Below are 454,623 nucleotides of genomic sequence, written 5' to 3'. Positions count from 1 at the left end.
TGCAGTAGCCTTGGCCGGGTGTGAGCATCCGCGGGTGTGTGGTGATGTACTTTGAGTCCAGTTGCCGCGATGGTGGCTGTGGACAGAGGAGGGGTGTGGTGGTGAGCTCATCCCCTGTTGTTGATGTGGGGCCGGAACTGGACCGGGGGAGGGGGGCGTCTGATGTTGGTGATCCGAAGGGTCTCCGCTTTTCCTATCAAGCCAGTTTTTGAGCCCTTGTTCACTGTCGGGGTTTATCATTGTTTTGAAGCACTGAATGGGTGAGGAGGCGACATAGACATGAGCCGCCAATGACCCGGAAGCCATTAGGCGAATGATGAGCAGCAAGCATCATTAGCGAATGTCCCAATTGGCTAGCTGGTTTGGCCAAAAAAAAAAAAAAATACAGCTTTGCTAGAAAGATGTTATTATGCACCATTTCACTCAATGGTTTTCCCTCGTTCTTGGCTTTCGCCATCTCGTTCACTTGGGGGGAAAAAAAAAAGACCTATGAGTTCGCTTCAGAGTTGAATAGATGACTTTCGACATTGAGTCTTCCAACTCAACCTCTGTGTATCCTTATCCCTTCCTAACACTCTATCATTACCAATGACTCTCACTCTCTCACACATTCCGGTTCTCCTACTTGTTCCGTCCTTCTGCAGTTCTAGTCTCCTCTGCCTTCTCATCCGTCTCCTCAGAACTGCTCAACCTTTGCTTTTTGCACATCTCTCGTGTGCATCTCCTGTCTCAGCGCCTCATTTTTTTTATGTGAGAAGTTTAGCCACTTAGCTCTCTTATCCAGTGAGATGTGCATGTCATACGTCAGGCACTGCACTTCCATATTTTTTATTCCGTTCTCACTGTGCGGGCTTCTGACGGAGCTAATGGAGCGGAGGGTAACCAGGATTCAGCGCCAGCTTGTGATTTTTTTGCTTTTCCCTTGCCAGGCTCTTCACAGCTTTCGTCATTTCTCACATTTTACACTGTGTCTCATGCGCAAATCATTCATCCGTGCGTTGGGAAGACGAGATTGTGTCTACCTTTTGCCGAACCTGCATTGAGGCCTGTGTCCATGTCTCAAACCTCACTACAGCTGGCACAAAATCTCGACCCACCGAATATCGATCGTTTGTACCGTTTCATCAACTCTCATTCCATAGATGGCGTGCTTCCATTCTTGAGGGTTACACACATTCACGGTGCCCTCTTACACGCAAAAAAGAGAGACACACGCGCAGAGAGACACCCACGGCAGCCCAGTATGTCTGGGGCGTCTTACTCTCCATATGCTCAATCAAGTCACTTTACCTCATTCTGGCTTCTGTCCTGTCCCTTTCCTGTCAGGCACAATGTCTCCAACCCCACCACCACCATTACTACGGTTTTCTGTCCCACGCCTGTCCAGTTTTGCCGCACATGTAAGGCATTTGCTTTGGTACGCTATTATCCACGCGTTTTTCTTGTCCCTCACGAATGTGGTGATGGAGCCAGCCGGCCTCCCTGCTGCTTGTTAGGTGTTCACCAGTAGGAGCCTACTGTCTGTCTCGCCTGTTTGGGCTTCCTAATTTGGTAGAAGAGAGAGATCGAGAGGACAGAGTCAGAAAGTGGATGTTCAAACCCTTGTCACTCATGACCCTCACCTTTCGCCTACCCAAGATTCACGAACAAGCCAAAGCGGTTCATGCAGGTGCTCTTTCTTCTTTCTCCTCCCCCGGCCTGAAAATCTCCAGTTGCCTGGCAGTTCCTCGGCCGTCGTTCGACCCCAGTCAATGTCGACTCGGCCACTTTACTCCCCCGGACCAGGGTCCTTCACCCCCAAAATGCAACCTAAGCTAGAGTAGACCGGGTTGACCTGGCTCGCTGGCTGGCTTGACGAATGAGAACAAGAACGTTCATCTTTTTCTTTTCTCGCCAGTGTCCAAACTTGAACCTAGCTGTGCTCCCATGTCGAATCCAAATTCGGAATCTCTCTCTCTCTCTGTGTGCGTGTACCAGGGCCAGGCCTCTTGCATGGCCTGTTTCCTCGCATCGAGAGCTTGACAAAGCTGGCTCGAGCGTTGGATCGCCAGGTAGAGCCGACGGCTAGCCATAGAGAGCACTGTGCCTGGTTCAGCTTATCTTCTCATTCTGACACATATATGTACCTAGTCGCGTTCATGGACAGGGCGATCGTCTCATTGTTTCTCAGGGACGACGAAACATACTGGCTAAACTGGGCCACCCAAGATACACTCTCCCACACTCCTGCTTCTCTGGGCTTTCGTACATTTTGCACATAGATCAGTGGATCCCCCCATATGAAATTAGAGTCTTTCGCCTCCCTCCGCCTAGTTCTCATTCGTGTCTTTCCACACACCCCCTTCTACCTGCCCTTTACCCCCCTTCCACACTCCACTCCTCCTCTCCACTATCACGTCCTTAGACCTCGATACATTCCTATCTGGGGCTCTCTGTCTCTCGACTGGGGGTATTGATGACACTATTTCCCCATTCTGTGAGGATTGTCCTGTCCTTCACTCTTTGGAGGCGCCATCTTCATCTCCGCCGCCATCCGTTCCACGATATAACTTTGGTCGAGCCGCTCATCCTGTGGAACGCTCATCTATCCCATCATTCTTGATTATCTATTCCACCTGCCAACTCGCTCCCTCTTCAGTCGACCACGCCCTCAACTGATTTCATATCGAAGAGAGCAATAACAGCAACCGCCAGGCAACACATACAGACAGACACAATGATGTCGCACCTCTGGCAACAGGAGCAGGACCACTCCATTGATGGTATCATGGAGTCCTTCGCTCCGGAAAGCAGCTTTACCTTTGATGGTTCCATGTCCGTTGGGACCACAACACCAAGCTTCTCTGCTGCATCATCCGTCTACGACCCTACCGGTCCCTTTACACCTCGCTCTGGCCGTTCTACACCTCATGACCAGAGCTCATCGCAGTCCACCATCGACTTTGACGGGTCCTTCTCCTCTCATGGCTCTTTCAACTTCGACCATGGCTCAACACCAGACAAGAGCTACTTCCCCAAGCCCGAGAAGGTGGAGATGGGGATGCCTATGCAATATGCGCAGTCTACTATTCCCCTGACGCCTTCGAGGCGACAGAGCTCAGGTTACGGTATGGAGCACCTTGACTACAACACTATGCTTCACGTCACACTCAACTCGCACTGCGTGCCGGGCATGTCCTCTCCCCATCACCACAACCACCACCAGCCTCAGACAGAGCAATATTCCCTGCCGCAGGACCTCAACTCATCCCCCTTTGTGATGCCAACGCCTAACCGCGCCCTCCCTAACTCCACGCCGAGCAACATCCAGAGCATCTGGAGCTGCAGCAGCGAGAGCCCTATCATGATGTTTGGCAGCGAGACTACACCATCAACCTCCCCCCTTCACCCTATGGCTGTTAAGCGCGAGACCACCAACTCCCCTTCACCCCTCCGCTCTCCTAACAGCGGTTCTGCCGCGTACCGACACGGCGTACGACGCCACATCTTTGCTGAGGCTCAGCGCAAGACTCTTGCTCTCCAGAAGAACCAGAATGACATGGAGGCACTGAGGCAACTGCGATCCATCCAGGTTAACCAGGACGGATCCGTCCTTGACTGCGGCGCCGTGAAGGTGCGCCACGTTGCGCCGAGGCGGGAGAGATGCACCTACCCAGAGTGCACAAAGACTTTCAAGCGCAAGGAACACCTCAAGAGACATTTCAAGGCGTGAGTTTTCATACATCACAATCTGCCACAATTGCAAATCTAACATTACATCTTCAGAACTCATGAGAAGGAAGTCGAGTTGTACACTTGCCCCGCGACAAACTGCAACCATGTTTTTAAGGAGCGCCGTGACAACTTCGTATCTCACCTTCTCCTACACAAGCAGGGCAAGTCCAGCAGGACACCCTACAACGAGAAAGCCGCCAAGCTCTACGACGAGATGTGCCTGCAGAGCAAGAGCCGCAAGCGTGTCAAAACCGGCAGCTCGAGCAGCAGCAGCTCCAGCAGCTCATCCAGCGGCAAAAACTGATTGCCCTGTAAACTCTGAGACACGCAGGTCGAAATAGACTGCAAAGTTACCAGTTTTTTTTTTTCAGCCCGCGTCGTTATACTGCGCTTCGGCCGAGAAAGAGGGGGCCCCCCCAACCGCCAAGCCGGAGACACCCATCCAGAAGCTGAAGCGCATGGCTGATCGCCTCGTGTGTCTTTTGATTTTTTTTATTTAATCTTTTTTTTTTCTTTCTATTTGCTCCTTTTTTTGCGAGACAAGCCTGCAGGCCATATGGATGGTGAGACCTCGCTTTATGCTTGCACGGCAATGGGAAGTGGCCCGGCACGCTACACCAAACCGACAAACTGTCAAGCAAGCCGAATTTACAGAAAAATCTTTACCTGTAATAACTTTTTTTGTTGCTACCAAAAACTCTTGAAGGGCGGGGGGCGTATATTGACAAACTGTTTGTATGCATATGTTCTTCTGTTTCTTGTTTTATCTGAAAGAAGGCTAGGGTGTTTTTTGATTATTCTTTTCTATTATTTGGTGGCATCGAGTCTGCACAACGACGTTACACGCATTCTTTTCTACGAGTTACTCGGAAAAACAAAACCCACACACAAAACGAGAGATATATTTCTATGATCACACGCGAACTCTTTTTCCATTTTTACTCTTTTTTGGCTCTCGGCTTTCCTTTCTGTTTCTTGGGCGGAAAAGATTCTTGTATGTGCGGAGGGAGAGTTGACTTGGGAATTGGGGGGTTGATCAAAAAACCCGGAATACCAAAGGGGGCAAAGGCGCGAAACAACTGGGAGGTGAGGCCATCTTGTCTTAGTCTAACCATGGGATCGTGTGGTCAACGGCGAAAAAAAGGGAATCTGGTGGGCGGACGGCGATTGTTGCCGATGTGTGTTCATTGGAGTTCGCACAACATTTACTCTTGTACTCTGTACTAGCGGAGATTAAACAAAAAGAGTTATTTTTTTTTTCACAGCTTGGAAAGAAAGATAGATTGCTACTACAGAGACAGCATCAAAATGGGGACATTAAGATGCGTGGCTGCTTTCGCCATCGCAATCACAATTTCACAAGAGAAGCGTTATTTGTCACTGTTCTCATGCATGTTAATCTGCAGCTTTATTGGGGGAGAGGCTTGATCTAACCCGAGATTACATTGAACCTGCATTTCTCTTCAGTACGCTTCACGAGGCATGATTGGAGGATCTCAAAGTGAGTCGGTACCAACCTGGAATCCTTTGAGTAGTATCGTTACGTAGCATTCTTGAGGATCACAGATGAGTACCGCAGGTGAAGCTAACCTCATTCTCCTTCTCGTTTCTCATTTCGGTAGGTTCCTATGCTGATCTCTTGCAGTGCTTTGGGGGTTGAACATCGACCTCGACCACGCACGTAAGGCAAAGTGTGATTGATTGCTTGTCTCAGATCCGGTGCAATCGCCACGGGATTCATCCCATGCTGTCAAGTCAGGGGTCGTGAGCAGCTGCAGCAGCAAATCGAGTGGGTTTGATACGATTAATCTGTCATGCTTCGGCTAGGGGACGCGGTAAGGCGGAAGGGGACGGTTGAAGCCGTCAAGGTGTGGCAATGGGATAAGGCGGATTCCGTCACGATGATCTGTCTGCACGAATCGGGGAGGATGGACTGGATCTTGAGACGGGCGGGAGGGGAACAGGATGACAGGGGCGATGCCTCTGGAATCTAGGGGTTCTGCGGAAGACGTCGACGATGATGGCATGACAGGGGACTTTGTGCAACAAGGACATGGGGGCAAAGTTCTACTCGGTGCAGTATGCATGCAAGAGCAATCAAAGCCAGCCTGATATCGGAGCAAAGTAAAAAATCTCCGTTTGGCATGTCTTGGGCGTCTTGTATCCATGGAGAGTGGCGGCCGTACGTATGTCGTGTAACCGTAGATGATGAAGTATTGCAAGATCATGAGCAACAAGGGGAATTGGCGACTACCCCAACACTATTGTCGTACTACTCTGGGGTTCACAGTTTCTTGATCCTCCGAGATTCGTCTAGAAGGTTTTGATTGCGATGACTTATCTGTGAGATTATTCAATGTCAACAACACAATGGCTAGAGACAAGCAAATATCATGACAAGTGCAGGTTGAAATGATTGCATTGGTCCTCAATATCGTGCTACGCAGCGTTGTGATTGTGTCGTCTTTCTCTTTCTCAAACATCTGATTTCGTTGATGTTACGACATGCCATGAAATTGTTTCTTTATTTGCTGAACTATGTGTGTCCATCACCCTTCCGATTGTCTTGACCAACCTTTCAGAAGTTTATTTCACCATTGCGTCTATTTGTCCAGCCCTCTTCGACTCTTCTTTGTCTTCGTCCTGGCCATTCTCTATCTACTGATTCATGGAGTCAAGCATAGGAGAGTCAGACACAGAGTGTAGCCTCGACGAAGAAGGTGCTATTGGATTGATGTTTTGCTTGAGTACGACCTTGCGTACGAGTCTCAGGTAACGGCCGCGTGTAGTGCGTCAATCAAGATGCAGGCGATCGGTTGCGGAGAGCTGCGGCATCTGGCGTGCTGCAGCTAACCATGCTGCCATGCTGCAAGTCATTGCAGCGTCCAAGGATGTCCAGGATTAGAAATTTGCCGATCACCAAGGCAACAATCTGCTGCTGCTGGCTTGGCGAGGAAATCCGGCTTTCCGCAGAACAGGCCAACTTCTCGGACTGCAAAAGTCGATACGACACTTCTGTCCAGCTTTTACCAACCTGCACGTTGCTTCTGATAATAGATGAAAATGGCACCCTTGGTGTGATGAGAATGAACGAGCCAGACTAGTGCTGTGATATCGACAAATTCTGCATTCGAGAAAGAAAGTCCCGAAGAGCTGAACCTCGGCACTTGGTTCTCGTGTTTGCACTTTTGGTGTTGGTCCGTCCATCCGGTTGTTGTTTGCTTTTCCAGCAGTCCAGTGGACGAATTAAGGTGTGGTGGTGACAAGTGTGACAAATTGTAAAGGCAATCAAGGAGGGAGGGTGAAATAAAAATAAAAAAAAAATAAAAAAAAAGAAAGAAAGAAAGAAAGGAAGGTACGAAGCCATGCCTCCGCAAGCCGTTGGATACGCCGTGCATGGCTCTGGGGAGGTCCGGGCGCCGGCCGGCCTTCTCCATGACCTCGACCACGCGGGTAACGGAGCGATTGGTCGGGGTCGACCGGTATGTGGGGCGGATGCGGGTCCCGGGCGCAGTTAGCGTGCAAGTGGCTTGCTGATCGTAGCTGATTATTTCTTTCCTACCGTGCTACCACACCACTGTTTGTCTGCATAGTGTAGACCTTGGTGTGCCTGACAAGGAAATACAGAACCATCTAGATTGAACTGTCAGAGGTAGCTGGTGTGCTGCTAGTCTTACAAGTTGGTCTCAAAACTTCACATGCTTTGTGGTGTCGGTTCAGCGCCCCCGAATTCAGGCGGCAGGGTTCGTTGATCGTACGTATCGTTAATATGCCTATGATTGATATACGTACATAAATAGCATAACTTATGTAATCAGACCGAAACAATTGGCCGAGGTCATCTTCCAAATCATTTCCCCTCACTTTCTGTTTTGTTCCTTTTCACTACTATGTACGTACGGATGAGAAAGCGCTTCGGCATGCATACACCACCAGCCAGCCAATTCAGCCGGATCCACTGACGTCAAGAATTAATGCAGGTGATCCCATGAACATGAGGCAAGCGTCAGAAGCACCTAGGCAGCCTTACCCGATAATCTTTCACCCTGCCAATCTGCAACTCCACTAGCCCGTGCGCCTTTTTGTCATTGCTTTCCACCATGGCCGGGCAATCCCACGCTTGGCCACGTGCAAACCCGTCTGATCCCCCCAAGGAGTTTGTAGGATCCATTGACAATCTCATTGCGACGATCATCAGGCTGCGAGGCCTCTCCTATCTCATTCTTTCATAACGGGGTTCCTTCGTCATCATCATTCGCACAGCTCATTGCCTGTTCCATCCCACATCTCCCCTTTTCTTGCTTGCTTGCTTGCTTGCTTCTTCTGCACCTACTTGACAGCGCCACGCAGACTCGCTGTTCCTTTGGGTGCCAGTACGTATGTCGCCGGCTATCTAAAAGCGTTCGGAAGGAGCCGAAGGATCATCCGCTGTCGCATATGGCCAGACTTATTGCGGCGACTCAGTGTGACATTTCGGAAACAAACATACGTCCGTATGTCGTTTGTTCAATGATTGTTTTCATCTCAAGTCGATAACACAAGTCAATCTCGGTGAAAGACTACAATTGTTTCATCAGGCGATAGCGATACATGATCACAGTGTGAAGCCTCCATTCGCCTGCAGCGGAAGACCTAAATCATGGCTGAATTGCCATCGTATCAGGATGCTATCAGCAGGCTCGACTGGCTCGAGCTGGTAGCCCCATACGTTCAATGCAAAGACTTCGCCAATCTTTGTTCTGTGAATAGACGTTTTTACGCCACCTTCGCACCCCGCCTCTGGAGTGACCCGTTGGTTACCGTTCGCCGGTTGGGACTAGATCCTAGTGACGGTGCGTTTGTCTCAGTCCACAACACCACACTTGTCATTACTGACAGGATAACTCAATTTGGCGGGGTCCAGATCTTGAATGGTACCTCACGTTTGCTTTCGACCGGACGAAACGTCTGAGGGAGTCTACGAGGGCTCTCGTCAATACCCTCGATTTCCGTGACTTCGCCAAAGACACTGCTCATTTCTCATCCGACAATAGCACCAGGACACTACCGGAGTCGTTACGCTGGCTCCCCAGGATATTTCCCGACCTCCGGTCTGTCCTCCTGGATGGTCACGCCGAAGCCGATCCTGCCTTCCTAATCGCCAGCCCGCCTTCGGAGGTGGTGGCTGCACCCCCTGACCACCACCACCACCACCAGCAGCACTTGTTGGTGCTCAGCATGGCACACTGCGAAACACAGCTGCCGTCAGCCTTTTTCACGTCCTACAAGCTTCAACGCCTGACCTACCTTGACGTTTCTGGGCTTCCAGGCTCCCTGCAGCCGCTACTGGTGGCAGCCCACGGACGTCGCCACTTGGCCCACCTAAAGGTCCTCAAAGTAGGGCGTCGGGAGATCAACGACGGGCTTGCCATGCAGCTCTTCCAGACCTTCAAAGGCGCATTGTGGAGCCTGGACATGAGCGGGAACAACATCACCGACGCCATTCTCGACAGTTTTGCTGCGTTGTGCTTCAATAGTCCTTCCTTACGGTCTCACTCCAGGTTCATGACAGAAGGCAAGCTCACGTTTGATGGACACGGGAATGACTCTCATGGGCGGTTCATGTCTATCCAAGAGTCCGAATGGAGCGCAACCTTTAGCCATCCGGAACGATACTTTGTGGATGCCCCCATCTATTCTGCTGATGCGACCCGGGACCTGCAGGAGTACGAGGCAGTTCGGGCCAATGGCAAGACCCCCTTGAGGCGAGACACTGTGGATCATGTTAAGGCCGCAGTCGCGGGAAGCATGGATCGGCGAGCACCTGCTTGGTCCGATGTGCCGCATCTAGACGTCTGTAATGCGCCCGCGGGGATCACACATCTGCACCTCTCAGACACACAGATCACGTCTGCGGGCGTGGACAGACTGGTTCGGATCTCTCAGGGCCAGCTAGAAGAGTTTTCCTGCGATGGTTCATTGTTCCAGCCGGTCCAATGCTCTGATTTGAAGCACCAGCTTCCTTGGCTCAAGAGCGTTAGACTTTACGGCGTAATGGGCTGTGCTCACGTATTCAGACCTGTCTTATCATCTAATCTCAGGGTCCTGCGCATACATCATTCGCTAGTGACTCAAATCCCGACGCTCGAGACTGACGGCCTCTCGACAATGGCGCGCCTTTGGATTGCAGAGACCGTCATCAGAGACCGGTCCGAGATGGCCTTCCCCCAGGCATTTGAGCCTGATATGAACCCCCGATTGACATCACTGACCTTGAGGAACATACCTCGTCGCTCCGCCGGGCCCCTGATACAGAAGATTCTGCGATTTCTCAAGCTGATGGGCATTCAGGAACACGCGATAAGAGAAGCGTCGCAATCGACATCTCGCCGAAGCCCTGCGCTACTTCACGGTCTGCGTCATCTCCGCCTGGAATTCGAAGCTGATCCGATCGAGGACCCTGCAGGGTTTTCGGTCGCGGACGACCTTGACGCCGAGGGGCTCATGAGTATGGGCGAAGGTGAGGGTTTCAGCTTCTTTGGCAATGAGCAGTCTCAGCCCCGCTCTCAAAACCCCCCGAAAAAGCAAGCGGAAGGCCGCGAGGCTGTTGTCACGCATCTGGCCGATCTGTCAACAGGTCGACTGAATCGTTTCCCGTACGACGAGATCGAGGGCGATTACATGGGCTATCGAGATACCTGGTCCGGGCAGCCCTTTGACCGAAAGGTCTGGATCGGACCGGGCGTTCTGGGCCCCAGCCATGCAATCAATGAATACATGAAGTTAGTGACCAATTCATCCTTGCGAACAAGAGTCGGGCCCGCGACCCCCGCACACATCAAGGCAGGCGTTCCTGTGGGGGCGTTACTGTTCCATGCAGCGTGGGATGCCATGATCATGCCATCTGAGCTGAAGCCGCCAACGACGGTAGAACTTCATGGAATGCGGGATGTACTAGAAGCGGTAAAGACATTTCGTCTTGAGAGCAGGGCTGGGCACGAAGCTGCCAAAAAGGCGGCTGTTGGGGGCACGTCAAGACCCGGCGGACCTCCACAGCATGGCTTCTGGTCTGGGAGGCTTGAAGTCTTTGCTCAGCAGAGCATGGCACACTATCGAACGCCTAATTATTGGCGGTAAAAGGTTTCAGTGTCTCTGCAGAGAAAAGTTTAACTCTGGGTTATCATGCTATGTACACAGACACAAAGTCTTAAGTCGTTGTGAATAATCCAGAAAAAGAATATGAACATAGAAATAAGGGGGGGGTTGGCTAAGACATTATATCCGTATCCAGATATCGGTCTCAGTGGGAGGGGGCTAAAGGAAACCAACAACCAAGTACGTTAACCAACAGGTCGGCTGACCTAAGCCACCTAGGCAAGAGAAGCTGTGTAGGCAGTGGTGGTGAACTTGGCATTGGAGCCGACGAAGGGCTCGGTGCCAGCACCGATGCTCTGCAGGATCTGGGAGGACGGGAGGCCCTGGCTGTTGATGAGGTATGTGACAAACTGCTTGAGATCGCCGCTGAAGCTCTGGACATTGCTGGGCGCGACGAAGCTAAAGACAGTCATCTGGCCGTTGGTGCCCTTGTACAGGTTCCAGGTGCGGCCACCAACGTTGGGGGTGGCGATGGTGCTGCCGGTGGCACTGATGGGGCCGGCGCCGCCGAGAGAGCCGAGCCAGATCATGATCTCGTACTGAGCGGACCCGGAGGCTGTTGATGAGGTGAACAGGTCGTAGGCAACGTTTGCGACGAGGCCGCTTCCGGAGTAGCTATGGCATGTTAGTATCCCAATATATTCGGTACGATTTGGAGATAGAGCAAAACATAGGAACAAAAAGAGACTCACCTCCAGTTCCAGGTCGTAGGGATTCTGCTGATAGCACTAAGTGCCTTCTTGCTGACGTTGACAACAGCGTTGGCGTACGACTTGACGTTGTACTGGCCGCCAGACCATGACCATGTAGTAGACCATTGCAGGTTGCTGCCAGACAGTCCGGTCAAGGTGGTGCATTGGCTGCCGGTGCCGGAGGAGGCACCCCAGAGGTTGTTGTAGACGATGTAGGTACCCGTGGTAGCAGAGCCCCACTGGTCACAGAAGGTAGTCGCTCGCTTCTCGATGGTAGGTGTTGGCGTCGCAAGGACAGCCAGGGGCATGAGAGCGAAAATAGCAGAGAACTTCATGATGACGGACTACCGTGTAAAGCAGGGTTGTAGAACTATGCGGGGCCAGAACCAGGAACCGTGATGAGGCAGATCAGATAAGCGTATTCGATAACTTTGGGGCTACAGATTTTGATGATCGATGGCGATCAACGTTTATATATTGCTCGTTTTTGACCTCATGGGTTTACAAGTTCATGCTCTTACCCCGCCGACGAATAACTATCCATTTTTACTGTTCGTCTATTTCCCCGTGGGGTCATTCATTCGCATTCTAGTTTGCCCGTGTGGAGTTTGACGATACATCCGCACGAATAGTCAAAAGAATCAAAAACTCTCTTTGGCGAGACGGCCGACCTTCCGCAATTGCTACGGAAGGGGACGTCACGAGAGCTTTATGGCTTCGTGGGGCATCCAGGTTCTTTTACCCGTTACGACGATGATCATACCCTCTCCTGATCTAACGTCACTGTTAGGTACAGTTTGGTGCCGTGGTTACATCAGAAATATCGCGGATATGGTCTGCCATTGGCGGCACTTGGAGACCAAGCTCTCCATGCTGTTGTCGGTAATCGCAAGCCGGGGGGTGTATTACCTCGGGGGGTTATGGAAACCACGAATCAGGTAAACCCGGTTACGTGGAAGAGACCAGGACCCATGAACAAAATGACGACTAGACGGTGCTTCATTGTGACTGCCAGTGATTAACCTGGTCGGGATTAAGAAGCCAATTTCAACACAATTTCAAAAAAATTCAGTCAGCATTGGATGTTGATAGTGAGCACACTATGAGGAATAGGAACCTCGCCTCCCATGAAGTCAAGATAGCATGCTTGGTTCGGACACTGCATAGGAACTTTAAACTGTGCAGCATACTGCCGAGATTGCCCAGCTTCCGACCCCCGAAAAAGGCCTTGTGTGGGAGTTTTGTTGCCCTGGTACTGGAAATAAGACTACCGGTAAATGCGGGGTTTACTGCCGCATCCGCCCCCGGATCTCCGAGGTAGCGGCGGGATCAACGGGTCGCGATTGGCGGGAATGAAGGCGGCCGTTAATCTAAGAGAAACGCGAAGGGGTCAATGCTCCCATTGGGGTTTGGTTAAGTCCCATCTCTCTTCTGCTGTTTTGTCACCTAAGGGAATGACATACTCATTCACAGAATACGTGCGTGAGAATCGTCTCATAACAATGGCAATGGGAGAGCATGAGCAGCGCTAACTGATGTGGATCGGCAGAAGTTCTAGGACGGAGTGCACGGTGCACCGATGCGTGAGCTAAAGATACGTCCGTAGCCGTAGATGCATACTCCCACTTGTGCAGATGGTCGTTTAACCGACCTTCTTTGGCTACACTCTTTTGCTGGATGTTGCTGCTGGTTGTTCTCCACATCTCAGCTTGCCCCCAGCGACAATCAGAAACAGTAATGCGTCTCGGTGGCGAGTTTTGGCGGCATGGGCCTAATTGTTCTCAATGTTACATAAACCTGCTTTTCATAAATTATACTTGGAAAGTGGCATCCATATCATTCTCGTTGATCCGGGCAAAATGTGAGGCTGTCTTCGAGCTGTTCAATTCTGTCCAACGAGTCGAAATCCCTGCCTAGGTCATTTCTCAGCACTAAATGTTTTCGACTTCAGCTGAAGAACAAGCAAAACGTGGCATCGGATTCTTTGACAACAAAAATTGCCAAACGAGCTAAATGAACAAAGTTAAAACGGTTCGATGTCGGCATCCTAACGCCATGGCTGGCTTTCAGCTCACCTCAGCCGCGTCTAGCACGAAGCCTCCGCGGGGAAAGAAGGCCTGAATACTAGCCAAGTCTTCCGCTTAGCCCCGTTTGAACAGGAAAAACCAAGAACTCTTGACAGAAAACTGTTCAACGGGTTGTGAGAATGTGAGAATTGAGCATTGCTGAGAATTTTGGTTTTTCCTCTCCCCTCCCCTTCCCCCACGCTTCCACAGCCCCAGCTGGCGCACTCGCGAGATTTGAGAACTGAGCAGCTTTGTGTTATTTGGTTTTTCCACACGCTATCACCCGCGTCTGGCCCCCCTAAAAGTGATAGATAGTTTTGCCATTCTGTTTCTTCGTTTTTCCTCCTCCTCCTCCCGCTCTTTTTTCTTCGTATCTGCAATGTTGCCTCGCGTGGTCAGCGGTTTTCCCACATGAGATTTTGAATGTGCATGATTTAACAGATGTGTTAGATTGTGCCACTTGGAGGGCTTCCAACGAACATTGACCCCTCTCGGGGGCCATGAAGGCAGAACGGAGGGCATCTGGTACCTTTTCCACACTACGGGACGATCGGTCCTGAACCTGGCAGCTGTCTCAGTTACGTGCCTAGCCTTCTCCTTCGTCCTTTCTGACCCTGAACTGCTGGCATGCTCTGTGCCTGGCACCCCAGTGGGGTAACGTGAACGCGTCGCAAAAAAGGGCCCAAGGTGCCAAGAGGCGACGGTGGTGATGGTTGGGAGTAAGGTGGACTGACACGTACTAGGGGTCTGAATAACTAGCGCAGCCGAGAAAACTGGCTCAACTTAAATCCGAATACATTGCTTTTGATGGTAACGGGGCGTGTGAAACGACTACCCTTGCTTGTCTCGTTTATCGACACTTGGAGGGTTGTTGTAGTTCGGAGGTGGACTCAAGTTCCCGAGGAATGGAATTTGAGTTGTTGTGAATCCCTGAGAGCAACTCAACACTGCGCTGTCTCATCTGGCGTGCGCTCCCGATCAGCGTTGGACAGGGGTTCTAGTAGTAAAGAGGTTCCACGTGTTTGGGACCATACAATGTGCAGTAGAAAAACCAGATTGAGTGGGAAAGGTTGAGAAGGCTATGAGGAAAGATAAGGGTGGTGTAAGTGAAGTCGCACTGTGACAGGGGTTGAGAAAAGACAAGCTGAGACACTTGATGCATACCGGCCGGGACGGATTTTGCGGCATGTCTAGGCCAGGCTTAGATTGGACAAGTCGAGGAACGAGCTTAACAGGGAATGGAGCGGGTAGAAACGCATTGGCGGGAACGAGGAGAAGACCAACAACGAGTGTGAAGCTAGGTTGCTTGGCTTTCCAATCGAGCTAGGCTTGGTTGAGTTTCTCTATCTTGACAATCCTGCTGTGAGTGATTTGGGCTCATTACAGACTGGGGTCGAGACAGCATGGCCCCATGTGTGTCGGAAGAGGCACTTGCAAAGTTTTACTAGTTTTCTTGTCCAGCTTGTTCCCATTGTTTTCCACGGGGCTAGGCGTTGTTATGAGAGCTTTAGACCACGCGTCTACCTTGTGGGAAGAATGTACTGTCTAACAACGCCTCCAGGGGGAGTTTCATGAAAGACTTTGTCCAGTTGAATGGCAAATATGAATGAACAACGGATAGGTAATGCTTGTTCACCTGACATGTATCTAATGCCGATCTTTGAACTTTCCTAGCTGCTTTTCCTTCGGATAGGACACAAAATGAGGCTTGGTACCTGTATATCGAAGGGTCCCCTCCATGCAAGTTATCTTCCTCTAATCTTCACGTCAGGTTTGCATAATGGCTTAACTGACGGACTCATTGTCTAGACGAGCGCCACATGCATGTCTCTGTCGCGACTGCAGGTGGACGCATTGGGACAGGAACGACTACGTCTGGTGGTTAGGTTCATTGCCCCCAGGGACGAGGCAAAGAGGGCGGCGCTAGGGTATGCAGGCAGATGTGATCCGGGGAATGTTGCACATGTGTGTGTGTCAATGGTGTGCATCTTGTTTTGGGAATGGAAAGAATTTTCAACCCCCCCCCCCCCCTTCCTCTGTCTTGGATTTTGCGACAACTTGGTTTTCCTCAGTGGTTACTGGTTTTCAGCCCCCACATGAGCTGAGATCTTCGTGTTTCTTCGCGGATTCCCCAAAAGGTTAACGGCCTTGTTCTCGTTTTAGAATCTCTGGTGAAAAGTTTTTGCGATTGGTGCATTAGCGCCCCATAGCTGGAAGACGACACAGGATAACCCCCTGGATCGAGATCTCTATCATGGCGGATGAGTGCACTGATATCAAGGCGGGTACCTGAGTTTGTGGACCAGCTGAACTACTTAGACCTAAACCTCTCGTTGGGGTTCAGCCCAAACTCATTGATCAGGGGGAAGACCCAGACTCCTTTCCTACTAGTATATTTTATGGCAGCCTAGAAGCGTAGTGGACCGCGGATTTCCTAGTTGTTGCTTGTGGGTATTTCTAAGTCGATTTGTAGATGCGTATTGGCGGACTTCGCCGCTCCCCACTCCCCGTCTCTGTAGCTGTAGAAGTTGTAAAGTTTGTACAGGAATGTCAGTGGAGACCTTGAAACGCCATTGAGGCACTTTCAATAGGCTTAGACTGGTAACAAAAACCTCGTGTCAAGCCTCTCGTTTGACAGGTGCTGGGCTGAGACTTGAGGGGAACCAGCCACCTGCAAAAGTGAAGACCTCTGCTCTTCGCTTGCGCCTCCTGCGTCATAATCGTACGGAAAACTTAGACAAAAGACTTAAGATTATGAAAAACATGATATTAATTATCTGGTTTATTTTCTCTTATATTAGGTGGACTAAATGAGGTATAGTGGTTTACGACAGCTCGACGCTTATGAAAAATCAGAAGGACGGAACAAGATCGTGAGAATGGCGTACCTCCGTAAATAGCCTAATAAAATAGATTTAACTAGAAGAATTCAGTGGAATTTAGTAGATATTTAGAACAAAGTATTGTTACACAGGCTTTGTGAGATAGAGATAGCATACCTCAAAGTGGCGAGTGGACTAATCGCTCCGTTACATGACCTGTTGGCACATTCAGGATTACAAACCCATTACCGTATGGTTCCTTGTTCCTTTTCTACCGTATGTCAGTCTGAGAAACCGCTTGACTTCAAGTATTTGAAATGGACATTGCCGTTAGCAAAAAGCTTTCACTAGGTTTTTGGCGTATAGCTAAATCATACGTTTCGTACACTTCGTTCCGTCTAAAGGCTTCAGGAGGGTAAAAATGAATGGTTGTGCAAAAGAACATCGGCAAATTTAAGAACGAGCCCTTCGTCCCAGATTTCCCGGCTACTATCACTGTCAAAGTAGTAGAGCCATCAACAACGTTTTTTAAGTGAATGATACAACTAACTGCCATTTCACACATTGTCGAGTTTATTGCAAGTTAAAATTTTAAACTAGAATGAATTTCAGGTGCTATTATACGGAAACCGTTCAACGTGGACCTTATAGTGTTACAAGCAAATATGTTCTGTATGCAGAGACTATCCTTCATCATAGATATGTGAAGTCCTGGCGACATTTCACCACAGACGCTCTTGATGATGCTATTTTATGGCTTCTCACCAGCACCTAAGACTCTCTGCCTTCAGGAACGGTGATCGTTGTTTTTGTTGTCTCGATTCAATCACAGCACACTTTCCCAGTTGGGGGCAAAAGGTTGATACTATGACCACTACCATCCGCGACCCTTCAATGTGTTCTTAACATTACGACAGATAAAACTTATACATATAGCAGAACTAAATTTAAATGTTGTTTGGCTATGTAAGTTGCTGGAACTCTAACATGAAGCTGTTCCGGGTTTCAAGAGCAAAGTTACCTAAGGACAAACATGGACAAGCGATGAATCCTGTATGTCCAAACAAAAACTTTTACGGTCACTTGGTAAAATGTGACATAAGCCTTACTATCGTTCATTTACTATGACGAAGGCAGATTCCATCATTGAACGCGTAAATGAGAAACAAAAGTTACATTGAAATTTGCGTCTCTTTCTTTCTCATCTGCCTTCACCTATTTGAAAGCCTCTGAATCCTGGACCTTACTTGACATAGTCCAACAAGCCTTCTTCACCATGGAATCTTCTGGCCATCAAAGTTGAGAAAAGTACCACCGACGTCTTTTCTAGTAGCAGACTGAACTCTCTCCATCAGCCCCTTGGCACTCTCTTCTACCGTGATGGCACCCAGGTCCTGGGGGTTCACTGGATAATCCTTCATAGTCTCCATAACCATATCGGTCATGACAAAGCCTGGATTGAGGACAAAGCTAGTGAGCCAGTCCTCATCAAAATGGATTCTTCTCATGAACCAATTCAATGCCGCTTTGCTACCACCATAAGGACTGGTGTCAGAAAGGCCGGCCATTATATCCATACCGGCAATACTGCCTGTGTTGGATGAGATGGCAATGAACTTTGGACAGCCACTGGTGCTCGTCTTAAGAAGTGGTGCGGTGGCTTGGTAGAGCAGCAACGGGCCGAGGGTATTCACGGCAAAATGTTCTTTGACCGTGTCTATGAGGTTGTCCACGACAGGCTTTCCCGAGTGTTTAATCCCGGCGTTCGCAATGACCACGTCCAAGGAATTAATGGAGTGTTTATTTTGAAGAATTTCAACGGCAGCAGAAGCTCCCGACTCATCAGCCGAATCGAGTTGAATAACTATGACGCGAGATGTTGAAGATGCGGGAAGATCCAGGAGCTGTGTTGAAGATATATGGGTTGGATCACGAACAGCGGCAATTACAGTCGTATCGGGTTGCTGGAGAAATACAGCGACAAGGCCGTTGCCAATGCCACGGTTTGCACCAGTGATCAGAATTATCTGTTTGGACATGTTGCCAGGCAGTTTTGAATGACTATTGAGAGGAAAGAAAAGGTAATGAGATAAGGACTCGAGGAACTCTGATAAGCAACACAGAGTGTCGGCCCAGCTTAAATAGAATGTTTGTTGGGCAGGTAGACAAACTGCCACGAGGAGCCGTCAAGCAAATCGACAGCCAACCCTCGTATACAGCTATCATTGTTACAAATACACGGGAAGATTATCATCCCGAGTCTTAGCGAGTCGGCGTGTCTACAAGTGCCGTTTGCGATGAACAAAATGGGGGGGAAAAACGGGGGAGTTGAGTTAAGTCGGGTATACTTTACTCTCAATGTACTACCTACCGACGCATGCACTTAAGCCATACTTTATCTAGAATATTGGCAATCACGGCTAGATAAAAAAGGGCTAGCATTGAGTAGCGAAGCTCTTATAATTAGGAAACAAGAGGAGACGCGATCCATCAGACTTTGTCGCACTTAATAGACAAACTCCGACCAATAGGCTAGTAATTAAGTCTTGAATGAGATGAGACTAGGTTTTGTCTTTGTCTAATGATTCGCTGTCAGCTCGGGACTGCCCCACAACACGTCCCACCTTAAAGGAAACCTCAAACTCTTGAGCCTTTGACTGACCTGGTTCGGGACGACACGTCTTCCGTAGGATAGTGATAAAATCCGCATCCAAAGTTGTTGCCATTAAAAAAAGAAAGATTCCATTTTCTTCAAGTATCATCGATCTATGCAGCCGCTTCGGAACTGCCCCACGTAAACTTACGCAAGGAAACTCTGTTCAAGAGATGTTATCAATTGGTAGTGCACATGTTCGGACTGGATGCCGGACTTGCAAGTAAGAGCCTGAAAACCACCCCAGTGTATGGGGTTTGCCGACTAGTACACTGTGATAACATTATTCTTACCTTTACAGGACTCGGAAGATTAAGTGTGACGAGGCCAAGCCCTCTTGCAGGCGATGTGTTGCCGCACAACGGGTGTGTGATTATGAGAACCCAAACATATCAAGATACCGACCTACTCAACTGGTTGCTCGTGACCCCAAGGAAGGACAGGCCTTCCATTACTTCAGAGCTGTTGTTGGCCCAGAACTGTCAGGCTTAGTGTATTCACACTTCTGGACAGACTTGGTTATGCAATTCAGTCATTTTCAGCCTGTGGTGCGCCATGCAGTCCTCGCTATTGGCGCTCTTTATGAGGACTATTGTCGGGACCCTCGGAAAATACCGCAAAACGTTTTCGCCCTTCGTCATTACAATGCTGCAGTCAAAGAAATAGCAACTGTGAACGACAAGCAATCGGTTCTGCTTCTTTGCGTCCTGTTTATTTGCATCGAGTACTTGCAAGGAAACGTGGACACTGCCGTCTGTCACATTCGACATGGGATTGAGATCCTCAACCATTCGAGTTACCCATCCTGGGTGGAGAAACATCTTGTGCCAATATATCGTCGGCTGAGTCTTATTCCTCTGTATGGCGGTGCTAAGTCAATGTGTATGCCTACACTAATTGGGTTCGATGCGTCGACAACTTCAACAGTTGATTGCATAGCTGCGGCTGAAGCTATGCTGGATAGTCTCATGTCCCGCGTGTTGAATAACATGTTCAGCGATAATCATGTTCAACGGCACCAACTCGAAATTATGTTGGAGAAGTGGTATCATCAAGCCAATACATTGGAAAGCAACTATTCCATAACCATTGCAGACAGCTATGCCATTTCCACTATGCGTATAAAGTGGGAAGTCACAAAGATCAATTTCGGGTATAGCCATCAATATAGCGAGGCTTGGTTTGATTCACGTATTCCCGCCTTCCAGCGTGTTGTAGACTTGACTAGGAAGGCAATACAGCTACGAGCTATGATGCGACGGCCAGATGGATCCCGGTACAACTTCAGTTTCTTTAAATTCGACAATGGTTTGCTGCCGGATCTATTTTACGTTGTTTCCAAGTGTCGCAAACTCGATATACGATTACAGGGCTTGGAGTGCATGACGCAGCTAGGCACTTGGAAGGAGGGGTTGTTCGAGTCTGCGACATTGTATCAAGTTGCGAAACGTATCATTGAGATCGAGCATGGAATTTTGTTAGAGGAAAGAGGGCAAACCTTTACCAACAGTTTGAAATTTCTTAACTATGGGCGTAAAAGCGAAGCGTTTCCACTAGGAAGCAGTCGCATAAGTACTGTTTTGATCAACCACAGGCTTGAAATTAGTGGCGATAAGGGCCGTGAGTGTAGAAGACACATCACCTTTGGAGGAAAAGACCAAGAGGGACGGTTATATACTCGCACGGAATATGTTACTGTTTATAGCTAGCAGACTTGATTTATAAATCAATACATCATTGCTCAATTGATTTGCGAAGGTCTGGCAGCATGTAACTCTATTACCTCAGTTATTTCTTTTAGCCTACAATTCTCTGCTCGGACTCGATCAACAGTGGCTATGCGTCCTGATCAGCATTGAAGACAACTGACTGAAGTTGTTTCTTAAATCTTCATCGGAAACTTTATTGACAATTATCCCACAGGTCAGTTGCTTCCAGCTAGATAGCGACACTGCTATGCTAAGATTCAAGTACAGCCTAGCGGATGAGAACACACAGTGAGCTCTTGATTTCTTTTTTCCAGATGACGGTCAATCATATCTTGTGAAACAGGCTGGAATCACGGCTGTCTACGAACAACAACACACCCAAATTACACAACCACCCAGCTCATTGGTAGCCATGGGGGGGCGAACCGTCAACTCGCAACCGCGGGCCCAAAAACAAAAGAAACATTGTCTTTCGATAGAGGTTGGTATTCGCAGACCCAGCCTGAAGAAACAGACGAAAAAGCTTTGAAGTTGAATTCTCATTTGATGGTCTAAAAGCAAGAGTGTACGAGTTGTGTTGATGCTATCTGCGGTGTTTTTGCTGCTAATTAAAAGACAGCCTTCTGCGCACCGGCTTGGGGCTTCACATTAACAGACCTGCTATGCCCTCGAACCCTTCTGCTGCCACTTTTCCTATGCCCTTCCTCATTAGGTGTTGTACTGAGCCTTGACAACTACTCCAGCAATCCAGCATAGAAGCCTGCAGCGATGATGAGCATAGACCATACTACTAGTGCTACGATCCAATCTGCTGGGTGCTGGCCGACGTGGCTACACAGTGCAGAACAGGAATAACGATGCAGGCGCATCATTGCCGAAGTTATTGCTTTGTGCCGCAGTGAGTTGTCCTGACTCTGCGCTACAACTACGGGTCAACTCTCCAGCGCGTTTCTTAGATGTTCGGTCTGCGGGTCTTCTTTGGAGACACGCGGCCGTTACAGGCCTGTAAACCATATGTTCAGTGGTCAGAAGGCCGGGGCACACACGAGCAGGATCCAGGCGATTGGGACGGTATGGGAGCCATGGTTCACCCTACTTATCTTCCTCGCCGTTTCACTCGTTAGCCTGCTCCTCAGCAATGCGCTCCTGGACAGCAAGATACTAGAAGACCAAGATCAGCAAACGAGCCGCTAGTGAGAATATTAGCAATCAAAACATACAGAGACCACTGCGCGAGACATGGCCTCGAACGCTGAGACGAAGCGTTCCGCGTGAGCGGGGCCGAGCAACGTAACCTGCACGGGGGCAGTAGTGGAGTCAGCGGTAGGCGAGGGCGCGGACGCAGGCCCTGGGGGCTCCGGTGGTTGAGAAGGGGTCGCGGGAACATTGGACGCGGGCGGAGCACGCGGGGGAACAGCAGAGGCACCGGACCCGTAAGTCCGCAAGACACGCCCTGCATTACCGGCGGCGATGCGGTAGGCGGCCTCGAGCTATAACCAATCAGCAACAGCGCAGCGCATGAGCAGCTAGCGAGCAGGTGAAATGCGCTCACAGCATCAGCCTCCTCTATAGCAGTGCTGGTAGTCACGTTGTTATAGGCCGCAGCAGTAGCTACAAGCTCATAGTAGTATGGCATGATATTATCGTCAATCTAGATTGTATGAGCAACACGCGAACAGTGAGGTGCTAATGAACAGGATTCATACAGGCCCAGGACAAGAGTGGCTGCTGTCGGCGCACTGGGCACAGCGAGTGCCTGAGCCTGGTATGCGGGTTAGCAGGTCGCGCAAGCGGCTGGTAGGTGTCGTACTCAGCTGGTCGGCGCATAACTCAGCGTCAGGATCGCGGGCGAGGCGCCGGACGCAAGTGGGACAAGGTGCCGGGCGTGTCTCGCCGCGGTCGACCCTGGATTTGGTCTTGAGCTTCTTGTTCTTGGGGGCCTAATAGCGAGTGAGCTTGTGGCGTAGGGTTCAAAAAAACCAGTGAGCATATACAGTGGAATACGAAGCAGGGCGCTTGCGGCCCATAGAGGCGGAGGCGGCAGCAGTCGGCATTTGCAAGATTTCTTTCTTGGTTCATAAGCGGAGGGGATGCGAAGCGTACGCCAGCGCAGATTTGACAAAGGAACTTAGTAATACGTTCCACCATGGAATTAAGTGAAGCCGATGATGTTGTGGGTGGCAGGCCTCGCCGGCCCGTCACGTGGGCTGACGGCCGCCACCACTGGTCTTAGCCAGCCTCCACAGCCCTCTAGCCAGTTAGTTAGTTCTTCCACCAACAACACTACTTTTCCCATTCTGAGCGTTCTGTGCCGGTTCTCGCCTATAGGTTATGAGCCTAGCGTTATTCTTTCGGAATAACGTCGTTTTACCTATTATTCTACTTGTCTATTAATTTTCTATTGATTTACGAATTTTTGCGATTTTATTCGCTTTATTTACCTTTCTATGCGATTTTTTTGCTTTCTTTCCTCTTTGCTAACGAATTTTACTTTCTAACGCGATATTAGCTACCTAGCGCGTACGAATATCACGTAGCATACGACCGACTACTATAACCTACTAGTTTTTATAAATACTACGGAATTCTACTAAAACAATAGACCTTTTAGTTATAACTATACTTTTACTTTGATTTCCTTATTCTTACGAGAATTTAACTATTTTAGCTTTAGTTTTTTAAACTAGCTTATTAGTTTCTTATATCTTTTATAAGTATTTATTCTTCCTTTCGATTTACTATATTTCTATAGTTAGATCTTATAATTCTACTTATTTCTTATATTCTTACGTAAGATTCTCCCTCCTATATAATATTTATACTTCTTTAGTATTATTTACTTATTAATACTTTCCTTTTCTAATAGTATATATAGGTAGTAGCAAAGGTAAGCTATCTAATATATAGATATGCTTTTAAAGCTATGGCTTTAGAGAAATACTTATAATCAAGGTATAACTATAAGTCTATTCCGTATTATTATAATACCCTTACTTTTACTTTAAGATATCTTAAAACGACTTTAAGACTATTTTTACGCTTCTTCCTTACTTAAAAGGTAAATCTAACTAGAATATATAGCATATACTTATTATAACAACCTTACAAAGATACGACTTCGAGATATTCCTCGAGACTAACGTCTTTCGCCTTGCTAACCTTATCGCTATAGAGGAATAGAGAAAGAACTATAACGTTATATATAGTCTTTTTATAAATGCTAGCGAATCGGTTCTTAATAGACTCTATATAGTAGGTTAGGTTAATGATAAAAACCTTTACGAATTATAATAAACGCTTAAGAAGTATATTCTAAGAATCTTATAAGACGCTATAGCTACCTTTATTAATAAGTTTACTAAGACTAACGTACATGATAAGCGAGTGAGACAGACAAGCGAGTGAGACAGTAAACCAGACCTTCGCGACAATAATATCGAAATCTATAACAAGAAATCTTAGATTGATTAATACTACTCGGATTCCTGTTCTTCGGATGTTTCCTCAATAAATTGACATGTTCTCGCGTTGTGGCCTGTATTCCCGCATACGCCACACCGACGATGAGTCGTCTCAGACCTCACTTTGCGACCACTACTCCGTCGCGTTTCCTCTTGTAGTTGCGTGTCTGCCTCTCTTTGCGACTGTATATCCTCTCCAGTAGATATAGTAAGACTTCCTCCTTTCTGTAGACGTGTTTTCTTAGCCCTTCGACGCCGACTTAATATTGCATTCTCCTCTCGAAGGATTTGAACCTCTGACTCTAGTAATGCTACCCGATGCCCTAGTCCTTCTGTCCCTCTGGCTAGCTTACTCACAGCACTATAAATTGATGCTGGAGAGCTGCTTCGGTGGCGTGAGATTCGACTCTTAATAAAAGTAGACTGTGATCTTGCTTCGCTTGGGTTGCTCGGCGTCCTAGAGATCCAAGGGTCTGGTGTCTGAGGGACCCCCTCCTCAGGCGTTGGCGTTCGGAACTTTACATCCAGCTTTGAGAGAACACTTTCTGCATTCAAAGGGACAAGTCCAGCTCCTCGGAAACCTCCCTGGATATTTTTCCTCGTAAAAGACTGCTTAAAAGCTTCGTGAAATGCTGCAAAGAAATCTTCCTTCGAGATATGGGTTGTGCCTCGCCGCATCTTATTCTCAATTTGCCGACCGTAGGCATTCTTTAACGGCTGAAAACAACCAACATCTAAGGGTTGAAGTAGATGAGACGAGTGAGCCGGCATGCACAGTGTAATAATGTTGTTTTCTTGACAAAAGAGCTCGAAGGCTGCGGAGTGGTGACTTTCATGACCATCAACAACGAGGAGGCGATATTTCCCAGACGTACGTGGTTTTGTATAAATGTCGAAGTGTCTGATCCAGTCAATACCTCTCTCGTTTGTTGTCCATCCATTTTCAGACGTTGCAATAGCCCAATCGCCCGGAAGAGAGGTTTCTGTATACCAGCTTGAGAGGTGATACTGGCCTGCAACGATGATGTATGGCGGGATGCTCTCCCCTTGGGAATTAATAGCCTGGATAACTGTAACCCATTCCCTATTGCCAGGCTGTGTCATCTTCGTATTTGAACGCCTTTCAGCACTTGTAACAACCATTCCAGAAGCAATAACGCCCATCATAAAGCCGGTCTCATCAAAGTTGTAGATATCAGCATCAGCAATACCATACTTCGCAATTGTATTCTTCACAAGCGAAAACCAGCCACGAATCACCTCTGGATCTTCGCATTGAGCTCTCTTATAGTCATACTTGCGAAAGAAACGCGTCCTAAGCTATGGTTGTCGCTTGACGAAATTAGAAGCCCAGCGCTTCCCAACTGGAGGCGCGTCGCGCTCTGCGAGAAGTCGATTGGCCATTTCTTCCACACCACTCAGCCGGGGAGGAAATGATCGCGCATCTAGGTCGAGAATATACTCAACTATTGTCTTCTCTTCTAAATCTGATAAATTCCGTGAATTAGGCATGCTGTCGCGTCGTGAGACTATTCCCTTTAGTCGCCGGCTTAATGTTGCGTGACTGACTGTATAGAGTGCACCTGCGGCCCGAGCACTAAGTTTTGGGTCATTTCTCATTGCTTGAAGGGCAATTTGTAACCTTCTTTCAATACTAGCTGATTCCATGATTTATTGTAGAGGAAAAGGTGCCGGTCGCGTCAAGGTGCGACGGTCGCGGTTTACTGTCTCACTCGCTTGTCTGTCTCACTCGCTTATCATGTACGTTATTATTAATAATTATAAGACTTTTTATAATGCCTTTAATCGCTATTACTACCTTAGAAAGCGTATTAAGACTATTTATAATCGTCTACTAGACTTTTTCCTTACTATTTTCCTTTTTAACTTTTTTAAAGACTAACTTCCTAATACGTATAAGTATTTTATATCGAAAGGCGCTACCTATCCTATATAGAATAAGGTAGCTAATACGATTTATATACTTACCTAAGATAAGGATTAAAAGCATAGTTATACTACTATTTATAATATACTTAGAAGCAAGTCTACTTGTCACAGTTCTATAAACAGTCATCAGGGGTACGTGATATCTCACGTACTAGCCGTACCCGTATAAGAGACGCCCTCGACAGCATCATCGTTAGTAGACTAACTTAATACAAGACTAACTGCTTATACCTACGTTTATCAATTTATCGTTATTTATTACCTTGTAACCGTTTATTTGACTTCTATACTATTCTATTTATATCTTTATTCTTATTACGGTTCCGACCTCTGCCTATTATAGCTACGTGCTAGTAGGAAGAACTATAATAAGTAGTAGCATAACTTAATTTCGATTAATTTTTTTCTCTTGATTTAACCGCGATATATCGCGGAGAATCTCGAAGGAAATACCCTACAAGCCTACTTGCTTAAAATCATAACCTATACCTCGACGTAGCTAACATAGACTTATACGATAAGTTACGTAAATAACCCGAGGTTAAATAACGGTTATCGCAAGATAGCAAAACGTCTCCTACGATATTAGGAGATATATCTTGATAATCCTAAAATAATAAGAATTTCAGACTCCTTCCGAGTATATATAAGTATTATAGCGTTTATTACGTAGAATATAAATATTAGCCAAATCGACGTTAGATACGACGATAGAACTTAGACTTAGGTAACGCAACTCGAAGATAGCTAAAGGATAGAGAATTACGACTATAACAAAGTAGTAAATAGCATTGCTAAGGCGATTATCTATGCTTAAAAACTCTAGGACCTTTAAGGATAATTCGGAGAACCAAGCTTAGAAGAGTTAGATATTACGAAAAGCAAGTAACCTATAAGAAATAACGAAACTACCGAACTAACGCTAATAACGCTACTAACATAGCTTTAATAGCAAGGGTAATAACCTCCTAAGGTACTACTTAAGCATAGCTAATACAAGGGGAATTACGAAGACCTTTAAAAGCTATAGTTAGTAGTATCGGATATAACCGTAAGCTAACCTTAACAAACTTTTTAGTAAGCAAGACTATTAAATTAATAATAATATACGAAACCGTTATAAGCCGAGGTTATTCTTCTAAAAACGGAGGCATAAGTTATAAAGACCTTATCGGAGGGAATATAATTTATACTAAGCTAGGGATAGAATCCTTAATAGCAATATATACCCCCCGGCATAGGAGGATACCTTCCCCCTTAGGGGTAGATACTATACCTAATAGTAATAGGATTTCTATCCTTCTAGACTTTACTACCCCCTTAAATATAGTAGTAGTTTGAGGTAATGCTAATAAACGCGTTCGGAAGGCTGTTAGGCATAGTAACGCTAGGATCGGAACTACTAAACCTAGGGAGGAGATTCGTAGCTATAACGAACATTTAGTAACGATACGGAGTATTCTAGCCTGACGCCGATAGTAAGTATAGTAAGGAGCTTATATTCTACGACCGAGAGATACTATACTACCGAGACGTAGACCTATAGCTTTTAGCAATCGAAGCTAAGATCGTTAATCCTTACGCTCGAGACAAGGTCTTTAGAAAATAGCAAAGCCTACTTAAAGACAAAGCATTTAGCTAGTAGGAATATTACCTTAGGCTTATAGAAAGGAACTAGTATAAAGCCTAGGGATAGTTCGGCTTATAGAAGGGATTAAAAGCCTAATTCAGGCTAACCTAGATAGAAGTAATCTAATAAGTAGTATCTAATAAGTTTACTATAGAAAAGATCGGTAGTAATAAGGATATCCGATTATTCGCCTAAGACTACTTTAAATATAGTAGAGTATAGTTAGGATCGTTAACGCCTTAGTAGTAACTACTTACGATATTCTATAACGCTTTAGACCTATCTTTATAACGATTTCTTTACAAACTAACGCTTAATAATATAGTCGAGAGCTATCTTAGACTTGCCGAGGAAAAACGCAAAGTTATTCGAAGATACTTATAAACCCTAATCAAGGTTCTTTATATAACCGCCTTAGATAGTAAGGATAACGCTTTATAAGGAGAACTACGCCTAGCCTAGAATAATAAAAACTAAGAGAAATACGATTTTCCCTAGCTATAACGTAACTAGCCTTAATAGTAATAAAAGAAAACGTAACCTAACTAGAAATAATAAAACTAGAAAGACTATAAACCTTAAAACGCATAGTAGAAGTTCCTAAACTTAAGGCGATTTACTTAGTATAACCGTCCGGGTTAACTATTTAACAATGCTAAGTTCGTATAAGAAGACGAATTAGATAAAGATATAATTAATTACCTCGTCGATTACGGGTATATCCTCAAAGACGTCGTAAAAGTTTTAATAATATAACTATAAGAGGAAGAGGTAGCCTATATAGGATAGACTAGTAACGTTGCCTTCCGCGCCCACGAGGCAACTACTTCTAAAGCAGAAATCCCTCCCCTATCTCCTTAAATATAAGAGGAAGTAATAGTAGTTACGATAGCGTATTAAACAAAGCCTTAGACGGAGCCGCGTAGCGACTTTGCTGGAGTAGCTATGAAAAACTACGAAATCAGAGAGTTACTAAAGTTAGTACTAGGCTAAATTATCGACGCTTAGACAAAACCGAATAAGCGCGGTATACCTTTGAAAAGAATATACCTTCGACTCTACGTCAAAGCCGACGATAATAGCAAACTAGACAAAGTATATATCGATATAGGAGCTTTAACTATACTAGTTAAAAAGTCCTAGGTTATACGATTTGCTTACAAATCGTCTTTTTAAGCGATCGAACTAAGGAAAATAAACGCCGTAGATTTTACTTTCTAAGTTATAAAAGAAGTAATATTTAACTTCTACGTCCTTAGTAAAATAAGCGAGATAGACGTAAACGTATACGTTATTATTATAGCAAAGGTTATTAATATGCTTAAAGCAAACCTATTGCTCGGTACCCCCTTCTATAAGGAATACGGTCTTGTCGTAGACTTTAATAAGTCTGTTATTAAGTTTCGATCCGTATTTAATATAAAGGCGCTTGTTAAGTATCGACGGCAGACGCTACCTGCTAGGCGCGTAGAAAACGCCTACGTAGTAATAATTCTACGGAAAAGTTAAGTCTTCGTCCCGGGACGATATAGCCTTCTACTAAGGGATAGTAACGACGGGAGCAAAACCTAGTACTTCTACCTAATATATAAGGGAGCGATCTATAGCATAGTAGATCTCGCAACCCTAGCGCTATTTCTTATCTATAATAAAGGAAATTTAGAAATATAAATCCCTAAAGGCTACCGTATCGGTTACCTTACGAAACAACTACTAAGGGATACGAGTATCTTGCTTAGCAACCTCGAAGCTAAAAATAAGCAAGATAACGTAATATTTAACATAACTAACGAGGAAAGTACCTTAGAAGGAAGTACTAAACTATAGATAGACAAGATACTAGACTACGGAATCTCTAAACTAGACGACATGCTAGTAATTCTTAGCAAGCATAGCGTCGAGATATATAACTTCGATAAGGAATTCGTATAACAACTATAGAAAATCCTCGATAGGTATAATATCTATTATAATAAAGGTATTATACTACTCCCCGACGAGGAATATATACGAATCGACCTTATTAACGGATAGTAGAACTAAAAAACTAATATAAAGGTATATCTACTTAGTTTCGAAGACTTCGTAGTTTTAGACGAAACCTATAAGCAACTTTACGCTAAGGGAAAGATAGATTAGGCTAACGGCAAGCTAATTCCGATTGCCTATCCTCTTTTTATTATATAGCGATAAACAGAGACTGTAAGAAAACCTAGAATAGTTATAGACTTACGCCTACTTAACCGCCTAGCAGTCCTAGACGTTTACCCCTTACTAGACTAAGATAATATAATAAACGCGATTCGTAGTAAGAAAAGAATAACCTTCTTCGACGCTACTAGGTTTTTTTACTAACTACCTATCTATTCGAAATACCGTAATAAGATAGTAGTAATAAGTCCCCGTAGCATCAAGATTTCGAACGTAGTATTTATAAGATTTAAGAACTTGCTAGCCTATGCTTAACAATTTATAAATTATATCTTCTAAGACTATAAATACTTTGTTTAAGCGTATATCGACGATATCGTTATCTTTAGTAATACCGACGAAAGCTACCTAAAGCATATTAAAATAATCCTTAATATTATTAATAATAACAGACTTAATATAGTAGCAAAGAAATTGTTCGCTAGCTTCTCCTTAGTAAAACTCCTCGGCTATATCGTAGACGGATAAGGGATATATAGAACGGACGATCGAATCGCCGTATTTAAAAACCTTAGTTTCTTAAAAAACCTTAGTAATCTCGAGAGATACCTCGGAATAGCAGGATAGCTTCGAAAAGATATTCTATAGTACGACGTAATCGCAGCCCCCCTTAACAAAAGGAAAACTAAGCTAGCTGCAATCCTATATAAGGAAGACTAGTTGCTAATAGGCCTTAATAAGGCTATAAGAACTAAACGGTTCTAACATACGACTTTTAAGCTAACGCTAGAAGAAACGGAAGTATAGGAAACGTTATAAAAAAATCTCTACGACTAGGTTGTAAGATACTATTATAACCTAGAAAAACCTTTATTCTTTAAGATCGACGCTTATAAGGGAGGATTTAGGCTTATAGTATTCTAGATAGATATTACCTAGGACGGCGTAGGAATTCCTAGAAAAGACATCCTATAAAAGCATATCTAACTAGTACTATTTCTCTTAAAAGTAATATCCTTAATAAAGAAGTAATACTTTGCAACTAAAGTAGAGGTAATAGTAATAGTATAGGTAGTAAGGAAACTTAGGAAACTAGTATAATTAAATAGGAACCTAGTATAGATCCTTATAGACTATATAGCTATAAAAGGAATTCTTACTTATATATCGTTAAGAATAATAGATCTTAATAAAGCAAATCTTCGGTTAGTAAGTATTACTAACTACTTCTCTTAATTTAACCTTAACGTTACCTACGTCTTAAGGAAACTTAACGTTATACCTAATGCTTTCTCGCGTCTACCGTTACTAGTAGCAATAGGTAGAGCAGACTTATTCGAAGAAAGCGATATACTTATAAATATCTACGACGATAAGAATATCGTAGCTTTTAACTTAGAAGACGATAAACGGCTAAGAGAACTAGGCGGGTTTATAATTAAGATAAGCAAAGACTTTGCTAAGACTATCGTTAAAAATTACGAAGCCGACCTAAAGTATAGAAAACTTATCTAGTAACTTACGAGATAATAAGAAAGTAGTAATAAGTAGTAGCTACCTAAGGAGGTAGACGACGAGGAAAATCGCGCTTAGAACGAAGGGCGTATGCTAATTCGTCGTCGAATCTCCCTATAGTAACTATTAAAAATAGGCTTCCTATTCTACCATACGTATAATAAGATAAAAAGGCTATATATCCTATATAAAGCCGTTATAGAAGTTCTTAGCCTTGCCTACGATTAAAAGCATTATTTCGGCGTAAACTATATACTAGCAAAGCTAGCTAGCTTCTAGATACGAAATAAGCAATCGGTAGTAAAGCGATATATCGCCTACTACCTAAGATATAAGGAAAACTAAGTCGACTAGTAGAGACTGCTAGGTAGCCTATAGCCGATTTTAGTCGTAAGAATCCCTTTCGATATCATAATAATCGACTTTATTACTAATTTACTAAAAGTAGAAGTATAAAAAAGTCTATAAGCATTACTTAGATTTAAGTAGTTTAATATACTTACGCTTATAATAGATAAATTCTTAAAGAAAGTTATACTTCTACTAAGCTATACTATATATAGAGCTAAGGAGTAAGTAATAGTCTTTATTAAAGCCTTCTAACTAGCTAACTAGGGACTTCTACGTCATATTATTAGTAATAGAGACCTTAAGTTTATCTTAGCTATCTAGACTGCGATATTCCGTACTTTCGGAGTAAAACTATTCTTATCGATAGCCTACTACTTATAGACTAACGGCTAGAGTAAGAGAATAAACTAAATAGCGGAAATTACGATCCGATTCTAGCTTTCAAAGTACTTAGAAACCTTATAGCTAGAGATTCTCCTAGCGCTATAATATAACCTTAACAACTCGTATACCGTAACGATCGGGAGATCTCCTAATAAGGTCGTATACGGATTTAAGCCTCGAAGTACTCTCGACGTTATCGCGGAAAAAAACGTTTTAACTAAGTCTATCGACGTTATAAGAAAGATATACTAAGACAAGGCAACGGCTTTAATCGATATAGCGAACTTGCTAAGAAAGGAACGCTATAATAAAAAGCACTTAGACGTTAGATTCTCTATTAGCGATAAGGTTTAGATAAGACTAAAGAAAGGCTTCTACTTACTTAGCTAACGCTATAATAAGTAAACGTTACGACGTATAGGCTTTTTTCGAATCGTTCGAATTATAAGCCTAACAGCTTACGAAGTCGACCTCCCGGCTTATTAGTAAATTTTTCTAATCTTATTAATAGCATAGCTATACAAGCTAGCCTAGGGAGACGACCTATTTAACTATAAATAACAGCCGCCTTAACTTATCGAGGTTAATAATAGCGAAGAATAGGAAATCGACTATATTATAAGCTATAGAATTAACCGGAGAAAACGCAAGCTAAGGATCGAATATCTCGTTTACTAGAAGGGATTTACTATAAGGTTTAATACTTAGGAACTTTGCAAATCGCTTAAGACTAACATAGTAAAGCTTGTTAATAAGTATAAAGCAAGATATCCTGTCGACGCGGAGGTTATACTAACCTACCGCTCTAAGCGATACTAATAACGAAATAACTAGAATAACGTCGCTATTCTATAATAAAATAGCTAATTCCTAATAAAGCGATATTAGTAAGATTATTCCCTTTATTAATATAATAGAATTTCGTATAAAATACTTATTCTTTCCCTTCGTAAGTACTTGCCTTATAAGTAGTAAAAAACTTTACTTTTTTACTTTTACTATTATTATTATAAAAGTAAACTTTTCCTACTAACGTACATGATAAGCGAGTGAGACAGACAAGCGAGTGAGACAGTAAACCGCGACCGTCGCACCTTGACGCGACCGGCACCTTTTCCTCTACAATAAATCATGGAATCAGCTAGTATTGAAAGAAGGTTACAAATTGCCCTTCAAGCAATGAGAAATGACCCAAAACTTAGTGCTCGGGCCGCAGGTGCACTCTATACAGTCAGTCACGCAACATTAAGCCGGCGACTAAAGGGAATAGTCTCACGACGCGACAGCATGCCTAATTCACGGAATTTATCAGATTTAGAAGAGAAGACAATAGTTGAGTATATTCTCGACCTAGATGCGCGATCATTTCCTCCCCGGCTGAGTGGTGTAGAAGAAATGGCCAATCGACTTCTCGCAGAGCGCGACGCGCCTCCAGTTGGGAAGCGCTGGGCTTCTAATTTCGTCAAGCGACAACCATAGCTTAGGACGCGTTTCTTTCGCAAGTATGACTATAAGAGAGCTCAATGCGAAGATCCAGAGGTGATTCGTGGCTGGTTTTCGCTTGTGAAGAATACAATTGCGAAGTATGGTATTGCTGATGCTGATATCTACAACTTTGATGAGACCGGCTTTATGATGGGCGTTATTGCTTCTGGAATGGTTGTTACAAGTGCTGAAAGGCGTTCAAATACGAAGATGACACAGCCTGGCAATAGGGAATGGGTTACAGTTATCCAGGCTATTAATTCCCAAGGGGAGAGCATCCCGCCATACATCATCGTTGCAGGCCAGTATCACCTCTCAAGCTGGTATACAGAAACCTCTCTTCCGGGCGATTGGGCTATTGCAACGTCTGAAAATGGATAGACAACAAACGAGAGAGGTATTGACTGGATCAGATACTTCGACATTTATACAAAACCACGTACGTCTGGGAAATATCGCCTCCTCGTTGTTGATGGTCATGAAAGTCACCACTCCGCAGCCTTCGAGCTCTTTTGTCAAGAAAACAACATTATTACACTGTGCATGCCGGCTCACTCGTCTCATCTACTTCAACCCTTAGATGTTGGTTGTTTTCAGCTGTTAAAGAATGCCTACGGTCGGCAAATTGAGAATAAGATGCGGCGAGGCACAACCCATATCTCGAAGGAAGATTTCTTTGCAGCATTTTACGAAGCTTTTAAGCAGTCTTTTACGAGGAAAAATATCCAGGGAGGTTTCCAAGGAGCTGGACTTGTCCCTTTGAATGCAGAAAGTGTTCTCTCAAAGCTGGATGTAAAGTTCCGAACGCCAACGCCTGAGGAGGGGGTCCCTCAGACACCAGACCCTTGGATCTCTAGGACGCCGAGCAACCCAAGCGAAGCAAGATCACAGTCTACTTTTATTAAGAGTCGAATCTCACGCCACCGAAGCAGCTCTCCAGCATCAATTTATAGTGCTGTGAGTAAGCTAGCCAGAGGGACAGAAGGACTAGGGCATCGGGTAGCATTACTAGAGTCAGAGGTTCAAATCCTTCGAGAGGAGAATGCAATATTAAGTCGGCGTCGAAGGGCTAAGAAAACACGTCTACAGAAAGGAGGAAGTCTTACTATATCTACTGGAGAGGATATACAGTCGCAAAGAGAGGCAGACACGCAACTACAAGAGGAAACGCGACGGAGTAGTGGTCGCAAAGTGAGGTCTGAGACGACTCATCGTCGGTGTGGCGTATGCGGGAATACAGGCCACAACGCGAGAACATGTCAATTTATTGAGGAAACATCCGAAGAACAGGAATCCGAGTAGTATTAATCAATCTAAGATTTCTTGTTATAGATTTCGATATTATTGTCGCGAAGGTCTGGTTTACTGTCTCACTCGCTTGTCTGTCTCACTCGCTTATCATGTACGTTATATAAATCTTACTTCTACCTATATAATAGAAAATTAATAAATCTCTTACTTTATAATATATTATAAACCCTTTCTATTCTTATTAAGACTTTTAACTTACTATTATTATACGTCTTAATTACGAGATTCGATATTAAGAACGTAAAGATATCTTCTTAACATACTTACTTAGATACCGACGAGATCGCCGAAACCCTTACCGGCTCCGTCGCAGCCCCCGGAAGCGACATAGGCAATAACAAGACCTAGACCGACAACGAAAACCTTAGAAATAACTTTAGCCTAGCCGACGAAGAACTTTACGTCGTTAGCAAAAGCGCTACCGAGGAAATTACTATAGCTACTACTAAACATACTAATAACTAGCAAGATACTACTATATTCGACGCTAACAAAGCTAACAAAGCTTATAAGGCTTATGCTAAACCTACTAAGACGGTCGAGGAAGACTAGCCTAAAAAGACTAGCAAAGGCAAGGCTAAGAAGAAAGCTAAGAAGAGTAACCCCGAGCTAGTTAACAAATCTAGCAAGGAGGAAGAGTCTAACGCCTTAGCCGTCGAGGCTACTCCTACCCCTAAGGCTAAGAAGGCTAAGGCTAGTAAGAAGTCTAGCACCCTTAAGAAGAAGAAGCATACCGCTACTAAGGTTAATAATACCTAGGTTCGAGACGCTAAAAAGCATGCCTAGGACGCGTTCGCTTCCTACCTAGACGATATATTACTTAAGGAGATCAAGGCTTGTCTCGATAACTTTACTAGCCTAGCTACCCTTTCTTCTAACCTATTTATTTATCGCGTTTAGGATATTTATAAATACGCTTATACTATATATAATAATAACGCTTTATATATAAAATACTTACTATCTTACGCCTAGGTTTTTATAACCGTCTTTTATATTAATAATAGTTAGGTTAATAATACTATCGCAAGCTACCTTATTACTATTTACTAAGCTAACCTTTTCTTAGTTCCCTTGCTTATAAATATTAGCTATATAACTACTACCGATATAACTACTTATAAGCAACTTAAGAATATAGAAAAAGCGCTTTAGGCTTTCGAAGGTAACGTTTATAGAATAAACAAAATAGTTACTAAGAATATAAAGAAAATCGTTAACAGCGTTAACAAGGAGATTATCCCTCGCTTTAATAAACTCGACGAGAAAGCCTAGTCTACCGTCGACGTCGTAAGCGTTAACGATCGCCTTAAAGCACTCGAAGCAACTGCTACTAGCAAGGAAATAATTGCTATAAAGGTTAACCGCGTCATCGCTACTAAGGATAACGAAATTATAGTCCTCCGCGGTAAGATCGTAGAACTATGTTAGAAGTATAAGTATATTATACTTCTATTTTACTTATTTATCCTATTTAGTCTTATCTAAGACTTAGTAGGACTTACAAAAGTAACTAGCTAAGAATGGCTGCTTGCTAGTTTAAACATATGATATTCAGATCCCTATGGAATACTCTCTTTAACCTTATCTAAAAGTCTATTTAGTTAAAGAAGATTCTAGTCTGATTTATAAGCTGCTTTATAAGCTAGTTGATGTATATACTTACGTATACTAAACCTAGCTTATAGCTTCCTATATTAGCTATTATAGGCGACGTTATACTACTATATAACTAGCCTAATTCTCTCCCTTAGCTAGCTATTAGTTCCTCAACCAACTCAGCTTCAATATAAGCCTATACATTCTTTACTATTAAAGCCCTACTTCATAAGTACAAGTTCCCTTACTCTAATACCCTGTTATAAGGATATCGTACTATCTACGAGATTCCTACCTACCGTTCCAACAGGTTATGAGCCCAGCGGAGTAATAACTTTACTTATTCTTTTATCCTCAACTCTTCGGTTATTAAATATCTTAAACTCTATTTTATTCCTATAAACAATATAAGTTTTAGGAATTTATATTTATTAATCTTTTAAACCGTATATTATTATAACGGTTATTATTATAACGGCTATATTCCCCTAAGACGAAAAGTCTAAAACTTTAACTCTATTCTAGTACTATTAAGGCAGACGAAGTGTAAGTCCTTAGTACTACTAAATACGAGACTATTAAGGGGATTACGTCTTAGAAACTATTATTCTAAGATATTACTTGCTGCTTTTAGTGCTTATATACCCTATTATAAAGGCATATCCTAGGGCTTAGCACTTAATAACAAGGCAAAATACCTGTTATTTACTCAAGGCATAGCTCCTTAGTATCTTCAGCAGCCTATTAAGGGATAAATTCCCTATATTATAAGCAGTTTTTTGGCTATAAGTCCCCTATCTCAAGGGCAATAAGTACCCAAGGGCTATAAGTCCCTATATTTAAGGGCAATAAGCACCCTATTAAAAGTCAATATGTCTTCGACTACTACGACTACTACTACTGCTATAAGAGCCGTTACAGGCTGTTTAATGCCTGAAAATCAACGATTAAAGGGTATAGATAACTGGAATACCTGGATTACTACCCTTCAAATCTATTTTAAATTGCTGAATTTATCCCAATACTTTGAGGATCAAGAGAAATATTCAGCTATAACCGAAGAGCAAAAATCACAAGCCTTACTAGTTATAAGGCAAAATTTACAGCCAGAACCTCTTAGCCTGGTTTTTAATAATAAAGACCCAGCAGAAGCCCTAAAGTTACTAAAGGATACCTATGAAGGTTCCGGGCCGGTTCTAAGGCAACAGCTATATCTCGAATTCCACGCTATTAAATTCGAGGATTATAGCTCTTTAAATCTATTTATTAGCTCTTTTAAGGCTTATTTATCTAAATTAGCCTCTGTAGGAGCAAAAATCGAGACTATAGACCAAAATACGGTCTTTATAGCTGCCTTATCAAAATCATTTCCTATTTGGGCTGAAAGGCAAAGGGCTGCCTTACGTTCTAAAGAGATACCTACTTTAGAAGCCCTTATTACGGATATATTAGATGAAAATAGGCGTGATGAGGACACCCCTATGTCTAATTCCTATATCCATAGGCAACAGTCTCAACAACGGTCTAAAAAGACTAAGAGGTCTAACTATAGACCTAATGCCTCTAAAGGCAATAATAAAAGGGAAAACCAACAGCCTCCTAGCAACTCCTACTCTTTCTATAATTTAGAATATTATAGTGGGATTGATGCTAGTTACTTTAATAAGAGGCCTAATAGCCCTAGTTCTAGTTCTAGTCCTAAGAACTGGTGGCTGTATGATTCCGGTTCTACTGTTCACATAGCTAACAGTAGAGAATTCTTTACAGCCTATACTTCTAAAGACAACCTCCCAGAAGTCAAAACAGGCGCTGGACCTATAAAACCTAAGGGCCAAGGTACTATAGACCTACCGCTCTACTTTAAAGGTCAAAGGTCAACTATTAGGCTTGAACAAGCCTTATATATACCGGATTTCCCTATAAATATTATTTCAGGTCTAAGGCACTATCTCTCAGGAGGCTATATTAACGGGAATTATTTATATACCCCGTCTCACAAAGCCTTTGCTGCCTTGAATATCCCTAAAAGGGGATTTTTCCTATCTATATATGGGAAATTAGAACCTGATATTCATAGTTTGAGGAATAAGAAGACAAATAAGTCCTCCTCAACTAATAAGACTAAAAAGTCTACTACCTCTAATTATAACGAGGTTGATTTATCCTCTAGAATCGATGAACTTTCCGATTCTGAAGCCTCTAACTATATGGCTTTTGAGGAATTACAAGGTAACCCTAACCCTAAGGGTCTAAAGGGTCAAAATAACCCTAATCTTAAGGGTAATAACCCTACTAATCCTATTATGGATTGGCATAACAAATTAGGACATCCTAGTTACTCTTACCTATATAAGACAGCTAAGATAACTAAGGGGATTCCTATCAACCAGCTTAAAAAGGACGATTTACAGTGCCCTAGCTGTGAGAAAGCTAAGTTAACTAGACAACAGTCTATAGTTAACTATAACAGGGCTACTAAACCTCTCGATCGACTATGTATCGATACGATTAAGATTACGCCTTCTACTATAGCTGGGAATATCTACGCTATCCCATATACTGACGATTATACTAGCTATAGAGATATAGATTTCAGTCCTACTAAGGATAAAATCTTATCTCTTATACAAAATAAGCTAGAATATTATTATACGCAGTATAACCAGTACCCTAAGTCATTACGAATTGATAATGGTACTGAATTCGCTATAAGCGAATTAGAAGCCTATACTAAACCTAAAGGGATAGTTATAGAGCTTACTACTGCATACACGCCAGAACAAAACGGTATAGCTGAACGAGCAAATCGAATCATAGTTGAAAAGGCTAGAACTATATTACTAGCTTTAAAACTACCTCTATTTCTATGGGATGAAGTCTTTAAAGCTGTTATTAAGTTATTAAACTATACAGCTACTTCAAGACTCCCTATTACACCATACGAGGCATTTTTCAACTATATATTTCCTAATAAGGATAATCGACCTGATTTATCTTCCTTATATAACATAGGAGATTCGGTCTATATATATTATCCTAAGGAAAAACAAGTCAAATCGAATAAGGTTTATACCTATACTCAAGAGGGCATATACCTCTATACAGAGGCAACGAATATTCATATTATATGCTGCCCTACTAAGCCTTATAAATCACGAATCATAAGGGTTACTCATATTCGTTTTATACGAAATACTATAAGAGAGGGGGAACAAGAGGCTCAAGATTCCTCTAAATCCATTACTTCTAGTATTTCTAAAGACGTCTCTAGAGACGTTAAAGAAGCTAAAGAAGTTATACCCTCTAAAGACGTCTCTAAAGACGTTATAGTCTCTAAAGACTTTAAAAACAAAATCGAAATCAGGCTTCCTTCTATTAAGAACAAGGAGGAATATATAACTATTAAAGAGAATAACTATATTATTCACTATCTCTTTTCTAGTTACTATACTAAGGAACCGTCTACTATTAAACAGGTTCTTAAAAGCCCTGAAAAAGACAAATGGCTTAAAGCTATATATCAAGAGATTTCCCAACTTATCTCTAAAGGCACCTTTAAGGCTATAAATTCTAAGTTAGCCTCAACCCAGCCTATAACGGCTAGATGGGTATTTAAGCGGAAATTATTACCTAATGGAAAAATCGATAAATATAAAGCCCGCCTTGTGGCTAGAGGCTTTGAACAACGTTACGGAATCGATTATTTCCAGACTTTCGCTATAGGGTCTAACCCTACAACTTATAGGGTTTTATTTGCCCTTGCCGCCTATTACGATTGGGAAATTCATCATATCGATATCATAGGAGCTTTTTTAAACGGCGAATTAGAGGAAGATATCTATTTAGATCCCTCTAATATTCCTCTAGCTGAATTCTTTAAACAGAACCCTAAACAAAACACTATAGGATATAATCCTACTAGTAATCAGGTTCTAAAGCTAGAAAAAGCCCTATACGGCCTAAAACAGAGCCCTCGACAGTGGCAACTTAAGGTTAAGGCTATATTTAAACAACTAGGCCTACAACCTCTTAAATCCGACGAGGCAACCTACTATAATAATAATAAGGACAATCCTATTATCATAGTAACCCACGTCGACGATTTTATTATATTCGCTAAGAATCTTAACGAAATAAAGAAGCTTAAGTTATTGGTTTCTAAATTCGTTGAAATTAAGGATCTAGGCGAAATCAGCTATTTTCTAGGTCTCAAGATCACTAGAGATAGACCTAATGGGTCTTTACAAATCTCTCAAAGCCACTATATTCAACAAATCCTAGAAAACAACAACTTTAAACACCTCAAAGGCTCAGATATCCCTATATCTCCCGGAATTCTAAAGCAAGACTTAGGGCAGAATAACCCTAACTATCAACCCTCTAAAGAGCTATTAAAACTATATCAACATCTAGTTGGCTCTTTGATTTACACTATGTATATGACTAGGGTTGATTTAGCCTTTAGTGTTTCCTTTATTAGCCGGTTTCTTCATAATCCTACTCAACCGCTATTAAAGGCAGTTATAGGTATAATTCAGTACCTTTCAACTACAAAAGACTTTAGTATTAACTATAAGTCTAAATCGAATATTCAACAGCCTGAATTAATAGGCTATACGGATTCCAGCTGGGCTAATTGCCCTACTACTAGGAAATCAACTAGCGGCTACTTATTTACTTTAAACGGTGGCCCTATTAGCTGGAAATCTAAGAAACAATCAACTATAGCCCTCTCTACAACTGAGGCTGAATTTAACGGCATTCAAGAGGCTATACGAGAGGCTATTTGGCTTCAAGGTCTCCTATCTGAACTAGGCTTTAACTATAAGCCAATACCAATCAAAACCAATAATAACGGAGCCCTAAACCTAGCCTATAACCCAGAATATCATAATCGAACAAAACACACGGCGATATACTATTATTATACTAGGCAAGAAGTAGAAAAAGGAAATATCTCTATATCCTATATTCCTTCTACTAGTATGCCGGCTGACGGGTTAACTAAGCCTCTATCTAGACCTAACTTTATTAAGTTTATTAAACTTATAGGTTTAGATCCTTCTTCTAGTATTAACTAGAATTACCCTTTTATCTTTTCTACTAAATAGTATAAAAGAGGGGGTGTTAGAAGTATAAGTATATTATACTTCTATTTTACTTATTTATCCTATTTAGTCTTATCTAAGACTTAGTAGGACTTACAAAAGTAACTAGCTAAGAATGGCTGCTTGCTAGTTTAAACATATGATATTCAGATCCCTATGGAATACTCTCTTTAACCTTATCTAAAAGTCTATTTAGTTAAAGAAGATTCTAGTCTGATTTATAAGCTGCTTTATAAGCTAGTTGATGTATATACTTACGTATACTAAACCTAGCTTATAGCTTCCTATATTAGCTATTATAGGCGACGTTATACTACTATATAACTAGCCTAATTCTCTCCCTTAGCTAGCTATTAGTTCCTCAACCAACTCAGCTTCAATATAAGCCTATACATTCTTTACTATTAAAGCCCTACTTCATAAGTACAAGTTCCCTTACTCTAATACCCTGTTATAAGGATATCGTACTATCTACGAGATTCCTACCTACCGTTCCAACAAACTATGTAAAGCTATTGCTAAGTTATAGAAAGGCGACAAGCGCGTCGCTACCGAGAATATCGCAAGCCCGACTAAGTAAAGCTGCTTTAGTAACATGCTAGACCGCGATTAGGATAGGATTTTATCGTTAAAGTCGTAATTCTTCGCGATAGATAGGTAATAGAAAGAATAAATTTATATAATTAGTTTTTATTTTACTATCGATTGGGACGATCGTCTTTTTTCAAGAAGGGTACTTATTATAATTCTATAAATAGTTATCAAGGGTATATAATATCTTACATGCTAGCCGTACCTATATAAGAGACGCCCTCGATAGTATTATTATTAGTAGACTAACTTAATATAAGACTAACTGCTTATACCTACGTTTATTAATTTATCGTTATTTATTACCTTGTAACCATTTGTTTAACTTCTATACTATTCTATTTATATCTCTATTCTTATTACGGTTCCGACCTCTACCTATTATAACTACGTACTAGCAGGAAGAACTATAACACTACTAGTAATAAGGGTCTTACTTTTCTAACTATTACTACTACTATTACCTTTATTATTACTACTTTTAAAGAAAAGAAGAAGTATAACTATTATAACTATAATTACGAGACTACGAAGTATTATATTACCTACCTTAATTTTATCCTTCTATACTATATTAACTAGGATAAGTTAATTAAAAAAGTAAGAAAGCATATATATAGCGATCGCTATTACTAAGATTAGCCTACTTCTATTAATAATACTTACTAGACTATTATCAAAGCGTTACCTACTATCTTAGGTTAGTCTACCTTTACCTCTATCGCTAGCTTAATAGTTTTTACTACTACTTACGATAACCTTATTATCCGAGACAATATTATTCTTGATTCTAGTTATACTACTTTAACTTTTAATAACTTATAATATTTCGTTAAGTATATTAAAAAAAGCGATTTAATACCTTCTATTTCTACTTCTAACGCCTTAGTCTAGTTACTTAGCATAAGCACCGTCTTCTTCTAAACCCTAAACCCTACTAACCTTAACGTTATTTACGATTAGATACTTTATAACGTTAAGTATAACCTTTCTAGCCTAGCTAACTTACTAAGCCTTAGAAAACTTCATCGTAATTACGTAGAATATAATTAGCAAACCTTAAGCCTTATATATATAATATAGCATACTTCCCTTACTAAAGTTTATTAGGTTTCTAACGTCTATATTATTAAGACTTATAATACTAGAAATTATATACCTCGAGATATTACTATTAGCCTTGCCGCCTTCTAAGCTACCTAGCAACCGTCTCTTAAACTAATATACTACTAGCTAGTTTACGCCTACCTATTACGTATTATAAAGGCTTACCGCTATGTTAGCATTTAGTTTATAACGTCGGAAATTAACGCTTTCTTCTATAAGTCTTACTATCTTAGCAAATCTACTAAACAGATTAGTCAAGACTACCTACTTCTACTTATAAGTATTAATAATAAAATTTACTTTAATCTCGTTAGTATTCTTCCCTTATTAATAAAAAGGAACCGTTAGGTTCTATACCTTATAGATAAGTATAATAGTTACTACTAAGTTATTTTTCTACCTAACTATAAGTTTGCTATTATCCTAGCAGTTATTAAGAAATAGGATACTAAATTCTATAGTCTTACTAGCCTTAAGCCTAAGGTTTAGGTTTCTAATAATACTTTTAAGCTAATTAAGGTTTTTAATAACCCCTACTTCGAAGATACTTGCTATAATATAACTATTACCTATACGCCTTTTATAAATAGTATTATTAAGCATACTAATTATACTATCGTTGAAGGCGCCTAGATATAGCTAATTAATATATTCTTTCTAAAAGAACTATAGGATTATAGTATTAATTCGGTAACTTAGATTCTTAACCTCTTGCCTATACCTTCTAAAGGTAACTTAAGCCTTTACGAGATCATAGTAAAAAAACTAAACTTAGCTGCTAAACGTAAAGCACTTTATATTAAATATCTCTAAACGTTTAGCTATACTACCTATATATATAAGAAAGGCTTTCGACGCTTTATACGCTTTACTAAGATAGAATTATAAGCAATTAAGGGATTCCTTATTAGTTACGGTTCTCTTCGTAGCTATATTTACTATGTTTACCTACCTAATCGAAAAGAGGTTATTCGCTATAGAGATATTCGATTTCGTAAGGAACTATATAAGACAATATTATTTCTAACTACTAGCATACCTAATATTAATAAAATTAAATATAATACTATATTTATTAAACTAGATTGTTGGAATAACGATAATCACATGACCGTACGACAAGGCTGTCACAGGCAAAGGGGTGTATAGGTGGCATGACTAGCACCTGTAACACCTAAATGTCTGAGGAAGGGATCATGGTTTATTACCTGTCATGCACGACTCGTGTCTAGGTATGGACAGAGATATATCTGTTCGTACGGAAGGCAACATCTAGTTAGGAAAGGTAATCACGGAAAATAGAATCTTTGGTTCACCCTACATTTATGACAGTACGATCGTACAGAGAGCCCATTCAACACTGATCAGTGATTGCTTGGCAGTCACGAGTGATTGCATCGTGCGATCACAGATTAGCAAGAGTGAAGAGACAAGATCGAGGTTTTACGGCCGGGCTACCGGGTAGTCTCGTACGCAAGTACGAGGCGAGAAATTCGAAAGAATACCTAAGGGGTCACGCTAGGAAATCTCTTGTGCTAAGAGCCTTAGCCTAGTTGTTGTCGCTGCGGTGAGTCGTAACCGGACAACTAGCCTGAGAAGACGGTTTGTTATAATATCGTACGAGACAGATTCTTGTTGTCGCTGCGGTGAGTCGTAACCGGACAAGAATCCTATCGTGCAATACTTTAGCAAATAGTGTGCGCAACGGCACATTTCAACAACCATCCAACTAGATACCGTACGATACGAAACGGTTGCCAACATGACGACATCAGGAGAACCTGATATCGTACAGCAAGACCTCCTCCAGGAGGAGGAAAATGACTATGAGGTCACGTACGAAGACATGAGTGCAAAGAGTACTATTCCTATTAGTATATGGAAGAAGTCTACAGATCCGAAATACTGGGGAGACTTAGTCGATATCGAAACAGGACCTTCGGAGAAACAATTAACAACATACGTCGGCTACGTAATGATGGAAATCATACACCTAGACCCTCCACAGGAAGTACTTACTACGAAATTGTACGAGGACTTCCATCAATGGTCGCCATACCAATGGGACTTAGTTAACCGGACGTACAAAACCGAGTTCGCACGACTACTTAAACTAAAAGGCTTTCAACTACCTAAATCAAGGACGGTTTCAGAACAATTAGTCGATATAGTCTCAGACATAGCAAAAGGATTCGATTCTACGGACGACCGGGATAATTCCCAGACAAGAACATCAAGCCGTACGAACATTATTACACGCACACCGGTCCGAACCCCAGAGACAACTACACGTCAGACTTTAGCTGAACCAGCGATAGAGTCAATCGAACCTTCGTACGATACCGAACGAGCAAGCAGGAAGTCAAATACTCGAGATCAATCAAGCACACAGAATCTACCCCCAGGGGCAAGATATACCCAGGAGATCGAGAGCTTCCCACAGATACAGGATCGTACAACAAGTATCTATACAGCAAACAGTATTTACGATCTTCCACCACGACGCATAGTCCAGAATGGACCGTGCGAACCAAGCACGATTGCGGTCTTTCAGAAGGGATGGAAGAAAGAGAGGAACTATACTGGCAAACCGTACGATATCCTGTATGACAAGGCCAAGATTTTCATCAGCTTCTGCAGACGATTGCGAATAACAGAGGACCAATACCATGCCGTGTTTCCAGACATCTTAGCCGATCGTGCGGAGGAATTCTACCTCCACCATATCGGGCCAACAAAGAGGTGGGACGAGATTTACAAGATGCTAGATGCACATTTCAATACAGACATCAACCACAATCTCTACTATACAGATTGGACAACATTATCTTTCGTACGAGTTAAACGTGAGGAACCAGACAAGAAACCGATCGAGGTCCTCGAAGCATTATTTGATAAGTTATCTCTCGTACAACGAGCACTAGGTACAGGATTCCAAGGAGAAATTATGCTTCGCACGCAAGTTATCCAGGCATGCCGAGGCGTACCAGAGCTAGAGAACGCCCTCAGTAATCACAAGTCTGACCAGACATGTGAGGAGCTATTCTCTAACTTACGAGCCTCGCTACAAGTTGCAATCGATAGGAAGACAATATCGTACGACATTAACTTTGTCGATAGGCGGTATAATTCCAACCAGAGAAGCAGACATAAGCAACAACCCTACCGAAGACCTCAAGGACAGACGTACGAAAGACAAGACCAAGGGAACATATCCCAAGGAAAACCTACCCGTACGAACACAAGCAAAAGATGCTTCATCTGTAAGAAGACAGGCTGTTGGTCGACAAACCATTCTGATGAGGAACGCAAATATGCAAGAGACCAATACCTACAAGCATGTTATACACTCCACCAGGAGCCGTACGATGATTTTACAGCATATCTACAAGAAGTAGAGGGAGATAACCCTGTTGAAAATATTTCTGATGGTGACGATGATGATACTGGAGACGAGGAGGTTTCAATTTTCCTTACTTCAGCAGCATTCTTCCACCGTACGACAGGGGAAGACATTTTCTCAGCTCCAAAGACAGTAGAAGCAACTCAATTCGTACTACAAGACCCATATACATCAGTTTACCAAGGGGAACTTTGGGACACAGGTGCAGCGAAAGTTTCTACAGTCGGCAAGTCACAGGTCATAGCATACCTCAGGGAAAACCCACAAGCAAAAGTATCCTGGAAACCAGGGTCGGTCTACGTACGATTCGGAGACGGACGCTTAAACACATCAATCGGGACTATCATCATGGAGAATCCAATCGGACGAGTGAAGTACCATATCTTCGAGTCAGCTACGCCATTCTTATTCTCTTTAAAAGATGCAGATAGACTAAAGGCATACTTCAACAACATTGCGAATGTTATCGTACGACGAGATGGGAAACATATTCCAGTCGTACGCAAATGGGGCCATGCTTTTTTCAATCTCAGCAAAAGAGAGTCAAGTATTTTCTTTACGGAGGTACAACTAAGGCGTTTACATAGACGATTTGGACATCCTCGTACGGAACGACTATACCAACTTCTGAAAAACGCTGGACACGACGATATTAGCCAGTCGATTTTAGAAAAGGTCCAGAAGTTCTGTCACAACTGCCAGTCGCACGATCCAGCTCCAAGGAGATTTAAGTTCTCCCTTAAGGACGAGAGCTATTTCAATTACGAAATCGTGGTAGATGTCGTACGACTGAAGGACAAAAATGCCTTACATGTGATCGATACGGAAACAAGCTTTCAAGGAGCAACATTCCTAAAATCCCTTTCCGCACGAGACACATGGAATGCGTTAACCAAATGTTGGATTAACACCTATGTCGGTCCACCAGACCATATCGTACACGATCCGGGGACAAACTTCGCATCTACTGAATTCCGCAAACATGCCGAAATTATGGGTATTACGTGCGATGAGATGCCAGTAGAAGCACACTGGGCAGTCGGCAAAGTCGAGAGAGCTCACGCTCCCTTAAGGCGAGCGTACGATATCCTTCATACCGAACTCAGTCATAATACAGACGATGAGACAATCCTACAGATGGCTATCAAAGCGTTAAACGATACAGCTGGACCGTACGGAATCGTACCAACACTTCTGGTATTCGGTACTTATCCACGTATTAACAAGGATTCACCACCATCACCAGAAATCGTACAACGGGCAGAAGCCGCCCAGAAGGCAAGGAAGTTACTTCAAGGCATCCGCGCAGAGGTTGAGATCAACCGTGCGATCAATACAAGGAACGGTCCTAATATTCAACAAGTCTTATCCCTCCCTATCCAGAGCGAAGTCATGGTATGGAGAGAAAACAAGGGATGGACCGGACCGTACGAAGTACAGGGGATTGAGGGACATAATGTAACTGTGAACATGATAAACGGACCTACACAGTTTCGGGCGACACACGTCAAACCATACTATAGGGACGATACACAACCCCAGGAAGAGTCTGAACCAGACGTCGCACGGCAAATCCCTCAACCACAACCAAGGAAAAGAGGACGGCCAAAGAAGGGTCAAAGAAGGGCCGTACGACAATCCCCAAGACATTTTCTCACTCAGAAAGAGAAAGACAACTACGAGTTAGCAGTAAAACTCCGACTTGACAACATAATCACAACACCAGGATTACCGTACGAAGAGTCGGATAGGATTGAGATCGACGCGTTAATCAACCAGGGAGTCTTTACCTTTATTCGGTACGACCCAGACAAACACTCCAACATACGGATCTTTCGTACACGAATGGTTAGAGAAATCAAAAACAAAACCACGAAGCCGTACGAAAAGTCAAGACTAGTAATCCAAGGATATGGTGACCAGGAAAAGGAGGAAATCCTTACACAGGCACCAACGATCCAGAGGATGAGTCAGAGACTACTCCTCGCCCTTGGACCTACCCTCGTACGAGACTTCAAGTGTCAAGGAGAACTCAGGGATATTACGCAGGCATATACCCAATCGGACGATCCATTAAAAAGAACAATTATCGCACGACTTCCCAGGGAACTCGAGGGTAAATACCCAGAAAGAACACTCCTACATATCGTGAAGCCGCTCTACGGATTAGCAGAATCAGGTCTTTACTGGTATAAGACGTACGCTACACACCACAAGGAGGACCTTGGAATGATAGAGTCAACGTACGACCCATGCCTCCTTTATACTACGACAGGAGCAGACGACTTTGGTATCACGGCAATGCAAACAGACGATACAATGAGTTTCGCAACAGCAAGTTTCTCCGTACGGGAAGAGGAACAATTGGAGAAGAAGGGCCTTCGTGCGAAGCCGAAAACAATCCTATCACATAACCAAGAAGTAGATTTCAATGGCGGCAGGATTCAGTCGTACGAAGACTACTTTACTTTCTTACAGAAAGGACAAGTTAAGCAGCTCAATACTATAGAGATAGATGCACTTGATGCACGACAACAGTACGTTTCGCAGCGGGCAAGGGGCGCATACCTTGCTTCAATATGCCAGCCAGAGGCATCGTACGATTTAGCAGTCGCAGCTCAGATCAAAGAACCAAGTAAAGAGGACATTGAAGCTCTGAACGTACGACTTCAATGGCAAATAGACAACCCTGATCGAGGTCTTAAATATATTCCACTCGACTTCGTACGAACAAAGATGTATATCTTCACAGACGGATCATTTGCAAATAATACAGACCTTTCATCACAGCTTGGATTTGTTATCGTACTTGCAGAGGAAACAGCTCGTACGACGACAGACTTTGAGATCAATGGAAATATTATCCACTGGAGCTCAACGAAATGCAAACGAGTGACTCGAAGCGTACTAGCTAGCGAACTATACGGAATGACTACAGGCTTTGACAGTGGCATATCGTTAAGCAGTACCTTGAACCGGATTCTTCGTACGCTCAACCTCCCAGGAATTCCAGTCGTGATTTGTACAGACTCAAGATCTCTGTATGAATGCCTCGTACGACTAGGAACTACTGATGAGAAAAGACTTATGATCGATATCATGAGCCTGAGGGAGTCGTACGAGAAGAAAGAAATCTCAGAAGTGAGATGGATCGATGGCAAAGACAATCCAGCAGATGCTTTCACAAAGAAGTCACCAAATTCAGCGCTCGAGCAGTTAATTACGACAAGCAAGCTCAGGATAAGAATCGAAGCGTACGTGGATAGACTTGGGGGAAAAGACGAATGACAATCAACTCGTGCGATTTTACTATCGTACGAAAACCCCAATACCAAGATCCACCACCAGATGTTAGTCTATGAGAGCCGGACCCTTGAGATCATAGATAACCACCGTACGAATGAACCAATCCCCCAATTACTCCTTCTCAATCAGCTGCGGGTTGTGAGAAGAGCCAAGGAAGCTGCCAGAGGTGCCGACACCACGACCAAGCTTGCGACCAGGCGTACGGTCGGGCTGGCGAGCGCCACGGGCGTACGGCTTCCGATAGTTAGAGCGACGGGGAGACTCATCATCATCATCGTTGTCGGAATGGTTGCTACCACCAGACGAATCGGACGAACCATCCTCCTGACCACGGTGAGAGCAACGAGCGCCGTGCGACTGCTAGACGCATTCCGCACACGAGCCATCAGAGAGGGTCCTGAGACGAACACACTCCCGGAATCGAGGAGAGCCAGAGGTCGCACACTTGCTGGCGCAAGCAGGCATCGTACGACCTCGAGACTGAATGATGATCGCGATGAAGTAACTAGAGCGTCGTATGATAGAGGCGACGAACTCTTGAACGCTCATGTTGCTAGTCATACGCACTTCAATGTCGTGCGACGGCAGGGCAAGAGCATTACGTTCATCGTTCTAGACCATGGTTAGAAAACATAAAAGGAAAAAAAAAAAAAAAAGCGTTGAATGAGAATGATTGTTCAACGTACGAAGAGAAGAGAGAAGAAGTGGTGTACGAAGAGGAGAAAAGGTAAGTAAGAGGAAAAGAAGAAAAGACGCGTTTTTATCATTTCAATACGGAAAGCTCTGCCTAAGTAGGCAAAAAAAAAAAAAAAAAAAAAAAAACAAGAAAAAGTGAGGTGAAGCAATAGAGGAAGGCACGTAGGACACGCGACTTACTCAACCGACAAGAGAGGAAGGCGTACGAGACGACTTCCTACATTCACCCTTACGACACATATTAATCAAGTAAAGCTATTACGAACTGGAATAGCGCAACCTAATTGGACAAAGGATAGGCACGTACGGTCATAAAAAGAAAAGTTGTGAGTGTTGGAATAACGATAATCACATGACCGTACGACAAGGCTGTCACAGGCAAAGGGGTGTATAGGTGGCATGACTAGCACCTGTAACACCTAAATGTCTGAGGAAGGGATCATGGTTTATTACCTGTCATGCACGACTCGTGTCTAGGTATGGACAGAGATATATCTGTTCGTACGGAAGGCAACATCTAGTTAGGAAAGGTAATCACGGAAAATAGAATCTTTGGTTCACCCTACATTTATGACAGTACGATCGTACAGAGAGCCCATTCAACATAGATATTATTATTTAGTATACTATCCGTTAAAAGCTTATTAAAAGTAAAAAACCTATAACTAGTAATCCTAAACTAGATAAGACTATTATTAAAAAAGCGATAATACTTATTAATATATATCTTATATCTCCGCTACTAGAAAACCTATTAGAGACTATTACTATACTTCGTAATAGTATTGCTAACGAATTAAATAACGACGAATTTATCGCCTCCGTAGAAATAATAGAAACTAATTACTAAGACCTTAATTCCCTTTCTACGATTATTAAGGAAATAATAAGTTAACTAGTAAAGTCTTCTTAACCTCGCCGCGCCTTAGCCTAGCAACTACCTAGTTACTACTAAGCTACTAGTAGCATATACTTTTATACTAAAAAAACCTTCCTATCTACTAATATTCTAGCTTTACTAACTTCTCGTTAATTTTCTCTTAGCATACTTTCTACTACTACCTTTTCGAAAGTCCTACCTAATAGCATAGTAATCCCGAAGTCTTACCGTAAAGCGTAAAAAAGCCTATAATAACCTTAGTAGGAATAAGCCTTCGAACGAGAGATAACTTAATTTATAAAAAAGGGGGTTTATAAAGTCGTTTACTTACTATATAACGCTAAAATCCTACTTAGTAAGTAAGTATATAATATTAAAACTAATAAAAATAATGAAATCGTATGCTATAAGGCTTAATATATAGTTTATAAAAACTATAAGAAAGGTAACTAGTTATTATAAAAGGTTTATACTATAATTACCTTTACTATTATAACCTACTTTTTCTTCGTAGTTATTATACTTCTTAATCTTAAATATAAAGTATATAATTTCGATACTGCTTTCCTAGCTGCCTCGATTTTAAAAAGGGTTAAGGTATACGTCTAGCCTCCTACTAGCTATACTACTATAGATAATAAGGTTTAGCTACTTTATAAAGTACTTTATAAATTAAGAAAATTACTATTTTAATAGTTTCGACTTATTAAAAGTAAAATAGAACGAATTAGCTTTACTATTATTAATAAGGAGGTTTATCTCTTCGTTAATTATAAGATTAAAGCGTATATTCTTATATACGTCGACGATAACGCTATCGCTACTCTTAATAAGCAAGTTATAATAGAAGTTTATCATCTTTTTAAAAAGGTTTATTTTCTTAAAAACCTTAGTAAGGCTATCGATTTTCTCGGTTTCTAAATTAAACGCGATAAGGCTGCTAGTAAGATTTTCGTCTCTTAAGCTAAGTATATAAAAGCAATACTTTAACGATTCGACTTTAATAGTTTAAACGCTATTAAGACGCTTATAACGACTATTAACGATCTACTTATTACCTAGGATAAGAATAAATACTTACTTAATAAATAATAACTTTATATCGAATAGACCGGCTGCCTTAACTTCTTAGTAGCTAGTACTTGCGTTGATATAGCTTATATTGTTAGTAAATTATTATAAGTAAGTTTAAGGCTTTCTAAAGCTTATCTTTATATTATTAAGTACTTATTTCGATACCTTAAAAGTATTATTTATCTTAGTATTATACTTAGAAGTATCTTTATAATTAATAAGTTAAGGCTTTATATTACTATAGATACCTTTTTTATTAATAACAAGCTATTATAAGTCTTAATAGGTAGTTATATCGTCTTCCTTACTAGTATGCTAATTACTTAGAAGTCGAAGAAATAGACTTTCGTAACTTTAAGTATTACGAAGGCTAAATTTATTAATCTTATACCTATAGTAATTACTATAAAATAGATTAGACGTTATCTCTCCTAACTACTTAGCAAACCTATTACTATGCTTATTATTATATTTATTAATAATACTAATAGCTATAATAACGTTATAAACCTACTTAATAAGGTATAAACCTATTATATCGACGTCTGATATAAATAGATTATATAGGAGGTTTATATTGCGAAAAGCATCAAACTCCGGCTTATCAAGGGCGTTAATATAGCTGCCGATAGACTTACGAAGCTACTAGTTACGGTTAAACATAAGAAATTCGTTCGTTTATTAGGCATAGCAGAGGGATTAAATTAAGAAGGGGGTTTAGAAACTATAAGACTATTAACATTAAGACTTCGGGATTCGGAGGATTTCATAGCCTCCTATTAGCTAGGTCTAACTAGTAATTAACCGAGTTTTCTAATAGTTGAGAACTCCTCGGATTTGGAGGAATTAGGACTTTTCCTATATTTTCCTATTATTCTTTTTCGCTGAGGAGTCTGAGAGGGGGTGTGGGTGGCAGGCCTCGCCGGCCCGTCACGTGGGCTGACGGCCGCCACCACTGGTCTTAGCCAGCCTCTACAGCCCTCTAGCTAGTTAGTTAGTTCTTCCACCAACAACACCACTTTTCCCATTCTGAGCGTTCTGTGCCGGTTCTCGCCCACAGATGTTGCGTTGACGATGCTTAGCTCGGGATTCGTGAAAAGGTGATATTATACTTAATTAACTTATATTATAGGTTTTTATTAGCATCTAATTATCTACTCATTTAGATTTCTTTGATCTTGGGAGAGTTGTAAGACTTTGAAAGAAATATTATAAGCCTTGTAGTAGTTTAAGTGGCAACCTAAGCTGTAACCATCATAGGGCATGAAATCACTGCAAAGAGGCAATCTGCTTAATAAGCAACGACCCGCCTTGCTAGCTCAATCGGTAGAGCGTGAGACTCTTAATCTCAAGGTTGCGGGTTCGACCCCCGCGTGAGGCTCAAATCCTCACCACGATTGAATTATTCCAATCCTCCGGGTTCATTTTTTTTCCACAGTCATCATTTCTACTGTTTTAGTAACCGTGTTGCTACTTTTCCTTTTCTATACCTGCTCACGATCATTCTACACGGTCCATTCTAGGCCATAGCATGCTGTTACCTTCGGTTGAGTTGTAGCTCATATACCTAGCTGGCTGTATTCCACACAGGATTTCAGTTTAAGTGATTCATTCCCCTGGCTTCTCAATAGAAACATCCCATGATCATTGGTGCCCAAATGCTGAGTTCCACTACCCTCTCGATGTTGTCCATAATTCAAGTTCTGCGTTGCCACACGCTACAACAAGCTAGGGATGATACACAAGTTTCCATCATGAAATGTTAGGGGCGCAAAGCCCCAGACAGATTCCATGACCCGCCAGTATCTCACATCAAGAATTTTCACTAGCGTATCCTCACTGAACTGCTTCTGATGCATCTTCCCAGGACCTCGCACGCAGACGCTTCATCCAGGAAACACCAGAAGCCAAATCCCTCGACACTGCGCCCCCCCAACAACCAACCCTCATCCCACCTCGACATCCTCTAGGAACCCTCAACAGCACACATCGCAGTCCTGGTTTCGATCTAAACTGCTGGGTATCCCCAAAGTCACGCAAAACGTACAAGCGGATCCTCGCTGGAATCCCCGTCCGGGAAATGAACCCACGCCAAGAAGCTTTCCGGTCACCGCGTGCCGGTGCGGTGGTCTAAGCCGAGCGGGTCCCGCAGCGCCGAGACTCTGGTCTGGGTTCGAACCAGAAACCCCCCCCTCTCCCAAAGTTCGTTTTCGTTTTTTTTTTTTATTCTTCAACCACGCTAACAATATCGGAGTATCTCGGTTCATCTCTCTAACATGTCTAACTACCTTAGTGAGTGTGTACCCACCAAGAGGAAAGCCCACTTTCGGGCACTGACACTATGTGACATGACAGTCTCTAAAACAACCTTCTCGATACCACAGACGTGGCAGAAAAAAAGAAAAAAAATGGGGAGGGGTTTTGATCTCAGCGGGAAGATTTCTGGGGAAATGTATGGCATCGATAAGCTTGTGTCAACCCTTGACGAGGCTGTGTTGTGTTTCTGTCTGTGTCCCGTGTCGTCTTGTCTGTCATACTAGTTGTAAGTAAGTATGCCATGTAATACTCTGCCCACAAAAAAAAAAAAAAAAAAAAAGCTTCAAGGTTTTCCCAACCGCTATCCATCCTTGCAAGAAGTGTGTAACACGCATCTTTCTCGTTCCGTAGGCTTTTGAGACTATTCATTAGTCAGGAATGGACGATGTGAGGGGAGGGGGGGCCGCAGTTCGCAGTGCGGGTACAGAAGTAGCAAGTTAGGTTTCCAGGCCTCCCCCCCCCCCATCTCTCTCTCTCTCTGGGGACCTTCCTGGGACGACTACGACCATCTCCCGGGTGACAGGGAGACAGGGAGGCAGCTTCTAATTCTAAACTTGCGTCCGAAAGCTCTCGTAACGTCACGGAAGCTTGGAGCTCAGGTAAGAACCATGATGCTCATCCCTAATCCACCTAATAACCCATGTCCCCTAGACAGGCGGGCCAACCAAGTAGTTAAACTGACGAGAAACACTACACCAAACGTTGGTCCGTGTTGGCGTCTGGTCAGATCAGGTTTACTGATCAACACCTGCGTCAAATGAATTCTTGTCAATCCTTACGCTGTTGTCAAACGAGACTTTGGAAGCCATCACAAAGTAGGCAAGGTAAGGCGCAGCACGTCTCCCTCGAGTGACAGAGCAGCTTCAGCGATCTCAGTCAGCAAAACAGGCTCTCGTGGTAGAGATAGCGTCCGGTATTTGCTGGCCTGGGGCTGGTGTGACGGGCTCTGTGTCAGCGGGGCCTCCCAACACCCACGAGCCCGAGGGCAGTCTTTCCGTCGAGTCCTTGTCCTGGGCAATGGGGCAGACTTAGTGAGCACCTGGATGCCAAGCCCCTCCCCTAATGAGCTGATCAACAAACGGCAAGGTTTGGCTTTAGGTTGTGCGAAGTCGTGAGAAGTAGCTGGCTCTTAGTCACCGCGTTACCTACGAGAGTTTGTGACTTTTTACCGTAGTGAATAGTAAAGGAGGCCTCATAATAACTGATTTTAGGACTACAGTGGTATGTATTGTCATCATCGATGTCACTAGATAAAATTTATCGCGAGATTTTGGCCCAAAAAAGGTCGTCGTCTGGCGCGAGTTCCTTGCCTCGCAGCCATACTCAACTCCGCTTCGTTTGTACATAACCTATGTGCATGTAGGTATGCGTATCTCTTCGTTTCGTACAGTTCCATAGCGTGGCCAAAAAAAAGAAAAAAAAAAGTACGAAAAAAAATAGAAACCCAGTAACAAAGAAAACAAAATGGTGTGCAGTTAGCCTACATGGGCGCAGAAGTTCCAAAAAGGCAAGAAAAACTCTGGAAATACCCCCGTTCCCTCTCCAGCCAAATCCACCGTCACTCTCTTCACTGATGCTCCGAGTAAAAGGCCCTGCCTCTTCTCTCCCTCCTCTTCCCTATTAACTGCCCAGATCGATAAGAGTGAAGAAAAAGCTTCTGAAAAAGTAGAAAGCAATTCTACTTGGAAGCAATGAAAACTCCTCGCTTCCCCTTTCGCCGGGGCCACCCCAGCTTCCACTGCGTCGACCTAGCCTCTTGTGTTTTCAACTCCTTTTACCCAGATCCGGTCTTCCAGCGAACCGTATCAAGAGAACAGAGGAAATCAAACACAACTTTACGCCCCAATCCCCCTTGTATCCATTGCCCGCCCGGTATTTTAGTGCAGACATTAAGGTGTTAACGAAAGGTTTGAGGGGGCCTGTATGGCTACACCCGCTCGAGTTCGAATAGATAGGAAAAGAAAAGTGATGTAAAAGATCGAAAAAAAGTATGAACGGCAAAGATAGAGTCTATAGCCTTGTCGATACATTATTGTACAAGAGAGCCGACGTTTGATTCGGGGAATTTGATAGTCTTCAAGAAGCCATCTAAAAACCATCGCATCGTATAAGCGGCTCGCATTTGTCGTTTCCGTGATTTCGTGAACAGTCATGATTTGTTGCCTAGGTTATGTTGCTGCGAGGCACATCGAATGCTCGTACATAGCTCCCCAGCCGCGAATCTGACGATTTTGATCCACTGATAACAGGTCTAGTTGCTGGAACCCGGCTCCTCATCTAGATGATGTTTGCAATACTCAGCCTGTCCTGAGGCCGTCCCTTAGCGCTCGATGTCGGGCTGTTGCCGGTGCTTCCCTCGCCACCAGGTACTATGCTCGGCAGCATCGGGGCAGGTGTGCCTTCGGGCTTGATTCCAGCAGGCAAGGCGGAGGACCAAGTCGCAGACGTTGGTGTAGGAGTCGAGTTACCTGATGCCAATCCGCGAATGGCTGTTTCGAGACGTTCCCAACCGCCCCACTCCTTAATTTCCTCCTCACTCAGACCAGTCCGCTGCTCCATACTAAAGAGACCGCTACTCGCACCGCCAGAAGCCGTTATGGATACAGGCGAGGTCGGAGAGAGAATCGCCTCTCTCTCGCCACCGGTCCAGATCCAGGCAGCGTCTGGGGCTGCCTGCAAATCAGCGCTGACATATGCGAGAAGCTCCTCATCGTGAAGGAGAGCCTCTTGCAACGGGGTGGGGCCAGTGCGGTTCTGAGGCAGAGGAGGCGGAGCAAACGGTTTTGGTGGTGTTGTGCGAGCAACAAACGACGCATATTCGCTGCGTTTGGTGCTCAGTGCCGAGACGAAGAAGGCGAGAAACCGACCACAAGGGATAGCGACATCGCGTCTTGCATCGATGGAAGCAAGGGCACGTAGGCAAGTAGTCGCATGATCCCAGTAGCCTGCGAGCAAGAGGAAGAGGGCACAGCGGAATGTGTGCGTCGTAAGAAGAGCTGTAGCGCCATCCGCAAGGCTGGGGGTAGCGCGTGAGAGGAGGGAGGCTGTTTCAAGAGCTGTGTGAGTGCACTGCTCCATGGCAGCAAGTCGTACATCGGGTGGGCTCGTTGGTGCAAGATTGTGGCGGTGCAACACGAGACGGGCATGCAGCAGATAGGTGATGGGGTTCAGAAGATGAGGAGCGATCTGCCCTGTGCTGGAAGTGTCACAAACCGGTGGGAAGGCTCGAAGACAGGCCACAAAGTGTTGGTCGAACGTTGCGAGTCTGGTCGGGGCAACAGCCGGGGCGGCCAATGTTTTGATCAGGGACGAATATGACCGGATAACATTGATCAGGGCCAATAGGGAATGGTTGAGAGGTTCTCGACCAGGGGGCACCATTATGCCGCCTTCGTGGATGTAGTGATCATCGACACCTGCTGGGAGCGATACATCGCAGTCAGAATCGTCAATCAATACAGGGCGCCCAAGGTCGAGTGCCAGGCTCCGGTCCAAAATGTAAACGGTCCACCAAAGTCTTCGGCGCATTTCGCCCTCGATAACGGGCCAGGGTCCAGACTCCGAGTACAGGCCAAGGTCCTGACCGGCCCGCACCGCGGTTCCCAGCCAGGTCCACGCGGCCGACTTTTGGTTCAGTTCGTTCAAGCACAACGTAACAAGCACCATGGCCCGTACATTGTCCAGTACATAATCGTTGTTCCACGGGTCGATCATGTTTCTGGCAACCTCCAGCAATTCGGCTGCTCGGTACGAGCGATGAGAATGGGGGTCTTGGCTGAAGAGGCTCCCTAAGGCAAGAGCTGCGAAGAAGGCAGAGAGCCATGCCGGCTGTACTGACTTGGTATTGCCGATTCGGTAGAGATCGTCGACTCCCGTCTGGAATGTTGGCCAGTGTAGGATGGGAAACATGGTGTGCGCAGAGCCGTAGTAGGCGTGCAAAAGCTTGTCGGTTGTCTGCCTTGGGGGTAGATCTGGCCTCGGTGGATCGAATAACGGCGTCGAAGGCGTTTGGCGATATTGCGCAGGAGGCTTCCAGATCCCCCGGGAAAAGATGCGCATGTTTGACCTTGCTCTTGCCAAATCGTGCATCGGTGCAGGCCGCTTCCTCCGCTTTGGGTCGGTACCAATTTCTGGAAGCTGAAGAGGTAGCTGATCAAGACCATCGTGATCAACGTCCATTGCTCCATCCCTCTCCTGGAGCATTCTTCTCATGCTGCCATTCTCCCTTCTGAGACGCTCCAACTGTTTCTCCAGGTCTTGAACCTGCTTGATCGATGACATCCTCCTGTTCGTCTCCTTTGTGAACTGGCACTTGACGTTACGGCTCGAACATTCTGAGCAGCTAGTCGTTTCCGTAGCGTCGCATTTGACCTTTCTTTCCCTACATGCGTCGCAGCTAGGATCTTTCCGCCTTTGCCTGTACGCTCTTTTTTGTGCTTGGGAAATGGGGGGCAGCGAGGCAGCTGAAGGGCCTGGAGTGCTTGCCACGGACTCAGTTGAAGGCAATGAATCACGCCCCATCATTGAGCCCCCAGTTACCGGCGTGTACGGCGTGAAAGCGCTCTGGTTGACTGGCGGTAAAGGCGGAATGCCTATCGGTTGAGGAGGGGGGGCCGCCGTCGTCCTTGGCCCTGTGTTCATCAAGCCTCGGGGGATGTACTGGGCTGGCTGCTTCGGAGAGGTGGCAGAAGAGACGGAAGATGAATCATATGACCTGGTGGAGGGATTAGGAGACCTTGGATACGGGTTGTGCGACGATGCAGCCATGGCTGAGCGCTGTTCGAAGGACCAGTACTCGCGCGTTGGGTTCAAAGGAGTATCCGCGGGCTCCCCAAGACGATGAGCAAGGGGAAGGCGACGCTCCACAAACATACAGACGGATATTTCGGTTTGTGTGCGACGACAGGACTGATGTGGTTCTAGGTGAACCCGAAATATGGTCCGGGGCGGAACGCGAGATCCGGAACCACCTTTGGGATACGAAAGTGACGTTCGCTGGTCAAAGGCTGCTGAGCACTTGACAGCTTTGCTTGTTCAGTTCCAAGTCCCTTCTAGCAACCGGGGGTCAGGTGAACTGCAGTCCTTTTCGACAATGTGGGCGGGAACCCGGGTTTCTGCCGATATCTCGTGGATCTCGAAATAGATGACTTGTTTATCCAACTTCTGCCGCAGGATTAAACGACTGCAGAGATAAAGGAAGAAGAAGTAGTAGAAGAAGAAGAAGAAGAAGAAGCAGCAGCAGCAAGGTTGTAGTATACGAAACCGCCGTTGATGTGGTGGTCAGCTAACGAAGATCTGTTATACAGCACCTGGATTAGCGAGATGCTCTTCAATGTCCGTCAAGATTTGTCGTTGATGTGATTTGCATTGCCCAGAACCAAGTTATGAACCAAGCATAAGGTAGCGAGACTGGAAGCTGACAGTCTCGTTTATGGGCAAAAGGCGTTTAAGAAATCGAGCGGCAAGTCGAGTTGGGCGTGGGGATGAGAAGGGTAAAGAATGACAAGATGTGGCTGCGAGCGATGGAGACACAAATGGGGAGTGCGTCTGGACGGAGTAAAGAAAAAGCAGGTAGGGTAGAAGGACAAGGGAGGCTAAGGCAAGGCAAGGCAAGGTACAGCAGTCTTGTTTGGGTCGTCATGTCACTCAACGGGTACTGTACTAGTGCCGGGGGTTTTTAAGTGACGATAGAGGGTTTGCGGTGCCATCGAAGCATCAGGTCTGGATCCGGGGCTCTCCGCGCGTGGAAGCAGAATCGGAAATATTATCTGGAGTGGTGGAGGGCTTGACGACATCCCTGCAACTACTAGCCCAGGAAGCAAGGAGGACGAACAGGGCTGTGGAAGATGCTCATCAACCAAAGTAACTAACGTGTTTCGACCGGAGAGTGGGCGCAACCGGGGTGCCAGGGTCCTGGTTCAAGAGGGTAAGGAACCCAGGAACCTCGGACAAGTCACCAGGAAGCCCCATGATCCCTGTGCTGAAGCGTCGACACCCAGGATTTGATGATGGCGAATCGGCAACAGCTTCGAGAATAAGGTCGCCGTGCCGCGACTCACTGACATTTCCCGTCAACAAGCCCACTTGGACTCGACCAGGGTGTGCGCTCTCAACTTTTTGTGCAGAAAACAGGGGAGGCAATATGGCCACTACTGCTGCTCCCCCCCTCTGTAAAAGGCAAGGATTACCTTAAGGGGGCTTGACAGGTTGGCTTGACTTGATCGATGTTACTTGTGTTCTGTGGTCAAAGTGACTGCGCAGTTGTGCCCTTCTTCCTTTCCACCCATCGGGGACTTTGTGCAAATAGTGGGCGTAATTACAGAGAGAGATAGAGAGAGCATCATAGTCGACCTAAGCTCTTAGGCCCCCTTGATTGTAGAGAGGAGGGAATAATGCGCCTCTACTTGTAGGAGGAACTCACTCACATGCAGCTTGAGTTCCCAGGCCTGGGGTAAGGGGGCTTGCTTGAAATGGATATTGAGTGAAAGCGCAGGAAAGAGTTCAGGTATGTACAGCAGATGGTGTGGTAGAGGATGCAAGTGTGTGTGGATGGATGGATGGAAGGATGGATGGATGGATGGGCGAATGTACCATTGTACTACTCTGTAGTGCAAAATGTGTGGATGGGTGTCGCGCGCCCGTCGTTGGTTCGGTTGTCTTTGCTAGAGAAAAGCCTGCAGACTCCGCACATGAAGCTCTTCCACTTCTGCATTTGGTTGCAGGAGACTTGTTGCTGTTGGGAGTCGGCCGGCATTCTCTCGGGTTGTGCCATCAACATCTAGTGGGCTGAGGGCCTATTTTAGGACATGATGTGCATCTGGAGCCTTTCTAGCAACCTTTGCAGTACGTTGCAGATGGGCCAACTTTGGTCCAGGTCGGTCGCTTCAATTTTCCTCTTTCTCTTGTGTCATTTCGTTTCTTCCCTCGCCTCGTCGGGTTACAGTCTACTAAACAGCCGACCGATAGAGGAGGCGACAGCCCACCAAGGCGGTGTACGTGCGCTTGGTGAGAAGGAGCCGCTAGGCCGTTCGCCGGGAGCCATCGTGCCATCGAACATTGATCTTCGGGGCTTTTTTTTTTTTTTTTTTTCTTCCCTTGCTGCCACCTGCCGCAGCGAATGGATTGGCGTCAACGACGACAGGCATGGCTCTGACCATGTAATCGTGACCCGATCTTGTCATAAAATCTGGCCTAAGGGTTCTCCGTGATGTCCATGGTATTGCTAGCGAGCTATATCAAATAACACTTGTACATTATCTGGGAATAGATGAATAGACCAACGATTGTGTTGGGAAGCATGGCGTACGTGTTTTGGTGTAGAATACAAAAGGATTGAGAAAGGAAACTGAGCCATTTTACGTACCAACCCCCAAAGACGTCTTGACGTGTCTTTTGGGCCTCTTTCTTAAGTTTTGTAGTGGGAAGGGGCAATTCCGTTCCCGCAATCGGATTTGTCTTGGTTACCAAGCTCTGTTCGATACGTTTGTCGCGTGCGTTCCGCCCGGTTGACGGCTGGTTCTTGACCGTTCTGCAACTGCTAAACTTGTGTAGCGTTTATTGTTGAGACCAACATGCAATAAGCATATTTCGGTGGCAGAACCGAAAGCCCGATTGACGTTTTATCTCTCCGAGAGCTGTCAAAGGACTGGCGCAGACAGGGCTTCAGCTACGGAAGAGCAGCCGTAGCTCCCTCAAACGCGTGGCGTAGGATGATGTCGGCGAAGCCCTGTGTTGGGGAAGAGCGAGAGGGGGAGTCAGCAACCAGGCCAGGGGTTCTCACAGCGTGCTATTCAGCACCTGTTGACCGATTCGAGGCTGCTCTCCGGGCTGTTGGCTAGGGGTTGATATTGGTGGGGAGCGACGTTGCAGGGGCGGGAATCTGCAAGTTGCCGCAAAAGAACACGACCGGCCGGTCCACTGGCCACGCAAGAGACGTGATGCCGCAAGGATCTGTCGAGCCCACTACTAGAAATAGCAGGGTGAAATGTGACGGCTTTGGCAGGCCTAGAGCCGACGGAACCGCAAAATGGCGAAAAACGAGCTCCCTTCCAACGTACGCCACAACGTTCCGTGACAAGGGTTCAATAGGTCGGCGTGTTGCTGGTATCCAAGGATTGTGAAGGTGTGCGTGCTGCAGTGGAAAGACCAGGGAAAAGGAAAAGGACCCAGATTTGAGGCGCAATTCTCGCTCAAAACGTCTTGATTCGTGACTCGTCAGGTCTTTGCAAAAATGAGTTTCATTAGCGTGACACCAGCTGTCTTCTTGACTTGCTTGTGTTGATATTGGTTTGGAAGGAAAAGGTAAATGTCGTTGTCGATTTAGAAAACCCTTTTGGTGTGAAGAGAAACAAAAAGGCTATAGTCGTGGACCACCTTCGGTACTCTCAGCAACGATAACTTGGGCCAATCTCCAATTATTGGGCATAGATTTGTCTCGTCTTGGCATTGGCCGAGAATGGAACTCAGCTGGCTCCAGGTAACAAAGATCGCGACTCGTATATGGAAACTAGCCAGGATTACATAGGGGTGGATAAGGAGCATGAAGTTGAATATGATATGATGGTCGTGTTAAGGTGGGCGGCAATTCTGATCTTCAAGCCAATAAGGCAGGACAGATATTACACGTAAGGAGGTCTCTATAGTTGACGAACAATAGTTGTAGAAGCCAATGCACAAGAAGTGTGTAATGGGGCCGTACACCAGGCTGGCTGGCTGGACAAGTGGCTATGGTATCTAAGCACAAGCAAGGGGACGGAAAACTACGTGGTCAGAAGGGAACACCTTCCCAGTAATAACAAAGGAGGGCCCCAATTCTGATCAGCAAATCAATGTGTGTCTGGTCCCTATGCTGCGCCGTTATGTAAGATGAGCTGGGACAATGGCAGTGATGGTGTAAGAGAGATGGCAGTTCGGTGACCCCACACACCAGTATAGGTCGGGGCGGGACGGATCAGCATCGCGCAGAGCCAAAGTATCCTTGAAAGGGTGTGTGTACGAGAGTTTGAATTGCAGATGGTATGTCGTCGTCCTGTCTTCCTCCCATCAAGGAGTTGATCAAACGCACCAACAGGCTCGGAAGAGGAAGGTCAGAGAAGACGGGTACTAAGAATAAGCCACGGCTGGCGAGGGGAAGCTGGTAAAGTGAATTGACACAACCTTCCTCTTGCTGTGGGTGTCAAGTGGCAGATGGAGGTCAGTGTAAGAACGACAACCCCACAAGCGCAGACTTGAGTTGGACTCAACGGGGTTAGGAGGTGGGCGATTTTTCAGTTCCCGGTTCCAGAGATCCAGATCTAAAGCACGCCAAACATAGTGACTACCAGTAGACGCCGGGGCCTCTCGTAGGTACGGACAAATAGCGTCAAACCTGCTTGGTTGAGCACCCCGGCGTGAGCCTGTCGGAGACTGTCCGATGTGTAAGATGAGGCGCCGTGAGGAAGAGGTAAATGGCGGTGGGCTGCAGGTGTGCGGCGATGGTAGCATGCGTGTGTCGTCGAGAATGGCGTTTGGGGCGCACACTAATGGCATCTAACGCACACACAACTCGTCGTAGCGTGCCATTTTTTTTTTTTTTTCCTTCCATGCGGTACCCAGTGCTGAGCTGTGTACTATGCCCAACGGCCTTGAAGAGCCGATTAAACGAGACTGAATTGCCAACCCACCAAAGAGGTGGTCTGGCCCACACACTGGGGATATTGGGGCCATGAAGCAAGGCGGTGCTAGGACTTGGAGCAAGACTCCAAAAGATGAAGGGACTCGAGTCAAGATGGTAACTGTGTTGTCCAGGGTCCTGGCCCTTGGCCACTCTACTCCTGCCCACGTCTGTTCCCAAAGGAAAACATCAGTGGGGACTTGGGGCCAGCTAGGGCAGGGGTATGTGGTTTGTGTGTCTCGAGCGCAAAGCCTGAGGTTTCCACAACTGTCAGTGATTGATGCTGTACTAGTAGACAGAGCCACGTCCCGCGGCTGGTTACTACAAGACAGAGCAGCCGGGTGGCGCCCCCTCACTCCATCCAGCCTTGTACTGATGGCGTTTTTTGCGTCTACTAATTTGCCTGGGATAAGAAGTACAGCGTGCCTCTCGCGGGTATTGTCAAGATAGGCAAGGTACCAGAATACAGATGCACATGTCATGGCGGCGCTAGTCGTTAGGCATGCAGTCAGTGTGGCAGCTCAGGACTCAAGCGTGAGGCCCCCGGGCCGTGAGACAGTCTCGGTTCGCCCTCAATGAAAGATTGAGCGGCGGCCATCCATGGCGGGAGGGGGAAGCTCAGCCGCTCAACCGGCGAAGTCGGCCGGGGGGAGTAACGGCAAACTAAACGGACCTCCACAGCGGGCTTGTTGAGTTCCGCCCGTATTTGCGTGGAGAAGGGGGACAAGCTGGGATGTGCGGAGTCGCAAAATGAGCGTCTATAGTGAGAATATAGCCGAGGGGCTGTCTTGAGGAGCACTAATTAACCGAGTGCAAACTTTCCTTTCTTAGAGGTTTGGCCAGCTATTGGTTGGATTGTACTGTTCCATCGATGGACGATGCGTGCTCGACAGTATTGACAAACGAAGGTGGGCATTGACCGCAGTGGCGGGAGTGACGTACATTTCCATGGAGTTGGAAAAGCAAGCAACGAGTTGACATCAAGATGGACCAAGGGGGTAAGAGACGAGACAGGCAGAGAAGAAAAAAAAAAAAAAGAGAGAGGTCAGCGTCAGTGCCAGAGTCAACGAGCGTTCAGAAAAGACAGAGACGAGGGGTAAGGGCTGGAGCCGGGGCCAGGGCCAGGTTTCGACTCCGAGTTCCGAGTTGGTGCGTGGGAGGGTGCTAATCCGTGGCGTCGTCGTGGGTTAGATCTGTAGCGTATCCATTGGCCGTGCCTCTGTACCAGATTATGAGTCCAGCGGGAGCTCCTCTCTGGCAAGGCGGCGGTAGCGAGGACGGTTGTCTCCTCTCTTGCTGAAGGGTTGGAAAGCTTGAGCAAAGCTACGACTACACAGGCACAAGTTAGTCCATCCACGGTTGTTTCAGAGGCGTCTCCAACAGGCTGCTTTCCTCCTTGAGGAAGTGGTCAGTATATTGTGGAATTGACGATTCAGGGTAGGGGAAGGCGGAGAGAGAGCGAGAATTCATCAGCGTTCATCTGGATGAAGAAAGTTGAGAGTCTGAGTGTCCCACATCTGCAGAGCAAAAAACCCAAGCTCGTCCGACTCGCGCCCATTTCCCCGTGCATTGCTGGATGGATTGAGAGCATTTCAAGAATAGCAACAGGTAGAAAGTCATTTGATATTATCTGTTTTGATTAATCGGGCGAAATCGGACCATGCGCCCCCTTCTGTTTTGAAGCAAGTTGGGATTGGGAGGGGAAAGGTGCTGCAGCATTTCTTGATCTGAAGTTGGACTTCGCTGCCTCAACGGCGTCTCTGCTTTGCCATATTCCGTTTCGCTTTAGCTTTCTTCGCTTGCGGTTAAGAGAGTGATTACTTTTGCGCATCTGACCCAAGTGCAAGGAAGTAGGCGGCGATGAAAGGAGGAGGCATCCCTGTGTAAAACAGAGTTTGGCGGACCATATTCGGCCCCAAGCGGCGGCGGTACTGATGATGGAATTGCTGGTAATGGTGGTAGCTAGAAATAGATCATCAAGAACGGCAACGGTGGATTCCGAAGGGGACGTGAAAAACTGTCGGCCCCTACGTAGACTTGCTAGAGTAGAGTGATACCTCTCAAGGCGAAAAGAAAAACCGAATAGGATCGCCTGCATTTGCCGTGAAAATATGGGAATGGAACTCGGCATTAGCTTGATTGTGGAGCAGGGAGCTCTGCTGCAGGTGTGATGAAGATGGGCATGATCGGCCAGTAGAAAAACTGAGAGGAGATGAGGAGTTCGAGACCAGACTCCAGCTCAAGGCAACGCGAGGCAGGGCCAGAGGAGGGGGCCATGACAAAGGAGATTGGAGAATTTAGCCTGGGTTGCAGTTGCTAGCACTGAGAGGCACATGACGATAGAGGCCATCAAGTGTAGAGAAGGACCAAAGGCCCAGGGAAGGTACTACGTACAGGGGACTCTAGTGTAAGGAAGGTGATGAGGTCGTGTCCTCATAAAGGCTCAGGGTCTCGCCTGATTCTAGTGCCTGATACCCAAGGCATGATTTGTACTGGGTGGGGCTAATGCGTGCTGGGCTGAGTGAGGAAGGCATGGTGGAGGTACGTATCTCTCCGGGCCTGGTTCGTACCTGTCATGTTCGCAGCACTTTTCCCAGGGACTCTCTCCACATCTTAATGTTCCTCGCGAAACGAGGTGAAAGATGCTGACACTGACATTGACACCAGTCTATGGGGCAACCTCTCAGGGCTATTCTGTTACGTGTGAATCCGTAAATGCAAGCCTTTTCTGAAGTTTTGTGTCTAAGGTGCATGCTGGCTACTCGCAGATAAAACCGTAAGATCGGCAGCCGGCGTTGGATCCAATGGAGTTCGGCAGACGGCACTTGCCTAATATCTAAAGCCTTATGCACTACTCTCTCCATCTCCGCAAGAGGAACATTGCAGAAAAAAGAAATATGTTGTGATGTGTGCTTCATACTTCCTTCTATATTGTGAATGCACTCGCTCTGCTCTTGCCTGCCCATGAGTCTAGACTTTCCTTGGTAAAATGATAAACATCTGTCAACTCCTTCCAATCGAGATGATTCCTCATCATCCCCTCCCTCCCCTCCCTCCCCCGGGTGTGGTTTCCTTGCTAGTTTAACTCGCCTTTCCTTATGTACTGAGCTAGTCTTCATTTGGATTAGTGCATCTTCTTGTACCTCCACAACTCCGTGGCATCCCGAGCTGTCGTTGTTTCCATGTTCGGTAGCACCCTGAAGCCTACTAGTAGAGCCTGGCCCTTGGAGTCCCGACCCAGAATACATTGGGCCTTCAGCCACGAGTACGGCTTATTTTCCGTTCAACGACACGGCAGGGAAATCCGGACAAGTCATTTTCCAAAGGCTTTTTTTTTTTTTCCCTTCTCCCCTGTTCGACTCTCTCCCTGTCCACCTCCACCTACAGAGACAGGGTATAGACTCGCCGAAGCAGTAGAACCAAGGCATTCAGAAACTCTCGGGTCTATCTCGTCACCTTAACCTTTGACCCAGCAAGGCTTCCTGGCGTCTGGTGCCCGCAATCTATGTGCTACGCTATGCCGGCAGGTCAGCCGAGCATCGAGCCATGAGCCTTGCGCTCGGGGCCATCGTTCGGATAACATCTCCACTGCGGATTTTGCCATTTTCTGACTGCTCCGGCGGCAATTGAGGGAAACTATCCATTTATTACTACTTTCTGCCGTCTGTATATGAATCGTTGAGCTTTTGACACGGACCGCTCTCTCTCAACGAGATCTTCTCCCACCGAGGTTTGAGGCAGCCCAAGCAAGTTAGACGTTGAGACACCAAGCCTTCTGCTCGCCGACAAACGTGACATTCGATCCATCACGGCGTTGAAATACATCCCCTATCTTTGGAGGAGACGGAGTGCATACCTTCGCTCCATGGATGATGCCTCAAGAAGCTGCAATTGTTTGTGCTGGGCGATTCAACGAATCTCCGAGAAATCACAATCAATATTTCCCAATCGCCTTGCCTGCCGAAGCCTACATGCACAGCTGCCAAGCATGGGCCTTCAACAGCTTCATCCGCTGAGTCGCCTGTTGCATATCAATATTGCACCTCAATACCCAATGCGGATAGCTCGTTACAGCCCACCAGCTGGCTGGAGATCGTCAACGGGCTGCTCTAGTCCCGAATGCCGCCTCAAGCCCGATGCCGTCAACCCGTCAACCCGTCAATCCGTCAACGCCTCAACATCAATTACGTCCGCGGCCCACAAAGCCATACACCCTCTTGTAAGGAGTACTGCTTCTGCCGATCCAGGAGCCATCGGCCCCACGCCGCCGGCGAATACCGTCCTGGAAATACGTTTCCTTTAAGCCCTCAATGCTGCCCACAATGGATATCTCCTTGAGCTCCTGCGACTCCCTTGTCCATCTATCTGTTGGTGGGGAAGTTGAGCAGCAGACATACTATTATGTATTTATGTACACCTCCAAGGTTCAAGGCTCGGCACGGCAGTTGTCCATATTCCCACTCCCTGAACAAGTTCATGCTAAATACGTCGTATGGACCACCTGCAATTACATCGAAACTCTCTTAGTCTTTCTGAGAGTGTTCCACAAACCGGGAATTTGATGACGACCGCCTCCTTGACTAATGACAGCGCTGTCAAGCCCACACACGTTGACAGGTTCACTGCCCACTGGGAGATCCTGCCCCAACCAAACTGATCAGTCGGCATCATCCGGACGCCCCCAAAAAGCTCATAAAGTGGCTCCATACGACACTATATCCTGAAAGGACACGACCATCTAATTTCCCCGAATCATGTCCCACAAGCTCCGTCTTCCTTTGGGGGTCACGCACGGATGCCACTGACCAGGGCCCAGGGCGCGCTGCTTTGGGGGGGGCTGCGAGACTAGCAGCCGGAATGACAGGCCAGTAGAGGGCCAGGCCAGGCCTTGGAACCGTTGATATTGAACGTGCGAACAGGGAGGCTCGCAATTTCATACCACATTACCAGCTGTTAATGGTCATTCGTCAACATCTTTGGTCTCGGTCAGATGTCCGGCAACACACGGCTGCAACAGCGGAGTTCACACCCTTGAAATGTACTCACTTGAGTTACACCAGCCAAGCCGCCCACAATTTCTTTGCAATGAAATTGTACGATTTCAGCACCTCTGGACTAGATCTGGCAACCCGGTCAAGGCACCGCGGCCACGTTGTTTGCCCGACCTCAACCCCTACAGCCATTGCCGTCTACCGCCGAGCGCTATGTAGTTGCAGAGTAACCAAAAAGGCGGCCGCGGCGGCTACCCCGTAACCCCAGCAAAGACATCGAAATCGCTGCCGATGGCCCGAAATTTCCTCCGACACACTCGCTAGGACTCCCACGCTTGTCGTATCTTTTCCGGATATCCTCCACGCTGCCACGCACTTGGCGTACCATTTAGACCCCTCGCAGCGAAGTAACCCAGGAGGCATCAAACATCAATTTGTGCCTGATCCCACTGCAAGCTCCTGCTACATAGTGCTGTTCCCAACCCGCCCTGATATTTCATGCACCATTACATATGGTCAATCGTTCGGTCGGTTAGCCGAGGGCAAGCAAGCGAGTCCAGTAGCGTGGGTCTAATTCCCTCAACACCGGGAGACTAAGTATCATCTTGGTTGTGCAAGATTTGATCTCGCAAACCATGTCTTCCCGTCCTGGAACATCCCGTGTCCACTGTCGTGTGTTGAGAGCCGATCAGCAGTCACTGAGCCCATAAAGCCCTGACCTTGTCAACTCGTCTCCTGCAGCGTGCAGGACCTCAGGCAGGGGGGAAAACACTACAGTGGTAAACAGCAAGATGTAAGAGAAACTAGCGCCAGCTGATTCTCGTAAGAGAGGCTGGCCGAGCCCGGTCGCAAAATTATCTTTCCCTTCAAATTGTTCTTTTCTCGCCTAAGGGCTGAATAGGTATGCATGCATGCATGCATGCATACAAGCATGCATCACACAGCATCCCACTTCCCGATAACCAAGTATCTGACGATGTTGCACACACACTCCCATAACGTACCGTCCCACCGCACACAAACGGCCAGCCACGTTAATCACCTTTCACGTTAAACACAAAATGGATTGTTGTATCGGTAATGAAGTCCTGCTTCCAACCCGCTTGGCTTCCTTGGCTCCTTGTCTACCTACCTTGCGCTAAGCTAGGAGGTTAAGTACGCTACTGCGTAGCTACCATTGGCACACAGGCCATCATCGGTCGAATCCTCCGATATGGAGACGTCCCTTGTCAGATTTGGAGGGGTTCACACCATCCTTCTTTGAACAGGGCCCGTCCGCCATGGGGTTGGGACGTTTTCCGCATGGAACGGATATTTGGTTCGGCTGCCACAGTAATCTGTAGTCGGGGCGTCTTGCCCCGCTGGTCTGCATCGTCCATTGCAGGCATCGGCATTCCTTCGATCAGCAGCCATGTCCGGGTTCAGTGTTTGAACCGACGCCAATGGTCGGTTAGTACCAGTGAGAGGGAAAAAAAAAAAAAAAGGGGTGGGTGAGATGGCGAGCAATGCGTGCTGTCACAGCCTTGAGCAATTCAGAGATCTTCACACCAAATAACAGCTAGCCGTTCCGAAGCTTGGAGGCAGACGTAGCACCTGTTAATCTAACGACACCTTCGGTTTCTCCCAAGCGAGGAGCTGTGTGCTCATCGTGGCGGTTCAGCAGACAATATACTCCAGCGACACTGGCATGCAAATTTGTCTTTGGGGCTCGGATTTTTCTTCCTCGATCTTCAAAGGCCCAGCAAACGCCAGCCGTACTGTTTCAATCCAAGTTCAATAATTCCCTACCTGGCGCGCGATTTGGCTAGCTTTTCAAACCGAGATAGACTGCCGCATGCCTCGGGCGGTGGCCAGTGGCGGATTAAAAGCATGACAGGCACTCACTAGAAAGAGCATGGCCTTGCTCAACATGGACCCATCACACGATTCATTCCGACCAGCACATCAAGCGTGTTGGATTGAATGTAACGCGGTCCCCGACTCGTAGAGTACCTCAAGATCATCGACGTTTGTTCTCCCCGGAACATGGCGGCAGCAAACCCACTACACTATAAGCAAGGTCAACTATGACGACGATGCCGGGAGGCGGGGGGAGCTGCACAGAGTTTGGCAGTCCGATGGATCAGTGCAGGCCCGAATACTTAGTGCCATGTGGAATGGGGACAAGATGGAGAAGCTGACGTTGCCGCATGTCCGCATCTGTGCACAAGACCCGCGGCGGCCACTTTAGCTTGGAACTGCTTGCAAGTACAACTCCGTGGTAGTAACGCTCATTAACGGCGCCATTCCGCCCCCGCCCCCTTGGCCAACAGCAACGGCTCTTCTGCCGCAGATTAACAGCATGAGGCTATAGGCACGAGTCCGCAGCCGCAGGAGATTTGCCCTAAAGGAGATGTGGAGCCGGCGCATCGTATCTCGTCCTAACCGAATGCCGAATCTGTTGATAGGTGAGATCTGCTCCGCACTTGCATTGTGTTGTTGGTAGCTAAATGAACCACCAAAAAATGATGCAGCCGCGCTGCTGTCCCGCGCAACGGTAGCTACGCCCGCCTTCAGCGGCAAAGCGTTAGTTGCCCTATCTTTTGAGGCCCCCAAGGCCATGTCCTTCTACTATGTAATAAGTCCTAACTACACTACTCTTCACAACAGACCAAAGACAGTGCTCTTTGTGGCCGTCTCGTAAAGCGGGCAAAGCTGGCTCGTGCTTTAGAGCTAGTAATCTGTATGAAACATGACAGCCTCGAGCAGTACTGGTATCTTGTCCAGAACCATCTATAGACGCTACCTCGAAGCAGATAGTTGGTCTGTCAGGTTCGTTATGATATAGATATTGAGGGCGATCACTCACTTAGGTCGAGCCTGGGCCTCACAGCGTCCCGTCAACATACGGCCTATAGTATCAAAACTGGCACAACCTCCGTTCCCCTCAAATACCCCCTCTTGGAACACCGAAATGAACCAAGCACAACACACGTTACACTGAGGGCGTCTCGAGTTGCAAAAGAGTCCGAACTTGGTCAATCATGGCACCACGGAGACGCCATCAACCACCCTTGGGACCATAGGTTCCATTCGGTATTCCCGCCGGGAGGGAACAATGTCCTGAGTAGTGTGGCCACCGGCAGCCAGGCATCCTAAAGAGGGTGTGCGACCCCGCATACACCGCGGCAGCGGTGATGGTGACCACCCTGCCATCAGCATTGAGCCCAGAGTCTGTCCCCCCCCCCCCCCCCCCAACCACCAATTGACTGGTAAGGTACACTTGACATTCCACCAATCCAGCCAATTCCAGGTAGTAAGTAGGCCTCACTGAGTTTTAGTGTCTTCACAGCAATCATACAACGAGCCGAAGGGTGCGGACCGTGGGCTCCTCGGGTATTGGCACGCACCGTGTTGCACTGCCGCCGCAACCTGCGAGGGACACATAAGAGCGGGTGCTGACCATATCGTATCGGATAGCTTAAATTGAGTACCACGGGTCTCGATGCTATGCAATGTGACATTAACAACCGTCCTACAAACCCATGCCTGCCACCTGCTAGCCGGACAGGAGGTCGGCAACATGATGTGACGCTTGGCTTTCCAGTCTCTGATTCGTACAAACAAACCATAAGTACCCCAGTCAGTTTGCAGGAAACCATATCGAGAGCTCTGGGGCTCGCATTTGTTACCAAAAGCGAGTTCGGAAACATTCGGCCAGCACTACTAATAGTTGGAGATTTAGCTCTGTTCGTTTCCTTAGCGAACCTCAACTTGTCGCAAGTAGACCAGACAAAAGACAGAGACAAAAACTCCGTCTCCATAACAGTAGTGCCGACAGGCGGTCAGCAAGTTGAATGAAACAGTCACGGTCAAATATGCCCTTGGCCGGCTTGCATGAAGCTGGGACCGGTTTTTCTTAATGGCTCTTAACTTCCTGACAGCGGGGTATACAGGGATACCAGTCAAGGACATCCTCGTCTGCAGGTTAGATCCAGACGCGGCGGGAGGACGCCGGCCGGGTTCAAAAAGGAGTACGACAGTGTCGGTATGAAATCCGAATCCCTCGTGGCCTGAAGGCATGCAGTGTATCTCTGAGGAGATTGGAGAGAAAGATTTGCAGTCACCTCCCATAGCCGTATGTAAGATGGAAGGATGCAAAGTCTGACAAAATTGTGGTGGTCAACTTCAAACGGACAGAATTAGAACACAGGGCTCGACACGATCTCGGGCGATGTTTGACTGGCTACGCGCACAAACACTGCGCACAGAAACAGCCATGACAAGCTTAAATAAAACACACACACACAAGGGATGAATGGACGAAAGACGGCATAACCCATCCGCCCATTCATCCGTCCAACACGGTCTTGGGAGCTATTTCTGGCAATAAGCTTTCGCAGGTATAGAGGGTGGAGGTTGCTTCTTCGGTTGGAGATCGGTGGTTGCGACGGCTCACGTCACAGGCACCATGGGATTGCCCGTGCCAGCGCGCGGTGGCTAGCCATCAAGCGTGTCACGGGCTGAGGGGAGCCCCTTCAAGGGGGCTCAGACCGAACCAGGATCCTACTCCTTGGCTGAACACTTCGGAGCAACAGCCTAGGAAGCGCGTTCGGCCGCCATCTGACAAGTGAAGAGCGGCTTGGGAACCTCACCCACTTGGTTTAACTGATGCGAGCAGAACCTGCCTTCTCCTAGCTTTCAAGACCGCAACCAAGCCACCCGCCGGACGCCATGCCTCGTCCATCAACGACCCGACGGATCTGCCCACCAAACCCTGGTCATATGCGGTTTTTTCTTCTTGTCTTCTTCCATATCCCGCAGGGCCCACGGCATCCCCCTGCAGTCGAAACACTGGGATAACTGATCGTCCCTCACGACAGCCAGTGACCTTGGGCAGGCCCTGGGATCATCCCTACAAAAGACTTGACTAGTGGTCTTGGGGAACAGCCGCGCCATCTCCCGCCAGCACGTCAGTCCCTGATGAGAAGTAACCGGGGAGTCGGCAGGTTCTTGAGACCTCTGCCCTCTGCGACATGGAAAAGCAATGTGAAAAAAAAAAGGTCTGGACTCTGGAGGAGCGACAAGCCCCTTCCGCTCATGGTAGCGAATCCTGCATGGGATGATCCGCGAGACACCCGGACACTAGTCTAGAGACGACCAGGCACAGACAGTGCAGCTGAAGGTCTAGATGAGACACGCTGGAGTTGGGTACGCCACTCAGCCCGACCGTTGCCAGGCTGCTGAAGACAGACAATTAATCACTGCCGTCCGACTTCGTGTAGTATCCCTTGAAGAACCTTGTCACGACGTAGTGAAAAGAAGATGGAATTGCACCGCTGAACCCACATGCAACCCAAGCCGTCTCGCCACTTACTCGGCCAACTTTTCACGGTGGTCCATCCGGAAAGGAACCGCCCGTGAAGTCCCATACCCATCAACGAGGCTTTCGCGGACCATGCACGTCATTGTTGCTGTCCACGATGCTTAGCACTCGCCCTATCTTCTGTGACATGCCATGTCGGCTCGAGGGTTCCCGGCATCGAGGTTTAGCCACTTGGGAATAAACGGAAGCTATGCCTATCAGTCTATAAGGTGCGTCGCCGTCCCGTTGCGAGTCAATGTGACATGACCGTTGCAGCGCAAGGGCGAAGATGCTCGACTGTGCGGAGCTTGTTTCGTCGTAGGTCACATTTCATCTCATGTTTCCCATGTCGATGCAACTCTTGGTTCGCTTCACATGGGTATTTTCAAACCGTCTTGTCGTTCGACAGCTTCGCTGGTCGTGCGTTTAATGCCGCAGGCCGTCGCGGGCCTGGAAAAGACGGCCCACTCGCAAAGATAAGGTGATGGTTGAATGTGCTACGGATTCTGCCGCTGACGCTCGCCTCCGGATCCGTGGCACAGGAAGTTTCCTAGCCAGGGAAACCTCATGTTACGGTATCTCGTTCTCGTGTTTTCTTACGCCTACACAGTACCGAGCTTAACTTGTTTGATGTCTTGTTTCTCCGGGCCGAGATGGACATTCTACTCCTGCCCCAAGAATATGGCTTTTTTTTTTTTTTCTCCGATGCTAATGCACATGGACCCATCGAGGCGCCGGAGGACACACTCAACACGTCGACTTGCTGCTGGCATTCCTCCTTGAAATTTTGGGACCCATAAGGGTCAGTCAGATGCCGTCCAAGAGAATCAGTTAGCAATGGAATTCTCTCGACGAGACACCCTTCTTTCGCTGGCCTCCGCCGCTCACAAAGACACGGCGGTTGCCGAACAATGAGGGGCAAGCCGTCTGATAACGTAAAGATGGCTAAATGGAGACGGCAGTTGTGCTTCATCAAATCATGACGCAAGATTGTGAGAAGGAAAAAAAAACTTTCAAAAGGCCGAAAAAGTCGTACCAAGCCGTGCGTTCGGATTCAATACTTCTAGAAATTCTACGAAATCTATTTTCGTCGTGAACGACAGAAGCAGGCCCGTCGAAACTTGAGCAAACTTTACAGGCTGAAACATCTCTGTCCTACACCACCCATCTTTCATATCGACGACGTTTTGAGCACGTCGTCTCCGCCCGCACCTGTTCGCGAGCCCACCGTCCACCCCCTCCCATCCAACCATACAATTCTCTCCGAGGGTGACACTGCCAAAGATGTGCAAGGACAGACTCCACGATTTCCTTGTCGATCTGCCCAAATGCGAGCATCACATACACATCGAGGGCTCTTTGGGGCCCGAGCTGCTGTTCCATCTTGCCGCACAGAATAGCATCTCCCTGCCCTCCGACAAGGATCCGGCTTTTGCAAGCGTCGAAGCGCTGTACGAACGATATCGTAACTTTAGCTCACTCGATGACTTTTTGCACTATTATTTTATCGGATTCTCCGTGCTCCTTACCGTCACAGACTTTGAGGAGTTGGGATACGCCTACTTTGCAAAGGCACACTCGCAGAACGTTCGACATGCTGAAGTCTTTTTCGACCCCCAGGCACACACCAGCCGCGGGGTCGCGTACGAGACCGTCATCGAGGGTCTCCAGCGCGCGCGACGTCGCGCCGAGGCCGATTTTGGCATGACCGTTGAGTACATTGTCTGCTTCCTGCGTCACTGCCCCGTCGAGGACGGCCTGCGCATGTTCCTCGAGGCTAAGGAGAAGGGCCACTTTGTGGATGGGACGATTGCGGGCGTGGGCATGTCGAGCAGCGAGGCGCCGTACCCGCCCAAAATGTTTAAGCCCATCTACGACGCCGTCCGGGAGGCGGGGATCCGGCGCACAGCGCACGCTGGAGAGGAGGGGCCCGCTGGGTTTGTCATCTCAGCGCTGGATGACTTGGACGTGGAGCGTATCGACCACGGGCGGCGGTCGACGGAAGATGAGGCTCTGATGAGGAGACTGTCTGAGAACAAGACGCTACTCAGTCTCTGCCCCATCTCAAACGTGGTTCTGAGGGGCGTTGGCGAGATCAAGGAGCTGCCTATCCGGACGTTCTTGGACGCAGGAGTACGGTTCAGCATCAACAGCGACGACCCGGCGTACTTTGGAGGTTACATTTTGGAGAACTATCTCGCCGTGCAGGAGGCTTTCAAGCTTAGCATCGCAGAGTGGCAGACAATTGCTGTCGGTGCCGTAGAGGGCAGTTGGTGCTCTACCGAGAGGAAGGACCAGTTGAAGAAGGAGATCGAGGGCGTTGTCGCCAAGTACAAGGGACTCGAGGCCTGAGACATTCTCTAATAATTGATGATTATTTCTGTGGCGGAAAGCCTAGTCAAGCCAGTCTTGATTGAACCCGTGTACATCACCTATCGCCCGTGAGCCAACACGGCAAGCAAACACACTGGGATGGCATACCCTGTCTACGTAGACATTTGCTTAACCCAGCCATGCGGAAACAAACATGAATCCATTGAGTCATGGTGGCGCTCTGTAGCGGATATATCTTGTGAGACTTCAGTATGATGATGTCTGTTGAGATTGTGCCCGCCCGCCGCTGCGCCTCGCCTACAGCTCCGTGCGTCGACAGTGAAAACTCCTCAGCTCTCCAAACCAACAACCTCGTTCGTCGTTGCTTGTTGTGAGTCTCTCTCCACACCGTCCAAAAGGTCTTTTAACTCCGCACTCTTTTTCAACTATCGAGATCCTGAGACGGGGCTCCCACATGATACGTGTGTGTGTGTGTGTGTGTGTGTGTGTGTGTCCGGAGTGACACGCCACATAGCCACCGCCGTCCCGGATTTTCTCCTCCAGCCCCCCCGTTTTCCGCCTGTGGGGGGCACGGGATACATGCCTCTGATAATGGGACAAACACCCGGGTATCTGAGGACGCGAGGGGCTGTGGGTGGCGTATGAGAAGGGTAACCCCTGGGACCCGGGGGGGGGGGGGGGGGGGGGGGGGGGGGGGGATCCAGGCCGGCGTGCCTCATCTGTAAGACGTCTCGGGATCGCCCAGCGGGGGAGCGGCTGTGTGTGTTCTCGTCAACGACGGATCAACGACCGGTTGGTGCGAGGAGTGAATGATGATTATCCTGGTGAACGGGAGCGGGATGTGTTTGGAATGATGGAGAACTGGACAATTTGCTACATCATATCTCGTTTGGGGGGCTTTGAGTACGAGAACTGCGAACTGTTCGGTTGACATCACTTGCGTCTCGGAGAAGAGGAGCGGTTTACGGACAGCAGGCGGTCGAGATGGTCGTGGTATGTTTTGCTTTGTGCAGAGTATGGCTTCTCGGAGAGGAGCCGGTGCAGCGTTTTGTGTGAATGGGAATATGGGGTAAGGTGGTGATAGCTGTTTGTTCTGGCGACTGAGGTTCTGTTTTGCTAGCTATGAGATAGTATTACATACTTTGAACAGGTTCACTGGGAGATTGAGAGCTGCGGTAGCTCTTTATACTCTGTTGAATATGCTATAACCATACATAAGCTGGAAAGTAGGATACCTGATGTGAAGTTTCTAGCTCCAACCTCGCCCGTGGTTGTCCCATGCCGTGATACTAATACAGAGGTTATGTTCATGCTTGGTAAATGAGATTGCTTGTGGGAGAATCCAGAGGGTACAACGACCATGAATTACTTGAATGGCTAGTAAGTGGTGCTATGGATGACGTGGAAGAGGCCTCAAAGGCGAGATACAGGTGGTGAGTATCTCATGGCTGTGACATAAGACGTTGGCAGATATTAGTCCACGTCAGGTAATTCACTGTAACATCTTATTACGGCCCTCGAAGCATTCATTTGACGCAATCCTCAAAGAGCCTTCAATATGCTTACCTATAGTAACCGCAGAGTTACGGGCGACCCTCGTCGCTCGAAGTTGTCAACGAAGTCGTGGAACACGGTGCGGAGGGTATGCTCGCAGCTTCTTCATTGAAAAAGACTAAAGCCCTACCTCTTAGTAGCATACAGACTCATCAACTCAGTCGGGACGGTAATTCCTACCGACCATAATCTCCCCAAGACCTCAAGACGGCGAAGGTCGGTATCTGTCTCGAAGCTCTCGAAGGAAGACTCGAGTTTAATGACAAAGAACTATCCTTTTCAAGATATTATCAATAGTCCTTCTAACCCCCAACCCCCTAGCTTTCAATATCCGTCGAATCAATGGTTTTTCTTCTGCAGGATAGTAATTCCTGGTTTAGAATCTGAACCAGCATTAAACTGCAAACGCTACAGGCGAAAGTGTGATTCGCTGCAAGGAGTTACATTCGCCGCCTCGATGAGATAACTCACAATACAAAAGAAGTCGAAATAAGTAGATAAGCGATCGCATACGGTATACACTTTGACTTGAACATATGAAGTATCTATAAGAGTCGGTGTTACCCGGACATGTGTACGTGTAGCTTCGTTGGCGAGTTCTGGCGAGTTCAATCTACAGACATTCTAGACCTCCCAGTGTTTCTCCATAAAGAAATCACTGCCAGATACTGGCCGTGATCCAAAATACTGTGCGTTCTGTTGTACAACTACAAGTGTGTTCAATCATGTTCATTACCAACGCCTGTCAGTCCACCAGCTAGCCCATGCATACGCCTGCCGAGTAGGTCATCTGTACTCTTGAGCTTGACCAGGCTTGTGCCCGCGCTCTTGCTCGCGCCCCTCGCTCTTCCGTTCTTCTTCTTCCCATTCCCGGCCTCGACCTTCTCCACCAGTGACTCGCCCTCCGCCATAGGTTGTGGCTCCTTCGTCAGAGTTTTGCTTCGGTTGGCCCGCGTCATGCTGATCTCGAGAGGCCGGTCTTCGTCACCGCTCGACTCAGTCCGCATGTGATGTCTTCCCTGACTGTTGCCGTTCGTAGCGGGTCCGCCAACACGCCGACGTCCACGACTCTCACGTTCGCGGACTGCGTCTGCGTAAGCAAACGTCTCCATGATCCAATCAGCGGATCTATCAATAAGCTTCCAAGCTGGCGGATACACGGTTGGAAACTGTAAAAAGCCATGGGAGATGCCGGGAATGAGTATCACCTCAGCAACGTCCCTGGCGTCGAAAACTGGCTCCTGACCGTCACCCAGGTCAGAGCGCTCAGAGCGTGCTTGGTCGAACATGGCCTCCTTAACTTTTCGCAGCCGAGCAGAGAAAATCACTGTGTCGTCAACCAATGGGTCCCGTTCGCCGGTAAGGAAGTAAACCTTGGGGAAACGGGCCAGGAGAGAATCAGGTGCCAGAACAGGGGACAGTAGGTAATCTTGGCTGAAGTCAGGCCGGTTGTGGGGGCCAATGTAAAGGATAATCATGGCGCGCATCATTTCGGGTGTAAGGACGCGGTCATTAAAGTAAGAAATCATTGAAGACATAGCAAGCCGGGTCCGCAGAGGCTCCGAGTGGTGGGAGGTGCTCTTTTGGCGCTTGATATCCTGCGACGCCAGCTGTGTATTTGACAGGACCTGCGGACCACTGTGCGAGTACTCAGGGTGCGGGCTTGCGAGGACTTGTGATGATGCGATCTCAGCCTCTTTATCTGTTAGTTCTGTGAGATTTTTAGGAGTTCTTTCCTCCTCATCATCAGTCTGGTGTGGTGTGCCGACCAGGTCATTGTACTGCATGCTCTTGCGCCTGATAATTGACTTGTTCGTGCTCCTCATTCTTCTGTCCTTCATCAATGACATTTGCTCGTCCGACATCCAGTTTCCGATATTCATGTCTAGTCCAGGGTAGAATAGAACAAGTCCATCAGGCAAGGGAAGATCTCCGGTGTTTACGTAGTGCCGCAAAGGAGCTGACGTCCGTTCAATAATCATAAGGGCCGTCGACGTCGCCAAGTTTCCTCCAGCGCTGTCTCCCGTTAGAACCACCCTGGGCGTCTCCCTCCCAGACATGCCAATGCACCTTCCCTTGCTTCTGATGATGGTGGTATAGACGTCGAAGCACTCGTTTAGTGCATAGGGGTATGGGAACTCCGGAGCTTTCTTGTAATCCAAGCTCAGCACCGGCATTCCGGTCTTTGCAGCCCAGGCGAACAGCTTGTCGTCATTGCATCGAGGGTCCATGGCCACAAACCCTCCTCCAGGAATGTCCACAATGATTCTGTTGTGCCGCGCGAGGTCGGTGAGCGGGCCGTCAAAGTACAGCCAAGCAGATACCGGTTCTTTGTAGTCACTGCCACTTGGTCGCGGGATGCGAATTGCACGCGGTGGCCAACGGGAGAAGCGAGGGCGCAAAAGACCCTGGAAGAAACGTAGGTAAGGGGTCGTCCCCTTGTTCCAAGACACTCGCAGGTGTTCGACCGTCAACATTCCGCGAACCTTTCGCACCTTTTCATCGGCCTTTTCAGCGGCAAACATGTAGAAGACTGAGAAGACGATACTGGCGAGGTCGCGTAGCCATTTGGCCCGTATTTTCATGGCGGTCCAGAATCCGGCGTCCAGGGCGGTCAATACCCAAGTGGCACGGAAATAAGTGGCATCGTACATATTGCACATGGGCTCAGGGCTTGCAAGCCCGACGAGTGTGCTAAAGTTGCGAGCAGCGTAAAGATAGAGCATAGTGGCAACGACAGTCTGCCATGTTGTGAGACGTTTCGTGGTGAGCTTGGAGAAGAATCGCATGACAGGAGGACCATGGGGATCGCCTCTGCAAACAAACTATGGTCAGCCAAACGATCGCGACGGGCAGAATTGGGCACCCTGGGTATTTTCTCGTACCTGAAGATGTATGCTGACCAGAAGGCCAGAACAGCCAGCACCTGGAGTCGGCGCGACTTGACCGAAGGTCGTCCAAGGACGTGGTCAATCATTGCGGCTTGACGATATTATGTGTCGGCAGCGGCAACTATGGCAGAGAAGAAGCAAGGCGTCAGGAAAGGATGTCGTCGGATGTTTGTAGGATCCTGCCGCAACCTCTTGGGTCTAGAACACCAATGGCAGCCAAGGGCTGACCAAACAACAGGCACACAGCAGACCACGAGGTTGTGGCTGGTAAAAGAGCTGGTGGTGGACGAGTCAACGGGACGGCGTAGCGCGAGTAATGCGATAGTCCGGACTAAAAGGCCATGGCAAGGTAACCGGGCTCGGGAGGTTGCTTGGCGACAACTGCAGCGACGGACGGCTTGAGGCCACGGACCGCCACCCGAAGGACGATTGACTCGAAACAGAAAGCGGTGTTTATCTGGAAGCCTTTGGCGGCTATCTAGACGACGGAAATTGGATGGTCGCGAGGAATGATGATGATGTCGTTGCGGATCTCGCGGAGACGGAAGCTCTCTTTCTCAGGGAGATTTGCTGTGAGAGGAAGGATGGTAGTCAAAGAGCCTCATGGCAAAAAAGTCTTGGTCCAGGGTAGCGGCGGCACATGTTTCAACAGAGAAGGGACAACTGCGGTCGCTCGGTTCAACTGCTGGACCAAAGCGAGATGGTGACGTCCGTTTGGGGGCGGGCATCTGACATGTGAAAGGGCCCATGTTCAACCCTGGAAACGCTGAATTCATGGGGAAATGCACCTTTGGAGGGGCACGCGGGCACGACGGTTCCGGGCCTAGTCCATTTTTGGTCGCCCCCCGGATCCGACGACCAGGGTAGCCAATCAGAGCTTGTCGGTTGCTCCCTCTAGCGCTCTTTGCTCGCCAGCTTCACCGCTGATAAGCCCTCTTCCCCCGCCATTAACCTCCACTGAAGATTACAGATGCAGGGCCTGGTGGTCTGGTGGCTTGGGGCTGGCTGTGTCTGTCCAGGAACGCCTCCAAACCGGTCACGAGCGGCATGAGAGACCGATGTCACCCGGGGCCTGGGACGAAGCCGGGCTCCGAGACAGCTGCCAAGCTCTCACGACGTCGACTGCCGCGGGTCATAATAGCGGGTCCATTCGAAATAATGGTTTCTTTCCACCTATAAGGCAAAAAAATGCAGCTGGTCATTCCTGCACGTCGTGTCAGACGTCTCCGCTCGACATTGAGCATCTGATCTTTTGGACCCAAACCTGGTACCCAATGTAGTTGACGATTGTAGCACCGACAGCTTCTGCTGACTCAGATTTGAAGATGGTTTTCCCAAAGATAAGTAAACACTTTCGAAATGGATTGATTGTGAGCACCAAAGACTTTTGCTACCCTCAAAATTCCCTTGCGCTCAATGCTTGCACTGTCTGCTGCCCCAGAGACGTGGGAGAACTCTCGTATGGTAAAATGGTTCGTGGGAATAACGCTGTTGAGTTGATGAGGCTCAAAGCTAGATGTTGCCGATGGCTGCAAGGGCCATGGTAAGATAATGACTGTTTTCAAGTTGTACGTCGGTGTTTGATGGCATTTTCCTGGTCATGGTGGAATCTTTGGAGATAATGTCGCGTTAGCTTCTCCGTCTTTGATTGCCCAGTTTTCAAAAGACGGATACTGACGCCCGACACCACGTGAAGGTGCGACATGTCGGGCTGATTTTTTATAGAGGTTGACTCCTCTTTCCAATGAGGTAAGTAGATGGGCGGAAAATCACCACTAGTGGTGTAATAATTATTGCTTAACCGGGGCAGCTGCGGTGTTCTTGTCAAAGTTGAACGGCGGCGAGAGACAGACCAAGCTGAAACAATAGAAATAGGTGACCGGAGACCATTGAGTGAGAGACCAAGAACAGACGTGAGAATAGATGCCAGCGGGGGCAGCCGCAACGGTGATCAACCGAGGGCCTACTGATCTGTCGACGAGAACTGATGGCGATTGCGAAGCGCACGGGGCAGCTCTCGAAGCTCAATTCCTTGCGGAATGGTACTATTCACCTGCACTTCTTCGATCCACCGAGACGAGAAGGTCAGGTCTGCGTCTTCGTTCATACCATATTCTCGCACCCGGCGAGGGACAACCCAAGGGAAGGGCCATTGCCACAAGTGGTCGCCCAAGGCTTCTCGAAGGTTGCCCATCGTTCCGAGATCCCAAGGATTGTAGGTTGCCGTATAATACTGGAAACTGCCGTCTTCAACACGGATGTACATTGGCCATTCTGATCGTGGCGTGCGGCCCCTTGACTTGACAAACAGGAGCCATTCCCGGTTCGTGCTGTTCATCATTCCTAGGTGCTTCCACTGGCCAGTGAGTGGTGCCTTCTCCACCCAGTTGAGCATCGCAGGAAAAGCAGCAACAAGAATGGCATAAAGAAAGCCAGGCCAGCTCCAGGAGTAGGAAATAAGTGACCACGTCAGTATCCCAAGCGTCAAAGCATGAAACATACAAATGTACACCATGAAGAGAAGGTAGGACTTGATCGTGGTTAGGCAAACTGGCACCCAGAGCCACCAGCAGTAGTGATCGAAGACGGGCAAGCAGCCCAGGTTTCTCCCTCCTCTGGTCATCCCATGGTACATGCGGTCCAGCCGGTTTTGGCCGTTGTCCCCGAGAGTGGTTCCCTCCGGAACACACTCCGTACAGGCGTTGGGACGGAGTCCCCGGCGGACGAAGGAGGCGGCGGTGGCGGGGGAGGTGACGGACTGTACCGAGTTCTTCATGCCAAAGATCGCGCCCGAAGGCGGACAGTACCCGGAGTTTAGAATCCGGAAACTCCGGTACTACATGTCGGCGAGACAGCCCCCGGTCAGGGCAAGGACCACAAGAAATACCCCAAGAAGGGCCAGGGCAACCGCACGGTAATACAAGCTCGGAGCCGTTAAGAAACCATTTTGCTTAAAGCTAAGCATAAGGATATCGCTAACTGTTACAGTTAGAATAACTAAAAAGAAGCAGAGGAGACAGAGGAGATAAGGCCTACCGAGGAACTCTAAAACCAACCAGGAAGAGGCCACCAGGTCGATAATCAGAAGAATAGGAATCCAAGCCGAGATTCCGTAGAAGAGGTCTCTGGCATAACGCCAGAGGGAAGAAAGCCAACGTTGCCAGAAGGGAAGGCAGGCGTCAGCGGAGGCGGCTGTGGCAGGGCCGGGAAGAACGAAGACGTTGTCCATAGCGACGGCGGCGGCGACGACGAGGACGGCGACAAGGACGGCGAAAAGAGAAAAAATCAGGCTAGTAGCCGGGCGAATAGAGTGTTTCGAGAGAAAAAAAAAAGCAAACCGAAAAAAAAGAACCGATTGCAGCTGTTGCTTCGTTAGTAAGAAAGGTCAGGCAAATGGCCGTGGGATCTAATGGGGGCTTTACAAACCGTCTCGAAAGCACGAAGAAGAAAAAAAGAAAAGAAGAAAAACAAAGGCTCCAACAGGAATTCGGGGAGATATACTCAGCCAAGGGGACTAGCTGGCCGGACAGACAGCCTCCTTCCCTCTGATCAGCTTGGGCAAGAGGGTGCAGGAGGAAGGCACCTCCTTCGCCTTGCCCTCAAATCAAGGAAAGCACATGATTGGGAGGAAGAGGCTTCCTCCAAGGAAGAAGAACCGAGCCAGAGCTCCTTCCACAAGTTGTCTGATTACCAATACACCTAATGCTGCATCATATTACAGACGGCAAGACTGAACGCTTCGCATGGAGCAGTGTAAAAGTTGTGACATCGACTAGAGGTTGAATCTGTAGTGTCAACTTCATGGATGAAGTAACCCATAGAAAGGTCAATTTTATGACCCGTCTTTCTGCTCCTGCCTGTTATTAACATCGGGACTCATCGCTGGTTGAATATTTTCTTAACCATTAAGCGTCTTGTACTTAGAATTAAAAGTCTACGCCTTTCCAAGTACAATACCTACTTTCAAGCCCGTGAATATGGTCAAGATGAAGTGGCTATTTGGAATATCAACAGTGCTGTTGACATAGGCAATGTGTTACTTGGAAGTGCTACGCTTTCACAGTTACCTCCCTCGTATTTGTAGAATTTTTTTCGTGCCATCAAAAACTTGTTGACCTCGCTTCTACCGTCTAATATTGCAAGAAGTCACCACCCAAAAGTACGAAATGGTCATGTGCAGGGGGCTTTCCAACAAAACCAACAAAATCAAAAATGCAAGAAAGGAACGACGCTAGCATGGCCGGATTTTGCACACTATTGTTCCAAGAAGGTGGCTTCTTAGAATGCACTATGGCCATTGAAGTTCGTATAAGCTTTGATTACATAACTACACGCACCTTCACCTTACCCATACACATCCATCTCCGGTAGATAAGCAAAGGGCAAAACTAGGGCGAGCCAAACTCAATGGAAGTTTCCGGGTCTTTTACTTATAGAAATGTAAATGCAAAACGATGATTGGGCGATTGTCCATCAAGTACCAAGGTCGAACGAGAGGCTTGCTCTTGATCTTAATCCGTACAGCGCCGGATGATTCTCTCCCCACGACAAATCGGAGAAACCACAAGACAACGAATCTTGAGGGACCACGAATCCTGGAGCTCAAAATTGACACTCAAATCTCTCTCAGCACACAGAACGTCAAGAAGAAAGGAAACCACCGAATTGTCAACCGCAACATATCCGACTGGGCCCTGCCAAAAACAAAGCTTTCCATCCAAGAACAGCAAAACAAGGCACCCACACAACTACCCAAAATGAAAGCCATCATGGTACTTTCCCCCATTATCCTCGCCACCAGCGCGTTGGGCAGTCAATTGGACGCACCGACGGGGTGGGAAAAAATCCCCAAAGACAAGCCGCTCCCCCTTCACACTGCGCCCATATGCTGGCAAGAATGCCTGCAGTGGGAGAACAAAAACTACGTGGGGAACGATATCAACACCGTCAGCCAGTACGACTTTTGCGAGGACAAGTTTCTTGCCATGCGGACGTGGCACCATTTCTGGCTCACGCGCTGCACATCCCGCAATTGCCACGACCGCGCAGACCATGAGAAGGCTAGGACGTGGTTCAGTTCTGTTTGCCGAAGAGGCTAACTGGGAAGATTGCTATTACGATAAATTCCAACATACACTGGTTCTGTCTGCAGAGAACGAAAGACACAACACTGCAGGGTTTCTCGTCAAATTAAACAGCACTAATACAAACTGGAAAATTTCAAAATAAAGTGTCTACGCTCCATTTGACCCAAGATAAATCCAAAGGTCGGAAGGCGGAAGTCGACTACCAAGTCAATGGGAAAGTCAACCGGCACCAAAGACTACACGCATCGAAAGGCCCAGGAAACACGAATGGAACAGACCATGGATCTTTCAGGCATTGATTCTGATTCATAAAACAGACATAATTCAGACCATGTGACCTCAATGAGACATATACACTTTGTAATCATAATGATTTGTTTCAGTGTACAAACGCTGATATGATTGTAGTTGCATGGTACTTTTACTGAAATTTCCGACGTTCTCCAAACATGCAAGACACCACGAAATTCCCTGCTAGCCTGGGTCAGGTTATGAAAGGTAAAACAAATTCAATTTAAACCTGGACGCCAGTCCATAGTCTGACATGTCACAGAAGTTCGTTAAGAATCACTCGCAGAGTGCGATGCAGTTCTCCAGTCTCAATATATCATACTCAATGTATTGACCTCTGTGTCTCTTCTTGCATCTAAACTGGCTCTTCAAACTCGCCAACTTCTGGCAACATTGTATCCGGCAACTTGCGATCCTGGAAGGCACCTCAGGTGCTGAGATGCTCAGCAAAAATACAGTTCAAGAATGATAGTAATTCGAACGATTCCACCTCTTTGTACACCCGTTTCCTAGTTCCGACCAACAAGCCGACCTATCTTAACCAGCCCTAGGCCAACTGTCCCACCGACCCAACCCGTCGTGATCGTCGTGTCAGTCATTTATCTCGTGCCTTAGAGTACTGTCTTTGTAACAGCATGCGGTAAGGGATTTAGCAGATGGCATGCGTTTTGCCAGTTTTACCCTGCAGTGAATGTTTTTCCTTCTATAGGCAATGGTCAGCGATACCACGTTCTCGGTGCGTCTTCCGCGGGGGTGTGGACAAACTCTGAACTTTGGGTGGTTATGGGACGCCTTGGTGCTGGCGAGGTGGTGCTTGTGGATAAAGTCTTGCTGCCGCTTGATGCTTTCTTGGTCCATTTGTTCCAACAAGCCCATGCAGAGCTTGATGTCGGTGATGAGGCTGTCGCAGCGGGATTTGCTAAAGTCCTCGCGAACAACAACCCGTAGCATTTTGAGGTCGTTAGTCTTGGGCGCCATGGTGTAGGCTGGGACTACCCAGCCGCGGACGCGGAGCTGGTGGGCCAGGGCAAACTCGTCGTAGTTACGTTCCTCGTTTTCTGGGAGGCGGAAGGCGACGAGAGGGAGGCCTTCGCCGGAGCGCTTGGACATGATGATAAAGCCAAGAAACTCGAGAGACTGGCTCAAGTAGTCGGCGGTGCGGGTCAGGTTGGACATGATGGCGCGGTAGCCCTTCTTTCCCAGGCGGATGAGCTGGTAGTACTGGCCAATAACTTGAGAAGCTCCCTTGGAGAAGTTGAGGGTGAAGGATGCCTGGTCGGCGCCAAGGTAGTTGATGTTGAAAACGAGTTCTTGGGGGAGGTATTCAGCCGAGCGCCAGACAACCCAGCCAACACCAGGGTACACGAGGCCGTACTGAAGTTCTTAGCAATGTTGGATTTTTCTTTCAGAGGGGATGCTCACCTTATGGCCAGAGACGTTGATGGAGACAACTCTCTCCAGACGGAAATCCCACTCCAGATCCGGGACGACAAAAGGGGCGACGAATCCTCCACTGGCAGCATCGACATGAATGGGAACATCGATATTCCTCTCCACAAGCAGATCGTTAACAGCCTTGACGTCCTCATACTCACCCGTGTAAGTGGTGCCCAAGATGGCACAGATGCCGATGGTGTTCTCGTCGATGAGACTGACCGTCTCTTCGGGGTCAATGACGTAGCGGTCGTGCGTGCAGTATACGAGCTTCTCCTCCACTTCAAAATAGCGGGCAGCCTTCTCCCAGCAGACCTGAACAGCACTGGACATGACGATGTTGGGGCGGTCCGTGCTCTTGCCCTCGGCCTGACGCTTGTTCTTCCAGCGCTTCTTCATGGCAAGTACAGCGAGCATGATAGCCTCGGAGCTGCCAACGCAGGAGGTGCCGACGGCGCCCACACCTTCACCGGCGCCAACGGGGGCATGGAAGAGCTTGCCAATCATGCTAACACAGCGGTTCTGGATGTCAGCCGACTGGGGGTACTCCTCATAGTCAATAAAGTTCTTGGAGAAGGACTCGGCCATGAGCTTCTCAGCTTCCTCTTCCTAGAGTGGGGGTCAGCGAGGGTGCAACATTGCGGGGGACAAGGGTGGTTATGCGAGTGCGGCTCGTCACTTGTCAAGTACAGACGTACCATATAGGTTGTCACAAAGGAGGCAAGGCTAGGTTATCATAATGTCAGAACTACAAGTGTACGAAAAATTACAAGTCTTCAAGGCTTACTTGAGCATAGGGTTGCCGTCAAGACTTAGCTCGTCCTTGATCATACGGTAGGCGACTTCCTTGGGCATCTCGTTCTCAGGCATCTCCCTCTTGGGGAGATCCTGGTTGGCGAAGCGAGAGCCGTAGACGCTAGTAGTATAGCAGTCATCATGGTCGGCAAGTTGCAGTTGGACGTTCTTGAGCGTCTTCATAACCTTGGAAAGGCTGGCGTTGGAGGAGTCCTCGGAGCCCGAGTCGGGGGGCGTGGCAACGGTTGCGAGGTGAACCATTTTGAAAGGTTGAAGAGAGGATGAAAAAGGGAGCAAGATGAATGAGAAGCGTTGTGAGGAGAGAGTGAGCTCGAGGGCGAGAAGAGGCGGACGAGAGTTGATGTTTATATGAGAAAAGAGGAAGCTGGAGCTATGGGCTGGGAAAGCGAGTTGAGCTAGGGGGCGAGTCGAGGCAAGTCAATCTGTACTGGAAGACGAGAGTGTGTAGACAGAAGCAAAAGAGGGAAAAGAGAAGATGAGAGGAGGGCATCAGCACCCATTGCAAAGCGGAAGCAGCTGGGAGTGGGAGACCGTGGCACTGCCCGCCGCATGGCCGCCCCAGGAAACAAGACTTCTGTTGCGGCGCATCAAGTACCATAGTACACATAAAGGTGGGCGGCACAGGGACAGGGACAAGGCCAGCACTTCGGGACAGGGACAGAATGGAAGCTACGTAGGAGACAGACAGCAGCCCAAGGTCGGGTAGCTACCTACCTTGGACTTACTCTAGGTGAGAGCAGATGGGAAAGAAGTTGACAGGTACGGGAAGGAAGGCAGCGGCAGGTGGGGTGATTGAGCTACCTGAAGCTGGAAGGCGGGGCAACAAGGTGCGGTGTAGCGGGTACGTACCCATTCTATGAAAGCTACATCATTGAGGCATGCAACAGTCGTTGCTCAGTTGCAGAGAGAAGCAGCGACAGACACATTCCAAGAGCGGGGGAGAGGCAAGTAGTGAGGCAAGTAGTGAGAAAGGTGCAGGTACCTGCAGTTGGGGCATAGTTGGCTTAGTCGAGACACCTCCCTGACCGAGAAGAGAAGCAACCAGACGGGGATACGTGTCCCAGCCCCGGAAGCTTGTCCCATTTGAGGAGGGACATTGGATGGTTCGATCAACAAGAGGGAAAAGGACGCCATAAGAATAGACCTACCATGGTGGAACAGGATATATCCGCAAATCAGATAAGAAATAACCCAACAGAAACGAGATGACTTTTTGCCCAAAGACACCCGACCCCAAACCTCGTTTCCGAGCTTACCACGTTTCCAACAAACAGAAAAGCACGTGTTTACAGACAGGTATCCGAATATCCTCGCTGCCATATCACAAGGGCGGCCTCTTTGCCCACGCCTCACTGCCCACCATCGCCTTCACTGCTGCACCTCGTCTTAACCAGTCGGATCAGGTACAGAAAAAAGAACCAAAGCTCGGCCAGCCAATCTTTATGGGAGTCTTCCCCAGGTCTCATGGAATCACCAAGACAACCCCCTGGACGCTACGTCCAAAGCTTGGCACGGGTGACACTTCGGGTGGCCCACCGGGCCCCTTTTTAGTGAACGGCCCCCCAACAGCACCTCTGGAACACTCTGGTTTCGTCCAATCACTGCCCGTGCCGGCCTTCCGACACAGCGGCCCTGACCCGGCTAGAGGAGCCCGTTAATCATCACCCACCCACCAGCAAGTCAGCCAGCCCAACCCACTGCCTCTAGTGTAGCACCAAACCAGCGGGAATACCAGTCTGCTGTCCCATCAGCGATGCACTAATCGACGACAGAAGCTTCTGCAAGCCACGCATGGATAATCGGCTCGAATATTAATGCCTTTACTTACTCAACACTGTTTCTGTTTGAACCAAAGGAAAAAGAAAGGGCGGGTCCCCTAACGGAAACTCAAAACAAATGTACAGAGAGAGGGTATCATTCTTCAACTTATTTCCCTCACCCATGACATCACGACCGCCTGTTTATCCACGCGTCTCGTCCCTAGAATCACCTCAGTCATCCCATGCCAAATTTCCGAAATGGCATGCCACTTCCTCACCGAAATCCCACACTATGACCCTTCCCAAGTCTATCTTTGCCCTCCTCTGTCAACCATTTCGCCTCACATCTCCCCTCAATGTCACTGCAGCTGACCTGATCCGGCACACCGTCCAGATCCTATTCGTCCCAAGTTTCCAAGAGAACAGAGAACAGGGAGGGGAAAAGGGAAGTCATCCACACACCCCCAGGATCACGGTCCGATCCCCTGGCATCCCATCCCCTACCAGGCGGACAAATTCAACGCCCGCACATCATCTCCCCGTGAAGAAACCGCCGTGTCCCCCACGGATCGATCCCCCCCATTAAATCAAAAAGCCTCAATCACCCTTTGAACCCTGTGGCTTAGCCTACCTCTGACAATTATCCCCTAAAAAAAGGAACCAGAAAGGCCGCCGACAATGGTTCGACTTTACCCAGCTCTCGTAATCATCTAACCCCCCTCGATCCCTTTCGGAACATACTTTCGCGCCACCTCTCTCGGTGAAGGACAGCCCGACCCGGTCGGTCAGCGACAAAAAAAGATGAAGAGCCCAACGTCTAGAAACCCTACATAGTGAACGTGCTCTCTCCCTCTCTCTCTTTCGGCCCGCCTCGCCCTCCCCTTGGTCTTATGAGAACATGAGAACAACAATTCTTCCGTGTCTTCTTTTCGCGAATCATTAGTGAAGGAAGCCCGCCCGGGTTTTCTACTCGCAACCTCGTCATGTCTCGCTCCTTGCCAGTCCCCTTCACTCCCGGCCTGGCCGGGGGGGGGGGGCGTATTTTTCCATCTCGTCCCCCCATCTCCTTTCGGCCGAATACCTGGCGAGATATCACTCCCGTCTCTTTTGCCTCAGGTTGATGCTCTACTAAATCAGCGAGCGTTTTGCTGTCACAAATACTGGCCATCTCGCCCCAAATTATCTCATCAGGTTGACCGACCTCGTCAATCCACGACTACTTCACCAGCTCGTCTCACTTGCTCTGAGAGTTCCTTTGTCTAATCCAGGTCTATTTCGCTGCCTGGTATCTTGTGTGGCCCCCCTAAACCGAGGGTTCCAAATGTCTAATCCGTACACAATGCATGCCTGGCCGCCCTGAAAGCCGCCTGAACAATCCCATAATCCCATTAACCCAATCGTCAACTTCTTGTCGCGGCAGCGCGACCTCAACCCTCCGTGGTGTCCATAGCATCTTGAATCTTGGACTTGGCTGCTGCAATCTTGTCTGCCTTCCACTTCTCAATCTTCTCCTTCAGCTCAGTGTGGGGGATCGCATCGTCAATGGTCATCGACTGCCGCGTGAACGGGTCCTTGGGGTCAGACAACAGGTGCTGCACAATGGTTGAGCGGTCCACAATGTGCTTGGATGGCAGGATCACTGGGTCCTTCATGAGGTCGCCCATAATGGGGTCCTCGAACTCGGCCGGGATATCGCCCAGGTCGAGTTCAGCTTGTTCCGCAATTTCCTTGGCCTCCTTGAACTTGGCCTTTAGAGCGTCAAAACGCTCAAGCTCGGTAGCCTCCTTCATGCTGCGCTTCGATAGGATGTAGCTCGCCTTGTCAAAGGTCGCTGGCTTGTATGAGCGACCGTCCGAGGCAACGGCGTCAATGAAAGCTTGCGATGAGCCGAGGTTGAGGTAAATGTCCACAAAGTCCGAGAGGAGAACGCGAGGCTGGAAGTGGTACTTCTGCGGGTCGTTCACCTTGAGCTGTCCCATCTTCGGACCGGCCAGCGTCTCAAGGTTGTAGTTCAACATACTGGCCAGACGCTGCACAATTTCGGGCATGGTGAATGCCGTTGCCAGTGCAGATGTGAAGAGCTTCATCATCGCTAGCGTCTCATTGGCAAGTTGCATGTATGATCCGGCCTGACTTTCGAGACCCTGCAACTCCTCTTGTTTCTTTTGCTTCTCCTGAGCTGAGAGGCTGTTATCGTACTCAAGCTCGTTTTGAAGCGCGTGGATTTTGGGGAATTTTGTCAACGCTTCATCAAGTACATATGTGGCGTCGTTGAGCAAGAGGTTGACGAATTGCACAAAGAACTGCCGGTTGACCCTAACCCGATGTTAGCTCTCTGGTACTTCGCAATGATGCGTGAAGTTGGCAAGGAGAAGTTAAAAAGATTCGGAAGATAAGGAGTGGGGAAATGTGCAGTGGATGGACAAGGCGAGTTGGTAAAAGGAAGATGACCAAGCTCTGGAAATATCCAGGATGGTGTTCTTAGGAAGACAGCAACCACTGCCTTCAGAAAGAATTTCACTTACTTGCTCTCCCTGGTCAACTGCTGCTTGTAGACGTCGTTTCCCCACACACACTTAATGACCTGGAAAATCTCGTATCTGATGTTGAACTTGTCATAGAACTGTGTATGAGCACCGGTCGACTCAGCCTCAATATAGAATTTCATCAACGCGTGCAACAGGTTGTCGTTGGCGAACTTGGATCCATAGAGCTGGTCACCCAAAACTCCCTTCTTAAAGTGCATGAAAGGCCAAGTGCCAGAGAAGAGCAGCGTAACCAGTGATGACTTCAAGTAAGGGTTCTTGATGTACTCGGACGATCGGAGGAAAGCTATGCAAAGAGCAATCATCTCGCTGCCAACGGCGGATGGCATGATCTGAGGAAGGTAGCTAGGACTATGTCAGAAAAGCCGTGAGTGTATTAGTTAGCGGGGAAACATACCGGTAGACGAATTTGAAGTTGTCAACGACGTCTTGAAGAGCGTACTCGGGCAGACAAGCGAAAGCTTCAGGCTCTTGGCTAGGCAGAGGAAGTCTATGAATAGGGTCAGTAAAATTTGGATTAACGCATAGAAGCATGAAGAGGAAGGCATGGCATGGAGTATTGCCAAAAACCAGACGAATGGTGTGACTGACTGGAGGTCCTTATCAGGGGTGTAGTTAGTCTGGCTAGCCAGGCGAAGAAGCCAGACGGCGACATATCGCATAAAGCGAAGAGACAACTCCTGCATCTTCTCGTCCATGAATACACCCTCAATGGCATATTTCAGCGCAATAGCCTTCTCAAGGACAAGAACGTGGCGTTTCAGAGCCACTTCGTACATGGCAAGTTGATCGGGGCGCTAAGCTCAGTTAGAATCGCCGGGAAAAGGGTGCATAGCAGTACTCACATTTTCAAGCTTGACTCGCTCTGCCTCCATCTGCGCCAAGTACTTCTCATAGTACTTGATGTCTCGGTCCAAGCTCTTGAGCTTCGAACTGGTGGCCTCACTGCCGTAATGGTGCGCAGCAAGGGTCAGGAAAAAGACCTCGGAAATAAAGTTGGATGTGCCGTCAACCTTTTTCTCGTAGAAGGCATCGGAAGTTGACTGGTCTGCGTTGAGTTTGGTCTCCTCTTGGATGTCGACCCGAGGGTTTCGTCGGAAGTAGTCAACCTCAATCCTATCAATCTTGGAAAATGTGGTATCCATAAAAGGCGCGCAGAAACGGTCGAGAATAACAGTCAAATTCATCATAAAACCGTCAGATGACACTTCTTTGGGGTCCACTTGAAGAGCCCTACGTTTGTGGTTGGCGTTGATTGCCGAAGCAAACCAGTCCAGAACGCGACCTCTAGTCCCGGTGTCGGCGCGGATGAAAGCGTTGGCGATGGCGAACAGCTCATCTTGATGCACACGCAAAATAGCGCGAAGCGCATCTTGGGCCTGGGCTGCCCTACCCCTGTCCAATCCTCGCGGGTTTGAGAAGTAGGTGAGCGTGACCTCGGACTGCAAGGGAGATATCCGGAAAAAAGGACCCAAAATAGTGCCCTTCTCGACGAGAGGACCGGACTTCTGAGCAGCCAAAAAGTTAGGGTGGTTGGCCAAAGCCGCCAAAAGCGGCGGGAACTTTGTATACGACATCAAGGCCTGGTGCTGTTAGCATGATTGTCTCCCAAGTTGCTCGTCCCGTCCATGGATGTAGTCCCTTAGTTGTGGATCTCGAAAGTACCCTCCAAAATGGACGATCGGCATTATGTATCCTCCGCATCTTCAGCAGGGGGCTGGTGAACTTACGTTGATGTACGGCTTGTAGTCGTCTTCCATTGTCATAGCCGACAACTTGGTACTAAGCGTGTAAATGGCCTCGGCGAATACCACTGGGTACTGTTCATCTTCCGGGAAGCGCTTCACAGCCTCCCCCAGGAAGTCCAGGCAGACACCATCGTCAGGTCCGTGTCCACGGAGGAGGCACGAAGCAAGATCATCAGGGCGCGATCGTCTTGAAAAAGAATTAGTCGCTGTCACCCGTGTGACTGAGCATGTTACTTACCCAAACAGATCAGGAAGAGTCAGAGCGAATAAGCAATTGCTAATGCAGAGTCTCTTCGCCTCCTCCAGAACTTCCCTTTTGTCCTTCGCAGTGTCCTTTACGAGGGTGTAGAGGCGCAGGATACGCTTAAAACAGGGAAGAAGGAAGCCAAGAATGGACTTATCCTGGGGCAGAGAAGACAAAACTTCCAGTAGGGCACTATCCAGAACGCCAGTAGTAAGCTTCAATGGTGTCCCCGATTCCGCCAGCTCCTGGCTCGCCCCTGGCAAAAACGTAAGCTTGTGGCCATGGATATCCGTCAGACGATCAGGATCGACCGTTACACGGAAGATCTGTGTAAGGGTTCTGTCCGAGAACTCCTCGATGGACTCCTCGTGAACGACAGTTGGTCGCTTGACAGGCGGGGCATCGGTCTTAGAGGCTGCTCGCTTTTGTGCGCTGTTGTCGCTGGCTCCGTTGTCGGGCCTGACGCCAAGTTTCGAGAAGGGGTTTTCGGCAGGCTTTGGTGTTGATGACGGGGTAATGTTGATCTTTGTGGACTCCTCCATCTGTGCTTTTCCCTTTTCCTCGGTTGGTGTCGACGCACCCGACCCTCCGGCGCCTGGTGACGATGGGCTCCCATCAGGTTTGGGAGAGGTTCTAGCGGCCGAGCCGAGTTTGGCTAAACGTCGCAATCGGATCTGAAGCAAGAATAGTCAGCAAAACTCTCCCCTTCTGCATATTTTCTACCTCGTTTCTGCTTCTCTGCGCGTCCAAACCCATCATCCACCCCATCGCTGGCTTCTGGTGTCATTTGTAGTGCCCTGAAAGATGCTTTGTATTGTCGTGTGGCGTTGCGAAATAAGAGTTTGAGGCTGACATGCCAGATATAGATGCTCGACAGAGAGGACGATGGCAACCCGATTAAATATTTGAAGGTGGAGATAGAGTCGCGAGGGAGCCAAACGGACCGACAACATCGACATAGCAGAGATGTGACAGCATCGAGCGAGCCGCAGAGGATGATGTCGAGCACATCGAGGTTGATATCGAGGACAGACAGGCTTTTCCGTGGACAATCGCAAGACAGAAATCTGTATCTGCTTACCTCGTTCATCTTTGCAGTATCAGGCGCATCAGGCGCTTGATTGTTCTGGTTGGGGTCCATCTTATAAATCGCGTCGGATCGCACCGTGGGTGAACGTCGTTGCCTTCGCTGCTATCGTTGTATAACTTGGTCGTCTCGTCCCGTCGCAGGGATCTTCCGGCTCGGCCCTGGACAAAGGAAAAGGCGAAGAAGGTTGGTTGATGCAGCTGGATAAAACAGCCACGCGAGTCGAGCGTCTGGAGATCGAGACAGCCCAACAACTAGCACAGGGCTGAACGACGGTATGTGCAGTTTGCAGTTTGCAGATTGCGGAAGGTAGGCAGGCGGCAAGGTGGGCTGGACCGACAGAGTATTGACGTTCAGGGCCTTGCAGTGGTGGGGAGTGTGGTACGGGCGGTGAATGTGGGGTGCGGGCGGACCACAAAGACACTCCCTGGTTAAATCCGATAAGGTCGTCCACTGTAAACAGAAAACTCCACCGCAGAGGCCCAAAGTCCGCGGATGAGGTAAGGAAGTCACAGAAGGAAAGGAGCGACACACCTCGACTTTTCATTAATAAGCCGACAAAGCACATCACATCCCTTGCTAGCCACTTTCCAACCTTCTAAGAGATTCTTGTCAGCCAGGCATCAGTAAGAATGCCTCAAAGCCCAAACGTGGCTGCGGCAACTCCAAGAAAAGAAAAGAGTGCCAATTCCGCTTACATAAAGCAATTCAAAGCCTGGCTGAGATGGGACCCTTAAGACACACTCCTCCGCGGTGACTTGGAGATTGTTAACTGCTTCAGACGAACCGGAAACAAGGCGGCACCTACTGGGCATGAGATGGATGAAATTTTGATGCTCAAACGTCAATTAAATTCGGAAACATTCTTGAATCCGAAATCTGTTGGCTACACGACGCGTCTAAGTAGCATGCACACGAATGGCTCTCTCTCTGGGTCAGATTGATACCGCCGTCAAAGGTGACATTGTGGCTTTAATTACCCTAATCAGCTCGGAGATGCCATACCGTTGGAACTAAACTTGATGAACCTCACGTTGGTCTTGGGCTAAGCAATATTTTGGTTCATGAGAAACAATTTTGTTTTCCATAGGCATAACAGTGGTTAGAGTGCCTCAAGGGTATTTCCGTGCCGTTTCCATGTCGTTGATACCACTAGTCCATATCCCCAACGCCAAATTTGACTATTGTACTGGTACATATGCCGCTGCCGCAGCCAGGTTGTTGGAGCTCCAGTGCCAGTAGAACCAGCCCATACCCGAGTTTTCAATACATGCTAAAAGTCTTGACCGAATACTACTACTCCTTAAGCCGGGTAAAATCATTAAAAGGTTTTGTTGGAAACAGTCCGGATATTTGCCAGCTAATGAACTGGATCTCCTTCAAAGTCGCGGGATACCATTCGATCCATCGCTCAGGCGCCTCGACGAGGAGGACGCCTCACCATCGCTGTCGGAACTGCCTCGAGTTCGGCTCGTTCCGCTGACAGTGCGGTTGGCCAGCCGGCTGCGTTCCACCTCCTCGCGGCTTTTATTCATGAGCCAAGCCATGTGCATCTTGAGGATACCGAGATTGCTCCGGATCTCAGTTATCTGATCCTTAATCGGCATAACTTGGTTGAGCATCATGACTGTCTGACGACCTTCGAGATCGGTGAATTCTTTCTTAAGTTCCTCCATCCGACGCTCCATGTCTTCGTATATTGTCATAACTGCTTCGGTTGGCTTGAACTTGGGGCCGCCTTGGACATTGTTGAGATTGAAGACATCATCCCACGAGATGCAGTCCCGCCGCTCGTCCTTGAGCTCCAGGATCTGGCGTTCTTGCTCCTCCTTCTCCCTCTGAAGCTTTTTGATTTGCTTCTCCTGTGACTTAACTTTTTCGCCGACGATAGCGACAACCTTGTAAATGCACTCACCCTCATGAGCGCTAAGCGTCTTACGGACTGCTTCGTGGCCACAGCCGTATTCGCCATATTGACATAGAACGGACGCCTCAACGCAGCTCTCTTCGTGGTGCTGCTTCAACTCAGACGCTTTGATCGCCTCGCCGCAATCAGAACAGGCCGTAGTATTCTTGAGACACTTGGTAATGTGATGCTCCATCGAGGCCGCTTCCATTTTCTCTTCACAGTATTCGCACGTCTGCTCAAAGTGCCAGCACTTTCCTGAAGCGGCCATCCACTGTTCCACTCTTCTGTTGCACGTCTTGTCCGGACAGTCCTGTAAAGTATACCGACAGCCGATCGCGTGCTTGACCACCTCTTCGCGTTTCATCGTCTCATCACACCCTCGCTCGGTATTAGGACAGTTCACGACCAAGGCATCGAGCATGTTGGTCAAGAGCCTGGAAGTCTTGCAGTCTTTGGCGCGAAATCTCGTTCGATCAATAGGACATGCGTCCGAGGTAAAGAAGTGGCGCCTGAGGCATTCGAGGCAGAAGGTGTGATCACACGGTGTAATGATGGGAGTAATGACGGCAAGTTTGCAAATGGGGCAGATTAGGTTGTCATCGGGTTCTTCCGTATAGTTGAGGGAGGAGAAGTCGAGCAGTTCTTTGACCTTGTCGGGCGTGAGGGAGTATCGTATGGCTTCTCGGGTTGCTAGTTCCTCAACGGGCCATTGAATGGGGGCCCGGGCTTGGGGTGGCTGGTCAGCTACTTTTGCGAGAATAGTTGCCCTTTCTCTTGTGTCCACTTACGCGCCAGGGGAATGGGAACCTCCTCGACAGACCGCACCGCCTCCTCGACCAGGTCGTGGACGAGATGAGAGAAAGTGGCATCGTCCTCCGGAGGAAACTCTGATTGCGACATCGTGACTTTGTAATTGCCGTCGACTTTATTTCAGAAGCTGTTAGGAATTGGAAAAGACGTTCATGGTCAGAATTCTGGCGATGAAGAAGGACTTGGTTATTGTGGGTGTGGCTGAGATGGCGATTCTGATTTCGTGGGTTTTTGGTGGTACGAGGGGAAAGTCAGTGGAGGTTTAGAGGTGAGGACCAATACAGAGGTAATCGGCAACAAGTGACGTTGCTGCAACCGAGGGTCCGATAAGCCGATAACGCAAGAGAAACGGCCACTAAAATACCGTTCGCAGATAATTCACACTGTATACGTACACCGTCCCCGCACCCTTGAATCTGGTCACTTACTCAGTCATAGTGTTTCTACAGAGAACACAAACATCAGGGAGAAACAACATGCCATTGTTAACTTTGGCAGAGTGACGTTACTAACACAGGGAACATGCCCCCCCCTTTTTTTTCTTGTCTCGGTCACTCATAATGGCAGTGACAATTGGCCTTACATCCCCTGAACTGCGCATCCAAGGCCATCCTTGCATACCAGCACTGGAGACCACTTTATGTCAACTCAAATTCTGTCAGCGGAGAAAAGGCTCTACTCGATTGTCTTGGGATGTCCTTGGACGGATAAACCTTCAGTTGGACTTTCTGTCAGCCAGCCCTCGCTTTCGTGCAATGGACTGGTTCAATTAGATGCGCCGCCTCCTAGTAGCGAAACCGAATATGACGTGTTTGCATTGAGTTGCACTGGCACGTTAATTTGAATTCCGAATCCCGAAGTTCCTGGCCCGGTTACACAGGGAAACATAAAGATGAATGGCGCTCGAGTCCATTGACTAGCATCTTATCCTTTGATCATGAGAGCCGCTTCATCCAAGAGTCGTCTGGTCATCTAGGCCAGCCAAACTCTTGACGCCAACCCAGTCTCCTGAAACGACGAGTATCTTACTTTGGTCATTCGTATGACGACTTTGATGAGGTTGCATATAATGTACCGGATTTGTTGCCTCTATTACAGAGTTCCACGGGTGGCTCAGAATGGCCTGCCACAAGGCGGATGCAAGGCAACATCATGGCCTACACGATGGCCCTTCAAATTGTACCATGGCCTCCAAAAAATCGCATTGCTAATGGCGAACCAAACGGACTGGCCGCTGACATGAGACGTGGACAATCATATGATGCGTCGTGGCGCATATCTAGGCAGCCAGTATTAAATTATGTTTGCTGTACTCGCATATCAGAAGCTCTCAGCCTTCGAGCTCCTGGTGAAGAGACATTCCCCGCAGTTCCCAAAACAGGCCGGTCGTAAACATAACAAGACGCTGCCTGCATGACCTGCATGCGACGGGCTTCAGGTATTACGTGAGATTCGCCAGTTTACACAATCTCAAACGAGACACCAACAGGGGCGGCTTTTCGGACTTTGCTCTTGGCTCCAAGTGGTTGGGCCAACGACATTCCAACACGGCCAGCACGCCAGCCCTAGCAGCGCTAAAATGTTCCTGGCGTGACTGAAGACGACCTTGAACCCTGAATTCAACCCCCAGGCTGCACTTCAGCCCCTTTGTCGCCGCACATTTTCGTTGCCTATGGCGCCTTAATCTGGGTACAGGCTCAGCACCGATATGCAAGATGCATACAATAAACCCACAATCACTCGCTACAAGCGAGCCGCGCGGCTTGCCCGACGTCCAGAGTGGGTGAACTGTGGTTCTACTGAAGGGAAGGACACCAAGAGCTGCTGCTGCTGCTATTCCGCCCCCAAAGGGCTAGTCGTGTGGTGGTGGTGGACGGGAGCTATCGCAAGTGCGTCAGCCCTAGCAGGCTACATTGCCGGGGTCAGCGAAAGCTGAGCTGAGCTGGATGAAGGTGGGTGGAGAGGTTGGGCAAGCTCCCCAGTCGAATTGATTAACGATGAGTTGTTCACGAGGCTATTTAAAGCTGAGCGGTTGCCGCTAAAAGGAAGCCTCGAGTTCAAGTGAGCTTTTTCCTTGTCGAGAGCAGTCGGTCATTTCCTTAGTAAACATCATCACCAACTTAACGCCGACATCTCGCGTCTTAAACTTTAGATCCTAGTGGGCTCAACATGGCAACCTACGGCGACCCCCCTCCCGCCGGAACGCCCGCAGCGGGCACGTCCAAAAACCTCAAGAAGGCACCCCAGGAGATTCTCTCCGACTTCTGGGACAAATTCCACTCGAAGCACCCCGGCAAGGTGACCTCCATCTTCCCGCGTGCCCTCTATGCCTCTCTACTCCCGGCCTTCGAGCCGAAGGGTGCCTCCTCAACTCGCAACGCCCAAGAGTCCTACGAGGCCGCCGCCCGCGAGTGCCGCGAAAAGGTTAAGCGCATCGTCAAGGAGTGCGAGCGCACCAACGAGAAGTTTACCGATCCGGACTTCGACGTCGAGCGCGATCCGGAGTCAAACTGCCTCAACGGGCTTGTCAGAGATGACGACGGCGTCGGTAACGCCGGGGCCGTGGAAGACACCCCCAATGTCAGCAGCTGGGACGTCAAGAACAGCCTGGACACTCTGGCTGCGGCGCAGGTCCTCGGCCCCAACTCTACCATCCCCTTCGACCCCACCGCCGTGGCCCGGTTCCTCGGCAGTGGCGACGTATGGGGCTCCTTCTCCATTGCCGGCAACGCCGCCGGCGGCGGATCGGGCAAGCTCAAGGCCAAGCGCGGGGTGATGGGCGGCGAGTACTACTCCCCAGGATCCATCCACCGCGTGGACTGGATCTTCGAGTCCCCCCAGTTCACAGTCAATGGGTACTCCTCCTCAGACATCAAGCAGGGCGCCAATGGCGACTGCTGGTGGCTCGCGGCTGTTGCTACCATCGCCCACCGCCGCGACCTCATGCAGAAGGTCTGCGTCGCCCGCGACGAAGAGTGCGGCGTGTACGGCTTCGTCTTCCAGCGCGACGGCGAGTGGGTGTCGACCGTCGTCGACGACAACCTCTACCTCAAGGAGACCGACTTCGATTTCTACAGCGACGTCTATGACGCCAGCGGCAAGAAGGCTCGCCTGCACCGCAAGCGCAACCAGACCGGCTCGGACGCGCTGTACTTTGCTCGCTGCGAGGACCAGAACGAGACGTGGCTGCCGCTGCTCGAGAAGGCGTACGCCAAGGTCCACGGCGACTACGAGGCCATCTCGGGCGGCTGGCCCGGCGAGGCCGTCGAGGACATGACCGGTGGCGTGACGTCCACCATCGCGACCAACCGCGTCCTGCGCAAGGACAAGCTCTGGAAGGAGCTAGTCAACTCGGACGGCGAGTTCGTCTTCGCTCTCGCAGCAATGGGCACCGGTTGGGACTGGCAGAAGTCCGGCCTTGCTCTCGGCCACGCCTACTCCATCTTGCAGTCCCGCGAAGAGGTCGACGAGGAGGGCAAGAAGGTCCGCCTCGTGCAGATCCGCAACCCTTGGGGCGAGCGCTCCGACGGAGGCGTCGGCGAGTGGAACGGCCCCTGGTCCGACGGCTCAAAGGAGTGGACGCCCTACTGGCTGAAGAAGCTCAACCACACCTTTGGCGACGACGGCGTTTTCTGGATGTCGTACGAGGACATGCTCTCGACATTCATGTACATCCACCGCACCCGCCTCTTTGACGAGAAGTGGACCGTCATGCAGCAGTGGACGTCGGCCAACGTCTCGTGGGTGACGGGCTACCTCCAGACGAAGTTCGTGGTCGAGGTCAAGAAGGCGGGCATGGCCGTCCTCGTCCTCACGCAGCTAGACGACCGATACTTCCGGGGCTTCGAGGGGCAGTACTACTTCCAACTGCACTTTGTCCTGCAAAAGGCCGGTTCCGACGGCGAGGACGGCAAGAAGTCCGAGCCCGAGCAGTTCTGCCGCGTGAGGCCGGTGCACAAGTGGGAGAACCGCTCGGTGAGCTGCGAAGTCAACCTTGAGCCGGGCGTCTACGAGGTCCTCCCCAAGGTCACGGCGACACGGCAGAGTAACGGCCGCGCCGTCGAGGACGTTGTCAAGCAATACGCCGAGAAGAACCCGCAGAAGCTCCGACAGGTCGGTCTGCAGTACGACATCGCACACGCCAAGGGCGGCGTTGTCGATGAGGACGACGTCCTCGAGAAGAAGAAGGCCGAGGCCAAGAAGAAGAAGGACGCCAAGAAGGCCAAGAAGAAGAGGAAGCAGAGGAAGGCGCTCGCCGTTGCGGCCAAGGCTCTGGAAGAAACCGCCAAGGTCATCTCCGAAGTTGCCGAGGGCGAGAAGAAGAAGGATGAGAAGAAGGACGCGGCTCCCAAGTCCGAGAAGAAGGATGAGACAAAGGAGAAGGATGGCGAGTGGACCGAGGTCAAGGACTCTGACAAGGAGTCTACCAGCACCAGCACCAGCACCAGCACCAGCACCAGCACCAGCACCAGCAGCAGCAGCACGGGTCTGAAGTCCCCGCCTGCGGATGGTAAGCCCCCCGCGGGCGCCGCCGCCCCTACAGCTTCAACCAAGCCCGGTGACGCCCCCGTCGATCCTAAGAAGGAGGAGAAGGAGGCAGAGAAGAAGGAAGAGAAGAAGACTGATGAGAAGAAGAAGGATGAGGAGAAGAAAGAAGATGCACCTGCTCCGGCAGAGGAGTCAAAGGCCGAGGAAACCGAAGCATCCAAGGCCGAAGCCACGGAGGAGGCAACCGCCGAGGAGGCTAAGGTGGAGGAAGAAGAAGAAGAGGAGGAGGAGGAGGAGGAAGAGGAGTCTGACTCCGAATCGGAGGCCGAGGCAGACAACGCTGATACCGGCGAGGAATCGACGACCCCGCCGTGGAACGCCGTCTGTGTCATCGGTCTCCGCGTCTACGCAGAGGACGCGCAGGTGGCTATCAAGCTTGTCAAGTCTACCGATGTAGAGGAGGCTGCGAGCTTGACCGTCGAGGGCGAGCCAGCCGGAGCGACTGCATAGGTGCGCATCGCGTTTATGAGGAAATGATTGATGACTTGGATGGTAGCAGCTTTTGGCGTCACTACATATATTTAGGCGCAGTATGAATAATGCATATGAATTTTATCAACTACCTGGAAGTGAACATTTATGTGACATGTCTGATTGTCAATGTTTTTATCACTCTACATTAAAATTAAACTTCATCCGACTCTCCTGGCACCTTCTTTCTAGGGCTCCATCGTCACCGGCGTGGTGCGCCAAATTCATCGCGAGATCCGCCCACTTGACGCATTCATCATTCAACCTGTTATTGTACGAATCTACAGCCTGGTTGAACGCAGTGGCAACCAGCCATTCCAGCTCTTCAGGAGGGAATGGATTCGGGGTCTGAAGTAAACCCATAGGAGTCAGATTTAGCGAAACATCAGGTCTCGTCGCTCAGACTTCAACATACCTTGCCCGCCTGCCTCGCGATATCGATCGCTTGCTGCATCACCTTCTTTCCGCATTCTACATCAAGCAGCCGGACAGCTTGGAACATGCAGCGGGTATACTGGGCTAGTTTATCGCACCTCATGGGCTCGAGCTCCCATATTTTGTTGACGATAACTCCGAGAGTGGTATACAAATCTGTCCGAAGCATGAGCGGACACGCCTTAAAAAAACAGTGTAATCCCTTACTTTTTCCCGGCATCTGCCCTCTCAGAGCTATATCGCCCATGGCTTTTAGAGCATTTACGTCTTTGCATGACGCTGCAAGGCGAAGAATGTACCCCAGTGCGTCGTAATTCTTCAGCGTTACTGCCGCCTCAAAGTCAAAAACCAGCAACGTCGCAAGCTTGGCTGTCAAGTCCTTGGCCGCCAGCACTTCGACGTTTTTGATCTGGACCTGCAGCATGGTATCATACGCCTCGACATGCTTCCTCACGTCAAGGTAATATTGCAGTTGCTTTTCTGTGTTATCTTCCGTACGAGCTAGTGAAACCAGTGCGGCTGCTGCGACGAAGCTGCAGAACATTCTCCGGAAGCGTAAGTCGCCCTCTGATTCAGCGGGCAGATCTGCGGGATAAGTCTCAGTAATTTGAAGACAGCAATTGAACAGGCGTACTAGTTGAACCAAGTTCCAGCTGTCCGAGTGCTTGAGGCCGAGGTTATATGCATTCTGGCAGAACCAGTCAAGCTCCTTCACCGTGAACAGGCGATTTCCATCTTTGTCTTTTGGGTTTCTCTTTATTGAATTTAAAGCTCAAGGCATGTCAGCAGTTACCACACGTTTTCGTATACGCATAGGGAAGCGTACCGCCTTCGAAGAGGCTAACAACTTCCTCCACCGCGGCGTTGCGTTTAACTGGATCCTTCTCACCGTCCATTATCGAAACTGTCAAACGAATGTTGCTTCGAAGGAGTGCAGGCAAGTGTATCGGCGAATCTCCACTGAACTCGTGTCTCTCAAAGAGCTGCTTCATAGCCTGCGCTGCACAGTACTTTTCTCCAGCCTTTTGCGCTTCGAGCACACAAGCGTACAGGAAGTTGGGGTCCTCAGGCGCTGCCACTCCAACGTGTTCCAGACACTCGGCTGCCAGATCGCGATCCCTTGACTGAAGAGCGACCTTGTACATGAGATATCGTGTCATTGTTTCATTCTGTGCTGCCTCTGACATTTCGTTGAATGCTTGACGAGCTCCTTCAGTATCGTTTCGATACAAAGCACATAGCATGAGCTTCCTACAGCTGTCAGTGAATGCGACTGTACAAGTCCAAATACACGAACCTGCCGAGTCTCGATCTATTGGCAGGGCCTCCGTTTTGGAAGACGGGCTGCAATGCCAGCCGGCACCAGCCATCAGCGATATCAAAGTGTCCTTGGCTGTAGGTAACCTCGACCTTCTTCTAGATAATCTGTTCCAGTCAGTTAGGCTCAGATCTTCCCTTACTCAACTTACAGTCAATGCTCCAACAGCAGCAGATGCCTCGAAAGGCTTTGTCGAGTTGTCCTGGAGCCGATTCAACACGTTATGCAGCTCCTCTATGCCATTCATATTATCCCTCTGATTCGTCTCCATCCATATCCTTAAGAGCACCAATCTCTCCACCCACTCATCGCGACCTGAAGATGCAATGGTACTTTTGAGCATCCCATTAACCATGCTAGATGCCAACGTCGGGCTTTTGTCGTGAAGCTTCCGCGCATGGTATAGCAGCAGCTTGAAATGCGCCTCAGAAAAATTGAAAGTCATCACCATGCTTCTCAAGATGTCGGCGTAAGCCTCCACATCAAAGACCTCTGCTGGTGCCTTTTGAAGGAGTTCCAGGCGTAGCAGCAAGACAAAGGGCTTCCCTCCGATCTCGGACTCGATGTAGCTGACCAAATCATGAGCCTTCTGCGACGCTTCCCTAGTGTTCAGCTCAAGGAGAGCATGAACGTGCGCCTGACCTACGGCGAGCCGCAGTTCTACAGCATCCCTGGGTAGGCGGTCCAATTCCTGGCTATTAATGATGTCGTACGCTCGTTCAAGCCATTTCACAGCTAGGTTGTAGTTTTTCTTCTTACTGAGGTCTTTGCCGATTTCGAAAAGCACCTCTGTCATCTTTTCAGCCGAGCTTGGGTCCAGCGTCTGGATTGTGGGTTGTCCTTTGTTGTACATGTACTCGGCGACGTCAAGATTTCCTTCTTTCCAGCACTGCAGGTTGAACGTCAGCGTGTGATCTCACATCAAAAAGTGGTTCCATACCAGCGCTGTTCTCATAATAAAGTATTCCGAGCTCAACCTCTTGCATTCGGCCAAATCATCAGGCCCTGATATGGTGGTCTGAAGTCCAGCCAAAGCCGTGTTGTAGTCCGACCCCTTAAGACAAATAGCGCCTGCGAGCCTCGTATTATCGTCATCTGCACCACTATCAGCTGATATCAAAAGCCTCATTGGAATCCTCAGATAATTACCAATACACATCTTCCCGGCCTTGAGCGCAAGTCTCATCAGATGAACCAGCTCCGCCAACGACACCTTATCCTTTGCGCTGTCGTCCTTCGAGAACCTCGCCTTGTCGATCATGAAAAAGGCAAAAGCACGACTCTGCAGCAGAAGTTTCTTCCTCGACGGGTGCGCTCCCGAGATATCATCGCGCCGAAGCCTCGTGCAGAGATTCCATAGCTCCGTTCCCAGTCGATCTAATTCGCTCTTTTGCTTTCGTGCCTTGCCCGCTGGCAATTCTGGGGAGTTGATGATGGCGCTCAACTGCGGAGTGACCTCGGCGAACAGAGAGCCGATAGAGGGAGGGTCTATGGCAATCGCTAGACGCCGTAGAAGGGTCTGGGCGACGGCTGTATGTGTCAGTGGTGACCGCAAGCAATGCGCAAGAGACAAACTTGTAAAGGATGCCGCCCTTTCGACGAGTTCAATGGATGCAGGTTTAGCTGCTGGCGGGCCTGTTGTAAAAGAAGGCATCGCATGTGCGGTATCTGATCAAGGAGGAGAATGGTGTTGCCAAGTATCAACGATGAGGAAGCATGGAGTTCTAACGATCGCCAGGACGGCGGTCGAAGGCTTAGTCGTCAGGTACGGACAACAGGAAGAAAGTTATTGAGAATGGAGAAATCACCAATACCAGTCTCGGAGTAGATACTGGAAGGAAGAGATGACACTATTGGTTGGCAAATCAACTGTTCTTGGGAAGGCACGACCAAGTGCACCTATCACTCGACCGCGACCCGAGAGTGGGGCCGACAGGCCGATAACCAATTCTCCCGAGTCTCGGAGACCGGCCCCACTAACCACCATGCGTCATCATCCGGTAGTTCAGGTTCATGACTTGATTGTATATTGACGTCTCACTTCAAGACATGAGGCAAGAAGAATATATCCACCGTCCAAAGCTAATGGTAAAATGCATCCAAAACAATGCCCTGGTATCCTGACGCCTACCCATTTTGTTTCTCAAAACCTAAGCCTACCCCGGTAATGAAGCTATGTAATGCACCGAATTAAGGACGGGCCGGATCGTTGGGCAGGAAGTTGCCAATGATGAGTGTCGGGCTGAAACCAAAAGTTAGCCAGACGTTGTTAACCTGGGAAAAAAAAAAAAAAAACCAGAGTCGTGAGTACGCACATCTTGTGATTATCTCGTTGAATCATGAACGAAAAACAGCAGTTAACAACCGGATCCGTCGCCTTGTCGTCAGGGTTCTTAAGTGTGCATGCCGTAAGTAATGTATCGTGAGCCGGGTCGAAGGCGATCGTTCCGAACTCTTCCCAATAACGGACGAGCGACTCTTCCGTGAGAATCTCGTGTAAAGAGATTTTGCCCTGCAGGATCTCAAGTCAGCACAGCGATCACCAAAGCTTTTTCGCGAAACTAGCGGAGACCACATACGTCTCGTAGGTTCTCAACCGGAACGTGCAACAGCTCCGCCATCTCGTTGTTGCCTCTGAAAATCTCTCCCGTTCTCCTCCAACAGCACGCGGGGACAGCCATACTCGCGAAGACGCGGTCGTACTCCATGAGCTGTTTCTCGAACCACATCTCCACGTACAACAGCTCCATGTCCGTCAGAGCCTGCGCCTTTTCGCGAAACTTTGGCCGGAAGCGGTCAATCGTGCGCAGAATCTTCTGTTTCGATGAAGCCGCGATGTGACTGTCCAGATACGTGCCCAGGCGCGCATAGCCCTTTACATAGTTGAACGGCTTCAGCAATCCAGCTTCGTATTTGGCCTTCAACACACGGTCCATGCGCTCTTCGGGGGTGTCGTTACCCGAGGGGTCCGCCGCTTGAAGGTAGTATTCGCGCGCCTTGTCCTTGTCGCCCTGGACGACACTCCCGGGCCGGGAGATCGCCTTGCCCTGCTCAAGGTTGGACGGGGGCAACATTTGCTGAAGGGCGTTGGCGGTGGCCCTGGTGCTGGCGTTGTTGTTATGATTGCTGCCGAACGTGGGCAGCATGTCGTTGGCGCCCGCTGTCCTGCTGAAGGCGGGGCTGTTCTGGGAGTCGTCGGAGAGGATGCCGCCGTCATCGAGCAGGCTCGTTTGCAGGAAATCGTTGAGCAGGTTGAACTCGTGGGTGACTTCGGGGGCGATCATGTAGTTGGGGTGGTAGTTTTGCATGTCGTGGTAGTGGTTCTGGGCCGTCAACCAAGCGTCGGAGAATCCAGCGACTAGCAATCGGGGATCAGCCTTCCTGCGCTCTGGGAATGCTTTTTTTTTCTCTTTCTTAGTTTTTTTATTTATTCCTTCGTGTCCGGCCGATTATACAGGCACCGTGAAGCGCACTCTTGAAGAAGCAAGACTTGGCGCAAGGGCGAGTACTTACATTGGTTCATGTTGCTGCCGTTGCCCGGCATGCCAGACACCGCCCCCGGGGACACAAGGTGTAGTGGGTTGCCCTGGCCGAGGACAGCGGCGCCAAATGCAGACGTCTTTCTCTCGAAAGGAGGCGGCGGGCCCATTGATCCTGCAGCGGATTGGTCGATAGAGCCCCGGGCGGCAAGCTCGGACTGTGTGGTCTCGGAGTCGTCGACGACGGAGGTGGCGTGGGTGCTCTTCGCCTTCTTGGAGTCGGGGTCGCGGGGCTCGTCGTGGCAGAGGTGGCCAATATTGCGCTTGATGCATCTCGTACACGGTCGTTCCTGGAGCACAACATAGTTAGCAAGCGCCATAGCCTTGCCAAGTCTGACCATTGGAGAGAAGAGAGGAGGCCAGACGACCGGTCGTGTAGGACCAGACAGAATGAAAGAGATCTTACATACGAGATCGCATGTCATGTGCTATACAGCAGGCAAGGCACTATCTGTCAGCCATCTATTCTTTATCCGTTTGTGTCATGTCTTCCTCGCGCAGGATGGAGCGGCACAGAGGTGTGTGTGTGTGTGTGTGCAAAGGCAGGGGTTCGCCGGCTAGCGAAGCATCACACAGCAGCATCGCGAACAGGCAATAGTCTCGGCACCGTGGGCAAAGCCACGGAGAATCGAACGGATACACGTCTCGGTCGGAGGGAGGGCCGTCTGACTTACAGATCGCCGGCAGTATACACAAGCTGGGAGAGGGGCAAGAGGTTAGCAGGTGATGTCACGCGAGCGGGGCTCAGGAAAAAGGCGAGGATGGTGGACGCAGTCGCAATGCCAGTTTAGAGGCAACGTACCATGATTGACCTTTCTGCGCTTCTTGGGACTCTTGGAGGGCTGAGCATGAGCGCCATTGCTGTCGGGCTTTTCGCGCTTCTCCTTCTCCTCCTGGGCCTCGGACTTGACGTCCCTGTTGCCGTTCTTCTCCATGGTGGGCGTCGGTTCGAAAATCAGTTCAATGGGGCTCCCGCTCCCATTGGACCTTTGAGGTTACGCAGAAAGCGAGGGTTCGCAGATCATCTGACGAGGGTGTTCTTGCGCGTGCTGCGGTTTTGTTCGAGGACTCGTGCGGGTATTTGCAGATGGGCGAAAAGGCGGGAAAACGAGAGTGGCGTCGGCGGCGCGTGGGTGCAGGTGACAGTGATGAGGCTTCCTTTGCTTCGATTCGTAGCCTTTCCCTTTTGTATATTTTTATTTTTTATTTTTTGTTCTTGTTTTCGTGATGTGATAGCAAGTCGCAATGGGTGCGTAGAAGAGTGTACGGGTAGCTACGTTATTTGAGAGACAGGGGGCCTCTGGTTCCGTCCGTAACAAAAAGAGCCGCTCGGTTGAAGAATCTCGCGAGAATGGTGACCCGGAACGGACAGCCGAATGTGTGGCGTTTTTTCCGGGGACAGTTATGCGTAGGAATTGCGGTGCGGTCTACGGGTCGTCGGTGGTGTTGATCGAAATCGGCATCACAGGACGTTAAAGGGGAAAAGCTTCGTCGAATGGGGAAAAAAAAGAAAGAAGAGGAAATTGAGAGGGAAAAAAAACACAAAGGCAAATTAGAAACCGGAATGGCGACTTGCGAGTGAAAGTGGGCTGCCAGCGAGAAGCATAACCACGGCTAATGCGTTGGAGAGCCCAGAGACAGAGAGAAACATCAGGCAGATCGGCCACCCGAATCTACGGTCAGGGCCGGTCAGCAGGGAAGAGGCTGCTAGGCCTTGATTGCTACGCTACGCTGGCTGCTGGCTGCCCTGGGGGGAGGTTTTGCTATGGTGTTGGTACGTCCAGTCCAGGGCTGCTTGGCGCTGCGTGTGGGGTCCCTTTCCCCCCCATCCTTATCCTGGCACACTTGGGCAGACGGCCATTATTAGTGAAAGCTGAGAGGAGGGGGAGACACTGCAAAGTTGGAAACAGTTCGCTAGAAAACCCACCCTTCAGGTTCTTGGCCCCACCGTGACTTGCCAAAGCGGTTGCAACTGCTGACAAGTTTGCGATGATGTCTGCTGAATTTTTCACCTAGATGGCTGGCTGATTAGGTACCTACCGTACCCTGTTGGTACGTTGGCATGTGGCTCAGTAAGCTGGGCACAGCTGGGCGAGGTGGATTCAACCACTAATTTTCAGGTTAATATTACTCTTTGTTACTGCGTCCAATGCCTGCTGCGTAAACTCCCTCCCTTCTCTCCTCTCGGTGAGACCGCCTCTCACATTGCAACCTTCACCACCATCTAACAATCCCAATACTCCCCTAATGCTACCTAAACCCGCACAGACTCTCACCTCACAATGCAGGTTCCCAACAGCACTTACGCTCCCCAGTCGGAGCGATCACATTTAGTCTCTCTCTAGAACTTGCGCTACACGATCGATCCATCCCACTGTCGCATGCAGAAAAAAAGACGAATGTGTGTGCACTGACAGAAACGTCAAGGCCGGGGGCATGTTTAAAAATGATGTTGACCGCGTGCTTGGCTTTCCGCCCACTTTCCCTTCTGACAGCAGCACCACCCATGCCACCCTTCGTCCCATGGGCGCCCATCAAGAAAAAGTTTCTGCTCCAACCTCCCAAAACGCTAATTACTACATACATACTACGGCAATTAGTGTGTTATATTATCCCATGTTCACATAAAAAATTCCAACCAGAGACTACTCAGCAAGACTACTACGTACTATGGCAGTAGAATAAATAAATGGCTTGTTGGGAACAACAAGGACAGCGATCCCCCTGGCCCATCCCCTCGCAGCATGCAATGTAATGTCAGCATGAAACCATAGCTTGCCATTCGGTCCAAAGCTGCTTCTTCTCACTCTTCGGTCCAAGCCAATTCGCCCTTCAGCTCCCTCCCGTTGGTGGACGAGGAAAAGGCTCACGCTTTTCCCCAACGGTAAAAACCCACCCCCCATCACATCACACCCGGCCACAACCCCTCAGCATCCACATCCATCCATCCCATCTTTGTTCTTTCCTTTTTTTTTTTTTTTCCCCTTTCACTATACGTAGTACTGGTACCTGTCCCACGTCACTACCTAGCTAGCAGTAGGTTATACATAGTAAACAAAAGACTTGGCGATTGGGCGACATAGGGGTCACCGAAAAGAACAACAGCCCTGCAGCAGCAGCTATCGTGTGATGCTTTTCCCTTTCGAATGCCACGCCAATGCAATGCCCATGAAATGAAACTTGCTTAAATCTTACAGCGTGCTACTTATGCTAATTGTTTGTACCATCCCATGAGTAACCATCCCGCCTTGTGTTGTAACCCTTACCAAATATCTGTCACTTTATATCTATCAAATGACACACAGAATAGCCTTCAAAAAATCAGCCCCCATTTACCCCTCCCCTCCTTCAAAAAAAGGCGACCCTTTCTAAAAAGCGCCTTGTCACTTGGCGCCGCCTCTAAATGGCTACAAAAAAGCTCCTCTCCCCCTCCTTCGGCAGCACCCTCGCCCTCCTCATGATCGGGTCCTCGCAGCTTAGCCGAATCCTCTCGGGTGTGGCCGGGCTCTCAAGCCTGAGTAAGCCGTCGCCCTCCCGGTCTTCTCCGACCGTCGCCTCAACGCCATACTGTTTTCTGGCCGCCTTGAGCGCGTCGCGGATCGCAAAGAAGACGGCACTCCCCATGAAGAGCGGTGGCTCGCCCACTCCCCGGGATCGCTGAATCGTACGCAGGTCCTTCCACTCCACATCCTTGAGCAGGGTGACGTTGAACTCCTGGGGTATATCACGGAACCCGGGGATCTTGTACGCTCCAGGACCGCGGGTGAAGAGATTGCCAGCCATTGGCCCATTTCGCAGCCACAACGACTCCTCCATCGTGAACAGGCCGAGGCCTTGCACAAACGCGCCTTGGATTTGTCCGTAATCGATGGCGGGGTTGATTGACTGCCCTACGTCCATCTTGATGTCTGCGCGAAGGCACGTCCATGTGCCTGTAAGCGTGTCGATCTCAACCTCGGCCGCCGTGACGCCCTGTGTGAAGTAAAAGAACATCTTGCCGCGGTTCGTTTCCCAGCTGTATCCGATTTCTGGTGTCTTATAAAATCCTTGTGCCGACAGGTTCACCCGGTCAAAGTATGCTGCATGTGCAAGGTCTTTCATTGTCGCATTTGGACCGAGCTTCTCGCGGTAAGGTGCCAGCCGCTCGTTGAGCTGCGCACATGCGTTGTAGATGGCGTAGCCGTTGAGATCTGAAGAAGCCGATGCGGCTGTTGACGATGCATTTGCGACAGTGTTAGTGGCCGTCTCCGAAATGAATACATTATCCAGCGGCACTTGAAGAGCTTGTGCTGCGATCTGTGTCATCTTGGTGTGCAAGCCCTGGCCCATCTCCGTACCTCCATGAGCTACAAGGACTGAGCCGTCGTGGTAAATGTGAACTAGGGCACCTGCTTGGTTCAGGAACAGAGCCGTGAATGAGATGCCGAACTTCGTTGGGATGATCGCCAGTCCACGCTTGCGCCACTTGTTCCCGTCGTTGAATTGCGCAATGCGCTCCTTTCGCTGCCAGTAGTCTGCCTCCTTCTGTACCTGCTCATACATCAATGGCACGTGCCAGTCCGTCAAAGGCTGGTTGAAGTGTGTGGGTTCCAGCGGCTTGTAGAAGTTGATTTCGCGAAACTTCTCGATCGGCATACCGAGTCGATCTGCCACTTCCTCCATGTAAGTCTCGGCAATGAACATGCCTTGAGGCCCTCCGAAGCCACGGAAGGCTGTGTTTGACATGGTGTTGGTCTTGCAGAGACGTCCGCGGATATGGACATTCGGGATCTTGTAGCAACCGTCTGAATGGGACATGGCACGTTCGCAGACAGCGGCACTGAGGTCGAAAGTCCAGCCGGCGTTGTTGAATACGTCAAGGTCCAGCGCTTGGATCTTGCCATCCTTGTTGACACCAATCTTCCATCTGCCCAAGAACGGGTGCCGTTGACCAGAGGTTACCATGTCTTCCTCTCTAGTCAGCATGTACCGACAAGGCCGCTTCGTCTTCTTAGCTGCGAGTGCTAATGGAGCACTGAGCTGGATCGATCTAGTCTCTTTGCCGCCAAAGCCTCCTCCCAACCGCTTGACGCGGACAACGACCTTGTTGGCTTTCACACCGCACATACGGGCGACAAACACCTGCCTATAAACGCAACGAGTTAGTTAAAGAAGCCATGGTTGGTAGTGATACGGATCCAGCTTACGTTTCGTTGGCGTTCTGGGTACTAGCAAACACTTCCATCTCTCCATCCTCGGGCTTGGGAACGACAAGTGACGCCTGGGTTTCGAGGTAAAAATGCTCCTGACCTCCCATTCTAGCCGTGCCGGTAAAGACATGATCGCAGTTCTTGAAAGCCGTCTCTGGGTCTCCATTCTTGAGTTCTCGGAAATAGTTATGGAAGCTGTCCTTTTCGATAGCCTCTTCAATTGACAAGATAGACGGCAGTTCCTCATACTCGACCTTGACTGCACGAGCAGCCTCGGCAGCTCTCGACGCCGAAGTAGCAAGTATCATGGCGATCGGCTGGCCAGCAGTGAAAACTTCACCCTCGGCAAAGAAAGCTTCGTCAAAGTGTGGTGCGCCCCAACGGTTTTGATCGGGGTGTTCGACGTCATTGACGTCAACGTAGTCCACGACGCCTGGCATTTCCAGCGCTGGAGTGTAGTCGATGGACTTGATCTTCGCGTGTGCCTTCGATGACAGGACGAAACAACCATGCAACTCATTTTTCATGAGAGGGATGTCGTCAATGTATTGTGCTTCGCCAGTGACCTGCTTCAACGCCGCAACATGATTCTTGGACTTGCCGACAGTCTCCTGCTCATACGCAACGGCAGCATCCGCATCCTCTTGTCCGCCAGATATGCCTCGTTCAAGCTCACTGACTGCTTCTTTGTCGACATGCTGGCTCTGGCCATCGAGCACCGCAAGCACGTCGTGGTAGAAACGGTAGAAGAAGCTGAACGCCAGTGCCTTGCGGTATGACGCCATACCACCGGGCACGCTAAATTGCAAGTCGAAATCAGTTCCCAGAGCATTCATTGCTCCTTCAAGAGTCTCCAACTCTGCAAGGCGTTTCCCCACAAGGTACTCCATGGTATTCTTCGCTGCCACTGTCATAGCAGCCATGCCGCCGTAGATGAGGTTGCTCTCGGTAACAATGCCATCGTCGTCCAACTTGACTCTCAAAGCCCCGGTGACAATGGCAATGTCGTCGTCTTTCCTTTTGGCCTGCTTGTATGCTCTAAAGAACTCGCCTTTTGACGATGTCACGGGTATCCTAATAGAAGCAATAATAGCATCCTGAGGGAGAGCGGTTCTTCGATATCCCGTAAAGAATTGCGACATGGGTATCTCCGTCTCTTCCTTCTGCGACTTGGCGACCAGGACGGCGTTGGCGGCCCAGAGGACCGGGTTGAGATCTGAAATGGGTGAAGCTGTCACCAAGTTACCAGCTGGTGTGCCCACATTGCGAATCTGTCTTCCGGCAAAATACTTCAACTGCTTGTAAATAGCCTCAAAAACCTGGCCTTGGGCATCGCCATAGTGCTTCGTAGCCTCCTGGCTGATGTGCTCCAAGTCTGTTAATATCACGTTTCCACCAATCTCCAGGTGGTCGTCTTTGAACTCATACTGCCGCAACTCGGCAATGTCGCCGACATAAACTGAGACTGGATACTGCTGAGCCTTGAACTTGATCTCGATCTGGGTCTCAGTGCTGCCGCCAATAATTTTGGCGGAAGGGTAAACGCTCTTGATGTCAAGCAACTGCTCGAGCGTGACAGGCCTGAACCATCTCTTTCTCTTGTTTCCAAAAGCCAGCGGTTTCAGTTCATGCTTCTTCAGCAACGGAGGAAATATGAGCTCGGTATCGGGGTTGTACTCGATGAAGCCGGGCGGTGTGAACCTCTTGATCGGCTGGTCGTCAAGGGACTTCTTGTCCATACAGCACCCGCCATTTTTCTCGCCGTTGCCATTTTCCATGCAACAGCCCGAACCTCCGTTCGTCCTGGCCTTGCCACATCCCCTTTCAACACTGAAGGTCTGCGCGGCCTCGAGAATGGGCTTGTAACCGGTACATCTGCACAGGTTCCCGTCGAACGCCTCTTCAATATCCTCTTCCGACGGAGCGTCGTTGTTGCGCAGCAGCGCATACAGGCTCATGACAATTCCGGGTGTGCAGAAGCCGCACTGGCTGCCGTTCGTCTTCGCCACCCGCTCCTGTGCAGGATGTGGTGCCTTGGTGTTTCCAATACCTTCGATGGTGATGACATGCTTACCATCGACGCTGGCAAGAGGAGCAAGGCAGGCGTTGACACTCGCATGGTAGATTTGTTTCGTGGTAGGGTTAAACTGTGATATGACAACGGTACAGGCACCGCAACCGCCCTCGCCACATCCTCTTGGGACAATGTTAGTGTGTGGTCAAGACAGACGGGGCGCATGGCAGTGAAGCGGGTGGCGAAAGACATACAGCTTGGTTCCAGTCAGTCCGATACCTCTCAAGTACTCCAGCAGAGTGACTTCGGGGTCGATCTCGTCAAGGACTACTCGTGTGCCATTGAGGTAGAAGCGGATGGTATCGTCAAAATCGGTGGTCAGCGTGTTCAGCGGCCCAACATCCCGCTCGGGGGAGACAGCGATCGGTGCCATGATCTCTGCGGCCTTGCGCTACACCAAGTCGAAGACGAAATCGCAAACCGCCACAAGGAATATCAACGAGCGCAAATTTACGAGAAACAAGAGATAAAACGAGAAGAGTGGAAGAATTGAGAACGTGTGTCTGGAATCGCGAGTCGAGGTAACCCCGCAACTTTAAAGCAGAGAGGCGAAGACGAGACGAGACTAGTTACGGTAAAAGTGCCACTAAGTTTGGGCGGCATGAGGTAGGGGTAGCTGTTTCCTCCGCCTCGCCTCTGATCATGTGGAGTGACTTTGACACCTTGGCGTACCTTGTGGCATCTACAGCAACATACCAACGGTCTTTATTCGTTCGGTTAAAAAGAAGATTGTTTGCAGCTCCTGCAGTTTCAAACTGGAAGCACGTTTTGGTAAGACAAAAAGCCGTTCCTGTGTCTGCTTGTGATGCTGACAGCATCTGCGAATCAAAAAGGCCGAGTTTGAGCTTATCAGCGGGCCCTCACATCTGCGATTCTGGTGGGGTGCGTTATCATTATCGGCCCCTCCCCCTCGCCTAGCCCCTCTTGCCGCTGTGATGCACCTGTCGGGTCTCGTGGAGAGCCGCTGTTGAACATACTAGTAGTAGGGGTTAGCAGTCAGGTGCAACCGGCGGCCTGTGCTTCCCCACAGCGCCCTGCGCCGGTTTTCAGCGGGCTTCTTCGTCGGCCGGCTCCGTCACCATTACTTCGGCATGTTCCACTCTGCACTATTTCTTGCATTTGTCTTGCCTGGCATTCGAATCAATCATTACTTTTCAAGTCTTGTAAACCGAAAGAGTTACCACACTCACCGAGCCTCACCTTCGGTCTGATGTAGGTAGCCTCAGCTAAGACACATCCTATTTGACCCTTCTTTTTCCACGCTGTCACCCACCAGGCGCTATTGGTAGACGTTGGCTGTTGACGTCTTTCATCCCGTGTTACTTGGGGCGGAATTAATTCAATATTGCCTACCGCAGATCTCTTTTGTCCATCTCAACTGCCGCAAAATCTTATTCAGCATAGCCTGTTTTGTCTAGGCTAGCTTGGGCGTGCCTCAGTAGAATTGCCATCGCCGACTGGAACAAACCCCTCTTTCTCCGCAGGAACGTGGTAGCAATGTGAAATTAGCCTTCGTCATCGGCTTGTTCCATGGACACGTAGGCATATAGCCGGTTGGGGAGGTCTTGGATAGGCCATCATCCATCGCTAGAAATATCACTGGCTCTTTCCTGCCTTCGATTGATTACTCCTTTTTTTGCAAAGGTCTTTTACGGTAATCTCTAGTTGCGGTAGCTCATAATGAAGTTTTTCAACGTCATCGATGGCCAACGTCGAAGCAGCGAGCACAAGCACCAATGTACTGACCCTCGTACTGAACAACCGCTATGGGATGCTCCCATTGCGACGCTACAGGATCTTGATCATGCCGTTATTGCAGCTCAGAAAGCCCTCGAGACGTGGGCCAAGACCTCTGTCGAGGAACGCTCAGAATACCTGCGCAAGATCATTGATGCCTATACTACTAACAAGCAGGAACTGATGGAAATCGTGATGAAAGAAACGGGGAAGTCGGTGAGGCGTAATTCACTTCATGACGATATCGCCAACTTGCTAATCGTTCTCCAGAGTTTGATGGCCGAAATAGAAATAGGAAACACCTGCGCGCAGACACTCTACTACAGTGGGCCCTTTATATGACTCTCTTAGAACGACGTAACAGCTCACACGTTTTGCAGCAAACGTCCATTTGGAAGACGAAATCAGTTATGAAGACGAAAAAGTCAAAGTTGTAGCCACTCACTCTCCTCTCGGCGTTGTCGGCGCCATATGCCCCTGGAACTTCCCCCTTATCCTCAGCAACATCAAAGTGATTTCGTCCCTCATCACAGGTAACTGCGTCATTGTCAAGCCGTCGCCCTTCACCCCGTATTCAGTGATGAAATCTGTCGAACTCTGCATCGACATATTCCCCCCCGGTGTCATCCAAGTCGTAAACGGCGACGTTGATCTAGGAATCGCCATGACATTACACCCAGGAATTGCCAAAATCAGCTTCACAGGTACCATCGACACAGGGAAAAGCGTCATGGAAAACTGCTCCAAGACTCTCAAGCGCTTAACGCTGGAACTGGCCGGCAACGATGCCGCCATTGTCACAGATGACGTTGAAATCGGCAAGGCAGCAGAGCTGGTGGCGACAGGGAGCTTTTTCAATGCCGGCCAGATGTGCGTGGCTACGAAACGCGTTTACGTCCATGATTCGATATATGACCAATTTCTTGAGGCTTTCACTGGCGAGGTACGAAAGAAGTACGCCATCAACCACAATGCAGTGGCTCCCAGTCTGTTTGGGCCGGTGTCAAACAAGATGCAGTACGACGCCGTCAAGGAAATCGTTGAAGACTGCAAGAATAACGGGTACAATGTCGTCGCTGCTGATCAGCCGCTGGACAGCAAAGGTTTCTGGATACCACCAACCATCGTGTCGAAACCCCCAGAAGACTCGATCCTTGTGAGGAAAGAACAATTTGGTAGGTCTAATTACATCGCCTACTCACCCATTCACTTAGTCGCCTTTAAATAACCTAACAATTTCAAGGGCCAATCATACCTATCCTTTCATGGTCAGAGGAGGACGACGCAGTGAGACGGGCGAATCTCAGCAACGCCGGTCTGGGTGCATCAGTCTACTGTAGGAATGTTAAGCGTGCTGAGAGGATCGCGAGGGGATTGGAAGCTGGCAGTGTCTGGATCAACATACCCGAGGCGCCCAATCACGGTGCTTTCTTCTCGGGGCAGAAGCATAGCGGTCACGGTGGTGAGATGGGTAAACAAGGGCTGCTATCATATTGCTACACCAAAAGCATACACTTTGGCAAGGTCTAAGCAGCTAAAAAAAGAGCAGATGGCATTGTCGTCTTCGCACGACGTCATGCGATCATTGACCTGCAAAGTTTGAAAATATCACAGCTCTAAGCCGTCTGGGCTCGCTGCTCAATCTCAAACAATTGCCGTGCAAGGTCCTTGAAGGTATCTTCCTCCCTCGTATACTCCACTCCCAGAACTCTCCTCGCCAGCGACGAATCCACGCCAAAGATCCCCTCCGGCAAGTCCGTCTTCTCCGGGTCACCCTTGGGTATTCTACCCTGCAACTGAGGCAGTACCTCTCGGAGGATATTCACGATTCTCTGGTGCGAGATGCCACCAGGACTAACCAGGAACCGGTTCCCTCCAGCTTCGGGCGTGGTCGCAGCTAGCAAATGCGCCCGTGCTGCATCCCTCACGTCAACATAAAGATGCAGACCCTCTGGAGGTACCGGCGATTCGGATGTCAGCTCGGGGTTCAGGAAGTAGTTGTACAAGTTGAAGTTGCTCTGGTTAACCTCCTGAGGGCTCTTAAAGACTGACGAGTCGTAGAACGGGCCGTAGACAAGCGGCGGGTTGATCGTCACGATGTCGAAACTAGGCTGCTTCTCCGCCAGGAACTGCCATGCCGCCTTCTCCGCGAAGGTTTTGCTAGCAACATATGGCAGAAGCCGTTGGTCGGTAGTCTCAGCCTCCTCCCTGGAAACCTTACACCAGTCATTCTCGTTATAGATCTTGGGCGTTTCGGTGATGCGCGGAATGGATATGTCGACCACAGCGGCCGTAGAGCTTGTGATAACCACTCTCTTCACTTCAGGGGCTTTCCGGAGCACGCCGTGGAGGATTTCTGTTGTGCCCTTGATAGCAGGGTCAAGAAAGTCAAGATTCGACTTTCCCTGGCGGAAGTTGTAGGGTGAAGCAGTGTGTAGAATAAGATCGAAGGGCGGGTCAGAGACAAGAACTGTGTCGAAGGCGCCAGGGACGCATATGTCTGGCACTAAGGCGTAGTCGAGTTTGGAGGGAGGGTAAGAAGAAAAGGTGGAGCGGAGCTGGTCAACAGAGGGCTGGGTACGGACGATGGCGCGGACTGAGTGACCTGCCTCGAGAAGCTGAGCGAGGATATGCTGGGCGATGAAGCCGTTGGCACCGGTTAGAAGGACGCGGTTGGACATCTTCGTACTTGTCGTCTGTGTACTGCGATGGAGCTATGGAAATACCCTTCAAAGGCTTTGTCCGGGTACTTGGACGACAGGATAAATGTCACTATATCCCTTGAGTTGCGGTGCCCTACTCAACGTATTTAGCTACATTGACAATAACCTGCATGAATTGATGTGTTTTTCTGAACTTACCAGAATCTTGCGGTAGCCCTAATTTGGTCCTTAGGATTCGATTGTCTTGCGGGATGGTTGGTGGGACTGATGCTGCTGTTGAAGAAATGTCGTCGTTGTTTTTCTGCTCGTATCTGTTCGGGCGTTTCCCCATGTTGTCCGAAGTTTGAGAGGATGCCAAGGGAACTAGCTATACTATTACCCCCACCGCACGACACTGTGATCAGGCGCAAATTCTGCATGCAGGCATGTAGATGTCTCGGTCCCAGGTTTAACTTCCCTGAATGCTACTCTCTTAGAGAATATACTCCTTGTAATGCTGCATCTGACCCAGCTCCACCGTCGCCAAAACTCTAATTAAGTTTCCGAAAATGCAATATGGGGATTTCACGGGCAATTGATAAGGTCGAATCGCACCCCAGAGGAAGGACGGCTGGTACCGTTGAGATAAGCTACCGGGTCTCAGCGCATACCAAGTGGTCGGAGCTCCGGATAGCTGAGCCCGCAGTCGTGCGGAAGTCCGCGCGGTGCGGTGCGGAATCTTGACGACAGTGTGCATGCCATCCCTCAAAGTCATCCATAAAATATACACAAATAGCTTGGTGTCAAATTTTAAGAAAATTTGGACGAATGCTGAGTTGAAATCCGACATTTGGGATGGATATCATGCCCCAACTGTTTTAGGTCCTTACAGTATAGATCCAAGCCCGCTCATTCTAACTGCAAGGAGAACAGGTCTCATCCTTCATCTGTGTTACTGGAAGCTATGTATGCATGTCCATTGAAGACTTACTTTAGAAAGTCAATTTTAGTAACTAGGCCGCCCAACGGCCTAGCTCTCCAATAGGTACTTCAATATCGTAAAGCCGCCCGGTTCGTTTGGAGGCCCCACTCTTTACGGACCGCATAGTCGGTTACTAATGGCCAATACCGGGCGGAAATTTCGAGCCCTGGCCCCGGAAGCCCGATTTTAGACCGGACCCGCAACAAAACTTTGCACCAAGTCGACTTGCCACAAAATTCGAAAAAGAAATGACCAGCCTGGGGGTCGAACCCAGAATCTCCTGATTCCACTGCGAGTCGTAGTCAGACGCCTTGCCATTGGGCCAACCGGCCATTTGTAATGATATCCATCTCTGGATGTTGTCTCGCTTGCCGCACAAGTTGTACATGAAGCTCAACACTAGTATCTCCAAGCAACACTACCTGACACCCACACCACAACTCAGCATTCAACAAACACACTTTTAAAACTCCATTTAGGCACAGAATTTCTTGAAATCAAGCTAAGTATCCCGAATCTCAAAAGGCATGAGGGATAATAATATAATGTCAGTCTTTAACACTTTGCATGTCCAACATGTTGTGTCTTTGCTACTTTTCTGCCTTTTTATTTACTCGTCCGAGTTGCCACAACCTACATATATTCGGGACATGTAGAGAGCAACACATACCTGTACATGAGCAGCAATTCAGAAGAAACATTATTGGTATTTGCCGTAATTGGGATGTTTCGCGAGCATTACTTTTTGACGCCGCACGAGTATGTGCAAAAACCGTTAAACTTGCCCATCTGTAGGTCTTGATGGATCAGAAACATTTCAAGACCTCATCAAAAACACTGGTGCTGCATCGAGTTGTGGAAGCGCCCTTGAATCTAGGATAGAGCGAAGAACAAAGAACTTTTTGGTCCATCACATCAATATTGAGATGACAGCATTCAACTAAGCAAGACTCGCAGGCAGATCAACAGTTGAGAGCTGCGACGACCGGATAAGTAGACAATGCAATTCCCAATCTATACAGAACAATACTCACAAGAATTGCTCACAAGTATGGTGATGGCAAGGTTGATGCTCACTAAACTAAACACACCGATATTTGATTTTTTGACGCGGCTTCGGGGGCGCCCACCAGCGCAACGATATGGATGATATACTTGGCAATGCCACCAAATTATGTAGCACCGAATTCTAGCTTTTGAAGGAATCTAAAGTCTCTCTAGGCAGTGTTCAAATGACAACTCTTTCAGAAATGTCATCAGTTGTCAAGATGCGAGCTCATTAAGGTGATATGTATAGGCGCCTTGGTAATAGTCGCCCAAGGTTTCGACGAGCTTATTGATCTCGATGGCTGCGCAGGAGTTTCACACTTCATGTCTCAATAGGGTAAGAAGATCAATTTAGTTGCGCCGTAATAAACAGCAGTGTGACGGCACATCGATGGTCTGGCGTAAAAACTTCCCTTTCAATTGCCTAATACAGACAGCGAAGAGATAGTGAGCCTGAGTTCTAGTAATTACCTAGTACAGCATAATTTCAAATAGCAAGAGTAAGGCTCGAAGTAAAGAGGAGAGGTATGTTTCCTTCCCTGGCTTTCACGTGTGGAAAGGAAGCTATCGGATCTCAGTCTCACCTGGCGGCTGTCAAGCCGGACGAGCGTCCACCATATAAGCCCGAATTCCGGCTACTGAAACAATCCTTCTTGCTACTAAGATGCCGCTAGCAAATCCCCTCACACTGTCAAAGCAATCAACATCATCCGGTAGTGCACCCCCGTTCTGAAGAAGAAGATTTCTTCTAACATCTTGCCCTGTTCGAAGCGTAGACATCGATCTAAAAAAGTAGCGGAACAGATTCCGTTCGGACCCGTTGAGGGATCAAAATGCTTGCATCGATCGGGGATATATGTTTATTGTTATTCTTCTCATGCGAAATTTCTCGTCAGGCTCAGTAAATGTCCGTTTGGACGGGGGCGGGATTTCCGGCATTTTCCTTTGCCAAGCCTATCCAACCCATGACAAACACTAGGTGTGGGTATACGTAATAGGTAATGAGGCTACAGCCGATCTGAACCGGTTCATCGTGGTGTGATAAAAGTCCCGTGAATTGAGATCGGATTTACCCTTCGGTGCAACCACTCCTTAAAGCCATTTGAGATTCATCTGCTAGGTTGGCGACTCAGCACATGCATATTTCCACTTCACTGTGGGGTTTAGCTGAGCGGGCTTGGCATGTTGCCTGCCGCGTAAACATCATCCGTATATTAAATTCGCATATACAGGGTTGCATTAGTCATATATATTAATTTACGTATTGTCGTTATAACTGTCCGAACAGGTTTGTACTATGCCCACTGCTACCACGTGGGGAACCTCTCGCCCTCCCCTCTTGATGCGGCCAATGCTCTAGTTTCCGGGGTACCACTTGCTGAGGATGGACGTTACGTTTGCAGGGCGACTGAGGTGAGCACAGTGACCGCTGGGCTCGCTCTCGGTCTTGGAACCCTCGGGGAGTACGGCAGCCATGCTCTGCTGGTAGCTAAGAGGAAGGGCATTATCAAGGGTGGCGAACAAGTAGGAGCAGTCGAAGCCGTTGTTCCAGGGCTCGTAGCCAGAAGCGGTGGTAAATGCGCTCAGAGAAGTCCAGGTCATCTCCTTAGCCCACTTCTCCTGCTCGGAGGCGGGGAGGTCGTTGAAACCAACCTCGGGCAGCATGGTGGCATTGCCAACCACACGGTCCTCCTATAACAAGAAGTCAGTATATCCGAAAATTTGATTTCTCCGGAGACTTGGAAATTACGCACCTCAACAACCATCCAGGGCAGAGGTTGACCGCCGAGAAGGTCAAGAAGACTAGCTCCCTTGGGCAGCATGAAGGCGCTGGCGTAGACGATGCTCACAACACCGCCAGAGTTGCCAGCTGCGGAACGAGACTTGACGTCGTAGCCCTCGACGGCGTTGCTAGCGACAACACCGCCATAGGAGTGGGAGTAAACGACGACCTCCTTGCCATCGCCGACGAGCTTGTCCAGCTCAGTGCGCACGGCCGCAACGTCGTCAGAAAGAGTGGCCAAGGGGGTGGTGGTGCCGCCGACTGTGGGGAGGGCAACGATGGAGGCTGAAAAGTCGGCACCGGCCAGCTCAGTGGCAAATGGCTGGAAGGCAGAGGGCAGTTGCCAGGCGCCGGGGACGATGAGAACTGAGGGCTTCATTTCGAAAACTAGAAACAAGAACCACTGGGAACGTGAACTTGGGTCTCTTCGGATAATTGCGAGAGGATCTGGCAAAGAGACGAGTGGGTATTGTTAGGTTGAGAACACGAAAGGATTGGACAGCCTGTCTGAACAAGAGAATGGCTGACGATGAGCACGGCAGATGGTCCTACTCAAATACTAAGTGTTACAGCTACGATGCATGAATCAACGTCCTCAGTAAGGAATATCTCCGAAATGACAACGGTAAGAGTCAACGCGTGGAAGCGGAATATCTGCCAGGTCACCGTCGGATATTGCCTAGCCCATTCCCTATATGGCCTTGATGTCTCCGCCGTGTTAGCGACGTTTTGCGCCATCGGCGGTCTTTCGATATATCCACAAAGGGGCCAACGTGAGCCGTGGGGCATGGCTTCAACCATGAATGTAACCATGGATGTCGATATGGCGCAGGTACCCGAGACAATCGCACATGATAGGCTAAGAGAACAGTTCAGTGGATATAATCCACAGTCTTATGCAAGCACGAGGCGTTGCGATTCTTCAGCAAAACCCTCCAACTCGCAACTTAAGCCTTCTCGCTAAGTAGCTTCGGTTTTAGTCTCCGAAATATTTGCATATCTGGCAGCCTCGGCAGTCGGGTGCGCCGTGATATTATATCTCTTCTGCAATAACAAGTCTTTCCCAAAGGAAACAGTTTTTCGTATGTTCTGACCCCTAGAGATATGACGATAATGACGCACAGAACCCAACCTGATCCACTATGGGCGGCCGCAGCAGATTGCAGGGTTGATGACTCGGCTTGGCCCCCCTTCCGCGATTTCAACATGTCAGGCCTCTTATCCGGCAACAAACATAGAGACCATAATTGCCGCGATGATCTGTCGATTCTTGGGGTTCCATCCGTGGGATGCCAGGCGGGGCCTTGTAGCTTTAGCGGCGGGTCTAGGAAGACGGATTAGACTAGCGCTGCTCCGTACAACTAGTTTCAACGGTTTCTAAGTGAAACGAGCCTCAGAGAGAGCCGTGCACCGGAGCATTTCTAACTCTTTGAAGCTATCGGCTAGTCTCTGCGGAAACCACACTCTTCTGTTCCGAAAGCCAATGTGGATAGTTGACAAAATAGACCAAAGTCCGCTGCATCCTTGTTGCGACATTGACCCCGTTGAAAACCCACAAACTTCTGATGAACCCTCAAGGATATATTCTCGAATCTGATAATCATTGACCAAGACGGCAAGTCTTCGGGCCCAACCTGGGCTTCATCCCCCTATTCTGAGGCCTGTTTTGGCAATGCAGTCCACACGTTTTCTCGGTCGCCCCATAGAACAGGTCGCAGTCTCGATGGAGTTGATGGGGAGCGTTGGGGGTTGTCAAACTTGTCAGACCGAAGAAGAAAAGATGGGCAGTTCATAGTCTTTGACCTGGTTTGGTCGATAGCTGGGATCCGGATAGGCCGTACCGCCTATCCACACGTGTTTGGCAGTTCTGCAACGGCAGACAAGATGTAGGGTAGTGAAGAATTGCCCAGATTCTTCATCGAACTTGGATAAAATGTTTCCCCATCCCCACGTGGTGTATGTTGGAGGGCCCTGTGAGCCGCCTGTTCGGTGATGAACCCCTCTCTTCCATAACAACAACCGTCCGCGACACTGCTGGTCTAGAACGAGAGAGCCTGTGTGGCCATTCCACCGGCCAAACATGGCCGCTTTCTATCCCTACAATGATACGAGCCTCGACCAACCCCAGAGGGACTACCTAATGAAGCTGGCTGGTTTTGCTGAAGAACAAAATCTCGATGAGGATCTGCGAGGATATGTCCGGGCCATCACGATTGCCTTTACGGTGTTCGCCGCCTTTGTAGTTGGCTTACGGTTTCTGGCGCGCCATCTCCAAGCCGCAAGATATCTCATCGACGACTATCTTATGCTATTCGCGCTGGTCTTGCTCGTGGGGAACATGATCATGAACCTGATTCGTAAGTGGAATCACCTTTGTGCAGTAGTAGCAAACTTTAATTAACAACTTGTCAATTTCAGTTGTGGACCATGGAATTGGTCTACACTCAGGCCGATTGACATTGCCAGAGCTTCAATTCCTCGATCGCGTGCGTATCTCCCCCACCGTCGGCCGTTCACAGCCCCAACCTTAATAGCAATAACCATCAAACTAACTTGAGGTGTATAGACCATGATCGGGGCCGAAATTCTATACGTCAACGGCGTGAACATGTATAAAATTGCGCTGTTATTCTTGTACTTGCGCATCTTTCCCATGCGTGAAGTGCGTAGAGGTGCTTGGATCTGCGGCAGCTTGACATCTTTATGGACGCTTGCTTGCGTTATCGCGGCCTCGATTCAATGCCTCCCTTTGAATACGCTGTGGGAGCCTTGGAAGCCTGGCACGTGTATCAACCTGTTTCTCACTCAGCTCTGCATCGCTATCCCGAGCATCATTGTGGATATTGCGATCCTCTATCTACCGATTCCTCACGTCTTGAAGCTCCAGATGAACCGAGCTCAAAGAATCCTAGTCTTGTTCACCTTCTTACTCGGCAGCTATGTTGTCTTCACTAGTATCTATCGTTTCCGCATCTTTTTATTCTTCACAAAGGACGATTCGCCATGTAAGTCTTGATCATCAAGCCCAAGTACCGGCTAGCTGCCTCTGTACTCACCTACCGCAGATACCCTTGCCCAAGGACTCGCTTGGAACATTATCGAGATTAGTAGTGGAATTGTGTCGGCATGTCTACCAACTTTGGTAGGAACTCGCACAATATGCTTGCTTGGGTCAACGCTAACAGTCCTTTAGGGTCCTATCGTTCGCATCTTATGGAAGGGTCTCCTCGACTCGGCCCAGCGAAGTGGCCTTGACAAGTACGGCAGATCGTCAGCCAACAAAAAGTCCGCAGGAAGGTCAGCAGGTATGACCATTGGTGGGGGACGGTCTGGAACCGCCTCCCACGCAAGAGCAGCGTCGAAGGACTGGTCAAAGTTCTCTGAAGGCCAAAACGACAAGTCCGGTCTGCGAGAAGAGGCCAAGTACGGTATCGGTCTTAAGACAATGGGAGGAGATGACGCCAGCAGCTCGCACAGCTCCCGTGGCTCGAACGACATCGAATTAATGCCCCAGAGCAAGAGCTCTGTGAGTGTCACAGTGAGGAGTCCTGGAAGGGCAAATTTCGCCGAAAATGATGAGGGCCCAACGGCTAAAGATCATTACCACGGGACGAAACTCTCGAAACGCAATGGACCAAGCTACCCTCATCACGACAACAGAATCTGGCAACATCGCGAGGTAGAAATAACAACGGAACCTGTTGAGCCGGAATCAATGTTACCTGAGCCTAACAGGAAAAGAACATCGGGAGTATTATGAGACGGGCAATCTCATTGGCCACAAGAGAGCCCAATGACAACTATATGTACAAACTTGTAATCGTGGTCTTCAGTAATTTTATACATTATTAGATTTATCAAACAACTAAAGTCATTCAAGATGCCTTGGATTCCTTTAACCCCAAAACTGAATGAACTTATGGAGAGACAATTACCCATTTCTCAGATAACCCCACTGCCAATCGTTTGACTCTTGATACAATAAGTTCCACTATCGCCTTTGCAGTTGCAATCTCACTTTTGGCCAGTAAGCAAGTGAACATTGTGTACTTGTGTGCCCCTTCCTCCCGGGTCGTAGCCAGCCTCTAGATTGAGGGAGTATTTCTTGAAAGGACCATGATATCAGAGGGATCTAACATTCAATATTAGAGACATTCACCACTATGATATTCAAAAGCCTTACTACCGAAATGTCGAGAAAAGTAGCTGCAGCCACAAATGAATGTAAACCATTGGAAGCCATCTCCTAGCATTATGCAAAAGTGACACTATACGCAAACAACCAAAGCGCCACTTGAACGAAAGAAGAGTGTGTTTTCAAAAAGACTGCGTCAATTTACCACGGTCCCAATCTCCATGGACCTGCCCTATTTTGGAATTTTAAGCCCATATTTGATTTGCGCCGTACCCAAGACGCTTCTTTGGCAAGTGCTGACGCACCTGTCGCAAATGCCACTTGGTTTGTCAACGATTCTATCGCAGTTGCAGTCGGTACACTGGCACAAGAAATGGCGAGCGTTGGGAGGCTTGCTTATGATCGTTGTCATCATGAAGGCTTCGGGAATCGTTGGTGCGTTGAACTTGTAGACTTGACGTGCAAAATAAACAACGTTGTAGTTGATGGACAACGAAATTTAGGGTATTGCTTTAAGCTCCATGCTTCCGTAATTTATAGCGTTGATGATCAAGGGTCAAATCAGTGAAGTATGCATGTTTCTCTCAGTGAATCGACATAGATCACCACGTTGTGCGTGTTTAAGCTCATTGCTCTTGGAGTTGTGAAATAGTTAGCAATTGGTTTCTACCTATCAATCGCCTTCTGCTCTACAACCACAGATAATTTGAGTGAATTTATCTGTGAGAACTGTAGCGCTTTAAACCTTGGACCTATTCTTTGAGCATCAGGTGTTACGTTTCGTCAAATTAGGTTTACTATGTTTACTCACCATGTTCATTTTCCCTTTCAGAATAATTCAGCGGCCACCAAGCTTCTCCGAGCGGTTCTAGTTTGTTTAATTACTCTCAGGCTCGTCTCTAACCTTTACAGAGACTCCTCCCTAGGGAGGTGCATGACAGCGTAGATGTGTGCTATAGCTATCGAAGTCATCCGTACCCAGATAGTGTATCCCCACAGGTATTGGGTTCGCGCGCTGATTGCAAAGACGATGTGATGTGCAATAAAGTGAAAGCCTGATTATCCCAGACCCTGGGGACTGGGAAAGGCAAAACTGGGACGAAGCAAGATGTGAGCACGGTCATCTTTCTTCCCTTCATTCAACCATGCAAGTGCCACGTTCGGCATTATGTCAGACCGGCTAATGGAAAACGCGCTTTAGCTTCCTTTTTAGGTTTAGAGCCTATTCCAATCTGGCACGTTGTGTCACTAATAGTTGAACTCTGCTGGGATTTCAAATTCAAACATGACGCTATTTGCTCAGGTGGGACGGACTACCATTTTCAGTTCAAAAACCCGCAGACGGGTATCAAGTGGAATTAATTAAGGAATTCCTTGAACTCCCTCGCATCAGGTGGCTTATCGTATCTTCTTTTGCCCCCTCTTTTAGATCGCATCTAGAATCATTTACACCTAATGCTCACTCTTACACGGCGAACACTCAGCGAAACTAGACACAGAATTGTTAATCGGCTCTCAATTATATATAGGAAACTTGCATTGCAATGTGGAGTTTTGAGCTTCCAAAATCTTTTTCAGAGGTCGGACTGGCCAGAGGGTGACCTTCTGTGACTTGATAAATTAGGGTCAAGTTAAAGTGCCGGATGGAGAACGGGAGTTCTGGCTAGCTTGCCTCGGCTCCATAAACCCAGCTCGGCCCGAAACACTAAATCTAGCCTGTGACTTGATTTCTACCCATTGTCTCATAGTCTTCTGGTAGTTTTTGACACATTCTTTTCTCTTCTATTGGTTTTCAGATTTCAAATGGGGTGCATGACGTTTGGCAGATATACTAGTAGTTCGGACGAAGGCTCGAGCAACCTTTGCGTCTGCTACTTGAGGCCTATATAAGTGGAAACACGGCGCGGCCCAAAAACATTTTCCTAGTTTCCAGTCAATGAATTATGTATACCGCTCGTTATGTCTTCACTAAGAGTTGGTGTTATCGGCGCCACCGGAATGACGGGATCTCACGCGGCCGTGGAGCTGCTCAACCGAGGTCATAAGGTTGTGGGCATATCGAGAAGCCCTTCAAGACTCGGAAAGCACGAGCGCTACGAACCAAAAAGTATCGAACTAGGGAACTCCGATGTGATGGAAATCGCGAAGCAGCTACATGGCTTAGACGTAGTTGTAAACGCATATGGGCCACATAGTCAACTGGGCTCTGCCTTCGCATACAGCGAGTGACCCCTTTACTCACCTAAAAAACTTCATTCCGCTAACCTTCCGTACCCAGGGTCATTTGTTGAAATGACGAGAAAAATACTACTGGCTTCTAAAGAGGCCAAGGTGCCGTACTTTGTCATGGTAGGGGGGGCTGGAAGCCTGGAATTGCCAGACAGACCGTACATGACTGCCGCCGACGATGCCAGCTTTTTCTCAGCATATGGCAGAGCGATGATTGCAAGCGAAGCGTACATCACACACTGCCAGGACTGGGACGACAATTTTGCTGCACGGCTCCGAGCAGCTCGCGATTCATGGCTTGCAGAGCGTGAGGGAAGGGGTACTGAGGAGACAAGAGAGGTGCTCGCCAGCATGGACAAAACCATGTCGGACATGAGCAGTCAAGGGGTCGATTTCATCACCGGAGCGCGTGCAACCTACATGTTCTTTGACGGTAATACGTCTTTCAAATGGACCTACATTTCTCCTCCACCACTTTATAGACCTGGTACTCGCACAGGACTGTACGAGGTTGTCCTTGACAGAATGCCGCTTCAACTTGAGGAGAACGGGGAAGGCGGTGATAACCTCTTCACATTTGAGGGACGTCTCCAAAGCATTTCCGTGACGGATATGGCGGTTGCAATCGCAGATGAGGTTGAGCAGCAGACTAAAGTATGGAAACATTGGTGTCCTTACACGAAGGGTCTGGATGACAAACCAGGACCAACATATGCTACAATTGAAAGGCCTATATAGACATGAAAACAGAGCATTGCCGAATTATCAATCGAAAATTTATACGAACAATTCTAATCACGCTAACGCCGTTTGCTTGTATGATTCAAGTGCAGCTCAGGGTGCCTTCCCATCAGTGTTTCTTCTCAGTTCGAGTCAACACTGAACTGATGTTGACAAACGTACTTTATCTATTTGTTCGGAAAGACAGGTTGACTCCCTATCACGTCTTGTCTCTTATTCTCGTAAGAATCTCCGCCGACTTCAGCTCGGTCAGAATCAGACGCAACTCCTGTAGAGCCGTTTGAATCGACTGCCTCGTTTGCGAGTCTCATCTCAAGATCCGGATTCTTTTGCTTCCATCTCTTCATATACCATGTGCCAAACATCAGAATAGCCCACATGGCGACCTCGAAAACAGTAGCTGCCGGGTAGCCATGTGGGTAACGCGGCGCTTCAACGGTTGGAAAGGTGAATAGAGGGACCCAAATTTGATTACAGAATCCCAAAGTCATCATCGAGGAGATGATGAGCCCTCGCTCTCCGTAGTTTTCCTTTAGCGTAAAATTGAGCCACGAGTACTAAGATTGTTACATATTAGCCGCGGACTGATAGCTGATCACTTGGTGTGTTACTAACAAGGATGGGCGAAGCCATGCCCGAAAAGCCGCCGAAGTAGAAGGCACAGAACTTCAATATATCTGGCACATTCCACACGGATAAAACAATGCATGCAAACAGAACAAAAGTCTACGTGCAAGGCGTTAGCGCTTAAGCCTCTCTTTCGGGTTGAGTAATTGACCGATGCAACCTACCGCTTGAAACGTCCAGAGTCCTCGAAGGCTAAGGCACCCCGCCAGGGTTGTCCCCAGCCAGGAGGACAGAGCCCGAAGTAGGTCGATGAAAGTTGGCAAAATATTTACTAGCTCGATGGAATACTCGGCATCTCTCAGCCATAGAGCCATATAGCCTGTCCAGTAATGCGCCTGACACAGAAAGCTACTGAAGCTTAGCCAAAAAAGCAACTTTTCAAAAGCCGTTTTCGGAGGTGACTTACATGTAGCATGGTACACAAATCCACCACATCGGCCGAGAAAGGGTATATTTAAACGTCTTCCAAGTGATGCCTTCTTTTTCAACCGTCGGCATCCGTTTGATGGCAAGTGCATACTCCTCATCCGTGAAAAACCATCGTTTTGGCGAAATGGGCAAACCGGGCCAGAACGCAAATCCCAGGAAAGAGATAGGGAGTGTAATGATTCCTTGGACTATGAAAAGCCATCTCCAGCCAGCACGGCCGTAAACGCCATTGAGGTTTCGATATGCCGCCGCCTGAAGGTCTGAGAGGGAGTGAGGGGGAGTAAGCTTCCACAACTTGAAGGAAAGGAGCTGGAATTCACTACTGACAACCGCTAAACATCGACCCCAAGCTGTTCCCCATAAACCAGACCCCAGCGCGTTTGAATAGCTCTTCGTTTTTGAACCAGCTGCCCACTATGTTCGTGTTTTGAAGTTTTAGCAGAGAGACATCAAGCGTCACACAAATAAAATGTTACTAACAGATGAGATGCGTTCCGCCAAAGGAGGAGGCTTCCAGAAAACCTGTTACCGCGCGTAGGATGTACAGGTGCCAGCTGTGCTGAATTTCAGACTGACAGAAGGCAATGACCGCCCAGATAATTTGTAATGATGGAAGCAGGAAAGGGGCACTGTGGACCGTCAGCCTTGTCATTCTTTTTCTCTTTTTTTTCGTGCCCACAACGACGAACATCTTGGCCTTAGTTTGAAGGGTCATGAGAGGAATTTGCCCAATGACATAGGCTGTGTTGTCTTTGAATCTGTCAGTAAAGGAGATCCCAGTCGGTGGCATTCATGCTGAAAGCTTACATGCTACAACATAATAGTTGAGTTCATTGCCCCACGCATTGAGATCTTCTCGCATTCCCGAAACATATGCGTTTGTTACGTTTTGTTGCCCAAGAAACTGTTAAAATGTTAGTTTAATATCAGTTTCGTTGACTTATTACTTACTCTGCAAAAGACTGTTTACAATGTATTAGGTCACTCCTATTTGTCTTTGTGTAAAACAGCGATTGATTGACTTACAACTAAGGCTGCCGAATACTAGCCATAGTTAGTAGATATGATCCAAGCGCAAGTTAATTCCATACCTAATATAGCTAGATCAAGCTTTCGCAATAGTTTTCGCTCGGCAGCTGGGTAGTGAGACGCTACACAAACGTTTAGAGAGTGCTCTGTGGGTTGGTACGGATGACTCACGGTACCAGTAGAAGACTGATAATACCACTGCTCCCACTTTGTTCTTCTTTATTGCACGGGCAAAAGCACCCATTGTAGATAGTCGTATGTCCTGAAGTTTTACTTATGATGTACCGCGCAATTCCGCTACTGGTAATGACTAGCGGTTTATACGCTCACTAGATCAGGAAACTCACCGCAGCCTGCATCTTCTACTGTTATGTACAAATCTCTTTAAAACCACCCGCCATTCCCTTACTCAGGCTAGCGAGTAGCCTGCCGTAAATGGTGCGGTCTATTGTCCGCGATAAGCTCGTGGTCCTTGCCTCGGATACCACCCGCCGAGATCCGCCAAGTTGCAAACGCGCCTCTTCGCCCACTTTTCGCCATTGTGCCAGGAATGACGATTTCGCTTGAGTGCCCAGTCCTGCTGGGGAGCGATGCATGGTTGCGGGTACTGCACCATAGAAATAATCTCCGAACGATATAGTGAGCCTGGGCTGGCCAAATAGAAAGCCGGGTAAAGGAACGTCCCGCCGAACTCGGGGGATATCTTACCGGTGGGCGGGCTTTGTCCGGAGCTTACATATCATAGATGCGGGGGTCGATGGAAGTTGGGAGTTCATTTTCCGGCGGCTTAACCGGTCACGAAGGAGACAACGTTGGCGGGCCGGGGGTGGTGGTGGTGGGGATTGCGCCATCCATTATCAAATGATGACATGCGGCGATCCCACGTCTCTAACGGGCTCGACTCAACTGTTCCGTCATGCTGCGTACTAAACCCGCGGGGTAGGCTGCAACTGCCTTAGGATGGAGGATCTCGAAACGAAATCAACGTACTGTTATTGGATGTTGTCGCGTGTTAGGCCATCTGCGGCGTAAAGGCCGAGGTGTGTGGGCTGAATATCCGATGAGGTGCCGTCCGGAGTCGCAATCGAGTTTAATAGTTAAAATGGCGAGCTCAGGACCCTTGGTGTCTGGGCACTGTTCGATTCCAACAGATACCAGCACGGTCTACTGAGAAAAAGATACCCCGCCTCAAAACCCATCAAAATGCCGTCCGCCGTGCCTGAACTGTACCAATACACCCACGTCCAAGAGACGGAGGAGAACCTCGATTGGGCTGACCGTAAGTCCTCATCGTTCCACACGTCGTAAAGGTTTGATTGCTGAGCCAACAACGCCTTAAAGTTCCCACAATAGATCTTGCCAAGTATGGCACGCCTGAAGGCAACAAGGAGCTTGCTCAGACTCTTATCGAGGCTATCCGCACCAAGGGCTTCTTCTACGTTATCAACTATGGCATCTCACAACATGCTGTTGATCAGCAATTCGCCTTGGGCCAAAAGTTTTATGAACTCCCTCTGGATGAGAAACTAAAGTATGAGCCCAACTTGGACTCTGGTGACTACAACGGATACCGTCCTGCTGGAAGGCGATTCCTGAGTGGTGGCATCAAGGACAAGACTGAGGTTTGGAACATGGCAACTAGGGCTGGTCACATCACCCAGCCTCTGCCCAAGTTGCTGGAAGACCGCAAGGAGGAAATCGAGGGATTCGCCAAGGTAAATTCTTATACTAGCATCTTTACTGATTGTAAAATTGACTTGATGTTCCAGGATTTGCATGACAAAGTTTTGGACCCCTTGAACCACCTCATCGCACTTGCTTTGGAGTTGCCCGAAGATTTCTTTACCAAAGTGCACAAGTGGGAAACCCATGACGAGTCTCATTTGCGGTACATGAAGTACTCCAAGTTTACTCCCGAGGAAATCGAGAAGCTCGATGACGGACTTTGGTCTCGCGGCCACACTGACCTCGGAACCATTACTCTTCTTTTCCGGCAGCCTGTAGCTGCACTGCAGATCAGAGACCACGAGACCGGCGACTGGAAGTGGGCCAAGCCGCTTGACGGCAGCTTGACCGTCAACACGTGTGACGCTCTCAGCTTCCTGACTGGTGGTTACGTGAAGTCCACAGTTCACCGGGTAAGTCACCATTCCATCGTGTATCATGCGCAGCGAAATGAAAAGCCACTGACTTTTCTGAAGGTATCTGTTCCTCCCAAGGACCAGCGCCACGTTGACCGTCTGGGTCTCCTCTACTTTGCCAGACCTCAAAACGATCTCGTCTTGAAGACCATCGACTCGCCGGTTCTCAAGCGCGAGGGCTTCACTCAAAACGAATTTGAGGCGGGCGGGCACAAACCCCCGACTATGGGAGAGTTTACAACTCTCAAACAGACTTGGCAGCAGAGAAAGGGAGTCAGCTACGAGTCGTCAGAAGGCCAAGAGATTCTTCCCGGGTTCAAGGGGCAGTATTTTGCTTAGACATGAATAGGTAGCAACAAATGATAAAGGCTGAGCCATGAGCTTGTAATAGTAAACCAGACAACATGTGAATCTTGAGGCGCAGTGAAAGTGAACATGAAAAAAAGGTCTACATAGCCACAAGGGCGAATTGTGTGGTTCGAATAATGGTGTAAAAATCGGCCCGCAGTTCAGTTTGATCGAGTGCTGCGTTAGGCGCTAAACACTGAACGTCGTCAAAGAAGCAATGTTAAAGGGAATCTCGAACTATTGGGCAATGTAAGCCATCAAATTTTCTGTAATGCAAGCAAAAGACGTCTTTTTGTTCTCGACTGGGCGTGGAGTCGAGTTCACTTGGCGGCGTCGCATTGTGTGGCCAGCCAGGAAATGTCTTAAACAGAACAAAGGATACAATCTCGGCTCAGCCAACGCAACGCATTAGCGTCGACGGAAGACGAAAGCATCATGCCTTACATATTTGAAGCAGCAGCCAGTCTCCTCGGTCAGCGTTGGTTTTCCCTGCTGTCGTTTTCTTCATTATCCTAGCGCATGCACGAAAAAAAAACCTCCAGTCATTACCACTTCATCTCAAACAATTATCATCTAGCCTATTTTTTCTTCACTTCAAAATATGTTATACTCTCAACTTTTGACGGTTGTCTCGTTTTCTTTGCTAGTCCTCTGCAAGAACGTTACCATCGACGACGTCCCGGGATATTCTGACCTCCCAGCATGTGCACAAACGCCACTCAGTCATATGGCCCAGGCCATGGCGGCAGGATGCAACAAGGCTGGCCAGAAGTTGTCACACTCTTGCTTCTGCACTGCGAGTTCCACGCAGCTTAGCGTGATTATCAACGATGCCGTCGCATCGAATTGCCATGAGATGACAAATGTCACGTCCAATGCGGATCAGGCCTCGGTGGTTTTCAGCAGCTACTGCAACGGTACGCGATGAATTTACCGCCATCCGTCTACTTGAAGACTTTTTTCGGGCACGAGATGCTGATATGCATGGCACTAAGGCTTTAACATCGAAGCGAGAGCCACGGCGACTGTACTTGATGAAACCGATTCGGAGGTGGTGGACGACTGGTGCGACGACGATATTCCGCAAGAGACTCAAGTGCCAGTGGCGTCCACTACTCCTAATCCTGTGTCGAAATCGTCAAAGTCGCCAGACCCTTCGACAATAGGACTGCTTGCAATTTCGGTTGGGCTTATATCAGTCTTGATGATCTTTTAGTACCTAGTCGAGGACAACAGTATGGGCCGTTCGAGGTTGAATATCAACCATTGAATCGAAATGTGGCGTTTGTCATATGGTTCTTTGTAAATATTTTAGTTGATAAAGCAAGTTAAAAGAATTTCCATTTATAACTCGGGCAAGTTAACGGTACTGTCGCTAGAATAGCCGCAATATATGATGGGTCGTAAAAATGCTATTTAAGTCGCGGTTTGATCTAGTCTAATTATCCGAATTAGTGCTGATTTTGATTACATGCAAACTCTTGTGGCTTTTGCTGCATGGTCGAGTGTTTCACTAGCACAAGAAGCACATGAGCTATATTTAAATTACGAACAGCTACCTTACTCCAAGAATACTCAACCTTGGTCTTGCTGCGAAGACTCTATTCCATTAATAGAATGCGCTGGGTATCATCATTTCATTGTTGTTACGGCCAGCTAACTGACAGTGGGTTTGTGTTAACAGTAAGCCAGGGATTGAGAGTAGTAACAGTCGTTCCGTGGTCCTGGTCGAATAGATCGTAGATCTTCAAAGGTCTTGGTGATCAGTCAAGGCCTCAACAAGAGTCGTAGAGTAGTTGTTACTTAGGTATAGCTGAAAGTACCGGTTAGGGTAATCACAAAGTTGATTGCTGAAGAGCTATGGAAGTCTGACCATGGGCCGAGCTCAGGTTATACTATATACAAGTCCTGGACAGTCCCTGTGTCTTGTTGCTGATCACTGATCAGGTACCGGTGAGCGATCAGTGATCGTTGGTGAGCGCTCAGTAGCTCTGACTGAGCGCTCAGTGACCCATACTACCTGCTCAGTCTTATCTTATCATCACGTGACTTGTACCATAGTTCTTCCGTTCCCGAGTGAGTCCCTGTTGTTCCCGTGATCCTGCAGTACAAATGTCCTGTTCTAGCCGCCCGACGCCCAAGTGGGTCGTTCAGCTGTTATCCTTGTTTACGGGTCGTAACATCAGGTCTCCTCTCCAAGGGTCTTGTCCTCAAGACCAGCTTAAGTAGGTCGTCTGCCCTCAGGTGGGAGGGCGCCCAACTTGCTTCCTTTAATGATGCTCACATCATGTCAGGTCGCGTCAAAAAACGAAAGGTCGTACGAGCGTTCGATTCTCGTGCGGAAAAGACAAAGCAGCGCGATTCCCTCTTGAGTCTTATCTTGGGCAATCGTACCGTCATGCCTGTTTGTTCCTCCTGTGAGGTAAAGGGTTTTTCGTCGTGCGAAGCTTCTCTTTCTGATTCCTCTCGATGCGCCGAATGCGTTCGTGGCGGCAAGTCCTACTACGACCTTCAGGGTCTCAGTGCCCAACAACTTCGTCGGATTGGTGATCAGCATCAGAAGCTTGAGGATGCTTTGGAGAAGGCAGAAGAGGAGCGTCGTGCTCTGGACGCCAAAGTAGAGCGTCTTCGAAAGCAGAAAAAGATGTGGTTTGAAAAGATGATGCGCGCGGTGCGCCGTGGTATCGACAGTGTGGAGGAGTTAGAGCGTGTTGAGAGAGAGGAGGCAGAGGCAGAGCAGCGTCGGGTAGAACCGGTTCGTCCTTCGGCTGATTCGCCTCGTCTGCCGGTGGAGTTCACAGCGGATTGGGATACCCTGTACCCGGATGTCGCTTTGTCGCCATCCTTGTTGGCTGAGTTTGGTTTGTTGGATTCAGGGTCGGTTGTTGAGAGGCGGAGTACTCCTGAAGCGTCTCCTGGGGGTGTTAGAGGCCCTTAGTGGGTTCCTTTAGGTGGCTCTGGGGTTCCTAAACGAATGAGAGGGTGTTTATCCCGTGGCTTGTTTGATCGTGGTGGACGGATGATGGGTTGTGGTTGTCGTAGTCGAAATTGATTTTTTGGCGTTTGTTTCTCGATTTGTACTGGTGCTTGTCTTTGTTGTTCTTGTTCTTGCTGTCTCTAGTAACGTCCGAGTTCTTCCTGTGCGTTTTCGAGGCTCTGAGGTGGTTCCCATGTGTTGTCTTCGTGTCCGTATCCTTTCCACTTGACAAGGTAGCGGATACTTTTTTGTTCTTCGATGTGATCGATTATCCGTTCGACTTCGTATTCTTGTTCGGGATCTACTTCGATATAGTCCGTAGTGTACGATCCCTTTGGTGCTGATTCGAGAAGTGAAATGTGAAAGACTGGATAACACTTCATGCTGTCGGGTAGTGCGAGTTTAAAGTTGACGTTAGATACCTTCTTCGTAATTTCAAAGGGTCTAAGTTTCTTGAAGTCCAACTTATCGCTTGGTCGTTTTGTTTTGATGTTGCGGCGGAGAAGGTATACACTATCCCCCTCCTTTAGAGTTGGTCCCTCAACTCTTGATTTGTTGGCGTATTTGCGCATGCGTTCGCGCACAAATTCGAGGTCTCTAGGGAGTTCCTGCTAGATCTCCTTAAGTCTGTTGATGTCTGCCACAGCTTTCAGAGCTGCTGGGCCTTGTCGAGGTTGTCCGTAGGCTGTTGGGTTGAATCCATAGTTCAGATAGAATGGTGATTCTTTTGTACTTTCTCCTACTGCGCTGTTGTAGGCGAACTAGGCCATAGGTAGCAGTTGAACCCAGTTGTCTTGCTGATAGTTGACGTAGCAGCGTAGGTAGGTTTCCATGATCTGATTGATTCGTTCTGTCTAGCCATCGGTTTGCGGATGGAAAGCGGTGGACATCTTGTAGTCAGATCCTAGCTGCGAGATCAGGGATCTCCAAAACTTGGAAGTGAACAGCTTGTCTCTGTCGGATACGATTTCCTTCGGCATTCCGTGTTGGCTTACGATCACCTGCAGAAACTTGTAGGCGAGGTCTTCTACAGTGCTAGACTCCATGTACGGGATGAAGTACGAATACTTTGTGAGTCTGTCGACGATGACGAGGACACTGTCGTAGTGGACGTTGGTTATCGGTTCACGGGACTTAGGTAACTTAGTAACGAAGTCCAGCGAGATGGATTCCCATGCGGTTTGCGGCACTGGGAGCGGCTGTATCTTTCCATAAGGCTGATGTCGGCTGGGTTTGCTTTTCGCACAAACCTCACAGTCCTTAATCGCTAAAGATACTTCTTGTCGTGTAGCCGTTTTGTCGTAGTGTTGACGGATGCGTTTCTACGTTTTGGTTACGCCTTGGTGACCATGTGCGGGTGCGGAGTGTATCTCCCTAATGGCTTCAGGAGACATCCTTCCAGGCGTGCTAGTACTGTCTCTTCTGGCCATCATTAAGAGTCTGGCTGCTGGCACAAGGTCTCCGTTTTTGTCTGTTTTGAGGATAACTCGGGTTTCCTCAGGTACCTGGACCTCGTGGTCCGGTCGTCGGCTAAGGGCGTCGGCCCTGCCGTTCTCCTTGCCCTTCCGGTAGATGATTCTGAAATTGAATTCTGATAAGAATTCGGACCATCGAATTTGTCGTTTGTTGAGATCTTTCGATGTGGTGAAGTGTGCGAGGTTCTTGTGGTCGGTGTATACTTTGACCTCGTACTTGGTCCCTGAGAGTTGCGGTCTCCATTCTTTGAATGCCTCGATAATTGCCATAAGTTCCTTGTCGTGTATCTGGTAGTTGAGTTCTGGGCCGTGTAACTTGCGTGAGAAGAAGGCGCAAGGGTGTAGTCGTCCTTCGTCGTCTCGTTGGCCTAGTTGTCCTCCTATAGCGTAGTCTGAGGAGTCGGTCTCGACTTCGAATGGTTTCTCGGGGTTTGGTATAACAAGTATTGGTTCCGATGTGACTTGTTGTTTGATCTCGTTGAAGGCTTGTTCTTGTTCTTCTTCCCATTGCCAGGGAACATTTTTCTTCGAGAGTCTCGTGAGAGGGTCGTTTTTGTCTGAGTACCCTTCTAGGAACCGTCGGTAGTAGTTCACATATCCAATAAAGGATTGTACGTCCTTAACGTTCTGTGGTGTAGGCCAGTCTCGTACTGCTGCGATTTTGTCTTTGGACATTTTGAGGATTCCTGGGGCTATCGTAAAACCTAGGAATTCGACTTCTTTGGCGTGAAACTTGCTCTTCTCGGGTTCCACTAGGAGTTTGGCGTGTTGCAGTTTCCGCAGTACTTAGTATACGTGTTTTTTATAGTCTTCCAGAGTCTTAGAGAAGATTAGGATGTCGTCGAGGTAAACTACGACGAACACATCTAGAAATTCTCGTAAGACGTAGTTGATCATCGTCTGGAATGTCGCGGGTGCGTTGGTGAGTCCGAAGGGCATCACAAGGTACTCGTAATGTCCTCGGCGTGTTCGAAACGCTGTCTTCCATTCTTCACCTGATTTCATCCGGATCAGGTTATAGGCTCCTTTTAGGTCGAGTGCTGTAAACCACTGTGCTCCGTGCAACAGGTCTCGTAGTTCGGAGATGAGCGGTAGTAGGTAGCAGTTCTTGATCGTAATGTCGTTGAGTTTCCGGTAGTCGACGCAGAGTCGTAGTTTGCCGTTCTTTTTTGGTACGAACAGGATTGGGTATCCTGCTGGTGATGTGGAGGGTCTGATGTATCCCTTCTGTAGATTTTCTTCGAGGTAAGCGTCGAGTGCTTCCATTTCTTTCTGGTTGAGTCCGTAGATTGCTTCTAGCTTTGGCTCCTTCCCTTCCTTAAGGGGTATCTCGTGGTCGTAGTTGCTGTGTTCCGGGAGTCCGGTCTCGAGTTCTTCGGCGAATAGCTTCTGGTATTGCCGGTATTCTTCTGGGATAGACAGAAGTCGGTCTTCCTTGCCGATGTCTGTTGCTGATAACGTCCTGGCGTTTGCATCCTTGATCCGTAGGTATGCTAGAAATCTCTTCGCTTCAGGAGTCTTGAGAGGTTCGTTTGAGGCACCGTTCCGTGGTTGCTTCTTAGTGACTGAATCCTGGTCCCAATGGAGTTGGCCTGTTCTCCAATCTATCCGTGGGTTACTGTCGTATAACCATGGTCTTCCAAGGATGACATCGTACTTGTCTCCTATCTCCGTAATATCGAAGTTTAGTCGCTCATTCCGGCCATGGATCTGCAAAGGGAGTTGCGCTATCTCTATAGCAATGCGTCCTCCGCCGTACTAGACTTGTTCTCCTTCAACGGTGCTAAGTTCGTAGCAGTCTTCGGCTGCTTTTCTTTTCCAGGTTATCTTTCTTTCATTCACCGTTCTTAGTAATATGAAGTTTCCTTAGGCTCTGCTGTCGATCATAGCGGTAGCTGTTCTTCCGTTGAGCTGTATTTGGACTTGTACATGCTCGTGTCGTTATGTCGTAGGCGTCGTTACGCTACATAGGGACCTTGTCTGGACTGCCTGTCGTTATCCCTTGTCTTCGGTAGGCGAGTCTAGTTTTTTGACTGCTCGTCCGTTCCTTGTTCGTCGTTTTCTTGCTGTTTCTTCCATGCTTCGTCTTTCTTGATATAGTGGACTCGGCGCTGGTCTTGGTAGCAGTGATACCACTGTATTTCTTCGTCAGAGTCCTCTCCAGAGCTAGTGTCGTCGACTGAAGCGACTTCAAAGGCGACTTCTAGTTGGGCATGTTGGCAGGCAACATCGCGAGGTGTTTCCGAGTCGTTGGGGGTGTTCTTGGTCGTTTCTGATTCGACCTGTTCTTCTAGTTCTTAGTTGATTTAGCGGATCCGTGCGGGATCTCCTTGTGCATGTTGTCGTCGTTCGATGTGTGCGTCCAGCGTACCGAGTTGTCGTTGCCACATAGGGTTTTGTGAGTCCTGTTGAATCCGCTGCAGGTAGGCTTGTCGTCCTGCGTAGAGGAGGCTCAGCCTTCGCTGATTGTCTTGTTCTAATTCCTTGTTGTCGTTTATACTATCGAGCCGTTCGATTATCTTGCGCTTGATTTTGCTATTGCTTCTATATCCCGCAGCGAGGGTCCGTTTAGGTACGTTGGTAGTGTCGTAACCAGATCGTTCTTAAGGTTTCTAGGGGTACCATCCTGCGTGTTCCTTACTGCTAGAGTGGATATAGCAGTTGTTATCAAAGCAGGTAGTCTAATTAAGTTGTTTATAAGGGATCGTCTTCGTAGCGATACTTGCTTGTCGTTTCTCTAGTACCGGTTGGAAGCGTTCCTTCTTAGGTGACCTGTATTCGTATGCTAGGTGTCTAATCTTCTAGCAGTTATAGCACTGTCTATCTTTCTTCCAACTGTCGTTCTTTTTATCGTTTCTCTATATAGCACTAAGGTCTATTAGTCCACTATGGTAACCATAGGCAGTACTTTGTCAGGGGTTATTCTAGTTGTTGCAGGGTCTATTGTCGTTTCGCTGGTTGTTGAACTAGTGCTGAGGCTGCCACTGGTACTTGCGTCCTGAGTTGGGGTTTTGTCGTTTTTCGCCTCTTTCCTTTCGTCGTTCGAAAAGCCGGTTGTCGATTTTGATAGCGAGTTCGGCGTACTAGAGAAAGTCGTCAGGTCGATCAATCTTGATGATCTCGTCCTTGACTTCGTCCTTTAGTCCTTGATAGAACATAAAGATCTTGGTTTCCTCGGTAAGGTCGAGTTGAACGCTAAGTTATCGGAAATTAGCGGAGTAGTCTTTAGCAGACTTAGTCTGCTTAAGTTATGCTAGATCTCGTTCGGCTTGTCGCTTTTCGTCGGGGTCTTGGAAGAGTAACCTAAGCGCATCCTCGAATCCTTTAAAATTGGCGTAGATGTCGCGGGTCTCGGTGGTATACTCGTCGAGGGTCTCGCATTTAAGGTATTCTTCCTGGATTGGTTCAAACCACTTAAAGGCCTTTCCTCGGAGGTAGGTGGCTGCGTGTACTACTTTTTCGGTTTCGTTAGTGAAATCTCCATAGTGAAAGTTCTAGTAATTTTTGACCTGAATCAGGAATCCTTTAAAGGTCCCGGGGGTTCCGTCGTAGGTGATAAGCGCACTGAGCTTAAGCTTTTGTCGTCCTCCGTGGACGGGCGTGGTGACGATGTTGGCGGCGGCCCGGAGGGTGGTGATTTCCCCCTGGAGTTCCTAGATCTTCCGGAGGTTAGCGTCCCCCTTGATGTCTTCTTCCAGCTTCTTGTAGGCCTGTCTAGCGTGCTGGAGTTGCTCGTTGAGGTTTTCCATTGCTTGTCGGTTTTCGTTGACGATTTTCTGCATGTCTTTTGTCTCGGCTTCTTGTTTCTGGATTATGCGTCGGAGCTTATCGTAGCTTTCCTTGGTGAAAGAGCCATCTCCATCGGAGTCGTACTTGAGGTCCGGCATGTCGAAGTCCTCAGTGTTGGCAGGCTCCTGCGCGAGGCTCTGAGGCTGGTTGCGCGAAGAGGATAAGGATCCTGGAGTGGGTGATTTGGCAGAAGCGCGAGAAGACATCTTGTCTATACTGTTTAGTAGTTCTCAAAAGGTGACTTACTAAACAGGAGCAATCAAAGTATTACGGCTAGCTAACTAACAGTGGGTTTGTGTTAACAGTAAGCCAGGGATTGAGAGTAGTAACAGTCGTTCCGTGGTCCTGGTCGAATAGATCGTAGATCTTCAAAGGTCTTGGTGATCAGTCAAGGCCTCAACAAGAGTCGTAGAGTAGTTGTCACTTAGGTATAGCTGAAAGTACCGGTTAGGGTAATCACAAAGTTGATTGCTGAAGAGCTATGGAAGTCTGACCATGGGCCGAGCTCAGGTCATACTATATACAAGTCCTGGACAGTCCCTGTGTCTTGTCGCTGATCACTGATCAGGTACCGGTGAGCGATCAGTGATCGTTGGTGAGCGCTCAGTAGCTCTGACTGAGCGCTCAGTGACCCATACTACCTGCTCAGTCTTATCTTATCATCACGTGACTTGTACCATAGTTCTTCCGTTCCCGAGTGAGTCCCTGTTGTTCCCGTGATCCTGCAGTACAAATGTCCTGTTCTAGCCGCCCCAAAAACATCAACAACAGCGAGAACGAAATTTTTGAAAACAGCATCAAATTGATCAAACCACGCCCGCTCGCGCTCTCAGAGGTCACTTTGGGCATAATGTCATCCTCGGCATTGATTCTGCTCCCAAAGAGCCTGCTCGTGGCCGCGGGCGGGCTCTGACCACGAAAAATTCGAGAGCAAGCCACAAAGTATGACACGTCAATAGACAACACCATCGACACCACCGCGGTTGAGTCACGGGCTATCACGTGAGCACAACGACCAAGCCCAAACAAACATCAACACCACAGCCACCGATAGGTTATGGGTCGCCTATCACCCCCGACAAAGTTTGCAACGTCCCGCGACAACAACGACGACAAGCCCGACAGAACGGTATCACCTCCTGCATAGAGAAAGCACCAGACACCAGGCATGCTACGATCGATGCCACAAAATACTACAGTTTGCAGACAGATTGGTCCCCTGTCGCCCCCTCCGCGAAGAAGGATTGTCGCCCCTTCAACGTATGACAATGTCTGCGGAATCTGTGTACGAGCTCTCATACTTAGTAATCGGACGAATCGAAGCGGTTGGAGCATTGTGTTTTGCGGATTGAGTCCGACTCCAGGCGGTGGATGGAGGTGGTGGTCGAAAGATGGAAACATAGAGCCACATAGGAACCCAGCATGAGGCAACAAAAAGATTTACAGATTCAACTGAGATATAGCACATGCGAGTCTGAGAGGATGCGGACAAGATAAAGAGACGAAGCTGAGGGCTGGGGGGAGACTATAGGTATACAGAACCAGACATGGTGCCTAGCACCAACAGAACCGAAGTAGGAGGACGCGAAAGAAGGATTCTAGAAGGCAACACCAAGCGAGAGAGCAGGCAGGAGGACAACAATCTTCAACAGAGGGCATAAACACACAAGAATAGATAGCATAGTGGGAGCTTGGGGACAGCTGGTCCTGATCCAACAACAGGGCGAAGTGGGGCGTCGCGGTTTATCGTCGATGCTTCGGCTGTCTGCCAAACCCCGCTTTCCGGGCATAGCTGCTAGCATAAGAGCGGCTTCATAACCGTGTAGGAATCAATCAATCAATCAATCATGTTCTAGCCGCCCGACGCCCAAGTGGGTCGTTCAGCTGTTATCCTTGTTTACGGGTCGTAACAATTGTGTTTTTACATGCGTTCACATATTCAAAGGCATCAAGAACACGTTACAAGAAAGAGTAGTGAACAAAACTTTGATGATTATGTCATACGCACTGAGTCTATTTACAGCCCATGGGTATCCCTTACCAGAAAAGTAAAGATATGATAAAAAGCAAGAGAAACGCCATATCTATGCAAGCCAACCCAACAAACCACTAAAGCAAGTCACTACCTCTTGGCAGATCCACCGAGGCCACTTTTGCAGATGACTTCCGTCGGCTGCTTAATCTTATTGCTGAGGAAGTTCCACACGCCCTTGCCAGCGGATATCATGGGAAGGCCGACGGTTGTACCGTCTTTGTTGGTGTAAGTGAGCTTCATCGCGACTGCAGCGTCATTTGTGTTGTTGGAAGTACACTGAGCGGTGAGGGTACCGCTCTGCGAGGAGGCCCAGTTGAAGCCAGTGAATGTCACGACGTCAGGATATACCTTAGGTGTCGGGGCAGCGGGAGAGGGAGAAGCCGCAGAGCCACCGTTGCCAGTACCGGGGGAAGCAACAGGCGAGGTGACGGGAGTGGCGGGGGTGGCGGGAGGGCACTTGGAGTTGTCATAGATGGCCACATTAGACTGAGGGAAAGGGTCAAGAGGTCCCCAGAGGTTGCCGTCAGCGTCACGACCAAGGCCCTTGACCAGCCAGCCGTAACTGCGGAAGTCGTGAGGGGCGGGAGGCAGGCCGGGGGTTGAGTCCTCGGGCTGGATCCACTCAGAGACGGGCATGACGTAGGAACCAGCTTGGATGTTGTTGTTGGTGTTGAAGATTCCGTTACCAGCAACAATGCGGTACTCTCGGGCGTAGACGTCATTCAGTGTAGCCTTGTTGCGGTATTCGAACTTGTTGCGGGCTTCAGTACTCGGGACAGAGATCTTGGCGACTTCGCGGTACGAGGGTACGCCGGTACAAGGGTCATACTCGATAGCAGAGATCGAGATAGGGTTGACTTTCGCATCAGAGTCGGAAGTGTAACCAACAAACTTTGGCGGGTTAGCTAGACACTCTTGAGGGAGGGTAAAGAAAATGCTTACTCTGGTCTGAGCGATTTCTTGGTTAGCAGTGTCGGCGGTCCAAACACCGATGTTGGCATCTTCCATGCGGATGTAGGTAGGGACGCCAGTAGTGGTAATCTGAATATTGGAGGCCACCAGGTTGTAAACGATGATCTTTCCTCCGCTCTCATAGCCAGAGAAGGTGATGAAATCGCCAGCAATCAAAGGAGCCATTACTTTGGAGTCGGCGGCGAGACTGTGACTGGAATCAGCAAAGTGTTGTTAGGAGGTGAGCGATCAAACTTACATGGATCCCTGCTTCAGACCGGGTCGGTTCGTCATAGGGCAAAGGGGGTCCGTTGCGCTGCGAGGGACGCACATCGGGAAACCAGAGAAGGAGGTGATACTGGGGTTGGCATCATCCGCAGTAAAAGCTGGGTCAATGGTGAAGCCGGCCTTGTCGTTTCCAACAGAATAAACTCCTCGGGGATCGTTGATTCGGATTGTGAGTGCCTGACCGGCAGCGTTAACGGTGATGTCACCGCCAAAGTCTACCTTGGTAATGTAGCCGCTGTTGGTAGTCGTAGCGAACTGTGCGATGGCAATTTGAGCCGCAATTGCCTTTCCACCAACTACGTTGCCGGTGATTGAGCATTGGTAACCCTTGTAGCTGCCCATGTTGGCTACGAAATCCTTGAAGCCAACGAAGGCTGCAGGGAAAGTGATTTGGAGGTTCTTGGGGACAATGACCGTCCGACCGTTACATGTGATTGACCCGCCAGAGTTGAACTCTGTACCAGTAAGTGTTGCACTAAAGGATTACGGTCAATACGAATCCAGTAGACTTTATGAATACCAGTCATGATAAAATAGACGTACGTCTGGAAGGCACCATCAATGTCAAGGGGAACGTCTGCCGCTGTGCCTGCTTGTGCTTGAACTCCCGCAAAGGATAGAGTCGCGCCTAGAGCGGCGTAGACAAGTGATCGTGTCGAGGGCATGATTGAAGACCGGGGAGACTTGTTGTGCATCGAGTGGCTGTGGAAAATGAGAGTGATGGATTACAATCTTTTTCGCTCAACATTGCGGTGAAACGCGGTTCTTTTGAACACTTTCTGGAAGCAAGCTTGACAGACGCCGTGCTCAACAGGTATAGCTCCTAATTCCATGGTGCTGGATCGTGTAACTGTGTAGATCCGAGAGCTCGAGGAACTGAGCACAAAGAGCCTAGAATGTGGCTGCATCGGCGAAAGAAGTGGCCCTAAGTCATGGCTCCTTTTGCCACGCTACGACTACTCTGTAAATGGCATTGTGGCAGTCGAATCTTTGGAACGGTCTTCTTCGCATCCACAAGTTGAATACGAAGAGGTATGTTTGTTTAAAGAATGCGCTTATGCGAGTATGCATACAGGTGTTGACGATCACGCATGAGCTGATATGCAAGCTTGCAGTAGAGGCCGAGATGGCCAGCGTTTGCTAGTCCGCAATGCCGTACGATGGCCTGATTTTTCTCCGGTCATAGCGAGATTAAGCAGACGCGGAAGTCCAGGTTAGCAGCCCAATGCACATCTCCACAAGTATCGCAGGGCCATGAATGGAAATTGGAGGGTTCTGGACCACTGGTAGCGCGGGGAAAGTGGTGGAGGGCACCTGAAGCGATGGAAACATGCCAATCACTTGACGTACAAATGAGTGCTCAGTAGAGTTGAATCTGCCTCTGACAGAAATGGCACTATGATTGCATGCCGGTAGAGTATCGCGAGTAATTTGATGTCTTCCGGCAAGGTTGGAAGATGTCAGCAGCCACCCTCATGGCTAGTCGGATGCTACCACACCACATGGCAAAGACGTCCCGTGAGTGACCTAACAAGAGGAACGATCGGTTCCTTACTTTTCTTTGAGGTTGGTTCTAACAGTATCCCCTTCGTAAACGCAACGTTTGGCGTAAACCCAGAGGCCTTGGGGCGAGAGACGTGTCGGCTTGACGATCCAAAGCTTGGGACAAGGACCGGAATCCCGGGGGCGTAGTTTTCGGTGCCGACAGTTCGGTAAGCGTGTTTGTGGGTCTCTGAAAGATGCAAGCTTAAAGATTCGAGGTTGAGGAGCCTAGTTGCTGACTGGGGTAGTGAAGCACAAAGGACGAGAGGACGCGGTCCGACGCGGTTCGAGGCGTCGGGAAAATTCGAGATTAGTTGGATGAAAGGTAGGTAAAGACCACCCGAGGTAGGCAACTGTTGATTGGTCAATGTAAGCGAACCTCGACCACATGGATACACTTTTTAAGCTTTTATCCAGTCAGGAGGATCCTACAAGGGGGGGTCCAGGCGAGGCGCTAGCGGCACTGAGCCGCCTGGAGCTTAGGCACCCACCAGGAACAGGATCGAAAAAAAGAAAAAGAAACATGGGGAAATCACACCAGCACACACTCCTTCCTTCCCCCGAGATCCCCCTTCCCTGTCCTTGTTGCCGAATACCACGTCACCAGACTTTTGTCCTCTCCAAAGTCCTTTCCAGTTCCGGCGAAACATCCCACACTACCGCCATAACTTTCACATGCACCTCTGAGATCAGACCGCTGGACTGCAGAATTGAATTTAAAAAAAGAAAAGGTGTGTTTGTCCGAACTTCCTTCCATTGTCTTCTGCCATTTTGAAACGTACCTTTGTTGTTCAAGCTCGCTGAGCCTCCTTCGAACCCAGAGATGTAGTCGAATCATCATCATGAACTTTAGGTGACATGCAGGAAGTCACTGATAGTTGATTTAGCACTCGATATACGGAGTGAACACCTCAGCTACTCCCTGTTTGTCACCCATACCTCGTATTCGGTGCCTGGTTGAGTCTGGATTCTTGCCCCCAGCCTCTTCCCTCTTGAGGCTAACGTCTGAGGTCTCTCAGCTGTTGGGGATATGGAAAACTCGGTCCCATAAGTGGCGGCGCGACATATTGACGGGCTAATCGATGCCTTGGGTGCACCGCGTGGGGGAACGCCAATCTAGTCCGCTGAGAACCGGCCAAGGTCCTGACTTTGGACTGTTATCTACAAGTCACCACGGCTTCAGATGGATCCAAATGCATTGCCACTCTTTGGGGCTCCAGCCCCAGTTCGATCTAGGCCACATGAGAGACAATCCAGCTTTTCCATCTTATCGCAAAGATTGGATCGGACATGCGATCCCTACTTATGAGACGAAGGGACTGCCATCTTCATTCGTCCATGCTTTTCCATGGCAACACCCTTCTGCATCTGCCGAACCAAGATCCTGGATCTCTGCAGCCATGCGCATTCCATCCAGGCCTATACGCACCGATATCCGTGGAACCTGCGGCTACCGGCGTTACTGCTCGAGCCTCTACACCAAAATTCAAGAATACCTCGGTGGTTACAGCCTTCATTGTCACTACCTAATGTTAGGGGGCGGTTTCATATGATCGATCGTACCAATACCTTAGTGCAAGAAGTCTGAGGCTAAGGTTGCCACAACGGCCTGGAGAACAAGGACAATTTACCACCCTCAAAGAGCAGCTGCGCCAATGTGGGCGTTAGCCTTTTTAGCTCTTAGGCCCCTCTTCCACCCATATCTGCCTTCTCTTCAGAAGCATAGCTGTACAATGCGGCAGGCATGTAAGCCTCGTTTGGCAGGTTGATACTCTGGTTCCTCCGCTAAATATCTATTATTGGTCATTTTCTTTTTTTTTTTTTATTATTACAGTTCCGGTAAACAGTATGCACTTCCATCATATCCGGACATCAGAATACTCCAACCGCTGTTTGTTGATCCGGCGGGCTGGTTCTTTCTCTGCAAATTTATGTCAAACTGTTGCTACTAAGTCTCTAGCGTATGTCATTATCTGCAGGTAGAACAGACACAGTCGATCCCAAGCTGGGATGGGATGAAGTCGATGAACCAATTTTCCGGGCTGTGGAAGTCCAGACTCCACCATTGTGTTTCCTGCTCGGGTCGTCTGTCGTGCTTGTCGCAACGTACTCATTGTCTTTGACTTCTTGACCAGCTTACTGTTAGTGTCTTCGACCACACACTAGGCCCAAGCTGTCGGTCCAGCCATCATCGAACAAACCCCATTGTATTTCAGGTTATAGCACTAGGTGTCAGCCCCGTCCATTTCAACCACGCGGGCCACAAAGCCATCCTTCTCGATACGGTATGTGGGATATGGGGTGAGCCGGTCGGACTAGTAACCGTCTTTCTTAAATGAGTTAGCTTATGACTTCCGAGCGGGTAACGAGTGCTCGACATGAGTCGATTTGGCTCTACCAGAAGTCCGTCTGTTGTCCATCTCTGGAGGGACGGCGGCGACGGCGTGTCCCCTCCTAGATTGACTGGACTGAAGTTCCATGAACCGGCCATGTTCGCCACTCTTTCCACGCTGTCGAAGCACGTCTCGAAGACCATTAAATAACCGCCATATGTCCGCCTCATCGGAAACTTGCTCATCAGACTCACCTCATTCACCGTTCAATTCTTTCTGACACTCGCAAAGGCGTCGCCACCCGCCTTGGCCAGCACTTGTCACTTGCATAGCTCTTCTTGGCAACAATTCTTGGCATCTATCCTTGCGCATGCCCTTCTCTTCATCATGGTTTCTCTCACAGTCCGCCAGTCTCTGGCAATTCTCCTCACTCTTGCTTCTGACACTCTCGCCAAGGACTGGCTCAGTCCCGAGTACAAATGGCTATACGAATTTCCTCTTCCAATCCCCCCTCCTAAGGCGGAACGATTGTGAGTCAAACAGGCCCCCATCATCCTCGTCTACAACCTGATCGCTAACCTATCCCAGCACCAACCAGCCAACCGTTGTCAACCCTGTGACGGGGAAGAAGATCAGATACTATGAGATTGAGATCAAGGAGTTCTCTCAGAAGGTTTACCCCAACTTGGGCAATGCTACCCTTGTTGGCTATGATGGCATCTCTCCCGGCCCCACGTTCCTCATGGAGCGTGGAGAGGAAGCAGTCGTTCGCTTTACCAACCATGCCAAGATGGCTAACTCTGTCCACCTTCACGGTTCCTACTCGGTAAATATTCTCAACTGGCGCTTGGCACATAATGCAAACTAACTTCTTTATGCAGCGTACCGCTTGGGATGGTTGGGCCGAGGATATTACCAAGCCGGGACAGTATAAGGATTACTACTATCCCAACAGCCAGTCTGCCCGAACACTCTGGTACCACGACCACGCCATCGACCACACGGCCGAGAACGCTTATTACGGGCAGGCGGGAACCTATCTCCTCCATGATCCTGCCGAGGACAAGCTCGGTCTTCCCAGCGGATATGGTATCTACGACATCCCCTTGATCCTGTCTGCGAAGCAATACAACCCCGACGGCAGCTTGTACTCCCCTGCCTTGGAAACTACTAGTCTGTATGGAGATGTTATCCACGTGAACGGGCAGCCGTGGCCCTACCTCAAAGTCGAGCCCCGCAAGTACCGCTTCCGCCTTCTTGATGCCGCCATTTCTCGCTCGTTCCTGCTCTATCTCGAAGACAGCAAGGGAAATAGAACCGACTTCGACGTCATCGCCTCTGATGCTGGTCTCCTGACTAGTCCCCAGTCTGTTAAGGAGTTGTACATCTCCATGGCCGAGCGTTACGAAATCATCATCGACTTCTCCAAGTTCAAGGGCGAGAATGTCACTCTCCGCAATACTCGCAGTTTTTCAGCCGATACCGACTTCCTTCATACCGATAAGGTCATGCGCTTTGTAGTCAGTGATAAGTCGGTCGATAACCCTGGCGTCCCCGCCACGCTCCGCGATGTTCCATTCCCCAAGGACAAGACCGGCGTCGACCAGCACTTCCGCTTCGAGCGTAATGGTGGCGACTGGCGTATCAACGGTGTCACCTTCGCCGATGTCAACAACCGTGTCCTCGCTAGGCCTAAGCGTGGCACCATTGAGGTCTGGGAGCTTGAGAACAGCTCCGGTGGCTGGAGTCATCCCATCCACATCCACCTTGTCGACTTCCGCGTCATCAAGCGTGTCAATGGCCGCGGTGCTGTAATGCCCTACGAGTACAACGGTCTGAAGGACGTCGTCTGGCTCGGTCCCGGCGAGACTGTCACCGTCGAGGCCCATTACGCTCCCTGGCCCGGTGTCTACATGTTCCACTGCCACAATCTGATCCATGAGGATCACGAGATGATGGCTGCCTTCAACGTCTCCGTTCTCGAGGACCTCGGATACACTGAGAACCAGTTCGTAGACCCCATGGAGGGCGAGTGGCAGGCCAAGAACGAGAGCGCCAGTGCATATGAATACAAAGCGGTCAAGTCCCGTATCGAGTTCATGGCCAGCTTCCAGCCGTACAACAAACTTGATGAAGTCGAGAGCCGCCTTGATGCTTACTGGGCCAGCAAGACGGCCTCCCCGTCTTTAGCCGTCCCTGTTGCACCCGCCTCCCCCACTGGCTCCACTCTCGTCGCCGTTACCAAGGCTGCCTCGGCTACTTCTTCGACCATCACTACCAAGGCCGCGACGACGACCAAGTCCGATGACAAGAAGTCTGGTGACGATGACAAGAAGTCTGGTGACGATGACAAGAAGTCTGGCAGTGATGACAAGAAATCTGGTAACGATGACAAGAGCGGCAAGAAGCCCACCTCCACAACATCAACCACTACAACCAGCAAGAAGGGCAAGCGAGGCCTGCGCTTCCGTGCGGCCAACATCCCCATTCCCAAGCGCACTGCTGCTCCCCAGGCGTGATGACACGATTTGGACAAAAGATACCCCTTTCTTTTTCTTTTCTTTTATTCTTCTTCTTGACTTCCTTTCATTTTTACTTTATGAATCAACGACCAATTCATCATAGATTATAGAATTTTCACGATAGTCATTGTTTATACGCCTTTTTCCCTACACATGAAGGCAATGGTGGATCCTGGGTAGTGCCTCATTTGGTTTCTAATGTTCATTATTGCTTTGAAATGAAACAAGTTTGCAATCTGAATCTTCCCTCGAGACCGATGTTCCTGCTCCATTCCTTCGTGTGACCCACCTTCCATCTTTGTGGACAGAGTATATGGTATCATGCATATTGTCGTGGCCTGAGTCGCCTCGGTGAGGTATCAGCCTATGATGCAGTCGCAAGACTAATTTTGAGCAATGCACATATTTGAGGAGTATTCCATCGGTTTTTCTTCAAGTACAATACATTCTACTCCTGAAGGAACTAAAAACTCTTCTTCTACGAGACCAAGTACTCGATTCAGAATGCCTGAAAACTTCTTTCCGTCATGTCCAAACCGGCAACGAAATTGATAAGCTGCTGGTCGATTAAACGAATCCCTTTTCTAACCTATGTCTTTGACATGCCTTTCAAGTCACCCTCCTCTCTCCATTCTCTCATCACTTTCTGCCACTCTATGATACCTTTCGGATAATAGGCCATGCGCGAAGAAATATCTTCAGGCTGGCCTTGCTTGTTGTAATAACCCGGGGGGCAACTCGAATTGAACTGCAATCGCATCTCATGCCCCTCGTCAACCTGCTTACCCCAGCTCTCTACAGCCTCTTCAGTGGGTTCTATGGCCTCCACACAGTCACTCTCACCCAGCTTTTTCCCGCGGCGCAAGTCCGCAATGACAGCTGCAATATGCTCACCAGCTACGTAAGTCGTGTGCGTCCAGTTAGCAGTGACACCTGACTGAGCGGGTCCAATATTGAACAGATTTGGAAACTCGCGGAAGTGGATACCGAAAAGAGTAGCGGGCCCGCGGCGGTCAGCCGCCGCTTCATCTATGGTACGGCCGGATCTCCCCACAAGGCGGATGCCCGTTCGGTGGTAGAAGTCGGCATCGGTCTCGTAGTCAAACCCCGTTGAGTATACGAGAATATCGACGGGGTACTCACGGCCATTGGCCACAACCGCCGTAGATGTCAATCGCTCCACGCCTTGGCCACCTGTATCGACCAGCTCTACGTTGGGGTTGTTGAACGCTGCAAGGTAGTCATTGTTGAATGTTGGTCGCTTGCACATGAACGGGTACCACGGCTTCAGAGATTCAGCCGTCGCCCGATCCTGAACTGTGTTTTCGATCTTCTTTCTGATGGTCTCCATAAGTCTGAAGTCGGCCATCTGCAGCAGCTCGGGAATTTCTTCTGGTCGCATTGTTGCGCCCGCCTCTTGGGCTTCCCTGACTAGCGCTCGAACCGTGAGCGCTTCTAAACCTTCCAGTGCTGAACAGTCATGATCCGTGATGGCACCTTGTAGGATGTTGGCAAACTCATCCATTCGGGCCCGTTGCCAGCCTTTTTGTTGGACTAAAGCAGAGATTTCGGGGTCATCGCTTGTGGCTGTGTTTTCTCGCCACGTAATGGAGGACGGTGTTCTTTGAAACACGTACAGCTTTTTGGCATTCTTGGCCAGCTGGGGTACGAGTTGAACCGCTGATGCTCCCGTCCCGATAATGCCGACTGTCTTGTCGGCTAGCTTGTCCAGATTCCAATCTGTAGGGGAACCTCCCGTAATGTTGTAATCCCACCGGCTGCTATGAAAGTGAGGATTCTGAAAAGTCTCGAGCCCTGGGAGACCAGGGAGTTTCATTTCGTGGAAGGTTCCGGTAGCCAACACAACGAACTGCGCAATAAAATGGTCTTGTTGGTTTGTGTAGACATGCCAGCGCTTGATGGATGCGTCCCAGTCCATGGCAGTAATTTCAGTATGGAAATAAGCATGTGGCTCTAGATCCCACTTTTTCACGATTCTTCCAACTTGCTCTCGAATCTCAGGTCCATACGAGAATCGCTGTTTGGGTGTATATCCAGTCTCTTCAAGAAATGGCATGTAAAGGTATGATTCGACGTCGCAGGCAACCCCTACAATCAGACGGAAAAGCATAGATTAGCTTTTATTCAACCTGAGGTGTAGACGTACGCGAAGAAAGAAAGCCAGTGGTTGATGTTCAAAGTCATACCTGGATATTGATTCCAGTACCACGTCCCTCCGAAGCCCCCTGCCTTGTCGATGATGACAAAGTCATCAATGCCGTGTGTTTGCTTGAGATTTACGGACGTTACAAGACCGGCAAAGCCAGCACCACAAATCAAAGTGCTTGTCTTGAGGGTGACGGGATCTCGCCTTGCTGTTGGCTTCAGTACATCGCTTTTGAAGCGCGCGTTGGAGCCTTGAGCGTGCTTGAACTGCGACACCCCAATAATGTTTCGTTTGGCTCGCTCTTCTTCGTATTTGGCCTTGATAGCCGCTGTGTTGATTTTCATAGTCTTCAGAGGATGAGCAATGGTGATGGTGTCCTTGGCGGCTGGCTCCAAGCCAGTTGCACCACTCCCGCTAAAAAGCATAGAAGCCATCTCAGAATCAAGCTTTTGAACGAAGGCTGAGTCTACGGTTAGTGTTGACAGGTCCAAAGAATTCTCTAGAACACATCTAGGCAAGGGCCTTCCAAATACAGCTGAGGATGCCTACGCCAATATCCCACAGTCTAATTGTAGCGGATGCACAATGAACAAATCGGACCTATGGCAGGGTTACCCATCGAAATACACCTCAGAAAAGGACACTGAGATGATCAACCGTTCGCGGTTATGTCAGTCTCTTGCCCTGATGTGGGTAACCTGACACAGTACAATTGAGTTTTCAAACATGGCCAACTCCGAATTTTGGCTCAGTTTCGGAATACCGGATTCGGAGTCGGTTCGGGCTCGGGGGGTCCACACCGAACTCCAGGCCGTAACAGCAGTTGCAAAGCTCGTGATCGGATCAGAAAAGGCTGTATAATCCTCACTAACTGATCGGTGACCGATCAACGTGTTTGTTGCACCGATAACACTCACCCGAGCAGAAATCGGGCGAGTCATGTAGAGGAGATTAACTTGAAACAAGAGTAAACCAGTCTCTCGAGTAAGCTATTCAGCATTGGTCATGCACTTTGAAGCTGTAGCCTGTGATGCTGACTTTTACTTTCTGGGATGTACATATGATATGAGCAAGTCATTCATGCATTAGTCAAACGAAAGCGAGGGGCTAGCACCAAAGCCTTCAAGAACTGGAATTCTTGTGTTATCGAAAGGAAAAGGGGGGTTAGGAAGGGGGATGTGGTGTTCCTGAAAGTGCCTTCTCGCCCCAACATGCAGCAACAAGGGAAGCCAAAGAAGGAGGCTGGGCAACAATTTTTTTTCAGCTGGGCCAATATCGTGAAGACTTGTTGTAAAGACTAACATCTTGCTTTTATTGCCTTCACTATTTTCATCTTGAGAAAGTGAAATCTGTTTCTTCACGGCATTATTGTTTGTCGATTGCTCTCACAGTACCTTTACTCTTCCAGTGAAGGCAGAAACTTGGATCGAAATCGTCCGTATTGAAACAAGCGCTTTTGAATTCTCCTATGACCATAGAGGACGAGCATTGATAGTGAAGGCATCCTCCATGCATATTTTCTGCTAAAGTACTTCCCGCAATCAAGCGGAAAACGAGTTGCTACGAGAAAGCGCGTAAAAGTGGTGCTATTCTGATGATACATTTCTTCGAGGCAGTTCGTCACACGAGAGTTCGGGATGTTGTTTTGTATCATGATGCAATTGTTCTTCTATGTTCCGATAACAGACGTTCTACTCTACTTTACAGCCATGTTTCCTGCTTCTCCAGAATTGTGAAAACGAGAGACCTATCGGAAACACCACGCAAATAATCGCCTAGCAGCGGACTCATGCCCTGCGCCTCTGCTTGCGCTATCCACTGCTCCATGGGCAGCTCCTCAATCTTACTCCCGGTCTCGCGACCCAAAATATCTCGTAGATTTGCTAGCGGAAAGATTTCTTCACCAGATTCGTAAAGATACCTGACGTTACCGGGCCAAGAATAGTCCTCATAGACCTCATCGACGATTTGCATAGCTGCACGTTCTACGGAAATGAAGTCGAGTGAACCCTTCCAAGCGCTTGTATCTGGAATTGCCTTAGTACGCCTTGCGAAGCGTAGCAGATTAGACATGAGATCCAGGGTGGGTGCTTCGGTTCCCGAGATGGATGATGGCCGATGTATCCAGATTGGTAGTGTGCACTGATCGCTAATTTTCTCGAGATACCTCTCGCATGCCCACTTGGTGGCAATATAGCCATCTACGTTTGAAGCAGATGGAGGGTATTCTTTCACTGACTGTTGATCCCATCTCTCTTGCCCCGTAAGCTGGACGACACTGGCACTCGATATATAATGGAAGGAAATTTGGTTAGGCAAACTGAGTCGTACCAGCTCCTTCGTCGAGTCCACGTTTACAGGCTTCAAAGTCGCATAAGACTTCATGAATGAGACATCGGCGCCGTTGTGAATTACGGCATGGGCCTCTGAGAAGATTTTTGATACGGTCTCTTCTGACAGTCCAAAATGCGGCAGGCCAAGGTCTCCTTGGTGGAGAACAACCTTTGGCGATTCGAAAAGATCTTTAGGAAGACTCTTAAGATCACTTCGAATGGCCAAGCAGTGAATCTTTTGCACGATACTGTCTTCCAAGAGTCGTTTGAGAAGTGCTTTGCCGAGGAAACCGGTTGATCCAGTGAGCACCACCACGCTAGGATTCGCAAAGGATCTCCGCGATGTACGCATACCTATCAAGCTGCGTGGTACGGCGGTTTCCGTGTCCCAGTCAATACTTTCACGAGACTTGCCATCAGAGCGGCCACCATCTGACGGATCCGCCATGCTAGTGTCCTCTGTAAGAAGTGCTGCCATGCCACGGAGTGTGCTCGCCTCGAACAAATTGAAAAGAGACACCTTAGTTTTGAAGGTCTCTTCCACCTTAGCGCGCAGCTGCACCATGAGCATGGAGCTGCCGCCGACGTGGAGGAAATCCGAGTCTGCGTGTAAACTATAATTGGAGAGAATTTCAGGCGAGATGACCTGCTTCCATAGCTCCAATAGCTGTGACTGGACTTTGTTTAGTTGCTCATTGTTAGGTTTTTTGGACAAACTTGGAATTTGAGTAAGCGAGATTGATTTGAGTGCGAACCTATCAATCTTGCCGGAGGAATTTGTGGGTAATTTTTCTATAGGCATCAACACAGCTGGGCGCATGTATTGCGGCAGTGGAAGTCGATCAAGGATGCGACTGAAATCATCCGTAGCCTGAGAGGTGGTTGGAACGCCGAAGGCAACTAGGTATTCAAGCCCCTGTGTCTTGCCCTCACGAATTGTGACGGCAGTGTCGGAAATCGCACCCTCGGCAGCTTTCAAAATAGCTGTTTCGATCTCGCAAAGATCTATGCGAAGTCCTCGCAACTTGGCTTGGGCATCTCCTGCAATCCTTGAACCCAGGGCCAATGTTCCGTCGGCTGAATTCAGCCGACCAATATCTCCGGTGCGATGAAACTGCGTCCAGCCGTTTTCGACAAAGTTTTGAGAGGCCCATGTATCTTTTCTGAAGCCATTGACATTTAGCTCGCTGTGCAGGTAGCCCGATACAACACCTGAGCCACCTATGGCAACCTCGCCGGACACGCCAGCAGGCACCGGCTTCTGGTTGGCGTCGAGGATGTACATGGAATAGTTGGGCCAAATTTGCAAGCCCTTCGCCTCAGAGCCAGTAATGCTGGATGTGAGTTCACCCCTGTAGTCGACGTCTCGACTGAGACAGCAAAACGTGATTTCTGTTGGCCCGTAACAGTCGATCAAATGTAGATCTGGCTTGTCCAATTCGCAGAAGCTTTGCAGCAATCCGGGCCTCACCGGTTCCCCACCGCTTTGGGCTACCCTCCAAGCTGAATTTCTTAGGGAAACGGAATCACCGTATTGAATCCAACTGATGAGTTCAGACGGAGTGGCTGTCGTGAAGGTGATGCCCTCATTGGCAATAATTGATGATATAGCCAGTGGGTCGCCTCTTAGATTTCGTGGCACTACGTAGAGCGTGCCACCGTTGCAAAGAGCCAAGAAAGTCTGACAGAGAGACATATCGAAGCTGAAAGAGCTTTGTTGCAGAGTAACTTCTTTCCCTTCGCGGTAAAAGACTTTACTTGTCATAATCTCAAGATTGTTCCGAAACGAGTCGTGCTTCATAACGATGCCTTTTGGAACTCCTGTCGAGCCACTGGTATACAGTATAGCCGCGATATGGCTTGATTTGGCTACAACGGGTATTTTGTTTTCATTGGCAAGTGCACTAGCGTTACCAATATCGAACATCTGCTGTGGCTGCAACAATGGTTCAAAATGTTTTGCTTGCACTTTCGTATATGCATTCACAAGAAGCAAATCAGGCTTGCAGTCGCCAACATTTAGTGAGAGGCGATCCAAACCTAGGTTAGTCTCGAGGGGTATGTAAACGGCTCCAAGGCGTAGAATAGCCAGAAGGGAACAAATCCAATCCATGCTCGGTTCGAGGAATACCCCTATCTTAGTACCAGGCTTGACGGGATTGGCCTGATATCGGTTGATTGACTCACTGATAAGGTTCACCCTCTTGGTCATTTGCGAATAAGTGAGAGACCCTCCATAAGCATCTCGGATCGCGATTTTGTCTCCGTAACGCTCAGACATGTTATCGATACGGTGAACCAATGTTTCTGGCCATTCAAGCTGTTGGAAAGCCCCTTTGTATGTTGTGTTAGCAAGCCCACATGTAGGATAAAGGTCAAGTAGACTCCAAGATAAATGATTTTAGAAGAAGATCGATTTCTTAACATACCTCTCCCAAGGATGACAGAAGATTTTATGTCATCAATATTATAGAGCGACGGTGTGCTCAGACGTGTGCCTGGGTTGCTGGAAAAGGTGTTCAGAAGGTTCATATACATGTCTTTCAGGCTTTGCATTTCTGAATTGCCATAAAGAGCTGATTGGCCCCCAAGGATGATCCGACACTCGTCACCAGGGTTATCAATGACGTCCAATGTCAGATCGTACGCTGTCTGACCTTGGTTAAATTCCGCGACTTTACTCCGACAGTCGCAGAAGTTCCGTCTTTCCGACACACCAGGTCGATAATTGAAAGAGACTTGAAACATCGGACTGTGTGAAGTCGTTCTTGCGGCGCCCAGTTCGCTGACTATGACATCGAAAGGTACCGTTGAATGAGAAAACGCAGCCAAGGACTTATCTCGAACCAGTTGCATGGCGCTTGCAAAGGTTTGAGACGGCTGAGACTTGAAGAGAAGAGGCAGAAGGTTCAAATACATGCCAACGCTTTGCACTGTGGTCGGCAATTGACGATTTGCTGATGTAGTGCCAATGCAGACTTCTTCTACATCCAGCAGCCGCGTCAGGAGAGTGTAGAAAATGGCGAGGTGGAAGTGAAATGGCTTCAGCTTGAGCCTGCTGCACGTTGACTCAATACTTGAGACTACTGTCTTGCTAATATAGAAATCTGCGAAGTTGCTCGAATAGGAGGTGAGCGGCTTCCGCGCCTGAGACCTAGCTAATGGAAGAAGTGGAATGACTGGGGGCGCCTGGTTCCCAAACTCCTTCTTCCAGAAGGCGAGGTCATTCTCCCACTTCCCAGATTGGTATTCAAGACGTTGTTGCTCAGTAAAGTCAGGATATTGCATAATATCCTGAATGCTTGGGGGGCTCTGGGAGCTGTAAATAAGCTGCAGCTCACGAAGGACAACTTCAAGACTAACGCCATCCATGTTGATATGATGGTAACCTATGATAAGTCGAAAGGATGTTGATGATCTTTTGAGAAGAATTATTCGCATATTCTCGCCCTCAGATAATCTGTATTTGTGTTGAGAAAGAAGTTTGTGCCAATCCTTTTCTTCGGTCTCAGTACTAGTGTCGTATGTCTCCAAAGCTAAGCATGAGGATGCTAAAACCTCTTGCATCACACCTGCAGTAGAGTTTTCGACAGAAAATCTTGTGCGAAGGGCCTCGTGGCGCTGGCCAACGGATAACACTGCCCTTTCAAGTTTGCCGATCTGCAAAGGACCGTCAAGGTCGATTGATAAGGTGACATTGAGAGCAGAAGCAGGTGCTTCGAGGAATTGTTCTAGGAACCAAAACCGAGACTGTGCAAATGAAATGGGCATTCTTTTAGTTACGGCTCCTGTGGATCGAATGATAGCATCGTTTTTCTCGAGGCACGTGGTAATGCTCATGGTGGACGGCTCTGCTATCGGTTCTGACCCTCTGGACTCTGCCTCATGCTCGTCAATCTCCGACCATGAAGTTGGAGAAAAGCCTGGCTTAGACTCCGAAAAGTCTGCCATTGTGGCATCAACTTGACCAAAAGATGTTGTACTGGAATTCGTATCGGCAGGGGAGAAGATAATCCCAGATTCTGTTGATGTGGCAGTTGGCGAGCGCGATCCATTTGCGAAAGATAGTTGAGGCCCTTGTGTAACAACTGGCGGACGAGTTACCGCAGTTTTGTTATCAAATGTCTTAGGCAAACGCGGAGCGCTTTCCTCAGCACTATCCTTCGCGTGTCCTCGAGACCGATCACTTGCAATTTCAGTAACGTCTGGCGAGGGTGTGGTCATTGCAGTGGCAGGACTTTTGTGTTGGGTTTTGATAAGCTTCAGCGATGACTTCCCATCCGGGTTGAAGTTTGGCGTCAGTTCTTTTGGTAGTAACTCTTGCGCCCGCGCAAGAATGTCGCCCATTGTTGCCCCGCTAAGAATATTAAGGACCGGAATTTCAACTTGGAGCTCTTTGATGAACCAGGAGCGGATATCGACAGCCACCAGGGAGTCAATACCAAGGGTGTCTGCTGTTAGATCTCCAATAGGCCTGCTCTCATCAATTTGCAAACTCGATTGGAGTTTGAGAGTAAACGCTTCTGTTTTGGATTTATTAGCCGTAAAGTTGATAAATTGCATGGTGAGTGTATTTGTTGAGGCGTACCATGGATGATATCACGAACGTCATCTGGCGTGACTGCTTCCTGTAGCTGAGCTTTGACTTGAACACCGTGACGGCCTTTCGCAGTGTTTTCCGTTAGTTGTGTCGTCTGAACGTTTCTTACGCAGTGTTGAAACATGGGGTTTCTGAACCAAGTAATATTTTTCTGGAACTCTTCGTTGTCTTCGATCATCATAAGGCCGGTAGAGAGCTCGGCATTCGATTCCCGTTGCGATTGTCCGGCATAGACAGCTTCGGCAAAAAGACAATGAAAGTCTTGTTCAGAAAGCCACAGATTTCCCACCTTTTTCAAGAACTGCTGTTGGGCTAGAGTCAGCTCTCGGGTGACGTAGCCATTGCCAAAGATGGCACCAATGTGAACGGCAGATGCATTCAAGCCCCGACGTCTACGTTCAGCCGCGAGGCCTGACATGAACATGTTAGCTGCCGCATAGGCCGACTGGCCCGGATTACCAGTGACACAGGCCATAGAGGAGAAGAAGACAAAGAACTCAAGATGAGTATTTTGGAAGATCTCTTCCAAGTACATGCTGCCTTCGACTTTAGGTCGCATAACTTTGTTGATACGTTCGACGTCAAGGTCAACGAACATAGTGTCATGGAGGACCATAGCGCCTTGTGCAACACCCGCAATGGGAGGTAGCTTTTGCGTAATGTCGTTGTGTGCCTTGCGAAGAGAATCTCGGTTACAAACATCACTATAAATTCAAAGTTAGGCATCGCTCGTTTAGTGAAAGCGACAAATCAACAGAGAAATCAATTCGATGTTAAAAGAAAGCAAGCTTGTAGACCAGATGCTGGGAAAAATGGGAACAAAAACAAAACCTGCGAAGCTAAAGATGTAACACGCTGTCTCTGCGGAATGAAAAAGAGAGGAAAGGGAAAAAAGAGAAAAAGAGTAAGGGAACTAAGAGAGAGTGGTGAAGACTTACGCGGCAATGACCTCGATAGTAACTCCCCTGAGCTTCATCTTCTCTATGAAACTCTCATGGACCTTTGGGCTTCGACTGGTTATAGCAATGTGACCAGCGCCTTGCCGTGCCATCCATTCACACAGCGACAGACCAAGACCCCCAGTGAGCCCTACGAGCCAGTATGTCTTGTCGCTTCTGAATCGCACTTTGGTGTCGACACTGTGTGTAGGCACATCAACTGCAGTCAACTTCGATCTCCATGACACAATAATCTCGTGGTCAGCGCGTTTCTCAACATCTGCATTACTCACTAACTCCTCCAACTGGTGAATCGGTGGCACTGGCTCAATAGTCTCGGCGGTGTTTTCTGCAACTGTTTGCTGCTGAAGCGCATATTTGAAATCGTTCAAAGCAGCTCGGATGTTCTGTCTTAAATCTTTCCTGGGCAGATATCCCGTTGATCTAACAAGATCCGCTTTCCGAATAATGGGACAATCCTTCTTCGGTAGACTTTCGGCTACCGCAGTGGTGATATAACTATCCTTGCCCATGTCAAGAACCAGAGTCTCCAGACCGGGAGATTTCAGTGTTATCAGGTTCCGAATCGCTGACCCAGGTGTCTTCGGATGAACATAGTCCCATTTGGTGTCGAGTTGGTCTGAAAGACACATCATCGTGGCGGCTTTGTCAGTTGCCAACCTGTCCACAAGTTGAGCAAACCGATTTCCGGCCTGTAGAAGAATGACATGAGCGCCGGCTGAAATATCGCTCAGGGCTGCCTGCCCAATCAGGGTTAAGTAGAAAGAATGTAGAATCTCATGTTGCTTCTCTGTTGATAAATTGAGCTCATACAGAACAAACGAGTCTGGGATCATCACCCTGGAGGATAATTTGGGAGATAGTGCCAAGACGGTTCTACCAGTTGCTTTGTGCTCTCCGGAGATTGGGAAAAGGTAACAGTCTCCCTGTGTCCGTACGGAAAGATTCATTGAGTAGTTGACCTCAATCTCTGACAAATGGTCTTCAGCAAACCAGACTGGCACATTGTTATCTGAGCTCAACTCTGCAAGCTCATATGAGTTGCCTTCTTTACTGTAACATAGTTCCAGAATAGATTTTGAGACATCAACTGGATGTTTGATAGTGCGGCGTTTAGAGTTGTACCGGTCGTTCTGATGCTTATTGAGTTTAAACCTAGGCACGAGAACTTTGCCGTTTGGACATATAGACAGCTCAGGCTCGACAGAATGTAACAGTGAATCAGGCTTCTCACTCCATGTCTCTGGCGTCAAGAAACGAATCAAAGCCTCGGCAATCCTTAGTGGTTCGGGAACTGCAGTGCTGTTCATGTCAAGGAACTGGAGGCGCAGGTGCACCATTTCCAGGACGATAGTCCTGCCAAATCCGACGACCATCCTGGAGAATGGGTTTCCCTCTCGAGCCCCCGAAGTGACCCAAAGCACATTAGTGGACTGTTTGAATATTTCCTGGAAGCCTCGAAGCTTGGACTGATCCAATGACTTCATTATAGGCTCGTCTAGGTCTGAGAGGCACAGGACACTGCCGCCAACATTCAAGTCGTTTTCTCGAATTTGTTGTAATGAGCCGATGATTTTTATATCACCACAGTGAGGCGTGAGAACTTTTTGAATGCCCAAAGCCAGTGCAGCACTCCTGTGTCCGGCCCCCACGATCGCCAGACGGGGAATTAGGGCATTTTGGGTTGTGTGATGCAAAGGTTGCCGCAGAAGTTCGATTCGATCATCTACAGCTTGCGATACGATTACTGAGAGCGGGACTGGTAGTCGTTCGTTGTGCGGCATGGCAGTGTCGATACCTGAGAAGCCGGTCTCTTTGAGTAGGCGTTCCCATTCAGTAAGGCCGATGCAAGGTGATAAAGCACGCCCATCATCATACCCGAGCCACCATCCTGGAAGCCCGCCAAAAAGCAGGCCGAATCTCATCTGTTCGTTGTCGGTAATCTCAAGGAGAAGTAAGTAGCCACCTGGCTTGAGCAGCTCTCGAACATTGTGCAACGTCTTGGTTAAGTCCCTAGTAGCATGAAGGACCAAAGATGCGATAATCACGTCGAAAGATCCCTTAGCAAAGCCCTGAGTCTTGATGTCTGCTTCAATGTCAAGGACTCGGAAGTTCATTTTTGAGCTGTAGCGAGCAAAGACGCTTGATGCCTTCTGGAAGAACCCACTTGATATGTCAGTAAATGTATAGGTTGCAAACTGATCCCCAAGTTCTCTGAGGAACGACTTGGTCGCACCACCTGTCCCAGCTCCGATCTCCAGTACATTCATATGGGGATATCGATGCCCGATTTGACTAGCGAATGCAGCAAGATACGCAGTATACTGAGGCATGCCTTCAGCATGGACGTAGAAGTCGTTCAGCTTGTTGTCTTGAACCATCGGTTCAAGCATGGTGGTTTCTCCTCGAACAACGGCAATGATGTTTTCCCCAACTGCGCGCATAAGTCTTAGATCAGCATTCTGTGGATATCTGTTATATATTTCCGTGATAACCCCTTCAGTATCATTGGCCCATTCCTTCCGGGCAAAGCGACTTGCTCCACGAGACACTCTGGGAAGTACGTGATCGACGTACGCGAGCAGCCTTTTAAAATGCCACTCCAGAGCATCACGTTTCGAAGGGTGGAAAGTGTTACCAAGTTGGCGGAGATAAAAGTATGCAACGCGCTCTAAAGAAAAGAGAAGGTCGGCATCGGGCTCCTGAACTGGAACCTGTGCCATGATAATTTCGCTGTCAGGCTTGTCGACGTTCCATACCAACTCAGTGAAAATATTCAGGTCGCCGGACTCGCCTTCATTTGATAGCGGCCGTGTCTGAAGGCCCTCCAGTTGAATGGCTTTACAATTGAATCCTTGGGGAGAGTAGATGTTTGCGTCACCAGAAAGGCTTTTTGCCGTGTCCACTACTGCAGTGGAGTCGAACAGCACATGGCAGGACTTCCCGGCAAAGTCGAGGCAGTGTGAAGGGTTTACAACAAGCCGCCTGATGTTGGTAGGAAGATAGATTGAGCGCAGCATACTGTCGCCTGGATAGCAAAATGCCAGCATGATGGACTGAATAGCGCAGTCTAGCGTTGCTGGGTGAATGAGCAGTGGTGAAAGCTGATTTTGAGTGATGGGAACCGGGGTCTGTATGAAGCCTTGAGCAGAGCCCAGCTTTCTTTTCAGTTTCCTAAGAGATCGAAACGGACCATCGTAGCCGAAGCCTAGATCGCCAAGTGCGTTGTAAAATCGATCATGCTCCACGTCTAAGAGTGCATACTCCGAGTCATCGGGTGCCTTGGGTGGAAGAAGATTTGGGATGTCTTCGCCGAGTACAACGAGAACCTGACAGTCTGCATGCTGTACCATGTCGAGTGTATCATTTTTAGGAGCTGATTGGAATGCGAATTGAGCAGTCAATGTCTTTTTCCCGTGTTCTTCTGATCGATTAATATCGTTCAGCGTGATGAGCGCATCTATGCCCGCATCGTCGTTAAAGACCATGGCGTGCCCAACATTGAAATCACGGAGCTCAATGGACTGGACGGGCCCGTAATCAGCGCAAACGCGCATGCATGCTTCTACGCATGCGGAAACGTAACCGGCGCATGGGAAAACAGTTTGGCCTTGGACCTGGTGTCCGTCAAGCCAGGAGATCTCTTTACGCGACAAGATGTTGCGCCATCGCATGTGGCTAGGTGTTCCGTCCAGTACTTGACGCCCAAGGAGCTCGTGTGGAGGATCCTTTCGAGTACGGAAAGCCTTCGACAAACGCGACTCATGCCAAAACTTTCGGCTATGGTCCCAAGAGTATGTTGGAAGGCCCTTGATCATTTGATAGGATGGCTGCGTGTTCGTAACGAAACGATCATATTGAGCGAAATCGATTACACCCTCGCCAAATGTTTTCCAAATGTAGCCCAGCGACTTTGAGATGGCCTCAGTGCTATGCTTGCCACGTTCGAGAACTCCTGTATATGGAATCGACTGACCATTTTGGCACTCTTGGACTAAGTTATGGATCAGTTAAACGTCTCTCGGAATTAAATAAAGGAACAGATGGTGCTTACCTGTTTGGGTTGCAGGGCCTTTGAGAGCCGGGTGAGGCCCGATCTCAATTGCCATATCAAATGTGCCAATGTCCCCATCTTGAACAGATTGATAGAGGGCGCTCAAGGCGTCAGTGAACCTCACTGGTCTAGTCAAGTTGGAAGCCCAGTAGGAGCCACCAATGCTTTCAGAGGACGGAATGTCGGAAATGTTACATCCAAAAACACTGGATACCCACCGGCAGTCTGCACTGGCACGGCTGGGCTGCAACTTTATCCCACATTGTTCAAGGGAACGTACGTACGGCTCAGCGCAGGGCTGCATGTGAGGAGAGTGGTATGCACAAGATGTTCTTAGAATACGATTGAACTTCTTCTCCTCGTCCAGGATGACCTTTACTTCGTCAATCGCATCACTGTCGCCAGACAACGTCACGCTGGACGATGAGTTGACTGCAGCAACAAACACACGCCCTTCAAAGGCAGGAAGAGAGCACAGCTCCATAGCATCCTCATAAGAGGTTCCTACGGCAAGCATCGACCCTTTCTGCTGGACTGATTTCAAGTGCAAGCCCCGGTAGTAAGCCACACGTACTGCGTCCTCTGCAGAGAGATACCCTGAAGCATATGCAGCACCCATTTCACCGGAGGAATGACCTACAACGGCTGATAATTGGACGCCGGCTGCTTTCAAGAGGTCAACAAGCATTATTTGCACTGCAGTGCAAAGGGGCTGTGACAGGGAGGGGCTGCCGACCATGGAAGATTCAGGCGGAGCGAGTAGCTCATCACGCAGTGACCATGGTGGCCGATCCTGTAGGGGAAGAGACTGAAGACTATCGTTGAGCCGTTGGATTATACGATCTGCCATAGGAGAGTCTTCAATCAGTTCAGCTCCCATGCGTGGCCACTGTGCACCTTGCCCAGTAAAAACGCCAAGGATCCGCAATGGCGTGTTGGATGGTCTCGTTTTCGACAAGAATGAGTCTGAAGACTGGCGAAAAGTCTGAATGGACTCATCCAATTTTTGAGTGAGCTCTTTGACACTTTTAGATGCTGTCACAAACGTGCGATGTGAAAAAGTCGTGCGACGAGTGTACAGCGTCCAAGCAAGATTTCGTAGATCAACACTTGTGTCGCTCGGCATAGCCTCCAGGTAGCTTCGCATACGTTCAAGAGCTGATAGAAGCGCATTGTCGGATGCAGCTGAGAACAAGTACGGAGACAAGCTGCCAATGCTTTCGGTACCATGCGACTTGTCTTCCGTAACCTTGTAACTATCGGCGCTCTCAAGGATAGCATGACAGTTGGCTCCACCGAATCCGAAGCTGTTGACGCTTACTCTTCGCACGCCGCGTTCTGCCAGCCTCGGCCATTTCTGTGCAGTAGTAAGTATTTGAAGATTTCGGTAGAAGGGTTTGATCTTGGGGTTCAATTCATTGAACAAGCGATTCGGCGGCAATTCCCCGGATTGCAGTGCAAGCGAGGCCTTGATAACGGCAGCCAATCCGGCTGTGCCCTCCGTATGGCCAACAACTGTTTTGATTGAACCAACGACTAGTTTGTCTTCAGGACTTTGCGGATGGAAGTTTGCACTTTCACCAAAAAAGGCATTGTGTATAGCCTCAGCCTCGACAGGATCGCCAGCCGGTGTGCCTATGAATGAATTATTTAGTCCTTTGGTCATTTTGCTAAACGTAGAAAGTACTGAAACTTACCTGTACCGTGCGCTTCGAAGAACTGGGGTCTGTCACTTGGCTTACTGATGTCTAGACCGGCCCTGGCGTATGTAGATCGAATCAAGGATGCCTGGGCTGTCGCACTTGGCATTGTGATTCCAGGCGTCTTTCCATCTTGGTTTACACCAGTCTCACGGATCACGCACTCAATGTGGTCTCCATCGGCAATTGCTTGGCTCAAAGGCTTCAAGACTACCGCTGCAACGCCTTCACCACGGGCATAACCATCTGCTTCCGCATCCCACATGCGGCTTCGGCCCGTCGGTGAAAGCATCTGAAGTTTGCTCTCCGCAATGTACTGCTCAGGTCCAAGAATCAAGTTGGACCCAGCGACCTGTGAGGTTTGTGAGTAACGAGAAGAGCCAACGAAGCAGTATTTTAGTCCCAGTCGTAGACCAAAGGGAGGGCCGAGTGTGGTATGAAGTAACAATCGAACAACTACTTACGATAGCGACAGATGATTGCCCTGATCGAAGCGTTTGTACGGCTTGATGCATAGCAATTAAACTTGACGAACAGGCGGTATCGATAGTCATCGAGGGACCATGCCAGTCGAAGAAGTAAGAAAGACGGTTACTCAGGATGCTCCGTGCCGTTCCTGTAGCGAAATATGTTGGGAATGTTTCCACATCACGCCCAATCATGTCAGTGAAATCGGCGCTCATCACACCGACATAAACGGCTGTGTCGGAGCCTTGCAGCTGTTGCACCGAGAGTCCAGCCGCTTCCAGGCTCTCGTAGACAGTTTCCATGAGCAAGCGCTGCTGCGGGTCGACGGAATTTGCTTCCGTGGCCTTAATACCGAAGAACTGCGCGTCGAAGAGGCGCAAGTCATCTTCAAGAAAGTAGGAGTGGCGTACGTTGCTTGTCCCATGGTGAGAGTTATCGGGATGGTAAAAGCCATCAACGCTAAAACGATCTTCAGGGATCTCCTTCAGTAGATCGCAGGGATGGCGGAGCAACTCCCATAGCTTGGATGGATTGTTGCAATCACCTGGAAAGCGGCAGCCGGTGCCAATAATGGCAATAGGCTCGTGTGTGGTCGGCATCATGTGGACAATCAGATAGGATAAAACAAAGTTGTTCGTCGATAGCACTCTATTTGCGAATGCGATCCCTGTTTGAAGGAATCAATGAGAGATGGCCAGGTGGGGTAGTGAGTGGCAGCCGGGAATGTCTTGAGGACGTAGGCTATACTTAGACTAAACGAAGGGTGCTCGAAGCCCTTTTTTGTTAGCTTATGCCAGCTAGGGACAAGATGGATAATGACCAGTTCTTCTCACGGTCGGAGAGACTTGCAGGGTTTTGATCGGAGGTGAGTCTGTGTAGACCCGGAATACAACCCCAGAAATCCTTGTCATCGGAAAGCCTTTCGGAGAACTTACATTTCCCCCGAATCACGGAAAGACACTTTCCCCTTCAGTCAGCACGCTACTCGATTTCGGGGACAAGAAACCAGGTGAAAATTACGTTTATAGAAAAATCTCCGTTTCGACTAGCAAAATGCTCCATGCAATACGTTGAACGAGGCTTTTGTACATGCCCACGCTTACTCCAAGGTGTAATCAACACCAGAATCCATTGAAGTTTGAAGAATAATTTGATAACAATGTGCAACGTAATGAAGTCAAATAAAAACATATGAGCCAGGAAAGTCAGACAATTCACGATTTAGGATTTTGGGAGACTATTGCTTGTTCTTCACCAAGAAAACTCAAGGTGTGGCTAACATTTAACATGCGAAGCTCATCCTGAATGTACCAAACTTTCATTGGCTTCAAAAGTTATCAATTACATGACCTATGGAACATGATAAAGAAGACTTCTAAAGTTTTCCACTATTTAAGATCTGGATTTGAAGTATGCTGTTACTTTATCATCTGGTTTCCAGGTTCCATTGGCCAGCGGCGTGATGTTCAGAGGGAGGCATCCTTCCTCAAGTTTAATGTCATAGTTCATAACGACATGTGCTAGCGCAATCTTGAGCGTGCTGGTGGCGAAAAAGCGACCCGGGCAGGCCTGTGTTCCATCACCCCAGCCTGGTGAGTCAGATCCAGTCGTTAAGAAGTGGTAGCGATTATCATTGCCTGGTTGCTCACGTAGTCGGTAGAAACGGTCCATGTCGAATTTGTCCGGATCTTCCCAGAGCTCAGGTGATCGGTTGATAGACTGAGAGTCGATGCCGACAATAGCACCGGCTGGAATGGTTGGGCCGACGGAGAGTTTCACGGGTGTCTCAATATAGCGTTGAAGGGTGACTGCGATTACCACGAAACTCAAGTCAGTTATTCTGATATCTTGAGAACAGAACAAGATAAATGCCGCGGAGATCAACTTACAGAGACTGACGGGGTGCATCCTGAAAGACTCTCGCAGGAAACTATCCATTCGCTTCAACTCTTGTAGATGAGTCGACGGAAGTTGACCGTCTACCATAACCTCTTCAATCTCCTGTCGCATGACTTTTGCTGCTTCGGGATGCTGCGCCAACTCGCAAAGAGCGTGATATAATGCTGATGCAGTTGAAGGTGTCGAGTCAAAGCTAACTAGTACATAGTCGGTGACAAGCTGTTTGATAGTGGCCTCGGCAGCTTTATAGCGAGAGAGTAGGAAAGCAGTGAATGGAATATCTCCTTCCACCCTAGGGCGCAGTAATTCCTTCTTATCCTTGGCTTCATTAAACGTCTTTATGTCATTTTGGAGCATTGGTGTCAGAAGGCGCTTCATGTCCCACTGATTCTTCAATGAAGGTAGAAAGAGAATGGGTTTCATCAACGGCCTCAGAATGGCTGGGCAAGCATTCGTAAGTGTAACTGCAACATGAATAAGCAATGGAGACATCATGACCGCTCTCACCCAGCTGCGATTGCACCCTAGGTCCCTGCCGACAAAGGAACAGGCGTTGATTTGAGAGACGATTTCGAAAGCTGTCATCATCAGATTAAAGGCTTTCCAGTCAGGACAGTGCCCAACGATAGCATCAAAGGCTTTTTGTGTGTCTTGCTGTCGATTGAGAACTCGTGCAGGCAAGGCACGAGTAAGGTCGGCCATGATAGATTTGAGGAGTGCTGGTGTTTCAGTGCCAATAAGACTCCAATCGCCATAGTTTGCAGCATGGAAGAAACCCTTGGCCGAAGCAGTACGCTCCGGAAGTCGCTTCAGTTCGTCAAAGCATTGTCGGGGAAAGATAACAAAGCTGTGGCGCTTATTGACCGCGAGAAAAGGTTCGTTTGGGTACTGTTATTTGGTTAACCTTAAAGTTATCCTCGTACAGTGAGGGAAATATGTCTTCCTTACTTTCTCCCTTCCTTCTTTTACTATATTCTCATAGTGAGAGTCATTTCTTTTCAAAACAGGTAGCTCTTGCGGCATTTGGACCTGCTTCCCACCAAATATCGCCCGAAAAACATAAAGTAGAATCACCGAAGTGACTGTGACAAGGAAAACCCCCCAAGGCAACGATCCGAATACCAGTGTTTTGGCAAAAATTTTCATCATCTGCCATCTGGATAGCTTGAGGGGCGCCAGGCTTTGTCGCAAAACCAAGAATGGTTCCACAATGTTTGTTTGAATCTTTGATGACATGTTTGTCAATATGCAGGAGTGTATGTCTCGAAGGCAACGGGTCTTGGTGAAAACGTGAAGATAGATACTGAATTACAGATGCGGTGGGCATATACTAGCTTACTCTTGAGTTCGGAAATTCTTCAAGGAGAAGGAAGAGAGGCCGTAGATAGCGGTGTCGTTGACCCAGCACATTAGGAGAATCTAAGAAGCGTCAGCCTGCCTTCGGAGTCGGCGATGTTAGAGTGGGTCTCCGTATAGACTAATCTCAGTCCGATTCGCCAGGCCATTTCCCCGAAAACCATGCTACAGCTGGGGGGAAATCGAGTAATGTGACTACGGTTGTCAACCTTCATGCTGTGCGTCCCCTGCAGGAAGACAAAGTGGCAAAGTCGGACATCCAGTATTTGTGGGCTCTGAGCCTCTGAATTACTCCAAGCAGGGAACTCTGGTAGTCTAGCAAAAGGTCGTTTCATTGCGATAAGAGCGCCAAATACACCGTGAAAGAGTTAATCAGTCAATGTGTTTGTTCTGTGTGGCCAGCAATGATTTTGTTTGTTGCATTGTGGGCTCGTGTTCTGAGTAGCCCGATGTTCCTACATCTAAATGTAATTCTACTTTCCATAAGATTTACGCTTCTTGTAGCGGCCTTTCCATGGAGCCCTTGGAAAAGCTATGTGAAACTCTTCAAAACTCAGTCCACCCTCCTAATCTTGATCTTTACATTCGCACCTGGCCTCATATTGTTGTCATGAAAATCGTCGGGCGGCCTTTGGATACTTCCATCCTCAAGCTTTACTTCATACTTTGTTATGAGTTGTACAAGAATAAATTTGGTTACCAGCGCGCTGAAAAAGCGGCCGGGGCAAGAGTGTTGCCCGGCCCCGAAATTGAGAGAGGCATCCGACACAGTGGTGTAGTGGAAGCGACTGGGGTCAATCTTCTCACGGAGATGATAGAAGCGGTAACCGTCAAACTTATCTGGTTCTCTATAGTTATTTGGATTGTAGTGCTCGCCCTCAGCATGGAATAATATTGTGGTTCCAGCCGGAATATGTAGACCGTCCTTGAATGTATGAGGTTTAAGCGTAAGGCGCTGGCCGGTAACTGTTGCGTGGCTTGATTTTAGTAATGATCTCGACAGTCTTCTTCAAGAGCATTGGGGTGCTTCTCACCAAATCCTATAGGGCTCATCCGTGCACTCTCCTTGATAAAACTGTCGAGCTTTTTCATCTTGGCGACGTGCTGCATTGTCCATTTCTTATCAGAAGATTGGACTTCGGACAAAGTCTCATTGACTTCAGCTATGATGTCATCGTGATACTCAGGATGCGCAATCCAATCAAAGATAAAGGAGTTTAACGAGCCAGATGTTGTGTGTATTGCAGCAATGGAAAGAAACAGCTCCTGATCAACAATGCCAGCAAGCGATTTGTCGGCTTGCTCTCTGCCTAGTAACCAATATATGGTGTCTTGAAAAGTCGTTGAAGGATCGCCAAAATCGCTTGGGTTCGCAACAGCCTCTAGTCGCTGCTTGTATAAAGGAGTGAGTAATTTGGTGGCTTGTTGTCTTATTTGCCTCAGTTGTTTCTGTGTTGAGTCCGTCCATCGAGCTAGCCATCTCCATCGCGGCGTGTACTGGTCGCGAATGGTATTAGCTGCGCCAAAAATGGCGTATGTAGTCTCGATAACGATTCGTTGCCAATCGGGGCTTCGGCAGAGGTGAGGACCCACGAGCCCATACGATACTGTGCGGGCCACAACGCTACAAATGAAATGGTACGCTGGCACCGTTATCCATTCTGAAGACACAGTCTCTTCTAGGCATGCTATAGTCTCGGTCCACAATCCGTTCACCAAGCTTCCTGAGGTCATTTAGCATACACCTCCTTGCTCTGAGAAAATTAATTGGAACGATCATACTCACCAAGGTGGCTATTTAAATCGTCTTTGATCACACGAACGGCAGCATCCGTTTGTCGCGGCGCATGGCTGTAACTGAGAAGAAATGACTTCTCTGAGAATTCTTCAAAACTGAACACCGTCGTTGGAGCGCGTTTCACTTCATCCAGATATTTAATCGGCAAAAAGACCTGAGGCCCCATCTCACCGATTGGATTTCGCATCTGGAACGGAACACCGTATTGAAGATATTTCTCGTAGCCTAGTTTTAAGAGATTCCGTGTCTCATTTATATATCTTTCAGCGGTATTAGAGCCTTCGAATCGTAGTTCGGGAATGTGTCGAAGTTCTTTCTGCGTGACCGGCCGGACCTGGTGAGAAATGATCCAGTAAAGAAGACCAAATGCCCCTGTCACGGCAAGGATTATGAACAACGGCAGTTGGATTAGTGAGCCGAACATGTTATGCAGTATCTGAATATGATTCGAAACTAAGTGGTTATGTTGTGGCCAAGAAAAGATTTTAAGCACACGCAGGTTGGTGACATTAGTTCTTGGTGGCGGTCCTACTTATTACATATGCTGCATATTACTGAGCATTCGGAGATCGGCGTGGGCCTCGAGGTCACCAACTAGGGATTGGGATTGACAGCAGTAGGGCCTTGAGCACCTAATTCGTAGCAATTGGCACGTGGAAAAGGGTACCCGATAGTCATTAGCAATTGAAGTGTGGCATATTGTCAGGGTGACCAAATTATACTGTCTTGTAATCATGGATTGCGTTGGCCACCAGCCATTATTAATTGCTCCTTAAGCGTCATCCAATGTTACAATGAGTTTCTCACCCGACACCTCCTTGTTTTTTAGTATATTGACCCCCCTTAATATTCCTTCGAACCTTCCTTCTATAATCCTCAGCGGATGAGGCTTCAACATTTCCTGATCCAACAACATTTGTAGACTTCGGTACCAACGTACCCCAAACGCACGCATTCCGGGGTCCTCCTCCCTTTCGTAACCGAAGTCTAGACCGAGGCGATGGCCCAAAAGAGCCGGCCCCATGACAAATTCTACCTTGACTGACTTGCGCTCGAGCACGTAGTCCGGGTACATCTCCAGGCAGGCGTATCGACCACCAGCCCTTCCCATCGCACCGTAGCACAGTGCAATACTCTTGGCGTCTGTGAACGGATCCAGTACGTAGGCCAGTGTGTTGTAAGTATACTTCTTGATCATCAGGGAACATTCGGAGTCATTGTAGTCAAAAACTCTCTCTGCGCCATATTTCCTGACTAAGTCAAAGTTTTTCGGAGAGCAAGTAGCGATAGGAATGTGACCAGTCCTGGAAATTTTCACAGTCATTCTCTTAGCACCACAAGATTGATCCGAACATCCATTGAAATCTTGACAGCAAGGTGGAGGGGGAACCAAGGTTTTGGTTTCGTAAAACTTACAGGCGAAGTAACTGGATCGCCATCGTACCCACCGAAGAACTTCCGCCATGGACAAGAACCATTCGCGGCTTTTCGGCGGGTTGTTCAGGTGTTCCCGGCAGGGCAAGGGCCTTGAACAGCGCCATACCCAGAGTCGCCAGTCCTGTACCACCTAAACCTGCAGCTTTTTGAAACGTCATCCCCTGCGGTATCTTGAGTGTAAATTCAGACTCAGAGACGATGTATTCGGCGAAGGCCCCCGATTCCGGCCGGAGTGGGTTCGACCCATGCACAGCCCCACACACCCGATCCCCGATGCCGAATGAAGTCACCTCTGATCCAAGGCGAACGACGACTCCAGCAAAGTCGCACCCATCAACTGCACCTGGAAAGGGAAACCGCTCGTGCATCTTGTAGTCGCAGGGGTTAATGGCGACGGCTTTCGTCTGAATCAAGACCTCGTTAGGCTTGAGGTTCGGAAGTGGCGCTTGCAATTCGATTTTGAGTTGATGGTCCTCGCCTTCAACGACAGCCACCCTTGTTGCCGGCAGAGCCATGGTGATAACTTGAATAGAGTATTAGGATCAACTGGATCTTAGTGTCGTCCGCAAAAGGCTCCGACTCATCTGCAGTTGATTTGAGCCTATTATATGCTGTGGCTACTAGGCTCTTGAATCTGCTGGTCTCATCGGACAGCATCGCCGTATCGGTGGGAATTCAAACAAGACGTTCCGAGGCCGAAACTCCACTTGAAATTCTAGACAGTCCTCCTCAACACCCCACATATGAGCCTTTGGTACCTCAGTCCGAGCATTGAGCTATTAAGTGCGTTCTATAATATTTTGTTTGTTCGCGCTAACACGGATTACTCTTTCATTTGATTAAGTTGTGTAACGGAATTCATGATGCAGAACTTGATTGCTGAAATAATACTTTTTGTTTGGCTGTTGTCGACGCCTGCTTTTGGCGGCATGATATGGCCTGAACCATGGCCTATAGCTTGGCAAGACTCGACACTTTCCGTCTTCGCCCTTGCCGAACCACAACAAAACCCACTGGTCAGCAAGCCTGCTCAGTCAGCATGCCAAACTAGCAATTTGACGGCCTTCGATATGGCCAAGGGCAGAAAAGTGGTCAATTTCACCACGAACGCCAAGGAGAACTTCGAAGAACCAAAAATCAGGCCCCTAAATTCGACAGCCGGAGAACAGTGGGAGTTTGACGGTGTTTCAGCCGACGGCATGCAGTCGTTCATCTTTGGTTTCTACCGAGATCCCAACTACGCTATATTGGGAACGGGAAATTTCCGTTTGTCGATCGAGTTCTCTTTCGCAGACCGGACTCGCTTCTACGAGGTGTACTACCCTGGGCGATCTATTGTAGAAACCTGTCCTCAAGGCACACGAGGAATATGGGTGGACGAAAAAGATGGGTATAGCTTCTCCTTCATGGTCAAAGCCGACATGAGTGAAGCTGTCATTACTCTTAACTCTGATACCGTCAAAGGCAAAGCCGTCATACAATCCAGTGCCTCACCTCTTGCAGCCGATGGGCAGTTATGGCCGGTTGAGGACGCATCCACGGAGCCGATTCCTTTTTGGCACTGGTCGCAACCAATCCCCGCAGGTACAGTGGACCTTGAAGTCGATATCAAAGGTCGCAACGTAACTTGGAGTGGGATGGGCGGGCACGAGAGGTTTTGGTCCGCCTTTAGCTGGTTTACCTGCCTCAGAAACCTCCAAGCCGTTCGAGCAAAGCTAGGCCCATACGTTCTAAGCTTTTTTCGTCTCGATTCCAACTTCCCACAAGGTGGTGCTCATCAGTCTGTCGTGCTCTTCAAAGAAGGCAGGCCCGTGTTCCAGAGCACTCGAGACAGTCCATCTGACACAGATGACTTCGTTCTCGCCACGAAGACCTATGATGGCGCGGTTACTGGGACACTAAAGGATAAGGTGACTGGATTCCAGCTAGAGCTCATCTCCCCGAGCAAGAAGCGTCACTTTACATTCTTTGTGGAGCACGCCAACTTGGCCTTTGAGTATATTCTCGGCGAAGGTGTTGGCGGTAGCGGTTTCTCAGGCTTCTCGAGGGGCGGCCATGTTGGGTTAGACCAGTATGAGGGAGTTGCTCTCAGCGAGGCCCTCACTTTCCCTAAGAATTCTCCTCTCTTTCAAAGTAACTATGTTGAATAAGGAAATTTACAGCTTCCATTACTTCTACTGGCAATCATTTGTTTTGAGATCCAGATATTTAAATAGAGAAAACTGAAGTTGCTATTTTAACGCCCTTAACAATTTTTTCAGTGTGCCCAGATGTAGTGTTCTTTGGCAAATGAGCTCTTTGGAGTCTGATGAAAGGTAACACCAGCGCCCGAGTTCCCCTATTCCTTCCCTTTGCAAGATTTCCAGTCCAAATCTTGCTTAGAACTCCTTGTTGACACTCTTGTTGAAAACATCATAATTTGGAGATACTAAAGAAACAACGAAGGTCACTATCTTGGAGGCTGCATTAAAACTAGACAGATCATATCCCGTGCTTTGTGGTTTAACCTGAATTACAGTCTAGGCATGCCTACTCTAAATGCGAGACCGAGAACCTACCGCCAAACGTATGACCGCACTGCGGTTTGCGAACAACGTTACTAACCTATGGACTTATGACCCCAATTTGGCACTGACTCAGATATACTGTGTTTACGTAACAGTAGTGCTACGGAACTAAGAATGGGCAGGATACCATTTGTTGGGGAGCCCTTCGGACACTGCGATCTTCACCAATTCTGCCATATTTGGTCACTGTGCGTTGTGTTGTTCAGCATACGGAGCTCCATGACGAATGGGGACATCCGCCTATAGAGATCTTGACTTTACATGCCGTTGAAACAAAGTTTAGTAAATCCACCGCGCAGTTGCATTAAACATTCGGCTGTTGCATTCGGTGTTCCGGTTCCTGAGTAGCCAGGATTTACACTTATCTAAAGGTGGCCCGAAGCCCATCATACGGACACAGGGTGTGTCACCGGATCCGATTCCGATCAGCCTGCGAGAAGAACCATGCGTTCTTGTCGGTGCCAGTTTGTCCTCTCCGACATATGCCCAACTTGACGAGTGTTGAAACGTCCACAACTTTCAACTTTCAGCGGGGCCGCCAAGCAGGCAAGGAGCAACCCTGCTGAAATGAATCTCAACTAAGGCCATTGCAATCAGCAATTGTCCGCAAGAACGCCGAATGATCGGTACCTGTCAGATTAGAACCACCCCAGCTGAATATACCTTGGTATGACTGCTTGGCTATGACTTACCCTTAATTATTTTCCTAAACATGCAATCGAGCGTTACTCAAGCTCATTACATACATCGTTTCAACAGAACCTGGATTGTTCAACATGCACAAATTATTCCCAAACAGCACCTTTTTCGACTTTGAGGCTATTCGGATCCTCGGCACCAGTGTTTATGGAGGTGCTGATGCGGCCGAGGTTCTTGAAGCAGTTGGCCAGATTAAAGCCAACGACCCGTCGTCTTGGGAGAAAGCATGGCAGATACAGGCAAAACGAGCCGAGGCGCTGGCAAATGAGGCACAACAGCACGGCGACCGCGATGCTTCAAAGCGGGCTTACTTGCGGGCTGCAAACTATACACGCGCCAGCGGTTACATGTACGTCTCCTCTATATCGTCCGTACATGAGACCGCGATGGTTCAGGATCCTCGTGCTCTACCCATCGCTGAAAAAGTGGGTGAGCTTTTTCGCAAGGCTATTTCACTGATGGATGGTGCTGTTCTTGCTCTGTCGATCCCTTATGAGAATTATATGCTTCCAGCATACCTCTACCTACCGCCTGCCAACCGTCGCATTCCCAGTAGGAGCAAGATTCCTGTTCTTATCAACTGTGGCGGGGCGGATTCATGCCAAGAGGAGTTGTTCTTCTTGAACCCTGCCGCTGGGCCTGGTCTAGGATACGCCGTCCTCACATTTGATGGGCCCGGCCAGGGCATGATGTTGCGGCGGTACGGGCTTCATATGAGGCCAGACTGGGAGATTGTTACAGGATGTGTTATTGACTATCTCGTCGACCTGAGTGCGCAGAATCCCGATCTGAACCTCGATATGGACTGCATCTCAGTCTCAGGGGCGTCCATGGGGGCTTATTTTGCCTTGAGAGCGGCCGCTGATCCGAGAATTAAGGCTTGTGTATCAATTGTAAGTAATGCCTCAAGGCCATACGTTCTTGTTCCCGTGTTTAAGACTATGTGCTAATGTACATCGGTCATGCTCAGGATCCCTTTTACGACATGTGGGACTTTGGCACCGCCCATGTCTCTCCCCTCTTTATCTCGGCTTGGCAAAACGGCTGGATAACCCATAACATGGTAGACAAGCTGATTGGAGCCATGAAGATGACCTCCTTCCAGCTTAGGTGGGAGATCTCGGTCACAGGCACATTCTTCGGGTTATCGTCACCAGCGGACATTCTGCTGCATATGAAGAAGTTTACTTTCTCCGGCCCTGGTTTGAAAGGAAGTAGTGGATATTTGTCTCGCGTACTTTGTCCTGTTCTTATTTCAGGTGCGGGCAAGTCCCTCTATATGGATGCGGATGACCATACGAGGCGGTGCTTTGAAGGCCTTGTCAATGTTCCATTCGAGAAGAAGGAAGTCTGGATACCCAGCAGTGAGGGACAGGGTAGCTTGCAAGCAAAAATGGGAGCGTTGGCATTGTGCAACCAACGAACCTATGAATTTCTGGATCGGGCTCTTGGGATTGAGAGACAACCGTTGTGAGATAGTTTCTTAAAACACGAAGGCACTTTCCACATCAATATTTGTGAGCGATTTCAATCAGCATGAACGTTGACTTTCTCCAACTCTTGTGATGGCCGTAATTTGTACTGGTGTTAGTGACATTATCTGCCGTCCACCTTGATATGACGGCATTGTGTCAGACAGATTTTTGATCAAGTATTCATACCTTGTCCAGATATCACATGTTTGTACTTTGTAACTTCCCTGTATTCTGCTTCTTGTTTTGTTTCGAGACACTTCAAGTCTGTACTTTACATGACTTAGACAGGTCAGCTCCGAACAAGCATAGCCATGACTAATACATTAATTCTTACTAGCATGATATTAATTGAGTACCTGTAAACTTCCATCTTGCACTTTCCTGGGAAATGTCTGTTCGGCATCTAAGCAATACTTTGCAACAACAATAGCAGCTCCAGAAAAGGTTCAGCACCAGCACCAAACGTCTCGGTATCATGGCAGCGCAAATCGACGACATACCCAGTCCCAATAACGAGGCCTCTCCGGTTTCGAGTAGCCAATCTATCACACCAGAGGCTCCAAAACCAAGCTCCAGTCACCGAGGATGGCGGTTCTGGGCTATTGTCATAAGCTTGGCCGCCACAGCGTTCTTGAGCTCTCTTGAAGGAGCAATCATTTCTACTGCCCTTCCTTCTATCTCACGAGCGGTCAACGCCCAAGAAGACTACATTTGGATCGTCAACGTTTACTTCTTGACAAGGTGCGTCAGCCATATGAGCTTCCTCATCCATGTCGCCCCCACTGTCCTATCCTAATTAACTAGAAATGAAGCTGACCAGCCCGAGAATAGTGCAGCATTCCAGCCTCTATACGGCCAGGTAGCCGACATTTGGGGCAGAAGATTGCCTATGACAGCGTCACTAGCCATATTTACTGTAGGATCCGGAGTCTGTGGTGGCGCCAACTGGAGCAGCGTCCTTATCGGCGGCCGCGCTGTGCAAGGACTTGGTGCAGCCGGAATCAACGTGCTCGTAGAAATCATTTTGTGCGACCTCCTTCCATTGCGGGAGCGCGGACAGTTTATGGGGATGCTTTTTCTTTTCATTATTCTGGGTTCTGTGCTTGGGCCCTTTTTAGGTGGCTTGATGGTGGACCGCTTGTCATGGCGATGGGTTTTCTACCTGAACTTACCAATCAGTGGAGTGTGTCTGGTATTGTTATTCCTCGTTCTCAAAGGTAAACCCGCAAAGGGAAACGAGTCAAAAACATTCGACAAGCTCAAGGAGGTCGATGTTATCGGCCTGTTAATTATCTGCGCATCAGTCACATCACTCCTCTACGCCTTGACATATGGCGGTGGTGCGCGATATCCCTGGTCTAGCCCTGTCATAATTGCAACCCTCATATTGGGCTTTCTGGGTCTTGGGCTGTTCTTCGCCTACCAAGAATCACCATGGTGTTCTCATCCAGCACTTCCGAAATCCCTTTTCCAGAACCGGACATCTCTGGGTGGTTACATGGCAACGTTCGCGCAGATTATGGTATCCTTCGGAACGCTCTACTTTCTTCCGGTCTACTTCCAATCCACTCAGCTCGTATCCACTTCAAGATCCGGAGTACAGCTACTTCCCTTTTCGGCCGTTTATTGTGTCGCAGCACTCGCTGGTGGTATCATAGTCTCTAAGCTCGGCAAGTTTCGCAATGTTCATGTGGTCAGTTTTGCGTTGCAGACTGTGGCCATGGGAACATTTTCACTGCTTGATCGAAAAACATCCATGGCGACATGGGTAACGCTGAGCCTTCTTGCTGGCATCGGTCTTGGACTTCCTAACCCGTCTTTGTTAACGGCTATCCAAGCCGAGTTATCCGACTCTCTCAACGCCAAGAGCACGAGTGCATTTGCATTTGTGAGGAGCATCTCTACGGTATTTGCCGTGACCATTCCTGCCGCAGTCTTAAACAGCCGTTTTGATCAGCTCCTCTCAGTTCCTGGCGCCGTCTCTGACCCTTCCGCGGAGGCGGCCTTGGCACACGGTCAGGCATACGAGAGAGCATCGCGAGACTTCGTTCAATCATTTCCTCCTCCAGTTCAAGACCACATTATTTCCCTATACGAAGAGAGCTTGAAGCAGGTGTGGTATGTTTTGACTGCTTTTGCGATTGTCGGGTTTCTTGCCTCGCTTGTTGAGAAAAACCTTGAAGCACGTTCGGAGCAAACATCGGAAGACTTTGGCCTACAGCAGCGGGTACAAACAGAGTCTTAGGCACTTGAAGCAGACCTAGATAATTAAGGACAACGCAATACATGTTAACAATAGAGATGAAAAGGAATGCGGCTTGACTTCATGTTCCATTTGTCTAGGATAAATTATCCCATCGAGGGCCGGTTGGCTACAGTATAGTCCCCAATTTAACATTCACTGTTTTCCTCTCATATCAGGGATACGTGATGATACGTCGTCTTCAACTCATCTGTTTCCTAGTTGCATTCGCTGCTGAGTTTGTAACTTGGATAGTCTCCGTCGGTTCCATTTATTCATTATAAAGTAGATGAGGTGCGTAGTTCAAGGTGATAAAAATGGTACCTGTATTCAATAGAAAATTCCTGATTAGTCCCTGAGTGGCTAATTCCCCTCGTGTGGATGTACCTGTGGCCAACCGGGCCTCGATGGGATACATAACCACACACCAAACATGATCATGAGCTTTGCTACGATTCGGTTCAAATCAAAACACTTTGTAGAGATGCAGTGTGGTTTGGTTTCAAATATGTAGGTGAAGCACTGTGAGCATATTTTATGAAGCCCTGGCGGTGCATGAATATATGCCAGCAGATGTCATGTCATGCAAAACGCCCCCCGGAGATATGTTGCTAAGTCCGGGGATGCATTTTCAAGATTGCCTTGCTTACACACCTGGTCAAGCACATATTTTACCTGATTCAATTCGACACATATATAGAACCGCATTCCTCCCCCTGAATAATCATTTTACAATCCTCTTGTTCTTACTTACCGACTTGACAGCAATATGTACGTGTTATTTCGATCTTGGCTCTAGATTTTGTTGACCGGGATAGACTCTATCATGACAACTATCGAAATCGAATTCATCTTTGACTTCGTATGCGCAGTGAGCTTCATCTCCTGTTTGCCCCGTCATTCTTTGTTCGAAGTTTGCCATGCAGCTTCTAACGCTTTACAGTGGTGCTACATTGCGAAACGCAATCTGGACTCTGCTATCTCACTCTATCAGAAGACATACCCTGGAGGCAAATATGATACTTTTGCTATTACATGGACACCGTACTACCTTAACTACAACCCTCATCCACATAGAGTTGATAAGCTCGAGCTTGCCGAATCACGATTGGCCGATATGACATCCGATCAACGCATTGCCCTAAACCAACGCATGACGCGAGCTGGCCTCTCTAGCGGCATCAACTTCAAATGGGGCGGGTACCTTGGCCCTGGCCTAGCGACTCGAAACGCGCATCGGCTTGTACACCTTGCAGGCGCTGCTGAAGATAGATACAACCGTGTAACACAAGGTAACCTGGTCGAAGCTATCCTTGACGCATACAATTGTCGGGAACAGGATATCGCTCGGGATGATGTGCTAGTGGAAGCTGCGCTGAGGGCGGGCGTTCGCAACGCCGACGCCGAAGCTTGGTTGCAGTCCGATGAGGCAGGGGATGTGGTTGACGCAAAAGCGGAGAAAAGTAAGGTAACGGCAGCCCAATCTGGCGTTCCTACTCTCATTATTCAGGGAAAACATCGGCCTGAAGGTATCCCGGACGTTATGGATCTAATGCAAACATTCATACAGATCAAGGAGGCACAATGATGACAAGTAAGAAACTTACTAAAAAGCTTGACCTAGTCAGTTGCTGCGAGAAGTCATGGAATGCCAAAATATACTCTTAACATGACAGCTTTCCGCAAGTTTTTTTACTTAAATTGATCCAGATAGGACTTTGACAATAAAGGCTTTCGCATGGATTCAACCTTTGAAGTAATAACTGATCTCAGGAACGCCTATCGAAGTTGGTAACCCGTTGAATCGTTCGCGGTAACAAATTCCGACCCTGGTGCAATGTACTTTGAATGTGATCAACATCGCCCTACAGCGTCTCTGAACCTTTTTGAAAATTTGTTATGCATTCTCGAAGCAATTATTATACCAGTTTACCAATCCAGCTATGGGTACCATTCTGAAGTTTTGTCGCAGCTCGTCCCTTAGATGTGCCTCTTACTGCAAGGTAAAGGATATTGAGTTAAAGTTCTGTAACAGATCACAGAGTATCCAAACAGGGCACCCTTCATCGGTTATCACGGTAGAACGCTGCATCATGGGGGGGCGTTCCAATCAGCACTTTATCTCGATGATCGACGTAGTACGTCAGACAAGCTTTGAGGTGAAGGTTTCATTAGAAAAAAAATACTGTATGGGCTAAAGGTTTTAACTCGCATGCCAGTGGACGACAGGACACGCAAGTCTTCCACAAAAGCCAGCTTTAATCACACCTAGAACATGTACATGACGACCACAATCTCGTTCAGGAGAACAAGGTACGCACACCACCGACCTACAAACAAGCACCGTTGTCGAACGAATAAATAATGATCAGGACAAACATTCTTGTTAAAGAAACTAAAATAACCAAGCATCTACCGATACTGACTAGTGTTTCCGGGATTGAAAAGCCCAAATGACAGCAGGTTTGAGCGCTCGCAATACCTTTCGCAGCACAAGTACTCTGCTGACTCCGACACCACCCTGACACAATATAATTCCATGGCAACAAACATGCAATCGCAACTCTTATTTTATAGCGTTAGTGCCTTAGCTTTATTGAAAATCTCCACTGCATGGAGCCCCAGTGTTGTCAGGACAGGTATTTCTCATTAGAGTTAAGCTGCGAGGTTGTTGTAGCTTTCCGCACATTTTTTCATCCTCTTTTCATCTTAATCATGGCAGCCAGCCACCCGTTTGTACACTTAGCCAACACACAAAAACTCTTGTCATGGACGTATAAAAGCCATTGGCATTCTCGAAGAAGTCTGATAACATACTGGTTGCAAAGTCTCAACGTAATTTGTTGTCGGCTCTTGTGGGCACAATATACTTTCTCAAACTTAACCAGACTACATGTTGTACCGAGAAGTTTTTTCTGCAGGTTATTGTTGAAAACTCTGTCCGCATATATTTTGCAAACAAATTATGCCAAGCAGGTCCTAATGGATCGGATCAATCTCGTCAAAAAAACCAACAACAGCATCAGCAATAGCAACAATAACGGCAACAGCAGTAATAACATCAACATCCACGGCAGTAGCTCGCGGAGAAGTGCTTGTGACCGGTGCCGAAGCCACAAGCTCCGTTGTGTGAGGCCAAACGGTGGCAACTTTCTGGTTGAAGGCAAAGAGACCGCCTTGCTAGCATGTGAGCGATGCGTCAAGGCCGGCGCCGAGTGCCTCCATACAGTTCGCACTTGTCGAGCTTCCTTTCAGTCGAATGGTTACGAACGGCGCCGTTCCTCAGATTCACCATCTCCCACACTTGCTTATCCACAATTTTCTGCCGGAACAGGTGACCAAGGATTTCGGGAGGCCGGCCAACGTACTTCTTTTCGATCTATCCCGGCACAGCCAGCATGTGATGGTCGGCTCCCAGTCAATGAGCGAGCTCAGAGCCACACGGTGCTAAGTCCTATTTCAAGAGACACGTTTCAGCACCCAATGCGTCTAGATTCTGCATTTTCAAATACCGCTCCGATTACATCTTCACGTAGCGGCCCGTCACCCCGATCATTTTCGATGTTGGAGAAAACAGACACCAACACGGGCTCCAGACCTGACCTACCCTTTGAGCTCAGCGATTTCGAATCTGGAATAGCGAATGTTCAATCAGTACTAGAGCATGAACTACACAGCGAGGTTGACCTGGCACACCTTTTCGGCCACTCTGCCAGCACCTCGACCAGCCCAAAAAGTTTCAAAGCAGTCACTGGTACATGCACTACAGCCAACGGTGGTGGGGATGCAAGCCGCAGCTCGAAGTCTCCTCAACCTTCTAGCAGTAAGGACGAATGCTTGCAGCGACTGTCTCAGCTGAGTTCTAAGCTGTTGGTGTGCTTTAGTAAGACTGAAAATCGCCATGTAGCCCTCGAAGATATTCTAGCTTACCCATCTCCGGAAATGAGCTGTAACGCTCATGATGGGGATGATCAGGGGTTACATACCGCCAAAAACATCATCGGCGAACTCTTAGAGAGTTCTCAGGTGTTTTTAGAAACTCTAGAGCAGCTGAAATCCTTGGAGGCATCCCAGCAAGAACCGCAGCATCCGTACTCGCCGTCTAGTTCAGAGTATTTGTATTTGGATTCGCCAGACGAAGCCGACTTCCTCTCGAAGGAGAGTTCGACGCCGTTTCCAGCGTTCGCGCCACGCAATAGCGACAATGACAACAGCCATGAAATGGCTACCAAGCTTTCAAGCGACAAAACCTCGCGATATCCTTGTAAATCGGCGAATGCTTTCTCGACAAATGTTTGCTTCAGCATGCCAACCATATTCACAATCGTAACCTGCTATATGTGGTTGTTTCAGGGCTACGAGGTTGTTTTTTCCGCCATCCAAGAGTCTTTGCTATTGCAAAAGCAGACGCAAGAAGACCAACAACGGAAAGAACAACAACGACAGCAATGCGATATCTCGAGTTATCACTACGTACAGAAGAGACGACAAGCGTCATCGTCATCCACACCCGTCTCACGGACAGGAAAGACAGGCCCTGGGGCATTGTGTCCTACCGTCTTGCCAAATATTCAGTTTGGAGGGTTCGGTCTGGATGGTCACCCTAACTTGCAAATTGAGATGTTGATACACGTTAGCTCCCAAATGTTACAAAAGATTGAGAACATCATGGGCTTTGACACGGCGACAGCGCAAAATCACCCGCCTCCGCCCCCACCGTCGCCCTGTCGCGAGCATGGCCTGCTGGATTTAGGATGTGCTCCTACTCAATTATATGCATACCTCCATGGCGCAAGACATGGCGCCGCGGAAAGTCCTTCATCGGGCCGATCGGCATTAGTCAAGGATATGGTGAAGACTATTAGACAAATCCTGAGTAGTAGCCATTGTTAGAAATGTGCGGATTCTTACTTCTATATATGACTGGGTTTTTCTTTTTTTTTTCTTTTTTTTTTGTCACGTGAGATTTGGCGATGCATTCTACTCAGACAAGATCATTACTCGCATATACTAGTTAGATAAGAGTCCTATCTATAGGTTGTGATAGTAAATAGAGTAACAAGTTTCGTGTCTCCTCGCGGCACCGGTAACAAGCGGCAAATCATTTTGGTTCAAGACTATTTCCAAGGACAAAGTGCAACGCTGTGAATAGTGTCCGTTGACTTCCACACTCGACTCACACATCAGCAGGGACACGCACTAGTTAGCATTGGCAGCAAGTGTTCAGTCATGTCGAAAAGTCCCGCAAATACGCAATTAGGCCCGAATTTCGCGACTTTCACCCCCCCTTAACTTAAGGATAATAATTATATAAAAACATCAATTCAGGCTTTTTTCGTACTAAAAAGTCATAGAAAAATAATGCTAGTCCTAATAGATCTAAAAATATAAGCCTAATACTTTATATACTATCTTCTCGCCTAGATATACGCCTCAACCCTATTAGGTAGTAATTCTATTACTCCGTTCCTTCGTGTGACTAGTCCTCCATCTTGTGGACGGAGGACAGAGTAGATGGTATTATGCACGCTGTCGTGGCTTGAATTGCCTCGGTGAACAACCAACCTATCATACGCCGCATAGCTACCACCGATCTCTTCGTCATGCCACGGGCTGACACAGCGTTTTGCCATTGGAAACCTGTGGCCTCACAAGGTGTTCTGCCAGGAAATGCTATGAAACCGGGAGGTGTAGAGACTCGGCATGAGCTTTCCACTCAGCCAATCACACAAGCATTTCAGATGCAAGGAGACCTGCATATGGACATCAGCCCAGGCGGTTGGGTTTTGGCACTATATCATTGGTCAAATGTCGGGGGCTCAACTGCGTTGGGTATGCCAAAAAGCGCGAGGCTGTGTTAGGTTGCAGACAATACAGGGATATTATGCTGTGGGAATGTAGCACACCAGGCACTGACCATTTTGCAAACTTGGACCATCCATTCATATTTCAGCATGGTACATTTATGTATGCGAAGTACTTTTGGATTCCACCGTGGCGCTTTTGATATGCACGGTTCTTTTACACTTGGGGGCTGAAAGACGCTTATAAGATGTCAGACTTGGGGGCTAAGAAACGCTTCCCTTATAAGATACCTCACTCCGCGCCAGTCCTATTTTATTCAAGCAATCTTTTTTCAATTTCATCAAACTCACGCCTCTTTGGTTTTGTTCTCAACCTCAATGATGCAGCAAGGCACACCCATTTTTGGATGATACAGCAGCCACAGATTCTCTTCTGAAATAATCATTATATATATCGACACGGACCATGCACGACATCACGAATCCCCGCTCTGAAATGATCATTGTGAACATCGACACGGACTATACACACGACATCACAAGTCCCAATGATCATTGACAACTACCTTGGCATTCAATCATAACCAAGTCCTGGAGTAAGGTATCCGGCGGCACCTCGATACGTCTGGCAACACCTGGTAGCTAACAGATCCAGGCTCATCATTCATTGCGAACTACAATCTCGACCGCAAGGCAACCGAGACGCCTTATCGGACTTTACGACTCTGCGATGCCTAGAGTTGGGCATCAACAGGCGACCAGTTGCCTCGTGAGGCAGATGAGGCAGATTTTCAGGGCTTCGAGGTGAAGCGAAAAGTGAGGCGGGAGGCCTCTTTTCACGTTACACTGCATGCAGGCAGAAGCGCCTCAAAATCCTACGACATCACAACAACGTCCACTTATGTCTACAACCAACCCATACCATGTTACATTCTTGCACATTCGAATTTTTCCAACTTCAATTTCGAAAGCCACAGCTGAGTGAGCCCAACGCTGTCATCGTGGCCAGGGGCCAAGATTGTCGGAAGCCGCCGACTTTCTCGCCACTAGTCGAGGGTAGACTATCGGCAAGCCTAGGCTTGACGCTTCTCATCTCAAGGCTCAAGGCAGCCGCCAAGTTCGAGGCTATTTCACCCTTAGACGCCGGGGCGTGAGCATGCTTGTAGTAAAGCCTGTCGCCGTTTGAGCGAGTGTATGCAATATGCTGTTATGAGGGCAGATGTTGCAAGGTGCCCTCAGGTTAGGTCAAGCTGGGAGACAGGCCTTCCTCATCGATAGCTCTGCGAGCTTTTCCAAGACTGTTGGTACCGCCGAATTGCGGCCCGGAGTGTGTTCCTACCTGGCATTGCCGGCACGGTGGCGTTCCAGAAGCAGGAAACTAGTCGGACCTCTTCCTCGTTACGTCCTTTCTCCTGCACTCTTCAATACTTCAAAGGAAACGACCTTGCCATCAAAGTTGATGTATCACTTGCGGCTTCAGTCATACTTTCAAGCACAGGGTACTGATAGCCAGCTTAGCACCACGCCAACGTCAATGGCGGCTCACATCAGGCTGACGATTGGCCAAAGTCGGATCTAAGAACCGGACAAAATTATTTTCCCCTACTTCACTTTTTGTATAACACACTAACGCATAAGCGACATTGGAATACCTGAAGCGCCTCTCGATGCATAGGCACCGCGGGGTGGGCTCCTTGCCGTCATCAACCACCCTGTTTCGCCCAGGCAAACTGCTCGCCAACTCCACGATAAAGCAGCTTACACAAATCAGCTCATGCAAGACTTTTCTCTCTGTCTTGAATGTGCAGCTCTACAAATAGCCAATGACTCGAGGACACATAGCCATTGTGCATTCAAGGGCTGTGGAAGGGCAGCACGGCCGGACTCCTGCGGGCGGATTTCATTGGCGAATTTCATGTGCATTCGAGGCTCAAGTCGCTTCCGTTCCGCCCAAGACATTCAATACTACCAGTCCTGGAACTGCAGGGTCAAATAAGGCGGCTTTTCAATTTTGAACCGGAAGACCGTCGAATGGCGGCTCGTATGATTATGTGGTTATAAAAAAGCACTGCATTGAATTGTCCTGACAAGTCTGGCATCTACATTCAACGGCCGCGAGCACAGTATTTTTACGCTATTGAACCAGCGAGGACTAAGGTTTGGCCTTAAGTTTCAATTCACAAAGAAGTTACGGCTGTTCACTTGTGAATCATGGATAACAAATCCGGCCAGTCAGCTTACTACGGGTACTGCCATTTTCCAGAGGATGTTCCTGTGATTAGAAAGGGTACTGCGTGACTGACTAGACCTTGCCAGTAACACTGCTGTGAGGCCGCCTCACGTGTACTCTTCATCGGAATCGCAGCGCACTCTTGCCCAGCGACGGCTCTCCATGTATCAAGGCCAGCCTCCTTCTCAAGACGGCAACATGTATCGTGTCTCGACACAGAGTACCAACGTTCACGCCATTAGCGAACAACACCGAGCGAGAATCGAGGACGAATTAGCCAGGATCATGGCTCAAGCGGGTGGACCATAGGCTGTTCCTTGGCGGGCCGTAATCGTCGTTGAAAGATCAAAACCCTGGCAATAATGACGATTTAAAGCTGGCCATGAGGTTGAGAATGAAGCTTGCGAGATTCGAACGTTAATTTCTCGTCGTGTTTCGATAAGGCAATGGAGGAAAGGCTTTGGGATACTATTTCTGCAAAAGGCGTTCACTAGGATTGTGGGGATACCATGGGCACTGAAGAGACTGAGTCTCACAGTCCCGCTGCCTGTTTGAACTTTACAATGTAATGACGAAGAGAGAAGCCGACAGGACTTTAAGATGAAAATACATTGCATTTGAAAGTCGAATGATGCCTGGCCAAAGTCGTCCATGGATGAACAAAACTTCTCAAAGTAAAAGAAAAGACATGAAGCAAATAAAGAACTTATAGGCGCGCTTTTCACTCCTACTCCAGCAGCAGGCGCCATCACATGTCTGAATTCGTAGGGTGGGTTGCTGGGCTGGGACGGAAGCAATGTTGGGGAGACCCCGCATTGTGGAGGTGCACTAGCAATTTTTGCTGTTGAATGGCCGGCACACTGTTAGTACCGTTCTCGTCAACCGTGACACAAGCATTCCACGGAAGGTACCACAATCACCTTCGACGGCTCCTTCCCTAAGTCTACCTTCCCATTGTCCATTGTATCTCTCGTGATCTTTCCAGATAATCTAACCTCCCCTCGACAAACACATCTTCAACAAAATTCAAGCCCGGAAGACATGCCTCGTCGAAGCCGTTGAGACGATGTCGCTTCAAGTCGCTTCAACCTGGAGATACCCGAGTAATCATGGGCCTTCGTCACGGTCGAATTCTCTCATCAACGACCCCTCACAGTCACTGACATCTGCAGCTCAAAATCTTGTCAATAGAATAGGGTTTCGAGTCTTGCTCTGAGAATACGAAAGACTAGATCATATGATGACTGACGCTCGATTGATTTATCCTCCAAAATCTGCCATCAATATTTAAGCCTGCACAGCCTTCAAGAATGCGCGGCTCTCGTTGCCTTGCACCACCTTAGCAACAGGGGTGAGATGCACCTCGCTTGCTTCATCTCCTCCCTGCAACTGTCGAATATACGCCTGGGCAACCCTGAGCCAGTTGGCCTTCTCACCCCTGCTTGCACCTTGCCCCTCCCACACCCACACGGCGCGGCCCGCGTCATCCAACAGGAAGACGTCCTGGCCGTCAAAGTCCGAGAGGCTCGCCTTGCTGCCATCTTTGACAAGGTCGAATCTAAGCTCGCCAGAGGCATCACTGAGCCTGAAAAGCTTTTGAGGCCGCTCGCCGGCGTGAGCTTTGGACGCCGACCTAACCGGTCTTGGGCAACGGAACCCGCTCTGCGGAGTGTCCTCGTCACCGCCGAGCAGAGACACAATGACACGAGACCTCGATTCTTCCTGCGTGAGGACCTCAACGTCGATATGCTTCGCCAGCGTCATGTCGTTGACGACCTGCGCCGCCTTGGCCTTCTCCATGGGGCTGCAGCTCTTGCCCTGCCATTGCCAGATCTTGTCGCCAGTATCCAGTACAAAAACGTCCTCATCATCAAGGCTCTGCCAGGTCGGCTCGACCTCGTGTACCACAACTCCGCTGGCACCAACCGACGGGTTCTTGAAAATGCGTAGCAGCGTGAGGATTTCTTGCTTGGGCTCGCCTTCCTCAACATGGCGGAAGCCTGATCTGACACCTCCAGATCGGATTTGAATCCAGGGGAAGAGCGCTAAAAAGTCGTCAGAAGGTGCCGACTGCACCTCCCGATGCTGGGTCGCCGCTCCCTGCAGGAACTCATCAAGCTCCACCGTCTTGTACGCCGCGGTACCGGCCTCATCTTGGGATGTATGAGCTCCGAGCCAGAAGAAGATTTCGTGGCCTAGCTTCTCAGACTCATCCTTGGAGCCGACCTTGTATGAATAAAGGACGATGTAGCTGTCGCCATCCATAAACTGGCCATACTTCTCCTTTGGCCACGGCACAACTTCAAAGTCTTCAATTCGCCAGATGTGCAGACCAGCGGATTGGCCGACCTTTCCGTCGTTCCATGCCGGCTCGGTGGCTGCCGAATTGTACTTTACACGGTGGTCGATGTCTGTGCCAATGAGTTCGACATTGCTATCCTTGATGTCGTACTCCTTGAGATGCACGAGACCCTGGTTAGGCGCCATTTTGATTTCTGAAAGATGTTTTCTGGGTATGGTCTCAATCGATTCCAGTGTCGAGATGTGTCTTTGCAAGCTGCAAGTATACGTTTTCAAGATGTTGGACGAAGACAGGGAGGACGTTTTGCATAGCAAACACGGACGATCAGAAGTGGCTCAGCCAGTCACGGTGGGGGGTTGCTCGTCAGCTGTGCGGGGATCAGCGAATTCAATTGGGCCGATCTCCCTTGCGGCTGTATTTCGAAGCCACAGGAGATCCATCAATAACCAAGGTACAGTGCCCCAGAAACGCCTCTTCCAAACCCACCAGCGCCAGTCCTCATAATCAAAAGGGTGTTAAATAAGGTGTCGTGTGCCCACGACAAGTCGAATTCCTCCAAATATCCATGACCACATATCCCGCTGCTACCGCTGTCAGGTAAAAGGAGTGTTGAACCCCAACCAGTCTGACTCCGGATCCGGTACGCCTGTACACCTCATGGAATCGCCGCCCAAACCACTCATGACCTGGGCTTGTAGTATGTTTGTCTGGCCGTTGGTGGCTCTTAATTGCGGATCCGACATTTTCGGGTAGTTGAAGAAGTCAAACACATCAATGTTGTCCAGCTCGCTTAATGACGTTACCTGAGTCGAGGTCGGCTCCACGCCAGAGCGTCGAGTGGAGGATGTCAGAGTCACTAGATCATGGGCGCTCCTGGAGGACACGCTGTCAGCAAATTTCGGACACGAATGAGCAAGCAACGCCGGGATACTAACTTTCTCATGGCAGTAAAGTTCATGTCGCCTTGACGTCCTCGTTGGACTACTCGAGCCAGGATTTTGGCATAGTTGTTTGCCACCTCCCAGTATTGACCGACGTGCCTGAGTGTTTCGATGAAAAAATCAATCTTGGGGTCGACGGGGCACCCGACTGTCGCTGCATGGACGAGCAACAACCTCGCCGCCACCCATAGCGAGAATGCAAATGGCGGACCGAGCAGGTCAAGACCATTGGCCTCGAAAACATCTTGAGCAATATCGCCTAGACTCTGCACGGCCGAAAGGCATCTCTGCATCGCATAGTGCGATGGGACGAAAATGTGTGATCTTATAGTAGGGTACGCTGCTGAAGAATGCAGACGCACCACGGACGTGACATATGCGCTGTGAAGCATGAACCAATTTGCGACGCGGCTCGCCGGGTCTGAGTGGCACAGCGCTGATATCCTACTGTACTCGCTCGGTAGACTCTGAAGCCAACTATCGAGCGCCCCATCCAACGACCTGTACGTGTTCCGCCAGACAGCCATCTCACCCGACGACGTCACGTCGATGGGCGTCTTCAGGAAGTCGTGGACTTTGCTGAGTATACGCAGTATCTCGCAATGATACGAGAAACTGCCCAGGTTATCGGGCTTGTTGATGGATGGAGCGACGGTCGGGTCGAAGGATGGGCTCCATGATCTTGTTTCGACCGGAACGTTTCTTGAGAACAAGTCGTACGAGCACGGAAGACTGCGCTTCATCTTATTATCGTCGAGCATGAAGTCGAAGGTGGTGGTCGCGATCGTTGCGTATCGGTCAAGTAGGTATACCATCCAACACAACCGCCGCCGACCCTCGTCTTCAATCCAAGACTCAGGCCGACCTGTTGCAACTCTTCGGATTGAGCCGGTGTGCGGGGTCTCTTCTGCCTCGGCTGTGAGATAAACACTGCACTCCTCGCACAACTCCAGCTGCCTTACGTTCTGTGCAAGAAGCGCAAGCATGTTCCAACCACGTGGTCCGTTGGAGGTTCCGAGCTCATCCAAACATAGGATAACCAGAGACCTCAGCGCCGCAATACTAACATTTTCCATCGCGTATATTTGGACCCTGCCTTTCGACACGGCGTGGTAGTGAGATCGCATTTCGGGCGACAATCGCGGGTCTTTTAAAAATCTCAAGGTCGTCGCCACAATAGCATGCAGTAGGACACGGTCAGCATCGGTCAGTGAAGTCGAGCCAAAAAAGGCGCCAAATGTCGTTTTGCGGTCAAGAATCGGACACCAGGTATTGCAGTGCTTAAAGTACAAGTCGACAAGTGTGTAAAGCATGTCGTGTGGCGGAAACTCAGACACAGTCGTCAGAGATGATGCCTCTTTGCGCGGCCCAGAGATACTGGGAGTTGCGCCCGCCTGGCTAAAAGATTCTGATGCTGAGAGGTTCAAGAGAGCCTGGACTGAAGTTCGATCTCCATTCTGAAGCGCCTCCTGAGCGTCGCCACCCTGCCAGAACGGGCTTGAAAAGGCGGGTGTTCTCCCATTTGCAGTCGGCCCTGTCCTCGGCAGAGCAGATGCTGGACTGACGCCATTCGCATCGTGATGGAAACCCTCGACTTGAGATGATGCTTGGTTACTGATGGCTGGGGAGAGGGCTTGGGCATTGGCAACATGGTCGTTGGCGATGTGTTCCTCCACACGACGGCCTAGGGCTTGCAGGAGCGCGTCAAGTCTGTTGACCTTGGCCTCAAGTTCAAGACTGAAACCGATACGGCTTCCAGGTTTCTGTCTCTCAAGATAGACACATGTGCGGTTGTGACGAGCACACCATGAACAGGCGGGCTCCGCGCGATCGCACTTCACCTTTCTCGCCTTGCACAGCTCGCATCTACAGCGCGGTCAGCGTCGTGTCTCAACATGAAGGAATAATATCATACGATGTCTTTTGGTGCTTCTCCCTCTTGCGCTTTCTCGGTGGTCCGGCCGAGCCGTTGTTGGTGGTGTCTTCACCACTCGAGCCTTCGTCGTGGCTAAACACCGAGTTCGCTTCCTCCTCGGCCATTGATTGCGGACGTGCATTTGCATTTGTTCCTAGCATGTCTGTCCCATGGTCGTGGGAACTCCACATTTCCTGTTCTTAACTTTGACAGACAGTGAAATCTCGCTCTTATCAGGGCCCTTTTGGATGGAGCCTTGAGGAGCAGGGCCGAATTTGATGTTACAAAGTGGTCATTTCACTGGCGTGCAGGCGTGCAGTGAGCAGCAAAAGGCAGGCTAGCGAATTGCCTCAGCCGGCCGGGATGGTGGAGGATGCGCCGCAGCACTTGGGGGATTGCTAATGGGGATAATCCGGCGTTGGCTGCCGTGGTTGGCCGGGTCGAGGGCAAGTTCCAGAACTTCTGGGGAACGTAGGCAGCTGGTTCCAGTTGTGTGCACGAACCTGCAGCCTGCACAGCACAAGCGCAAGCACCAGCACCAGGAGCAAGGGCTAAGTTGAAGGGGAGTGAGGGGGCCAAAAGGGGGGGAAAGACAGGTGAGACCACCGAATCTTCAGCGAGCGGAAAAGGAACAGAGAGACTAGGGGGGGAAAAGCCTCGGCGAGCCGAGACCGCTAAGGAGGACTTTGTCAGCAAGCTACTGTGAAGGTCTTGGTAGTGGTGTCTGCGCGCCTGACAAGAGTGCGAAGTGCCACGGGGCTTTTCGGTGTTTCTCACCCGACACACAAAGAAAAGGATGCAAAGAAAAAGATAAGGTCCAGTCATTTGGCCCACCCTTGTCCACAATAAGAGCTGGATCTTGCATCGCAAGAAAAAAATAACCAAAAAAAAATCTACGGAATACCACGGAACACCTGAAATAAAGACTCCGCTGCGCCGCCGTCGCGCGCCAAACTCAGCCGATCAACGATCCAGTCTTATTGCAGCTTTACCCTTCGTTTTTCCGGAAAAACCGTTACACACAACATACCGCGGCATGGGATAGCGGAACGGATGAGGGGAGATCGCTGCGCTCAGCGATGAACCCTTGGCGGCGATTACGATAACGAGAGCCATCTCCGGAGCCATCTGTCACAAGAATCGTTTAGACGGGCCCAAGGCACTATAATGGGCTACGGAAGAGACGCAGGAACCGCGTTGGACCTCTGTTCCCCTCATCTGTCTCCAAGTTTACTGCTAAAAAACCCCCCCATTTGGTAAACAGCGCCGCACCCCGGCCACTCCGAACCGCTCCCCGCTCGCTGTTTTCCCTGTCAAGGCCACTTCTGCGAGGATCATCCGTGGGCTTTTTTAATCGCTAAAGGTGGGGGGCACGGCAGTGGCTTCAACCATGTCTCCTCTCCCGCGGGGCATGCGATGGCTGGGTGTTTGCGATCGTTCATCACGGGCCCCCGCGGGCTTCGTCCGAGAAGTGCGGAATCTCCTCCATGGTTTCGGCAATATGACGATGGTTTTCACTACAGACCGCTCACTTCACGACTCAGTTCAAACGGAACGATGGAGTCGTGGGGGCTGCCTGCATCCGATCATCCGGTCTTAACAGGGAACATTTGCACGTGGAGATGGATCAGAATAAACATGCGACTGCGATTTTCCTTGACACCTTCGACTTGGCAGCCTTGAAAAGATTGCTACAGGATCAGGCGAATGGGGCAGGATCCAACCCCCAGCATACGACACACATCCACACACACACACATACGCACATAAGTTCTGACAAAGAGGCAAACTGCGTCATTTCGTCATGGTACCTATGATACAATCTGGAGCTCTCTCCGACAAGCGCCAAACCTCATCCGCGCCGCCGTCGTGATGGGACCTCCCTCCCAAGCAACACACAGTGGTATATGGCAAAAAATGGAGAGAAAAAAAAAGACATTAAGTGATGAAAACAAAGGATCAGCCTCGCAGTGAGTGTTTAGCTCGACCAGCCCTTGCTCATCTGGACGGCCTTCTCCCAGCGGCCGAAGCGCTTAGCCGCCTCTTCATCAGTGATCTGGGGCTTGAAGATGGTACGACCCTCCAGGTTGACGTCCTTGAGCTCATCGAAGCTCTTCCAGACACCCACAGCAAAGCCTGCTGCGATGGCCGCGCCAAGGGCCGTGGTCTCCCGCATGCCTGGGCGGTTGACAGGGATGCCAATGATGTCGGACTGGGTCTGTACAGGGGTTAGCCTTTTTCTGCGTCCCGAGGTTCGGATAAGGTCCGGGGTCCTATTCTTACCTGCATGACAAGGTCGGAGTTGCACATGCCACCGTCGACGGCGAGCTCAGTAAGGGCAGCACCACTGTCCTTCTCCATGGAGTCCAAGATTGCCTTGGTCTGGAAGCAAGTGGCCTCGAGGGTAGCGCGGGCAATGTGGCCACGCTGAGTGTAAGCAGTGATACCAAAGATGGTACCGCGCGCATCGTCGATCCAGTAGGGCGCGAAGAGACCGCTGAAGGCGGTGACGAAGGTGCAGCCGCCGTTGTCCTCGACCGTCTCAGCAAGGGCGCTGAGCTTGGAAGACGACTCCATGAAGCCGAAGTTGTCAACGAGGAACTTGACACTGGATCCGGCAACAGCAATGCTACCCTCCAAAGCGTACATGGTCTTGCCGGGACCGAAGTCGAAGGCAACGGTGGTGAGGAGACCGTGGGAAGAGATGACGGGCTTGGGACCAATGTTGTACAGCAGGAAGCAACCAGTGCCGTAGGTGTTCTTGGCGAGACCAGCAGTGAAGCCCTTCTGGCCGACGAGAGCGGCAGACTGGTCACCCAAGCAACCAGTGATCTTGGTGCCTCTAAGAGCAGTGTTGGCCAGGGTGCCGTAGGCCTCGCGGTCGGATGAGCGCACGATCTTGGCGAGCTTAACCTTGGTAGGGTCGACTCTGAACCAGTCAATGAGGTCATCATCGTACTGAAGGGTGTGAATGTTCATGAACATGGTACGGGCAGCGTTGGAAGGGTCAGAGACGTAGACATCGCGATCCGGGCCGCCGTTGAGCTTGTAGACCAACCAGGTGTCGACGGTACCGAAAGCCAGGACACCCCGCTCGTAAGCATCCTTCACCTCGGGGACGTTGTCAATCAGCCACAAGAGCTTGCCGACGGAGGGGTATGTGGAAAGGGGAAGACCGCATCGCTGGGTCAGCTCGCTGGCGCCGAGGCGGTTCTTGAGCTTGCGGACGAGGTCCTTGGTACGGGTGTCGGTCCAGACAATGGCGTTGTACAGAGGCTTGCCGGTAGTCTTATCCCAGACGACGGTGGTCTCTCTCTGGTTGGTGATACCGACGGCCTTGATCTGCTCGCGGGAGTGGCCCTGGGTCTCAAAGGCCTGGACAGCGCCGTCAATGCACTTCTCGACGGAGGAGACGAGCTCCTCGGGGTCGTGCTCGTGCCAGCTGTCGCAATTGAGTTAGCTTCGCATGCAGCGCAAACACACAAAAACAATCCACTTGTATAAAAAAAAAAAAAAAAGTTTGTAACTTACCCCGGGTTGGGGTAGATCTGCTTGAACTCAAGCTGGTGCGTCGCAATGACCTCACCGTGGGGGTTGAAGATCAAGAAACGGGTGCTCGTGGTGCCCTGGTCAATGGCACCGACGAAGGAGATGTTCTGACCTCCGTTGACAGCTGCGGGAGACATTTTGTCCGAGGTTTGTTTGAAGCGGTTGGGGAGAAGCGATGAGAGCATCCAAAGGGGGAAGACGGGACGAATTGACAGCGACGGGAGAAGGACAAGGACGATTGGGTATCTTGAGGAACGAGGTGAAGAGAGAAGAGAGAGAGAGGCTGGTTTCGCAACAGAGTTCAAGTTTCACGGGCTCACAAAATATTTGTAGTGCCCCTCCTTCTTCCCCCCCTCCCCTCACCATGTGCTCCATGTGCGGCGCACATGTGGGAAATTCAGCTCCAACTTGCCTTTAGGCGCGGCGTCGGGCTAGCTTCCTCCATGGGGAACAGGAAAACAAGACAGCTTTCTCGAAAAAAAAAAGCTACCCCTCATTCCCATCTCTACCCCATCCCCCAGATCGTGTGGAGATGTCACGAGATGAGCACCAACTGAGCGGACTTGGGAAAACCGCAGGTCTGCCAAACGAGGGGGCCCCGGAATGCAGGATCATCCCCACTGGGGGGGGATGCGAACGGGTCACAGCGGGATGCTTCTCTGTCTGTGTCTGACAGGCAACCGAATCCTTCGCTGTAAAGAATCCGGGAGGCCATGTTTTCGGGGAGGGCACACCGAATTACGTCGGCCGATGGTTCGAGGGACAGGCAACGTCGGCCGCAGACAGCGAGCAAAAGTGGAGGGCGACGGGGGCCGGATCACCTTGCTGATGGGGCTGATGTCATTTACAGTCGCAGTGCAACAGCACGAGTTTCGGTCTACGTCGGCGAGCGCCACGGTCCGGTGGGTCCGGCCTTATGCCGGCCGTTATCTCAAGCACCGGTCGCCCGACGAGCGGGGTCCCTTTAAGTAACCCAAAAAAAAAAAAAAAAAAAAAAGACGAGATGACGGCTGATACGGATAGCCCGTGGCGTGCAGAGCCTATACTACTACTGCCAGGCTAGAGCTGAAGAGGAGAGTGAGCTCCGCCGCCTCCGTGGAATTCGTGGGACTACGTGAGAATTTCTCTCTGCCTTGTGCCTACCTGTGCATCCACATTCTGCTGCACACTGCATGGCGCACGCGCTCTAGAAGGGCAACGAGAACGAGGATCGTGTAGTAGTGAGGGTGGGCAGGGAGGAGAAAGAGGAGGAAGGCAGAGACAGAAAGAGAGAGAGAGCCCCTCTCCATCGGACATGCCCGGGGCGGGCACCATACAAACAGTGCCAACCAACAGAAAAAAAACATCACCAACTGTGAAACGAACCAACGGCTTCAACTTCCCAATTCAACCTGCAAATCCAACCTGAGCATGCAAGTAAATCATGTGCCGACGTGCGCCTTCACCAGATTTCTATTTCCCGCTGCTTGTCATCTTGGTCGACTTGGTCGAAAACGGTCAAGACTGACAAACATCGCCTTGGTGCTGACCTGCTTCCCCTCCCGCTACGTTGCACTCGCCCGCATGTCTCTTCGTCTAATTCGTCCATGTGCGCGCAGAGAACTGCGGGGAAGAGGCGAAAGTTCCAACAGGAATGCAGGCAAGGGTTGAAAACCAAAAAAGTCGAACGGGGAACTGGGGGGTTTGTCGTAAAATATGAGTGTGTGTAATGAGCCGCGGCTCAGACTTCCAGTTGGTCTTGTCATGTAACTTTTTTCTTTTGTTTTTCCCCTTCTTACCTCGAAAAGCCAAGCTCACGTCATTGGTCATTGGCGAGTAATGGAAACCTTGGCCAAGGACGAATACTGACAAAAGGGTTGCGCATAGCTTGTAAAGGCTGTCAATGTAATTTTTTAATTCGCCCATTGGCCTTTTTTTTTGGTCTCCCCTTCGGCTTGGTTCGTGATAGGTCTACCCGTCTCGTGTATGACGTTAGCCGCGGTGGTTACATAGTTCGGGAGTGGCGTGGGTTCGTCACTGTCTGTCAGATTGGGACCAAAAAAAAAAAAAGAATCTCCACATTCTTTACCCTGGCTAGGCCATCCTTCTTGTTCCCAGCCCCAGATGGCACAAGGATGCATGATGAAAGAGGTAATCTTTCGATCCGATCAGCCAAAACTCAATGAGTTTTAAACGGGGGAAACTGGAAGCTCCGGGAATGTCGTGAGACTTACAATCCAATTTTTTCCAACAACCTTGGCACAACCTCTCATGTGAAGAAGGAAATACTCTTTTTTGAACGATAAAAAAAACCAAAACATAAAATAGTCTTTGGGACCCAAAAACAGCCAGGTGTAAGAAAACTGGGGGTTCTGCAGGCCGGCGCAAGCAGCACACAGAGTTGCATAAGTTGCCGTAAACCAAGAAGTCAAAAAGCGGACGCAGGATCGAATAAAACGGGTCTCGGAAAACGCACCGAAAACCTACCTTGGCCAAATTCTCTAGCCCTTTGAGCTGCCTCGGCCGGCCGGCGTGTAGAGCAGAAAGCAGAAAGGAAGGACCTTTTTCGCCCATCTCACGCGCCCGAAATCTTTGTGGACCACCGACGACCGCGCGCCCCCTCCCCCCTCACCCACACGTGGGAACTTGCCCCAGAAGCTTACCTCAAAGAACCACCATACCGTACCCCCTTCCCATCTGCGAAAAAAAGGACGAACAGGCACACCCTGCCCTTCTTCTTTTTGCTGCTTGCTGGGAAGTGAAGCCTATTAGTGGCGCAGGTGTGGGTTTTGGTCGTTTCTGTACCTCTACTTTGCGCAACCTGTGCATCCCAAGTCCGAACCTTGGCGAACCCCGGAAAAAGAGGAACGAAAGAAAGAAGGGGGTAAAAAAGAGGGGGTAAAAGAGAAGCAGAAAGACGCAAGAGAAGCCCATCTGAGTAGTAGTCGTCGTCCTCTTCCTCCTCATCCTCGCACCCCAGGTCCAGATCCAGAATTCCTTCAGAGGGTGAAATAAGGCGAAGCCTCGGCCGTCGTCCGTAATAGCATCTACATCCCGTCCCCGAGTTCAGTCGACCACTTTCAACGTCGGTGTGAGCCACCGAACTGCATCACACTGCCCCTTGTCCCACCGCAGGCCGTCCTTCTTCTCTGGACTTTGCAACACCGAGACCACCTGAGCAACTTCCTCTCGCCCACATCGTTCGATTTTCTTTTTCCTTCCTCCCCTTCACTCCTCCTCACTCTTCCGCAAGGCCCGTACGAACCCCGTATCTTTTCGTATCCCCGTGAGGCAAGGAACCGACGTGTTGGTATCATCATCCCAGAGATCCGGAATTGGAAATAGCCAATCTCGTCTGTCGAGTCCTCGTGGCCGTGAATGCCGGGGCAAAGACCTTTTTTCATCAGTGTATCATCGGTCTAGATCCACAGGGTCGCAGCAAGCAAGCAACCAAGCAAGCAACAAGACGAAGATGGGTAAGCGTCATGATTTCCTTGTGAAGGCCCCCCCTCTCTCTCTCCTCCTCGTTCTGCCTTTCCCCTCCCCCCCATTCCCCAAAGGTGTCAACCCGGCGGATCGGTGCAACGGTCGTCCAGCCCCGTGGGATATGATCAGCCCGTGGGGACCATAAGAAGTTGCTTCTTCCCCATGGGAGACGTGGGATGATATTTGGCCAGACCATCGCCCGTCCCTTCATCTCATCTTCACCTCTCCGCCCCCTCTCTCTCACTCCTTTCTCTCTTCCCTTCGCCCAACTCTCCCTCACTCACCTTCCATCTTAATATCGTTTTCGGTTCTAATGTCCATCACTGTCCACGCAGCCGATTCGGTGTCTGAGTCTTCATCATCCGTTGGGAAGCAACACATTCCAGTCTTCAAGTCCGAGATGGGAGGAGAAGAAAGCCACGAGGAGCACGCCTCCGGCACCATGACCCCGCCTCAGCGGGAAGAGGAGCTGTGGTGGTCTCGCGTCCGCGAGAACCTCCAGGACGGCTTCTCCGAGTTCTTCGGCACCATGATCCTCGTCATGTTTGGTGACGGTGTCGTTGCCCAAGTCGTGTTGAGTAACAGCACAAAGGGTGACTATCAGAGTATTTCCTGGGGATGGGGGTAAGTCTCACATACACACACACACCACCCTATAGGCTCTCATCGTGACTTCATCGATGAACCTTTGGATATAGCCATCACAAAAAAAGATGCTAACTTTGGACCTTGCTCAGCCTGGGTGTCATGCTCGGCGTCTACGTCGGCAAAAAATCCGGTGGTCACCTTAACCCAGCAGTGACGCTTGCCAACTGCGTGTACCGTGGCATGCCTTGGCGCAAGTTCCCCATCTACTTCATCGGCCAGCTTCTCGGAGCCATGGCTGCCGCCTTCATCCTGTACGGTAACTACATGCCCGCCATTGACAATTTTGAGGGCAAGGGCATCCGCACCGTCAGCGGTCCCACTGCTACCGCCGGCATTTTCTGCACCTACCCGGCCGAATTCATGACCCGGACAGCCATGTTCTGGTCCGAGTTCATCTGCTCCAGTCTCCTTCAGCTCGTCATCTTCGCCCTCGCCGACCCCGCCAACGGTGCCGCTGGACCATTCATGCCGCTTGCTCTTTTCTTCCTCATCTTTGGCATTGGCGCCTGCTGGGGTTGGGAGACAGGATACGCCATTAACCTCGCCCGTGACTTCGGTCCCCGCTTGGTTTCGTACATTGTCGGATACGGACATGAGGTGTGGTCCGCCGGTGGATACTACTTCTGGGTAAGGCCCTCCCCTTTGATGATTTTTCTTATCGGTGCCTCGGCTCCCCGGTTTTTTCCTTTCTAAATGGCGTCGGTGTTGCGTGGTTTTTTTTTTTATGTGGCGAAAACGAATGCGTTGACGAAAGTCCCTCTTTTGACAAGTGCCCTGACTAACGAGACCGATGCGTTGATAGATCCCCATGGTCGCTCCGTTCCTTGGTACCCTCTTCGGAGGCTTCCTGTACGACGTTTTCCTCTACACGGGTGAGAGCCCCATCAACTCCCCATACTTCGGCCTCAAGCGCCTGGTCCAGCCGCGTCGTGACGTCTGGTCCAACACTTATAAGAACAACATGGAGAGCAAGGTCTAGATACAGGCCGCCTCACTCGAGGATGCTTCTCATGTTTGCTTCATCCCTTTGCACAAAGAGATTGTGACGTGAACGTGTCTTTGAGAGATGAGTGAGTTGAGCGGGAGTGAGTGAGAAAGTGTGAGAGTAAGAGAAAGGATGGTAACTGGGTCAATGATACCACATTTGTCTTTTCTGATTGAGAGAAGAGAGAGGAGCGGGCCGACCGTGGTTTCGCTCAGAAACGAAGCCGTCGCCTTGGATTCGGACCAAACAATAAGGAAAAAAATGAAACGAAAAGAACACCTCATGGGCGCAAAAAAAAAGGAAAGAGTGGTTGACGGTTGTCTATCGATTGAGAGTCAAGATCCAGTTTCTTGTTTGGCCAGCGGACCGTTGTTTTGCTGGGCTGGGGGCGTGGATTAGCGGTGCTTTTATCTTTTGGGGCCTGTTGTTTTCGTCGTTAGTCGTCGCCGCTGTTTGGGCTTTCGTTGGGCAGCGGTGAGTGGAAAGAGAATGACAAATATTCAATCACAATACAAATATTTCAAATGTTAGTTCAGTCGTTATAATTGTTGCTTGTCGTCGAAAGCCTTTTTTGCCTTTGTACAATGACTTGTAGAGTGGGAGGAAAAGAAAGAAAAGAAAGATCAATCATGAACATGGACGTGACGCCCGACTACGGATGTTGCAATCAATTAGTATGTCTGGACCTCCAAGACCCTGAACCAAGCAGGGCCTGACTTTTTCGCTGAAAGATTGTCACGACGCCCGAAGGCGGGCCAATTCTGGCACATTGAGAATTCTTCCGTCGTGTCGGCGATTTTAGCCAAATTACGGGGACCCCAAAGTTCTGTTGGGCGAGCCCACTGGGCTGGGCTGGAGAGGGGCGCGCCATGCTGCCGGAATCGCTTCCAGATGCAGTGACAGCGCGGACTTGCAGCCTCCTGGGACCTCTTGACAGGGCACTGTTGGCCGAAAGGGCCTGGATTCTGTTGTTTGCGGGTTTCCATTTGGTCCGCCCAGAATTCAATAGTCTTGCGACTTCGCAAGGGGTTTGCGACGCCTTCGTGACTGAGGTCGCCGATGGTCGCCGACGGAAGCAGCATTCGTCGCACGATTGGACAACCAAAGAGTGCATCAACCCCTTCTCCATCCGTCCATAGCCGGTTGTGTCCCGTTCTGGCATGCTTGCCTGTTTCCTGCCCCGCTGCCAAAGTTGGCAAAAGACGGGAAGCTGGTAGAAGATGGTAGCAGACGGGCGCGTAGAAAGCGGAATTCCTGCAAAGCTCTGGAGATGTTGGTCAAGTTCCCAGCGGCGTGACACGCTCACGCCGCCTGGGCGGGCCTTCAGTCCTGCTAATCGCCCTTCATTCAATGTACGGATTGCCAAAACTTCGGACGGGCTTAGTGAGACTCCCAAGCTTTGTAGCAATGCGTTGAAATAGAAGTGTTGCGCCATCGTCCGCGAGAAAGTAAGGCAGAGTTGGCGCTAACTTGTGTAATGCCACCTGAACTTCATCCCGCTGGAGCAGGTGCGGGAGAGAGCGTGGATTGGACGGATTAGCGGCGGGAGCTGGTATCAAGGGCCGCTTCAGGGCCTTCCCAGCTTGAAACGGTCCGCTGTGTTGTAAATCCTGAGTGATTTCGAGCTTGTAAGATCGGGGGCGGTGCACTGGAGTGAGTGAAGCCAAGTCTACTAAGTTTGCTGCATCATGTTAGTCACCATGTCCATCCGTGTATAGCAACCTCAATCGACGATGGTCGACACAGTAATCCAAAAATCCCCTCTAAAGTTTGCTGAGCGTGACTCGCCAGACAGCTGCTTAAGTTTCGTGTCAGACAGCTGTCTAGGTTTCGAGGACCTTGCCTCGAAGAACAAACGAATCAGCGTATGTTGCAAGCCCAAAGATTAAGTTGCTTTTGAAAGCTTCGTGGGGTAACATCGTGCTGTTTAGAGCTACTGCCAGGCTAATGCCAAACAGCCAAGAGGGGAGGTGGTCCCCAACTCGCCGACCAACCTGGACCTGGTAGCACGTATTACTCAGATCGATTGCCATCGGGGATGAGTGAACCGTGGAGCACAGCTGCAATATCCGAGTTTCGAAACAATGCTTGGCCAGTCATCAAATAGCAACACACTTTCAAGTTCCTGGCGGTTGCATACCACTTTGACTTGCAAGAAGACGGGGGGTGTCGTGTATTTCGAAGCAACACTGGCAGGCCAGGAGACCAGGAAGCCTGGACGGTGAGTAGATTTTTGCCATCCATATGATTGCATCGTGACCATCTGCAGGCAAATAGGGGGGAGTGTGGGTATTGCAAGCGTTTCCACCGTGACCAGCTTATCTTCCTGCTTTCCACTTTTCCATGCGGCTGTTGCACAGCGGCCCGGGATGTTCGGCGGTGGTCGAAGTACACTGCGGCGTCGATATGGTCTAGGGCACGATGGTAAAAAGTGGCGGCAGTGGGCGGCAGCAACGGACGGCGGGTGTGTGTATGTGTGTGTCTGGGTACATTGTGTCCCGTGGCGGTCGGTTCAGACAGCGTTGGCCCCTACCAGCACCTGATGGGGGGAGAGAGCCGAAGTGTACGTACCCGCACTGAGCAGGTACGGTACGTTCTCAAAGTACAGTTACTCGTAGCCGGATCTCGGCCGGTATGAGTGGGCGAGGGTGCGGGAATAGCTGGTTGAAAGGAAGACCCGGCAGGGTGAGACAGGTTTTGGAGGACTTGGCAGCATGTCGAAGTGTGGATGGCGGGATGGTGTAGATGACAAAGATGGGTAGCCGTGGCTTTGGTGTAGAGACTGAGAGAGAAAAAGCGATGCTGGATGACGGTTGAATCTCAGACAGCCCAGATCTTTGACCGTCCATCTCGGGAACCAAAAACGGTCCGCATTAGGAGGAAGCACGTTCTTCTTAAAACGAAGCGTAGCTCTTGGGCAATCGGGCCTCGACTTTGAGACGGCGTACGGGGACCCAGAGTAATCAGGCCTACGACAGCCTCAATCTTTCGAAGGATAAGGCGAACGGCGCCAAGTGGTATGGCCTTGTGTGGGCAAACATCCCATGATGGGGACGAAAGGGGAGAAGCAGAGTGACGGCCCGAATTGGATGTGGTAGGCTAGAACGGCGGATGCGTGTCTCAGATCCAGCAGGCAGGTCGATTTGTGCGTAGCTACGGTGGTGGTGCTGTAGATACGGGTCGACAATACCGAGGTGAAGCGAGTTGGAGGAGTGTGGTGGCTAAGGGAGTGAAAGAGGAGCAGATTAGGTGGAGGAGTCTGACTGCATCTACTTTGTACGTACTATGCACACTATGGTAGTAATTAGGCTGGGTTTGTGGGAAAGAGTGGTCTAATTGGTAGCAAACGGTAGTAGCGACCCAGAGAGAAGGGCCACAAGCGGGTAAGAGCAGAGAGACCTACTTCTAGCCTTTTCACCTCGGAGGCTTTCGCCGATCATTGCGAGTTGGACCCATTCTTATTTCTGCAACAATTTCTTTACCCAATATTTTCCCCTTCTTTTTGGTCTCACATTCGGCTCCTTGAACCGAAACCACCGAAGCAAGGACACGGGTGATTTGAGTACCGACTAATTACCGATTTCCCCAATTTCGGGTCCATAACACCGAGGTGCATGAGGTCCCCTGAGTGACATATGAGGCTCTGACCCAGAAACACCACACGGATGGGATGGCACCGCAGCTCTCGCAAAGTTTCGACCCTCCGTCACCCCCGGGGCCCCGAGAGATTTCGTGCTTTCCCCATTCATTTCTCCATATTGGATCCTCCGCTGTTACCGACATGACGAGGAAGAAGCGGGCCTCCCTTTGCCTCTTCCTTGTCCGGGCTTCTTCTAACTGACTCTCTTTGATTCATCAAAGTCCGTCGTCTTTGTTCGGACTGTGCTCGGTGCCACGTTGTAGTTCCCCCCATGATGTCAGACCCTTGATTTGATACCATACCATAGGTGTGTCCGGAGATAGCTTGGGCCACCTCCAAATTTGGGAGCTCCCTGGGTAATGAAGCAAGCCAGCGTTGCCAATAATACGCACAGCAAAGGAGGGCACAGGCAACAGTGTCAGCCAGAGAATAGACCGTCCTGGGACCACGTGGGGGTGCTGTGAGTGATTAGAATTGATGAGCGTGGAGGTAAAGGAAAGCTATCATCCAGATTCCCACATAAGCAACCAAAAAACACGATCTCCGATTGATCCCCCTCCTCCACCCACCCCTTCCCACTCTACTTTTAGCCTCTTTTCTCTGTTCGCCCTGTGTTTTTTTTTTTTTTTTTTGTCTTGTCGCCCTGTCCAGCCTAACGGAAGATTTTGAGTAGCGCCGAACGGAACCATTCCTGGTCAACCTCGGGGTGTCATTCCACGAATCGAAGCCCAAAGTTGCGGGTGAGGCGGCCCAGCCCGAAGCTCTTCGCCTGACGAAATCTGATATCTACCGATTGACATTCTCAACTTGCCCGACCCTCCCTCTTAAGTCGTGACGTCCTCTCACTTTTTTTCTCTATTCTGTTTCCCTTTTTCCTTTTCCTTCCTTCTTAGGATCATCACCTTCCCCAACAAACTATCATAGACCTGAAGATACTCGACTCCCACCTACACCTGGGAAAGTCGACCTTCTCCAACAAACCCCAACGCACACTCGTCCTTTTTTGGACTTCGGCCTAAAACTCCCCCGAGAGAGATACGAGGTCAAATTTCCAAGAGCATGGCGTCGCGTTTCTCGAGCCTGAGAAGGCCTCTCGCCGCCGCGGCCGTTGCCGCAACTGGTGGTGTTGTCGCCTACTCGGCTTTCAACAACAACCGTGGTGCCCACGCCTTTGACAAGCCTCTGGTCGAGCTCAAGCGCGACAACCAGGGCCGCATTGTCCCGCCCAGTTTCCCCTCCATCAAGGACCGCGCTTCCCAGCTTGCCGACTTGCGCGCCCACTCCTCCGATTCTGAAGAGTATGACCTGCTCATTATCGGCGGTGGCGCCACGGGCACCGGAATTGCCCTCGATGCTGTTACTCGTGGTCTCAAGGTCGCTCTCGTCGAGCGCGACGACTTCTCCGCCGGAACTTCGTCCAAGAGCACCAAGCTCGTTCACGGCGGTGTTCGCTATCTCGAGAAAGCCGTCCTTGGCCTTGATTACTCCCAGCTCCAGCTCGTCATGGAGGCCCTCCACGAGCGCAAGACCTTCCTGACTGTCGCCCCCCACTTGTCTTCCTCTCTGCCCATTCTCCTGCCTCTCAAGCAGTGGTGGTACGCCCCCTACGCCTGGGCCGGCACCAAGATGTACGATCTCCTCGCCGGTTCCCAGGGTCTCGAGAGCTCCTACTACATGTCCAAGTCCAAGGCCATTGAGACCTTCCCTCTGCTCCGCCGCGACAACATGATTGGTGCTCTTGTCTACTACGATGGCCAGCACAACGACTCCCGCATGAACGTCTCCCTCGCTCTCACCGCTGCCTTCTACGGCGCCACCGTTCTGAACCACGTCGAAGTCACCTCTCTGGAAAAGAACTCTAACGGCAAGATCTGCGGCGCAAAGGTCCGCGACGTCATGAACCCCGGCTCCGAGTCCTTCACTGTCCGCGCCAAGGGTGTTGTCAACGCTACCGGTCCCTTCACCGATGCCGTCGAGCGCATGGACAACCCCGATCGCAAGGCCATCGTCGCTCCCGCTTCTGGTGCCCACATCATGCTCCCTGGAAACATCTGCCCCAACGGTATCGGTCTGCTCGAAGCCTCCTCTGATGGTCGCGTCATTTTCGTCCTCCCCTGGCAGGGCCACACCCTTGCCGGAACCACCGACACCGCCTGCGCCGTCGAGAAGGAGCCCCTCCCCCGCGAGAACGACATTGACTTCATTCTGAAGGAGGTCAACAAGCTGATCACCCCCGAGTCCACCCTGTCCCGCTCTGATGTCCTCGCCGCCTGGTCTGGTAAGTAAAATACGGCGGGCCCCACTTGCCCACCCCCTCCTCAGCGAACTATGACACAATAGCTAACAAGAAAATTTCCCAGGTATTCGCCCCCTGGTCAAGGATCCCAAGGCCAAGAACACCGAGTCCCTCGTCCGCTCCCACCTCGTCACCGTCTCCGATTCTGGCCTTCTCACCTGCGCCGGCGGCAAGTGGACCACCTACCGCCAGATGGCCGAGGACGCCGTCGACGAGGCCATCAAGATTTTCGACCTGAAGCCCCAGCAGATTACCCTCCCTGACATCTCCGGCGCTGGCCTCCCCGGCCTCACCACCACCGGCAAGTGCATCACCACCAAGGTGCCCCTCATCGGTGCCCACGGCTTCTCCACCCAGCTCCCCGGCCAGCTCATCAGCCACTTCTCGCTCGACCCTGACGTCGCCCACCACCTGGCCACCAACTACGGTGACCGCGCCTGGTCCGTCGCCGCCACCTCCACCGCCCGCATCATCCCCGAGTTCCCCTTCGTCGAGGGCGAGATCCGCCACGGCGTGCGCGCCGAGATGGCCCAGACGGCAACCGACCTCATCTCCCGCCGCACCCGTCTCGCCTTCCTCAACGCCGAGTCGGCCCTCTACGCCCTGCCCCGCGTCATCGACGTCATGGCCGAGGAGCTCGGCTGGTCCGAGGCCCGCAAGGCCCAGGAGTGGACCGAGACCGTCCGCTTCCTGCAGTCCATGGGTCTCTCCCAGGACAAGCTCGGCATCACCCGCGACGAGGTCCTGAGCAGCAGCGGCCGCACCAAGGCCACCTCCGCGCCCAAGCCCCAGGCCTCCGTCTCCTCCGGCGGCATCAAGGTCGGCCTCGGCGACATCCAGGCCGGCGGTGCTCTGGCCCGTAACGCCACCTCCCAGGCGTAAGGTTCTCTCTCTCTCTCTCTCTCTCTCCCTGCGTCTTTTAAAAACCCTAGCGTTTTGAGAGCGTGTGTTTTAGATTATTATGTGCGAGAGAAAGCATTCCGGGCTTTAGATCGGCAGTTGGGATATAACTGCGAGTCGGAAGCTTTATATGTGTTTTCTCATTTTCTCATTTTTTGTCGGGTTGATTTTACATCAATCGCGACCGGGATACCTAGATAGACGGGTATGGCGTCTTGGTAGGGGGTCATTTTGACAGCACGTGTACGATTTTCCTTATCCCTCTGTTCTACCTTTTTTTTTTTTTTCTTTTTTTTAGTAGTCTGCATCATCAGCATGGTTATCAGCACTAGAAAGAAGTCTTTTCTCCGATGATAGGAGAATGGACTTTGTGTGTGTGCCTAAATCAGTATAGATGGCCTTCGTCCATTAAATATCCCAAAGACATGACTATATATGCCTCTACATTCGTCCTCTCTCTCGCCTTGTGACTCTTGTTTTATCTGACATGTGTATATTTTATTTTAATTTCCCCCTCCCGCCCCCAACCTTTCTCCAAGCCCGTGACCGCCGAGCAAAATTCGGAAAAAGAAAAAAAAAATATGCACCTTCGTCTACGTACGCCGTTGAGTGTACCATTACCAATTGTACAATAATAACATCGCCAGTTCATCGCTATTCAACTCGTTTTTTTCAGGCGTCCTTGGGAGGCAGCACGCGCCATTGGTCAGCGACCTTCAAGCCGAATCCCTCGCCAATGTCGCAACCTCCCCTGCCCCATTTCATTTCGAAAATCCTCCTGCCGGCGGCAACGAGCACCTCAAATGCGTCCGCAAACCCTTCCGAGTTGTAGTAGTACGGCTCGCCTGCACCACCTCTCTGGCTCTTCTGCCAAGAGTTCCGATTACGGCTTCCGCCTCTATATTTGTAATTCGTCATCTCGAGAGCCGTCTCTACTACTGAGCGGTAGTAACCCTTGCCATCCGGTTCCTTTTTAGGGGGGGCATCGATGGTCTCGCCTTCTTTTCGTCTCTCTGTGGATTTCATCTTCTCTTCGGCTTTCTTCTTGGCTTCAGCAGCCTTCTTTTCTTCAGCCTTTCTCTTCTCTTCGGCCTCCCTCTCCTCTTCTTCCTTTCTCTCTTCTGGCGAGGGCAAGTTCGGGTCTGTCCACTTCGGCTCCACGCCTGGCACCCGGTAAAGCACGGCTAGGTCCTCCAAATGCGTCGAAACATCGTTGATGATGCCAACCCGGCGGTGCTTCGTCGTCCATCCATCCATTATTAGCCGTGCATTCATATCGCAGTCTGTCGCGTAGTACGGAATCATCGAGTCCCAGCCCCCAATGGCGTCCATCGCCGCGCGGTTCACCAGCGTCAAATGATCATACTGGTACCACCTAAACGCCCACTTCTCCTTGCGCTCAAGCGTGACGTTCAAGTCGCGGAGGCAGTTCTCGTATATCGTCCTGTAGCCCGGTTCTCCCGCCGCTGGGGGGTTCATCGTCTCTTGCTTCTCCTCGTCACTGTAGAATTCCCACGCCCGGTCTCCAGGACGTTTAGCGTCGTCCGGCCCATCCTCAAGCGAAAACACAACAACGTCTTGATGGCTGTAGAAGTAATATGGCCAGTTCTGCAAATGTGCCGTGTACAGAAACATGTTTTGCATCTGTGAAAAGGACAGCAGCGCCGGGGTCTGCAGGACATGGACTCCCAACCGCTTCAGTGTAGTATGGTTCATGTAGAAGGGATTCTGTAATGACAGCTTCTCGTCCACGTTGGACATTTGTACGCCCGTGTTTTCGAGCACATAAATGCTCTCCGGGGGCCAGCCGGCCGTGATGTAGCTAACAACGCACTGTAGCAAAATCGGCCATTGACGAGTGAAGCCGATGAAAAGCGGCGGCATGCTGTTGATGCCATATTCAAGATGTAGGTCCTTCCGGGGGACGTTGTAGGCGGGAATCGGGGGCGGCGGAGAGGCCGTGTTGGCAAGGAGAGGGAACGGGTCGATAACTGGAGGCGGCGTGTATGTCGGCGCGGGTTTGTAACGAGGCGTCTCGGCTGGAGGTTTGGCCTTTGGCTTGTTGTCACCCGCGGCGGGCGGAGGAGGGGTTTTTTGCCCGGTGAAGAGGGAGTCGACAGTGATTATGCCTGCATGGAAACGGGCCAACACGACGACAAGGGCGAGCAGGGCGGCGACGGGGAGCACGATCCGTAGACGAGAGTGGGGTCCAGCCATCGTTGTCGTGGTTATGAAGCTCGATCAGGTCATGGAGGAATCGTTGGGCGAGATTTCAAGGACGGAGGTCGACCTTGATGAAGCCCGGTGGACGAGACATGGTGGTGTCAGGAAGACTGACAGCGGGCGAGGCGACATTAAGTTGGAACTTTGCAGTGTCAGGGACGGCAAATGCGTCGCACCTCCGAATCTGGCATCGTCTCGTATCAAGCAACGCAGGTCGACTGGGGGTTGGAATGAAAGATCATGCAGCTTCCTTGCTACTTGGTCTAATGGTGGGTGGGAATTTTGGACCTAGAAATCGCAACCGGAAGGGATGCCAGCTGGACGAGCTAACAAGCTTCGGGAACCCTTTACGAAGACGGTTAGCGCAGGGTCGGATAGCTGCTACCAGCTACTCTATCACGCCCGATTTATTAGCGGCCGCCTAAATTGTGATCCAATTAACGATGACAGCCCTCTGAACATCGGGTTCCGGCAAGGCGTAGTGGGCCTAAAACGTCTTCTACAACAGGGTGGAAGGCCTAGATGCAGGGTCCCTGGGAGGGAGCTGACTACGTACCTCCGCAGTCTCCTTTCGAACACGAGCTTCAGTATTAAAGCGCCTCCACAGAAGGAACGTTTTACAAGAGCTGTCGTTTTCCCTCTGTGAAATTATCCGTTTTGTTCTTAGTCTAAATCGCTTGGCAAATAAGGTACCTAGACGCTGGGTAACCTTTCCCCTGAGTGTGCTCATCATCCATCGAGAGCAGGCCCAGCCCCCGGAAAAGCTGAGAAAACAGCTAGTTTCACTTCGGCTGGGGTATGTCGGACACGCCCCTAGGTCGAAATAATAAAGCTTGAATATACCTTGTAAAACTCTATTCCTACTTTTACTTCATTTCCACTACACTTGTCGCTACTTCGATCGCCATTAGGAATTGAAATTCGTGGAGAACGCTCCGTATCATATGTTGAGCTGTCAACGTGCCAAGTAAACCAATCAGCCCAGACTTCGCCATTATGGGTATGCTATACTCAAGTACCAGACCAATATGAATTTCGCGGTATTACCTTTGTCGCCATGATAATACCACACAGTGGTCTGCTCAATCATTTCATTCGTGCTAGCGGGGTGTTGGCGACTGTGGCCAATCAGAACATTGTTTGAAATCTCGAGGTACCAACAAGTTTCTCTTATATGCCCTTGTCATCCTAACCGCAAGGAGATTAAACGGTCTTTTCTACCTGAACGAAGCCATCGCTCGACCATAAACACCTCGAGACGGAGAGAGAGAGGGAGAGAAGAAAAAGTGTATTCCTCCCCTGAAGAGATCAAAGCCGCCGTTCAAGCGTACCGATCCCACATTGCCGAACATCATCGCCGCATCTTTGAGGTCTTTGGTAAGATGTGCAACACTCACAGCACAGTATTGGGTTTTCGAAGCTAATTACACCGCTACATTTCAGTAAACTTCATCGCCACTGCCGAAGGCGAGCCAGGCGACTGGGAAGATGAAAGCATCGAGGAGGTACGAATTAACAGCTTAGCTGCACTTTTTGGGGAAGAGATCAAGAAATACATAACGGTTCCCGGCGATGTGCTCACGCGCTACGACGAGTTAGTGCCCATTTTTGGCCTCGACGGAACCGGCATGGCCACATCGCAAAGCTTGTTTGATGACGAGTACATCCATGAGCGCGACAGCTACTTCTCACTTTTGGAGCAGGCGCTAAAGAAAAAGTGTCTCGAGGAGGTGCGTGAGACCATTACTGTGCCTGAAGAGTTCCGCATTCTTGCCGAGTACGTCTTCCAGTTAACCGGCCCGGGGCCGGAAGACTACAAAACACACCAAGCAATGTTCTGGACCGGGACTACCACGTCAGCGGAGGCAATAGATGCCATTGTAAAGACGCCCGACGAGGAAAATTTCAGCTTCAATCGTGACTGGGAGTGTGCCGTCTTTTGGGAACCAGGAGAAGGGTGGAGGTACGCCTTCTATGTGGTTTATTGCCGGAGGATTCCCCAGCCGGGTACGGAGCCCGAACCTTGGGCCTGGAGATATGTGGTATCCAGCATGTACGAGAAGCTGACTGTTTTTGATACCATCCCCGAGTTCTTGGAAATGTATTGTCGATACGGCGAGGCAGAGATCCCCGATGTGTCTGAGTTGGACGCAGACGACATTCTGACTGGAATGTGGGTTAATTATGGCTTCATCTAAGCTGACAGAGATCCAATCATAACATCACAATGTCATCATTGATATTAGAACATAACAGCGTCATGAAAAGAAGGTTTCGAAAGTAACTCTACGTTCCAGCTTGTGAGCTTGACATTGCCGGGCTCTTTTACTAGCGTTCACTTGCAATTACTGCCCAATCACACCAAAGTAGACGTGTTCGTCAAGTTTGAGTCTCGATTCCAACTGAATTTGTTTTACACAATATCCAGCCACAGGAACCATGCTAAGAAGCCATGGCGACATGTTGGAGCTTAATCAGTTGATCATTGGAATTTTTATGAGTATAAAACGGTCAACTAGGGGAACCGCTTGCGAAGGAAAACGAGAGACTGCGGGCGTGAGACGAATTAAATTGTAGAACACACAAACTTCTTCGCCATACATGGTTCTACAACCAATCATTGGCGGAGAGATATGGCAAGACGCCCTACGTGTGATCAGTCCGATGTAGCGCTCATAGTAACAAGGTCTACTCGTTAGTGCCATCAATACTGCTATCGTATATTACAAGTTTTGCGAGGTAGACTTGATAACTGTAATCTCAATAGGTTCAGGGCTTTGGAAATACAATCCTTCAAAATCTTCGCTGTTTTATTTGCCGGCTTCACGCACTCCAACATCGCATTCGTTTGAAGTTGCCTCGTTCAAAATTTATGGTTCATGATGATATGCTACCAAAAATTTCGACCGAATTACTGAGCTGCTCACAGTTTAGCTGAAGTTTTAGAGTGTTAATTGGCCCATGGTCGATAATATTGATTCGTCAATATCGGTAAGTTTGATGGATAGCTTCACCCGAACTCAGCGGACCCAGGCCACCTTCGGGCAATAAGGTCGGGCCATTGTGACATCGTGCCACCCTAAAATCGATGGAATAAAATGGGATGACATTCAAATTTATGACAAGACAGAAACTTTCGGTTACATTAGTTGCTCCTGTGCCGGTGAAAATAGTGCGGTATGGAATTGCAACTGCTTTCTTTCTCAGATCGCAGGCAAACCCGTGAATAAGCGGCTGTCGGCTCAAAGCCCGACCGGCAGAACATCGGAATACAAGCCGTGATTATGTCATCTTCTGCCCGTGCAATTTACCCCGCCAAAAGGGCAAGCGCCGGCTCACCCCGCTGCAGAGGGGAGCACCGAAAATCGGGCCAAACAAATGGCGTAATCGGGGTCAACCAGTGCTACAGCAAAATCGGCTCCAGACGGGAATGGGGCTTAAGGGAGCGTCAAGCAATCAGCGTCTAGTATTTTCGGAGTTTCGCCTGGTCTAATCGAAGGAGGGTGGTCATTTCGAACGCCGTGCAGCTCCGATTCCCTCATCGCGTTTCCTGCTCTCCGTCTGTCCCTTTTTCTCTTCCATGAACTCCTTCGTTCTCCCTCTACTCCGGTCTCGCATCCCTAGCAGTGCCGCAAGAAGAGGATTTCGCACAACCACCATGAGTCTCAGCAGCAAGATCAAGCCCGCGGCGCGAGTCACCGGCCGTCGCCAGGATGTCTGGTGTGTTAGACCCTGATGAGCAACACGGCGTATTACCAAGCAGCCGTGAACCTCCTCAAACTCGGATGAATGCGCGCGTGAATCCCTTGCTAACTGTGGCAGGTCCATCATCAATGAGGCCGCCGCTGCCTCGCCCAAGCAGCCTATTGTCAATATGGGACAGGGCTTCTTCGGATACAACCCGCCCGATTTCATTCTCAATGCTGCTAAGCAGGCCTTGGATCGCGTCGAGTGCAACCAGTACAGTCCCACCAAGGGCCGCCCTCGGTTGAAGAAGGCCATTGCCGATGCCTACTCTCCTCACTGGGGCCGAAAGCTCGACCCCGAGACCGAGGTTACCATTACTACCGGCGCAAATGAGGGTGAGAGAGAAATGCTACGATGCGATGTAAGGGTGGTAGACTGACACCTAACCAGGTATGCTCAGCGCTTTCATGGCCTTCATTGAGCCCGGCGACGAAGTCATCGTCTTTGAGCCCTTCTTTGACCAGTACGATAGACCCTGGGATACTTCTGACCGGACCTCCATGTGCTGACTCCGGGAACAGATACATTAGCAACATTGAGATGCCCGGCGGCAAAATCGTCTATGTCCCATTGCACCCGCCCAAGGACGGTGGTGAGAGGACGTCATCCGCCGGCAACTGGACCATCGACTTTGACGAGCTCGAGCGCGCTATTTCTCCCAAGACAAAGATGATTGTCCTCAACACGCCACGTCCGTACTATCTTTCGTCTCTACCTACTTACACGTCACTGACCTGTAGATAGACAACCCTGTCGGCAAGGTCTTCTCCAAGGACGAGCTACAGAAGATTGGTGACCTCTGCGTGAAGAACGAGATCATCATCCTCTCCGACGAGGTCTACGACCGCTTGTACTACGTCCCCTTTACGAGAATCGCCACCCTCTCTCCCGAGATTGAGCGTCTCACTATCACTGTTGGCTCCGCCGGAAAGAACTTTTACGCCACTGGCTGGCGTGTGGGCTGGCTCATGGGACCGGCCGATCTGATCCAATACGTGTCAGCCGCGCACACCCGTATCTGCTACTCCTCCGTTTCTCCTCTCCAAGAAGCCTGCGCCGTCGGCATGTCTCACCCCACCATTCTCAAACTGAGCAAAAGCTAACAGTCCACAGGATTTGAGGAAGCCGAAAAGCAAGGCTTCTGGGATGAGACAATCAAGGACATGAAGGGCAGGATGGACCGCTTCAACGAGGTGTGGAAGGAGCTTGACATGCCCTACTCGGAGCCCGAGGGCGGATACTTTGTCTTGGTCAACATGGCCAAGGTGAAGCTGCCCGAGGACTACCCCTTCCCCGCGCATGTTGCGAGCCGCCCGCGCGACTTCAAGCTCGCGTGGTTCCTCATCCAGGAGGTCGGCGTCGCTGCCATCCCCCCCACCGAGTTCTACACCGACCCCAACGCACACATCGCCGAGGACTACATCCGCTTTGCCGTCTGCAAGCCCGATGACGTGCTGGAGACCGCCAAGGAGAGGTTGCGCGGTCTGAAGAAGTATATCCAGGAGTAAACGTATTTGAGACTTTAGATTATATCAAGGAGTTGGGTGAGCACATGTACCATGCGATCTCGAAGATTTCTTGTTCAAGATAGTAAATAGACAAAATGCATCCCATGCAAGCCCTAAATTTTTGTTTCTATCCCGTACATGTCGATCATAAAAGTCATTGATATCCCCATGAAGAACACTGACCACGTCAACAGCCTACTGGCGGAACTTGGCCGAATTGAAGCTGTTTGAGACGGCAGCACACGCATCACCGACGCCACCCAGTGCCCCGCCTTCTTTGCAGATGACAATAGGTCCACTGATGTTGGGACCGCAGTACGTGACCAAAAGAAGTCCAGACTGGCCGGCAGGGACGCCGGGTGGGACACACCAAAAGACGGAGCCCGTCACATGCGCGTCGTCGACAGGTTGTTTCCCAGCAGCCAGAGCTTTTTCAATGTCTTTCTGGTTGTTTGCATCTGTGTCCATCTGTCAGCCCGAGATATGGATGAGCGGCGCTAGAGGGGTGAGGTAAACCGACCGACTTTGAGGAGATGAGAGCCACAATATGTCTGGCTTGGAGTGCACACGACCGCGGTAGCGGCGCCGGAGAGGGCGGCAACGAGGGTGATGGTGAAGGCAGATAGAGTCATTTTAGACTTTCTGTTTAATTATTGTGAACCCTTGGGATGAAAAGATGTCTTGATGAGATTGTTGAGACGTTATCTAGGGCGAGAAAAGGTGGTGATGCCAGGGATGGATGGCATCCCTTTATACCCCTTGAGAAGGGAACGCTTTCGCAACACAAGTTAAAAAAAAATTACCCGCCCGATTCATCGTTACGAAAAATGGGGAATCTCTTTGAGAGCTACAATCGGCCCTCTCGTACAGCTTACCTGCCTGCGAATCCTTCGAGATGTAGTGGTGTTTCCCCTCACGGTCAACCACAACGGATTACATTATGGCTCTCAAAGGGACATTTTTAATAGGGCAAAAAGAGGTGACGTTGATTATGAACAAGCGCCTCAGGGCAAATTGCCATCTCTAGAATGGTCTCAGGCCCGTTTCAATCCTTCCCCTTCCTGATCCTCTTAACCAGGTGGGAGCTGGGTGATGAGGACTTTGTTCCCAGTGAGGATCACGGAAGAAAGGACGAACAGGAGCGGCAACCCTTTTACCCGAGCCTATGGTTGGCTGTGGGCCGTTCTATCGCTGGTAAATTTGCGCGTAAGATCCGTAATTGGCTGAACCAGAGTTGATACGACATTAGTACGGCGCGGATTGTGTGGGAAGCCATGGTCTAGGCTCCGATGGAGGCAGGTAGCGACGAGATGAGCCAACAATTGCCTGTTTAGCAAGAAGTCAGAAGGCGTTGAATTGTCTGTGTATGTACGCGCAGAACAGTCAGAGTGAAAGGGAAACTGTTTCTGCGACAAGGTAATCAGTAGAAATATTCAAGTCAAGTCCCAGCCCACAGAGCACTAAACTGGAATGAAATCTCAAGGTTCAAAGCAAGCAAAACATTCATAACGTGGTTTTCATTGTACTCAACGAGTACGAGGCGAAATAAATGGAACAATGGCGCCACGAGAAGTGCAAAAGAGGATGAATGTATGACTTTGTGCAATTTCATCACGATCGTAGCTAAGTACCTAGGCTCATCGAGCTTCCCCTTATGAACTGTGAAGCCCACCACTAAAGCTAAGCAATATCCATGGACCATCATCAGGTCCCAAAATCCTCGCGAGTCCTGAACTCTATGGATTCAAGAAATATGAAACCCCATCCCTATTCCTGAACATCGAGTGCCATGAAATATAGTTTCGAGTTTCAAGAGGAGACACCAAGGTGAAAATAACAAAGTAAGACTAGGCCTCAACCTTTTCATGGCTGTCCACCATGTTGATATCCTCCTCAAACAGATCCTTGGCCTCCTCAGGAGTGGGAGGGGCAGCAGCCTCGGCAGGTTCGTCTTCTTCAGCGGCCTCTTCAGCAACCTCGTCCTGCTCCTTCTTGGCCTTGGCCGGAGTTCGGCGCTTGGCGGGGGTGGCTCGCTTCTTCTTGACGGGAGTCTCAAGAGCAGCGGACTCTTCGCCATCGGCTTCACCCTCGGTGGCAGCGGAAGCCGCGGCAGTGGTCTTCTTCTTCGGGGTCGCACGCTTCTTCTTGACTGGAGTCTCGACAACGAGCTTCTCCTCGGTCTCGGCGTTGAGATCATCGGCTTCGTCATCATCCTCGGCAACGGCGGTCTTCTTCTTGGCGGGGGTGGCGCGCTTGCGTTTGTTTGGAGTAGCGACGGGCTCTCCATTCTCGTCAACGGAGGTGGGCAGATCAACAAAGAGCTTCTTCTTGATGGCACCCCAGGCATTTTGGGCAGACCGGTGGTTGCTCATGCCGAGGGCGGCGGCCAACTTGTGGGAATCGATCTGAGAAAAGCACATTCGTTAAAAAACTATTAAGTTGATGCATGGAAATTGATATTATGTTGGCTTACCTCAGGAAGCGTCTTCAGACAGTTCCAAGCGTGTTTGAGGATCTCAACCTCACGATCGGTGAGGTTGGACTTGCCTCCGTTATTGTTGCTGTCAGAAGAAGACATCTTGAATGATTTGAATTGATACAACCCAAAGAGGAAGAGTTCATGAGATGATGCAAGATAACAGGATGCAATGATGCAGTTAGAGAAAGCGGGAATGGAAATGGGTGGTGAAGGGCTTTTGCGAGTGTGCAAAGGTGAGAGATAAGAGGAAGATGAAATATTTTCGAGGAGTAGAGGTGAATACCTTTGGGAGAAATAGTGGGAGGCAAGTGCAGATGTAGGTAGGGCAGAGACTCAATGTTAATTCAGTACTCTGTGTGCGTGAAATTCTTTCGTTGGTGAGATGAGTTTGGTGAGTTGGATAAGTTTGAGAAGGACTGGCAACTGGGCCCTGTATTAAATAAAGGATGCTCTTTCCCAAATATGAGTATGGTAGGGTGAGTATGGTAAGGAAATTTGTGCTCGAAAGCCTGGAAAATTCTACGAGTCTAGAAGTTGGAGTGACTTGCTAGATTAATAAAGAAGGTGCCAGAGCAAAAATCAAATCGAGACCACAGTCGCACCTGCCAACAGGTAATCCAGTACAGTTCCCTGATGATTTATGCGCCTTTTATTTGCTCACAACACCTCAAAAGCGCGTGTCTTAACGTTCAAAGAAAGGGCAGGCAGGAGGGACAGTTCTCTCCTTTCCACAGATCTGGAGTAGGACAGGCAAAGGTTCAGAATCGACCAGAACAGTTCAGGCTACCTTCGGACAGGTAGAGGGGTCTTCAGAACTTGAAGCAATGCTCATAATCGGCCTGAAAAAAATTTATCCGCACTTTTCTTTTGCCAAACCAATTTTTCTTCTACAATAGGAAGACCCTCCCAAGTAAAAGTTGACGGCTTGATATGCTCCTTCTGCACCACACCTTTTAATGTAGATGAGCTCGAGCCATGTGCGCATCTTACCTATCAGCTGCCCTATTGCTTTCATAAGTATGCGCAGAGACAGAGGAAGTCAACATCAAAGGGCATCAGGTGTATGCGCCCAATTAATTCATTTACTGAAACATTCCCGATTTCCAACCCCAATCATCTGGTGTGCTGGACAACATAGCACACAAGATGGAGTGCGAAAATAAGATTGAAGATTGTACGATACATAGCCTAAAGTTGCCAAAGTGCCTAGCTGACAGTATCTCGCGTGAACCCGGGCCTGACTAGAGGTTTTGCTTCTGTGTCTTTCGCGTATCCGCAGTTAACAGCTTCCTTGTGGCGAGCGTTTATCTTGACCAGGCATAAAACCGAAACTTGTGGTAGAACAACCCGATTGTGCCGATTCCTTTAACAGTTTAGAATAGATAAGAACGGCTTGGAACTTAATCCATGGATAATGAACAGTCTTACTAAGCTTGCTGCAGCTTGAAGTCTATGTACCTGTTCCAATGATGCTAATGCCCCACCGCGGCTTGCTGCGCAGGCTCATATCTATTTCCGTGCGGTTTGGCAGCGTCAATAACCCTCCTCATTTCCTTCTTTTCTTCCTCTGTCAGTTCAATGTCTCTAGAAGCCCAGTTCTCCTCCAATCGTTTGGCCTTGGTTGTGCCTGGAATGGCAATCATGCCCTGTGCAGCGACCCATGCAAGTGCGATTTGGGGCAGGCTGCAGCCCTTCTTCACCGCAAGCTTCCTGAGCTCATCGACAATAGCTTTGTTTTTATAGAAGTTCTCCCCTTGGAACTTGGGAACTGAGTTTACCTTGAGTCAGCATCGATACGTTCTTGGCCACAAGTGTGTAGGTACGCGGGATTGCATGGAGGACTTACTTTTCCGACGGAAATCATCCGGTGCAAAGTCGTCGGGGGATTTGTACTGAAAGTCATCAACGAGAAACCCGTGGCCAAGGGGACTGTAAGCGACGTAGGCTACGCCCAGTTCCTTGGCGGTATCGATGAGTCCATCTGTCTCGTGCAGTGTCTCAAAAGCAGAGTACTCTGCTTGTACGGCGTCAATCTTGGCAACTATATTTGATTAGCCAATTGTTGTACGAGTATCTCCGCAAATGTCCTACTAGAATTGGCCTTGCGAAGCGTCGCGGCTGAGCACTCAGAAAGACCGATGTACTTGGTCTTTCCCGCCTTACGAATCTCATCGAGAGCTGGAATGGATTCCTCCAACGGCGTATCTGGGCGAAACGGTCAGAAGTAGTTGCTTAGTGAGATTTGATTGGCTGCTTACTAGGATCGATGCGGTGGAGGTAGTAGAGGTCCGGGGTAAAGCCAAGCCTCTCAATTGATCCTTCAATGTACTCCTTGATGTGGGATGCCGAGTTGGTCACAGCCCCGTTTCCAAAAACATCGAAGCCACATTTAGAAGCAACTAACACGGTTCATCAGTCAGTCCATGTAAGATGCAGTAAAAAGAGTTATTGGCGCTTACGGAAGACCTTATCGCGAACATTGTGTTTTCTGATGAAATCGCCCAAAAGCTTCTCATTGACACCAGCTTGATAGACGACCTAGGTTCAAAATCTAAGCATTAGGATACGTCCAAAATATGCGACTACTCGATGCACTTACTGCGGTATCCCAGAATGTGCACCCAAGTTCGATCGCTTTCAAGAGCACAGGTTCAGCTTGCTCAAGAGTCAAGTTGGTACCCAAACCAAAGCTCAAACCCATTGCGCCGAAACCTGGCGAAGGGACCTGGATATCACCAAAAGGAAGTGACTTAACCATTTTTCTGTCTTTTTTCTTGTTCTTGTCTGTTTTTCTGCTGTATTCTTTTTAAAAAGAAGATTTGAAGGATTTTTATGAGTCTGTGGAATGAAGCCTTGACCTGATGTTGGAGATCTACAAGAGCAGCTCTACTCTGAATAAGTAGTTTTTAATATAGCTTCAAGTAGTTGAATCTATTGTGATGACGTAAACGAGGTCAAAGGAATGGATGAAGTGAGACATTGACGGAGTTCCGGTGTTAAGATGCGTGTCGCTGACAACCTGGCAACTCAGGGTTTGTGGAGCCGCTACAGCGCCACAGACCTCGGGGCCACTGCGTCGTGCAACAAGCGTAGTGGAGGCCACATTGACGCTACCTTGCAAGGTTCCATGATGGAGTTAACATATGTCTCCGCTGACACCGGATTTAGGAAGGCGATCATTGATAGCTCTCATGGCAAGCCAACACAGTGTCATGTCTGACTATCGTTCGACAGGCACAGCATAGAGAAGGTTCTCGGCCACTCCTCTGTCCACCTCTGTGACTTATCATGTCACAAACCTGATAGTTGGGGCTGTTCGTACAATGAACCAATCGCAGAGTCTAAGCCTAGCTAATCATCACCCTCGTAGCATCTGGCAAGTTTGTATCCAAGGGCGATATCTGCAACATACAGTCGTAACGTCCCACCCCAGTTTCTTGACCATCTATGTTTGCCAAACGCGAGCTTGCATGCAAGACTGATAGTTGGGAATTATTTTCACGACTGAGAAGCCGGGCACCGACAAGAGCAGGTTATCCCTATCCAGGCAGTCTGCTTGTGCTGGGTTATTTTTTCTCAGCGTCTACTTGAATAATGCAGTTGACAAGCCCAACGATAAGTCATATGCCCTAGTTACCAGTTTCAAAACAGAGCGCTATCTCGAGCACAAAGACAAACCCTCAATGATTCGTATCCACTATGTCCGTGCCAAACACAACGAAATCTTCAGCCACCTTGCACGTTCAGCTGAGAAGCGTCCCCTGGACTTTTACGTGTTCGCCTCCTTGGAGCTTTCCAGCCACGAACACAAAGTCAAATAGTAAGATCATATTGGTACCTTAACTGCCAATCTCAGTTTGTCTTCTTGCTCTATGCTCCAGCTTGTATTATGGACTCCGACCGTGGATGTCCTGCGTGGAAGCAGTTTGCTTGGAAGGTGTACCAATTCATCAATACTTTTAAAATTCGCAACTTGATTTCCGCTATCCTTTGCCACAGACAAGCGTAGTTTTGGATAGCGCTATCTTTCTCGAATCCACAAAACGCCTGATTCGCTCTGTTGTGAGACCCTCCAACGATCGGCTTGTGTCATCACGGACTTAGCAAGTTAAACGCCGTTGTCAATCTATGATTTTTCAGTACGTATCCACACTCTTTCAAAATCAGCGCCTATCACCGCCTGACCTCATAAGTCAATTTCCACCTGCAGAGAAATTCTTGATATTCTCCTAGCTTCGAAATAAATATGAAAGAAATATTTATTATCTCGATGGCCCAGTTGAGGCATATAACCATGAAACCCATGCAGGCATAGCTTCTCTAGAGGAAATATCCAAGCCATGTTCGTACAGCAAAGCCATGTTCGTACAGCAAATTGTGCTTCAAGCCTTTGGCCTGATTGCGTCCTCCTTACCCTTGTCAGTAAAGGCTCTGCCAGCAAGCCACTACGAGCTACACAGACCTTCACATGTAACGACAGTTCATACTGTCCCCGGAACTGCAACACTCGAAAATCTTGCTGTCAGAAACAACGGTCATATCCTGGTCGCATCGGTCACTTCGTCAACTTTATATCAGTTGTCACCGACAAATGAAGGGGACCCGGTTGGCGTTGCCGAGATAGCCGGTGTCACCGGCCTGCTCGGGATCTCTGAACTAGAACCCGACCTGTTCTACGTGATTGGCTCCAACTTGACGTCCACTGAAAATTCAAACGGCGTGTGGAAAGTCGACTTGCGCAATTTTGAAGTTTCCCGAAATGGCACCATCATCCAGCCGGCGAAGATCTCATTGGTCAAACGAATACCGTCCGCACGACAGCTCAACGGCATGACACCTCTGGCCGCAAACGACACGACGAACCTACTCATCTCGGATTCATCTCTTGGGACGATTATTCGGTTGAACGTGGTGACGGGCGATGTTAAGACTATCCACCAAGAGCGCGAAATGGCCCCGTTGGACACAGGTCTCAATATCGGGGTGAACGGTATCCGGATTCGTGGAAATAGTCTTTACTTTGTGAGCCTGGACCAGGGTCTATTTGCCAGACTTCCTATTTCACTTACCGATGGATCTGCTGCCGGACCTGTCGAGATTCTTGCCTCTAATATTACCTTTGGCGATGATTTTGCGCTCTCGAATGATGGCAAGCGAGCGTACGTCGCGACGAACGGCCCACAAGAGGTACTTGGGGTCGATCTCACTCGGGGTGGCAAGGTTGTCGTTGCGTCTTCGTCTCTCCTATCTTCCGCATCATCAGTGGCCCTAGACAAATTGGAGCCGGAAAAGGTCTTCTACGTCACCGGGGCAGCAAAAGTTGGCAACAGTACCGTAGGTCATCTCGCCAGGGTCGCACTTCAATGTCGGACCACACGTTTAGTTTCTTAGCCCCTTCTAGGTCAAAATACTGAGACAAGCTACCAATAAACCATAAGTTATAGAGGCGCATGCCAAATAGAATTGCTAGAAACCAATCGCATAGTTCTTTGAGTCAGAAGCTTGTAACTGTGATCATGGTTTAAGCCCTGGCTGATTGAGGGGAGTCTAGAACATATGTCACAAATCTGATGGGCTTACAGAAGAGTAAACCAAGTATATAACAGTACGCTATCTGATGCTCTTTTGCCTCTTTTCCCACCAGCTGTGTAGAGGCGGTGCGCCTGAGCACAGAATGTCTATTGGAGTATCCAAGAGGAACTGATCGAGAACCTCAGGGGGAGCAATTGCCAGGTCGTCGAGGCGGAACAGTCGCTGTCCGTAGTTTGCCAACATGGATGAGAAACCTGACGCGACTTCTGGCACTTCTAGAAGCTTATAGCCTCTTTCAAGCAGACCGGTACCTTCCATTTTATCCATAATGTTCTTGGCCGGACCTGAGTTCGTCTCTTGTTAAAACGTATTGTTTGGACGTGGGGAAACTGCAGGGTCGAAGATCATAGACTTACCCATACCGAATCTTTCCATTTCCCTTTCTGTCTCAACAATCATATATTTGGAAAATAACGGGTCTGTTGTTTCTAGCTTCTGTGCTTGTATGTGCATGTTGTAGAGGTTGACCTCAAACGGCCCTCCTCGAGTGACCCACGTCGTCCAGAAATCCTGTTTGCTGGTTTTTTCAACGTAGCGAACGAGTTCGTCGATGATGGGTTTTTCAAAGAACCACTGCACACTTTGAAGAAAACAGAAATTAATAAATAGCCCGTAGCGGCAGCTTCGAATATCATCTTACCTCTCCAGGTTCCAATATGCCTGACCAAACGACTCAATCTCGCGATTCAACACGCGTGCGGAGTTACTGATCATTGCCCGCATAAAATCTGTGTTGGCCATTCTTGATCTCCATATTGTCGGCTTTTGAATGTAGGTCTCGAATGCCTGTCTCATGCTAAAAGGCTGCACTGCGATGGCTTCGGAATCCAACCAGAGCCCCCAGTCATACTTGAGTTCCACAGCAGCTGCCAATTTCTTGATAGTCTGATACTGGAACTTTCCATGCTCTTTCAGCAGCACTGATGTGTCATTAGGCGAGATTCTTCCCTTGTAATTCGATCGAAATACTGTGGGTAATATGTCGTAGAGGTTGACGATGTTCAGCTTGGGTCTCGGGCCATTGACGTTCGTTGCTGGAGTCTTAAATATGCTGTAGGTTTCACCGCAGCTTTTCAACCCCTTCGTCGCATTTCGAAAGGCCTCTATCTCATTAGAATCCGAAACAATGATGTGTAAATCGATTTCGTTGTAGTCAGTGCAGAGGCACATCAACGACTGAAAGAAATCTATAGCAAGCGGTATGTGTTTCGACTGGTTGAAGAGTACGTCAGGAAACTGGCCTGCTGCCCTTATGAGTGAATGCCTACATATGTTGGAAGAATGATTGCATATCTTGGTTGGCTCGATCCAGATGGCTTCGATTTCAAAAAATCGTGTGGGCGGCCGTGGAATGATGCCGCCTTGCTGCCTGTATCGTTGGATGTGGAAGACAGTGATGACTGAGTCTCATATTGCGTCTTTTCATGGCTTTCGTTGAAGGAGTGCAAATCAAGACGTGACCATAGATGGAAGCCGAAGAAAAGGAACAAGACAACAACGCAACTGAGGCAACTCAGATATAGCATGCGTGTCTCTTTGAATTTCACACAAAATCTGCTCGTCAATAACATCATTCGCGGTCAGCCCTTCTAGCGGAACATAACTGCGCAACATTGCCAATGCCCCGGAAGAACCCTTCATGCTATATAACGCAAGCTTGGAGCACGTTAGCGTCGCCAGGCGGTTGTGTTATGTCTAGCGTGTACTTTATACCACGGAATGCTCCGATCAACCATCAAGGATAAGGAGTCTTGAAGTGAGGGGGGCCCTCATCGTACATGTTTGACAGGAAATATCGATTTTCATCTGACAGTTTCAGAGTTAAGATCAACATAGGATTCAATTATTATATCTTTCCCCTCAAAATAAGTTTTGTCCCTGGCAAAGGATATCCAAAGTCAGTGCCATTGTGCCAATCCATTGCATGGATATCTCCGTACACGGGTACCCCGTATTTAGCCAGCATCGTCACTCTCTTGTGTGGATAAGCCTGCTAGAAAGCGCTGTCCGTTATTATGTAAATGATTCAGGTCAAGAGGTGCCAGGTCTGCGGAAGAGCACGTTATGTTGTGTGACATGTAATCACTGGCCCACGCGCTAAACAATCCAGCTTCTTTTACGGGAAACTAATGTGTTACAGGGACGAAATCCTTTAAACTGCGACGGCAGACTTTACCTCAAAAGCTCAACCTTTGTCTTAGGCGTCACCCGATGACTGTTAGTACCTTTACTGGCTTCAAAAAGTTGTTGTCTGTCGTGATTTGCATATTAGTCATAAATTCCAGGTGGTTAGCTTCTAGTTTACCAGTTTTGTTTCCGTCCTTGCTGCTTCTCGCACTGCTACATAAGATTCACCATGGCTCCCAGAGGTTCCTTCACACCATAAATCGGACCATACGACCTAGGAGTTTCGCATGCAGATCCAAATTATATGACAATATGAGGTAATCACATGCCCAACTGTCAAGAATTCATCGCGCGATACTAGTCAATAGGTTTCGACTGCATCAGGATGGGGGCTACTCGTAAGGATAGTCAAGTCCACGCTACAACAGATGTGTGACATGAATTATGGCTTTGAACAGGCATGACACAGTCGCCAGGTTCAAAAGGGCAGAACCAGCTCTATCGGTGGGTGGAGCTGCATACCACTGATAGATGACGGTTTAGAATATTTATAATCCCTATTGACTCCCCAAAAAGAGGCACTGGTGCTTTCGGGACCCCAGAGAAGAGTAGCCTCGTAACATCCCACCCGGAAGGAGCGCATAGCAGGCGCAGCTGGCTTGGTAAAGATGGCAAGGTGACCGGGTTCTTTGCATAACCGGTCCTCTTTACGACGTCTGCTGAATCAAGGTGCCCATCGTGTACAGTGCGCACACGCCAAGGTCCAACCTACGTATGCTGTTTCGATGTATACCTTAGCCGCATAGCACATCGTTCAAAGCACATTGGCTTTCGAGACTGGCAGATGAAGAGCATAGAAACGATACACACTGGATGTCAAATTGGATGAATAAATATTCGCATATCAGGTTCCAACCGCTTTCTGAAAGACCTGTGGCTGTCAAATTTGGTCTACTAGAAGTTGGTAGAAACATATTGTCGTCAAGTGTTCGTAAACCAGACAATGGACGTTGGTTGGGGTAGATGTTGGCGTTGAAACGTTCAGCATCCCGCACGATCGGCGTTCAGCTGGTTTCCGAAAGTACCGCCATCTGCGGGCGTAATGATGGATCTGCGTGCGGCATACTTTCAAACGATTTTTGAATCTGTGACACATGCATTTCTTAAGGGCCTTATATAAGCTGTCTCGTCTGACATATTGACTTGACGCTTGGTTGCTACCGTTAGGTGACTTCTGTAATAAGGAGTACTTTAACTTTGTGTTGGTTATCAGTCCCCTATCCGGGCAGCCGTGCCCAAATATCCTTTCTCGAGCCAAGCATCGGTAGAGCTACCGACAAAAAGCTTATTTGAATCCGGAAATCAAGGCTAGGGATTTGTTTCATGTCCCAAGCCACTAAGGAGAGATGGTGTGCCCACTGGACCTATCATCTGCTCAATCTAGTCGCCTCGCCTACCTAAGATATTGTTTGAAAGTGAGCCATAACTGTAGTGGTGGTGGGTCATTTTTATTTTCAATCAAAATATCAATGACAATCAGATCGGCCCTTGCTAGTATTTGCGGATTGTAAAGGACCAATCACAACATGTGGTAGTAGTTAGACACAACATAATAATGCTGTCCTTGGGAAGCGCAGTGCGTAGCTACAGCACGGATGTAGCCCCGTACCGGGCACAGCTCCTAACACGCATAAGCTCTTAGATGAGCCAAACATCACCAGGTTTGAGTCTATATATGGCTAAAAGTTTGAACATGACGACGTTATTACAGGTACTGCCTCTCTTTAGAACTTTAAGGTTTCTTCTGGTTACGGCCCCCATCCCCGATCACGCCACTCCCTTCCCTCCTGGGCCGCCCAAGGCTGCTTAGTAGGTCACTTACTAAATAAGCACGCTATTTTAAAGTCTACTTATATTAATTGTCATAAGGTACAAAAAAGCTTGTCATAAGCTGGAGTAAAAACAACAATGGGAGTGCGGAGCCTCGTGATTCGTTGTCCAGTTCACTTTAATCAAATGGGAAAGGCAGTTTAATAAGTTAATTACCGACTGATCAAGACTTCACAATTCTTTTCTGCCATCTTCCAATGCTTCCAGTTGACAGGATTGCTGTAGGTGGTTGATATGTCGGTCCTTCATCGGTATGCTCTCGTAGGCATCTAAGCCCCTTGCCCTCTGATACCAGTACGCCACCACGGCATATAAGCATTCGTTTCCAGGCCCCCAGTTGTTTGGTTTGTACTTCTCAATGCAAGCTTCGAAACTTTCATGGAAAGGCACATCGTCACAAATGTGGAAGCGGCAGACTGAAGTGTGACCATTGGCGTTGAGCTCAATGTAGGGTTGGCAAGCGTAAGCACTGTCGAAAGTTGGAAAAGGGGGCTCAGCAGCCCACGCATACCCGACGTAGTCCTCGGAACCTGTTCCAAAGGTTGACGGGAACTTTTCGCCGTCCACGAAGAATTTCTCATCTCCTTCTCCCCACCACCAGTCGATTGACTTTTCCCCACCGACGCCATACCACCAGTCTTTTGCTGGTACTTTTGGTTCTTGCCAATGATTCCAAACATGCATCTGCACGCCACAGAACCGACCCGGCCCATCGTCCACAATCAAGAGCGGCCAATCAATATCTCGGCCCTGGCTGATCGGCCGCTCGAGGAAGGCATCTCTGTGCCATTTGGCATGAAACCGTAACATGTTCTTAGCTGACTTTTCCAGTGAGCGGTGGCAGATGGTAAGGAAGATTTTTGCTTCTTTTTTCCCATCATTCGTTATTTTGAGTAGCGCACGATCGGAAAATGGCATGAACCAATGACTATAGAATCCTCCTCCGTCCGTCGAGCCAAGAGGAAGGGACCGGTAGGTCTGAATACCGGGAACACTTCCAAAGAAGTCTCCCAGGGGTGCCCAGACGCTTGGAGACTTATCGTTGTCCCATATGATCTGGAGAACTAGCTCCCGGAGTACCCGGGCCACATCCTGGGATGACTCTGGGAGATCAAGTGGTACAAAGCGCATGCCCATAATGGCTCTGTTACCAATGATTTCTCGTATAGCTTGTGTCTTTCCAGGTGGTAGGGTGACAGTCAGTGTCTCCAAAGTGTCGCCCTTGGCCCGTGGAAGGGCTGACCATCCACGCCGACCTAGTTCGCGGTCGGCAGTAGCAAGGGCCAGACAGCTTTGCCTATCGAAGTTTCCATCAAACAGGGGCAGTTTAGTATCCTTGGGAAATTTGGTATACGTAAAGTGGTAGTAGGCACCCCAGCCTGGTCCAAGACGCACCTTTGCGTACTTGTTGTAAGGGATAGGGATGAAGCTGTTGCGGCCGCGGGATAAATTTGGTGCAATTGAAGGAAAATTGTGCGGCATGCCTTGAAAGCGATCGAAAAAGTCTCGGAAAGGCATGTCGATCGCGGGGGGGCCGTGACCCTCATCGTCGATAAAAACCTGAATGTGTCCAACGTCTGGCATGGCAGACCAAGTCCGCCAGATGACTCCTGGGCCTTGCTGTTCAAAGGCAACGACCCACTCACCCTCCTCACGAATGATTCCACGGCCGTCGTCGTTGGCATCCCAGTCAATGTAGGTGTCGGTTTCTGGGTCGTATTGAGACCGTCGGTCATAACTCGACATACATCCACCATGTTCCTCGGGGCTTGGAGGCTCAGCAAGACGCTCCAGGTCATACAGCCGACGAACGAGATCAGGATACGTGAGCTGCATATCGGTGAGTTTCCAAAAATACAAGTAGTTCAGGGTGAAAGGATAGAGAAAAACTACTTTCTTGCGACAATGCGAGTTGGGACGCTTTATAATGTTGGGGTAAAGCATAATGCAGCAGCACATGACAGACTTTAAGGTTTCTAGCAGGTAGGATCATCAGCCCCAGGAAAGGCACACTCATGCAATGCTTCTGATGCAATAATGGCACTTCTTCGAGCATTACAGCCAGACTAGTCCATCTCAATCGGATAAACGGCGTAACACATCATAAATGCAAGTACAATAATTCCCTAGTACTGTCTTATTTGTCTGTGTAGTTAGATTTACTTGTTGTGTCCTCAGAACCACTTGAAGATACGAAGAGAAGCCTGTTGTTTCTTGCATCGCTAGTAAAGATGTAGTTTTTGGGTTATTTCCATGTTATCAAAGAAGACTTGCCGAGATCGACTTAATCATGGGATCCTTTGTTAAATTAGATCTCAGCTCTCATGATGTAACTGTAACACTTATACTCCGCAACTCACTTTTTTCACGATGGCAAAACCATCGGGGTGGCATAAGAGCTTTTTCCTGGGTGAGTATCGCTGGAGCAAGATGACATGTCAACTGGAAACACCTAATGAGCTCGCTTTGATTTCTAAGAGGAGGAGGTCCTCGTAACATGACCGCCTCCATATCTAGGACACAACAGCTTGGAATCCAGTTTGGAACTAAAGTTTGTTTTAGGGTTTGAAAAGCAGCTGCCCGCCACATGTAATTTCAAAAATATCTTAACCCAGTTAAAAGGGGCAAGATGGGGATAGGCATAGAGTGAGAAAATGTATTGGTATATCCAAACACATGTCATTAAGCTACTGGGTTGATGTTTAGAAATTATAGAATTTTGGGGGTTTAATACTAAGCTAACTTGAGAGGCTCGTAAGCCTCTATTCTTGGCTTTGCATGTTAGATTGTGAGTCGAGCTAGAGGCTACCACTGATGTCTTTCTGATAGAAATACCCAGCCTGTTCCTGAGCGTGGGACTCATAACAATTGTTGATTTACAAAGAATCGGAATTTTTAGTTCAAAAGTAAGTAAAAGAATATTAATATTCTAAGACTCCTGACTCGCTAAGCGCGTTTAGTACCTAAAATCGCGACTATTTATAGCCCTTTCCTAACGAGGACTGCAAAGCTTTCTACTGCATCCTCTACCTGTTCTCTTCTAGCACCCCGTTCATCCCACAAAGCGAGAACCTCAAGCCCCCTGTCTAGGATGCTGACCTCAACACAAAAAGATCCAGGTGCGGGAGCTGAAAGGCGAGCTCCAGAGGCCCGTAACCCAATAGAAGCCCCAGGTAGCAGATCTACACCACCAGATGTGCCCCGTGGATGCACAATAAGATCCATGGGTAACTTCGTTAGAACCTCGACGAAGTGACCATGATGGCTTCGAGGACAGTCTGCACGATCTGAAATCCGCAATAGAGACTTGTGCGTCTCTTCAACAAGAGCCAGCAGAGTCGGCTCATCAGCATCGCCTGACTCCTCTGGAACTCGAATTCGCAGCGGCACCTTATTCAATAATGGGCCAATAGTGTCCTCCAACCCCACCATCGATCCTGCTCGCCCGCTGAGCGTGTAGCCCAGCGTAACATCTCTCGGCGAGGAAGATAGACGACCAACCACCTTGGCCCAGGCCGCGGCGATGAGCGTTGCGGTTGTCACGGAGCTCCCCTCCGCCTCGTACAGGGGCAGCGGGAGTTTGCGCTTCATAGACTGTGACCTACGAGGGTCAGGAACACTGTCATAGTTGAAGAGGGACGAAGCTTTGGCGCCTTTGAGGTACGAAGACCAGAAACTTAGCGCTGCTGTCGACTGGTTGAGTTTGTGAACATGAGAGGCAAACCGGGAAAAAGGGAGTAGGCCCGCTGGCGGCTTGTATGTCTCATCAGAGTAGGCTTTTGACACGTGCTCTAGAAGCGCACGAACGCTCCATCCATCATAACAAGAGTGATGTTGCGTCCAAATTAGATGCGTGGGGCGCGTTCCAGATGGATCAGTCTCTTGGGCCCCTACCACCACGCAGAATCGTGAGAGGGCTTGCCCCAGGCCAGACGAGGCTCTAGTCTCAACTTCCAATGCTTCTTCCAAAGAGCCATGCGCGAAATTCCAGGCGGGCGATTCTGGGACAGGGACCTGGATCATCTCATCGGGCACACTGTCATGCGCAAGGTTATTGGAGATTGATTTAGGGACCTTGACGAGGCGGGTGCGGAGAATCGGAAACCAGACCGCACAACGATCAAAAGCCGACTGCAACCGAGAGATATCCAGGTTAGGGTCGACGGTGAAGATTAGGCTTGAAACGTGTGCCCCGGGAAATGATAAGGTGGCATTCATGAAGTGCTCCTGAATGGGTGTCGCAGGAAGAAGGTCGCCAATGGCCACCCCAGGCGGGAGGCATCCTGCGTCTTGCGCGGCTTTGAACGCCTCGGCCTTCCATTTGTACTCCTCCTCATCATTCACCACTGACATGTCCTCATTTTCCATCTTGGTGTTCTTCATGGCCCGAGCCATAGAGGAAAGTGTGGGATTGGTTACAATATCCCGCCAAGTGAGTCTTTGGTCATACTGCCGAGCCAATGCCACCAACCGCATAGCCATAATCGAGTCACCACCCATTTTGAAGAAGTTGTCTCCTCCTCGAATATCGTTGGAAGGACTGGATGTGCGTTCTGAAATCTGATCAGCGTTGAGCACACGCGTCCAAAGACTACCAAGGAGCATTTCTTGATTTGATAGAGTTTTGTTCTCTGGCTCCACGATGTACGAGGCGAGATCCGGAGTTGAGAAAGAGGCGATATTGTCGGGGCTAAGCGACTCGATGCGTTCCCGCAGTATCTTTTCATCCAGCTTACCTGAGCTGTTGAAAGGTAATGACTGAAGCGGCACGTAGCCATCAGGTATCATGTACGCTGGTAAAACTGCGCGGATTTCTTGTTGGAGCTTAGTGGTAATTTTGCGCATATTCAGCAAAATGTCTGGGTCGTCAACAACAAACGTCTCTGTGTCCTTGCGGCCCTCATCACCTTGGCGGGCATCATCTTTTGAGTTTGTGCCAACGCCAAAGGCGACTAGCAACATCGATGTTGTGCCATCGTCTCCCCTACTACCACCGCGACTGGCAAGTTTGAAAACTCTGACGGCCACTGTGATGGACGATTGGATGCGCTGACGGATAACCTCCTCGATCTCGCTAAGCTCAACTCTCTGGCCTCGTAATTTGACCTGCGCATCTCTGCGACCAATGAAGCGCAAGCTCCCGTCGAGATTGTAAGACACTAGGTCACCAGTACGGAACACTCTATATTCTTCATCAGGACCCGTTCCAATTGCGCCGGAACGTTCAAGCCAGGGTGGCCGTTCCAAAAAGGCTGCGGCCGTCTTGATATCATCGCCAACATATCCCCTAGCCACATTAACACCTTCGATGTACAACTCCCCAATTGCGCCGACAGGTGCGAGCTCGTAATGATCAGGATCTTGGTTTTGTTTGAGAGGGTTTACGACCCAGAGTCTGCAACTGTCTAGAGGAAAGCCCACGGTGCCAGGTGGAGTGGTAGGAGTCATGACTTGCACCGCCGATGCGATGCAAGCTTCACTAGGTCCGTAGCCGTTGGACAGCCAGACACTATAGGAACACCATCGGTCCGCATCTCCTTTTGACATTGCCTCACCTCCCAGGCTAAGCTTTTCGAGAGGCAACGGTACAACTGCTTCTGGGGGAATCATTCGTGAAAGAGACGGCGTGCAGAATAGGTGGTTGACCTGTGCATCGACAATGAAGCCAGTGATGTCATTCATCCGTTGTTGGTCCGATGGCACGCATACACATCCGCCAAATGCTAAAGTACTCCAGATCTCGACTAGCATAGCGTCAAAAGTATACGAGGCAAACTGCATCGTGCGTGTGGCAGGACTCATGTTGTGACTAGTCCCTAGTGCAACGAGTGATGTGCTCAGCGATCTGTGTTCGACCATTACTCCTTTGGGAGTTCCAGTGCTGCCTGATGTGAACAAGACGTAAACGAGATCTGAAGGACAGGAATATCCTGACGCTGCTTCCTCTTTACTTGCTTCCTCTTGGTATTCCTTGTCTTCATCCTGTATGCTTGCTTCAGCGTCAATTATGACATAGTCATAACCCAACTCTCGTGCGGTGGAGAGACAGTGTGAGGACACAAGTACAGTAGAAGCGGCCACAGTATTTGCAATGAGCCGTAGTCTCTGAACAGGATGAGATGGATCCAAAGGGACTAGGTAACCGCCAGCTTTCCAAATAGCTAGCATAGCGACGATTGCCCATTTAGATTTATGACACAGCATGGGAAATGCCCGACCGTGGCACCCGCCGAGGGCCTTGTTAAGGTTGTTCGCAAGGCGTGTAGAAATTTTTGCGAGCTGGGCGTAAGTCAAAATGCCGTCCCACGCATCAACTGCCGTATCATCAGGGCGTAAGCATGTTTGCTGGTGTATCAAGTCCTGAATGCATAACTCGACCGGGGCGAGCTTATGCTTTCTCGCACGCTCTAGAAGCAAAGACTCATCTTCGATCGCCAAGCCCCGTAACTTGTACAATGGGAAGTCCATCGTGCTGTACTTGGCAAGTTGAGCAACAATTGTAGTAAACGTACGCAGCATCTGCTGCGCGAAGGCGTGTTGGACCAGGCGCGGATCGTAGCTCATATTAATGGTGACCTCCTGATCCCCATTACCATTCAGTGACGGCTGTAGGCATTCTATCATTAGAGGATGAGGATACATATCTGGCGTGTTTAAGGGCTCAATGTCGACCAAAGGCCCCTCCGTACCATCAATAGCCTTGGTAGCGCTCTCGAGAGATGATGAAGATAAATAGTTGGACTCGGGTTGTACGACAAGGATGCTCTCAAAGCGACATGCATGCCAGGCATCTGAGCTCGTTTGGGAAATCCGTTGGATGCCAATGTGGGCAAAGCGCGTCAGGTCGAGCCACTTGTGCCGTAGCTCATCAAGGTAAACGTTCACAGGCTGCGAATAATCGACCTGTAACCGGAAAGGTGCAGAAGCCATCGTTGGCCCAGCCAGCATTGCTGGGTCCAAATCAGACAACCCAGCGATGGACTCACGGCCAGATGAAATAACACCAAAAACGACGTCAGGATTGGCGGTGTACTGCGAGATGGTGAGAGCCCAGGCACCATGAACTAAATCAACAAGACGGTGCTTGGACAGAGCAGAGCCAAGACTGGCTGTACCGGTGAGCGTGGATGAAGCTGTTGGCTGATCTCTAGAACTTGAATCCGATGACGATAAAGAAGAGAATGTCACTGGGAAATGTGTGCAATCTGAGGCCCCAAGAAGGGCCTTTTTCCAGAAGGCCAATATTTCAACCTGATCAAGCCGGCACAGGTGACGAACAAAAGCACTAAACGCTGCTTTTGTCGGTAGCACTGCGGCACTCGCCTTGTCTGTATTGCTGGACACCTGTTTTTTGAGAGTTTGCATCTCAGTTTCCAAGTCTCTCCAGAGCATGTTCAATGAGAAACCATCGTAAACGGCATGGTGGGCTGCAACAATCACCCGGATCGCTGACTTAGCCCGTTTGCTGCTACTATTCTCCGGCTGTGTCATCCAGGCGAGTCTAACCAGTCGCCCCCCGTATCTATGACCCTCTTTGACATCACGGACGAAGTCTTCGATACCGGAGGTCTGTTCCCAATAAACATCTTCGGTTTCGTAATTGGGAGCAATGACAACCTGTAAGGCTGCGCTGAGCGATCTCTGAAGGGGATTAGCATCCTCGCTGTTGATCCAGGGCACAATGCGAGTTCGGAGCAGCTCGTGGCGCTGGTGGAGTGAGTGCCATGCTGTTTTGAAGTTTGGAAACTTTTGGGCGGGAACCTCAAGTGTGTGGAAAGAGATATACGCTCCCTGATGAATGACACTCATGGCCATAAAGGCTTCCTGTATTGGAGTGCAAGGGTAAACGTCTTGCACATGAGCTCGATCGATACCATAATGCGGCAATACATCGTTCAGTATGGAGTCGAGATGCATTCTATCTCCAACCAGCTCAAAAGGATAAGTGGTGACATTGCGAATGTCCGAGCCGTTTTGTTGCGGTGGACGATGCTCTTGAATCTTAATCAAATTGGCTGCCATGTCTCCCAATCGCGAGTACATCATTGCAGCATCGTATTTCAGCAATCTTCCATGTTTGCGTAGCAAGCCGATCAAGCGAATTGCGGTGACGGAACTACCTCCCATATGGAAAAAGTCGGTCTCAACTCCAATGAGAGAAGGAGGATGTACAGCAAGCACCTCTGCCCAGCACTTCTGAAGAAGACCTGCATCTCCTGTGAGATGGTGCAATGTGCTTTTCTCATCTTCTCGTGAATCAACACCCGAACCTCGGAAGATCAGCCCGTAGTTGGCTGTAAGCGTCTCAAAGCATCGATTGACCCAGCGATTGTCAAGCTTTCCCGACGGAGTGACTGGCAACTCATTCACGGCAATATATGCCCTTGGGACAATGACTTCGGGAACATGTCGACGCAAAAAAGCATCCAGCGCTGCAGCTTCCAGAGCCAGAGCAGAACTTTGCTTATCGTTAAGCATCGGCTTGTTGCTCACAGAAGCACCCGCGGCAGAATGTAGTGCCAGAGAACATGCCACACCATCTACATCGTAAACTGGATGATCTTCAGTATCACCGCACTTTAGCGGCTGAGAGCTGGTAATCAAGGCCACTAGACAGTCGGCAGGGACAAAAGGGGTCACAGCTGTGTTAGGGAGAAGTATTTTGGAGGCTCGATGTGAAATCCACCCACGGATCATATCGGTAACTTCATCGGGCTCCACACGCTGACCACGGATTTTGGTTTGTCCATCTCTTCTTCCCAAAAACACCAAAGATCCGTCCTGGTTGCTGTACATCAGATCACCAGTACGGTAAACCCGCCTTTGGCAGCTGCTTTCTTGAAGGGGACGTTTCGCATCATGTCCGTTGACACTAGCAATCAACCAATCTGACCCGTCGGTGAAGGATTCTCTTGTTCTTGGCTCGTCATTATAATACCCGCGCGCCAAAGCTGGTCCTTCTAGGTACAGTTCTCCAACAGCACCTGGCGGGGCGAAAGTCCCGGACACGGGGCTGATTAACCACAATGAGGCCCCAACCGGATAGCCAACCGTTCGAGGATTGGTGTTCAAAGTCAAGGGCATGGCAGCTGAAACAACGCAGGCTTCTGTCACTCCGTAGACGTTGTACATTCGCCTTGAGTATCCATGAAGTCCGCCGAGCCAAGCATCAACATCTGCTCTCATCAAGGGCTCGCCCCCCGTGATGACGGTCCGCAAGGACGGCAGGTCCGTTGGGTCTAGGAGACGTAGGAGAGAAGGTGTGAAAGTGCAGGCATTTACTTCGTGTCGACGAATGAAACCAGCCAAGTCGCCCGTACGTTCGGCTTCGTTCGGCAAACAGACGCATCCACCAACACTTAAAGGGGCAAAGATTTCCAAAATGGACGCGTCGAAAGCGAAGTTCGCGCACTGAAGCATTCGTGTGTTTGAGTCGCATTGAATCGCGGTTGCCTGTGCGTCCATGCCGCTACAGAGAGCCTGATGCTGGATGACAACGCCTTTCGGTTCTCCAGTAGTCCCAGATGTGTAAAGAAGATACGCTGCATCATCAGGTTGGTATTTTTGTCGCATGGATTTGTTATCACTGTCTTCACAGACAGCCGGTGAAACGGCGTGATTAATCTTCGTCGTAGCAGAACAGCTAAGTGGAAACGATTCTGCATCGATTGCCCAAGTTTCGACCCCCTCAATGCCTTCAAACATTGAGCTCGTTTTGCGTGTACAGATAACAAGCGTTGTGTTGGCTCGTGAAAGAAGGTTGGCCAAGCGCGAAGTTGGGTGAGAAATATTCAGGGGCAAGAACGCCGCCCCAGCCTTCCAGATGGCAAGCATTGCTACGATAGCCAACGGACATTTTGGCATACAGATTGCAATGAATTTTTCCTTCCTGTCGGTTTCCGCAGCCTCATCTTTGAGAAAGTGCTTGCTTGCAAGGAGATGGCAAGCAAGCTGACTGGCTTGAGTTTCAAGCTGCCGGTAAGACAGCGAGCTATTTGTGGCCAATATAGCTTGACTGTCTGGTTTCTGTGCTGCTAAATGGGTGATTGTATCGTCCATACGAGAAAATTGTTTAGCGGAGGGAAGGGATGGATGTGGAGGCAAATCTGAGCTGAAATCGTCTGTAAGCACTGACATGATGTTGGCAATCGTATCATCAACGCTGGATTGTCCTATCCTACGGCATAGAACATCGAATGAGCGGACCATATTTTGTACACGGTGTCTGTCCACGCAGTCCGGATCGAAGCGTACTTCCACACCGATGGAATCGTTTGCCATGAGCGAGAACTCGACATTGAGAGCATAAGGGTGAAACCCATCCTCAGAAACAGCCGAGTGTGGTTTGTCAATCATGGAGATCCCAATGGCTTTCTGTGCCTTGGATAGCGAGACTGAGAATTCGGCAGGTTGAACGACAACAACTGACTTGAAATCACAAGCCGCTCTAGGACCGGGCCCTAGTCGTTGGATACGATCAAGCCCAAGGTGTTGGTGAGCCATGCTTGCAAGCGCAGTCCTATGTACGTGATTAAGAAAGTCGGCAATGCTTTGTTCGCGGCGAACTGGTAGGTGACGGGGCACCGTAGCCATGGTTGGCCCAACCAGCTGCTCAATTCCCAATAACGGCGTGTCCCTACCAGATAGGACCGCCCCGAAAGTCGCAGCCGTCGTTCCGCCGTAAAGAGCGAGAACAAGGGACCAGGCGGCTTGAATCAGTGTTGTCGCCGTGACGCTGGAGTTTGAATGTTGTGGCTTCTGAGGCTGAGAGAGAATCTGGGTGTGCTTCTCCCGGGCCAAGGGCTGATGGCCGATTGGGACAGTTGGGAACGAAGAACTGCTCTCAGCGTCCACATCGACCAGTGTTTCTTGCCAAAACTTCTCCGAGTCCTCGCCTGCCATTTGTTGCACCCATTTCACAAATTCCGGGAAAGATGGACCAGGCACTGCTGCTGTATTCATTTTCATCGATACATCTCCCTGTTGTCGTTGCCTGTAAGCTGATACCACCTCGTCCCATATCAGTTGAAGAGACCATCCGTCGTAGATCGAATGGTGAGCACTGAATATTGCATATCTGCGGCTGGCATCTTTAGCCAAACCGTTCATGTGATGCTCATTATCAGGCTCAGGTTTAGTTGCAGTTTCAGCCTCAGAGCAAGATACGAAGTCAATACGTATTAGTGGACTGCCATACTCAAAGCGTATCTGTTTCTGATGTTGATCTAGATACTGATCCATGGCCTCGGTGTAATTATGAGTAGTACACTGTGACAAGGCAGGTTCCTTAGCCATTACCATCACTCCTCCCTGAGGCGTGGAGACGATTCGGCTGCGTAACAAACCATGTTTGCACAGAATGGTATGCCAAGCTTCTGCCAGGCGTGCCATATCGACTTGATCAGAAAGGGAAAAGACCTGGTGGGTGACGTAAGGCTGTGGGTTAGTTGTTCTGACAGTCGAGATAGCCATCAGACTTTCTTGTAGTGGCGTACAAGGGAATACGTCGTCGACCTCACCAACTGCCATGCCACACTCGTTAGCAACGCCCTCTATAAACTTGTCGAGGGAGAATGTGTCCGAGACAATGCCACTATCACGGAGCAGTTGGGACGGCGTCAGAAGCACTCTTTGGTTCTCCGAGTGCAGTAGGTTACTGTGATCTGTGTTGAAGGTATTCTTGCTGAGGGTAGGCGACACCGCTGTTCGGGAAGTAATTCTCGAGACCATGTCGACAAGGCGAGGCTTTTCAAAAATATCTGCAACGCTTAGAATGAGGTTGTGTCTGCGTATTATGCCACTTAGTCTGATGGCTAACAATGAGTTGCCGCCTAGATCAAAAAAGTCATCCTGGATGTTGACTGCGTCCAATTCAAGCAACTCTGAGACGATGCCAGATACGGTGACTTCGATCCAAGACTCGGAGTCTTGTGAGTCTTTCAATTCAGTCGTAGAATGGATTCCGTTACTGCCATTTTTATCATCTTGTAGTGAAAATGAAAGGAGGTTCTGACGGCCCATAGTGGACGCGATTTGGTGAAGAGCACGGCGGTCCAGTTTGCCGGCTGTAGTGATTGGTAGGGTCTTGAGCGGTACAAAGATCCTTGGTCTCATGTAGGACGGCAACGGCAGTGGTGATTTTCGGATCCGCTCAACCAAAGATCGGAATTTGGATAGAGTCTCAGAATCTGAAGCAGTTAAAACTTTGCTTTCATTCTGATCCCCTCTGTTTTGAGCACCATTTTTTGTGTCTTGATGATTGCGCACATCACCCTCGGCCTCTTCGTCTGCGCCTGTGTCGCCTACAACAATGAAGGCTGCCAACATGCCAGTGTCTTTTGGAGTCTTCTTAAGCAGCTCTACGGCAACAGGAGGTGAGGCCTTCTTCAAGATTTGACCTATGGAGAAGCGAAGGTGTTGTTCAATATCGCCGAGCTCAACTCGTTGTCCATGGATCTTTAGCTGCGTATCCTTCCTGCCAATATAGTTGATAGTTCCGTCCGAGCTATATCGCACCAGATCGCCAGTCTTGTACAAACGAGAGCCTGGACGGGCATAACGTCCAGCGCGTAGCCACGATGGTGCCTCAATGAAGACTTGGCTTGTTGCATCAGGACGATCCAGATAGCCGCGATCTGCTACGAGCGGGCCCTCGATCAACAGCTCGCCTGTGGCTCCGATTGGCCGTAGACGCTCGTGGTCATTTTCATCAACAATCCATGTAACACAGCGGTGGGCTCGACCAATATTGGAAGGAAGAGAGTCCAGCCTCACTGGGTTGTTCATTGTCGAGGCCATGCTGCATTCGCTTGGCCCATAAACGTTGATAAGTCTGACACGGTCCGACCATCTGTTAACGAGGGACGCCGACAGCGACTCACCAGCCACACACATATCTTTTAGGCTAGGCACGTCCTCGGGGTCGAGCAGTGAGACGAAGGACGGCGTCCATTCCGCCCAGTTCGTCTGCGTCCGTTTGATGAAGGCAACGATGTCCATGTTACGATCCTCGTCTGAGGGACTGCAGACGCATCCACCCACTGATAGCGGTGCGAGAATCTCACCAATGCTCGCATCGAAGCTGTAAGATGAGAACTGCAGAGCTCTTGTGTGGGCCCGTACTTCAATACCCTCACAGTGGCGCTGGAAGCCCGTAGAGAAATTACGGTGCGAGATGACAATGCCTTTCGGTAACCCAGTTGTACCTGATGTGAACTGTAGGTACATAGCGTGTTGAGGTTGAACATCGCAGCATAATGTACCTTCCGTGTTAGGTTCGTCCGAAGCTAGACGTCGAGATAGCTCTCGATTGACCCAAGCATCTGTGACGGCTTGCACTTGTATGAACGTAGCGTTTTGTTTTCCTGGTGCAGGATTCAACAGCTGTGTCGCCAAGCTTTCCAGGCGATCTCTCTGCTTAGCAGAAGACAGCATAACGTGTGGGCGAACCTGTTCAATTATGGAAAGTAGCCTAGAGTCCGGATGATCAGGGTCCAACATCACGAAGCACCCACCAGCCCTCATGACGCCGAGCATGGCTACGATAGCCCAAATCGACTTTTCAGAACAGATAGGAACAATGCTGTCTGGCACCACGTGGCATGATTCCATAAGGTATTGGGCAGTGCGCCGGGTTGCTTGATCCAGCTCACCGTAGGTCATGTTGCCATCCCAGCTACACACGGCCTGGCGCTCCGGGCTGGCCCGCATCCTCTCTTCGACAAAAGAATGCGTTACCTTTTCAACAGGTTCTAGGCAGTCCTTGTTCCAATCCCAAATTTGTGCATGGTCGTGAGGGCTCAGTTTGGCCACATCGCGGGCACACATATGGGGATTGCGTAATATTTCCGTAGCTAGGTAGCTAACGGTCTCTGCGAGATTGACCGCTGCTGCGTCGCTCATAAACGATGTTTGGTATTGAATGTGAACACGCGTCACATTTCTCCCAGTCTCTATGATCAAAGCCAGGTCCATCTGTATCGAAAGATATGAATGTTAGTATATTGCGGTTGTGAATAGCTCCCTCCGGAGGGAAGGTAAATGGACAGTGACACCCATCAATCAACTTAAAATGCTGCTCACGCTTTGTGACTGGACTCACCTCTGATAGTTCGATATTTTCGACTTGGTTGAACCTCAACGTAAAGCCCTCCTGCTCATCCTCCGTAACGAGGGGCCGGCATGAAATGCCAGAATTGAATAACGGCACCCTGGAGGACCTATCGCGGAACAAGCCAGCAGCTTGTTGCATTTCGGAAAGGGAGCATGACTGGTTGTTGCTTCCGTCGATCGTTTCACGCTGAATTCGCTTCATGATGTTCAGAAGTGTCGGGTGATGAGGCTGATCAAGCTCATCCACCTCGACGTTGTCATTATAGCCGAAGTCCACACGACAGACCAGAATGCCCATGAAGCAGCCAAAGGCCTCCTCAATACCCTTTATCGGAGTGTCACGTCCAGACCCGATGTTACCGAGGACCACCTCGCTTTTGCCAGTATACACGTGAAGGACCATTGCCCAGACCAGCTGAAAAAAGGTGGGCAATGTGATGTCCAGACGTGCTACCGCCTGTTGCAACCCATTCGTCTTCTCGTCGAGCGCAACTAGAATCGTACGTTGCTCATAGAGCCCTACATCTGATGGCATTACAACTCCCGTCTCGGAAACTGAACTCAAGCGCGAGTCGATGAGACTGGGAAAGAGACACGGTTCCGCGCCCTTCAAGTACGAGCCCCAGTAAGACAGGCTGGCATCACGCCTGTGCCGGGTACGAATATGCCGTATAAATTCGGCACCAACAGTCAACTTTCCAATACCAAGCCCCTCAGTGTTTCGATATGCGAGGGAAAAGTCGCGGAGCATCGGCAAGATAGACATGCCATCTTCTACCAAATGGCTTACCTCGAGCCTGCACCATATTTTGCTGCGGCATTCTTCATCGTCTGCTGCATTATTATAGACCATCAGCATGCTGTGTGTAGGCAGTCCTCCGTGAATGATTTGATGATGGCTTAAAGTGTCGACCATGCGAGGGTATTTCCGCGCAACGCGTTGTGAATCTTCGCCACTTGCAGCTTGTACTCGATTGCAGCTTGCCAAATTCTGACTCAGTACTACCTGATATAACGGCATACTTGTTTCTGTTGTCGTTTCATCAAAAGCGGTCGCTTCTGCATCAGCCTCGACAAATACCGTTCGAAGTGCCTGGTGACGTGCCACGACTGCCTTCCAGGCACGTTCAAGACGATCTACGTCGATTCGGTCGCCATTCATTGTCCTAACCTCCCAGACAAATTCATCCATATAAAACCGGCCTCCTATTCGAGCAAGACTCAGCGCCAGAGATTCCTGCATTGGAGATAGTGGGAACACATCTTCCACCTCCTCTAGACGGGTTACTGTTGGCAGAGCTAGCAACTTTTTGCCTAGGTCCTGGATATGCTGTCGTGTTGTTCTTCTAATGTGTTGGATTTCTTGTAACTCTTCGGTCCCATGATTCATCCCTTTTTCGTCCTTTCTGTCGTTTGTTGCGTCATGCAGCTCTCGAACCTTGCTGGCTACTTCACATAGGCGTTGGCTGGTGAGTAGATTGTGGACGGTGATGCGTTTTTCTACCGCTCGGTAACGGGCCACAACCTGCATTGCTTTGATAGAGTCACCTCCGAGCCATACGAATGATTTGTCGAGGTCAACGTCGCCCGGCTCCATGTCTAAGATAGTAGCGCAGACGTTCTGCAAAAAGTCTTGTTCTTTACGAATCGGACCATCAGACGCGGTCTCCAGTAATTTGTCTGACCTGGAATGTACGTTAGGTTCGACTCTGCTTGATATCTGATCATGATAGTATTGATTACTGACCTTTGTCTAATTAACTGTGCATCTTGGACAGAGTCCTTTGCCCAACCGCTCATGGCCTCCACCTTGGACAATACCTGCGAACGTGCCAACTTCCCGGAAGCTGTTATGGGAAATTGAGAAATTCGCAGCCATACCACAGGTATCATAAAATTTGGAAGGACTTCGCGTAGTCTCCGGGTGATTTCTGCTGTAATAGATGAAGAGCAGCGCTCAAGCTCTGATCCCAACACTTTCTGGACAGGCAGCAAATGTTGATGGCCCTCGGTACTTGTTCCTAGGGATAGATCACCCAAAACAGCGACCAACCTTCCAGAAAATGACCCAGCCTTGGGTATGAATGCTGAAACAGCTTGAAAAGGTGAAGCTTCTCTCAGATAATGTTCCACTTCAGAGAGCTCGAGCCTTTGGCCTCCAAGCTTTGCCTGAGTATCGGTACGCCCCATTACCTCAAGGGCTCCATCGGCACAGAAGCGGCCAAGATCGCCCGTTCTATAATATCTATATCCGCTGCTGATTTGACCAAGTTGAGAGTTCTCTGCCCATTCTGGGCTCTCGGGGAAGCTCTCCGATGCAATCATTGGGTCGACATTAGTGTAACCCTTAGTAACCACTAAATACTTTATGTTAGCGATATTCTCATGCTGAACAGAAACAATATCTGTACGATGATTGCACAGAATGTCAAAGTATTTGTAAAAGGTCACTTACTGGGGCCTTCAAGCCATATCTCGCCTGTGCAACCAACCGGACTGATTACCGTGCCTCCTTTGCGAACTATCCAAACGTTCGTGTTGATTCCATAGCCGCTAACATGGCCGCGACCGACTTTGGCGCCTTGCTTGGGCGTAGAGACTTGTACCCATGTGGCTTCAGTACACCCGTAGACATTGAATGTAATGGTTCCAGCTTCGATCCAACCGGCAATATCGGCGTCACTCATTGGCTCGCCAACCAAGAGGAGAGTTCGTAGGTGTTTGCTAATTACTATAGGGCGCAACGTCCGCGCAACAGTGGGTGTCAAATGTGCCCAATTCACTTCTGCTCTTGCAATATAACCCTCCAAGTCGTTCCACCGCTCTTCATCAGAGGGGATGCACACGGTTGCACCTCGCAGTAATGATCCCATGTAGTCTTGCACACTCACATCCCAAGAGTGTGCAGCAAACTGGAGTGTGCGGGTGGAACTGCCAACACTAAACGCATCCCCTAGTGCCGAAGCAGCAGTGCAAACATTGGTATGCGTGACGGCAATACCCTTCGGTACCCCCGTGCTGCCGGAGGTGAAAACGACAAATGCTGTGGTCTCTGGATTGGCTCTTTCTTGTTGCTGGCTGTCGTTGAGCGCGCCATGACAATCATGGCTATTTTGAGGTTGTCCGTTGCTCGGTACCTGAATTACGCGGGACTGCCGTATCTCGTAACCCTTAAATGTTTCCACTTGCGCTTTGGAAACCAACAGAAACTTGGCATCTGTTGCTTTGATGATCTGTACGACACGATTTTTGGGGTAACCTGGATCTATATTCGAACAGAAACCCCCTGCCTTTAAAACGGCCAGCATCGCGACAGCCATCCACGTGGACTTTTCAAAGCATAGGATCACACCCGTGCCCTTGGTGAGGCCCTCTTGGTGAAGCTTCACTTTGAGTTTGTCCGAGGCCTCATCGAGCTCCGCATACGTCATCTGGCCGTCCCATGCGTCAATAGCCATTGAGTTCGGCTGACTGTAAACTTGTTCCGAAAAGACATCTTGGATTAAGCGGGCGTTTTGTTTGAGCCCGGAATGAGGATACCATGACATGATTTGTTTGATGTCTCTGTCGCTTGGTCCAAGATTGGCAATTTTTTGGTTGGGATTGGTGTGGAAAAGAGCAATTAGATACTTGAGTGTCGCTGCGACGTTTTGAGCCTCGTTGTCTGACATGAAGGATAGTCGATATATCATTTTGTATTTGCTGATAGTTCCATCCTGGTTTTCAATGACATCAAGAACAAGGTCCACACCTAAAGGCAGTAATTCGGCAATGTCGTCCTTCTCGTCAACTCGATTGCCGTGTTTTTTAGCAAACCGTGTCGCCGTGTTCCAAGAGCTTGGCAGTGAAGCAGAAACATCCTGTCTTGCCTCCAGATGTTGCAACTCGATGGCAATTTTTTTCAGCGTGTCTTCTTTGTGAATAAGGTAGGATATGACAGAGCTTGCCGATAGTTCGCCATTGTTGGTGCTCCTGTAACCGAAACAGACCTGGTCACAGTCTGAATACAAATGAACCAACACGCACCAAGCCGTGTTCACGCTTATCCAGGTTCCCACTAACACCTCATGCAAGTCAATACTCGCTATCGCATGGGTGCCACTTTGTTTTCCTCCAGGTAGGTTTTGAAGAATACAACCTAGCTCACTGTTCTTGTGGGAGGGCTGCGTCGTTGAATCCATTCTGTAATCAAAGTTAGGTTTCTAAAGTGAGCAAGCCGAAGTTTACACGTCGTATAGAATGTGCAAAAAACGACAGGATATCTGGAAGATCGCTGTGTTGCGTTCTCCTAGTGCAGTAATGCTACTCTTGCCTACTCAAAACGACATCTACCGATGCCACAAATGAAAGTATAACTGGGTCCGTCTGTTATTGCTTAGAATTTCTGCTGTCTACCTTACTAAAGTGAGCCAGCTCCAGTAGCAAGTATTGCTCTCTAAAGTTCACCCACCGCCCAATTGAGTTTGTCACACCTGTAACGTGCTGACATTCTTTCCCTTCTCTTTTTTTCCCCCAAACTTTAAATGCCGATCCCTGGTAGCTCTTATCTTTACTGCGGTTACTAATCCTGATCCACACTTTTTCATTTCGCCAAATCAGGTCTTTCAAAATCCTTAAACGCTCTCAGATTACTATTAAGATGGTAAGCCAGCCTAGATAGTACCACAGTTTTTCCTGCTTACGTGGTGATTGAATTTCGACCTGTGCAGCGCTTAATGCGCTTCCTGACGTGTTACACGTCAGACGCACCAGTCACATATTCTAGTAAGTCTAATAGATGTGGAGCTCAAGGTTCAAGTCATCGTGAAGAAAGTTCTTGCAAAACGGACTATGTTCCGATGGCCAAGTGTTACTAGAACATTGCAAGATGAGTTTGTGCAAGTTTGTTGGAGAAGATCTCTCCTCGCGGTTTAGGGAGAATGACATCGGAATCTAGGATTGTTGCACTCGCACGCGGCATTCTGGAGCATACATCCGCTGTGGATGTTTACCTGCATAAAAACGGCCTTCCGAGACACACTGAGAATGGCGACCCTGACAACAAACCTCCATGGGGGCCTATACCAGACGCGGCAGCCGCGGAATCGCGACAACAAGTGATGGATGCTTGCGAGGAGCTGCGTGGACTCCTTGGAGGCCCTGTCTTGCCACTCATCATTGATTGGACAAGGCCGGCGATTCTACGTGTCGTTATACAGCTGCGGTTGGCAGAACTGGTCCCGTTACACCCCCTCGGTAGTGCCGCAGGCACGCCCTTTTCCACTATAGCCGCCATGACGCGCCCGGAGATCAGTGAAAGCTGTTTCCGCCGAATTATTCGTCATGCCACAGCACACGGTATTTTTTGCGAACCTTCTGAAGGGCTTGTGGCTCACAATACGACATCGATGCTGTTAATCCGCGAGCCTCTCCTCAAGGATCTAGTTACATACGGCATGTTCGACATGTTGCCTGCGGGCATGAGGCTAGCTGATGCCTTGCAAAGATTTCCAGACGGTCACGATCCCAAAGACACCGGTTTCGCGTTGGCGAACCTTGAACGGGAGCTTATGTCACTTGATGCCGCCACGAAGAACACAAATATTCCCTCGGCGCTGTCGCAGCGGAAAAGCCTATGGCACGTCCATTCGCAAGAGCCAGAGATGGCAAGACGGTTCCATAATGTCATGACGCAGGAATTTATCAGTGAAAATGTTTACTTGGAAGACTTCTCTGGCCAATTAAATATTGAAGGAAAAAAGATAGTGGATGTTGGGGGAGGAAGAGGTTCGCTCGCAGTTCAAGCTGCCAGCAAAATTCCCACCACAATGTTTGTGATACAAGATTCCGAGCAGAACGCTAGAGAAGGACAAAATTCTCTACCTGCTGATCTCCAAGAAAGGGTAAAATTCATGGCGCAGTGAGTATCCCTCTACTTCCGCAAAGGATCATTGTTAACCGCATTGCTATAGTGATTTCTTCTCCCCACAGCCGGTCAAAGATGCCGATATTTACTTCTTCCGTTGGATTCTGCATGACTGGAGTGATGTTCATGCGGTGGAGATCATACAAAGCCTTATTCCAGCAATGCGGCCCGGTGTGAGAGTAATTTTAAACGAACTGGTAATACCCAGGCCGGGCGCCGTCTCCGACAAGGTATTCAAATCGTTGATGTATGTCTTTCTATCCTCTTGTCTTTGGGCTCCCCTTTTTAAAATGTTGTTTTGAAGCAAAGCCTCTCGCTCGCATTCACTAACTCGTTCGCATACAGAAACTATGATCTTGCGATGATGGCTTTATTCAATGGACAAGAACGTAGCTTGTTAGAGTGGCAGGAACTCTTCCAGAAAGCGGACCGGAGATTCAGGTTTGTAGCCTGCAGAACTAAGAGCCCAAAAGATTTATCTATTATTGAGTTTGAATGGGACAGTCGGCTACATGCTACTATTCAATAAATATTGACTATGACTTAGTCCTATATATGGCTGAGGATAGTTTATCTTTCTTTTTACAGCGAACCATGAAGGCCTTCTCAAGCAAGCCATTTACAATTTGCAATCTGTTGTAGAACCTAAACTATTATTTCATCATGTGTAATGACCGCTAGTGTTCAAGTCTTGTTCTTCTGTTTTTGGGTCAAATCATAGTTCTAAAAGCCTCACGTCTGCTCTCGAACATATGTGAGGAAACAAGCCGGACGGGACCTGAGGTAGACGTAGAAAAACAATATAACTGAACGTCAGCATATCGGAACTATATTTATCTGTTCCAGGCTCTCCCACGCATCCATCCAGTTTATACTTTAAAGTTTGCTAATCCAAATTCACATTGAATGCAGCCAAACGCTTTATTTTACCCTTTGATGATGTTACCTCCGATTGATATCTGCGCCCGCTTTGATGAAAAGCTCTGCAATCTCTGTCTTGCCCATTTCAGCTGCCAAGTATAAAGGGGTGCGGTTTCGACGATCCGTCTTATGTATCCATTCCTTCCCCTTCTCGCCCTGCTTAGCACAATATTCAAGCAACGTCTTTAAGAGAAAGATGTCGCCATCCATGATCGATCTGTGGAATAGACTCATTCCAGATTCGTCTTCGGCCGCTCCAAGGTTGGCTCCCAACTCCAAACAGCACTTTACAGTTTCTATCTGTCCCATTTCCACCGCCCAGTAGAGACTCGTCTTGCCTGACTTACTCTTCGTCTCTAGATCTGCACCATTCTGTACAAGAAGCCTTACCATTCCAGCATGGCCTCGTGCGGCTGCTGCAAGAAGCGGCGTCGACCATTCGTCATCATCCACAAGTGGCTGTGAGCGCCCTCCGGTAGGGAGTTCATTCTGGTTCCCAGCGCTGCAAGAGGGCTTTGCCACTAGTGATTCGGACGGAACAGCTACGTCCTTTGTTAGGTCTGATGGATTCGTGTTGGGGGGTTATTGTTAGAGAATTACCGCTAGGTTGCCTGCTTCCCTCTTCGAGTCCCACCTCTGACGTATACTGCAACTTCGAAGGTGAGTTAATGTCTACATACGTACTAGGTACGCTAGAAGGTACACTGTTGACATCTGGTAGCGGATCGAAGGTGTCGGATATAGAAGGTGGAGATAACTGAAAGAAATCGGATGGCGAGACAGGAGAGAACTAACAAAATCATACGAAAAACTAACAGTTAGTCGTGTCTGGACTCATTGTAGTAGATTGCTTGATATTTACCGATTCGACTGCTTCTATGTGTAACGGCACGTCGTTAATGACCTGAGGCTTGTGAACACTCACATGGACAGTGTTATTCGACGCATTCAACGGCGGAGCTGTTGAATCTTCTATCCGTGTTGGCAACAGTAAATCAACCTCAGTGGTTTTGAAGTCCAAGTTCCCGAAGATAGTGCCGTTGCCTAGGTCAGAATCTCGCCTTGAGTCAAACCTCAGCAGGGCTTGTCGAACCTCCGCTGGGACGTCTGCCAGCGCAGCTTCGATATTCATGGCGGATTCTATGCTTTCTTCCAATGGCGAATCCAAAAAGAATGCGCGTTTGCCCTGCCCAATCACACGGCAACGGTTTTTGACAGCCTCATGAGCGAGAAGCAATTTATGGGCATTCTCGAGGCATTGTTTCTGTCGCTCCCCTGACAATCGAGGCCTTAGTTTTGTCCTATCTTGGAAGTCCCAATGATGGAACACCATGGCTTGAACATACGATAATGGCGTTGTGCAATACGGTTTTGAGTCTTGCGCCTCTCATGCACATCTTCATTTTGGACCAGAGACTTTTCTTTTCTTCGGCCCATTGGCAGGTGCACAGTATCGGTGGTTGACGGCTCTGTTTAAAGCTCGTCTCTCGTAAACGGCCGATTGTTGGCAACTACGTTGCCCTTGGAATTAGTTTGTTTGCTGACGAGATATAGTCCCAACTGTGAACGCTGAGATCATGAACGAATAAGGTACTTTACAATGGGTTCTTGTGTTCATTACCTGAGATCTGTGAATGATAACTTGGCAGGCTCTGTGTTGAAGCTTCTGGTATAGATTTGTTTTACTTTACTCTGTTTGATGGTTTCTTCATTTCTAGGTTTCCGTCATCTCTAGTTCATTACGGACGTTTCGGCTTAGGACGTTTGCGGACAGTTTAGCAGAGTTTGGCGTTGCATCGCTCTTGACTCAATCATCTGCAGATCTGCTAATCTGGCTCGGGAATAGACGCCGACAACCTATGTGTGTCTTCACCTCTTGTTCCCTTTTTCTCCTTTTTACTTCCAGAGTGAGTGTTTAAGGCAGCCTTACCGCTAGCATGGTACGCTAAGCGCTGGAATAAAGTTCTGTGAAGGATTTCACTTTTTCTAAACTGGGAATAGCGGGAAATACGCCTACACGAAACAGTTTTCCACTGCAGGGACAATGCTATTGTAGCCAGGCATTCGTGGAAGGACTGGAAGGCGCGGACAGCGAGACCACGTGTTGTCAACTGTATTCAGTTCCTAGCTCGTTGATGGTTAGTTAGATGGCCCGATGGCCGGTTTATCAAACTTAATTTCTACAGGTACGGTATATGCGAGAGAAAACGCGACGAATCTACAAACTTTCCTTTCGCATGACTTAACTCTAAAACCCATGCTGATTGAGCTGTTGCAACCAATAATTGACGCCGCGTCAAAATTCAAGTTGTTCTATGAAGCGGAAAACCTCGTAGAGGAAAATGTGATAATAAATTATAGTTTGTGTTAACGCCATACGTGTAACTTCGTGAGAGATCCTTTCCGAAAGGAGAATGTTACTACGTTCATCTGTTGGTGCTAATCCTCAGGTGCGGCTATAATCGAGGCCTGACCAGTAGATTATGCACAATGTGCACGGCTACGCGTAATCAATATTACAGCCAAGTAAACCGCACGACAAATTGCCCGCCAAAGGTTTCTTGCTCTAGTTTGAATCTTCATGCAACATAAAGTCATACTCTGGTTTTTTCGACACGACCGGCCTCGAGAATCCTGGATAGACGTAAGCTGTTCGTATGGGAACCCAAAATTAGGCGGAAACAACACATTTTTCCATTGGGTGCCAAATGTCAAAAGGTTCATGGCCTTCGGAGACCAGCTGATGCCGATGAGACACGGTAAACTTACTTTCATTCGAATAGAGAGCATTACATTATTTAGTGTTTTGGGATATTTGGTTCTTTGAATGACAGATTTGTACCCGTTGCCATGTCACAGCTGATGGGGTACCGAGAAATATACCTTCTGCAGTCTACCTACTGGGTTTCCAGGGAAGCTGTGGTAGGTTAATCATAAAGCGTCCCTGCTGCTCCAAAGATCGAGCTGGCGTGCGATGATTGCATACGAAAGAGTGCAGCAAAAGTCTTTCTGTAACTCCTTGTCAGGTCTGAAGCCCTGAAATTGCAAGAGTTGGAGATAATTAGCCCTTTCGGACCATTTAAGTATAATAAAAGGCTCTTTGAGTTTAATGAAGTTTAAGAGTCATACATACCCTGTTCCTGAGACTCTAGGAAATTAAATTGCATTTGTACGGGCATGAGCAACGTCTGAAACATTGTGGTTTTGTATTCGTAACGTGAACAGGTTGATCCTGTACAGATCATAACATAAAAGGTCGAAAGACTAATACCTTCATCGTAACACTGTCGGAAAAGAAACCGCATTCGGATCCGACCTTCAATATAGTTCCTGAGAATGAAACCAAAAGTCAGCACAGATAAGGTATGTGCAAAGCAGCATGAGTCAGTCACTAGTGTATAGATAGCATGGCATTAATACCCCAAGTTGATCTGACAGCTGGTGGATCGTGTCTGTGGCGATGCTACTACTACGGTTGCGGGCCAATGCCAACCCCCCTCGTCAGGTGACTGTGACCTTGCTCAGTCTGCTTGTGCAAACACAAGTAGGTACTTCTAGTCCATAGACAGTTCTTGGACGAGTCAGGTCTCGATTCTACAAAGTGATGTAAATCAGTACTCCACAGTACATGACCATTAAGTTGTACTTACCCCTTGACACGTAGCATCCTTGAGGAAGTTAAATTCCTCCTTAGATGTTTTGGAGATGGACCGCGCCGCCGGGAGCTACCCATAGATGCCTCAACTGGGGTTCATACTTTCGCCTGATACCGCAGTAACCTGAAAATACTATGGTAAGCATGTAAGTAGCCTGATGGAGGGTGGGAGTATTGCAACAGTAGTCGGGAAGATATGAAAGTCTAACCCAAACGTTTTTTTTTTTTTACCATGTTGAAAGAAATGTAAGTGAAATGGTACATGTAAACAAGAATGTGTAGACTCACAATAGATTTGGAGTCAAGCAAATAAGAGAATAGCTAGTGTTCTGTTTTTATTGGTAAGCTACAAACTTTCCTATCCTATTGGCTTAAAAAGCTTAAGCGCCCAATCAACACCACAGCGCCGCCCCACTAGGTTGCAGCAGTGCACGGCTCAATTTATTCCCCAACTGTTAGCTGAATATGGCGGGGCCCTCATGTCGGATTTCCCGATCACTCATACTATGGTAAAGCACGCCTGTGCATACTCTAACCGAGAGCGAAATGACGCCAGTTCCGGCAAGGTTGCGAACTCCATCTTGATACCACTTTGCTCCGCACTTCAAGGCAAACCTAATTCATACATCCCTTACCCTCAAGGGATCCTGCTATCATGATGTAGCGGTCTGTATCGATTCACACTGGCGGTACATCTCGCGTGTTCAGAACTCAGAGAGAGTACCGCAGACTCTCGAGCATAAGACAAATGGGACGCCAAGCCGTCTAGGCCATCAAGAGTCTGCGGTAGGTTTATCATTGATTATAGCGCGTGATTCAATGACACCAGTGAGGAAAAGGGGTCTTGCTTTAGCCTTACCTCAACTCAACGGAAATACGATTACTTCGCACACGAAGGGATAGGAAAGGCTGGCTGGCTGGCGCCATCCGGCATGTGGGACAAGCTTTGCTTCTGCACCAGGATTGATTTTAAATTTGAGCATTAAAATCTCAAGAGGCACCTGTTGATCTATCTTAGTCCCGCAAACCAGATTCCGACAACCACAAACGCAACTCCGCATTCGTCATTTTTGAGTTCGAGTCAACAGAAAGTTCGAGGTCCCCCTGAAGTTCAGTTGTTTTGTGCGAGGGACTCCCAGAATTGATGTCCTTGTGGGCCGAGCTACAGAGCGCTCAAAGCGGCTACAATTGCATCTCCAACTTCCGATGTGGTAGCTGAACCACCGAGGTCCGGGGTCCGTATGCCCCGTAGCACCGCATTGCTGACGGCGCGCTCTATGCAGGCAGCGGGCCGAGGCATGTTCAGAGAGTACTTGAACATCATAGCAATGGAAAGAATCATGCCGATAGGGTTAATGATTCCCTTCCCAGCGATTTCCGGCGCAGTACCTGGACAGTGGTTCATTAATAACAACAACCTTTGGAAGGACCCGGAAGCTCATGTCTGGACCTGTCCATCTGTACTTACCGTGAATAGGCTCATAAATACCACGAACTTTGCTTTTCCCCTCTACACAGTCGGGAATATCGCATAAACTGGCGCTGGGCAGCAGCCCGATACTGCCAACGATAGCAGCTGCCTCATCGCTAATTATATCGCCGAACATGTTGCTCGTCAATACCACGCCATTCAGTTTGGATGGGTTGCTTGCCATCACCATGGCCGCCGTGTCTATCAGCATATGATGTAACTCAACTTCAGGGAATTCGGCAGCCATGACTTGGCTGACCACACCCCTCCAAAGACGTCCACATGATGCTAGCGCATTTGCCTTGTCAAGGCTGATAACCGGTAGCGGCGGGTTAGTAGCTGTTGCAAGCCTACCCGCCAGCCTGGTCGCTCGCTCGATCTCGGCTCTCGTGTATAGATCCGTGTCGCTGGCCATGTTGAATGATCCGTCGTGCTCCACTTTGTTGCCGAAATACATGCCGCCCGTTAATTCGCGGACAATTATCATGTTGGTTCCAGCGCATCGTTCAACCTTCAACGCGGACAGCTCCGTGAGCGACGGTTCAATGAAGTTAATAGGCCGTAAGTTTCCGAAGGCATCCATAGCTTTACGCAGCTTTCCAAGTCCAGACTCTACCGAGACTCCTGCAGTCGACCATTTCTAAGTGAGGGGGTAGGTAACCCAGCAGATTAGCCGGCTGACGAGGACTTATTCAGAGCTTCATTTGTGTGCCGTACCGGTCCGCCAACAGCGCCAAGAATAACAGCTGACGCTGTAGCCGCTTCGGAGAGGGTCTCTTGAGAGATCGTGACCCCATCAGCGTCCCAAGAACTCTGCAAAATACGATAGATCTGAGTGAATGCTTCACATCCCTATTTCTGCAGGCCGTCACTCACCCCGCCAATGAGCCGGTATTTCAAATTGAACTTCACCCCGCTAGTTTGACGCTCAATTTCACGAAGAACCTTTGTCATTTTCCCTGTCAACGTGGTTCAATGCAGGAAAGGGGCGTATACCGGTAAATCGGCTTTCATATGTGCAGACGTACTTTGACTCCCTCGCGAACGACCTAGTTCGAACATGCCAACTCGTCAGACTCTAGCAACAATGGCCTTGCCAAATGGCGACTTGTGGAATCTTGGGTGTACCTCGGGACCAGCGTAATCGCCTTCAAAAACAATAATGTCATACTCCGTGGCCATTGTGTCTCAATTTTTCTGTAGGCTTGATTGATAGGGATTGGTTACTATCTGCTAAAAACTTATTTATTAACCTTCCCAATTGCCAAGGAGTATGTTGTAAAATCTGTCAGCAAATGTCACCTTATTTAGAGGTACGCAATATTTGAAGTGGGCACTTCATGGGTGTGGTTCTGTTAGTAATGAACAATTCAAAATGGATAAGTCAAGCTTGTCTAGCTGCAATAATTTCAAACTTGTGCAATGATCATAAACAGCGGCATTCCTCGGTTCTCATTGATTTTCTGATCTTTTGCATTAGATCAGAGGCCTTCAGTGGGTTTCACAGCGTGTGTTCACATATTCCTTGTAAGTTTTGATGAATTTCTTTGCTGACGATATAAGTCCCCGCTCTGGCAGGTTTATACTACATTCATCACTAGCACGAACTCTGAACCGCTGCGACGTTGCATGAAGTGACGTGATCTAGAAGCTGACTCTGGTTCGGTAAATGCCGCTTGCCTCATGATGAGGGGCGGTGAGCGCCTGCAGCCAAACTTTACTTCCCAAGTTAACTTTGCAGAATTCAAGGCTGACGCCGTGCCCGCAGCAGTTTTGACATTTGAGTAGCATTTTTTAAAAATCTGTTACACTCTAGTATAATCAAGTCAGCTATGTCTGAAAGTCAAAATTACCACCCAGTGCGCACGACGCTGAACTTCATCAAAGTGAAGGAAGATGGCTCGGATGATTTCGTATCCTACATGGACAAGCCGGAGACCCAAGCAAAACCATGTGATACCAGAGAAGTAACAATCCATGAGATTAGCGGCCATGAAGAGCACTTTAATCTTGAGAAGGATGGATTTCAATGGTTTCGACATGCTACGAGTTTTAAAAACTTCAGCGATGAACGCCTTATCAAGGAAGTCTACTATCCCGAGACCGAGGCGCTGTTAAGAGACTTGTAAGTAGTATCACATTACACCTTGGGATTGGCTTTTCTCTGAGGCAGCAATCCTACTCTTGGTGTCAGCAGACTGATAAGTGGTGGAACACAACGTGGCAGACTAGGCGTGCAGCACATCGTAGCTGCTAATCACATGGTTCGCCGCGGAGACATATCAGGTCATCCAGCGAAGCCTTGCCACAAAGTACATTTCGACTCTTCCATCCCCTATGCACACCGACTTGTTCATGAGTTCTTTCCCGATAAGGCCGAGGAGCTCTTAAGGTCTCGCGTGGTTATGGTCAACGTCTGGCGGCCTCTTGCCCCTGTGTTGCGGGATCCACTATGCGTAGGCAAAGCCCACAGCGTACCTCCTGAGGACGAGGTTACCATCACTATACGCCACAGCACGGACGAGACCATTCCGACGATGGAAACGAACGAGGTCCGGTACGGAGAGGGACATGAGTGGTTTTACAAGTCGGGTATGAAACCCGATGACCTTTTGATCTTCAAGACTTTCGATAGCAAGACGGATGGCAGAGCTAGAAGGGTGGCGCATTCTGCGTTTGAGGAATCGCCGGCGGCTAGTAATTTGCCAGGGAGACAGAGCATTGAAGTAAGGGCTTTTGTTTTCTACAAAAATGAGACGTGGAACTAGACTTTTGGAGTTTGGTATTGCCAAGCAATAAAGTTAGGCATAATATATGGGTTTATAAGCATTTGAACACATTTGTCGTGAAACTGCATTCATAGAATTTTTTGACCACTATAGTATCGTTGTCTACTTGGCCCAAATGTTATTAATAAGTAGGTGTAATATGAAAATATCGAAAAGCATCATACCAAGAAACTATTTACGTCTATTTTGCCGAGTAATTACCACGCTTGATAGAACATATACAATCTGATACAAAATGGCAAGTGTACAATACAGACACAAAAGTCGGTCCCCAGAAGACGAAATAAAATCCACAGTTCTTGACTCCAGCAAGTGATATGTTGCATAATGAAGCCTAGATCGTTTCCACAGCTTTCATTCCATGGAGGCGCGGCGCGGCGGGAAGATGGCCGATATGTCTACCGCTCATCTTACTCTCACGGGCTTCGGGCTCCCAAAGGCGCAGGTGTCCATGAGCCTGTTGATTAACGCGAAGCGCTGTGTCAGTTTAACTGTCTCATGCACATATTGGCGTAACTTACGATGGCTGCTGAGATGACAGCTCGAATCAACGCTTCAGTCTTCCCTCCCCCGATGCCAACTCCCCATTCTACAGCCCCGTTGGCGTCAGTGAGCTTTGCGTATGCCCCCACGCTACCTGGCAGGAGCTGGTTCGGCGACTCATCCAGATTTTCATGTTGTACGGAAATTTCGATTTGCTTAGGGAGCTTTAGGACACTTGCCAAAACTGCACATGTTTCGGCTGTGTCACTTGTGTTACAATTTGACAAAATGTCATCCAATCTTAATACTTCTGAACTGTTCGTCCCTACCAAGAACGCAGGCTGGACGTTTTGACCCGGCATCTCGATATGGTATACTTTGCAAAAGGCCTGGCAAATATCGTAATTGCTGATACTGTGGCGCTCTTCCTCGGCCCGTTCGGTAAGTTTTTGCACGACACTTTGAAAACTGCGCAACACTTCGACGGGAATTTGGTTGAGTCCGAAATATTGACCCAAAATCCAGGCAATACCCGATTTGCCACTTTGACTGGTTATACCAACCACGCAATCTTGCATATCTCGATTTAAATCGCTCGGATCAAGAGGCAGATATGGCACCCGCCAGACTTCGTTTGCCGCCGCATTTTTGCGCGCTCGAAGGCCCTTGAGAATAGCGTCCTGGTGAAGTCCGCTGAATGCTCGGAAATAGAAGTCACCCGAATAGGGAGTGCGCGGGTGAACGGGGATGCCTGTGATGTCGGCAAAAGTTTTGGCCACTTCGTCGAGACGATTCATATCGAGACCCGGATCAAGTCCCATAGTCATTGCGTTGGCAGCAACTATGATCATATCGACATTGCCTCCACGCTCTCCGTGGCCAAAGAGACAGCCATCAACACGGTCAGCCCCAGCCAAACAGGCCAACTCGGCAGCTGCAACAGCGCATCCTCTATCGTTGTGCGGGTGTACTCCAAAACGAAATGTCTCGCGATTTGTAAGTTGTTTCAAGAGATATTCGACTCGGTCAGCGAAGATATTAGGCGGTGAAATCTCAACGCTTGCAGCGACCCCAAGGACCATTTTGTCATCAACCGTTGGTTTCCATGCGGATTTAACAGCTTCAGCGCACCTCACGACTGGTTCAACTCGGGCATTTGAAAAGTCCTCGAAGCCAAAACTGAAAGTCCATTCTGTGCCCTCCGCGTAAGGTCCACCATCTTTGACGAGAGACCGTACGTAAGCGGCACAAGATCGCGCTCGTTCAACCCATTCGTCTTCGGTCATTCTGAGTACTACTTCACGCAGGTAGTCGCTGCATCCGATATAGGTGAATACGTTGGCCTTTTTTGCGCCGTGCAGACTTTTGACAGCTTGCAGAAGGGCGTCCTTCCGGCAGGGGGCGCACACCTGAACGCACACGTCGTCTGGTACGAGACTGGGCGTCTCAATAACATAGCGAACAAAATCGTGGTCGGCTTGGGAAGCGCCAGTGTAGGCCAGCTCAATCTCCTTAAATCCCATTGAAACAATTTGCTTGAACATAACTACTTTCTGGTTGAAAGTCTATTGATGATGGGAAATCAATCAGCAAATATTGAGACTTTTGAGTCTCTCCCTGTCTTTACTTGAAAGTAGACAGAGATAGGGCTGCATACCATTGGGATGGGCGAAGCTTGATTGCCGTCGCGCAGATCGTGGGATAAGAATTGAGGGCACTTCGTCATGCTTCTGCCCGGCCATTGGCGATCCTTAAGTGGTACTGCAGGTGGAAGCCGGCCTCCATATTTGTCTCGAATCGTCAGAGCATCAAGCATTTTGTGACTGGGATAAAGGGTGCAGATACTGTTTTACGGGAAGATGTTTTCCAACAAAAATGGACGAGAAAGTTTCCAAGGCCTTTTACCGATGTCTCAGGTCAATATACATGAAAAATAAGACGGATAATAAAAGGTATATAAGATTCAGACATGAAAACTTCTGCTCGGTTTTTCGAGGTAGACGGACATAACGTAAGCCAATGTTTATTCGTAAGCTTACAGCAGGCCGATTCATCTCGATTTATGTCAGAGCGTTGTTACTAGAATAAAATATGCGTGAGTCAGGTGTCTTGAAAGGCGAAATCTTATTGCCAATTTACTGATAGGAAATATTAAAGCTGTAAATAGATGTATACCGTTTATCTGAGCCTATCTTGAGCTTTCCACCAGGGTCCAAAACCAACGGCGTCATGCAGGCCTCAAAACCCAATGCTAGTTTACGTATGTTCACCTTGATGCTAGCAGCCTCCTATCCCGAACTAATCTCATTATAATAATCAATTACTGACATACCTTTGGCCCTGGGCAACGGTTAGTGAATGGCAGTAAAAAACCTTCAGGTAAGTCTGCCCGTCAATCTCTCACAGTTGTCGCACAAGCGCTCCCACTAACCGGTCCACCCATTTGCCTATGCAGTAAACGGCCATGTGCAATGCGTCTTCTCCCTGCAGACATGCGAGTGGTCAACACCCGAATTCGTCGAAAACCCGGTACTTCAAGTCCACGGACTCGCGCCTGGTCTCAATTACGGCCAGCACATTTTTGAGGGCCTTAAAGCATTTCGCCAGCCGGACAATGAGATAGCTGTATTTCGGCCGGACGATCATGCGGCACGTTTCCAACGATCCGCTGCCATTTTGGGGATGCCCAAGGTTCCCAAAAGCTTATTCCTACAGTGTGTCGATCTCGCTGTTCGTCAAAACGCTGAATATGTGCCTCCCCACGACGTAGTTGGCGCCTCATTGTACATTCGCCCCGTGGAATTTGCGTGCAGTTTACAGATCGGATTGGATCCTCCAGATGAATACATGTTCTGCGTTTATGTCCAACCCCATTTTGGAATCCATAAAGCCTCCAGCTTGAAAGCCCTGGTCGCGGACGAGTTCGACCGTGCTGCAACAAGAGGGGTTGGTAAGGCCAAGGCAGGAGGGAACTACGCCTGTATCCCCAAGTGGACTCGTCTTGCCAAGAACGAGGGCTATGATCTGTTTCTACATCTCGATAGCAGCACACAGACCCAGATAGAGGAATTTTCCACCTCCGGGTTTGTTGGTATACGAGATCAAAGTAGCGAGGAATCAGTGACAGTTCTGATTTCGGACAGCGACACAGTGCTCGACAGTATCACGGTGGACTCCATAGCAGTCCTTGCAGAGTCATTCGGATGGAAAGTTGAGAGACGGCCGGTAGGAATCTTCTATTTCTTATGTAACTTTGTTTTGGCTACCGATTTTCTGAATTCCCGAGCTCACTGGTTTAATTTATCTTGATAGATCAACTTCTTGGAACTCGCAACCATTACTGAAGCCATGGCAGCGGGAACTGCATCGGGAGCCTTAAGCGTTAGCGAGATCTACCGGAAATCGACTGGAGAGAAGTTCAGCCTTGCTTCAGGGGGCAGTTGCTGCATCAAGATATCTGAGGCTCTACAGGGCATACAGAGGGGAGTTGCCAAAGACCATTTCGGCTGGCGCAGACTTGTTGATATCAGCCCTTTGTAAGATTGTATATTCCAGACCTTACTTCCAAACGCGGCAGATACCGTGCAAGGAGGTCATAATGCTGAAAAGTTATCGGACTACTGAATGGAAGGAACGATAACAGTGGTGAAGATGCCATTCGGTCGGCATCATGAGTGTTTTATACCAAGCATATCTGCCGGAACATATATGACAGGAAAACTACACCACCTCAGGCAGCTAATTCCTAACCAGTCGCTGAGCTAGTGCTTAATCGAAACGATTCCTCCTTAGGGGTTTACAAAGTTGTTTGCAAAGTGGTTGGGAAGCGATTGGGCGCCGACTAAAAGCAGAACTGGACCGTTTCTTATGTCCGATTCGATTTACCGCAAAACTGCCTTCAAAGCAAAAAAGTTTTCAGCCTCTTCAGCAACCATCGTAATGAATTCATCTGTTGGTCTATAACGATTTACAACGTTGTCTAATGTGTTCCAAGCTTTTGCATTCCCGTTGAAAATAAATACCTTCCCCAAGCCAAGAATTCTGACCTCCTCTTTCATCTAGATTGCGATCCAGTGCAATTGTGTGACGATACTGTTCCATGTTCGAATCTGTACTGTGTTCTTTAAGCTTTGGAAGATGCCTCACACTAAGCGCGACGGAATCTGGCTCGTTAAGATCATCATTGCCAGAATGTGGCTTTTTCAGAGATGTCCAAGGAAGTACGAAAGCTGTTAGGAAGCCCACAATTCCCAGAATCATGGAGACCAGAAATATGCTGGTCAGGGCTTTATTGTATATGTCCAGTGCCCGAGAAAAGTTTTCCGGCGTCACATGGTCCTTCAAATAGCCCCTGCTAATGCTGGGAGCGGATGTTGTGCTGAAGCCCGGTAGAACGCTCGAGAGTTGGGAGAGCCGGCTCAAAAAGATGGTCTGGTCCACGGCGATGAAGATAGCTGCAGAAACATGCCGCACCACTGCAAGGGCTGACATTCCCGCAGGAAAGTCCTTCTCATTCAGCTCAGCTTGTGCACCGACGGCGGCCTGTTGCGTCGTGAACCCAGTTCCCAATCCGAAAATGGCACCAAACCCAATCCAAACCGGCATACTGCTGTCAGGTCTTAAACTCCAGAGTAATCCTGAGCCAACTGACATTATTGCAGTTCCTGCTATCGTCCCTGGAGGCAGATAATGTGTTGCCCACGCAAGAAGCCCACCTGCGATGGCGCCGACGATGGATGCGGCGAGTATGGGCACCATCCCAATGGAGGCTTGTAAAACAGAATCGGTTGCCAGTCCTTGTATCCATATCGGAAGCTTGTGTGCGACATCATTTTGTTATTAACATGGCACCAGATTGTAGTACAAAAAACAGGGCTGCAGAATCCAAAAAGAGCCGATGCAATGATGTGGAGTCAACTTACATAGTACATTGTTGGTAATTGTGAGCTTGCTTGCATAAACAGCCAAACCATGTTTGTGACAAAATGTCGATTTCTCATCAGCCGCGTAGGGAAGGTTGCTTGGTCTTTCTTCTTGTGCTGGTCCACTGCAGCAACAACGAAAACAGCAATAGATACCAGGAGAGGCGCCAGCACTGTAGCCTCGGTCCAAGAGCTCCTCGCGCCTGCGGAGTTCAAGGCCACGAGCAGAGATGCCGTACCGCCTGCGACGAGAACCCCTCCTGGCAGGTCAAGTTTGCCGATTTTTGCGACTGGTGACACCCTAAGGGCTCCTGATTCCGTCTTCTTTTCGGTTATCAGAAATGCGAGAGCCGCAATGATGACAGCATCGACAGGTAGATTAATCCAAAAACACCATGGCCAGCCAATTGATTTGGCTATGCCACCAGCAACAAGGGGCCCAGCCATCACGGCCAGGACTTCGCCCGTTCCTATAATTCCACCATAAAAGGATCGCTTGTACAAGGGCATGACAGATGCTGTTAGGCTACATGCGGTTTGTTTCAGTAAGTACTTTCGGCGGACTTGTATGAAGGCAAAGAAACGGCGCGAACATACAGAGTGGTTCCAATTTGCATGCCGGCGCACCCAAGGCCGGCCAGAACTCTACCAAAGATAAACACATGCGACGTCTTGGCAACGGCACAAACAATCGACCCAATTGCTGAAAATAGCGTAGATGCCAGGAATACTTTCTTTGTCGAAAACACGGCATACATTTTCCCGAACGTCAGCAGTGAGGCCCCAACCGCTGCCAGGCTGGTATAACATGCGTCAGTCTCGATCACCCTCTTCGGCGTGTAGATTTGAAGCAATTCTTCTGGAATTTCTCGGTACTTACTACGATGATCCCCACCAGCCGACATCTGTCAATGAATTGAATTCTTTCCCCAGCGTTGGCGCTAGGATTCCGACGAAGCTCGAGTCCTACAGTAGGAAAATCAACGTATTAGCCACGAAGATCTGGGAAATAGAAGCCGCGTGTATCGCATTTTCTGTTTTTCTTTTTCCCGCTTCACACGTAGCCTTGGGCTCCAGGCTGTCTTGCAAGACGCTCAGAAAACTGTGTTTACCATCCCGATCGTTATCTGCCCTAGAGTGAGCGCGCCCACGATCGCATAGAGTCGCCAACCCAAAAGATGCCCACTCTCCTAATAAACATTTTTGTTAGATTTTTCAATGTACTCTACTGGCAAAGTTGGTGATAGAGTGTACCGAGCTGTTGGCATCAAAGGATCCATCTTGTTGTGAGGAATCCATGTTTGGGAGGGTACAAAGCTATCACGAATGGCTGAAACACAAGGCCCCAATGGAGGAGTACAAAACTCTACATTAGTCTATAGGTAGGAAGCTCAATGGCCAATGGTGTGCGACTCAGTCGTACTATGTTAAGACAGCTTCTTTCAACAGCTCTCTGGTGGAACCAACGCATGCCAATCTTAATTCCATGGAGCGAGTCGCCCATATCCTCAGTCAGCCCGCCACCAACAAACTATTACATCGTTGATACTATGTAAACACGTTCCAACTCCATAGCTTTTCAATGGGTATTTTGTGGCCCTGCTTATAGCCAGTCGACAAATATCATGAGTTGGGAACAAATATTGCTTTGCTTTAAAGTTGGTCTTGCTGACTGAGATTAAGGTTTCTTAATGCTAGCTTACGTGAGGTAACCTTATGTGATTTGTGATTACGTGGACTGGTGTGATCCCTAGACCAGTCTCTGATTTTCCTAGTCGATTCCGAGAACCGATTAGAGGCATGTGTTGTTGTTGATAGTCACGAGATAACCGCCTCTAATGGATGTTCTTCCTATGTACGATAAAGTAACCGTTCTATTCACTTGACCCCAAGGTCTCCACATTCCAACGCCGATATCGACTCACTTATCTCGAGCTCCCATTACTAGTCCGGGCGCTTGCTCATGTAGACCTCGTTATAGCAACATGCAACTCTCATGGACATGAATTATCGGTCTGTACGCCCAACATAGAGTGGAGGAGAGAGTGATTTGGATGACGTGATGTCCCATCGACCGTCTGCTAACCACATGTTCCCAGTTACTCTCCACAGCGGGGGACTGCGGAGCCCTGATAAACCCCATCCGACAGGGCCGTAGACATGGAGAAGTTGAAGGCGTCAACCTAGCAGACCCATGTATAATCCACATGAGTTCACATAGTGCTCCTTTTCTTGCCATCGCAGATGATGATGTGAATAATCAAACCTGTGGGCACAGATCCTTCTTTGCGCATCTCTGTATTTTGTTTTAAGCCCTAATAGCACAACTTTACCTTGAGCTCAAGAACCAGTTAGTGTAGATTGATGGGAGTTGCAGTGACTTTGCGCAATATCATTAGCCCTGATGAACGAATCGGTGAGCTTCAAGGGACAACAACAGTGTACCCTGCATCCATTTCCACCGCATACACCCAGAAACTACCTTAATGTACTCCGTAGTCCTATACTCTTTAGATGCGGCTCTGCGGGATGGGGACATTAGAATACCATTGATACCCTTTCCTTTGTCAAAGGTGCCTTCTGCCCGGTTATCATCCCAGGCCGCGCTGAAGTTCCTCTGTTTAGATTGTCGGGCTAGGAATACTTCGAGGCTTCAGACTCGGCAGAGTGGACTGCGAAAGACTACGCCGTCGTGAATACAGACCCCAAATGTTAGTTCGACTCGGACAGAGACCTTTCGTAAACCATTCCCTCGCTATCTTAACAAGGTCTGGCTGATTACAGGCACGTAGTCCCAATATACACCCACACCTTTCGCCTTATATTGGGGATACGTGACTGTAAGGCATCCCCCCTTATGTTTCCTAACCTGCGTTCTTGGGACTCTGGTAATTGCTGGAACCTGTTTCATAGCCAGAATGATCAAATAGGAACCCTTCAATTATGTTATTCGATCGGCGTCTTGGCTAGCCCCTGACTGGCTAGTCCTCCTCACAAGGATGTACTTGTAGCCAACTGGACCTCGATGGGATACTCTGGGCCTAGTACAATATTGCTATCTAGAGAGTGGATACTGACTCTTCTTACAAGGTGGCACTCGAGCGCAGATGATCGTAATGGCTACAACATGATCGAGTATCTAGCCAACTTCTACTGGACAAACGGTGGAATGGGACTGACTGGTAACCCTAGGCTTACTATAATGGTCTAATTGTTTATTGCAGTCGAACAGCCGCTCTATCTGCCTTGCATAGTACCGCTGGGAAGAACAAGCGATCATCATCGAGACCCTTTGTCGCGATAGAAGATCATATACGGCATTTTGGGGCTATTCAAAGGCTTACTCTTTGGTAAGTACTCCCACTGGTACCGCAAAGACAAGGATAACCTGGCGACATAAGACAGGTTTACATATTTTACCAACAGAATGGAACGTGGTGAGCAGCAAAAGAATGAAAAAAAAAGTTGCCAGCGGACGTAGACGCCAACTGGAGACCTTTGTAGCACAGTTTAAGCCGAGCAGGTTTGACCATTGTGCATTTGGAACCGACTTCATCAAGATCAATGCCCGCAGTCCCGCCGCTGGCATTCAACGATTAATATGAAAGCACCGAATTCTGGTGACATATTGGCGGTGCCAGCAGAGCTTGACACAAACTCCTGCGTCCAGATTGAAGCATCACAGTACTTAAGTCCTTGCGTTCAGAAGCCACAATGCATTCCCAAGCATCAAGACCGCTAGGTGTTTGGGTGATGACGTGAGCGACATGCTGACTCAAACTGGCTCTGGGTTCCGTGAAATAGTGTCCCAAAGGCTGACATGCTAGGTAAACGTTCAGTGTACGCCTAACCACCGGACAGCCTCAGTGCGCACTGGGCTATGTCAACCTTAATTTCGCCGTGGCCATAATACTTTCTATGTCGATCTCACCTGCGCGCCAACTTGTAGCTAGGTAGGCAAGCAAGACTGTCCGAACACATTGCACCGAAACCAGAATAGTTTATCGAGTTTTCAACAGATCATTTAGGGAGTATGGCTATCGAAACCCCCCAAAGTCGGGTCGTAACAAACGTTCTGAGTGCGTTGAAAAGCATCCGTGGTATTGATCTTCATGATGCTACGCACTTATACTCAGGTGAGTGAGATGACCTTTCGAACCGAATCACAATTGAGGATGGACACGCAACACACAAAGAATTGAGGGAGGAAAGCCTGCAACTCATCCAAATGCCTATCTAAGCCACCATGTTTAATGACGTATCTGATTGGTCCGAATTAATAGCCGGACTTAAACCTTCCTTCTCCAGTCTCAGCCAATTTTTGGGACATGTGGAAAGTGAATTGCAACAAAGAAGTCATGTGGCAGAAGCAGAAGCTATAGCCCACGTTGCTCAATTATGTACAACAGATCCCGAGCTGGGCGGTCTTGGTATCGCTGCAGATGCCGTTGTCTGGACCCCAGATCATGCGCCGTCAGATACGACCGCTGAAGCTGTAAAGAAAGAGGCCCTATTGCAAGAGGTTGAGTTCCTGGTCGAAGCTTGGCTTTCTGCCATCAGCTCCCGAGAAGATGCTTCGCAGCAAGCGAGGCCAGTCCTACGAAAACGCCTCGGAACCCCGAGTGACGCTCGCCCAATGACCCTGACAGAAAAGATTATGGTGTATCACGCATTTTCGCTGCCGTCTCCTCGGGGTGTCAAGCCGGGGGATGTCGTGAGGGTGTCACTGGACTGGGTTATTGCCAGCGAAGTCGCATGGCTAGGCATGCTTCACACCACCAGGAGCATCGGACAGCAGCCACGCGCCTGGAGGAACGACCGATTTTGGATCACTGGCGATCATGCTGTCGACCCCCGCAATTATCATCTAGAGAAGAGCCAAATGCTCAGAAAGGAGTTGGAGACGGCCAAGCGGGATCTGAAGATGACAGAAAACCAGGGGTCTAACGTATGTTTTTTATTTTACGTCTGAGATTTGACTGCGCCTGGTGTACCGAGTCTAACATGATGCTGCCGTAGTACACGATTCTCCATACCGAGTTTGTGAGGGAGAGAGCGGAGCCTGGTATGCTTGTCATAGGGGCCGACTCTCACACCTGCTCTGGTGGTGCCGTCAGCTCTCTAGCCATTGGCTTAGGAGCGGGTGACAATATGATCGGTCTCGCAACCGGCCAGACCTGGTTCAAAGTGCCCGAGTCAATCAGAGTTAACTTCACGGGCGAACCCGCCTGGTACATCAAGGGCAAGGACGTCATTCTCTCCATTCTGAGAACGCTCCGTCGTAACACTGTCGCTGCCGACCGAGTTGTCGAGTTTGGAGGTCCGAGTGCGGAGTATCTGTCTTGCGATGCTCGCTTTGCCATTTGCAACATGTGCACAGAGCTAGGGGCAATAACCGGTATTTTCGTCCCAGACAAGGTGACGCGTGCCTTTGTAGATGGCCGCAAGGCAAAGGTTTACAAATCAAACTCGGTGTATTTTGCCCCAGACGAAGACGCTGAATACTCGGCCGTGTTTGATATCGATCTCAGTCATGTCGAGGCCAACATTGCCATCTATCCGTCACCGGATGATGTTCACCCAGTTACGGAACGGTTGGGTATGAAATTCGACGGCTGCTTTATAGGCGCATGCACAACGACTGAGGAAGATCTTGTTCTGGCTGCGCTGGTTCTTGAAGCTGGCCTGAAACGAGGCATACCGATAGTACCTGGCAAACGCCTTATGGTTCCCGGAAGTCGACCAATCGCCAGAAATCTGAAACTTCTCGGCCTCATGGATATTTATGAATCGGCTGGTTTCGAGCAACCTGCACCTGGTTGTAGTATGTGCCTCGGTAGTAAGTGTTTCCCTTGAGAACTATGGCGGTTTTTGGCCCGTCGTATATACGGCGATTGAACTTCGAGTGTTGCTTCCAACGATTGCAATAACTAGCAAACACTCTATCCTAACACTGAAGACTGGCTCAAGGTCAAGAAAACATGTTCACTGACTTGACATATTATAGTGGGGGCTGACGTCGCTGAAGAAGGGTCAAATTGGCTGTCTTCACAAAACCGAAACTTCAGGAATCGAATGGGCAAAGGTATATGATTTTCCCGATAACGCGGTTGTTTCTATGCTGCTCTGAAACTCATTCGAGCATAGTTTCTCGTTTTGTTTTGTTTCACACAGGCCGCTTACTGTTTAGCAGGATCCGTTGGCCACATTTGCTCTGCTGCCACGGTGGCCGCCTCGTCCTTCAGCATGACTCTTTCAGATCCGACAAACCTATTGCGAGAAGTCGATGAAACCAGGTACAATGAATACCTGCAAAAATGCAAAGCCTGGCGAAACAGACAAAACGTAGTGCCGCCAAAGAAACCTGTACAAAGTGGTTCTCAAGACAGCGACGTGGAATACGTTGAGCCTGGGTTGAAGCCAGTCCAAGCCCAACAAACTAGAACACAATCAAGCCCAAGGGCAACTGCATCTGAGACAACAGGTGGAGGCCTTGATAATATCATCCAAGGCCAGATTTTCAAAATGGGGGATTTTGTGGACACAGACGCGGTATGTATTTACTGGCATGCAAGCTACCGGTACTCGTATTGGGCTTTCTATTCTTTTTCTTCTCGTTGTGGGCCAGTGAACTGACCATTCTCTTTCACGGAGCTCAGATTATTCCAGCACCCTTCTGTTCCAGCCCAACCGACGAAGCCTTGGGATCGCATTGCTTCGAATACGTCTGCCCTGAATTCCGTGAACATGTTCGCAAAGGATATACTGTCGTTGTGGGCGGCAAGGCATTCGGATGCGGGTCTTCCAGAGAGGAAGCGGCCCGAGCCTTGAAAGGTAAATACCACCAAGCGGAGCTTTCAAGTGCTGTTCCTTACCTCTACCTCATCAGTAGAGCCTAATGAACTGGTGCTCTACATTGGCTATGAATGGGAAACATAAGTCACTAACATTCAACCTATTTCTCCAGGAATCGGCGTTAGATGCGTTATCGCAAGATCCTTCTCGTTCATTTTTGGGCGGAACATGCCTACAATTGGCTTGGTTGGCTTTGTAATCACGGATGAAGACTTTTACCGCCTTGCAGACCATGGTGCCAAGATAGAGATTGACGTTAAACGACGGTGCGCCACGGTGGGTGGGAGAGCATTTTCGTTTCAACTTGATGACATGGAACTCAAGTTGGTTGAGAACCGAGGCCTCGCGGAGGCTTTTCGGCGGCACAACAAAGATGTCTATGATGCTCTGTGCTCGGCTGGAGACACATCCAGGGTGGTAAAATCGCCAGAGTCTTTGGCAGACTTTTCCAAGCAGCACAAAACGGTGGAGGAGCTTGCTTGGTAGTGCGCAGATACCACAGTTATCAGTACTATATTAGAACGTTGTCTGAAAGGTCTTTCTCCATATGTTTGATCTTGCCATAGAAAGAAATATGAGAAAGGTTTCAAATCTAGTAAATTTTTGTTTAGCCAGTACATAGTTAGAACAAAAATCAAGTTTATTATATAGGTCTGCTGCACTTTCTTCCTCAGTTTGTTAGGTCAAAAGTCGATACGGAACATTTTCCACATAACGAGGTAAATTCATCATGTTTGCGCTATTGAAAATGGTTGTCTGTTCTGATCCTCAGTTTGGTTTTTACTGCGCTGTCTGTATGGAAAAAGACAGTTCTTCAAATTAGTTGTTTAGGCACCGCTGGATATTGTTCTCAGTGCAATAGAAATCCCCCTCTCTGCAATGTGCATTTTTGAAGGTCTTAAGATTATAAAAGAAACAAGCAGAGCGAAACTACACAGAACATAGAAGCTACTCCTTTTGAGTATAGAATAGCTAAAGGTGTATCTCTTCTATTCTTCTACCCCAATCATCACTTCATAAGAACAAAACAGTCCGTTTATCAACTGCTTTGGGTTGCGATTTGTGACTCGGTATAAGTAGCAAGTTGAGCCGGGAAAAGCACTTGTATGTTGCATTTTCTTGTTGGTTAGAGAAAACATTTACTAACCCCTGAGCGTGTGTGTGTTGTCTTGCGCATGTACCCGTAGCCAATCCACATAAGAGTGAACGCAAATGCAGCCTCGCTCAGATGAACTCCCTTCTCCTCAGACTCACTCTGATACCTTCCTTGGGTACCTTAGTGCCAGTGCCTGGCAACCCCTGGGGGGCCTCCATCACACCTCCATTGCCGCCCAGAGGTTGAACATCGTAAAGTGTGACGAAGGCAGCGGCGATGGCCATAACCTGCTTCTCGGCATATGTACGGCCACGGCACATGCCGGAGCCAACTCCCCAAGGCTTCATACAGCCTGGTCGAGCAACTTTCTCACCTGTGTCAGGATGTGTTTGAAGGAACCTGTCGGGAACGAATTTTTTAGGGTCTGGGAAAATCGTGGGGTCATGTTGAACAAGGTGATGAAGCACCGTCACCCAAGTCCCCTGCGGGAGAGTGTGAGTGCTGGGGTTTTCCGAGCTCGTAGACATGGGGACCTCTACTGGTCTAGACACGTGGCGCACCGAAGTTGTCTCATTTGTGAGTCGAAACGTCTCGTAGAAGGCAGCTTTCAGCAGCGGGCACTTGTTGTGGATAGACAGGTGGTCGAAATGAGTGATCTTGTGGCGGTTTGTGTCAGTGTCACGCTCAACGAGGACGAACGGGGCCACCTCGTCGCGGATCTGCTGTAGTAGGCCAGGGGTACAGCATATGAAGATGATAAGCCATGAAGTTGCGCGCTGCGTATTGCTGTTCTGACCAAGAAGCAAGCTTGTCTCAATCACAGCACGATGGTAATTACTGACATCGTATTTGCGGAACACCTTGCTACGCTCGAACGACACGGCCGGCACGTCTCTCAACTCATCACCACTGATCGCTCCGTCTTGGTAATCCGATATTTGTTTGAAGAGCTCGCCCACTCGGTCCGTCATGCGGTTGCGGGCTTTGTCGCCCTCCTTGAAGGATCGCAGCGGTATCCATCTCGGTAAACCCAGGCTCAAGAAGAGGACTTGCTCTTCAAACTTCCAGAGGTCTTCAATGCACTCCGGATATCTTGCCAGCCACTCTTCTCCAAAAAGAAGCGAGATTGCCATGTGAGCTCCGAAGTCTCGTAGAAGGTTCATCAAGTCGACCTCAACAATGCCCGGCTGTTCCGGGGTGTCTGGTCGGGTAACTTTTATGTTTGCAGTGCGTTCCCACCCTTTAAGCGAACTTTTAACGTTTCCATCGACATAAGATATCAAGCTGGCTATTCTCTTGGGGATGTCTCCGTCTGTCAAGGCGCCTGCGGCACCATGCTCGTTTAGAAAAGTGCGCTCGAGTGCTGCCAATAGGTCTTTGTGTGCGGCCTGCCACTTCGTGTGCAAGGTTTCGCCGTCCTCTTTGTTGGTACCTCCGACGCGCATGAATAGGCTCCACATCACTGTCCTGGACTCGAGGGCATGATTAGGTTGACCACTGATCAAGAGAGGTCCGCCAATATTCGGGTCGTAGATGACTTGATGCATGCCGGAAAATCCATATAGGGGCCCGCCATATCTTCGGAAAACGTTTCTGGAGCCCAACATATCAGCTATGCATTTGTAGAAGCCACGGATAATGCAAGAGTATAATTACCGGAATTTCTGAGGCCATCCGCCAGCAGTCACACATACTGAGGTGATTATGATATCCAATGGCATTGTGATCGGAAGTAGAGGTCGGCTTTTAGTCGAAAAAAAAGCTCGGTAAAAGATAAAGAGTAAGATAGTTAATACCAAGTACTTTGAGCTTGTTCTTGACAGTATGTCAGGCCATTTCACTGAAAACAATCCATGATGCCCGTCTTCCGCAATAGCTGTACCGTTCATAGCCATGGCGATTGTTGTTGTCTCGAGAATTGTACCAGTAGTATGCTTAGGACTCATCAACCGATGTGATGAATGCTGTTAAAACTACAACAAGCAATTATATTTTTGCTATTTGCGACGTAATTGACGCCGGCCCATACCAATAGGGCAGAGTGTATACTAGACCAGAGTAATTGCAAAAAGGAATGTGCTCCTCACCACCCCTACAAGAAAATAAGTTGTAACCAAGTTGCATTATGTGAGACATTGAAGGGCTCGATTGGCCAATAGAGTTTGTGCTTGCTGAGGATAAGCTCATGTGAGCAGCAACGTGAGCAAATTGGCGAATTGGGATTTCTGCTGATTGATCATCTGGGGCACGGTGTTATGTATTAATTGCACTGTAGTTTAAGTTTTGTGAGCAAACGTTCGAGTAGTCAGTGCAAAATACGACGGCAGTGGCTCTGGTCTCAGGGATAGAAGCGGGTTTTGGTACCAAAGGTTATCCAACACACATAGAATGAAACTTTAATCATGGCTCAAACATACTCACTGTCAGTGGATTTTGTTTTTTGCCGCTAATGCCTGGAGACCATTCCTATTTTCATCTTACCTGCTTAACCAGCTCCATTTGGGTCAATATTGACCTGTTGCACCTGCTTGGCATACGATAGCATTAACCATGAAGTCATTGATAGTACTTCTTGGCTTTCTTGTGGCAACCCTGTTTATAATATCGTGGGTTTTACACAATCGCCACCCCAAATACGATGGCCTCCCCTGGGCTGGCCTACGAAAGGAGCGGTTCCCAAGACTCCGAGCGAGCTTGCGTTATAGCCGTGATGGCCTAAGGGTCGTGGAGGCAGGGTACAAAAAGGTAGGTTCAACTGCGCAACAAAATACTTTGAATTACCTTCAGTGTCTCGAAGCCCTGGTCCTGACGACATGTTGTGTTTTTTTAGTTTAATAAATACGGAAGCCCATTCATTACTCCCCTATCAACCACAAAGCCAATGGTAGTTGTGCCGCCATCTGATATCGAATGGTTGGCAAAAAGGCCCAGGTCCGAGGTTATGCCACCTCAAATGGTTATCCATCCGGATCTGGTTCATTTTTATCTTCCGAAGATGCCCGCTGGAGAATTCACGCACATGCCGACCATCAATGTCCATCTGAAGAAAATAACACCAGAAGTTGTCTGGCGGCAAGTTCGTGACAGCATTCCCATAACCCTTGACGCTGGAGCTTCATGTGATAAGGCATGCGACAATGGCTGGGAGACTAGAGACCAGTTCGAGTTCTTAGGCGGTATTGTGGGACGGCTGTCGGTCGGCCTCTTTCTCTCCAAGAGTCTCAGTCGCGATCCTGAATTTGTTCAAACAATGATTATGTACGGGTTGACTTTCAACATCTTCCCATACCAGTTTCATGACGCCATTCCTAAGCCGCTCAGGAGGCTCTACGTGCCGTTGATCGCAGCACCGTCAAGATATTACTTGCACAAGCTCCACAAGTGGCTTTTACCCCTTGTTCGGCAACATCTGGGTGGTGAAGAGGCCGATGAGGATAAGGATACCGTGCTTTATCACCACATCAAATGGGCGCAACAGTCAGCCGACTCGCAAGACCGGGATCCCCATGTCATCATATCACGGATGGTTTTGATGATCGGTGCACTTGCGCTCCCTACTCTCTACCAGAGCTTGAGTGACTCTGTGGCCAATCTGACCCGGAAGGTGCCGGGAGGTGACGATTGCATAGCAGTGGTTCTTCGACGGGAGACAGCTGTGCTCTTTGAAGAGGCGGAACATGATGTGCTGCGTAACGATTACACTCAACATCTCATTCACCTAGAGTCTTTTCTCAAGGAGACTTTGCGCTACCATACTTTCAATGGGTTTGGTCTTGGTCTGAATCGGGAGGTGGTGGCTGAGAAAGGTTTGAAGCTTCCATCTGCCAAGGCCGGCCCGATACTTCCCAAAGGCACTTGGCTGACAGCGGCGTATGACCCTATACACCGTGATCCAGACAATTATGAAGCACCGGATGAATTCAAGCCGTGGCGATTTGTGTCTCCGAATGGAGAAAAGGATGAAGAATTGACGGATACAAGCGACAAATACCTGCCCTTTGGCCGGGGTAGGGACACTTGTCCCGGAAGGTTCTTTGCTGCGGATTATATGAGGCTGGTGATGGTGTATCTTGTACACAATTTCGAGATCCGTTCGCCGAAAGGCTTGCTCAAAGGACCAGCCACATCGATTGAGATCAAACCCCGAGAACTTGACTCAACCAGTGATGTTCATCGATAGCGAGGAGAGTCGCATGAATTGGTAAACTCTTGAAATTGTCATACCACCTGAGTCCTAATTTCGGGTGAAAGTGATGGCATCGAGTTAGCCGTAGATAGCGCAGGGCTTCGAGACGGGTACTGCCTACATTTCTGGTATATAAATATTGAAGTTGGTTTGTGTTGTTGCCAGTCTGAGACTGTGACAGCCATGCTTAGTAGGTTGGTAACAGCTTGAGCAGGCTTTCAACGTTTAGCGTGTCATGGTCAAGGGAGGACGGCGAGTATATGAACTAAATAGAGAGTAATTTAGATGCAGAGAATGGCATAGGATGGCTGCGATGCTCTGTGTGTAGAAGCAAAATATTAACTTCACGTCCTACAAGCAACTATAGAAAGTAACTAGAAGGTTCGGTATAACTACCTTAACCAGTTGTTCGCCTCCAACTGGATATTAGACTCTTTATTTAGTGACACTTTTAGTAAGCTAGGCGATGAAGGTGAACAGATGTATGGAGAGTAGTGTGAAGAAAATGAAAAGCGAACAGACACGACGCTTCTATAGGTTAAGGTAGGTCACAGTAGCAATGCGGCGGCTTAGCTTTGCATTTCCTCGGTTCACGACAACCTTCCATATATCATTAAGAACCTGGATGATTGACATTTTCGGCTGTTGGTGCGCTTTTGAAGTTAGCCTAGACCTATAAAAGCTTCTCAATTCCTTGTGCAAATTACGTCCTTACCAACTCAACCCGCTATTTTGACGTCTAGGCTCTGCCTAACTTCCTCATTGCAAATTCGATTATCTGGAATTGCATTCCCAGATATTTGCGACTTTTTGCTTACACCCGCTACTAAGCCATCTCAGTCCCCCAGTGCCGTAGTTCTGCCAACATCAACAGCCGTCATATTTTTTTTGTTATCTGACACGATTACTCAGACTCGCCAAATCTATACCAATATCAGTAAACCGCAATGAATTCCATCCGATGGCTGCTGGGATACTGGGGCCGCCGTTCCGAGAAAACTGGCAAGGCACTAGAAGTAGCGGTTCAGGTACCGAATATTCTCAGACTCCCGAGCGAAATCCTTCTTAAGATCATCAGCCACCTCGATTTGTATGATGAGTTTCTTCTTTCGCATACTTGTAGAGTTACTCGACGACTTACACAGAGAGATTGGAGGCTTGCCTTTGACCGACTTACTCGCACTCAGCAACTTAATTTCTGGACTGGACTTGCCTATGTCCTGCCAAACCACTGGGTCTGCGGGCCTTGCCAAAAGTTACATGAAGTTGACTGCTGGGACACTCCTAACTCATATCAAAAGCCTTGTCTTTGCCAGCAACAGATGGATCTCAAGTTTCACTGCGTTTATAGACTGCGTCACTCGCATGTCCAACTGGCTTTGAAGCTCACGAGAATGAAACACAACAACCAGAGTCACCTCAAGAATATTATATCACCATTTACGTACCACAGCATTAAGGGTTCTGCCTCCAAACTACAGTGTTATTGTCGCGCTGAACCAAAGATTGTCAGCGGAAAGTTCCTTCTCCAAGTAGAACTCAAGCTTTAAGATTGGACTTCACAGGTATCCCTCAAGGACCTTTCTTTGACATCAACATGCCCACACATGAGAATACTAGGCTCTACAATAAGGGAGCCCCGGCCCCCGAACAAGGTATCACAAGCTTTAGGACTCGTAGGCCTAATGGATGATGTGTATCTTGCGTTTAGCAGACTAGGGCAGGAAATCTCCGGTCACTGCAATCGTTGTCCAACGGATTATACTGTTTTGGCCACTACTGGTAAAGTTACGGTTTGTACTTGGCATGACCTAGGGTCATATACTTCTCCGGTGGATGAGGAATGGACGGTACATCTCCCGTCAATTTGGAATACGCCCTCAACAGGGCCGGTTATACATCACATTCCTGGAAGTATCCGGCGGATGTATATTCGGGGTTGGTAAGGGCAGAACTTCGAGTCGTGGGAGAGAATAACGAGAGTAGTACAAATGAGGTTGATGCATCTACTAATTGGGGAAGCGTAAATTTATTATCAGGCTCCTAAGACTTTTGAAGTTGGTTTTTTATCCCCCGCCCCTTTTTTCTTGTTGTCAATCTGAGAATCTAATGACTATCCTAACATCGTTTTTTTATTTTTATTTTTAACTGTCCTTATCTACTCTTTAAATCTTTTTGGGTATTTTGTAGTTGGACTTTTTTTGAGGATTGTTAGATACGATGCAATTTGGGGAAAATGCAACGAAAATGGCCAATTTATGTAGAGCTGTTATCAAGAATTGAGGGACAATATCCAAGGGCTCGGGTTCATAATCATGAGAGGTAAATGTAGCGCCTAAAGAATTAAGGTCAAAGGTGCTCAGGGGGAGCAGGGGTTAAAATACTTGTGCAATCTATGTTTATGCAGATGTGTATCGGATATATGCATAAGCCCACGATGCGCATATCGATAAGCCTTGCAGACGATGTCATCTCTTCAAGGGTCCAACTAAGCTTCTACGCATTCCGGAGGACAGCTGTGGCCGCATAGCTCATAACCCCACAGTCTACAACAGCTTTCAGGTTCAAAGCCCGACTAAAACAATGCCACCAAAATGAGCACCTCGCGCCCCTGGACACCTCCTCTCCTCCTCAGAATCCGATTCACAACCTCCCTCCCAGACCTCGACCTCGACATCCCGTCCCCGTCACAGACCACTGTAGCGGCCCTGAAGCATCTCATCCGCAGCCGCCTTTCTCAGCCCGACTCCCAGCGCCGTCTGCGCTTCATCCATCAAGGCAAGATCCTTCCCGATGGGTCAGCTCTCAGCTCCGTTCTCCGTCCCCTCCCACCGCCGCCATCGTCAACCTCTACACCTACGACGCCGTCCTTTCCGGTAGGATTGGAAGATCCGAAAGGCAAGGGAAAAGCGAAAGCCCACGATGCCGCGCCGCCACGCGTCTATGTCAATTGCAGCATTGGCGACAGTCTAACCGATGCTGAACTCGCCGCTGAAGCCGAGGCTGCCCTCCGTGCGCCTTCCGATCGGGCCACGTCCGCTACTACATCACCACCAGACGGCGCGGGCCAACGCCAACATGGCGAGAGCCAATCCCAACCGCAACGTCAGACCCCGCGTGGTTTTGATAGGCTCCTTAATGCGGGTTTCACGGCTGCAGAGGTAAACCAGCTCCGTCTTCAGTTCCGTGAGATCCGAGCGGCGCAGTACACCCCCGACACCATGCCCAGCCCGGATACGATGCGCTCGCTTGAGGACTCGTGGATCGATAGTAATGCTGGCGGAGCTATGCCCGGTGCGGCGGGTGCCGGTGGTGACGGCGGAGAAGGCGGCGGGGACGATGCTTTTGGCGTTATGGGCGGCATTCTGGACGTGCTGATTGAGGGCATGGTTGTCGGGTTCTTCTGGCCTCTTGGGTGCCTTGGTTGGCTTTCGAGGGAGGAGAGTATGCTTTCAGGGCGGTGGCAGGATTTCATCGGATTTGGTGTGACGTTGAGCATCATCATTGGCGTCATCAGGGCGTTCTCAGGTGATCGATAGACTCAGGCATTTTACGTAAGGCGTTTTAGGTTGGAAATTCTTTAATGATACCAGAGCATGGCAGGGCAAAAAAAAAAAGGATATTTATCACGCAGATAGACGCAGCAAAAAGGGCCATTATCTTGCTTCATTGGTGGCCATGGAGAAAGGGCTTTTGCAAACCTCTTACAACTCCGAATCCGCACACACAAAGATTCTACATGGTATAACCCTCCCTTAACCAATCAACGCCTCGTTGAAATCCCCATGGCTACATGAAACAACAACAAACAAGGGGGGAAACTGTCGGCACCCAAACATGTGCCTGTGGTTGAAAAGCACCCGGTACAAACCTTTTAGAGGTACAAGCTCTGGGCGGCGACGATGTCACGGCGGATCTTTGCAAGACTGTCCTCAAACTTTTGGGTGAGCTCCTCGCTGCCCATGACCTTTGCGCCCTGGCCCATCTGCCGCAGGAGCTCTTCCAGACGGCGGAAAAGACGGATAAGAGAACCTTCGTAGGCGTTCGTCATTTTGCTGCTTCGTGTTAGTGAATGAACCATGATGATAACGTTGAGGCCAACTTACCAGATCTCTGCAAAAGGCTTGCCCTGGGCCCATGAGTAGACAGTCTCCATCAACTGCCACTTAAAGCCAGCCAAATACTCCTCCTCATTAAGTTCAAGCTTGCTCTCACGGCTGACCTTGGCAACTTGCTTGGCCTTGGCCTGCACTTCACGGTAGGGCTTGGCCAGCTCCTCACGCAGGGCGGCAGTTTCCAGCTTCTCGTCGAGAACGAAGCAGCTAAGAACAGATGCGATCATCTCAGGGGACAGTTCGTTGAAGAAACGATCGAACAGGAGCTCGGCAAGGACAAGCTCGTGGCCTTCGGTGGAGGAAATCTCGCAAGCGACGCGAGCCTTGAGCTCAACGACCTCGGATTCGTTGAGGAAACCAAGACGGCGAAGGACACGCTTACGGGCCTTGAGCTCATCCATCTGCGCGATGCTGTGAAGCCTAGCAATCTCCTTCTTCTTGGCCTTGATCTGCTCACCCAACTTCTCCTTGGCGCGGTATTGCAAGTAAAGCTCGGGGAGTAGAGGTGAGCCATGGAGCGGGTTGGTAAGGAGGCGAGCCTCCAACATCTCAATCTTCCTCATGAGAGCCTTGAAAGAGTCGTCGGTGATGCCCATGTTCTCAATAGGGTCGAGGTGAGGCACTCCGTCAGGGAATCGTCTGTGAACCTCCCTGAGCGAGCGGCCGACCTCTTCAAGAGCCGCTTGCGACTTAATGTCCTTGGGCATGAAGACTCTGATTTGGCTGATGGCCTTAACACAGGTCAGCAAGCAGGGAATGATCTCAAAGCGAGCCCCGTTGTCAGGTTGCTCAGGCTTTGAGTATGGGACCAGTCCGTTAGGCATGTCCGTGGTCGAAGGACGGGCACCTTCAGGGACAGGTGCGCTCTTCTGGTCGACAACCATCATAACGTCAATGAAGTATGATTCTTGGGGAGGGTACTCGGCTTCTCCCTGCTTGCGCTCCCTACGCTTCACCAGATCCGCAACAACACCCCAGCCGAAGTCAGCACCACCCAAGGTGTTGTTGGTCTTCTTGGGGTCGTGGATTCTGACAAGACGGCCAGGTTGCATGAAATCGATGCAGTAGTCAGGATGTTGAATGACAGCCCGCATGTCGCTGGTGTACTGCTCCAGCTGATTACGCAAGTTGTAGTAGTCTTTGACGGTGGCTTCGTCGGCAATAGACATGCTGTCTCTTTCCTGCTGAAGTGCCACCAACTCGCGTTCCAGGGTGGGAACGCTGGCACCGGTCTGGAACTGGTGGAAGCAACGCTCGAGCATGAACTCAGGGGAAATGGCCTCGATTCTCAAGAGGTTGAGAATCATGTTGTATCCAAGATAAAAGGCGGAGTTGAGGCGGTCCTGCTCACCGACCACAATAGCGCGAGCAGTATCTGGTTCCATCTTGTCATCAATCATCATGATGACAATACCACGGGAATCAAGACCTCTACGACCAGCACGACCAGACATCTGGATGTACTCGGACGGGGTCAGCGGTCTCCGCTGGGTACCATCCCACTTGGTAACCTGAGTGAAAACAACAGTCTTCGCAGGCATGTTTAGACCAATAGAAAAGGTTTCAGTAGCAACCAAGACCTTGATCAAGGATTCTTGGAATAGAATCTCAATAGTCTCCTTCAAGATGGGAAGAAGTCCAGAGTGATGCACACCAATACCCTTCTGCAAAAGGGGGAGCAGGTTCTGGATTTGCGGGAGCTCACGGTCGGCTTCAGACAAACTTTGGATAGCGTTGTTAAAGACCGTCTTGACCATGGCCTGTTCGGAGTCGTTGTTGAATTGGAAGTGGGAGATGTTCAGCGCCAGGTTCTCAACCTCCTTTTTGCTGAAGTTGAAGATGATGACGGGATGAAAGCTCTTCTGCATGATCATCCTGACGATCTTTGAAATGTCGGACTTCATGTCCGCAGCCTGGCCACCCTTGGATGTGTTCTTCTTCGCACCCTTGCCCTTCCAGTTGGCATTGGCATTGGAGGGGTCTTGTCCCTTGGACTGTTCGATGAGAGCCATTGTCTTCTGGAAGTTGCCTTCCCTGAAAACACCCTTCTCGTCGACCACCAAGAAAATGCCGTTGCCGCCGGCGGGGAAGAAGTAGTTTTGAAGGGGGGTAGGTCGGAAATCGGTGTAAACAACGTGACATGCCTGGTGATGGATCTTGGCAATCCACTCGGCGAACTGGAAAGCGTTCGGGATCGTAGCGGACAAAAAGACGTAGCGAACCTTATCGGGCAGCAAAATGATGGTTTCCTCCCAAACTACACCTCTCGTCTTGTCTCGCATGTAGTGGATCTCGTCAAAGACAACCCAAGCAACTTCGCGCATGATTTCAGAGCCACGGTACAACATAGACCGCAAAATCTCGGTGGTCATAACCAAACAGCTGGCAGTAGGATTGATCGTGACATCACCAGTCATGAGGCCGACGTCGCCGAATAGCGCTTCGAAGTCTCGGTACTTTTGGTTACTGAGTGCCTTGATGGGACTCGTGTAGATGACTCGCTGGTTGCGCTTCAAACATTGAGCAATCGCGTACTCGGCAACAACAGTTTTTCCAGCAGACGTGTGGGCGGATACCAGAACGCTCTCCTCTCTCTCAATCGAAGCGACGGACAAGCTCTGGAAAGGATCAAGCTTGAAGTTATACTTGCGCGCAGGCTCCGCAGGAGGCTTGTGCTCAGAGAGAGGAATATACTCGTAGTCTAGGTCGGGGGGAAGAGCCACCTGGTGCTGGATGTTGTGGGAGAGAACGAGGGATTCATCCTGGGCCTGTGTAAAGGTCGCGGCGCCAGCGACCTCTCTAGACTCGGCAGTTTGGAAGGTATCTGTCAGAACAGGCTGGGCCTCGTCCTCCTTCTTCCTGCGCTTATGGCTTTCATGCTGATCATCTGAAGTGGCGGCCGCATCCTCGGCTTCGTCTCCATCCTTGGAGGTGTCATCGGCATCGGGCATGGCGGCGTCCTCGTCCTGTTTAGGCGTGACACCATTCTTCATCCCACCATCGGCATTTCGCTTCTTGCTCTTCTTATCCTTCTTACGCGACCTTTGCGGCTGAGATTGAGAGGGCTCGGGTTCGCTCGGCGACTCGGGCGCCGCATCGGGCTGGGCGTCGAAGACGTCGAATAGCTCGTCCATAGTGAGCGGCGTGTTTTAGCCAAACGTGGAAACAGGAGCAGCGACAAAACTGTTTTGTATGTGTAAAAAATAATTCGATTGGGATTAAGAGGATATATCCCTCAGGAGTTCCGAAGAGTCGGTCTCCGAAAAGAACCAAGTTAGCGATCCGTCTCGCGGGTTGTGGTATTGAGAGACGAGACGGAGCTCTCAATTTTGCCTGGTCCTAGCGAGATGCAGCGGTCGCATACCAAGGTGCTCGGCAAAAAAAAGTTGGCGGGTCGGTGGAGGCGGGCAAAGGCAGAAAAAAAAATATGTTGGAAGGCGGTCTGTCTCTAGTCAAGTTGCAAATCCCGACCGCAAGAGTGGACGGCAGATTGACAAGTGCGTCACGTGCGCTTACATAACCATATCAGCCTTGGAGGATCTTTGGAGCTTAGTCGGATCACATCTCAGACCACTCTTCTGAATGACTTCAACACCATAACCACATCTCTGATTCTCCCAATTGCGTGTCGCGATCGCCTCAGAACACACCGCCAAAGTATTAACGACCTTTCTCGAGCTTCAGAATGCCCAATTGATGCTGACTGACTATCCTTAGATGCTCGCTCGTGCTGCCGCCCGCGCGGTCCCCCAGACTCGCTCCGTCGTTGCCCGCCGCGGCTTCTCGACCACCCGCTCCCAGATGAGCTCCCCCTACCACTACCCCGAGGGCGCCTACTCCAACCTTCCCTTCAACCCTAAGGGCAAGTGGTTCGGCGCTGGCTTCTGGACCTACTCCTTCGTCGGCTTCTTTGCCCCCTTCGGCATTGCTGGTGCGTTCTTTTTCCATTGCTCCGGAATCTGCCGACTTTTGGCAAACCACATAGCTAACAACTTCCAGCTTGGCAAACCTACAAGCCCAAGGTTTAAGCGGCCACAAGCGCTTTTCTTTGAGTCGGTCGCGAATGTACACCATGGATTGAGTTCGGATGGGGGGCGTCTGTGTAGATGTGCAGAAATAGAGCATTTCGCCCTCAGCGATTCATTTTCACCCAAATTTGCGTTAACCGACTTTTCCACATGTACAACTCGATTTACTTTGCCCAAATCTCTCTGTGTGCTGTTCAATCTCGTTGCCCATGTTCCAAGCTGCACGAAAACATTGCATTGAGCGTGAATATGTTACAATTATTGGTATCATTTGTCTATTGAGAAGTGTTTTTACACAGGCCGTTTCCTGACTGCCTTGACCTTTTTCCGTGTGGGCATCGACTCTTTATATACCGCCGAATCCCTTCCTGCCAACAGATTGTTGATGTACGCATCCATGAACTGAGCTCTATCTTCCTCCAGTCTCCATCTCTGCTTAAACTGTTCGTACACGTCTAGCACCGTCTCTTTATTTGTACATCTCATAAATGCCCGCAGCGCCCACATCATAAGCCATGTGTCAAGGTATACAGCCCCTGACTTCTCATCTAAAGCTTGTGTCAAAGCTGACAGGACATTGTGCAGCCGCAAATTGCTCCATTCGGAGCCAGGGAGCCCGCCATGCGTGTTGAATCCCTTAAAAAGCATCAGAAAAATGCTTCCATGAACGGGTACCTCAAACCACTTCATCTCATCAAGGAACTGCGCGACCTTGTTGAGGTTGCCGGCCTTGATGGCGAAGTGATTGATGAGAGCTCGATAGGTCCGAATGTCGGGTGTGGTGTCTGCAAGTTCTTGCAATTGGGCTCGTAATTCTGGGTGTTTCTTGCCCACCTTCGTGAACATTCCAAGCACCTTATTAACCATCTTGTGTGCGACATAGTCTCTGTCGGGCAGGCTGGCTGCCTTGGAATGTGTGGCCTTCATGTGCTCGTAAACTCTTAGAGCCGCCTCGTCTTCTCCACATCTGAGCAAGCTGGAGATGACACAGTTGAGAACAACCGTGTCAACCATCTCCCCAGCTTCGACCATCTCTTTGTATGCCGCCCGCACGCCATCAGCGTCGTGCTTGAGCCCAAAGAAGTGAATCAGACTGACGTGGTGGTACCGGTTGAAGGGGATCTTCCGGGTTTCCATCTCTTTATAAATAAGCTCAGCCAATTGGAAGTTTCCAGACTTTGACGCTGCATCGAACAGAATGTTGAATGTGACGTCGTTGCCAGGCACCTTTGCCTGTCTCTCCATTTCCTTCCACAATTGCAGAGCAGCTTCAGCCTCTGTCTCAGTGGTTTTGCCGACATATCGGCTTGCGAATGACAAGGCATGGTTCCATTCGTTCCGTCGTAGAGAGAGACCGCAATCCCTCACTTCTCCGATGAGAGAAAAATATCGCAGCATGGTCTGCGAATCCTTCTTCTTCGGCGTGCCGAACGCGGTAAGGAGTCGGTGGCGCAGATGGGCTGGAATCTGAATCATCCGCGGCTCCGGTAGAGCTGAGTACATGTTGAATATCGTGTCAAGACTGATTCTTCCAGGGTGTCTTAATCTGGTGCTAACAGCTGCACTTAGTGACGTGGCTAATTGAGTGAGACTGTTATCGCCACGGAGTGCTTCTTGAAACGAGGGGTATTGGTTGTCCTCTCTACGTTCGGAGATCGTTAGCCTCGGCGGCTCTGGCTGAGCATATCTATTGAGGAACGGATCCCGAATGATCTCGAGATGTTCCTCCACCGTTCCCACATCTTTGCTGTCGACAAAGTCCAAAAGATCTTGCTTCCGCTGGATTACCAGGTGGTCTGAACGAGGGCCAACGGCGGCGGCGGCGGCGGTCGCATGGCTATATCGTTGGATGCGTTGACGACAAGGAAGGGTGGTGTAGGTAGTGAGATGCGAACGTCGAGAGGGCGCCGGCAGGAAGGTTGACTGCAACCATGAGGCAGTCTGCGGGCAGTGAGAGCCATGCGAACGAGCACCTCTGGTTTGTTCTCGTCGGCACTGGGACGCCGGCGCCCTCGGGGGTCTATCGTCTCGGAGCTTCTGGCGAGAAGAAACTGCAGCTCGGGTGGCCGAGGGTCGTGTTGAGAGTATCGCGCCGCATACGGACCCGTCAATCCGACTGAGAACTTTCATGGGTTGTCGTGCATTGCGGCCCACAGCGTTACCGTCCCATCAAAAGAGCGAGAGCTAGCTGATTGTAGTGTAGAAAAAAGATTGAAAGGAACGGCGAAGTCGGGAAGCTCAAGCTGGTTGACCAAAAGCTCTAGGATGATTGGGTTGGGAATTATTTCGCAGGCGAAATGCATGGATAAAGTGGGGCTGCATGGGAGTGCCGGCGGCGGCGTTAGGATTGGCCGACGTTCCAAAATTCTGAGCTGCAGTTCGCGACTGATGGAGCTTCACACCATCGAATGTGGTCTGGTATCCCGACGGCAACCCTCGCACCTCCGCTGCTGTACCAAATCGAACCGTACGTCTCAATTGACTTCCCCCGCGTCATGCTGTTATCTAATAAGTCTCTTAGGCCACTATGGGTCGACAAATACGGCCCGCGAGGGTCTTCCATGCTGTTAGCCAGGAGCTGAACACGAGGATGCTTCCCAAGTACCCTGTCCAGGAGCCAGTGTGGTTCCAGGTTATGCGCGACATTCCCCCTTCCGAGACTCTCACAAGGCCTGTTGCGTCTCGAAGCGCCCCTGCTCATTCCAAGCATCGCAAGCCGCACAACATCTATAAGCCCCCGAGGATAGTTCACGAGGAGGATTCGCTGCGATCAACTTTCTACAAAGACCACCCATGGGAGCTGGCCCGCCCGAGAATGATCTTGGAGGCAGACGGAAAGGACGCTCAGAGATGTGACTGGAGCAAGGGTCTGCGCCAGCCTGGCCTGCCTCTGACCGGTGAATGGTAAGCTGATCGCATAGCCCTAGTTAGACCGTATTGCTGACCCTTCTTAGTGTTGTCCAACGCCAGCTTTGGTTCATGTACAATAAACAGATGACCAAGGAGCAAGCATACGACACCGCAAGAAAAGAGTTTTACGCCCTTCGTCAGGAGGAGGAGATCGAGAAGCGCGTCGCCAGGGAGGAGGCAAGGCATGTTGGTGCTTACTTTGGCAAGAACAGGCTGCAGATCGGTCTGGACTTGGAGGACAAGGAGTTCGAGACCTGGAAGGGCTGGGCTGGACAGCGGGCAATTCTGCTCGAGGCGTCTCGCAATGCCAGCTACGCGAACTTTGGTGAGGAATCAAGTGGGGATGTGGCCGATGCTGAGGCAGAGCCCCTTGCGGCTTGATCAAAAGGTGGACGGTTCTTGTAAGCATATGTACTACAAAACTCTGTATAATACGACCTGCTCAATGACGATGGCTCTGCTGCTTGGTGATGGTTGAATGCTGTCGGCTGATGGATTGATAATCGCGGATGTTTGACTAGGACGAGTGAACGATTAGGCCTTCCGATCAACTGCCTCATGGGTATTTATCAATCCTCCAACTTGTATATGAGGGTGCTGAGGTCTTAATCACGTCCAAGCTCCACGATCGCTCCAGAAAATTGCAATGCTTCGACGCAACAAACGGGTTTGGCAGGGTGGTGTATTATTTTCGATTATATCGTAGGTCTAATGACGAAGTCATCATAGCTATTCATGAACCTCATCCTCAAACATACGCCTTTCACCTTTCCTTCACAACCATACATCCTGCATTGGTGACACCATACGCCTTGGCTACCGGTTCGTGTTGTACAAGGAGCAAGTCAGCAATGCCAGTGTGATGAAATAGTTTGCCTGTCAGGCTGAGAGAGCGAATTCTGGCCCACGACTCAATAAAAAGAACCTGAGCGGTGTCCTCGGGTATTACATAGAATATCTTGAGAAGATACACCACCAACCCAACAATAAATCCCGTTGCGGGTCCGTTGGTCAAAATGATGTCTGGAAATTGCTGTCGTTTTCGTGCGCCCGTAAAAGGAGAAGACAGCAGGAGCGGGAAGATCTGGGTAACCGAAAGCATCGCCGAAAAGGGAGTTGTAAGAAGACTCTGATGGATCTTACGTGCTCGAGCTACAATATGCAGATCGTACGTGCCAGCCCATTTCTCACCATGGGTAGCCTTGATGTCCCTCTCGAATGCCTCGAGGTGTTTAAGAGACATGCTGTCACCACTTGAGATGAGGTAACGCCGATGCATGTCAGGCACATTGGGAAAGCCAATTTCCATCATGGCGAGCATTTCCTTTGTATGACCGCCTGAGCCGAGAACTACCAGCAGGTAGGCTCCTCTGAGCAGGCCTGAGCCAGCTTCTTTGACATCATCGGATAATTTCAAAGGGCGGCTAAGACGATCTCGTTGTATTTGGAGATGGCGAGTCTGTAGAATATTAGCTGTCGATTCTCACTTGAATTGTTACAGTAGACTTAATGGACCCACTGTCAAAAAAATTATGAGTGTAATGATGCCCAGCAAAAAAGTTCCGAGTGAAGCCTTCCACGACGATCGGAAGATGCTTCCCATTCCAAGGGCACAGAGCACAGCGACAATTCCAAGGAGCATAGAAGCTGCTGGCTTGGAGGTGTTTCCCATTGTGACTTGTATTGAGATAGTTCAAGAGTCTATGTGTGTCGAGTTGCCATTTCCTTGAGTTGATGACAGCTCAGGGGCGGGGTGGAAGTGAAGCTCTGAACAAATGTTAGCAACGTGTTGTGATCTTTGGTGAAATTGTTTCCCGTTGGTGTGAAACTAACTTTTTGGCTTTCACTTTTTATGTAACAAAAAAAGACCACCCCATGCGCTGGCGCTCCCAGTTAGAAAAGAGAAGAAGGGTTGGAAAACAAGTCCAGATGTTTTCTTAGAAGGCTGTGATCTCTTCCCTCTGTGCAACAACCTTGTTGAGAAGTGAAGTGGATGGTGAGTGAAAGTACTGACAGCTACTAGATGCTGTTAGTGCAAGACCTAAGTCGCTAAAACATTCACTAAACACGTGTGGAGAACCTAGCTCAGTCCCTGCAGAAAGCTGCAGCAAGACCAGAGCAGCGACCATTTAGCGCACTCTGTTAGTGCGTCCTACCATGAGGTTCCTGGCAGAAAAAGCGGATGACCTCATGTTCGTGCTGATTACCCAGGATCCCTGTACCTTCCCCTGCATTCCTCAAGAAACGTCGCTAGACCGCCCGGCAGAACCTAGAAAGTTCCCAGCGAACAACAGGATCGGAAAGGAAAGACATCTCGCCTGCCTGCATAAATGCATTGTTTGGGCCGGGAAGCCTGCTATCTCAAAGCGCAATGGCACACTTGAGAGGACGCAGGTTTCTGACCTGCTTCTACTGCGGAAAACGCTCGTCGACGCGCTACGACGGCCTGATTCGCGAATTTCTTTGCCTTCACTGCGATGCTACTAACTACTTGGACGAGGTAAGTCAGTCTTTGGCACTTCACAAATTGGACCCCATCTTACAGGATATAGCGTGGAGAAATTACCGATCCTCCTGTAGCAAAGACGACTTCTGAACCCGCGCCAAAAACATACGCGATTCCGCGCTCCCAGTCTCCAGACTTCCCCAGCCCTTCCCAAAGCATCTTCTGTTCGACATGCCTCAAGAACCAGCATCTGTTTACAAGCTCCCTAGCGCAGTACCTCCCTGAGGATACGGACCACCCGGACTATGCGGAACTAGAGAAGAACATGTACAAGTTCCGCAGGCGTCTCGAGCAGCGATACCCTCAAATATGTGCAGAATGCGAACCTAAAGTCCACTCAAAGCTGGATCAGGCTGGCTATACCGCCCGGACAGATCACCTGCGACGAATGATGGATAGGAGTAGAAAGAACCGTGTCGTGCCCAGGAAGACAACCCCTTTGGATGTATCAGCAACGCTGGGTAGGTGGCTTTGGCTAGGTGGTATCGTCTGCCAGTACATGTGGCATTTGGCGTCTCTAGCAGCTGTGTTTGCAAGCCAGGACGACGAACCGCTGAGAGACCCCGATGCGACTTCGACCTGGGTGCAGAGGCTTTCGCTAGCCCTGACACTGCTTCTTCCTAAACCGGAGCGGTTGATTTACTGGAGTTTGTGGGCGAACGCACTGAGCATCTGGTGGAACCCGAAGTTTGCGCAGGTCTTTCGCGGGTTTTCTCGGCATATTTTAGGCCTCGGTCAATGGTATACCTTCCAGGGTCTGATTATCTTGACGAGGTTTATGGCCATGAACATGACGGAAATGAGGGGCGGCCGATCAGGGCAGGGGAGCGCGCAGATGAGCCTCCACGGCCTAATGGCATTGCTTATGATGGCGGTAAGTGGAAGAAAGTCATAACCACAAAGGGGCTCTCACTAATTTGAACATAGATTTACGTTCTCGCTCAACGATCAGTGCGCATCGATACAACTCCACTGTTCCAGACAACGGGAACTCCTGCCTCATCACCCCCGAGACCGCAAGCGGAACGCAAAGAGGACGACACGAAGAATATGTCCAACTTGCTTGACGATATATTGGCGGAGTCAGGTCACACACCGAGAATACCCCCAAGCCCAACCAGTGTTGGCTCAAACTCGCCAGCGCTGTTCAAGCGGGAACTGCAGCACCGGACAAGCAATCGCAGCTTCCGTGTCAGCACTCCTGAGCCTCAGACACAGCAACCCCAGGTCCACTATTCGGAGGAAATGGACTGGTCTCCGACGCAGTCTAAACACCGAGCATTCAATGACTTTGGACCTCCAAAGGCACCGAACCAGGTATTCGGGCAGCCTCCTCAAGGTCCGAACGCCAGCCCATTTTGGTACAAGGTGCCTCCTGCACCGATAGCTCCGGCGCAGAGGTTGCGAAACGGGCCAAAGCCGCTCATTACCAAGCCGGTGGAGAAGCAGTCTATCTTTGCGACTAGCAGTATGAACGCATCAAATGCCCACGCGGCAGCCGACGGCGACAAGGAGAAGTTGGGAGATGTGGCTTTTGCGCAGCCCAAGTTCTTCGCCCCTTCGGCGTCCAACCCCAGCGACCCGCGAAGCTCCTTGGCCGATCTTCTCAACTCGAGCTTCAGCCTGAGCCAAGACGACCCCGATGAAGGAGATGACAATGGCGGGGGCTTCGAATCAAGAAATATGAGCGCCGAGACGGCAAACAACGGGCCCTCGGCAAGAACTGCCGGGCTACGGAACAACCGGCTGCTAGACGTTTTCACCTTGGCGACTCTCCTCGCCGCTTGGCTTCATGCAACATCTGCATCATACCCATACAGCCGGGACGTGATGCTCGGGGCGATGGTGCTCAGCATGGCCATCGCTGTTCATCTTACGGGAGACGCTATCAAAGATATGCGTAGAGAGGTCACGCCTAGCTGGGCATCCATCATCAACACGTCGCTGGGCATCGGCGAACTAGCCGTGGCGTGTCACTTTGCGCTTCAGATCTGGGACAGTCGTATGCCAGAGGCAACATCTTGCGTACAGGGTGCGTCAGTTATTGGCGCGATGCTGGTGCATGAGATGTGGAACGCTGCTTGTTGAGAAATACCAAGCTTGGGGCGAGGCGTTGGAAGGGCATGAAATGAGTAACATGAAGCATAAGGGCATTATTATTATCATCATTTTGGCGTTTAGAATGGGGCTGGGTGATATCCCCAATTGGAGAGGCATTGTCTAGGCGACTAAAACTACAGAACGAGATGTTTTCTTTTCTTATTGTCGCGGAGTACTGCCTGTCCTGTCCACTTGAACATTGGCACGATTCATTTAGGTATAGAATGGGGGCATGGGAGCTAGTTGGTAGCCGGGTCGGATGAAGTAGTTTTGTGCACACTACCCGCAGTTCACTCTTTTAGAAGTGTACTACTACTGCACTCCACTGCCCGTCGCCCCGTCCAATGCAGCCTTTGTAATGCTTAGGCCGTCCTATAGTAGTATGGGTGAGAGTGTTCCTCGGTCGAACCGGGGCAATTGGATTACACAGCAATGGATTAGAAAGCCGATCGAGTCAGGCCGAGCCGAACGGAGAATGCCACGTTCAAATCGACGCTACATGGTCAAGCTTCCGAGCAAACCGGTACTACCACCGCGTCGGAGTTAGAGCTGTTGTGCAATCAAGGCGGAGAAGACGCGTCGCTCTAAAGAGCTAGTCTAGGTGGACGCCAGAGCGACATTGAAGCTGTTGTTCATCACATGGTTGATGGCTGCATTGGGTTTCCCAAGCTCCCTCTACGCAAGGGTTACAAGGAAGCAAGCGCCGGCGTGGGAGGAAAAAAAAAAAGTCAGAGAAGCATGAGGTGCCAGTTAGATTCTGATTGACGGTGGGACGGAACGACCAGACGCTCGGAGTTGATGCAGTGGATTCCCCATCTCCAATCATTCGATTCGCTCGTTTTCGGTCTCTTTGCTTAAAGAGGACCGAAATTGCGGGAAAATGTGACGATGGGGGAGGAGACACAACCAGGAATGAAAAAAATAAAAAATAGACATATTGAGTCAAAAATAAATGTCAGCCAGATGTGTAGTGTGTGTACCTTGTGCGGTGGGACGCTCACACGACAGCTGGTTCACACAAAGTATCAACACCCCCCCTTGCTCGACTGATGATCCCTACATGGAGAGCAGCTTTTTTCAGCCCCGATTCTTCGGTGCCGAAAAGGCAGGTTGCTGGGGGGGCTTCGGTGAATGATATCAGCCTAGCCTGGCACAAGGGAGACGAACAGGAGAGAGTATTTGGGGGGTCAACGTTGCTCGTTGCTGGATGGTAACGTTTTTGGTTCGGGTTCGTTCCCCGTTTGCAGGGTCCATTGTTGGACCGTGCCGGTAACCGAGTTGCCACTGGGTGGTAGGATTTCCCCGTTGGATTATGACTTTATGTTTTTTTTTGTGCCTTTTGTCAAATGGGTGTGCGTCTGTCTTTGATTGTGTGATGAAAGTCGAGTGGGATGGTTCCCTGATTCGGTTAGCGAAGCAACAAGATAGCGTCACCGATATCGTGACGGAGGCGGCTCGAGTGGTTGGATGATGAGGTAATCTCTCGCCATCTGAACCGCCAGAAAGGCTGGTTCGAGGAGTATGAACGCATCCTACGACGTAGTCAAGCCGCGGCTGGTTCCTGGACGAGAAACGCTCGGTGAAAGGGACTCGCGTCAATGACAATTGGCTTGTGGCATGAAGGCATATGACGTAAGCCGGGGATGGGAGTGCGGGAGTTATGCCGATACGCGGCTTATGACAGTTCAGTTGAGTGCGTATTCTGGAATGGCAAGGAAGCGGTTATGATGTCTGAGGAAAGTCAGAGCCACCAAGAGCCACCAAGGGTCTCTTTGAGTGGTCATCTTCTTACTAATGTAGCTGAGCGTCCTTGGAGATTGAGACGAAGTGTGACGAGGCCAGACCAGGCGCGGCAGAAACTTGGAATGATGGCGGTTTCATAGACAGTCGAGATGACTCCTCGTGAAGTACGGAGTACGTGCCCCAAGGTCTAAGTAATGACGGTGATCAAAGACACGGGGGTTAGAGATTAGACACCGGGCTAGAATGCATGCTCCTATCGATCGGCAAGGCTGTCAGTGTGTCTGGTAGTTTTTGTTGTTTCTTTCTCCTTTTGTCTGCTGGTTTCAAAGCAGTACACAGCGGGCACAGCGCTCTTTAGCTAGCAGGGCGAAGCAGGGCGAGAACCAGAATACCGCTCAATTTGCTTGGGACTCTCCATCATTCAATGGCACAGTGAATCAGAGCTGGGGTCTGATTTTACCATTAGGGAAAGCAAGGTCATTCGTATGTGTTGATCCAGTTTGGAGAATCCCTGCTCCCCCCCAACCTTTACCTTTACAACATACAGTAGTCTGTCATCCGGCTGTTACAGAGCAACCACTCGGGTCACTTGCAAATAACACCCAAAGCAAAGGGGAACTGCCCATCAATAACGCGGTCGCACGGCTTGGACGCGCATCGCTGCCAGACAGGTCGAAACCATGAGAAAAACCGCCACTCGCGGAGGGCGGGAGGAAGGGATCACCAAAGTTCAGAGAGTTCTCAGTGCGAAAGGGTCCAACCACCACGACTGCTGAAGCGCCAGCCTCTGAGAGGCCCGGTCAGTTGGTCGGTCGGTCGGTCCTCGCCGCCTTTCCTCTTGTGGCTCAGTTTTTAGTGATGGCTGAATGGCTAGAGGGGGACTCTCAAGTGCTTTGCCTGCCGATCTGTGGCTGCGTCACGCTGTGATCGCCAACGATTGTTGCTTCTTCTCCTTCTTCTTCGATGGGGGCGGCGCTTGGCAGAATGTGTCAGTTGTCTTTGGAGACGGACGACAGGCAGAACAACAATCCACATTGTCATCGTGGCAGACGTTGAAGGGAAATTCGGGGATAGGCTTTCGCGGCTGTTGCGCGGCCAGCAGATGGGGAGTTCCAGGTTGATGCAAGTTGAGTGATCATGGTACAGCACAGTACTCTGTACGTGTTCGACCTCTCTCCACTTCTTTATGGGCCTCGAATATCGGCATAATGCGTTGAGTCCTTTGTGTGATGTACTGTCGGCAGGTATCCTTAAACCACAGGGGAAAAAGGCGGCACTCTGATGGGAGACATGCCAAGGGCATACATAGGCTGGGTACGTACCTTCTTACTCCTCCAGTGTCTGCCATTTACTCCTTTTTTTTTTTTTTTCCATCCCATCCCATCCTCCCTCCTCCAACAAGCATGTGTGGCACGGTACCTACGCACCTACGTCCCACTACAACCTTCACAACTCACTTGGCGTCAGTGGTTCCAAAGCTTACAAAGTGCAAACGCAAGTGGGTGTTGCCTCATCCAGTCGCGCCCTTGTTTGTTTATGGTTTAGTAGGCGAACGAACCCTGAAAGGTACGTACTTTGGCCAGAACCAAGAGAGCCAACCCCACACTCACCTCAGGTCGGTCATCGGTAATGATGGCCTTCAGTAAAGCGAGAGTACCTATTTGGCGGATGCATCACCTAAAAGGTACCTCGTCTTTGAAGTCCCACCTTTCTGTTGTAACCGCATCGGGGCTGGGCCGACCGCCCTGGAAGTGACCCAGGCCTACTGTGCAGCAGCGGTACTGCAGTGGACCAGCCCCGGCCACAGTCCAGGTCGAGAGTGGCCGAGGGGTCCAGTCCAGTGCCTTTGGCCTGCCGCGGTATTTTTTTTTCTTCTTTTTTTCTTTTTCCTTCCCTGGGAGATGTAAGTGTTCCTTTGAGTGACGAGCTGTCGGGTTCGCACAGTGAGAGAGTGAGGGTCAGATAGGAGACCCAGAGCCAGACAGGATAACAATCTTAGCCTCCCGTCACTATGCTTCCCCCGTCCTCAGAGGTGGCCCCCCGCCTTGCCCTGTCAGGTTCTCCAGCGCCTCACTACCATGTCGTAGTGCAACTGTGAAATGGGTTTCCCCGAATTTGTGATGCCACCCCCCCCCCCACCCATCCCCTCCATCCATGCTCTTACTCCTCCCCGTCTTCCAGCGTCGCCCCCCCAAATCGTTTAAAAAAAAATAATACGGGCCAATAACCTGGGCCTTGAACCTGAGACACCCCCAAGGCAGATCTTCCCAATTCACTTCGTCTTAGCCAAGCATCCGCACTTCAATAGGTACGGGCACACAGGCACACAGGTGACAGGGTACAACCAGACCCAGGTACATCCCCTACCTTTTTTTTTTTTTTCTTTGGGCGGCGCACTCTGTGCGGAGAGTCAAGTACCTTTGACGCAGTGAAGAGGAATACTTGCTTCCTCCGCCATCCACACGTACCATCCTTACTTCCCATCCCATTACGATGCTCATTTACTAACCCGCTCCTCCCGCGCTCCCCTCCAGGGTTCGTTTCTTCTCCCCCCAACCTACATTAATCTTCTCTTCACCAAGACCAATACCGAGATCCAAAAACACCCCTGGTTCGCTTCCCATTTTCATCACCGAGAGGACTTGTGAAAGACCACCACTCTCACTTCGCTGCGACATCCACAACCAGATCACCTTACCTACGAAACCTCTCGACAAGATGGATCTCAACTTCCAACTTGCCGCCAGTCAGGTCTGTGCCTGTCTTCTGTAAAGACACGCGAAGGGGACTCTCTTCAACACGCCTCTCGTCTGTCTTTCCCCGGAAGGAAACGCCGACACCATCACCACCAGTCTATACGCTGTTTAACACTCGCAACTATACACGCCTTACCGAACCCTCAATCAAACCCTTTATCACCTTACCTGTACTCACACGACCACTTACCCTTTTTACCTCTAACCAAACGCCTAAACACAAAACCCCCTGCCATATACATCCCGACAATTCTATACCAGTCACGCGAGCAAGTCTCTCTAGACTACCCACTTCTGATACCCTCTACTACGAAGTCTCTCAAACCTCAAGCACCTGCCTGCCAATGGCTGGTGAAATGGTCTCAAAAAGAAGCACGAGATTATTTCTTGAAGACGCTGGCGGTCATCCCGAAGAAGACCCCGCCTACCGACCCGCTCGACGTAACTCCAAGCAAGACGATCTTATTCCGCTGGAGTTGGCGGAAAAGTACCAAGTAAAGGGTCCCTCACGACAAGGATCGCGCGAATCCGTCGCTCCCCTCGAAGTTACGATGGATGTCTACGTACAGAAGCAAGTCATCTTGTCGGTGAAGGATGAGTTATTGAAGGCTACTAGTCTCGGAGAGAAGGGTGCTATGCGATCGGATGATGGCGGCCTGCTCAAAGTTGCCGACCAGCTACAAAAGCCCCTGGCCTCTCCGATATCTCCGGGCATCGAGCGAGTCCTCCCCATCGACGGGCGGCCTATCAATTTCGGGGTCGTAGTGCCAGGAGTTTACCGGAGTAGCTACCCTAAACCCGAGGATTTTGGCTTCATCCACAACCTCGGGCTGAAAACGATTGTGTAAGTCAAACCTGGCTCAAGTGCACCCTTAACTCCGTGGGCAATGCTCACAAACAATCACAGCACCCTCGTTCAGAAGGATGAGGTAGACGAGCCTTACACCGATTTCATGTCTAACAACGGCATCCGGCATCATGTGTTCAACATGAAGGGCACAAAGAAGGAGGCTATCCCCATGCGGACAATGAAAGCGATCCTCAGACTAGTACTCAACCGTGAGAACCACCCTGTTCTCATTCACTGCAACCATGGCAAGGTAATTATTGACCCCCATTCTCACATTTAACTATTTACTAACTTATTTGCAGCACCGTACTGGCTGTGTTGTAGGTGTGGTTCGCAAGGTGACGGGTTGGGAACTCGACAACATTGTTGATGAGTACCGAGCATACGCTGAGCCCAAAATTAGGGACTGCGATATTAAGTATCTCACCGACTTTGACCTCTCAGATCTCTCGAATTTGTTCGTACACGAAGCCAATATGCGGTTTCGCATTCGTCACTTCATCAGAGTCACTCTTTTCAGCGTCTTTGTCGTCTTTGTCTGGTTGCTGTCTGGACACAGGATGTCCAACACCGCTAGACGTGTCAAGGACGTGAGGTGACGACATGCTGTGACAGCTTTCAGAACCTCGCATAACTCTTGGCGTTGGACGGATGTTTGCCGAAGTCTGAATTTGGTGGAGCGCAGCCAGCATCTCCGGGGGAAAATCGGGGCCAGTTGTCTGGCAACAACTCCTTTCCAAAATTAAGCTGCATGACAAAGAGATTCGACAGAAAGATTAAGCAAGCGAGCGGACAAAAGGGGGTCTAAGCTGCAGCACTGCTGGGCGATAGCGACAAGATGTCCGACTGAAAAAGAAGCTTTACTGCGGTATATGGGAAAATGGAACAGCAAAATCACCAAGGAAACACAAAAAGAAGTTTGGTACCTTTTATCAGGCTTGAGCCTCAGCCTTCGCAGCATAGGCTGGGGGGACGGCCACTGCACATTATTTATTTCCTTTGTATGGATAGACAGAATACGGGGACTCATCAAGAGCTGAGATGTCTCCATTCGGCGTTGCGTATGAGACTTTGGGAGAGGTTCGCTAGAACCGGCATTCAGTCATGTACAGATTCATTCTGCTGCATTGTACAACAGCAACAATTAAGGGGATAGGAAGCTGAATATCATCAAGAGCAAAAGACTCTTATCAGCGAAACAAACTGACATTTGGCTACCGCGTGCGATTGACGTGATTGGTGTGTTTGATTTTGTTCTACAGGATTACTGGTTATACAAACGCTCCTATAAATGAGCCGCCTTATTGTGTGCTATTTTCGGCTTCAAACCCTTGCTGTAAGCCTGTCGACGCAATGCCATGTGCATCGGTCCCCCTCTTATGCGCCGTTTCGCATATCGACGTCCCGTCTCATGACTCGACGCCGTTCAATATCTGACAGCTCTCTTCTATATTCTTACAATAGTCGCTTCCCCTCCCCGGCCTATGCCGCCCAGCCCTATGTAGCCAGGGCATGGCATTTGAGCGCTAGCCAACCCGACCCGGGTCAAGATCAGACTGAATTGAAGGGAGACGGCTGTCAAACAGGAATTGGGCTCCGTCTGCACCGTTACCCCCTTTGTCCATCTGATCATGTTCTTCCATTAGAGAGTAACCTCATGACTCCCCTCCCCAGCGATTCCGCGCCTTTCTCTCCTCCTCGTCCTTCTTCCTGTCGCCGTTCGCGTAGACCCACGCGCCGGCGGCCGAGTTGGCGAAGCCCATACCAATGGCGAGACCCCGCACGGCGCCGCGGGCCGTGAACTTGTTCCGTAGCGGTTGACGGCGGCGCAGAGCGAGGAGGGCGTAGAGGCCTGAGACGGCGCAAGTGAAGCCCGCGCTGTCGGTGGGGAAGCCGGCGAGGTTGACGTAGCTGCTGAAGAGAAGGGCCGGGGCGAACGAGAAGGGCAGAATCTTCATGGGCCGGCCGTGCAATGCGGCAATCAGGATTGCGTGGATTGCAGGCGGGAGGGGGTTTGCTGTGGTACGATGCTGGTGTTAGTGGACGAGCCGTGTTGAAGCCATGCGGGCAGAATACAGAGGAGATCGACGGGGTTACGCACTGCCATATTCATGAAGATTTGACATCAATGACTTCTGGACCTCCTGGCCTTCTGGTGTGTTGTTGTTGGACGCCATTGCAATGTACTCTTGCGGTGTTGCTAACCCGTCGGCGCAAGAAACTGCAAAGAATGAATATCGTCAATGATTTTCCGAGCCTAGTCGTTCCCCCCAAAGAGCTCACCTCCCTCCCCCAAAAAGTGACGTGACTTATCGATAAGAGGTGGTCATGGCCTCTGCTGAGTCAGCTAGAATGCGTCCAATCAGGTGATGCGTTTCTTCTGAGGTGGTCTCTCAATTTCGACCTCTAGTGTGGGCTGGCCCGGGTCGGTTGCTGCAGAGTTGCAGACTGTCTTGTTTCCCTTTCTGGTAGGAAATTGTGACCTTTGCCTTTTTCGTTTTTTTGCGAGACAACGGACGCAATTCCTCGACTCCCGGCACCAACGGACGAGTCTTTTCCCCCCTCTCTCCTATAGAGGGATATTTCATCACTGGGTTGGCTTTACTGTTCAGCTCAGCTTACTCTGACAAGGCCGCTGCTGCTGGTGCGGGGATTTGTTCCGAAAGTCCCAGCCTTGTTCACATCCACCTCTCTTGACAGATAGGCAGGAAAACCGCCAATCAACATCGCTTCGATCGACCACTGCGCATCACCAGAAATCGCTCGACGACGTCATCCGCGATTGTTGTGATACTACGAATCACTTTTTTGGCGCTGCTGTTTCGAATTCGATCAGGAGGTCGAACGTAATCCGTGAAACCCGCGACTTGACGTTGATCATACCCGGCAACTTACCAAACAGTCCACGACCCTTGACAAGGCGAAAAGAAATCCCATACAACCCTACATACATTCAAACCCACGGTCACGATGCCGAGCGCAACAGCCTCAGGGGCCGACACGGGCGGCGGAGCACGTAACCGCGACCATAACCAAGGAAACCAGGGCCGCAGCTACACTGTGGAGCAGAAGGCCGCGGTCCTGCGGATCCGCAAGTGCTCGCCGACAGCCTTTTACGATATCCTCGGCCTCGAAGATGTCAAGACGACGTGTACCGACGGCGAGATTAAGAAGGCATACCGCAAGCAATCGCTGCTGACGCACCCGGACAAGAACGGTCATGAGCACGCCGACGAGGCATTCAAGATGGTTAGCCGCGCGTTCGGCGTGCTGGGCGACAAGGAGAAGAGGGAAAAGTTTGACCGCTTCGGAACGGACCCCGACTCGCGGTTCGGTCAGGCGCAGGCGCAAAACCCGTTTAGCGGATTCAACAGGAGGCAAGGCGGCGGTGGAGGAGGCGGAGGTGGTGGCGGTGGGTTCGGAGGTGGTATGGAGGAGATGACGCCCGAGGAAATGTTCCAACGGTTCTTCGGGGGTGGGTTTGGCGGAGGACCATTTGGCGGAGGTAAGAGCTCCTTTACTCCCTACTATGCAGCTTTATTCTCGACGCAGAATGGGTTGCAGCAATTTGTGAGTTGAGGCTGACGATCTCGACTTATAACAGGTTTCGATACGGGGCCGCAGTTCGTCTTCAACTTTGGCGGCGGACCGGGTTTCAGGGTGCACCAGTTCGGCGGGCAACGGCCGCGAAGGAGGCCGCGTGAGGCGACGGAGCAAGAGGCCGGTGGCATGTCTACACTGCTGGGCCTGCTGCCAATTCTGTTGTTGTTTGTCTTCCCGCTCATCTCGAGCCTATTCAGCGGCGGCAGCTCGACGCCGTCGACGCCCAGCTTCGTGTTTGACAACCCCAAGGGCCCGCACACCTTGCAGCGCACGACGCCGAACCTCGGCGCGAAGTACTTTGTCGTCCCGTCGGACGTGGAGTCATTCTCCAAGGGCAAGCTGGAGAAGCTGGACCGCTCGGCGGAGATCAGTCTTGTGCGCACGCTGCGATACGAGTGTGAAAACGAAATGATGGCGAAGCGGAGGATGTACGATGCGGCCAGCGGGTGGTTCTTCCAGGACCCCGACAAGATGCGCAAGGCGGACGAGTATGAGATGCCCGCGTGTAAGAGACTCGACAAGTACAACGTCGGGAGGAATTAAACGGCGAGCGGGGGCTGCCGGGGACCTCGAAGGGATAATGTCTGTTTCTGGCGTTTACAGGTGGCGGGGAGGGAGGGAGAAAGATTCATAGCATTGTTGGATTCGCGACGGGCATTACTTTTTTTTTTTCTTTTTCTTTTAAAGCTAACGAAACAGTACTTCCTGTTCTATACACCTTTTCCACTCCCCCGTGTTTAGTGGCGCCTCCACTGCTGTCATGATAGAGTCGTAGTCTGTTCTGCTCGGTTAATCGGCTGGGAATATGCCATAAGGATGATCAGTGTGTTCTGGTCTTTAGTTGTCTTGTGAATTGAGGATGCTTGGATGTTGATGTGAGATGATGAGATTAATGCTGAACTGAGGAGCTGTTGATGTTTTGCTGTACGGTTAGTGTGTTGATGACTGCCACCTTGTGAAGTAGAGGCATTTGTGTACATTTTGGGTATTGTGATATTATGGAATACTCCTGCTCTTGTTTCTTGTGAGGTGTTGGAGATCGTTTTTGAAGAATACCGTGGCAAGCTTTGCTTTACTTCAAATGAAATGGACTTTTTCACTTCTTTACAACAGCAAGAGTCTTGAATGACATGTGAATTCGGGACTCCATATGAGTTAGATTGATCATTTTCATGTCAAATGGTCTGTCATTAAGTCAGTTTAAAGGTAGATTCGGATCAAGCGGTTTGATTTGATATTCATCATCTTCACCAAATATGTACATTACAGGTTGCGGACAAGATACGTGTAGGAGAACCGATACGCTGTCCTCATCATGTCACCACCTAGAGATAGACCAAGACTAAGTGCTGTGGTCCCTGGCAACGGGGACCACAACGTGATCAGACAGCTGCCTCTAACCAATGCCGCCTGCTACGTCACTGTCCCGGCATAGGATCTGTGGAACGCCGGCTCCTTGCTCATCCGCTGTCTCCAGACTAGACGCCGAGCCGCGACGGCGCTGCCGCTGACATTAGTACGCGGGTAACTGACCAGGATGAGCAGTCTGTCTTGACAAGGTTGATTGGTTCATCGAAAGAAGACGGATGTGGGCATTCATTTTAGATACTCAAAAGATACGCCTGAACTAGTGGAAACTGCTTTAAATGCAAGATATCATCTTAAAAGACAACGCCAAACTCTGACTCTATTGCTGACATTTCACTCATGCAGCGAAGCCAATGATGTCTTTTGTGGTGTGCCCATCTACCAATGCCCCTTCGACGAGCCCCGTAACTGTGTACCGGACACGGAGGGCAACGCCGCCGAGAAGAGTTCTTGTATATAAAGTTTGAACCCCAGATTGAACATTGGAGGAAAAGCTCCTGAAGCTTTCCAGCGCCCATTGGCATGACAGCTGCGCCATGTTGCTTTACCTTTCATACTTTTTTCATACTGTCGACCCCCAAGGATATGCCGGAAAACCCGTGGAAACAACTTGGGATGCTGTTAAATACTACGTCGACGGAGGCCTCAATTGGCCACCTGCTCCTTGCGGTCTCATGCTCATACATTACTCATAAGCATTTAGTTTAGACGAGACGTTGGGCCGAAGCCACGTCTCTGAATTATGGCTGACTTTTGGGGTGTCACGCCAAGGAACTATGGCTTGTAGAAGATTCGATCGAAAAAAAAAAGGAAAAGAAAAGAAACTGGAAGCACAAAAAAACGTTGCGACAAACCACGGGGTTTGCGTTCAAGGAAAGAGGAGGGGGGGCATAAAAGAGCAGATGCATTTCTAGCGTCAAACCGTCCCATGCGGGCTGCGAACAGGCGATATGGGGCGTGTTCGAGGAACCCGAATCGAGGGAAAGGCAGTGACATCGATCGGGGGAAAAGGTTTGGGGGACAATCAGAGGTGGTGTTGACAAGATGCAAAATTTCCTTTTTCTCCTTACTAAAGCCCAACCCACCCAGATTCATGCTGGGCCCGGATATTTGCACTGAATGGGAGAGGAGGCTCTCGCAAGGTGGGTTCCAGACGGGGCTGGGCCTCGTGGCACAAGCCAACGTGGTCCCCGTCATGAAACGGAGGCTCGAGCCTCATTACCGCAGGATAAAAAGGCGACAGACAGATGTGAGAGAAGGGCTGAGAGTGTGATGTGTGTGTGTGTGTGTGGTTGAGGAGTGCTTGGGCGTACTACGTATGTACATTGAGCCTCGTATGGGCGTATTAGTGCTGGAGACGGTGGGCGGCGCGGGGAGCGTCCTTGTTAAGGGCGTCACGGGCACGGGGCGCCGACGGGGTACTGCGTCATTGCGCGGGGGGACATGCCTGGACGGTGAGTGGCCAACCGGGATAAATCTGGGTGGAGACTTGGGATACGTATACTGTGGCTTGGAGTCGGCGCCGTTATGCTTCAGCCACACATCCCAGGTCAACGCAACGGTGGAGGGTGTACTTCTGTTGTAGGTTCCTGTCATTCCCCTGTTTGTCTTCCTTTTCCACATGTTTGTGTGTTCGTAGTGCATGTCTACATTCCCTACAGCCTTACTGGGTGATTCAAGCATTTTTTATCTCACTTCCGATGCCGTGCTTACAACCGTCAAGTCAGCAGCTTGGGTTCTTCTCAAATGTCAAGATGGACCATTGAGGATCCGGATCTGGACGCATGGCTCAGTGGATACACGAATCTGACGGGTGGACGCGCAAGCTTTCTGACGCTGGAATCTTTCCCCTTCCCACCTCATCCGTGTCGTCCCTCGAGCGGCAAGTTGGGAAGCCAGTTGAAAGTAACTTAATTGGGTGTTGAGCTGTCGTCACCCTGCAAAATGGAATAAAATGTGAGGTGCGTGCTTCTTACTGTCCAAGGCATTACGAAGCTTTGTCCGCAAACAAATCTTGCCTTACGACTTGAGCCAGCGTCATCAACAGTAGCAGTATGGGGACGAAAGGAATACAACCATGGCATGGCCAATCCACTGTGACTGTGCAACGTCTTTCCCTTTTTTGAAAACTCGCAAGCAGGTCTCATATGATTCCTGCAACGTTGGGTGGCCCGTATCCTGTTGCCTGGCGTTGCTGGAACCTGACCCAGGGGTGTCAGGGATCTTCCCAAAGGCGCATCCAACCAGTCAATCTACACAGAGGTTAGTAGCCGCAACGGGACTGAGCTTCACAAATGAGATGGAATTAGAAAAGAGAAGAAAAGAAAGAAGAACAAGTAGCCGCTGTTGCGCTGCTGCGGTTCCCTGTCCGCGTAACTTGCGGGTGCTTGTGCCGCCTTACATAGTGTAGTAGTAGTATTTGAGGTCCACTCACTGGCTCTCATCTCTGCGGCAAGCAACCTCTGACGGGGAGGCCAAAAGTATACATAGCAGCAATGAAAGGCAGAATGTGGTTCATTAGTGTGGCCCGCACCCGCACTGAGCCACTGGGCTGCTGCTGAAGTGCGTAAGGTGTGCCAGATTGCCAGTCTAATACGCCGTATACATAGTACATTAATAGCCCTAAGACGTGAAGAGCAGTACCTGGGCAGTACGTACTGTCGCAGCTCCCCCCCGGTTTGTAGTGGGGGAGGCGCACCGCCACTGTCTGGGTTCCGGCATGTCCAGCGTTACTTGGGCGGCAACAGCAGTGCACTACTACACGAAAGTGGCACTACTAGTGCCACTACGTAAACTACCTTGCCTTACCTAGGTAGTACCTAGCACCAGCAAGTAAGTACATCGTAGCTGCTGCTGCAGCGCTGCAGCACAAGCTGGTCTTGGCTTGCTTTGGCTCCTCACCTCAGACTCTGGTGGTGTCTCTTTCCTTTCCAAAACTGTGCCAATCTTCTTGCAACCTCTTTTCCAACATTTTTGCTTCATCTTTTCCTCCCACCCCTTCTCCAAGCCTGTCATTTCTTTTTTACAGCATCCGGCGACGACCGGCAAAACTCCGCCTGAAGTTTCCTTGTCGTAACGGCCCCGGAACTCCCGTTTGCGAACCCGTTTGCTGGTAACCTTCTTTTTTGGGGGGAGGCCTGCATGCAATAATCACAAGGTTCTATTAACAGTAGCCCACCGAATGACGACACCTTCTGGAGCTTCGCTTCACCTTCACCTCCTCCATTCTCACTTTCGCCCAGCTGCTTGTCCAACGCATTACCTGCCGCTTGCTGCAGCTTCCATAATAGCTGCTACAGCAGCTCGACCGTTACCGATTACCTGATTCTACTCTTCTGCTTCCGGCGAGTTGCTCTAGGCTGCTTACTTCTCAACCATACATTCCGTTGCCCCGCCCCAATCCGATACCCCGGTGCCTCGTCGACATGGTTACCCGCAAACCGGTCCCCGACGATGCCTCTGTAGACACGAACGCCGTTGCGCGGGTGCAAGATATGCGAAAGGAGCTTTGGGGTGCTGGCGATTCTCCCTCGGACACCGACAGCGTATGGGATGATGCTGCACAGCAGAAAGGCGCCGCTGCGCTGAATCAACAGCCCCCACACCAGGACATCCCAAGATCGCTGACGCCTGGCGGCGGCCGCACCGTGTCCAACGGCCAAGAGGCAAGCAGTGACATTTGGAACGACGTGAACGGCGACCGATCCCAGATCACCCCCGACCCGACGAATGATGCTTCCAATGTCCCGTTGGCGCTTCGACCTGGTCCTCCGCAAGGACCTCCACCATCGAGATCCGACACGAATCCCTTCAAGAGAAAAGAAGTGCGGCCGGGCTCTGGCCCGACATCACCACCAGTGAAGAGTCCCTCGACGATGGTCCCCGCACAGCCTCTCTCGCAAATGAGCACTGGTGAGATCAGCAATAATCCATGGCAGCCGGCGCTGGATCAACATGCCCTGCAGCTCGACCATGATGCTGTCACCTCCAGCCCACAGCAGCCGCTCCGTGCCCAACCTAGCTCCGACGCCGAGCAAGATGCGTGGTCGGTATCTCAAGACTCGAGACTGCCGCCAATTTCAACATCTCCAGCACTTGTGTCCCTGCCCTCCGAGCCCGCGTCGCCGGCATGGGACGACCTACCGGAGAACCAAACCAAGCAACCAACAACGCAACCAGCACTACCACCGAAATTAGTACCTGATGAAATTACGGAACAACAGAACGCTTGGGATGACCTTGGCTCACAGAACAAGGGCAAAGGAAAGGCTCCCGCACCCGTTGCCACCCCAGCAACCCTAGACGACGGACCCATTGATGATTGGAACCTGATTGACCACGAGGCGCCAGCGGCTGCTCCTGCTTCCAGTAAACCGACAGAGACCGGGTCAAAAGCGAACGAGCGACTGATTGATACGGATGAACCATCTCCTGAGGAAAAGGAACCCCCAGCGCTTCCTCCCAGAACCGACGAAGAACAGCCGCCCCGCCAGCCCCCTCGCCCTGTCGACGGGAAAACCGAAACGTACCAGATAAAGAATATTAGATGGTACGATCACAACGCCGAGAAGAACCCCCGAACGTCACCCATCCTCGTACAGAACGCCAACGGGCCTTGCCCGCTCGTAGCTTTAGTTAATGCCCTGACCCTCACGACTCCGGCGTCAATACCTGACACCGCCCTTGTGCAGGTACTTCGCTCGCGGGAACAGATCAGCCTGGGCTACCTGCTGGATGCCGTCTTTGACGAGCTGATGTCGCCGAGACGCACCCACGAGGACACTTCTCTGCCCGATGTCTCGCAACTTTATGACTTCCTCAAAGGCCTCCACACGGGAATGAATGTGAACCCCCGCTTCATTCCCACGCCTGAAATCGTCAAGGCTTTCAAGCGCACGTCTCTCACTCATTTGCACCCTACCGAGCGCGACGATCTGATTCCGGGCACTTTCGAGGACACTACCGAAATGTCACTTTATGCTGCTTTTGCTATTCCGCTTATCCACGGGTGGCTGCCACCCAAGTCCGACCCCGCGTACGGGGCGTTCGAACGCCAGGCGGCTTCTTTCGAGGATGTGCAGGGGCTTTTGTTCCGCGACGAGGAGCTCCAGGAGAAGCTTGGTTCCTTGACTGAGGAGGAGGAGCAGATATACTCGGACATCCAGCACATCAAGGCATTCCTAGACTCATCCGCAACCCAATTGACGCCGTGTGGATTGGAGGTCATTACTAAAGCCATGAAGCCCGGCTCGGTCGCTATTCTCTTCCGCAATGATCACTTTTCCACTCTGTATCGGCACCCGTCGACCCAGGAATTGCTCGTGCTTGTAACCGACGCAGGCTATGCGACGCATGATGAAATTGTGTGGGAATCACTTGCCGACGTAAACGGTGAGCGCACTGAATATTACTCAGGCGACTACCGTATCGTCGGCGGCCAACAGGCGCAAGGCAACTCTCGCGGACAGCAAAGCGGAGGACAGCACAACCAGAGAAGACCTACGGTCAACACCAACAACAGCAGCGGAGGCGATTGGACAACTGTGCAGAGCCGAGGGCGGCGCAATAACACCGAAGCCTCGCACACCGATGAAACCCCACTATCGCCGTATCACGAGCAAGAAGATAGGGATCTTGCACTGGCGCTCCAGCTACAAGAGGAAGAAGAGCAACGGCATCGGGCAGAGCAAGCGGCCCGCAGGCGAGAGAGCATGCTTAGCGAGCAGTTTATTGAGCAACAGGCCCGCGTCCAACAAGGGCCCACGACGAGGCGGGCCGCTACTAGGGCGGCGGCGAGAAACAGCACGACCAATGTGACCCGAAGCTCGAGCAACGCCACGCCGTCACCGCAAGAAACCCGGCGGAACTCGAACAGCAATGTTTCGGTACCACCAACATCGGGCCGTCAGCCAGGCCAGCCGCCACAGATGGTGCGGCCGCTTGTGCCGCCCATAGTTCCCGCGCGCAGACAAGGAGTAAACCGCCCCGCTGACGAAGGTATGGACGACGCGCCCCCGACGTATGAGCAGGCTCAGGCCGCCGCCAAGTATGAACCGCCTCCCGGACACCCGCACCATCACGCGAGCACCCCAGTCTCCGGACGGCAACGAAACGGTGGTGCTGGGCCGTCATACCCGCTTTCTCCATCGCGGCCGATGATGGGCAGCGGTCGGGGTCGGGTTATGGGCCCAGGAGGTGTGGTTGGAAGCTCATCAGGAGGCAGAGAAAGGGATTGCATCGTCATGTGAGGTGGACACCGCGTGTCCTTGGAGGAATATGGGCGTTATTGAGTTATTGGTATGTGCGTGGGAGGGCATGGATAACTTGCGATCATCCTTTGCGATTCGGAGTCGCGAATTCACTTTTTGTACAAACAGAACTATCTCAGCGGACGGCGTTTGGAACATGAGTTGGGATTTTACAGTCATGAATGAAGAATCTTATGAGTAGAACTACTTAGTTACCCCCCCCCCCTGTTTGGTGACGCCCGACTTACTACGTAGTGCTAGTGACCTTGATGGGATTTGCTGCAGGGGGAGCTCCGGTTGGGGCGCACCTGGGGAGATGCCGATTTGCGGAACCCCCCAAGCCTTTTTTCTGGTAGTGTACTCCGCAGGAACGTAGTGGTGTTCTCATTGGGCAGGCGGTCAAGGTGTTTGGTGTGTATATATGCGACAGGGATCTATGGGTATATGAGCATCTTCTTATGTTTTACTGTGAGCTTGGGGGGGTTTTTTGGTTCCATCGTTTATTTGATGTCATTGACTCTCTTGCCGGCGGCGGGGGGAAATTGCAACGCCGGAGTAAAGCACAACTGCGCTTGGCTTTCGACACATGTTTTGATTCTTTCTCTTCTCTATTTTTTAAACATTCTCGCAAAGACATTCACTTCCAATTGCTCCCAGTTTGCCCCTGTTACAATGGCCCTCATCGAAGGATGGCTCCCGCCTACGCGGCAGAATTGGCAGCTCCTCTCGACCATCTGGCAGATTTCATATCCCATTGTGCGTTCATTGTCTGGCTGCGCATAAAGGGGGGAGGTCCATGAGCTAACGGACATACTCAATTGGACAGATCGGGTCGGCTCAGTACTTCATTTCATGGTACGGCATGGGGAAGACCTCCGTCACGAGCCGCTTCAACATGCCGGGTCGCGTCGCGTGGTTCCTGATGGAGGTCCCCGGGTTCACGACCCTGTTGTACATCATGAAGACGTTACCCGCCCAGGTCGGGGTTCATGATCTGCCGTGGCAGAACCAGGTTCTCGCGGGGCTATTTGTATGTTTTCTCCCTCTTCCCGAAGCGCAACAGCATGGCGTTTTCCCATTCCTTTTGTTATAATTCACTGACGGTATCGATTGCCGGTTCCTCAGGTAATTCACTACTGCTACCGCGCCGTGTTATACCCCTTCATACAACCATCCATGTCGCCAATCCACCCGCTCGTCGCCCTCAGCGCCATCGGCTTCCAGCTTTGCAACGCGATATGCCTAGGCGGCTGGCTCGCCGCGTACGGGCCGACCACGGCGTCGGCGTGGGAAAAGCAGCTGGGGTACGGCGGCCTAGCGCAGTTCGTCGCGGGGATAGCGCTGTTCTACGTCGGCCTGACGGGTAACTACTTCCACGACGAGGAGCTCCGGGAGATCCGGCGCGCGGAGCAGCGGCGGCAGGAGAAGGTCGCGAGGGAGCAGCGGGCCAAGGTTGGCGCGCAGGGCGAGGTGCGCGTCGACAAGCACTACCGCCTGCCCGACACCATGCTCTTCCGGTACATGCTTTTCCCGCATTACTTTCTCGAGTGGGTGGAGTGGTTTGGGTGGTGGATGGCGAGCGGCTGGAGCATGCCTGGGCGCGCCTTTTTCGTCAACGAGGTGACGACCATGTTCCCCAGGGCCAAGAGCGGCAGGGCGTGGTACGCGGAGAGGTTTGGGGAGGAGAAGATTCGGAGGAAGTGGACTATTATCCCTGGCGTTTATTAGGCGGTATTGAGGGGTTCTCTGGATGTTAGTGGGGGAGGTTTTGAGGTATATCATGATGATTAGATTCCGGTTCCTCGGTGTGGGGGTTTGCTTGTGCTTTAGTGACTGGTGTGACCAAGTTGTGACTCGGGACAATGGAATGGACTGAGATCTGATAGAAAGAGACAGCGGTGCAAGACTTTCGCCGGTGCTTTGAGAGTGCCTCTTAGCTCCATGGTTGAGACGGGCATGCCAAATATGAGAAGGTATTATTGACTTCGTGTTCCAGAAGATAGAATGATGGAAGAGTTTTCAATGGAAAGGCCACTGCGAGACCCTGACTCTACTGCCGTGATCTGTTAAACCCCTTGGGGCTCGTCTCTCAAGGCGGTTTCTACGCATACGAGAAAGTCCTCTCACCAGTTCCCAACCATCATCAACTTCACTAGCACAGATATCTGCACAAGAAACCTCAAGCGGAACTTCCCTTAACCATAACCACCCTGGTGGATCCCGCATACAAAGCTCGACTGACCAAACACAAACGACTGCGCTTACCAGCAGCCAACGCCAACTCAAAAACAAAATTCTGCAACCACCATGCTGCAGCAAAAGGAGTTGATCAGTGGGAGGCTTGAACTCCCGACCTTGGCATTACTTGATATATCAGATGACATATTAGTACCACGCTCTAACCAACTGAGCTAACCGACCTGCTGGTTGTTGAAAACTTCGTGTCAAAATGCCGCAATATGGGGCGGTGGAGTTGTGAGTCAGGGTTGGACCCGAGTCGGACCTGTGCAGTAACTCTCCGAGACCCCTCCCTCAGTCATTTTTGACCACGACGAATACCTTTGATGGGCGTGGTAGTCTTGAGCTTTACTCCACAAGGCGATCTCTATTCCGCGTTTGGTACATGTCGTTATTTGTGAAACATTGTGTCCTCGTTATCCTCGCAGGGCTGGCATAACCCCTTCAAACACCACGCTGATATCAGATGACGTCGGAGATGTTTCTCAGGTGAAAAACAATGAGAGAAACGTGGTTTTGGCATGTGCAAAGTCAACTTTCTAATGAAACTTTGTCGCTATTTGCTGTCATCTTCATCTATCCAGACCCTGACGAAACTTGCTCTCCCACACACACACATACCTAGTACAAGACTACTACTATCAAGCCGTGGAAGTATCAGGTTCGTTACCAAACGCCCAGAACCGTCTATTGCAGGTACTATAATTGTTTTCTCGATTACCAAGAGAAATGGTTAACTTCGCCATTAACCTTTGTTTGAGGAAATGGTCAAACAAGTATCGACGACGACTAGCACCCAAACAAATAAGCGCTCCACTGGTTGTCTTCCCCATCCAACTTTCACTATTAGATACCACATCCTGGTGAACTCTATTCCTAGAGGCCCAAGTGTTGGCGATAGACCTGGAGTCAGAGTCAGGCTCCAGTTTAGTCAGCTATCGTGTCGTTCCAGACTCTAGCCCCTCACCTCCCCGGCTATCTACCCGGATTTCCCTCGCGAGTCCATGTCATTGCCCCGTTCTCACAGTCCACTATTCAACCCTCGTAGTATCCAGACAAGGCCCGTCGGCCTTTACTTGCCCACTTGTCCCCGCGTGTTTGTTGGTTCGTCATCTTCCCAGTTGATCTCCAGTCTCCCCGTGCCGAAATGCCGCGCAGAAGAGACCCATCCAAACAGGTATCTCGACGGAGTCATCGCGGCTGCCACCGCTGCCGTCTGCACAAGATCCGCTGCGACGAGACTAAGCCTCATTGTGGGCCTTGTACCTCCCGTGGTTATCCTGACTGCGTCTACGCGCAGGTACTCAAATGGGAGACTGACTATGTCGGCCGCGCCTTTGGGAGAGCAGGCGTGTGGTCGAAATCCGGCACCAAGGGTAGTAAGAACAAATCCTTGACGCCGCCGTCCGTACCGGATCCTTCTTACTGGAGTATACCCACTCGTGTTCACTCTTTCGGGTTTTTGAACACGTACGCGGCCGACTTTGAGGGAGAGGAAATGTGGGCGAGAACCGGCACAGAACGCTCAGAATGGGAAAAGTGGTGTTGTTGGTTGGAAGAACTAACTAACTGGCTAGAGGGCTGTGGAGGCTGGCTAAGACCAGTGGTGGCGGCCGTCAGCCCACGTGACGGGCCGGCGAGGCCTGCCACCCACACCCCCTCTCAGACTCCTCAGCGAAAAAGAATAATAGGAAAATATAGGAAAAGTCCTAATTCCTCCAAATCCGAGGAGTTCTTAACTATTAGAAAACTCGGTCAATTACCGGTTAAACCTAGCCAATAGGAGGCCGTGAAATCCTCCGAATCTCGAAGTCTCAATATCAATAGTCCTACAGTCTCAAAATCCCCCTCTTAATCCAATCCCTCCGCCATGCCTAACAAACGAACGAATTCCTTATGTTTAACCGCAACCAGTAGCTTCGTAAGTCTATCGGCGGCTATATCAACGCCCTTAATAAGTCGGAGTTCGATGCTTTTCGCAGTATAAACCTCTTATATAATCTATTTATATTAGACGTCGATATAGTAGGTTCGTACCTTGTTAAGTAGGTTTATAACATTATTATAGCCGTTAGTATTATTAGTAAACATAATAATAGGCATAATAATAGGTTTGCTAAGCAGTTAGGAGAGGTAACGTTTAATCTACTTTATAGTAATTACTATAGGTATAAGATTAATAAATTCAGCCTCTATAGTATTTAAAGTTATGAAAGTCTATTTCTTCGACTTCTAAGCAATTAGTATACTAGCAAGGAAGACGATATAACTATTTATTAAGACTCGTAATAGCTTATTATTAATAAAAAAAGTATTTATAATAGTATAAAGCCTTAACTCGTTAATCGTAAAGATGCTTCTAAGTATAATACTAAGATAAACGATACTTTTAAAATATTAAAATAAATACTTAATAGTATAAAGATAAGCCTTAGAAAGCTTTAAATTCGCTTATAATAATTTACTGTTGGAACGGTAGGTAGGAATCTCGTAGATAGTACGATATCCTTATAACAGGGTATTAGAGTAAGGGAACTTGTACTTATGAAGTAGGGCTTTAATAGTAAAGAATGTATAGGCTTATATTGAAGCTGAGTTGGTTGAGGAACTAATAGCTAGCTAAGGGAGAGAATTAGGCTAGTTATATAGTAGTATAACGTCGCCTATAATAGCTAATATAGGAAGCTATAAGCTAGGTTTAGTATACGTAAGTATATACGTCAGCTAGCTTATAAAGCAGCTTATAAATCAGACTAGAATCTTCTTTAACTAAATAGACTTTTAGATAAGGTTAAAGAGAGTATTCCATAGGGATCTGAATATCATATGTTTAAACTAGCAAGCAGCCATTCTTAGCTAGTTACTTTTGTAAGTCCTACTAAGTCTTAGATAAGACTAAATAGGATAAATAAGTAAAATAGAAGTATAATATACTTATACTTCTAACATATATTATATATATAAGGCTTAAGGTCTACTAATCATATTCTACGTAATTACGACGAAGTTTTCTAAGGCTTAGTAAGTTAGCTAGGCTAGAAAGGTTATACTTAACGTTATAAAGTATCTAATCGTAAATAACGTTAAGGTTAGTAAGGTCTAGGGTCTAGAAGAAGACGGTACCTATGCTAAGTAACTAGACTAAGGCGCCGGAAGCAGAAGTAGAAGGTATTAAATCGCTTTTTTTAGCATACTTAACGAAATATCGTAAGTTATTAAAAGTTAAAGTAGTATAACTAGAATCGAGAACGATATCGTCTCGGGTAATAAGGTTATCGCAAGCAATAGTAAAAACTGCTAGGCTAGCGATAGAAGCAAGGGTAGACTAACCTAAGATAGTAAGTAACGCTTTAATAATAGTCTAGCAGGTATTATTAACAGAAGTAGGCTAATTCTAGTAGTAGCGATCGCTATATATATACTTTCTCGCTTTTTTAATTAACTTATCTTAGTTAATATAGTATAGAGGGATAAGATTAAGGTAGGCAATATAGTACTTCGTAGTCTTGTAATTATAGTTATAATAGTTGTACTTCTTCTTTTCCTTAGAAATAGTAATAATAAAGGTAACGGTAGTAGTAACGGCTAGAGAGGTAGGACCCTTACTATTAGCAGACTTACTTCTAGGTATATTGTAAATAATAGCATAACTACGCTTTTAATCCTCGTCTTAAGCAAGTATATAAATCGTATTAGCTACCTTATTTTACATACGATAGGTAACGCCTTTTGATATAAAATACTTATATATATCGGGAAGTCAGTCCTTAAAGAAGTTAAGGAGGAAAATAGTAAGGAAGAAGTCTAGTAGACGACTGTAAATAGTCTTAATACGCTTTCTAAGGTAGTAATAGCAATTAAAGGCATCGTAAAGAGTCTTATAATCGTTAGCAATAGTCTTAGCAAACTTGTTAACAAGGGTAGCTATAGCGTCTTATAAGATTCTCGGAATATACTTCTCGAGCGCTTATTATAATTCGTAAGGGTTTCTATCGTTAACCTAACCTGCTATATAGAGTCTATTAAGAACCGATTTGCTAGCGTTTATAAGGAGACTATACGTAACGTTACGGTTTCTTCTCTATTCCTCTATAGCGATAAGGTTAGCAAGGCGAGGGATGTCAGTCTCGAGGAATATCTCGAAGTCGTATCCTCGCAGGGTTGCTATAACAAGCATACGCTAGGTATTCTAGTTAGATTCACCTTTCAGGCGAGGAAGAAGCGTAAAGACGGTCTTGAAGTCGTTTTAAGACATCTTAAAAGTAAGGGTATTATAACAGTGCGGGACAGACTTATAGTCGCACCTCGATCATAGGCGTTTCTCCGAGGCTGCAGCTTTAGAGGCGTGTCTATACGTTAGATAGCTTACTTTCGCTGCTACCTACGCGTGCTGTTAGATTATATAGGAGGGAGAATCTTGCGTAAGAACACGAGAAATAGGTAGAATTATAAGATCCGACCGTAGAAATATAGTAAATCGAAAGGAAGAATAAATACTCGTAGAAGATATAAGAAACTAATAGGCTGGTTCGAAAAACCGAAGCTGAAATAGTTAAATTCTCGTAAGAACGAGGAAATCGAAGTAAAAGTATAGTTATAACTAAAAGGTCTATTGTTATAGTAGAATTCCGTAGTATTCGTAAAAACCAGTAGGTTATAGTAGTCGGTCGCGTGCTACGTGATATTCGTACGCGCCAGGCAGCTAATATCGCGTTAGAAAGTAAAATTCGTCAGCGAAAAGGAAAGAAAGCAAGAAAATCGCATAAAAAAGTAAATAAAGCGAATAAAATCGTAAAAATTCGTAAATCAATAGAAAATTAACAAACGAGTAAAATAAATAGGTAAAACGACGTTATTCCGAAAGAATAACGCTAGGCTCATAACCTATAGGCGAGAACCGGCATAGAACGCTCAGAATAGGAAAAGTGGTGTTGTTGGTTGGAAGAACTAACTAACTGGCTAGAGGGCTGTGGAGGCTGGCTAAGACCAGTGGTGGCGGCCGTCAGCCCACGTGACGGGCCGGCGAGGCCTGCCACCCACAGGAAACCTCCTCGTCGTCTAGCGAAGATAGCTCCAACGATGACCGTAAGACCACGGCTCTCACGTTGAAGCGCAATATCAACAACCTCAGCCGCCCAGTGACTTATGTCAAACTCGATACGAGGGCAGAATCATACTTGCTGTCTTACTATCTTGACCGGATCTGCCCCATGACGGTGCCATGCGCCAAAAATGAGTCGCCCTTCTCTGCGCTTATTTTCCCCTTTGCCGTCTCGTCGGCCTCCCCGGCTCTCATGCACGCATTACTCGGTCTCGCGGCTTCTCACAGAGCAAGGTCAGACGAAGCTTATCAGCCAGTGGCCTTGAGCTACTCGGCCAAAGTCATCCGCTCGCTCCGCCTGACACTGGATACCAAGTCGCCCGTTGACATTGCGGCAAACTCGGAGATCCTCGTCCTGATGATGCTGCTCTGCCAACTGGAAATCATTGCAGAGTGCGACAAGCGCTGGGTCACGCACTTGCGCGGCGCCCGCGACCTCATACGGTTCAGGCGCCAGGGCATGTCGTCCGACACGGCCAAGATGGCGGCTCGACAGCAGAACCCGTGGGAGCAAATCATACGGTTCACCGAGCGCTACTTTGCTTTCTACGACGTCATGGGCCGGACGGCCTGCGGCGAGGAGCCCATCTTCGGGAACGACTTCTGGACCACCCAAGAAGACCAGCTCGACCTCTGGATGGGCTGTTCGCCGCACCTCGTCAGCATAATTGGCGAGATCACTGAACTCAGCTGGAAATACCACCGCCTGTCGTCTTCGACTGCCGAGGACTGCTGGCAGGATCTGGAAAGACAGCGGATGAGGCTGATTACGAGACTCCAACAGCCGAACCTCAAATCCGATAGTCAGGATGAGATTATCCGGACGTCGGTGGAGATGAAGCGTTTGACCGTGGAGTTGTACCTGCATTCGGCCCTCAACGACACGAACCCCTCCACGCCTGTCATCAGGCAGAACGTGAAGAAGATCCTCCGCCTGGTCGCCATGCTCTTGAAAGCGGACGTCAAGGCCGGACTTACCTGGCCAATTTTCATGGCGGCTTGTCAGCTGGATCCCATCGAGGAGCTGGAGTGGGCCACGGACGACGACAACGACGACGACGACGACCTGGATGACAAGGAAGCCCCTCGTCACGCGCGGCCGTTCGTCTTGTACGCCCTGGACAAGCTATCTGATTCGCTCTCAAACGTTACAAGGACAAGGTCCGTCATTGAGAAGGTCTGGAAACAGCGAGAGGCCGCGTCGTTTTTGTCCTCGGATCGCCAGCTTTCGCCTAGTCCCAAGGCATTCAACGACTGGGCTCGTTTTGTAGCGCCGCTCTGTCACAACATCAGTCTTGCCTAAATGTCCAGTCCGAGGGTTACCTAAGAGCAACAACAACTAAGAAAAAAAGAAAAAAAAAGTCTGCTGTTTTATGGTTCTTGTGATGCCTTGTATGAAACGAGTCAACAGCAATCGTGCGTCATCTCCAACTTGGTCTTTGTTAAATGGAAGCGAAGGGGGGGTTTTGGTGCAATTTTATCAATTAGGCGGGAAGTTATGTATCTGGGAATTGGGTGTGTTCGACCTTAAGGGACCTTTCATCGTTACTCCTCTCGGCAAAAAAAAAGTACAGTAAAGCTTCTGATTAAAGATTCAGAAATTAACCACAGATCTCGTCACGACCAGGTGGCAGGGCCGAAAGTGCCGCCGGCGGGAATGGCTTTCCAAGGAATGCCCTGCCCGTCAACGGTCGTCTTTTGGATGTTGTTACCCCACCAACTGAGGTTGACGCCTGGGAAGACGAGGGTAAAGAAAATAACAATAGCAGAGATGGCTAGACCAGAATCAAGCGCTGCAGATAGGACGTAATTGTACTGTCGTTACCAAGTCAGTCTGTGTTTTATCAATGCTTTTTTGAGGATGTGTGAAGAACTGCTTATGGTCCGGCTTTACCTTTGCCCACCAATGTGGATATTTGCCCTTGAGCCACTTGTTGAATATGAACGAAACTGCAAAGGCCGATGTGTAGTTGATGCCCGTCGCTGGCGGTACGTTTCCGGTGCCAGCAAAGAACAGGGGCCAGTGAAGGTATTGGAGGAACTTGTTGGATGGGAACCTTTTCTTCAGGAAAAATGTTACGACGGGCAAGAGTGCGCCGATCCAGAACAGATGCAAAAGACCCGAGTAAATCTTGCCGATGCTGTAGAGCCGAGCTGGACCAATAGCACCCCAGACGACACTCGATGAGAAGTTGACTCGCCCTTGGGGGCAGGTATATCCGTTGGGTTGCTTATCCGAGCAGATTCCGTTGACATGGTTAAGCATCCACAGCAGGACTGCGTTTTGCGTGAGAGAACCAGCGATACATGCCGTCAACTGGGCCATAAACAGGGTCCGGCGGGGAATCTTCATGTACAGCCCGAGCTTCATGTCGGAAGAGAAAATCATGGCCTGGCTCAGCCCCGTGTACGCATAGAACTTGAATATCAGCATGACTATAGGCTTCCCGGGGATAAGGTATCCAGAGATGATCTCTCCGAGGACCGTCAGGACATTGCTGTTGAGGTTGGCAACCGCGTAGACGCTGCCAGTTGGTATTAGGTAGATCATTGCCAGACCAAAAGCAACGAATATGCCCCAGACGGGCATCTGCGTCTTGTATACCACTTGGACGACAATCGAGAGCACCAGAACGATGATGGTCAGAATGGCGTACCACCACCATGGTGTGTCGGGATACTTTTCAATCTGGCGAGCATGAATATCCTTCTTTCGGCTCGGATTGAATGCTCCGATAATCTCTTTGTAGTGATTGATAAATATGTAAGTTGGAACACAGCTCATCACCGCAAAAGATATGCCGTAGCTGAGGGCGAATGTGACGGGCATGAAGAGGGGGCTATACTTTTCGTACTCTTCCGCGATGAAATTGCCGTCCTTGCTAACGACTCGAGTCGCGTTGTAGATCTTGCCTGTGTTGTCGTATGTATCGGCACCAGAGAACGGCAGATATGCCGTGTACCATGTGTTGGTGTAGTAGAGAATGGGCGTGACGAGCGCGAAGAGAATCACCCAGCCAGCAAACACGTTGGCCTGGGCCCAGAACGGAACAACCAAAGGTGAGCCGTTGTAAGCAATCTGAGACCAGTCAAAGGTGGTCGGCAGGTAAGCAAGTCCCGTGGACATGCCGAACAGGTTATTGACCACGACGTTATCTACGGTTCAGTTAGTAACAGATTCCCATCGACTTCGTTTGCCAAATACTCACTTGGTGCAGCCCAGCAGATGAAAGCAAACGTGCTTAGACCGGTGAAAAGGTAGCCGGGGAGCCAATACCAGAAGAAGCCTCCAACAAGGACGTACAGGAAGAACCGATACCTCGATATCTTCCAGCCATCAGCGATGGGGTTGGCTCGTCCGTGCAAAGTCTGGAACAACGCCGCGTTGGCAAGAGTTGATGGCCAAATCATGTGTGGAGGTTCTACAATGAATCGGTACGCCAGGCCTGCCATGCCGAGACCAAAGAGTTGCATTGATAGACCGAGCAGAAATTGGTAAGGGACTGGCGTATCAAGCCCATAAAAAGCCGAGGCCTTCTGTGCCTGTATGATGTCGGTAGCCCACGATGGACCAAACGACAAGTTCGACATGATGGTAACGACAGCATGCTCTTTGATGTTGAAGTGGTGATCCGGGTTGATGACGAGCTCCCGGCCTAAGATGCGCACTTTCTTTACAGGCAGGACGCGAGCTATAGCACAGCCGACAGGGTATGCGATGAGCTGGGCAACGAGCGACGAAATGGTGACGCCAGGGTAGCGCATGGAGAAGAATTGGTTGATGCCGGAACCGACCATGGTAAAGACCACACCGAGAACCCACATGCGGAGCGTATTGACTGGCATCGAGATGTCATCCGTGTTGGGCACATTAGCCCGGACCTCTGGAAACGGCGAGTTGTCCGAATCGATGTCAAAGTTCTCCTCGATATCGCCAATGGCGTAACTCAAGGACTTGTCTGGGTCTTCAACATCGCGCATATCGATATCCTGTGGCGACTGCGCCTGTTGAAGCGACAGCACCGGCCGTGCCACGGCCAGCTTCTCACCATTTTTGTCTGGCGACGCGGCGGACATGTTGAAATGAGCGACTAGGGGGGGCTGAACCGCCGTACCCGTTCGAGTTGCGGTTGGAAACTGATTAAACTATTCTTGATGAGGTGGTGAGACTAGACTTCATGTTATAGCTACGGCATGTAGCGTTTTATCTACCACAAACGGAGATGGGGACGTATCAAGATAGTCATATCTGCCGTGAACGACCTTCCCCAGATGCCAGATCTGCATGTCAGTCTGTTTGTTACCGCGTTAAACTAGCCAATACCACCCCAAACCCCGCAGTCGAGATAGGCTTTCTGCGATTGTTTCCCAATGATACACATGCTGGAGCCACCTGTATGAGGATACCGGGGAAGGTCCAAGCTATCTGGACCGTGTGCTGCTGTGGATCTAGCAGCGCTTTTCGGGTCCAATGGCAGAGGAAGCGCGAGTAATTCGGGTTCTTTACATATTCCTTTAAGGTTGTCCTCAAACCAGGGTTCCCATGTCTCATCTCCGAGGCCGGCCAAGAGAAGAGAAGTGAGGAACCAAGGGGAAGGTCCAAGCCGCTATGTGCATCAAAGATCATGTGTTTAGACGCGTGCTGGCGATCAGACCCTCCAATCAAAAACCTCGAGTGACTGTGCAGGAGGGGAAATGGGCTGAGCCAATCAGCCAGTGATATCTTGACTTGGTTGATTACCAACCATGCTTGCTAATCCCATCAGCAACTTAGTACGACTTAAGAGTTGTACTTCTCTCAACAGACAAGGGCCTGGCAGAAGATCACGGTCAAAAAATTATTTGCATTTATGCATCTGTTTTAACTGAGCAATAATTGTAATTACTCGCGCACCATGGAGAACGGCAACCCACCTCTAACCAAAGCCTCGAGCATTGTCATCATCGGCGCGTAAGTCTGACCAAGTCATGTTCATGTCGGGAGTTGCAGACACTGAAAACACCAGTGGAACTTTTGGAATCAGCACAGCTTATCACCTTGTCAAGCGTGGTTACAGTAACATTACCTGCATCGACCGTCACCCAATACCCAGTCTTGACTCAGCAGCCTACGATCTGAACAAGATCATTAGAACGGAATATGATGAGCCGCTTTACACTAAGTTGGCTATAGAGGCACTCAATGCTTGGAGGCAGCCGGAATGGGATGGAATCTTTCACGAAACGGTATGGATAGACACCTGAAGGACCCAACCTCCAAATTGCTCTTTTCTCACCAATGTGATAGGGCCGACTTACTACAACAACTGGGAACCCTCAAGCTGAGAAGCATATCAGAGAGTCTTACGAAAATCTGAAAAAGGCAGGTCAGGCAGGCAGCGTAAAACTGGTCGAGAGTAAAGAGCAGATCGTCGAGCTTGTCCCCCAGCTCGCCAATGCCAACGGAATCGAAAAGTGGAAGGGGCTATGGAACCGACAGGGTGGATGGGCACACTCGAGAAAGGCCCTCGAGAAATGGGGTAAGGAAGCCCGAGACCTCGGCGTCAGCTTTATCTCAGGACCTGAGGGAACGATGACTGGTCTGCACATAGATGGATCTGGCAAGCTTGACGGAATCAAGGTAATGACTGGCGACGTGCTTCGAGCGGATAGATACATTCTTTGTACGGGTGCTGCATCGCCCGAAGTGCTCCCTGAGCTTTCTCGTGAGCTGTGGACGAAGTGCTGGACCCTGGGCCATGTTGAACTCACTGACGAGGAGGTTGCTCTGTGGAAGGGCATTCCTGTTGTCGACAACTTTGAGTTGGGCTTTACCTTTGAGCCAGACCCTGAGACTAGTGAGTTTCTACAAGATGCAAATGGCTGACTCAGGAACTGACACTGCCTTAGAGTGGATGAAGATCTGCGACAACAACCCGGGCTACCAATACCGACTTGGCACTTACACAGATACTACGGGCAAAGTCGAACACTACTCCATCCCCCGCTACGCAAGCACGCACCCCAACGATGGAATCCCGGAAGAAGCAGCGAAAGCAATTAACAATTTCATCGATGTTGTTATGCCGCAGTTCTCAGGCCGACCGCTTCTTAGCGCCAGAGTTTGCTGGTGCGCCGATTCGCCAGACGCTCACTGGCTGATTGACAATCACCCAAAGCATCCCACTTTACTTCTCGGCACCGGCGACTCGGGCCACGCCTTCAAAATGTTTCCAATCATCGGTGACTATATTTCCGACGCTCTGGAAGGGAAGTCCAGGGGCTTGAGGAGTGAATGGAAATACGGCAACAGAAAATCGAAGCCTGTTGCAACCCGACCAGACGCTGAAATCAAGGATCTGAGAGATGTTCTGGATTTGAAGGATGAGTAGAAATTGGGGTATCGTGGAGCATCATACAAGATAATCTATGGACTGGTACAATTGCGAATGACCGACTTGAGTCTAGAGAGAAACACTTTAACCGCCCAGAGTTCTATCATAAACGGAGAGTATAACAAGTGTAATATCATGACCGCTCATACACAACCTTGGTTTCCGTTGTAACGGTGATGCCTCCAGATCCACGGATGCTTGCTACCCTCTCAGGGAGCTTCAAGCGAGACGACATACCGCTTTCAGTCGCCGGCTGTGCTTCTACAAAACTTTCAAAATTGTAGCTGCTAGCGCCTTTTGATTTCGATTCGATGACAGTCATGCGATGACCCGTCTGGTCTTGTCGGAAAGTGTTGCCGGACCAAAGCTTTGCGACATCCTCATTAGAAGTGTTTTTTGTTATCTCGTTAGAAGAAAGGGAAAGGTCGTCATGCGAGCGCAGTTCATATGCTTCTGATTGAACGTTGCGGCGCTTCTTGTTGTTCTCGACCGTCGTCGAATAAGGCAACGAAGTCTGGTAGTTCCGGTAAATATGATTTGACCTTCTAGCGGAGCCGGTAGAGTTGGAGTGGAAAAACATTGGTAGGTAGCGCACGAATAACGGTTTCAACGCCGGGATGGATGCACAGATGATTCCAGCGTGCACCTCGGCGCAGGCCCAGTTGAGCTGCTTCTCTACGTCGAATGTGTAGTCTTTACTTCGAAACAAGGGCGGGAGGAGAACTGTGCGTCTAATGGCACAGAGACACACGCTGCGATGTTGTTAGCATTATCTCAGGCGGAACACTGGACGCGGACTATTGTCTTACAAGCCACCCGTCGCGAAAAGGGCAATGAGAGACCACTTTTGCCGCTTGGCCATCTGCAGAGGAACGATGATTTTGAGCGGAAGAATCAGACAGACGATATCCATGACGATGTTGGTCGCGCTGAGCACCAAGTACACAATGTTCTTGTTGATACATACTGCGCCAGGTCTAGCGGAGAGGTCCCAAGAGGCTTGGATTGGCCTGCAGCTGAATATGATCAAAAACAGATAGGTAAGGGCGTAAGCTGTGGCGATTGTGATGAGGCTTATCACCACCACTCTGAACATACGATCGGGAGATAGACGTAAGTAGAGGACGAGAAGAGACATCTTGGCTGTTGTGACGCTGAGAGAGTAGATCACGATCAGTGCTAGGCTATACTGATCGACATGTTAACCAAGGCACGCGCGCTGTCGGGAGATGGCATGACGAACAACTAGGAACGAAGGCGAGTAGTCTGTGCGTTTGACTTGCCAGATGTGAACGCCAACGCCAAGTTGGCATACTGAGATGGTCAGAAGAGAGTCCTGCTGCTGGCCCGGGTTCCAGTGTGCTCACTTTTAATGGTCACTGCATAGAATGTTGCGGCCAACGCAAGCGACAGGGCAATGAAATCTATAGTAGACGTCGTTAGTTGGCATCAAGAATTGTGACCGGGCCGCCATGAAACTTACAGTCATCAGGGCCGAGAGACCTTTTGACAAGTGACAGCCGTGTGTAAATGCGAAGGCCAACGAAAGTGATGGAAAGGGATGCCAGAATGCCGCCCAAGACCAACGCACCGGTCGTATTAGTACCGGCATCGAATCGCTCTTGGCTAACCGGTGGGTCGGCCATGTACTCGGACACGGAGGAAGCCATTTTCTCGTCGTCGACAGCGAGCTAAGCCTCTAAGGCCGGGTAGCAAAGGGACTCGCAAGAAATGGCCCCGACGATGTTGTGAACAACATACATCAAGGTGAACCAGGTCGGAAAACACTACTCACGTAGGAAACAGAGATGATTTATTTACGAACGGAGCAACAGGATTAAGAACTCCCACAAAATCCTTTTTAGATGGGTCATTTCACTTAGAGTACCCACGAGCAAGGCAGCTCTGGGGGTAAGGGGTACCCAGGCTGACAAGAGATTGAAAGGCAAATAACTCGTTCTGGCCATCCAATGCAAGCGTAAAATTAGGTATCTCAGGGTCCTTTTTTTTCTTTCTTTCTTGGATTTCGCTACGGAGTAGCCGCTTGGGGGCGAGAAGGTAATGAATCGGGTGCAAAGAAGAAAACTGTTGGTTGCAATTACAAAGTATCAGCCAACCCCGGATGGGGCTTTTGAAATGACAAATGACAGTTGACAGATACGAGTGGGCTGTTTCCTGCATCGACGCTCCAGGAACAGGACCTGGAGGACCCAAAAACTCAAAAAAGTAAGCAAGGCCATGATGTGTTGGCGTAGAAAAGAAAAGAGTAACATGTATTTAAAGTGGTGCCTCCGCCATCAGCTGGCATTCCGGATCGCTTGGCCTCTCAAAGCCCGCAGCAAATGTCTGTGGGTATCTCGTTCGTCTTATAGACCAACGAACGAGCTTTTACCCCTGGTTGATTGCCCACAATCCTACGAACAACCGAATCAGAGCACCGACTGCTAGCATTAAGAAAAAGCAATGATCGTGGGGAATAAGCAGACGGGTCTATGGGCCGACGACAAACAACTGGGGCCCTGGCATCTTTACCCACTTATGTGGGCTCTGTTACGAGTCTTCATATGCAGTTATCGGCCGATGGGATTCATCGTCTACATGAAAAACTCTTCCTGCGTTGTGCCAAAGACACACAATTGCTGCGGTTATTCCCATTTCAATAGACTCCATTTGGGTCATTTCAAGACTGCCACTCATTCGAAATGTTTGTACGTAATTGAGAGTGCATCAATCAGAGGAGTAGGGCTGCAGTTTCTTCAGCTCCAGCTTCGTTGACCGCAGCCTGTTTTCCGGAAGAAATCGGCAGTCCGATCTAGGGAATTTTACCCCTGCGCAGCTACCACACTTTAATCGGTGCTAGAGACAGCCCTGACCTATTGGAAGGCATGGATTGAGCTGATTGAACGACGTCCCTGGGTGGATTACAGTTGGTGGCTAAGTCAGTCGGCGATTTACCTTCCTACGATTACTAACAGCCCATCGGCAACACATGATCAACTGGTTATTCTACTCCTACGGGGTCTTGTACGGTAAAGTCATGCGGTTTTGGTTGTTGTAGTTTGGTATGGGATTTGTGGCCGGATGACATTGTGTAGTTTGAGTGGGAAGAAATGGCATGGTCTCATTTTGAGACCTGTGTTGGAATTGCACGACACGAAAACAAGGAATTAGATCAGAATACAAGAGTGAGTGTCACTTAGTATATTAATAACTAGTAGATACTGAACAATCTTGAGTAAAAGGTGGAGAACTTATTCAGAAGCAAAATCAAAAGGCAATGGTTTCTTTTACGCCCGCGGTTCTGTCGCTGCCGCAACATCAGAAATTGATGCCTCAGAACCTGTATTGCTAATCTCCTTGGATTTTCCCGTAGAAAGAGACTCGTCGAGGTCTTCTTGATCCTGTCCTTCAATATTCGTCACATAGACCGAATTCGGCATTGTTGGGCTCCGGGAAGACCGCAGAGGCCTGCTCGTCGTCGTGTTTCCGTTCGCAGCGAATTTGTCTGAGGGTTTGGCCTGGTGGCTTTGAGAGTCTCGAGTAGAGCCTCGAGAGCGATCTGTGCAGCACAGTAGCGGCCTCATCATCGGTATACAAGCACACACAATCGCCGACAACGGTTCGGCGAGAGTGAGTATGACAACAGGAACCGCCTCATAGTACACATCAGAATGGATTATGCCCGAGGGGAGTTCGACGAGCCTTAACACTGAAATTGCTCCCGTGCTGAAATAAGTTAGTAGGATAGTTTCCTAGTTGCAGCATCAAGCTGGGCGACAACAACTTTACTTACAAAATGCCTACAGCGAAACTGGCAATCAGGCCAATCTTTTGCATCATGGCGACACGCAGGCGCCCAACGAGAGGCAGAGGCAAGATGAAAATCACAATGTCCGTAGTAAGATTGAGACAGGCGTTAACGTAACTCCATGTCATGAACTGTTGATGATTTTGGCCATAGACGTAATTTGGCTTTGTAAACTCACTCATGAGTATACCTCCGGACATCGACATCGCGGCCATGATGGTGAAAATCACAGCCAGAAAGACGTCACAAAATAACTGGACAGAGCGTATAGCGAAGGCCCGGCGATATTGCAGCAGGAAAACTGCTTTGGCCGTGTTAAAAGCAAATATGTGAAGAAGCATTGACGGCATAATAAACTTCATAGTCCCTTAAATCAGCCATGTACGCGTTACTGAAGGAATGTAAGAAGAATGACTTACATTAATGTTTCTTTTCAACTCTTCTGGTTTGGCGTCCCAGATATGTATACCAAGGGAGCCCTGTGTCATGCCTAGCGAAAGCGAAAAAAAAAAAAAGAACCGTTAGCCCAGGGCCATCAACATTTGCCAGGTTTGCTCGTCATACTCACCGAACACAACAGGCACCATATGTGCGATTGTGATGCACTGCTATCGATTAGCAGATAAAATATCCAGTCGGCACGTATGACTTACCGCACTTAATGTAAACATCGAGTCGTCGAGTTTCCATGCTTTCAAGATGTACACTCTGAGGTACACCCGAATGCACATGAATATAATGATTATCACAGTGAAGGCTATCATAAAACCACCCAAAAGTGGACGTCTGCTATCATGCGGAAGACCGTCTGATCCGTTCGGGCCTGAATGAGGCAAAGTGGTTGAATTGTTCGAAGCCATGGCTAGAGGTTACGGCTAAGGTAAGGCCGGCATAGATGCCGATGAAGCCGTCAATGCAAAACTGAGGATTGGGCTTGAGAGGTTGACTGGGAATTTGCTCGCCTATTCTAGGAACGTATCGAGGAGGAGATCGATGATTCCTACCAGGTTGTCAAAGCATGTCGACGATTGATTCTGGCGTCATAACAACCCGAGAGAGTGCGTCACAGGAGAAGAATGTAGAATGATGCGGGATTGGAAAAGAAGAGAGGAGGTAACAAGTAAGGTGTCAAGGTAGATTTCAGTGGCCAATGGACTGGGTTCATCGACCTGGCCGGGTTCAGAAGTTGATCTCACAGCCACATTCCAAGCTTCAACGCCTCGATGGATTAGACCGGATGCGGCGTCGTCAATACTCCCTCGGCAACCTACAGCTACCCACACAAACCCAAATATTTCATTCCCTAAATTGCCGGACTTCAAGTGCGTCGATATGTCCCATGCTTTGCTAAGGATTGTCGATTTTATTTGAACTGTATGTCTCATGACACTGGCATAAGACCTTGCTCAATAGTCTTCTGGAACACAATGCCTGGGCCGTTCTTGTAACGCCCTTCGGCGCGGTGCTCTTAGAAGCGGCTCGTAATCTCTCATGAAGGTACGGCCGTGTCGATGCTAGCCTGCTGGGTTCAAAACCGCTGTCTCTGGTTCGTGGACATCGCCACATGAGTCACGCGGGGCCCTTTGAAAGCCACGACAGCCATCAGCCCTAGTGAACTGCATGCGATCCAAAATGGGGCAAATATTAGATCAAAACCCCTAGGACGCACTCATTTTTATGGTTTAGCCATCCCCAGACACAAGTGGCCAAAAGTTTGCCTTCTGCCCTGTCTTCGTATTCTCGCCTCGTGTAGCATAAAATGGAGGAGCGCTTGCCTTTGTACTTAGAGAGTCGGTTTTTTTGGTCTTTATAATTCCCGTTATTTTAGAACAAAAGGATAAGATTGAATGTTGAAATGACTAGGAGATATCAGATAGAAACATCTTGGTAATATATACAAGTGATTTAGTACATGAATGCCCTTCCACCAAAAGCTGCAGCCACCCTCTATCATTACAATGCTGTGTCACCTGCCACTTCGATCCAGAATTCCACACGCTTATCATTCTCTCTAACAAGTCAGAGCTTTCACACCAGGAATCACGTACTTGTTACCATTGTTGTCCATGGCACCCTGATCATTGTAGATGTCAATTAAGACGCCCGGGTCGGTAGACTTGTATGTCCCCGGGAACCGAGCGAAGTCCGTGCCGGTGCTATACCCCGAGCCTTCCACGCGGATTCTGTGAGACCGTTAGCAAACTACAGCAGTGACCAGAGCCACAAGTCAGACTTACTGCGCACACTCCATGTAAAACTGTGCTCCGCCCTCGAACAAACCCTCATGCAGCGCGAGAATCTCGACTCGCATGAGGTACTCGCCGGACGCAACACAGGAAGGCATGGTGAAGTTATACCAACCGTCATTTCCAATCAGGTTGTCAACAGCCCAGACGCCATTCTCAAGTCCTTCTTCCGCAATCTTGAACCAGTCGAGGCCATACGGGGAAGCGTTGGCGGCGTCATCGACCTTGGCAAGGTACACGGTGATCGGTCCTTTACATCCCCGCAGGGGGGGGGCGGGCTGTCAGTTTCGCGTTACACACGAGGTAGATCAAAGAATTTTTTTTTTTTTTTTTACCTTTGTGGCTTTCTGCAATCGGGTTATCCTGGTCGTTCGGGCCCATCGCACCGCCGATGACATGTCCCCACCAGGCGCCGACGCTGGCGCCGGCAGGAACCTTGACAACGGTCTTGTCGAGGTAGTTGAGGTTCTTGTTGCAGGCAAAATCTTGGTCGTTGATGTCGGTGATTGGGTCTGTGATATCTGGTGCGCGGATTCCCGTTAGCTGGCCCTTGTCGACGCCATTGACGGCTAGCTTTTGGAAGATGGCGTGCGCATTGGCGCCGGCAATGAGAGCACTGAGACCAGAGAGGAACTTCATATTTGTGGATAAATAAGGGGAAAATATATAAAAATATAGACAATGTGAGAATGAGTTAAAAATGTATCCGGAGCTTGCTGATTGATTTCCAAAGTCATTATACAGAGGATATGTCGTCGCTTTTATCCTTCCTCAAACTATCTTGGGGGAGGGGGGCTTTGGGCCCCATGTTCCAAGCTTACAGAACGCCTGATGTGTGTATTGGGGGTTTGCGAACCAACACAGACACGAAATCCGTTGGCCCTTTGGTTTCAGCCATTGGGGGTGGGCTGCAGAGAGCATGCCAGCGCGCTTCGGGCGCCTATACAGTCCAGGATTTAAGCTGTCACAGTCGAATAGCAGTTACTGAGATTCTTGGCCCGCATCTATCCTTTACTTCAAAGCACGCTCGTGATTATTGGTGTAGGCGCTCTCGTTGGTCGAGCTGGCTGCGCTTACTGCGGCCCCTGCATCGCCAAGATGTTGCTTTGGCGCTGTCACCTCCAACTGTAAGTTGGCGGACAGGGGGAGGGGGGGGCCAAAGATCGGGCCCCGCGATTGTGGGGGGCGCACGAAAAGCCTCATGGCCGGGGTTCCGTCATCTCATCCTTTGCTGTCTTAACGTAAAGAACCAACGCTGATGATTTCGGGGGCGGGTGGCTTTGGTGCAGGATGCAGGGCGATGAGTACGTTGGGACGAAGTCTGTTGTTCTGAATATCAGCTACAATGTTCTGTGCACCGGGTGTGAACTGACTGTTTCGTTTCAACTGCCCGATCAGTTCATCTTTAGACCCCAATTCATGCGTAGATTGCAATGCCTGTTCATACATCAGACACATGAGATCTGATGGAGAATTCAAATGAAGTCACGCCGTAAAAAATATTTTGGGATGATCACAAATCTCACATTCCTTTGAACGACATGGTTTCATAAAAGAGGGATATCTTGAGCTTTGAAAGATAGAACTACGCTATAGTATCGCGAAAACATTGACTGAAATGACAGTCTAGCCTATTACCACCACACATTATGTACGTTATACATTAACTCCACAGGCACCGGCCATGGCGGCGCTTATGCGCTTTACCATGTGGAGGGCCCGATGAAAGATCCGTCGTCAGGCAGAACCTTTGTAACAGCACCTTCGTAGTCGAGGTTGTTGAAGGGCACGGTGTTACCCCACCACTCAGGGAACTCGGTGTTGGACAGTCCCAGAGCAAGGCCGGAAACGACGATGCAGAGAGCAGTACCGATATCGAGAGCACCGGAGAGGACGTAGTTGTAGCGAGCTGCATAAAAGGGTTAGTGTTACTGTGCGTAAAAGCCTTTTGAAGATCAGGTAATAACTTACTCCACCATCCGAAGAAGCGTCCACGGATCCACCAGTTGAAGATGAGACCGACAATAACCCACTGGCCCAACCACCAGGTGGTGGCGGGAGGGATCATACCAGCGGCACCGAAAATGGCGGGGAAAAAGACGTAGCGGAGGAAGCTACGGGGGTAACGGCGAGCCAAGAAGAACTGGATGATAGGGCAGGCGGCTCCAATAAGCCAGAAATAGTTGACCCAAGAGTAGAGCTGACCAGAACCGAACATGCGAAGGGGGCCGATGACACCCCAAATGACACTGGCGTTGTAGAAAGTACGAGCCTGGGGGCACGTAAGACCCTGGGCCTGGGTGGGGGTGCAGATGCCGTCGATGTTGCCACGGAGGAAGTTGTAGGAGGCAATCTGGACGAGGGACAGCCAGACGACGGCAAAGGTCTGGGCGGCGAACATGGTACGGGGAGGGACCTTCATGTAGTGGCCGACCTTCATGTCGGAAACGTACTGCAGCCCGTTGTAGCAGAGCATGTAACCCCAAGACTTGAACAGCATCATGGCAACGGGGCGGCCGGGGGTCATGTAACCGACAATCATCTCGGTGATGACGTTCAGACCAGTCTGCTGGTTGGTGACGGCCTGGATGATGCCGACAGGCAGGATGAAGAAGGCGCCGATGAGGATGCAGATGATGTACGCCCACCAGGTCAGGTGGGTTTCCCAGACCTGGCAAGCAATCATGCCGAAAGCGAAGCTGATGACGAACATGATCAGGAACCACCACTCGGGAGCCTCCTTGTACTTGCGCATAAGCTTCAGGTGGATATCGGCCTCCTCGTTCTTGGCAGAGCGGGTGCGGGCGATGATGTCGCTGCCGTAGAACAGGGCGACGTGGGTGAGGGTGGCGACGAGGCCGGCGAAGCCCATGCCGTAACTCAGAGAGAAAGCCGGGCCCAGAATGAGAGGAGAGTACTCCTTGTAGGCGGTCTCGTTGAAGGTGAAGTCGGGGGTGAGGATGCGGCTGGTGTTGTAGGGCTTAGCAAAGTGGTCAAAGTTGGAGTTGGCACTGATGGGGAGGTAGCGGTAGAATTCGGGGCCCGCCCAGGCGAGACCGGCGCAACCAATGACCATGATGATGATGCCGACGCCGACGTTGGCGATGGCGAATGCCGGGGTCTGCAGAGGGGAGAGCAAGTAACCGGAAATGACACTCCAGTCAAAGGAGATGGGGAGGAGGCCGAGACCGGTCTGGCCACCAAGGACCTGGTTGACAAGGACGTTGTTGGGGGCGATCCAGCAGGCAAAGGTGAAGATCTGGAGGAACTGAGCAATGACTTCAGGAATCCACTCGTAGCAGAAGGTACAGGCAGCCACAAGAAGGAAAAACTTGTAGCGGCCAATCCTCCAGCCGTTGGTAAGGGCTGGATCTGACGAGGAATGGTCGTGAAGAGAGTGCATGACAGTAGTCGTGATCAGAGTCGCGGGCCAGATCATGGCAGCGGGCCAGACGAGGTAGCGACGAAGGATACCGGCAATACCAAGACCCATGGCCTGGGTCGAGATGGTAAGCAGGATCTGGAAACCCCAACCAAAGTACTGCTTGTAGAACAGCTCCTGGGCGAGGAGAATGTCAATGGCGTAACTGGCAGTGGCACCAGCTGCTGTCATCATGGTGATGACGGTGTGCTCCTTGACGTTGAAGGGACCGGGGTTGAGCTGGAGCTCATGGCCAAAGACATTAAAAGAGGCATGGGGCATGATCTTGCCCCAGTAGACACCAATCGGGTAGGAAATCAACTGGACAACGGTCGAGGTAATGATGATGGGGGAACGACGGAGACCGAGAAGGATGTTGCAGGCGGCGATGATGGTGCACATGAAAGCACCAATGCTCCACGCTCTGATTGTGTTGATGGGCAGATCAGGGTCATCGAAGGGTTGGACCTTTTGATGAACGTTAGAATGAAATCTCGAGACGTTTTTTTTTTTTTTTTTTTTTTTTTTGCAGCTGGGATACTCACAGAGGCCCGGACCTCGGCGTAAGGCGAGTCCTCATGGAGAGCGGCCTCAACGGCCTTCTCCTTCTCATAGTCACCGGTCGCAAGGGCACCCTCGGCGGCGTCAAGCTTGTCGATATCCAAAAAGGGATCCCACTTGTGAATCTTCTTGAACTTCTTCAACTCCGCTTCAGGGTTGACCTCCATGTCGGAGCCGGTAGTAACGGCATCAACCACGATGGGTTGCTCCGACACCTTGCCTCGCCACTTGCTGAAACCCATTGTCGTATCTGTGTGGTGGGTTTGTTGGGAGTTGGGTGTTATTTTTTGGGGGGAAGCTTTTCACCCTGAGTTCTTTGGAGAACAGAAACTCAAAGGGGAGAGGTTGTTGGCCTTGACAACTGGAGAGCTGGGTGAACAGAAACTCTCGTCGAGGAACGGCGTGTCAAGCAGTATTTAGATGAAGACAAGCATCCCGCGGATGTGCTCCCACATCCGATGCTCACCTCCCATATCGGCGGGTGGTGGACCGAGATAAGTGACCTGCCTAATAGAGTCATATCCAAAGCGGGCCTATCCCTGGCGGAGCACCGAGTGATACGATACGGACACTATGTAGATAATTGTTGCCAAATTCGCTTCGAAGCTTGAATCAACTGGCGCGCGACCGGGTGTTCGGTTGGTTCGACAGAACGCACTGACGTGACCGATTAACGAAATCGCCTTTGGGCTTGTACCAATCGGTCGTTGTAGAAAACACAACCAGCATCTTCCTCGCCACAGTCTTGCATATAAGATGCCGAAAGACGGGGAAACATGACAGCTGATAGGATACACCGGCACCACCGCCCCAACCAACTAGGTACTACTATGGTCACAGTCAGCGTTCGAGCCACATGGAACGCCCGACCCTTTGGAGTTAAACGACAGGGGGGGGGGGATGAAGTGGGAGAGAGTGGCACTCCTGGGGGTGGAGTAAATGTCCGTCCATCTCCACCAACTGATAGGAGTCATAAGGCGCTGACTGGAGGAATTGAGCAAACGTGCGGTCGCGGAGCGACTCAGGCAGAGTGGAAGAAGGGAAATGATACGAGGGTGTCGCCGTTATGAGAGGCTCCTTGGCTCCATAACAGCGCCCGCCCTTACTAGTAACGAGTAGAACATCCTTCGAAGAAGCGGTCGGCCGGGAGGGATGCGGGTAGCTGCATCCATTCCGCTGCCACAGCCGCCATCCGCTCCTCCGTTGTCGCTCCTTCAAAGGCGTTACATGGTATGAATGCCCCATTTGTAAAATAAGCAGTGGTCAGCAAAATGAAAAAAACAAGTGATATTGCCAAGCAAGCAGTAGGTCAGCTAAGGAGCGGCTTACTAGATCGATCGCCAAGGGGGCTGGGCGCCAAGGAGAACCAGCGGAACACCGGAGGGAAATCGGCTCGGGATGGCAGCCAAGATTACATCAATGAAGCAGTTAAGCAACGTCCAAGACGGGTGGCCAAGCATACCAAAAGGTCGGGGTATGAATGGAAAGGCCTCCAGAACGGTCAACGGTCTTGGGGGAGGGGGGTGGAATACCGCAATTGGACGGCGACTCTGGGAGCCCGTCGCCACTTGTCTAACAAAAAGTCATGCAAAGGGCCGCTATAGTGGGTCAGCGCCTTGCAAAGGGACCTTGGGAACCATGGGGTGTTCCCTGTCTAGCTTGGTTGTCTCCATGGGGCCAAGACTTTCGCAGTAAATCATCCGAACCAAACCCATGTATCGCACGCGACTTGACAGCCATTCATGAACCACAAGACAAGGGGGATATGCCGACTGTTTGGGAAGGAAGTCGGGAATAGCTGCGAACGATGCCACCCCGGATCATGTCCGACGAAGGTTGGGCCAATCATGATGGTGAAATGTCATCGAGGTTGTCAGGTTTATGACACAAAGAGCGACCAACCGATTTAAAAAGTTCCTTCGACTCCTCCACAGGATGGGCCTCCTCCGGGGGGGGACCCCCCCTTTGTGGATGCAACAAACACCGTGGTGTTGATAGGCGCGCTCTCCTTGACTGGATTATACGGGAGATACTTTGGGCTTTGGGGCTACGTTTGAGCTGCTGGAAATGGATGGCTCGGCTCGGTCTCTTTTCATTTCGAGCTTCCTGATGGGTGCACCACGCCGGATTCCCATGCAATCAAAAGGACCTCGCGGTGATGCGACAACGGTCAGGAATTGAGACTTAATAGGCTACTGGTGACACTAGGAATTGTAATTCATTGAGCAAATCCGGACAGTCCAACGAATCAAGTTGCCACTGACTCGGCAACCGGCCGCAACCTCGGCATCTCTGTTGATCACAAAGCAACCCAACGGCAAACCCGACGGCGGATTTCGTCGTGTAGTGTAAAGACAAGCAGAAGGAAGTGAGCAGAGCGGCCTTGCCAATGATTATGTTTTCCTTGGCCCGGTTTTGTTTTGTTGTTGGGATTTAAGGTTATCGACACTAATAGGAAAAACCGGATTTTGTACGTAACAACACCCCATCTCCCCCAAATCCCCGCCGCCCGCGATAGGAGAGGGCGGAGCTCGGCACGGTGGCGTGTCTACACAGCACTGTTACCCCAATAAGTGACTAAAATTGGACCAGTTGAGTTTGCTAGATGAATATAGGTGGTGTTTACCTTGGGTACATGTTTGACGATATCGCGTAGGAGAAGCTCACTTCAACTTTGCGAATTTTAAGGAGCAAGTTACATTGCAGAATCTCCATAAATGGGGCCGCTATGAAGCGAAATGTCAAGCCCTCCAATGGCCATAGAGGAACAAGAAAGTGTAATGGGGAACACCTCGCGACGCCCCATCCATCATATCCGTCCGCCGAAAGCTTGTTCCTGTGAGAACATCGTTCGCAGGGGGGGCGATGTGCTCGTTTTGATCCAGCTTCGTGCAGCGCATCGCGCGGAGAGTGACATTGCTCCCGCCTAGGCGGGCTAGCCCTGTGGACCAATTTGCAGGATCATGAATATCTTGAAAAATCTATTCGCCTCTCGATATACAGAACGTTCCTCATTGGTTCAGTGACGGAGGCCCATGGTATACCTGGCTCTGGACCGTGGGAATCCCGATTATAAGGACCAGACCCTTTATTGCCTTCGTAATATTGGGTATCTGGGGAGTCAATGCACGATGCAGGCGGGACCTTGTCTCGGCTGGGAATCGAACCGATGGGGGGGGGAACTGAACCGTCCAACAGTAATCTGTGGAGAGATTGGAGCTTGTTTAGAGGTATTAGTGGCTTTGGATATTGGAATTGGAAAGCGTTCGGACGAATGAGCGGATCCTGTGTTGATGGTAATTGGATCGGTCGATGACATACTAATTATGTATCCAGGTGTCCTGGCTTGCCACACGACTAGGGCGGCCACAGCCGCTCACCGTCGCTCACCTGGATTTGAGATGCAGGATGTTTTAGTCCGGTTTAATCCCGAGAGATATTCACTTGCCTAAATGGACTTAATCATGCAATATTGTGTAACCATCTTTGCGAGTCCTATCTGCCCATTATGTTGGGTGTCTTGGTCCACGCACCATATTCTGATCCTTCAGGATTGTCACTCATTTTTGTCGGGCAAAACCAATGAATCCTGCGGGAATCATAATTACTCGAGACTGCAGCTACCTGGTGTAACCACTTTTGATAGTTGTCGCTTGTTTAAAGACGGGCAGTGCGAGATACCTCACAGTTGCTGTCAAACTCTTGTTATATTTCGTACATCATGCTGGCAATTTGTTATGTATACTTTAAGCCATACACATGCTTTTATTCATGAATCTATTGCCCCGTTGAAGGAAGCCTCCTTATGAATCAATGCCATTTTAGTTTTCATTAGATGCCTTCCGAGAAGTTGGCTTCCTTCCTTTTCCTACTCACTATCTGCTTGCCTCAAAGGTATCCGTACATCAACCTCAGGAGATCACAGAACTGTCCAGAATTGGAATCCCATACCACAATTAGGTCTAGGGTGGCTAGGATAACGCAAATCAGCTCACAAATACCAGACTTCTAGTCTCATTCTTTGTTGTAGGCTCATTTTAGATATGAGCCGAAGCACACAATAGCATAATCCTAAGTGAAGGGGCTTTGAGGCCTGCCATAACGCAGGAACTAGCCAGTTAAAATCGTTCATACGAGAAAGCATTTGAACAACTACCGGCAAAAGGTAAAGGTAAGATGGATTAGAGTTGACACGCTACGAGATTTAGACCAACATGCAGTTCATTCTAACTAGCTTCAAAACTAAGTCATCAAAAACTTTTGCACCACTGCCGCTTTGAGGAAACGCCTCAACGATTACCGTGCATGGCAGTGCTAGAACAGATACAGCCTCTTTGGCATGTTAAAAGATGTAGGCGTTGCATTGCCAACTTGAGATAGAAGTGGGGAATTCTGCGCAAACTAGTGACATCTGTGATGTGACTCTTCTGCTGCCAGCGAAGCCATCTTGCACTATTCGATTCTTGAAAGAGGACTCAACATGATATTTAATCAGAGATCTTGTTGGTACAACCTTGGTTTTTCTTCGTTCCGTGGGTGGTCACCGAAAGAAACTCTCATGTCGAGGGTTACAGGCTGTTCAAGCTGGTAATAATGAGGAATAGGCCACCGATCATGGCGTGAGGCATTTAAAGCATCCATTGCAAAAGACCAAAATGTAAGTCTTCCTCGTGGATAATTCTATGAGGCACTTTATCGGAAAAATGGGGCAATCGAGGTTTGAAAACAAAGGTATCTTGTTGAACAGCCAAAACCTGGACCAAAAGAAAGCAAAAACACAAATAGAAGACTAAACCTATATGATGAATGCATCAGAATATACTTTGCATAACGCTTTCTACTCAATTGTCAACTCAGATTGAATCTACAGGCACTTCCACACCATTCACTGGCTCTCATTGCTGCTCTACCATCATTCCTCTGGCCCCAAATCACCGTACCCTGCCATGTGAACTCTTCCAAGTCCTTTCTTGCACCCAAGACTCTGCTCATCGTTCAAAATTGACCTAAGTAATGGTGTTAATCATGTAACGGCACATTTATTCATGTGGGAGCTGTTGGTCCCAGCTTACCTGCAATCACCCTCGCTTTCGGTTCCTTGAGTCATATTGCCAGCCGGCTTCAGCTATGACGACGATTGTTGAAGTTCCGCTATTCTAATATGGAAGTGATTGGCGAATGAAGCATAAACTGAATATTTGCTCTTCAGCTTGTACTATTTATGTAGAGCCATTTGCGCCACACTGTCAATAACTGTTGCAATAGCCGGAGCTCCAGGTTGAGGTGGCTCCGTCGCCGGCAGGCCGACAGGCGGCACAAGTTCCGCGATCACTCCCTCCAGCACTTTTGCTGGAACTTCTTCTTAGACATCAGACACAATATTAGACATCAGTTTTCTCTTTAAGAGATTATTCTACTTTACAGGTACCCCTATGACCCTAACAATAACGACCCGGATCGGCGTTTTAGCGACTCTCATTGACATATTTCTAAAGGTCCGAATAGCGTATATCTTAGAATATCATATAAAAAGCTAACACCATTTAGTTCTCTTATATGACAAGGTAGTATTCAGTAACATTAAAAGTTCTAAAAGTTGACAGATTCCAGCCTAATATGTTCTCAAAATACCATGACTTGAAGATGGTTGTTGGTGGTGAGCGTAGTGCATATGAGACGTCATATGACGTATGAGCACTGTTTACTAGTCAGAGACGACTTATTAACCATCATTTCCAGTTTGTTTCATGTTCTGCTGTCTTATGGGTGGTAACTATAGCCTGAATAGGACGCGGATAATGGAGGAGACAGGGATGGGATGTGATGAAAGGCCAAAGGCAGCTGTTATGAATGAGCGCTTAGCGATGGGTTGTTTGTAAGACAGTTTGATCTACTTTTGGCACCTCATCGTAATCAGAATACTTCACGCAACTTGCCCCTCCTCTACCAGAACTATTGCCGTGCTTTGGCCGCAGAGATTTGTCTGTGGCGCTGAGGAAGAAACAAGACCACTGTGTCCTAGCAGACGCGGCCGTACAACTACCAAGTCTCGATCACTGCCTTCAATGAACAGTGATGCATTAACTCTAGTATTCATGGGATGAAGACAATGTGCTGAGCTCTATCATTGCCCGCCACCCTAGTACCCGAGTCGAAGACTAGTTAGCCAAAAAGCAGCCCGACCAAGGGTCAGAGCAAGAACGCGGAGAAGAAGGGTACCCGACGCTACCTACGTATCGTACATTAGTGGAACCGCATCGGATATATAAACGCTCGTATGCAGCTGTGACATGCTGCAGCGGGGCCGCGGAAAGCGAGGAGATAGCGCCAGACAAGCTCTTTTCGGTTGAAGGTTCTCTGGGGGGAACGGAACTGAAGATCCATGTTAAATTTTGGAAAATTTCTAGGCAAAACTGTCTTGCTCTTGAGGGTGCGAACAACAAAGTGAGACATATTTTTGACAGGGCTCGTTTGCCCACATAGACAGACCCCTCGATGAGGCGCCTTGAACATTCCATTCCGCCTGGTAAGATTTTCTCCTTCTTATCGTTCGGGTTCTGGCTTTAAAATTCTCCGGATGATTTCAAGTTTTTCATCTTGAATCTTGGTGTTTTACACCTTCTGTTATTGGCTACAGAGAGATGGCAGATGCTTTGGATGTGCGCAAAACCATGGAGAACCTTCAGGCTGGTAGGTGGCGCTGCCGTGGTCCTTGAAGAGCTATTTGTCCGATCGGCGATGAAGGTTTACGGCAATCGTCCCGTTGGTAGGATCGTCCATCATACTACTGAGCGTATCCGGTACAGAAACGTTAATTTGCCCTTTAAGGCGTCGGTATTGTCGCAAGAGTCATGTTTGCCATGTAGATAATGTCGTAGAACGTGGCATCCCGGTTTTGCGTTTACTTTCTTATTCAGTGTGCCCCAATTATTCTCGTCTGATTGAAGCTTACTCTAAAAAGTAAGTAGAGTTTGGTTTCGTGGAGGGATTTACCTCTGCAGTTGGTATGCGCTAGCGAAACTCTGTCTCTATGGTTAATAAATTCTCCATATCCCGGATCATTTTTCCATCGTTTGGGACGCCTCCCAAACCCAAGCTCTCCCGAACCTCGTTTAAATGACACAAGAAAACCTAGGTTTGCCAGGTGATTACTTCTGGCTGGCGTCATTTCTGTTGCAACAAGTCGGTTTTCGATATCAATGTCGCCGACCGTAGCATCGGGTGACAATGGTTTACCTACTGGAATGGTCCAGGAGATGACCGCCGAATTGCCAGGATGTGCAGTATGGCCAGATTAGTCGCAAAGCGTTGGAATTTACTAACAGGCCTTTTGGGCTGCGCAGACACGTTGTCTCACGAACGAGCTGCCGAATTATACGTGTCAGCCAGCCGAACCAAGTTGCATCTGCACGAACCAGAAGCTCAATGCGGCCATTGAGCTTTGTGTATCAAGCAACTGCACCGTGATCGAGTCTCTAAGTATGTGTTAGTCGCTGCTACTCGGCCAACTTTTTCCGACTGACATCATCGGAAACAGAAGCTCGGAAATATCACAGCCTGACATGCGGTGAACCAGCGAGACGTAATCATACCCAGGCCCCCATTCTCTGGTCGCTTTTTACAGCCACTCTCATGGCTGTAGTCGCCAGGTTCGCAGCAAAGCTGTTTGCTTTGAATCCGGTTTTCAATATTTCCTGGGATGATTGGTGTATTTTCGCATCTCTGGTACTCATTACCGATGGAGACCTTGTGGCATTCGTCGCTAATGTACCTGTGCTCAAGTTGGCTCTAATAGCTGTAGATGTGTTCTCGCAGATATGTGAGTGTTGTCAGTGGTACAATTTGTGAAATTTTAGTTAATCGATGCCAGCATATAACTCAGGCTTCGGCCAAGACATATGGATGCTGCCTCCAGAGAACATAACCAAAATTCTTATGGTTAGTTGGTCTTGAAATCGAAGCTTTTTAACTACAGTCGATCGTTTAGCTAAGCATTGCCAAGATTTTCTTCGTGGAAGAACTTTTATACGCCTTCATGGTATCTACAACAAAGATATCAATCATTCTTTTCTACCTACGTATTTTCCGAGAACCATGGTTCCGAACAGTGTGTTATATACTTTTCGCCGCTACAACTTGCTTCGGTATCTGGCATATTATGCAAATAATCTTTGTTTCGTCGCCAATTAGTTATAGCTGGACGTTCTGGGACGGTGAGCATATAGGACAGGTAAGTACATGTCAATAACATAAAGTTAATGTTAAACATATAGGATCTTTAACAATACTTTGGCTTATAGCGCGGAAAGGTACAAATGTTGTCTTTTGTTAATAGCGGTATCAACATCACATTAGATTTATGTCTCTTTGTTCTTCCGGTCACTCAGTTGTAAGTTTCCCCGCTAGTATGTCAAAAGATGAGACAATCGCTCATGAAGTTTTCCAAGCATTCACATGTCTTGGACGTTAAGGACCAAAATTGGCACAAGTTTGATTTTTCTCACAGGATTAATGTAAGTCTATTTTAACATCAAAACAAATAAGACAGCAGGAATAAGGTCAGAAAATTAACAGTACTAGTGTCACTGTTGCTAGCTGCATTCGACTGGAGACGCTTAGGGAATTCGGCGACACGAGGAACCCAACCTGTAGGTTATCTCCTCAAATTCAGATACCTCGAGAAAGCGGAATAGAATACTAAATCGTTGCCCGTCTTACAGATGACCTTCAAGGGTTATCGACATGGTCCTTGTTGGAACTTCATCTAAGCGTCATCTGTGCGTGTTTACCAGGGATGAGATCATTTTTCCGCCGACTATTACCATCTCTCTGGCGCCGAAAGCCCTCTCCTGAGCAAAATAGAAATCAACCTCGCACAGGCAGATCTCTTCCTCGAGCGTTCAGTCTTTTCATGTCCCAAATCACGACTAATGGCCCAAGGAATGACCAACATACCCCCGAAAATGCGGAGGAAAAGACAAGCGATATGAATTCTCGGCCGCTGGTTTAAATTGTTGATAAGAACAATAGACATCAATTGGGACCGTCGCAAATGGTTGGCACAGTGAACCGAACATAACTACGGTTATATCTGATCAAAGAAAAAGAAGGGGTATTAGTAGACTTGGCTTAATGGGAAGGTTTAATCCTGTATTTCGTATGTTCATGTGGCAGAAGTTGTATAACCTTGGAAAGAGAGGTGGGATTAACTGTAATACAGGATATGTTGACCTCTGCTTAATAGCTAAACGGCACAGTTCTACATGTTAGCTGTGTCAAAATATAATAACAAACTACCTTCCCATCTACCTTTTTGTAGCTCGAATAAGAAACATGGTTTTACCCAGAACTGCGTCAGATAATCAGATAGTTGATTGATTGGCTATTTTGACCATGGCATATCTCCTGTTGAACGACTTTCCATTGTTGAAGATGGATTCGCTCTCCAAATCGCAAACTATGAAAGCAGTATAGGACATATTTACCTCCAGAGATTCCCTAAAGCATCGGAGATTAACGGAGGCAATCCATGGTGCATAATGGCTCGCAAGAATTAGTTGTAGGTAGAAACAGCTGTGCCAGTACAACTATTGTGCCTTACAATTATTTTAGGGGTATTAAAATCCACTTTCTTTGAGTCTGGCCTCTGAAAGGTATAGGCAACTTCAAAGGCACTATCCACACAACAACCAAAGCCTGCCTGCACTGGCGTTGCGAAAAGCAACTATGACCAGACTTCCTATGGCGTGATATGTGTCTAAACCAAAATAAGGTCATGGGCAAAAGAAGTGGCATTGTGGCCCAAGGGCAAGATCAAACCCCATCGCAGGATAATTGCAGTCATCTAGATATTTGGACTACTTGTCGCAGTTTCTATCTCCACAGCTTCAGTTTCAAACCATCAATGTGAGCTTCCTGTTTTGGATAAGAAGACATATTCTGGGGTCTTGAGTGGTGCATATGGGTTGCGGTAGGGGCTTAGCAAGTGGTATGTCATGATAACCATTTGTGGCGCTGCAGTACTATCTTCCATTTGAGATCTTTAAAACACATGGGCAACTCAACATTTGTAGATATGTGTGTGTACGAATGCGAATCGTAGGGATTTTTCAGCACCCCCACGTGAACTCGACCGAGAAACCGAGGCAGTGACAATGTGGTTACAGAGAGAAACACCCCCGCCCCGCCCAACCAAGGAACTACTCGTTTTACTCAGCATTGCCAACGATGCAGCCAGGGTGTTGTTCTCAGCTTTTCTAGCATCACTGCGGTATCATTGGTGTATTGACAACCAAGAATTACCTTAATAGATAATCAATGCGATCGTACACCTTGGCTTCGATCCAAAGTGGTCATCGGCTGAAGTAATAGGGACCCTGTGGCTCGAGCCCTTCCCTGTCAACCTGCACATCACCGTTGTCGTGCATAATCTTGTCCAAGAAGGTTATTCCTATTCTCGAACTTGCTATAGATCTTTAAGTGGTATTTGAAAATTGGCATTAGGTTTCTTTTGAGCCGAGGTTCGATCCATTGAGTTCTTCTCAAGGGCATTCGAGCATCCAAGGGACGATATGCTGTGGAAGATCGCTCGGCGGCCTCCGCATTGTTTCATGTTTCGAGGCCAGAACCTGGCCTCAGCTCATCAATTTGGTGGTTGCCTGAACCAGTTCTACAAAGACGTCATAGCTCAGGGCTCTCCCAGACGTCGATTGTTTATGCTCAAAGGGACAGCTGCGTGTTTGGCCACCCAAACAAATGAGTTGACCCGAGGCAGCAGCTAGCATGTGAACCATGATGATTCGATCGCGAGGCTCATAAAAAGGGCTTCAACTCCAAGGAGATATTCGTCTTTTCGAACCATCAAAATCTCACAGAACACTTTAATCACAGACTAGTCATTAATCCTACAAATCAACCAACTTCCAGCAACATCAACAGCCTTACATCATCATCACTCACCATGTCTTTCTCCGATATTTCCAAGAGCTTGAGCGACATCGAGCGCAAGGTCACAAAGTCCAACAAGATCATTGCTAAGGGCAATGACATTAACTACAAGGACGCCATCAAGCTGGGTACAAAGTCCCAGTCCATCTGCAGCACGATCAGGAAGGGTATCAAGGATTATGGAGTAAGTACCGCTCGGCCTAGGTTCTTATTCGCCAGTTGAGGAGAAGCAACTGACAAACTGTTGAAGAATTTCAACCCCTCCGAGGATGAGGCTAAGAAGCTCCTGACCCAAATGACCACCGTCATCGATTTGACCGAGACTCAGCTTAACTCCATGGTTGCGAACAAGGCCCAATTCGACAAGCTCAAGGTCGGTGGATTGGTAAAGAAGAACGTCGAGAAGACGGAGGTTGCCAGCAAAGAGCTGTCCGATACCATGGTTGCAAAGGCTCCTGCCAGCATCAAGGCGGATGCTGAGGCCCTGGAAAAGAGACGCGCCGCTGCCTTTAGCAAGGCTGTCTCCACCTTTGCTGGCGCTACAGGTGGTGAGGATGAGCAGCTCGGCGAGGATTCGGACTAAGGAGCCAGAGGACAAAATGTTATCATCCTAAGATAGATTCATGAAATCGTGTCTGGTACAACAACCTCTGAGTGTCATCATACGACACGTGAAAGCCTGAGAATGTGGTGCGTTGCCATTGCCTTAACAATGACTGCTTAACTTTCGGATGAAGGTTCGGGTGATAAATGACTGATGGCTGCCACGGCTTGGAGATGAAACCTTCATGAATGAAGAACGACAATACCAGACTGCTCAGGCCGTAGTCATGAAAGATCTTTAGTTGTTGTGTCCGTAAAGACACGACCAGGGCTTTATTGCAGGAGCACATGGGTGGGGCCGCGGGCCGAGCCGCTTTGGTTACGGAGCTGGCTCGAAATGGTTCGGCAGTCTGACATGACTAAGTCGTTTTGCATCTGGTAGTCTTCAATGGCATTGGAATTGTACTCATTATGAACTATGAAAGCAACAAGATTTTAAGTAGCACTGGGGCTATTCAGAATTCTCGATGTTCACTGAATGCCAATATCGAGTCTTTTGCCTACCTCCTTGCCCGCTTACTGCGGACTCATGTTTTAGGTAGTGTATCGAACTGCGACTACGGTATGCGTAGTTAGTGGCCATGACTGTCTTCAGCTTGCCTCGCGCCTGTTTGCAGTAAGGAGAACTGCTATCCATTCTTTTGTTTGAAAGTTTGAAAATCTTTCTGCCTCGCTGTACTCTTGAATGCCATTGGGCCACAGGTACATGACATCTGGGGTATGACCAATCAAGAGCATGGGGAGCTTCGTTCCATTTCTCTACTTATTTTTCACGGATTTCGAAGAAATCAAGGCCGATTTGTGGCTCGAAATGTACCTGTAGCCCGGGGGAATTCCATGGGATGATGCTCTTTCACCCATGTCATCGGGCATGGGGCCAACGTGAGTTCCGAAACAACAGCTTAGCATTCTCTACAACACGCGCAAGTCTTTAAATGCATTTTGCAACTCCACGCTTTCTGTGTGCCAAGGAATACATGATTTGTAGTTCTAATGGCGTAATATTCGTTCTAGACAGTCAGTGGTTGAATTTATCCAGACCTTGATTGTAATCACTAACGCCAAGTAACTAATGGAGTACGTTCTTTCGGCTTCAATTATGATTCCGTATCATCTCTTCACAATGGGGGCAAAGAAACCTGCAGTCGAGCTGCCGGCAGACGCAAATGCCGTATCGAGCTGAGAGTTTGAGACAACATGCTATCTGCTCGCAGTTTCGTTAAAATGGATACTTAAGAGATAAAAATCTTAGCCTGATTCCCGAGACCCAACTGCTGATAAGAATCTCAGCTCCATGGCAGTGTGGCTTCGTGCTTTAGGTTTGTTAGAAGCCTTCCATGGGCAGATCAAACTCGGTTCTGGTGTGACCACCAAAACACTGAGGTTCGTCCGTTCATTTGCAAATCATTCCGGAACATTGGGTGGCAGTGCTTTGCGTCGAATGGAATCGCACAGCGAATGAAAACTAGCTTCATCATGAGAAAGCCTTGACAGACAGGAGGATCCGCAAACTGTTTCCTGACTCCAGAATAGCAAAAAAGTCTGTGAGTTGGCGGAGAAGCCGCTGCTCGCGCCGGATTGGGCTAAACGTTGAACTGCTGGTAGAGATTTTGGGACAGAATGACTCGTGATGGAGGACAGAATGTTCTTTTCTGTGGTGATCTTCGAAAATAGGCTTCCAAAAGCAGGCGAGCAAATGTCTGGGAACAGGTGGACGCCGTCTCAAGTTGCTGGGCCCTTTGTCCCATCTTCAGCACCTTTTCCCTGTCAACTCTGAAGCAGAAACCAAGAACATACCTGACTCAACAGGCAACCAACCAACCAACCCCGCGCTCAACTCCGTTTCAGGACATGTCGACCCATAATTTTACCTTTTGTGCGGATTTCCGGCGTTCGCGTGTGGCCTGGCGGCATACCAATTTACTCTTGCCTGTGCCGCACACTATCTCGTTGTCCACGTTTTTACCACCGCGGAGGTTCATACAAGGCTTAGTGTCCGTTAAGCAGGTTACACTGAGGTGGATCTTGCTAGGCGTTACCGGCCCAAGGTGGGCACGTCAACCTCGAACCATGGGAACCATCCAATCGCATCCACGTCAGCAATTGGAGGGGACTGCCCTGGGCAGAGGCCGGATACTTTCTAAGTGAGGAAGAGAGTGATATAAATGATATAAGATTGTCTTGATAGACAAGGAGAGCGTCTCAGCTTTCCCAGGACCACGCCTTTCATTCAGACCACAGCCTCCCTAGTATTGGACACTCTTTTAAGTTACACAACTCCCCGGCATCTCACTCCTCGTGGTTTAAGACTGCCCTCTGAGTTCTTGTTCTGTTACTCGTTCATTACACGGACAAATCTCATCTTGCCTTTTGCAGCGATTTGCAACAAACATGCGATCCTCAATCCTCTGTTTGGCCTTGGCTGGCCTTAGCACCATCGCGCAGGCCACACCCGTTATCAACCACGATACTCAGAATGAAGTTCGTGCAGAGACCAGGGGTTTAATCACACGCGGTCTCACCCATATGTTCTTCCCCCGCCAGGTTCCCACGGCCTCCGAGCCTCCTCCAACTAGGAGGCAAGCAACAACTCCTCCTCCCCCTCTCTCAAGCGCTCCCGGCGGCGGCGGCGGCCCTGTGAACAACGCCAACCGAACAGTCACTTTGACGGTAATTCAAGGCGACACGCTTGGCCAAATTGCCCGGCTTCTGAACTCAGGCATTTGCAACATCGCTAAGCTCAACAACATCGCCAACCCTGACTTCATTGAGGTCGGCCAGGTCCTGCAGGTTCCCATCAACGTTGCGAACCCGGACAACGACTCGTGCCTCAACCGTGGTGGTGGTATCCCCCCGGCGAACGGGACTCCTCCTGCTCCTCCTGCTCCTGGCGCTGCCCCGCCGGGTGGAAAAAAGAACAAGAAGAGGAAGAGGAGCATCAACTTTTCATCGCCGCATGTCCACCGCGCTCACGCAGTTTGAGGCAAAGTTATTATCATTGAATAAAATTTCTCGGCTTGGGACTTGGAAGTTCAATACTTGATGATTACGTTTGGGTAGCTTGCGTGCAGAGGTGATCTAGCAATATGGCTGTGGTGGATGACACGAGACTAAGCAGCGGACCTGGCCGTTCGGCTTCGCATTGGCATATTGATTTGTTTTGTTATGGATTGGCGCTGCGTTTTGCTACACATATACCTGGCTGGAACAGTCTTGAATTACAAAATTTATCTCGTAAACATGCGTCCCTCGTTCGCTTGTGTTTTCATGACTTGATAATACTTCCTGGGGATGCCTCTCCCAGCGAAACCAGTCCCCGTAAAAGGCCCACGTCCTTCGAGTGCGGCCAAAACAAAAGAAAAAGGCGCAAATTTAAAAGACTCGGTGACAATTATAGTCTTTACGTTCAAGTTTGTGAGCTGCCAATTCAGTTCACATGAGGGTTTGATGAGCCAAATGCGAAACTTGATCAGCACCAAAGGAATCTTTTCAATCTGTACGTACGGTTAATGGATAGAGGATGAATTAAGACTGCAACTGCATGTCACGTAAGTGCAATGCGTTGAAATTTCTCTTATGAACTATTGTTAGTAGGCGAAGTAGACTTGGTTTCTTATTTAACACGATGGCACCATTATTTTGCTCTCTATCCTGTTAGATAGCATCACCTACTACCCGTAAAGTTTCATTCACTAGGTCCGTTGTATATGACGTCATAGCGACTACTGCGGCTTACGTACGCCGCCCGCGATCGTGCCAAGCCTGTTGATAGCGAAGTTCCGCCGAGCAGACGCGTTAATTTTGCGAAGCCCGCTTGGTCCCATTTCAAAGGGGAAAGCAAACACCTAGAGCCTCCATCATAAACACAAGTATTTGAAGATAAAGATCAAGTATTTGGGGCTTTCCCTTTTTCATTCTATTCCTCGACAGGGGGGGACTTATTTCAAAACTTTTTTGTGAGTGTACGTCCAGTACACTCAGTCTCTATGGCCTCCAATGGCAGCCAATGAATTCTCGCTGGCCTACCATGAGCCATCAATCACCACAATCATCATACTCTCCGGCTTTCTTCTGCTGCTGAACACCGTCAACTATGGCCTTGATAAGCTCGTATACTGCGGTCTCATTGGCCAGGTCTTCCTAGGCATCGCATGGGGTACGCCCGGCGCGAAATGGCTGTCGGAAGAGATGGAGAACTCGATAATGCAATTAGGATACCTTGGGTTGATCCTGATCGTGTATGAAGGTGGTCTTTCCACATCTTTCAAATCTCTCAAGGCAAACCTGCTCCTCTCGATCGGAGTCGCAATCACCGGCATCGCCGTACCTATCGGTCTTTCTTTCACCCTCCAATCTCTCGTCGGTGCCTCGCCCTTGCAGGCCTTTGCTGCCGGCGCCGCGCTCTGCTCTACCAGCCTAGGCACTACTTTCACGGTTCTCGGGACCAGTGGGCTCTCCACGACACGTCTGGGCGTCGTGTTGACTAGTGCCGCCATGATGGACGATGTAGTAGGCCTCATAATGGTGCAGGTCGTATCAAACCTCGGCGGGGGCGGCGGTGGTGGTTTCAATGCCGTAACCGTCATCCGCCCTGTCTTCGTGTCACTGGGATTCTCAATCGTGGTCCCAGCGGTGTGTAAACTCATCATTCAGCCAGTCACACTCCGTCTAAATGCAGTCAGAGAGAACAACCCCGGCTCTAAGATCAATCGCCTGTTACAGCTACGGCAGACTGCATTTGTCATTCATACTAGCTGGCTATTTGGTCTTGTTGTTGGCGGAACGTTTGCCGGCACATCAAGTCTGCTGGCCGCGTATGTTGCCGGGGCTACAGTAAGTTGGTGGGATTCGGAAGTACCGCATGTTGCGACGCGAAGCAACGACAGCAGCGCGGAAGTTGAGGATTCTACAGCCACAGTGGCAGAAGCTGAACCAGTAATCGGCAACTCTGGCGTGGAAATATACGAGAACTACTACCAACAAGCCGTGGAGCGTGTCCTGAAACCGTTCTTTTTCGTAAGTGAACAACTTATGCTGATAATTTGCGGGTAGCTAATCAGTCTAGGCTTCTATCGGCTTCTCGGTCCCCATTACGAGATTGTTCTCTGGTCCCATCGTCTGGCGTGGTGTCGTTTATACCATACTAATGATGATTGGTAAAATTCTATGCGGCTTTTGGCTTCTGTCATACGCTAGCCCACTGCTTACCATACAACGTATCACAAAGAGGATCTCTGGAACGGGAAAGAAACAGCCCAAAAAGCTTAGCCCCGGAGCGCAGTGTAACAGCAGCACATCCGAATCCCATGCAGATAACAACAAGGGCCAGCAACAGCAGCAGCAGCAGCAGCAGCAAACTGGGCAGGGAAATCAGACTGAAGATATCCCTCTGCAGCCTGTAGGGACCCGTCGACCCGAAGCAATGCCGAAAAATGCCTCTCCCCAGCCGGAGATGCCGGTTTCTGTGTACCCGGCCTGTATTCTCGGTTTCGCCATGGTCGCCCGCGGCGAGATCGGCTTCCTCATCTCTGCCGTCGCCGAAAGCACTGGCATCTTTAGTGGGGGTTCGGGGAGCCCCGCGGAGCCTTCAGAGCTGTTTCTTATTGTCACATGGGCCATTTCCCTCTGCACCATCGTTGGGCCGATTTCCGTGGGCCTCTTGGTAAATCGTGTCAAAAGGCTGGAGTTGCATGGCGGGAAAGGTACGGCCGAAGGCAGACGGAATGTTCTCGGCAGTTGGGGAGTCAGCTAGATGAAGATGTTTCGCTGATGCGAATGACTCTTAAGCCAAGTGTGATCATGCTTGCTTGCATCACGATAGCATAGCCTCAGCTGTCAGGGCCTGCATCGGACTCGCAAGTCCGATCGAAGTAGTATAGTCTCAGTGGTACTGTCTGAAACCGATGGCTAGGCTTTTGACATCCTTGGCGCTGTTGTCATCTGCCATTCGGTCACATCTTTGCAAGAAATCTGATCCCATCTCGAGTCATGTGTTTTCGAGGCCTAGACCCTGCATTTGCTTCTGTTCCCACCAGGCCTTTAAGCCGTCCACGTCGCACCACTCAAACTGCCGAGGCTCTTCGAACCACCACCTGTTGCCGGACTTAGGGCGGTCGCTAACATATTTCTTGAGACAACCACCATCGAAGCGGTGGTTCTTTACACCCACGAGCAAAACTACGCTGCCAATCTTGGGGCAGAACTCTTCTGCGTCGAGGAAGACTGTCAAGATAACTTGCTTGCTGGTACTTGGGTCGACGAGCCGAGCGGTTCTCTGTGTATGTGGAGGCATGTGGGAAGGCTCGACGTCCGATAGCGAGATGACGACGGCAAGGACGTTGACAGACCAGTTCTGCTTATAGGGTAAGTTCGGTATGGACTTCAAGGCTGTTAACTTGAGCGGGATGGTAGGGTCTGTCCAGTCGCGTGGAAGGGCAACGGGTGGGCCGAGGTCATTCGCCTGGGCTCTTAGCTGTGTAGCTTTTGTTTCTGACACCTGCATAACTTCAAACTCCTCCTCGGCATCCTCGTCGTCCTCGTAGTCGCGCTCCTGTTCCTGTTTGTCCAAATGATTGGTCTCTTCAAGACCAGCCCCTCGAGCTGTTCTCAGCCCGGGTGTTGATGGTGGCTTCAAATCCAGATGCTTGACGGGCTCTGGCGTCTTGGTAGGGAGCTCCAATCGTTTCAGGTCGTCAATGTCTAAATCGCTGTCGGAGATGAATTCATCCTCTTGCACATGTGCCTGACGCCGTTGTGGAATTGAGTCGGGCTCTGTGAGTGCGCGATGCCACCCAACGGTGACCATATCACCAACGATAAGATAAATCATCTGCCGCGTTCGCGCAACTCCGTTGTCCTCGGCGACAACATTCTGGAAGTGAACAGAACACTCCCCCAAGCGGACGTAGCATCCGACTCTCACAGCCCCAATATCGAGAAAGCGATGCATTTCCCTACGCAACAGCGCCTGTATGCAAAGCTGTCCGTCACCCAGTAACAGTCTCACTGCCTTCCATCGTTTCGATTGGGCCACGGGAAGCGTTTCAATACTCTCGACGAGGAATACCGAGTCGGGGATGCAGTAGCGCGTTCGTAAGAGGTCGCTAATTAAGGGTTTCGGGGTGAAAGGGTCGGCATCATCGGCGAAGACTACCTCAGCCTGGGCCGTCGAAGTGTCGGGCGCGTGGAGAGACATGCGGACGCGATCATCGTTCGTGAGATTCGTGGAGATCGCGAACGCGTCGAAAGTAAGCTGGTGATGTTTTTGGCCAGGTTAAACTCCTAAAGTGGCGGGAGTTGGAGCCCACCATAACGGCGCTTTTCAAATGTCACCCGGCGCCGCCCTAAGGTTGTGCGACAAGCCTGGACGCACAGGGTAAGTAGGGTGGGCCAGGCATCTTTACGGGCAACTGACATGAATCTGGGGGTTTCTGCTGGTGGGTGTGGAGCCTGGCTTAATAGTAACGCCATCTGATTCGTGACCTGGGGGTACCTACACCTACCCTACACCTACACACTAAGCAGAGGGGCAGCACTGCGCTTACTACTAAAGTATCCAGTAGCTACCTGTCCGTACAGGGAAGAGATTGGAATGTCATCAGCACAAAAGCAGGACTTGCGAGAGATATTCAAGAAAAGTAGTAGTAATAAGTCTAAATTGAAACAAAAATTATGGTTTGCTTCCATAGAATTCTTTCTAGTCGTTGGCCCCCAACCTCATGCCCATCACCTGAGAAGGCCGGCGCCTTCATGGGTTGCATAAAATCCATGCCCATGCCTTTGTCAACTTGTGAGACCCGCCCAAGCAAATGCGAAGTATGTGACCCAACGTAGTTGAAGGGCAATAAAATTTGTGTGGGTATCTCGATTCGCAATGAGTATAGATATGCCCTGTATCTCTTGCCAAAGTTGACCAGGTTATGATGAAGAAATATAGTGACAACCACAAGATAGAGAACATAAGTCTTGAGTTTGCTGGCTGTGTGACTGCTTCAATGGTCGCAAAATTGACCGGCGAAAAGCGGTGAAGATCAAAATGTCCGCAAGTCTTTGGACTTTGCGACTTTCAAATATAGACAGTTGTCGATGTTTAGGTGTTTCCGGTCTCACGTGTTCAAGGTCGTGGTTAACAGCTGTACCAGCATACACTGTCGGCATTGCCTGGAACAACACAGCCTCCTTTAGGGCAACACTCGGAGCATTTGCGGGGTTTGTTATAAAGGCATTTTCTCTGAGCTTCTACTGCATGAAAGCCAGCGGCGAAGAAAACGAAAAGAGCGATGATTTGAATCTGCATTATTGTTTCTGCGGTCAATAAGTGGCTTGATGAAGAAGAAGCCCCTCTCAGAGGTTGGTGAGTCTCAGGAAACTTGACTTAAATAGGTATCTGTCTGGCCTAGGGTCGTTAATATCCTATTATGCGCAGACTGCCGCAGGGATTCGAAGCCCAAAGAGGCCTCCTTTTTTCCGTCCGCTGTCTCTGAACGACCTAATGAGACCCTTTAAGGCAGCTCTGTGTTGCTGATCGCAATTTAATTCATGGCTTATAGTAGAGATCTACGCTTTACAGTCTGTACATGAGTCACGAATTATTAGTCTAATTTTAGAATTTTTCAAACTTTAACTCCTGAGAAACACCATCTTTGCTGAGTGATCTACTATGATTGTATATGAATAGTTGCCTCATAGGTTAGTTAGTATACCTTCGAATAAGGCAGTCTAGTGACCGATCAATGAGATTTCAACTGGTTGCAACGTGAAATCGCTAAACGGAAGGCTGCAAGATAGGAACTAAGTGCCCGTCTAATTTAAACGCTAACGATGAGTTGTAACATGATGTGGGGGCATCTACAAACTCAGGTCTACCAACACCTGAGTAGACGGCTCTACAAGGAATTCACTCAGTTATAATCTTTCCATAAAACCTCCTCGGAGAAGTCGGAACTAAAAAGCTGAGGTGCCTTCAATGAATTTCAGACACTAGCTATTGAAAACATCGCAATAACAACAGGTAAGGGAAGTGTTCGATGTCGTTTTTTGTTTTGCACGATGAAGAATAAATTGAGGGCTGAGCTTTTCCTTTCTCCTTTCGTATCGCCTCGCCGAAAGCTTTTCCGCAAGGTTAAAAGGTGCTTTCAACCCAATACTTGAACTGCCTTGCAATAAGTTCAGTATCTGAGCTGTCACCGGCCATTAAGAGGCCATCAAAGCTGTTTGCCCTTCAGGTTATTGGTTTCACAGATTTAAAAGTCCACTTCGAATGATAACGACAAGAAAACAGCAAGTTCGAGTGGTTCTCGTCACGTGCAAAACTTCAGTTAGAGAGTGGCGGAGCAGTGCTGTAATCTCTGAAACGTCACATAGCATCCTTCGTGTTCTCTAAGAATAGAGAGGCATCATGCACCCATAGTAGAACACATAAACTCAGTGCTAACTCTACAAGCGATATGTATCATCCTCGCCACTATGGGCTAGTGGCTATGTCCGCTGAAGATTCGTTGCTGCATGCCATGACGTAGGCTTGATCCAGTACTATGGAACACCCCTGGCCTGGTTGACAGCGAAACCCTGCCCAACCGGCACTATTGTCGTGGAGGACAAGGCCAGGGAGACCAAAGCCTGAGTTGATGAGAAAAGCATTTGGTTATCATTTTGATTGTTGGCATCTCAACGTCTGATATTTCTTTATGCCAGATTGATCTCAGTACGTTTTTTGAACACGGAGACACATAGCTTGTATTCTTATAAAACTTAGGTTCAAGTGTCAAACCGAAAGTTCACAATCTCAGGTAAACAATGGGAGGTTCTTCTGCAAATGAACATTGATTCTGCCGACGTCACATTACTCCTATCAGAGTTTCAGTAACTTGTTTTGACTTGCACAAATCTGTTCATGTATCCCAAAAGTCACGATTATTGAAGAACGCCACTTTATACAACCTTAGAGCCTCAGTCAGTCGTTCCATCATTTAAATCCCAGCACGAGTTCCTGAAATGAAACCTGTTGCACACGAGACCAGGCTGTATGTTCAACTCAACTGATTTCTTTATGTGGCTCTTATCTCGACCAGGCCACCTACATCAATACTAAAAGTGTGCTAGGTAATCTTGGTTCGACTTGCGTGCACAATTCGCTTTTTGTCAGTCCTAATTTTTGTCACCATGGTGTATGAGATGAGATGGGCCCTCAGGCGCAGATCAAGCTCCTTTAATGCAAAACTACAACCTTCGAAGATCCGCGAGCCATCATTATAATCCCCAATACGTAGCTATCAGTATCAAAAGCTTCATAAAGGTTGCGGAACAGTTAACTACAACCGCCAGCAGTGAGCTTGCCACTTTCCCAATTTGAAAAAGTAAAGACCTTGCTTTCGATGTCTCAAGAGGTAGTGCTTTCTCAGATTATAACACATGAATTTCAGCCTAATTAACTGTGTCGCCAAATACAATGTTTTGACCTTTCGGGGCTCAAACTGGTAGAACGCGTAGTCTGGTCAGATTTGGCGTTATTAGCGATAGCTTCTCATCTAAGTGACATAATCTGAACAGTACCTATTGCCCGTCATTCCAGCCTGTCCTACCTGGCTGTAGACCTATCTTCAATCCATATAGCATAATCTTAGAAATATGGCTTATGTTGCGATAGTTGGAATACGGAGTCGTGTGGCACTTCCAGCCACACGCCCGCCAGGCTGAGAGGCCCAAGCCTCCCAGACCCACGTGACAGGCCAAGGGGGAATATCCCCACCTTCTAGTCAACAACACCACTTTCAACTATCATGAACCATCGATTTAGAACCAATTTACTATTATTTGTTATTTGACGAACGGAATTCCGTTTCACCCCCTGTGAAACCTACACTGATCAGTGGTAAACCTTACAGTTGCCATTAATTTGGTTAACTTCACAATTACCACTCTGCTACGGACAAACCGCAGATCAGCAAGGTCAACACCAGAAGAGACGACTTCTTGAACTGGATACCTAAGCCCAGGTAAAAGTAGGGATTTCGTGCTAACGAGAGAAGAAGCGAGAGTAACTAGGATCTACGGAAACTAGCAGAAGAAAGCTTCTTTTCCTCGAATCTACTAGCAATCCGATTATTCGAGTAACCTAGGGACTGCTACGCTTACCCTAGGCGGGATAAGGTTAATCGTAGCCAATTATCGCTAGCAAGAGCGTTCCATCACGCGTTTTCAATCACTAGAAGAAGAGACCTACCGAATCGACGGTCTTCCAACCTCTTCACGCTATAAGGGCGAAGATTCACGAATCCCACAAGGGACAACAACTTCCCTAACTATAACTATCCCCCACGCGCGGTGCTAATCACGAGGCGCCCGCTAGTTTCTTAATAAATCCCCAGACGAGGTGCCAACCGCGAGGCGCCTGCTATAAGAGACCTCCCTACTAGAAGAAGAATACGCCGAAAGGCAAGCGGAGACTACCGGCGGTAATCCGCTTATATAGCTATACGTATACGCCTCCGAGGCTGCGGCTTAGGAGAAACGCACGTGGTTGTAGGCGTCATAAGGCCAACTGTCTGCTAGATTCTAAACTTCCTAATAGTAAGGAGCGAAGCCTGAAGCGGGAAAGAGAGATTCACGAGAGAATCTACGTCCTTTTATACTGTTAGAATAGAGCGAAATTTACGAGAAGGATCGCCCGCGAGCGGCGTTACTACCAAAAGCTAATCAACAGTCCCTATCCTATAGAGAATCGAAAGTATAATCGATCCAGCAGTATAGGGCAACTGGGCAATCGACCTTACAAACGCTAGCCTATAGCAACTAGGTTCCTATATGGGTTTCCTACTTGAGACCTATGAGAAGAGGAATCTTACAGGCCTCGAGCTATAGAACGAAGTTTCTCCCGATTTCGCCGACTAGTTAGAAGAAGACTTCTAGAACGTACCTCCCCTAATCCTACGATTCTTTAGAGACTATTTAATCGGTAACGGCGTCTACGTCGAAATAGATAGTAAGAAAATCTCGAAAAACGTGGCATTAGCCTTTAAAAAGGAAGAATTCTACTACTGGTCACCTTAAGAACTCGAACAAGGCGTTAAGAGATATCGCAACCTGAAGGCTCTGATAAAAGACCCCGAATTCTACGAAGAGATCACGAGACCGGTAATAGTAGCTAACAGCATAGGAGAAAGAGTCGAACTAACCCTATAGCCACCTCCTCTATAAGAATAATAATAGTGGCAACTACCGTACCGACCGCTATATCCCACGGTCTCTCTGTTAACAGACTTCTAACCATACAAGTCAACAGACCGTATCGGAAAGTAATTAATAGAATTCGCGAAACTATACCCCGACGATATGAAATATAGCGGCGATATATACGATATACTCGAAAAGAAGATGCCAGTATTCGTAGATCACTATAGAATGCTAGGAATTCACACCTCCCAATACAACAAGGCACTTCCCCTAATACTGAAAGGAATAGCTAAAACCTACTTCTACGCCTCGATTAAAGTAATCAACCTACAGCCTAACTTCGAGACAATAATCAACTAATTAAAATCACACTTCGAGACTAGGGAAAGGCAACAAGCGTACGTTACGTAGTAGAATATAACTACTCTTCCCTAAATCATTCGCGATAACCTTGGAAAGACTAAATCGGAGTGTTTTAACATACTATGTAACAAATTAAGCAAGATTCAGCCCGGTTTGCTATAATAGGATCATAACGACCGATCCCTCTATACCTAACTTCTACACGCTTGTAGAGATATTCTAGAGTATGCAATAGCGTTATTTGTACCGGCTGAGACGTACGAGGGACTTCGCAGCCAATTAATCTCGTTGATCGAGACAGCTACCCGTCTTAACTAATAACAATTCAATACAGTAGCCAACCTACTAAAGCAGTACTAGACCGATAGAACTTTTAACGGTCGAAGGCGTTATTTACGATATAGTCGTTTATTACGAAGTCGATTATTACGAGGAAGAAGCCGTGACAGACCCCTATTACTGCTAACGCCTAAGAAGTGCTACGTATATGGAAAACCTAACTGCTGGTTAACTAAACATACTATAGAAGAGAGACGAAAAGCGTACGAGAAGTTTAAAACTACCTAATATGCCTAGGATACGTTACTTCTAGTATATAGCTAATTTCTCGTCTAATACAAGGGTTTCGACAGGTTAGACCTATAACCTACCGCCGAAGACCCTTAGCAATACTACTACGTAACCAAACAAACTAGTAAAAGTAATAAAGAGGAAGAGACCGGCAGCGATAGTCAATTCCAAGTCACCGCCTATTTCACTATAACAGCAATTAACAGCAACAGGATCGCTACGATCCTAGCAGACTAGTCAACCCGCTATGCTATTACGAAAAAAGACTTCTTCCGCAACCAACTAGAACCGAAAAAGCTACCTTCGCAATTCATACTCGAGGGACGCTACTCTGCCTAGAACTTCTAAGGGATTATACCCGACTCGGGCGTAGCAGGATTCTTAACCGCTAGCTACCTATAATTCGTAGCCTTATAACAAATTTACAAAGGAATTACGTTAAATACTAAGGCGGCTAGCAGCGTTATAGTAAAATTCGGCGATAGGATACTACTAAAGTCTATAGGGACTACTAAAGTACTAACGCTGTTTAGAAGCGTTAAATTTTACGTTATTAAGACTAATACTCCTTTCCTTATATGCCTAGGAGATATAGACCGATTAAAGGTCTACTTTAATAACGTTACGAATACCCTTATCTAAGGAAATAAGGTCGTACCTATTATTTACAAATAAAGCTACCTATAGTTATTACTTAATAAGGAGAAACTACTCGCCTAGAACTACCTTATAAACGCTAAATTACGACGGGTTCACCGTCGCTTCGGACACCTATCTATTCAACGATTATATAAGGTGCTCTAGAAGGCCGGCTACCTAGTTGAAATTACAGTAATTAAGTAACTATCGAAAGTCTACTATCGATACTAAATACACGCACTAGCGCTATCACGGTTTAAATTCACGTTACGAGACGATTACGAATTTAACTACGAGGTTATCGCCGACGTAATATACCTTAAGGGTAATAGACTAGTCTTTTATATCGTCGATACTACTATAGCGTTTAACGCTACCCGGTTCCTTAAGGATATTTCTACGAAAGCTACTTAGGAAGCCTTACGCCTCTGCTAGATAGATATATATCAGGGACCCCTAGACTAGCTAGTTACCGACGCTAGAACAAACTTCTGCTTAACAGAATTCTAAAACGCGGCGAGAGGAATAGTAATTAAAATCAAGGAAATTCCTATAGAAGCCTATAATAGTATTAGGAAAGTTAAACGATACTATATACCTCTAAGGAAGGGATACGAAATTATTAAAGCAGAAGACTTAACAATTATGCTAGAATTAGTACTTTAAATAGTAGTTAAAGTAGTTAACGATACTACTAGCTTGAACGGAATAATGCTAATACTCTTAGTATTCGGCTCGTACCTACGAATTATTAACGATTTGCTACTATCTCCCGAAGTCATAAGGCAGGCGAAAGCGATTAAGAAGGCAATAAGCGAAGTATATAAACTTTACGCAAGGCGATAGGTAGTAGAAGCTATCGCTACCTATAATAGCCTTGATATAAAGCTAATTATTAATTTACTACTACGGTCGTAAGTATAAGTATAGCGCGAAAAGAAGGGCTAGACCGGACTATTTACTTTAGTAGCTATAAATAGCGAAACCTATACTATCGATACGCTACGTAGTCTGAAGACCTTCCGGTCTACTATAATCAAACTATATTATAAAGATCCCGATCAACTACCTAATTCCATCGCCGCGCTAGAAGAAGAAGAACCTAAAGCTAAGATACCGTAGTAGGAAGTAGTACGCGACGAAATTATCGTCGCCGGCGGAGGCAGTAAACCAGACGAACCGCAAGAGGCACCGGAGCTACCGAGAAGACGCCCGGGCAGACCCCGGAAGAGACTACTACTAATCGCCTACTTTACAAAGGAATTTAACAATAACCCGGATTATTAATAAATATTCCTATCGATTAAGGAGTAAGTAGACGAAGAATTAGCAATCAAACTACGATAAGAAGGTGTTATTACTATACTAAGCAAACCGTTCGAATAGTTAACTAAACAAGAGATTAACAGCCTTATCGCTAGAGGAGTATTTAAATTTACCTAGTTTAATAAGAAAAGGTACTAGAACGTATGAATCTTCCGATCTCGTATCGTTAACAAAGTCAAAGGTAAAATAACCGAACCCTACGAGAAATCGAGACTTATAATACAAGGTTATGCTAACGATAGTAAGAAGGCTATATTAACCTAATTGCTAACGATTTAGCAGGCAAGTTAACAGCTAATTCTATTAATTACCCCGTTACTCCTACTAGAAGGGAAATAATTATAGCTTTAAGATATTATATAAGCCTACGTTTAATCCTCTACAAGGCTTAATCGTACTATTCTTACCTACCTACCGAAGCAAATTCAAGACTAATACCTAAAAGGGACTATTATAAAGGTTGTAAAGCCTTTATACGGAATTATAGAAGCTAGAACCTACTAGTAGGCAACGTATTATAAGCATTATAGAGAGAATCTCTAGATAGTTACTTCTTTATACGATCCATGCCTATTAATCTTATCTACCGAAAATCTATACTTTAGCTATATCGGTATGCAAACCGACGATACCCTCGGTTTGTTAGACAAGGCGTTCTTATAATTAGAAGACGAATAGTTAGAAAAAGCAGCTTTTATAGCAAAAGCGAAGAATATCCTTACAATTAACAAACCCCTCTAATTCAACGGAGGGATAATCGCGCTATTAACCGACAATTCGATCAATTTAAAGCAAAAGGGACAAGCTAAGAAGTTACGATATATTAAGACTACTAAACCTAACCTAAAACAGCAATATATCGAACAATACGCTAGAAAGGCATACATCGCGTCAATTTGCTAACCCGAGGCCTGTTTCGATTTATCTACTACTGCCTAATACTAAGACCCCTCGCCAGAAGCGATAAAAGCATTGAATTAACGGATTCGATAGCAAATAGAATCGCCTAACCGAGGAATAACGTTTATCCTACTCGACCTTATAATAGCTAAGCTATTCGTTTTCGTTAACAGGTTGTTCGCTAATAACTACGACCTCTCCTCCCAATTAGGGTTTCTAATCATCCTAGCTAACGATACTTCCTCTGATAGTAACAACGGAGAATTCACGATTCACGGTAACCTTGTTCATTACAGCTCTACGAAGAGTAAACAAGTCACCCGCAGCGTATTAGCGTCAGAGATCTACGGGATGGTCGCTGGCGTCGATATGGCCTACGCCCTCGCCACAACCCTAGCGACAATCACTGACCACCTCAACCTACCAACGATTCAGACAGTTGTCTATACCGATTCTTATTCGCTATACGAGTGTCTCGTGAAGCTGGGCACTACCAAAGAAAAGCGACTCATGATCGATATTATGGCGTTAAGACAATCGTACGAAAGACGAGAACTACAAGAAATTCGTTAGATTAACGGCGAAGACAACCCTGCTGATACCCTCACGAAGAGCAAACCAAATCGAGCCCTCGAGAGATTCGTTGATAGCAACACGATAACGATACGTATAGAGGGATAGGTAACAAGACCGTAACTACGGGAGAAAGTAAGGATAGGAGGCCGAATTAACGAGGAGACGGAACTATATAGGGACAACGTATTCCAACCGCTTCAACACCATAAAAAGAGAGTTTCCAGTATTGCGATAGTTGGAATACGGAGTCGTGTGGCACTTCCAGCCACACGCCCGCCAGGCTGAGAGGCCCAAGCCTCCCAGACCCACGTGACAGGCCAAGGGGGAATATCCCCACCTTCTAGTCAACAACACCACTTTCAACTATCATGAACCATCGATTTAGAACCAATTTACTGTTATTTGTTATTTGACGAACGGAATTCCGTTTCACCCCCTGTGAAACCTACAGCTTATTTTCTCCAATTACAACTGTTGATATTTCCATACTGGCGATTAGCAGACCGATACTCCCCCTCATCCTAATTGCAAAATTTTATCTGGTTTGTAAGTACATCTCTTCGTTTTCTTACTCAAGAAAAAAAAAAAAAAAAAACCGCTGAGATTGAAAGCATGAGATGTCAGGCTGGGCGGCAACAAGATTCATCTGTGCTAATAATCGCCCAAGCAAATAGATCGCTACGATAGCCCGCTCAATACAATAGAAACATTGGCAATTTGGCATCAGTCGTACAGTTTTCGATGAACTTTTTATCCTAAGCGCATTTTGAAGAGCAGTTGAATCAAGTGAGATGAGAAATTTTGCTCGGATATTTACACTAACAGTTCTAGGATAGACTTTAGCACCAAACTGAACCAAAGTCGGCATGTCTTTTCGTCCTTGCCAGAAAAACGGTTCAGCTTTTCTAGGGTGTCATTCAGTTTTCAATTCAATGACAGAGCTTGATAGCGATCACCATCAGCATGTCTATCACAACTCTATCCAGTTGAAGATCCCCAAGGCACATTCCCGCAAGTAGGAAGCCCCACCCGCGTGATTGGCGTGTTCAATGATAAACGCGCTTGTAGAATGGAAGCTCTGCAGAAATCAACATGCTGCGCCAGTGTCTCTTTTCGAAGCGTCAAATCCTATCAAAGAACTCAACGTAGCAACATATACGGCGTAAAGTTCACGTGACAAAATGTTTGCTACGTAATGCCAAAGTTATCTAATGTTGTCGACGATCACTTCCGTTATAGTAAATGGTGAAGCTTAATCAAGCAAACGTTGGGGAGTCTTATCCATCTGCCGTTCCGACTCTAGTAGCAGACGTGTGCCACATCGGTTTGGTTGCTGAAACTGAAAGCCTTGGCCCGAATCCGAGTAGCAGGCACAGATTGCTTAATGGGTTTAGTGGGACTGCGACAAAGCAAATGTTTTTAGTGCCGTTGTAGTACAAGGCTGAGTCCTAATTGTGGCTCAATTTTGAATGAAAATGTGTGACGTTCTCGTACATAGGGGCAAAACCGAGCTGGTTCTTCGCGATTCGGGAGACTGAAAGATTCCGTATGCAAGTCATAAGGCTTATCTTTGATAAAGGCTTGATGGTTCCGCGTATTCGCCAATGCAGCGTGAAATCAAGCAGCTCCTGGTCATGAACTAACCAAGCTTCTCAGTAACATTGAGCGTTAATACCAGTTGGCCGGCATTACGTTAGCGTGTTATGTGCTGGCATCCTACTTAGTACTACGAAATTGAGCCAATTCCGTACCATGACTGGGGCCCTCGCTTTCTTTTACCCAACAGTCAGGGATCGGGGTTCGTTGGCGGGCTCTTGCAAGTGTCCGGTGCAATGACAGGACATGCGTGTCCTCTGAGTTGACACGGAGTTAGTCAATTTAAAGCCCTGGCTTCCCCGCAGGGGCCAGTTGCGGGAGCGCTATTATCCGGGGCGATTTGTGCAAGTTTCTGAAAGGTTATGCAGCACTTTGGCCAGATGACCCATTCATCACACAACTAGAGAGCCGACGTTAAGACGTTTTTGGGATAGTGACCTCTAACGCAGCACGCTTTTCACCTTAAATTGTTCTCCCCGTCGTACATTTTAAGGAAGGAGGCAAGTCTTATCTTGGCTAATACTCAGCGCGCTCGCTCTGACTATGAACGGATGCATTTTAGGGCGTCAGTGGCCACTACGGACTGCGGGAATAGGTTGAACCTGGCTGTATGCTACAAGATTGCTTCGCCTTTCTACTCAGGGCAATACGACGTATACTCCAATTGCGAAAAGGAGTCCCGGCTGTGGATCTTGTTAATTCCTCCATAAGCCACAATACGACGTATGAAAATCCTGATCCGATGTGGGAGGGCATACCCATCTGATGATTTGACAACAAGTTTTTAGTTCGAATGGCATGTTGGAGCCCGGCGTGGAATTAGGAGCCAAGCAAAACCCCGACCACAAGGTGCCCAAACCCGTCTCTGCCATGTTGACATGGCTGTCTTTCATCAGATAGTTCCAGACCATCGGGGTCACTGTTGGGGATGAACCCCTGCTAACTCTTCATTTTTGTCCAATCGCTTGGTGGCTCGCCTTCGGTTTCGCAGGGTTCCTCGGTTTCGGTTTCTTTTTCACTGATTGAAGTCTGCTAACACCGACGGGTGGTGGGGCCTAGGCCCAATTGGCAATTAGAACGCTGGGACAATGATGCACAATTTTGTGCATCGGATCAGTCCTTCGTCCCCATCTTGCATGCAAGCCTGCATGTATTCGCCAACTATAATACTTATAATGTTACCTATCCCCTTGCTGAGATTTTCATCATGTCTCTTGCGGCTCATGCCAAGCACTTTTCCTCGACGACAAACCTATAGTCTCAACCTAAGCACCTTTGGATCGACTCAAAAACGAACGCCCGATACGAATCAGCATAGCAGCAGCTAAAAAATGGCGGACACAAGGTCCTCGGAATCCACCCCGAGGGATGTGGACGTAGAGAAAGGGTTCGTTCCCAACAGCTCTGACCTCGAGGGCGCAACAATCCGACCTGAATCAGGGCCCCAGACAACAGAAAATAGGGATGATATCCCAAAAGAAACCGACCAAGATCCTAACATCGTCGACTGGGACGGCCCTGATGACCCCCAAAACCCTCAAAACTGGCCATCAAAGGAGAAGTGGCTTAACATTGGTGTCATCTCGACTTTAACACTCGTAACGTAAGTTTTCCGTTCCTGGCACATGTTTTTCAGTAGCTAACAGGCCTAGTCCTCTTGTAAGTCAACAGTCCATCGAAGATGCCCCCTATCACCACTAACCAATTCCAAGGGCTCCTCCATGTTTGCACCTGGTATTCCAAAGATTATGGTAGAGTTTCACGAAACATCCTCCATGACAGCTACCTTCGTCGTCTCCGTCTACATCCTAGGCTTCGCCTTTGGCCCCTTGATCGTCGCTCCCCTGAGTGAGATATACGGCCGTCGAATTCTCTACAACTGGGGAAACGTCTTATTTACCGTCTTCACCGTCGGAACAGCTCTTGCCCAGAATATGCCTATGTTGATGGCCTTCCGCTTCCTCATGGGTCTTGCAGGATCCGTACCCATTACGATTGGTAGTGGCAGTATCGCAGATATCATGCCTGTTGAGCAAAGAGGTCGCGCAATGTCAGCATGGGCAATGGGCCCCCTGCTTGGACCGTGTATCGGACCAGTCGCAGGCGGTTATCTTATCAAGGCCGCTGGTTGGAGATGGGTTTACTGGTTGGTCACAATTATGGTATGTTCAACATTGCCGGAATCTCTACCGCTATCATCTTTTGCTGACTATCTCCATAGGCCGGGATATTCATCCCCCTCTCATTCTTCCTAATGAAAGAGACATTCGCCCCTGTTCTGCTCGAGCGGAAGACTCAAAGGCTGCGCAAGGAGACTGGCAACCCTAATCTTCGTAGCAAGCTTGAAACTGAGACCAATATCGCCGATAAGTTCAAGCATGCCATCATCCGGCCATTGAAGCTGCTTTTCATCACCCCGATTGTCACCCTCATGGCTTTATACGTCGCCATCACGTACGGTATTCTTTACTTGCTCATTACGACGTTCTCTTTCGTGTTTAAGGATTTCTACGGCTTTGACGAGGGAACTGTTGGCCTCACTTTTCTTCCTGCTGGTATCGGCATGATGATTGGTGTAGTGTTGTTCGGCGGACTTACCGACTATGTTGTCAAGAGGAATAAGGACAAAGGCTTGCCACACAGGCCGGAAATTCGTCTCACTCCTGCTTTGGCAATGCCTTGTGGTATTGTTCTTCCTATAGGTCTCTTCCTATACGGGTGGACTGTGGAGAAGCACGTTCACTATATTGTCCCTATGCTCGGTGTCGTCATTTTCAGCGCGGGCCTGATGGGTGTCATGGTACGTTGTCTCTCTACTTTTCCTTGGTTTAGTAATCGGCCGCTAATAATTTTTACAGACCTGTGTACAAAACTATCTCCTGGATACTTATCCTCGTTACGCAGCCTCAGTGACCGCTGCATTGGCCGTCCTCAGGTCTTTGGCCGGTGCGCTTTTGCCCCTGGGCGGATTAGAGATGTACAACGCACTTGGCCTTGGATGGGGCAACAGCCTTTTGGGTTTCATTGCCCTGGCCCTGGTTCCTATTCCTCTTTTATTCTATCTGTTTGGCGAGCGTATTCGGAGCAGATTCAACCCCAAGTTGTGATGGATAGGTTTTATGGCAATTGTTCATGGCGTCGGCGTTTGGTCTAGAATTATCTTGTTATCTAGATGACATCAGCATGCGCGATTGAAGCATTTAGTACATTAGAAGGACGGCGCATGATAGCAGCGATTTTGGTTGTACCTTCTGTTGCCGTGCTTGTTAGAAGAGCTTTCAGAGGTTTCTAGTCAGAGTTGACCGATGGGAGTGAGGCACGCGTTCGTATTGACAAGTTTTATTTCAATCTGCTAGTAAAGAACGATAGACCCAATCAGAAATGAACTTCAATGATCCAGACTCTGTAATACTGGTTATTATGTGAAGCTAATGGATGACAAAGCCGAGAATCAAGATCGACGGCATGTAGCCATCTCTACAACACCAGCCTGATTCATGATGACAAGATATCATCGAAAAGACTGGCTTTGACTCTATCAAGCTCAAGAACGTCTTGAACTTCGTCATCAATGGACTCCATGAATTTCTCCCGAGTCCATTTCGGTTGCCATCCAAGTTTGTACGCATTTACTGGAACATGCTCGCCACTAACAAAAGTCAGTCAAAGATCATTTATTAATTTGCAAATAAACGTCAAAATATACGCTCACCTAGATGTACCTATAGCACGCAGGTACAATCGTGGAAAACCGCAAGATTCTGCCGCCATGTCTTCGTTCGGCCAAATTTGAACAGTTGGCTCATTCACAAGCCCACGCGCATACATGGCTTGAGCGATGCGATCCATCACTTCCCACCAAGATAATTGATGAACAGTGGCGAAGTAATAACCCTTTCGCCCGCTGGGAATGGGTTCCTTGGATAGGATTTTCTCAGTGAGAAGTCTGTACAGGTCTGCCAAATCCGAAACATGCACTCCAGGTGGTTTCTATCATTTTTGAGGAAATTAGTCATGGAAGCTCTCTTGAATATTAGAGGCATTTTAAGATTTAGTCCTTACCCCGTCTTTGTCAAATTTATAGACGATTTTGTGTTTCATGCTGGCCCTAACAAAGGCTGGTATGTTGACGGACAGCTTTCTGCCCTCGCCAGTGCCTCGTCCATCTAGTAGATTATCAGCTTCCATATCCCTAAAAAATAAAGAAACGTCGCTGTCAGTTACTAACAGACTACCGGCACCGGAATATTGAAGGCAGTCACGCCCAATGTTTCGGCTTGATCCATCAAGAGGATGTTGGTCTTTCGTTACTTTTGTGTTAGATTACTCGTAACAACATGACAACAGTGCTTATAGGTCTCGAATTGACGTACCAATCGAACATGATTGGGGCCCCCAATTTCCTTTTCTTTTTCGAAAAGGTCGTCAGTGTCTTTGACCTCGCCAGCTGGCCAACCACCTTCTTCGGTGAATATAGTGGCGACAGATGTCTACAAAATTGTGAGTCCATGACAATGCTCGTTTGAGAGGTGGCTTACGTGGATGAAGTAAGTATCTTGACCTTTGATCTTGCGACGATCACCCAGCCCCTTGACGAGGTTTGATATAGGACGTGGATCGACAGCACCTGCGGTATGGACAATAATATCAACTGAAAAATGTGAGTGCTAAATCCCGGTGTTCCCCAGTGCATGGTGACTTACTCTTATTACCCAAGATAGCTTCTTTCACAGCCTGTTCGTCGTTGAGGTCAAGCTGGATTAAGTTGACACTAAGCTTGGATAACTTCTTGATTTGCTCTTCCGATCGGACGGCAGCAAAGATGTTGGTACCCGCGATAGGACCTTCTGTGAGTCCGATAAAATTTGCGAGGACTGTGCCGCCACTACGGAGTTGTTAGTCTGGTAGGCATGATTAAGTTGAAGCAACTTACATAAATCCGGCGGCGCCTGTGATGAGAATGTTTTGGCTCATGATTGAAACACAGGAATCTGGTTGGTACGTGAAGATATACAACAGCTTTTAGCCTCCTTGTCTACTTCGTTTTGCGTTTCATTTTGCGGTCTCAATTTCCCTTTTTATCATGGATTTCACTGTTGGCTTGGCATAGACGCAATTATGCGTCCTTAGTAATTATCTTGGAGACCTGTCTTCAGGCACAGTGAATGGATTGTAAACCATGAGATGGATTCACAAGTAAGCCAATCAGGTTACAAAGGTGAGGTTCTGGGGCGCTGGCCGGAAATCCGCGCGTTTCCCTCGCTTGGGTGTCTTACAGTCCGTTTCGCTGGCAGCGTCCAAAAATCGGATTTTAGCCTATTAACCCCGAAAATCAGTAAACTATCACAACAGGGGTCAAACTGGCCCAACTGGCCCAACTGGTGTAAACTGGCCACTGTAGCCCAATTGGGCCACTTTCGTGGGGCCCACGTAGTGAAATCTCTGTAAATTACAATATCTCGTGAAAAGCTTTTCGTGATGCCTCCTCGGCGGGCTCGGGCCCCCTCAATTGATAATACCACTGGGCCGGCGAAGCGAAAGCGATTGAAAACAGCAAAAGCCCTAGAGACGAATACAACAACCGGCTCGCCGTCGAGGGTAGTTATCGTACGTACGAGGGCGAGGGCGAGGGCGCAGGCGTCAGAGCCAGCGAAGACCCCAGTTAAGCCACCTCGACGCCGTCGGGTAGTGGTGATCCCTTCCCCAGCCCAGAGGGTTGCTCAGTTAGCAGAAACAGAGACAGGAATAACTCAACAAAACCTCGAAGTTGACGAAGTCGAGGAAACCCAACCGGCAGGCCACTATGAACACCAAGCTATTGGGCAGTCAACGCCGGGCCAGCGACTTCAATATAACCTCAACCTCGATGAGGATCCTTTTGCTGTTACGCCGGCAAGGCCTGGTCGACGGCCTTTACCTGATACCCCAACTCCTCGACGAACGCAACCACAGTCAATCAATTTAACTGTTACGTATACTCCTCTCTTCTCAGGCGGTCGCTCGCCGCCAAAGCTTCCTGAGACTATATACAAGTGGATATTTGACGAGGAGAGCGAAGTTGGTCATAAGTTGATTATCCAGTGGTCGAAAATCGAGAGGGATTTGGCGAAGCGAATCGACGCCCGTTTAAGGGCACAATATAATATCGAGAAGAGCTGGATTACCACGAAAATCGCCTGGAGAAGAATAGGATTAAAAGCAGTAACTATTGTATACCGCGAAGAATTCGCTGTTGACAGTGGCAACTGGCCGGTTGTTCCATGGTATGATATTTCGAAGCAAATTATCGAGAATAGTCGCCTTGGTGAGGTTCTTCTCGATGTTGAACTGGCCTACTCTGTCACTCCTACTGTAGCCGCAGTAGGAGAGCTAGAAGGCGTAGGATCACCACGAGGGCGACCGTCTCGACTTAGTCAACGTCAGACTGTAACAAATACGATGCTTCAAGCGATTGAAACAGAAGGCGATCGAAAGAGGAAGTTATTTCGAGACCTTCTTCGCCATAATCAGTGTAACGATTCAGCAACCTGTCAGAATACCTCGTCAGCTGATCCAACAGTTAACTGGTGCTGGGTCAACGCAAGAAAACACTATAAACTGACCGTATTTGATTTCGAGAAGTGGCAAGAAGCTATTCAGAAGGGCGAGGAAGGCGTATCAATATCAAACCCGCCTGCCCGCCTAATTGTTGATCTTGTTCAGCGTGAACAACGCGATATGAAAAAGCCCGATAAATCAGCAAATCGAGGAGGCCAAAATAGCCTAGGTGAAAAGTCTGCTAATAGAGGGCTTTCAGACACACAAGACCCAGCAAATACTGCCAATAATAATAGCGCAGTAGTCAACTTCTATGGCCTACCTCCGCCAGGCGGCCCAACGCAATATTGGCCAAAGTTGCCGCCGCCAACGATGCCGCCCCAATATTGGGATCTTGAGCCTCAATTTCAACCGCAGTCAGGTGATTACTCTGCCCGTCGGCAAGTAGAGGCTCCGATTCGTTCTTCGTCGCCAGTTGTTCCTGATTCGCCCTCAAAAGCAACACGCCAAGTTGATGAGTTCGTTTCGTGGTTTCTAGCTGTGAACGGCAAGAAGTTGGGTATTGACGAAGTGAAATTTACTCCGTTAAAGGCTTCAATAGTCAGTCTCCGCGTTATTCGTGATTACCCAGACAGCTGGTTCAAGGAGGTAGGGTTTTCACCACAACTTACCGCAGCAGTGAGAAAATCGATCAAACTTTTCACTACAACACAGCAATTTTACCTCCAACAGAGCGAACCTCTCGCCGCTGTACAATCACTCGTACAGGCAACGAAAAAGCCAGCAGTTGACCGTGAGGTTGAAGACGAAGTGTATAACCGACTTTTTGACGAGCGATTCGGAGAAACAGGCAATATCGAACGAAGCGCTAGTAAAGTAGGCGAAATAAGCGTTCCAGCGGGTAGGATCTCCTCACCGCTGCCAACTGGCGATATTGAGTTTGGTCGAGGTGGTGAGTAATATTGACGGAAGTGACGGCGTCAACTAACCAGAAACTAGAATTAGACCTCTTCGTCTCCTCGCCGCCGCCACCAATCCTTCCTCCTAATACCGAACAAAATCCGATCGAAGTCTCAGACTATATATCGTCGCCTTATACCCAAGAGGAAGAGGAGGTTAAACTAGGATAAATAGCAGCGACTACTGCTAGCGGAAAGCCTTGCTTGTGGATGTGAGCTGCCCTGCAACACCCGGGAGGATCAACCCAAAGACCGTTAGGTAGGTAGCAGAGCACTTTGATACGCCACGGATACGATTTATTTCACTATAGGCCTGACTTGAGGTTGTAAATACAGGCATTATTCATGTTTTTCTTCTCCTACTTCTCCTACTACAAGTTCAACAACTATTTACTACAAGAGGTGGATTCAACTCTCCTCCTGCCTCAATATACATATCGCTACTCGTCATAGCGTCACAGAAGATATCCTGTGTGCCGTCGAAGTTGATATATGAGTTACGGAAGTGCCCAGCTATCTGTGGGAGACGTTGCCCAACCTCAAGCGCGCAGTCGCGGAGAAACTCAGCAAAATCACGCTCGTCTAGTTCGTTAGTATTCCACGTACGGAATGTCTTTTTTACATGCTTTTTGAGGTCGCCAAAATACTCCTCGATGGGGTTAAAGTCAGGTGAGTACGGCGGGAGGAATTCGAGGCGTACGCCAGCGGCCTCACACGCTTGCCGTATATCCCCTTGCCGGTGAAAAGAAGCAATATCCATTATAATCACTGACTTAGGCCCAGGGAATATTCCACACTTTGGCAGTAGAAGTTGCTGTATCCACGCAGAGAAGCCCTCGCCATTCGTCGATCCAGTATATACCAGCAAGTCTACGATACCGTCAATTGCGAGTGCTGGCAGCAGTTGTATCCGTTGACCTCGCTCGAGGGGAACTGACCGCGTTGGCGTCAGACCCTTAGGCGCCCAACCCGTCCTTCTTCTTCCAGTGTTTTTATCAACGCCTGATTCGTCTACGAATATTAATTGTTCTGGGTGGTATCGACGTATACGATATAACCAATCGTACCGTAATTCTGGGTTTCGTTGTGAAGCAATTATGTGGGCTTTCTTTCTCGTCCAGCCAGCTGCGTGGAGGTGGCGGCTCAACGTTGATTTGCTGACTTCGAGGTTGAACTGTTCGTATAGGAATTCTTGCATCTCTTCGAATAGGAGGTCGTTACGATACTTTAATAATTCGAGAAGTTCGTTCCGATGCTGTATTTCCATCTTCTGCTGGCTTTCACGCCTTCGAGGGTATTGTTCTACCTCGCCAGTTATGTCGAATCGACGACGCCATCGTCGAATCGTTCGTTGGCTACAGCCAACCGCCTCTGCGATTTCTTCGTCGGTTTGAATAACAGAGGGAAGAAGTAGGTTAACTTTCCTCAGCTGGAGTTTTGAGAGACGTGGCGCCATACTGACGCGTTGAAATGAGTAGATTTGACGATACGGTGGCTAAATGCAGCTGAATGCGACCGTTGTAATTTTCCCAGCGAAAAAAACGGAGTTTAGCATGGGTTTGCATTAACCCCACCCTAGGGGGGTAAAAACTCGATTTTTGGACGCTGTCAGTGCAACGGACTGTAGCGGCACAACACCGGACTGAGTCCGGGGTAATTGTCCGAGATACGTCAGCGAACTGTGGAGGCTCAACTACCTCTCCATTTGTCATCCCAGAAGCAGCTCGCATTGCTATGTCCTAGACACATCGATGATGCTTCATTTGCTCACAAGTTTCGCTGTCCCATTACACAATGGAATCCCGCGGAGAACACGGTAAAAATCGGTTGAGAACCCGCCCGACTATTGCCCGTCGCTCGGTAAGTCTAACCATGCCTTATTTTTAGCATGTTCTGACGGATTTAGATAGTGTGACCAATGCCGCGCAAGAAAGGTTCGCCTCATCTCTTGCATCATAAAATCAACCGTAGTTAGAGCTGACAGCTGAGGCGACCAGATTGGATGCGATAGAGGGTCACCATGTTCCAATTGTGTCACTGCCAGGGTCAGTTGCACCCACAGTGCAGTAGCATCCAATACGTCGACCGCCCCTAAGCAGAGAATTTTGATTTCAGCACAATAGTAAGTGATGCTCATCTATTTTCTGAACCGTGCAAGTAATATCAAATCATCCCATCGTGTTAGTGTTGACTAACGTCTTTCTCCTCACTAAGCGAACAGAAAATTGATGACATTGCAAATGGAATCGACGGCATCAGGCACCTTCTAGAAAGACTTGAATTGCCAGCAACTCCAAAAGATTCAACAGTTGCAGTTACTCAATTGAGTCAGCATACAACAGCAAGAAACCCGATTGGAAATGACATAGCCAGCGACTCTGCCAGCGGATCGTCGTGGGATCATTCCGCACATGTCACGAACCTTCTCAAATCTATCCTTGATGATATAAACCTCACGTCACAGGATAAAGGAACAGAAGCTTCTGAAATCATATCATCTTTGGCGAACCTTACGAGAACTTTGGAAGATCCTTTGCCAGCCAGAAGCCAGTATATACCAAATGGCAGTGCCTTCACCGTAGCGCACGATAAAAGACCACCGATGCCTCCTCTAGAAGCTACTTTGGATGTTTTGCGGTGGGCTAGACGTAAGAGGGCATCCCCAGATAAAGTCGTAGATTTCTGACATATCGCTAGCTCGCGAACACTTTTTCCGCATTGCTCGAATATCGCAAGTCCTCCCTTTGGATTATTTTGCAGATAAATGCCAAAAGGTGTACTTCGCAGTTGATAACTACAGTACGATTGACTTTATCTTGGCCAATGGTTATTTGGCCTATGTTTTTGCTGAACATGTCATCACAACTGGACTGGATGACTACAGGGAGAATTGGTTGATGTGCAGAAAGAATCTTCGTAACTCTGTATCGATGCTCCCACTTATTCTACCCTCGTCCATGGATACTATTGCTGCGTTGGTAGTAGCTGTAAGGTTTCCCGCCTATAATACTAACTTGATTTTTTTTCTGACGGTAGATTAGGCTTTCGATGCCATGGAGAACTCTAATGCTACGATAGCTTGGAGTTTCATATCATCTGCAGCAAGCCTCTGCCACGCGTTAGGGTATCATCGCTCCAGACCAGCTCGACCAGGACAAGATGGAAGCCTCCAGCCTCTACAAATCAAGCTGTTCTGGTCTGTTTACAACCTCGACAAGGGACTGTCTCTGCAGCTTGACAGACCTCCCAACTTTCGGGATGCCGACATAACGTTGCCTTTTGACACAGCAGATGAGACACAAGGTACAAGGCTAGCAAGGATACAAGGAAAAGTCTACGATCAACTCTACAGCCCAGCGGGGTTATCAAGACCTGACGATGAAAGAGGCCGCGACGCAGAAGTACTAGCGAATCAAATGCGAGAAATCATCCACGAAGTTCATACCGGCCTGGAGGTTAGCGAATCCAACCCTTGATATCGTCAAGAAACCTCCTGGCTAACGATGCTCACAGAATATCACGAATGAGCCAGTAGAGGCAGGTGAAGATCCATTGCGCATACTCTATCATCAATGCAAGTTGGTATGCCATTCGTCGCTGCTCGCTCTGATTCTCCGTGCCGTTCCCGCCAAAGGGGCTTCCTTGAGTGGCGCCTCAGATGAATGCGTTGCCGTGGCTCGTCTCACCTTGGACGTTCATCAACAGTGCATGACGAGCATACGAAACTGCAAAACTGACTCCTCGATTTTAAAGAAATACATCAGCTGGTAAGTTGGTGACCCTGATCTGAAGACTCGTACAATTTCGTTTTTGCTCACCGGCTAATGTCACCTTACCAGGGCCATTCTGAACATTCCGTTCGTTTCTTTTAGCATCCTTTTCACGCATGCCATCAGGTCGTCCGATGCCGCGGACTTGGCTTTACTTGATCGCTTCGCGAACTCATTGCAACCTGATTATCCATCATCAGAGAGTGTAACTCATCCGCATCGGCTTTATCAACTCCTTTGCAAGGTTGCAAGGCTCTATGGGGAATCTGGCGCAAAGGTTTCTACGAAAGCTGCAAACCAGAGCTTGCCGGAGATCTCAACTGAGGTCGATTTAGCAGCTCATCTTCCTAGCTTGGAGGCGGGGACCGAGAGATTTCAGGCCTTGGTCGCAGATGAGTCCCAAATAACCGGCCTCAGTGACTGGTTTTATGGAAATCAACAGTTGATGAACTTGTTGGGGGAGGATATGATGTATTGAAGTCCATACCAGTGAACAGTCCTTCATTGTAACCTGCTAGAAAGTTCTTGTAGAAACAAGCAGAGCTTTCTTGGATGGCGTTGGAAGGGTAGCCAAGAGTCCTTAGCCATGCATTTTGCGGCTGGAATCAACAACTCAGCAAAGCCTGAGAATCACAGCCCTGATGGTCTAGCGGTATGATTCTCCCTTAGGGTTATCATCAGATAATTCAGTCTGGGAGAGGTCCCAGGTTCGATCCCTGGTTAGGGCCCAATCCTTTTGTCTCTCCACCCAAATCGAGTGGATCCTCAAGTTTTGTTTTCTAGCGTAAACTTTTCCCTTTTGGAAGTGGGGATGCGGCGGGTAGGCAACTCGCATACAAACAAACAGGTGTGCGGAGTAGTTCCCTCAAATCTTGTAACAACAAAGGGCCAGTGGGCTTATTATATGCTACAGTTGCTCTTATAAGATCGAAACTCGGCTGCTCCAGACGTACATGCAATCTTCGTCATTCAACGACCCGTTATTGAGGACTATGTATCCAGTTGCGTAGCTCATAAACATTAAGTGGTGGGTATTCTAAAATCTAGTCTATCGTTTTGATGTCGTTTTGCTTTCGTATGCGCTGAAGTGCGTCAATGTTTACGTGTAAGACATTATAACCTCTGGCTTAACCTCCAACCAGTTGCCATTCCTCTTGAACATGCAATCAAAATGCTCCCCACTGCGAGGCATACTCCGGCCCATATCCAGGCGCTGTGGTATCCAAATTGTCGCACCAATGCACCTCCTACCGGAGAACCGAGCAGGAGAGCAATGGACATGACAGAGTAGGCCATGCCGAGCCTAGTTCCAATGTAGTTCCGGTCCGCCGTAATCTGCGTGTAAGTGGTGGGCTGCAGCGAGAAGAAGCTTCCGCTGCTGAATCCGTAAAATGAGACAACCACGATCAAGCCGGGCGCGCTGCTGACGGTCATCAAGCAGAAGGCCGAGACCGACAGGATTAGCACTGCCACCACCAGCATGTTCATCACTCCGAGGCGCGACGCGAACAGATTAGGAATGGTCCTGCCGAGGATGGACGCACCGTTCAGAATGGAGAGCAGATAGGTAGCGACTCGCGGCGTCGCGGTGTTGGTGGCCAGAGAGTACTTCTGGACGTAGACAAAAGGGGTGTACATGCCTAAAAACACGAAACAGCAGGCGCACACGAAGAGGAGATAAGGGACATCTCGGAACGCGGACCGGTCGATCCAAGCGCGGCGCCGCGGTGAGGCTTTTGGGGTGTGCATGGTCACGATGGAGATGCACAGCGTCGTCAACGCAACCAGCGCCATGGTGCGCACAGCCCAGCGGAAGCCAATGTCGGGCTGCAGCGAGCGGAACATGATGGGCAGAACCAGTCTGTAGAAGCAAGAAAAAGTCAAAATCAGCCCTAAAACGACGTGCGATGCTTCCCAATTTCAACATATCCCGAGCAAACTTACCCGCCAACACCACTGCCTGCCGCGGCAATGCCTGTAGCTATCGGCAACTTGGTGGTGAACCAGGGTGATAGCACAGCAACACCCAAGACGGCCAGACTGCCCATTCCTACACCAACGCAGAGGCCCTGGGACAGGAGGAGTTGCCAGAGGTTGTGGCTGAGACTCTGGGTGATTGTTCCGAGGACAATTAACAGGGACCCCACCCAGAGGAGATGGCGTGCGTAGCCCAAGTCGAAGATGGGGCCTGCGATGAAACCCAAAAACACCATTAAAAAGCTCTGCAGTGAGCCAATAGTGGATATGGCGAAGGGGGTGTAATCCTTTAGCAGGTCGTCTTCGTAATAGGCCTGAAATGTTCCGAAGCTCGCTACTAGACCTGTTTTACCGCATGCTATGTCAGCTGTGATGTATCATATTTTAACATTGTTTTTTTTGGGTCTTCTGTATTCTGTATCTACAGGCCCTAGGCATCGGTTTATGTGGGCACTCTTGCAGATACGCGCTGACGTTGCATTGGGAGGCCTGTTGCTTTAGGATATCGAGTCCGAGGTGATCTAACTTACCCCATGTGTTGAAATAAATGAAAAACGACCCTAGAACCTGCAGCCACGCCTTCACGCCACCGTTCGGGGGTCCCGCTAGCTTAGCAGGATCTGACTGTGGCGGTGTCAACTCGTCGAGGGCGCTCCCCTCCTCCATCTCTGAAAGAATTTGCGGTCCATCCTGGTCATTGTTGGCGAGGCCGGAGGTTTCTTTATCCGAAGAAAACCGCATTCTTCAGCCCCCAAAGACAGCGTCGTATCGACGCTCTAGATGGAAATATTAGATTGCGTCTTCCCTCCTTGCTTGGGCGCGTCTCCCATGCGAACTCCGTATTAGTGTACAGGTGATAATGCAAGGTCCTGGGGTGGTGTCGTGATTGGGTGTCCTTGATCAATCGGTTCGGTGCAATACCGTTTGGGCAACTGGGAATATTGAGGCTAAACTCGAAGGCGCTTGGATTGGCCACGGCTCGTTCATGGATCGACAATGCAGATTGGTAGGGTATGCAGATGAAGAAGGTCGCAACACCACCAATATGTTCGACTCAAGAATCTCATTTCATGATACGAAGAACGCGCAAAAAAGGCGGGCGGTCCGCCATTTGAAGAAGCCACAGACGGCAGGCCACATTGCGAACTACTTTCCAACTATATCGGTATTGAGGAGTCGCACGGAGTTGAGGCATTTGGAAGCTCGTTGAAACCTCGGAGTAGTGGAGTGCCGATTGATGCTTTTGGGCCATTGTAGTTTAGGTTATGGGGACATTAGACGATGGTGAATGAGGAAAGGGGTCTGTGAACCTGTTTCGGGCACAGTCCGTTGTTTGGTTGCGGGTACTCTTTGGAAAAAACAAAAAATAAAGATAAAAAAATAAACCCCGAGCATGGTTCGGAGTAGAGCGCGATCTAGAGCCTCTGTGTCATCATTTCTCTTTCTACGGAAAAAATAGGCAGAGCGGCGGCGAACCCCGTCATTTCATCACTGGTTAACGACTCATCGATGAGGGATCCTCCACAGTCTCCTAGGCTGGAAGAAGAAAACAGGGACATTAAAGAATAAACGGACAATATCAGGGACCTGTACCCCGTTGTCATTCTTCAGTCCTCTATTCCGGCATGTGTAGGGATAGACATCGGAATAGCCCGTGCTTGTTTAACGGAGCTATGTCTCTGATCACACTTGAATCCCAGTTTCATCCAAGTTCAGCCCACATTCCTTTGGGTATTTCCGCAGTGGCGGAACAGAGCGTGCATCAGAGCCTCATTTGAGGGCCACAACTGTTTGCAAAACGCAGTGGTCTGAAGATTAGAGTGCGGATTCCTGTTGATGGATCGCCTTATCGGGACATCGTGAGCCTATACCACGTATCCGTATCAAGCTCGGACTTTCGGTCTTGGCTCTCCTGAAAATTAGACGGTGATCCACCTCAAACAGGCGATTGAAATTGCGGATGTCCCCGACGGCCTTTGCTGGAGAATGCCTTTTTGGCATACACATGAAGCGTATAGCCGTGACGAAAGCCGGGAGAAGAACCCTGGACAAGGACTGGACAAGCTTAGATCACTTAAGATGGTTTCATTGGCTGGGAATACTCATCATACAAGGTAGTGTGTCTATGCTCTATGATTCTGGCTTTCTGCTTCAACGCCCAAAGTCCTGGAAAGGGAAAAAAAAAAAAAAAAAATAGAACAAGGGAATAACACCAAAAAAAGAAGAACCCTCCGTGACATTTCGCAAATCAACACAACGCCCCCATTTTTTACTGAGTCAAGTATGAGAGGTACTCCCGCCACCCTTCATCCTGACCGACATAGCCAATATACATGTCTGGCCTGACAACAACCACAAAGTCGTCATCTTCGCCCACCCACTCAGCCGTAAAAGCAGATTCTGTAGCAGAAGAGTTTTCGCCTTGTGTTGTACCAGTCTCCGCTTTGTGGGGGCTGACGGTGAAAACCTTGGCTACGCTCTCCAGGTCGGTTTTGGAGGTGGATACTTGATTCTGCTGTCGTCCAATCTTCAACACAAGGTGCTTGCCGTACTTGCCCGCGAGAAGCTCATACAACCTCTTTGCTTCTTGATCGAACGACTTGAGGTAGACGTCTGGACAGCGCCGACCGGGTGTCCAGATGCCCTGCGTGGATCCTTGGACCAGGGGTGAGCCAGTGCCATCGTAGGACACACCCATGCCTAGAATAAGCAAAGTTAGCCGAAACTCTCTGCTCGGTCGGCTTTAAGCCATGTGGAGCAGAGAAAACGTGTTCCCGCAGATGGGAAACCAGGCGTTCTGGAAACACATAATCCCGCTTTCTGTTCCCCCCTCTTTTCTTTTTCCTGGGGTTCAAGACAACAAAGTTTGGGGGAACAGGAAACGCTACCAGCCCTGAGGGGCGCAACGTCACACTGCTCGGAACAAGCAAGTCGGATTGGAGAAAATCTTACCTGTGATGTAACCAGCATTCTTTTCAATGGTGGAGACGTATTGTTTGGCTGTGTGAACAGTGTCTCTCACCAGGGCCGCGGCGACGTCGATGACGCCCTGAGCTACTGTGCGTCTCTCGATATCGTAGCTCTTGATGAGCTTTTCGACAGAAGCAGCGCTGAGCTTATCGTTGGTAAGGACCTCTGCGAGTCTCCACGAAAGAGCAAACGAGTCCGCTACGCCGGTGTTGAGGCCCTGGCCTCCGTTGACTGAGTGAACGTGTGCCGCATCACCTGCCAAAATGATGCGCCCGGTGCCATTCTGGGATACAAAGGTTCCTGCAATGCGCTCCTTCACTGCATTTCGGTGTCAGCAGCCCCGTTGTTTAATTTATCGACGGCATTATTTTTTTTTTCTTTTTCTTTTTCTTCGAGACGCCAAGAAAGTGAGCTTACCATCAAATGTGCTAAACCATTCCGTCTTCTTAAAGTCTACCCGATGAGGAGTCATGTGTTCCCGGATCGAATCCTCCGCTCTCTGTTGTGTAATCTCACCATCGAGCAAGATGTAGAAGCGAGCCATTCCGCGCTCTCTGGGAATCCATGACACTCGGCTTTGCCCGTTGAGCTGGAAGGTGATGATTTCAGAGCACACTGGGAAATCCGTGTCGATGAAAGTATCGAGCACGACCCAAACCATCTCCGGTTTCGTACCGGTGAAGCTGATGCCGAGGGCGTTTCTCACTGTGGAGCGTGCGCCATCAGCTCCAAGAGCGTACTTGCTGCGGATGGTGCGGCCCTTGTTTGTCGTGACGACGACACCGGCCTTGTCCTCAGTAATAGCCGACACAGTCTCTCCATATGAGATTTTGGTCTTGAGTCTCGAAGAGAGCTCCTGCTCAATAACTGGCTGGCCGAGCATCAAGAAATTCTTGCGAAAAGTGTGCTCCAGACCAGTCCACCAATGGCTTTGCCTAGACTTGAATTCGCCATCCGCGAAAGTCGAACTTGCTGGAGGAAAAATGAGCAAAGAATTGACTACAATACGCAGGCCACAACGCCAAACTTACTGTTGCATGTGATACCCTGAGGAAGGAGCTGATCAAGAATGCCCACAACTTCGAGATATTGCTGAGTGCGAGCATTCATCGCATCAGCTCTACCGAGTTCCAGAGGGCCTTCCTTGCTGTCTGGCTGGTTGTTAGTTGTGGGTGTCTGGGCCCGTGGACTCATGCAAACTCACCAATAATACAGACAGAAACGCCCAACGACTCAGCCAGGTACCCAGTGAGAAGGCCTGTCGGTCCACCTATTGATAAAGATCAGACGTGATCACCAACGACGGCTCGGATCCGAGCAAGATTTACCACCGACAATGGTCAAGTCGACCTCAGTTTCATCGCGAGGAATTGAGCCCATGATTGCTATGGGTGAAGGGGGACACAAAAATGTGGAATGTGTTTTTTTGTGTCTTGTGAAGAAGCAGAAAGGAAAGAAGGAGTGCGTATGAGTCTTGTTTGGAGGAATTGGAATAACTTCAAATTGGATTTTGAGCTTGGTGCATGCGGTTGATATGGCTTCCGGTAATAGCAATCAATTACGAGATTCGGCGACCCAAGAAAGGGGAAAAAATGAGATCAAAAAGATCCGAGTCGAACGACTACCGATTGCTAAGCCGATCAGGCCAGGGGGGGGGGTTAGCTGATGAGACACATCAAATATCTAGAAACGGGGACGATATGACGCGGAGGTCTAGATGCGGAATGGTTTTGATGACACCGAAAGGAGGCCCGGACAGGCGCCGAGCACGGCAAGGCCGATGTCGAAGGCATATCACAACAATCATCTGATATCGGGGTGCGCCGAGGAGATTCCTGACATGGAATCGAATGCTACACACACCTGTGGATGGACTCCGCAAAACCCCTTCAGCTGAGAAGGGCGAAGAGGGACTTGACAAACCTGAAGGTTCATCCGACGATCTCAATGTGACATCCCACGAAGTGCCACGGCCCGCCAATGTAGCAATGCAGTGCGGCCTCTGGATAGACCTGCCCTTGTAAGGAATCAAGGCCGTGCCTTTCCGGGACTCTCCAGACCTCTCCGGTACCCATCCCCGGAGCACATTAGCCGATCGGGTAAGGCGTCTTTCCTGTCGCCCGGGGGGGAGCCTTGTGTCGACAGCCGCGGGAGGGTCCTGCCGCAAACTGAATCTGGCCCCCTACTCAGACGACATCTCATCTGCCGCGGTAAACTAGTGGGAAGAAGTTATCTGCCAGGTTCTGGTGCCGTTGTGGCTCGATTCTTCGTTAGCTGGGGGTCCCCCCTTCTCCACACTTCTTCGGCGACCTAGCTAGGATCTAGCCACCTTCCTAGACATCTCCCGCGCGGCTGCATACACCACATCTTGGAAATTTGACCAATCCTTTCCCCCCCTTGCCGCTTGTTATGAACCTGTGCCCACAGTATGTAGTAAGAAACACATGGGTACTAGAGCTGCTGCGTAAACATGGCACATTTACAAGGCGCATGAGGCTTTCCTGATCCTGCTGGGTCCTTGGCCCAGCGTGGAGTGGGAACCCTGACTCGATCGACGATGGGATGCCGCCTGTAAATTGGTCAATATTGTCATGCATGGGGGTGACTGGGTTAAGTGCCGGGTACATTTTGATTCCGATTATTGCCTTGTCTGTATCTTACCCTCCTCTACAGGTTAACTCCTGTGGCGATATTCCGGTCAGATTAAAAAAAAAAAAAAATAACCATGGAAGAAAATAGTGGGTGCCCGGAAAAGGTGGCAGAGGACAACCAGATGCGGAATATGTCCATTATGGGTCAGCAAACGGGGGGATGGCCATATGTGACCTGATGCAGCTTTGGCGGGCAATGCCGCTGCTCATCCTCCTCCTTGTAACAGCTTCCATGTGAACATCATCTCCGAGAGTAGTATTCCGAACATATAGCCTAGGACAATCTAGCTAAGATGTCAAGCGTAATATAAGCCAGTCGCCCTTCCCAAGCTGTCGGAACTGTTATCTCTCCAATCCAGACCTTAATACCAGTCGAAAGCAGGCCTTCTCTTCTAGCCCTACTGAAATCACTCCTCGTTGCTAGTTCCTTACTTGCTTAAGGTTTTCCATACACCCACCCCTCCCCTCCTACAGGCAACCGACTAGTAATACAAGCCAACACGACTACACACATACAACATGCCTTCTATCATAGAAGCACCAGCGCGCCAGCCGTCGCCTGAGGTCAAGCTTCTCTCCAAGATTGAATCGCAAATCATGGACGAGGAAGCACTAACGGTGGCAGCCGCCATCTTGGACATCATCTGTCGTTACCGTCTAAGACGGCCAAGCGAAACAGAAGCAGCGGAACTCGAGGGAAGACTAGGATTCCTCTCCCAGATTTACAGGAAAGTCAAATCTCAGAGCGAGATTCGTCTGTGCCTGCCCGCCTTCCCCTTTAAGTCTCCCAATACAACAGACAAAGTCCTTGGCCGTCTTCCTGATAAGGCAGACGAGTTTGCTCTTGCCAACTTGAACGGCCTCTGCTCAGCCATCAAGGACATCTATGAGCCTGGTGCCAGGTTGACCATCATCTCTGACGGACTTGTATATAACGGTTAGTCACCTTGCGAACTGGAGCCCTCATCACACTTACCAATCACTTTGGAAACAGATCTTCTTGGTGTTCCCGATAAGGAAGTCTGGGCATATGGAGAGACCTTGCGCGGCATCGCTGCCGAGAAGCATCTCACCAATATCCAGTTCTCCCGTCTCCAAGATCTTGTCCACCTCCCGAACCTTCCCAACAAGCTTGAGGAGATCACTTACATTGCGAATGCCACCAACTTCCGTCGAGCCCTCCTTAACACCTTCGGCAGAGCCGATTATGACCCCTCCAACGAGATTTCCAAGAATGAAGACACCTGCATGACATATCGCGGTTACATCAAGTTCCTCGAGACTGACTTGCGCCATGTCTACCCCATCGGGGCGGACCGCTCGAAGTCCAAGTTCAAGGCTGGCATCGAGTATATCTCCAAGCAGATGCTTCAGCGCGGTGACGTGAGTCAAGTTCGAGATTTGTGAAAGTAGGTGGAGAAACTGACAACAACATACAGGCCTTTGCTCGTGCGGTGCGGGAGAACTTCCGTGACCATATCCGTTTATCCATTCACCCCTCCGTCGGCGAGACCAAGATCCCCATCAGCCCCCTTCGCACTAACACCTATTACACCACCCCTTGGCACTGCTCCATCGCTTTCAGCCTGAGTGGTGCCTTCACCACCGGCCCCCGGTCAGACTTCGAGAACGACCCCAAGTACGAGCTCATCTACGAGGATGGCAGGCCCAGCTACTTCCGCGAGAAGAGCGACCTGACGAAGTGGGACAAGGATGTTACGTTCGAGCCCGTGTACCCCTGTGGCATGATCATTCGCCCGGCTGCCGGCCCCAAGAAGCTCTCCATCCACGATATTGATGCCGCCAAGGTTCGCGCGCTGGCCGAGGTCAACTCTCCCGTCATCATGCGTGGCTTTTCCAAGACCAAGGACCGTGATTTGTTTGTCAAGAAGTCGGAAGAATTCGGCACCCCTCTGCCGTGGAAGTTCGGTCTTGTCCTCGAGGTCAAGGACCAGGGTGCCGACACCCGTGGTCTGAACAACGTTCTGTCAGCCGAGTGGATGCCTTTCCACTTTGATGGTCTGTTCAAGACCCACAAGGTGCTCCAGGAGGACGGTACTGAGAAGCTTCTTCCCAACCCTCCGAAGTAAGTCCACTTTCCACGCCACAATCATACATTAGATCTAACGAACTGCCGCAGGTTCCAGTTCTTCACCTCGGTGACCCCTTCACCGAAGGACACCGGCTTCACCCTCTTCACGCCCTCTCGTCTCGTCTTCGACAGCCTGCCCCCCCATCTCCCCCTTGAGAAGCTCTCCAAGCTCACTTGGAGTGTCTCGACCAGCTCATTCGATGCAACCAAGATGACTGGCCTGCCTCTTGTCATCCCTCACCCCGTGACCGGAGAGGCCTGCATCCGCTATCACGAGCCTTGGCCCCAGTCCAAGACCATCTTCGACGCCACCAACATCACCATCGACGGCGTCAGCGAGAGCGAGAGCGCCGAGATCTGCAACATCATAGACTCCCTCTTGCACGACCGCAGGAACACTCTGTACTTCTCCTGGGAAGAGGGTGATTTGCTTGTCAGTGATAACATTCTGGCAATGCACACTCGCAGTGACTTCAAGGCCGGCTCTCCGAGAGAGCTGTGGCGCATCCACTTTGACTAAGGTCTTGCGTGCAATGTGCCTTTAAGATTCTTTTATCGGGTATACAAAACGGTGTATAAGATTATAGCATGGATTTCATGATTCCCTCTCAGTTTGTTTAAAATTTACATAGATTATCACATTGGCTCAAGCGAATAGAACCACTTTTAACAGAACTACATGGTTTGAATTGTTTGTAACGTACTGTTTGATGGGTTTTGGTTGGTTTTCATGTGTTGACAAGTGCATGTAGCACGTGAGAAACTGTATAGGACGCTTACTATTCGCTTATACTACCTTATGTACAACATAATCCCTCCAACAACCACTAAACAAGAAGAAAGAACGCTGTGCTGTACTTCCCAAGTATCAACTCCTCAACACTACACTGTGCTCGTTTGCGGTTTGGAAAATCATCTCTCAAACCCTAAAATCTTATAATTGTGCCTTTGTTTGTAATAGGCGCCGCCCCTTTTCCAGCTCTTGGGTCAAATCATACTTCCATACCCAATCCATACGCGTTGATAGGTTGTTGGCAATCCACTCAGGATCCTCATTCAGCTCGAACTCGTATAAGTGACCCTGCTCGCGGCTGTCTGTGACTAGCCGCTGCGATCGCTCCCTTCTCATTTGGTTAAAGACGGAGAAGGCAGTTTCTAGCTCCTCGGGGCTGTCGATCAGGCCCAGCAAATTTCCCATGATATAAGCATCTTCAATCGCCATGCCCGCCCCGGAGCCCTTGTGAGGCGTTGATGCGTGGGCGGCGTCGCCGACGAGACATACCCGTCCTTGATAGTATGTGTTGCTGGGCGGATGATCGAAAAGGGCCCATACGTCGGGCTTCTGCATCATTTGGATGATTTTCCGGGCTTGCTCGCTCCAGCCCTCAAAGTCAGCGAGCATGTCCTCCTTCTTCACCGGCACGACCCAGTCGTCCGAGTTCCAGTCATCCTTACTGCGAAATGCAACAACTGGTACTATGATTAGTGCCCAAACTCATTCCACTCGCGTAAACCTTTTTACTTACCATTCATCATCTTGCCTTTTGCTACGGAGAAGGTGAGGATGTGGCCGTGCCTCCCAAAGTACATTTGGCTGTTCTTGGCCAACTTCTCTCCTAGCATCTCTTGGGCTTGTTCGATGGGGACAAGCCCGCGGTACGCATACTTGCCAGAGAAGACGGGTTTCGCCGCCGGGTTCTGCTCTCCGAGGAGTACACTACGCAGCTTGGACTTGATCCCGTCACAAGCAATGACAGCGTCATGCCGGGCTGTCGTGCCGTCTTGAAACTTGAGCAACACGCCATTTCCATCATCTTCATAATCCACAGCCCGCTTGCCAAACTTGGCAACTCCGTCAGGTAACAACTTCACCAACTCGTCAAGGAAATGCGCCCTGTGAATGCTGGTTTGGCCGCCTTCACATTCCAGCCGGTAGATAAGGTCGCCTTCCTTGTGTCTGCCGTCAAAGGACTCGCCGTACCGGAACTCGAACCACACACCCTTGTGATCCGCTGACTGGTTGTACGTCGCCTGGTTCTCGAAAGCCTTCCGGACGTACGGCGAGATCAGTGACATGGCTCTCAGAGCATTGGGCCCAAAAGAAACGCCGGCACCAATCTCTCCAAACTTTGACGCTTGCTCATAGAGCGTCGTCGGTATGCGATGAAGCAGGAGCTGGAGCATTAACGTAAGGCCGGCGATGCCGCCGCCGACGACAGCCACATTGAAGTTCTTGGTCGGAGACTGAAGGAATTCTGCCGGCGGTGTCATTTCTATGTCGTAAATTGTGGGTGGCAGGCCTCGCCGGCCCGTCACGTGGGCTGACGGCCGCCACCACTGGTCTTAGCCAGCCTCCACAGCCCTCTAGCCAGTTAGTTAGTTCTTCCACCAACAACACTACTTTTTCTATTCTAAGCGTTCTATGCTGGTTCTCGCCTATAGGTTATAAGCTTAGCGTTATTCTTTCGGAATAACGTCGTTTTACCTATTTCTACCTATTATTCTACTTGTCTGTTAATTTTCTATTGATTTACGAATTTTTATGATTTTATTTACTTTATTTACCTTTCTATGCGATTTTCTCGCTTTCTTTCCTCTTCGCTAACGAATTTTACTTTCTAACGCGATATTAGCTGCCTAGCGCGTACGAATATCATATAGCACGCGACCGACTACTATAACCTACTAGTTTTTATAAATACTACGGAATTCTACTATAATAATAGACTTTTTAGTTATAACTATACTTTTACTTCGATTTCCTCGTTTTTATAAGAATTTAACTATTTTAGCTTTAGTTTTTTAAACTAGCTTATTAATTTCTTATATCTTTTATAAGTATTTATTCTTCCTTTCGATTTACTATATTTCTATAGTCGGATCTTATAATTCTACCTATTTCTCGTATTCTTACGTAAGATTCTCCTTCCTATATAATATTTATACTTCTTTAATACTATTTACTTATTAATACTTTCCTTTTCTAATAGTATATATAGGTAGTAGCGAAAGTAAGCTATCTAACGTATAGATATGCTTTTAAAGCTATAGCCTTAGAGAAATACTTATAATCAAGTGTTACGGCCAGCTAGTGACAGTAGGGTTTCTGCTAATAGAAGTTAAGGCTACGATACTAACAATAGGTCTTGCGTCGTATATAGGTATATCGTACTAGTAGATCGAGGGTTAGGGTAAGGTAATCAGTCTTATACTAGGTAACGAGGTATAGTAATATTATAAACTATAAGCTAAGCTGAAAGTTATCGAGGATGAATCATAAGTTGATTGCTAAAGAACTATCTAGAGGGCTTGAGCAGATGCTTAAGTCCTGGTTTATATATAAGTCCCGTTTCCTAATGTCTTAGAGAGTCTATAGAGTCGCTCGTCGACTCTATTAACTTTCTTCTGATTAGTCTTTTATAAGAGTCTATAAAGTTGCTTGTCGACTCTGTCGACTTTATCCTGATTAGTCGATTATTACGTGACTTATAATATAGTTCTTCCTTGCCGAGAGGTTTACCTTTATTCCCGTGATCTTACATATATATATCCTGTCGTAGCCGCCCGACCTAGTAAGTCTATTAAGTATATCTAACAGGTCGTAATATTAGGTCTCCCCTCGATAGTCTTATCTTTAAGGCTAACATAAGTAGGTCGTAGCTCCTAGGTTAGGGAGTTATTAATTATACTTCCTTATTTATTTATAATGCTAATATTATATTAGGTTGCGTTTAAAAATCTAAATTAAAAAACCTTATAGCTTATAAGGAACTTAGCTAGCTTGTCGATTTGTTTAGGTTTATTATGCCTATCCTTTGTTCCGGTTGCGCGGCTGCTAGTGTCGACTATGTCGTTTCCGAAGTTAATTCTTCTCGTTATTCGCGTTACGTTACTAATAAGCATTCTTATGATATTTATAATCCTTCTACAGCTTCCCTTATTTAGGTTTAGTAATAGAAAATAAAAATTAATAATAAGCTTAAGAAAGCTAAAGAAAAGTAGTTAGCTTTTATAGCAAAGATTTATTGTTTACGAAGGCGTCGTAAGGATATTAATCGTAAGGCGACTAATCTTATTCGATCTAGTTTATAGTATATAGAGGAGGTTAAGAATAAGTATCGTTCCGAGGTTTTTAGTTTATAAAGTATTAGCTTAGAAACTATAGGTATACTTTATTCCCTAAGTATTATTAGCATTATAGATTAGTCTAGCGTCGGTTTAGACGACTAAGGTCTAGAGACGTCTTCTAGTACTAGTATTATTAGAGTTCTTCCTAAGTATGTTTTAGGTTCTTAGCTAGTTCCTACGAATCGTCTTTATATCTATAGTTTTTCTACTTAATAAAGTATTTTATTATTTCGTTATTCCTCCGGTAGTCTAGAATACGTTTTACTTCGTATTTAGTATTATCTATTTTTATAATAATATAGTCTTCGGTATATATACCGTCTAGTACTAGTTTTAATAATAAGACGTAAAAGACTAAGTAATATTTTATTATTTCCGGTAGTTTTAACTCGTAGTTAACTTTAGAAATTTTCTTCGTAATTTCGAAAAGTCTTAGTTTTTTAAAGTCGAGTTTATTACTAGGTCGTTTCGTTTTGATATTACGTCTAAGGAGGTAGGCGTTATCTCCCTCCTTAAAAGATAGTCTTTTTATCTTTAAACGGTTTACGTATTTTTTTATTCGTTATTATACGAATTCTAAGTCTTTTAATAAGTTTTTTTAGATTTTCTTAAGTTTCTTAATATTTATAATAGCTTTTATCGCTACTAAACCTTGTCGAGGTTCTCCGTATATAGTAAGGTTAAATCTATAGTTAAGAAAGAAAGGTAATTCCTAAATACTTTCTCCTACCGCGCTATTATATACGAATTATGCTATAAGTAGTAACTTAACCTAATTATCTTATTTATAGTTAATATAGTATCTAAGATATATTTCTAAAATCTAATTAATTCTTTCTATTTATCTATCGGTCTATAGATAGAAAGCAGTACTAAGTTTATACTTCGCTCCTAGTTATAAGATCAAGGATTTTTAAAACTTAGATATAAAGATAGATCCTTTATTAGATACGATTTCTTATAATAGTCTATATTAGCTAACGATAATTCTAAGGAAGGTATATGCTAAATCTTCGGCTATGCTTAATTCTAAGTAAGGTACGAAATAAGCGTATTTAGTAAGTCGATCTATTATAACTAGTATGCTATCGTATTTTACCTTAGTAAGTAGTTCTTTTAATAATAATAGTTTAACTATAAAGTCTAGTAAAATTAAGTATTATAGTATAGGAGGTATCGGTAGTAGCTATAATTCTCTATATAGTTTATATTTACTAGGCTTGCTTTTAGTATAGACTTTATAATCCTTGATTGCTTCGGCTATATCCTTATAAGTAACTTATTTATTATAATATTATCTAATTCTCTTCTAGGTTTTAGTAATACCTTAGTAGCTATATATAGGTATAGTATAGATTTCTATAATCTAGTCGTAAGTTATTCTTCTAATCGTACTAGTCTTAACTTTTTCGCTAATTATTAAGAGTTTTTATACTAGCATAAGTCTTCCGTCGTATTCTTTAAAAATAACTTAAGTTTCTTCTAAGACTAAGACTATAAGGTTTAGTCGTCGGCTAAAAGCATTAGCTTTACCGTTTTCTAATTCTTTACAATAGATAATTTTAAAGTTAAATTCTAATAGGAATTCTAACTATCGTATTTATCGCTTATTAAGTTTTTTAGATATTATAAAATATGCTAGGTTTTTATAGTCGGTATAGACCTTAACTTAATACTTAGTTCCTAAAAGTTATAGTCTTTATTCCTTAAATACTTCGATAATTACTATAAGTTCTTTATTATGAATTTAGTAATTAAGCTTTAGTCTTAAAAGTTTCTAAAAGTAAAAGGCATATAAGTATAGAATACCGTCTTTATCTCGTTACTTAAGTTGTCTTCTTATAGCGGAATCCGAAGCATCGGTTTCTAACTCGAAAGGTTTCCTAAGGTTTAGGATTATAATAATAGGTTTTAAGCTAATATAGTCTTTTACCTTCTAGAATACTTCTTATTATTTTCTTAACTATTCTTATAAAACGTCTTTCCGTATAAGCTTAGTAAGGGGTAATATCGTCTTAGAATAATTTTTAAGGAATCTTCGGTAGAAGTTAATAAATCCTAAGAACGCTAGGATGTCTTTAGGGTTTTCTAGCATAGGCTAATCCTTAATAGCTTTAACCTTATTTACTAATATCTTGATTTGTCTAGGTATAATAGTAAATCCTAAGAACTCGACTTCTTATTTATAAAAAAGGCTTTTATCTAGTTTTATAAATAGTTTAGCTACTTCTAATGTTTTAAGGATTTAATAAACGTATTATTTATATTTTTTAAGTATCTTTAAGAATATAAGTATATCGTTAAGGTAGACGATAACTATCTTATCTAGGTATTCCCTAAGTATATAGTTAATTATAGTTTAGAAAGTAGTAGGTATATTAGTAAGTTTAAATAGCATAACGAAAGTCTTAAATTATCCTCGCCTTGTCTTAAAAGCTACTTTCTATTTATCTCCTTTAGCTATTTAGATAAGATTATAAGCTTTTTTAAAGTCTAAGGTAGTAAACTATTAAGCGTTATAAAGTAAGTTTCGTAGTTCCGAGATCAAGGGTAGTAAGTAGTAGTTTTTAATAGTAATATCGTTTAATTTCTAGTAATCTACGTATAGTCGTTTCTTACTATTTTTCTTTAATATAAAGAGTACTAGGTATCCGGCTAGTAATATCGAGGGTTAGATAAATCCTTTAGCTAGGTTCTTATCTAGCTATTCGTCGAGGGCGTCTATTTCTTCTTAGTTAAGGGGGTAGATTTTACTAAAGGTAGGTTTATAACCTTCCTTAAGTTTGATTTTATAGTTATATCTACTATGTTCTAATAGTCCGGTCTTAAGCTTTAATATAAAAAGCTTGCTATATATCTTATATTTAATAGGTATCTTCGATAGCAGGTCTTTTATAACTTTGTTAATAGCTATTATAGCTAGCATCTTAGTACGTATGTTTTTCGTTCTAATGAATAAGCTTAGTCTAGTTCCTTATACTATTAGTAATCCGCGTAAAGGCTTTTATAAGCGCTACTTAGGGGCTAGATTATCATATATAATTAAGCTTTTTCCCTAGTCTATCTAGGGGTTATTCTTTCTTAGCTATAGGATTTTAAGGATAACCTCGTATCGTCTTATCTTAGTAATATTAAGCGTAATATATTCCTAATAGCTATAGTAAATCAAAGGGAGTAGTACGGTCTCCGAATTAATAATACTTCCGCTATACTTAACTTTTTTCCTTTCTACCGTATTTAAAAGGTAAGGGTTTTATTTCTTATCTTATAATATTTCCTTTTCTTATATTATTCGTAGGGATATAAAGTTTCCCTAGGCTCCCGAGTCGATTAAGGCCTCCGTAGTATAACCTCTTAGGTTTACTATAATCTTAAGATATACGTCGTTTACTATAGTTATATATAGGGACTTTTCCTTAAAGCCTATCTCTTATCCTTCTAAGAATAGCTTTGCTTGTTTTTTAACGATTTCTTTCCCTTATATTTATTTTTTCGCAAGATAGTAAGGTTAGGTATTTCTTTAGATAGTCTACTAAGTTATTATAATAGTCTCTATGCTCTAGATTTGTCTTCGCAATATACCTTATAAATATCCCGAGTATATTCTTCCTACGATATTATCTTATCGTATTAGCATCTTATTAAGTACTTATAATTAGGTATAAAGATAGTAATACTTTCCTCCTTCTTATATCTTACTAAATCCTATATAAGTAGTTCGACTTTAGTATAGACTTACGTAATAGGCTTAATACTTTATCTATAACGTACATGATAAGCGAGTGAGACAGACAAGCGAGTGAGACAGTAAACCAGACCTTCGCGACAATAATATCGAAATCTATAACAAGAAATCTTAGATTGATTAATACTACTCGGATTCCTGTTCTTCGGATGTTTCCTCAATAAATTGACATGTTCTCGCGTTGTGGCCTGTATTCCCGCATACGCCACACCGACGATGAGTCGTCTCAGACCTCACTTTGCGACCACTACTCCGTCGCGTTTCCTCTTGTAGTTGCGTGTCTGCCTCTCTTTGCGACTGTATATCCTCTCCAGTAGATATAGTAAGACTTCCTCCTTTCTGTAGACGTGTTTTCTTAGCCCTTCGACGCCGACTTAATATTGCATTCTCCTCTCGAAGGATTTGAACCTCTGACTCTAGTAATGCTACCCGATGCCCTAGTCCTTCTGTCCCTCTGGCTAGCTTACTCACAGCACTATAAATTGATGCTGGAGAGCTGCTTCGGTGGCGTGAGATTCGACTCTTAATAAAAGTAGACTGTGATCTTGCTTCGCTTGGGTTGCTCGGCGTCCTAGAGATCCAAGGGTCTGGTGTCTGAGGGACCCCCTCCTCAGGCGTTGGCGTTCGGAACTTTACATCCAGCTTTGAGAGAACACTTTCTGCATTCAAAGGGACAAGTCCAGCTCCTCGGAAACCTCCCTGGATATTTTTCCTCGTAAAAGACTGCTTAAAAGCTTCGTGAAATGCTGCAAAGAAATCTTCCTTCGAGATATGGGTTGTGCCTCGCCGCATCTTATTCTCAATTTGCCGACCGTAGGCATTCTTTAACGGCTGAAAACAACCAACATCTAAGGGTTGAAGTAGATGAGACGAGTGAGCCGGCATGCACAGTGTAATAATGTTGTTTTCTTGACAAAAGAGCTCGAAGGCTGCGGAGTGGTGACTTTCATGACCATCAACAACGAGGAGGCGATATTTCCCAGACGTACGTGGTTTTGTATAAATGTCGAAGTGTCTGATCCAGTCAATACCTCTCTCGTTTGTTGTCCATCCATTTTCAGACGTTGCAATAGCCCAATCGCCCGGAAGAGAGGTTTCTGTATACCAGCTTGAGAGGTGATACTGGCCTGCAACGATGATGTATGGCGGGATGCTCTCCCCTTGGGAATTAATAGCCTGGATAACTGTAACCCATTCCCTATTGCCAGGCTGTGTCATCTTCGTATTTGAACGCCTTTCAGCACTTGTAACAACCATTCCAGAAGCAATAACGCCCATCATAAAGCCGGTCTCATCAAAGTTGTAGATATCAGCATCAGCAATACCATACTTCGCAATTGTATTCTTCACAAGCGAAAACCAGCCACGAATCACCTCTGGATCTTCGCATTGAGCTCTCTTATAGTCATACTTGCGAAAGAAACGCGTCCTAAGCTGTGGTTGTCGCTTGACGAAATTAGAAGCCTAGCGCTTCCCAACTGGAGGCGCGTCGCGCTCTGCGAGAAGTCGATTGGCCATTTCTTCCACACCACTCAGCCGGGGAGGAAATGATCGCGCATCTAGGTCGAGAATATACTCAACTATTGTCTTCTCTTCTAAATCTGATAAATTCCGTGAATTAGGCATGCTGTCGCGTCGTGAGACTATTCCCTTTAGTCGCCGGCTTAATGTTGCGTGACTGACTGTATAGAGTGCACCTGCGGCCCGAGCACTAAGTTTTGGGTCATTTCTCATTGCTTGAAGGGCAATTTGTAACCTTCTTTCAATACTAGCTGATTCCATGATTTATTGTAGAGGAAAAGGTGCCGGTCGCGTCAAGGTGCGACGGTCGCGGTTTACTGTCTCACTCGCTTGTCTGTCTCACTCGCTTATCATGTACGTTATAGGTAGAATTTATATTTATATTTATTAACGACGTATAGCTTATAGCTATTAATAATATATTATCCTTAAAATAAGTTATAGTATTTCTTAGCTTTTAGGTTGAAGATTAGGTAGTCGTTAGCTTAGATAGAAGATTTAAAATATAATTTCCTCTTCTTAGCTAGTATCTCGAAGAAATATAGTTATTAGTTATTATCGTAAGGATTAATTTCTTAGTATTAAGGGATTTCTATTAAGTATTAGATCTTGTCTTATCGTTTCTAGTCTTTCTCGGAACTAGTATTATTAATACTAACTATGTCTTATAAAGTTATATCTATATAGTCGTTTTTAATCTAGTTAAGTTTTTTAGATTAGTAGGGGAATTTGCTTATCCCGAAGTATTAATACTAAGTAATTTTTTAAAACTATTATTCCCTTTTAAGGTTATATTTATTAATTTCTTCTTCCTTAATTTTATTTATTTCCTTAAGCTTTTAGTTAATCTTACGGATTTGTTTAAGGTTATCTTAAGTATTAATTTATCGTTTAATCTAGGCGTCTAGCGCTTTAGTCTATTATTACTAAGTAAGGTTACTTAGGTCTTATTAGGCTTGTTATTAACAAGCGTCTCGTCTTTATTATAGTTAGGCGATCTATTACTTATTATCTTAATATATTAAGCTTACGTCTAGTCGCTAGTTTTAAAGCATCTTATTAAGTTGCTTAATTATTTTTTATTCTATCTTGCTAGCGATTGCTAAGGTATAAGTATTCTTCGTATCTCTATCGTCTCTAGGTATAAACTAGGTAGTTTTATACTTAAGTATATATTATCCGCGCGTATTACCTTATAGTAAGACGCGTTCGTTTCGTTTTTTTATAAAGTATAAGGTAGCTTTATTATCTAGAATAGTTACTTAAGTCCCTACTCTTATAGCTTTATTAAGTCGTTAAATAGCTTAATTATTTTCGTTTTCTAGTTATTAAATTTCTTTTAAAGTAAAAAAGTTAAGAATTATAACTTAGTTAACTTAGGTATAGTTAGTAAGTCGTCGACTATCTTAAAATAGTCTAAGGTAATTTATAATTATTCTATTTATAAAGGCTTTATTAAGTTTGTTAGCAACTTCTTTTTATTTATACTAGTCTAGGGGTTAGTTATTATTATTAAAAAAGCTAATATCTTATTAGTCTGCTATTACGAGAATTTTATTATTTATCCCGGTAGTATTATATCTAGATCGTCTAGAAGGGTTTTTAAGATGGGAATTGATAGGGACGCATCACGAATTGATAGGGACGCATCATCCTTAGGGACGCATCACATTCTAAGGTTGTGATTGGCTAGAAATTTTGGTGACCCACAGGTACAAGTCGGCGAAGGCGGTGAGGCCAGCGTTGCTAACGCCCCACCTTTTCACAGCCATAAGAGGCCTGCCTCCGTTTCATAGACATAAAGCCGGCCCGCCCTACTAGCCTACGTTTCTTGGCTATTCCTCCCATTTGAGATTTGCAAAACCATCTAAACGACCGCTTTTGCAAATCTCAAATGGTAGGTCTTTTTCTTCCCTTCTAAGGAGGAATTGGGTTTTATCAAACTAAACTGAAACGGCTTTTATAAATCTCAATTGATTTCTACTTCTATTTCCTCTTATATAATAATAAAGAATGCCCCCCCTACCCTCAACGTTTGAGACTCTCATCACTACTACTAAGTAGTTCCCATTGACTCCTCGTCCTACGGATGCTTGCCTGTAATCTTCTTCCATTCGAACGAAGGCCAGTTGATCGGCCAGTACTAAGAGTAGTTACTTGGCTTCGTGTCTGCCGCTGGGAAGAGGTTGGCGCCTGGCTACTGGCTGTCTCTTGTGTAAGCCTTGCTAAGGTGGTCCTATTACGGCTTCCTGGTGGTCTGCCACGCCTGCGCCCTGCTGCTAATTGGCTAGGTTGTTGACTTTGTAGTTGGCTGTGTGATTGTCTAGCTAGCTGGTTGCTTGATTGGGTGCTATCCCTTAATGATAGGGATGATGGGACTGGCTGCATTGAGTTCTTAGGTCTGCCACGGAGGTTTCCTGCAATCTTCGGATCAAGGATCCGTCGATATGGATCCTGGGAAGAAGACTCCCGCAGCCGCCATCGTGGGTGAACCTCATCCTTCATAAACTATACCCCATCTACAAGTTTAGAGTAGATCTTATGGCAGCATGGGATACCATACTCTATAGAGACAGTACAGTCCTCTGTGCAGTCTCTAAGAGGCGCTGGAAATGGATTTCTACCTGTTGGTAGAGCCTTCTTTGCCAGACGGTATTGCTTCGTAATCAAACCAAGACACTGCGATGAGAGTATTGTTCGAAGCTCCCCAAGGTACTCAGATCTGTTCCCTATAAACTCACGGCTTGTGAGGATCTCATCCTGTGCACAAGCTTGCTTGAAGCGAACCTCTTGATCCTTAAGCATATCCTACATCACATTAACTAAGTGATATAGGTGGCTAAGTCCATTAAGAAGATAGCCCTTGATGTTGTTATTGCTTGATTCCGTCCCTGAGGTTACACGGATGCCGAAGTTTCGGTACTGGCGAATAGAATAACGTGCCCACTGCTCCCTTAGTGGTAGATATATTCCATGCAGGTAGTTCAGAATAGGCCGTTGGTCCTTAAACTCTTTGCAAAGGTTTGCCCATGCTTTCCTAAAGGCATCCTCTGTCTCAGCAAATAGAACCAACTTCCACATTATAAGAACCCCCCGGTAGCTATGTAGCGTAGCCCCATCTACTGAAGTATGGATATAGGCATGGTCCTCATCGCTAAGTTCGGTAACTGGTTGTAGAGCTAGATCGTCTTCTTCAGACCCACTACTACTAGAATAGCTCTGAAGCCACTTCTGCTTGGCTTTAAGCATAACGTTTGAGTTGATATGGTGAATACAAAGCTGTTGTTACACATTCGGAAAGTATTCGTTAAGAGCTGCCTTCATCTGTCTGTCGTAGTCGGTGATAATAACATCTGGTTGGCGAATAGAGTTCTGATTAATGAGTTGTAAGATACTCTGCGATAAGAACTAGAACCCCTCTAGTCTCTCATTATCGATGAGACCAAATGCTGCATTGAATACCGATCCAAGACATGTTTGCCCTGTAGCTTGGAAGAGTGGAAGCTTGAAGCGATTGGTGTTATAGGTGTTGTCAAAGCTGATAACCTCGGGGAACCGCTTCCACATCCGGAGAGAGTATGGAAACGTCCAGACAAGCCCAACAAGCCGATTCGGCTCATCATCCGCCCACTTCACAATATAAGGGATCTCCCGCTCATCAAAAAGCTTGATTAGAGCTGCAGTTAGTATATACCCATTAAGCTTTTCGCGATTGATTCGGGCTCTAGCGTTATAGATATCCCGCTAGGTGAAAACAGATTCAGGAAACTGCTCCTGAATAATAGCACCTTGTTACGGCCAGCTAACTGACAGTGGGTTTGTGTTAACAGTAAGCCAGGGATTGAGAGTAGTAACAGTCGTTCCGTGGTCCTGGTCGAATAGATCGTAGATCTTCAAAGGTCTTGGTGATCAGTCAAGGCCTCAACAAGAGTCGTAGAGTAGTCGTCACTTAGGTATAGCTGAAAGTACCGGTTAGGGTAATCACAAAGTTGATTGCTGAAGAACTAGGAAAGGTAGGACTCGAGAGGACTCGAGTCCCAACTATATACAAGTCTGGTTCCATGCTGAACACTTCCTGATCCTGGGGGACCGACACCCAGGACGTCGGTCCATCGCCATGGACCGCCCTTGGCACCGTCGGTCCTGTCCCAGGACCGCTTATCGTCCGTCGGTCCTGCTTATCGTCACGTGACCTGTATCCTAGTTCTTCCGTTCCGTGGGGGTTGTTACGACGTAACGGCTGACGGCCGTCCCTATAACCGCTGAGGAAAAACATCAACAACAGCGAGAACGAAATTTTTGAAAATCGGAGCAAAAACGGCCCCAAATACGCGTGCTCGCGGCCACAGAGCCCCCTTCGATGCAATGCCATCCTCGGCCTTGATTCTACGTCCCAAAGGGGCCCAAGATGGCCGCAGAGCACGCCCCGACTACAATGAAAAACTTGAGAGCAAGCCGCAAAATACGACATATCAATAGACAACACTGTTACCACCACCACAGGCGAGCCACAAGCCGCTACACGAAGCACTAAGACTGCGCCCAAACAATCAACTTCAACACAACAGCCGCCGACAGGTTTTGGGTCACCTGTCACCCCCGACAAAAGTAATCGAACATGTCGGAGTCAGTGGAGCATTGTGCTTCGTGGAAGACCCTTGGGCCAATGTGGTGGAGGGCAATAGTGGTCAACAGGCAAGAAACAAGAGGCCACATAGGAACCCGGCAGGAGGCAACAAAGAATTTACAGATGCAACTGAGAAAACGGCACATACAAGTCCGGGAGGATACGGACAAAACAAAGAGACAAAGCTGAGCGCTGGGGGGAGACTGTAGGTACAAAGAACCAGATACGGTGCTACCAGCACCAACTGAACCGAAGCAGGAGGACGCAAAACAAGCATTCTAGAGAGCAACACAAAAGCGAGAAAGCAGACAGGAGAGCAACACACTTCTTCAACAGAGGGCACAAACACACAGAATAGAGAACATAGTGGGGAGCTTGGGGATAGCTGGCCCTGATGCAACATCAGGGCGAAGTGGGGCGTCGCTGTTCATTGTCGACGCTTCGGCTACCTGCCAAACCCCGCTTTCCGGGCATAGCTGCTGGCATAAGAGCGGCTTCATAACCGAGTAGGAATAAATCAATCAATCAATCAATCCTATAACCGCTGAGCCCCTGCGGGGTCGTCGTCAGTGGTCTGTTAACTGTCGGGTCGTAACATCAGCTCCCCTCTTAAAGGTCTTGTCCTCGAGACCTGAGTATAGGTAGGTCGTTGGTCCCAGGTTGGGGATCCACAAATTTGCTTCCTTTGTTTTTCATGATGCCGACACCATGTCAGGTCGCGTTCGAAAGACAAAGTCGCACTTGACTGTGATAAAAGATCGTGAGAGAGCTGCGCTTATTGAATACGTGGAGTCCCGATCGATTGCTAGCGACATGCCTTGCACTCGTTGTTTCCGTGCAAAGGTCCCGTGTCGTTTTGGCGAGAAGTCTACACGCTGTAGGACTTGCATCGAGGCGAAGAAACCTTGTGACGGCGTCCTCGTGGCGTCTACTCGTAAGTCGTGTTTTTGTGTTTTCGCTGTTCTGGGGGTTGCTAATGTTTGCTTCTAGTTCAGAAGTTGAACTCTTAGCGAAAGGAGTGGGATGAGAAAGAAGAGAAAGCGGGTGAGGAGCTATTCGCGCTTCATCAAGAGTTTGCTCGTTTGCAAGTTCAAATGGCGGATGCTGCGGGTCGTCTGAAACGGATTCGGACGGTCCGTAAGATGGTTCGGGAGCGGCAGACCGAAGTTTTTGAGCGTGGTATGCAGGAGGTTGACAGGGAGGATGGCGTCCTGGCGGACGACGAAGTCTTACCTGCCTTGGATGCTTACGAGAGGTTCGTCGTTAGTGACCTCCAGGCAGTGGGTCTCGGGAATGATCCTCCTTGGTCCCTTTTTGGTTTTGGTGACGAGTTTGTGGGTTTGGGTCCTCTGGTGGATGGCGCGGGTGCGGGGAGTGTTGGAGGTTCCTCGGCTACTCAGGGCTAGGTGTTCCTAGGCGAAGAAACGTTTTGTTGCCCTGGGGTTTCTTGGTTGGTCGAAACTTGGGTTGAGGGTTTCTGACGCGAGGGTTGTGTGTTGGTCTTTGCATGACTTTGGCGTGCTGTCGTGTTACCTATTGCGTCCAGTATTCTTGAAGTTCCTCTTGTGCGTGCTCCAAGTTTGATGCGGGTTCCCATGTGTTTTCTTCGTGTCCGTAGTTTTTCCACTTGATTAGGTATTGTATTTCTATGTCATCGTGCTGATCGATGTGATCGAGGATCCTTTCGACCTCGTAGTCCTGTTCCGGGTCGACTTCGATGTAGTCCATAGTTCGTGATCCTTTTGGTGCTGGCTCGAGAAGTGAAATATGAAAAACTGGATGACACTTCATAGTGTCTAGTAGTGCGAGTTTGAAGTTGACGTTGGATACCTTCTTCGTGATTTCGAAGGGTCCAAGTTTCTTGAAGTCCAACTTATCGCTTGGTCGTTTTGTTTTGATGTTCCGGCGGAGAAGGTATGCGCTATCCCCCTCCTTCAGAGTTGGTCCCTCAACTCTTGTCTTGTCAGCGTATTTGCGCATGCGTTCGCGCACAAATTCAAGGTCTCTAGGAAGATCTCGTTGGATTTCCTTGAGTTTGTTGATATCTGCCACAGCTTTCAGAGCTGTTGGGCCTTGTCGGGGTTGTCCATAGGCTGTCGGGTTGAATCCGTAGTTCAAGTAGAATGGTGATTCTTTTGTACTTTCTCCTACTGCGCTGTTGTAGGCGAACTGGGCCATAGGTAGCAGTTGGACCCAGTTGTTTTGCTGATAGTTGACGTAGCAGCGTAGGTAGGTTTCCATGATCTGATTGATTCGTTCTGTCTGGCCATCGGTTTGCGGATGGAAAGCGGTGGACATCTTGTGGTCAGATCCTAGCTGCGAGATCAGGGATCTCCAAAACTTGGAAGTGAACAGCTTGTCTCTGTCGGATACGATTTCCTTCGGCATTCCGTGTTGGCTTACGATCACCTGCAGAAACTTGTAGGCGAGGTCTTCTGCAGTGCTTGACTCCATGTACGGAATGAAGTATGAGTACTTTGTGAGTCTGTCGACGATGACGAGGACACTGTCGTAGTGGACGTTGGTCATCGGTTCTCGGGACTTAGGTAACTTAGTGACGAAGTCCAGCGAGATGGATTCCTATGCGGTTTGCGGCACTGGGAGCGGCTGTATCTTTCCATAAGGCTGATGTCGGCTGGGTTTGCTTTTTGCGCAAACCTCACAGTCCTTAATCGCTAAAGATACTTCTTGTCGTGTAGCCGTTTTGTCGTAGTGTTGACGGATGCGTTTCCACGTTTTGGTTACGCCTTGGTGACCATGTGCGGGTGCGGAGTGTATCTCCCTAATGGCTTTAGGAGACATCCTTCCAGGCGTGCTGGTACTGTCTCTTCTGGCTATCATTAAGAGTCTGGCTGCTGGCACAAGGTCTCCGTTTTTGTCTGTTTTGAGGATAACTCGGGTTTCCTCAGGTACCTGGACCTCGTGGTCCGGTCGTCGGCTGAGGGCGTCGGCCCTGCCGTTCTCCTTGCCCTTCCGGTAGATGATTCTGAAATTGAATTCTGACAAGAATTCGGACCATCGAATTTGTCGTTTGTTGAGATCTTTCGATGTGGTGAAGTGTGCGAGGTTCTTGTGGTCGGTGTATACTTTGACCTCGTACTTGGTTCCTGAGAGTTGCGGTCTCCATTCTTTGAATGCCTCGATAATTGCCATAAGTTCCTTGTCGTGTATCTGGTAGTTGAGTTCTGGGCCGTGTAACTTGCGTGAGAAGAAGGCGCAAGGGTGTAGTCGTCCTTCGTCGTCTCGTTGGCCTAGTTGTCCTCCTATAGCGTAGTCTGAGGAGTCGGTCTCGACTTCGAATGGTTTCTCGGGGTTTGGTATAACAAGTATTGGTTCCGATGTGACTTGTTGTTTGATCTCGTTGAAGGCTTGTTCTTGTTCTTCTTCCCATTGCCAGGGAACATCTTTCTTCGAGAGTCTCGTGAGAGGGTCGTTTTTGTCTGAGTACCCTTCTAGGAACCGTCGGTAGTAGTTTACGTATCCAATAAAGGATTGTACGTCCTTAACGTTCTGTGGTGTAGGCCAGTCTCGTACTGCTGCGATTTTGTCTTTGGACATTTTGAGGATTCCTGGGGCTATCGTAAAACCTAGGAATTCGACTTCTTTGGCGTGAAACTTGCTCTTCTCGGGTTCCACTAGGAGTTTGGCGTCTTGCAGTTTCCGCAGTACTTGGTGTACGTGTTTTTTGTGGTCTTCCAGAGTCTTGGAGAAGATTAGGATGTCGTCGAGGTAAACTACGACGAACACATCTAGAAATTCTCGTAAGACGTGGTTGATCATCGTCTGGAATGTCGCGGGTGCGTTGGTGAGTCCGAAGGGCATCACAAGGTACTCGTAATGTCCTCGGCGTGTTCGAAACGCTGTCTTCTATTCTTCACCTGATTTCATCCGGATCAGGTTATAGGCTCCTTTTAGGTCGAGTGCTGTAAACCACTGTGCTCCGTGCAACAGGTCTCGTAGTTCGGAGATGAGCGGTAGTGGGTAGCAGTTCTTGATCGTAATGTCGTTGAGTTTCCGGTAGTCGACGCAGAGTCGTAGTTTGCCGTTCTTTTTTTTGGTACGAACAGGATTGGGTATCCCGCTGGTGATGTAGAGGGTCTGATGTATCCCTTCTGTAGATTTTCTTTGAGGTAAGCGTCGAGTGCTTCCATTTCTTTCTGGTTGAGTTCGTAGATTGCTTCTAGCTTTGGCTCCTTCCCTTCCTTAAGGGGTATCTCGTGGTCGTAGTTGCTGTGTTCCGGGAGTCCGGTCTCGAGTTCTTCGGCGAATAGCTTCTGGTATTGCCGGTATTCTTCTGGGATAGACAGAAGTCGGTCTTCCTTGCCGATGTCTGTTGCTGATAACGTCCTGGCGTTTGCATCCTTTATCCGTAGGTATGCTAGAAATCTCTTCGCTTCAGGAGTCTTGAGAGGTTCGTTTGAGGCACCGTTCCGTGGTTGCTTCTCAGTGACTGAATCCTGGTCCCAATGGAGTTGGCCTGTTCTCCAATCTATCCGTGGGTTACTGTCGTATAACCATGGTCTTCCAAGGATGACATCGTACTTGTCTCCTATCTCCGTAATATCGAAGTTCAGTCGCTTATTCCGGCCATGGATCTGCAAAGGGAGTTGCGCTGTCTCTATAGCAATGCGTCCTCCGCCGTACTGGACTTGTTCTCCTTCAACGGTGCTGAGTTCGTAGCAGTCTTCGGCTGCTTTTCTTTTCCAGGTTATCTTTCTTTTATTCACCGTTCTTGGTGATATGAAGTTTCCTTGGGCTCCGCTGTCGATCATGGCGGTAGCTGTTCTTCCGTTGAGCTGTATTTGGACTTGTACATGCTCGTGTCGTTGTGTCGTGGGCGTCGTTGCGCTACATAGGGACCTTGTCTGGACTGCCTGTCGTTGTCCCTTGTCTTCGGTAGGCGAGTCTAGTTTTTTGACTGCTCGTCCGTTCCTTGTTCGTCGTTTTCTTGCTGTTTCTTCCATGCTTCGTCTTTCTTGATATAGTGGACTCGGCGCTGGTCTTGGTAGCAGTGATACCACTGTATTTCTTCGTCAGAGTCCTCTCCAGAGCTGGTGTCGTTGACTGAAGCGACTTCAAAGGCGACTTCCAGTTGGGCATGTTGGCGGGCAACATCGCGAGGTGTTTCCGAGTCGTTGGGGGTGTTCTTGGTCGTTTCTGATTCGACCTGTTCTTCCAGTTCTTGGTTGATTTGGCGGATCCGTGCGGGATCTCCTTGTGCATATTGTCGTCGTTCGATGTGTGCGTCCAGCGCACCGAGTTGTCGTTGCCACATAGGGTTTTGTGAGTCCTGTTGAATCCGCTGCAGGTTGGCTTGTCGTCCTGCGTAGAGGAGGTTCAGTCTTCGCTGATTGTCTTGTTCTAATTCCTCGTTGTCGTTCATACTGTCGAGCTGTTCGATTGTCTTGCGCTCGATTTTGCTGTTGCTTCTATATCCCACAGCGAGGGTCCGTTTAGGTGCGTTGGTGGTGTCGTAACCAGATCGTTCTTGAGGTTTCTAGGGGTACCATCCTGCGTGTTCCTTACTGCTAGAGTGGATATGGCAGTTGTCATCGAAGCAGGTAGTCCAGTTGAGTTGTTCATGAGGGATCGTCTTCGTGGCGATACTCGCTTGTCGTTTCTCTGGTACCGGTTGGAAGCGTTCCTTCTTAGGTGACCTGCATTCGTATGCTAGGTGTCCAATCTTCTGGCAGTTATAGCACTGTCTATCTTTCTTCCAACTGTCGTTCTTTTTGTCGTTTCTCTGTGTAGCACTAAGGTCCATTGGTCCACTGTGGTGACCATAGGCAGTACTTTGTCGGGGGTTGTTCCAGTTGTTGCGGGGTCTATTGTCGTTTCGCTGGTTGTTGAACTGGTGCTGAGGCTGCCACTGGTACTTGCGTCCTGAGTTGGGGTTTTGTCGTTTTTCGCTTCTTTCCTTTCGTCGTTCGAAAAGCCGGTTGTCGATTTTGATGGCGAGTTCGGCGTACTGGAGAAAGTCGTCAGGTCGATCAATCTTGATGATCTCGTCCTTGACTTCGTCTTTTAGTCCTTGATAGAACATGAAGATCTTGGTTTCCTCGGTGAGGTCGAGTTGAACGCTAAGTTGTCGGAAATTGGCGGAGTAGTCTTTGGCGGACTTAGTCTGCTTAAGTTGTGCCAGATCTCGTTCGGCTTGTCGCTTTTCGTCGGGGTCTTGGAAGAGTGACCTGAGCGCATCCTCGAATCCTTTAAAATTGGCGTAGATGTCGCGGGTCTCGGTGGTGCACTCGTCGAGGGTCTCGCATTTGAGGTATTCTTCCTGGATTGGTTCAAACCACTTGAGGGCCTTTCCTCGGAGGTAGGTGGCTGCGTGTACTACTTTTTCGGTTTCGTTGGTGAAATCTCCATGGTGAAAGTTCTGGTAGTTTTTGACCTGAATCAGGAATCCTTTAAGGGTCCCGGGGGTTCCGTCGTAGGTGACAGGCGCACTGAGCTTGAGCTTTTGTCGTCCTCCGTGGACGGGCGTGGTGACGATGTTGGCGGCGGCCCGGAGGGTGGTGATTTCCCCCTGGAGTTCCTGGATCTTCCGGAGGTTGGCGTCCCCCTTGATGTCTTCTTCCAGCTTCTTGTAGGCCTGTCCAGCGTGCTGGAGTTGCTCGTTGAGGTTTTCCATTGCTTGTCGGTTTTCGTTGACGATTTTCTGCATGTCTTTTGTCTCGGCTTCTTGTTTCTGGATTATGCGTCGGAGCTTATCGTAGCTTTCCTTGGTGAAAGAGCCATCTCCATCGGAGTCGTACTTGAGGTCCGGCATGTCGAAGTCCTTAGTGTTGGCGGGCTCCTGCGCGAGGCTCTGAGGCTGGTTGCGCGAAGAGGATGAGGATCCTGGAGTGGGTGATTTGGCAGAAGCGCGAGAAGACATCTTGTCTATACTGTTTAGTAGTTCTCAAAAGGTGACTTACTGAACAGGAGCAATCAAAGTGTTACGGCCAGCTAACTGACAGTGGGTTTGTGTTAACAGTAAGCCAGGGATTGAGAGTAGTAACAGTCGTTCCGTGGTCCTGGTCGAATAGATCGTAGATCTTCAAAGGTCTTGGTGATCAGTCAAGGCCTCAACAAGAGTCGTAGAGTAGTCGTCACTTAGGTATAGCTGAAAGTACCGGTTAGGGTAATCACAAAGTTGATTGCTGAAGAACTAGGAAAGGTAGGACTCGAGAGGACTCGAGTCCCAACTATATACAAGTCTGGTTCCATGCTGAACACTTCCTGATCCTGGGGGACCGACACCCAGGACGTCGGTCCATCGCCATGGACCGCCCTTGGCACCGTCGGTCCTGTCCCAGGACCGCTTATCGTCCGTCGGTCCTGCTTATCGTCACGTGACCTGTATCCTAGTTCTTCCGTTCCGTGGGGGTTGTTACGACGTAACGGCTGACGGCCGTCCCTATAACCGCTGAGCCCCTGCGGGGTCGTCGTCAGTAGTCTGTTAACTGTCGGGTCGTAACACACCTACGTCGCGTGCCCGAATACCAACCCGCCGACTAGTAGTCTCAACTGCATCCTTAATAGGCTCAGTCAACCTCCTATAGGCTGGGTGTGCAGATGATGCTAAGCTAGGGATATGATTATGCTGGCTGTGTATTAGGTTGGAATGCTGACGTAAAAGCCATTTCCCCTCCTCTATTGCTTCAGCAATAATTTGCCATTGGCAATCACACTTCCGAGATGCGCAGGCTCGGATGCCAACACCTCTACCTCGCTTTGGTAGCCCAAATCGATCGCAACGAAGTGTATAGCGAATTATACGTCCTTTACGATAGCATCTATTATACTTTGCAATCCCAAATCCATGCTCTTTTGCAAATTTATTAACTCGGTCGAGGAGGGTTTTAATTGTTGCTTCTGGTTCGCTAGGGATCGGTGGGTTTGGAATAGTTTCGGGGGTAGGTGATTTCGACCTTTCGCTTGTAGTAAGGAATAAAGTACTTGGAGAAGATGGTATCGCTATCACTTCTGGGCTTTGTCGGGGAGGTGAATAAGGTGGAGGAGGAGGAGACTCGCCGATTGAGGATATGTCTGAAGGGTGTGGTGAGTAGCCCCAAGCCTCACGATATCGACGAACGCGTTCACATTGTTGGAGGAGAGCACGCGTAAGACGTCGGTTTGTCCCAACAACCTCTTGAATAAGGCTTAGAACAGTAGAGAACTGATCTGAAGTAGGTTGTAAGGGTTGATTTTCAGGTTGTAATACTAATTGGCTTTCTTTTGGTTGACGTTCAGGTAAAATTGTACGCTGCATACGTATTGTCCCCTTTAGAAAGGAACATAGAAGATATAATTCATCTCCCTGGGGGTTGTAGCTTGTGTCGGAATCTTGCTGTAATTGTTCAGGTGGAATCTCAGAGATTAGGTCAGGTTGACCCTCACGATCGCCAGCCCCATAGAATTGACTGATAGTGGCATCACTACTAACTGAGATAGCACGGCGTTGGCGCTTGGGAGAAGGCAATTGATTGTTTATACTAGAGCTGCTAGGTCGGCGACGCGATTGGGGCCTTGATTGACTTGTAGAGGTAGACATCTTGACGTTGTAAAGGAGAATAAATTAAATATGTCTAATGCGCTTTCGTAGTTATGAAGGGATGGGCTAAGAAGATAAGAAAGATACTTCATTAGATGATGGCAGAATTCGGATGCACTAACAATAAAATTTTGAGCCAATCACAACCTTAGAATGTGATGCGTCCCTAAGGATGATGCGTCCCTATCAATTCGTGATGCGTCCCTATCAATTCCCTTTAAGATACTATCTACTATTTTCTTTAGCTTCTTTATAGTCGTTATAAAGATCGTTAAAATAGTTAGTCTATTTTTTACTATTATAATCTTATTGTTTTTATATTATGCTAGCTTATCGCGGTAGTCTTTAGATCTATTTAGGTTATCTATAGTCTCTAGCTATATATCCGGGTTTATTATAGTTATAATACTTAAATTCCTTTTTTTATTAAGGTTTCTAGTTTTATTAGTTATCTTTATTAGTAACGCTTAGGTCTATAAGGCTATTATAATGTCTATAAGTAATACTTTGCTATTAATTCTACTAAAAGCAGTTTTTATTATATTAATAAAACTTCTTCTAAGGTTGCTATTAGTATTTCTTAGCCGAATTAGCAGGTTATCGTCTTTTGCTTTTTTTTCTTCTTCGCTTATAAAGTCGGTTATCTATCTTAATAGTAAGTTCGGTATAGCTAAGAAAGTCTTTTAGTTTATCTAACTTAACGATCTCGTCCTTAACCTTGTCTTTAAGTCCTAAGTAGAAGATAAATATCTTAGACTTATTAGTTATATCTAGGGTAGCGTAAAGGCGTTAAAACTTAGCAGCATAGTAAATTACTAACTTAGTTTGTCTAAGGTTATTAAGTTCCTTTTCTACCTTGCTACGTTTATCTAGGTCTTAAAATAGGGATTTAAGTATATACTCGAATCCTTTAAAGCTATCGAAAATATTATAAGTCTCTATATTATAGTCTTCTAACGTTTCGTTCTATTAGTAATTTTCTAAAAACGGTTTAAACTACTAAAAGGCTTTCTTATCTAAGAAGGTTAAAGCATATAAAACTTTCTTAGACTTATTTCTAAAGTTAAAATAGTAAAAGTTATAGTAATTCTTAAGTTAAATTAGGAATCCCTTAAGTTTGCTAAGAGTATTATTATACTTGCTTAGGGTATTAAAACGAAGCTTCTCTCGTCCGTCTATAAAGGTTTAGATAATATTAATAATACCTTATAAGGTACGGTTCTAGTTTAGGAGTTCCTAGTTACGTCCTTCGAGGTTCCGGATAATAGCTTAGAGTTACTTAAGGATTACGGCGTTCGAATTAAACATTTCCTAAAGTCTCTTAACGTTATAGTTATTCTTATAAACCTAACGCTAAAGTTCTTTATTACCGTTATCTTCTTCTTCTTTAGATTCTTCTTCTACGTCTTTTATTTCTTCTTCTCTAAGTTCCTAAACAAGGTTCTTAATAAATGCCTTCCCCTTAGAAGAGTTAAGAGAAGTAGTAAGAGTTTTAGTAATACTAGATAAAGATATCTTATCGAAGGTATTATTTATTAGTTTCGTAAGGTTAACTTACTAAATAAAAGCAATCAAAGTATTACGGCTAGCTAGTAATAGTAAGGTTTCTATTAATAGAAGTTAAGGCTACGATATTAATAATAGGTTTTACGTCGTATATAAGTATATTATACTAATAAATCGAAGGTTAGAGTAAAGTAATTAGTTTTATACTAAGTAATAAGGTATAGTAATATTATAAACTATAAGCTAAGCTAAAAGTTATTAAGGATAAATTATAAGTTAATTATTAAAAAACTATTTAAAAGTTTTTAAGTAGGTGCTTAGGTCTTAGTTTATATATAAGTCTTAAAGTAAGTATTCTAAATAGCTTTAGTAAGTGCTTACCTTACTTATCGTAAGCGCTTACTTATCTTAGCGTAAGTACTTACTAATTCCTTATTAATACTTACCTTCTTATCGTTACGTAACCTATATAATAATTCTTCTATTCCGGTAGTAACTTATTATTTCTTATATATCCTATATATATCTAGTAGTATAGCCGCTAGCCTAAGTAAGTCTATTAAACCTTTGTTAAGCATAACGAATAGGTTATAATAGTATTATACTTAAAAGCATCCTTACGATTAATAAGTTAAGGCTTTATATTATTATAAATACTTTTTTCGCTAATAATAAGCTATTATAAGTCTTAATAAGTAGTTATATCGTCTTCCTTACTAGTATACTAATTGCTTAGAAGTTAAAGAAATAGACTTTTATAACTTTAAGTATTATAAAGACTAAATTTATTAATCTTATACTTATAATAATTACTATAAAATAAATTAGACGTTATCTTTCCTAACTACTTAGCAAACCTATTACTATGCCTACTATTATATTTACTAATAATATTAATAGCTATAATAACGTTATAAACCTACTTAATAAGGTATAAACCTACTATATCGACGTCTAATATAAATAGATTATATAGGAGGTTTATACTACGAAAAGCATCAAACTCTAGCTTATCAAAAGCATTAATATAGCTGCCGATAGACTTACGAAGCTACTAGTTATAGTTAAACATAAGGAATTTGTTCGTTTATTAGGCATAGCGGAGGGATTAGATTAAGAAGGGGGTTTAGAGACTATAAGACTATTAATATTAAGACTTCGGGATTCGGAGGATTTTATAGCCTCCTATTAGCTAGGTTTAACCGGTAATTAACCGAGTTTTCTAATAGTTAAGAACTCCTCGGATTTAGAGGAATTAGGACTTCGGATTTAGAGGAATTAGGACTTTTCCTGTATTTTCCTATTATTCTTTTTCGCTGAGGAGTCTGAGAGGGGGTGTAGGTGGCAGGCCTCGCCGGCCCGTCACGTGGGCTGACGGCCGCCACTACTGGTCTTAGCCAGCCTCCACAGCCCTCTAGCCAGTTAGTTAGTTCTTCCACCAACAACACCACTTTTCCCATTCTGAGCGTTCTGTGCCGGTTCTCGCCCACATAAATCGTTGATGGGCAAATGAGTGAAAAAAAAAAAAAAAGTTGACAATTAGAGTTCGATCTGAGATTGATAAGGACACGGGTGGTACCAGCGCAAGTCCAGTGACATGAAACGATTCAGCTCAGGGCACAAATATGTGAACAGGTCTCGTATAATAGGAGTTTCTTCCTAGAGATATACAAACGAAGAAAAGTACATGACGAAGAACACATCCAGTCAATCCTGCAGCACAGCACAGTCCATCCCTTGCAGCCTGACCGGTTACTCGGATGCGACCTGTCATGCTTTCTCGATGAAGGTTTGGTGACCACCCACCCACCACCAACTGCGCCGTCGGCTCCCGCCGGCTCATGAGTTCTGCCGAGATGCTCGGGTGTCACGAACAACTGTATTGACGACTTTCCCGATGGGTGTTTTCCTGCGTCACCAGAACCTTTTGTCACGTCGTAAGCCTATCGGGTCGCGGGTTGTTGTGCACTGAGGTTTCGGGAATGGGCCACTTGCATTACCCCAACCCGTAACCGAAGCTGTGTCGGCTGACGGCCTAGAACGTGCATTGACTCTTGGATCGAAAGTCTTGTTGGCAGTGAGGGGGGAAGCAAGGGGTGAAATGGTGGGGTGCCAAACCTTAGAATCGGTATTGTGCTAGTTGAGCATTCTCGAACTTTAAGACATCAGCTGTCCACATTTGGATTAAAGCTATCTAAGCTGGCAAATCTGCCGAGACAAGTTGTACCTTGGGTTAGAGGACAAGTGCCGATAACACCATAAATGCCATCCCGCCTTTTAGATCTTTCAATAGTCTATCTAGTTCCATTCTTTTGCAAGGAGACCGGCCCGAGGGCACAATCATGGGGAATCGGATGCCGCCCAGCCTCAGGAATGTTGATATCGCTGACTGGAAAGAATTTAAAAAGCTGGTCTCAGCACTATCCCACAGCGATGGGGGCAGTCGGATCACTTCAGACTGAGTGGAATTGAGTTCATCAGATATGACAGCAATGACCACTAAACCAACCTTTATCTTCGTCCCTGGCGCGTGGCACAGCGCAACCAGGTTCCAGCCGGTAACGTCGCAGCTCGAAGCTCTGGGTTACAAGACCAGATCCGTTCAACTCCCTTCTTACGGCGCAGAGCCTCCGTTATCAGACTTTGAGCCCGATGTGAGCGCCATTCGGCGCGAGATCGAGATGGCTGCTGATAACGAAGAAGATGTGGTATTGTTCATGCACAGTTACGGCGGCGTAGTAGGTTGCGAAGCTTGCCGAGGACTTGATAAAGTCTCTCGGAAGAAGCTGGGCAAACTCGGCGGTGTAATCCGCTTAGTCTTTTGCTCTGCGTTTTTGCTGGCAGAAGGTTAGACTCGGGATTGAGCAGCTTTTTTGCCGAAAATTCAGTGACTAACATGACTCGGAAGGCACCTCACTTCTGGATATGCTTCAGGGGAAACCGCTTCCATGGTTCGTTCTGTCAGAAAACGACACGCTTGTCAACCCTGATCGACCTCAAGAGATATTTTACAACGACCTCGACGACTTCGCTGCAAAGAATGCTATCATGCAGTTGAAATCCCACAGCTACAAGACTTTCTTCAGCAAACTTACGTACGCTGCTTGGAGGAACATTCCGGTTACTTATATCCTTTGTGAACAGGACAACGCGATTCCGATTGCGGCGCAACAGCACATGATTGATGTTTCCCAAGTAGACGTGCTTGTTGAAAGAATGGATACTGGGCACTCTCCGTTCTTGAACAAGCCTGATCTTGTCGCCGCAGCTTTGAGGCGGTCTGCTGGGGAAACGTTTGGAGGGTATTGACTGCTAAGTAGTCTTTTTAATTTGCCTGTTCTTTCACACTTGGTTAGGTAATTCTGTCCTTAGCTTCAACCTAATCTTTACATTCGGCAGACTAGATGAAAATGTAAAAATATTGACTCGAGAAGCCTACCATGATTCGTCGACAAGGGTGTGTAACTATAGCTGCTGTGGCCTATGACCGTTACATCTAGGCATCGTAGACTGTGGCAAGCCTGAAAAAACGTTCTTTGAGTGGCTTGATGTAGGTTGTCATAACATAATCGATAATGCAAATGCCAGTAATTGCTGTGATTTGTCGAGCTGGGGCATAAGTGTTCGTTTAGTCAAGACCACTGAGACGGCTCTTAACTACTGTTTCAATTTAACATCTGCAATTGTAAGATATCTCCACTATTTAATTATGGTACAGTCTGAATATTGATCTTGCCACTGTTGGCTTCTATAAGTTCTCACAATTAAATCTATAGTAGTGCATCCGTACTTGGTATCATCATCTCATTCACATACCCCAAATGTGCAAGGCTGGCGTCCATGGTTGGGAAGAAAGGCATATCGTGGCTGTAGGAGTCAAAGAGTAAAGTCCTCGGTGAAATGGGCATCAAGATGTCGGTCGAAGGCGTCAAAGCCTGAATAATGTGGGCACCTTGTGAGTGCTCTTCTCCGTCTAGTTGCCTGCCATCCGCTCTTCCTGTTGCTAAGGAGATGTTCTGACCAATGCCGCTCAGTTCTTCTGTATCTTGCATGCAATGAGACCTTTGGCCACCAAGACCTCGGTGCAAGTTGCTTGAGCCGAATCTTATTCCCTCTGTCGGTAGTTGTGCCCCATCGTGAACGCTTCCGAAGAGCTCCCCAATGAGCATCCCTTGACACTCCATCTTTCTTTGGGCTCTTTTTTCCGTGTAGGAATTGCAAGCTCCTTGCAGGTGCTGGACGATGGAAAGTTCCCTGTTGGCAACCAAGTCGTGCTTGCTGAATCTCTCCAGGAGCGCTTGTGCATCTGCCAAGCCTTTGTCCAAGGAAAAAGTATTGTCCAGGTCGCCGAATATCGCGAGGCCCAAGACCAGAGCCGAGACAAATACTGAATTAATGACAAAAGGGTGTCTCTTAGAAACGTTCTTGTCGGTGATGAGACCCGACAGAAGGTTGATCGTTCGTGTCGCCGAGTCCACGCAGGCGTGTACTAACAGTTGATCAGATGGCGATGATGGTGTCTCCTGGTTCCACATTGGCATTGTCTGGGACCGAGCAATATTTCTAGAGACGAATTCGATGAGGAATGGCCGTGAGAGTAGCATGATGCTCCAGTAGTATGCCTCTTTCATGTGGTAGAGCGCTATATTGGGATACCTTTCGCCGTCTTCTGCCACAATGTGCATGCCTGGTTTAACCCCATCAACTGCAAGTCCATCGCCAAACCTAGCCGCCCAGCGGCGATGCTGTTCGCTGATGCGCTCCAGAGTATCGGTGGTGACCATGCGCTTGGCATAAACGTCGTTTAAGATGGCTTCAAATATAGAACAGAGCTCAAGGGAGGCCGAGTAATTTTCATTGGACGAGAAATCTCGAGATTCGGACGTGGCTAAAGGGCGACCAAGAGACGCACTGAGAAACATGTCCAACACTCGGAGAGCCTTCCAAAGTCGTTCCCTAGTATCTTGCTCGTTTTTCGAGAAAAGTGACGGGTTATCTCTTCGGTGGATGCCGAGGGCATATGCAGCCCGGACGGCGACGCCCAAGTGCATAAATGCCGAGTTACGCCTCGATGCTCCAAGCAGATAAACAGTAATAAGAACGTAGCTACGGACAGTGTTGTTTGTCGGATTTTCCATAGCATAAGAAACGGCCAAGAACCGCCCGTAGTTGAAATACTTCTCGGCATCGGTGTCACGATTGTCGGGACACCGCTGCGCTCCGATGCCGAATATGAGAAATAGGATGCAATTCATCGCTTCCTCGTCGTGAGTTGTCGGCTCACCTCGGAGCCATCTTTCCAAGTCCTCGAGCAGCTCTGCCTCATCAAACACTTCGAGTATGCAGTTCGTGGCTCGCAGGTACCAACGAAGTAGGTATCTTGCATGCTCAGCACAGGGCCTGGCGGGAATATCTGCAGGGCTGGTGATGATCCATTTTGGGCGTCCTTCCGGTGTCGCCTCAACCATCAGATGGCGCAGAGGATCTTCAGTGAAAGGACACGATCCTACAAGATCGCTAACCAGTCGACGGATGACCTTAAGAAATGCCAGATTGGCAGCATCGCCGATAAACATGAAGCGGCCTTTGCCGTCACCGATAAGTCGGGAGAGCTGCGGTACTACGGCTTTCGGGGGGACATGGCAGGCTTGGGCTGAGACCCGCCTGCCATGGGTTGGCGAAGTAATAGGTTCATTAAAAGAAGTTGTTGATCCATAGGAATGAGATATTTCTCGACTCGAGGATCTCCCGTGGAGACTCACTCGCCTGGGAGGGCTCCTTGCCGATGAAGAGCTTCCTGGAGGGAAAGCTGTCGGAGGTTCGGTAAATGAACAATCGTCTTCCACTTTACGGATCACGCATCGCCTGCAGGGCTGTTGGCCGTCGCAACGTTCTTTACGCCGCTTGCAGTGCACACAGGCTTTGACGCATCTGCGTCGTTCGCTCTGGCGGACTCTTTTCGTCGGCATCTCTGGTTTGCTTCTTTTGGTTACTCTTCCAGCTGTTTCTAGGAGTGAGTTTTCGCGAAACACAAATCACTGGTGTGCTCTACAACGTGGCAGAACTGAATGCGTGCCCGGGAAATGTCGCTATGAACTTAGGGCCAAACCATCCACTGCACTACAGAACCCTGGGACAAGTTCCATGTGGTGCATCTTCCGAGCTCCTGTGGGGGTCGCACTTCCAGGGGTGTCCTAGCTCACCAATTTCCCCAGACTTTTCGTCCCCTCATCTCCGTGATGTGCAAGATTTACAAGATCAGAAGGGCATGGTGCGCATGGAGAGCCAATGAGCTGGTTATGGTGAATTGCGCCGTGACTGATTGGCCCTCGTTCTTAATGAAGAAATGTGCTGATCCGCATGCATTGCGCTCATTATAAGATGCCACGAAATATGGAATGCCAGAACTACATGTGAATTCTGCCTTGTTGGGAACTTGGCCCTTCAACTTTCCAACATAGCTTTCCTTCACAGTGCCAGCCATTGCAATAAGCTCAAGATCACGAATATTCTCAACTTCAATTCTCGCTGACGAGGTTCCCCGCACTATTATGATCACAGAAGCTAGGCAAACCGCAACCAATATGCAAAGGCCAAGATGTGAAAAGTGACGGAAATGGCAAGGGTAGGGCGTCTAGGAAACCCGTGCTTTGCACACCACCTCGATGAAGATAGCATCGACGTCTACAAGTTAACCAATTAAGAACCAACGACATCCGTAGGTAGCTGATCCTTACCCATCATGACATCAACTTCCACATCCCCTCATCCGACAGCCCTCCAAAAGCCGAAATAACAGCCATTCACTATTCGGTCCGAGCACACCACCACCCACCCAACCTTTGCATAGAACTAGACCCGCTGTGGCGCTCAGATACCCCAATCCCGAAAGCATCGGCAACTGGGCCCCTAAGATGACCCAAGGCCATTCTGTAACTGAAAGTCTTCTATTCCTGGCATCTTATAAGCTCACCCGACACCCGATGCTATTCCGACGTTTCAATATTGCTGGCTGTGACGCAGTAGCTCGCAAATTGGAGAAGTAGAGCTATCAAAGTAATATGCAATGTGACATTAGGAACGGCAAGATCCTCAATTGAAATGGAGGAAACCATTGCCCCTTCCGAAGGTTGTGATAAAGCTGAAAACAGGTAGATATGGGTATGCGTACTACATGAACAAAAGCCACGGTGTCTTTCCCCTCGTACAGTCTGATATTGTCAACTAGAAAGTCTTTTGTTTCGTTCTCGCACAATCCAAAATGACCAAGCAAAGTTGTTCAGCCGTTGCTGAAACGAAGCGCATCTTAGACTTCGTTCTCAATACGGTCCAAATACCCACTGAAGCCGAGAGGATTTCCAGAAATGTTATCTTCAATTCTTCGCGTGACGCGCCATACTTTCCGATACCATTCAAAGAGACCGAACTGGCCTCGGCTTTGAAGGCAATTGAAGGAGGATTGGCCGGAGCACTTGCAAGGTCCAAGTACGGAAGAACTAGCGGGCAGTCGGTCACAGTGAACCTGGAAAAGAGCACCGCGTTCTTGATTCAGGCTTACATGGCCACTGTCGGAGGCTTCGGTAAACTGGATCGCGAAGCAAAGAACTTCTTGAAAGGTGAATAGTTGGAAGCCATCCAGATCCTACGTTGGGACATGTTAACAAGGCCATTCCCAGATACGGACCTGCTTCAAGCTCAGTCAGATCCCTACCGTCGCATGTCTGCGAACCTCTATGAGACTAAACGACCAGGAGAGTACTATCACATACATGGATCGCTTGAGGCATCAACAACGCTGCGAATGATAGGGCTGGAGCCATTTAGGCCCGATTTAAAAGATCACGATGCAATAGCAGAGGAAATTGAGTCTCATGTGAGAAAGTATACAATCGAAGAGTTGGAGCGCATGAACGCCGAGAATCGCCAGGCAGGAGTGCCTGTATTAACATATGATGACTTCGTCAGCACACCACATGTGAGCAACTCCTCACATTTGATTAATATCATTATGAAACTTAAAGCTTATGATCATACAGGGAAAGGCAAACCTCAACCTTCCACCTTGGAAGGTTGATGTTCTTGAGGTTTCAACTGCTCCAAGTCCGCTGCCAAACCCATCCAGCAAACGAATTTTGTCAGGCATCAAGGTATTGGAATTATGCCGGATTATTGCAGGTCCAGTAATTGGACGGATATTGGCAGAGTATGGAGCTGATGTGTTAAAAATTACAAGCCCAAACCTCAGCGACGTTCCATTTTTTCAAGTGGATGGGAACATGGGCAAACATACTGTCGATCTGGATCTGAAACTGCCAGAAAGCAGACAGCGCTTCGAAACACTATTGGCTGAGGCTGATGTTGTCATTGACGGCTATCGACCTGGGGCTCTGGAGAAGCTCGGCTATGGTGCAACCACTCTTGCGAAACTGGCTGCGAGACGTGGAAAAGGCATAGTATATGTGAATGAGAACTGCTTTGGATATGAGGGTGAATGGGCTCAACGGCCTGGATGGCAGCAAATAGCAGACTGCGTGAGTGTCATTTCCAGAACAGTGTTGGCCATCCACTGATGATACTACAGGTAAGCGGTGTGGCATGGGAACAAGGACGTTTCATGGGGCTGGACGAACCGGTAGTCCCTCCATTTCCCATTTCCGATTATGGGACGGGCTGCATGGGCGCCATCGCCGCTTTGACGGGCCTCTATTACAGAGCCACTCAAGGCGGCTCTTGGCATGGAAAAGTCTCCCTCTTGCAATACGATCTGCTCCTTTCTAAGGTCGGAAGATACCCAGAGAATGTCGGGCGCGAATTATTAAACTTGGCGGGCGAAGAGTTTCTTTCCTTGAGACACAGTCATAGTGTCGATCAAATTTCAGGTACGGCTTTGCAAGCGATGAAGCGATACGCACCAGAATTATTTGAGTTTCCAGGCATACGAGAGAAATGGTATGCGAACGGATACCAAACAGAGATTGAGGTTGTCACACCTGTTGTAGATATAGAGGGTGTCAACATAGGCTTCCAGAGGGCAAGTAGGCCGAACGGCACAGACCAAGCAACCTGGGACTTTGATCAGGAAGACGATTACCTGGTCAATGGTGTTATGGGAGAGGCCAATCAGGTTTAAACGCTTTACTATATATAATTTAGGGTAAATGATTCTCGAGTACCAATAGTCTTCCTCCTCCAAACTGAACTTTTCAAGCTTAAGATGCAACCTTCTTTGTGATTTAGATGAAAAATCACTAATCGGACATATTTCCGCAGCTGCTGTCAGACATTGGAAGCCTGAAACACACAGTGACTTTGTGGCAGGTTACGGCAGTCCGCAGGGACCACTGGGTCAAAATTCAATAAATTAGTAGGTATACGGTATGAGGGGTAGAACTTGCCTAATATGGCTAATGTCTCCACTAAGGTGTGTTATCGATAAGATATGAGTGGCTAGAAATTTTAGGTAAGTATGGAGCCCGTGCCTGTATACCCATAAAAAGTCAACCCTAGAACCCTGCTAAAGTCTGACTCCCGGCTTATACCCGTAGTAATCCCCTACTTATAATTATAGTGTTCTATAATACTTACCTCGCTATAGCTATAGCGCCTCCCCCCTTAACCCTAATACCTAACTGCCCTGACTGCCCGAACTGCCCTGACTGCCCTAACTACCCTAACTGCCTCTTCCCTAACTGCCCTAACTGCCCCTTCCCTAACTGCCCTAACTGCCCTGACTTCCCTGACTGCCCTGACTGCCCTGACTGCCCCAACTGCCCTAATTGCCCTAACTGCCCTGACTGCCCTAACTACCCTAACTGCCTCTTCCCTAACTGCCCTAACTGCCCCTTCCCTAACTGCCCTAACTGCCCTGACTTCCCTGACTGCCCTGACTGCCCTGACTGCCCCAACTGCCCTAATTGCCCTAACTGCCCTAACTGCCCTAATTGCCTTAACTTCCCTAACTGCCCTGACTGCCCTGACTGCCCCAACTGCCCTAATTGCCCTAACTGCCCCAACTGCCCTAATTGCCTTAACTTCCCTAACTGCCCTGACTGCCCTAACTTCCCTGACTGCCCTAACTGCCCTAACTTCCCTGACTGCCCCAACTGCCCTAATTGCCTTAACTTCCCTAACTGCCCTGACTGCCCTAACTTCCCTGACTGCCCTAACTGCCCTAACTTCCCTGACTGCCCCAACTGCCCTAATTGCCCTAACTGCCCCAGCTGCCCTAACTGCCTCTTCCCTAACTGCCCTAACTGCCCTGACTGCCCTGACTGCCCTGACTGCCCCAACTGCCCTAATTGCCCTAATTGCCCCAACTGCCCTAATTGCCTTAACTTCCCTAACTGCCCTGACTGCCCTGACTGCCCCAACTGCCCTAATTGCCCTAACTGCCCCAGCTGCCCTAACTGCCTCTTCCCTAACTGCCCTAACTGCCCTAACTGCCCTGACTGCCCTGACTGCCCTAACTGCCCCAACTGCCCTAATTGCCTTAACTTCCCTAACTGCCCTGACTGCCCTGACTGCCCTGACTGCCCTGACTGCCCCAACTGCCCTAATTGCCTTAACTACCTCAACTACCCCATATATAATTACACTGCCCGCATTTACCCTTTTCGCTCTTGACTCGCGCAAGTGCCTGTAATTCTCAGCCAATCAGAGCCTTTTAAAAATCCTCCCCTTAGGTGTAGACCTATTGACCCGATGCGGAAATTATTGAATTTTGACCCAGTGCGCCCTGCGGACTGCCGTAGCAGGTCCACCAGAACATCGGCTGTCTGGTTTACAAGGTAACTTAGCAGCCTACCGCAGAGATGAGAGACAAGACACCTGGAAAGACGTAGCTCTCCGCTACCACCATAATCCCGAGTGTGTGTGTGATCCCAAGAAGCACTGAGCTGTGGCTCCAGCCAATAATAGCCAGAACATTGGGCCAGAATCTGGCAGGTTTCAATTTATCAGTGCCCTTGCGTCGGATCCCATTCCCCGTATCCGAAATGGAACTGTACCCCGGAACAGGGGCGCATCTACGGCAGTCCGCAGGGCGCACTGGGTCAAAATTCAAGGTAGTGATAGGAACACCCTATAAGCGTAAACATATGTAATCTCGCGTAAAACGATTTTTATTTTTATATATTTCTAGGTAGGTATTTACCCTTTCAGGAAATAAGGATTTACTATATAGAACCATAGCCCCCTACGAGGCTCTATAATAATCCGTCGGAGGTTAGATCTTCCGGTTCCGGTTGATTAGGTATATAGTCTATGCGCGCAAATCGATAAATAAATAGGAATTTAGTAAGGCCTAGAACTTCTTCCTTTTCCCTACGCTAAGCAGAGTTTAGGTATATAACCCTTACTATATAGAAATTTATAACGCTTTCTATACTATTTTATAGAGATTTAGTTTTTATCCTTTATTATACTTCCGTTTTCTTTTATCTTCTTTATTTTTAATTTTTTTTTCCGTTTTTTTAAGCTTTTATATATTTCTATATAATTATTTACTAACTATTAGCTTTTATATAGATTCGTATATCCCTAAGCGCTAGGCGTCGCCCCCGTTATATTACGTATAGTTTTCTAGTAAAGCTTTATAACATCTTATAATATCTTATAACATCCTTATAATTCCGAACGATACTTAATATTACTTTATACTACCGTATATTATAGCTTAGGATATAAAGCTAGCTGCCGAGCTTATGCTAGATAAGATCGGAGATATAAAGATTCCTATAGAGTTGCTTGCTAAGTGTTACGGCCAGCTAACTGACAGTGGGTTTGTGTTAACAGTAAGCCAGGGATTGAGAGTAGTAACAGTCGTTCCGTGGTCCTGGTCGAATAGATCGTAGATCTTCAAAGGTCTTGGTGATCAGTCAAGGCCTCAACAAGAGTCGTAGAGTAGTCGTCACTTAGGTATAGCTGAAAGTACCGGTTAGGGTAATCACAAAGTTGATTGCTGAAGAGCTATGGAAGTCTGTCCTCGAGCCCGGCTCGAGTCCATCCTATATACAAGTCCTGAACGGTCCTCCTTATCTTGGCTATGTTGGATATTTGACATATCCAACATATCCGGGGATCGGTTGGATATCTGACATATCCAACATATCCAGCCCGGGTTGTCCTTACCCCGCGTTATCCCCGAGGCCACGTGACTTGTCCATAGTTCTTCCGTTCCGAGGATCCCTGGTTACACCTGTCCGGCTGGGTTACATATGCCCGAAAAAACATCAACAACAGCGAGAACGAAATTTTTGAAAATCGGAGCAAAAACGGCCCCAAATACGCGTGCTCGCGGCCACAGAGCCCCCTTCGATGCAATGCCATCCTCGGCCTTGATTCTACGTCCCAAAGGGGCCCAAGATGGCCGCAGAGCACGCCCCGACTACAATGAAAAACTTGAGAGCAAGCCGCAAAATACGACATATCAATAGACAACACTGTTACCACCACCACAGGCGAGCCACAAGCCGCTACACGAAGCACTAAGACTGCGCCCAAACAATCAACTTCAACACAACAGCCGCCGACAGGTTTTGGGTCACCTGTCACCCCCGACAAAGTTTGCAACGTCCCACAACGACGAAGATGAGTCCGACAGAACAGTATCACCTTCCGCACGGAGAAAGCACCAGGCATTAGGCATGCTACGATCGATGCCACACAATACTACAGACCACAGACAGACTGGTCCCCTGTCGCCCCTTTTGCGAAGAAGGATTGGTGTCCCTTCAACGCGCGACAATGTCTGCGGAATCTGTGCGGGAGCTCTCATACCCAGTAATCGAACATGTCGGAGTCAGTGGAGCATTGTGCTTCGTGGAAGACCCTTGGGCCAATGTGGTGGAGGGCAATAGTGGTCAACAGGCAAGAAACAAGAGGCCACATAGGAACCCGGCAGGAGGCAACAAAGAATTTACAGATGCAACTGAGAAAACGGCACATACAAGTCCGGGAGGATACGGACAAAACAAAGAGACAAAGCTGAGCGCTGGGGGGAGACTGTAGGTACAAAGAACCAGATACGGTGCTACCAGCACCAACTGAACCGAAGCAGGAGGACGCAAAACAAGCATTCTAGAGAGCAACACAAAAGCGAGAAAGCAGACAGGAGAGCAACACACTTCTTCAACAGAGGGCACAAACACACAGAATAGAGAACATAGTGGGGAGCTTGGGGATAGCTGGCCCTGATGCAACATCAGGGCGAAGTGGGGCGTCGCTGTTCATTGTCGACGCTTCGGCTACCTGCCAAACCCCGCTTTCCGGGCATAGCTGCTGGCATAAGAGCGGCTTCATAACCGAGTAGGAATAAATCAATCAATCAATCAATCTGCAGTACAAATGTCCTGTTACAGCCGCCCGACGTCCAAGTGGGTCTTTCAGCTGTTATCCTTGTTTACGGGTCGTAACAAGAAGAATATAAAGTATATAAGAAACTCTTCGTAGCCGAACTAGAGACCGGACTGCCTAAACATACTAGTTTCGACTACGAAATCCCCCTTAAAGAAAGAAAAGAACTACGATTTAACAAAATCTATAGCCTTAATCTAACGGAAATAGAAGCTTTAGATAAATACCTCGAAGAAAACCTTAAGAAAGGTGTTACGAGCAGGTCAGGGCAACCAACTGTGGCACAAAGCAAAAGCTTCGGTAATGATGACTCCGGCATCATTATCCCCTGTTCTGCACTATATAGCTACGCCGGCCAGGCACCAACTGGTTGGGCCGTAACAAAAGGGTATTTCAGACCTTTAACCTTACTAGTAGGAAGTCTAATCCTATTTATATTAAAAAAGAATAGGAAGCTACGACTATACGTCGACTATCGTATGCTTAACGAAATAATAATTAAAAACCGCTACCTACTACCGCTTATCGACGAAATAAAGAGACTCTTCTACGAAGCTAACTAGTTTATAGCCCTTAACCTTAAAGGTATTTATAACCTTATTAGGATAAAGCAAGGAGAAGAATAAAAGACCGCTTTTAGGATATGCAAAGGATATTTTAAGTACCTCGTCATACCCTTCGGTCTTACTAACGCTCCTATAACATTTTAGAACATAATCAACTTAGTCTTATATAAATACGTCGATATTTATATAGTCGTCTACCTAGACGATATCTTTATATTCTTACTAATACTTGAGAAATACGAAGAAGACGTTTACTATATCTTATAAGCCTTTTAGAAAGCTAAGCTTCTAGTCGAACCCGAGAAAAGCGAATTCTATACCTAGAAGGTAGAATACCTCGGATTTACTATTACCCCTAGAGAAGTTCGAATGTTAGAAAACAAGATTAAAGCTATTAAAAAATAGCTGGTACCTAAGAACCTTAAGGAAGTCTAAGGATTCTTAGGTTTCGTTAACTTCTACCGAAAATTTATTAAAAACTATAGCAAGATTAACGCAGCCCTTACTAACCTTAGCTGTAAAGACACCTCCTTCGTATAGAAGGAATTATAATAAACGGCTTTCTAAAAAATTAAGGACCTTATTAGTAGCGAACTAGTCTTGATGATACTAGACCCTACTAAGCAGTTCAAAGTAGAACTAGACTCCTTAGACTATGCCTTCGGAACGTAATTATCTTAATAAGACTTAGAAAGACGACTATACCTATACGCCTTCTTCTCTTGCAAACTCTACGGACCCAAACTAAATTACTAAATCCATAATAAAGAACTTATAGCAATTATTAAAGTATTTAAGGAATAGAGACCCGAACTCTTAGGAACAATTTATAAAGTATTTATATATTTAGACTATAAGAATCTCTTATACTTCACGACCTTAAAAGCGTTAAATAAACGATAAATCAGATAGTTAGAATTCCTATTAGAATTTAATTTCTAAATCATCTACCGCAAAGGATCGGATAATAGCAGAGCTAACGCTCTCAGCCGACGACCGGACTATAATATCCTAATACCTAAAGAAACCTAGATAATTCTTAAAGGAAATAACGACGGAGACCTAGTATTAGTAACTAAACTCTTAATAATAACCGGACGATCTAGTACTAGCCTGCTTAGTAAACTAGACAACGAAGCAATCATAGAGTTTTATACTCGCCTTATATATAGTTACTAAGGAATTACGAAAACCTAGAAACGGCTACGATAACAATATAGAGAAAAGGTTACTAGAGAACGTATAGCAAAAGCGATTAAGGATTGTAAAGTTTGCCTTAAAAGCAAACCTGCTTAATATCAACCTTATAGTATGCTATAACCTTTGCTTATATTATAAACCGCTTAGCAATCTATATCGCTCGACTTTATCGTCAAGCTACTAAAGTCTTAAGAACCCCTTACGGGAGTATACTATGATAGCGTTCTCGTTATCGTAGATCGACTTATAAAGTATACCTACTTTATCCCGTATAAGGAAGTAAGCAACGCCGAAGAATATATATATATATTTCTTAAATACATTATCGCTAACTATAGGATACCTAAAGAAATTATATTAGACAGAGATAAGATCTTTACTTCTAAATTTTAGAAATCAATTATGTTATAACTTAGTATTAAATAATTAATATCTACTATATTCTACTTACAAACCGACGGATAAACGGAACGAATTAACTAAATCCTCGAAACTTATCTCCGCGCCTATGTTAATTATAACTAAGATAATTAGGTTATATTACTACTAATAGCTTAATTCGCTTATAATAGCGTAATCGGAGAAAGTATTAAGGAATCCCCCTTCTATCTTAACTACGGATTTAAACCTACTACTTATAAAGAACCCCAAGTAAGACTAGCCGTAGTAAAAGCTATCGCCTTAGTATAACAAATCAAGGATATCTAAGAAAACGTATATAAAGAACTTAAATTCGTACGATAACGAATAACCTAATTTAGTAATAAACGAAGGATTAAGGGACTAACTTTGAAAGAGGGAGATAGCGCCTATCTTATACGGCGAAATATTAAAACAAAATAACTAAGTAATAAACTCGACTTTAAAAAACTCAGACCTTTTAGAATTTTACGAGTTATTTTACTATTCAACTACAAGCTTAAACTCCTAGATACTATAAAGTATTACTTAGTATTTTATATCTTACTACTCGAACTAGCCTTATAAGGATTACGAATAAGTAACGTTATTATTATAGAAAACAACAAGCTAGAGTACGAAGTCGAACGTATTATCGACTACCTTAAAGAACCTAAAGGATATTAATACCTTGTTAAATAGAAAAGATACGGATATAAAGATAATACTTAGGAACCTATAAAGAACCTTACTAATATAACTAACGAACTTTCCGTCTATTAGTAATAATACTAAGAACGGGAAACTATACTAGCGTTAGTAACGCCTCCTAGTTAAATAAATACTAACGGCTACTAACGGATTAAATACCTATATAGATACGTTAGACTATTAGTAGAAGTAGATAGACCGCGATAAGGAAAACCGTTTATTCGGTTAGGAATACTAGAATACGACTAAGACCCCCTTAATAAGAAGTTTAGAGTACTAGGATTCTAATTAAGGATTAAATCTAGGTTTATTATACTAAAGCTACCTATCGATTAAACCTCCGATACGGGAGACGCTACTAGCTCTTCTTCTATAACTTCTTAACCTTTTCGGAAAATGTTAAAAGTATAAGTATATTATACTTCTATTTTACTTATTTATCCTATTTAGTCTTATCTAAGACTTAGTAGGACTTACAAAAGTAACTAGCTAAGAATGGCTGCTTGCTAGTTTAAACATATGATATTCAGATCCCTATGGAATACTCTCTTTAACCTTATCTAAAAGTCTATTTAGTTAAAGAAGATTCTAGTCTGATTTATAAGCTGCTTTATAAGCTAGTTGACGTATATACTTACGTATACTAAACCTAGCTTATAGCTTCCTATATTAGCTATTATAGGCGACGTTATACTACTATATAACTAGCCTAATTCTCTCCCTTAGCTAGCTATTAGTTCCTCAACCAACTCAGCTTCAATATAAGCCTATACATTCTTTACTATTAAAGCCCTACTTCATAAGTACAAGTTCCCTTACTCTAATACCCTGTTATAAGGATATTGTACTATCTACGAGATTCCTACCTACCGTTCCAACAGGTTATGAGCCCAGCGGAGTAATAACTTTACTTATTCTTTTATCCTCAACTCTTCGGTTATTAAATATCTTAAACTCTATTTTATTCCTATAAACGATATAAGTTTTAGGAATTTATATTTATTATTCTTTTAAACCGTATATTATTATAACGGTTATTATTATAACGGCTATATTCCCCTAAGACGAAAAGTCTAAAACTTTAACTCTATTCTAGTACTATTAAGGCAGACGAAGTGTAAGTCCTTAGTACTACTAAATACGAGACTATTAAGGGGATTACGTCTTAGAAACTATTATTCTAAGATATTACTTGCTGCTTTTAGTGCTTATATTGTCAGATTGAGCGCGCTACGCGAGGCTTCGGCAACGCTCGGCAGAACACTATTTCCGAGCGCCGAGCCCCGGGTCAGGGGGTGGCATACCCCCTTCCCTACGCGCCCCTGAAGGGCCCTTAGACAGTTACACACATAACGGAATATACATCGTTCTGAACCCTCAATTCGACAATTAACAGTCTGATACGTGCTGCGTTTACGTTAAACGCCGCCAGCCATCTATTCTACGCATACGAAAGCCCTTTCTACGCGCCCAATTGAACCCCTATCGTCGAAATGTCCTCCTCAAGCGCGAAAATCACCCTGAATACCCCTGCCGACTGGATCCTATGGATCGACCAGCTGCAGTCGAAGGCCAAGTCCTACGACCTCTGGCGATATATCGATCCCCAGCGCCCAGGCGCCTTAAACACGGGACAAACGCGTCTCGAGCGGCGGATGGAGCGGCCGAAGCGCCCCGAAATATACGATCACCCCAAGACCGGCAAAGCCGAAGTGCTAAACGAAGACGCCGACTACGAAACGCGCGCACAAGCGCTGGAGGAGCTCTCGGCAGCCAATCTCGCCCTGTATAAGGAACGTCGGTCTGAATATATGGAGCGCTCCAAGACCCATGAAGCGTTCCTGAAAGGGATTCGCGTGCTCGAAGACTGGGTCCGAGATACAGTCAGCACCTCTCTCCTCAAGAGCTGCTGTACCGCGGACCGCGCACTGGACCGCTGGGTCTACGCGTTGAAGGAACGCGTAGGGATAACCACTCGTGAGAGACGCACCGCCGCGAGCGAAGCATATAAGAGAGCGCTCCAGATACCGGAGCGGAAGCGACTCGCAACGAAGAAAGAGCTGGAAGAGTGGCTTACGAAGTGGGAAGAATCAATCCACGAAGCAGCAGCGGCGGGCGTCCCGGGTACCGAGCTCCCCAGTATATGGTTCCCGGAATTCACCTACGCCGTGAGCCACAGCTACGCCGATACATGGATCTTCTCATACCAGACCGTCAAGGACGAACGCGTCGAAAGCGAGAAACTGAGCGTTGGAGAAGTCCTGTCAGACGCGCGGCGGTTCCTACAAACAACCTCTCAACACAACCCGAAGAAGCAGGCCGGACGCGGAGCGTTTGGTCCTACCACAGAAGCCACTTCAAGAAACGAAGAGGAAGGGGAACGAACTTCCCCCGCGCGCCTAACGGTACCAATGAGAAGCAGCCGGGGATCTCGAGGAAACACGCGCTCCAGAGGAGGAGCTCGCAGAGACCGGTCGCGGAAGAGAAGCGATGGGGAGAGCGAGGGCAACCGGCTGTGCCCTGCGTGCCTGAAACCTCACCCGCTCTCGAAGTGCTGGCTCGTCAACGAACGGGAGCGCCCTGAGTGGTACGAGCCGAGTAGAGAGCTTCTCGCGAACCTCGACGAGCGGATGAGAAAAGACGAAACGCTCGCAAACCGTGTCAGGAAGGTGAGAGAACCAGCGAAAGAAGAACACTGACTATATGGCCGAAGCAAGGGGACCGTCCCGAGTGCCTTCCACACCGCTCCGGAGACATACGAGCTCTTCAGATCGGCGATCCTGGACTCTGGATCAACGATCCATGTATTCAACGACCCCTCGTGGTTCACCACACTGTCAGGAAAGCGCAACAGGCGCCAGAAACTCGCTCCGCGTGCCTGGATAGGCTACCTAGTCGGCTACACATCAAGCAACTCGTTCCGGATATGGAATCCCCTGCGTAGTGAAGTATTTACCACGCGCGATGTGGTGTTTAACGAGAAATGCCACTTCGACGGCAACGTCAGGTCCCTAGTGGAAGAAATCAACCACCTCGACCTGCAGGCGATTCAGCAGCGCATAGAGGAGCTGATCAGACAGACCACGGGCTCAGAAAACTATATACAAAGCGCTGACGAAGAAGCAGAAGAAGTCTCAGAGCACGCCGATCCCGGTGAGCCTGCCCTGGAAGCAGCAGAAGCGCTCGGGCACCATAACGCTGAAGCGGACGCGCCTAAGCAAGTGGAAGGGCAATACACGGGAGCGCGGTTTGAGCCCTTTCCGACGCCGGAGGCGTCGCCTCCCACATCCTTTCTCGCGGTGCTCACCGAGCTCGACGTGAGGGGGTGGGGAGAAGAGCATACGCGGGATATCCCCGCTACGAAGCCCATCTATAAGAAGGTCACACCACGGACGTCGTACAAAGCCGCTTTTCTAGCTGGAACGACGCTTCACAAACAAAACCCTAGACGTCAAGACGGCCCACGAAGGGATCGCGTTGTGCCTGGCCAGCCGCGCGCCCCTGAGAGGGTTTCCGAGGCAACCTTCACCGTGAAATCCGGGAATGACGGCGCGGATGAAGGCCCTTTGGAAGACTAAGTTACAGGTCAGCAAGAGGCAAGTGAATCCCAGGAAGGTTGCTCCGTGGTAGAAGCGTTTGAGACAAGTGAGCCTAGCTCCTATAGAGACCGGAGCCAGACGCTTGCAGAAGAGACGAAGGATCTCAGAGCGCGCGGTAACCGGGATGTGGTGACTGCGTTGGCGCCGACCGAGCTCCGCTCCCGCGTGGAAGCGCAAGGCCGAAAGAAAGGCGCCTACTGGAGGGATCTGGCCCCTTTGCCAACGTCTCACGATCAGTTGCAACGTCACCCTTTCCGGGAGGAGTTCCTGCGCGCTGAAAGAAGCCACCTAGACGGGCACAAGGAGTCCCGCTCGTGGGAAGAGGTCGCAAGAAGCGCCTCGCGCGGCTACCAGGTCCTCGGATGCCACTGGGTATACACTTACAAGCTTGATAAGCACGGGCGATTAGCCAAATTCAAGGCACGCCTGGTTATTCGAGGAGACCAGCAAGCAAGAGACGCGCGGGAGACGTACGCCGCGACGCTCGCAGGTATGTCGTTCCGAGTTCTGATGGCCGTTGCCGCGCGCTTTGACCTAGAATTACTACAATACGATGCGGTAAACGCCTTCGTCCACGCGGATCTAGACGAGACCGTCTATATGGAGCTTCCGCCGGGCTACCGCGTTCCAGGAAGAATCCTGCGATTGAGAAAGGCGCTATACGGCCTACGACGTTCCCCTCTCCTGTGGCAACGCCACTTAGAAAAGGGACTCGTAGAACGTGGATTCGAACGCGTGGCAGGCGAGAATTGCTGCTGGCAAAAAGGCGAAGTCATGTTCTTCTTCTACGTGGACGACTGCGTACTGGCGTTTCCCCGCGCGCGCAAGGAGGCAGCGCTGCGGGAGGTCTCTGAGCTACAGAAGCGCTACCACTTCGAAGGAGGCGGAGACCTCCAGTGGTTTTTAGGAATCGAGGTCATACGAGACCGAGCCACACGCCGATTATGGCTCTCGCAGGCAGTTTACGCCGAGAAGGTGAGGCGGCTGCTTCCACCCACAGCTAACGCGTTAGAAGACGGTTCTGAAGCGCGCTCGTACACTCCTATGGTCCTGGAGGAGCTTCTACCCTACGAAGGAGAGGCCAGCGCGTGGGAAGTCAACCAGTACCAGAAGAAGGTCGGGACTCTCCTATACGCCGCAATAATGACGAGACCCGACGTCGCGTTCGCGGCAAGCCGTCTCGCGCGCTTCAACCAGAATCCCGGGCCGAAACACCAACGCGCAGCGGACAGAGCGCTCGCCTACCTCTATTCCACCCGCTACCTCTGCCTCGAATACGGCTGCGAACCCGGCAGCGAGGAAGACACGCTTATCGTGGCGTCAGATGCCAGCTTCGCAGACAACTCCCTGGATCGGAAGAGCTCTCAGGCGCTCGCTATGAAGCTATTCGGCGGGCTCGTTGCGTGGCGCGCTAACAAACAGGCCACGGTCACCACATCTACGACGGAAGCTGAGCTGCTATCCCTCTCGCAAGCAGCAAAGGAAGCGCTATTTGCAAGCCGCCTGATCTCCGCGCTAAACGTACACCTTCCAACAGAAGAAGCGCCGGAAGCGACGTTTCCCGCAGAAAAGCGCAGCGTACCCACGATTCAGATCCAATGCGACAACTTACAGACCGTTCGACTGGTGACAACGGATCTAGTGACCCTTCAGACGCGCTTACGGCACGTGGATATTCACAACCACTGGCTACGACAAGAGGTCGCAGCGAAGCGCGTATCCGTGGCATATACACCGTCGTCAGAGCTTATGGCAGACGGTCTGACGAAGAGTCTCGCGCTCCCACAGTTCCGCGAGTTCCGGAAGCAGGTCCGTATGAGCGAACAGGCAGAGCTCCTGAAGCGGAATCGGAGACGCGAATTAGAAGAAGACGAAGAAGCGTGGGCCAAGAGAGCCGCGCAGGAAGACGTCTGGGCGGTCGAAGACCACGAGAAGCGCGCTCCGAGTGCCACGGGAAGCTCGTGACTTGCTGTGGTACGCGAGTTGTACGTATAAAACGTCCTCTTAGCAGAAGGAGAGGAGACAGCGCAGTAGAAAGCCTACCAGCCGAGGGATGAGCGAAAGAAGAGCTCTGAACGCAGTGTAATCTAAATACGAGGGGGAGAGGGCGACTCGAGGGCAGGGAAGCCCCGATTCGGCGCTCCCCTGAGGGGGTGTGTCAGATTGAGCGCGCTACGCGAGGCTTCGGCAACGCTCGGCAGAACACTATTTCCGAGCGCCGAGCCCCGGGTCAGGGGGTGGCATACCCCCTTCCCTACGCGCCCCTGAAGGGCCCTTAGACAGTTACACACATAACGGAATATACATCGTTCTGAACCCTCAATTCGACATATATACCCTATTATAAAGGCATATCCTAGGGCTTAGCACTTAATAACAAGGCAAAATACCTGTTATTTACTCAAGGCATAGCTCCTTAGTATCTTCAGCAGCCTATTAAGGGATAAATTCCCTATATTATAAGCAGTTTTTGGGCTATAAGTCCCCTATCTCAAGGGCAATAAGTACCCAAGGGCTATAAGTCCCTATATTTAAGGGCAATAAGCACCCTATTAAAAGTCAATATGTCTTCGACTACTACGACTACTACTACTGCTATAAGAGCCGTTACAGGCTGTTTAATGCCTGAAAATCAACGATTAAAGGGTATAGATAACTGGAATACCTGGATTACTACCCTTCAAATCTATTTTAAATTGCTGAATTTATCCCAATACTTTGAGGATCAAGAGAAATATTCAGCTATAACCGAAGAGCAAAAATCACAAGCCTTACTAGTTATAAGGCAAAATTTACAGCCAGAACCTCTTAGCCTGGTTTTTAATAATAAAGACCCAGCAGAAGCCCTAAAGTTACTAAAGGATACCTATGAAGGTTCCGGGCCGGTTCTAAGGCAACAGCTATATCTCGAATTCCACGCTATTAAATTCGAGGATTATAGCTCTTTAAATCTATTTATTAGCTCTTTTAAGGCTTATTTATCTAAATTAGCCTCTGTAGGAGCAAAAATCGAGACTATAGACCAAAATACGGTCTTTATAGCTGCCTTATCAAAATCATTTCCTATTTGGGCTGAAAGGCAAAGGGCTGCCTTACGTTCTAAAGAGATACCTACTTTAGAAGCCCTTATTACGGATATATTAGATGAAAATAGGCGTGATGAGGACACCCCTATGTCTAATTCCTATATCCATAGGCAACAGTCTCAACAACGGTCTAAAAAGACTAAGAGGTCTAACTATAGACCTAATGCCTTTAAAGGCAATAATAAAAGGGAAAACCAACAGCCTCCTAGCAACTCCTACTCTTTCTATAATTTAGAATATTATAGTGGGATTGATGCTAGTTACTTTAATAAGAGGCCTAATAGCCCTAGTTCTAGTTCTAGTCCTAAGAACTGGTGGCTGTATGATTCCGGTTCTACTGTTCACATAGCTAACAGTAGAGAATTCTTTACAGCCTATACTTCTAAGGACAACCTCCCAGAAGTCAAAACAGGCGCTGGACCTATAAAACCTAAGGGCCAAGGTACTATAGACCTACCGCTCTACTTTAAAGGTCAAAGGTCAACTATTAGGCTTGAACAAGCCTTATATATACCGGATTTCCCTATAAATACTATTTCAGGTCTAAGGCACTATCTCTCAGGAGGCTATATTAACGGGAATTATTTATATACCCCGTCTCACAAAGCCTTTGCTGCCTTAAATATCCCTAAAAGGGGATTTTTCCTATCTATATATGGGAAATTAGAACCTGATATTCATAGTTTGAGGAATAAGAAGACGAATAAGTCCTCCTCAACTAATAAGACTAAAAAGTCTACTACCTCTAATTATAACGAGGTTGATTTATCCTCTAGAATCGATGAACTTTCCGATTCTGAAGCCTCTAACTATATGGCTTTTGAGGAATTACAAGGTAACCCTAACCCTAAGGGTCTAAAGGGTCAAAATAACCCTAATCTTAAGGGTAATAACCCTACTAATCCTACTATGGATTGGCATAACAAATTAGGACATCCTAGTTACTCTTACCTATATAAGACAGCTAAGATAACTAAGGGGATTCCTATCAACCAGCTTAAAAAGGACGATTTACAGTGCCCTAGCTGTGAGAAAGCTAAGTTAACTAGACAACAGTCTATAGTTAACTATAACAGGGCTACTAAACCTCTCGATCGACTATGTATCGATACGATTAAGATTACGCCTTCTACTATAGCTGGGAATATCTACGCTATCCCATATACTGACAATTATACTAGCTATAGAGATATAGATTTCAGTCCTACTAAGGATAAAATCTTATCTCTTATACAAAATAAGCTAGAATATTATTATACGCAGTATAACCAGTACCCTAAGTCATTACGAATTGATAATGGTACTGAATTCGCTATAAGCGAATTAGAAGCCTATACTAAACCTAAAGGGATAGTTATAGAGCTTACTACTGCATACACGCCAGAACAAAACGGTATAGCTGAACGAGCAAATCGAATCATAGTTGAAAAGGCTAGAACTATATTACTAGCTTTAAAACTACCTCTATTTCTATGGGATGAAGTCTTTAAAGCTGTTATTAAGTTATTAAACTATACAGCTACTTCAAGACTCCCTATTACACCATACGAGGCATTTTTCAACTATATATTTCCTAATAAGGATAATCGACCTGATTTATCTTCCTTATATAACATAGGAGATTCGGTCTATATATATTATCCTAAGGAAAAACAAGTCAAATCGAATAAGGTTTATACCTATACTCAAGAGGGCATATACCTCTATACAGAGGCAACGAATATTCATATTATATACTGCCCTACTAAGCCTTATAAATCACGAATCATAAGGGCTACTCATATTCGTTTTATACGAAATACTATAAGAGAGGGGGAACAAGAGGCTCAAGATTCCTCTAAATCCATTACTTCTAGTATTTCTAAAGACGTCTCTAGAGACGTTAAAGAAGCTAAAGAAGTTATACCCTCTAAAGACGTCTCTAAAGACGTTATAGTCTCTAAAGACTTTAAAAACAAAATCGAAATCAGGCTTCCTTCTATTAAGAACAAGGAGGAATATATAACTATTAAAGAGAATAACTATATTATTCACTATCTCTTTTCTAGTTACTATACTAAGGAACCGTCTACTATTAAACAGGTTCTTAAAAGCCCTGAAAAAGACAAATGGCTTAAAGCTATATATCAAGAGATTTCCCAACTTATCTCTAAAGGCACCTTTAAGGCTATAAATTCTAAGTTAGCCTCAACCCAGCCTATAACGGCTAGATGGGTATTTAAGCGGAAATTATTACCTAATGGAAAAATCGATAAATATAAAGCCCGCCTTGTGGCTAGAGGCTTTGAACAACGTTACGGAATCGATTATTTCCAGACTTTCGCTATAGGGTCTAACCCTACAACTTATAGGGTTTTATTTGCCCTTGCCGCCTATTACGATTGGGAAATTCATCATATCGATATCATAGGAGCTTTTTTAAACGGCGAATTAGAGGAAGATATCTATTTAGATCCCTCTAATATTTCTCTAGCTGAATTCTTTAAACAGAACCCTAAACAAAACACTATAGGATATAATCCTACTAGTAATCAGGTTCTAAAGCTAGAAAAAGCCCTATACGGCCTAAAACAGAGCCCTCGACAGTGGCAACTTAAGGTTAAGGCTATATTTAAACAACTAGGCCTACAACCTCTTAAATCCAACGAGGCAACCTACTATAATAATAATAAGGACAATCCTATTATCATAGTAACCCACGTCGACGATTTTATTATATTCGCTAAGAATCTTAACGAAATAAAGAAGCTTAAGTTATTGGTTTCTAAATTCGTTGAAATTAAGGATCTAAGCGAAATCAGCTATTTTCTAGGTCTCAAGATCACTAGAGATAGACCTAATGGGTCTTTACAAATCTCTCAAAGCCACTATATTCAACAAATCTAAGAAACAATCAACTATAGCCCTCTCTACAACTGAGGCTGAATTTAACGGCATTCAAGAGGCTATACGAGAGGCTATTTGGCTTCAAGGTCTCCTATCTGAACTAGGCTTTAACTATAAGCCGATACCAATCAAAACCGATAATAACGGAGCCCTAAACCTAGCCTATAACCCAGAATATCATAATCGAACAAAACACACGGCGATATACTATTATTATACTAGGCAAGAAGTAGAAAAAGGAAATATCTCTATATCCTATATTCCTTCTACTAGTATGCCGGCTGACGGGTTAACTAAGCCTCTATCTAGACCTAACTTTATTAAGTTTATTAAACTTATAGGTTTAGATCCTTCTTCTAGTATTAACTAGAATTACCCTTTTATCTTTTCTACTAAATAGTATAAAAGAGGGGGTGTTAGAAGTATAAGTATATTATACTTCTATTTTACTTATTTATCCTATTTAGTCTTATCTAAGACTTAGTAGGACTTACAAAAGTAACTAGCTAAGAATGGCTGCTTGCTAGTTTAAACATATGATATTCAGATCCCTATGGAATACTCTCTTTAACCTTATCTAAAAGTCTATTTAGTTAAAGAAGATTCTAGTCTGATTTATAAGCTGCTTTATAAGCTAGTTGACGTATATACTTACGTATACTAAACCTAGCTTATAGCTTCCTATATTAGCTATTATAGGCAACGTTATACTACTATATAACTAGCCTAATTCTCTCCCTTAGCTAGCTATTAGTTCCTCAACCAACTCAGCTTCAATATAAGCCTATACATTCTTTACTATTAAAGCCCTACTTCATAAGTACAAGTTCCCTTACTCTAATACCCTGTTATAAGGATATCGTACTATCTACGAGATTCCTACCTACCGTTCCAACAGAAAACTATTCTTTTCTACTTACGTAAACGATCCAACCGCGCTATAGACTTATCTAACTCAGCCTGCGCGGCATACAAAGCAGCAGCTTTCTTTTACAACACCTCCTCCTTAGCTATCTCTACGTCTTCTAAACAAGCTGCTTTATTTAGTAAATAATCAACTACGATAAGTTAGTAGTACGTACGAAACGCAGGGAGCATAGAAACGTATAAGCATAAATAGCGTCTGCCGCCGTATTATAAGACTATCCTAAGTAAGTATACTCGCTATAAACCTTACTACCTAGAAGAAGCTTGCAACGCTTCCCCGCGGAACGATAGTAAGAACAAGGCATGTCGACAACAAGGCTAAACTTAGTAATACGCAATACGCGATTACGACGACGAAGAGTAGAGGCAGAACTCGATTTCGATTTTTAAACGCGACCTAACATAGTATTAGCATTATAAGTAAATCAGGAAGTATGATTAATAGATCCCTAACCGGGGACTAACGACCTACTTATATTAGGTCTTAAGGATAAAACCTTTAGAGAGGGGACCTAATATTACGACTTATAAACAAGGATAATAGCTAAACAACCTACTTAGACGTTAGGTAGCTATAATAAGATATTTATATTATAGAATTATAAAAATAATAAGGATTTACTTGGAAATAGAAGGACTATAGTATAAGTTACGTAACGATAAGATAAGAGATTAGATCCGTATGCTAAGAATACGGAGTCTATCCTTAGTATATACAGAATCTATATAAACGAGGAATAAACCTTGTTAAGATTAGGAATAGTAAAATAAATAAAAGGTATTATTTAGACTTATATATAGTATAACCTAAGCTTAACTTATAGTTAGACTTCTATAGCTTTTTAGTAATTAACTTTATATTTATCCTTAAGATACTTTTAGCTTACCTTTACTACGAATATTTATTAAGCCTAAGATTAATTACCTTAGCTTCTAACTACCGATCTACGATATAGCCTACGACCTACGAACTAGACTTACGATATAATAATACTATTTACTAGCGTTAATCCCTAACTTTTATTAGTAGACTTTACTATCGGATAGCTAACCGTAATACTTTGATTACTCTTATTTAGTAAATTAACTATTAATACTTACTAAATAGTATAGAATGTCTTCCTACGCCTCTATTAAGTCTCCTACCCCCGGATCTTTATCTACCTCTAGAGGAAAAGCTTTTCAAAGCCTAGCCTAGGAAGTCGAGGACTAGAAAATAAAGGACGACTTGGATAGCGAGGACGATACTAAAGAACTTAAACGACAGCTTAATAAAACTACTAAGGACTTTAAGGAGATACGCGACATATTTAACTAAAACGCTACTACTCTTAAGGAACTTTAGGAGTAAGCATATAAGACTTAGGAACTTAAAAAGAAAGTTAATACCCTTTAAGCTATTACTAACGTAATTTCCGCCTTAGTCGAAGGACGCGAACGCCTTAAGCTTAATACCTTTTCTACCTTCGACAAGACCTTAAGACAACTTAAAAGATACTTAGTTTAGGTATAGACCTATTAAGCCTTCTATATTAATACTTTCTAAAACGATACCGAACGCGTAGTATACGTAGCTACTTTCTTATAAGGAAAAGCCTTCGCCTAGTTTAAGCTTTTATAATAAGAATAGCTTAATAACCTAGTCGAAAAATATAGTAAAAAGGTAAAAAGTATCTTCTTTAGCTTTATAAGCTATATTAAAGCTTTAGAATCCTTCTTCCTCAACCTTAATAAGTAAAAGTAGGCTAAGTAAGACCTATTATACCTATAATAAACTAAGTTAGTTATGCTTTACGCTACCGAGTTTAGACGATTAGCTATAAGACTTTATATAACTAATAAAAGCAAGGTCTTCGCTTTCTATTAAAGACTTAAAGATAACGTTAAGGACGAAATAGCTAAGTTAGAGATACCTCTTAGTTTCCTTACTTACGTCGAATATATTATTAAGATCGACAACCGCCTTTACGAACGACGAAAGGAATAAGGAGAGAAAAGATAAAACCTAAACTTAAGACGTAAGTACTAATAGCAGCCTTAGCATAAGTTTAACAACTAGCAGAATAATAATAAACCTTATAATAACTAAAATAATACCTAATAAAGTACTTCCTATAGATAATATAGTAGACTTATAAACCTTAGTACTATTATTAAAAGTAATGATAAAAAACCTTAAAACCTTAAGTATTATAATTACGAAAAAATAAGATATATTGCTAGAGACTATAGACAACCTAAGAAGCCTAACTAGAAGCTAGTACCTAAGCAAACTAAGCAAGCTAGTATAGTAACTAAGATACCTTACGTATCCCTATCGTAGATAGGATATTACGATAATAAATACCTTATATACCTTAGCGATAAAGAAATAATAAGATACTAGCTTACTAGCAAAACCTTTATAATAGCCTCCTAGGCTAATAGCAAGATGATTAGAAAAACTACTAAACAACTTAACGAAAAGCTATAAGTATAATAACTTGTTGGAACGGTAGGTAGAAATCTCGTAGATAGTACAATATCCTTATAACAGGGTATTAGAGTAAGGGAACTTGTACTTATGAAGTAGGGCTTTAATAGTAAAGAATGTATAGGCTTATATTGAAGCTGAGTTGGTTGAGGAACTAATAGCTAGCTAAGGGAGAGAATTAGGCTAGTTATATAGTAGTATAACGTCGCCTATAATAGCTAATATAGGAAGCTATAAGCTAGGTTTAGTATACGTAAGTATATACGTCAACTAGCTTATAAAGCAGCTTATAAATCAGACTAGAATCTTCTTTAACTAAATAGACTTTTAGATAAGGTTAAAGAGAGTATTCCATAGGGATCTGAATATCATATGTTTAAACTAGCAAGCAGCCATTCTTAGCTAGTTACTTTTGTAAGTCCTACTAAGTCTTAGATAAGACTAAATAGGATAAATAAGTAAAATAGAAGTATAATATACTTATACTTCTAACACCCCCTCTTTTATACTATTTAGTAGAAAAGATAAAAGGGTAATTCTAGTTAATACTAGAAGAAGGATCTAAACCTATAAGTTTAATAAACTTAATAAAGTTAGGTCTAGATAGAGGCTTAGTTAACCCGTCAGCCGGCATACTAGTAGAAGGAATATAGGATATAGAGATATTTCCTTTTTCTACTTCTTGCCTAGTATAATAATAGTATATCGCCGTGTGTTTTGTTCGATTATGATATTCTGGGTTATAGGCTAGGTTTAGGGCTCCGTTATTATCGGTTTTGATTGGTATCGGCTTATAGTTAAAGCCTAGTTCAGATAGGAGACCTTGAAGCCAAATAGCCTCTCGTATAGCCTCTTGAATGCCGTTAAATTCAGCCTCAGTTGTAGAGAGGGCTATAGTTGATTGTTTCTTAGATTTGTTGAATATAGTGGCTTTGAGAGATTTGTAAAGACCCATTAGGTCTATCTCTAGTGATCTTGAGACCTAGAAAATAGCTGATTTCGCTTAGATCCTTAATTTCAACGAATTTAGAAACCAATAACTTAAGCTTCTTTATTTCGTTAAGATTCTTAGCGAATATAATAAAATCGTCGACGTGGGTTACTATGATAATAGGATTGTCCTTATTATTATTATAGTAGGTTGCCTCGTTGGATTTAAGAGGTTGTAGGCCTAGTTGTTTAAATATAGCCTTAACCTTAAGTTGCCACTGTCGAGGGCTCTGTTTTAGGCCGTATAGGGCTTTTTCTAGCTTTAGAACCTGATTACTAGTAGGATTATATCCTATAGTGTTTTGTTTAGGGTTCTGTTTAAAGAATTCAGCTAGAGGAATATTAGAGGGATCTAAATAGATATCTTCCTCTAATTCGCCGTTTAAAAAAGCTCCTATGATATCGATATGATGAATTTCCCAATCGTAATAGGCGGCAAGGGCAAATAAAACCCTATAAGTTGTAGGGTTAGACCCTATAGCGAAAGTCTGGAAATAATCGATTCCGTAACGTTGTTCAAAGCCTCTAGCCACAAGGCGGGCTTTATATTTATCGATTTTTCCATTAGGTAATAATTTCCGCTTAAATACCCATCTAGCCGTTATAGGCTGGGTTGAGGCTAACTTAGAATTTATAGCCTTAAAGGTGCCTTTAGAGATAAGTTGGGAAATCTCTTGATATATAGCTTTAAGCCATTTGTCTTTTTCAGGGCTTTTAAGAACCTGTTTAATAGTAGACGGTTCCTTAGTATAGTAACTAGAAAAGAGATAGTGAATAATATAGTTATTCTCTTTAATAGTTATATATTCCTCCTTGTTCTTAATAGAAGGAAGCCTGATTTCGATTTTGTTTTTAAAGTCTTTAGAGACTATAACGTCTTTAGAGACGTCTTTAGAGGGTATAACTTCTTTAGCTTCTTTAACGTCTCTAGAGACGTCTTTAGAAATACTAGAAGTAATGGATTTAGAGGAATCTTGAGCCTCTTGTTCCCCCTCTCTTATAGTATTTCGTATAAAACGAATATGAGTAGCCCTTATGATTCGTGATTTATAAGGCTTAGTAGGGCAGTATATAATATGAATATTCGTTGCCTCTGTATAGAGGTATATGCCCTCTTGAGTATAGGTATAAACCTTATTCGATTTGACTTGTTTTTCCTTAGGATAATATATATAGACCGAATCTCCTATGTTATATAAGGAAGATAAATCAGGTCGATTATCCTTATTAGGAAATATATAGTTGAAAAATGCCTCGTATGGTGTAATAGGGAGTCTTGAAGTAGCTGTATAGTTTAATAACTTAATAACAGCTTTAAAGACTTCATCCCATAGAAATAGAGGTAGTTTTAAAGCTAGTAATATAGTTCTAGCCTTTTCAACTATGATTCGATTTGCTCGTTCAGCTATACCGTTTTGTTCTGGCGTGTATGCAGTAGTAAGCTCTATAACTATCCCTTTAGGTTTAGTATAGGCTTCTAATTCGCTTATAGCGAATTCAGTACCATTATCAATTCGTAATGACTTAGGGTACTGGTTATACTGCGTATAATAATATTCTAGCTTATTTTGTATAAGAGATAAGATTTTATCCTTAGTAGGACTGAAATCTATATCTCTATAGCTAGTATAATTGTCAGTATATGGGATAGCGTAGATATTCCCAGCTATAGTAGAAGGCGTAATCTTAATCGTATCGATACATAGTCGATCGAGAGGTTTAGTAGCCCTGTTATAGTTAACTATAGACTGTTGTCTAGTTAACTTAGCTTTCTCACAGCTAGGGCACTGTAAATCGTCCTTTTTAAGCTGGTTGATAGGAATCCCCTTAGTTATCTTAGCTGTCTTATATAGGTAAGAGTAACTAGGATGTCCTAATTTGTTATGCCAATCCATAGTAGGATTAGTAGGGTTATTACCCTTAAGATTAGGGTTATTTTGACCCTTTAGACCCTTAGGGTTAGGGTTACCTTGTAATTCCTCAAAAGCCATATAGTTAGAGGCTTCAGAATCGGAAAGTTCATCGATTCTAGAGGATAAATCAACCTCGTTATAATTAGAGGTAGTAGACTTTTTAGTCTTATTAGTTGAGGAGGACTTATTCGTCTTCTTATTCCTCAAACTATGAATATCAGGTTCTAATTTCCCATATATAGATAGGAAAAATCCCCTTTTAGGGATATTTAAGGCAGCAAAGGCTTTGTGAGACGGGGTATATAAATAATTCCCGTTAATATAGCCTCCTGAGAGATAGTGCCTTAGACCTGAAATAGTATTTATAGGGAAATCCGGTATATATAAGGCTTGTTCAAGCCTAATAGTTGACCTTTGACCTTTAAAGTAGAGCGGTAGGTCTATAGTACCTTGGCCCTTAGGTTTTATAGGTCCAGCGCCTGTTTTGACTTCTGGGAGGTTGTCCTTAGAAGTATAGGCTGTAAAGAATTCTCTACTGTTAGCTATGTGAACAGTAGAACCGGAATCATACAGCCACCAGTTCTTAGGACTAGAACTAGAACTAGGGCTATTAGGCCTCTTATTAAAGTAACTAGCATCAATCCCACTATAATATTCTAAATTATAGAAAGAGTAGGAGTTGCTAGGAGGCTGTTGGTTTTCCCTTTTATTATTGCCTTTAAAGGCATTAGGTCTATAGTTAGACCTCTTAGTCTTTTTAGACCGTTGTTGAGACTGTTGCCTATGGATATAGGAATTAGACATAGGGGTGTCCTCATCACGCCTATTTTCATCTAATATATCCGTAATAAGGGCTTCTAAAGTAGGTATCTCTTTAGAACGTAAGGCAGCCCTTTGCCTTTCAGCCCAAATAGGAAATGATTTTGATAAGGCAGCTATAAAGACCGTATTTTGGTCTATAGTCTCGATTTTTGCTCCTACAGAGGCTAATTTAGATAAATAAGCCTTAAAAGAGCTAATAAATAGATTTAAAGAGCTATAATCCTCGAATTTAATAGCGTGGAATTCGAGATATAGCTGTTGCCTTAGAACCGGCCCGGAACCTTCATAGGTATCCTTTAGTAACTTTAGGGCTTCTGCTGGGTCTTTATTATTAAAAACCAGGCTAAGAGGTTCTGGCTGTAAATTTTGCCTTATAACTAGTAAGGCTTGTGATTTTTGCTCTTCGGTTATAGCTGAATATTTCTCTTGATCCTCAAAGTATTGGGATAAATTCAGCAATTTAAAATAGATTTGAAGGGTAGTAATCCAGGTATTCCAGTTATCTATACCCTTTAATCGTTGATTTTCAGGCATTAAACAGCCTGTAACGGCTCTTATAGCAGTAGTAGTAGTCGTAGTAGTCGAAGACATATTGACTTTTAATAGGGTGCTTATTGCCCTTAAATATAGGGACTTATAGCCCTTGGGTACTTATTGCCCTTGAGATAGGGGACTTATAGCCCAAAAACTGCTTATAATATAGGGAATTTATCCCTTAATAGGCTGCTGAAGATACTAAGGAGCTATGCCTTGAGTAAATAACAGGTATTTTGCCTTGTTATTAAGTGCTAAGCCCTAGGATATGCCTTTATAATAGGGTATATAAGCACTAAAAGCAGCAAGTAATATCTTAGAATAATAGTTTCTAAGACGTAATCCCCTTAATAGTCTCGTATTTAGTAGTACTAAGGACTTACACTTCGTCTGCCTTAATAGTACTAGAATAGAGTTAAAGTTTTAGACTTTTCGTCTTAGGGGAATATAGCCGTTATAATAATAACCGTTATAATAATATACGGTTTAAAAGAATAATAAATATAAATTCCTAAAACTTATATCGTTTATAGGAATAAAATAGAGTTCAAGATATTTAATAACCGAAGAGTTGAGGATAAAAGAATAAGTAAAGTTATTACTCCGCTGGGCTCATAACCTGTTGGAACGGTAGGTAGGAATCTCGTAGATAGTACGATATCCTTATAACAGGGTATTAGAGTAAGGGAACTTGTACTTATGAAGTAGGGCTTTAATAGTAAAGAATGTATAGGCTTATATTGAAGCTGAGTTGGTTGAGGAACTAATAGCTAGCTAAGGGAGAGAATTAGGCTAGTTATATAGTAGTATAACGTCGCCTATAATAGCTAATATAGGAAGCTATAAGCTAGGTTTAGTATACGTAAGTATATACGTCAACTAGCTTATAAAGCAGCTTATAAATCAGACTAGAATCTTCTTTAACTAAGTAGACTTTTAGATAAGGTTAAAGAGAGTATTCCATAGGGATCTGAATATCATATGTTTAAACTAGCAAGCAGCCATTCTTAGCTAGTTACTTTTGTAAGTCCTACTAAGTCTTAGATAAGACTAAATAGGATAAATAAGTAAAATAGAAGTATAATATACTTATACTTCTAACATAACTTAAACCTATAGGCTTGTTAGCCTTACGTATTACCTTAAGGCAAGCTACTTATAATAATCTTATAAGTTATAATAAAGAAACCTAATAAAGGATTAGAGACTCTAAAGTATAAGTTTAACGCGAAATAAATCGAATTAAGGAATTCGAAAACAAAGAAGATTTAGATAAAGAACCTAAACATTAGTACGACTTCTTAACTAAATAATAAATCCTTAGTCTTACTAGTAACTAGACGTTCGGAGAAGGAGAAGATTTACCTTACGACTTAGACGAACTTCGTAACGTTACCTACTAACATACTTAGACGGAGATCGCCTATAGGCTTACCCCTAGTATAGACGATACTAGCTTTAAAAAAGAACCTAAGAAGGATAATACCCCCGAACGTATTATATATAAGTAAGTAAATTAGTATAATAATAAGCAATTTATTAAACTTTATAGCATGCTAAATATAAGACTTAAGATATACTATACCTTGCAACTTAGGATCGAAGACTACCCCTACCTTAGAATTATAAACCTAAGCTATTACTACTTCTTTTAAGCCTAATACTTCTTCGACTATTATAAGACGTATATAAGAGAAAAATATAAATATTACTTCTAACCTAGGAAATACGATAATACCCCCCTACGAAACGTCTATACCGCCTATACTTTTATAAGGTAGGAACTTAGGAAGTTCGATAGCAATATTGCTATGTTTACCCCTAGCTAATAATACCTTATAAGGTATACTTATAATAAAAACATAAAGTAAGAAGAATATTAAATAGACGAATGCCTTATTTACATAACCTAAAAAGTAAAAGCTTATAGACTTTTATAAGAAGGATTAAGCCCCCCAAAGCCTCGATTTTAAGAAAACCGCCTTACGAAGGCATAATAAGAAGGGAAGTATATTACCTACTTAAGATAACTAAAGTAGTTAAAAAACTAGACTTACCTACTAATAAAAGACCGAGATAGGTAATAATAACAAGGTCTATCTATTTAGCATCCCTAGACTAGAAAGTATACTTATAACTCGTAGTTACTATTAACGATATAATAACTATCACGCTTATCGATAGTAAAGCCGAAATAAATTTTATATTACCCTAAGTAGTAAACCAACTACGACTATTATAATAAAAGAAGGAATATATATACTAGCTTAGTAATATAGAAGGAGAATAAGTTTAGTATAAAGGAGGAACTATTAAAAACAAGATTACGCCTTTTAAGATAAGTTACTTAGATCGAAACGAATAACTCTAATTCGATATTACTAAACTCGGTATATACGATATTATATTAAGAATACTATAGCTTAAGAAAAATAACTTATAGATAGATTAGAGAATAGGCTAACTCTATTAGGATAACGATAATCTAGTCCCTAAGTAGCTTTGCAAAACCTAGGCTTTAAATAGATCTATCTAGTAAAGAATAGCAAAACGATATATCTACTACCTTAAGGCGAAAGAAGCTATATTACGATTATTAAAGTAAATAGATCTCGAATAAAAAGACGATCTACTTCTATCTATCTTAGAAGAATATAAAGTTTATAAAAAACTCTTTATAGCTAAACTAAAAACTAGACTACCTAAATATACGAATTTCGATTACGAAATCCTTATTAAGGAGGGGAAGGAACCTAAGTTTAATAAAATTTACAGACTTAACCTAATAGAAATAGAAGCCTTTAATAAATACCTCGACGAAAACCTTAAGAAAGGCTATATTAAAGAATTAATATTACTAGTAGGAAGCCTAATCTTATTTATATTAAAAAAGAATAGAAAACTATGATTTTATATCGACTACTAAATGCTTAACGAAATAACGATTAAAAATCGGTACTTATTATTATTAATCAAAGAACTATAACGACTCTTCTACGGAGCTAATTACTTTACGATACTAAACCTTAAAGGTGCTTATAACCTTATTAGAATAAAGCAAGGAGAAGAATAGAAGACTACTTTTAGAATACGTAAAAGATATTTCAAATACCTTGTTATACCTTTCGGTCTTACTAATACCTTAGCTACTTTCTAGAATATAATTAACTAAGTTTTTAGGAAATACGTAAATATCTTTATAATCGTCTACCTTGACGATATCCTTATCTTCTTATTAATAATAAAATAATATAAAGAGTATATATACCTCGTACTTTAAGCCTTCTAAGATGTTAAACTCCTAGTTAAACCTAAGAAAAATATATTTTATACCTAAGAAGTAAAATACCTTAGATTTATTATTACTCCCGGATATATTAGTATGTTTAAAAAGAAAGTTTAAGCTGTTAAAGAATAGCTAATACTAATAAACCTTAAGGAAGTCTAAAGATTCCTCGGATTTATTAATTTTTACTAAAAGTTTATTAGACTTTACGGAAAAATTAACATACCCTTTACAAACCTTAGTAAGAAAGACTAACTATTCGAGTAGAAAGAAAAATAGGAAACCGCCTTTTAAATAATTAAAGACCGTATTACTAGCAAACTAGTCTTAATAATTCCTAACCTACTAGAATAATTCGAAGTAGAAATAGACGCTTTAGATTTCGTATTAAGAGTATAATTATCTTAATAAGACTTAGAAAGACGCCTATACCCCTATAGCTTCTTCTTACGCAAGCTCTGCGGATTAGAACTTAACTATTAGATCTACGATAAAGAACTTATAGCAATTATCAAAGTATTTAAGGAATAGCAACCCTAACTCTTAGGAACTATCTACTAAGTATTTATATATATAGACTATAAGAACCTAGCCTACTTTACTACTTCGAAGGAACTTAATAAATGATAAATCAGATAGTTAGAATTCCTTTTAGAATTTAATTTCTAAATTATCTATCGGAAAGGATTAGAGAATAGTAAGGCCGACGCCCTTAGCTAACGACCAGACTATAATATCTTAGTATTAAACAAGACCTAGGTAATTCTTAAATATAATAAGAATAAAAACCTTATACCTATTATAAAACTCTTAATAATAGCTAAACGATCTAGTACTAGCTTAACTAGTAGACTAGACGATAAAGTAATTATAAAGTTCTATGCTCGGCTAGCATACGGTTACTAAAGAATTATAAAAACTTAGAAACGACTATAATAATAATATAAAGAAAAGGTTACTAGAGAATATATCGTAATAATAATTAAGGATTATAAGGTTTACCTTAAAAGCAAACTAGCTTAATACTAACCTTATAAATTGTTATAACCTTTGCTTATATTACAAACTGCTTAGCATTCTATATTACTCGACTTTATTATTAAACTACCGAAGTCTCGAGAACCCCTTACGGAAGTCTACTTTGATAGCGTTCTTATTATCGTCGATAGACTTACGAAGTATGCCTACTTTATCCTATATAAGGAAGTAAGCAACGCCGAAGAATTCGCCTATATATTCCTTAAGTATATTATCGCTAATTACGGAATACCTAAGGAAATTATATTAGATAGAGATAAGATCTTTACTTCTAAATTTTAGAAATTAATTATATCATAACTTAGTATTTAGTAAATAATATCTATCGTATTTTACTTATAAACCGATAGATAAATAGAAAAAGTTAACTAGATCTTCGAAACCTACCTCTATGCTTATGTTAATTATAACTAAGATAATTAGGTAGTATTCTTATTAATAGCCTAATTTACTTATAATAGCGTAATCGGAGAAAGTATTAAGGAATCCCCCTTCTACCTTAACTACGGATTTAAACTAACTACTTATAGAAAACCTTAAGCTAGCCTAGTAGTACTTAAGGCTATCGCTATAGTTAAATAAATCAAGGATATTTAAGATAACGCACGTAAAGAACTCGAATTTATACGATAATAAATAACGAAATTTAGTAATAAACAAAGGATTAAGGGACTAACTTTAAAAGAAGGAGATAGCGCCTACTTTATATAGCGAAATATTAAAATAAAACGACTAAACGATAAACTAGATTTTAAAAAACTCGAACCTTTTAAGATCTTCCGAAAAGTTTTACTAGTTAATTACGAACTCGACCTACCTAATATAATAAAGTATTTTCTAATATTCTATATTTCGCTACTCGAACTAGTATTATAAGGATTATAGATAAACAACCTTATTATTATAGAAGATAATAAACTAAAGTAAGAAGTCGAACGAATTATCGATTACCTTAAAGAACTAGAAAGATATTAATACCTTATTAAGTAGAAAGGATATAGTTACAAAGATAATATATAGGAACTAACTAAAAATATTACTAATACGAAGGATAAACTTATAACCTATTAGTAATAATACTAAGAATAAGAAATAACGCTAGTAATACTAGTAATAATAGCCTTAATAGATACTACCGGTTACTAGCATATTAAGTAACCTTATAAATATATACGATTATTAATAAAAGTAGATAGACTATAATAAGGAAAACTATTTATTCGCCTAGGAATACTAGAAAGCAACTAAAAACTATTAGAAGATACTAGCTATAAATCCCCTAACAAAGGGCTAAGATCTATAAACTCCTTGCTAATACTAAAACTTACCTAATCCGGATTATTCTCTATACCTTAAAACTAAAGATTACTAACTATACTATTCTTATAAATATCTAATATAAGAAGAACGTCGTCTTCTTCTAACTCTTATATCCCTCGAGAAAACGTCTCTATATACTACTCCTTTACTTTCTTCCGAATCGCGCGGATCCGCGACAATCGACTAGCTGCTTTAGCTACCTCGGCTTAAACCCGTGCTAACTTTTCATAAAGATCTAGCAGTATATTACTAGCCTACTCTTCCTTCTCTTCCTATTCCTAACGCTAATCGCTTAGCCTTTTTACTACGACTAATTAGTATATATATAGGTATACGAACGCTACGAAGACTTACGACTAGACGCTACTACGAAACTATTATAAAGATGCTTTAGGTTTCTATAACCTTAATAAGTTTTTACGCCTTCTACTATCCGATATATATACTTTATATAGAAGTAGTAAGTATATAGCATAACGTCGTTAGAACTAAAGTAATAAAAAACGTCTTTATAAGCAGAACGAAGTATTGACTTAGATTATTTCGATTTTTAAACGCGACCTAACATAGTATTAGCATTATAAGTAAATCAGGAAGTATGATTAATAGATCCCTAACCGGGGACTAACGACCTACTTATATTAGGTCTTAAGGATAAAACCTTTAGAGAGGGGACCTAATATTACGACTTATAAACAAGGATAATAGCTAAACAACCTACTTAGACGTTAGGTAGCTATAATAAGATATTTATATTATAGAATTATAAAAATAATAAGGATTTACTTGGAAATAGAAGAACTATAGTATAAGTTACGTAACGATAAGATAAGAGATTAGATCCGTATGCTAAGAATACGGAGTCTATCCTTAGTATATACAGGATCTATATAAACGAGGAATAAACCTTGTTAAGATTAAGAATAGTAAAACAAACAAAAGGTACTATTCGGACTTATATATAATATAACCTAAGCTCGACTTATAGTCAGACTTCTATAGCTTTTTAGTAATCAACTTTGTATTTATCCTCAGGATACTTTTAGCTTACCTTTACTACGAATACTTGTTAAGCCTAAGATTAATCACCTTAGCCTCTGACTACCGATCTACGACACAGCCTACGACCTACGAACCAGACTTACGATACGACAATACTATTTACTAGCGTCAATCCCCAACTTCTGTTAGCAGACCCTACTGTCGGATAGCTGACCGTAACATTAGGATAAATCGATTAAACAAAATACATACGTCTTCTACTTCTATAATAGTTTTATTAAAAAATAGTCTAGGTTAGCCTGCTTAAGGCACCTTAAAGACATATTCGTATAAAATATAGTAAATATTATTATTAAGAATTAAGAATATACTCTTATATAGTCTTATAAAACTTTATATATATACGTATACGAAATATAGAATTTGCTTAAATTTATAATAATTACATAGTAAAGATAAGAAGCTTAACTATCTATACAGGTAGTATATGCTTATCTCGTTTATGCATCCTAATTAGGCAATGTTTGAATTCTGACCCAGTGCGCCCTGCGGACTGCCGTACGCATCCGGGCAAAGCGGCGTAAACTCAATGGCCGGCAGTACCCGCTGGGCACGTGCCATTACAAAGCAAAATGGTAAGTAATACACGCGTGATGATTGGGATAAGTATTATCTCCCTTCCATATGATGAGAACAAAGAAAGACGATCGTGGCGCAAACAGTCAGACTGGTTCATCTACAGTGATCAAACCTTCAGAATTCTACATCTTTACCCTGTATCTCACCCTCTGGCAATCCAAACTGCAATCATTAACTACCACACTACATCAATAATGGGTTCATTGCAAAACGGAGATGGCCAGTACCAAGGCCTAGGCCAGGACTTTACGAAGCATGTCATTGCATCCATGGGCGAAGACACCAATCCTAGACTGCGCCAAATCCTTGCCTCATTCATTCAGCACATCCATGATTTCGCTCGAGAAGTCGACCTCACGACGGATGAGTGGATGGCAGGTGTGCAGATGATTAACTGGGCCGGCCAGATGAGCAACGATAGACGCAACGAGGGCCAGCTCCTTTGCGACGTCATCGGACTGGAATCGTATGCTTCATTCCGTTCCAAATTTCGGAAATGGCATCGTGCTAATGGACAACAGGCTGGTTGATGATATTACCAACAGGGTGGCTACAAGGAATGGCAACCCCGGTACAGCGACAGCTATCCTAGGCCCGTTCTGGCGCGCTGATACACCAGTACGCGCGAACGGCAGTACTATTGTCACTAAATGTCCTGATGATGGCGAAGTCGCCCTCATGCATGGACAAGTTACTTGTTCTAATACGGGGAAGCCTCTAGCCAACACGTCTGTTGACGTTTGGCAAGCCTCCACAAATGGTAAGTTGGTTTAGGCTCACTGTTGCTATTTCCGTAAATCTAACCTGTCGCAGGTTTATACGAGCAGCAGGATGCAGACCAGCCAGAACACAATCTGCGGGGCAAGTTCATGACAGATGAAGAGGGCAGGTACAGCTTCTACTGTCTGAGGCCTACGCCTTACCCGGTAAGTGTGTTTATAGGCAATTTCAAAATCTCCAACTAATAGCAACTTGTTCAAGGTGCCCAGTGACGGACCAGCTGGAAAGCTTTTGGGACTCCTTCATCGCCACCCGTACAGGCCCGCCCACATTCATTTAATCGTAAGCATAACTATTTTGCACCTCTGTCATATGATACAATACTAACAACGTGAAAGGTTCAAGCAGAGGGCTTCCAGTCGGTAACAACACAGATCTTTGATGAGAGCTCCAAGTACCTTGATGACGACTCTGTGTTTGCTGTGAAGGATGGTCTCACAGTGAAGTTTGCCGATAGAAAAGGAGATCCTAAGGCGAGCCTGGAGCTTGAGTATAATATCAAGTTGGTGCCGACACAGTAGAGTTGTATTTGGGTTGTGTTATCAGTTCTTCCAAGTGTTCGAAATGTTAGTGAAATCAGTTTGCCTCACAGGCGGATTCTAGTCATATCTTTCTGATGTCGGCTTGCAAATTATTACATAGTAATCTCGGCAACCACGGTTTAAATAACCATCGGGTCGTCTTTTTACTGAAAACAAAAGAATGTTCAAAAATGTGACAAAGACTATCCTCAGTCCTGTTGATTACTAGATGAATCAATTGCACAGCATCACCACGTTACTGGGTTATAGAGTAGCTTTATCGACACTTGAACATCTCAACAGCTTCTGAGAGGGTTGGCTGAGTTCTCCTACACAACCAAAGAATTCTGGTATTCCCGATAGTAGGTTTTGAATGCCTTTTATAAACACTTTCCAAAGATTACTAGAATGAACGCAATTGAAATCATGTGGCTTCAAGTCTCCCAAATCAAATATCATAATAACTTACCATATGGCCTTCAAATGGTCAGTTGATCAAGTTGAAGCTTATAACACTCTACAAGGGCTTTCCGGGTTGTACTACTGAGCTCAAAAATATCACACATTTCTGTGTAGTATGTATTATAAGAAGAGAATCATGTATATTCAAATATCTTGCTGATAGAGGTCCGAGAGTCTAGGGCGAAGACGCATCTTGAATCTTTCATCAGTACAACAGTTGGGAAGACCATCATTGCAGACGCCTCCACGATGTCTACAGAATAGCTCTCAGCATCTTCCGTATCACGAAACATGGCCGATGAATCTGGCACTTCGATTGAAAAAGCAGACATTGACAGTTTTTGCATAGTCTTGGTTGTAACTTCGCAGTCTTCAAGTCCTTATTTGCAGGCTTATTCCTGAGCTTCACTGTGGGATGCTGTCTCCATTTTCATCGATTGAAGGAGGTTTAGCTATGTAATAGTCCAAATTCTGTGTTGAACTGCCTCCGTGGCTACTCAAGATGCAGGCTGTCGACCACCAGGCTTTAAAGGGGTAGGCAACCTTAACTACCTACCCACGCACGTGGCAGGTAACTGTGAGAGATACATCTTCTCCACGAAATTCCACTCACCCTTCTATAGCTTCTTCACCCATAGAGAAGAACACGAATACCGCCGCAACTTAAAGAATCTCTCTTCTCCCACCCGTCGGGTATCAAGCGATGCCAACACTGAAAAAGCTTTGACGTGAAGAGAGATTGTCTAGAGAAAAGTGAGCAAACATTGCTGAACAACCGCTTCTTTCCTATACAGGCTGTTAATTTAAGAAACTTTTCAAGAGAGAAAAAATTGAGAGGAAAAGAGCCACAGGAGTGAGGAAATTCTAATCGGGTTAGGGGTACAGCCTGTAACTAGCGATATTGCTCTTGGCCTTATTAAAAGTTAGAAGACTGTAGTCTTTCTCAATTCCATTACATGCCCTTGATTTACTCGTGGCTGGTTTACTCAAGAGGTTAACTTCTTTAAGTGTAAACCCACATTCTTCAGCAGTGATAGCTATACCCTCAAGCGAATGGTTCTCATCAACTTATTTGGCGTCGAGTCATCTTATCTTATTGTTAGACAGAAAGAAGAAACCATGTGTAGAGAAAACGCTAACACGGCGCTCAAGTATCCCTAGATCCCCCGCCGCCTCAAAGCCACACGACATGAGTAAGCAGCTGGTGTATGGTGAGTCAGGCATCTCCATACAGAACTGGCGTAATGAAATATTTTTTTATCAAAAGAAGAAAAAAAATGTTTTCCCAGACTGTCGCACAATAGTCAATCCATGTTGCCGTAAGTCTGTAACCAGCTGTGTATGCCACACGGCCAACCTGAGAAAATTACTGTTGGCTGGCAGACTACCTGACGGTCATTTCCAAAAGGCTAGGATACCTTGAAACGATGCAACTCTAGGAATATACATCCATAGAAGGCTATGACTTTTATGCCGGCATCAGCCAGAAACCAACAAATGCCATTGGATATGCTCTCCGGTTGATCAATGATAACTGGATTCAAACAGCTGCAGTTGAAGATGGATGAAATGGAAGCTGTTAGCTGCTAAAGTGTATATTATACTACCTAAACTCCCGCAGTATATTTCCTCGTTGTTCTCGATAATATTTTCTCGTTAATCGCATTACTCATCTTGTAAATATTGCCACAACAAGATGGCATAGGGTCTACAAAACTACCTAGAATCTTGTAGCTGTCCAGGACTCCGTGCCCGCGCAGCATTCTAGCTCGACCGGAAAACCAGGCCTGGTCGGGGCCGGAGCTTGTTTGAACTGTTTGGGCAGTTAGAAAAGCGTGGTTCAAGGGGTTTCTCTACATACAATCATTGGAGAAATCCGGAGGGGATGTGTCTGTGGAAGGCAGGGTTGTCCCGCCCGATCAGGTGGTTATGAAACCCCCGTTTAGCTCAAGCCCAAATGTGAGTCTACACCGTCCTTGTCTCTCCATTCCAATCGAAATTGTGATATTTGCTACAACTCACAATAACTTACACGCTAAGCTCATACAAGGTCACGGAAGAGCAAATAAGAATAT

At 47.9% G+C, this 454,623-nt stretch overlaps 114 protein-coding genes across 114 annotated transcripts; 56 read left to right on the top strand and 58 right to left on the bottom strand.

Moving 5' to 3' along the window:
* Positions 1 to 2,716: 2,716 nt before the first annotated feature.
* Positions 2,717 to 4,018, top strand: CTRU02_204406 (C2H2 finger domain-containing protein; the record flags this gene model as incomplete). Its single annotated transcript, XM_036732619.1, has 2 exons — positions 2,717 to 3,708; positions 3,766 to 4,018. The coding sequence occupies 2 exons, from the start codon at positions 2,717 to 2,719 to the stop codon at positions 4,016 to 4,018; spliced, it is 1,245 nt and encodes a 414-aa protein (XP_036575596.1).
* A 4,335-nt stretch (positions 4,019 to 8,353) lies between these two features.
* CTRU02_204404 (uncharacterized protein) lies at positions 8,354 to 10,830 on the top strand (the record flags this gene model as incomplete). Its single annotated transcript, XM_036732617.1, has 2 exons — positions 8,354 to 8,546; positions 8,618 to 10,830. 2 exons carry the CDS (start codon positions 8,354 to 8,356, stop codon positions 10,828 to 10,830), a joined length of 2,406 nt encoding a protein of 801 aa, XP_036575595.1.
* A 233-nt stretch (positions 10,831 to 11,063) lies between these two features.
* Positions 11,064 to 11,875, bottom strand: CTRU02_204405 (glycoside hydrolase family 12 protein; the record flags this gene model as incomplete). Its single annotated transcript, XM_036732618.1, has 2 exons — positions 11,064 to 11,463; positions 11,541 to 11,875. 2 exons carry the CDS (start codon positions 11,873 to 11,875, stop codon positions 11,064 to 11,066), a joined length of 735 nt encoding a protein of 244 aa, XP_036575594.1.
* Positions 11,876 to 17,699: 5,824 nt separating this feature from the next.
* CTRU02_204403 (short-chain dehydrogenase) lies at positions 17,700 to 18,467 on the bottom strand (the record flags this gene model as incomplete). Its single annotated transcript, XM_036732616.1, has 1 exon — positions 17,700 to 18,467. The coding sequence occupies one exon, from the start codon at positions 18,465 to 18,467 to the stop codon at positions 17,700 to 17,702; it is 768 nt and encodes a 255-aa protein (XP_036575593.1).
* A 3,436-nt stretch (positions 18,468 to 21,903) lies between these two features.
* On the bottom strand, positions 21,904 to 22,844 carry CTRU02_204402 (uncharacterized protein; the record flags this gene model as incomplete). The annotated part of the gene is made up of 6 exons (XM_070204375.1): positions 21,904 to 21,951; positions 22,011 to 22,280; positions 22,343 to 22,441; positions 22,497 to 22,552; positions 22,601 to 22,730; positions 22,785 to 22,844. 6 exons carry the CDS (start codon positions 22,842 to 22,844, stop codon positions 21,904 to 21,906), a joined length of 663 nt encoding a protein of 220 aa, XP_070062138.1.
* Positions 22,845 to 24,263: 1,419 nt separating this feature from the next.
* On the bottom strand, positions 24,264 to 25,763 carry CTRU02_204401 (transposase; the record flags this gene model as incomplete). Its single annotated transcript, XM_070204374.1, has 2 exons — positions 24,264 to 25,571; positions 25,617 to 25,763. The coding sequence occupies 2 exons, from the start codon at positions 25,761 to 25,763 to the stop codon at positions 24,264 to 24,266; spliced, it is 1,455 nt and encodes a 484-aa protein (XP_070062137.1).
* A 7,756-nt stretch (positions 25,764 to 33,519) lies between these two features.
* On the top strand, positions 33,520 to 35,787 carry CTRU02_204400 (transposase; the record flags this gene model as incomplete). Its single annotated transcript, XM_070204373.1, has 4 exons — positions 33,520 to 33,666; positions 33,712 to 34,082; positions 34,131 to 35,015; positions 35,655 to 35,787. The coding sequence occupies 4 exons, from the start codon at positions 33,520 to 33,522 to the stop codon at positions 35,785 to 35,787; spliced, it is 1,536 nt and encodes a 511-aa protein (XP_070062136.1).
* An 11,074-nt stretch (positions 35,788 to 46,861) lies between these two features.
* Positions 46,862 to 46,972, top strand: CTRU02_204399 (uncharacterized protein; the record flags this gene model as incomplete). The annotated part of the gene is made up of 1 exon (XM_070204372.1): positions 46,862 to 46,972. The coding sequence occupies one exon, from the start codon at positions 46,862 to 46,864 to the stop codon at positions 46,970 to 46,972; it is 111 nt and encodes a 36-aa protein (XP_070062135.1).
* A 212-nt stretch (positions 46,973 to 47,184) lies between these two features.
* On the top strand, positions 47,185 to 50,124 carry CTRU02_204398 (uncharacterized protein; the record flags this gene model as incomplete). The annotated part of the gene is made up of 1 exon (XM_070204371.1): positions 47,185 to 50,124. The coding sequence occupies one exon, from the start codon at positions 47,185 to 47,187 to the stop codon at positions 50,122 to 50,124; it is 2,940 nt and encodes a 979-aa protein (XP_070062134.1).
* Positions 50,125 to 57,385: 7,261 nt separating this feature from the next.
* Positions 57,386 to 59,980, bottom strand: CTRU02_204397 (transcription factor; the record flags this gene model as incomplete). The annotated part of the gene is made up of 1 exon (XM_036731354.1): positions 57,386 to 59,980. The coding sequence occupies one exon, from the start codon at positions 59,978 to 59,980 to the stop codon at positions 57,386 to 57,388; it is 2,595 nt and encodes an 864-aa protein (XP_036577014.1).
* A 16,399-nt stretch (positions 59,981 to 76,379) lies between these two features.
* CTRU02_204396 (adenosine deaminase) lies at positions 76,380 to 77,447 on the top strand (the record flags this gene model as incomplete). The annotated part of the gene is made up of 1 exon (XM_036731353.1): positions 76,380 to 77,447. One exon carries the CDS (start codon positions 76,380 to 76,382, stop codon positions 77,445 to 77,447), a length of 1,068 nt encoding a protein of 355 aa, XP_036577013.1.
* A 2,255-nt stretch (positions 77,448 to 79,702) lies between these two features.
* On the bottom strand, positions 79,703 to 81,960 carry CTRU02_204395 (hormone-sensitive lipase; the record flags this gene model as incomplete). Its single annotated transcript, XM_036731352.1, has 2 exons — positions 79,703 to 81,797; positions 81,869 to 81,960. 2 exons carry the CDS (start codon positions 81,958 to 81,960, stop codon positions 79,703 to 79,705), a joined length of 2,187 nt encoding a protein of 728 aa, XP_036577012.1.
* Positions 81,961 to 83,837: 1,877 nt separating this feature from the next.
* On the bottom strand, positions 83,838 to 85,103 carry CTRU02_204394 (DHHC zinc finger domain-containing protein; the record flags this gene model as incomplete). The annotated part of the gene is made up of 3 exons (XM_036731351.1): positions 83,838 to 84,710; positions 84,762 to 84,853; positions 84,911 to 85,103. The coding sequence occupies 3 exons, from the start codon at positions 85,101 to 85,103 to the stop codon at positions 83,838 to 83,840; spliced, it is 1,158 nt and encodes a 385-aa protein (XP_036577011.1).
* A 1,528-nt stretch (positions 85,104 to 86,631) lies between these two features.
* Positions 86,632 to 86,973, top strand: CTRU02_204393 (uncharacterized protein; the record flags this gene model as incomplete). Its single annotated transcript, XM_036731350.1, has 1 exon — positions 86,632 to 86,973. One exon carries the CDS (start codon positions 86,632 to 86,634, stop codon positions 86,971 to 86,973), a length of 342 nt encoding a protein of 113 aa, XP_036577010.1.
* A 928-nt stretch (positions 86,974 to 87,901) lies between these two features.
* On the bottom strand, positions 87,902 to 89,742 carry CTRU02_204392 (glutamate decarboxylase; the record flags this gene model as incomplete). The annotated part of the gene is made up of 5 exons (XM_036731349.1): positions 87,902 to 87,955; positions 88,018 to 88,626; positions 88,675 to 89,295; positions 89,385 to 89,412; positions 89,474 to 89,742. 5 exons carry the CDS (start codon positions 89,740 to 89,742, stop codon positions 87,902 to 87,904), a joined length of 1,581 nt encoding a protein of 526 aa, XP_036577009.1.
* A 2,947-nt stretch (positions 89,743 to 92,689) lies between these two features.
* Positions 92,690 to 96,941, bottom strand: CTRU02_204391 (ubiquitin conjugation factor e4 b; the record flags this gene model as incomplete). Its single annotated transcript, XM_036731348.2, has 8 exons — positions 92,690 to 93,578; positions 93,788 to 94,153; positions 94,206 to 94,298; positions 94,400 to 94,605; positions 94,654 to 95,391; positions 95,539 to 95,743; positions 95,795 to 96,474; positions 96,882 to 96,941. The coding sequence occupies 8 exons, from the start codon at positions 96,939 to 96,941 to the stop codon at positions 92,690 to 92,692; spliced, it is 3,237 nt and encodes a 1,078-aa protein (XP_036577008.2).
* Positions 96,942 to 98,266: 1,325 nt separating this feature from the next.
* CTRU02_204390 (traf-like signal) lies at positions 98,267 to 99,696 on the bottom strand (the record flags this gene model as incomplete). Its single annotated transcript, XM_036731347.1, has 2 exons — positions 98,267 to 99,522; positions 99,585 to 99,696. The coding sequence occupies 2 exons, from the start codon at positions 99,694 to 99,696 to the stop codon at positions 98,267 to 98,269; spliced, it is 1,368 nt and encodes a 455-aa protein (XP_036577007.1).
* Positions 99,697 to 101,775: 2,079 nt separating this feature from the next.
* Positions 101,776 to 104,604, top strand: CTRU02_204389 (calpain family cysteine protease; the record flags this gene model as incomplete). The annotated part of the gene is made up of 1 exon (XM_036731346.1): positions 101,776 to 104,604. The coding sequence occupies one exon, from the start codon at positions 101,776 to 101,778 to the stop codon at positions 104,602 to 104,604; it is 2,829 nt and encodes a 942-aa protein (XP_036577006.1).
* Positions 104,605 to 104,763: 159 nt separating this feature from the next.
* On the bottom strand, positions 104,764 to 108,032 carry CTRU02_204388 (uncharacterized protein; the record flags this gene model as incomplete). The annotated part of the gene is made up of 9 exons (XM_036731345.1): positions 104,764 to 104,973; positions 105,041 to 105,216; positions 105,268 to 105,801; positions 105,887 to 106,311; positions 106,358 to 106,476; positions 106,530 to 107,267; positions 107,319 to 107,473; positions 107,528 to 107,908; positions 107,954 to 108,032. The coding sequence occupies 9 exons, from the start codon at positions 108,030 to 108,032 to the stop codon at positions 104,764 to 104,766; spliced, it is 2,817 nt and encodes a 938-aa protein (XP_036577005.1).
* A 536-nt stretch (positions 108,033 to 108,568) lies between these two features.
* Positions 108,569 to 110,852, bottom strand: CTRU02_204387 (transcriptional regulator; the record flags this gene model as incomplete). The annotated part of the gene is made up of 6 exons (XM_070204370.1): positions 108,569 to 108,620; positions 108,694 to 108,890; positions 108,958 to 109,736; positions 109,892 to 110,207; positions 110,592 to 110,614; positions 110,720 to 110,852. The coding sequence occupies 6 exons, from the start codon at positions 110,850 to 110,852 to the stop codon at positions 108,569 to 108,571; spliced, it is 1,500 nt and encodes a 499-aa protein (XP_070062133.1).
* Positions 110,853 to 113,316: 2,464 nt separating this feature from the next.
* On the bottom strand, positions 113,317 to 117,553 carry CTRU02_204386 (xanthine dehydrogenase; the record flags this gene model as incomplete). The annotated part of the gene is made up of 3 exons (XM_036731343.1): positions 113,317 to 115,042; positions 115,104 to 117,302; positions 117,375 to 117,553. 3 exons carry the CDS (start codon positions 117,551 to 117,553, stop codon positions 113,317 to 113,319), a joined length of 4,104 nt encoding a protein of 1,367 aa, XP_036577003.1.
* Positions 117,554 to 118,860: 1,307 nt separating this feature from the next.
* CTRU02_204385 (aldehyde dehydrogenase) lies at positions 118,861 to 120,447 on the top strand (the record flags this gene model as incomplete). The annotated part of the gene is made up of 3 exons (XM_036731342.1): positions 118,861 to 119,242; positions 119,298 to 120,092; positions 120,161 to 120,447. The coding sequence occupies 3 exons, from the start codon at positions 118,861 to 118,863 to the stop codon at positions 120,445 to 120,447; spliced, it is 1,464 nt and encodes a 487-aa protein (XP_036577002.1).
* Positions 120,448 to 120,533: 86 nt separating this feature from the next.
* CTRU02_204384 (nad dependent epimerase) lies at positions 120,534 to 121,598 on the bottom strand (the record flags this gene model as incomplete). Its single annotated transcript, XM_036731341.1, has 1 exon — positions 120,534 to 121,598. The coding sequence occupies one exon, from the start codon at positions 121,596 to 121,598 to the stop codon at positions 120,534 to 120,536; it is 1,065 nt and encodes a 354-aa protein (XP_036577001.1).
* A 3,346-nt stretch (positions 121,599 to 124,944) lies between these two features.
* CTRU02_204383 (uncharacterized protein) lies at positions 124,945 to 125,750 on the bottom strand (the record flags this gene model as incomplete). Its single annotated transcript, XM_036731340.1, has 2 exons — positions 124,945 to 125,280; positions 125,343 to 125,750. The coding sequence occupies 2 exons, from the start codon at positions 125,748 to 125,750 to the stop codon at positions 124,945 to 124,947; spliced, it is 744 nt and encodes a 247-aa protein (XP_036577000.1).
* Positions 125,751 to 127,451: 1,701 nt separating this feature from the next.
* Positions 127,452 to 129,131, top strand: CTRU02_204382 (uncharacterized protein; the record flags this gene model as incomplete). Its single annotated transcript, XM_036731339.1, has 5 exons — positions 127,452 to 127,728; positions 127,790 to 127,857; positions 127,938 to 128,376; positions 128,437 to 128,513; positions 128,565 to 129,131. The coding sequence occupies 5 exons, from the start codon at positions 127,452 to 127,454 to the stop codon at positions 129,129 to 129,131; spliced, it is 1,428 nt and encodes a 475-aa protein (XP_036576999.1).
* Positions 129,132 to 131,465: 2,334 nt separating this feature from the next.
* On the top strand, positions 131,466 to 132,473 carry CTRU02_204381 (nad-dependent epimerase dehydratase; the record flags this gene model as incomplete). The annotated part of the gene is made up of 2 exons (XM_036731338.2): positions 131,466 to 131,727; positions 131,785 to 132,473. The coding sequence occupies 2 exons, from the start codon at positions 131,466 to 131,468 to the stop codon at positions 132,471 to 132,473; spliced, it is 951 nt and encodes a 316-aa protein (XP_036576998.2).
* Positions 132,474 to 132,643: 170 nt separating this feature from the next.
* CTRU02_204380 (vitamin H transporter) lies at positions 132,644 to 134,805 on the bottom strand (the record flags this gene model as incomplete). The annotated part of the gene is made up of 12 exons (XM_070204369.1): positions 132,644 to 133,033; positions 133,092 to 133,202; positions 133,268 to 133,451; positions 133,510 to 133,792; positions 133,860 to 133,946; positions 134,013 to 134,161; positions 134,222 to 134,282; positions 134,340 to 134,436; positions 134,484 to 134,494; positions 134,559 to 134,576; positions 134,624 to 134,683; positions 134,733 to 134,805. The coding sequence occupies 12 exons, from the start codon at positions 134,803 to 134,805 to the stop codon at positions 132,644 to 132,646; spliced, it is 1,524 nt and encodes a 507-aa protein (XP_070062132.1).
* A 959-nt stretch (positions 134,806 to 135,764) lies between these two features.
* Positions 135,765 to 137,041, top strand: CTRU02_204379 (2OG-Fe(II)oxygenase superfamily protein; the record flags this gene model as incomplete). The annotated part of the gene is made up of 4 exons (XM_036731336.1): positions 135,765 to 135,840; positions 135,903 to 136,276; positions 136,331 to 136,699; positions 136,763 to 137,041. The coding sequence occupies 4 exons, from the start codon at positions 135,765 to 135,767 to the stop codon at positions 137,039 to 137,041; spliced, it is 1,098 nt and encodes a 365-aa protein (XP_036576996.1).
* A 2,072-nt stretch (positions 137,042 to 139,113) lies between these two features.
* CTRU02_204378 (uncharacterized protein) lies at positions 139,114 to 139,988 on the top strand (the record flags this gene model as incomplete). Its single annotated transcript, XM_036731334.2, has 3 exons — positions 139,114 to 139,126; positions 139,177 to 139,275; positions 139,345 to 139,988. Coding segments are annotated over 3 exons (756 nt in total), but the record flags the coding sequence as incomplete, so codon positions are not given.
* A 5,167-nt stretch (positions 139,989 to 145,155) lies between these two features.
* Positions 145,156 to 145,497, bottom strand: CTRU02_204377 (uncharacterized protein; the record flags this gene model as incomplete). Its single annotated transcript, XM_036731333.1, has 1 exon — positions 145,156 to 145,497. One exon carries the CDS (start codon positions 145,495 to 145,497, stop codon positions 145,156 to 145,158), a length of 342 nt encoding a protein of 113 aa, XP_036576993.1.
* An 826-nt stretch (positions 145,498 to 146,323) lies between these two features.
* Positions 146,324 to 146,692, bottom strand: CTRU02_204376 (uncharacterized protein; the record flags this gene model as incomplete). The annotated part of the gene is made up of 1 exon (XM_036731332.1): positions 146,324 to 146,692. One exon carries the CDS (start codon positions 146,690 to 146,692, stop codon positions 146,324 to 146,326), a length of 369 nt encoding a protein of 122 aa, XP_036576992.1.
* A 721-nt stretch (positions 146,693 to 147,413) lies between these two features.
* CTRU02_204375 (uncharacterized protein) lies at positions 147,414 to 149,260 on the bottom strand (the record flags this gene model as incomplete). The annotated part of the gene is made up of 4 exons (XM_036731331.1): positions 147,414 to 148,217; positions 148,269 to 148,485; positions 148,537 to 149,040; positions 149,109 to 149,260. 4 exons carry the CDS (start codon positions 149,258 to 149,260, stop codon positions 147,414 to 147,416), a joined length of 1,677 nt encoding a protein of 558 aa, XP_036576991.1.
* Positions 149,261 to 152,689: 3,429 nt separating this feature from the next.
* CTRU02_204374 (bilirubin oxidase) lies at positions 152,690 to 154,959 on the top strand (the record flags this gene model as incomplete). The annotated part of the gene is made up of 3 exons (XM_036731330.1): positions 152,690 to 152,970; positions 153,029 to 153,266; positions 153,322 to 154,959. Coding segments are annotated over 3 exons (2,157 nt in total), but the record flags the coding sequence as incomplete, so codon positions are not given.
* Positions 154,960 to 155,551: 592 nt separating this feature from the next.
* On the bottom strand, positions 155,552 to 157,563 carry CTRU02_204373 (cyclohexanone monooxygenase; the record flags this gene model as incomplete). Its single annotated transcript, XM_036731329.1, has 2 exons — positions 155,552 to 157,071; positions 157,170 to 157,563. The coding sequence occupies 2 exons, from the start codon at positions 157,561 to 157,563 to the stop codon at positions 155,552 to 155,554; spliced, it is 1,914 nt and encodes a 637-aa protein (XP_036576989.1).
* Positions 157,564 to 158,830: 1,267 nt separating this feature from the next.
* CTRU02_204372 (hybrid NRPS/NKS cluster containing protein) lies at positions 158,831 to 171,842 on the bottom strand (the record flags this gene model as incomplete). The annotated part of the gene is made up of 7 exons (XM_036731328.1): positions 158,831 to 161,796; positions 161,892 to 163,985; positions 164,051 to 164,766; positions 165,001 to 169,015; positions 169,076 to 170,710; positions 170,773 to 171,127; positions 171,240 to 171,842. 7 exons carry the CDS (start codon positions 171,840 to 171,842, stop codon positions 158,831 to 158,833), a joined length of 12,384 nt encoding a protein of 4,127 aa, XP_036576988.1.
* Positions 171,843 to 172,635: 793 nt separating this feature from the next.
* On the bottom strand, positions 172,636 to 174,378 carry CTRU02_204371 (cytochrome p450 oxidoreductase; the record flags this gene model as incomplete). Its single annotated transcript, XM_036731327.1, has 3 exons — positions 172,636 to 173,051; positions 173,133 to 174,030; positions 174,091 to 174,378. The coding sequence occupies 3 exons, from the start codon at positions 174,376 to 174,378 to the stop codon at positions 172,636 to 172,638; spliced, it is 1,602 nt and encodes a 533-aa protein (XP_036576987.1).
* A 673-nt stretch (positions 174,379 to 175,051) lies between these two features.
* On the bottom strand, positions 175,052 to 176,720 carry CTRU02_204370 (cytochrome P450; the record flags this gene model as incomplete). The annotated part of the gene is made up of 3 exons (XM_036731326.1): positions 175,052 to 175,473; positions 175,533 to 176,222; positions 176,285 to 176,720. The coding sequence occupies 3 exons, from the start codon at positions 176,718 to 176,720 to the stop codon at positions 175,052 to 175,054; spliced, it is 1,548 nt and encodes a 515-aa protein (XP_036576986.1).
* A 348-nt stretch (positions 176,721 to 177,068) lies between these two features.
* CTRU02_204369 (zinc-binding dehydrogenase family) lies at positions 177,069 to 178,248 on the bottom strand (the record flags this gene model as incomplete). The annotated part of the gene is made up of 2 exons (XM_036731325.1): positions 177,069 to 177,631; positions 177,741 to 178,248. 2 exons carry the CDS (start codon positions 178,246 to 178,248, stop codon positions 177,069 to 177,071), a joined length of 1,071 nt encoding a protein of 356 aa, XP_036576985.1.
* Positions 178,249 to 178,596: 348 nt separating this feature from the next.
* On the top strand, positions 178,597 to 179,883 carry CTRU02_204368 (uncharacterized protein; the record flags this gene model as incomplete). The annotated part of the gene is made up of 1 exon (XM_036731324.1): positions 178,597 to 179,883. One exon carries the CDS (start codon positions 178,597 to 178,599, stop codon positions 179,881 to 179,883), a length of 1,287 nt encoding a protein of 428 aa, XP_036576984.1.
* Positions 179,884 to 181,076: 1,193 nt separating this feature from the next.
* On the top strand, positions 181,077 to 182,473 carry CTRU02_204367 (alpha/beta hydrolase; the record flags this gene model as incomplete). Its single annotated transcript, XM_036731323.1, has 2 exons — positions 181,077 to 181,892; positions 181,970 to 182,473. The coding sequence occupies 2 exons, from the start codon at positions 181,077 to 181,079 to the stop codon at positions 182,471 to 182,473; spliced, it is 1,320 nt and encodes a 439-aa protein (XP_036576983.1).
* A 476-nt stretch (positions 182,474 to 182,949) lies between these two features.
* Positions 182,950 to 184,719, top strand: CTRU02_204366 (major facilitator superfamily transporter; the record flags this gene model as incomplete). The annotated part of the gene is made up of 2 exons (XM_070204368.1): positions 182,950 to 183,215; positions 183,303 to 184,719. The coding sequence occupies 2 exons, from the start codon at positions 182,950 to 182,952 to the stop codon at positions 184,717 to 184,719; spliced, it is 1,683 nt and encodes a 560-aa protein (XP_070062131.1).
* An 823-nt stretch (positions 184,720 to 185,542) lies between these two features.
* Positions 185,543 to 186,304, top strand: CTRU02_204365 (uncharacterized protein; the record flags this gene model as incomplete). Its single annotated transcript, XM_036731321.1, has 2 exons — positions 185,543 to 185,587; positions 185,660 to 186,304. The coding sequence occupies 2 exons, from the start codon at positions 185,543 to 185,545 to the stop codon at positions 186,302 to 186,304; spliced, it is 690 nt and encodes a 229-aa protein (XP_036576981.1).
* A 1,895-nt stretch (positions 186,305 to 188,199) lies between these two features.
* CTRU02_204364 (C6 finger domain-containing protein) lies at positions 188,200 to 189,609 on the top strand (the record flags this gene model as incomplete). Its single annotated transcript, XM_036731320.2, has 1 exon — positions 188,200 to 189,609. The coding sequence occupies one exon, from the start codon at positions 188,200 to 188,202 to the stop codon at positions 189,607 to 189,609; it is 1,410 nt and encodes a 469-aa protein (XP_036576980.2).
* A 3,122-nt stretch (positions 189,610 to 192,731) lies between these two features.
* Positions 192,732 to 193,059, top strand: CTRU02_204363 (uncharacterized protein; the record flags this gene model as incomplete). The annotated part of the gene is made up of 2 exons (XM_036731319.1): positions 192,732 to 192,766; positions 192,837 to 193,059. 2 exons carry the CDS (start codon positions 192,732 to 192,734, stop codon positions 193,057 to 193,059), a joined length of 258 nt encoding a protein of 85 aa, XP_036576979.1.
* Positions 193,060 to 194,037: 978 nt separating this feature from the next.
* Positions 194,038 to 195,237, bottom strand: CTRU02_204362 (actin-binding protein; the record flags this gene model as incomplete). The annotated part of the gene is made up of 1 exon (XM_036731318.1): positions 194,038 to 195,237. One exon carries the CDS (start codon positions 195,235 to 195,237, stop codon positions 194,038 to 194,040), a length of 1,200 nt encoding a protein of 399 aa, XP_036576978.1.
* A 408-nt stretch (positions 195,238 to 195,645) lies between these two features.
* Positions 195,646 to 198,099, bottom strand: CTRU02_204361 (C6 transcription factor; the record flags this gene model as incomplete). The annotated part of the gene is made up of 3 exons (XM_036731317.1): positions 195,646 to 195,925; positions 195,988 to 197,859; positions 197,909 to 198,099. 3 exons carry the CDS (start codon positions 198,097 to 198,099, stop codon positions 195,646 to 195,648), a joined length of 2,343 nt encoding a protein of 780 aa, XP_036576977.1.
* A 1,787-nt stretch (positions 198,100 to 199,886) lies between these two features.
* On the bottom strand, positions 199,887 to 201,642 carry CTRU02_204360 (glycerol kinase; the record flags this gene model as incomplete). The annotated part of the gene is made up of 3 exons (XM_036731316.1): positions 199,887 to 200,126; positions 200,192 to 201,350; positions 201,440 to 201,642. The coding sequence occupies 3 exons, from the start codon at positions 201,640 to 201,642 to the stop codon at positions 199,887 to 199,889; spliced, it is 1,602 nt and encodes a 533-aa protein (XP_036576976.1).
* A 3,593-nt stretch (positions 201,643 to 205,235) lies between these two features.
* CTRU02_204359 (aquaglyceroporin) lies at positions 205,236 to 206,549 on the top strand (the record flags this gene model as incomplete). Its single annotated transcript, XM_036731315.1, has 3 exons — positions 205,236 to 205,546; positions 205,660 to 206,197; positions 206,373 to 206,549. The coding sequence occupies 3 exons, from the start codon at positions 205,236 to 205,238 to the stop codon at positions 206,547 to 206,549; spliced, it is 1,026 nt and encodes a 341-aa protein (XP_036576975.1).
* Positions 206,550 to 207,226: 677 nt separating this feature from the next.
* CTRU02_204358 (uncharacterized protein) lies at positions 207,227 to 207,637 on the bottom strand (the record flags this gene model as incomplete). Its single annotated transcript, XM_070204367.1, has 1 exon — positions 207,227 to 207,637. The coding sequence occupies one exon, from the start codon at positions 207,635 to 207,637 to the stop codon at positions 207,227 to 207,229; it is 411 nt and encodes a 136-aa protein (XP_070062130.1).
* Positions 207,638 to 211,254: 3,617 nt separating this feature from the next.
* CTRU02_204357 (Glycerol-3-phosphate dehydrogenase, mitochondrial 2) lies at positions 211,255 to 213,373 on the top strand (the record flags this gene model as incomplete). Its single annotated transcript, XM_036731314.1, has 2 exons — positions 211,255 to 212,473; positions 212,556 to 213,373. 2 exons carry the CDS (start codon positions 211,255 to 211,257, stop codon positions 213,371 to 213,373), a joined length of 2,037 nt encoding a protein of 678 aa, XP_036576974.1.
* A 690-nt stretch (positions 213,374 to 214,063) lies between these two features.
* Positions 214,064 to 215,608, bottom strand: CTRU02_204356 (uncharacterized protein; the record flags this gene model as incomplete). Its single annotated transcript, XM_036731313.1, has 1 exon — positions 214,064 to 215,608. The coding sequence occupies one exon, from the start codon at positions 215,606 to 215,608 to the stop codon at positions 214,064 to 214,066; it is 1,545 nt and encodes a 514-aa protein (XP_036576973.1).
* Positions 215,609 to 216,610: 1,002 nt separating this feature from the next.
* CTRU02_204355 (uncharacterized protein) lies at positions 216,611 to 217,812 on the top strand (the record flags this gene model as incomplete). The annotated part of the gene is made up of 3 exons (XM_070204366.1): positions 216,611 to 216,614; positions 216,920 to 216,991; positions 217,058 to 217,812. The coding sequence occupies 3 exons, from the start codon at positions 216,611 to 216,613 to the stop codon at positions 217,810 to 217,812; spliced, it is 831 nt and encodes a 276-aa protein (XP_070062129.1).
* A 1,382-nt stretch (positions 217,813 to 219,194) lies between these two features.
* On the top strand, positions 219,195 to 220,869 carry CTRU02_204354 (kynurenine aminotransferase; the record flags this gene model as incomplete). Its single annotated transcript, XM_036731311.1, has 6 exons — positions 219,195 to 219,334; positions 219,437 to 219,696; positions 219,752 to 219,828; positions 219,866 to 220,052; positions 220,106 to 220,423; positions 220,475 to 220,869. 6 exons carry the CDS (start codon positions 219,195 to 219,197, stop codon positions 220,867 to 220,869), a joined length of 1,377 nt encoding a protein of 458 aa, XP_036576971.1.
* Positions 220,870 to 221,064: 195 nt separating this feature from the next.
* Positions 221,065 to 221,501, bottom strand: CTRU02_204353 (uncharacterized protein; the record flags this gene model as incomplete). The annotated part of the gene is made up of 2 exons (XM_036731310.1): positions 221,065 to 221,327; positions 221,390 to 221,501. The coding sequence occupies 2 exons, from the start codon at positions 221,499 to 221,501 to the stop codon at positions 221,065 to 221,067; spliced, it is 375 nt and encodes a 124-aa protein (XP_036576970.1).
* Positions 221,502 to 222,716: 1,215 nt separating this feature from the next.
* CTRU02_204352 (uncharacterized protein) lies at positions 222,717 to 223,447 on the bottom strand (the record flags this gene model as incomplete). Its single annotated transcript, XM_036731309.1, has 2 exons — positions 222,717 to 223,274; positions 223,343 to 223,447. The coding sequence occupies 2 exons, from the start codon at positions 223,445 to 223,447 to the stop codon at positions 222,717 to 222,719; spliced, it is 663 nt and encodes a 220-aa protein (XP_036576969.1).
* Positions 223,448 to 224,820: 1,373 nt separating this feature from the next.
* CTRU02_204351 (aldo-keto reductase) lies at positions 224,821 to 226,106 on the bottom strand (the record flags this gene model as incomplete). The annotated part of the gene is made up of 6 exons (XM_036731308.1): positions 224,821 to 225,116; positions 225,195 to 225,389; positions 225,440 to 225,553; positions 225,607 to 225,747; positions 225,808 to 225,886; positions 225,948 to 226,106. The coding sequence occupies 6 exons, from the start codon at positions 226,104 to 226,106 to the stop codon at positions 224,821 to 224,823; spliced, it is 984 nt and encodes a 327-aa protein (XP_036576968.1).
* Positions 226,107 to 227,707: 1,601 nt separating this feature from the next.
* Positions 227,708 to 228,739, top strand: CTRU02_204350 (uncharacterized protein; the record flags this gene model as incomplete). Its single annotated transcript, XM_036731307.1, has 1 exon — positions 227,708 to 228,739. The coding sequence occupies one exon, from the start codon at positions 227,708 to 227,710 to the stop codon at positions 228,737 to 228,739; it is 1,032 nt and encodes a 343-aa protein (XP_036576967.1).
* Positions 228,740 to 228,958: 219 nt separating this feature from the next.
* CTRU02_204349 (uncharacterized protein) lies at positions 228,959 to 230,511 on the bottom strand (the record flags this gene model as incomplete). Its single annotated transcript, XM_036731306.1, has 4 exons — positions 228,959 to 229,224; positions 229,297 to 229,520; positions 229,581 to 230,152; positions 230,209 to 230,511. The coding sequence occupies 4 exons, from the start codon at positions 230,509 to 230,511 to the stop codon at positions 228,959 to 228,961; spliced, it is 1,365 nt and encodes a 454-aa protein (XP_036576966.1).
* A 2,617-nt stretch (positions 230,512 to 233,128) lies between these two features.
* CTRU02_204348 (uncharacterized protein) lies at positions 233,129 to 234,793 on the bottom strand (the record flags this gene model as incomplete). Its single annotated transcript, XM_036731305.1, has 1 exon — positions 233,129 to 234,793. One exon carries the CDS (start codon positions 234,791 to 234,793, stop codon positions 233,129 to 233,131), a length of 1,665 nt encoding a protein of 554 aa, XP_036576965.1.
* A 1,143-nt stretch (positions 234,794 to 235,936) lies between these two features.
* CTRU02_204347 (nonribosomal peptide) lies at positions 235,937 to 251,250 on the bottom strand (the record flags this gene model as incomplete). The annotated part of the gene is made up of 6 exons (XM_070204365.1): positions 235,937 to 244,742; positions 244,776 to 246,931; positions 247,059 to 248,754; positions 248,817 to 249,426; positions 249,525 to 251,126; positions 251,217 to 251,250. 6 exons carry the CDS (start codon positions 251,248 to 251,250, stop codon positions 235,937 to 235,939), a joined length of 14,904 nt encoding a protein of 4,967 aa, XP_070062128.1.
* Positions 251,251 to 251,988: 738 nt separating this feature from the next.
* Positions 251,989 to 253,503, top strand: CTRU02_204346 (sterigmatocystin 8-O-methyltransferase; the record flags this gene model as incomplete). Its single annotated transcript, XM_036731303.1, has 3 exons — positions 251,989 to 252,968; positions 253,021 to 253,221; positions 253,320 to 253,503. 3 exons carry the CDS (start codon positions 251,989 to 251,991, stop codon positions 253,501 to 253,503), a joined length of 1,365 nt encoding a protein of 454 aa, XP_036576963.1.
* Positions 253,504 to 258,712: 5,209 nt separating this feature from the next.
* Positions 258,713 to 260,203, bottom strand: CTRU02_204345 (3-isopropylmalate dehydrogenase; the record flags this gene model as incomplete). Its single annotated transcript, XM_070204364.1, has 6 exons — positions 258,713 to 258,939; positions 259,019 to 259,661; positions 259,739 to 259,834; positions 259,898 to 259,966; positions 260,050 to 260,070; positions 260,150 to 260,203. 6 exons carry the CDS (start codon positions 260,201 to 260,203, stop codon positions 258,713 to 258,715), a joined length of 1,110 nt encoding a protein of 369 aa, XP_070062127.1.
* A 650-nt stretch (positions 260,204 to 260,853) lies between these two features.
* Positions 260,854 to 261,789, top strand: CTRU02_204344 (uncharacterized protein; the record flags this gene model as incomplete). Its single annotated transcript, XM_070204363.1, has 2 exons — positions 260,854 to 261,146; positions 261,249 to 261,789. The coding sequence occupies 2 exons, from the start codon at positions 260,854 to 260,856 to the stop codon at positions 261,787 to 261,789; spliced, it is 834 nt and encodes a 277-aa protein (XP_070062126.1).
* A 355-nt stretch (positions 261,790 to 262,144) lies between these two features.
* CTRU02_204343 (2-isopropylmalate synthase) lies at positions 262,145 to 264,109 on the bottom strand (the record flags this gene model as incomplete). The annotated part of the gene is made up of 3 exons (XM_036731299.1): positions 262,145 to 262,267; positions 262,332 to 263,858; positions 263,951 to 264,109. The coding sequence occupies 3 exons, from the start codon at positions 264,107 to 264,109 to the stop codon at positions 262,145 to 262,147; spliced, it is 1,809 nt and encodes a 602-aa protein (XP_036576959.1).
* A 413-nt stretch (positions 264,110 to 264,522) lies between these two features.
* On the top strand, positions 264,523 to 265,833 carry CTRU02_204342 (uncharacterized protein; the record flags this gene model as incomplete). Its single annotated transcript, XM_036731298.1, has 4 exons — positions 264,523 to 264,553; positions 264,649 to 264,672; positions 264,749 to 265,518; positions 265,606 to 265,833. The coding sequence occupies 4 exons, from the start codon at positions 264,523 to 264,525 to the stop codon at positions 265,831 to 265,833; spliced, it is 1,053 nt and encodes a 350-aa protein (XP_036576958.1).
* A 417-nt stretch (positions 265,834 to 266,250) lies between these two features.
* Positions 266,251 to 267,973, bottom strand: CTRU02_204341 (MFS transporter; the record flags this gene model as incomplete). Its single annotated transcript, XM_036731297.1, has 3 exons — positions 266,251 to 267,108; positions 267,216 to 267,741; positions 267,813 to 267,973. 3 exons carry the CDS (start codon positions 267,971 to 267,973, stop codon positions 266,251 to 266,253), a joined length of 1,545 nt encoding a protein of 514 aa, XP_036576957.1.
* A 3,275-nt stretch (positions 267,974 to 271,248) lies between these two features.
* CTRU02_204340 (aconitase) lies at positions 271,249 to 274,556 on the top strand (the record flags this gene model as incomplete). The annotated part of the gene is made up of 7 exons (XM_036731296.1): positions 271,249 to 271,351; positions 271,493 to 272,163; positions 272,235 to 273,054; positions 273,223 to 273,300; positions 273,409 to 273,767; positions 273,875 to 274,049; positions 274,183 to 274,556. 7 exons carry the CDS (start codon positions 271,249 to 271,251, stop codon positions 274,554 to 274,556), a joined length of 2,580 nt encoding a protein of 859 aa, XP_036576956.1.
* A 738-nt stretch (positions 274,557 to 275,294) lies between these two features.
* CTRU02_204339 (uncharacterized protein) lies at positions 275,295 to 277,112 on the bottom strand (the record flags this gene model as incomplete). Its single annotated transcript, XM_036731295.1, has 2 exons — positions 275,295 to 276,759; positions 276,823 to 277,112. 2 exons carry the CDS (start codon positions 277,110 to 277,112, stop codon positions 275,295 to 275,297), a joined length of 1,755 nt encoding a protein of 584 aa, XP_036576955.1.
* Positions 277,113 to 277,716: 604 nt separating this feature from the next.
* On the top strand, positions 277,717 to 279,346 carry CTRU02_204338 (uncharacterized protein; the record flags this gene model as incomplete). The annotated part of the gene is made up of 2 exons (XM_036731294.1): positions 277,717 to 277,911; positions 277,997 to 279,346. 2 exons carry the CDS (start codon positions 277,717 to 277,719, stop codon positions 279,344 to 279,346), a joined length of 1,545 nt encoding a protein of 514 aa, XP_036576954.1.
* Positions 279,347 to 281,946: 2,600 nt separating this feature from the next.
* CTRU02_204337 (DSC E3 ubiquitin ligase complex subunit 3) lies at positions 281,947 to 282,891 on the top strand (the record flags this gene model as incomplete). The annotated part of the gene is made up of 1 exon (XM_036731293.1): positions 281,947 to 282,891. The coding sequence occupies one exon, from the start codon at positions 281,947 to 281,949 to the stop codon at positions 282,889 to 282,891; it is 945 nt and encodes a 314-aa protein (XP_036576953.1).
* Positions 282,892 to 283,226: 335 nt separating this feature from the next.
* On the bottom strand, positions 283,227 to 286,601 carry CTRU02_204336 (ATP-dependent RNA helicase mtr4; the record flags this gene model as incomplete). The annotated part of the gene is made up of 2 exons (XM_036731292.1): positions 283,227 to 283,407; positions 283,459 to 286,601. 2 exons carry the CDS (start codon positions 286,599 to 286,601, stop codon positions 283,227 to 283,229), a joined length of 3,324 nt encoding a protein of 1,107 aa, XP_036576952.1.
* Positions 286,602 to 287,184: 583 nt separating this feature from the next.
* On the top strand, positions 287,185 to 287,495 carry CTRU02_204335 (cytochrome-c oxidase chain viic; the record flags this gene model as incomplete). The annotated part of the gene is made up of 2 exons (XM_036731291.1): positions 287,185 to 287,398; positions 287,467 to 287,495. 2 exons carry the CDS (start codon positions 287,185 to 287,187, stop codon positions 287,493 to 287,495), a joined length of 243 nt encoding a protein of 80 aa, XP_036576951.1.
* Positions 287,496 to 287,786: 291 nt separating this feature from the next.
* On the bottom strand, positions 287,787 to 289,625 carry CTRU02_204334 (pentatricopeptide repeat protein; the record flags this gene model as incomplete). Its single annotated transcript, XM_036731290.1, has 1 exon — positions 287,787 to 289,625. The coding sequence occupies one exon, from the start codon at positions 289,623 to 289,625 to the stop codon at positions 287,787 to 287,789; it is 1,839 nt and encodes a 612-aa protein (XP_036576950.1).
* Positions 289,626 to 290,022: 397 nt separating this feature from the next.
* CTRU02_204333 (mitochondrial 37S ribosomal protein mS23) lies at positions 290,023 to 290,786 on the top strand (the record flags this gene model as incomplete). The annotated part of the gene is made up of 2 exons (XM_036731289.1): positions 290,023 to 290,399; positions 290,450 to 290,786. 2 exons carry the CDS (start codon positions 290,023 to 290,025, stop codon positions 290,784 to 290,786), a joined length of 714 nt encoding a protein of 237 aa, XP_036576949.1.
* A 382-nt stretch (positions 290,787 to 291,168) lies between these two features.
* CTRU02_204332 (glycosyltransferase family protein) lies at positions 291,169 to 292,077 on the bottom strand (the record flags this gene model as incomplete). The annotated part of the gene is made up of 2 exons (XM_036731288.1): positions 291,169 to 291,864; positions 291,925 to 292,077. 2 exons carry the CDS (start codon positions 292,075 to 292,077, stop codon positions 291,169 to 291,171), a joined length of 849 nt encoding a protein of 282 aa, XP_036576948.1.
* Positions 292,078 to 292,776: 699 nt separating this feature from the next.
* CTRU02_204331 (uncharacterized protein) lies at positions 292,777 to 294,999 on the top strand (the record flags this gene model as incomplete). The annotated part of the gene is made up of 3 exons (XM_036731287.1): positions 292,777 to 292,905; positions 292,958 to 293,785; positions 293,839 to 294,999. The coding sequence occupies 3 exons, from the start codon at positions 292,777 to 292,779 to the stop codon at positions 294,997 to 294,999; spliced, it is 2,118 nt and encodes a 705-aa protein (XP_036576947.1).
* Positions 295,000 to 299,854: 4,855 nt separating this feature from the next.
* On the top strand, positions 299,855 to 300,959 carry CTRU02_204330 (tyrosine phosphatase; the record flags this gene model as incomplete). The annotated part of the gene is made up of 3 exons (XM_036731285.1): positions 299,855 to 300,354; positions 300,418 to 300,610; positions 300,663 to 300,959. The coding sequence occupies 3 exons, from the start codon at positions 299,855 to 299,857 to the stop codon at positions 300,957 to 300,959; spliced, it is 990 nt and encodes a 329-aa protein (XP_036576946.1).
* A 1,056-nt stretch (positions 300,960 to 302,015) lies between these two features.
* Positions 302,016 to 302,537, bottom strand: CTRU02_204329 (uncharacterized protein; the record flags this gene model as incomplete). Its single annotated transcript, XM_036731286.1, has 2 exons — positions 302,016 to 302,377; positions 302,462 to 302,537. 2 exons carry the CDS (start codon positions 302,535 to 302,537, stop codon positions 302,016 to 302,018), a joined length of 438 nt encoding a protein of 145 aa, XP_036576945.1.
* A 793-nt stretch (positions 302,538 to 303,330) lies between these two features.
* On the top strand, positions 303,331 to 304,506 carry CTRU02_204328 (ER associated chaperone; the record flags this gene model as incomplete). The annotated part of the gene is made up of 2 exons (XM_036731284.1): positions 303,331 to 303,865; positions 303,965 to 304,506. The coding sequence occupies 2 exons, from the start codon at positions 303,331 to 303,333 to the stop codon at positions 304,504 to 304,506; spliced, it is 1,077 nt and encodes a 358-aa protein (XP_036576944.1).
* A 4,250-nt stretch (positions 304,507 to 308,756) lies between these two features.
* Positions 308,757 to 311,579, top strand: CTRU02_204327 (DUF544 domain-containing protein; the record flags this gene model as incomplete). Its single annotated transcript, XM_036731283.1, has 1 exon — positions 308,757 to 311,579. The coding sequence occupies one exon, from the start codon at positions 308,757 to 308,759 to the stop codon at positions 311,577 to 311,579; it is 2,823 nt and encodes a 940-aa protein (XP_036576943.1).
* A 672-nt stretch (positions 311,580 to 312,251) lies between these two features.
* On the top strand, positions 312,252 to 313,307 carry CTRU02_204326 (steroid 5 alpha-reductase; the record flags this gene model as incomplete). The annotated part of the gene is made up of 3 exons (XM_070204362.1): positions 312,252 to 312,335; positions 312,406 to 312,609; positions 312,705 to 313,307. 3 exons carry the CDS (start codon positions 312,252 to 312,254, stop codon positions 313,305 to 313,307), a joined length of 891 nt encoding a protein of 296 aa, XP_070062125.1.
* Positions 313,308 to 319,027: 5,720 nt separating this feature from the next.
* Positions 319,028 to 320,221, top strand: CTRU02_204325 (uncharacterized protein; the record flags this gene model as incomplete). The annotated part of the gene is made up of 1 exon (XM_036731281.2): positions 319,028 to 320,221. One exon carries the CDS (start codon positions 319,028 to 319,030, stop codon positions 320,219 to 320,221), a length of 1,194 nt encoding a protein of 397 aa, XP_036576941.2.
* A 314-nt stretch (positions 320,222 to 320,535) lies between these two features.
* Positions 320,536 to 322,995, bottom strand: CTRU02_204324 (small oligopeptide opt family; the record flags this gene model as incomplete). Its single annotated transcript, XM_036731280.1, has 3 exons — positions 320,536 to 320,733; positions 320,813 to 322,074; positions 322,128 to 322,995. The coding sequence occupies 3 exons, from the start codon at positions 322,993 to 322,995 to the stop codon at positions 320,536 to 320,538; spliced, it is 2,328 nt and encodes a 775-aa protein (XP_036576940.1).
* Positions 322,996 to 323,813: 818 nt separating this feature from the next.
* CTRU02_204323 (fructosyl amine:oxygen oxidoreductase) lies at positions 323,814 to 325,289 on the top strand (the record flags this gene model as incomplete). Its single annotated transcript, XM_036731279.1, has 4 exons — positions 323,814 to 323,869; positions 323,925 to 324,144; positions 324,206 to 324,755; positions 324,808 to 325,289. The coding sequence occupies 4 exons, from the start codon at positions 323,814 to 323,816 to the stop codon at positions 325,287 to 325,289; spliced, it is 1,308 nt and encodes a 435-aa protein (XP_036576939.1).
* Positions 325,290 to 325,425: 136 nt separating this feature from the next.
* CTRU02_204322 (uncharacterized protein) lies at positions 325,426 to 326,962 on the bottom strand (the record flags this gene model as incomplete). The annotated part of the gene is made up of 5 exons (XM_070204361.1): positions 325,426 to 326,044; positions 326,102 to 326,481; positions 326,536 to 326,606; positions 326,660 to 326,716; positions 326,758 to 326,962. The coding sequence occupies 5 exons, from the start codon at positions 326,960 to 326,962 to the stop codon at positions 325,426 to 325,428; spliced, it is 1,332 nt and encodes a 443-aa protein (XP_070062124.1).
* A 2,119-nt stretch (positions 326,963 to 329,081) lies between these two features.
* On the bottom strand, positions 329,082 to 329,864 carry CTRU02_204321 (uncharacterized protein; the record flags this gene model as incomplete). Its single annotated transcript, XM_070204360.1, has 2 exons — positions 329,082 to 329,456; positions 329,754 to 329,864. The coding sequence occupies 2 exons, from the start codon at positions 329,862 to 329,864 to the stop codon at positions 329,082 to 329,084; spliced, it is 486 nt and encodes a 161-aa protein (XP_070062123.1).
* A 1,247-nt stretch (positions 329,865 to 331,111) lies between these two features.
* Positions 331,112 to 331,985, bottom strand: CTRU02_204320 (endoglucanase ii; the record flags this gene model as incomplete). Its single annotated transcript, XM_036731276.1, has 3 exons — positions 331,112 to 331,283; positions 331,338 to 331,596; positions 331,682 to 331,985. 3 exons carry the CDS (start codon positions 331,983 to 331,985, stop codon positions 331,112 to 331,114), a joined length of 735 nt encoding a protein of 244 aa, XP_036576936.1.
* Positions 331,986 to 333,009: 1,024 nt separating this feature from the next.
* On the bottom strand, positions 333,010 to 335,570 carry CTRU02_204319 (oligopeptide transporter OPT-like protein; the record flags this gene model as incomplete). Its single annotated transcript, XM_036731275.1, has 2 exons — positions 333,010 to 335,235; positions 335,313 to 335,570. The coding sequence occupies 2 exons, from the start codon at positions 335,568 to 335,570 to the stop codon at positions 333,010 to 333,012; spliced, it is 2,484 nt and encodes an 827-aa protein (XP_036576935.1).
* Positions 335,571 to 342,604: 7,034 nt separating this feature from the next.
* On the top strand, positions 342,605 to 342,766 carry CTRU02_204318 (uncharacterized protein; the record flags this gene model as incomplete). Its single annotated transcript, XM_070204359.1, has 1 exon — positions 342,605 to 342,766. The coding sequence occupies one exon, from the start codon at positions 342,605 to 342,607 to the stop codon at positions 342,764 to 342,766; it is 162 nt and encodes a 53-aa protein (XP_070062122.1).
* Positions 342,767 to 343,230: 464 nt separating this feature from the next.
* CTRU02_204317 (CFEM domain-containing protein) lies at positions 343,231 to 344,338 on the top strand (the record flags this gene model as incomplete). The annotated part of the gene is made up of 6 exons (XM_036731272.2): positions 343,231 to 343,266; positions 343,331 to 343,558; positions 343,629 to 343,717; positions 343,776 to 343,841; positions 343,909 to 343,976; positions 344,049 to 344,338. 6 exons carry the CDS (start codon positions 343,231 to 343,233, stop codon positions 344,336 to 344,338), a joined length of 777 nt encoding a protein of 258 aa, XP_036576932.2.
* A 1,950-nt stretch (positions 344,339 to 346,288) lies between these two features.
* Positions 346,289 to 346,858, top strand: CTRU02_204316 (uncharacterized protein; the record flags this gene model as incomplete). Its single annotated transcript, XM_036731271.1, has 2 exons — positions 346,289 to 346,459; positions 346,526 to 346,858. The coding sequence occupies 2 exons, from the start codon at positions 346,289 to 346,291 to the stop codon at positions 346,856 to 346,858; spliced, it is 504 nt and encodes a 167-aa protein (XP_036576931.1).
* A 2,411-nt stretch (positions 346,859 to 349,269) lies between these two features.
* Positions 349,270 to 349,860, top strand: CTRU02_204315 (intracellular hyphae protein 1; the record flags this gene model as incomplete). Its single annotated transcript, XM_036731270.1, has 1 exon — positions 349,270 to 349,860. One exon carries the CDS (start codon positions 349,270 to 349,272, stop codon positions 349,858 to 349,860), a length of 591 nt encoding a protein of 196 aa, XP_036576930.1.
* Positions 349,861 to 350,874: 1,014 nt separating this feature from the next.
* On the top strand, positions 350,875 to 352,630 carry CTRU02_204314 (sodium/hydrogen exchanger family protein; the record flags this gene model as incomplete). Its single annotated transcript, XM_036731268.1, has 2 exons — positions 350,875 to 351,894; positions 351,944 to 352,630. The coding sequence occupies 2 exons, from the start codon at positions 350,875 to 350,877 to the stop codon at positions 352,628 to 352,630; spliced, it is 1,707 nt and encodes a 568-aa protein (XP_036576929.1).
* A 234-nt stretch (positions 352,631 to 352,864) lies between these two features.
* On the bottom strand, positions 352,865 to 354,073 carry CTRU02_204313 (cyclin-like F-box; the record flags this gene model as incomplete). The annotated part of the gene is made up of 1 exon (XM_036731269.1): positions 352,865 to 354,073. One exon carries the CDS (start codon positions 354,071 to 354,073, stop codon positions 352,865 to 352,867), a length of 1,209 nt encoding a protein of 402 aa, XP_036576928.1.
* Positions 354,074 to 363,198: 9,125 nt separating this feature from the next.
* On the top strand, positions 363,199 to 363,420 carry CTRU02_204312 (uncharacterized protein; the record flags this gene model as incomplete). Its single annotated transcript, XM_070204358.1, has 1 exon — positions 363,199 to 363,420. The coding sequence occupies one exon, from the start codon at positions 363,199 to 363,201 to the stop codon at positions 363,418 to 363,420; it is 222 nt and encodes a 73-aa protein (XP_070062121.1).
* Positions 363,421 to 366,350: 2,930 nt separating this feature from the next.
* Positions 366,351 to 368,126, top strand: CTRU02_204311 (major facilitator superfamily protein; the record flags this gene model as incomplete). The annotated part of the gene is made up of 4 exons (XM_036731267.1): positions 366,351 to 366,622; positions 366,698 to 367,181; positions 367,241 to 367,819; positions 367,890 to 368,126. The coding sequence occupies 4 exons, from the start codon at positions 366,351 to 366,353 to the stop codon at positions 368,124 to 368,126; spliced, it is 1,572 nt and encodes a 523-aa protein (XP_036576927.1).
* A 388-nt stretch (positions 368,127 to 368,514) lies between these two features.
* Positions 368,515 to 369,993, bottom strand: CTRU02_204310 (nad dependent epimerase dehydratase family protein; the record flags this gene model as incomplete). The annotated part of the gene is made up of 8 exons (XM_036731266.1): positions 368,515 to 368,668; positions 368,732 to 369,009; positions 369,082 to 369,185; positions 369,248 to 369,320; positions 369,393 to 369,509; positions 369,558 to 369,670; positions 369,723 to 369,904; positions 369,953 to 369,993. The coding sequence occupies 8 exons, from the start codon at positions 369,991 to 369,993 to the stop codon at positions 368,515 to 368,517; spliced, it is 1,062 nt and encodes a 353-aa protein (XP_036576926.1).
* A 504-nt stretch (positions 369,994 to 370,497) lies between these two features.
* Positions 370,498 to 372,686, top strand: CTRU02_204309 (uncharacterized protein; the record flags this gene model as incomplete). Its single annotated transcript, XM_036731265.1, has 2 exons — positions 370,498 to 372,508; positions 372,556 to 372,686. 2 exons carry the CDS (start codon positions 370,498 to 370,500, stop codon positions 372,684 to 372,686), a joined length of 2,142 nt encoding a protein of 713 aa, XP_036576925.1.
* Positions 372,687 to 372,894: 208 nt separating this feature from the next.
* CTRU02_204308 (TPR domain-containing protein) lies at positions 372,895 to 373,713 on the bottom strand (the record flags this gene model as incomplete). The annotated part of the gene is made up of 1 exon (XM_036731264.1): positions 372,895 to 373,713. The coding sequence occupies one exon, from the start codon at positions 373,711 to 373,713 to the stop codon at positions 372,895 to 372,897; it is 819 nt and encodes a 272-aa protein (XP_036576924.1).
* Positions 373,714 to 374,309: 596 nt separating this feature from the next.
* Positions 374,310 to 376,763, top strand: CTRU02_204306 (C6 transcription factor; the record flags this gene model as incomplete). Its single annotated transcript, XM_070204357.1, has 6 exons — positions 374,310 to 374,375; positions 374,737 to 375,163; positions 375,213 to 375,502; positions 375,557 to 375,970; positions 376,029 to 376,282; positions 376,355 to 376,763. The coding sequence occupies 6 exons, from the start codon at positions 374,310 to 374,312 to the stop codon at positions 376,761 to 376,763; spliced, it is 1,860 nt and encodes a 619-aa protein (XP_070062120.1).
* A 635-nt stretch (positions 376,764 to 377,398) lies between these two features.
* Positions 377,399 to 379,003, bottom strand: CTRU02_204307 (monocarboxylate; the record flags this gene model as incomplete). Its single annotated transcript, XM_036731263.1, has 3 exons — positions 377,399 to 378,146; positions 378,230 to 378,605; positions 378,793 to 379,003. 3 exons carry the CDS (start codon positions 379,001 to 379,003, stop codon positions 377,399 to 377,401), a joined length of 1,335 nt encoding a protein of 444 aa, XP_036576922.1.
* Positions 379,004 to 380,531: 1,528 nt separating this feature from the next.
* On the bottom strand, positions 380,532 to 382,612 carry CTRU02_204305 (FAD monooxygenase; the record flags this gene model as incomplete). The annotated part of the gene is made up of 6 exons (XM_036731261.2): positions 380,532 to 380,962; positions 381,215 to 381,550; positions 381,650 to 382,204; positions 382,264 to 382,383; positions 382,437 to 382,502; positions 382,561 to 382,612. The coding sequence occupies 6 exons, from the start codon at positions 382,610 to 382,612 to the stop codon at positions 380,532 to 380,534; spliced, it is 1,560 nt and encodes a 519-aa protein (XP_036576921.2).
* A 1,790-nt stretch (positions 382,613 to 384,402) lies between these two features.
* CTRU02_204304 (pyoverdine dityrosine biosynthesis) lies at positions 384,403 to 386,495 on the top strand (the record flags this gene model as incomplete). The annotated part of the gene is made up of 4 exons (XM_036731259.1): positions 384,403 to 384,820; positions 384,878 to 385,266; positions 385,323 to 385,969; positions 386,024 to 386,495. The coding sequence occupies 4 exons, from the start codon at positions 384,403 to 384,405 to the stop codon at positions 386,493 to 386,495; spliced, it is 1,926 nt and encodes a 641-aa protein (XP_036576920.1).
* A 414-nt stretch (positions 386,496 to 386,909) lies between these two features.
* CTRU02_204303 (mannitol 1-phosphate dehydrogenase) lies at positions 386,910 to 388,246 on the bottom strand (the record flags this gene model as incomplete). Its single annotated transcript, XM_036731260.1, has 2 exons — positions 386,910 to 387,445; positions 387,502 to 388,246. The coding sequence occupies 2 exons, from the start codon at positions 388,244 to 388,246 to the stop codon at positions 386,910 to 386,912; spliced, it is 1,281 nt and encodes a 426-aa protein (XP_036576919.1).
* Positions 388,247 to 389,779: 1,533 nt separating this feature from the next.
* CTRU02_204302 (uncharacterized protein) lies at positions 389,780 to 389,920 on the top strand (the record flags this gene model as incomplete). Its single annotated transcript, XM_070204356.1, has 1 exon — positions 389,780 to 389,920. The coding sequence occupies one exon, from the start codon at positions 389,780 to 389,782 to the stop codon at positions 389,918 to 389,920; it is 141 nt and encodes a 46-aa protein (XP_070062119.1).
* A 4,054-nt stretch (positions 389,921 to 393,974) lies between these two features.
* On the bottom strand, positions 393,975 to 395,474 carry CTRU02_204301 (transposase; the record flags this gene model as incomplete). The annotated part of the gene is made up of 2 exons (XM_070204355.1): positions 393,975 to 395,294; positions 395,328 to 395,474. The coding sequence occupies 2 exons, from the start codon at positions 395,472 to 395,474 to the stop codon at positions 393,975 to 393,977; spliced, it is 1,467 nt and encodes a 488-aa protein (XP_070062118.1).
* Positions 395,475 to 398,788: 3,314 nt separating this feature from the next.
* CTRU02_204300 (uncharacterized protein) lies at positions 398,789 to 398,992 on the bottom strand (the record flags this gene model as incomplete). The annotated part of the gene is made up of 1 exon (XM_070204354.1): positions 398,789 to 398,992. One exon carries the CDS (start codon positions 398,990 to 398,992, stop codon positions 398,789 to 398,791), a length of 204 nt encoding a protein of 67 aa, XP_070062117.1.
* Positions 398,993 to 400,809: 1,817 nt separating this feature from the next.
* On the top strand, positions 400,810 to 401,402 carry CTRU02_204299 (uncharacterized protein; the record flags this gene model as incomplete). Its single annotated transcript, XM_070204353.1, has 2 exons — positions 400,810 to 400,930; positions 401,008 to 401,402. The coding sequence occupies 2 exons, from the start codon at positions 400,810 to 400,812 to the stop codon at positions 401,400 to 401,402; spliced, it is 516 nt and encodes a 171-aa protein (XP_070062116.1).
* A 4,091-nt stretch (positions 401,403 to 405,493) lies between these two features.
* CTRU02_204298 (reverse transcriptase domain protein) lies at positions 405,494 to 406,876 on the bottom strand (the record flags this gene model as incomplete). The annotated part of the gene is made up of 2 exons (XM_070204352.1): positions 405,494 to 406,683; positions 406,738 to 406,876. 2 exons carry the CDS (start codon positions 406,874 to 406,876, stop codon positions 405,494 to 405,496), a joined length of 1,329 nt encoding a protein of 442 aa, XP_070062115.1.
* Positions 406,877 to 412,524: 5,648 nt separating this feature from the next.
* Positions 412,525 to 413,350, top strand: CTRU02_204297 (uncharacterized protein; the record flags this gene model as incomplete). Its single annotated transcript, XM_070204351.1, has 2 exons — positions 412,525 to 412,888; positions 412,950 to 413,350. 2 exons carry the CDS (start codon positions 412,525 to 412,527, stop codon positions 413,348 to 413,350), a joined length of 765 nt encoding a protein of 254 aa, XP_070062114.1.
* A 461-nt stretch (positions 413,351 to 413,811) lies between these two features.
* Positions 413,812 to 416,010, bottom strand: CTRU02_204296 (C6 transcription factor; the record flags this gene model as incomplete). The annotated part of the gene is made up of 1 exon (XM_070204350.1): positions 413,812 to 416,010. One exon carries the CDS (start codon positions 416,008 to 416,010, stop codon positions 413,812 to 413,814), a length of 2,199 nt encoding a protein of 732 aa, XP_070062113.1.
* Positions 416,011 to 417,302: 1,292 nt separating this feature from the next.
* CTRU02_204295 (CoA-transferase family III) lies at positions 417,303 to 419,171 on the top strand (the record flags this gene model as incomplete). The annotated part of the gene is made up of 4 exons (XM_070204349.1): positions 417,303 to 417,657; positions 417,718 to 418,016; positions 418,063 to 418,557; positions 418,590 to 419,171. The coding sequence occupies 4 exons, from the start codon at positions 417,303 to 417,305 to the stop codon at positions 419,169 to 419,171; spliced, it is 1,731 nt and encodes a 576-aa protein (XP_070062112.1).
* An 8,910-nt stretch (positions 419,172 to 428,081) lies between these two features.
* CTRU02_204294 (gag protein) lies at positions 428,082 to 428,969 on the top strand (the record flags this gene model as incomplete). Its single annotated transcript, XM_036732718.2, has 1 exon — positions 428,082 to 428,969. The coding sequence occupies one exon, from the start codon at positions 428,082 to 428,084 to the stop codon at positions 428,967 to 428,969; it is 888 nt and encodes a 295-aa protein (XP_036575566.2).
* A 22,010-nt stretch (positions 428,970 to 450,979) lies between these two features.
* On the top strand, positions 450,980 to 452,086 carry CTRU02_204293 (catechol dioxygenase; the record flags this gene model as incomplete). Its single annotated transcript, XM_036728387.1, has 5 exons — positions 450,980 to 451,251; positions 451,307 to 451,545; positions 451,599 to 451,711; positions 451,767 to 451,847; positions 451,904 to 452,086. 5 exons carry the CDS (start codon positions 450,980 to 450,982, stop codon positions 452,084 to 452,086), a joined length of 888 nt encoding a protein of 295 aa, XP_036580096.1.
* Positions 452,087 to 454,623: the final 2,537 nt, after the last annotated feature.

Source organism: Colletotrichum truncatum, assembly GCF_014235925.2.
Source record: "Colletotrichum truncatum strain CMES1059 chromosome Unknown Contig_0002, whole genome shotgun sequence".
NCBI lineage: Eukaryota > Fungi > Ascomycota > Sordariomycetes > Glomerellales > Glomerellaceae > Colletotrichum > Colletotrichum truncatum.
Note: the sequence above shows the minus strand (reverse complement) of the source record. Positions and strands in the feature narration are given on the sequence as shown.